Below are 556,381 nucleotides of genomic sequence, written 5' to 3' on the forward strand. Positions count from 1 at the left end.
CGCCCTAATGCCTCATACAACGCAATTACTTGAAACTTTCCCTCCAGTGTTTTATTGAAACTTCACTATCGGTTTTGCTCCAATTGGCCCCTTCTACTTCCAACTCGCTTTGCAAAGCGTGACGTTCTGATTGGTAATGCAAAACGAATGTCGCACTAATTAGCAATTCCATCACGCTTGCAATGTTTTTTTTGTTTGTGTTTTTTTTTTTGCCCCGCATAGTTCTGCCTTGGAGATAGGAATGCAATTAAGGACATAGTTATTGTTATTTTCTGTAGAAATTGACTAAAGCAGACGTAATTAGAGGACGAGGAGTGAAACTAACTGAACGCAAAATATACAGTACATAAATCTGTCAAAATGGTTGACATTCAATGAAATTTTTTTGGGACCGATTCTGGGGATCACGTGGGTCAAACTGACACGTTTTTGACACAAATCAATTCTGCTTGCTTGAAAATCAATACATACTGTTTACCATAACCATTCTTTACATGAATTGTACAAAAGTAGTTTCATTTAAATAGCCCACATCTTTATATTTCATTCATCCATTATTGCTAGTACTATCTTTAAAGGATCGTGGGGGTGCTGGAGCGTATCCCAGCCAACTATGGGCAGTAAGTAGGTGACAACTATTCACGCTCACACTCTTACCTAGGGGCAATTTAGCATACAAGTAGCCTAAAAATGCATTTTTAGGGGATGTAGCAAAGATCGGAGTACCCGGAGAAAACCCATGCAGGCACAGGGAGAATATGCAAACTCCACGCTGGAAGGTCCCTGCCGCTACATGTTGTTAAAAATATATAAACATTTTTAGAGATGGTGAAGTTGGGGTTTTACTTTGCTTTAGTTATAAAAAATGTCCTGATGTATTTTTATTGTGCATAACTGTGACAATTGCTATACCAGCTCATAAATTGCACATCCGTACCTAAAATTTTGGCCCAGTATCCACCTAGTGCCTCCCATCAATTACTAAAGGAATAAATAATGGCTTCGGGAGGAAATGAGTGTAATTAGTAAGCAGTTTGGGTCCATTGATAAAGCTCAGGCTCGCTTGAATGAGGGGCAGGAAGCTGTCACATCAGTCAACCTCCAACAGATGAGCATCTCTTATAGAGGCAGCTCTTCTCGCCTAACCGAGGATGCCCGCTAACCCAACGAGTCGAATAATGAAGCAAGTTGCCCACAAGCACAAAGCATACGGCACTACTTTGTCCGTCACACAGACAACCACGCAATCGCATTGGTCGCGGCGCATTAAAGAGCCAGCGTGTTGGCCTTTAAGGCCACGCTTAAAAGCAAAAGGAGGATTTGGGCACATCCTCTCAGGCTTTAAGACACAGTTGGAGTTGTTTAGGAGTTAAGTGTTGTCCAAACATAACATATCTAACGTCTCATCTTATATTCTTTCTGGTCTCACTTAACGCAACATTGCACTTCATCACATTTTGCATATCACCTTTTAGATTTTTTTTAAATTCATATTTTAATCTTAGTGTGCCTTATTGCATCGGATATCTCCCTTATTACAGTTTGTTTCAATTGCTCAATTACATTTGACAAAACCTCCTTCCCTCTTCTCCAAACATAAACACAACACTTCATTCTAAAACTACAATACAAACAAAACAATACCTTGTTACTCCAAAACTCAAACTTTCACACCTAAATAGCTACTCGAAGTACAAACTACAAAGGCACTACTAAAAGGGCAATTTCCGAAATGTGAGAAAGTCCTCATACACACACAAACACAACAGCCAAAACGTAGTGTAGTCTTTAAAACAGTTGCTGTAAAATCAATTTGCTGACTCTGCCGCTATCCATTGTTTTTATTTTGAACCTTGTACTGTACTTTATCGTTGAATTTGAGAATTGAAGTAACGTTTCTTTTTCAATTTGTATTTGGACATTCGCTCATTTAGCTTATTGAGTTAGCTTTTGTGTTAGCAAATTGGAAAAAAACTTTCAGTAAACACATTTGGAGCTGTGCTAAAGCGAATTTAGTACAACGATTAACCAATATTGATCCACTGCCAGATTTTGAGAAAATTCAAGTCTTTTAGTTGCACCTTATAGTGCGGAAAATACGGTTAGAATGGGGGTTGAGTCTTGGACTTGATCATCCAGTTTTAAAATGGCCAGTATCACTTTTCTCAACGTACATTTTCCCGTCAAGTTCAATATATTCATACAGTACATTTATGTCTCCAGGTGCTATTACAGTAATGACTAGCGCATAATTAGCCCTCCCACTCCAACTTGACTGCTGGATTTCTCTCATTATAGTTCGTAATTGTCTGTGATTGAGACGAAATAATTCCCTGCGCCTTGAGGACGAGGCGAGTGACTTTCTACGGGCTCGGTGGAATTTACCAGTAAACAAAACGCTGGAACGTGGCATCTCCCAATTTCCCCTGGAAAGCCAGCGAAAGAAAGTTTAATTAAGTAAGAACCTGTTGAGGAACGTTTCCGATCCCGCTCGTCAAAATGAGCCATGGAGCGTATTCGTCTCGGGGCCGTATGCTGTCTCTTTATCCAAATGTTCTCCAGAGAGACCCCCAGTAAATTGAATACATTAAAGCCAAGCGCTGGGGGCTTTATTTATTTTTCTCCATTGCTCAAGACTTGTTTAAAAGAGACCCACTGCTGATGTTTGGCCCCCTTCTAGAGTTGAAATAGTCTCTACGCTGGGAGTTAGGCGCAGGATTGCTGCTTGGAGAGGAGATTTCGTGGAAGGCCAATAATTATTTATTCATAAGGAACCCCTGAGCTTTAAATGTGCATCTTCTGTGCCGGTTTGTATTGGACAGAAATAGAGATTTCTCAATACAATGTGATGAGATGTACTGCAGTTTTTGGATATTTCATGCTCTCTTTAGATATTCTGACTGTGTGGGACACATTAGGAATACCACAAAAAAGGTTTCAAGCACCACCCCCTAAACAAAATACACTATATTTTTCAGATTCTAAATTAAATTTAATTTAAAAAATAAGATAGGTCGCACTGGGTATAAGTCGCATTTTGGAGGGAGCAATTTTTTATGTGATCTGAAACCACTAACAAACATGCGTTGAGGTGACAATAATAAAAAAAGATAACGGCTGGCTAAAAAGGCATTTGTTAACCTAAGTTTTACAGATAACAACAGGCTATCAGTAGTCAGAGAGGAGAAAAATATAGATACAAGTGTTGCCATTTTATCTTATTCTGATTACAAAGAGAAAGAAATGACACAAAACGTTTATAACCTACTTTTGGAAGACGCTACAATAAGATAAGATAAGTTAGCAGATGGCAAGCTTTTTGGTTCCTGGTGAATAGCCAAAAATGTATATACAATTTTGCAACATATGCGAGTTTTCGAACTGTTTTCCAATCAAATTATGGAGGAAAGAGAAGAAATCCAAATGAATAAGCACGACTGGGATCTGAAGTGAATTATGAAGATGGCGTCAAGTGTGAAAGGCAGACCCCGCCGTTCTTCCTCAGGGGGCGCCATGGTGACGTCCCCGGACAATACTCATTAGTCAACATGCTCTTCATCTCCATTGTCACATTCATCACGCCGATGCCTGAAAGCCTCTTTTACAAACGCACTATTCGCTCATTAATGATGACTTTCATCTCGCCTGGACCAAGTTTGACTTTGGAGTTGCCAAAATAGAACGACACCTTCGACGGATTAAGACGAAGGGTGGAAAAATGGAAACTAAACACATTTGGGTTTATGAATCTAATTTGAATATGCAAAAGAATCAAATTTACCACTGCCTAATTCGAGGCCTAAAGTAAGATTTAAAGTGAACAAGGTGATTAACCATTTATGTCACCAAACTGCATGTAATGAATAAAGATCGCCAGTTGATTTTTTTTTTTCACTAAGAAAGTGCCTGGTGTGGGCAGCCTTTAATCACCTCGCTGACAGGAATAACTGCTTTCATTTAACCTTGAGTGAAGATCATGAATTGTAAAGCGCTTTAATTGGAAACAGAGAAAATTGCGGCCGACTCAAAGGCCCGCGTGCACCCACGGCGGCACAATTAAAGCCGATCTGCTTTCACCTGCCACCATTAGTGACGGAACTGTCTGATCTGAAACTTTGCAAAGCTTCACCGTGTTTCCCATCATTGGTTACCATTTCCAATGGCCCGCCTAATTGAAATGTTTCCAAATGGGAGAAAATAACAATGGCGTTCTTCGCCAAAGCGCGCCAGTCACAAAGTCGTCTCTGCAGGCAATTGCCCCGACGAGGTGAGAAAGTATGTCAAGTGGCGTGCGCGCCAATGTGCATTTAATTGTTTTGCTGCCTTTGACATGGGACAGAGAGCAATTTCAATTTGGTCCTCTGCGACCGAACCTGAGCAGCCCCAGGGTCGCGTTTCACATTTTGCCAATTATATTTAGAGAAAGATCTATCCGCCAAATACAAAGTGTTATTTAAATGAAAATAGCTTAGGGATAGTTTTCTTAACTAGATCCCCCAAAAGTGAAATCTGGGGAGTCCCTGCCAGAGCCCGAAGGGATCGGCGGAGAAATGAATTTAGGGATTAATTTCCTTCGGTACTAACTCATCAATTTGGAGAAGGAGGGTGAATTGTTTTGAGGTCGTGTCTCTTTATTACAGAGGGCTGCAATTAGGGTTGTCAAAGTCTGGTTTCGTCACAGGCCACATTCTAGTTAGGCTTTGGCTTTGACAGTGGAATTATGAATACAACAAGAAACACACAAAAATTGTGGTTATATGGGCTATGAAATATGTGCTGTTACTATGATTTGTGGAATCATTTCCAATCATTTTACAGCCATTTCTGCTTTAATCACAATTGCTAAACCTGAATAATTGTATTGAAAACTCAATGCAGGTGATATTGTAATTTTATTGCAGTTATGCATGTTTTAAAATTAAGTTAAAGAAAATTACAAATGATTTCACCTAGTATTGTATTTCAGCCATTGCCAGTCCTCAAGTTCAAATGGACAAAGTGTTTACTGTATTTTTACTGTATTTACTGGATTATAAATTGCATTTTTTTCATATTTTGACTGGCTCTCCAAAGAATATTCAACTGTGGCCTAAAGTTGTTTTGAATACTCTGACCACCCACAGCCCGCTAAGTTGTTTTTTAGACAATAGTTATGTAAAGAACCTAAGTTAATAAATGCCTATTCAGCCTGTTGTTGTGCATTTGCTATTGTTAGTTGATTGTGTGTCTGTTCTTGGTTTCTGAGAAGAAAAAAATTAATTCCCCTCCCAATGCGACTTATGTTTTGTTATTTTACTCAGGTGCAGATTATAGCGCAAAACAAAATTCAGTTTCACAGTCAAAGGCGAATATGAACAAATAAAATTCTTGAGCGCTTTTACCGGGCGGGAAACATTCTTAGTGTTTACTAATGGAAAAATGTCAAATGCACAAAATTCTCTATTCAAAGCAAGATTAGGGCGAATAACCACAAGTGGTGATCTTGCTAGAAAACTACAGTACAAACAATATGCACAAAAAATGGACTTCCCTGGGGTTTTTTCCCTTGAAATTGAGATTTTCATATACCTACTCCGATTCCACTGCTGCTTACGACAGCACAGAAAACAGTAGAAATTAATTTTTATGTTCTGATGAGAGAACAGCGTGTAATCTTTCTTTTGATATCTTCTACATTTATATTGCCATTTCACAGAATATTCTGGGGGAATAAGTCATATTCGACATAAAGTGGATGGCACTGGTGAATTGGCCTATTTTTAAACGGCCTCTAGCGAATGAGTGAGTGGGAGGGCTGGCAGTAAATGGTCATGTTTCAGCGCCAGTGACATCTTGGCTTATTTTGTGACCTTGTCGTGGAAGTTCTTTATTTTGGACAACATCTATCTACCTATCTACTCCTGTAAAAGTCCTCAGTGTGTCCTGTATCTCGGATTGACGAGCACGACGGCGACTAGTGTGACAAAAAGGGCTCTGAAGGACTTAATGAAGTAAAAATTAATGAAGCACGTGAGAAGCTCCGTTTTAAGATCCTCCATGCCCCATTTGTAATGTATGATCTCAATAAAATCCATCTAATGTAGCAGTTCTCACTCCAGGTATGAAGAGATTTACTGATTACGGCCCAGCGTGGTCATTATTGACCCCATCGGCATCGTCACAAAGCTCAACTTTCCCAAAATGGTAAGCTTCTACACTAGCGAAAGTCCAAATGTATGGATTTTCCATCCGAGTCGGTCTACGAAATTATGCAAGCAAAATGATGGAGCAATTGAGTTTTCTGTATAAGAGCTCCCCCGTTAGGTGACGGTTGGAAGGGCAGTTGGAAAGGTTAACATGATGAATCAAAAATTTTAGATGGACGTTTGGATCGGTGCTTTTGAAAACGGAAAAAAAAATTCACTTGACTATTCATGTAATAAAACTTGCATTAGATTATTCAATGTTTTCCGATTCTTGTTGACCAACATTCTAATTCAGCTAGAAGTGATCGTTTAAAAAATCTTATCGATTATCATAAGTGTAAAGCACGTTTTTATTTATTTGAAGCAGTACATTGTGTATTTTATAGGGGTCTCCTTAGGAATTCAAAAGTCCCCCCCAGCTCATTGTAATAGTAATAAAACCCTGTCATAAACATATGCATCTTTACGTATTGAGAAGCCAAACCACAAACAACAACAACAACTGCCGACTGACTGACATCGGCAATTGCATATTTCACCTTATCGCGGGTTCCTTTTAAAAGCATCGGTAAGTGCACTTGTGCTTTTCCTTTGTTAGGGTGACTTGGCAATTTCCCCTGTGATGGACCCACTGGAGAGAGCTCTTTACTTTCCATAATATCACCCAGACAGCCGAGGTGACCGCCGTTTCTATTATTTTGCCTTGCAGGAGCGAACAACGAGCAGACAGATACATTCTTACAGGATGCCTTAAAGTGGCTGGAAGTTGGACTCGGGCATCTGATTGATTCCCTCCTTGTCCCTGGATGGACAGCTTCTTTGCCTTTCCACGTGTACAAAGCCCAAAAGTTGACTGAAAATTTCAACTATCCCAAATTAACGCATTTACCGCCAGCCCATGTTGTGTATGTTCATGGCATCATTCCAAAATCGGTGATTTTAGGGGTCCCACAATGGTAGTCAAGGAATTACTTATAAATGTATATATATTGTTTCCTACCTGATTTCGAGCCTCTTTAACAAATGCAGTTGAAGGATTTCAAGTTGACTCTGGCAAGTTTTGATTTTTCTGAAAACATCCCTCGGAGAAAAAGGTTTGGACACCCCTGCAATAAAAAAAGAATTGCTGTAGTTAGAACATTAAGAATATTCATGTTGAAAATAACCTTCGATGGAAATACAGTTGGAATGATCGCTTCCATTCCGTGCCATGAGTTACAAACTTTCATTTTTAAAAGTGTTCAATGTGTATAACACAAAGGCTAAAAGGTTTAGTCAGAAAGGCGAAATGTCCACTTTAGATTTTGTGGCTTTCACGGTCCCATCTGTGACCCATCACGTGATGTATGGCAACACGTGCGGCCCATTCAAGCATCCTCCAACCTGCCCCTCCCGACCCCGACACCCCCTTTTCCCCGGGTTGGAGGTACCCCGCCGCCACACGCTGCTCATTTGCTGCTACGCTGGTTTTCATAATTAGCACCGCAAGGCCTCATTAAATCTGCTCTAATGAATAAATATTGTATTTCAGAGCGTGATTAGCAGATCAGCTCGATGCTGAAGCGTTGTAAACAATTACTAGGCCAAATATTCATCACCCCAAAGTGGAAGATCATTGCTATTTAATACACCAGACTCAAGTGCAGCCTTTTGAGAACAAGCAGGTATTTGGAAATTTTCACATTCAGGTTAAAATTGTTGAAAAAAATCCTCTCAAATAGACAAATTAAATATGGACAGTTAGAACCAAATTTCCACATCTTAGGGCATCAACTATTTAGGTGAAAAAAGTATGACTATTTGTTACATGCTTAGATGGTCAAATCTGCCCCAATTTTTTTTTGTTGCTACAAATTCATTTCTTTAAAAAAAGTATATTATTGATATTCTACCATTATAATGCTTATGCCTTGACATATTTAAGTTTAGTTTATGTTGAACCACTTACATTAAAACAACCAAAATGTGCATCACTGACTTACAAACGTAGGCTTTTCATTCCAACAAATTTCATTGAATATTTTTTCATCACCACTGTAATATAATGCAACAAAATGTAAACTTCATACTAATTAAGTTCTCAATTTAGTCAATGATTTAGATGGAGTGTCTTTGGATTCAAGCAAGAATCCTTAATTAAGTTAAAGACAAATTTTAGCATGGGAGAGAGAGAAAACAATTAATAAAATAAATCATACTTTCATTTTAGTGTAATCATCTAGTTTGAATTCATAATCCTTGGTTAATTTTCAATAATGTCCAGAGCTACTAGTCATTTTAATGGGGTGGTATGGAACCAAACCAAAAAACAACATGGAATTGCACAAACAATGATTGTGTCAATTTTTTTATTAATGCCACAAAAACAGGCATTTGGGCAGGGGAATTTTATACAGACTATACCCACGGAATATTGACATAACGCCCCGGGCAATCTCTAAATATTTCGGTCTCAATGACTGATATTTTTGACTTGCCATGAAAATGAAAGTTGTGTGAATACGAAACAAACAAACAAATTCTACAATTGAGTTCGTAGGTTACAGTACACTCGGTGGTATGAACCCAGAAAAGAGCCAGTCCAATTCCAGCCATCTTGTGCGCAGAACCACAAGGTTGAGCACAAAATGAGCCAGAGCGCAGCAGGATAAAATGATTTACAGGTACAAGACTCCCATTAGAGTGCACTAATTGTTTCCACACCATTAGCGACAGTTATCTAATGAAGGAGACCTGTGCACTACAGTACATCACACCGAGCTATTCACAAGTGGAGAACAGCAGTTCTAAGAATATGCACTAAAATTATACTGGTTTATGAAACTGTGCACGTGTTAATGGCGTAAAACAGTGACGACACAATGTTGTCATTTTGAACTTTTAACTGCCATTGACGGTTCCCAGTTCAAAAGGATTAGACGTCTATTTTCGTCAAAGGTGCTGAAACGTGGTTGAGTTCGTCGTTGGGGCCGTTATCACTCGCTTATTTCTTCTAGCTCTTTTTTCAAGCTGCAGAAACAATATAAGTCACACCAGATCATTCAAAAGTCTATAATAAAGAAACTACTGTATTTTCTGGACTATAAGTCACATTTTGTTTCAGTTTTTTCTGGGCCTGCAACTTACCGTATTTTCCGGACTATAAATTGCAGTTTTGTTGTTTTTTCTTTTCTTTTTAATAGTTTGACTGGTGGTGCCATATACTCAATTACGATTTACTAAGTGTGAAATTATTCACATTGTCATTTCACGTTATTTTTGTACTAAACCGCAAGAGTGCAACTCATAACATAAATAACAATATAAATAAATGAAATAATGAACAAATTAAATAATATTAATGAAGCCTGGCTCACCTTCTCAAGTAGGCGTGAACATTGTCAAAGCCATGATATTTGGCCAAGTAGACTAGCACGCCAGTGGCACAGCGGCCTTCTCGTGCTCGGCAGAAGCTGCAGTTGCAAATCCCGCGGCAAGGCGGGCAACGCCACTCCTGTCAGGGGCAACCGGCCACGAGTGAGATTGGAACCAAACTCTCGGGACAGAGTCTTATTTTTATTTATTTTATTAATTACCGTGTCAAGTAAAGCATCTCGCACTTCCTCTCCATATCGGTTGCGAAGGCACGGGCCGCAGAATTGACCCCGGACACCCACGCAGTCTGGGTTGCGGCAGTTGGTTTTGGTGTCGGTGGTCTTCTGGCGGCATTGATGGCAAGTGCTTCCCTAGAAGATGCAAACAGATTTGGGGCTGAATCAATTATTTTATATCAAGGGTGGGGCTTATACGCAAGAAATACAGTAAGCAAAAAAAACCAGTCATAATTCAGGACCAATGAACTATGTTAAGGTGATTTGAGAGCTTCATTTAATCAAAAGTAGCATTTTGAGAAATGATTTGAGTTAATGAGGTTCTTTTAGGGAAAAGTGGTGCTTAGCTAACATTTTGTAGTAGCAATTCAAAGTCTTTCTGGATTTGTCCAAGACTTTAACAATTTATGCCCAGTCCCTGTGAAAAGGTGCAAGAAACTGAAACGATACACACGGTTTAAATCATTAGTTGCCACTTATGGCGATCATTTAAAATCTATTTTTAACTATCGTCACCAATGAACATGAATACGTTAATTGCGTCTTCTGCCGCTTGGCTGGGGCTCAAAATCTCTTCTTATAACAGACATGTTCTCCCTCAACTTACATTGACGGTGTGGTACACCTTCTCCCTCACGTTGTAGCAAATGTGCTCCAGCTCCCCCTCAGTCACCTCCTCCACGGGCCGCACCACGTGAGGAAGGGCCTTGATGCCGTTGCAGCCACGCCGGCGAACCTAATTCACACGAGGGGTTTGATTCGTGGCACGCCGGTTCGGCGTTCCATTCTTTGAACGGCACAGAACAGAAAGCGGCTTACCGGCTCGTCCACCTCCTCGTAGCAACGGCTTCGGCGCACTAGGCTGAAGCGGTCCTCCGTCTGCTCTTCCTCAGGCGTCGGGCTGGGCGGGCCGTCTGTGAGCGTGCGGGAGCGAGTATGCGGGCGGGACAGACGCTCTGAGCTCCGCCTCAAAGTTGCCGGCATGGAAGAACGAGGTGCACGTCGGGCCTGAAGAGGGGAGGAAGTTGTCGTGTGAAACACTGCGACATCACAACACGACGTTGTGTGATCTGACACTGCGATCACCGGGAATGACCCGCAAAAATCCAGTCATCTAAGGAACGCTTTAGATGCATCAGAGTTTTGGTTTACCGTTGCAGATGTAGACGTGGTTCTTTTGGGGAAGAATCCAGGCACGTTGTTCAGCTCCGCCATTAACTTTGCAAGCTATCAAACAAACGGCAATGATGACGCACTGAAACATGCACGTGGCTTATTTTCAGTCAGCTAATTTAGGCTACCATTTCTTTGTTCTCTTTAATACTCAAGGCTCTCTTGGCCATGAAGTTCTCATCCTCTTCATCAGAGTCCAGTGCTTCAGGTTGAGGGAGGGGCACGGAGGCGGGCCTTTTAGAGGCCGCCTTTCGGTTCGGGAAAGCCATGGCCACTTTCAAAAGGTTGGGCCTGCGGCCACGTCTCACAGGCTCGCCATCTACTTTCTGAAAGGAAACATGTTTTTTTTGATTGAAAAAAATATGCCGTTCAGAAAAAAACTCCTTTAAACGTTTGCCTCACCATAGCTTTCATTTGATTGTTCATGAGCTCATCCTCAATGCCTGTGCGCGCATCTTCTTGCACGGTGACCTCCTTGGCCTTTGGCTTGTCAAGACGTTGGCTCAATAGTCTGGAGCTTCTCCTCTAAAGTAATTATGACATTTTCAGAATGACTCTGACATAGGTTTTTACATTAGCAACTGGAAATCACCCGTCATTACCGTGTTTGTAAAGCCTCCGTCGGATCCGAAGCTGTCACAGCTGTCATCGGAGGAAGATGTTTCCATGGGAATGAGGGGGACGCTGCGAAAGTTTCTCAAACTCATCCTGGTGGATGGAAGTTGGGTTGCTGCACTCTGTGGTCAAGTCATGGACAAATTACATTTTGTCGTTGGACATAAGAATTTACAGATAGCTATTGTAAAATTAGTCTTGTTTGTTTTGCTTGTAAATAACCTTATAGTCTTGTCGGAGTAATATTTGATGCTTTGTGTCAACCAACCACTGTTGTTTGTGAGTTTTAGATTGTGTTGAAATGTCAGTAATAGTTATCTGACAGGAGAACTTGGTTTTTAATTCAATTATTGTCAGACCATGTTTATTTAAAGCATTCAGATGTGTTGCGATAGTCAGTAAAACGGCGTCATTGGTATGCAATACTACCTTCAAAAGGCAAATCATAGACAATCCATCCATTTTGACTGAGAGATACTGGCAGTAATCATTCAACCTCTCCCAGTTACGCCCAATTTTGGTAACAATTTTGTAGGATGTTGTTTTAAAACCACCGCTTGAAATGAATCGTGTTTAAAGCATAGATGTGAACTTTAAGATGGTTGATTAATATTTTTTAACAAAAAAACTTATTTGATCTAATAATGAAAGAACACAAACATTGATACGCAAATTAATCAAAAACTTGCAGGAAACTTTTAAACTCAATATTTTCTTGGAAGATTGAAATGCACGTCAGCGTGCTCCAATGCTCCATGATCCATAATCCTCCATTCAGTAAACGATCAGGGAGCAAATGTTTTCTCGGATAAAACTAAACATTCAGTTGCAAGTTCAAGCAAATATTTAGGGTTACCTTTGAGCGTGTGCAAGGCATTTTTGTCATCCAAGTTTCAGGACGCCGATAGACAAGAAGTTAGACGCACGCCTGGGCTGGTCAACTGATTTGTGCACTATTGAACAATGCACTTCCGCTCCCGGAAACGCGCGCTATTCGCGTTCATTTCCCGCGCCACTGAAAAGTCCTGGAAGTTACATAAAAACGGAGTTCGAGAAATTCTTATATTATAATTTTTCAGAGTGTGAATGTAAACTAAATACTGACAATACTATATAATGAGAGAACCATAGGTCCCTTTGATTTATTTACTCAATTAAACCGACTCGAAATGTTTATTGATGTGAAAATAATTTTACGTATCTTCCATGTTGCTCAGCGTGGCGCGAATTTTTTTCCTTCTAATTTGCATACAAGGCGGGTAACGGCTGACTTCACTTCAACGTGATTTTACTGTGCAGTTTGGGGCCTTGATGTTTTCTGTAATTGACAGAGAAACTGCTAGAAAATGTGCTATTAAACTTGACAGGTTGTGCTTTATATGTTAATTAAGTTAGTAAAAATAAAAGGTGGAAAAACTCAGTCATGTTGTAACTTTAATAAATATACACCATGCATTGTTTAAATTACCTATATTTGTGGCATTTAAAAAAAAGTCAGTTGTTTTAAAAGCATCCTGTTTAACTCCCTTTTTAAAAGTTTCTTTTTAAAGCATCTAGCAAAATGCTATTCAGATGCTAAATGCTTTGAGTTGTTTACATATGTTGGCGTTTGCCACTTTAGGTCCTGCCCCCAAAACCACGCCCTCCCCGGCCTCCTCTCCTCGCCCTTCCTCTTCCTGGTTTATTGTCCTGTCGTGGTAATTTTTTGTGGCGTTCCACTTTAATCCAGCCGCCATCGCTGCCGGCCTTGGCGTCCTCGCTTTCTTTGCTAGGGTTCTCGGTCACCAAAAGTATACCGGGTATGACGCGCGGGCGGTTCTGCGGCGTGGTGCCGTAACTGTTGGACCGCGGCCTCCCGAGTTGTCGAGGGCTTTTATTGCTTTTATTGGTGCTTTGCCCTCCTCTCATACTGCCCCTCGCCGGACTCGCCTCGTTGCTGGAATAGCCTCGTCTCCGGTACTCATCCGCAATCCCCGCGCTGAGAGGCCGCTCTCTCTCCGACATGCTTTCCGACGTCGTGCTGCACGGGCTGCTGCCCTTTGACCCCAAGTAGAGTGGCGACAGTTTGGCCGAAAGGCCGGCGGTCGGCGACGAGCTGCGAGAGTCGTTCCAAAGGTTGGCGCAGAGGCGGACGGGCGAGCGGCGCGCCGCTGCCGCGTAAGTCGACCCTTGGCTTTCGTGCGCGGAGAGAAACTGGGGAAGCGTGCGGGCTTCTGAGCTGGTGAAGGTGGGGAGGGCGGCGGTGGGCTGCTGCGATTTCGCCCTGAGGAGCTGCCGTAGCCTCACGTTGTGCATCCAAGCCTGATCGATGTCTACAAAGAATGACCAACGTTATTGTGGCGAGGAGATACGTGAATGTGAATCGTAGTTTGACATCTCACCAGAGTTAGAGCCGCTCCTGGGGGTCAAGTCAAAGTGAATGGGCGTCGGTTCGATAACGAGCTCCACTGTTCGGATCTCGTTCTGTCCACCAGACTGACGCCACGTCATGGGGCAGCTGTGTCTTGTTGACCTTGGTGAGCTGACGTTACTCTGCAGCGACACGTTAGAAAGGACAGCGGAGAATGACTTACGCCAAACAATACAGTTCAGATTTGCTATAGCGTTATCTGGATTTATACTAAAATTGCGATATGTTTATTTATATAATCCCCAATCACGACAAATGGTCCGCAGGTGACAAAAATGACAACATCCATGGAAGCAAGTCTAAAGTTGGATGAATAATTTTGAACAATCCTTGAATATCAGAAAGCGCTATGGACAGATGCCAAAATCTGCAAACAATGTCATTTTCAGCACCTAATAAACGGTTCAAAATAAAAACACACATTCTAAAGAGATAAATTCTTTTAACAATCACACCAGATTAACCATGTCACCGCACCAAACTGAACAGTGTATTGATGATAGTTGATGAACCCCTGTCATCACTCATCACCTGTCATAATTCACCTTGTAGCTGACGGCGTAGTCCACTCTCTGGTTGGGATGTAACCCGACGATCCATTTGTCCATCACAAACGGCAGCTGCGATATGAGTGGGATTTATTCATTAAACAACCAGGATTAAAAACACACGTAATGAGTCATTGTTGGAACACGGCGAACCTTAGTCATGCGCACGGGCTCCACATCCTGTCTGTTGGGGGTGAAGATGACATCCTTGATATAAGTCAAGGCCACGTCGTCTCCGTCAAGTTCCAGAAACATTTTCCACTTGCAGTCCTTAACAGAAAAATGGCTCTTTGTAAGACACAGCAGGCTGCCTAGTGCACTCAGCAATAACGTCTGATTGCAACCCTGAAATAAAATAATTGAGCATTCCACTTTTAGACTACAACTTTGGAATGTGAAGTAACAGCACAACCTAGAGGACGTACAATGGCAATGCCTGAAATTGACCAGGCGAAAGCTTTCATTGTTAGGGAATTATTTGGCAAGTGCAACATTGCTTCATTTCCCTAAAAGTTGAAGTTGTCCATTGGTTGTACTACTACTGCATAAATTTGAGGGGGAACTTGTCCCATAATGACAGCCAGGAGATTCAATATCAAATGCATAAAGCACAACATGACAAAGAAAATACGATTCAAATGTTTCGTTTTACCATAGTGACAAAAAAAATCCATGTCCCAAACTAATTTACTATCCAGATCACTATTTACGACACTCAGACCAGAGAAACAGATCAGCCACATTCTTATAGTACGACGGCTTCAATGTTATTTCACATATAAACTCACTGGCTGCCTGTTAGAGAGGTGGGCAGCGGAAAGGCACAAAATAAAGCAAGTATATTTCAAAAGACGTATTGGATTGGTATGTGTGCAGATGTTAGGACTCTCCATTTTCATGCAGACCGAGTGATTGTGGTGATGCACACCGAGGGCAATTTGCGACTCGAGCCCCCGAGGGCCAGAAAAGTGCACAGTCGTGTCCAAAACGTTCATCGACAATCAAGCCAGTGAGTCAAGGTTGCTTCCTTGCTCGCATCAAATGGTCGCTGGGGGGGGATTGTCCGACCGAGAGCAATTCCACAGCCTCTTTTCTCCTCGGCGCGGTACCCTGACAAAGCAGTAATGATCGTGCTGCTCCCTGAACACCGGCCGCGGGTCACCGCTTAAGCGCACGGGGTTCAGGGCAGGAGCCGATCCATTGCCGCGGTGATCACAGGGAAGGACATCAGAGCGGTGGCGCCGATATACACTCGTCTGAGGAGCCTCGGCCCATTCCCGGCCGCTCCTCCGAGGCCCCAGCGCAAAGAGGAAGCCGGGCCCCGGGACGGTCGCACCGGGGCTCCCGCGTCGGCGCCACTCTAATCACTCCGGCAGAAACAATGTGGCGTAATGATCCCTTGGACCCGAGTGCATATAATGACAACTCATACATAATTCAGCACCTTTCACTTGGCTGCACGGTGATATCCTCATTAGCGGGGAACCCTCAGTGGCTGTCAGATGGTGGCCGCTCAATCGCAAGGCCCTCATTTTGTCTTTGAGAAGTGCAGCTGCTTCCATGACATCGCCAGCAAAGAGGGGCGAAGAGGAGGGGAAAAATGCAGTGTGGGTTTGTTTTATTTTGTGCACAAAAAAAAAAAAATTCCAGTTTGTAAAAACAAGGCTGACACGGAACCTGACACCAGGCAGGGGAAAATAATTAGCTCTCATTTTCTCAGCCTCCTGTTTCCTTCTCCCCGCTGTGTTTTCGACCCACTAAACCACCACATGTCAGAAGAAATGGGAGGCAATTAGCAGGCTCGTTTCAGCCCTGCCGAACACACTGAAAGAGGACTATTTATGATGGGACAATGAGCAGCTGAAAGATTAAATAACGTTTTCCTTTTAAAAAGAAAACGGCTTCTGCCTAAATGGGCTATTTTTGATTAAATTCGAACGGCAAGTGAAGAGCCAGCCTTTCTCCACTCACAAAGAGCTGCGAGTGAGAAGCGCTAGATGTGGTACACGGAGGAGAATGACATGTTTATTTGTCTGCTTTTATACCTGTATAGCGATGCCTCTAATGGTCAGTGTAACAGCTATCATTATGCATTCTCAGGGCGAAAAAAAGCAGCAGCATATCCATTTTTCCCTTGTCACCAAACACGTTCGTTATGGACACTTAAAATCCCTCAACATCTTATTGGGTGAACCTGCGCTTGTGTACCTCAAATGCGCGCCGACACACGACACAGTCGTAGCAACAATTCAACCTTTTCAAAATTGTAAGGCTCGGTGGATGTCCAATAGATCGGACGTGTGTCGCGATAAACGGCAGCCAGTGAGTTAAGTCCAGTCAGAAACAAACTTACAGATTTTCCAGTGCCTGGCTTCCAGTGGTATCCAAAGACAAGTTCTAGATGGACACTTTTACTACTTTCCACTTCATTTTCAAGTGCCTCCTAGAAAAAGAAAAGACGCAAATGTAAAAAAAAAAAACATCAAAAATCGAGAAACACCCAAACTGAGGGGACATAATATTAGTAATATTAATTCATTTTCAACACTGCTTATCTTTGTCAGGGTCGCGGGGTGCTGGGGCCCATTCCAGCCATTCGCACTCACCCGCACCAATATCCATGTAACAATTGGTATACTAAAAAATAAGCATTACTAGAGAAATATTGAGACATACTATAACTGTAGCTACCAAGATTACCGACAACAGAGTGAATATTAGGATGACAACTGACTAATTCTGATAGGCAATTGTCTTAATACTGAGTTTCTGACTGCAAATTATTTCTTGGGCACTCACCATGTCCAGTCATACTCTAATCTTTCCTGTCTTCCTTCTTCCTGTCCTATCTGCTAGAACACATGTGTCAAAGTGGCGGCCCGAGGGCCAAATCTGGCCCACCGTATCTTTTTGTGTGGCCCGGGAAAGTAAATCATGAGTGCCGACTTTCTGTTTTAGGATCAAATTAAAATGAAGAGTATAGATGAATATTAAATTTCCTGATTTTCCCCCTTTTAAATCAATAATTGTAATTTTTAAATCATTTTTTCCTGTGTTTTTAGTTCAAAAATCATTTTGTAAAATCTAAAAATATATAATAAAAGCTAAAATAAACATTGTTTTAGATCTATAAAAAAAACTGAATATTCAGGGCTTTTAATCCAGTTCTTTTAATCAATTTATTAAAAAAAAAACTAAATATTATATCTCAAATGGTCCGGCCCACATGAAATCGAGTTGACGTTAACGCAGCCCGCGAACCAACCCGAGTCTGACACCCCTGTGCTAGCCTTCTCACAGGCTGCCCCCTCGATAAATGATGTTTTAATAATCTTGTAACGCTACTAATTGTCAGGTAGCATATGCTGTATGTTCATTTATGTTCCTGTATCACCCTTGTACTTTCTTCCTGTCAAGCTGCACTTTTAAATGAACATCAATATAAACAGCCAGCCATAAAGGAAGTAACCCAAATTCCCGTGATATATAAAACTGTTCTAACGTTAAAAGATCTCAAATTCAGCTTGTCCAACCGGCTAAATAACACAGGTATACATCAAAGGTATACATAAAGGTACACAGGTATACATCAATAAGAAAGACAGTGTTAGAAACGAAAACATTTTGCACCGATCCTAGAAACAGGAATAATGTTAAAAAGTAGTTTAAGATCCCTACACAACTTGCAGACAACCAAAACATAAGTTTCTACCTTGAGCAATGGTGGAAAGTGGATCAGCCCGAGGTAGTCATTAGTGAGCTTTTCGATTTCACTCTGCAGAAGAGAAAACACAACATAGCTCACAACAAGACATAAGCTTGGAGCAAAAGTCTAGCTTGGCCTTACCTTCAGGTGCATGACGTGACCTTTAGACTTGATGCCCATCTCCCGCATGTCGTTTTCCGAAAGTAATAAAAGCCTCTTTCCCGTAATGTGATTGTCCCGAAATAGGTCAGCATACAGGTGCATGCCACATGCGCTTCCCTCTACGAGAAAAAAAGCGACAACGTCAGCTCATATTTACTTTGATTAAAGCACTAAAATATAATACAAACCTTGGCCAAATATTTGCTGCATCCAGAAATACTGTATCTCACAATAATCACAAGTTAGCATTAAATGAAGAAAAGCAAACAGGTATATTTTGTCAACATGAAACTGACCACGTGCTCCTTTGTCCACGTGTAGATGTCGAGGGTAGGCAGCAACTGCATAAACACAAAGAAGAAACACGCAAATTAGAACACAATAATTTGAATGGATATCAGATGCCAAATGAAATGGAGAGAGAGAAATGTTTTTAAAATGGAAAACATTTTCAATCAAGTAACAGCGGCCGGGCTCTAACGTTTTTTTTTCCTTTTTATCAGACTTAAATGTCCATCTGCCTGATCTAACGCCACCTATTTGAAAGACAAATCATTTATTGCACAATAAATGTAATCATGCTGAAACTTGACAGGTAAATAAAGACTCTGGCATTGTGATCGGTAGAATGGTGTGTAATGACAGAGATAGTGGCATGGAAAATTGGAGGAAAGATGACTAACTGATGGAGTAATCTCTTTTCAGTGTCTCCTTCAGATTAAGAGCTGAATGCGGGCCTCCATAAACAGTAGCTGCTGCCATACATTTCGGGGCAGCCTCATAAAAACACTCAGGCTCACGAGCACTTCCCGCCTCCTCCGTGTCACGCTTTGGAAGTAAGCGCACTCAGTCTCACATTCTCTGTCTAATTTGATGTCTTTATCTTTGTAACAAATGGACAGCTTGCTTCTTTTCTTCACAACAGTAACTTGCTGTTGTTTGGAATCTGCAGTTTGCTGTTTTTTTTAAATGCCACAGATCTATTAAGGTTTTAATAGTAAATAAATATTTTCATAGTTTTTTTTAATAAACAGGAAACATTTTCCTATTTTTTTCATGTTTTAGTTGAATTTAAAAATTATTGTGCTTATTATATTTCATTTACTTATTTATATTTAATTTATTTGTATTATACTTAATTAAACACACTAAACATTCGTAGTCATTTTTATTCATTTTAGTTTTTAGCCAATTAGGTGACTATAATTTAAAAAAAATATGTGACTAATAGTGATAGCCCTAAAATCCCACTAGAAACATATTTTGAGTGGACGTAAAACCATCAATAATTCCCATTTATCACCGACACATTGTTATGAACATGCGCTCCCCCAAAATGTTTACTTAAATAATATGTAAAAAGACAAATAATATCAAAAATAAACCCAAGGAGACCACATGTTTCCATAATGCGAAGCTAATACCAAGGATTCCAAACTAATGCATATTTTGAATGGCTCCAATGCCTTGACTTAAACACCATATGATTATATTTGGGCAGTATTATTTTGTCAAATCTGGAGGAACATCAGAATTAAGATCGCAAAATATTTTTGGCCTTGTCATTAAGGACTTCTACTAGAGGACGCAAAAGTCTAAGTAAGTCAGACACTGGCACAACGACTGCACTTCAGCACATCAGAAAAAAATTGGCCAATCTTAATGTCAGCAAAATGTCACTTCATCATAAAAGATTGGCCTACACCACACAGCCATGTGCTTGTGGCTCCTTTCGGCACAGCATGCCACTCTACGTAAAGCATATTAACCATACATCAAATTACTTCCATAATGTCCATAGGGTGAAGACTGAGTGGGGAATTTGTTCCCTATAAGACGGTTCTTTTGGTAACGGGCTAAATGCATAAAACCCACAAATTGAAAATAGTGCTGTTATTATACATGCCAACAATTAGTGATAATGAAACATATTTTAAGTGTAACACACCTAATCACCTTTTTTTAGCTAACTGTAAACAGGGAAGTAGGACAGAGTTTTCCCATTTAGTCGCTACGATTACATTACAAATACAAATTTGGGAAAGATTCAATTACCATTTTTTTAATGAACGGTCGCTGGACACTTGGGGTTGTCAAGATGGTACTGCACTATGAATAAATGAATCAGGCAGGACCTTCTTGCTTGCAAGGCTACGCCAACCAGCATTTTATGTACCGTATTACGTATGTGTATAGTACTTTGTATGTTGTTTTGTTTTTATTTTTTAATGTAATACGGGTCTTGATTGTTGTTAAGCAACTGACCGGAGTGCTGGACTGCTGGATGAGTTTGCGCTCCCACATCTTCAGACGTTGCTCTCGTGCCTTCAGTTCCTGTTCTTTGCTACTCAGGTCTCTCTCTAGCCTTTTCAGCCTGTCCAGTGTAGCTTCAATCTCACCTCTGCAGAATGAAAAAAAAATACTCTGATACGTGGATCCAAATAAAACGACCACACATACTCATATTAACAAAAGATAGTGTTTTGTGGCATTAACATTCATGCTTTTTTACCCACAATAAAACCAGCCAGGTATGAGGATAAAATACAAACTCTATATGTACAATATGTGAGGCAAGATGGTGACCACTTTCTCAGGATGCACCAGTTCTATGAAAAAATGACTACAAACAATATATGGAATGTAACCAGCCAATTAACAGTCAGCAGGCTTGAGGCAAAAAGGTACATGAAAAGAGAAACAGCACCCCTTGGAGGCAGTAAAACTAATCCTCATTCAACTGACGGAGGAAGAAATTGGCTATTGTTGTTTTTAGACTTATGGAGTGCAAAAACACAAGAACAATAGATGAGGCAGGACTGGTTAATCACATACATTCACTCTATGGATAGTGGACAATATGACAAAGCCTACTTTTACAAAGACAACAATGGTCACCTTTGATCGAAATTGCTAGAGGGGCAATAATTTCAGGTTTCAAGTTGTCGGAATTCGACAATCGAGCGGCAACACTCTTAAATTTTCAACTGGTAGCCAGGTCATCGCCAGACACACTATGGAAGAAATGATCATTTTCTTGGCTTTCTTCAAATGTTCAATTCCCTCAACACCAAGTAGAAAAAGGGAATTCAAACTATTTTAATAACAGCAAACTTTCCAACAAGCACCGGCAATCTTTATGCAAGCAGGAGTCCACTGAGATCTAACTAGGTAAATGCAACCTGTCCACTGTCTGGACCATCTCACCTATGCGGACGTGACGGCGACAGCACAACTTTGCGGCGAAGACGCCGCACGGCGCCATCCCTGCCGAGGGGCTGAGGCGGAATAAAGTAGCAGCTGAGACTCAGGCTGTGCCGAACATCAACTGAACCCCCAGCTGCTCATACAGCCCAATTAAACACTTCTACTTGAAAAAGATGGTGATTATTTTTAGGGCCTTATGGGTAAAGAGAGGAAATATATCCAGATGGAGGAGTCGTCGGAGGTTTTTATGCCTTTTCTGCCGCCATCAGTCAAGTCATTAAAGATCTATATGAACCATCTCCACTTCCTTTTTTGTATTTCCCGACCCCCGTCAGCCACATTTCCATGTCATTCTTTGTAATTTCCTTTAGGCTGAGTGCACATTGACTTCTCAATACATTTAGTTGGCCTGCAGAATAGCTCATTAGGTTACCTCCATTCAGACTTGTTGTGGAGGAAAGAGTTGCACTGTTGAGGGAGTTGGCTGTCGTTCCCCATGGCCTCCAAAGTTGACAGGATCTGCTTGAATGTTGGCCTCCTCTGAATCGAGAGAGCAACTTTAGGGTCGAGCCACGCGTGTGGACGACTTGTTTCTTCTCATGTGGATGCAGCACTCACTTTCGGATCTGTCATCCAGCAGTGCCTCATCAGCTTTGCAAAGCTGCCAGGACAGCCACTGGGTATAGTCAACCTCTGAAACACAAGTACATACTCCAGTTATAACTTTTGGAACTTTTTTGTGCCCCCAAGTCCTCCGATGAACAGATTTATATGAACAAGAATGAATGACTTGTGATCTCTTTGTATTCTGCAAATAAATGAGTAAAATACCTCGTCTTTTTCCACGACAAGCCATGCCACTTGTAAACCTTCTAGCCCATTGAATGGTACTTCACGTGTCAACATTTCCCAAAGCACCTGTGACACAAGTGAATTAAACACATTAACATCTCGAAAAACATGTCAAAATAATGGTTATGGTCATTATATTTTGGACTCTATGCTATCAATATGTGACCATGTTTAAATACTGATGTACAATGTATATGGATCATTTTATTTAACTGGATATTCTAAGCTTGGTTTAAAAATGGACAAGCATTCTAGAGGGAAAGCCATATTTTGGTAATTCCATCAGATATAAAGAAATTACTAGGTCTAGGTTTTTAGCCTAAAAACTGAGAATGTATACACAAAATGCAAATACTGCAAATGGATCTCATATATTTAAAATCAAGTTAAACATTTGTATATATACGTATACATTTTTTAATTAGATTTCATATAGTACAACAATAACTCAATACAGTTATAGTTATAATATCAGATGTACGGGACATATCGAAAGTGTTATAGTAGGAGTAGAACTAGTATTGAGAAATCTAATTTTAAGCAACTAACACACGGGTATTTTTAACTTTAATAAGCCGATTACCCAAAAGCGAGTTTACTCATAAGCATGTGACTTCCCCAACTGTGGTCGTTGGCAGAGGCGTCACGCCCTCAGAGAACTCCACTTTTGCTGATTGTAGGTTTCAGGATCCCCAACTTTATTCTTAAAGCCTTCACCAACTTTCCAAATTTCATTTGCCGAAACCTGGAAGCCGGTTTTTCTGCTTTTTCCGCCTCGTGTGGTTGGCACTCACCACAGCATAGGAGAAGGTGTCACAGGTTTCAGACACAGGCAGACTCTGGATGACCTCAGGTGCCATCCAGGGAAAGGTGCCCACCAAGGACATGTGTGTTGTGTGGGTCAGAAACTTGGAGGCCCCAAAATCACAAATCTGAAAAGACAAACAACAAAGTTCACAAATAAAAATGCAGATCATGGTTATCCAATTTGTTAAATGTGTGTAGCATAATCTTCATTCTCTTTTAAATGATCCTAGTGCTTTTCATCTGGTAAGCCAACAGCTATTCTACAAGTTCAAGGTATAAGAAGGTAAGCTCAAGTTAACTATAACATCTCAAACAACATTTGAGCTACACAAATTGTAGTCAGTGTACATGTGCCATCTTGCATGACATTGTTTGCGTAAGCAAGATGGAAAACGAAACCTACCTTAAGGACTTTGTCTGCCGTTATAACAACTGCAAGACAAAACAGAATTTCACATAAAGGTTTTCTAATGTTAAAAATGACATTCACTCATCTTCCATTCCGTGCATCCTTATGCCGGTCACGAGGGCACTGGAGCCAATCCCAGCTAATGACAGGCACACCCTGAATTGGTCGCTAGGCAATCACAGGGCAGAATGAAAGAAAGATTTAAAATTGGGTGAATCAATGTAGTTACCATTCCTTGACTTCAGGTCCCTATGGATCACATTTACAGGAGCCTCTGAGTGCAAATAGTGGATTCCTAAACAAAAATGTTATAAGCCAGTTATTAGCCTCAATACAAAGTATTATTTAGATATTTTTTAGCTATAAAACCTGCTAAGCGTTTAATGACCAAAATGTTACTATAGTTTTGAATGTAGAAAAGAGTTTGAGAACTCCCAATCTCGGGCAACTGTGTGTACGTACTATGTCTAAACAAAATATCAATCGAGTAATGCATTTCTATCTCACCTCTGGCTATCTCAGTCGCCCAGGTCATAATGTGCCCCATATCCATTTCTTCACTGTCATTGCAGGAGAGGTAATCACACAGTGATCCACCACTGGCATATTCTACACACACACAAATCCCATAAATAAGAAAAGCTCAAGGAAGGAACCAAAATAATAGCATTGTTTGTCACAAGAGTGGTTATAAAGTGTTTTTTAACAGAGAACTGCAGCCGGAATTAACTGAGGGACAAAACAGTACCAGCAAGTAGTAGCAAGTCAGTTCCTATCTGCACTTTGCACTTTAATATGTTGTCTCCACATTCCGCAGATAATATGACTGGGATGCACCAACACAGAGATGAACCGCTGCTGCCTTTTAGCAGACTTCAATACCGTCTTGACTGATTGATGACTGGCCATGGTTACCTTTGCCCCCCATTAACTGCCAGTTTATATTCTTTAGCTCTATGCAATTCCTGGGAGGGAGCAATAAACAGAAGCAACCGTATGTGTGTGTATAACGACAAGCGTGTGCATATGAGCTACTGGAGCACTGTGTCAACACAGGAAATTATTAGGGATAATCAATAAACATCTCATTTTTCTGCTGTTTCTATGGCTTATCCTTTAATAAACAGACACCCACATGCTACTTTGCCACCAATCCACAGCAGTAGTTGGAAATTGGTTCTTATATACATATATATAGACATACATATATATGTGTATATATATATATATATATACATATGTACATATACATCTACATATACATACATAAATATATATTCTCTGTACTCTTTGTTTAAGAAAAAGATGCATTTCAATGTTAAAATGTCAGAAATTGCAAGTTGTTTCAGTTGAATGTGTTCAAGGAAAAGTTGTTTTTAAGCCGCGTTTGAGTGAAATAAAATATTTTCATAAGAGCTGGAAGCTATAGACACTACTCAATAATGTGATTGTATCAACAAGTATTTACAATTATTCATACTGTAGCATTGGCACATCCTTAATATAAATTATGCAGTAGGTCGTTAATGGCTTGACAACATTTCCTGTGTAAAATGATTGTCATTTTAATGTATAGTATTAGCCATGAAGAAGAAAACATTTTGGGGAGAGTGTGCAGGACAAAAAAATTGACGTCACCTACCAGTGACAATTCCATAGTTTGGAGCCTCTACGACAGCGCCGTAAAATTGGATGATGTTGCGGTGGCTGAGGACGCTAAGGATTTCAGCCTGGGAGGGGGACACATAAAAAAACGAGCAGTTTTCATTGAGAAGGGCATCAGTCTATTAAGTATGCACTTACTGAACAAGTCACTAAGTGTACTGATGGATCAGTTTAGAATTGGGAGGAAAAAATGGCTGTAAACCTCTTGAAAAATAAGCCTTTACTTTTCTTCAATATTAGGTCATAAACAATCAAATGCTTTATTTAATCATTCTACAGTGCAACATTTTTATCGCATGATTTATTTTATATTTACAATGTATTTGCCATTCGGCACGATCACAGGGTTGGAAAAAAGCATTTATTATTTATTACTATTTTCAAGCATTCCTTACTCTTTTTTAATTTTGGAGAAAGAAATAAAAGAATAAATAAAATTGTAAGAAGAAAAAAGAGGGCTGAAAGACCATTCAAATAGAAGTCTGTGATATTCACAGCATTTAATCCAATGACTTTTTTGATAGTGATAGATGCAGCACAACACACACACACACACACACACACTGTATTTGAATTTTATAGTACAAATACCAGAGAAAGTGGTGTGAACCTGACAAAAGCACTTGTGGAAACACAGTTGTTATGCAAACAGTTGGTTCTGCACTAAAAATATGCCTTTTTTTATTGTACTAGCGTTGATCCCTACAGCATTGACTAAATTCAGTCTGTGATATTGCACTAGTTTCATAAAAGGTTCTCAAAATTGGCTGTCATAGGCCAACAATTGCAGCTTTTACAAAGATGAATCATTTTTGTCAATCAATGGGCTCCTGCTTTGATTTTGAGGCACCCCAAGCTGTAACAGTGCCAAATCGGATTTGCCAATAATGTTTCTTTTGCAACACCATTTTCATAGTGGGGGAGTATAATGACCATGAATGATGTGTGCGCAAGTCACCACATCCCACTAAATGGGATGGCAATTAAAATGATTACAATCGTGACAATTAAAAAGTACCAAGAGTACATGAAAAGCCCAGGGCAATTATGACTCCCACCTCGTTCTCAATCTTGAGCAGCTTTTTCACAGCCACCTCTTTGTCCTGGGAGATCCACCGGGCCCGGTACACGCTCCCGAAGCTGCCACCGCCGCAGTTTTCAAAGAAGTGGATGTCATCGAACTTGATTTGCACAAAAGAGCCGCTATGAGACGACATTTCATTCCGACACTTAGTGCCGTCACAGCTCCTGGAAAATCACAAAGATGAAATCTGAGCTTGCAGGGCTTTATGTAACGGGCGCTTCAGCGCGTACACACACTTATGGAAAATAAAAAGTGGAAATTGCTATAGTTTTTCTACATTTCACTTGACAGGAAAATTGTGACGTAGAATTTGGCTGATACTTGTGATGACCTCAGATTGATAAAATATTCAGTTTAAATCTTAATCGCCAAACGGAATATGAATCAGAAAACCGCATTTTGACGAGTGATGACAAACACGTTGTATTCTATAAACAAAATAATAGTTTGATTGCCCTTTTTTTAGCTAAACTACCATGGAATAGTAGCATGAATGTAAAGATTGTCCAATGGAGCCATTTTAGAACCCATCGCCTTAACGGTGATGTAGCAAACACAAAAATATAGGAAAGAGGGGGACACAAGATAGATTGACCATTTGATAAAACCACCTAGAAAAAAAGATCGATCGAGGAAATCAAGCTAAAGCGAAATATACTAACTCTGTTATTGTTCCTTGGTTTACCAATTTGCAGCTGAACCATTAGGGCTTCTAAAGGCTGTTACCTTGTTCTTCATTGGGATTGCTTGTCCACGGATGGATGTGCCTCAATTGTCACAGAGGGGAGCCACTGCTTTGCGACCATTAACGTCTATTCGTGCTGCACTCAGCCTTCGCAGGAAGCTGCTCTGTGGGCTGCCTCAGCGTATTGTCTGTTCACTCAAGCGGGGTCACGGGGAACGTTGACATTGCGCCACTCCTTCCTGATGCTTCTCACCAGCGGCGGGAAATATGATGGGAATACTAAAGCCGCGTCATGCACAAAGCCAGATGAGGTGCCCTCACACGCAGTACTATTGTGACCCACTTCATTAGGTGCCTATACACTATCTAAAGACATTCAATGCAAAAAAATGTCCAAGTTCCCTAGGTGCCGCATTCTTCCTCAAGGCGTTTATAGTAATCAGGTTACTACCACTTCTCGCCCATCGCATCAGCTACTGACAGGAAATTGTACGGTATGCAGGAGATCTTGATTTGGTGGTAGATTACTTTCGATTTCTGTGGACTGACTTCCAAATGAGATGGGATTAATAGATTCTGGCCCATGCCACGTAGCTACCAAGTTTCAAGAAGATAGTTTCAAAAATGACGTCAAAGTTTGTGACCACAAGAACAATAACAACGACTTGAGGGCTGACTTAGAAAGGTCTTCAGCCTTAAAAAAAATTAAAGCAAAAACTGGATGAGGCAACATAAACAAAAAATGTTTAGAAATGGGTAGAGGTGGAACCGTGACACAGCAGGGTTCACATTTGTATTTTTTTGCTTTATTAGTCAGATCTATGAAATAATAATATGCAAGTACAAAATACAACAAAAAATGCAAAAACTCAATACAATTAATGAATCAAGTTATGTTGTTAATTATCAACAACATAACTTGATTCATTAATTACATATTAACAGTTAATATGTTATTGTTATATGTGTGAGAGTGATAGTTATGTTAGTATAATGGGTTGTGTAAACTACGCCTCTTGACAAAACCCCTCCCAATAAAAAAGCAACTCTAACACCGCTGTATATTGAACGTTAAGAGCTGCTTAAATGTCATTTTAAGGATCTTTTGAAAGTCTTTTCTATACTTTTACAATGTGCATCAACGTGACTGACATGCAGTGTGTCAACAAGAGTGTAGTAGTCGTTGCTAGAACTAGCAGGCTATGCCAAACTTTTCAAAACAAAAACAGCAATCCTGACTATTTCGTCCATTTCGAGCATGAATATCAGCCTTTGATAGAGATTTGAAAGCATGAAACAACCGAGAATGGACCATCCGAACGCAGCCAAGCAAAAAAAAAAAAGCAATTTCCTATCTGAATGTTTACTCATCATACGTACCTCATACATGAACTTTTTAGGGAGGGCGTCAAATCGGTTGATGAAGGTCAAACTGGAAGTGAAGAACCCAAAGTGTTCCGGGAAATCGGGTGGTACTCGCTTTATTCATTTTCACATGCTCTACCCATGGTGGTTTTACTTGTTCCACGACTTTGTTTAGTTGTGGACGAGGAATATAGTTTCTTTGGAATTCGAATGATAATTGCGCCCCCTGATGGATATCATGGAAAATTACGCTTTTCGGTTTATACAGCGATGTGTTCTGTAAACAAATATGTAAACATGCCCCAACAAACATCCTTAGATGTTTTCAGAGCTCTGCATCCGGAGACTGAAAACATAATTTCACAAGTTTTGACTTTTATGCGTTAGTTAAATGTCTTTTTGGCACTTTTTTTCTTGTGGAGAAGAATTTCCCTTAGAATTATTAGTAATTATGCATACATTGATATCAGGTAAATCAAGTGATAAAATGATAATATGGTCTATATTCGCCACTTGCCTTAAAATTTTGCACAGATTAGTTTGTGCACCATTTACATCAGGCTATATAACCCTTTGTAACTGATAATATATTGGAATTCTATATATAAATATATATTCCCAAGGCCAGTTTGGATGCAAGTAAACAATTCAAATCAACTGAATAAAACTTTCTGTTAGAATGTTGTTATTCTAAAAAATCACAAGAGATTGTGGTAACTTTTGAGTTTGTTTTTAGTACACCTGATGCCTTCAAGAATAATGATTCATGCAAATTCCTCTGCATGCAGACAATAAAGTAAATATTTACATATAATTTACAGCACAGAACATACATGTATAAATATTTTTGTATACAAAAGTCACATTAATAACAAAATATGGAGACAATGAATACATTGGATAATATTGATGCCTTAAATATGAAATAATGTAATAAAGTCTCGAAGAAATGGAGTTTTCCTGAATTGATTTTAAGTAATACTTGCTAAGAGGTGCTTTGGTGCAGACTTACAGCAATAAAAACGTCAATATTTGGAAACACTATCTTCTCATGTACTCAAAGTGATTGTCTGTGAAGGAGTTGTAGTACTAGTAGAAGAGAAGCAGCATGTAACCCAGCCTTCCCTGAGTGATATCAAGATCTGCGAGGTTCAAGTGTGTGAGAGAGCTGCGTTAGCACTTTCTGATTGTCGATCACACTGAAATGACGCACATAACGCCACACGTCAGGGTGGCTCTTGTCCACCGGTGGTGATTCAGGACCTGTTGTGGAAAACATTGTGAAAAGAAGCAAACAATTCACCATACAGTAAATGATGCATTTTTGTATGGTACACTACTGTACACATTCTAATGTCTACTCACTGAATGGTTGGCTTCGACAATATCTCACAATCTTTACCGTGTTTGCTATCATCCGCTACATAAGAAAATTATACAAATTAAAAACGGTCATTAACAGAGATCATTAGAGTCCACTGAAAATAATCCGCTAAATTCTTACCATTTTCTCAAAGTTGACCAAATTTTCAATAAATGTCTTGTTGCCCTCATGAGTAAATGTCATATCTAGAGAAAGAGAAAAGCAGACGTCAAGACCCAACAGGTTGAACTGGTGTGGCAATAAACACTTGCTGACCTTTTATCAGCAGCGGCATGAAAGGGATGATGGGAGCTTCTAGTTTGGCAACCAGCAGTCGGTACACCCGATGGTTTCTGGATGGGTCCTGTCCAAAGAGTCATTGTGTTAATCCGTAATATTACTATCTACACTTTCACTATAAGCCATATTAATACACTAACTCTATGGTGTAGTGTGTGTAAATGAGTGACGATGTCTTACTTTACCATCAAGTTTTCAAATTCGCTGTACAACTTCTTGAATTTGCTCGACAGTTTCTGTAAACAGAGAGGAGCAGATGAAAATTGGAATTGTCTTGATTGGCGAAAAGTACTGACCTCCCAGGTCTGATTCAATCTGCTCACTGCTGGGTTACTAAGGCCCATGATGATTGCAAAGAAGGCATTCAAATTACTGTGCTCCTTGCAGCTTTGGCAAAGAAGAAAAGAAATCAATCAACACCATTCATTTCAATTAAGGAGAGAATGTAAGATGAATGGTCTTACTGGGATGCGATCTTAATGAACTTTTTGAGAAGTTGTACCCGTTTGCTAAGATGGGGGCACAGGCAGACTTCTGTCATCACCCAAAACTGGATTTCATTAAATCTTTTTAAGAATAGGTCCAGGTTTATGGTACTCTTCTTCACATTTTGCCTCCCAAAAATGTGGTAGATCAGTTCAAGCTATCAAGACGCAGAGGAGACATTCAAATGACCAACTTGAGAAGAAACGTCGATGCAAAATTAGAAGCATTATTAATTATTATATATCCTCTCAAGCCACAAACCTCATGAACACAGTTGAAAAGCTCCCAGTCGTATAGTGTCAAATGGTAAGCAACATCTTTGCTGCTCATACACTCAAAACTCGCCCAAGTGCCTGCAGATGGACCCTCTTGTTCCGGCGCGGGGATCTATTAAAAAAATGAATACATAAAAAATATAGTTATATCATAATGGAATGGTAAAGAAGAACATTTTGAAAACACACCAGAGAATGGAGTTGATCCTTGAAACAGGCAAAAAGACGACCATTGGTGGTAAGAGTCGAGAACACGGACACATCCGTGGATTTGAACACAAGTTTATCTGCTCAACAACAACAACAAAAATCATTTAAATTTGCACAACAGATGGATGCTAACAGATGGATGCTAAAAGCCCCTTGCGGCAAGTAATTAGAGGAAAGCTGTTTAAACTTTTGAATGTGCCCACCTCCAGCTGAGCTGAGACTGACCAGTAGAAGGTCCTCCACTGAGCCCATCTTGTCAGCCACAGCATGGAGGACCTCCCCGACCGAGGCAGAAACAGGGGTGCGAATTGTCATGTAGGTGTGGTCACAGCAAAAAACCTTGAACAGAACTGAGGAGTGAAAACCACTTGAGGTTGAAGTCAATTGGATTTCAATTTGCAATTAAATCAATGCAATCCCTTATGGGAAAGGATGCAGTCCTCGGGTTACAATGTCCTCGATCTTTCAACTTTACGATGTACACCTGCGCTTCATCTGGAAATAAGTCCAATGCAACCAATTTCTGGCTTACATAGTGCATCATGCTTGTCTGTGTTTGTGCACCAGGAGTAATGTTGTCTTTTTGCTCTCCTTTTTCACATTTTGGCCCCAAACAAAACAGCTTGGTCCTCCAGGTTTAGCCAAAAGAATCACAATTATCATGAAAAGAAGGCTAATCATTATAAAATGTGTTGAGTGCTATGTTTTCTGGGCTGTCCCTAAAGGCCTCGTGTGTCAGACTGGTATGAGAGAAGGGATGGACGAGTTGGCTTTGGTCTGTTTTGTTGGTGTTAAAGTAGTCATGGACTCTCCAGCCACCTCTCAACAAAAATGGTAATCAGAGCATCTCGTTTTTTATTTGAATGTATTTTTCAAAATGTATTTTATTTTGGTGTAAATTTGGAGGTTAACAGTGAAATCCCATCTACATGGAAATTCAGGTTATGTCACCAGCATATGAACAGAAGTGGATAAGATTTTATGTTACAATATTCTCAATGTTAACTCCATCCCATTATGCTCCCATACAAAGAAAAGTTTATTTTTTGTAAAATCCCTAGTTGAGACTCACTTTCATCATTGCTCTTAACAGGCTGACATTTTTGCAGTGTGTCATCTCCCCTGTTGAACTGCTCCAGTAAGACATTGTGCTGTGTGTGAGTGAAACAGGTTACATTAAAGTCATATTGTATCAATAGAATCAGTGTACAGGTTTGTAGACTATACCTTTCTGTGCAGGGCTTTGGCGTCATCGGTGCTGGAAAAAGTGGAGGTAGAATGAAAATTTGCTCTGATTGGGCAGCTTTGATATAATAAAACAATCCCCATAAGATGAAAGGAACATACTTGTACTTTACTATTTTTTCCAGCTCTGGTAGTTGCTCACCGATTTGCGCAAGTACTTTAGTGTCATTTGATACCGCCACAAGAAAATTCTGCGAGACAAACGTCAGTACATAAAGAGACAAAGAGATCACGCAAGAGTGAACATGAAAGCAATTCACTACAAAGACGGTATTGTAAAAATCTAATTCCGTGAACACATATAGTAGTTGTGCGACACGAAATACATAATAAATAAACCTCAAAATTCAATCAATCAAAATGATCACCAACATCATCTCATAATTAAATGTTGCCACTACTTAAGGCACAGTATAATTTTTGCAAGAATTGGACTTTGTGTCAAAAATATTGAAAGCTTTGTTGAAAAATCACAAATATTCAATGGAGTCATACGGGTTTTGAATCACATTAATGGTTAAAAACCTCGAGAAAGATCACAGAGGTGTCTTCCTCTTGCAGGTAATCGCCATGTAGGGCAGCCCACTGCATGACCAAGCGGATCACACGGCGCTTGTTGTTGAGTGTGTAATCCATCTTTTCCTGCTCGGATCCCTGTGATGCCTGGGCATGGTAGGTGGGCAGCAATTAAGGAAAGACGATTTGTTTCATTATCGGCATTCCAAGAAATGCACGCCTAAATACTTGGTGTAATCTTTTCTAAAGGACGATCTAATTGAAACGTTGCAACGATGCTGAAAGGATATTGAGCCATCAACACTGGACAAAGTTCAATGTTTGGCATGAAGACGCAGTGCATGAGGACAAAATCATCTAAGGCTGCGTCTGTAATAAACATGGAAGATCATGTTTTTTTCATGCATCCATATGAAGGAGAGAAAATGACCATTCTTTTAAAAATACATGTTTAATTGTCGTCGAGTATTTGCAAATTTACCCCACTTGAGGTCAGGTTCAGTCCCCAATCCAAATGAATTGAAGGAGGGCTTCCATTTTAATAAAACATCAATGAATAAACTTTACCTGACTCTGAAAATTGAGAATCCATTCGCATCATCTCAAGCAGGTGCTCCAAAATCTTCTCTGGTGTCCCTGACATAACGTTGTACCTTGTGCAACACATGAAAACATCATGTATTATTATATAGTAGAGTATATCAACAATAATGAATAAAAATGTATTTACTTGTCATGGGAGGACAAATTCCCATGGATGGATGACCTGCTGCTACTGAGACTCTTCTCTAAAACGAGGACGTCCTGACCATGTTCCTTCAGGCGCACCGTGTTGGCCTCCACGTCCTGTATAAATTCAGTCATTATATTAATATGCTACATAGTTACATAACATAATCAGAGAAAACATTATGAACAAACGGTGAGATACTTACAAAATATGACTGTATGGTATTTTCAGATTTTATCATTAGTACATTTATCATTATTTCGCATTAACAATCCCATGCCAACAGCAGACGCTAACGCTTATCAGTGGGAAACAAAGGAGTATCTAGCACAGTGTTTCCAAAAATAAACAAATGAATAAATAACCCTCAAAATCCTGTTGAAGTCTTCCTTGTCCACTGTCAGGAAGTGACAATTGTCCTCTCTCAGGACAATGGAAGCAGCGCGTGGGGCATCATTGACAAGAGCTAGCTTCCCAAAGTCGTCTCCCTCATGTAGTGTGCAAACAACACCCTGCGGGGTCACATAAGGGCGTCAGCAAGTAACAGCAAGAATGGCGCAGATCATCGCAAAGATTTTCTCCAAAACAGACTTTTCCATAGATGGTGACATTGACCGAACCCTTCAGGATAATGTACCACGATGTGCCCTCTTCCCCTTGGCTGAAGACTGAGATTCATGAGAAAAATCAGAAAGGAATTGAACAAATTATTCCTCACAGACCACTATTTAGACCTAAACTTAATTTATACTTACGTACTGTTCCAGATTTGGCATGAGACTCAAAAATGAGCACACCCATCAGTTCTCTTTTAACCTGCATAGTCAAGATGATAATAATGACTCCACTGTTCATTTTTATCATGTGCAGAAGCAAAAGTGAAAATTGCAAAGAATAAAATGAATACAACTGAAGTGTACTGACTGTCGTGGAAAGGTGCGCTAAAGCCTTGATGTGAAGCAGTTCCTCATAAATGACCTCTAAGTCATCTTCTGTTCTATCAGATGGACTGCAAATGGGGAATGTGTCATTAGATTACTATTGCTAAAGCAAATACATTTGCTGGGAGCCTTACTTTTTTCTTAGAATCATCCTCATGTATGCGTCTGGCCCCATCTGCGAGAGGAGCAGCAAAGAGTCCTGCACTTCCTCATGGCTTTCTCTCTGAGAAGAGTCCATGACTTCATCATCCAGGAAGCGGTAGAAAAGATACTTGTCCTGGAAGCTGGCCTCCTGGTCCACTGGGACACATTCAACCATGTAATCGATGAGATTCTTACACTTGATGTGGAAGACTGTTCTTCATGCAGTCTCACCGTGACAAAGAACGCTTTCCTCCACAAGCACCTGCCACATTGCCACGGCTTGAGGGCGAGAATGCACAATGGAGCTGTGCTCTATCAGCCAGTCCACCATCTCTGTTCCCACACAACACTGCCTGGTTAAAACAAACAAAGAAATTGCAATTCACAATGACACTAACATTACCATACAATATTTGTCCATATCATAAAGTATGTCACGATTAGGTTCATTTAAAAAAATCTTGTACACGTTCATCCACATATGCCGTTTTTAATTCACCTGTACGTTTCCAGATGGTACTTCCTATCCCGGATCATGTGAGCGGATCTGGAGAGGATGGCTTTTCGAAGAACCTTTCCGGCGCGCAGAAGCTTCTCAGCGGCAACCTCAAGTAAAAAATGTCAAATCATTCAGCAGGCATATATTTGTGATGGTTTGGTTTCTTACCTGGGAGAGCTGGATACTGTGAGATTTAGTTGATCTGTCAATAAACGATTTCTGTAAATGACAGTTAAACCATAAAAAAACTTTTTATTACACGTTTCATCACAATGAGGATCCTGATGTTTGGTACCTTTTTCCATAGATTGTTTTCTGCCTAAAGCCTGTGACATTTCAAAAGCATTGCCCATGGTTCAGTGTGCACTGATTCCTATGCATTAATGTGCAATGATGGCCATTCATCATAAATATGCAATTCTGTAGCCATTGAAGCTGTGGGTTCTTCAGTTCATTGTAAATTTGTTTATCGACTGAATGAGGTAAATCAAAAACTAAATTCCAACAACGTCAGATTTCCCTTTCCTTTAATCCATAATCATCTCAGCATAGTCGTCTAAAACTATTTCCTCCGCAAGACTATCAATCAGCTGGAGGGTCACGTTACGTAAGCCAACCAGGAAAGGACAACAACAGCAAGGTGGGGCAGGATACCGGAGTGGACGGCAAGCACATTTATATTTAAACCAATATTAAACAAAGCCCACGTTCTAAACTCATTTCTATTTTGAATGGATAACCATGAAGAATGTTGTGACGTCAAAAGATTATGAAGGTCAAGCAAATAAGCACTTCCTTCTGAAAGGCAGAAAGACAAGAAATTACCTCATTTTGATGTTCGGACGGAGAGTCAAATAAGTTGTTGCTTATGTTCTCTTTGTCCGCCATTCCTGTTTGGGAGAACAAAAGATGTTTAGGAAATGTATGTAGGGTGTATGAAATAATATTTTCAGATTGCAGATTGGGTGGCCTGGTGGAAAGTGGTCAGAATTTAGGCCTCACAGGTCTGGGGTTGAGGGTTTGATTTGTTATATGTTTTCCCCAGGCTTGCGTTCGTTTTCTCCACATCCACATCCCAAAATGCACTATTTTGATTCTGGTTCCAGTACTGTTTTTGGCCACCAGTCTTACATATTGTTCCTTTAAGACAGGGGTAGGGAACCTATGGCTCGGGAGCCACATGTGGCTCTTTTGATGGGTACATCTGGCTCTTTGCTAACCTGTGAGCTAAAATATGGAAATTGCTGGTGACAGAACTGAGATAGCACATCTCCTCTCATTGATTAGCAACAGCATAAGAATCTTTTAAAAAATATTCATTTTTTTCCACTTTAAAAGTGGTGAAATTACAACAAAAAAATGAAAAGGCACTCGTTTACATGTATGTATTTTGACTTTTACATTTGTAGTATGGCTCACAAGGAATAACATTGGAAAATATGAATTGTTTGTGGCTCTCTTCGTCAAAAAGGTTCCCAACCCCTGCTTTAAGACATGGGTAGGGAACCTATGGCCCGTGTGGCTCTTTTGATGGGTGCATATGACTCTCCGCTCTCCCGATGACCCAACCTTGTGTAAAAATGGCATCGTCTGTGGTTCTGAATACATATTTAATATACACAAGCTGTAGAGGGAAAAAAATGGACTGAACATTAAAAGGATGAACGAGACGCCGCCTTCAGCTGCATGATTATTGTATGATTTCTTAATGTGTTCATGCATAGTGCATAGTAAGCATTAATCCACTGGAGAAATAGTAGAATAGTTTCTTACAGGAACACTCACTCACTCAACGTGACATAACATAATTAATAATGAACTAAATACTTTACAATAACAACCCAAAGAATCGTTTTAATAACAACCCAATAACTGAGTTTTACGAGTACAAATATTTAGGAGGAAAGAGGCAGGAAATACTCTATTTGCTCTTCTCTATGGACCATGAGGTGTGGGGTGGGGCTTCAAGTGATTAATCCAAAAGTTCTACAAAATCTACACATACAGCAATATCTGTGTGTATTGTATTTTTGTCACTTGCTATTTTCAATTGTTATCACATTATAGTGTCTAAGAGCTAGTTTTGAAATGGACCAGACATATCTCATCTCATTTTATGAACCACCTTATCCTCATTAGGGTTGCGAGGGGTGCTGCAGCCAATCCCACCTTTCTCCGAGCCAGAGGCGGGGGACACTCTGAATCGGACAACCATGCACACGCACACCCAAACCTAAGGGCAATTTAGAGTGTCCAATCAGCCGGATTATGGACCAGACATTCACTAAATAAATCAATATAGTATGTCCAAATTAATAGCTGAATATTACAGGAAAGCTCAAATGTAAAATAATGTGCAATAGTACCCGCAATTCACTGAATGTGCCCTGGGAAATAGCAGCTCTGTCACTTTTATTGTACCCGACCACAAAGCCACAGTAAGAGAGAGCAGTGTTTGAACAAAACACTGTCAATATTAAGTTAACTTGCCCCAGGACAGCTTTAAAAGTATCAGCCTGTGTCACAACGGCAAATCTTAGATAACAGGGGCCTGGCAAAAAGGTCTGGTTAAGAACAGAGTTTTATTATGTTATTGCATGTGCAAAATCATAGCATGCTGTCATACTTAAATGTCCGTTTATGGTTTGCAGATCCTAAAGATGTTAGAAATCTAATTCTGACATTTAAAGGAGTTTAGATCAACTACTTCTTAACATGTTCAGATAAAATTGTTACAAAGTGATGAAGAAATTGAATAATGTGGTGTTTGCCTGCTCACTGTCGCCACTAGCTTCTATCACAATGCAGCCATGCACTTAATAATACTTATATGAAGAAAAAAAAAGAAAAAACAGAGGAAAAGGTGAAAAATAACTAATACAGTAAGCAGTACAGTTGATTAGCTCATTACTTTCAATTGTGCCCCCTCAAGATCAACTAGTGTCAATCTTAACTATAATCCACATTGTTGGTAATAATTGAATTAAGAATTGAATAAATAGGCACCAAGAGTTGACTGATTATTAGTATTTCCAAAATATTGTTATTATATTATTTTTGTATGTTATTGATTTGGTATTGTTGCAAGTATTGAAGCTATATAACAAAAGTGAGTATTTGTACATATATTATTTTTGTATGTTATTGATTTGGTATTGTTGCAAGTATTGAAGTCATATAACGAAAATGACTATTTGTACATATATCTAATAATGCAACGTCACGAACAGGATTCGAACCTGTGAGGGGCGAACCCCATTAGATTTCGAGTCTAACGCCTTAACCTCTCGGCCACCGTGACTACAGTGTAAGAAAAATATAGGGGCAAAAAGAAATTTATATCAAAATATTGTTATTATATTATTTTTGTATGTTATTGTTGCAAGTATTGAAGCCATATTACAAAAATGACTGTTTATACATATATCTATTAATGCATCTAAAAATAATACATACATTACACCCAACAGTGATCAATTTGTAACATTTTTAATCTTTCCGTCAATTTTAGGAGAAAAGTCCAGGATGTCCAGGAAAAACACTTTCAAGTCCTGCTTCCATTTTATTACGCAATTTTCAGATTAGGTACCTCTCAGTGAGCGCGTAGGCCTTTAATGGCATTCGCGATGCGGAGAGGCACCGAGTCATCAGAGCATGACCGTACAACTGCACTGAGTATATTTTTTATACATCATTGTTCCCTGCAGTCATCACAGAAGTTATGTAAGAAGCGTCGCGCTGAACCCGCGCACGCTTGTGAAGTGACCTCATGAGTGCAACTGAAGCTAATGAGCCATTTCAATTTTTAAGGTATCATAAACTACATGGTTGAAAACTTTTTTTAAATGATTTGTAGGCTGAAAAAGGTCCATTTTAAAAACACTTATTTGACCCCTGCAGTATTAAATGGTCAAATTTAAATGCCTATAGGTTCCTGTACGCCATTACGTGATCAGTACTTGCGCTTAAAATGAAAATGAAGCTGAAGCTGTCATACTCACTTAGACAAGCCAGTTTGTCTTTGTTGACAATTAAGGGATTTAGGGTTGGGCAAATGGATTAAAAGTGACCAATACATGCTGAACAAATTAGATCAATTCACTTAGCTAATAAAAACCTTTCCACCTGGGAGTTGCTTGTTATTGTCCATTTGATGGAGGATTATAAAGGCTTATTCTTAATATAATGATTTTTGCATCATCTGAGGCATTAACTTCCCTGAAGACCAGCTTTGACAGTAACCATCTTAACGGTAGACTGTCATTTTAGAATCTTTTCTACCTAACTAATTAGTAGTTACGTCTTCTGACCGTGGAATGATAAGTTACACAGTAGGGGAGAACTCATCCTAACATTTTAATATCATTCCACATTAGTACATGTACGTATTGTAATTGATTAATCTTTCTTGAAGACAATGTCTGTCCCAACAAGGGAAAGTTGACATTGTACTCTTTTGTAGAATAAATTATCAACTTGTCTTAACATATAGCCCTCCATTTTACGATGAAATATTTAAGTATTGTGTTTTATTTGTTGCATACCACATAGTAATCAGACTGTGCTTGTGTCTAAATGTAAATGACCCCTTTATTTAAAACTTGGAATCTCTAAGTGAAGCTGATACTTGCAAACTTAGTACATTGTTCCAATGACTTCAGGCTTCCCCTGCATTCACGATTGAACATATTGTAGCATTGAGAGATTCCCTGAGGATAAACGCGCTACTTGATTTGAAACATATTTTTCACATATCTCACATTGTGCAACCCTGTGTCCCATCTACAGGTCTGGAATGAAGAATGATCAACATTGACACATAAACATGATATCAAACCATCATATTAAAAAAACACATGCATATTACATTGCAATGTTATTTTTTACTCTTAAAAAAAGTCTCACGTATTGACAAAAAAGTTGCTTACCTCCAAGTACCTGTCTTGGTATTGATATTGACTGAAAAATCCTACACACCCTCTTAATCCAAAACACAAAGCAGTCATGGATTACAGGTGACATCCACCATGGGCCAACAGGATCAGTTCTTCGGTCACTCAAAAAGCAAAGTGAGCTGGCTGTGTCATTCTCCAGGCACAGCTGAGCATACGCCTTCTGAGCAGCGGTTGCTAGGTGATGACTTAACACATTCTCCTTCTCTCTCGCTCTCTCTCTCTCTCTCTCTATTTCCCTCACTTCCTCACTCTCTTTGCCCTCTGGGTTCCATCATGTTGCTTCAAATAGAAGACATTCTTTTCTTTCCAAGAAATTTACATGACTTTGATTTCTTCAAATTCCAACAAAATAATAGCTGTTTTTCACAGTAAACTCTTAAAGACAACAAATATACACTTTTTTTTTTTTTATTAAGAGACTGCAGCCAGAAAAGTGCTGACCAGAAATGCCTTTTAATGACAGTATAGTACAGCTCTACCCTGTTGATTTTCCTTGCAGCCTATCATTTTTTTTATTTATTTTTTCAAAAATTGATAAACTTTGGACATGCAGGGAAGATGAGACATTGACTATCAGGATTAGGTTCAATTTTCAGTAAATGACAGTGATGCATGATTATAGCCCAGTTTGTGACAGCCCATAATGTCAAAAAAAAGTCAATGATCGCCAACAGGCAGTTTAGGATTTATACACAAGACCAAATAATGAATATCTATAGTGTTTCCTGAATATATGTTGCTGTAGTAAGCTGTGTGCATGTGTTTTTGTATATAAGTGGCAAAGAACTGGAGATATTTTGGATATAGAGGATGATTATCACCCCATTAACTGCCAATACAATTCCAATGTTGATGAGTGTGCATCACTAACGCAAGTATAATGAAATTATTAGAAATATCCCCATGTTTGATGCAATACAGTGCTAGACAACTGCAAACTACACTGACAAAAATAAACAGTTTGAATTCAAAGAGGTGAATCATATAATACAATTTGGCATGGATTGCTGAACTGAGACATTTTTATAACATTCACAATTAGTAAGTGCAGCGGAGGTAAGTAGAAAATTAGTGTAACTGGATGAGCAGGTGTCATATTCTTTTCAATTAATTCATATCATAAAATAAGGCTGCTTTACAAGCGTAAAGATCAGCACGGCGAAACAAAAGACTACATTTTTTTTGTTACTACATGCAGGAGATTGTCAGACATAATTGTTTTGTTGTGGCCGTGAGGGTGTGGTTCAACCAATCTTTCTGTGATCTACTTGTATTATTTGAAGATAATGATAGTCATTTCCTTATCTTATAGTAGTTTGGGTCGTTTGATGATGTAACAACTCGGAACGTCGGAAACGTATTACTGATATAATCGCCATTCTCTTGCCACCAACTCGGAAGGAGTGTGGCCTAGCATGTGACCCCATTCTTACCCCCACAACCCCCCACCCACTTAATCCTTAGGTATAAGAAGGCCCACTGCGTCCCTGCCATTTCCTGCTCATCAGCTTTTGCTGCTGGCGGCTTCCATATGGACCAATGCCTGCAACACATAACATAATATCCCCCACCCACTCTTTCAATCACGCCCGAAGCATGAACACACAAGTAACATGTTCAGCTATAAGCATTGTTAACAAATATAGATCAAGTGTACTTCCAAGTATTATGTGACATTTATCGCAGCGGATGATAGCTGCCAGGCCCACAGATGGGACGCCTATAGACGTAAATGGCAGTGAGTGAGTTTATCAGGATTATTCTAAAATATATTTCCCTCTATTACATGCCATATTTTTTGTACTATAAGTCGGCCATCTGCAGTGTTTACTTCAGTAATATTATTAATCACCAAATAATGCCACATGTCAAAGCCTTTGTGAGCTAAACTATAACACCCAAAAAGCCTTCCTGGTGAGTGTGTTGGGTGGGAGTGTGTCATCCGTACTGGCATAGGCATCATATGAAGTTTGATAATATCAGACAGAAAAAAGTCCTCTTTCTGTTTTGTGGAAAACTGGCCTGGGTTAAGAAAAATAAGTGCCAAAGAATCATTCAGAAAAACCTGAGCCAACTGAGGATCTCTAAACAAGTAAAATAGGCCAATTTGTATCACTAACGCTTCAGTTGTGAGAAATCTAACAAAACAAAAAAAATCAAGGTAAAGCTTTGTTTGGCCTCAGACACGGTGAAACTCAAGGGCTGATAGATAAAAAAAATGTTGGGCCAAGGCACTGTTGTCAAACTAACTGTACAAAATATTGCCTGCCAAGATTTGCAGGATAACAATTTCAAAATTGAGCAGATCCTCAAGATGTGCCAAGATTCATTTTGGCAAGCTCAGTTCTCAGCATGTCACAGTAATGAACAGACAAAATGGGTGTGGGGGAGAAGGTCTATGTGTGTGCACGTGTGAATCTTTCCAATGATATGAATGCAATAAAAGAAGAATAAACTTTAAATCTCATTGGGGTGGATCATCATGCAAATGAAAAACACTGACATCATTTTTGTTTGCTCATCTAATAGCTCAATACTTCCATCTAGTGGTATGGGTTTAAAAACATGAAGTTGATAAAGGGCTAATAGGATCTGGTGCCACCAATTTACTTTATAAAGACAGCCACAGCTTTGGTTTGTACAATTATATTTCGCCCAGTGAATACTAACCCGTTTTTTGTGGTTTTGGGTGGATGGTTGTATTTTCCTTGTGTGTCTTGTCTGCATGATTGTATACGTTTCACCTTGTGTGACCGAGGTGTTTATGATTGTCATCAACCCCTGACTGTGTATTTAAACCCTGTGTTTTTGTATGTCAATTTCCCAACCAATATTGTATTACATATATTATATGATAAACTGCCAATTGTTGTAGGCTGACACAGACCAACTTACAGCTGTTCTTATTTCAGGCACCAGTAAATCATATGCACTGTGCTTGTCTGCCAATAGAGTGCAGCATTGCCTCTGAAAGGATCATTTGACAATAGTACTATATAGTACCACACTTGAGGGTTTCAAACCGAGCATCTATGTAATTTAGATATATTCAGATCATCTGAATATTCTTATTTTTATTTTTTGCTGCTACAAGTTTTTGGGTATTCATTTTCCCCAACTTAGTACCATGAACTATTTTCATCGATCAATCATGGAAGACTAAACTTTAGGCCGCAGCATGAATAGCTTAGAAGTCACATTCCGGTCATGCTGCATGCCAGCATGAAAGAATGAATTGATTTGTTATTGTTGCAAGTATTGAAGCCATATAACATAAATGACTATTTGTACACATTTCAAATAATGTGACGTCACGAACAGGATTCGAACCTGTGAGGGGAGAACCCCATTAGATTTCGAGTCTAACGCCTTAACCTCTCGGCCACCGTGACTGTTGTGAAGGAAGCATATAAGGAAAAAAATAAATTTAGATCAAAATATTTTTAGTGTATTATTTTTGTATGTTATTGATTTGTTATTGTTGCAAGTATTGAAGCCATATAACAAAAATGACTATTTGTACATATATCTAATGATGAAATATCACGAACAGGGTTCGAACCTGTGAGGGGCGAACCCCATTGGATTTCGAGTAAGAAATTTATATCAAAATATTTTTATTGTATTATTTTTGTATGTTATTGTTGCAAGTATTGAAACCATATAATAAAAAATGCCTAGTTGCACATATAGCTAATAACGCAACGTCACGAACAGGATTCGAACCTGTGAGGGGCGAACCCGATTAGATTTCGAGTCTAACGCCTTAACCTCTCGGCCACCGTGACTGCTGTGAAGGATATATATAAGGAAAAAAATAAATTTATATCAAAATATTGTACATATATTATTTTTGTATGTTACTGATTTGTTATTGTTGCAAGTATTGAAGCCATATAACAAAAAATGACGGGTTGAACATATACCTAATAATGCAACGTCACGAACAGGATTCGAACCTGTGAGGGGCAAACCCCATTAGATTTCGAGTCTAACGCCTTAACCTCTCGGCCACCGTGACTGTAGTGTATGAAAAAAATAAGGAAAAAAATAAATTGATATCAAAATAGTGTTATTATATCATTTTTGTATGTTATTGATTCCTTATTGTTGCAAGTATTGAAGCCATATAACAAAAATGACTATTTGTACATATATCTAATAATGCAGCGTCACGAACAGGGTTCGAACCTGTGAGGGGCGAACCCCATTAGATTTCGAGTCTAACGCCTTAACCTCTCGGCCACCGTGACTGTAGTGTTGGAAAAATATAAGGAAAAAAATAAATGTATATCAAAATATTGTTATTATATTATTTTTGTATGTTACTGATTTGTTATTGTTGCAAGTATTGAAGCCATATAACAAAAAATGACTGGTTGAACATATACCTAACAATGCAACGTCACGAACAGGATTCGAACCTGTGAGGGGCAAACCCCATTAGATTTCGAGTCTAACGCCTTAACCTCTCGGCCACCGTGACTGTAGTGTTGGAAAAATATAAGGAAAAAAATAAATTTATATCAAAATATTGTTATTATATTATTTTTGTATGTTACTGATTTGTTATTGTTGCAAGTATTGAAGCCATATAACAAAAATGACTATTTGTACATATATATCTCATAATGCAACGTCACGAACAGGATTCGAACCTGTGAGGGGCGAACCCCATTAGATTTCGAGTCTAACGCCTTAACCTCTCGGCCACCGTGACTGTAGTGTAGGAAAAATATAAGGAAAAAAATAAATTTATATCAAAATATTTTTTAGTGTATTATTTTTGTATGTTATTGATTTGTTATTGTTGCAAGTATTGAAGCCATATAACAAAAATGACTATTTGTACATATATATCTCATAATGCAACGTCACGAACAGGATTCGAACCTGTGAGGGGCGAACCCCATTAGATTTCGAGTCTAACGCCTTAACCTCTCGGCCACCGTGACTACAGTGTAAATAATTTATTAGAAAAAAAAGACATTTATACCAAAAGATCTGTAGTATATTATTTTTGTATGTTATTGATTTGTTATTGTTGCAAGTATTGAAACCATATAACAAAATATACTATTTTACATATATATCTAATAATGCAACGTCACGAACAGGATTCGAACCTGTGAGGGGCGAACCCCATTAGATTTCGAGTCTAACGCCTTAACCTCTCGGCCACCGTGACTGTTATGAAGGAAATATATAAGGAAAAAAATAAATGTATATCAAAATATTGTTATTATATTATTTTTGTATGTTATTGATTTGTTATTGTTGCAAGTATTGAAGCCATATAACAAAAATGACTATTTGTACATAGTATACCTAATGATGCAACGTCACGAACAGGGTTCGAACCTGTGAGGGGCAAACCCCATTAGATTTCGAGTCTAACGCCTTAACCTCTCGGCCACCGTGACTGTAGTGTAGGAAAAACATAAGGAAAAAAATACATTTATATCAAAATAGTGTTATTATATTATTTTTGTATGTTATTGATTCCTTATTGTTGCAAGTATTGAAGCCATATAACAAAAAATGACTAGTTGTACATTTATTTAATAATGCAACGTCACGAACAGGATTCGAACCTGTGAGGGGAGAACCCCATTAGATTTCGAGTCTAACGCCTTAACCTCTCGGCCACCGTGACTATAAAGTAAGAAAAATATAGGGTGAAAAATAAATTTTCATGAAAATATGCAGATCTGTTGTTGTCTCAAATTAGAGTTTCTAAATGCTGTTGCAGAACTAATTCAAACGATAATTTTAAACTATCTAAAAATATTTATTTACGTATGTCTATTTAAAGGAGCAAGTCTAAATTCCAAAGGAAACGCTATTTGGAGCAGTGATAACTGACGCGCCTCAGATATTTTCTTCTCATTCCAGGAAATCTGAGTGCCCACAGTAGCTTCTGCCTAAATACTTAAAGTGGCATAAACACAGAATCACGCAGAAAGCTATTATTGCCCAAAAATACACACATAAATATAATTCAATGGTGCCATTTTAAAGCCCCACAAAAATCCCTGCGTCTATCAGCTTTGATTGTCTCAATTGGAATGAGAGGTCAGATAAAACCAACGGAAATGCTTTTCCAAAGATGTCTGATTGAACATTCAAAACATTTATTTACAAATCTGATAAACACTGTTCAAAAAGGAATTTTGCTTGGACAATGCTTGATTAAATATGCAGATTGTAAAAGGCCTTGGGGGAGTGGAAAAAGTGCTTATGCCCTGCAAAAATATGGCTGCTAAATAGATCGCCATCTGGTCATGCCACTTTTGTGAATCAATTATACATGTTGTTACATAAGTCCTTGATAATTGAGATATTTGCTTGTTTTTGCAGATGGTTCAATGGACAAATTGTACTTTCATGTTTACTTACATTTTGAGTGGCGGATCATTTTAAAAAGTAGGTTCACAGACGGACTCAGTCAGGATGAGCTTGTCCATTCAAAAGCACTGTATGGAGTTTACATGTTCACCATGGGACTGTGTGGGTTTCCTCTGGGTACTCCAGTTTCCTCCCACATTCCAAGAACATGCATAGTAGTCTGATTGGACACTCTAAATTGCCCCTAGGTAATGGTGTGAGTGTGCATGATTGCTCATCTCATTGTGCCCTATGATTGGCTGACAACCGATTCAGCGTGCCTCTGGCCTAGAGTCAGCTGGGATAGGCTCCAGCACCCCCTGTGACCCTAATGCGGATAAAGCAGTTCAGAAAATGAGAGTTTAAGATGTACTGTGTAAATGTTTTTAAAAGTCTTAATTTGTGCATGAAGGGGTTAAACTAACATTTAAAAAGTAAACAAATTCGCACAGGTAAACAGTTCATTTAGTTGTTGCACAGTATAAGAGCAGTCAAGGAGTTTTACCACCTATGGAGTTTACGGTGTGGGATTTTTGGGAACCACAAAAGTCCAGGTCCGGGGGTGGGGGCTGTGTTGTAGCCTAATGTAAGACCTTTCCTACGCCTTAAGTTGCAATTTGCCGTTTTTCTGTCGAGAAAAGAGTCTTGAAACGTAGGAAGGCCCAAGTAAACTAAGTCAAGTCGTAGTGGTGGCTTTTCTCTTGGAATGCGCGTGCGTTTGCGAGGCTCTCTCCCCCCTCGGGCAGCCGAATGCGCGCGCCCATCCGCCAAGAGATACAATTGGGTCTGCTGGGAAAGCGAGGAGGAAGGACGACGTTCGTTGGAGAGAGCGGGGAATGATGGCGTTTAGTTGGGAGAAGGGACAACTTTGTCTCGGCTAAACGGCCAAATCGTGGGCGAGCCACCGCCATGAAGCGAGTCGGGGGTGAGTTTTCTTTCGATCGGGTGCTGTTTGTGCGAAATCGCTTCCACATTTGGGGAGTTTTCGTGACTGAAACTACACTGGGATGAGGAATTGTTTAGTAAGAGTTGAGAGAGCGATCGCGCTGTTTGAATTCGATCTTAATCGCTACTTGAATCGGGGTTACATTCTTCATCACAACCAAATCGATCTCAATGATTCCTGAATAAAGTAGTTGATAGCGAAGTTACTTTACATTGTTACGACTTATCCGGACCCGGTATCTAATTAGCAATCGGTTTACACACAAAGACTATCAAGTTGCCAAAGGCAGACAAGCGCAAAAACAAAATCGCCGATAGTTAACAATTACCTAATGTTACATAATGCTACGAGACGCTTTCATTAATAGTTAACATGATTGCTATGAGGTAAAATAGGTACGTATTTTCATGGAGTACGGTGAATGTTATTTCCGCTCTAAGCGTGGGTGTCTTTTTTTTACTCAGTGAATGATACTGCGGTCAAGCCAGCGGACGTTCGCGTTTTCGTGGTTAAATGAGGGTACGTTCAAAATAGTCTGCCCGCTTAGTCCAAGCATTACGGTAATTTCATTCAAAACAGAAGTACAAGTACAATATTATGTGAATCCCCATGAATGTTCTTTTGCAATACTGTAACTGTAAATTTATATTTTGCCATAATTTTAAAACAAGATGTGTCAATCCTATCAGAAATTATGCAATTTCAGAGATTCAATTTGGAGAAATTTCAAATTAAAGTTGCTACCTGGCTTCGTTGTCATGGTTGCACTTCCCATTTTTGTGGTATACTATAAATCAAGATTTTTTCCATAGTTCCCATGCAAGGTGGGACAATCCTAGTAGGTGACCTCTCTCACAACTCATACACTCAAAATAATGTAATTTCACAGAATACATTTGGAGAAATTTTAAATTAAAGTTGCTAAGGCCATAAAAACACAAGACCGTCATATTCATGTTGTTAAGCTTATATACAATTGTGTGCAAGGGTAAATTTATTACAATAAAGGCTTGCTGTAAATGCCACAGTACTAAAGTAGCTGACTTCATGTTTCCATCCCTTAGATGCCTTCATTTTATGAGTTTAGCTCCGCCGGACCCATGGCACTGCCTGTGTGGAGGTGAAGTGGGATTCGTTCACTGCCAAATATTTTTTAAATTGAGCGTAAACTGAATTTAAACAGAAAAAAAAAGCCAAAATGATCCAAGCTGAAAGCAAAGGAGGTGGTGAGAGGACCCTGAGGAGTGCCTCCCCTCACAGAAATGCTTACAAATCTGACTTCCATGCTATCAAATGCTCCTTTGACGGCTCAAAATCAGAAGGTGTTGCCAAGTCATATGCAAACGGATCCAGCGACGCCCGTGAGGACTCCCGGGGGAGGCCTTTTGGGACCAGAGTTAACAAGATCAAGAACATATTTCTACAAATGGACGGCCAGCAACAGGAGGAGCAACAAGAAGTGAAGGCACCGTTAAAGTCGGATGTTCCCCAGGTGACTTCACCAAAGCTCCAAGTTCCAGTCGGCTCTCACAGGGTTAACTTCAACAGCCCAACAAGTGCAGAATCTCACAATTTAGATAAAGCTCCCAAAGGAGAGGATGTGGAGATTGACAAAGTGTCCATGGCAGAAAAGTTTTCTGTGACTAGAAAAATATTTGAGCGAGGCGTTACAGAGTGTCCTGCTGGTGAAAAATCTTCACAAAACAGACTATCAAATCGTCTGTCTCTAGGAAGTGCGTCTGATGAAGGAAAAACTAAACGAAGAGCATCGGGTTCTTCAGAATCCTTCAAATCTGAGCAGACTAATACATCGAGTTCTAGATGTAGACCGGATGCTGAGAATGAAAAAAAGAATGTGCCAAGGGTGTCCCTAAATTCAGGGCCCCTGTCAAAACGGTTGGAGAATTACGTGGCTGGGAATGATTCAGAGGATAACTACATGGTTGCTGCCAAAGGGGAAACGATGACTGCAAAGTCTGACAATATGGCTGAACACGCAGCCCAAACCTCACCTACAAGAGGCTCACACAAAAGCACTTCTGTTAAAGAAGCTGCAAACGTTTCACCTGGAGCGGATGTCGATAATAAGAACATGTCTCGTGTGACAGGTGTCAATAACAAGGCAACATCCTCCACGTCGAGCTTTGGTCTTAAACCTACATCCCCAGTTGCCAACATTTCTAACAAATCAGTTTCTCCTACAACTGATCCAATTCCCAAACCTGAGAAGACAGCCCCAGTTAGCCATGGATACAAGCGACACTCATCATCCGGGGATGGATTGTGTCAAACATCCGTTGGTGGGGATAAAAGCAAGCCTTGTAAGTCACCGTCAAGTGATGAGACGAAGCAAATGTCCGGCTTGGAGAACACCTACTCAAGTGCATCCACTGAAAAGACCAAATGTAAAAACAGTTCAGCAAAAGGTCCTAAGAAGGAAAATACATCCGGCCAGACCTCCTCGATAGATTCCAGAGGGGTCAGCGTGGTACGAGCTGAGCTAGTAGTGGTTCAGAATGAATCTTCAGAGAGTGAGGAGAATGAAGATATGGATGTTGCAGACAGCACGTTCGTTCAGCCGAAAGATGAATGCCCAACAAACAAACTTAAAACAGGAAATCGGAGCAGTAACCCTCCTGCTCACAGTGTACCAAGAAGCTACCCTGAGCAACGTGGAATTAAAGAGGAGCCTAAGGACAAAGCTGATGAACATGAGGAGGGAGAGCTAGAGGAGCAGAATGAAAAGACCATTGTAAATGGAGCCCCGGTTTACGGTATTGAGAATGCAGCCTTTGTGGACGACAAGGATGGAGACCAGGTCCTAATGGAAGATGATGCAGAAGAAGAGGAGGAGGAAGAAGAGGAAGAGGGAATGTACAGAGAGTATGATGATGATTGTTATGAGGCCCCGGGACTTTCTGACGAAGAGTCGCCACCATCAAAAAGGAAAATCAAGTTTTCTACGGAGCCCATTCTGGTAAGATATCAATACATTTCCTTAAAATGGCTTGCATAATTATTGCATAATGCACAAGACCTTCTTGATAACTCACACATTATTTTCACACCTGAGTTTTTTTCCCTTACAGGAAGGCTTGTGACGATGACTTAAACAACTCAAATAGTGCAAATCACAAAACAGTAGAAAAGAGTATGTCAAAGATAGAATGTCCAACATTTTGGAACATTTTCATCTGGTGTGATCTATTTTGGTATTTTAGCTGTTGTTTTTTTCCCTTCCGTACAGTAGTTAAAACAAAGTAAGAAAAATAATTAAGCCCAATCAATTGTGACAGTGTTTTTGTACTGTTATCTCTGGGTGTGGATCCTCCACAGTCATCCTGGCAGGGGGCTCTGGGAGAGGGGATGAGAGGGTGGGTGGGTGACCTACGTGAAGGCACACAAACAGTTACAACAATTTGCTACACTGAACTTTGCTCAACCACGGTAACAATAGGGATACTTTGTGCAAAGATGTGACTAGGAGAGCCTTCACAAGCTACTTGTTGCTTTTTCATTCCTTCATCACAAAACTATCACTTAATGTTTCCGATTACTGGCCACTTGTGCTATTTAATTTAATTTTCGATGCTGTGTACAGGTATTGGCATTTTGGCTTTCCTGCTAAATTATTAGTACCATGTTGAATAATTAGATCATGCGAACTGATAACTGCCTTCTGCCTGTAGTAGCACATTTGTGCTTTTATACATATTATTCCTTACCACCAGGAATATGTTAAAGATCCTCTAATTAAAAAAAAACATGATTTGCCCTTTTTGAATATTTCTTTGTTTATCTGGCTGTTACCTCAGAAAAGGTTCAAAAGTTGGGAAAGGAGAGTGACCAAAAAGGCCTGAGCTTTTGTAACCCTACACAAGCGTACCAGCTTGTAGAGGGCAATTGCATTGTGTTTGAATCTCGAATCAAGATTAGATCCCGGCATCACCTAAGTCTTCTTAACAGTGAAAGAAAGTATTGTTTTGTGAATGTACTTGTAATTTACTATATTCTTCTGACTATAAGGCGCACTTAAAACCTTTATTTTCTTTCCTTCAAAAATTGTGCGCCTTATGTATGAATTCTACTTGATGAGGATACACTTGCACATTATATTTGGTCAGGAGATCCACTAGTTAAATTCCTCTGTGTTTAAAGGGGTTGCACCATATTGGAATGAATACCCTTGCCCAAATATGATCAGATGTGTTTTAGTACATGTTTGCATAAAACTGCAATCTTAGGCTTTTGCATGCAGATATCGACTAAAAGTTTTCAATGATTAACACTGGCAACAGCAGGTGTGTTGGGAACAAAGACGGAAAATATTTGGATTGGCTGATTTGAATTTTATGTGACATGTTGCACTTGAAGAAGGAAGGTTGGGAATGAGGAACCGGTTATTTAAAGTGTCGTACATTTTAGACCTACCTTGTTTGTTTATGGTAAACTAAATCTAATTTCAAATAGATAGAAATATTAAATTTGGGAATCCCCTAGAAAATACATATTTAAGACTCCCCAAGAAAAACAGAAAGATTGCTCTTGAAAACCACAGTCTAGCTTACTGTAGTTGGGTGTTCAATAAATGGAAACACGGTGACATTTAATTGGAATTGAGCCTTTGGCGCCGTTTAAATTATAAACCCATATGACTGCAGAGTCATAATGACTTTGAGTGAGTGTTTGTGGTTTTAAAATGGGGGGCCTTGTCTTTTGGGAGTCCACGAATTAGAGCCAGAGCTCAATTTTGCGGTCGTCTGATGTGAATTGTTTGTTGTCAATTTCAATTGTTGTGCTTGTCGAAAAACCTTTTACATTGGAATACTCATATTATTTGTCAAGCATTATTGGGCTCGTTGTAATGATTCCAAAACAAATAGGATGTGTCGGCTGGACGTTATCATTACCTTTGTTCAAAGATTTCAGAGAGCTCCTCAGGACAGAAGCAGCAAACCTGTTCAACCTGCTTAGCTTTGCTCTTCTTTAGAAAACATGGTCCTATTTATTATGGTGCTCTGGTTTTCCTTGCAGCCACTTTTTAAATTGCTTGATAGTTTTTATGAATCACTTATAACCCCTTTATGTGCTGTAAACATCACAATGCTTCCACCCCAGTGTCAGCATGAGCTTTTACAGGGGAAAAAAGTACTCTGATTAGTTGTGTTTTGGAGGTCTGCTTGCTTATAATATTACCAGCTGCTCCACCCCGTGGTCGCCCCGCCTATTTTTCTGGTTGGCGTTCTTTGCTGCTCCTGACTCATTTCCCACATTGGTATTCTGTTGTGGGGAGGGGAATGGGGGAAGGATGGCAATGGTTGCAACTTACAATTTTATGCTATAGTTTTTGTGTGTACTCTGCCGTTTCAAATGTAGACATTCACTACACTTGGGTGTGTAGTTTTGGAAGGGATAGCGTGGACCCAGTCTGAACTTGGGTCCAGTGTCAAAGAATAGATTTTGAAATGTTGTAACCTTTGATAGATTGTTTTCCCCCCAGTGTTCTCTTCCCCACCAACCTGTTGTTGGTATTTTACTCTTGTTAGGAATGTAGTGGTTGATTAGGTTACAGCAATAACCGGAACATAGTTGAAATAAAAAGCCCGGGAGTCCATGGCAACAGCCAAAGCATGGAAACGGGTGGGATTGTCAGGGGGATCGTGGGAGCTGTTGAGCGGAATCTTTTGCTTCTGCCAGGGTATTTTTTGCTTTTTTAACCTAATTACCCAATTTCTAATGCATAAACTATCTAGTCCTTGCAGTGTTAAACGTGGCAAATGCGGAAATATGAGGACCCGTACTTTTGGAGGGTTGTCTTACGTTATGCATAAGTAGCATTTCAATATTTCCCACAACAGACCAATTCTGTGTGTATTTTTTCTTTTATTTGACCTGGAAAGTTTAAATTGAAGGCCACCTCCAAGTGTGCCAAAAAGTAGAGAATCCATCATAGCAAATCCACCTTCAAACACGCAAAAGATGTAAAGGCTTGTAATTATTCTTGACAATACTGTGGAACATTTATCCCAGTAGTACATTGCTTCTGGCTTGCAGATGAAAACTAGGAGACTGATGGTTTTCAAGTTTTTAATAACTTTCAGTTAAATTTGCCATCCCTCGAGCATTTCTAAATCAACACATCTGATTGCTATAATATTAAGGCTGCCGTTGACTACTTTTCTATTTGGCTGGATTCTACGGAATTTTTTTCTCCTCGGGACTATTTACCTTCTTTTTCGGATAAAAGAGTACAAACACCCTTTGGAGAATTGATCCTCACTACTATATCCGTTGCTTAGCTTGCCCCAGCTGTGTCCTACTTTCTCCACAGCTTACACTCTGCCCTACTGTGAGGTGTGTAGAAATATAATTCCAACCAGAACACAGCCTAAGAGTCCTAGTCAGAATTTTATATGGCCTGGCTTAAAAAAAACATCACACCTTGTTAAAAAACAGATTCCTTTTTTGGCTTTCTTTTATCTCATCTCATTTTTTGAACCGCTTTATCCTCACTAGGGTCGCGGGGGGTGCTGGATCTTATCCCAGCTGACTTCGGGCCAGAGGCGGAGAACACCCTGAATTGGTGGCCAGCCAATCACACGGCACAAGGAGACAAACAACCATTCATGCTCACACCCATACGTAAAGGCAATTTAAAGTGTCCATCAGCCTACCATGCATGTCTTTGGAATGTGGGAGGAAACCGGAGTGCCTGGAGAAAACCCACACAGGCCCTGGGAGAAGATGCAAACTTCACACAGGTGGACCGACCTGGATTTTAACCCAGGTCCCCCATTGCGAGGCCGACGCGATAATCACTCATCCGCCGGGCCGCCTTGCAAAAGGATGTGTTGCTCATAATAAAATAACTGTTTATTGTGGCCTACATAGGTGTTCAGTACATTCTCAAATGAGGAATATGATCGGCGCAATGATGACGTGGATCCTGTTTCCGCCTCTGCGGAATACGAGTTGGAGAAGAGAGTGGAGAAGATGGACGTGTTCCCTGTGGAAATTGAGAAAGGTTGTCTTTTAATGATACTAGTAAAATATTCCAGTTGAGCTATAATAAATCAAGCCATTCTAGAAGTAGCTTTTAGGGAAAAGCTGTTTTGCAAAGCAATACGAGAAAGCATTCTTTTGTGTTTAACAATGTCTATTGCCGGATGACTCACATTTCAGCTATCAGATATAATAAACACTCATCTTATTCAAGCCTTTTGCATGTCAAATTAGGCCTATCGGCATTCAATTCTCCATATCCAGCCTTTTATGAGTTTGCCATTTGTTTGTATTTAGGAGACAACGGTCTTGGCATCAGCATCATTGGAATGGGGGTGGGAGCTGATCAAGGCCTGGAGAAGCTTGGAATTTTTGTAAAAACCATCACAGAAGAGGGAGCAGCTGAGAGAGATGGACGGTGGGTCACCAGGTCCATATTGTGTCCCCAGCCTTACGCTCAAATGACCTCACGGTTCACTCCCATTACTTTTTATAGTGGTCTCGAGACCAACAAGACATAAATAGCTGCTTCTATTTATAAACTCTGAAGGAAGCTAAGAAAAATAATCTGACTTCCTGTATTTCCTGAGCCTTTTCATAATGTCTGCTTGAGGTTATGGTCCCTCTGTAAAAAAAAAAAAAATGCTTTGCCGAGGGGTCACTATACTTGTCCTCTCTCTTTTTAGAATTGAGGTGAATGACCAGATCGTGGAGGTGGATGGTGTTAGTCTGGTTGGTGTCACACAACTGTTTGCAGCAACCGTTCTTAAGAACACCAAAGGCTCTGTCAGGTTAGCCAAAGCCCATCAAAACTTAAATCTCTTAACCTGTTGATTTCCAAGATTTTTTTTCCCACATATAAGAACGCATGTCTCGTTCAGGTTGAGTTAAAAAGAGATACAAAATGTCAAGTCTGGTGAATGATTTATCATGATGGAATGAAACAATGACGTGTGAAGGTCTCAAGCCTCAACCCATCTATTTTTTACTGTTTTAACACATTGCTGCAAACAGGTTTCTGATCGGTCGAGAAAAGCCGGGGGCACAGAGTGAGGTAGCCCGCCTCATCAGTGAGACCCTAGAGCAGGAGAGGAATCATCATCATCACCAACAGCAGCAACAATTTAACCACCTGGATGATACTTATGAACACTCCACAGAGGAGGTGAGTCAACTGGTGTTGAGTTCATAGAAAGCCCAGCTATTTATCCTACACAAATGATGGGGGGGGGGGGGGGGGGGGGGGGGGGGGGGGGGGGGCACCTTGCTGTGAGTACAACAGGTGCTGCTGCTGTTTTTCAAGGCCCGTCTGGTCACTTTGTGGAATGTGCTTTCTCGGGTCAGGCTTTTCCCCTTATGGTGGAACTTTGCTGTTTTACTGCCAGCTGAACAAATGCTGCATCATTTTAAACAACTACTATTTACTATTAGGGATCTCCTGATCACTTACTTTTGCAAGTGAGTCCGAGTCACCTAATTTTGAGAATCTGCTGACATCGTGTCCCGTTACGATACCAAAGCAATGTATTAATATGTGTATGTAGCTATTTAAAGATAATTGCTATACATTTCAAATGTAATTCATCAAGATTAATTAAATACAAGATGTCTAATTAATAATATTGCCAGAGTTATGCACTTTATTTATTTCGTTAGTATTTTACTCAACTAATGATCCGTGAATAAAAGACATTTTTAAAAATTGAGCCAGAAAAACTTCGGGCCCAGCAGGATTTAGAAAAATTTTCAAGCTGTGGGACTTAGAAAAAAAGTCCCACTGCACAAATACTATTCAAACGCGCCCCAAACTTTGAACGATCGCTGCCAAGCCTCCCATTCAAAATGGATTGGATGTGTCTCACCATCATTGGCAACTCATGAGTTAATAAAAATGTAAACAAATACATTTTTAAAACCATCTTTTCTTTTTACCCAATTTCCATCACATGATCAGATTGGGCACATTCCTACTTAATATTTGTGCTCAACTTTGTGGTCACTGAGAATGAAGTGACAGGAAAGCGGTTGATGCAATAAACTTGCTTCAAATGCGCACGCAGTCCAGCCCCCGTTAAGCTTTCTGTCGACCAGCCTGCCGATGTTTGGATATCATTCCAGAATTTACTTCCGGACCGTGTTGAACTCTGTCACTGGGAGTGTTGTTGACACACGCACAGCATGTTCCCGGGCCTGTCGGGTGTATTATTGTTTGCACTATGTGATGCCATGTGTGATCTGGGATGTCAGGAGGAGCGCTTTGAGGACGACGACAGGGTGAATGAGAGAATCCTTGGCTCCAATTTTTCTCCAGGCCATAAAGTGGAGGTATTTGAGTTGCCCGATTCCGAGGCTTTGTTTATGCCAACTAAAATGGACAGTTCTCAGATGGCCTTCAAATTTAAAGAGGTACACTTTCCGTTCCATTACACTGCTTTTCCAGATGTAAATCAATGTTCATGTTTTGTAGCCAATCGGTGATTGAATGTAATTTTCTCTTCTCATAGCTGCAGCTTAAACACAGCATTTCTTCAGCTGAAATTAATCAACTGAAGGAAAAGGTATGACAGCCAAGACTTCAAATAAAGGTTATAAAAGAATAAAAACTGTAGTTACTCTGGACAAAAATGTACTGGGTAATTGCTTTGCATTCTTTTTTTTCATCGTGCTGTCAGCTAATATACTGAACCGCACATTTAGAGAATACCGTATGGATTGAATTTGTAGTTTTTAAACAACACCTGATGCTTGTCTACACAGCTTAGAGAATCTGAGGAGGACAAATCACTATGGGAAGCCCGAGAGTCTGCAATGGAGCAAAGGTTTGAGGATAGCAATGAAAAAATCCTCAAATTGGAGAGTTATTGCCTTGAAACTCAGACACTGTGCAAGACAATAAACGAACAATTAGCAGAAACCCAAGCCCAGTATGAGACGTTGGACAAAAAGTACAACAAGGCTAAGAAACTCCTCAAAGATTACCAGCAGAAGTGAGTGAACCAATACACAGCTGCCTGTTGTTTGGAATTGCTGTTTGTTGTCGTAAACACCAAATCCTAAATCAAACCACTTGAGAAAAATGTCCGCTGAGTGGGACTACTTCTCCTTAAGAACTAACGATCGTCACAGAGCTGCTTGTAATAGTTGTAAACCACATTTCCAGCGATGATCATGATTATATTTTACACTTAAAACTTATATCCTCGTGTTTTCTCCAGAGAAATCGACTTTGTAAAGAAAGAGGAAGAGCTGAAGAAGAGTATCGACGAAAAAGAAAGATCATACCAAGAACAGCTGGAGATCTTGCAGAATAGGGTAAGACATTATAGACATATTTGACTTAAAATAATAACAAATCACAACATAGTATATCACGCAGTCATGCAAAAGTGATATTGACAAATGCTGGTGTTTGTCCCCAGATAGTTGACTTGCTGTCTGGGGGGGCTTCAAGAGGGGAGCTTCAGAACGCACCAGAAGATGGTCTCAGTTTTCGGGTCTCAGCCACTGATGAAAAGTCAGTGGACTCACTGGCAGGTACAAGGAGGAATTATAATGTATTCACATATGTATATAACGGGATTAATCAGAAAAATATAAACCTCATTTGGTTGGCTATACTTATTGTGTAGAGGAAGACTGGAAGGATTTGCTCCCTGAGACAGAGCTGTTGGATACCAGTGCACACAAAGCAAAAGGCTTATTGGCACAGAAGGCCAAACGTCAGCGTCCTTCTCGAAACAAACTGAAGGAGAGTCTCACCGTGTCCTCAAGCCAAACACAGGTCAGCCAGGGAAATCATCCTTTATATCCAAATGCTATCACGTTGTGGTGTAACACTACAACTGTGTGAGAATCAGCCAGTCCAAACCAAAACTTGTCTCCTTTCTCGTATTCTTCTCGTTCTTAATAAACATCTGCCCGACAGGAAACGGAGGAGGAAGACGAGGATGACCAGGAGGATCAGGAGCTTCCAAGAAGGAGCTCCATCCAGGAAAGCCTGTCCCTCCCAGTGCCCGTCTGCTATTCCATGAATGAAGGAAAAGATGAGTTGAAGAGTAAGGCGGAGCTCTCCAACAGCCCATCTCTGTCACCGTCACAGGGGGACAGTCTTGAAAGCAGTGGAAGTCTGTCTTTGTCCCCTCTAAGTGACGCTTCAACACCATTATCGCCGTCCGGAATCATGCGCAATGTCAAGAAGACGGAGCCCAAAGTCAAAGAAAAAGTGCCCAAAGGTATTGCAGATCTAACTATGATGACACAAAATGTTTCTATATTGTTGCTGGTTGACTTAAATAAAAAATGTGTCTTTTGTTGCAGAGGAAGTCATTGAACCGACATCAGCCACGAAACCTAAAAGACGATTTCCCGACTTTGGGTACGGTTGAAGAATGTTATAGTTTAGTATAATTCAAATCATAGTTACCATTCTCCAACACTCATTAATCCAAGGATTTTTTTTTTCCTTTTCAATAATTTAACAGGGGCCTTCGCAAGTCTGGTGGGAAAGGAAGAAAACATGACAAGGAAGCAATGAGAATGTCTTTGGATAGCAGGTAAAAATTAAAATAATAAACTGGCAATTGACTTAATGTAATGTAACATCACAGATTGGTCCAAAAGTTGAATTATGGAACAAATGGTACAATCCTTGGACCCATTTAACTCTTTTACAGTACAAGTAAAAATTTATATATATATATATATATTTTTTTATATTTTTGCCACAACACCCAAAAAGAACATTTTTGTTTTTGTTATTCTTCATTTTTAGAGGATCAGCAGAGTTACTGGAAGACTCTGGCGGTAACTTGTCTCCTGCAGATTCCATGACCTCTATCCCCACCTGCATGCCCTTCTCTTGGTTCGGAGACAAAGATAAGGACCGAGACCGGGAGCCATCTTCCTCCAGCAGCAGCCTGCCTTACGCCGAGAGCAGCAGTGAGCAAATCCAGGATCGCAAGAACAAGGTATTGAGGTTTGGCCTAACCTTCCATGAAGCAGACTATTTGTACTCATACCAGGCCTAATACAGAAGTATTTTCTCATGTCGTAAATTTCCACTTAACAAAACATAAGCGAGGCCAAAAACCTGATCCCTCTCCCGGCCGGCCCCGTGTTATCATCACGCCATCGAAAGGGCAATACTAGTATGCACTTCCAAACATCTGCTCTTACCGACCTCCTATCCAAATTCCCTACATTATGCAAAAGCCACAAAAAGTGGATCCACATGTTGGCCATCACCGAGAGCTGAGCTGTTAAGAATTTGGTCACTTTTCATCTGCGAATGGTAACGCTTCAAACGCCTCGAGTCAAATTACTGGCTTTTTTCTAGCTCTGTCTTTTTTGGTTGCTCGCCTGCAAATACACAAAAACTGACACGCCATGCTCTGACAAGTGTTTCCATCACATTGTAATAAGATCAAAAGTAAGACGTGGCTGCTACACCTTAGCTCGGTGTGAGTATTGAATCATTCATGTGCACACATCTTACTGAAGCAACCATGTTTTTCTTTGGACAGACAAATCTCTCCTGGTCCTCTTTATTCAGTCGCTCATTAGATTTGGTACAGTATGCCCGTTTTTGTCCACTCATTCAAGCACTACTACTAACAAATCTAGTGCTGACTTTTCTTTACTGGCGTGTTTTAGTGGTGGTATAGCAAATCTATCATGTCAATATTTGCTGATGGCCACAGGACTATTGGCCTTGCTTGCAGTTGGGTCTGCTGATAGTTCATTATTAGCTCATACTTGAGTCAATATCACGGTAAGGAACCCTGATGCCGCCATCTCAATGCCAAAATTGGGCGTTTACTTCTTATTCTTGTTGTTGAGTAGACTTTACTTCAGTTGTTTGTTATTTTCTGGAAGTGGCGGTTTAAGCTTTGGTTATGTCATCGGAGCTTAAATAAAATATTTAAAAAAAATTGGCACTTCCATATCAATGCAATTCAATTTGTATAGGATCAGAAATCCAGTTTCACGTATTCCGTCGTTAGTCACTGTTTTTTTTTTTTTAAAAGAACTCAGCATTGTATTTGTCTGATTAATTTTGATGAGGACACCAAGGGCACTTTATAGTGATATTGACCCACTATTTTACCCGTTAGATGTAGTTTAGATGTCGATTGCTGTTTTTTGGGGGGGTAAATGTCCTAGAATGTAAAGGTAGATTTGTTTAGATGAAAAATGATTGAGTACTCAGTGACCTGGCTTTCCTTAACATTCTAATCCTTTCTCGCGATGACTGCTGTCCTTTCCACCTGTAGATGTATGTGTTATAAATGCGCTCCTTGTCTCCACTTGTTCCACCAGAGTTTGTCAGTCGTAGATGATTGTAACCCAGCCAGTCCCAGTTCAGACATCTCTGGGTTAGTCGCTGAACCCACTCTGTCTGGGCGCTCGCATACTTTAATCTTCTCTTCCAGCGAGGTGAGTGCTCTCCTTGTTGCCAAGTCACAAAAGCTGTGTGGGACGCCTTGATGGTGCTGAAAGGGGATACTCTCAAGCATGCTTTTCAAGGCCCCTCCCCGTTGCAGCTGTGACGAAACCCTGAATAGAGAGGAAATAGAAGAGAACTGCCTAGTGTGTGTGCATGCGTGTGTGTGTGTGTGTGTGTCTTTAAGCCGTTTTGTTTAGTGAATGCCAGCGTCCACTTAGCTTTGTTGTGTGCCATAAACTAGTGCTTGACTTTCTGTTCTGTACGACATGGGTAGACCACAAAAGAATGCGAGTGCTTTGCTGACTGATTTCAAGTGTTAAGGCATAGGTCACATTAAGTGCATCTGGGAATTTCTGTAGTTAGCTCAATAGTCGGTCATCTCGCATGGAGCGTTGTACACAGCATGTAGTAGTTTTATTAGTGTGGGCTTGTTTTGTTTTGGGTTTTTTTTTGCACTTTTTTATCGTCTTGCCAAAGCATGTACCTTGATCATTTTTCATGTTGCACATCACGCATGACATTGAAAGCATCAGTAACACTCATGATAATAGTCAAGTTCTAGGAAAGCTTTGGAAAACAAGAGTTTGAAGTATTTCAATATTACCATGCTTCTTGTGTCTCCGTAGAGTTTGGATGATGAGCCAGCGGCCACAGGCAAAGAATATCAGTGGCAGAACCGTCCTGTCTCTGAATGGACCAATCAACAGGTTTGTCACTGGTTAATGGGCGTAAACATGGACCAGTACACAGCTGAATTTACTGCCAAGGGGATCGACGGGCAACAACTTCTGCACATGGACAGTGAGAAGTTAAAGGTACAAATGAATACATCGAAATAATAGAGTAAGAGACAGGTCAAAGTCAATTCTTCTTTGCCTGTGGAAGACCTCCATCTTGTGGCCTGTTGTGCTCTCTGACTTATTTAATGTAGAATTTGTACATGACTGCGGTAAGTGAATGTCAAGTTTAACGACCGTTGAGCCAAGGCACCCATTTTAAAAACACTTTCAGGATTTATTTTAGGGAATATATTTGTTAGTAAATGTTAGTTTTTAGCATTTTTTTTCTTCCTTAATGCAATCCATGTTGTTTTATTCAATAATTGTTCAGATCATGGCTTGTAAAACCTTCGAAACATTCTCTTTTGGAGTCTTAAATTAAACATGGTGTTCCTCAGGCACTTGGTGTGTCCAGTCAGAGCGACCGATCCACCATCAAGAAAAAGCTCAAGGACATGCGCAAGGCCCAGGAAAAGATGGAGAAGCAAAAAGAAAAACGGGAGAAGGAAATCCGCCGTAGCGGACGGCTTCCGGTCAGTACTGATTCTGTTTGCTGAACTAGTCTACGAAGCTCACAAAGACATTGACGGTTATCTCACACCACGAAGTGCCCACACTGAGCAGACTAAAGTGCCACTTGTGATTTTCGATCATATTTTAGCGCCTGAGATTCCTGTAGCATTATAACGCTAATATAAATCATTATTGTGAGATTGGAAATCTCAGCATGGTGGATTTAGCCTAAAGGCCTCAGAATTATTATTATTTTTTTACCACTATAATGCTACATTAAGTGATAATTATAATGTATGTATTCAGACATGATATGCACATTTTTTTTAATGAAACGTGATATTTTTGCTATTATACCATTACTGTTTTACGTACTTTCTATTGTACAGTGGAGTCAAAAGCACTATTTGTCTTTTTAAGCTTCCATGAACGACAAGGTTTTAAATGTATAAATGCGTTTATACGTGTGCCAATTATCCGCATGACTTTTTCATCTAAATAGTGACAGTTTTATAGTTTCTAATGTTTTCTACTGAGTAGAATAGTTAGGCCAAATTTAGGACCGTGAGGGCTCTGCTTCTGTTAGCCAATAGTGTTGAGTCGGAATCATAACGGTCCATGGAAAAAAAAAAAAAAGATAAAAATGCACACTCACTCGTCCGCTGGACGGTAAACACGTGCCTGGAATAGGATGCCAAGTGCTTCTTCTTCAGTACACTTTTGTATGAAATGGAAAGATATTTGCTCTTATTTCCAGGATTAAGACAAACGTTTTTTAATACAAACAACATATTAAAAAAAAAGATTGTTTACTGATTTTCCTTGGCTGAACACTAACAATTGAAGCCGAGAGATACGTCCCATTTCTTGGAAATGCTGCTGCTTACATTTGACTGCATTCCAATGTGAGTGCACTTTAGCTATTGTCACCAATTATTGATCATTTCGCGTAAAATAAAAACATCATTAAGAATTAATTTTGTTATTCCTTTCCATTTTTGGAAACTAAGGGAAAAGGAAGAGTTTAGTTTACTAACATCAACTACTTAACTCTGGAACTTTTGGAAAATGTAGTGTGCTGTTTTAGGGCTATGACAATATGGCATTTATTCTAGAACATTTGAAATACTCTATGAATTTCTTCTCTTAGCATTCTGTGGGAATTACTAGTATTTATAATTGAGAATATAATGTGCCACTCGGTATAATAGTTCATAACTCTTGAGTTAGTGCCTGTACATTTTTGGGGGGACGATTGGAATCCATTTCACTGCTCTAAATGAAAAAAACATGTTGCTTTTGCTTCAAACCTGTTTAATTTGTTTGAAACAGCAATGACACATTCATCTTGATGATGTATGTAATTTGAAACATCATTCCATTAAACAGATGAATAAAAAGTTTCCCTATGACAACTCTCCAGGACCATGTCAACTTTAAAAACCATAAGATAACAGACATTTACAGACAAGCAGAATAGATAATATTTGACCCTGCATAGATTCTTGTTTTTATATAATACCCTCAAAAGATTTGTTCCTTGCCCAAAGTATCTACCATTTAAAAACACAAATATAGTTAAAAAGGGGGTTGTTCTCTCATAAATATAACTTGAAATCCATTTTAAAAGAACCAAACCCAAAAAAGCAGGTTAGCTAATTCCCATCTATATTGTGGAATAAAAATGGGTTTAGTTCAATTTTCTGTACTGAATAAATCTAAAATTACACGTAAGACTTGCACAAGTAGAACACTGTTTGAGCATTTGTTAGCCAATGATGATGTCCATTTTGAGGTTTGATTAGTAGTGACAGAAAAAGAAATGAAAACTGCTGGGGGAACAAATGCTCAAACAGCCCCCGATGGACTACAAGACAAAGATGAACACTTTGCTAGAGGAGAGCCGTCCGTTCTCATCTAGAACCGGCGAAACGTAGTCAAGTCCTTAGGCTCACTGCTCGGGACGCACCAGTCGTCGGTCTCGTGTTTCGTCTTGTAGTGTTTCCACGCTGACTTATTGTACACTGGGAGCCTCTCGATGGACTCTGTGGAAAGTGCCTGCAAGGAAAGTTTCCTTTTCGTCAAATTTACAATTCTATTGACCAGACATAACTCCGAATCTAAAACTTTACCCGAATGTAGATGACGGCATCGGTCCCGTATCCCTCCAGAGAGTACAATTTCAGATCCCCTTGGAAGTAACGGGCGTAAAGTCGCGAGATGGGCAAACCGTATCCATAACCGGCCTACATCCCAACAAAAACAAGACAAAACTGAAGCTCGGTGATCCCAAGCCACGTGGGGAAAAAAACCCAAACCTGATGACCCGAGATGACCCACCAGAGGGACGGCCCGGGACCCGTCGATGCTGGGCCGAGGAGCCGTGGAATACGTGTACGTAAACAACCTGTCGATCTTCCGCAGGGGGACGCCTCCTCCGCGATCGCTCACCTGTTCCAAACAATAAAATCCCCATAACAGAGAGGCACACTTTCCATACGTCAACATGACGACTATGCACGCTAAACCCACCTTGACAGTCAGATCTTCAGTTCCCAAAGCCACCTGAACACGGATCGAAGGATGCTCCATGGCGTCTCCGTACAGCTCCATGGTGGCTCGCATGGCGTTCTATGACGAGATAGAACACAGCTGTGTTATACATGCTTAGCATTTTTAGCAATAAGTGCCTCAAAAAGCATCGTCTACCTTGAGCAATTCAAAAACCATGTGATACAGGTGAGATGGAACGTAGACCATTGTAATGGGTTTTCCCTCGTCTTTGACTGGAAGGACAAGGTACTGATTTCCATTAATGTCAAAGACTCAAGAGCTATTTTGTTTTTGTTCTCCAATAGATACCGTTGAATTCTTCCAACGTGACCTCAGGGGAATTCATGTAATATCGGTCACAAAGGTTTCTTGCATTCTCATAGGCATCTAAATTTGAGAATAAGCGTTAGTATTTATATAAAAGCACTTGGCAACGTTGCGTTACCTTTGACCACATCACTGACTCGACAGATGGGATCAATGCTTCCGATTTGTTTGGGATGTGCTGGATTGACCTTCACCTTGCCACCAAAGAGGAGTGCTTGAGATCAAATTAGCAGCAAAAAAAATAAGTTTAATTTTCGGAAGTATACCACAGTTCTTTTGTATTTACTAATTGCCTGCCTTTGATCATACTAGATGCCTAATCTATTTTCAGTACCAGTAAAAATGAACTAGTACACTGAACAGGACTCAAAAGATACTCACTGTGCTGGTTGAGCAACATGCGGATGGAGATCCTACTCATGTAAAACCGGTCAAGAAAATACTGCACATTCTGACTTAGCACCGGGTCAGTCCCGTAAGCCTCCTTGTACTCCACGAGACCCTGAGCCATTGTCGGGATGACGTCGTTGTGACGATTTCGGATCTTGATCACCGCATCTGTGAAACTTAAATGCGGACGCATGGCACATTTGACATGGCTGTGAGGTAAATCAGTAGAATAAAAACATACTCGTATGTCACTTTCTCGTCATCTGTGTTTTTGTCTTTAAATTCCAGAATCTCCTGGAGACTTTGCACATACCTGAAACACAGGTACATCTTTTTAATTTCATTTTTTTCTCCTGGTTTCGTGAATGTGCGTACCAGCTCTGGACCAGGCGCACCGATGGCGTTCTTAGCAGGTTATCTGGCAATAAGTTGATCTCCTTCATGATGTTTGCTAGCCTGACAGGTAACTCCTGTCTGAGGAAGGTGAAGGATGTTTTCTCGCAAGCATTTTCTGAACCTGAGTTGTGGGGGAGATTGATCACGTTATACTCACTTTTATTGTCACTGTGAGACTATTAACTGCAAAACAGGATCATAATATTATTTTGATTGCAGTTTGTAGTGTAAACAGAGGATTTTTTTTTCCCACAAGAGATCACCTACTTTTGAACACCACAAAATATATGGCTACATGAATATAATGTTTCTATTCTTTTTTTTTCCACATTGTTCATCCGTCTTTGGTAGTGAATCAGATAATTTCAGTAGGTTGCAAAATATTACAACCACCTGACAAGCCCACAACAGTCAACATAGCAATATTCTTGATAATTTTAGGTCTTACCAAAATCCAGAAACTGCTTCATGGACAGAGGGGAGGGCGAGAATTTCGAATAATAGTCAATGTCCTTCCCGATGGACACACTACTGCGCAGAAACCTTAAAAGTCTCATAATTGTCGTCCGTCCGCGCCTAGCACAAATCAATGTATCCGATTGGGTAGGAGCTAGTATTCAAACTGCATTAGCTTCATTGTAAACGAGAGGGTACCCTAAAAAAATACTATCGAAAGCAACGCTTCAGAAGGGCTGATGTAAAATCGGATGGAAGGTATGCATGCTCCATTATGCCTGTTAATGCATCGATATGTTTCTCTTTAAAATATATATTTATACTTGAGGCAGACATGCAAATGAAAAAAGTGGATGTACGTATGAAATAGGGCAGGCTAGCAGCTAGCTTCCAAAGACAACTACTCGGATCGAGATAGTACACTTCTTGTTCACCCCCGTGTTGTTTTTCCAAATATTGTGGACACTAGTACTCCATTTGTAGCCAATGCGTGTTCCTTGTAAAGACATTGATCCAACAACGGGATGATAATATATTATTATAACAAGAAATGGTAGCAAATGCAATATTTAAACTCAGATATTCTTACATTTCGTGTGTATTGCTAGTTTTCTGAAAACCCGCCGTTCGTGTCTAAAAAATAAATATTACAATACGTCCCATTTATTTTTCCCCCTTTTCAATTTTAGCGGAAAACAAACAGCGTTGCCTTAACAACCATATTACGTCGTCGTTCCGTGACCACTCAAAATAGTTAAACGTCTCGTCAAAAATGATGGGCACTTATTTCCCTGCAGACAAAACTCAGGGCAACTTAACAAACTACTTGACGCTACAAATTACCAACGAAGAAGACAACGGCTTCCGCTAGCAAACGCATGGTTAGCCTGCTCCTATGTGACGATGGAACGCATTTCGAAGCCGCGTTTTTGACTGTGATGATTATCTAATTTACTTTAGATGCTCTCAAGTTTAATGATAATCGACTTGCAACTTTTCTGCAAGTTCCGTATTGCAATAAGCGTTTTCGGCATCATCGGACTCAACTTTAATCTGTTGGAGGCGTTCCGATTGTTCGACCCGCCAAAGAGCAGCAAGGTCCGTAAACCATTTTGAACGTCGTCTTCCCTTAAGCGACAATGAGTGGCGGCTTTAACTTCGGTCAGCCCTCCACGGGGTTTTCTTTCGGTGTAGCGAAGACCGCCGCTACTGCGGCACCCACCACGGGCTTCGGCCTGACCGCGTCGACTGCCCCAGCCCCCGGAAGCAGCGGCGGCGGCGGCTTTACTTTTGGATCGTCCCCGCAAACCGGCGCCAGTAGTAACCCGCCCGGCGGCTTCAGCTTCGGCACCCCGGCGAAGAGTGCCCCTTCCGGCGGGAGCCTTGCGTTCGGGACCCCCACCACCACCACGTTTAGCCTGGGTTCCACTCCTCAAGCCGCCCCGGCTGCAGGTCTGACGCTGGGCACCGGCGCAGCTCCGAGGATGGCGGTGTCGTCTGGATTCGGCCTGGGTTCTGGCATGACCCCTTCCACAGGCTTCTCGTTCGGGACCCCAGCCCAAGCTCCAGCTCCAACCCAGCCAACAGCTGCAGCAGCTCCCATTGCAGCCCCCATGGCAGCTTCCATGGCAGCTTCCATGGCAGCCCCCATGGCAGCTTCCATGGCAGCCCCCATGACAGCCTCCATGGCAGCCCCCATGGCAGCTCCAGCACCCATGGCCAGCGCACCAGGAGGCCTGTCATTCGGGGGCTTCAGCTTTGGTAACAAAGTCCAGGTCGCCCCAACGGCAACCACAGCAAGTGCCACGGGTGGTGGCTTCTCCTTTGGGTCGAACGCCACCCCAAGCCTCACACTGGGTGCCCAGGCCATGACCACCCCTGCAGCCACAGCTCCGCAGGGTGGAGGTTTTGCCTTGGGTATTAAACCCTCCTCAACCCCAGCTCCCCCTGCAGTGACGCAGGCTGCTCCATCTCTATTCTCAGCCCCGACAACGACAATGGCCGCCGCCCCTACTTCGGGTTTCGCATTTGGCGTCGCCCCGACCCCAGCCGCAGTACCTGCTGCAGTACCCGCCGCTACCACCACCACCACCGCCCCTGGGGGTCTGTCCTTCACGCTGAAACCTCTCGGCCCTGTGACCTCCAGCGCCGCCCCGGCTCCGACCGCAACTACGGCGGGCTTCTCGCTGGGACTGAAACCCGCATCCACCACCAGCATCATTACCACGACCTCGACGGCGGTGGCGGCCCCGATCACCTCGGCCGCTCCCGCCGTGCTGACCTACGCCCAGCTCGAGGGCCTCATCAACAAATGGAGCCTGGAGTTGGAAGACCAAGAGAGACATTTCCTGCTGCAGGCCACCCAGGTCAACGCTTGGGACCGCCTGCTGGTGGAAAACGGCGAGAAAATCACATCCCTGCACAAGGAGATGGAGAAAGTGAAGCTGGACCAGAAGAGGCTCAACCAGGAGCTGGATTTCATCCTTTCGCAGCAAAAGGAGCTGGAGGACCTGCTTTCCCCGCTGGAGGAGTCGGTCAAAGAGCAGAGCGGCACCATCTACATGCAGAACGCCGACGAGGAGCGCGAGCGGACGTACAAGCTGGCGGAGAACGTGGACGCCCAGCTCAAGAGGATGTCCCAAGACCTGAAGGAGATCATCGAGCACCTAAATACGTCCAGCGGTCCGGCAGACACCAGCGATCCGGTAAGATGGAGCCCGGCGCTACCTTGATTATACGACTGCACGTTTTAACCATTGTTTTCCTATTCCAGCTTCAGCAGATCTGCAAAATCCTCAACGCCCACATGGATTCGCTCCAGTGGATCGACCAGAATTCGGTGCTGCTCCAGAGACGAGTGGAGGAAGTGTCCAAGCTGTGTGACAACCAGCGCAAGGAGCAGGAGAAGACATTCCGTTTGACGTATGACTGAACCAAAGATGCCCCCAAAACACTGGAGTTCTTGACAGAAGTATACATTTTTACATTAGCAGCAAAGGGGTTCCTAATGATTGATATTTTTTTCTCAACTAGTATTCATAATAGATAATTCCCCCAAAAGTTTTTTGTAAAGTTTAAGAAATCATCTTTTTCAAAATATTTAATACATGTTTTGAGATATTTTTGGGGAAATAGTCAATAGAAAAAAAATAAGTAGTCACCATTTTCAAAATGCACGCTCAAATTGATTTGGCTGTTATTCCACAGATGCGTGCATAAATATGGCTGCCATTACCTGGAATTGGGATCCAATCTGTTTTCAAATGGGAAATGCTGGCTCTGAATCATTTTTGTAAGCCCTCCCACTCCAATTGAATTGGACATCTGTCATCATCAGTGGCAGTGCATAAATTGTGTCAGCATTATTAGGTAAAGCATAGTCCAATTGGGAAAAATATATTGCCTAACTTTGAAACGGTAAGACAAAAAACAGTAAAGTTGATTTTTCAAAAACATTGTTTATTCCACTTCTGGGTAAGAAAATGCTGAATATCACATTCAGGCCAAATTCCCCCCTTTATTTTGCTTACAGAAAAGAACCTATTTAGTGACAATAGCACCTAAAAGAAAAGAAAACAAGCAAAACATCTGTTCACATTGAGTCATCTGATTTAAATTGCTATTTAAAACATACCCCAAGGGTCCATTCTCAAATACAACACATACACATGTTCATCCAAGTCATCTTTGCATAGCCTTGTTTTTGTTGTTGTTTAAGTTTGTACCACTTAATCAGATCAGTAGTTAATTTTCAACTGGATGTTAGCCTGCTTTACATCATAGACTGAACATCTTTGGCTCCATGTGATTTATCAAAAAATAAATATACAATGTGCAGAATTATGTACAAAAATACAAAAACATGTTTAAAAAAAATACAGTGTAGAAAACTAACCTTTCCGGTATTTGCCATTTTCTTCTGGCAGGGGCACTGAATTTAAATTTAATGATAGTATAATGTGGGAAGATAAAATCTGGTAGCTCATCCTAATTTACTGCAGCTATTTTTGTCTCTTCATTACATTGTGCAGGAGTAGTGACCATTATGTTTCATTTAAAATTGAAGACTAATTAATATAATAGGTTGTCCCTATTATGAGTAACTTTCATCGTCAACCCAAGTTGTCATCCACGACTTCTTCTCAAAAGCCTCCAGCTTGACTTTGGCGTCTTCGTAGTGAGGACAATCCTTTCGGATCCGCACGGCGTGATACTGAGGGACGGTTTCCTCCTGCTTGGACCGTTTGAAGAATCCACACTAAACGGAAAACACATTTGGAAAACATTTAGTATTACAAGAGAGATTAACCCTAATACGCCATGAGTTGTAAAGAAATTTGAGCATGCTTTCTGCATTTTGAGGCACGTTTTCAAAAGCCAAGCCGATGTCAGGCAAAGCACTTGTAAAGCTCGCTATTAAAAAAAAGCACGCCTGATTTTGTCACACATATCGCGCATGACTAAATCTAGTGTGCGATATGTGTCGGGTAAAATCTGCAGAGCTGACCCAAGCCTTCAAAATCTGAATCTGAATTTTTATTCCCGTCATACTTCAATTTAATCCTTGTAAATAAGGTGTCCAAACCAAATGATATATTTTTAATCATGAACTCAATACCTGCCATTGATGGCGACCGCTAATGATAAAGAATTCGGTGTACATGATTCTACGCAGAGGACAAAGATTGGTCTTGGGTCGGCTCTGCTTCTGTGCAGAAAGCTTCTAAGGTGAGTTCATTAGTCGCCACACATGCTCAAGTCTTTCTGTTTTTCGCTCGTTTCTCAACCTGTTCCGAGCCTAAAATTCAGGCCTCGGCAGAGAGTTTGTCTTTGTCAGAGGGCTGAACGAGGATTTCAGCCTTGTGATAGGCCGCATCGCACTGCTCTTTGGATGCTCTCTTGAAGAAACCGCACTGAAGGGAGGGGGGGAGCGAAGGTGAGCCATCCACAATCACAAATGGAATGAACAGTTCAAAAAAATAAAAAATGAAAGCAAAAAAAACCCCTCCCTCATACATTGTACTTCCCCTTTTTTTCCCACTTTTAGGCAACGGTCACTTCTCTCGCTCACCTTCCACAGCAGGCAGACCAACAAGGCCAAAATGAAGATCCCTGCCAGAACAGCCACCATGATGATCCACCAGGGTACGCCGCCATGTTGGGCCACGGCACTCTCCGGGAACACGGTAAGCGTGACCTGCCACATTACAAACATACCGTTGACTTGGAAATATCCGCGGGTAGACTGGCATGGTGTATTTCACTCGACATTAGGTTGCTTTACCTCCGTATCGGGAGTTCTCAAAATCATGTTTGTGGCCTGGGTGTGGAGCACCAGTGAAGCTTTCACGGTAATATCCAAGGATGAAAGAGAAGTGTAATCCTGCATAAATAGAAAACTACTTTAGTTCACAAAAAAATGATTCATAACTGTCGACTTAAGTTTTTGGATCATTTCAAATTGTGTAGACTCGTGTTTATCGTGCGACAATTTGGAATACAAAAGCTGTCACACGACGTTGTTATTCTTTAAGAACATAATTTGGGTGAGATTTGACCATACAATTATAAACCAGAGGCAGAATCAATGTTACACCTCCAGAAAGGTGGCATTCCATAGACGAGCCCTGAGTTCCACGGTGGTCCCATCGAGCCCATGCAGGGGGCACTTGAGCAGCACACACTGCAGGTCTTTGCCACATGCCTTAAGACAAAAAACCCATTAAATCTCCACTAAAAAATCAACTTCACGTATCAAATTTATGCGGCATGATGCTCACCAAAATCTTATTTTTGTTTGACGGTGAGGAAGCTTTGCCTCTTGTTTTTTTCGGCGCAATCTCACGCTTTGTCCTGAATGCAGAGCTCTCCTGGGAAAAAAAACAAGTATTTTTCAGACCATAAGTCGCATCTGAGTATAAGTCGCACCAGCCAAAGAATACACACTTAAGAAGCCCAAAAAAGTAATTATAGTTGTAAAATTGAGAAATAACAGGTGGAATAAATGCTAAATACGGAATATGAAGGCAAAAGGGGTACAACATAATATTAGCATTGTGTATCTAATAATCTGGCTTGTAAATTATCGTTATTTGTTCACATTAGGTTTGTTGAACGTCCTTTTTCCAACGCATTGTAAAGTGATTTTGCAAATGATTGAAGTTCATTTACGCGACATGTATATGCATAACAGAAAAGGGATATTTGATGTTATCTTTCAGTGAATAGAGTACCTGGATATGTTTGAGAGGGTTAATCTCCGAATCTGGTGTGCAAATGACGTCACGTGCTCCTTCTTTAGCGTTCATCTTCACCAGGTATAAAAGCCATTTGCCATTTCTGTTGGATTTAGGCCACTGGATGTGCAATGATGATTTGACAGAAGACTCCCATAAATTGTTAATCTGATAAAGGAAGATGAAAAACAAGGGTCTTAGATGAAGCCGATTTTAACTTCTAAACATGGATTTTTTCTCCCCGCGATTACAAAGTGAATAACCCTACTCTGAAGTTGTAATTGATTAAATTGCCGATCTCTTCTTCGCTCTTAATGGCGCTCTCTCCTCTCACGGTTCCCCCGAAAGAAACACGATGAGGGTTGGCTTCTCTGATCAAACGAGCAAAAACAATATTTAAGATCCACACACCTCAGGCAAATACCGTCACACATACACTTACCCTGAAACCGATAAGGGCAACTCAATCATCACTTTGACTTTGACTTTCACGGGGGGAAGATCTTGTACGCTAGTTCTGAATAGGAAAAAAATACCATAAATACAGGAAATATTAAAAAAAACCTGGCTCGCGTTTCGAGTTACTACGTTTGGAGCTGTAGGTCGATATCCACCTCTGTCGTCTCTAGAGTCATCGCCACAGTGCTCAGAATGATGTGAAATGTAACCTACACGGCAAAAAAAATGGATTTCAAACATGTACAAACCAAAAGACACTACAAATTTTGTTTCAAAATATGAATGAAATGATGTGTATGAGTACATCTATCTTAATTTCCACTACTGCACATTCGTTCTTTCACCCCCTGCAGTGAAATCCCCCCAAATCTGCAAAAAGCAACCAAAACAGCAAATGTCTAGAAATCCCCATAAAATCAATAGGAAATGACGATAGATTCCATTTCACTTAAACTGGCTGTTGTTTCTCATTTTTCAGTGCCATTGACGGCGCAAGATCTCCGATCCATTTTGACAGCGAGGGGCGAAAGAACGACCGTCCCGACTTTCTGGGTAATCCCGTTTGTACATTATGACGTTAAGGTTTGATACCTGGGAGCCTTGCTTAAACGGGTTGCCGAGTTCGCAGTCAGTCGTCGAGCCGTTTTGATTGGCGATGCAAATGATCTGCTTGTCAATCTGTGTAGAAATTAGAAAGTGCGTGGTCAGTCACATTTAGCAGTCAGGGAAAAAAACCCTATTGAGAATGTTAAAAAAAAAAAAATCTAATTCACAATTCTACTGTACCGCGGCACGATGCGAGCGGACGCCCGAGTAAGACAACGTGTCGGGGAAGGACCCCGTCAGTTTGGCCTCGTAGGCGTCGTCTCCGTCGATGTTGTTGACGGTCAGGCGCACAGCCAAGTCTTTCCTCTCGTAAGTCAAATGAAACACGGGGACGTTGTTTTTGCTGCGGACGCACAAATAAGCATTTGACGTTCATTGTGACTGAATTGTGATTCAGAGGTGGAGCTTAAGTTCTTTGTCTTACTCACATGGGCAAAGGCAAGTAAATGTCTTGGTTGCTTTGCTTGTACAGTAATTTGTAGCTCATCATCAGGTTACTGCGACAAATATGATCCCTTCCGCATCCCTCCTTGACAAAGTTGACCTACAGCAACAAAAATGGGCCAAATCCAGAATTTGAGTACATTTTACTTCCTATCCATCACATTTTGAATAATGCTTGGGCAAAATTCTAAAACATGTATTTTCTTAGGGAATGTACTTGTCCTAAGACAATTATTTTGTATTTTCAGACTAAAAATTGCACTTGAGTACTCATGTAGAAGAGAAAATATATAACTTATGAGTATAATTCACATTTTGGGAGGGCAATATTTTCATTTTATCAGAAAGCAACAACACTAACCGTACAGTCAGACAGCTATAGCCTCCAAAAACAGTTTTGGAAGAAAAAAAAAACAGCACTTGCCAAACTATGAAAAAAGTGAGACTTATGGTCCGAAAAATACGGTAAGTATGGCATTATGGTCAGGAATAAGTGATAACCTATTCTACCTGAAAAATTAAAATTGGTGTTGATTTGCAAACCTGTAGCTGCGATTAAACCAACTGTTATGACTATCAAATCAAACTTTAAATATTTTTTTAACCAATTATTGATTTAAAAAAATAGCAGAAAATTTGAACAGTTAAGGGTAAACTTTTAGGAATTTTGAAGCCTAAATGTCCTCCAATTCTGGAATGACTCATAGAATGACAATGTTTTCTGTAATTCCCACCTTGAATGTTTCTTGGCTGGACTGAGAAGAGTCTAAAACGGGCAACAGTTGCGGAAGGCCACTTTTGGACTTATGACGCTTTGTACCAACAATTTGTGCCGACATCTCGATGGGAATGCTGCGCATCTTATCCTTAATGTTGTCCTGTGCAAAAAAAGAAAAAGGAAAAAAGGAATATGAAGTGTAGAATAGTCCCAACTATTACTAAATCACTGTATGTAACATAGTTTTTGATCGTTGGACGCTGCTTCATGGATTCTTTAGTGCTCACCTTTAACTTGGCTTTTATCTTCACGCACGTTTCCTGCTTTTGTCCTCGAAGGTCCAAGGTGCCGTTAAACTGGTGTTCTGTGTCCGAGTTAGATTTGTTCAAGAATACAACTCTGGAGAGTAAGCCTTGTTTCCTGCGATCTCCGTCCGCTTCCACGGAATAGCCGATGGCTTTTGAGAAAGAACGTGAAATGACGTGTGAGACGGAGGAAGCCTTTCTGAAAGGTTCGTCAAAATAAAAGCTTGCGTACTTATTCTTGGGTTATAAGACGCCGTGTTTGCTCTGTAGCTGAAGCAAGCGTCCACCGTGAAGCTAAAGGCACAGAAAAGATTCCTTCTGAATTATACTTTTTAAAAAAAATGTACAAATAGTGAAGGAATATTTACCAAATGTTGTTGCCACAGTTTTTAATTGTCAGATCAATTTCGCGGGGGGAAAGTTGGACATTTCTGTGAAGACTAATAACTGGTCGTGCCCTGAAAAAGATAGTGAAGTGAAATTGATGATGTGATTGCGAAAGAAATTTAAACTCCCAATCAAAAGTCGAGGTCCTATTGATTCTCGGCAAGTGTTTTTGTAAATATCGTGGAATGTGTATGAATATGAAAACCTGTAAATGAGTGCAGAGTCTGATAAAGATCCCACAGCAAGGTCAGGATAGGAGTTGCTGTCCAGGTCCATGTTGCCTGCCAGAGAATAGCCAAACAGTCGCATGTTGTAATCTTTCCCAGAAATGATCTGGAATAAAATAGATAATAAAAAAAAACACTTAAAAATTCAATTTTCTACATACATAAGTGCAGGGTGTTCCAAAATGTTTGACCCCATTTCGTAGGCCAATAATCTTGACAATTTTTGTTAGCACGACCTCAAATTATCAGTTTGTGTAGGAACGTTTCAAGTTTTAGTGTGCAATGTTTGGCATTTCTATCTTTTCAGGTTAAGAAATGCCATTCACTTCAAAAGAATAGGCATTTTGCGTTTTAAGAGCACTCAGTCACCCAAGACAGTGCAGCATGCCTTCACAAATTTTGCATACAAAACAAACTTGGACTTGGCACCAGAAATTTCAAGAAAAGGGTTGGAATGTGACTTTCCACACTTGATCTTCCAACACTCTTCCGAGAACTACGCAGGAAGTGCTTTTTTGGGGTGATGTGTCCATGCCACTTGGGTGGGTGACAGCCCAAATCTTTGCCTATAGACACAGCCACAAAGCCCTCACTCACACTTACTTAGATTGGCTTATGTAGGTTGGTCGGCCAAACTCAATGTCAAATGTGCACTACACAGGTCAATGCTTGATTTTGCTCAAATTATAGGTGCAACGCAAAACATCAAATATCATGTCTTGGTTGACCCTGGATACTACCCTGAAAAAACTCTGGAGGTTAAGCAAGGTTGTGGATGGTTACTACTTGGATGGGAGACTGCCTTGGAATACCGGGTGCTGGAAGCTCTTATGTTTGCTCACTTAACCTCGTGAGAAGCAGTTTTATACACAAAGCCCTCACTCACACTTAGATTGGCTCATGTAAATTGGTTAGCCAAACTCAATGTCAAATGTGCACTACACCGGTTAATGCTTGGTTTTGCTCAAATTATAGGTGCTATGCAAAACATCCAATATCATGTCCTGGTTGACCTTCTGACATACTACCCTGACAAAACTCTGGAGGTTAAGCAGGGTTGTGCATGGTTACTACTTGGATGGGAGACTGCCTCGGAATACTGGGTGCTGGAAGGTCTTATGTTTGCTCACTTAACCTCGTGAGAAGCAGTTTGATCCACAATATACACAAAGCCCTCACTCACACTTACTTAGATTGGCTTATGTACATTGGTCAGCCAAACTCAATGTCAAATGTGCACTACACTGATCAATGCTTGATTTTGCTCAAATTATAGGTGCAACGCAAAACATCAAATATCATGTCTTGGTTGACCTCGCATACTACCCTGAAAAAACTCTGGAGGTTAAGGAAGGTTGTGCATGGTTACTACTTGGATGGGAGACTGCCTTGGAATACTGGGTGCTGGAAGCGCTTATGTTTGCTCACTTAACCTGGTGAGAAGCAATTTGATCCACAATATACACAAAGCCCTCACACACCATTACTTAAATGTATGTATTTGTGTGGCAAACCTCGTTAAAAATCTCAAAGTTTGCTCTTGCTAAAACTATATAGATGCTACTCAAAACATGTAATATCATGTCCTGGTTGGTAAAGTCATGTCAAGACACTTGGTCCCTCGTCACCAAGATTTTTATTTCCAGGTAGTGACCGGGGTTCGAACCCAGGACCCTGGATCTCAGAGGCTAATGCTCTAACTGCTCAGCCAGCAGAACACATAATAATTTTAGTTAAAAAAAAAAAATTGACATGCGTTTTGCGCCCAAAACCAATGTCAATTTTTTTTTTTTAACTAAATTTATTGTGAGCTCTGCTGGCTGAGCGGTTAGAGCATTAGCCTCTGACATCCAGGGTCCTGGGTTCGCATCCCAGTCACTACCTGGAAAAAAGATATTGGTTCCCCTCCAACCAAAGGTGGGAGGGGGCACCAAAACATATTGGTGGCCCCTCCCACCTTTGGTGGGAGAGGGCACCAAAACATATTAGTCCCCTCCCGCCTTCGGCGGGAGGGGACATTAAGACAGTTGGTCCCCTCCCGCCTTCGGCGGGAGGGGACCAGGACTCTTGGTCCCCTCCCGCCTTCGGCGGGAGGGGACCAACACACTTGGTGTCCACCCCCGCCTTCGGCGGGGGTGGACACGGCGGGGGTGGACACCAACACACTTGGTCCCCTCCCGCCTTCGGCGGGAGGGAACCAAGACTTTTGTTTCCAGGCAGTGCCCGGGATGCGAACCCAGGACCCTGGATGTCAGAGGCTAATGCTCTAACCGCTCTGCCGGCGGAGCCTCCAATAGTTTTAGTTAAAAAAAAAAAATTGACATTGGTTTTGGGCGCAAAACACATGTCAAATTTTTTTTTTTAACTAAAATTATTATGGGTTCTGCTGGCTGAGCAGTTAGAGCATTAGCCTCTGAGATCCAGGGTCCTGGGTTCGAACCCGGGTCACTACCTGGAAACAAAAATCTTGGTGTCGAGGGACCAAGTGTCTTGACATGACTTTACCAACCAGGACATGATATTAGATGTTTTGAGTAGCATCTATAGTTTTAGCAAGAGCAAACTTTGACATTTTTCATGAGGTTTGCCGCACAAATACATATACGTAAAGGTGAGTGGGGGCTTTGTGTATATTGTGGATCAAACTGCTTCTCACCAGGTTAAGTGAGCAAACATAAGAGCTTCCAGCAACCAGTATTCCAAGGCAGTCTCCCATCCAAGTAGTAACCATGCACAACCTTGCTTAACCTCCAGAGTTTTTTCAGGGTAGTATGCCAGAAGGTCAACCAGGACATGAGATTGGATGTTTTGCATAGCACCTATAATTTGAGCAAAACCAAGCATTGACCTGTGTAGTGCACATTTGACATTGAGTTTGGCCGACCAATCTACATTAGCCAATCTAAGTAAGTGTGAGTGAGAGCTTTGTGTATATTGTGGATCAAACTGCTTCTCACGAGGTTAAGTGAGCAAACATAAGAGCTTCCAGCATCTGTTATTCCAAGGCAGTCTCCCATCCAAGTAGTAACCATATCCCTGGGCGTGCGTGGGTTTTCTCCGGGTACTCTGGTTTCCTCCCACATTGTGTAAAATTGTATTATATTTAAGTGTTTCCAAACAAACAGTTCTATAAATCTGTATGCAGTTTAAGCAGGATACAAATGAACTGTACTGTACACTCGTGTACCACTAGAGGGAGTCTGTCTACCACTGGTGGTACTGCACTACAGCATAAAACTGATTTTTGGGGGAATTTCATATTACCAGGACAAAGAACAAACATAGTTTCATCCTAGCACGCACATCTCCAGTGAATATGTGAATCAAAAAATGCACCTGAGTATAAGTTGCAAGCCTACCCAAACCATATAAAAAGAAAAAATGTGCAACTTGTCGTCTGGAAAATACAGTAATTCAACGCCATACAGTCATGTTTCATGTCTAAAATGGAACTAACCTGTACTGAACTAGCCTTTATTCCCTGCGCAGAGCCGTGATAAATGTAGACCTTTCCGGCGCCGGCGTCGTCGTAAGGTGCTCCGACGGCAATGTCTGATAAAGGAACACTCGATGCAACCATGTTCTCGTTAAAAAGCAACAGAATGACCGGACTGACCTTCGTAAGAGTCCCGATTGACGTCGCCGATGTTGTCCACCGCCAGGCCGAACATGGAGTCTCGGTTGCCATCGAGACGAACGGGTGCGGCGCCTCGCCATCGTCCGGCCTGGTTGCTGTAAACATAAATTGCACCTCCCACGTCTCGGTCCTTCATGTAGAACTGAGGGGCTCCGACAACGATGTCCTGCCAACTGAGTGACGCAAATGTAAGGTCGGGTTTTGTTTCCACTTTTTGACGTAAGGTGAAAATGTGACCCACCCGTCGCCGTTCAGGTCGACTACGGCCACGTCGTATCCGAAAGAGGACGCCAGGCCGGGTCCGTACAGCGTGTGCTCCACTACGAGTCGGGCCGAGCCTTCGTTGTCTTTCCTCAGCAGCAGGACGGCTCCGCTGTGATTTGCTCTCGGGGCTCCCGCCACCACGGTGAGACCACGCTTCCTGCTGATGCCGTGACCCGAGTCCAGGGAGAATCCTGAATGGAGAAAGAATCGGATTTAAAAAAAAAAGATTGGTTTTTTTTTGTGTGTTGACTCACTGGATGCCATTGACAGCAATAAACCCCCAAAAGATTTAACTTGGTGCCTGGCAACGATCGAAATATCATGTATATGTATTTACACCACTAACAGAATTTTGCAGAACAAATAGCTCATTGACCACAAGAAGATCAAGAAAATCACATCTGACATCTCATGTAATTATTTATTATTTTAATTTATTCATGTTAAAAAAAATATCTGCAATCCCTACATTGATTAGAAATAATGACGGGGCACTGATTTTAGTAACAAGTGCTGAGAAGTACAAAAAAATGTAGTAGCTTCAATTTCAGCTTCTTATGTGTGACTATTTCGATGATATCTAAAAAAAATTATGTGGGCCAATAAAAACTGTTTAAAAAAAACGCAGTATTGCTGCGTGTAGGTTCTGCATTTAATATCAGAATATTGATTTTTGCGGCTCACCGAGGTAGCTGTTGGCCGGCACGGGTACGAGATCCGCATTATATACGTGCTCATCCCCAACTTCGTACGGGCCATCGTCGTACACGCCCATCTCCAGCAGAGTGTTGTTTTTCTGCTCCACCCGCACGATGCCTTTTGAGGGGAGAAAAAAACGCATCAGTGGGGCAGCGCGGTGGGGAAGGTGGGTGGCCGAACGTGTTTCAAGACCTTTCCAGTTGTACGCTCCCGGCGCTCCAAACACCAGGTAATGGTAGTCCTTGGTGAAAGCGGCGGCCACGCCCTGCTGACAAGAGCCGAACATCTCGTGACCTCTGACCCTGCCGTCGCAGAAGTTCCAGTTGCCGCCGTCCTCGTCGGACGCCTCGTCGATGCTCAGGTCTTGGCTCAGGACGTAGCAGCGGCCCGTGATGTCGCGGGCCTCTTGCGGAGTGTTCACGAACAAGCGCCTCTGGTAGCGGTGAGCGCAAGTCTGAGGACATCCCCCAAAAAATGCTCGTGTTATGCAATGAAATCTTTTCAAGTTAAATTGGCCAAAACTTTTCTCTCAAATTTATTGCATTTGATAAGAATACTTCAGGTTTATGTTTGTGTACAAAACACCTCCAGCACCCCCATAATTTCCACCCCTGGATCAAGGGGGTATTTGATGACATCTAGGAATGTAGTATCGCAAACCTGAAGTATTCCAGTAGATATTAAGGCTACTTTTAGATCATGTTTGAGTATATACAGGAGTATTTAGAAAAGATTCAGTAAGTATTTCAGTAGATTTAAACCTGTAAGGGTGTTTTAGTACATCCAGATGTATTCAGAAAACTTGATTTCAAAGTACTTATGTTACTTTTAGAGAGAATATCTGTACATCTGGATAATTTAGGAAGGTTTATTTCAACTGATTAAGATTATACTGTGCTTTTAGTGAGTATTTAGGGGAGTTCAGATGAAGTTTAGTACGTTTTTTTCCAGTAGGTTTTGTTGTATATGAAAACCTGTGCTTACGACGACGCCATATTTCCAGCTTGATCATTACGGTGCTACTTTGTGTCAAATTTTGAGAACCAGTTATTCATTTAACAGTATGTTGATCAATAGGGTTTTTGGCAATCATTACAGTTTGGGGTTTGAATCTCAGCTCGGTCCTCTTGTGTCAAATGAGAACCCTAATAATAAAAAAGTGCAGAGAACTAGGCAAACTTTTTATGAATGCTCACCACAATCTTTCCCCCAGGTCCTTGACTGTGCACCGTCACCCCCATCCACTGGTTCTCCTTGTTCTCAACTCGGATATCCTCTTTCAACGTTTAGGCAGAGAGACAAAGCAACGGCATAAGCGTGGATAGGCAATAGAAACTCCAATGTATGACAAAAAAAATCCACAACAAAGAAAAACAAGCTAGAACGGGTAGTTCATCAGAATTTTTAACTCGGAGCCAAATTCCAACTCTCCTTGCAATTCACGGCCAACTCGACAAGGATACAGACGGCCTTTTGTCCTATCCCGCATGGACGTACGGTTGAACGGATGGACGGGCTTAAGGCAAATTCTTACCTTCACTGTCAAATAAAATGCGCTCACAGTCGGGAGAGTAGCTGATGTCGCATTTGTAAAGTCCTCCAGTGATGTTGGCGTTCTGTTTTCCCAAAGCTTTGGCTCGGGGGGCACCAATTAACAACCTGAGAAAAGAAATACGAATGTATCACGCCTTGTTCGCAGCCATCAGGTGAACGTGATGGGGCGAATGGGACCCTTATCAGTACATTGTCAGATTTAAATCTTGTTCAATAACAAAACAGTTCTGCAGTCTTTTGTTCTTAGGCCAGCGCTTCTTGTGGAGAATGCGGGCTATTCGCAGAGCGCCTCAGAGAAGCATTGGTGCAAGAATGATCCATGGTCTAACCAGTCCAAAATATCCAGAAGGGATTCTATTCTCACGTAATTTATTACACATACATTTATCCAGTAGATAAAGGGGTAAGTAGTACTTAGCTCTGTTCCAATAACTGGTTTTTAAATGGCATAAAATATAAGGCTAACTAACATAAGTCGTTGCAAAACTTTAGTAGAATTAGTCTAAGCTTTTTGTAAAGGGGATTAGGGTTATTGTGCACAGCATTATCGTTTGCATTCTAGTCCAGTTGAATTGAGGTTAAATTTGGGGGTATTTTTCCCAAAATGTTTGTGCTTACTGTACACAAGTTCATGTGAAAAAACATTTCTACAACAATGTTTCACTATTGGACATGCTTGTGAATGCAAGAGTTGTGCAGCTGCTAAGATTCCTGCTTTAAGACAAAGAAAAACAGTAAATAAAAGGAGGAAATGGTATGTGGGCATATTATTTTCTGCACATTTCCCTCCTCAAATGCTTTGACACTTAGTCACTCAGGTTTTTTTTCCATTAGTGTTAACAACATGGATGAGTATATACTGTAAAAGTAGATGGCATCCCACTATGAGATTGCAAGGTTGACCTCAGTATGTTGTAGTCTGACTCAAGCAAAAATCAGGTTTGATAACAGAGTATTTGTTTTGTCTGTGATTTTTTTTAGACTAGTCTTAAAAACAAACTTTTATCAACCTTCAGATAAGGAAACCTGCAACTATGAACATATTTCATTTTATCGCTCACTCTCGCACAAGTTATTATACACATGAGGAACCTTGTAGGCTACATTTTGACAATCTCAATAAAAAGTCTAGAAAAATGCACGCACTGCAGGAATTTCCTTTTGGAACAAAAAAGGAAATCCCGTCTAGCTTTTCTCTTTAGATGCACTTTCTTTCTATTGATCTTCAGGACCGGGGCCCGTGGCTCTTAATTTCCCCGACAAGGATGCGCCTCCCGGGGAGGTCTGACCAAAAGACCCGAGAGCAAATTGCAAAGGCCGTGCTCAAACAAAAGACCGGTGGCATGCAAATACAAACTTTTCACATAGTGGCCTTTACGGTTATCAAGATGACGGAGCCAGAAATACAACTCACGGGGTTCTAACAAGCCAACTCGATAGCGGATACAAGTTGTAAAAAAAAGCATGCAAGTGTTAGAATTGTAAAGGAACCCCAACAGCAGAGCTCCTGGGAAAAGTTGTAGAATTTAGCAAGTGACTGAGGGGTAATATTGACATTTGGATGCAACGCGGCCATCTGCTTGACCGGTTGCTCTCCCGAATGAATGGACTGCGTGCACATTACTCGAGTGTCATCATGCCGTACGTCCGTCTGTCTGTCCGTCCGTCTTTCTGTCCGTCACTGCAGTGTAAGTGAGAAAAGAACGCAAGGGCCGCAAACAATGCTTCCGCTGCTCTTTGTTAACTGGCCGCAGTGGTGCAACAGCTGTGCACGTAAAACCGCTCTCACTGATTCACATAACAATGATGTATACAAACACACCTGATTGACTGTGGAGTCGGCCACCAGAAAATATTTATGAGGTGGAAAGAAGGGGGAAGGGACTTTTTGAGGGGTGGCATTTTTTAAGGGTAGTATGAGATATATTGTAGATTTTTTGGGGGCAATTATACAATGTTCTGCGACAATTTGATTTATTTTAGGATGGTATGATACGTCGTAGATTTGGGGGGGAAATGATATGGCATTCTTGATTCAAGTGTGTTCATAATTTTGCTTTAAATTGAATTATGAATATATTTATGGCAATCAGCTCCAGTTTATCTGAAGCAATAGAAAATACAAATCAGTTTTGGCATGTAAAACAATTTGTTGATGAAACAGCCGATTTTTTTAACAAAATATCATATCAAAATTGCCATCCATTATTTGTTCCATGGCAGCCAAAGAGTTAAATGTGCATTTTTAAAAAAAATCTTTGCCATGATCTGATCTCAGCACCGCTCATGTGACCCGAAGGCTAATTATGCCGACGATTGAAGCGGAAGCTGATGGAGCGGCGACCCAGCTAATGAACAGCTGACCGTTTCCAACGGCGAAGCCCCTCGCTGACATGGTGGAAGCCACAACAAAGGTAAGTTCAACCCTGGGAGTCATCTCAAGTCAACTATTTAGGGTGGGAACGTGTTATTAACTCTACAGCTTTGGCTTCCGGGTTCACGTGTCTGTCACTTTTCCCTGTTTAACGAGAACTCTGGTCACTTTCACAGATGAGCTCCTCTTGCACATCGCAGTCAAAACAGCAGCAGCAGAGATAAAATTCCACCAGTTGTAATCTGAGCGCAGGTCGTTATAAACAGGCTCGGACACGCCGGCGCGTATTCGTTTGAACGGGACGATGGAAGGCAGGAACCCTTCAGGTTCTGCTGGAGGGAGCTGAGGAGGAGAGGTCCCTCAAATCTGGATCACATTTATTTCTGCTGTTCTAGGGATGATTTAGCTGTTTTTTTTTTGACATTTTTCTGTCTTCTGATTGGTTGCTTAGCTCAAAATTTGGCCTGCGTGGGTTTTCTCCGGGTACTCCGGTTTCCTTCCACATCCCCAAAATGTGCCTGGTAGGCTGATTGAAAACTCTAAATTGTGTCTAGCTATGATTGGTTGTCCTTTGTCTCCTTGTGCATTGCGATTGGCTAGCCAACAATTAAGGGTGTCCTTCTGCCTGGTGCTCAAAGTTAGCTGGGATAGGCTCCAGCACCCCCGCGACCCTTGAGGATAAGTGGCTCAAAAAAGAGGAATGTTTTTAGACATTGTTGATCTAAATATTGTCCTCTTAACAATAAATATTCTCTTATTGTATATAAAGCAAATGCCATTAACTCACTGCATGCCATTGACAAACATAGAGGTCCAGTTTATTTTAACTTGCATGGCCGACTATAAATGCTCATCTTTTCGTGTCTTCGACATCACTAGACGCCCAATCCATTTTCACCTGGAGGTCTAAATGCAATCCTTTGGACGTCGAGCAACGTCAATGGCAGCAACTGAGTTGTCCACATGACACAATAGTTAAGTACTGGTCTTTACAGCAAATTTGCATGACACTTGTCACCATTGTTTTTCTAGTTGGCATGCTTTTTAATCAAATTGAGTTGTGTTTTTTAAAAAAAACATATAGTAGCATTTATTTTACAAAGTTATTTTTCCCCTCCACGTTATATTGCAGTTACTATTTTGCAGACTTACATGGGTTTGTCCGGATTGAGCTGGCGGTGCATGGCAAGGGAGAATCCAAACAGGCTGCCCGGTTCCCCGTCTTTCCTGATCACATTGTTGGTGTCCAAGTTGAAAGCCAGCAATGAAGGCACGTTGAAAAAGTAGAAAAGTACCGCACAGAGCATCCCGGTGGCTTTTTTTGCGGGGACAAAGTTTGCACCACCACAACCAGTGCAGTCTGCTCTACTCAGCTGCCGCTGCGTAAGTCCCCTCGGGGAGGGGGAGATTCAACCAAAGCGCCCCTTTTGGTCACTTTGGGAACAACTACAAAGAGATTGGAAGGGGTGATGGCACATGTTCCAATCTCCTTGTAGTTGACAGCTGAATGAATTGATTTTAAATGTTCAAGTACAGTCATATTTGGACATCAATTTAAGCGGTTTTCTGATTTTTGGCTGGAAATCAGTGGCCACACAAGGGACTATTTTCGGTGGTCTTCAGCCCATGTAGTACAGCAAGGCTTTTGTTCTTTTAAAAAAGACCCTGTGTAGTAAAGCAGTTTTTTCTAAATAAATACATTTTTTAAAAGACCATGTATAGTAAGGATATTTGTTTAAAAAATATATAACATATAGTAGGCTTTTATTTGTTTAATGAAATGACCATGTATAGTAAGGCTATTTTCCTTTTAGAAAAAAAAGTAGACCATGTATAGCAAGATTTTTTTTCCTTAAAACAAGTAAACCATGTAGAGTAAGGCTATTTTTCCTAAAAATAAAAAAAAAGTAGACCATGTATAGTAAGGCTTTTACTTGTCCAAAAAAGGCACATGTACAATATGCCTTTTATTTGTTAAAAAAAGGACCAAGTATAGTGAGCTTTATAGTAAGGTTTTTAAAAAGTCCAAATAGCATGGCTATTTTTCTTTTTAAAAAAGACCAGTTATAATAAGGTTTTTTTCTAAAAACAAACAAAAGATCATGTATCGTAAGGCTTCTTGTTCTTAAAGAACAAAAAAGACCATATATAGTAATGCTTTTATTTGTTGCATTATTGATATCATAATCATCAGACTGAGGAAAAAGTCATAAATTATGAACGCGCAACCTCACCATTAACACCTGCTACTCTGATTAATACGTTATTAAAAAGTCACCGTTCAGTCTTTAAGAGTTGAACTTAAGAGGACTTTTGCAGATATTTACTACTTAAATACGGATGCCTCTTTAAACAAAGTGGCTTTTGTCAATATGCATGTGCGAGTGTGTGTGTGTGTGTTTGTGTGTGTGTCAGTTGCACCGCTAATTGCGGCAAATGACTCGCAGGCTTCTAATGTGGAATATTTGAATGTCATGTATTGTTTTGTCTCGTTTGCTCATCGATGCGTCACACTTGAACACATCGCAGGCCTCTTCAAAGATTTCATGATCTGATTGCGCGCCTACTTGCAATGAATGATTATGGTTGGATGCCATGGCAATAGAAATAAGAAACACAACCCAAGTTGAACTGAGCGCTCAACAACAAATGGTCACTAAAGAGTATTTGCTGTTACTTCACAACTAAAACTGGCTAAAACTTTTGTCTGCTTCACATTTTTTAAATATTTGTCTAGTACCGTCAAAGGGAACCAATGTTTTGGGCTGACTTATTTAGCGCACATGAAACCGCCTTTGCAAAAACAAGCATTTTGAGACTCCAGATTGTGTGGGTGAGCATAAGGTCATTTTGTAGTTTTTTCATTGTGACCAAAGAGGGTTTAAGTGCCTTCACCTGAGTTCAAAACATCACACGAAAGCGCACTTTCATGTCCGCTTTGTCCCGAGGCAATTGGCGAAATAGGACTCTGGTTCTTTTGTGTCAGTAAGAGTGGACGGACACCGGATCAAATCCCCGTCCGCGGGCGTCAAAAGTTTGCTTCTCCAATTAGCTGCTTGCTTTTGGAATCTGAAAAACCTGAACTGGCCGCCATATTGGAAGGACGGATGTTGAATTTTCTATTTGGGCCGGTCGTGCGTGGTCGAGTGGGCATGTGAAGCGTGGCGTGAAATGACCGGTCGCTCACAGCTGATCCCACTCCTGTTGTGACAGCAGCGTCCTCCTTTGTCGGGAGGCCGACCGCACAAAATGTGCTGCCCCCCACCCCAAACCCCCCGCACAAAGGCCGGCCGAGAGGAAGGGGGATGTGCCGTGCCACCGGCTCGACAATGGGGGCCGGGGGACATCGCCAAATTCTTTCTCATGATGATACAAGGGAATTCTGGGGGATTCCTTTGTTGTCCTAATAAAGTGAAGCGGCTAGTTTTTTTGGGGGGGGGGGGGAGCGAGAGTGATTTCCCAGAACTCTCTCCGGTGATCATCCTGGAGAAGTTCTTGATGAAATCCAGGTCGAAGCTTCTCCTTTTCTGCTACTTTGACAGCAAACTTCAACTTCCTTCTAATTGTTGTGGTCATTCAGCCTGTTTCTTGCTAAAAATACTCGGGCGATTGGTCATTAGGAAACACATGCTGAAGGGGATTATCCCGGTGGACGTTGTCCGACAAAACCCGAGTGCGGAAAGCCGCAGAACGTCACCGGTCGACCCTCAAACAAAGAGGTCAAGGAACACAGGACCGGATTGGGTCCATGTTTACAAGAAGCCCACAAGTTAAGAAGCAATTTTGCTGAGTGTGTTGGATGAGGAACAATGGGCGAATTAGCGAGCTACTGTCTTTCAAGTCGGACAACAGTACGAGTACTCGGAGAGTCGTAGTACAAGCAAAAGGGTTTGTTACCATGGAGATGGATTAGATGAATGCTTCATTTCTCAGCAGGAAGTGGAAACGAGGATCCACCATTTCTAATGTCTTTTGTTATACTGAGCAACAAAACAGCTCTCTTCTTCTTCTTTTAACATCCAGCATAAGGCCTATTGTCTGTAAAAATGGTGCTTGAATTTCAAAACAATTCCTCCAAATAGATGAAATTTCAATGGATAAATTGTTTGCTATGTTTCTTTTTCTTTGATGGCATGAAATCTTTCACAAAAGAGACCAGAAATGACTATATAAGAGAACTAGGTCATAGTTGGAAGCATTTTCTTGTTATTTTTGGTTTCATTTATTTTAGCCACCATAACTAAGTCTCTAAGCTCGTTTGATTGAATAAATAGTAAAAATTGACCTGGAATATCCTTGTATTTGAATTTGTTTTTAACTTGAGTGGGGAAAAACAGTGGCCCCGAAAGTGAGGTCAAGGTACTCAAATATGAGCTTTGCTGCCGTCTTGTGGCAACAAAATGAACTGCGATTTTGGTGTGGGATTAAATATATGCAATGCCGGTTTCTACCGGGAGAGAGAACCACTGTATTGCTGCTGTTAACTTTGATGAGGTTTGGTTCTAAGGTAGTTGAGTTCAATCATCCAAAATTCGAGTTTTACTGCATTGTACTTAAATAAATACATAAAAATATTTCTGTATTTTAGTATCATTCGCTTATTAAAGAATAGTTGTAATATCTGTTAAGGGTATTTTTCTTTATGCAAGTACAAATTTCTGCTTAAATGAAAAGGAAAGATACATTAAAAAAACGGAAAATTGCTGGACAGCTGGTGGCAAAAATGAGTTTGAAGTGTTGACTCAAAATTCAATTCAAGCTCTATGTGCAGCCCTGATCAATTATATTTTCATCATTTGCTGTCGACCAATAAAACTTGGCAACGGGGCACAGTTGACTGTAGTTTGCACACCATTGTTAAACAGAGGAAAGCTTTTCATCTTCTTTTGTTGGGGGAAAAAAATCTGATCATTTTTTTTCCTTACATCAGGCCCATTTTGTTATTACAAATCTTTGGCTACATTAACAGCAACAGGCGTCAAACTCATTTGAACTAGATAATAATCACATCTCTGGGCCATTGACAGTGACATACGTCCAATCCATTTGAAGTGTAAAGTCTCTCCGCTGGCCTAATCTGTCAGCTGTTCCCAGTTCCAACAGATTGGACGTCTATCACCGTCCACGCAAGTGAACGGTGGTCTCTGTTGTTATCAGACATCATTGTGGCGGGTGCCGAGCCCCCTCCCTGAAAGTGTTGGGAGGAAGCCTGTTGATTCTCTTCGACCATTGGTCGCCCGTCTCGCAGCCTCTCTCTCATAAGCGCCCTCCTCCTGGCCGGTCGAGCGTGCGGGTGGGCTAGACAAGGCAAGGTACGCAAGGCAAGATAGAGCATCACAGGCCAGCGTGGAAGGGAGACAAATAGACAGACATTTGGACAGGGCATTTGGGATGCTTTTGAAAAAAAGGCCATAATCCGATTGTGGACACGCTTTTGCTGATTCGGAGATGACGGGAGTTTTCGACAACCTCGGCACTGACATGCACTCCAACCAGATGAGCTCGGGCAACTACCACAGTTTGCACAAGTCGCAGGAGTCGCCCACCTTGCCGGTGTCCACGGCCACGGACAGCAGCTACTACCACAGCCCGCAGCACGGCTCGCCCTTCGGACCTCTGGCTTCTTATCAGTACCAAGGCAGCGGGCCTTACAACTCCAAGTCTTACGACATGGCTGCCTTCGATTCGACTTACGGCGCTTACGGCAATTACGGAGCCAATTCTTCGCCCGCTCCGGCGGAAATCGGTAGGCAAATCGGGTTTGTTCTTTTAGGCGCATTGTTGAGTGTAAAAAGTTTTGCAATAGGAATGCAGAATAACAGCAAAAAAAAGTTCAATTGTGTTCAATACGAAATGAACACTCACGACTGTATTGTTGTGTAGAAAATGATCAATTTCAATTGGGTTTGAATGTAAACACATGGATGTGTGTTTTATATTCATGTTTGCCTATTTCAAAACATTTGCATGAATCATAGGGTGAAATTTACATTATTACTATTATTGGTATATCATTGTTTCCCATTGAAAAATTCGATAAATTCCACGACATAAACATGTCACATTATGTCCAATTCTAACTTGCATAGTAAACACTGATAAATATGAGACAAAAAATCCATTATGTTACTTGCATAGTAAACACCGATAAATATAAGACAAAAAATTCCATGTTAAATCAATTATTTCCAATGATTATTATTAATATTTCCTTATTTCCCTTCGGGAAAAAATAAACTATTAAAAACAAAAAATGCTATAAATTTCACAAAAGACATGGGTCATATATGTCAAATTCTGCAAAAAAATATAGGCCAAAAACCGGAATAGATTCTACAATTCTAGGTTAAATCAAATGTATAAGGTTCCAGTTCTTCCCAAATAGGAAGAACCTTCCCCCAAATCGTACTCACCCCACCAATGTTGATCCACGCAGAGAAAGAAGAGAGCGAGCCAGAAATCCGGATGGTGAACGGCAAACCCAAGAAAGTCCGGAAACCTCGAACCATTTATTCCAGTTTCCAACTGGCAGCGCTCCAGAGACGGTTCCAAAAGACCCAATACCTGGCTCTCCCGGAGCGGGCCGAGCTGGCCGCTTCCCTGGGCCTCACTCAGACGCAGGTGGGCGACGATCCGAGACGATCTCCCGTGCATCGACAGTGAACCACGACCACCACCAACAACAACGTCAACACACTGTCTTGTCCTCTCTTTGCAGGTGAAAATCTGGTTCCAGAACCGGCGATCCAAGTTCAAGAAACTGTGGAAAAACGGCGAGATTCCTCCCGAGCAGCACGTGGCTAGCAGCGAGTCGCCTCCGTGCGCGTCCCCGCCGAGCGCCTGGGACTTTGTCGCACAACCAGCGTTACCTCCGCACTGCGGAAGTCCGCCTAATAGCACCGGCATCGGCATCGGCATCGCGCCGTCTTCCTCCGCCACCTCCTCCGCCTCGTCCTCCTCTTCGTCCTCCTCCTCGTCCTCATCTTCGTCCTCTTCTTTTTTTACCAACTACTCGTGGTACTCCAACACGAACTCCGTGAGCCACCTGCAACCCGCTTTGCTCCACCACAACTCGGCCATCACCGCCGGAACGATATTCTGAAGGAAATGAAACGACGAGTATACGTCCATTTTTCTAAACGGGTCCTACTTTTACGCGCGGAGTAAAATTGCAACTGGACGTTTGACCCATATTTTCACGCCTATTTATTTTTTTTGCCAGGGATGCATGAATGAGTAAATGAATGAACCACTATTCTATGGATCCCCCCTTTTTTCTTTTTTTTTAAAATATTTTTCTCTTATTGCCAAATTCCAACTTCACCCGTCAGTGATGTAGCACAGGTAAATTGTATTGTGCCTTTTTATACTTGACCTCATATAGTTATGTTGTGTTATAAACAGATCTAGAAAAAAAGAGACAAAAAAAACAACAACAAAAAAAAAACACTGGACCTTTGCTGGTATTTTGAAAATGTAATTGCTTTAAAGACAATATTTGTATTTTGACGTAATGCTGTCGGTCGAATACAAATAAAAGTGCTTTTGAATAAATAGCAAAATGAAAGGAGTTGAATTTTGTAGTGGCCTCTTATTATTATTATATTATTATAGAAATATTTTCATTTCTGTAAATATGACATTTTTGAAAGCTCATGACAAAAAACAACAACTTTGAGCTACTGTTTGTCCAACATCTGATTCATTTATATCAATCTTAAACTGTGTTTTTGTCTTATTTATTTTTCATATTTATAGTGCTCAGAGAATTGTTTATTTGAATAAAAATGGTAAAAATGTACCTTCTTATTGTCCACCTTCCTTTTTTTTCCTACAAGCTGTTGATATACAATCATAATTTTTTATTGGTGTTTTTTGTTTTTAAAAAATCACTCTATGATCATGAAAATCAATAGATAAAAAGATTCCTGGGGTTGACTGGAGTAGATTTCATTCATATTTTTAAAAAGAAGCCAAAAACAATAACTGCAATTATGTGGCGGTGTTTTCATAGCATAAAACCCATCTGAAAAGAAAATTAATATAATTTAAAAGGAAGACTAGAGTGGACCTTGTTTCACCTACAGATAAGATTTAATATAGCAATTGGGATTTTAGACCACAGAAAATCGTTTATAATTTAGAGTCTATTTTATAGGAATCAAAATATGCAATGTCAAAATAAGAATCCAGCAAATGAGCCTAGTTTTAGCCAAAGTAATTCTCAGTTTTGATTAACTCTCTAATAACATCATCATTAAAAAACTACTATAATAAATGAAAATATTGAGCCTGTTCTGAAATGATGGTTTGACTCTTTATTTTATGGGTTAACGTTAAGACAGGTGTCACATTATAATATTTTACAAGTATTATACAGCTGTGATTTCTAAGAGCATTTCATAAAAGATAGATGAAATTGGTTTATATTATAATTATATTTATTTAGGTTAAAAACTATTTTATTAATGGTGTAAAAGCAAGGAAACATATTTCAAGAGCTATTCTTTTGATGGGTTCAAATATTTAACCATTATTAAGCGCTACCGTTGATTACGGCGACTGTTGGCTAAGCAATTCAAACACAATTCTCACCTTAACTGATGTATTTTTTTCTTCAGATAGATGCTACTGCATATAATGTTGCAGTAGTATTAATATTGGATTTTACATACAGTCATAGCAAAGTTTTACGAGCATGATTAGTTTTTCCACATATTTTTTTGTGATGCAGGCTTACAATTTGCTGTATGTCATCTTTTTTTTTGTTAGTTTTTTTGTGCAACTTGCAAATAAAACACTCCCTTCACCCCATTCGTCCTCTCGCTGTAATTCAATTTATTGTGAAAGCCTGCAATTAACAAGCCAAATTCTGTAAGATTTCACCCATCCTAATTTGGGGTGTCATTTTAATGCAAGGCAGTCTCAAGCATCAACATTGTCCAACTTGTATGTACACAATAAACGGCAACATCGAGGCATAGTTTGGAGCTCTGCAACAACTTGACTGGGGCATAATTATATCCGTGCATGTGCAGTCGAATTAGTCTGAATTGCGTGATAACTGCCGCTGCTTTAAATTTTCAGGGGGGAAAAAATTACTCATAATTTCCCCCAAAGATTACCAAGACCTCGAGTGCACAATGTCATCAGCGTAATGAGGAGTAAACATTTATGCTAATAATCAGCATTTTTCTGCTATAAAGAGGGGGAATAAAGCAGAAGGCTTGCCAGTCATATCTGGATCTCTGGAGTAGAACATGCATGTGTGGACAGATTTGGCCATTTTTTGCAGGATTTTTTTGGGGGGTGGGTGGGTGAGCTGCAGGATGCTTAAGGTGAGTTTTTATTTCGTAACTTGAATCATGCACGGTGACGTTTCACTGCCATTTGGGGGGATTTCACGTGTTCATTTTGGGCCTTTCGACTCTCTCATTGAGCCAGCTTCTCCAAAACTCGGCAGGAAGAATTCTACATCATGTGGGAAGCTCACCTATTTTGCAGGAGAATATTTCTTTTCACATCTCTGTCTTCCTTTGTGTGCAGCCAAAAGATAACGGGGTGAAGAGAGATAGAGAGAGAAGGGAAGAGAGAGAGAGTGTGCAAGAGAGTGCAAAAATTGCTCATAATTACCTCAGAGATGGGAAACTGCATTAAAATAAATAAGGGTGAAATGACTGTAATTATGTCGGGTTTGATGGGCTCGGCTCGTGTAATCAAGGAGAGAATGCGTGGAAATAAGGATGACCCTCTTGGATGAGCAGCTGCGCCTTTGCAAAGAATTCAAGAGAGCCAAAATGGACGTATGTTGCACAATGCACGTGCAGGAGCCTTTCTTCGTGCTATCCAAACACGCGGCTGTTGTGTGCATGCTTGGTGGGCGTGTGCACGTGTGCACGTGTGCACGCACTGCACGGGGGTCGCAAATGCACAACTTACAACTTGATATTCAAAAGAAAAGGTAACGCAACTCCTAATATCAACATAACATTAGATCTGCATGTGAATTATCCTCTACGATTAGATATGTTTATTTTTTTTCCATTTGATTTGGAGGGTTTTATTGTTTTAGTTGTCATTTTTTATGTTTGATGCATTTATCTTGCAGATGAATGACATGCTATCTTTTGGATCAGGTCGTAGATTAAAAAATAAATACAATGAACGTATTGAAAATAAATTAGAAATAAATAATAAGAAATCTTTGTCTTTAAATAAAAACTGAAAATTTGGGAATATACAATAGAATCGAGTGTAACATTATCATTTACAATAGAGATGTATAAATGTAAGATATGTATATAGTTGCATTAAACAAAAAAATATTGCTTTATACAGTACCACTACCACTCATCATGGTAATAAGAATCCATAAGTGTCATTATCATTGTTATGATTATATGGTTGGGCTTATTATAGCAAATGTGGGATGTTTCAATAAAATCAAAATGTTCTAATATTTCATTTCATATTTGGCATGTGTTGTGTATTGAGCATGGCGTGTGTTATCAAATGTGAAAATAGACAAGGCCAAGAATGTATTAAAATGTATGAAAACAGAAGATATATATATATATATATATATATATATATATATATATATATATAAAATTAGAAGTTATCCTGCTTGTTTGGGGTCTGTTATTGTGTTTTAAAACCTAAATTGAGGGACAAATACAGCTGACAAAAATATATTCATGAAACATTTTCCAGTTTAAAGATTTAAACTCAAATTTTAAAATAAAATAAGGATTAATGTGGATGATTAACATAACCATAGCTTATTATTTTACTTAACCCATTCTTTGCCAGACTTTGACAACATCTACAGCAGCACCAAACGTGATCAGAAATCCTATTTTCATTCTTCTTTGTTTGTTTGTTTACTGCTACGTTGTCGTCGTGCTTTGTGTTGCATTTGCCTATAACATGCAGCTCACACACAAGGTTCTTGACATAAGTTAAATCATTTTACTGCTTTGTGAAAATGTGCACAGTATTTACATAGAGAGCCAATAAATTAAAGAGGTCAATACAAAACTAAATCTTTTTCTATATTTGGACTAAAACACATGTGGACGAATACAGCAAGCCTAAAACCTTTCACAGCCAGTAAAGCACAAAAACAGGTTTTAAATGTATCTACAAAATACAGTGAGGAATTTTAGCTGCTGGTCCTTTTTTCCTCCTTTTGTCACGTAACAGAAAGCTTTTTGCTCGCGTTAGTGCAGCATTAAAACAACACAATGTTGTTCTCAAACCAAACACACAAATTAAAAACAAACCCAAATAATTTAACTTAAATAATTGGACACGTAAACGACAATTTGAGATTGTACAATAAACTCAACCCGGGCCCCCACAAAAAAAGTTTGGTTTTTAGAAAGACTTTGGAGAATGAAAAGTGATTTCTCTCACAAATATGATTTAAAAAAAAAACAGATAGAGCAGCCAGAATGAGAAATTTAAAAAAAATCCGGTTGTGAAAGATTTCAGATCATAGATGGAGGTCATCTCTTTCCAGATTCTCCGCTTCATCTGGATCCGGTTCCGGTATCAGGCGGCCACTCGTGGGGGTGCAAACGCCCACGCTCCACCACCAAAGGCACCCCCCACATCCATCCCACCCCCCATCCATCCAGCCATCCATCCATCCATCTCATGGCCGCACGTGAGTTCACATGAGCTGGGAGGCCTGTTGCATAGACTCCTGATGCGAGCCGCCGGAATACCACGACGTGTAGGCCGGGATGTAGGAGCCTCCAGCGGCGGCTGCGGCAGCGGCGGCGGCGGCTGCAGCGGCGGCGGCGCTCACCGACGCCTTGCCCGCCGGCGGCGCGCTCCACACGGACGCCACCGTGCACGGAGAGCCGCCGGATAGTCCGCGGCCTGCGGCCAGTGCATTTGGGTCAATGGTGCCACCGCCTTGTTTCATGAGTTTCTTGAACTTGGATCGCTTATTTTGGAACCAAATCTTCACCTGACATAAGGGGGAAAAATGTTGTTGTTGTTTTTAACACACAAGCACCGACATCGGATTGGAATTTCGAGTGCTTTGCTTGCCTGCGTCTGGGTGAGCCCGAGCGAGGCGGCCAGTTCGGCTCTCTCCGGCAAGGCCAAATATTGCGTTTGCTGAAATCTCCTATTCAGAGCTTGAAGTTGTAAACTGGAGTAGATGGTCCTCGGCTTCCGAATTTTTTTCCCCTTGCCGTTGAAGCGAACCTCTCCTCCCTCCACCACCGCGTTCTTGCCCGCGTCCGACGCTGAAATCGGGGACGAGCGACGGAGTGAATGCGCGAGGAAGGGGTGGGTCGGAGGTGGGGTGGAGATTCCGGGGAGGGGGGGTGGTGATTCAGATAATTTAATGAGCCTTTAATTGGCGACGAATAATGACGGCGAGCGCGCTGGACTCACCTGGATCATCTAAGCGGGTCTGAGGCAGGCTCGAGGTGTTCTGGTAGCTTTGGACCGTGCTGAGGTACGGGCTGTTGGAATGGCTTGCCACCGTATTGATGTAAGGGTAGGCCAGGGTTCGGGGGAAGTTGGGGGCCGGGCTGTAGCCGTCGTGCTGTCCGTGGGGGCCCGAGGAGTGTAAACAGTGCACGGGGTAGTGTCCGTGCGGCACGGAGGACGGCGACATTTGCTGACCGCTGCCGGCGCTGGGACCGAATTCCATGAAAAGGCTCTTCCCCGAGGCCGGACTGTTGAGACTCTCTGGCACGGCGGTCATTGTCATCTCTTCCGGCGGCTCGGCTCGCGTCCCGCTCCGGCTGCTTTTGTTGTTTGAGTCCCAACCGGCGGGGCTCCCAATTTAAGTCGAGCCGCTTTTTTCTTCTTCCATTCATAAGAAAATGCCGTTTGTTTCCGTGGAAAGTCCCAGGTATGAGGATGCTGCGGACCGAGATAAACTCCCCCGAAGGTTTGAATCCGGTGCTCATGAATATTCAGCAGCAGCGGCTGCTGATTGGTCGGCTCCTCGGGAGAGGCCAGTTGATTGGCCCGTGCGGCTGCCTCCGAACGAGCTGAGCGTGCACAGCACACAAGCTCGGCTCTTTCAAATCCTCGTGACGATTAGCACCTTGCCATGATCGCGATTTTACAAGTTTGGATGCACAGGGGTGGCCTGATAACCTATTTGCACAATATTTTCTTCATTCTATTGTGAAATCTCAATAAAATCAGCATGTCATCACAGATATTTCTGGAGATTATAGCCCATACTTGTGTCATCATGTCAAACACTTTTACCATATTAATCATTTATAGGGCAAGTGACTATATTTGGTCAGCAGAAAAACAACTTCACCTTTTGGGACCACAGAATTAACTTTTTTTCAATAGGCAAATGGGATCAGGTTCCAATGATCATTTCAAAATGATCCATCATTATTTTCAGCGAGTGAATAGAATTTAAAAGGCCTAACAACAACATGACCAAAAATTAAAATACTAAATGAAAACAGAAATACACTTCATGCCTCCCTAATACCTCTGTAAAAAAATAGATTGGAACATATTACCTACCATTGACAGGGATAGACTTCTAACGTGTTTAAACTGGGAGAACAGCTGTGTATGCTCAAGCTTCCGTGCCATGGACGGCGATGGAAGTCCAATCCATTTTTAATGTGCCCTAAATATTAAAACAAAGTTAACATTGATAAACTGTAACATCCTGTGGAAATGTTGCTATCCACCGCATAACATAAATGGTTGGATGACAGTCATTATAATTAAAGGTCTCATGGCGTTGCATTAGCATGACACAAAATTCAATTTTTAAAAAGTAATCCCATAATTAGCCTTGTGATTTGATAATATCTAAGCACACATTCATGCATCAAGCTTTTAAACATGAACATTTGGCAGTGGCAATGTTCTCATCACACAACATGCAGTTTGGAACTTAGGGGAGCAACGACAACTTACCGAGGAGCTGAGGTGAAGGTGCACGGAAGGAAGCGTCCAGGAGAAGTTGCTCATCGGATCCGGGGTTGCCGTCACAGACAGGCTGCGGTTCTGCGGCGAGCGCACGCGAGCCGATGCGCCTCCATCTCCACCTGAAGCGTTCATTAAAGCCGCTTCCATTCCATGGCTCTCATTAGCGGCCCAATGACATAATTGCATTCCAATAAAGGAGCAGCACGCACGTCCCGCGTCCCACGTGCGTGCATGCCGATGTGTAGCCTGACTTCCAAGATTCTCTCAAATATAACCAAAAGTGGTCCCCTCGCTGCCCACCCCCTTGGCCTAAAATAGGCCAATTTGAAGTGATTTCTCTGGGATTATTACTTTAGGGGTGAAAACGCTTCCTCTATCAGGAATGATAATGGCGGTGCAACCAATAATTATCATCTTCCAGAACAGAGGAGCCATTTTTATGGGCACTTGGTGGGTGCGACTGATAACTGTCATTATTTTTCTCACGATTACAGTATCCACAAACCGGAGTCGCGCGCAAAACAGACTGAGGGAAAATTGTAAAATAATAAAGTGCTGACACTAATGATATGAAGGGTAATGAAGGGATTCCTTTTTTTAATCTTCACTAGACAGAGAATCCAAAGACTTGAGTGGATTTTCAACCTCTAAAAACAATTAAAGGGCACGTTTACATAATCAGGATTTGCTAAAAACAGATTATTTTCCCACTGCTCATTTTTGAAAGGTTAAGAGAAGATAAAGACGGGAAACGCAGTAATTTGCTTGGCAGGCCAACAGTCGGCAACGTCATTTGCGTTAAAAGCTTTTATCTTGCAACTTTAAAACCCCATTGAGAAGCATTGCTTACAATCTATTCAACACTATTGCACTAACATTAACATTTGAAACTCTACTACATGACATTTGACGTGCATTTTTAGTTACAGACATGTAGCTATAGCATTTTGACTGTGAGCATCAAGCTGCAGTTTACATGAAAAGCCACTCTGCAACATGACATTTTTTTAGCATTATTATTATAGACAATCTACTAGCAAAAAGGATTGATAATTTGATCTCAGTGACAACACCACATTTTCCACTTCTGAGAAAGTTTTTTTTTCCCTGTCAAAGCAGAAAGTGCAGAAAGAATTTGCAAATGTGACCATGAAAAGACAAATAAGGGTTATCTAAGGTAGATACATTTAAAATAACCAAAGGAAGAATGAATATTGAAGAAAAGACATTTTGCCATTTGTTGATGTTGCAAACCTAAGTTAGGAAATTTGCACTCATGGTCTAGGCTGCATTTATGGTTCTATAATATGGTTTCAAAAACCAACAAATAAAGTCAAAATACTGAAGATGTATGATTTCATTTTCCTGCCACTGACCTTAATCAGAAACATCATTACCTTATCATGGTGTAATTGATTGTAATAATTGTAAGATGTGTAAAGTTTATCACATTTTAAGCGTGAAATGGATAAAAGATGAAATTAATTAGGATGACAGCATCAAGTTTACAAGCTTAAACTGTGAAGTCTGTCATGTTAAACTCAATCACCTTACTGGGTAATTTCAATTTGTGCGTGCGGACAAATTTATAAAGTCAAAACCATGAAGCGTTATCATATCGAAATGTGGAATTTATCACTATAAAACAGAGATCATGTTGAAATGTCAAATTCATCTCGTCAAAAGATCATGAAACAAACTGAAATATATCTCACCAAAACCGTAAAATTGATCACAATAAAACATTGAAATCATTGGTTTAATTCGTTAATACGTGACCATACTAAAAATGCAAAATGAATCGCATCAAAATTGCAAAATCATCAAGTGGAACTGCAAATATACTTCAGCTGACTTTTATCTCACTCAGATGCAAACTCCACCACATTAAAATGAGTCACATAACATGACGAATGTAAAAATATATCTACTTTTAGTTATCTTAAAACCTGAAATTGACCATGCTAAACCATGTATACATACTATTTCTGTCATTTCATTTAAAATATGACTCAGCATGTTGCAGATGATGGCGCAAGACTCATCGGGGTAGTGTGACGGCGACCCAATTAAATTAGGAATAACGAAATTCAGTGGCAAGGGGGCTTTAACACCTGCCAATCTTTACCTGGGGAGAGAAAGAGAGAGTAGGGGAGGTGGAGAGGGGGCTATCCAAGGCCCCAAAACGTCAAAGACTTCATTCTGAAGCCCCCACCCCCCCATTTTGCTCTTAACAAGTTTCCCTCCGAAGCCACAATTTAACAGCCGCAAAATAGCACCGTGACCACACCTGTCAACTCTGTGATTAATTTCCGCAATCTTTTCTCCTTATTGAAACAGGCTCATTGATTCATCTGCTAGTTATTTTGCCATTGCAAGGAATTATTTGTATTTGACTACACTTCTTTTTCATGCTCCCAGTGGGTTAAACAAATGAAATTGTATTTTATTTTGGGCTATTGTTATTCCAGTCTCTTTGCTCGCATCCTATAATTTGAGGCGCCAGTGAGCCAAACTAGATGCGTCACAATTAACTGGATTCAGTGTCTATTTTCATGTTCAATGTGGCGGCAAAATGTGAAATTGATTTGCTTTGTGCGAACGAAAGAGGGAAAAGTGAAGGATTGCTAAATGATTACGAGCATCAAATAAGAGTCACGCTGTAGATAATTTTGTGTTAAATTACATTTTTTTATTTCTACGAGTAGGTGTAAAAAATAATAATGTCTGGTTGGAACTAATCTTTAATTTTAAAAATAGTGAAATTCTGCTTTTAATGAGTCAAAAAAAGGATACGTTTAAAATGTGATTTAAAAAGTGCTTTTCATAATGTTTGAACATTTTCCTTCCTTAAAATATAGCGTGAATGACTTATGACTACGGAGATCGCGCAAAAACTTCTTTAGATTTAAAAGAGCCTGATATTATTTGCTCAGGTGTTCAAATGATGCTTTGTCTTAGTTATCATACATAAAAGCCATATTAGCCAACTTAGAGGTTCATACATTCCCATTTAAGTTGTTTTCCGCATATAAACGGAGTGAAAAATCCTCTTGCGGCTTTTACCAATCTGTCATTTTGGCGTTCCTATTCAAAGTAGAACAAGGCTGCAGGTCACCGTGTGCAAAGGCCTCCAGCAAATGCTGTCCCCTATTACAACAGCAGCGGGGGTCAGGCTGCTGAAATAGGCTGCAAAATGACCAATTACCTCTGTGAAATCTGGGGGAGTTTGAAAAATACAGCTTTTGGCTTAATTCAACTTAACTGCAAGAAGGAAACGGACGAGTGCACCTCGAGCTGAGAGAAGATTCCTGAGTTAACACCTGACCACTGAGACCGTTTCGGACCTGATGCGAAAATGACAAATTTCCCATCTTTATGCTTAAAAGGTGTTTCTTTAATAAAATAAAATAAATCGATCCTGCGATATATGTTGCACGATTCAAGTATGGATTCCAAATCCGCCTGAAACAATCTTTACGCGTGTTTTGGTGGAAATAAGCAATAGCTGGGTGCACTACCACTCACGCTCACGAATTAGTAGTATTAGTTTGAAAATGTAATAATAATTGAAAATGTAATCAAAAACGTAATTGTACATAGCCTTACAATTACATACATACTAATATGTATATTTTCATTAATATGTACCATCCCTTTATTAAATATACAAAAATCGCAATCATCGTCTCGAAGTGTAGTATCGGTATTAATCGTGACACGAATCGTATGCCCAGATATGAGACAATACACCCCATCTACACGCACGTGCTCTGATTGAATAAAACGGCCGCAATTGAAAAGACATGCAAATTTGCCAATTAAGCCGTTTGTCGGCGGAGGGCCGGCCGGCCGGCCGAACGGACGGACGCTTGACACTCAGCTGCCGACGCTGCCTGTGACTTTAGCCCGCGACTCCCCTTTTTGCTTTTTGCTTTTTTTGTTCCGAGTTAAGTCTCCAACAAAGACGGCAAGGAGGTCAGCACTCAGCCAACACCTGAATGCGCCTCTCCTTTGGCCGCTCCCCTTGATCCCTGCAGTCTGTGCCTATCATTAGGCCTAATGACGGAAAATTGTCATGTTGATACAAGTCTTGCCCCCCCCCTCCCCTCGTCTCAGTACGAGTAGAAGGCGGAAGCTCCATTTGCGGCAAAGTTCTTTGTGACTAAAAGGCACGGCGGACTAGCATTTGGGCCGCGGTGGGTGGGGCCGAGGGAGAAAAGAGGCCGTCCGAGCTCTTTCCAGAGTCGCTGTAATTATTCATACTGTGACCTTAATGATTCCCTCTGTTCATTCTGCATCTCATCCACGTGCCAGACCCTCAGCAGAGCCCTGTGTCAGAGAATATGAAAAACCCATATAATGAAACCATTTTGGCTGATAGAAAAAAAAATGGGGGTGGGGGGGGTAGGTCTGCCAAAGCCGCGCTGGCTACAAAGGCGCCTCAATTATGTGAATAATTGTGATAATTTTCCCTCCATTCAGTTCTTTATGTGAAAGGTAAAAAAACAGATGCTGAAAGGGAAATTACACAGACAATGTGTAATCGGTTGAAATGGTCACAACAGAAAAGAAGGAGGGGTATAAAAAAAAAGTGACTAGAAGAAAGTAAGGGCCTATAAATAGGCACGAGGGCAGTTAAATGCACCCTCTGAAGCTCGCAGACAAAAACAAATAGCATGTGAAAAGGAGCGAAAAGATTCAATGGGAGGCCGAAAAAGCAGAATAAAAGTATAGAGTATATCGCAGCTGCCTCAAAATTAAATTCCTATTGAAAATGTTCAACCTTAGAAAATGTACCCCCCCATACCCCCCCATCCTTGGCTATCATTTGTTGTTCTCTGACAGGAAGAGGATAATTACCCTCTCTACCAGGCAGGAGGACTGACATGTCTTTTCTACGCATTATATTTGGAAGCTTTTCCTCCATGTTCAAGCCTGCGTTTTATTTCGAGCTGCTGACATTATGGCGAAATGACATTTTAACATTAAATTATAAACCAAGACCCAAATGGGCATCAAGTCATTCAACTGGGTTCAATGTATGGAACATCTCACGATGCATTTAAGGAGATCAAATATGAGAGCTACGTAAAAAAATGGAATAAAAATTATATACATACCAGCAGTATAGAAGTGCACAGCATCATACTGGATGTTGTTCCTCGTAATTTATGTCATTGGTGTTTTTGTGATGAGCAAAACTAAGTACAAAAGAGACAAATGTGAGATACATTAGGCTGTTGATAGAAAATTAGAGTGTTTGAAAAAAAGAGACAGAAACAAGCAGGATTTCGTCATTCAGAAAATAAATGCAAAAGGTGAATATCATGACAAGGATTTTAGGAAAACATTTTCCCCCCAAAATTGGATCATGTTTCCTCAATAGCAAACTCAAAATAAATGTCCAAAAAGCTCAAGCGAAAACCCTCTGCAGTGAATTTTGGTCAAGCAACATTCCACCTTGCACTTTGCATCCCACTGGGAAGCCCCATATGCAGCAAGGTCAGAAACCCCCCGACTTACAGCAATGTTGCCAGTCTGTTTAGGTCAACTCAATCCAATAAATACAACATGTCCTTTTTGTGTGACACATAAAAAAAACATACAGGTAGGAAGGCAGGCCACCCAACAGGCCCCCAACCTTACCTCATGCTCAGTGTGAACTCAAATGCCACATACGAGTACATTCAATGAAGTTTTTCTCTTCAACTGCATGTGTTTATGCTGTTAACCCAACAAGCACTCTACAGTTATTTTAAAATGGATAGTATTTGAGTATGTCAGCCACCGACAACAACATACGTCCAATTCCTTGCTCGTCTTCAGTGTCGCTTATGATCGCTGCCAACCTTCCTAGTCAAAATGTATTGCACCTCTAGCACGATGAAGCCAATGTGTGACCGACAAAAGGTCCGAGCCTAAATACAAGCGGTTTGTTCACACTGGCAGCCAAAAATTGCATTTCTAGCCAATCCAGATTGAAGCCGGATGGCTCTTTTGTAGTCTGAACAGTCACCAAGAACAGAAATGCGATTTTTGCAAGACTGGTTGAAACCACATTCAGGTTGCAGTCCTTTCATATCCGATGTGGGTAAGATGCTTCGCGGTCTGAACGGCTCAGATGGGTTTTTTGATTGACACTGTGAGCCCATCGTTGCCACAGCAACCGGTCAGATAGCTCAATAATGCGGCCTAGTCTGAACAGGCCCAAACCTGATTTAATGGGAAGAATATAGCAGCGCAAGTTCTGTCTAAATGTATGGCCATGAAATGTCACTGTAAAATGATGAAAATGTACCACTGCAATACATCTAGTCAGAAAATGTGTTCTCTGGCTGATTGTATTGCACGGCTGAACTTGTAGAAGCACTGTAGTAAAGTAATGGCCCTGACAGGGAAGATGCTTGGTTCCCCACCGCTTGGTTTCGTTGCGATCGCCGGCGCTCAGCACGAACGATTCCCCCGCTTTGGCCGGGCGGCTCGTTTTAAACCAGTCGGACCAGCTGCACCGGGCCGATATTACCAGCCGGGGATATTGGCGGACGCCACTTTCAATTACAAAGCACACGTAGCGGCGCTATAGAGAACGCTAAGCCGAGGCTGCCAGAGATTTTAATAAAAGTGAAGAACACTGCCTGGGAAAAGTGTGGCTGCCTCAATAGAGTGACACAGACGGGCCGAGGCTGTCAATGGAACCCCTAATGACAGAGTAAGATAATGACAGGCCCCGGCAAGAATCAGCAGGAAGAGGAAGATCAATCTCTTGACAGAGAGCGAGGGAGGGACACCACGGTGGGCTCTTTCTTTTCTATTTTCTCCGTTTTATCTCACGCCATGCATACGTCTTCCTCGGCAGCTGCGGGCCGGCTCCGCGTTAAGCGCGATGCCGATCGATAGCAATTACAAGTCCCTCGCAGACTGACGCAGTTGACATTTCGCTCAGGACGCATTGATCCCCAGAAAACAATATTCCATCCAGCCTCCGCGGTCAGGAGTCGGGCTGGAATTGAAAAAGCGGCAGAGGGGGACGTCAAGCGGCAATGCGGCGGCGAAATGGCTGCCACCGCCTCGCCTCCACGACGTTGGAATATCTGAAAGATTTTGTTCTTTTATTGAGATGAAAATACCAAGTGGCCAAGTTACAACAGGGAACCGCTTGAGATTTGCGTGCAATTTGCGTTGTTGTGGCTCAATGGCATTTCTTGGTTTCATCTGTTATGTTGAATATATCAACATTTTTGATCATTTCAAATTGTGTACGCCATATAACGACTTTTGTACGCAATTTTTTTAAGTACCGTATTTTCACGACTATAAGGCGCACATAAAAGTCTTAAATTTTCTCCAAAATAGACAGGGCGCCTTATAATCCAGTGCGCTTTATATATGGAACAATACTAAAATTGTTATCACGTTAAAATAAAATGAATCAGTCGATAGGGTACACCGACTCTGATTTTCCCGTAGACAAAGTACTGCGCAGTGACTGCTGGGATATGTAGTAGTTCTTTTGTCAATACACTCAATGGATTGTGGCCTGTATACATCGACATCAATACAGCTTGACGAAGCATGGAAAGCACCGTTGGAAAAGTTACGCTAGCTACCAGCTAGCTACTATTTGCGAATGGATTGTGGCCGCCTGGACGAACGTATAAAACTCAGCATTTTCGATGACTAATTTGGACAACTGTTCAATTCGGACACAGAAAATTAGGACTTTGATGGATTTGTGGGTGATGATGACGCGAGTACGTTGTAAAATGGCTAAATAAAGTACAACCGAACTCAGTTTTGCTTCCGTTGCCTTTTTAAAAACGTGTTTTGTAGCGTGTGGGTGTAGCATGCAAGAACTATATATCCCAGCAGTCACTGCAAAGAGTCTGGTGCGCTATTGCGGTTAGATATTCATATAAAAATCCCCGAATACGGGATGAATAAAGTTATCCAATCCAATCCAATATAAAATATATATGCGTCTAAAAAACGGTGCGTCCTTTGTGTGTTTAAAATACAGAAATAGCACTCGTTACTGACACTGCGGCTAAAAATACGATGCGCCATATAGTCGTGAAAATACGGTACGTTTTTGTAAAACCGATCTCATTTTACCCATTTTGGCTCGAATCCATATGTAGTAAAGTATACACATTTTAACATTTGTTTTGCATTGATGTGTGACACGTTATAACATCAGGATGTACTCCAAACTCCTATTTCTGGAAGGAAAAAAACTTTTTGTGTGAATACACTGCACGCTGTGTTTCTATGTCCATGTGCTCCAAGACTTGGACTATAGTCAATTACTCTGTTTTTCTCTCTTGCAGCCTCACAAGGATAAATGGATGTTTCTGCAGCAGTGGTATGAATCATCTGCTCTTGCTTTTATCAGATAACAAAGACGTGAATTATCCTAAAGTAGGGAAAGCGATTTCAAAGAAAATTATTCTCCAGCCTAAATTTCAATCTTGAAAAGAACATCATGAAGGCAACAAACCTGATGAATGTTTGATGAAAGTGCATTGTAGCTGCTTCGATATTTTATATGCACGGGATGAGGACTGTGATTTTCAATGGACGTCACCGTTTGGACACCCCGTCCTGCCTGCCATTGCTAAGAAAAAAAACACCTGTAGAGAGAAACACATGACTTAAATTTCAATTCATAAATACTTCATCATTTTCTTGTCATTTTAAAAAAATGCTATATTCTCATTTATAAGAATTGGGGAAGAAAATGAAAATCAGTTCTGACTAATTGAGACCTAGAAAGGACAGACGACGTATACTTTTTTTAAATGCAATTTTTAGGCCCAAACATTTTAAGTTATAAGAAAACGACAGGAGAGCAGAGATGGACGATTTTAGGATCGAACGCATTAATGGAAATTTTCATTTTGATCAGCAGGATGGAGGAGCAAAAAGCAAACGATCGCTCAAAACCGGCTGGTTTTTAAGCAGTTAGGTAAATTGTTAAAATAAAAATTGTTTTTCCGATCATATATCATATAAACTGGATAACTCCATTCATGCCACATCAGCATAGATTTGCTTTCTCAAAAACAAAAAATAATAACGCACGCAACATTCTCATTTTCCGATTCTCTAAAACCACCAGTTAGGAAAAGAGCATCACAAAGAAAAAAACAACAACAACATTATTCCTATTCTTTTTTTGGGGTGGCAGATCGCCCAACCCAACATTAATCGTGTTTGCACTGGGATACTTCCCAATTTTGGTAGCGGATGCTGGGATTGTACAGAGGGCAAGTAGTTGGAGCCTGTGAAAAAGTTTGCTCCCGCCATGAAGCACGCTAGAATAAGCCCCAGAGCCAAAGTGTGGAAAGCAGCTGGAGAGCAAGAGTCAGCTTTGGCAGCGGTGATAATCAACAGGGAGGATGTGGCGAAAGAAACCCTCGGGGAGGAGGGGGTTGGCAGAAAAGGAGAGCGGCTGGGGGTTGGGGGCTCGCTGTGATCTTACAGGCCCAATCAAGTGGAGACGAGGCCTCATGCAGTGTAACTGCACACCATCGTGCCACGGCACTCAACATCCTGGACACAGAGCAGGTCTCTCGCTAACTAACTGCTTAACCCTTTCAAAGTGCCTATGTGTGTGTATGTGTATGTGTGTGTGTGCCTGAGTATTAGGGGCTCCCCTGCCCTCATCCTCTCATCACCAAACACTAATCAGCCTCACAGACAGCAGCTGCAGGGAGCCTCGCCATGAACCTGGACTGGAGAGGCAGTTATCCGCACCGAGAAGGGAGACAACAGTAGAGCTTAGTGCTCTCGATGGAGCGACTGACACAAGCTGCTTCCTCTCTTACGTCACAATGTCCACTTGTTTAAATCAAGACCCCCCCCCAATAAATGAAGGTATCAACAGTGCCGGAAGATGTGCCCGGGGGGTTGAGAGAATTTTTTTCAGAAAAGATAATGAAACGGGCAATTTAAGGGTGCAATATTAGAACTATGAAGTCACTTTGGGGAAAAAATGGACTTTTGATGCAGTAGGAGTCATGCAGGTCAAGGTGAACCTCTGAGATCCGGCGCAAACTGTTGGGAGAGTTGGGGATGAGGAACACTCAAAAAAGGATGGCGAGATCCAAAATGTGAGACTGTATTCTGAGATTTTGGATTTTAGATGGTCAAAATTCTGAGATTCAAATCAAAATTTTGAGATGAAGCATAAATGCTGACGTTAAAGTCAGAATTCTGACATTACAGTCACAATTTTGAATTCAAGGAACAATATCAGAATTCTGGGATTGAGGTCTGAATTATGAGTCTTAAATCAGAATCTTGTTTTTTCTCTCTTGGGCCTAATCCTCTTCAGTACCTGTGAATTAGGAATGCACTCTAAAATATTAGTAACTGGCATAAAAATGCCATCCTGTCATATAGACTAGATTCAATTTGATTTAAGGGTAGCTTTACACATACAGTAAATCATATGGTAAAAAAAACTTGCTGTCTTGTTGAAAAAGAGAATTTGAGTTATGGAAGCAAATGTGCCACCGTCAATGTACACAAATGTTCACTCAGGAAGCCTTAACTCATTATCTTGAGCAGTGCGCAGAAACAACAGACCTGTGTTCTGACTTTCCTGAATGAAAGTGACATTCATACACACAGAAATCCTCTGTTTTTCATGCTTGGATTGGGACTTTTTTTTTCTTAAGCCCAATGTTTATTTCTCTATTGGCAATGATTGCTTAACAGTTTACTAAACATAAATATACATGGTCGCAATAGTAATACTAAACATAGTTCTTCAACATACTACATACAAACATACAGTACGAGGGATTCAGCCTAATGAAAAAAATGAAACTGAATTTGAGAAAACTGAGGTTGAAAATCAATACCAATTACAACTGAATATATTTTTTCATATTAATATAAAACATAAGATTATTCAGATTTTTCAAATGAATTCCTAATTTTAAAAACGTTTTAACCAAACAATGCTGCAGTTCTCATACTTTTTACATAATAAACATCTTATTCATTCGATTTGAGACAAACTTCAAATGTGCACCTGATGACAAGAATGAAATATTAAAAAGAACGCACTGGTGCAGTTAAATGACTTGGACTTTTTTTCTGAATCTGGGATTTGAATGAACGACACCTGCACCTGCACGACCATAGCTCAAACATAACGCGACAAAGCATAACGGGTTTTGCCGTCAGCCCGGATGCAAACCGGGATCGCGTATAGACGGCGCATCTGAACACGGCAGCTCCCATCTGAAAAGGTAATCAACGAGGGTTTAGCTTTGTCCAGGCTGGGAGGTGAACAAGCGAGTCTTTGAGAAGCCCTCTGCCAGTCAGACGGAGAGCTCCAGGCCTCTAACCCTCAGGGGTTAACCTCTCAGACTGCCAAGCAAAATACTGCAAGAGGCTTGCAATTATAGAGACAGTCAAAGGCCACATGCAATTTTCAGCCCTATTTACACAGTAAGAAGCCCCCCAACCCCAAACCACACGAGCAGAAAAGCCAAGGATAGGCAGACTTACGCGATAGATCGAAGGCTTTCGAACCCCTGAAAAAGCCACTATATTTAAGTGGCCACGACTATCCCCTGGCATTTCAGAAAAAATCTATTAAGGATTTCTAATTGAATTACGCCAGTGGAAAAACGGTACACCTCTCCGAATAATGCATTTTTTCAAAAGGACAACCATACACTCACATACTACCTCAAGCACCTGTTTCTCTTATTTTGTATCAGTTTCTCAGAAAATGTGACATATTAAAAAAACGCTTAAAAACAATGAATCTCGACACTGATTTGAAACTGCATTTCTACCTTTTGAATTTGCAGTCCAGGTGAGTGCCATTTGTATTAAAAAATGAACACACACATGGCGCATAGTCACCTCCCGGTTAGCCAGTGCAGAGGTGCTCTCAGGGGACAATTGAGAAGGGGGCCCCTGCAGCCTCTAACCTACACAGCTGTTCTCCAGGTCCAGAGGCTCTCCAGAGTCTTCTCTGCTTTGGGGACTGGCTGCCCGGGGGCCAATGTGCTCTAATAATAACAACAACATCAAGCGTGAAGGCCTTGAGGTCAGACACAAGCGTGACCCTCCCCATCACAGCAGCAGAACCTGGACAGGAGCCAGGACGCCAAGACCTGCCGCAGCCTGGGAGTTCTGCGCCAGAAAGCCAAGCCTAAAGGTGGGACCAGAACGTTTGTGGGTGGGTGGGTTGGTGTTTTTTTTATTCCAAGGTCTTCTCATTCGCTCCAATAGCAGATATTGGGGAGACTTCCTCAAAATAGCATTCCTCATAGAATCAGTGACAACTGGATCTTCATGTACTTTCTGGGTTTGGGTCTTGGACGGACGCTGATTTTATCTTGAAATTTCAAACATTCATTAGAAATAATACAATTTATCCAAGTTCTATAAGAAAGAAATAAGTGGGGAATCTTTCATGTAGCGGTATGACTTATGAGTATCGCAAATGTGTCAAGTTATGGAATGGATTGTTTTCATTTCTATTCATTCCAGATTGGAAATACAAGTCAACTGAGTTACTATATCGTTCACGGGGTGAATTACACTCCTAAACGATCATCTGTTGTATTTTGGATGACCTGTCCATCCAAATGAATAAAAACACAAGCCAAGTCTAAAATCGAAATCAATAAAAACAGGAGTCATCATTTTCTTGGAGTGACGTCAGGGTTTGCTGAAACTAATTTCCCTACCAATGTCACCTTTTTGCACTAAATTCTTTCCGTAGCCAGGCCAGCATTGCACTTAAGTTCCCTCAAACGGCTCAATAATCGGCCTTAATTAGCGCAGGGCATCTGGCCATCGTCATCGTACGCTAGAATGCATATTTACTTAGTAAGCCGGAGCGCAGACGTGTAAGAGCTTCACACTGACGTCTGGAAGCGTGTCGCTGTCATATTGTGAGTGACATGTATTGTAACATTTTCCTCCAAACCAGATTTTTATGTGCGGTAAATGTTTGCTAGGCATTCCTTGTTCCAGCGCACACCGCAAACATGATGTATGCATTACTGTTTTACTGTGGTTTAAAACAAATAAAGACGTATCCAGAGATGTTGTCGCTCTTCCAAATGGTTTACTTTTGGAATTTGGTATCAAAAGTATCATGTTTCCTTCTCGTTTGCTCTCTAGCCACACGGCATTTTTATCACTTCTTGTAACTCATGTGACAAGCGTGAGAAGTCCTGTCTGGAGTCCTAGACCTTCTAGCAAAATTTGTTTAAGTAGCAGCCTGCCCTCACAAGTTCCCTGTTTCTAGTGTGCCACCCCTCCCTCTCCCTAGGGGTCTTTACAGAAAACTAGACCAGAGTGGCTTTCATATTTGCGCCGAATCGAATACGTCAGCGCGGGATCGCAGTCGGCATCTCCGCGCTGACGAGATTACACAGAGGTTTCCTGTCTCCTCTGGCCAGATAGCATCTGACTGGCTTCTCGCTCCACTCCCATATGGCTCCCTCACAACCTCAGATAGCACCAATTACACTCTAATGGGGCAGTTTTAATTGGAAAGCACGTCTAGTGAATCATACATCCCAGTAAAACCCATCCAATGCGACACGGCTCATTTAGGAGATTAACACACAGGCTGGCCAAACAACACCGGGATAAAGAGGCTGTTAACGTGACCATCAAAAGACGCTAAGTTCAGAGTTGTGTTTTGAGAGTTTGACGTCCCACTATCGAGTTTTTTCCCTCAACAAATAAGACTGACGCAGATTCACAACTATTTAAATTGTACAAAAAAATCATTTATGTAACGGTTGCACTCTGCATAGTGGAAACCGATGGCATATGCAAGGGTAAAGATTCAGATAAAATTATAAATAATAAAAAGTGACAGTCCTAAGTCTTCCCTTACCTGCACATCTGTCATTTGCATGAATTTCCTCCCGTCCGTTTACAGCTGGATATACAGACCACCGACCAAGTGGACATTCTTCACTTTCACCATCACATCCTTCACTTCACAAACAAACTTATCGTCAGCCCATCTGAAAGCGGCTCGAGAAGCTCCATCTTAGCACTGTGAGACACAATTAAAAGATGTCAAACTTGGTTTCCTTTACGCCGTTTTGGCCTTGCATGTCAGAGTACCAAACGTGATCTTAGTGAGGGGTCATTTAGCAGTGAAAGGGGACCGGGTCGGTCCCGCGGGGTCCTTGGGGAATGTGGCTATCTGAAGAGCACAAAAGAAGGAACATGATAAGCCAAGCTTTGCTTGAGGTGGATGCCCTCTCTTTTCGAAACGCATTTGCTCCTGGGAATTTGGTAGCTGAGATGCCGCCAAACCACACACGTATCATATTTAGAGGGCCCGTCAGTGCGACTGGGCTCCAGTCCAAAGTCCTGACTGTCTGCCTTGGAGCGGAGATGCCGGAGGCGCCACGAAGCCCAAATACCGCAGGTGAAACCAAATATTCCAGTCTAGCTCAATACCGTCGCTTCCATTCACACAATATTAAAAGGAGAGAAAACACCTTGATCATGTGCATCCCAGTGGGAAGAATCTGGTTTAATAAAGTCAAAGGGCAGTATCTCATTTTTCCGACGTGTAATCACAGAGGAAAAACAATATTGACCGTCAAAAGCCAATATTTCCCAGAGGCAGGCAAAATAGCCGTTGTCACATATTGTACCACCTTTGAGTTTTACACGCATGGTGTGAATTACATCACGTTTATCACACAAGGCTAAGCTCATGAGCAGGGTCATTTTTATGTTTAAACATTAATATTTAGTACATTAACAGCGACCTTAGAAATGCACGATTTGAGCACTTTGTGCAAATGTCCACGGTCACTTATATACTTATAGTTTTTTTATCGCGTTAAGTCTATCTTAAACATGCTGGTCGCAGGCTGCCAAATGTCACCATTTATGCACGTTACGTCGTCAGAAATACGAGAGTGAATCGGACTTAATGGCAATTTCTCACACAAATTCACCTCCCACATGTCAGCACTTACACGACATAATCGACAGCCGGTGTCCCCATGGAACAAAAGCTCGGCGATTTAGGGCCCGCTGAATTGGCGATAATAGCGTGTCGCCACAAGGAAACGCCACCTTCTCTGCGGCCAAGTGATTGACTACAGAATGGAAATTAGCATGCTGAGCATCTGGCTTTAAATCGGTTGCTTATTTAAAAGCAAAACGACAAAAAAGAAATGTACTTACGAAAATCTAAGTATAAAAATAAGGCATAGCCCGAGCTCAGTTCAATGCAAATAGCAAGTGAGACGAGGCCTCTTGTACGCATGAGTGGGGTTCAATCAAGCGGCATTATAGATATGGCGAGTTCCAAGGTTTTGTCTTATTACAAGTGGAAGAGGTGTGTCATACGGGGTAAAATTGACCTGGCAGTCCTGATTTAGTGACAAAATGCTGAAGTATCATAAAGTGTGATGAGTATTTCCCGGTGATGTGCAAAAGCTACAGAAGTACAAAGGTTTTCAATTGAACACCACAATAATCATTAGCGCATAGAGGCACTCGACATCAGTGGCAATTAGAAGTTGCACTATCCACAAGAGGGTTCCTGAACAAAGTGAGATTGCGAGCAGGTACACTATCGGTAAAAAGCATGCTGGAAACACATTAACCAGACACAAAGGGAGCAGCCCATAACACCAGAAGCCTTATTGGGGCACTCGATTAACACATCGGTGGCCATTGATGGCACCAGATGTCTAATGCATTTCCAGTTGGAGAAAAGAAAAATGGCCAAATGATGGGTAGGTAGTATGATAAAAAAAACTCAGTTGACTTCTAAGTCAAGGTAGCACCGTCCTGCTGAAGAAATGGATAAAGTGAGGGAACTAGAAATACAATTTTTATTTGAAGTGCTTCCAAACAGTGAAACAATGGGAAACATTCAAGAAAAAAAAATCTACAAACATGACTGATCTTGCAAGTGTGGGACTTACCCCCCAACACAGCGCACTAATCCTCCAGTGTACCAACACAAGCTGGGAGGCAAAGATGGAGGTTTTTCCACTGCAACCCACGACTCAACTACTGTAAAAAGACTCAGCAATTCGAACAGTGATTGGATTGTACGTCTTAATGAGTGCTCTTTCTTAGTTGTAGCGAGAGTTCACGAGGGCTTTGTACACACAAACCGCACAATGGAGAGGGTGGGCTCCTGGCTAGTGGTCTCTTGCAATCAAGCCTGGGCCGCCAGCCTTTCGATAATTCTTCGGTAGTCTTCCAAAACCACCTGGTAGCTCTTTTCCAGCTCCTCGTGCTGCATCTGAGTGTCCATCTGACCCAATTGGGACACGACTTCCTCCAAACGCAAGCACTTTGTCATCTTCGTTAGCTCCCGTTGGTTTTTCTGTTGGACACAAGCGCCATGACTTAGTTAGTGCGGGTCAAAACGGTAGTTTAGTCAATTAAGAAATGGTTTCTTACCTCTACTGCATTAACATGTGTCACTATATAAAATTAGCAGATGAAAAAACATTTACCCTTTTGTACAGATGCCAATATTTTTCTCTACAATTCAGCCATTTAGGGTTTAAAGACTCAGAAGTGAAGCAAAACAGTCGATGCCAGGATTAGTGATCACACAGCTAAAAGTAAGTTGTTGACTCGATAATACTTTGGGATGATATTTCCCAATACTGGGTTCCCCACTAAACATTATTAACATTGCTTGTAAACGCACCTCATCCTCTCGGACTCCTGTCTGACCAATCTTCCCGCTTATTATCCTTTGGTAAGAGTAGTCATATTGAGACAGCAATGCTAGTTACATTAGGTAGCATGTATATTCAATCGAGTTTTGTATCATTATCCCCTGTATATTTTCTCTCTATATGCCAAACTCCCATGTAGCACATTAAAACTGTAGTCAAAATTGCCACTCTATTACTAAGCAAATTGCCCCTTCATTTCATTCATTGCATTTTTACCTAGCAATAATCATGAGCTATATACATGAATTACATTCCACATTTCAGGTCCAACTTTTTCTCACTGAAATTCCACATGCACGCAGGAATGTGAAAAGAATCACTCAAGTAGCAGAGAGATTTGATTCTCTTACAATTACAAAGCAGCGGTATCCGACATTCAACTAACTAAAAGCCAAATCTCCTCAGGGAAGGAAAAACTGTCAGCATCTGGCTACCAGATCTCTTGCTTGCCAATTCACCCCGTGGGGCCTTGTCTATGTCCCACTCTGCCTTTTTTGGAGGCGTGGTTTCCCTACAGAGAGCAGAATGCCTTGTGGTTTGTATACAAAGCGACTCCTATAGAAAACGTCACATGAAAACAGGATGTAAGAGGTTATGCTAGGTCATGGAACTTTACGCTACTATTTCATTGAATTTTACTCAGTTGTGAAGAAAACTTGCTACAACAAACATATACAAGTCTAATAGCCGTTACATGAGAAAGTGCTAAAAATTCATTTCCAGTGAGATTATTTCTGCCAAAGCCATAATGTATTATATATAAATAATCAGACCAAATATGTGCTGTTGGAGCAGCAACAAAGTAGCAATTATCAAACCCTTAAAAGAAGATGGAAGAGAATGGGAAAGAAGTACACTAATTTTAACAGAGATGGAAGAGTCGTCTTCTTAGTTTAATGGAATAAAACATACCCTGTATGGTCCGAACAGCCTTTTCTTCACCGCCAAGCAGTACGCTTTGGATTTTGCCTCGTCACTCATGTCCGTCACTCTCAGACGAAGGATTTCATACACCCTCCTTGCATGTTTCTATAAAGGAAATAATTGGATTAAACTGATGGGACATTTTGGATCAAAACTTGTCAATAAAAAAAGTCCAGTAAAGAATGGCGAATCACTTTAAAAAGATTTGGAACACAAATTGCCAAAAACCCTAAATTATAGCCATACTATTCCAGGTTGGACAGGTTTGCCAAACCAAGGAACATTCTCCCAAAAGTAAAAAAAAAAAAAGTCATAGTTGACTTTCAGTATTTTGGACTTTTAGGAAAATGGAATGAGTTAAAATGATAAAGAATAGGAACTTGGAACAACGGGGGGGAAAAAAAATCACAACAGAAGACAGTGACAGGATGTCACAAGCATCTACTAATTGTTGATTCAATATTTTAGTCCTTTAATAGGTTGACATTTTTCAACATCCGTCATTGTGAGGAAATGACCGAGCAATTATCGACGAGCACCTTGTTGATTTTCAGTTTCTTTTGTGCCTCTTCAACCATTTCGGCTGACAGGCCCTCGTGCAGTTTGTCCTCAGCGAAGGCCGGGAGGCCTTGACAAAGCTTGACCAGCACATAGTCCCTTAGCTTTATGTAGCTCTCCGAAGGATCTTCAGCTAGATTAGAGTCAGGAAAGACCGATAAAAATCTATCAGCTTTGTTTGTTACCCTGAAAGTGGGAACATGAAGCTTTTTCATGTATAATTATGAACGAACGGACATCTTAGTGCCACAAGGCTTTGCTTGCTGTAAGCGCTAAAACTATATATATATGCTCTTGCCCCGATAAATCCAAGCTGAAATTGTAGCAAACCATTATCTTTTTTTTTTCTTTTTACATTTTCAATACAACCCTAGCCTGCTAATGCTCCAAAAGAAAATCACTTAAAACACTCAGTCTACCAGCAGTGGGTTGCACCATTGGATTTACGAAGCTTGCCGGCTTAGTAACTAAGGGGGGTGTGGAGATTTTGCCAAAGGTCAATTTCACTTTTCAAATTCCAATCCAGGATGACTCTTTTGTATTCATCCCTCGTCTCTACGCAGCCATGTCCACAGCTTAGATCGGGTAAATTTCAATAAAGCCTCAGCGGGCCAGTTTTCATGCCAGCTCCTAAAATTAACTTTCCCCACAGGATCCAGTCGCAGCAGTTATAAATCAATCTAACCATTTGTGACTGAACCATATATTTTTCGTAGAAGTTGTCTTCCAATATAACTGAATATTCTAAAGGGTGTTAGCAGCAGGACAGTGTGATTCACTGAAATTGTGATTTGGGGTTTTCACAAAACATTATTTTCAAAGAAAAAATGTGGCGGAAGCATGAATGTATCTTGCATTGCTTGCAGAATGTGAATAAGAGGTAAGAAGATTTTTTTTTTTAATTTTTTTTATTATATATTATTAGAATAGTTAATGTATTGTCCATAACAATGGGGACAATAGAATTGAGTATGCAAACCCTGAATAATAGAACTGAAAAAGATCGGTAAAGTTTGCATTTCAGTTGCATTAACACGAAGCTATGAAATCAATAAATCCTGATTATTAAAACAATCTTTTATCATTTTTTCCCCGAAAAACAATACGCCTGTTTTTGACCAACATGGTCAGAATAATACTGTTTACACATTATATTTATTAATGCAATTCATCATTTGGAATGATTGCCGCTCTGATTAAAAGTACTACTTGTTGTACTCAGATCCTATTTGTAATCACTCACCTGTGATGTCTTGAACCTTTGGCATGCTAGAATAAAATCTGTGCACTGCTTCCAATAGTTGTGCTCCATGGCCTTCACCTTGGAACGGTGGCAGGATCAGCATTTGGCTAAAAGAGCACCCAAACAAACAATGTGATGAAAAAGGACTTGATTTATAAAATAGTTCAGTAATACATGCTGTCATTTTCTGATATCTTGGTAATAGGACTGCAGAAACAGAAACATAGTCACTTTGATCCCTCAATGCTATTAATTCAGTCACATCAAATGCGTGTTTATAAAGTTGTTTTCAGATACAATAACGCTTGTTTCATTATGAAACCCCTGATTGGTGATCTAAGCCAGTGATTTGGCTCATTCTTTGGGAAGAGGATAAAGAAATGTGCAATTTTCCCCCAAACAAAAGAAAGGGACAGCTCACACTGGCCCAGCAATTACCTTACACGTGGCCGGGTTTTGTCTGGGTACGCGTAGTAATTATAAACTGTCATGTAGCCAATGGTTGCATAGAGGGTCTCCCCATCTTTTTTGTACTTTTCAAATCTGCAGACAAAACACAAAGATGAGCAGGTCAATTACAAGTACACTTTCATGCAGTGACCATTTTAGCTTCTATGGTTTGCCCTCGTCCCAAAACGCCAGCAAGTTAGAGCAGCTTCGCCTGATCGCTACACCTGCCGCAACCTGAATACATTATGCACTTAATTGGAGTACTGCAACTTAGAGGAAGATAAAGGCCTGAAAGAGGGACTGAGCTCCTCAAAAATCACTTCAGTCCATTTTGCCCATTGTTGCCATTAATAGGTACCAAGGGAAAGGAAACACTGGCAGAGGCTCTTTTTACTGTTAAGGCATTGTCCAATGTTTCAAAAGACAACAGCATTCAAGTCTGACCGTGCCCCCCCCTCCCCAAAATTCAAAAGGGCTTTTGGCACAAAAGAAGCTCTTGCCTGATCAACCATTCTTCGGCGGAAGGGAATATAATCAAACTGGCCGGGTAATTGGCCACAAGCGCCTCAAAAGGGAGCTTTGTTTTTCAATGACACAATATAAGCTTTAGGATAGTTTAGGGTAGGAGTGGGGAGGGTGGGGGGCATAGTCGGGAGGATGTCAATTAAAGAGATCACGCACACAAGAAAGAAGTCCCAACGATCGTCGTCTGGGTCAATGAAGCTGGCGGTCTCTATGAACCACATCAGGAAGGTCTGCAGGCGCTCGTGGTAATCTCGGAATCCTGGGCAGCTTAAGTCAGCCTGTGGTGGGTAATGGCAAAAAGGAAATATTGAAAGCTGAATATTAGGTGACTTTCCACCTGCCAAAAGGTGAGTGATCGTACCTTGTGAATCTGATAGGTGAGCTCTCCAGCGTCCTCGTTGTGGCACGTGTACACGTGCAACAAACTACCGAAGGGCCTGAAGTTTGCTTCCTTCTCCAGTAGCGTGATGAAATCATCTGTGTTGCAAATGAACCCAGCGGGAACAATTTCTCGGAGCTTTGTGTCAATATCATCAGGCTGCAATGTGAATTGAGATGGTTACAGTGATGAAGGGCTATGAAATAATAAACTTTCAAGTGCAGTGGTGTTCCTTGAGATAAAAGTTAACTTGTTGCTTTACTAGAGTCCAAAAGAGCTCCTCAAATAATTGTTATCCATTGAGAAGAATGGGAAAGCTATTATTCAAAATTAAATGTGTTTTAATATGATAAAAATACATAGTACTCTACTTCACTATTAGAAGTAATCCCTTTTGGACATCACACATATGTACAGTCTAAATTCACAATTTGAAAAAGTAAAATCAATTAAGCTTTAGCCCTAATCTTAAGGATCATTGTGTTCAAAGTATTTTACAATCAACATTTGTCTTTTGCAGACCTGGCAAGGATGCAAAAAATGTATCAAATAGGGTGTACAAATAAAAACCTCATAGTGTGTGTGTGTGTATGTATGCGCGCCAGTGAAAAGAAAACCATTAGGCAATTAAAACTGTCAGCTGAGCAGAGGCCTGGGCACCCCCACTCCTTGTGAAAAGCCCACTTAAATTTGTACATTTACTCCTCAAGTTAAACCATGAATATGTGATGAAGTTACCACAATGACGCATTTCTGCCACTCACTGGGAAATTAAAGCTGATGAATTGATCTCAACTTAATAAACCTTTGGCCATTCATAATAGAGGTCTCTCCTCTAATCCTGCCAAGTGAACCCAATCAAATGAATTGGGCCCCGCATTTTCAAAGGGCCCCGGAGACAAAGGGGCGGCTACCCTCGGACTTTTTACTCGGCGCAACGCGTGGTTGATTCAGCTGTAATGTTTGCATTGTATCCATTTCCACAAGGATTGACATGAGAACACTTTGCTAAGCAGCCCTTTCACACCATTTCCATGTGCGACGGGCATTATGTCGCCACAGAGAGCCTCGCCGCTCACCATTGAAGACAGCGAAATGAAGAAGGTCGGGGTAAAATGCGCTACAAAAGGGCTAATACAAAATACTGCTGATTCTCCCCCTTTCAGAAATCAGCTAATATCAAACTGGAGGTAATGCACCTGCAGCTGAGTGCCTCTCCAGGATCGCAATTGTTTGGCCGAATTTCGAAGAAACCAGGAGCATGCTTAAAAAGGCCTTGGACAAACAAGCCCCTTTGTTCTAGCCACTCTTCGACATAGTAGACGCTAAATTGCACAGCTTTTCAGAATGGGTACCCGACTTGGCCCTGAATATAACTTCACAATGTGCTTTCCGGACATTCTTAGTGTATTTGTTTCCAAAACAATAAGCACAAAAGAGGGTATAAATAATCTCATTTGCGGTGTTGGTATTATTAAGATGTTGAAGAGGCAAACTGCTGAATTCTACTCAATTTTCAACCAAGCCTTCAGTTTTGGAGTCAAATCATATGTGCGCACCAATAGAGCGAGAAGTGAAATTTTTAAAGTGGTCTAAATGATCAAGTCTAATTTTTTCTACTTTCCCAGAAAAGATCATTTTTTTGTAAGAGCCAATATGGCAGCGGCTTCAAGTCGACCTCCTGTTTCTCCCCAGCTGCACTGCAGCCTGCCCATCCACACACACTCGGACCGTGAGACAAACACTCTTCAGGTGCAGACTGAACTACTACTCTCGCTCTGCACCCTGACATCAGCTGCACTCAAACCCTTAACGTTCAGAGCGCCCTTGGGGTCAACAGTGAGCGCACATGGGCAACCAGGCAGCCATCAAGAACAACACCTGTGGTTTCAAAATGGGCAGCAAAAGCAGAAAATGGTCCCCAAGTTCTGTTATAAACATTGACTCTCACAGTCTTACTTACCATTCTTATGAGATGATACCATTACCCATGCATACAACAGAGATTTAAAAAAAAAAAGAGTGAAACAGTTGGGAGCCCAAATAAAATGTTAATTAAAACTGAATGTGGAAGTGCCAAATTTGAATATTAATATTCAGAATAGGACAGATGTCAGGGCAAAGGTGTAAACTGAGAAAAATTATCATTTGAAGAGGAAAATGTGGATTTTAAATTCCTTGATGACCACAAATTCTTTAATAGAAGTTGGGACGAGGACATTTGACTACTGAAAAAAACATCAGAAAGCCAGCAAAACGTACCTCTACACAGTCAAATGTTTCAGTGACTTTGGAGGAGTATTTCACTTTATAAAGGGTGGTCAAGCTTCCAGCTGTGTAAAAGAGTTGTATCTGAAGACCTTTGTATCCGAAGGCTACCTCACTGTGAGGAAAAGAATGGAATTAACAACATTAGAACATTTGTCCAAAAAATGCAGTAGACTGGAAAAGATAATTATGTATTTTAAAATTTTAAAAAAATTAAAAAATCTTTGTTTATTAGTTCTAATGGATCAGAAAAATAATTTGGTCAACAAAAAATTGAAATTCAGCACATTTTAAGCTAAATTATCCAAATTAAACTTTCACTTCATTGATGCAGTGCTTAAAATAATAAATAGAAAAGAAACTACTCACTCATCTCCAAAAATCTGATGGCTGTATTCCGGATGGAATGTTGTGCCATCATCATCAACCTCATCTGGAAAGCGAACTGAAAAAAAAGTCATTTAATTAAGTAGTATTAATATACATATATTTTTTATTTAGATGAATGTGTTCCAAAAGATACCACAAACTTTGTTATTTTCTATCATGCCTGATTGATTAGATGAGTTTCCAGCTTTAATCAACAAATTTCATCTCAAGTGCCACATTCTTCGGACTATACAGCACACTTCAAATCTATGATTTAAAAATAAAATGACAATGTGCCTTGCAAATTCTGCTCTTAATGAGCTCGAACTTAGTTTCTCGGATCATAACTGCATTATACTGACGTACTTAGCTTTAAGCAAACAGCTTCGTTGGTGTCACACTTGAATTCAGCCAGTTTCTTTTCCATGTTGTTGACTCCTGAGGAAAGAGATCACCAACTGTTGATTAACGTCACGCTTTTCACACTGTGATCTATTTAATTCGAGTGCAGAAACACCAAAAAGTACGACCAATCTTAGGTGTTAAACCAGTTTGAGGCAAATCAAGCCTCAGCAAAGTTGAGCGTGCTTATGTTTCTAGTAAACAACACACAGCTGCTCATCCACAACTGGAAAACACAATTAAGGATGCTTGCATGCAAAATGACTGCAAACACCATAATCTGCACCACGATGTTAGCCATTATGTTGAAAAAAAGATAGATCTTTCATACAATGCAAAACATACAGCATGTTATGACAGCTTGGTAGCATGCTGCTAACATAACAGGCAGGCCCCCGTTGCTAACGCTAAGATCTGTGTGTCGATCCGTTAGGCACGTTACGCGTTTCGAACAGCACACGTTTATCTACGATCGCAACGGATCCGGCAAAGCTACGTGAAAACGGAGGCAATCTTTAAGACAACGGAGCTGTCAGATACGTACCCGCCATTTCTGCAATGTTGTGGGGAGACGTGTTGTCCTAAAAGACCGCGCAATCATAAGGACTTCCGCCTTACGTATTTCCGGCAACATCGGGGTAGTAATGTAGATATCATAATCTGCCATAGAGTAACAAAGACATTTAGAAAACTGTGATTCCACAATCCTTTATACAAACAAAAAAGTTTTACATATACATTGCAGTCATCCTTTTTCTTTAATACTGCACTTTATATCAATGTAATTTAAAAAAAATAAGATACACAAATGTTAATTACAGTATATTTCATATGTAAAACAGGATTGCTAGAGTAAAATAATAATAATAATAATAATAATAATAATAATAATAATAATAGAGAAAAACCGAGATTAGTTTTACAATGCCATCGGCCATGTCCTTTATGCAAATAAAATTGTGTTAAACATTGGAGTCGGACCTGTTTTTTTATTGCATGTCAATTATATATTACTGAAACAAGTACATATGTTCAATACGGTTATTTTTAAGATCCTTTGGTTCAAAAACCTAATGAGGCAAAAACAAACTGAGATTAGTTTTGGATTTCCAAAACAAAAATGTATTACAAACAGCTGTTAGAGCCAAAATCAACAAAGTTATACGTATTTCCAAATGTAATCATCCAAATAAAATAATTGATCAATTTACGAGATTAATAACACTAAATGGTCTTGATTCCATTGATGTTGTTGTCATTAACATTTTCTAAAGTCTTTAAGAAAAATCTAAAAAACAATATTTTAAAAAAAAATTACAAATATAACATCCTAGTTCCCTGCGATTGGCTGGCCTCCAATTTGAGATGTCCCCTGCCTGCAGCCCATAGTTGGCTGGAATAGGCTCCAGCACCCCCCACAGCCCTTGTGGGCATAAGCGGCTCAGAAAATGAATGAATGAATGAATACATTTTTAAAATATTAATCAGTAAATATAACCACTCGCCTATAAAGGGGTAAACTTTCTATTTCTTGCTTTTGCATTCCATTCAGGACTTGGGTGTCCTCGTTTAGACCCGACAAACAGGAATTGTTAGCTAGCTTTTTTGCAGCCAACGTCACAGCCCAGCATGGCGGTCACGGTGACTACTTTTTAACAGATATTAACTTTAAAAAAACGCTTCCACGAATGCCTATGCGTAGCACAACAGGGGGGTGTACTACGCCCCCTTCCCCAACATGCGGATCGTGCCTCCAGCAAAGTAATGGGATGTTTTAGATCAGTTCAGGCATACTGGTTTTACAAAAAATCTGAGTTATTCACATAAGGAAAAACGTTGATGATCCGGTTTAACCTATTTATTCGGGTTGGTTCAAGATGCAAGCAGATTGAGGCTTAAATTCGGCTTGTGTATTAACAGGTGCAAATGACGAAACGAGCCGACCCCAGTGAGCTGAAGGCAGCTTTTCTTAAGGTAAGAGATGTATTTATTTTTCTATTTATTATGATTTCTTTGGCTTTTTGACAAAGAAAACTGATGAATATCAATGGAAGTATACATGCACAACTGTCTAATGAAAAAAAAATCAGATTGAAAAGGGTATCGCACCAGCAGTTTCCATATTTTATCCCATAGGTTAGCGGCGAGCCATATGCACCCATCACAGAGCCACATTTGGCTCCTGAGCCATAGATTCCCTACCTCTGGGTTTGAGTTTACTTAAATCAGACATAAGAGTGCTTTGCCATAGAATTGCATTCGGTTATGTTGCATAATTTCTGGTAACGTGATTGAAAAGGTTTTCCCTTTTTTTATTTGGAAGTTTTACCAAACCATTCAAAAAGCGGATGGAAAAATTAAAAAAAATGTATAAAAAAAACTCTTAACTCAAATTTGGATTCTTGATACAAGGAGAGTGATGACTTGGAACTCAATATTATTATAGTGCCTGAGTTGTGTTAGACATGGCTTATAAGTTTGAAATAAGGGCTGTCTGTCATTTGTTGATTGTAAAAATTTGAGTTCAAACCTGAAAAAATGGAAAACTATGCTCACTTACTAATTGTTGACACTGTAGTACAATATATATAAAACAGCATATAATTGCATTGTATAGGTGCTTATGTAGAGCCTTGGGCCTCCTTCATAGAAATCAGCATGTGTATGTATGTGTGTATATATATATATATATATATATATCTTGCACCTGAAAGTATATATATATATATATATATATATATATATATATATATATATATATATATATATATAAGTATATATATATATATATATATATATATATATATATATATATATATATATATATATATATATATATATAAGTATATATATATATATATATATATATATATATTTATTTTTATCCGTCCCATAAAGCGGTAATACATTTGTTCTCAAGCTTTTTGTCCCCACCTCAAATGACTAAAAATTAAGCGGGGACAAGCAAGTAGTATAGATTTGTTCAAAAGTATGGATTTGACTTCACTTGGTGTCTGCCAGACAACATATATACATATTCCTGTGTTGTTTTTTAACTTTAGAACACCACACGTTAAGCAAAGGTGTGGTCTGGCCCTCCGTCTTCAAGTTTAACACCCGTGTGTGAGTTAATCTGACATAGATTTTGGAGTGTGAACTTCCTGAAAGAGGACTGGCTGTGTAATTTGTGATACACTTTCAGGTGCAAGAGTTAATTACTGCCAGCTCGTTCTGACTGACGGTATAATTTGATTAAGAATGACTCGAGACCTACTGTGAGGCTGAATAGAAACACAATAATAATGTGATGTCGAAGAGAAAAGGCAGCACAGCAATAAATTGCTGGAAATGAATATTTTCACTTCAATTTATTGCAGTGCAATAGCAATAAAAACACTTAGCATGAAACGCTTTACCCACACTGTTTCTGTTTATCTTAAGCCCTTTCTGGGTTTTTATTTTTTTGCGGGCTCAGCGCTGCGATCATGGTTCATGGGGTGAAAACCAACCCTGACTCTAAAATGGAATGCAAGTCTGACAGGGTTCGAGGTCTTACGTTTAGAACAGTGCAGTGCTAGCTGGTGGGTATTTTTCCTTCAGAGTGTTGAAGGGCAACAATGCCACAAGGCTTATATGACAGTGAATGTTTGCAAATATGAGCTATTTAGAGCTATTTAGTTCTTTCTGGCCATTATGACATGGATTCTATAAATTTGAAAACAGATAAAAGGTGGACATTCATCATTTGTCACCCCTTTTTTTCACAGTATGCCAGCGTTGTGGAAGATGGAGAGCATTACATGACACCCAAAGACTTTGTCCAGAGTTATTTGGGTCTGCAAACACAGCCACAACATAACCCCAAAACTGTGGGCTTGATAGCGGGGGTGGTTGACACCACCAAAGACGGGTGAGGGATGTTTTGAAATCATCACCACTTTTCGCTAGAGAAAGATGCTTTCGAGTGAGCGAAAAGAAAATTGATTGTGGAGTGCTTTGCTGGATATCAATTGATGAACTTTGTCGCAACAGGTTGATCTCATTCCAGGAATTTCTGGCCTTTGAGTCAGTTCTGTGCGTCCCAGATGCCCTGTTCATAGTTGCCTTTCAGCTATTTGACAAGACTGGCACAGGAACTGTTTCATTTGGTATGTACTTAGTGGGATAACTGGTTTGTGCAGCATTGGCACTATGTGTACATCATACCTGTTTCTAGTACTATGTACTAATAACTGTCATTTGCAATTTTCTTTGGAACTTTTCTCGTCATCATTTAAAGCATTTAACACTTTCAGAGTATGTACGGGACATTTTTAGCCAGACTACAGTCCATCATCACATTCCCTTCAACTGGGACTGCGAGTTCATCAGGCTCCACTTTGGCCATGAGAGAAGCAAGAACCTCAGCTACACAGAGTTCACCCAGTTTCTGCAGGTACATTTGCCAAAATTGTGAATACTCTGTAAATACTCTATTTTGATGCTGTGATTCTAACCCTATGCCATCAGGAATTGGGTTAAAAGTCATACTGGAGTTATATGTTTGATTTTCAGTGTCCAGTGACCTACGACATTTGTGACGTTCACTAAATTGACCTATTACCGTATTTGGGGGTTGTACTCTAACTGCTCACCTATTTATGATTTCTACCTTTGCAATTATAGAAATCTTTACAGGGTTTTGATTTAGTCTTTAAATACACAGACAGGGGTTGATGACAATCACACACACCTGGGTCACACAAGGGAAGGAGAGCCAGAAAAGACACAGCAGGTGAAACTCATCCAATCACGAGGACAGGACACACAAGGAAACGCACCCAATCACGAAAACCCCCCAACAAAACATGTGAGACCACGATGTGTGCGCTTAAATAAATAAATGTATGTAAAGCATGTAAAATGACTAAAACAAAACATCAGATGGTGACCTGAGACACAAGACTATACAGTTCTAGTTGTCAGAATGACAGCAAAGGGAACATCAGTGGAAATAAAAATTATATTGTTAATGCTAAAGCGCAACCTGAACTGTTTATCAACAAGTGGGCCCTCATTTTCAAGCCTGACTTTTTGTCTAAAATAAATAAATAAATCAGGATATCACATGGGCTCTCTACCTCCTCCTAGTGGATGTTTCACAAAACCCAAACGTTTTGACTGGTTTGTGATGCATCCTCTCTTGGCGTTTCTCAAAGTAATCATCAGACATTGGGAGAGGAATTATTGAACCACAATCCACTGATTAGCTTATGAGAAGCGGTGCTAAGAGGAAGTAACAGCTGGATATTGCGGTGACGTTGCTCTGTGATGCTCTGGTTACATGAGCTTTGACAACTCGAAGTTGGACCGGGGTCAGCCTTACTCCCGCATCCCATTCTGATTGCACGCTTGTCATGTCGTATCATTTCACACACCCACACGCTGGCTGGCACGCACACACCTGCCAGTCGGCTCAGTGAGCGCTTCGATCTACGTCCCGGGATCAGGCTTCTCGGGACATGGTTTCCATTAGTCTCCTGAGAGACACCATGATTACCAAAGCCAGTGTCTCCCTCTGTCACATCAGATGACTTTCCTATCTGTCCAACGATGACATTATTACTTTTTTCCCTCCTTCAAGGTTCCATTTCACAGTTCACCTATCGTGTGGCGCTCGTCATCACGGGAACTCTCTCTCATCGCCTTTTGTCAGCCTGACCCGTTTTGCTCTCTCCTGTCTCTAGGAGCTGCAACTGGAGCACGCCCGCCAGGCTTTTGCCCAAAAAGACAAAGGGAAAAGTGGCACCATCACGGCCTTGGAGTTCAGCGACATCATGGTTACCATCAGGCGCCATATGCTGACTCCATTTGTGGAGGAGAATCTAGTTTCTGTGAGTTGGAGATAAATGTTCTACAACTGTTTTTTTTGTTCTCAGACTTGGACTAGACTAGCTGGAAAGTCAAAAAGTCACAAGTCTTTCTTATGAGGAGTAAATTAAATATAAAGCTATGTTTTCATCAAGCAGTGCAATTCACATGAGTTGCCTGTTATTCACTTTGAATACAAAACACAAGCTTTGGGTATCACACAAGTGAATACACAACATTTCAGCGATTCCAGAAAATCAGACATCGCCAGGATTGTACAGACTCGCTGTCTTGTCATTTCATCATATGCCAGGAAGAAGACTGTGCATGCATCTTCGGCTAAACATAGTGTTTTATATGCTGATAGGTGGTTGAAAAGGAGTGTCTTATTTTGGGGAACTGAATGGTTTTCTGCTCTGTTCGTGAGTGGCACTCCGCTTCCGAACATTAGGTTTCAAGAAGTCGGGTTTCTTGCGCGGATGTTCTTATTTCCTTCAAAAGACTTCTAATACCAGCACAGTGCTGCTAAGTATTGGTCAGCAGTTACCAATTTTTTCCTCCCCCCACCCTCAAAATAAAAGACCTAGCGCAGCTTTTTGCTATATTTCGTTCTTTCTCCAGGCTGCTGGAGGAAGTACCTGCCACGTGGTGAGCTTCTCCTACTTCAACGCCTTTAACACCCTCCTGAACAACATGGAGCTGATCCGCAAGATTTACAGCACCCTCGCCGGCACATTTAAAGACACGCCGGTCACCAAAGGTAACCCCGATCCGACTCGCCCACTTCACCACTGACTGACACCATAATATTCCGCGTGGATTTTTGTTTTGAAGCTGTGTGATCATGTTTAACTGTCTTGACAGAATGGTGTGAGTGACCACACAGCGAACATTTTCTGTAGCGCTAAATTGCTAAGGTAAATGAAAAGGTTTAACCTGGTAATCAGAGCACTTCCCCTACATGTAGATCGGTGTAACTGATAGTCGTGCTGTCAGCCACCATCTCCATCCTCAGTGTTTCCTGTTCCGATGCCCCAATCTTGTCCCCTCCCCCGTTGTAGTATTTGCAAATAAGGTGAGGTGAAGTCAGCATGGCTTTAAATAGCTTTCACATTTCAGTTGGAGAAAAGCTTGAACTAGATGGATCACAGATTGAGTGATAATGGAAAAAAGCAACAAACTCATTTTAAAGTACTGTCGGTGTAGCTTAACATTAATTTAAAGACGGACAATTTCGTAGAAGGGTATGCCTACCATGTACCTTCTTTTAACATGTAGTATTTGCAAATACTAACCAGTAAATGAACACAAATGGTCAAGTAATATTTTGGAGATGAAACAATCATATTCAGACCCCTTTTTTTCTTTTGAGCAATATAGAGGAGTTTGTCCATGCTGCCAATAAGTTTGGTCAAATTACACCAATGGAGATCAACATTCTCTACCAACTCGCCGGTCTCCACGATCACTCAGGGTAGGTTTTAGTGTTGTTGTTTCATGCCAATTTGTTATTTTGGATGATGTGTGACACTTGAAAACATTTTATTTGTTGTTGTCTTTCTACAATCTCAGAGTGAGGCAAAGGGTATTTCTTTAAAACATTTTCACATTTTGATAGATAAGGGTGTATTTTTTCTGTCCTAATTCCCCGGCCTCAACCGTTGTTGTCTGTTTAGGCGGCTCAACCTAAGTGACATCGAGAGGATAGCCCCGTTGGAAGAAGAAGAAGAAGAAGAAGAAGACATGGCTTACCATTTTGCTGAGGCACGGAGACAGGTAGCCTGATTGACACCTCACATCACATTCTGCCGCCTTTTATCTGAGCTTCTCTTGGAGGACCTTTGCCAAAGGAGAAAAAAAATCCTAAAGAGGGTGACCCGTAAGTGAATTAGCAGAGTGCCCACATTTTTTTCTCCCTTGTGAAGTGCATTACTTAAACTCCCAGATGAAAGTAGAGCAATTACATTTATAGAAGAGGAATGGATTGTTGCACCTCTCCATGAAAAGCTCTCCTCACACACACATGATAAAAGGCAGGTATTTTAGAGGCATTTAGCAATGTCTGCTAATGGCATGAAGGGGTTGAGGGGGGGGGGCGCTCAAGGTGACTAAGAGAACAACAATCTTGCCTTCACAGGATAACATGCTTCCGTACTGGGCTGTGGTCAGAGCTCCCAAGCCAGTGGTGCTCTCGGGACATCCGGAATTGAATTCCTCCCATCTCTAGGCCTGCCTTTAGCGGAAGTATGCTAATCGTCCAAAACCTTTGATCAAGTCATGAATCTTGATAGCAGGCAACTCAGCATCTGGCAGCAGGGACGGAGGGAGGCGGGATGGGGGGATGCGTGCTCACGTCTGGTAGAAGTTACCACTTGGACACATATGCGGGGTCTCACACATTTGTAGATATTTATCTGAACATGGAAAAGGCTTGTGGGGCTAATCTGTTCCCCTGCACTGCTGTGAAAACAAAGAGGCCCTCCGTTCCATGTCAAACATAGATGTAGTCATGCACGCAGATAAGAAGGAAATCATGCTTCAGCTTCTAGACGCGTGTAGCTTCTGGGGAACCCTCGGGGTCATTTGGTCAACGACTAACTCCAAAGGGCATTGTTCTACCGACTGTTGAGTTTCTTTCCATCCGTACTGTATCTAGTTCCGTGACACGGGAGCTGCCTGCCGCGCCTTTTCTACAATCCTGTGTTTTCACCCACTCACGTGACCTCTCATTTTGTCCCGCACAGGACGCTCATGAATCGTCCCAGCCTGTCTGGCTCCAAGTTGCGGAGTCTGCTTACAGATTCGCCCTGGGCTCAATTGCCGGAGGTGAGTGACATGTCTGACGCCGAGCGGGGCAACGTTAGACGGCCAGATGGATGGGCCCGAGATTCCGGGGCCAACCATTGTGCCGTGGGCGGGGCGAGGAGCCGTGAACTGAGGCGGCCGCATTGTGCCACTGCGCAACCGACCGCTCCAGGCTGTCATCGGCGCCGGAGCTTTGGAATGACACAAATCTTCCGTAACCGTTCTCCTGGAATCTAATTATTATGTAGAAAGGAACAAGGAATATCTGATATAAAAAAAACCTTAGATCAGAAGCAGATTGTGTGTGTGTATTCAAAATCCTTTAAACCAAATCAGTGTTGACTGAGTGCGCAACGCAAACGATATTAGCAAAGAAACGGTTTCTGCAGCCAATCAGATCAGATCAATTTATCCTAATAAGGCTTGAGTGCAATAACATAATTTCACTCTCTTCTGACTCTTTGGTCAGAGTCTATTTGAAACACATCTATAGTCATTTGGACACATTTATACATTTAACTCATTCACTGCGTTTGACAGGGTGGAAGTAAAATATCTAGTTTAATTGGGAAAACTGGCAGTGAATTTAATATGGGGGTTATAATTTAGTTAGGTAGTTCTTGCCGTGTGATTCTACATTGCCTTTTTGTATAGTATTGATGGTTACTGAAATTGCAGCCTGGTGCAGTTATACGTGCAGTTGTGTTCACGCAGGTCCAATTCCCATCAATGAACTAAAATGTGCGTGTTCTAGCCACGGGTGCGACAGTTGTGTTCCCTATCGATCTGGTCAAGACTCGCATGCAGAACCAGCGGTCGACGGGCTCATTGGTGGGCGAGCTCATGTACAAGAACAGCTTCGACTGTGGCAAGAAAGTCCTGCGCTATGAAGGCATCTTTGGCCTCTACCGAGGTAATCCGCCGGCCCATTATTGTTATTATGGGGAACATTATTCTGGAACAAAATGCACCAAACAAATTGTCGTGTGGGAACGCACCACAAAGTGTCAGGGCGCTAATGTCGGCGGTGTGTTTTGCTAATTGATACCAGAAGCCTTTTGGCCTCCCATTGGTGAAGAATAGGTAGCACGCAGTGCTCGCGCTTTCATTATATGTAGCAGTGTCACAGGATCACGTTTAGACCGGAATGGCACAAACACTCTCACATTAGGGCAATTCACCTGGAAGGGTGAAGACCGCCACCTACTGATTCTTCCATCAACGCAACTTTTTGTCCCTCCTCCTCGCTTGATGATTGAGGCAGTCTGTTATTCTGGCACCATCACAGAAGCAGTCACTCAGCAGCTCCTGCAGAAGCAGAGTCATCTTGATGAATTATGCTACATGAAACGCCTTCAAACCTGCTTTGCCGGTTTTTGACCACACAATATTTTGACCACACAATTATTTGAATGTTCTTCATTGGCACTGATTTTTCATTGATAATCTCTTAACACATTAGAATATGACTAAACTATTTGACATCCCTATATTGGAGGACTTAAGAGCAAAAAAACAAAGTTTTGATCAAGTGCATCTCACCGGAAGGAATCTTTAACATAAAAGAAAAAGAGAATTTAATAAATGTCAATATTTACAGGAAGAAGGAAGAAATTTGTTAAATGCAGCACCATTTTAGAGAATCTATGCGATTTTTTTTAGATTGTTCTACAGTTACTGTTGATTTTTTTATTATACAGGAAGAAAATAAAGAACCTGTTTTCATAACACAGTGAACCTGTGTTCAAAAGCTCTCCTATTGGTAACTAGGAATATTATTTTGCAGGTCTCGTCCCACAGCTCATTGGCGTGGCCCCAGAGAAAGCCATCAAACTCATGGCAAGTCATTCCTTCCTGCCACTTTCGAGTGAGCCCAAAAGCTTCAGTCAAGAACTAGCTTTGGAGATGAAAAACATGCATGGTAGCAGGCGTTCTTCGCAATCAAGAACACAGCTCCGAGCACAAGATAATGTTGATGCTTGGCTATCAAGGGCGGAATTGGGTCTCATCTGCTTTTTTTCTTCTTGTCTCCCACCAAACACCAACCCCCACCCCATCCTCTCAGATGAACGATTTAGTCCGGGACAAGTTCACCAGCGAAGATGGTTCCATCCCTCTGGCTGCTGAAATTTTAGCTGGTGGATGTGTAAGCACAACTCATTTATTTTTTCAGTCCGCAGCAAAGCTATAGTATTAGATTAGTATTCTTGGCTGCAAAACAGTTTAGTAGTTTGACTACTGTTTTTTTTTCTATATGCAAGATTGACATATTGAGGTTTAACGTGTGTGAGATTAACAATAATCACTGACTTTTTCGTTTTTTATGGGGGCAAAATGAGCCTCTCAAACTATTACATAGATTGACCGAGACAAAATACACTTCGGAGCATTAGGAATGAAAAGGAATTAAATTCAGTATGGACATTAGATATATATATATATATAATATATATGGATATATATATATAATATATATGGTATATCTCTAATGTATCGCTGAGTGTAACATACTTTTTAGAAGCATTCGGCAATCCAAATTGAGCATTAACATGACATTTAAAAGTTAACATCGCCAGGAAGTGAATCAACTCAGAGGTTTTGCCGAATCAATATGTAATTACGTAGCAAAGTATTGCATTGTACGCTTCCCTAAATCCAAAATTCTAGGCCCCAGTAATGAGAATCGCTGCATGTTGCACTGCAAATCTTTTGTGATGTCAGAGAGGAGATGCAAGCGGTGCATTTCTTTCCATCCAGCGGACGGACGGATGAAGGTTCTGAAGAGAACCAGGCCGGTTGCGGAGACGAGCCCCGCAGGTTGTTCGCGGGGTCGCAACCCCTGTCAGGGTGTAATTGGAGGAGAGGCCCTGCGGGGTCCCGGCCGAGCCGGTTCTTGCTCATTTGTGATTGGGTTTGACAGCATCGCGCATACCCAAAGCCCGCCAACACACCCGGTGAGGCCGGAGCATATTTCTTGTACAAACCCTACACAGGATACATCCCATCTGGGGACTCGTGCCATTCATTTAGAAGGCTCGGTGGGATTTTATCACACCCTGTGGGGTTGTTTTGCTATGAAATGTTGCCAAACCATGGCTGGCATCAGAAGCAAAAAAGATAAAGGAGAGGGGGTGAGCGCATCCATCTTCAGAGAAGCGGATGCTCCCCTCCTTCTCGTCCTCCAATTTTAAAAATGACTAAATGCGCCTGAGCTTTTTTTAGATCCTAGCTCGGATGTTTACAGATAAGACCCCTGCCCTAAATGTCACCAGCGGCCATCCTGAGGCCTGATTAGCTTTACGGGGAGGGGGTGATAAATGTGCCTGAGTCACAGGGCGCCGTGCCTCGGGCCGGTCCGTTCAGGGGTAATTCAGCGCTCTCCCCCCTGGGAACGAGGGTGAATTTGGGAAGTGTGCGGGGCAAGGCCGGGCAGGCTCGTTCGCCCTCGCCATAGGAGGTGCCTCGGGGGTGGGGGAGCGAGAGGGCAGAGGGCCTGTGCCAGGGTCACAGCCTCTGGAGCCTCCCGAGCGTGGGCCGGGGCCGCTCCTCGCCCGACGTCTGCTCCGACCTGACCCCTGTCGTTCCTCTATCAATGCCTGCTTTTTTTCTCTGCTCCTCTCAAGGCTGATGCTAAACAGCGTGAAACTGTAGCGTGGATGAAAAGTGCCTTTTGTCTGGTCATCATTTAAGAAATCCCATTAGGGGGAAACGCTTACACATCATTAGCGTCGTCACACGTCATCGTGGGAATTTGTTATTTTCCAACATTAAATCACCTTTTCACCTCTTTACAGGCTGGATGCTCCCAGGTGATTTTCACCAATCCTCTGGAGATTGTGAAGATCCGCCTGCAGGTGGCCGGGGAAATCACCACGGGGCCCAGGGTCAGCGCCCTCAACATTGTACGAGACTTGGGCTTCTTTGGCCTCTACAAGGTGGGTCAGCGGACCCGTGTCAGGCTACCTGTCACACAAGGGCGGAGAATGTCATAAAAGACATGAAGCCATTTTCTTTTTTTCATTTTTCTTGGTTTTGTTCGATTTTGTCTCAAATAATTCAATCTACTCAGAAATGGCTTGTTTTAGTATTCTGTTTGTATCTTATTTAAGATTTTAAGGTTGGAACTTAAAATGTCCTTCAAATCTGAACTGACCCTAATATGCGCGGTACGTTTCACTTCATCAAACGAGTACGTTTCCTGCTTGAACCTTCTCTTCACTTTGCAGGCCGGGAATCAGGAACAATCAGAATTTCAAATCTAAACGCCACTTGTACTGTTTGCAATTTTCCCCAACAGTGTTGAACACGTAAAAAAAAGCAATGCTGCAAGTAGGGAGGGCGGATGCCTCACTACTTGCTGGTTTTCCACATTCTTGTGGCTTTTCCCTAGCTGGCCACGTACACCGTCGTACTTTAATGACGAGCAGATAGCGTGCGATTCGGTAACAAAGCACACTCGGAAAAAGCTGCGAAAATGCTGACTTCCTCTCGGCAGAAGCTGCAACACAGCCAACGGAGCGTGATGGATATCTTGGCCTTGAGGAGCTTTGGCTCCGTCAACATTAAAGTGGCCTTTAAGTGAAATAAGACAGCACAGCGACCACTCTGTTGGAGAGACAACTCCCTGATTTTGCCTACTTGCATAAATCTATTCTAAATGATCATGTTGTGTTCTAGGGAGCTAAAGCCTGCTTCCTGAGGGACATCCCCTTCACCTCCATTTACTTCCCCGTTTACGCACACATCAAGGGGATGCTTGCATATGAGAATGGGAAAGTGGGGCCTCTTCAGCTGCTCACTGCTGGAATATTGGCGGGTAAGAAAATAAGGGAGAAACTGAGCAAAATTACAGATGCAATTCTTGTATCATATCATGATATTGTAGTGTAAGTGTATCGGTGAGAGTATAGCGGCCAGCCCACCTACTGTTGTGCGTGGAGTCCTTGAACACGTCATCACTTGACTGCCGTTTGGTCAATTGTTCTCTTAAAGGCATCCCGGCAGCGGGGCTGATGACCCCCGCCGATGTCATCAAGACGAGGCTGCAGGTGGCGGCCAGAGCAGGCCAAACGACGTACAGCGGAGTCATCGACTGTTTTAGGAAGATCCTCAAGGAGGAAGGCTTCAGGGCCTTCTGGAAGGGAGCCGGAGGTGGGCCGCATTTATTTCCTTTTTGCCAATGCATTTGAGCTGGAAGGGGGGGCTTTTAACCTCTCAACATTTTTTCGGAGCTGGACTCAATTCCCCAACAGAAGTACAATAATGTTTTAACATTAGTCTAACTGCTTGGGTCTTTGGGTATGAAAAAGGATGAGTTCAACAAGAATCCATTTGAAACTCTTTTTTTTGTAAATTCACGGTATAATCTATCCATTGCATTTAAAAATATTCAATGCATTATTTTATGAGCAGAAATAAACCCGCTGTCTGTTTCTGTGCATCTTTCAGCTCGAGTCTTCCGATCATCACCGCAGTTTGGCGTGACCTTGTTAACCTACGAATTGCTGCAGAGATGGTTGAACATCGACTTTGACGCACAGTAAGTACTCCATACGCCATTGCACCTTTTACTCGCCGAATAACCTCGGCCCTCATCGGACTCCCTGTTTCAGTCGTCCGTCAGGATCCCAGCCCACCCCTGCTAACAAATCAAAGGACATTCCTCACACCAGGCCCGACCACGTGGGCGGATACCGTCTGGCGGCCGCCACATTTGTGGGGGTGGAGAGAAAGTTCGGCCTTCAATTTCCAAGGTTTGAAGGGGCGGCCGGCAATGCTTCAACACTAAGCCGCTACAAAAAATTGGCTTCCACTAAGCATGTGACTTCTTGATTCAAATGCTGCATCAATCTGTCTTTTTTTAATGTTTACTCTGCAAAACTTGCACAATTTGCACATGCTGTACTTATAATAAGAGGAACATTATGACACTAGACTGCATTTTACTGTATGCTAAAAAGCTTGGGTAAAGGTGCTATATGATTCTGCTATGTACAGATGTTTTCCAATTGTTTATTTTGAGCAGGGGCAATAATTTTAATTGTATTTATTTTCTTGGAATAAATGGTTTTAAACTTTTGTGTGAAATATCACATTTCCATGACCCAATAGCTACACACTCACCGACTAATGGAGCACATGAACTATTTACTGTAGAATGAAATCTCACTGAATGTCATCATTATTCATTGAATAACTTACCTATTGACTGGGAACAACAGTATTGCTTTGCTGCTTGGTGCCAGGCAAGAATTGAAGTGAGCTAAGGAGTTCCAAGCATTCAAACAGCAGCGATGGAAACAAAATAATCCACAGTGAATCCAATGTCTTTTTTTGTAACATTTCCTAAATAGAAAAGCACAACGTTCACTCAAAAAATTATCAACTTACTTTATAGATCTTTGAATCACTGAGTGTTTACAGCATAGATGATTTTATGCATGGATGACATTCCAGTCTAAAGAGCTGCAAGGAAACATGACATCGGACAATATGGAACACTGGAATTTTCCGTGCAAAGTTTAGGAGAAGATCATGAGCTGTAGGAATGACACTTTTACATTCGAAATATGCAGAGGAATAATACAAGGAACATGGAGAAAGTATTTGGCTCCAAGAACTCAAGTAAGGCGGATATCGACATGCAAAAGGTAAACATGGGGGACTTGGATTTAATATTTAAGGCATCTGGTAGAAAGAAAACAAATAAAACTGTTTGGTGTTTTACAAGTGTGGCTCTGATATAAGGCCCAAAAAGATGAGGAGGAAACAATCAGCTCGCTCATCTTTAGGTGGGGAACCTTCAAGCCGTCATGGGAGCGGGTTTCGCACGGACGAGCCCGCCGATGATCCGTGAACACACCTGGGCCCGGTGCGGCGTCATCACGCGGCCAGCCGCTGAGCTGCCAGCTCCTCGGCGTCATCTCGGTTCTCATTAATCTCAGCCAGCGTGCGGACGAAGCGGCTCCACTCGTCGTTGCGCGGAACGCCGATTTGCTGAGGGGGGGGAGAGCAGGGCCATTATGGTATGAAAGAGATATCTGATCCAATGTTTTAGACTTGTGCCTAGAGATTACTTTTTAAGTCAACTGTGGAAACAGTGAGTATGGACATAAAGAGTACTCCGCCATGATTTTAACTGCAGCATCCAAGAGAAGTTAGGATAACTCACCTCTCCAATGTCGTACACTAGGACCCGTCCGTCCAAGTCTCCCACCGCGATTTCCCTTCCGGAAGGAGTCCATCGAATCCTATTGAGAGCCGGGTTTCCTTCCACGGTCACGCTGGCTGTCGGGACCTGTCAGGAATCGAGTGAAAAACAAAATATGTCGCTTCTAAGTCACTCGTATCTCAAGGCATTTGCCATATTCAAGTATAAACTTCCCATCGGCCTAATGTCTATTGTGTCAGTGGTAATATTGCACCTCTGTGTCATTGTTGAGGTTCCACAGGTCCAGGTGACCCACGCCGTCCACGCAAGCGAACAACGCCGGATGAGTCGGCGACCACATGACGTCGTAAACATAGTCCGAGTTGTCCTCAAACGAGTAGAGCGGCTTGTTGCTCTGCAAGCAGATAAAGAGCAGGTCAGGAAAAAAAGATTGCACTGTAGAATTATTACTAGTTTTTCGATCTTATTTGACGTGCTTGATGTGCAAATGAAGTGAGCGGTCGCATCTTACCTTGGTGCTCCACAGTTTCACAGTCCAGTCAAAAGAAGAAGTCACAAAGAGGTGCGAGAAGTCCAGTGGCCCGGCAGCTGTGTGACAGTGGATGCCTGTGATGGGCCCGTGGTGGCCCTCGAACATCTCACAAATGCCTACTTTGCTGTGGAGCAGCAGATAGATTCAAATATTAGAAACGTGATGAAAAAAAACGAGACTGACCGAATGAAATCCTCCCTTAAAGATGCAATGTGTTGTTCGCCAGAAAAACTGAATTATCCTGAATAATCCTCCATTATGTACTTAATAAAGAAAAGTAATATCTTCATGATATGAAATGAGTTATGACAAATTCACTGAATATTGTAATGTTTCCAATTCCTATTTGTAAAGCATTTCAGAGGTCCCAATGTATTAAAGACTATTATACTTAAATCCAAAGTGTCAATACTAACTCCTCTCCACTGCATATTCCAGAACTGCGATCCAACTGAAGCTCAGATAATTAACCAAGTGGTAAATACTCAGCATGAGTGATGCTTATGCATTATTAAACTGCAATGACAGTATCATTCTATTGTAAATGAGGTGGAAAATGATTGGGCCAATTACCGAGAGGAATATGTGAGCGGCTATCGCCGCTCGGCGCTCTCCCGGCACACTGCAGAATATTTCATTATTTGGTCCCTGGCTAATACGCATCTCAGCAGGGGTTTAGACCTAAGCCGCATTTTCACACTGCTTTTTCATGGAGATGAGCGCAGCTGTTTAATGACAACTACGCTGGATGAGCTGCAAGTTAAATTCCAGCAGGGACGGCTGTAAAAGAAGCTTCTCAGTGTTTAAAGGGGGAAAAACTGAATCACCTCCTCTTCGTGTGTGTACCCTGTTAATGTCAAACAAGCTTTATGTTGCCAACTGACAGCCAGAGAAGAAAAACATGGCTACTTGGCAGGAGTAAAAACTTGAAACTGGAGGAGAGTGGACTGTTGGGATTTTTATGTTGCGCAGTGATGTTTTTTTGACTCTCAGTGTTCCATTTTTGGACAGACCCACCTTCCATGACGACACGACATGTAGACAGAGCCATCCTCGCTGCCCACCACAAAATTGTTGACGTCTCCCAGTGGGAACGACATGGAGGTGACGGCTGCGGTTTTGGACTGCTTAAACACCAGCTCCATGCTGTCCTGTAGGTGGGACGGGCTTTTGTCAACACAAGACCAGCAAAAAATACCCATAAAAAAACGATTAAAAAGCTATTTGTTTTCATAATCTAAATTCATCTGACACATTCCAAAAATATATCACACCTTACAATGTGTGGGCAAGTTGATTTTAGTCAAAATTTGAAAAAAATAAAATAAACATAATGAGAAAATGCTGAAAACTGAAGTAAAAGATTTTGATGAAACAGTTTAGAGAGGATGAACTGACTGGATGTGTGTAATTTACTTGACCATGTGTATTCTGGATGTCAAAACGGATTTAATGTGCGTGTGTTCAAGTCTGAATAGTTTAAATAACATTTTCAGAAAATTACACCTTTCAAATATATCATGTGGTTCTTCAGCTATTCTTACATTTTTGGACTTTGACTCAAGATAACATCTCGCATCTGGATTTGACTTCACGGAACATATTTGTTAACCAATGGTATCAAAGTCCAACTGGAATCCAATTGTTTAACGCCACGACGTACACATTTATCAGGTCACACTAATTGAAGTATGTCACAAGTGTGTACGTATAAGTATGCATCACAATTCTGAGTAAAAATAACAGAGTCAATTCACTTTTGCTTTTTCTAAACATCTGAATTCTCATTGACATGAAAAAAAAAAAAGAAATGCTGTCAAAGTCACGCTTCTGCTTGATGTTTCTCTTCACAAGAATAAAACCACCCAATGTTGTGGGACGGCTGAGGCGCAGTTGTTAAAGTGGGCTGTCCATTGACCAAAGTGTGAGCTGTTTGAATTCTGGGCAAAACACCAAACCATACATTGCTCCTGGTGGCCCTTAATAGCTCCTTGCATGGCACAGCCGTCCATTGGTCTTTGAAAGTGTGCGTGAATGTCAACTTTCCATGCAAAAGCAATTTGTGACGGCTGTCTGCAAAGGCGCTATATAAGTCAAGTTTGCTTGCTTCAACTGCTGATTACTAAAACATTTACACTAAATGGTCAAAGAAAATAATTTTTTGGGTTCTTAAATAATCACTCAACTGCATACCTGCGGCTGTGAGAGCATATCCAGACTCCAGGTGCACATCTTGCCGTCATTGGAGATGCTGATCAAGTTGTTGGCGTTCTGGGTGCCAACCACGTTAACACAGTAAACTGGGTGCTGCACAGAGCGTGACGGCAAGACTTAAAACAAATACTCCAGTGATGAGGCAATACGTCATTTTTAGTTTTAAAGCTTACCGTGTGTGCAGCTGCCGACAAGGGTGTCCTTTGCACAGGAGTCCTCTTATTGCTTCTGTTGTCCCACAGAACAATCTGGCCTGAGTATGTGCCCCCAACCACAACATTTGGGTGGAACTTGGTGAAGGCAGTGGACATAACAGCAGACTGTCAAAGCGAGGAGAAAAAGATTATTAGATAGTCCACAAAAGGACCATTATATATATATATATATATATATATATATATATATATATATATATATATATATATATATATATATATATATATATACACACACATATATACACACACACATACATACATACACATACATATGTATATATATATATACATATGTATATATATATATATATATATATATATATATATATATATATATATATACACACACATACATATATATACACATATATATGTATATATATGCATGTATGCCATGCATATATAGATACATATACATATATATATATGTACATACATATATATACACACATATACATACACATGTATGTATGTGTATATCAGGTTTCTATTGATTGAGTTTAAGCTCTCAACACCTTCTTCAACCAGGACTTGTGATTTAATTGTGCTCTTTGAGCAGTGCGTACAACTCAAATGGCATAAATACAAGTTTTCCTGCACAAGAAAATCACATGTTGTCATGAAACTTCATTTCAAAAAGACTTTGAGGCATCAAGATATTTGTGTTCACACTTCTGTGCAGTTGCATTCATCTTAGCCTGCGACCACATCCGCTTTGCAGGCAAGCAAACATATGTTTCTGCTCAAGCCTCCATACAGGAGTAGCCCCAAGGCAGGCAGCATAATAAGGTTGGACAGCTTCAGGAGCGTTCTTGCAGTTCTCTCCCACGTGCTCGTTAGAACATTGCGCCCCTTGTTTGGATGCCTATGACAAACCGCAACCACCCCACGCACTCTTAAGCGTTGCACAATTCTCGGATTCCATCCAAGGCCTGCGCCATAGGCGCTTTTCCGGTGCCCAAAGAGCACGTGTGTGAGCATAGATGTGGTGGAGGTGGATGCTGACATACTGAACTCACACTGTGGATTAAGACGTGAGGTGGAGGGGGCAGGGTGGTCGTCATGACTACACTCTTGTCGTGTAGCAAGCCCAACGTGTGGATGAGGGGGAGGGAAGCGATTAAAGTGCTTTCAGTACCTGACAGTGGAAGACGTACTCCGGCGTGTTCTTCTTGTACTTCATGTTCCACACTAAGGCAACGCCATCGGGCTCGTGAGGAGCGTCCATGTTGTTGTTGTAAGAAGCGACCAGAAGTTCAGGATACTAAAGAAAGCATAAAGATAGGAGGGGTCACAAAGGTGAAGCAGACTCAGTGTGCTTCTTTCAAAACAGAGGAATTACTTTTTTGGCAAGCGTGGGGTGATGTAAATAAGGTTACCTTAAAGAATTTGTGAAATGTAGTTTTGATACACAATTACAAGTTAGAAGGACATGTATTTCCCATTAGGCAGGTAAATACATTGAACGAAAAGCTGACATTCAATCAGTGTCACAAGTCATTGCAGAATCATGCATGAAATAACTCTGGATGCCAAAGGAAAGAAATCATTACGGTCTCTGACTAAGTGACAATTTCGGAGGGACATTAAACTCATTCCTGTGGGACTTGTGGCTCAAAGTATGAAATGCTGTCAAGCTCCAGCTATGTAAGCATGAAGCATAATGGCCTAGTAAAGTTAAGTTGTTTGCAAAGCCAATTAGTAGCTTTCTTCAAAATACACTACTATTTGTATGGAAAGGACAGAAATTTTAGACATTGCTTAAACACTTGAGAATTAAAATACACTTGAGTTTTAGAAGGGACGAGTTTAGTATGGAAGAACTTGATAACTTTGATTAACAATGAACATCAACATAGACTGTGACCTAGGTCAACTTGTCCGAAATAATTTGTTTAAGTTGCAAAGGGGACACAAACTCCCCACTTTTGTGTATTCCAGGTTCTTGTAGGAGTTTTAGCAATGTGCCTTCTTAGCTTAATTGTAAAAAAGTGTGTAGAAGAGACCTGTGGTGACCAATCCAGGCAAGTGACAACACGGTGTTTGGACCAGCGTTCATCCATGAATTGTCTATTGAGTGAAAGTTTTGTTGCACCCTGGATTTCACTGCAAATGAAAGAGAACAACACAAGAGCCCATTAAATCCTTCTTAAAGAGAAATGTGTACAAACACTTGTGATGAAATGATTACCCCTCCTTCTCCTCCAGGTCACGACCACTGTAGTCAAAAAAAAGGTCAACATGCTCTGACAGAGCCCGCTCGATGATGCGAGTGCTGTGGTCGAAAAAATTCACAAAGTCCTCCGAGTGCAAAATCTGCAGTTTCTCTTCCTCAGTCAGCTCGTGAAGGGTTGCTGTGTGCGCGAACAAGGTTTAACTAATCAAGATTTTTCTTCTAACTCATACATTTTCTGATGTATTGGCTGAATTATTTTTGTCGAAAAATTATTATGTATGTCTGTCAACACTGATTAGACTAGGAATTTTATGAACAACAAAATACAGTTTCTCAAAGAAACCTACACATTCCCATTTTGTAAAGATCTTGTGAACACTTCATTGTTAATAACACTCGTTTAGTAGAACTTATCAGATTGTGGTTGATGTGTCAATCAACTATGCATTTATAATAACTTTAGGTACCTTCTTCCTCCTCTTTGAGGTCTGGCTTCTCAGTCTGAACCTCAACTACGGGCTGGGGTACAGCAACTTCTTCCTCTTCCTCATCTGGGGATCAGAAAGAAAATATTAAGCCACATTTCTACAGACTATATTTAGTTAAAGGCCTGCCCAACACGTATTGATTGTGTTCGTCCCAACGGTAATTATCTTGCTTTATAAAGTCAAAGGACAAAAAAAGGCTACATTTTCAAGTAAGCAAAATTCCCATGATGAGACAAATTTAAGTGCCAGTACTGTTTTAGGCCCTTACATGCTTATATGTCAGATTGTTCTGCTTATTGGTCACACTTTGGCTACCAAGAGAAAAGAGCGAAAATGGATCCAAGCAGGCTTCGTCAAAGTCTCAGACAAAGAACGTCAAAAAAAAGTCAACATGCTGAACAGGTCAAGAAACTATAACAATTTCAAGCATACTTTCCTAGTTACTTTTTGACCTGTATCAAGTGTACCAGCATTTATGTGCTGCCATACCCGCCAAGTCGTGCTTGTAAGCGGTGACATTTTGGGTTTTTTAAGCGTCCCATTATGAGGTCTAAGAAATGCGCGATTTACATACTGTGTGTAACCGCATTTCACATGAAGGTCTTTGTACTAGGTGTTGTCTATTAAGCTGTAACAAATATTCTTTTATACATTCAAAATAATTACATACAAACACTTTGGTGCCTCAAAAGAACAAACGGTGGCACCTGTTTTCACCTGTCTTCCACATCCCCTATTCTGTTCTTTCAATATAAGCTTCTCCCACGATTATGGCTAGTGCAAAGGACTTTTGTATCAGATTATGCAAGTGTGCCTCGCATTTGTTCGGTTTGTCGACCACGATGTCGCCTTTTCAAAGAGATGCTGTCTCAAAAGCAGCGAGGTTGTCATTTGTGTTAAATGGACAGAGCGCAGCGGGTGTCTTGTTGTCACAGGGAGCCCTGTTTTTCCCAGCTGTTAATGAGACTCAAGCCATTCAAAGGCCAGTCTAGTTGTCAGTGTAGCTGTTTGCTCAGGGTCCCAGAGGCTGCTTGGCCCCTTCTGAAGGCAACGGGGCAACGGGGCAGAGGGGGCCGAGCAGGTGCCCGGGTCCGTCGCATTGGTCCGGCCAGATGACGGCATGGTGCAAAGGCAGATGGCGATGTCGGGATTGTCTCGTGCTCTTCAGAAGTGGCAAGGGGATGGGCACAGAGGTTTTCCACACGGCTGCTCCGAGACAAGCATTCCCCTCCCCTGAAGGGCAAGCCTGTGTAATTACCATCCTAGCAGGAGGTCCTGAAACTTCTATTCAAGCTCAGATAATGTACAACAAACTACAGGCAAGACCAGCTGGCAAACTGCACATTGCTTGTACCTCAAAGCGGGTGGAAGGTTCTTTCAAATTGCATCTCGTAGAGACGGTATACAGACCCGGTTTGAAAATCGAAATCATTTTAAAAATAGCCCAAAAAATAGGAGGGGGGGTCAGGGCTGATACATGCAAGCATTTATCTTAGTCTTATGGCTTATGTGGCACAACAGCACTGCAGGTCAAAATTTCCTACCCACTGAGATAATCTAAATGATAATGTCATCTGTCACTTTGCTTGTGAAGTGATTTATCCTCTTTTCAAATGGGAGAAGAGCTTCAAGGAAAAGCGTTATTGGGCGCACTGATGAGTTTACTGGTTTGAAGACACGTGCCATTTCAGTGCTCGGCCATATGCTTTGCAACCAACAGGGGAAGGTTAAAATCTTTTCTTTCAAGGGCCTCAATCAGGCTTAAAGGAAAACAGTAATCACTGTCTTTCAGCCGGACCCGGCCGCACGCGTCTGCCTTTCCCTGGCGAGGCAGCCCGAGCAATCAACCTGCCAGGCATTAGGGAGCGGATAGACAATCTGAAAATAAAGGGTATAATGCACCTGCCATCCAAAATGGCCATTTTGAGAAAAGCTAGTGATCCTGGTGACCCCGCTGGGGATGTGCCGAGGGTGGAGGGGGGTACTATAGAGCGCGGCAAAGGTGGGTGGCGAAGGAAAGAGGGAGGAGGGGGTTACATTTAACAGAATTCACTCGGATCATCGATGTCCTATATCCCGACACCTCCTCTAAAAGACCCTATTATGGCTTTCGCACCACTTAAGAAATAAAAGCTTTTTCGGGGAGCAAGTGCAAAAGGTGGGTTTTGTACAACATATTAAGCACAGCTAGCGATGTATGAGAATACAACTAAATGACCTTTGCTCTGAGCTGCAGGTGTCTTCCTCTTTTGCAGAGTTTACGTGGCACAAAAGTCTGGAAGCATTACATGCAGACCACTTTGCAAAAAAAACCACAGGCTTTTACTTGGCTACCTTTGCCATCCAGGCTAATCACTAAAGCCCACAGTGGGGAAGATCGTTTCTTGTTTCCCGAAATAAGAGGCTTTGAACACCACTTTCTTACGTTAGACAAATCTGCGATTAATTCTTGCAAATGGCACGTCTCAAATTTACGGATCACAGTGAGCCAGTGCAAATTTCAGAAAACAGACAATTGGTAGAATAATGACAGTTGCATAAAAATACCTTTTATCGTAATTTGAAGCATCATTGAGTCAAATGGCAAAATGTTTGTACTGATGCCAGTGAAATGAACTACAAGATTTCATTGCAGCGATTAATGACTTCCAAGTACAAAAAAATTGATAAATGATCATTAAAACTATAAAACAAAAACAAGAAAATGGTAAGCTTTCTTGTTAAAAAAATAGTCTTTTTGAAGTTAAAAGAAACTCCGGTCCAACATTGATTGATTATGTCCTAAGACTGAGACCACTGAAAAAAGGCTTATACCGAGCATGTTAATGAATGAAAAAGTAATAATGTGCAGTGAGGGTGCACCACTGATTGGTAAATTATAACCATACAGCAAAGCGAGTGCATATTCGCATCTCTTCATACAATAGGTATTTAATCATTAAGTACATAAAAGCCAACTAAAACTCTCAAGTGGCACTTTAGATGAGAAGGCCACTAAAGGCTTTTGTGATTTGAAGTTGTGACCTTGCTCAGTGATTACAACAAGCCTATCCCATTAAAAACTGGATTTGCTCAACTGACAAGCCTTTTGGAGCACTGCACCAGTCTAAGCAACCCACAACATCAGCCCATTACCACACCACACCCTCCAGCAATAAATCTGAATCTGTAATTACCACCTCTTGTTAAAGAGTGCATCCTGATTCTGCCTATCACTAAACATTAATGCACACCGGGAACAACATAAAAGAATAATTCATCAAATCCAACGTAATAATGAGTGAATTTCATATAATTCAATGAAATGCAACAACTTTCATTAAAAAAAGACTTGATCTTCCCAAATCCTTCCAACGATAGGGTAATTTCAAGGAATAATTTCATGTCACGACAGTCTTCAGATGAGTAGTCCATGTTTGGTCATTTTTCCAATTTCAGCTAGTTCTCTTGGTGAAAATCGAAAACATTGACCGAATGGCACATTTCCACGACATTCGATTTAAGAGATAGGTGCTTCTCTGATCGGCAAACTACTTTTTTTAACGATCAAGATTCAGGATCAAATAATCGCCCACCCATAGTCTCAAGACATATTTTTAACAGTGGCTAGATTATGTGTCACTCCTCAATCTGTGACACTTCCTCAAAGATGCCGTGCACTAAGGCCGTTTGCGATTCACATCTGCAGGGGCCATCCGTTAGTGTGCCACCGCCCGCTGACCTTGAAAGTGGCGCTTTGTCGTGTCCCCTCCTTTTGACAACATGATAAATCACTCAATCAGAAAACATGCCTGACGCTACACTGCACATGGAAATGCACAGAGGGGAGTGTGCGAGAAGCGAGGTGGATTCAGGCCTCATAAGCGATGGCGTGAAAATGCACAGTGTCACTGAATGCGTGTTGTTATGTGAGGCGAAGGGACAAGACAGGGAAGCTTGGGATTTGATGAAATGATTACATAGTTGTGTTGAGGCAAAAAAAGGTTTTGTGCTGAACAGCTGGAAGAGCCCATCGTTTGTTTAACAGAATTTCACAACGCTTTTAAATAGTCCAGAGTAAAAAGGAACGTGAATCGTTTCGAATCAATTTCCATCTTTTTTCTACTCTTGACATTGGCTGCAGAAAACGTGCGCATTGCTTAAAATCCTAAACAGGCTTTTAACGATGCTGAAAAGGATGTGTTCAATGATGCAATTGAAGGAACCGGACGGCAAAAATGACAGCTTTGCACTATGATTAATTTAGAAGACCTGTAGATAGCTTGGACATCTCGTCAGAGGAACGGGGGGTGAGGATTAATATCTCGAAACTCAAATGAGAATGCCCTTCACTATCTGCCTTGATAAAGAATAGTCAACTGGATATATAATAGCATGTGTGAACAAATAGACACTAGAAAAATCTAAAATCTCTGTATAGAAAGTACTATTTTACATACTATTTTTACATATAGTCCAGTTTGTTCTGACTATATTTATGCCTTTTTCCAACATCCCAATCCTCATTCACAATCACTTAAGGAACATACTTGTGCACTCATTTGTTAGTGTTTTTTTTCATTTCTTTCAAAAATGAGTAGCTTGTGTACTACAATTATTTGTATTAAGTTATTTTGAGAATTCTTCAATCATTATGTTCCAATAAGCTATTTGCAATAAAATGGAGGTGGTTGGGTCACAGTAAGGGTAATTACAGATACCTTGAACATGGATAGTATTGGGATTTGTAGTTATTTATAGCCTTTTTTTTCTACTGCCGTTCCGGTCAGCTTTTTTGTTTTGTTTTTTGCATTGCCCCCATATTTCAAGTTGTTCACAATTTGAGTGCATTCACATATTACCTTCTTTTTGCTGCGTCACAACAGGGGTCTGGGTCTCTTTTGTATATGACACAGTCTCGCGTGGAGGGAAATCCACCTGTGTGACTTTGGCCATCGCCAGCTTTGAAGATCCCCGCCTAAAAGCAGAACACCATTTAAACACAACATAAGCCAGAATAGCAGGAAAAAAGACCCTCACCTCCTCAAATGGAATGGCACCGTTTGCGCATTAGCTTTAAGCCAAATGTAAAAAGGATCAAGTCTCATGTACATGCACAACTTAATTTGAGCCACGAAAAGTATGCAATCATGCCATAGATTGAGAGAAGGGAAAAATGACCAGGAAAGGAGAGAAGAGAGTGTCCAGTACCCCAGCTCAAAATCAGAGTGAAGTTGTAGAGTGGACGGATCAGAGTCCCAGTGTAGAGTCCTGGTTAGTGTCACAGCAACGACGCAGCATTAGTGAAAGGCACAGGCCAACACAAACCAGGAGAGCAAACACAGTTAGCATCATGTTGCGCAACATGCACATTAACAAGAGTATTGGGTGCATGCCGATTGTTTTTTTTTTTAAGACAAGAAAAACATTTGAAGTTTCAAGTATGAAATTATAGTCATACAAGAGGAATGTGTAAATATTAAATAGTTAATTGTATTGAGCAAAAAGTTTGTTCTCCATTCTGGTTCAATTAAGCACCTTGTGTGTGTAGTACTTTCTCAGTAGCTGATAAGAATTTACCATTCTACATATAAGTGATTATTAGATAAGTATTCATACTGATGATGAAGATGCTGAACACTATTTCATTGTTAATGAAATAAATCTAAGTGTAATTTGATCAGATCATCAACATTCATGTTACTTCAGCTATCTGTTTATGACAACTTTACATTACAAATAAATATTCACTAAAAATCCTTACTTTATCTCATAATTATTGTCTCACTTTTTTTCCCATAATTAACATCAACTTCCAGTAACACTGATTTAGTGCAATAAGAGAAGAATTTCTATTTCACTAGTTTGGCAAAAGGAATTTCCCCCAAAAAATTAAACGGAAAAAAAACATGGAAGAAGGATACAAGTTGAACCCCCCACTCCCCCGTTATTGTGTAGGCGTATGACAGCAATCCAAAAGTGTGTAATAGTCAATAGTGAATTCTCATTTTTCTTAGCAGACACCAACAAAAGAGGGGGTTGGAAGTTACAGTCTGGACCGTTTCATCTTGCAAAAAAATTCAACTCAACTTCCCTGCTGATTGACATGCGAGGTGTGAATGTGCCCACACACACGTTAGGGGGTGTCTCCAAAAAATAAAAGCACAAACTCACAAGAGAGCTTGCAAATGTGTTCATGTGCAACCGGGATTGTGTGACACCAAAGGAGAAGAGAGTTGTGTAGACAGGCAGAAGGCCCAAGTGGAGCGCCGAGCCGAGCCTCAGGTAGAAAACATGACCTCCATGTGTGTAGGAAATGGCCTTGCCGGAGAGGGAAGTGAGTCAACGTGTGTCTGGGGGGGTTTGAGGGGAACTGCTCTCTAAGCCTGATGGGACATTGGGGGAGCTTGAATTTCAGCCTAGGGAAGGAGCTCTAATTAGGGGTTAAGAAGTCCCCCAGGCATCACAACAGCCTGCTGTTTTATTGTTAAATGAGGATCACGCTAAATCAACGGCACATAAATCAAATAAACAAGCACTGGGCTGGAATAAACTTTTCAACTATTACTGTAATTCACTACTACTGCAGGGGAGAGTTATGTTCTTTTATTACAGAGTTTGAGCCTATATACATGCGCATGTGTGATTATCGTGTGTACCTTGATCCCACGGCTCCATCCGAGTCCTGACTCCCGGTCTCGCTTAAGGTCTCAACCGATTTGGCAGTTGGAGACATGGGAGGGGGGACTACAGAGATAAAAAAAAAAATCCAGATAAAACATTTACATTCAAATTTCATGAGACTGTTGCAACAGAAAAGTCAAAATACATTGGTTCTGCCATTCCAAATTTTGTCTTAAAACCCAGTCCACATCTTGAGAGCATTAGTACTCTTGAGCAGAAAGTGTAATAATTTGCATCAAATGTTCTTAAAAATAAATACTCCAGCAACTAGAAGTAGTCACAAACAAGACTTCAATCTGTGTCTAGAGGTAAATTAAGCACATTTCACCAGTTTCGTTAAATAGATCTTTTCTGCCTCCTGCTGGTTGCAAAGTGAACCAGTTTTAAATAAAAGACAATCACAGAGGACTTCAGCACAACTGCAGAAAAACTTCATTTCAATTCTATTTCCGAAAATTATTTGAGTGTTAAGAGCAGGGGGGAATAATCACAGGTGACACTGGAAATAAAAAGTATCATGAGAATAATTCATGAATTGCTGCAAGTACTCATTAGGCCTAAATTTCACATTGAAACAGTAAACGGAGAGGAAATCATTATCATCATGTTATTGAATTATTTCCTCAGTATATACTGGTCTACAGTATGTATGTATGATTCTTGTTGTATGGAAACTTGTAATGCTGTGAGGACATTTTTTATCAGTTTGATGATGATGATGATGATAAGTGGGTTATTAGTAGAACAATAAGAACTGAAGATATTGGCTACATGTTGACACTTACCACCAGAAACATCTGAGGTTATGCCAAAACTTTGCAACAGGGCATCAGCTTCACTCCGCTTCTTCTCCAAGTCAGACTCTTCATGGTGAACGGCAGTTTCCTTCAGTATTTCTGCCTTCATAATGAAACAATAAGATTGCGACAATTACAAAGATTTCATAAAATAAAGTAGAAATTACAAAATTTGTTGTATATGTCATGGAATTTTCTCAACAAAGACATTCTTATCTTATTGTCATACTATTCATGTGTACTGAATCTTTGAAATACACTTGTGTTTACACCATACCTCCTTCTTTTTACGTTCCTCCTCCTTTCTTTTCTTTTCCTCTCTGATTTGAGCCAAGCGTTGCTTCTTCCTTTCTAGCTCCGCTTTGAGTTCACTTTTTTCAGACATGATGCCACAGCTGGGAAACAAACAAAGTGAGATTTATTCATAGCAATGCTCACCAAACAGAGGGAAATAATCAGAAGTGACACTGGAAATAACCACACAGAACCACACTAATTTAGGCATTGCCAAACAATTACTGCCTTTTAAACACAAGTGCAATTTGGGTAAAATTATGTTTTATCATTGTGTATTTGGCAGGGATCTACAGCTACATTAGATATTTTGGTTGAGAATGTTTGAAGGATAGTATGCATACTACTGTCGAAACTCCTTAAGTACAATTTTAGAAATTCATCATCTGATACATTGAACATATATGTATGTTTAAGAAAAATCAGCAATCTGAAAAATATTTACTTGTTAATGAACAGTGAAATCTCCGAAGACAGTTGTGGCAAAAGCCCCCCCACCCTTATAGTTTAACAACATTCTTCCCAAAAAACAATTTCTACTTATTTGACATCCCTCAATCATATAAAATAATAATATACAAGGAAACAGAAGTTTGACAGCATGATTTCAATTCAGCTTCCTCTTCATTTGACCACAGTGTAGCCATTGTTTTGCTAGTGAACATGACAAAAAAACGTAGAACGTATGAATAAGCTCAGATAAATGTGTTTGCAAATCAAGCATACAATATGATAAATAGCCTAAACATCTATTTCTTGCGAGATGTCGCGCGATACGATCGATAAAGCAATTAGCTACACCAGATAGCATAGCTCCACAGTGCTGTCTGTCATGTGCTCGCAGTCAATGATCAGCGACTAAACAAAGCGCCTACCCTGCGTAAACTAGGATAAAGAACATGCATATAACATACGTGTGCTATTCCAGGTAAAGGCGAGACTCATGAAAGAATTCAAACCTTCAACTCAGTTTCGGCCCGGGGTGTCTTTAGAAAAAGTCAAAACAAACGAGCGTCCTGTCAGGTACGGCTCCCGAGGAGGCACAAAATAGGCGTCACGCGTTCCATTTTTTTATGTATAAAAACAAACACAAGAAAACGTTTATGATAGCTCCTAACCAATACCTAAGGCTCACTTTAATAAAAAGAATGCAAAATATTGCTGATCGTTTTATAGAACAAAAAAAGTTTGCTATTCCCCTTGGTCTTGTACTAAGTACTGTACATATGACTGCTGGAAGAGTACAGAAATAAGACATTTATTATGATATATCCTACATTTCAAATAAAACTAGTTTATTCCACAAATTCAATCTGTTTAGGAATTTAAAACCAACTGTATTCAAAAGTATTGTAAAAGACTCACATTAGAAAACATTTTTTTTTATTTGAAGATATGCAAAATACCTGAAATATCAGACTATAAGGCTACCACAAAATTTGTGGAGTGTAGTGAAGTTTGTCATTCTTACTGGCACAATTTCCATTTATATGAAATAGAACAAAACACCTTCAACAGCTACTGTAAAAATGACAAATATAAACGTACAATAGAAGATACAAATGAGCTACCAATGACAAATGACCAATTTAAAAGGTCTACACATTCAGGCTGAATGGGAGATGTTTCCACCACTAGTTTATTTATTAAAATTCAGTTGACCTGGTCATCAAATTTATTACTTCTCCTGCGGACCTCCCCAAGGGCTTCTTCACCCTCTGCTCCATCTGAGAGTTGAGACAAGACTGGGCCCACTTTTGGATCAACTTCACTGCCCCTCTCGGAATGCAAACTATGCAAGAACTGTTCACTGGGCCGTTTCCAAGACTGTCGAGTGGCAATCCAAAAGATGAGTGCTCCAAAAATCACAAGGAGGAGTCCCAGAGTGTTCACAAATATCGCCTGCGGTGGTAAATCCTTATATTTTGGGTCAGTACTCCTACAATGAGATAGAAGTTATTTTTTAGCATTTCTGCAAAACATGATAAAGTATCTTTTTGTTTGTACTTACAGGCTGAATATGAGTTTCTCAGTGATGCCCATGAGCGCCGCGGCTATAACTGAACCAAAGAGGAGAAGGCCACTGTAGGTATGAATGGGCATAAAGGCTGCTCTCCAGGATACAGGAGTAAATGGCATCAAATACATGCCAACCCCCAAAACAAGCTGCGTAAAACCGTAAGCACTCTTCAATTATAAAAAAATAATAAAGTTTCCGCATTGGGTAAATACGTAATTACATACATACATAATAAGCCCTAATTTTAGAGAATTTCAACGCACCCAAATAATAATCAGACACCGTGCACAGGGCTATGGCTAAATTACGAACTGTTGGCATTACTAATTGGCATTAAAAAATGCAATATATTTACTTGTAGACCGTACAGCATTACAGCTGCCAAACCCAGCCAGCTGTGTAGACTGTACATGTTGGGGATTCCAGCATCGTTATGGAAGTCGAAAACAGCTACCGTAGCCACAACAGCAGAAATAAAGGCCACCAAGTTCAAGGTGGCATGGACGAACTTCATGGTAAGTTTACTGTACTTCCAGGTCCATGGCAGTCTGTAGACGATGATGGCTGCAAGAGAAACAGCTAATGTATAATAAGGTCAAATAATACTTAAATTTGACTGTTAGTCTTCAACAACTTTGCAAACATAGACAAGCCACTGCATCCAGTTGAAATTGCTATTTCTTTGTCAAAAATATTTGTTGAACATTTTAACCTCTAATAAAAGGTATGGTTTACATTATTTTACAAGCTGAAACACTTATACATATGTAAAATACTTATGTACATACTTGTACATAGATTTTTTTCTATATAAAATTAGGAAGGTTGCCCGGCGGGCGAGTGGTTAGCGTGTCGGCATCACAGTTCTGGGGCCGGGGGTTCGATCCCAGGTGGGTCCTCACTGTGTGGAGTTTGCATGTTCTCTGGGGGCTTGCGTGGGTTTTCTCCAGGTACTCTAGTTTTCTCCCACATCCCAAAAACATGCCAGGTAGGCTTGTTGAAGAGTCAAAATTCCCCCCAAGTATGATTGGTTGTCCTTTGTCTCCCTGTGCCATGCAGTTGACTGGCCACTGATTCAGTGCCCCCCTTCTGGTGCCCATAATTAGCTGGGATAAGCTCTAGCACCCCCGTGACCCTTCTGAGGATAAGCGGCTCATAAAAAAAGAATGAATAAAATGATGAAAGGTAAAGTTAGATTTCAATGCTAGTTTTCAATTGTTTGGACCACTAAAACATGGAATTATTTTAGTAAAAGAACAAACTGACACTTGTTGCACATTTAAAATAAGCTAAAAAATGATATTTAATGATATTCAGTTGCAAGACATGCTTCATATTAGGGGGAAAGCGTTCACGAGTCAAATGAGGTGTAACAAATGGATGCGATTTCATCATTCGAGCTCTTTTACCACTTAACACGTTTAAAAACAATGCAGTGCTGCGCTCGTCTTACTTTTAGCTACATTTCAAGTCGTGTTTCCTAGCCACGCCCATTTCTGCACGATCCCGATCACAAATACGCAACATCAGGATGAATGGCGCGTGCAACAACATTAACATCGAATCGGATGCATTCTTGAGTTCCAGGAAAAAATAATAAAAGCTCCAAACTCACCCAGACCCTGCAGAAAGATAAACCCGCAGATGTTCAAGAGCGGATGCCAGTTAAATTCGGCCAGTTTTCCGTCCCAGGCCAGACCCCCTTGATAGTAAAGAACCCATCTTATAACGAATACGATGGCAATAAAGCCCGCAATGCCGGCAGAGGACAAAATGAGAAGAAACTCTTTATAGTTGTCCATGATCGCCTCCTTTCTAGAACGAGACTGTCGTGGAGTGGGAGCTGGATGAGGAAGACGATGATGAAGGGTCGCATTCTGTTTAGGACAGACTTGAGGTCACGTGAGGTTGGGGCGTTTTGTAACTTGGCTGCTGGCTAAAGTCCAATAACTTTTGTAAAAAAAAAAAAAGAACTAACCCAATCTTACTTTAAGTAATGTAAGTGCAGAATTATTATGCAAGTTATTTTTTCCCCTGCCGATTAAAAAATAATGTTCCAACGAATTTATAAGGGCAATTATACTACTATAAATATCTACACATATAAGTACATACGTAGACAACTATGTTCAACCATTCATTTTCTGTACTGCTTATCCACACTAATCACCATTTTGTGCACATCATTGCACATGCTTCATATAACAAATGAGACATGGAAAATGCCAGGAAATGTTCCACCAAAACAGCTTAGACTGACTCACTCAAATGTTGCAAAACCACGGGAGTTTCTCGTACAACAATTAGCCTTGAAAAATTACCTAACATTTTTTTGGCCACCTACTCTATGCAAACACTTATCTAAGCACATTCACTGTATGAAGAAGAAAATTATAATATTTGTTTTGCAAGCGATGGAGTAAATCCCACTTCCACATGACTATTTGTCACAGAAAGCATTGACGTCTATAGCAAAAAAATGATTGCGACAATGTTTCATTTAATAGAAAAACACCTTAGATGATCTTACACACTTTACAAAATAACATATTAAATTAAAGAAAAAAAGCAGCTCGTCTTCACTTTTGATGCTATTTTACAGCAATTTAAGCTTGTAAACATAGCAGCAGTGTCTGGTTCTCTTTTGTTCAATATGAACCATTGTGTCCTTGTCGAACGACAGGTCATGTCGGTTCGTCTAAAAACCAAAGATGAACATTCACCTCAGTATATTGTCAGACATGCATATCATGTGTACTAACTCACCTCATCCCATGTTTCCAACAGATTGACAGTCTTTAGTAACTGTCCACTCTGATTGTCATGTAGTTGTACCTGAGCTCTTCCCTCTTCATCTGCACCATTGGTCACCACCACTGCCAAAAGGTCCAGCTCATCCTCATAAATAACCATACGGAAAGTCTGAAACATTATTATTATTTTTACATTTTCATTATGGTTAATTTCCTGGTCACACGAGAGAAAAGCACAGATCAAAAGATATTGGGTGCATTCACAAAACTCTGACTTACTTTTGGATGTATATTACCATTGACAGACTACTTAGATAATACATGAATATTTATCCTACTGACAAACAATAATTCTGGCTCAGACAAACCGGCTTGTGCGGCTCTGAGGCTAATAGATTAGTCTTGTGACTGAGAGAGTAAAGTGCACCGCATTTTAACAAGTGTAGTAATGTGAACACAAAACATTTACATACAGAAACTAACACTGGCCTGAAAATAAAAGTACACTGCAAAAAAACCACCAAAAAACTGTGATCGCTTGTAAATGTCAAAATCAAAATGATGCTATCTTTTGCCCTTGTGAGCTAATATGTACCTTCAGGTCAGGATCATCATCAAGCTGTTGGGCTCTTCTTTTCACTGTGCGTCCTGAAAGAGTAACCATGACTTGCGAGGTCTCCTGCAATAAATACATAACATTTTTAATATCATGGAAGACAAACGCCCTCATTTATACAAACCATTAGACTTACAGTGTTGTTGCGAGGAATTTCCATTGAGAAATCGTTCACTACCTTTGATGGCAATCTACTGTTCAACTCACCCAGGATTTTTAGAATGCTAGAAGAGGTGGAGAAATGTGTTTACTGACAACTGATGATTTTTAATATTTACAGTTGTAGATCTCTATTAAAGGGTGTGATGATACAGATATACCTGATGTTGAAACATTTTTACTTTGTAATAGTACTCACTTAATGGTGCTTGGCCCCGCATGAATAATTCTTCCTGATTCGTCGGGATGGAAGAAAATAAAATCAGTTTCTAGAGAGTAACACTTCATATTCTGTATCCCATTTATGGCCTACAATGAAAACAAACAAAAAAACTAACTTTAGTTGGGACACATAATGAAGTGTGAAGACAAGACCTTTCAGGAAATTTCTCAACAAGATAATCAGAGGAGACAAATGAACAAAAAAAGTGTAGAGGACTAAAATTGTCAAAACAACCCCTGCCAACACTACACTTGGGTTGTGTTGGACGTTAACCAACTTGCCACTGGTTCATATCACATTTAAGACATAAAAACAGACAAACTAGTTTTTTTTTTTTTAAAGTATCTACATGATCATCGTCTCATAAATGCAAATTCTCATCCTGTTAAGCGTTTGTCAGTCATACCATAGTATTGTCTTTGAGTGAGGAGATGTGGTGACTCCCTTCGTGACATTTTTTTGGTGGTGTGTGAATATAATGCCAAGGAAATCCTCCAATCTGCACACCATTGTTAGAACAGGACACTTCAAAAAGCACGGGGGGGCAATCTAATCAATCAGAGTAAAAATAACAAACACTGTGGCATAAAAAATCTCTTTATCTGCAGTCATGAGGTAAAATAAAACCTTTATCAAAGGTACCTGTAATCTGGATATTTACCGGGATTCCAAACGGAGCTTCTCCCACTGTTTTTTCACCAAGAAGTGAACTTTTTTTTCCGAGCGTTACTTTCTCCACCAGGTACTACAAAAGAAACAGTTTAGTCGTAATAATATGGATAACCAACTGAAAATACAGTTTTCTAAAATGTCCAAAAGCTCAGTAGTATTGAAAAATGGGTCACTATGACAATCTGTACAAATTGTGTAGAAAAAAATTAATCCACAATTCGTACCCCAGTGTGTAAATTTGGCTATCGTGTCAAACTTTGAAGCCAAAATACACACCTTTTGCAGAATATGCTCGATGCTAAACAGCTTCACTGACTTGCGGTAAGACACAGCCAGGACACCTTGAGATATAATGACATCAGTAATGCCTTTGCCAAATACCTGCAGGATTTAAATACATATCTTCAAACCACACCTGCTATAATCGAAGAATGCGACAAGAACAAATATACAAACCTGTTTGTTGATTTCCATCATGCCCACAATTTGTAAAGGAAAAACTTGAAATATGACTAGATGCAACAATGTGTTCTGTGTGACGCCAGCCTGGCAAAATTTGGAAATAAAATAATCATTTAGTCATATTATCATCAATGAGTACTTTCTGTTATTTTGCTTTTGTTGTTCATTGAGATATGACACCTGTGTATCTTGTACTATTTGAAAATATCAAAAACTGTAACTAGTGGAGTTCTGTAACTGAATTATACAACTTTCTAACCAAACTAGATGGGAAAAGGCAAAAGTATTTATAATATTTGGCCTTGTCAAAAGTGTCAAAAACATCGTTATGGAATTAACTCTTTCTCACCTGCGGTGCTATGGGTGTGTCGTTATTTTGAACAGATTTTACATAAAAAATCTCTTGAGGAAGATCCCAGCATAGATGCCTACAAAAAATATAAGAAACATGACAATGTAATATTAAATAAATAAAAAATGAAAAAAATATTAATACAAAATTCCAAACACTTTCCATTTACCTGAATTTGTGTTTTGAAGAGAGGAAAACTCTCTCCAGTTCCTGTCCTGTTATGTCCGATAACCGATACAACCAATTATTGGCAGTCAAAACTAAAATGCTGGACTTGTGATCAGAAGGAGACGCCAATGTGGTTTCCTGCCAACAACACATTTTTGACTGTTTCAGCATAAATATGTAGATACATTTTATTGTTATAACGTCATGTTTTTGGCATTACTTACAAGTGGGCTCTGACACATCAAGGTATCTTCAAACTTATCCAGTTTAGATCGTTTAGGCAATTCGTAGAGCACGTGAGGGTCAGAATGTACACTGAAAGGTTCAATTGCTGATTTTCATTCATCATGAAATGTCTGTGTTTTGTTTTTCTACTTTTAGTGGAAAAGTAGTGTATTTACAAATGGTTTAAATGAGTGAAAATGACAAAAATCTCTTTAGGTGAATCGTCTGTAGATATGTATCGTATTAGGAATAATGTATTGAATAACCAAAAGATATTCATTTGTACTCACCAGCTATAACACTTCAGGTAATTTTCTAGATAGATTTTATTATTTCCACACATTATTGGGGATTTTGATGTCATGTTCCCCCCATAATAGAAATTCCGATTATCCTGAATTAGATAAAAATTAGTTCAAACTAAAGAGAAAACCCAGCCACTTCTAAGTGCTATGAAGTTTTCCATTACCTGTAAAATGAGTCTTCTTAGGATCTTCATATTGAATCTAGTTAGCGTCCCGCCATCGCTGATACCTCTGCATCTCCAGCACAGCATTTCAGTAGCATTTATGTTTCTTTTCCTCGAGTAAAGCGCCATCATTTGGTGGCAATTCTCTCAACCTGTTAAGAGCCCAATCAGCAAAACAAATGACAACTGAATGGCATGTTGAATTACAAGCATTAAAGTTTACACTACAGTACAGTGCAGCATTTGTATATATATATATATATATATATATATATATATATATATATATATATATATATATATATATATATATATATATATATATATATATATACATATACACACACACACATATATACATATATACACATATATATATATATATACATACATATATATATACACACACATATATATATATATATATATATATATATATATATATATATATATATATATATATAGTTTTCTCTTTAATCCCTCTTCAGAGTCATGTTCATCATTTTGTGTATTTTACACTGTTCTGTAACATGCACGGGGTTAAAGGTAGTATTGTTAAAAAAAAAAAAAAAGACACAAGCGATCATGTGCGCATATGCGAAAGCTAACGCTCAGGGGGTCCGCAACAGCCATCTAGACGGGTGATTATGGTTTTGTTTTCCGTTAAATCGTTTAGAATAAATTTTCTACGCAGGACTGCGGGTCTTAAAGTACATTTGTAGGAAATCAAATGTCTACAATAACATGCATCGTTAGCTAAAGAAGTATTTCAGAATCAAGAGTTCAGCGCACTCACTAGGCTTATTAGAAACACAGTAAAATAAAAATAAAAAAGGTAACAACACTATATTACTGTATAGCTACATACATCAGTTTGCTTGTATTACCGTAGTAGCGTTGGATTTAAATTATATATAAATATATTTTACTGAGCCTTTCCGGTCTTGTTTCGGAAGCAGGTCTTCCTTACGAGTTACAAGACAGTTTAAGCTCACTACTGACACTCAGAGGAAAGACATGTACTAGCATAAATAAAAACGCTTCACTGAATGGCAAGAGCAAAGGTATGGATCTACACTTGCACAAATACATTACGAATACATATATTATTTTATATATTTATTGTATATAATTTTATGCCTATTTATTATGTGTGCACTTTCAGTTGAAGCTTTAAATCTGAGTGTATACTTGCGTAATGACAATAAATGCATGAAATTCAATGTACTATAGGCAATGGTGATGCCTGCTTTTAAGCCAAAACATTGTGTTCTCTCAGCTTTGCTAACTGAACTGGAAAAAATAACTTTGAAAACATACAAGACATTTTGCATTTACTGTGAGATGACAACCAGAGACATTTAAAAAAAAAAACTTAAACCAACAAAAACAAATACTTTGTAATTTGTAATGTGCCACAATTGCCAATATTCAAATATTACAAGAACAAATATTTGGGTGAAAATAGGTTATGTATGCATTCCGGAGACTTTGTGGAGCCACACACGGGGAAGTCTTCATCAGAGTGTCTACAAGATGGAAGAGTACGGAAAGCAGGCCCACAGCTCCATTGGGTTCAAGAATTCTGACCAATCCTGATGACATCTATAAGCATAATATGTGGTCAGTCATTTAATGGGTCGTTATGATCCAGTCTCCTAAAAACTCTATATGTTCTAGATCAGGGATGCTCACACTATTTTGCTCCAAGATCTACTTTTCAATGAGCCATCCACTTTTTTTAATTCAGGGGTGGGCAAAGCGTTTCTGCGGGCGAACTACCCGTAGATCGCGATCTACATAATGGGCTCCCCTGATCTAGATAGTATTTTGGAAGTGTAATTGTTGACCAACTTTCAAATACATACCATGTATTTTTCCTTAAATTCATGTTTTTCCTCTTAATGTTTAGGGATCACGTGCAGTGGACAGAAGAGGATGAAAAAAATGCGCGGCTGAAAGCTCTCCAAAACTCTGAAGTGCAAATTCCATTAAGAGAACAAGGCAAGGATCAGTTTAATAGCCATGTCAAAAACTGAAAATGACTAAACTACTGCCATTTTACATCTGGAAAGAAATCTTGAATCGTTCAAATGTTAAAACTCGAAACATTCAAATGTTTGGTTAAAATATGCTTAATGTCTTGTCCACAGGCAAATTTGATACGGAAGCTGCCCAGTACTGGGATAGGTTTTATGAGATACACAAGGGTACATTTTTCAAAGATCGCAAGTGGCTGCTTTCAGAATTCCCAGAACTACTTCCGAGTAGTGTATTCGGCGGGGAGATGGATACCAGACATGTGCGACAGGGCAGCAATACACACTTTGACTGCAATGCAAATCATCAGCACGTGTGTCAAGAAGCAGCAATGGAAACAAATGAAGTTTTGCCAGATCCTTACCCTGGACAGCATGCCTCTTTCAGAATACTGGAGGTTTTTAAATATTATTTACTATATATTTTGAATTGGTTTTTGTTTCACATTCATAAATGTAAATTCATCCCTACACTGAGTGCACTCAAATTTGTCCTAACATGTGACTCTGAATTTTGTTGCCAATCTATATTTACCAGTCAAGGGTTAAATAATAATAAAACATTGTGTATATATTGATCATCACTGTATTAAATGTGCAGCATTCATACTGTATCTCTTTACAGATTGGATGCGGAGTTGGCAACAGTGTATTTCCTATTATTAGTAATATCAAGTAAGTGTTGTGTGAAAAAAATACTACATTATAAATTGCTTTACATCTTTACAAGGCTTTTGGGTTTGAAAAAACATTATTAATGTTACTATGGTCTTATGTGCCTTTTGTTCACAGGGAAAACGGTGCATTTTTATACTGTTGTGACTTCTCCCCTTCTGCTATTAAGCTGTTGAAGGTAAGAATTATGTTCAGTAATATTTTTAGTACCTTGTGGTTATTAAAACATACGTACCAACAGTTTCTGACATGCTTGTAGAAAGACAAGTGAATAAAATTTCGGTTTGATTTCAATATCATGGATTTTTTCCACTCTTATAGAACCACCCCAACTATGACCATTCTGTGTGCCATGCGTTCATGCATGATATTTGTGAAGAAAAGGGCTGCCTTCCTTTTCCTCGTCAGAGTCTGGATGTTATTCTCGCAGTTTTTGTGCTTTCCTCAATTCATCCAGACAGGTGACTTAAGGCCACTCATTTTTATGCAATGCACATTTTTGCACATCAACAATTAGTTGTTGTTGTTTTTTTTAGCCACACATTTATCCATAAATGCACCATGGTGAATACATTCTAGATACTGTTTGTGGTCAATAGCGTCAAAGTTGATGTAAATGAAATTTCATCTACAGGGTGCAAAAGGTTGTTAAAAGGCTCTCCTCCTATCTGAAGTTTGGTGGGATTTTCCTCTTTCGTGATTATGGCAGATATGACCTATCGCAGCTCAGGTTTAAGAAGGGTAAGTCATAATGGATTTGTTGTCTCAAATGAAAGCATGCTCCAAAATCAGCATGTAATATTAAGGGAAAAAAACACTGACATTTGAACATGTGTTGTACATACCACTAGGTTTTTAATTCATATTTTGCAAGTGCTCAATATGGCCACCAACGGCAGCACAGACAAAGTCAATCTGATGTGAGAATTTTTTTCCCAAATATGCTTCTGGATGTCACAGTCTACAATGTTGATTGCACCTGTTATTCTAATTCCTGTAGATATGGATGACTGAACTCTGAAATAAACTTGGAGATATGTACAACATGTGTGAAAGCTGGAGTTTTCTATTGTTTTTTGTTTTTAAAATGTGTATAGTCTCTGGCACGTTAATTTTGAAAGTCTTTGTGTATCATATGTGGATGGTGTCTAATAATAATGATCTATTTTCAATCAGGTCAATGTTTGTCAGACCATTTCTACGTGCGAGGGGATGGAACCTGTGTTTATTTTTTCACAAATGGTATGTAAGGAACTGCACTAAATTGCTTACTATTTTTTTTTTTTACCATCATTTAATGCACCACTCTTGTTTTGCCATATCATCTTTACAGAAGAAGTTCATAATATATTTTCCAATGCTGGATTGAAAAAAGTTCAGAATCTGGAGGATCGAAGACTTCAAGTTAATAGAGGAAAGAAAGTGTCAATGCACCGGGTGTGGATGCAGAGCAAATATAGGAAATCCCCTCCATGCTCATCCGGTTAAATAAAAACACCATTATGCATGTTTTTTTTTTAATTTGCTAATATGTCATTTGGAACTCTTGCTTTTGTCACATTGTACTTTTGTTATTAAATATCTCAAATAAATGTTGTGTTGTTATTTTTAAGTGAAGTACAAATCCCATATTATTCTACGTGTATATCTACCTAAGTAATTTGAACTAATACTAATTGCTGAAGCGTCATTACGTAATAGAAGAGAAATATGTTTTTGGGGGGGTTGGAAATTATTATTCTAACTCTCAATTCAGGATTTTCTGTTGAGACTAGCACTTTCAATAATGGGAAAATAAGTAGTATCAGGAATAACAACAACTACTTTTAAAAAAGTCCACAAGTATATAGATATTTTTATTTAATTGCAAACTCTCACTTGAACTTGCCATTATTGACAAGCCCTCCCAGTCAAGAAAGATGAGCATCCACAGCCTGGCCTCCCATTTTGAACAAATTGGACGCCTATCGTTGTCAATGGCAACACAACCAGTCCATTCACAAAAAAATAAATTAGTTTAAAAAAAATAATATACATCTACCAATAAACACCATAGAAAATGTCATTTTTACATATTGTATTGAGTATTCATTCGCACGTTAATGTTTTTACTCAAGTAATTCAACATACTCTGCTGTTATGTGTAATTGCACAAATGTCGCTTGTGAAATAAAGTATTTTTTGAGGAGAGGAGGGTGAGATGAAACAAAAAGCACGAAGGGTTTTTTGTTTGTTTTTTTGCACACGATGCGTGACGTTGCCTTCCTCTTGAGGACGGAGAGAGGGAGCCCACGACACACAAGTATATACACACATTATACACGCATGTCAAGAGGTCTATACTACATTAACCAAGTTAGAATTAGCACCCATCGCCGGTATCTTTGGCCCTAATCGCGACTACTAATTCCCCCGCCGGTGCGCGAGGGAATGTACCGGTCTCGAGGCGTCAACTCCACGGCAGAAAAGTAGCTTGATGAGTGTCCAAAGTAGTGGAAGTTTGGAGGGGCCGCCATCTTTGGTCCCAGCTCTCCACGTCCTCAACACGGACCGTGTTTTCACCAACACACCACGGCGGTGCTGAAGGCCTTTTGAGGTATTTTGAAACGTTTTGGGCGCTTTTAAATACATCGTCTGATCGTATTTGCGTGCAGAACGGGAAGGAGAATAGTAGCGAGACGTGGCTTAAAACGCGTAGTCGTGAATGTGAGCAGAAACGTCTGCTCCAAAGTCCATTGAGGCTCTTTGGCTACTAGCTAGCAGCACCAAAGCATCGTCTGTTCTAGTGATCCGGGTTGCGGTTGTTACATTTAAAACAAATGCACGCATAGCGTCGACTAGCATTAACGAGTAGGAAAGGTCGCGATTGTTGCGGATGCACTAGCCATGATAAGCATGCACCTTTAGCATGAGCAACTTGACGATGTTGGTAGAAAAAAAACGAGGCTGCAAATGTAAGGACAAAGCAATGCCTGCTCATAGATTTATCAGCAGTTGGCATGCTTGTGTATAGGTGTGCATCCACCATTGTGTGCCGAATGTCGTGTCACAACATGACGTCTTCCATCACTTTGCACCATGTCCTGCGTTTAACATTAAATGCAGCGAATGCTTTACGCTAAATGTTTAAAATGCTCGGAAATAGGATGGATTTGGAGTTCAGCCTTAGGTGACCTTTTTTGTGTTTTTTTTAGCAATCGCCCCTGCCTGTGAAGCTACGAAATGACACCATTTTAAGTTCGGAGTGGACACATTTGGCCTTTACATCCTCCTTTACTTGCAACCCTCTTTTCCTGTAAATATTGATAGGCATTGTGGGCAGGGGGATATAGAAAGCTGTTTCATAAAGATGGAGAGTGAGCGAACAAGGACATTTGTTGAAAGTTATTTGTACTACTCGCTCATTGCAATGAACCTTGTTGGAAAGGGGCCATTAGTTAATGCCAGTGCTTTTTAAGACTTTCTCAAGTGTCTCTGCCATAAACAGGTGGCCAGTGTGCTGAGCAGCATGGAGTTAAAATGACATTCGCTAGAAAGGCCTGTAAGGGTTCAACCACTAGTTCTAGCAGGGGCTTAAATATAGATAATTCTCGCACGCCGAGACCTTCGGGGCAAACCTTTTATACAAGCACATAGCTAGCTTGTAGTATTAATGTCAGAATTTTATTCATTCGAAAGTCAACTGGTTTGTCCTGCTATCGCGTGTCTTCATTTAGAGAGGCCGGTCCAAAAATGACGTCCTTTGTCCATGCCACATCTATAGTATTTTAATTGATAGAAATGATCACCCTCACAAGAAAACTTGGCAGTTTTATGGACCTCAGAGCAGCAATCGTCGTCTTATGAAAGGTATTTAAATACAAGCATCGACTTTGGCACATGAGGCCTTGTGTCCGAGGCATCAACATTTCAGGCCGTGACTCAAGGAGGTTTAATGGTCGTTTCGTTTCTGCCTATTTTTTGCTACCCCACCAATATTCAAAGACAACTTGGTCTATACATTTCTATTCATGGGTACATTTTCTCTGCTTCGTCTCTTGCGTCGCTACTGTCCAGTTTAATCCACAGATACAAAATGGTTGCATCATTATCGCGCAGGTTTACTGAAGCTGCAGAGATGCTGGCGCCCTGGGAGCTCACACAGTAGCCTAATAAGAATTAATTATTCATCCTTGACTTGCTGTCGAAACATTAGTCCTGGACCTTACTTGACATTTGTGCTTGTCAGCGCGACTTATTTTATATACCTTGGAGCGGTAACCAGAGTAGATGGAACGAAAAAACGAGCTCGACTGATTAGGGTTGCTTTTATCAAATGACGATTGTGGTCTGTTTTTGGCTCTTGTCCTTCAGGACTCCAATAAAATAATATTCTTGCGTCACCCGGATGAGCTGTCAATTGTTGCTAATGTTCACAGGGGCCATGGACGAGCTGCACAGCCTGGACCCCCGCAGACAGGAGCTGCTGGAGGCACGTTTTATGGGAGGGGTCAGCGGCAGCACTGGAGGCAGCACTGGTAGCACAAGTGGAGGAACCAAAGTGAGTGCTCAATATAGTCTTCTAATTCAAGTAAATAAATGACTGTTCTTTAGTAATGTAGAATCTGAATGACAATTTTATTTTTTTCTTCTAGGGTTTGACCAATAACGAATGTTCAAACCACAGTTTTGGAAGCTTGGGATCGTCGAGTGACAAGGAATCAGAGGTACATTTTTCAGTTTTACTTTAGTCTTCAAACCGCCCGGAGAGGGGTACCTAAACCTGGCTTGCTTACAAGTCAGTAAACTCTGTTAATCGGGTTTCTGTGTGGAAGACTTAGTTTAGCCAACATGTATAGACATTCCTTTCAAAACCGACATCTTGTGGTTTTGACTTATACGTGTTGAAACTTCCTCCTGATCAAGCCAATGTACACTCCCTTAACTGGTAGTGGTGAACCATTGGCTGTGAGGAACAATACAATTGCGCGTATTAAAACACGTTCAAGGTTCAAATTTAAAATGGGAACCTCTGACAGTATGTTGAGACGGTTTTAGTTTCATCTTGTGGTCATGCAATTGATATTTAGAATATCTTTTCTTAAGGAATTTGTTCATGATTATGGGGCATGAAGATGAGTTCAAGTTATGTAAATAGAGCTTTTGCACTGTTATTTCTTTAGTCTAATGTCTATTTGGCTCTAACTTTTTAGGGTTCAGATGTAAAAAGAGGCGGTTCGCCAGCTTACTCGGTAAGTTTTGAGTGATGAAAGGCAATATTTTGTCTTTTTGGAAATTTGCCGAGTGAACTGAATTTCAATTTCCATGAGTTGATTAATAGCATCACTTCCCAGTGGGAAACCAAGAATACATACCATTTGCTAAGGAAAGTGTCACTAATTGTCCAGAAGCTTTATTAAGTATAAAAGAGTCCTAGACTTGGTCTAAAGTGGCACAGTCATTTCTCATGTTGACAAGCCATTGTGAAGTTGTGTAAAGGCTTTACAAGTATTATGACTGATCAAGTGTGACAACAGTCTATATGCAGCACTAATTTAGAATGTTTGACGATTGTTTGCTTAAAGGAATGAACTGACATAGAATGTCTTTTTCAGACTCCAGAGAAGAAACAGTCCGAAACACCTAGAGGCCGAAAAAGAAAACCTGACCTTCAATCAGAGAGTAGCCAAGGCAAGTATCTTTTGCTCATTCTATTCTATGTCAAATAAATACATTTAACACTTTCTTTTTTTCCCTGCTTAGGGAAAACAGCTGTGCGAGGCCCTAAAATAAGTGATTATTTTGATGTAAGTTTTTTTTTCCAATCAGCAATTGCTTTAAAAAGAAAAAAGAAGCAAATTGGTCAAATAAAATGAATGTCAAGCAGATCTGTTACTCCCAAATGTTGTCGATGATGACATTTGTATAGTTCTTATCCAGTTTGTTTTTCTTCCTCTGTTTAGTTCCAGGGAGGGAATGGGTCCAGCCCGGTGAGAGGCCTCCCTCCAGTTATTCGTTCCCCTCAGAATTCTCACTCGCACTCCGCTCAGGGCTCTGCTGTGAGTTGTGTCCAAAATGGTTGCGTTGCATTTTATTTGGATTTTGACTTTCCCAACACAAGCGCTATCTCTTCAGTTGCAGGGTAGACAAAATAGCTCATCTCCCACCAGTCTGTCCTTTGGTGATCACATGGCACATCCAAAACAACTGGCGGCTAAGTTTGTCCAAGTAAGGGACTCTTTTTGTCTGTCATATTACTTTTTGTTTTTTTAATGTTCATTTTTATATAATGCTATCACCCTTTTCCAATCAGACTGACCTCACAGTGTTGAAGCTTGCTGCCCTTGAAAGCACTAAGAATCTAGACCTTGAGAAGAAGGAGGGAAGAATAGATGATTTGTTACGGGTAAGCCGCCACCCAGTTGGCATATTTTTTTCTCAATTACTTGAAACGAAGCATTTATTTGACAGAATATTTTCCCCTTGCTAGGCCAACTGTGATCTCAGGAGACAGATAGATGAACAACAAAAATTACTTGAAAAATACAAGGAACGCTTGAATAAGTGCATAACCATGAGCAAGAAACTACTCATTGAAAAGGTAGTCATCAAGGCATGTTTTATACAAATCGATGAATGGATTTGTTTTTTGTTGTTGTTGTTTTTTAAACACTTATTTTTTTCTAACCTCCATTTGTTTTGGCTCGGCAGAGCAACCAAGAGAAGCAGGCCTGTCGTGAGAAAAGCATGCAGGATCGACTCCGTTTGGGCCATTTCACCACCGTGAGACACGGAGCATCGTTCACTGAACAGTGGACAGACGGCTACGCCTTCCAGAATCTCGTCAAGTGAGATAGAATTTTGACATTGCAAGTCTCGATGAGCCAATATTGTTTTCATTTATTTGATTTCAATGTAATACAAAATACTCTATCTGCTCTTGTCCAGCCAAATTTGACGTGCACGTACAAGTTTTGCAAATGTTAGTCGTTTTCAACTGGACCGTTCTTTCCCATCCAGACAGCAGGAATCGATCAACCAACAAAGGGAGGACATTGAGAGGCAAAGGAAACTACTAGCTAAGAGGAAACCACCGTCATCCAACAACTCACAAGCACCCGCCACAAATTCTGAGCCAAAGCAACGTAAAACCAAGGCAGTAAATGGAGCAGAAAGTGATCCTTTCTTAAAACCCAGCCTGCCACAACTGTAAGTCAACATTGTGATTAGAACATGGCCATAATTTACAAATCATCATAGCTTTGGTCCTAACTGGATACCAAATTTGCTATTTGGCCAATGTGGACAAAGGGACGTACGGCACTGTAAAATGGCAATATTTATATCATTCGATGCCCTGTAATTATCTCCAATTGCTAGTGCAATATGCTTAAACCAACCCCCCAATTATGTTGTCTTTTATTAAAATGCAGTGCCGCTGGATGATAAATTGTCCGATCAAAGGTTGTTCACAATCCCTCATCCGTCAAATTCGTCTTACTTTGTGCTTACCCAAATGCCTTTATTACATCATCCTAAATTCAAAGCTACGAGCGAAACAATACATACAAACCATAAGCCACTTATTGTATATGGCCGAAAAGAAAACGGTCAACACGTACCTTCATGGAGCCACGTAATGAGGAAGCATGCATCTCAGATGCTTCAAGAGTTTTTGATGGATTTGTTTTCAAGTTGTTTAAATGAATTCACACTGCTTGAAAAGAAAGCGGGTAAAGATAAATAGATTAGAAAGGCTTTTTTCCTTCATTGTCAGGCCCCTTGAAGTAGAAAGCAGGTGTAATCCAATTTGTAACACAAACTATCTAATCTTCAAGACCATAACTGAGTTTTTTGTTTTTAATAATTTAATCTAACACGTTACTTTCTTGTGTCTTTGAAGGCTAACGCTAGCTGAGTACCATGAACAGGAGGAGATCTTCAAACTACGACTCGGACACCTTAAGAAGGTTTGTCACTGGGTGACCATGTACTGAAGTAGTTTATCTCGCAGGAAGCAAAAGGTGACTAAAAATCACCTGAAGGCCATAAATAAGAGTAATAAGTAGCAAACCAATAGCTTCAATCTCAACACAGACAATCCTGTACCAAAGCCATTCATTAATAGTCAACACAGCTCACCAGCTGTAGACAAGTAGGGTTTTTTTTTGTAGGCCCCGCTCCTTGTAGTAAACACTCTTGAGTTTTTTGGTGTTTGTGCACTTGAATCTTTTATAGGAAGAAGCTGAGATCCAGGCAGAGCTGGAGCGCCTGGAGCGGGTGCGGAACCTTCACATTCGGGAACTGAAGAGAATAAATAATGAAGATAGCTCACAGTGAGTGAGAGTCATTCTCTGGTGGATTCAACATAATGATATTTACTGAGCAAACTTTTAAATCACAGACTTATGGATTAAATTAATCCAATTGATTTAAGAGCACCTTTAAAAGATTCTACATTATAGCATTGATGACCATAGTGTAATAACTGGGTCTGTCACTGATGTTTACACAGGCATTGTAAATAGTCTGAACTATTTTCTCTGCATAATTTCTTTCTTTTTTTTCTCTTTCTTTTTTTTATCGCAGATTTAAAGATCACCCTACGTTGAATGAAAGATATCTGCTTTTGCACCTTCTTGGGAGAGGAGGATTTAGTGAAGTTTATAAGGTAAGCTGTTCAAGTTATGGAAATGTTATTTGTTACATAATAAATGGTCCCTCTGTGCTGTGCAACGCAGGCTTTTGACTTAATTGAGCAAAGATATGCCGCTGTAAAAATCCACCAACTCAACAAAAACTGGAGGGATGAGAAAAAGGAAAATTACCACAAGTAAGTAGAATACATGCGACGTGTCGTCGGAAATATTTGCCTTAAGCATGGGTCTTCTAAAATGTGGCTTCCTCCATACAGGCACGCATGTCGAGAGTACAGAATACACAAGGAGCTGGACCATCCCAGAATCGTGAAACTTTATGACTACTTCTCACTGGACACAGACACGTTAGTCACCTCATGAATTCCTAATATTGCTGCTGAAATGGCACTAATGTTTGGCTTTGTGGTTAGATCTGGCATTTTGCTCTGCTGTATCGTTTGACAGGTTTTGCACTGTTATGGAGTACTGCGATGGAAACGACTTAGACTTCTACTTGAAGCAGCACAAGCTCATGTCGGAGAAGGAGGCCCGATCCATTGTCATGCAGATTGTGAACGCGCTAAAATACCTAAACGACATCAAACCCCCTATCATCCATTACGACCTTAAGCCAGGTACGTTTCTTTTCGGGAGTTTAGAACGCCGAATCTATCGGTCGGTCGACTCCTGCTGTAAAAGACCGCAAAAGCTTTTAGTGGTTCAACAACAGAACACGCAAGACGCCCACGGTGGGGAAAGAAAGCTTATTTACTTGTTTTTTTTACTTAACCTTTTTAAGGTAACATCTTGTTGGTGGACGGGATAGCCTGTGGCGAAATCAAAATCACCGACTTTGGTTTGTCCAAAATCATGGACGATGACAACTATGGCGTAGATGGGATGGATCTGACGTCGCAGGGCGCGGGGACATATTGGTGAGATTGAGAAGTCCAACGGGAATGCAAACCTGTCAAATTAAATGGCTGAAAAGACTAATAAGCCATTTGTGATTGAATCTGATTGTAGGTACTTGCCTCCTGAATGTTTTGTGGTTGGGAAAGAGCCTCCAAAGATATCCAACAAGGTGGATGTGTGGTCTGTTGGCGTTATCTTTTTCCAGTGTCTGTATGGAAGGAAGGTGAGGAATCAAATGCAGTTTTACGATGCTTTGCTGTAGTGTTTTAAACTTTTACCTGACAATTGAAAATGTTATCCTTCTCCTCTTCCTCCTCAGCCATTTGGCCACAATCAGTCACAACAGGACATCCTTCAGGAGAACACTATTCTCAAAGCTACCGACGTCCAGTTCCCCGTGAAACCTGTTTCCAGTAATGAGGCAAAGGTACAAACAATATATTTGTGCAAAAAGGCTTACAACATTTCATGTCATTAGACCAGCAATGCTAAATTTCAGGCATTATGCAATCTCCCCTAAATAATGTGCATCTACTTCATGCCTTGCTAAAAACATCAACACCACAATATTTCCCCAAAATGGCACGTCAAAAACCGTTGGGAAGAAATATATTATTTAAAGATAAAGATTTTCTAATTAAATAAAACCAATTGAACTTGTTTATATTTCCAACTCTTTTCAATTGTGTGCCACAAGAAGTTACTCGCATGAATTGCTTATGTGTTGGAGAAAGATTTCAAAACAGGTCATCCATTAAAAGTGTTTGATATGAGGAAGCAATTATGAATGAATTGGCATACACCATAAAATAGCTCAAACACAGTGGCCCCGAGACAAAAATGAAATTTGACATCCCTCCTTTTCCCTTTTAGGCCTTTATTAGGCGCTGCCTGGCATACAGGAAAGAGGACCGGATTGGGGTTCAGCAGATGGGAAGTGACCCCTACCTGCTCCCTCACATACGAAGATCTAGCTCCTCTGGGAATCTTCAGATGAATGCAGCTGGCTCAGGACCGGCCTCCTCCAGCATCATCTCATACTGACAGCTCGATACTGTGACACAGCCTGACCAAGCACGCGACGAGCCCCCCCAACCGAGGGCGTCGGCAAACGAGCAGCAGGAGGCAGCGGCGGCGGCGACCGCACCCTAACTGCCCGGTCTTCTCGGACTTAGTCAACAGATGGACTGTAAAGGAATGTTTTTTGGAATAAATATAAGAAAGACACGGGCAAGTCAGCCGCTTTGAGGAGACGACGAAAGCACTGAAACAACAGACTCCGTACCTTGAAGAAAATGTGAGTGGAAACTGATCAAATGTGGACGATGGATAGAGGCCTGAGAGGAGACCGGGCACCCTGCTGGCAATTACGGTTTAAATTTGAGCTACTCAAAGTGAATTTACTCTTGAAAGTTACAAAGAAAAATTTGAAAAAAAAAGAAAAATCACTGCTGATTTGGTTTCTTTTGTTCCCATACATGTTAGCCTTTAGTTTGTTTGCCATGAGAATGTAACGTGTAGCATACAAGGGGCATCTAGTGTCACGTAGGCCGGGGAAGCTTTCTGTACTTCCGTTTCATGCACAAAGTAACCAAATGTAGAATTGTGGCATCAAATCCTATGCAGGAATATTAATACAGATAACTTGAAAAAGTATATTCTGTACAGTTTGTCTTTGAATTTCGAAATGCAGCAGTAACATGTACAAAGCGTTACAATGTCCTTGTTAAAAAAATGAGGAAAAAAATACCCTTTTTGGGTGGCATAATTTCGCTGCTTCTGTTGCTCTTATTTTTACGAGGGCTGTATATTTCTCTTCGGGTACAAATTGTATAGTTCTAAGAGTGGATAATAAAGGACAGGAATTGTTTTCCCCGCAATTGAACAATGACGACTTCAGCGGCTAGCTTCATTTCACTTCTATCCATCCATCCATCACTCATCACTTTCAGCATAGTGACATCTCGTGGCATTGTCAGAACTGCACTAACAGTCAAACAAAGAAATACCAAAGCTGCATAATTATTATTTAATTCTAGACAGCAATGTGTTATTTTACAATTGTTCAAAAAAAAAAATCCAAAATGTGCATATGCATTGGAACACTTAAAAAGAAATCTGCATCACCCACATAAAACCCTCAAAGCCCAAATAGTGTGAACATTCAACTTTATATAACCTTATCTTCACACAGTTAGTGAGCGTGACGTGTCAACAGAGAATGAGCTATTTATTGGCTCAGAGCCGATTGTCAATGATGGAGTTGGGCTGACCATTTGGACAACAGTGGAGAGAGATGCTTGATCTTGTGTGAGGTCACTGGTTGCGCCAGTGCCCTGGAGAGAATTTTCCGATGAGGAAGAGGAGGCTGCGACGGATTGCTTCGGACGGAGGTGATCTGGAGGCGTGCAAAAAGTCCAGCTCATTTAGAACCATCACCTTTAATCGACCTTTGTCAATCATAATAATCACCACTTATACCAATGGCATCCAAGCTAGGGTTACTAAAAATAAAACCACTCCCATTAATCTAAGAACAATCACTGTCCACGTTTAAATTTTATATATACTATATATATAAATATAAATCAGATTCATTGACACTCGACATAGGTTTACATTTGCTCCAAGTACCACCAGATGGCGGCAAAACCCTTTTCCAATTAACAAGACAATGGTCTAACTCAGGGGTGTCAAACTCAGTTTGATTCGCGGGCCACATCAATACCAACTAGATCTCATGTTGGGCAGGTCAGTTTATTTTTGGCCCAAGAAGTTAACTTACTTGGCCCCATTGATGGCATTAGACGTCCAATCCATTTTGACTGGCAGGGCTGACTGAACATTCGTTCATTGGCTACAAAGTGCCCGTCGGGGTTAGGGTTAGCAGGCCACTTCTGGCCCACGGGCCACACGTTTGACACTGCTGTTCTAACTAAACTAACTTCAAAAAAACTTTAAATCTCATTATACTTGCTTGTATAATGACAATAGAAAGCATTCAATTCAATTCAACAAATTCATAGTTAAAATAAAGAATGCTGAGCAACTTTTGATTTTTTATTCCACACTCGGGAATATTAATAAATATTTTTGGGGGCGTACCTGTTTGAACACTGGTAAGGTCACAGGACGTATCTGTCTTTTCAGATCCAAATGATAGAATGGCAGGAACGGTCGGAACAACAGCAGTGAGTACAACCTGCTGATGGAAACAGAACCATCTCAGTAAATGAATACTTGGACCCCCTTTAAGATGGGTATACTACTACCTCATTTTCCTGATTCCTGTTCTTGGTGAAAGGCATCGAGGGCACCCTGTGCAGATAACCATATCCAATCCCACAGCCTAGACTGAAGAGACAAAAATCAGGGCTCATCATTCACATCGAAAAGGATTGTTTCCATGGTGACTGGCATACCTGCCCGCTCCCCCCCAAAAACGATTGGGCCAGACGTTCACCTCTCGGCAGTCGGCCGTGTCGCTGTTGTAGACGTAGAGCTTCAGCAGCTTCCCTTCGTGGTCGTTGATGAGTTTAAAGAGATTGTCGTTCTGCTTGCAGAGAAGAAATTGCGTCTGAGCCTCTTTAAAAAAAAGAGTGTGTCCACACTAGCTTGGGTCCGTTACCTTTTCCAGGAACGTTTCAGCTCCTACGATGTAATCGGTGTTGGACTGGAGGCCGGCCTGGCTCGCGGGTGAGTTTGGCTCAATATCCTGAATAACCCCCACCATTGCAAAAAAGACAAAAACGTTGTACTTTTTTTGAACAAATACACACATCCAAATCTGGTTTTAAGTTATTTTGTGCTTTTTTTTGTTTAAAAAACATATTATTCTATATGTTTGTATGTAAGAGAACTCAAAATGAATACATTATTATTATTTTCCAATCTGCAGTATATGTTTGTAACATGAACGTATAAATGGATTAATTTCCAACTTGCATTTTCCTGTTTGTAACATGAAATAAAAGAATAATGAAGTCAATGGTTTAAAAAAATCATTTTGCAATGACTTCAAAACAGATTAGCATTTGTAACAAAAATGTTAAGTGCTGATATTTTAAGGTATGAGGGCTAAAGGTAAATATATATATATATATATACACATTAAATTGTCTGCATGATGGCCTTTGTGTCATACTTAAAGGGAATGCCCATTCTATAAAATATGGCGTTGCATTGAATTTGGCTGCTTAGGCGGAATTTGGCTCTCTCGGGGCACTCTTCCAGGGTTTTAATGAAGTGGACGACACGAGAGCATTCAATTGAGAAGCTATTTTAAGCTACTCAGTAGTTTACAAAAAATGAAATAAATGTCAGCTGTCCTTACAGTAGTACTGTAAGGACAACAGACATTTATTTCTTACATATACTAGTGCCTAACCAGGGCAGTAGTACACGTTTTTCCCCTGATGTGGCAGTGACACGCTTCCAAAGGATCATGGGAAAAATAATGCATTTGCGTTTTACGGCTTCGACTCACCAGAACGTGCCAAACATTTTCTCTGGCCCCTTGGAAGTGGGAGAAACGGATGCTGATTCCCAGCAGTCCTCGGCCCCCCCACATGGTGCTGGGTGTCACCATGGTCTCCCTCACACCCAGCGTTCTGCTGCTATACAAAATAAGTTTGGTGGGTTTGTCCACATTCCTCTCCAGCGCATCTTTTAGGGTATCGTTGTCTTGGCTCTGTCACATTAAAACATGTGTGTGACATTCAATTCAGCGTATTGGCAATGACAGATGTCCATTGCATTAAAGGTGGGAGGGGCGGCAGTGAGTCAACTTACCAGTCTCGTGTCACAAATTGCTATGATGAAATCAAAGAAGGGCTCCAGTCCTGCCTGATAACCTGGAGAATTCTGCTGCACCTGCAAAATGATGACAAAAATTTATTTCCATTCATTTATGTGGTAAATATTAAATGGATATCTGAAAGCAGGATTATTGTAAAATTATATACACAAGTGCTCTATAGTGTTTTGGAACTAAGTATTGGTTGCACTGATTCCCAATCCATTTTGCCTGGGAAGGCTGACACTGAATGACCCCTGCCATCCTTCCCAGTTGAAACGGATTGGACGTCTAGTGCCATCAATTGCACTGGGAGATGAGCATTCCCAGTTTCAAGTAATGGCAGGCAATGAGTTAAATGGACACGTGTACATTTGTACACCATCATTCATTCCAGTTAGTCACCACACCGGTTATTCTTGAACAATCGTGTTAGCAACGTATTAAAACTTAAAACGACTAACCTGCCAGCAAGTGTGTATATAGTATATTACTATCGTGGACAAATAAACAACAAATATGTGTTCCAAGTGTCCAAACAAAAGGGGGCGTAGGTCGCAGAGGGCAAATAAATCAAAACTTATTGAGCGGAGAAAAAAAATCAAAAGTGGATAATTTGAATTTAATTCACTTTTAGTTGAATTTCGAACTTACTTTGAGGACGTGGTAGCCTTGAGTTCCTCCACCTGGTACCTGGACGCTTGAGAACCCCCCCATGGGTTCGGGAGGACTAGATTGGCCCACGCTGGTGTGGATTCGACGGCAGAACGAGTGCGGCTGCGTTCATGTGCACGTCAAACGCGTGGGATTCCGCGTTGATCACCACTTCCGCCGCAATGATGACCTCCCCCAAGGCGTGAGGAGCTTTCCCTTCCTCTGCATCTTGTCAGACAGGATCTGCTTCCAGTTTCAATTGTGTCAGGTAAATCCACAACAAAGCATCCACTTATATAAAGGCAAATTATTTCTTTTATGTGACTGGCTTTTTAACAGCATTAGATTCCTGACTAAATGTCAAAGATTCTTCATTGCCTCCTTGGGTGCATTGTGCAAAAGAAGTGGCAACATCATTCAAGCCCTAAAGTGAGAAATATACTTCATTTGGTGACAGTTTCTCTTTCAACAAGCCAATGAATAAAGGCTGGCTCTCAGCAGAAGCTTGCTGACACCTCAGAACTTTGTAATTGTGTTCTAAAAAACACGCACAAATTTATTGCCTGGTCTACAAAGAGTTGAAACTTCTGCAAAACACTCCATCTTGATCTACTACAGATGGAGTATATCCCTTTAACTTATTTGCAAAGGCAACTAGAGCTGTTAACCAATGGCTGCCTTATTTTTGTGCATTCTTGATTGCAACCTTTTGACTCAATAGTGCAGGGATGGCGAACTCGTGGCTCTCGAGCCACCTGCGGCTCCCAGCCAAAATGATTGTGGCTCTTCTTATCATATTTTACATACACTGTCTCTTTGCCTTGTTTCTCTTATTTTTATTCTCTCTTAAAACAGTCCAATTCATTACAGCCCATTAAAAACAAGTAAAAAATTATATTTAAAATTGAATTTGAGGGATTAGAGTTTTCTTTTGCTGCTTCCCACGGAAGTTGCGGCTCTTTGACTCTCACACTTTCAAATTTTGGCTCTTTGTGTCTAACTTGTTCGCCACCCCTGCAATAGTGAGTAAAATTTCATTTTCCGAATCATAAGTTGCATCAACCAAGAATACACAATGAGTATAATGACTATAAATTGCGTTTTTTGGGAGGCAATTTGTGAAGAACAAAAATATGTTAAAGTAATAATACATAGTAAAATGGAGAAGGACATGATAAATAGGCATATGATAACATAAAGGTTTTTCAGAAAATTATAGCCTTAAAAAATATAGAAAAGATATATTGCACTGAAGTATCAGTCGCGGGCCTAGCCAAACTATGAAAAACGTGCGATTTATAGTCTGGAAAATACAATATGTGAACTATTCATCTCCAGCTTGACTTTTAGTCAATAAGAGGAAGCAATTTTAGACAAATGTAACCCATCACAATTACCTATCAAAGTCACAAGCCTGGAGGTTTTCCCACTTGATGTAACTATCACTTATTCGTTGTTTCGCTCGAAGCGGGAGCGAAAAGAAAACAGCTTTTCGTGAAAAGCGGTTGCTTTGAGGCACAGAAACGCTCCAGCTTGTATTCTACGGGTGTGTCTATGTGTGCTAATATGAATGAAGGGTGAAGGGTTACTGAGCAGCCTGCAGTCATTGTCATCATTATCAGCATTTCATTAGATAATGAGGTCATTATTCCCAGTGGTGGGAATTGATTTGCATCATAGATGTGTGTGAGTGGGGTTAGGTTTGTGTAACCCTACGGGTCCAGGGTTCAAATCCAGGTCGGTCCACCTGGGTGGAGTTTGTATGTTCTCCCGGGCCTGCGTGGGTTTTCTCTGGGTTCTCCGGTTTCCTCCCAGTTTCCAAAAACATGCATAGTGGGCTGATTGGACACTCTAAATTGCCCCTAGGTATGGCTGTGAGCATCAATGGTTGGCCAGCGATTCACCTTGTGGACTTCCTGTGTGTGGCTCTTGTTTCTTACCTAGGTCTACAATGTCTTGTGTGTCTTGTGTCTGACATGCTACTGCAACCAAGAAATTTCCCGAATACGGGATGAAATAAAGTTCTAATCTAATGTAATCTAATAAAGCGGTTTATAAAATGAATGTATTAATCCAATATGGGGTGGCATGTTGGATGAGTGGTTAGCATGTTCAATCCTGGGTACTAAGTGAGGCCTTCTAGGTTTTTGAGTTTTTGTCTTTTTCTAGTGTCTGAGTGGCTTTTACTGGTGTACTCCCACATCCCAAAAAAACTGCAGGGATGGCTGATTGACCACTGGAAATTGTTCCCAGAGCTGAGTGTGTACGTGAAGGGTTGTTGCTCTCCTTGTGATTGGCTGCCAAGCCATTCAGGGCGTATCCCGTCTACTGCTAAGAATTAGCTGGGATAGGCTCCAGCACCCTCGTGAGAATAAGCAGCTCAGAGGATGAATGTTTCAGGGTGTGACTTCATCTCTGTCGGCTTGGAAAAATGATGTTTAGCGTTCGATAAATGGAAGAAATGAGCCATTTTTTTTCTTCTGTGGGCTCTAATGAGTGTCGGATGCCGGCCGGCTGCTACTGCAATGTCGGGCGAGCGAGCAGACTGGTGCAGCGGCAGCAGACATGTGTTTCACGGTCTAGTGTTCAGGAGGCAGACCTCAGGAGACAAAAGCTAAAGCAGCAACTCCCACATTTTGCTGATATGCAAAGCAATAAAGTCGTACGCCGCCGCCGTTGCCGGCGATAAACGTGAAATCCATTTGAAATGGCTGCCAGTTCAAACGGCTTGGACGTCAATCGCCGTTTTTATTCCACCGCTATCCATCGAGGATGACAAACAATATGGTTTTAGGGTGAGATTGCACATTTCTACATGCAAACAAGTCGAACTTCTTTGGGGGAGTTTTTACTAGGATGCGTGTAAGTACACACAGCAGTCGGGGACAGCAGGCTTGTAACGATCGCAGCGCTCAAGCATGAAACAAAGCATCGTCTGGAGGAGGGTGGCGAGCAACCAGTCCATCTAACGCTCCAGTGTCCAAAAATAAAAGGCAGCCAAGCGCGTCCACCAAATAGGTTCCAATGGATAAAAAAAAGGAGGAGCACAGTCTAATGCTTTTTATGATAGCTCTCCTAAAAGTAGGAGTAAGGAAAGGAATGACGGAGAAATTGGCAAGGGGATGCTATCTTCAGGCTTAAGAACATAAATGTCTCTTCTGCAGACAATCTATGACCGTCAGTGACACGTTTCAACAAATAAGAAATTGCACCTTTTTGTCATATCGGAAAAAAAGGATGATTAATGTATGCCTTGAAGAAATCCATTCAATTTAGCAGCATTTTATAAAAATTAAAAAAAACAATGTATACAGAAAATGTTAATTGTGTGGGTTTTGAAAATGAAAGAATGAATGAAGAGACATTTTTTTGCTTTCATTGTTCTCACTATGATATTTTATTTCATATATATTCAGTAATTAATATCACACTTCTTTTTACTAGTTGGTTCATTTGGCAGAAATAAATATTGTTGTTTTTTAAATTGAAAATCAATTCAATTTACAACACTAGCTAGGCAGATAAGGTTAGGATTGTTTTTAACTAGCTAGCTATTGTAATCATATCTTTGAGAAAAGTCTTCTGACAGATGCTTAACAGCTCACACATTTATTAGTGATGCGGTTACAACAGTAATACTCTGAAAATCCTAAATTAAAGTGCCAACTCTGATGTTCCAACGTATTCAGGAATGTCATTTTGTCCTTCTAACAACAGCAAACGGCGTGCAAGCTCAATTCTACGCCATGTTGCAGATTGTTGACCGACGCATAATTGTAGAAACAATCGTTTTCGTTAACATTGTGCTTTTCTTCCTCAACAAACGGCTTTGCACAGTTCACAACACATATTGCACGGTTTAAGTCTTTTTCTAGAAACAGGAGATTTTATCCGTAAGGGCAACGAACACGTTTGTTGATGGAACACAACCCATCTTTGGTTCACTAATGCACATAAAAGACCGGCGAACTCTAAAAACCATGTCAAATAACAAATATCACCAAGGATATTTTACGCACGGGAAAGAATAGCCAAGTAACTATTCACAATTATACTCTCTTGGTTCAAATAAAGTGACACATCTGGTCGATTTACGTAGGTTTTTCACCATAAAACACGTACTTTGTAACAATACTATACACAATCTACACAGAAAATGTCTAAAAACACAGCCATCTTAAGTACAATACATAATACATTGACTGCATGATATTTATATTTACTTCTTATAATGTGATGTCCAAGGGAATGATTGAGTTGAGCACGACACAAACAACATATAATATAACACTTTATATTATGTATCATTTCCATGGCGATGCCATAAGGTTGTGCTCTTTTTCTTTTTTTTCAGTGGACTTTATTACGTTCATTTAGTCTTCTAAACTATTCTGCATAGAATACATGACATTTGTGGTCAGAGAAGACACTTATCAATAGATGATACATATATTTTGTATCAGAGCTGATCAGATTGTGCAGGTGTACCTAATGATGGCTCTTTCAGGGACTCTTACAAGTCATGGCCGAGTCTTTCAATTTCCTCCACCAGGAAGTCGATATCGGACCTGGTGGCGGCCGCGTTGGAGATGACCATGCGGAAGAAGTTGACTTTCTCTCCTTGAGGTTGGTAGCCCACCATGGTGCTACCAGATTCCATCATCATGGCCTTAATCTTGGGGGCCACCTTGGTAAGGGATGAATGGAGTGTTATTATACAAGTGGATACGGTACACGGTCGATTGGTCACCGGTCTTTTGGTCGCCCGGAAGGTAAGTGATAATTACCATTTTAAATCGTTGCTCAAATTCCCTAAATACAAACTGCAAATTACTATTTAGTCATACTTAATGCCCTAGTAATTATTAGGCTAAAGAAAAGCTCCAAATTTCCTGGACTTTTATTGTTTTTTGTTGGAGAACTTGTTAAGACCCTGACCGCGACCAAAAGACTGGCGACCAAAAGACCGGCGACCAATCGACCGCACACGAGTGGATACATGTAGAAGAAAAAAAAAATAACATTTAAGTTAGCAAAATGGGTGGTCGTAGTTCATTTGGAACTTGATATCTAAATTGTCATTTGCTGATTTTTTTTAGAATTTGTTTTACAATGCATAATTTCATTTTTCTCTCTATCCAAAAGCTAAAGTTTGCCATCAGCATTTCGTCTTTTCAACCGTTGCGGCACATGTAATAGATACTTGAAAAATAATCGTTGCATTTAGTTCCCCTTTTAATGGCAAATGATCCATCCCTTGATATTTTGTCTGAGTCTCCATGCCTACACCTCAAATGCATTCAGTTCTATCTGGGAAATGAATGTGAATCTTAAAACAAATGAATGAGTCATTACCTTGTGTAACCTCTCTTGTCTCTCTTCACCAGCAGGCATGCTGCGTAAGCTCGGCGGAAGGTACCAGAAGCATACGTTGGTGTGCTGCGGCTGATAAGAGAGAGACTATTTGTATTAAAAGCTGATAGACGCTCACATTGACGCAGCATTAGCCACTCTGGGATAATCGGATAAAACGAGAGCTGAAAATGAAGGGCAAAATATCCCAACCATGGCAGGAAGTTAAAAATTCACTTTTTAATTTCAAGTTAGTGGGCCCAATAATTATTCATTGACTGTACTACTACTATCACCATTTATTTATGCTGGAGTCGTGTCATGGGAAACAGGTTTTTTCTTCATTTGTTCTGTAGAAAAAAAGAATAATTTTCTTACCTCTGAGTTAAACACCATCTCGAAGCCTTCTCTGTTTTTTATTTTGTGGAAAAGGTACAAGGAAAGGTCCAGACACTTGTCAATATGCTGTTCGAATCCCTCTGTCCCCTGTTTAGGTGAAGAAAAAAGAAATGCATTGGGTGAGTGAAAAGTCGACATTTGGTACAATTGTGTAAATGTAAACATGATTTTACTCTACCTTGGCTTTCCACATGAGCCAGAACTTGAAAATGTCAACATGGCGGCCACACTGAATGGCCTTGTCTCCCGTGTCGTAGGCCACGTCGTACTGCTTGTCTGGCTGGAAAAGGTAGCCGGCGCACATGGAGTTGCAGCCTTGTAGTAAGCCCTGCAAACACAAGGAGCGCCACACATCAGGCGCCACACAAAAACGGACAAAAGTCCCAAAGCAACTTCTCACCTTTTCTCGGACCAAAATGGCGGAGCACTGCAGAGGCACTCCCATCATCTTGTGGGGGTTCCAGGTTACCGAGTTGGCCCTGCACACATCATAGCACATCGATGAGACCAGTTATGTTCACTTGTTTGGGCGAGGAACAATCAATAGGGACTAAATTTTATGAAATACGCGCGGGGAGAATATCATGAGAAAAGCTGTCAAAGCTTTGTGGTTGACTGGAGTTGTTCTCATGAGAATCTCAAATACTTGTAGTTTAAGCGCTTCAGTTTAAAGTAAGTTTGAATTGAATGCTTTATTGTCATTATTTAAATCTCATTATACTTGTATAATGACAATAAAAGCATTCAATTCAATTCAATAAACAACGTTGACATGTTTGTAAAGTCAAAAATACGATAAATGTGTATGGAAATGATTTCCGGGCAAATGACAATTTTGATATCAAGTTCCAAATGAACTACGAGCACCCATTTTGCTAACTAAATGTTCTTTTTTTAAAAAAAGAAAATGAACAACTACTATTCTGTTACTTGAAGGTAAGGTTGGTTTTGCTCTAGTTTAAAACAAGAAAGCTATACGTTGAAAATAATCCGTTTTCTCCTTTCCGTCCTCATGACAAAAGGCATTGATGTCAGCAAACCATTTTTTACATCGTTACCTATGGACTCCATTCAACTTGTGCCTGTGTTTCCTCGACATCAGCAAGCCTCCTCCCCAAGCACCCTGCACACATTTTTACACTTGTGACAACTCCTCCTCGCATTATTCCCTCGACACAGTACATTTCAAAACAATCTCTTACGTCCACATGAAGCCACATGTTGTATTTTTCACAGATGTCAGCAATTTCATTGATGGGATCGAAGGCCCCGTAGACCGTGGTGCCGGCGGTGGCGTTCACGTACATGGGCACGCAACCCTAAAAGGGAATAGCGCGTGGCTTATAATGCTATTTTCCCTGACATCAAAAAAGACAGGAAGGAGTGTTTGTGTAATAATGCACTCCTGCTCTGTGCAGATATGGCCGAAGCCAAATTGCTTGCCCGCCCCCTCGAGCCCTCACATCACTTTGCCTTGAAGAATGACTTGCAGTACTTTGTGCTTCATAAGTGAGTGGACAAAAGCATTTTTAATAGAACTTTGCTCACTCTTGCAAAACCCTTTTGAGATGAATGCCACTTGATCCGCTGTCACGCATGTACATATGCAGTTGGCTTGCATTTCTAGTCATGCTTTCCAATTGAAATGAATATAAAAGTCTTTCATTTGTTTCAGCTTACGCCCAAAACAACAATGATAAATGATATAAAAAGTATTTCTACATGGCAGTACAGGAGAGACTAAAATAGTGGTCTTTGCAGAAGATGAAGAATATATTCCCTGTCAATGTGATTCCCTCAAAGTGTTACTTTTTCCCCCACAATTTTGCATTAATTCCTATGGAAAAATAGTGTTGCTTTTGTGTCACTTGAAAGAAAAATATCTTGACTTTTTTGTACCCTTTGCTTGCCTTCGATGACTTTAGCTTCCAAATCAGCAGGGATGACTCTGCCCCTGAAAAAAAATAAGAAACTCGATGACCAATCACATAAATGTCTGATTTCCAACTGCATTGCCTTCAAAAGAACACTGACCAGTCATCTGTTTTGAGCAGGATCAAATTGTCTGTTCCAAATCCTAACGCGGCACTGGCCTTCTTGATTGAATAGTGGCTCTGCAAGAAGACGCTTCCTTTCAGCTTTCACACCACAGCGAACTCACCAGGTGTAAGGATTCGAACTGACGTGCTCCGAGGTGAAGAGGACCAGCCGGGGTGCAGATGCCATGCCTTTGCTTTTCACCTCAGGGAAGTACTTGTAGCGTGCAATCATCACCCCGTACATGTTGGAGATGGCTCCTCCTGCAAGGAAAGTCGACAGGATCTCTCAGCAGCGATCGAAGGCGCTTCCGCCGCTGCCAGTCCGCGGCGTGTCTCACCTGGAGAAAAGATGCCGTCCCCCTCCCCCTCGGGCCAGCCGACGAATTCGCGCATCTTTTTCAAAGTCAGCTGCTCCATCAGGACGAAGACGGGGGCGATCTCGTAGGTGAACCTACACAACAGCAAATAATGATTTAAAAAATGTCTTAATCTAATGCAATTCGACTATACCTTAAGAAAAAGGTTCAAAATTGGAAAATACCAAATAGTGGAAGCTGTTAAGAAGCATAGCGTAGTACTTATTCTTTGTATGTATTTTGCAGTTATCTTCAAATACATTTAGGGAATTTCTATTCAAATGCTGAATAGAACAGCATAATAGAGAGACTTTTATATATTACTAGAGGTGTAAATTAACCATTTCAGGATAATATTTGGACATTGAAAATATGTTTGCCATGATTACAAATACAATTAGATTTGATCCAAGGGCCTCCAGTTAATTTAATATGATGTTATGTGCATATTTTAATCTAAAACAATAAAAATACAACACAGATTGGAGAATTTTCACAATATTTCCGCTGAAACTTTATGGACATTTGATTGATAAATCATCCTTTATAACAAAGCTTCATATCTAAAAGATGAGGATATTGACCAATGTTTTGCATTGCGACCAATCGTTGCTTAACCGATCGATATGTCCATACAGATCAATGTATCATTACGCCTGTAGTTTTAACTAAGAGTGAATTCAACAATTTTTAGACGTTATGATATAAATTCTTTCCAGTGCATTTTTTTAATAGGCAAATGCTCTCTTTCTGATTTTTGGGTATCAACCAATCACAAAGGCGGAAGGCCACGAAACTTACATGTTGGTGTTAGCTGTGGAGGTGAGCCACTCCCCCGCCAAGCCCACAATGTCCAATCCAGTGGAGAGCTGGTTGAAAAATCTGGGATGACCTGCACGTTGACCAACGAAAAGACATTACGGTAGACGCTCGCTTCCAAGATGGTTGGGGTTTCCTCAGCGCTCACCTGTCCTGACGCCATACTTGAGGGTGTCCCGACAGTCCACCAGGATCTGCTCCAGAGACTCAGGCTGATCCGACAGCTCCAAGTTAAAGCCCTCCATGCCTTCCAACAGCTGGTGCGGATGGTGGAAGTCCAGCACCTTGGTGGATCTGTCGAATGTTTTGCGGATGTAGCTGGTGAGGATTTCCACCACCTCCAGCAAGAACTGCATAGTGGGCTCTTCTCCATTTTTGGCAGGTAAGAGTTCTGCAAAAACACATTTTGGGGCTTCAGCAAGAGATTTTTTTTCCAAACCGCTTATCCTCACAAGGGTTGCGTGGGGTGCTGCAGCCTATCCCAGCTAACGATGAGCACCAGGCAGGGAGACAACTGGAATTTGTGTTCAACCAATCACAGGGCACAAGGAGACAAAGGACAACCAATCATAGCTAGTGGCAATTTAGAGTGTTCAGCCAGACAACCTACCTGGAATTGAACCCTATTTTTCATCAGTCAGCATTTATTTATTTGTATTTATTTGTATGTAGAGCAACAACATTTTTACATCTTTAATAGAACAAAGTAGACAGGTGTACTTATGTTTTTTTTTTGTCGAGAGATTCTTTCCACCCACCTCTGGCGAACAGATTAGAGAAGTCAGTCTCGGTGCGCGTAAAGCGAACGCCCCCGCCACCGTTGTCCGCCATTAGCATGAGGCCCCTGGCCGCGCGCTCCTTCAACGAAGCCGCCAACCTGCTCCTTTCCTCCACGCTGTTGTTCTTCTGCAGGAAACCTAACAAAGCACATCGTGCTTATGCCAAACAGAAGCCGCCAACTTTTGCTCAGACTGTCTCCCCCCCTCCTCTCCGGGCCTCTTTGTAAAAGGGCCTCGGTTGGGGGGCTGGGGGGGCCAACACCAGCGTGTACGTCCTAGAGCAGCCTCAAAATGAGGTGCTGGTAATTTTAAACTGGAATGCAATCTCAAAAGCATTTCCTGAAAATCTATTGACGAGGCTTTTCCCTTCATTGGAGCCTTTTATGATGCAAATGAAGCCCGCGTGCCGGCTAATTCAAGAATACTGATGAAAGCAGCCGAACGTGTCGGTCAAAAAAAATGGGCAGCCCACCGGTGCATCACATTGACTATTATGGGATGTGTCAGCTCGCATCACACGGGCTCCAATAAACTCACGGGGAGTCACTTGTAAAATTCAGCCTTAATTCTCTTCTTTTTATCTTATCAGCTTCCACGCAAGAGCGATAGAATCCATTATTGACAAAGATTCAGGGTATTTTTAATGGGATTTGAATGACAAAAAGAGAAATATAGCAGATGTTTGGCAGACTCACCACAAATCTTCATTCCCAATTTCCTTGTGCATCCATGAGCAACTCCGCACCAAGCGTCATAGCCTAAATATAAGAAAATCCGTATACAGTTATACACAAAATAATGGTGTTGCTCAAGATAATTTGATGGCGGATTATTCTTAACCATCCACGGCTCATTTTAAAACCAAATGAATTCTCCACTGGCCTTACAGATGCTATTGAATGAAAAGCAATACAGCACCACTGTCTTATCGCGGACTACCAGCCATCTGAGGGAGGGGTTACGAGGGGCACTTTGGGTAGACAGGAGGGGGATCTGGCAATCGAATCCCCTCCTCTTAAAAAAAAGCAATTTAGAGGTCGCGGGTGGGAGCAAAAAACCCAAACACATTTGAATCCTTTGCTTTGGCTCATTAGACAAATCATTAGCTTAATGTACCATGTTACATTTTTTAAAATTCTCGTTTTTTTAAGCATATCAGATCCACATTCATTTCCCACCTTTATTAATAATCGTTTTAATAGCAAAATACGACACAATCGACTGATCTTGTTTTGTTCTCCGTTCAAATAAATAAATAAAATAAAATAAAAAAATACTACCTCGGGCTGCAAATGCTCAAGTTTTCCATTAAGGCCAATTTCACACGGTTCAATTATTGGACACTATAGGTTCTTTTTTTAAAGGCATGCTTCCGTGAATCCAGGAATAGACAGCAGAAAGCCATTTGCCGTGTAAGTAATAATAATAATAATGGTAATCACAATTAAAATAATGTCAAGGGTGTCCGTATTGCAGCGGTTGAATAAGCACCCTGCGTCCCCCCTCCCTCCCCCGATGAAAATGATTAATGAGCCACGAAATAGGCCCAAATAACAGGCGTGAAACGCCATTTTATCTGCCGAGCACCTACTTGAGCCCGGCGGCCGTAAATTTGTCGCGTTGGGATCCGGATCGCCGTCGGTGGACGAGGACGGTGCAGACGCCATCAATCCAAGCCAAAGTCCTCAGCTTCGCCCCCCTCCCCAAAAAAGAAAAAGGAAAAACAAAATAGATCCTCCAGTGTTCTTCTTCTTTCCCCCTAAAAATCTAAAAACCGCTCACTTTTTTAAAATCCAGAACGAACATACACATGAACGTCCTTCTTGAATGAAAGAGTCAGACTAAATTCAAATGAAGCCTGATTATGCTAAACCTTATTCTCAAATCTTAACATTTCAATTTATGAATCGAATCAACATCATATTTAATTTGACTGCAATTTGGTCGATATTAAATGATTTTTTATAAGTACATCATCAAACCCAATCAATTGCCTGTAAACTATAAGATTCCAACCATTATAAATAAAGGAATTCCATGCTACCGAACACCTGTTACAGCTGCATCTCCTGAATAATTTTGCTCATTTCACCGAGTTTTCCAAGCCCACTCACCGTGGATGTGATTCAGACGAAGAACCGCAGTCCAAAATAGACCCCAATAGCTCCACAAGTCCACAACTCGCAAGCCTAAGCAAGGTGACCTTGTCTGGGTTTGAGTTGACATCTAAACCCGACAATCAGGCTTCATTCTGGGATTGCCGGCGCGTTTGTCTCCCTCACCGGTTACCAGCTGGGTGGGAGTGGAAGTGAATGTGCGTGCGTGGGTGCGTGGGTGCGTGCGTGGCTCTCTCTCTGCTCAACGACTTCTTTTTTTGGGCTGGGAAATGATGCTCTCCTGAGTCCTCGTCATGGACTTCAAATTTGATGCTGCTGGAGCAACACATTACGTGAGAAGGGGAAGAGAGGAAGGAGGGTGATGGGAAAAAAATGACATTGCCACATTCAATCAATCAATTGTTTACCATTTTGCCTCCTTCTCTTGTCAACAACTATTAATCTTCCGGGAGCTATAACAGATTCGTTTTTTTGTGTATGTCCAGATGACTTCATCATTGCTTATCTCATTTTTGTGACTTGCATCCCCCCTCATTAATCTTGACTTCAGCTCAATTTCAAGTCTCACTACAACGACCTCCTCTAGATGGCAGTAAAGCCCCAAAAATGAATTAGCACATATTTTCACATGAAAAGAAAATGTCATGGCTCAAACAAAATGTGCATACGCTATTTTGTCAGTCAGTCTTGTAGACGTTGCTGGCATATATTATTATTGAACAGAGCTACGATGGTTGGGGCCAATTTTTCATTTCCGGACCATCTGGCTGCTCACCTTTGACGTCACTCTGCACTGAAGGCTTCATTCCACAAATACTCAAGTGGTGCTTATTATAAATAGAGGCATTAATCTGGAACACTGTGCTCAGAGAGCGACTGAAAAGAGTTGCGAACACTCGAGTGACACATAAAATGGACTCGCCTTGTGCTTTCAGCACTGGACAGCTCCACACCCACGAGGTGAGACATAGGCAGTAATTCTTTTTAGGCCCCTTGACGTTTATCTTTTCTCTGGGAATATACATACAGAAAAGGATATCCACATTGCACATTTTTTCTTTAAATCCCAAGTATGTATTTTTTCTTACTAAAATATTTGGCCAGTTGTTTTATTCATCAATACTTTTATTGTCTTCGTCTAAAAGGCACAACATACAAATATATACAGATATAGCTTTGTTTTAGATGTTAACTTGTTGTCTAATATCATTAGTAGTACTAAAAGCTTGCCTTCAAATTGTGAATATAAGAACATAAACAAGAAATCCTCGTATACATGGACTTTAACGTAGATATCAAGGATGTGAAACATTTTTATTGTTAATTCAGTGAGCGTGTTGAATACCTAAGAATTAAGAAAAAATAAATGTTATAAAATAAGTCACTCCATTGCCTTATAGGTGAGGGTGAAGCGTCTACTACTGCATTGACTGGCTGTATATTAACTAAACATTGAAGGGTACTGCCAATAAAACACGCAAATCTGTCAAGACTTGTGTTCATGGTCCATTCAAACACCCTTGACAAGGAGGCTAAATGTGCACACAGTGGGCCAACTTTTTTGTTGTTGTTGTTTTTGTTCAAGCAGTGAAAAATCGAAGGATAATTTGCTTGCTCACTAGCCAAGAAAAACTCACAAGACTTCTGTTAAAAGGCTGCTGGAAGAACCCATCAATGTTGGATAATAGAAAAAGAAAGAGGAAAGCACAAGGGAGGGTGAGCCAATTTCCTTCATTCGTGTAGTGTAGAACATGTCCAAAAGATGGCGCACAATCCAAATGAGGCATAAAGGTGACTAGGCCTTTGCTGTGAACCCTGTGTGTGTGTGTGTGTGTGTGTGTGTGTGTGTGTGTGTGTATGTGTGTGTGTGTGTGTGTATGTGTGTGTGTGTGTATGTGTGTGTGTGTGTGTGTATGTGTGTGTGTGTGTGTGTGTGTGTGTGTGTGTGTGTGTGCGTCACTGTGACACATATGTCATCAACATCCCTCTGCTGTCAGTTAGTGTAGAACCCTGAGAATTATTTGGAAAATGACTTAGGTTTTATTGTATTTTAGGATGCAAATCTGGTAAAAGTAATGATCCAGCCCCTCTAAAACTAAAAATAATTTGCACTTATAAAAAGTCGTTAGACCAAGGCAAAACAGAAATATACAACTCATCATCGCTTCAAGACATTTACAATTCTATGAAGAGATATCAATCAGTTGCAAGCAACCTTCCCTCTAAACTGTGCATGCGCAATGAACACACTGCAAATGAATTAGATTATATATATAACTTTTTTTCTGTATCATTTTGCTAAGTTTTATATCTCTATTTTGCCTTGGTCTAATTACTTTTTATACGTACAAATTATTTTTAGTTTTATATTTCACTTTTCCAGAGTAGTAGGTGGATCATTACGTTTACCAGCTTTGAGTGACAGGTGCCCAGCCAATCATTGGATGCGTTACAATTACGCTACGCAGCCAATCATGGCATTGATAGTACATGTGCATGAGGCTAAAGCTAACTACGCTAACTCTGCACTAGTGAACGCGACACGTCGTCCCCAAACCAGAGTAAAAAATGAACAGTGCATCTTTTAGGTTGGGATAGCTGTCGGCGTATGTGCAAATAGAACATCAAGAGGTGAAACTAGGGGAGATCTTTTGTTTTTCGAGTGAGAAAGCGAAACGAAATTTGTGAGCGAGTTTTCTGATGGAAACTTATGGTCAAGGTGGAAGCCTCACTACCTCAAGCGACACATTCAGCAGAAAAGTCGTTTGAATAAAGTTTGGAAGTGAGAAGGACAGACGTGAAAAATAAGGTAAATCCGATTTGTGCAAATTTTAGAGACATCCTATGCATGGATGTTAATAATTAAATGTTATTATGTCGAGATCATTTAATGGGTAGTAGAAATACACTTGGTGATGACAGATGTGATACTGGTGTGTGGCCATAGTGACAATTTCTGATTTTGCTCACGCTGCTCTTCAGTGTGCTCAGGAAGGTTGTCTTTATGCCCCGATATATGCAAAATTTGAGGGAACATCGGTTGTGAGAAAACGGCTCATTTTAACCCCACTTTAGAGTAGCCAGTACTACAGGACTGGTGGCCAAAAATGGTACTGCATCCAGTATCAACCGTTTGAAGAGCACATTAGGGCTGTCAGATAAGCGCTTCTCAATATAAAATCAAGCTGTGTTATCATCCCATTGTTCCAATACATTCAGAAAAGAAAATACTCTAACGTTAGCAATGATCATGTGCTTAAGGCTTGAGTCATAAAATGCACTGACAATATTACAGATTTCAATCTTCCATTTATTTTTATTTTTTTTATTACCGACCGACAAATGTACACTCGTGCATCGTTGCTCCGTCAATTGACTCACATGTGAACAAAAGTGAGCATGACAACTTAGTTCATATTTCAAATGCATGAAAGTAATGTGGGGAAAACTCAGTACATCACCTATCAAAGACCAATCGTGTTTGGTGTTTGTCATCCATTTCTTCTCCATTGTTTGAAGCCATCCCTGATGCATATCCTTGTATTAGTTCTGATTTTGCCATAATTCCTTTGAAATTCATAAAAAGACTTGTTGTACCTCTGGCAACCAAGACGAACACTAACCGATTTAGTGATTGGCTGATTGGTAGAGGGCATCTGTTGTAAACACGGAATCAAAACAATATCACGTAAAATAGGCTGAGGATGAGGAAAATCTGGGCTTAACCATTAAGAACGGTGTAAAAAATATTGGCAAAACATGCTTCTTTAATGTCTATTGAAATATTAGGGCATGTTGATGAATAAAGGAATGTCAATTCTTTTCTAGGAGCTCCTTTAATCATTGCGTTCTGCTGTATGAAAGACGGCGCCCAGCGTGAGAGCGGCCCTGACCCCTGACCTCCGTTTTACACCATCTTTCATGCAGGGTTTGAATGAGAGCTGGCATGAAATTCACTCTTCTGTGTGGGTAAGACATGTCTAAGTTACAATCCAATTTGACAAATTTTCACGCTCTTCAAAGTTAATTAAAATAGAGAAGAAAAATCCTTTAATTTTCCCATAAAAATGCAAATGACACAAAATGGCTGATTGCATTTAAAGGAATTATTGAACAAAGTTCATTATATATCCACATGAAACATTTAAGCAAATACATCAGTAGGTCAGTCAAAGTGAAAAAAAAAAATCTTCAAGGTCATTTGGATGATACGTTCTAATGTCTTGTTTCCATTTAGGGATTAATGTTAAATATACACCTTCTACGCATATTTAAGTGCATTTTGTGTTTTTTAAGAATTATTATGGAGGCCTAAAGCAGGTCAAGTTTGTGTGTAATTGGGCTCTTTTAAAATTTGTGATCTTTCAAAGATAAATTTAATTCACACTTTGTTGTACATTTTTGTTGCAGTCAGAGTGATGCGACAATTCAATGAAGTTGCACAGCAGAAGAGTCAGATTCTTGCTTTTCTTTAATACAGAATATAATTAATTAGGCAGGAAGGTACAGTAGTGAAGTGCACTCTGGGCCGAATGTTGTGAAATAAATAAAGGAAATAATTTAAGGAATTTTGAAACTGATCATAAAGACAAAATTGGAGTATTACATGAACGGTCAGCTTGATAAGAGTACACAAATCAATATAAGACAGGAATTCATTTGCTTTGTATTTATGCAAATTTGTGACCATTTTGATCAAAAGAAAAAAAAACTGCTGCTTGAAATTTATAGAAGGAAATCTCTGCTATTAAGATCTTTGGTTAAGTTTGGGAAAATCCCGTTAAAGCCGCACCATGGGAGGAGTCAGGAATTATGGCCCCCTACCGTGAGGGGAAATGATGCATTTATTGGACAAGGAAACTAAATCGGAAGCAAACAAAGCCTTTTGCAAAGAGGGTGAGTTTGCTTGCATTCAACATATCTATCCATAAGCTGTGCTTCATAAAAGGATCAGACTATTTGGATTAAAAAAATGGTACAATTGTCAGGTTGGCTTTGTGGACGCCACCGCCGAGCCCCCAAAATGTAGGCGTCCTCCTTTTGCCTGTTAATATTTATGTAGGGTGCTCATTTTGTTATATTCTACAACGGTATGTAAAATGATCGCTTACAAATAACCAACACGATCAGGTGAGAACATCTGAAAATAAAATAAAATTTCTCTAGGAAATGAATTATTCTTTGTAATTTTTTGAAGAATATCGCAATCAAACAAGGGTGTGTAGACTTTTTTTTCTCTCCCCTGAATGTGACTATATATTGCAGAGAAGAAAGCAAACAAGTGTATCAATGTGCCTGCTTGTCAAAGTTTGAAGTTTTCTTCAAGGATTCTGCTCGGGGCAACGAGTCTAGGGATGTCAATCATGGGATATTTTGACTTCAGGGCTATTCTTGCCATTTTCCCCTATTGCAGAAATGGGAGGACATTGTGGCACTCTGAGATGATTTTTTTCCAAAACCGTCTCTCACTGTCTTTTCTCCTCGCCAACACAAGATGATAATGTTAAAAAATATTAATTTAATGCAAGGAGGACTCGTGTATGGAATTGAATAGGTGGCACCGGAATTCCAATGTATTATAAGATTATTTTCAGCATTAAAATTGGCGAAAATGTAGTTGTGACGTCCAATTAGTCAGGGAGATGCAATCAATCGCTGTCATTTCCACTTTTACAACAATCACAGCGTACAGTGTCATTCGTCATACTCACTGCAGACATAGCTGAACTAACGTCTTCTATTCCGCTGGATTACTCCAAGAACTTTGAGATTGTCACGTGACTTGACCTGATTACCTGCAAATTGGGAGTGATTTTTTTTCGCAACTGAATTTCTTGTAACTAAATGATTTCTAACTTTTTTTTTGCAACTTTTTTGCAAATTCAAACTGTTTACTTTCGTACAGTTACAAGGTGGTGAAAAGTATGAAAATGTACTTTATAGGGCTACGACGCTTTTTGTCTTTGTTTTTCACGTGATCGTAGGCCTGTTGCAATCACGAATAAGAGTCTGCAATATATTGTTTCATTAATTATTGCCTATATAGTAAATTATTGACCCCCCCACCCCAAATTGAACCATTTTAAACTAATGGACACATATGGAATCAATGGGTAATGTTTTAATATGCAATTAATGAAGTTACTTGTCATGATAGGTTTATTTGCTGCTTTTGTGTCTATGGTTGAGATGTGATTTTATTATTGATGTTTTTCTTTCTGATCTATTGCAGTAGTGTGGCCACTTGCAGAAGATGGCGCTGCTGAGACAAGATGTCAAAGATGGCATTTCAAACTGGGTGAGTTTTCCCTCTATCTGACACAAAGAAAATGCTAATGCAAATCCCAACATGTTTTGAATAATGTTACTTTAGCCTGATAGTACTCTTAGTGAATACACTTGATTTTAAATATTGCATCATAAAGTATACTTTTTAGTATAAAACTTGAATACAGCATAACCAGTCCATGCTATTGGGAATTTTCTGCATTTTTGCTCAAGAAAATTGAAACGTACACATTCATTTGTGTACTCATTTTTTGGTTTGAGTCACATTGCACTGTAATGTACACAATCATATATAGACCAACACAATATTACTGCTATAGCCAATCAAACCCAACGGCAACTGTCAAATATGTATATTATGTTGATCACTGTCTTTACCGCATTGAAATTAATCATTAAAATGGTAATGCATCATAGTACACAGTAAAAGAAAAAAAAGAACTATTATCTATGTTAGGCAGAATTTTTGATATGGTCTGTACTTGTGATTATTTTGTGCAAGTAATCATAATCCTGCTGTGGTTGGTGAGTGTAAAGTCCAACTTGATACATGGCCCCAAAAATAATAATCAAACTTGTTTTAACTTCTAAAATGCTTTAAATTCTACTTTTAAAAAGCTCAACTTAGTAAATTAAACAGTCAACTTTCCCCACAATTGATGATGTTAGTCAATGATTATGCTGAAATATGAAAAATGTTATAACCTTTATTCTCACACTGTATTTTGGTCATCTCAACAATAGCAAATCTTCAAGAGCATGCTTTAAAACACCTCCCGATGGAGCAAAAAAAAGACAATTTGATCCAACAAAACCTATTAAATATAATATTTACAGGGAGAGACAAATGTTTCAGGGGGTTCAAAAAGTTGTTGAAACTTCAAGTGTGGTCCCATGTCCACTAGTTCAAAACACAACCAAGAATATTGCCATAATTGACAAATTGAGCTCACCTTCTCCTCCAAAAGTATTGCACTGGCGATGGATGATTTTTTTGAGTTGTTGTTATTTTCAACATGAGGGTCACAGAAAAAGACTCCTCGAGTCCTCCCTTTTGACGTGCTCCACCGCGGCCGCCTTGTCCGAGCACTTTGCCCTCTTGTTCTGGTGGGTCTTGACGTGCTTGGCCAGGTGGTCGCTCCGCATGAACCTCTTGCAGCAGTCCGGACAAACGAAGCGCTTCTCCCCGGTGTGAGTCCTCAGGTGTCTCTGGAGCTCGTCCGAGCGCGTGAAACTCTTCCCGCAGAAGAGCCAGTTGCACACGAAAGGCCTCTCGCCCGAGTGCCACCTCAGGTGGGCCTTCAGGTGCGACGTCTTGCCGTAAACTTTGCCGCAGCCCGGGATGTGGCAGATGTGCTGCTTCTTCTTGCCGGCCTCGTCGCCGCCGCCGCCACCAGAGGTGGACGCCGACTGGCAGTTGGGGCAGCGGCACCGTCTGCAACGGCGCGCGGTGGTCAGCGGCGACTTGGTGTGCAAAAGAGCCGCGATCTGCGTCTGGTATTGGGCGAAGTCCGCCGAGGGGCCGTGGAGAACCAGGCCGCGTTGTAGTTGGAAGCGGTGCGGGTGGCCCACGTGGTTGCCCGCTTGCTGGAGGCTCCACCACGGGATGTCCTCGGCCGGGTTGGGGGACAGCTGTCTCTGGCCCGCGTGGCCCGTGACGAAGGTGGGCATGGCGGGCGGGATGGGGGCGGGCGCCGCGTAGCTGACGGCCGGCACGTAGGTGGGCGGGCAGGCGGACTGCATGGAGCACGGCAGCATCTTCACCGGGGAGAAGTCATACGGGTAGCCGGGGTCGGCCGGCGGGGTGAGGGGCAATTCGTGCGGGGAGCCGAAGGAGGAGCCCAGCGGCTGGGCTTTGGAGGATAGTCCGAAAGAGGAGTTGCCCGGCGGGCTGGCCTCGTTAGTCCACGGGTGGAAGAGGCGCGAAGGGGAGCCCAGCGTGGTGGGGTCGTAAGGGACCGGGAGGAAGTCGGGCGGGCTGGATCCCGGCGGCGGCGGGTGGTGGTGATGATGATGGTGGTGGTGGTGGTGATGGCCGATGCGGTTGCAGGTGGCGGCCAGGAGTGCCAGCGGGGAGTGCTTGCAGTTCTCCGGGGACGAGTTGGGTGTGCGGTCCTGGAAGCCAACCACAGACTTTTGCTACTTAACATGGCCACTTTATTAGGTACAGCATTGTCATCTCATGGCATTCCTTCGTTTTACATGACTTTTTCTGATTCGGAATGAGCCCATCGAGCATTCGATCTAACTTTGGTCAAGTTGGTAATAGCAAATGACAATGCCATTTAAACGATAAAAACAGAATTTAGATTTGATTTTCAGTTAGACAAAGTGTTTGGAAATGCTCTGTAGGAAGATCGTTCTGACTCCAATGCGTAAAAACTTTGTTGCTCTCATTAGTTGAATGAAGTGTAGAACTCTTAACATCTGCCAACTCCAAATCCAATAATTTGCAATATAAACAGCAGACACATGGATTCGACAGTTCTACCCCACTTCAAAAGAATATTAAAGCCTGCATAAATCATTACATCCAAATGTGCATTAGCCTGAATTTTCTTCAATATATATAGATTTAAAAAAGAGTACATTTCCAGCATGCAGGTGCATGAAGCGCCCACCCAGCACAAATATCCCGTCCAAATCAAACTTTCTCAGACTTGGATCCCGACTTACTCTGGTCTTTCCCAACAGTTGGACCCCTTCTAATCCATATTCCCCAAATCAAGGATTTAAGGCGAAAAAGTGATCCCAAAGTTGGGACGAACGAACCTGCAGAAAAGCCTGAAGTGTCTCGTTCCGCAGCACAGCCACAGCTGCCATGGTCCTCCTCCGCCCGGGCAAGAAGGCGCAATACAGCCCGCGCAAAAAGAAGTGCCTTCAAATTCACAAACGGTGTCACAAAGGAGCCCCCCCTCCCCAAAAAAAGAAGTGGTTTGGATTCGAGCCTCCGCCGTGACGCCCTTCCTCTCTGGTGGATCTGCTCGCACTATCTGACGCGGCGGCGGAGGCGGATCACTTGAGAGAACGTGATAAGCACTTTTGGTGGGCTGCCAGCCACTCACAAATAAGATGGGAGACTTTGAAGTTTGCCGCTGTCCAATCATCAAAGAATGGCAGTTCTGTGAGAGAAGCAAGCAAATCCTTTGAATCCACAAAGCTGCTGTGCTGTGTTTGTGGGGTGGGATAAAGGAGCTGATTATTAGGGAGGGGGGTTTCGGGGTAGGAGGAGATAAAGGCGGGACAATTAATGAAGTAATCACTATGTGGGAAATGTATATAGACAAATAATTGGATTTCCCCCCCATCAAAGCCCCCCCACATTCCGCCCCGAGAGCCCGCCATTGGTTACCCCAGTCATCTGATCCGCTTTTTGTAATTAAGGATTTGTAGTTAAATTCGAAGCCACAATGTGACATTGTTATCTCCAGAGATCTTTGGCAACCTTTTCATCTTGTCGGCATCGCCCTCTTTTTCTTCCCCTGCTTTTGCACTTCAATCGCATGTTTTTATCACTTAAAAGTTGCTTTTGGAATCATTGGGTCTACCTGATTGGCAGTTGGAACTATGACATTTTCTTCCCCTAGATGGCAGAAGCTTCGATTAACTTGCGTATGCACCTGTTGCGGCGGTCGAGTGGTTGGCGCATCGGCCTCACAGTTCTGGGGTCGAGGGTTCGATCACAGGTTGGTCCTGACTGTGGAGTTTGGATGTTGTCCCCGGGCTTGCGTAGGTTTTCTCCGGGTATTTCGGTTTCCTCCCCACATTCCAATAACATGCATGGTAGGCTGATTGGACACTAAATTGCCCCTAGGTATGATTGGTTGTCCTTTGTCTCCTTGTGCCCTGCGATTGGCTGGTCACCAATTCAGGTTGTCACTCCCATGGTGCCCGTAGTTAAATGGGTTAGGCTCCAGCACCCCCTGTGAGCCTTTTGAGGATAAGTGATTCTGAAAATTTCTACCCATTTTTACATACAATATAAAAGGACAATGTGAAAGATGAGCCATTCAAGTGAGATATTCAGCCGACTTCATGCTATTTTGGAGTATTGTTCTACTTTTTGATAAAGTCATGGTTGTTATTTTTTTTTCTGCGGCAGGCACTAACTTTTGTCATTCTCAATATCAGCTTTGTGATGATTATCAGACTGCCTGCAGTCCTCCCCCCCCGAAAATCACTGTACTCTCAACTAGTTTGGAGAGGCAGATTTCTGAATTAGATGTGTTCCTTTGATGGGATTAATGTTCTTAGTCCTCTCCCACGGCTTTCCACACACAGTCATGAGGAAGGAGGAAGGAGGGGGGAGGGTCTTGCTGGGCTGGAACCATGTAAGCGACAAGTACAAGAACCACATCATTGCTGAGTATGGCCGAGTGAAATGAAAACTCGTGCAGATTAAGCTTGTTTACATGATGCAAAGGCAAAGTGACAAGGCTCTATTTTAGGAATGTTCAACATGTTGTGACAGCTGACTTTTCTGTAACCTGGAGAGGTCGCAAAAAAAGGCACAAACGCAAAATTCACATTTTATCGGTGGTGTACTTAGACATACATCAACACATTTTATCCAAATTCCTCAAAGACAATTCAGCACCTGTGTTATGACAGCGTCTGCTTACGGTTTAACGACAGGCATTATAGTCTCATAACTTCCCATAACGTGCTAACCACTCTCCCACCGTCCCGCATGAAGAAAAGGAGGGGACCTAAATTGGATCCTTGGGGCAAAATAGAGAAAAGATAAACAGATAAACGCTAAACAAAATTTATTTTGACGTCTATGAATAAAATTCGAGAAAAAAAATGTATCTTGCATAAAACGTTAAAAACCTCACTTACTTGTGCCTGCCATTGCTCACTTAGGGTGCCGCCATCTTACCTTGTACCAATATTTAAACCTGCTCTGATTGGCCAGACGCGGGTAGCCTTGATACATGTTTGTAGTGATTACCATGTTAGCACTGCTCACGTGACTTCCTTTTTGAATTTGTGTACGTGCAGGCAACACCCTTGATTTTTTTTCCTTTTTCTTTTTATTTCTTGCAGTTATATGTTATATTAGAAGCAATATGGCCGCCAAAACATCTTAAACATCTGGTAAGAAAATTGTCATTTCTGTTATTAAAAAGCATCAGGTTCTCGTCAAGATAGACGTATTTCTTTTTTCAAATTGAATCATTTGATATTTTGCATTTACAAAGACAGCCATATTAACTTCCTTATGATATTGACCCAAATAATGTGCAATCGCAAACGCTCATTTTGATTCCTACAGTTATCTCAGAAATACCACGTGCGATGGTTTTTCTTAAGATTTTCCCTTCAAAGTTACACATTTGTACTCCCTATTAAATCCATGAATATGGACATGAAAATCGGGGGGCGTCTTATACGAGAGAAATTGTTCAATTCAATGATTTTAAGGCAATTTTAAGGGTACGGCCAATATGTGAGAAAATTGGTTCACGTTTTTAGTCCTGGTGGTTGTTAGAGTGGAAGGACTGCAAAAGTACAGTTAAAATTATCAAATCTGTAAGGGCGAATTGATATAACATAGGTTTTTGAGGGCAAAAATGAGCAAAGACTTGAGTCGCCAAAACAAGTGGAAAGTCAGCCGTAAGAAGTGACATGTGGAACTTTTCCACTTGTAAGCATTTTTTGAAATGCAAAAAATAAATAAAAGTCCTCCACTACGAGCAGTAGCTGCAAGGTAAAGAAATAAATGAAGCATGTTGAGGATGTTCGTAAATTGGCTGTAACAGTCATGTTTTCGAGCAATCTTGAATTGATACTTGCCTAAAATTTCCATCAAGTCCGCCATACACATGGCGGTCGGTCTTTGCAGTGACATTGCAGACCGGCAGCGTTACCAAATAATTGATATTTTCCTTTGAGCTGCTCGGTTCAGCATTAAATTCAACTTCTTACATTTTCATGCATTTCAATGGCACTACGGATGAGGGATGGATTTGGCTAGGCAGCCCTTTGATAGAGTTGGAGGAGAATTTCCCCAAGTGTGCACTCGACACAATGTCCAGTCCTCGAGGTGATCGACTGCGGAAAAGCTTTAACATCTTGCGGCCACGCTTCAAGTTGGACGGGGTCACATCCGTACTTTAGTCCAAGTTTTCCTGCTGTATACTAAAAATTAAAATGTAAACTGCAGTTGGAGTGCCAAAACTCATGAAAAATCTGAATAGATTCAACTTGTCATTTAAAATTCGGACTTTGGCCCGGTAACTAATTGCGCGAAACGAGCAGACATTTCTATCATCTTAAAAGGCTGGAATAATGGCAAAATGGCATGTTGCCCTGGAGCCAGATTAGTTGTGTATTTTAGATGGTGGCAATCCAAACAAGTGATCTCGCACAAACCTCATCTAAGAAACAGCAGGTGGCAACTCGTGAGGGTCTCATTTTCCCTTTCAGCAAAATTGGAGAAGAACTTGGCACAATAACAACCAAATCTCAATAAAGCCATATTTATTTGTGTCATATAAAACAACAATTTGTCATGAATAAATACAAATGTGCAATTGATGTAGAGCGTGGATGTTTTTTGGTTTCAGGTCGACTTTTCTGGTGGGGAAGGCAATCTGCAGGAGAGAGAAAGAAAACAAATCACATTTTCCTGACTAATATGTGGCACTGAGTAAGTTTTATCATATTCAAAGTTTTATACTGTATGGTTGGTGTACATTTGAATTCCATACCTGTCAACTTATACGTTTTTCCTGTATTTTTTTTTTTCCATTTCAAATTGTCAGCCATATAGTCTTTTCTCGATTATCGCTACTTTACTTATCGCAAATTCACTTTTTTTCTGCTATTAATTATAAAAAAAAGTATTAATTTTTTTGGGGGAGAAAATTTTAGACTTTTTACGTGTGCCCTATGTTAGTAAATGTGTGCGGCGTTGGATTTGTACATTTTTTTATCACTTAATAAGGGGAATTGCAATCATTAATAAGTGGAACAATTGATGGAAGTTGACAGGTATGGAATTCCCAAAGGAAAACATTTTGCTTGACATTCAAAATGTTCAGAGTACTGTAGTATATAACTGTAAGTTTCTCTAAATTGTTGAAAATCAAGTTTATGATTAGTAAGACTTAAACATGGTAGAGATAAACATTTTCTTTTACTATGTGGTAATGAGCCACTATAAAATTAAGATGTATAAATCTTTCTGCAATTGCACTACAAAGTTGCGCACGTACATGCCGCTTTGTGCAAATGTGCTATTGCGGAGTTGCGACGTTTTTGGCAGCTTCAAACAAAAGCCAAACATTCTGTATTATCTCCAATGAGATGCAGAGACGTGTAACTTTTTTTCCTTCTTCGACAAGACATATGGGAATTTAAGGGGTGAGAACATGGAGTAGACGGAGGGTGGGTGGCTCGTATCCTGTGTGAGAGTCGAGTGATGGCGGGAGGGGGAGGGCAGAAGAGACGCTGGAGGCAACGGGGTACTTGAAGCGCTATAATGGTGTCTCGTACGAGAAAACATCTGTGAATTTCCTCAGTGATCGACAACAAAGTGGAACTCTGAGCAGTCACTCAGCGGACCTTTGAAGTCGCAGCCTGACAGAAAGCTGCCATTGTTCGCAACCCCAGACGCGGAGAAACTCCGACTTTGCTCTCCCTAATTTTCCCCGCAATACGATACGAGTCCAACCCCCCCACTTGGCCCTCTCCTGAGCCTATGAAGTAGGAGATCTTTGCATATTCGCTAGCAAAGAGCATAAGCCCTGGCAATGTGCGGCCGGGCCCGGGGGTCACGCGAGGTGGAGCGGGTCATTGTACCTCCCGGCGGCCCACCCTAGATGTGATAATCTGTCACTAAACAGGGGAATTCTCCTGCTGGACCAACCAACTAGACGAGTTCCAGTTTACACTGGAAGTAAAAGAATTAACAAAAAAAATGCAGCAACAAGACGATTCAGGCCAAAATGGGGCAGAATAGAATAAATACTTCAATATAGAATCACTAAATGTGTCACTAATTAAAATACCAACGCATACTGTAAAATCAGATTGACTATATAATCAATTATGTCATGCACTCCATACATGAAGTTATTTTAACTGTCAAACACACCCATCAAAGTCAGTGGGCAACACTATTTAGGTTTTTGTTTACTTCATTTCGTCATTAGTGATGCAACTCATGTCTAAATGTGGTAACATCGAAATCGAGAGTCAAATGCGAAATTAAAAAAGAATAGATGAAAGTGGGGCCTTTTCTGCACAGTAGTTTCATCCCACTATTTTAACCGGACTTGAATCCAAATGTTACTTTGCCCCTTTGGCTACGGCTAGTTTTCCGATCCGCACCCCGACCGAATGAAGTCGGCGGCGGTTCTCAGGCGGCTACCCTTACCCTACCCAACTTCACCCGCCCAGTGTTTATTCAGAGGCAGCTGGTGGCTCCGTCTGGGGACCCAGCGGCGGCGCAAAAACAAAACAGGTTCCACCTTTTGGCCATGCCAAGTCTGCCCGTGCCCTCCTCGCTCTACAAACCGAGAGAGGCTAATCACAATTTCACGCTCTGATTTGTCAAGTGGCATTCCGGCGCCGGCGCCGGAGGCGGCCATGAAACTTTCAAGTCGGCGGATTTCCTGGCGCACAAGAGAACAGATTTTACTGCGAGAGTGGAGGTTCTTAAAGAGGTGGATGAGTACGGTACCAGAAGTTCCACGAGGCTTGTTACTTCTCGAGTTGTAGACGGGGTAAAAGTTTGAGAACCCCTGTTAAGCGTTCAATAAAAGGAGGCCTTGTTTACATGTGAAAGAAGAGTTGTCATTAAGGGTGAAACTTGGTTCCCACTCAGATGAGCAAGTATAGCAAGGCAAGGCCTCTTTGTGGCTCTTTTTAATTTTTATGTGCGCCAATGTTAACAACAAAACCGCGCTCAGAAGCCCCTTGACCGACCACAGGTGTGAGGAAGCTCAAAACAAAAGGCGGTGTAACCCGAGTGGCATCTTTTGTCATTAGCGGACCTTTGATGCACTCAACAGCTTCTTTTATGAGCTTGTTCTTCCATGCCTCTTCACGCCCTCTCTCCCCGCCCCGTTCCGACACTTTCCTCATTAACGCTGCCTGCCTGCAGGCACACTTCTTTTTGCAGGCATCTGGCAGCAGGCTGACGCACGGTTGTCCGTCCAATCGTCTGCTACTACCATGGAGAAAGAGTAAGGCTTTTACGAAGCATTAATGACTTAAGCAAAGCACTTAGAACACTCAGACTTACTTATGTGTACCATCGTATTTCAAATTGAGGAAAAAAAGACAAAAGTTTAAAGCCCCACTATCAAGTTTTTACACACTAGTTAATGTAGAACCCAGTAAAATAGTATGAAGACTCTCGCAGATCCATAACTATTGAAACAGTGGCATAAAAATAATTTATGTAATGAACTGCCTCTGCATAGTTGAAACCAATGACGTAGTCAAAGTCTAGGATTCCAGCAGACTGGAATAAGAAATTGAAATTGGCTCAAAGAAGGAAGTAAGTCCTAAAGAACATGATTCTGGGGAGACTTTACTATAAAAGTTCAAACTGGAGGCAGAATCACCATAACACGGTGCAAGAAAAAGAGAGCGTCTCACAAATCAAATGAAAAATAAAAGCTAATGACTATTTAGAGAATTTCATTGTGTATTTTTAGAATTTAAATTGGGAAAAAAAGACAGAAGTTTAAGTTTGACAGTGTTCCAAATGTTGAAATTTCAGATGTAGGGCAAGGAAGCACACTGCCAAAATAAAAGAAAGGTCGACCAAATTGCACTTGAAGTTGAAGAGAATACTTTAATGATCCAATGCTCAATACAGTTGGTGAGAAGAATGACTCACTCGTAAGAACCCAGTGTGATGAAAATCGGGCTCATCTGGATATCAAAAGCAGGTAAACGGCATTAAAACGGCGTTTGAAAAGGCTTCACATGAAACGGCAGTATTCAAACTCTCCCTTTGAACAGAGTGGATCTCGAGATGGGACAATGTTGGCCGAATGGCGTCCTCGCTTTGAAGTGAGACATCTCTATTAGGTGAAAAGGTAAGCGTGCTTCTCCACTAAATAAAAGCTTTTCATTGTTTGTTAAGTCTCCAGCTCAAGCGATTTCCGAAGAGCTTGTTGAAAACTTTGGATGAAAGCGGGGGCTCCGTTGCATGTGAGAATTCAGGAGAAAAAGAAAAAAAACACAAACACCAGTAGAGAAAATAGCTCAAAACGTGGAATAGCACCAGCAGTAACGTTAGTCGCGTTAAAGTAACAAGCCGGATGTCGGTAGATCCATTCATGACAAACAAATTAAACCAAATGTAAAACCTTGTTTGTTGGCTGACTGCTAAAAATGGCAAAAACTCACTGATCAAAGTCTATTTAAATCGAATCAAATCACGGCAAATATCGTTGAATGACAATGCTACTTTTTAGTGTCATTTCTTTTCAAGCTCAGTCGAATGTGGCAAAAGATCCCCGACCAAATTTCCTCCCATTTGTCTTTTTGTGTCGCACTTTGAGCTGTGATGCCGCTTCTCGCTTCTCCCCATATGCTAAGCAAATGTTCATTTGTCACCGCCGTCCAACTTTGTTATTCACAACCGTTGGGACTGTTTGAAATTCTCTCCGTGGCAGAACAGGGCCAAAATTAATCAGGGGAGCATGATCACACTTAATTGATTGAGTGTACTTTTAAGAAGCACTACGGGGTGCCGGGGTGACCTATTTCACGCCGCTCTTCAGAGGAAGTAACTATCCCAGCGAGGGAGTAATTATTGCAGCCGTGCTGACGACGACCGGAGGTGAAGAGCTCCTCCGCTAACTATGACACCACATTAGAACGCCGCCGGCGCTCTGGACCATCGCGCTTTGATTTTTCCATTTTTTTTTTCCTTTTTAAATGCAACCCTGAATCGAAGGAGACCCGCCTGTTATTTTTATTTGTGCATTTTAAATTGCAGTGTCCCAAGACTGAAACTCAAAACAACACTATTGGGTCATATGCCGCCACGGGCGGTGATAGACGTCCAATCCAAGTCAATGATCACTAACGGCGTCAACGAATGAAATAAGTACAAAGTGCTCCAAAATGTTTGACCCCATTTCGTAAGCCAATAATTTTGACAATTTTTGTTGGGATGACCTCAGATTTTCACAGCGTGTGTAAAAATGTTTCATGTTTTTGTGTATAACATTTGGCATTTCTATCTTTTCAGGTTAAGAAATGCTGTTCACTTCATTGTATAAGTAGAACTTCCTTTCTTGATGCAGCCGAGTCCAGCCTCGTTCGGCGTTCCGTCGAAACGCGGTTCCCTGGATCCCGAGCCCCCGGACGGGATTGCGCGAGCCATAGAGCGTACCCGGATGTTCCTCTGCTTTATAGTGAGGTAAGTAAGGTGAGCTGGAGTGATTTATAAAAAGATGATCAACTCATCAGCAAGCCGGCCAGAAGCTTGATACCAATTCCCAATTATTTGATTCAGATGTGTTGGTGGAGGAATGTAAGGAAAACAGACCGGATGGCGGCTCTTGAAATGTTGGCCACACCTTGTAAGGTAAGGCTTATTCTTCAAAAAATGACCATGTATAGTAAAGCTTTCTTTTAAAATGCCCATGTATAAGGCTTCTTTTCTTCAAAACGGGCCTAATTGTAAGCTTGTTGTACATGCTATATTTTTATATTATTCACTCACCTATGTTTGAGCTGAAAAGTGAGAACTATATTTCTGTTATAGCTGAAGAGAGAAATCTTGGAGGATGTGGGATTCGAACCAACTGCCTTTCGCATAGCAAGTGCTCACTAGCTTGTGAGCTAAAGATCCAACCTGCCACTTTACTATGCTTTTTTGTTCTGGTGAGTTTTGATGTGCTTAGCCAGGTGATCGCTCCTCATGAAGCGCTTGGAACATTCGGAACACACAAACTTCTACAAACCCATTTTCGTAGGCCAATAATTTTGACAATTTTTGTTGGACTGACCTCAAATTTTCACAACCTGTGTAACATTTGACATTTCTATCTAAGGTTCAGGTTAAGAAATGCTGTCAATTTCAAAAGAAAAGACATTTTGCGTGTTAGAGTCTGCTCGATCAGACTCAGTCACCCAAGACACTGCAGCGTGCCATCTTCACAAATTTTGCAAAGAAAGCAGCAACTACAAAACAAATTAGGATTTGGCACCAAAAATTTCAAGAAAGGAGCATGAATGTGGTTTTCCCACACTTGTTCTTCTAACACGTGCTATTCAAAATATTTGATCTCGTGTCCTAGTTAGGCTTACGGCAAACTATCCTGAAATCTTGTCTGATCTCAAAAGCTAAGCAAGGTTGGTTAGTGCTTGGATGGGAGACAGCCTAGGAATACCAGGTGCTAAGCTCGTATGTTAGCGTAGTGGTCTCAAACACTAAAGTGAGATTGAGACCCCTGGTGTAAAGCACTTGTGGGCTTTATTTAATATTGTGTTGGCATTTCTTTGTTCTTAACGTGGCACATTTTCCATGAGGTTACACAGAGAACAAGATAAACTGATGGAAAGTTGCAATGACCTCAAATTTCACAGCTTTTGTAGAAATGTTTCAGGTTTTATGTGTAACGTGTCATTCAATTCAAAAGAAAAGGCATTTTGCGTGTTAGAATATGCTCGGTCGGACTCAGTCACCCAAGACACTGCAGCACACCTTCACAAATTTTGCAAAGAAGGCAATAACTACAAAACAAATTAGGACTTGGCACCAAAAATGTCAAGAAAAAAGCTGGAATGTGGGTTTCCACAGTTGCTCTTCTAACATTTCCTAGGACTACACAGGAAGGCTTCACAAACCTGCTCCACTGTCACTGCTTGGCCTACATAATTGGGTCAAACATATTTGTTGGCACGATAACTTTAATGCCATGCTGTTGCACATGACGCTCTAAGTAAAAGTCTGTACATTACGTAAGTATCTGCGGGAAGAGAACGACCATTGTAACAGCGGTGCTGGCAGAAAAGATTGTCAATAGAAACACTTAGAAGTGGGGCAAGACTGCTTGTTGGACACCACCATTTGATGCATTTCTGTCCTCAGGGACTGTCCTGTAATGGCTATATTCTCAGCATGCTTCCCCACAAAAATGCCCTCTGACCCTACAGCTGCTTTTTTGGGGTGATGTGTCCATGCCACTTGGGTGGGTGACAGCCCAAATCTTTGCCTATAGACACAGCCACAAAGCCTTCACTCACACTTACTTAGATTGGCTTATGTAGGTTGGTCGGCCAAACTCAATGTCAAATGTGCACTACACAGGTCAATGCTTGGTTTTGCTCAAATTATAGGTGCTACGCAAAACATCCAATATCATGTCCTGGTTGGCCTTCTGGCATACTACCCTGAAAAAACTCTGGAGGTTAAGGAAGGTTGTGCATGGTTACTACTTGGATGGGAGACTGCCTTGGAATACTGGGTGCTGGAAGCGCTTATATTTGCTCACTTAACCTCGTGAGAAGCAGTTTGATCCACAATATACACAAAGCCCTCACTCACACTTAGATTGGCTCATGTAGATTGGTTAGCCAAACTCAATGTCAAATGTGCACTACACCGGTCAATGCTTGGTTTTGCTCAAATTATAGGTGCAACGCAAAACATCAAATATCATGTCTTGGTTGACCTCGCATACTACCCTGAAAAAACTCTGGAGGTTAAGCAAGGTTGTGGATGGTTACTACTTGGATGGGAGACTGCCTTGGAATACCGGGTGCTGGAAGCTCTTATGTTTGCTCACTTAACCTGGTGAGAAGCAATTTGATCCACAATATACACAAAGCCCTCACTCACCTTTACTTAAATGTATGTATTTGTGTGGCAAACCTCATTAAAAATCTCAAAGTTTGCTAAAACTATAGATGCTACTCAAAACATCTAATATCATGTCCTGGTTGGTAAAGTCATGTCAAGACACTTGGTCCCTCGTCACCAAGATTTTTATTTCCAGGTAGTGACCGGGGTTCGAACCCAGGACCCTGGATCTCAGAGGCTAATGCTCTAACTGCTCAGCCAGCAGAACACATAATAATTTTAGTTAAAAAAAAAAAATTGACATGGATTTTGCGCCCAAAACCAATGTCAATTTTTTTTTTTTAACTAAATTTATTGTGAGCTCTGCTGGCTGAGCGGTTAGAGCATTAGCCTCTGACATCCAGGGTCCTGGGTTCGCATCCCAGTCACTACCTGGAAACAAAGATATTGGTTCCCCTCCCACCAAAGGTGGGAGGGGGCACCAAAACATATTGGTGCCCCCTCCCACCTTTGGTGGGAGAGGGCACCAAAACATATTAGTCCCCTCCCGCCTTCGGCGGGAGGGGACATTAAGACAGTTGGTCCCCTCCCGCCTTCGGCGGGAGGGGACCAGGACTCTTGGTCCCCTCCCGCCTTCGGCGGGAGGGGACCAACACACTTGGTGTCCACCCCCGCCTTCGGCGGGGGTGGACACCAACACACTTGGTCCCCTCCCGCCTTCGGCGGGAGGGAACCAAGACTTTTGTTTCCAGGCAGTGCCCGGGATGCGAACCCAGGACCATGGATGTCAGAGGCTAATGCTCTAACCGCTCTGCCGGCGGAGCCCCCAATAGTTTTAGTTAAAAAAAAAAAAATTGACATTGGTTTTGGGCGCAAAACGTATGTCAATTTTTTTTTTTAAACTAAAATTTTTATGGGTTCTGCTGGCTGAGCAGTTAGAGCATTAGCCTCTGAGCTCCAGGGTCCTGGGTTCGAACCCCGGTCACTACCTGGAAATAAAAATCTTGGTGACGAGGGACCAAGTGTCTTGACATGACTTTACCAAGCAGGACATGATATTAGATGTTTTGAGTAGCATCTATAGTTTTAGCAAGAGCAAACTTTGAGATTTTTCATGAGGTTTGCCACACAAATACATACATATAAGTAAAGGTGAGTGAGGGCGTTGTGTATATTGTGGATCAAACTGCTTCTCACGAGGTTAAGTGAGCAAACATAAGAGCCACCACCCAAACCTGGGGGAAACCAGTTTACCGCTAAATGAGAAAGCAGGGTGATGGGTTGCGCACTTAGCTCAATGAGTAGAGTGCCCAATCGCCATGCGATAGGTAGTTGGTTCGAAACCTGCACCTTAAAAAAAAAAAATTAACATTAGTTTGGGAAACCAGTTGGCCGCTAAATGAGAAAGTAGGGTTGTGGGTTGGGCACTTAGCTCAATGAGTAGAGTGCCCGATCACCGTGAGTATGGAGTCCTTATTAATTTAGCAAAATGCTCATTATGCTCCTTTCCTATAGGTCAAAAAGTTCCGTAAGTAGGAAAAGAAAGTGTTTTCAAGCCAGCACTGCCTTTTGAAGACGGAAAAAGCAGACGTTTTTCAAGGCGGTCTGTCTGTGTTTGACCTCCACAGTAGTAAAAAGTGTTTTTGGGTGATCACCCCGGGCCACTTTAAACCCAAGAAGCTAAGCGAAGACAGCCTCGCAATCGAGGAAGAGCTCTAATGTTTTCCCCTCTGAATATAAGCAAGATCAGATCCTCAGTCATACCACCCTACTCTTCCTATTAAGATCAAAATCTCCTCTCGGGCCCCCGGGTGTCAACAAAGAGATACAGTAAATGATATGCAAATTGAAAGAGAGTGGGGGTGCTCCACAAATCAACTCGCTGGACCTAAATTTCCGACACACACATATTCAGGAAGGAATACGCATGTGAGTTTGGGTTCTGTCCGTGTGGTGAGAAAGAATTTCTGGACTACTGAAAGATCTGTCATGAAAAAAAGGGGGAAAAAATGCAGTGAGAGTTTCGGGCTTGAAAAGGATTTGTCTTTGGATCGGTGTTAAGACAGGCAATGTAGAGCGTTTAACACCGCTGAGTTTAAGGCCTTGTAATGCAACGTTCATGGAAAAAAATATGATTCATGTTTTTTTGAATGAATGGAAGTTGTTTTGCTTGATTGTATTTCAATGTTAGTGTTATATTTATCGTATTCTTCTTATTATCATATGAATAAAGTGTGGTGTTGAAATGGATCATGTGCAATTTGACATACATTCAATAAAAAATCAAAATTAATTTTCTATTGTCTTAACACGTCATTTGCAATGAATACATCATGACAAAAAAGGTTTGTCTTCTCATCATAAAAATGGAAAATTATCAATGTAAGAAAAAGGGAAGATCTGTAATATATGCCTATTGTGCACTGCAAATTCAATCTTGGAAAAACCTAGATGAATAATAGGCCATAGCAAATAAATGTATTGTAAATTATTTGTCTCTGTATTTTGTTCCTATGTTCTTAAGACACTTTTGGGCTTCATTTTCATAAACGTGAGTTTTGCCTAACATATATTATGACTATTACAGCATCTTACTGAGTCATGAACAGTTGAAGTGTTAGAAGTGAAGCTGTGGCGATTCACCGCATTGAAATACGAGATCCTAATCAAAAATTCATCTATAGGCCAGTTATTGGTCCCCATAGACCAGTGGTTCTTAACCTCGTTGGAGCTACCGAATCCCACCAGTTTTTTTTTTTTATATGCACGTTCAGCATAAAATAAAGTATGATTTTTTTCCCCCTCAAATTCCTGGCAGCACTGATTGACCAAGCAATGTCACGTGATCATCTGCAGCCAGTAATGGTTAAGGGAGCCATGTATAGATAGACATGATGTGTGGATCCGTCTTGACCTCCATGGCAGACACTCCACGAACCCAGGTTAAGAACCACCGCTGTAGGATTAACAACCAAAGGCAGCGTTCTTCTGAGTGTCTGTCTTACCGGCTGACAAGTCGTTAAGGCTCATCTCTGGTGAGAACGGGCGGGCAGTGGGCCAGGCTCTCGTACTCTTCTTCGGGGATGGACTCCGCCATCGACAGTAATTTGTAGTACTCATCCTCTCCGTCTAGCACTTTGATTTGGCTGCGAGAAAGACCACAGGTTGGGATTTCCCGTTACGGTGGGCTTTCATCGCGTGGAAAAAAGGGGGAGAGACTTGAGCTATATTCGGGTGGGTTATCAATCATTGGGGCGTGTCATTTATAGAACAAATTCAAGCGAGACCTCGCCTCGGACAATTGAAATGAGCACGCCGACAAAGCCGAAAGACGCGTGTCTCTAACGACGCGGGCTAGCGGCGCCGCTCAAAGCGTGCTCGTTATTTCGGTGGCTCCATTTACATGAGGAGACAACAACTCCATTTGTGGATTCTCCCTTTCCACAAAGGGCCTGCTCCGTTTCCAGCGAAGGAGGAAAGCGCTTATTTACCCAAGTTTTCTGGGCTTCCTCTTGCTCCCCTGGTAATCCAGAGTTCTCTGAGGAAAGGGCCAAGAGCACACAGTCAAAAGATGAGCCGAGAGTCATTAATTTTTAATTCAAAGTGATTTTGTGTTGAATGCGAGCAGCTGCTGATAATATCAGAAGTCACAGCATAATTTTTTTCCTGATCAAAGGGCTCAAGTGAGTGTGATGAAGCATGCATCTTGCTCAGCTTTGATAAACTGCATCAATTATTCACCGTGAAGGCAGACATCCTGACATGAAAGCAACAGATAAAGAGCATAAGCACATGTTCAAGACAAGAGGCGCAGAGATGTCGGGGGGTGGGGCTCCAGGCTCTGGCACAGGTAGCTTTAATTGTATTATCGCGCGCGAGCAAAGTCAGACAAAGGCCTTTACGGCCACTTTGAACTCACGTGCAGCTGGTTATAGTACAGGCTGTCTTCGGGGCTGTTAAGCAGCTTGAGCTGCCGGCCCCGCCGGCGAGGGGTCCTCTGCTGGAGCTTCGTCGCTGGACCTGCGACACAACAAGAGCGGGGCGGGGGTCCAATTCGGCGTTGCCAAGAGAGAAAGAGAGAGAGAGAAAAAAATGAATTGAATTGAAGCTTGACGACTCAAGCGCAAAACCAACAGCAGTTTGATATTCAGTTGAGAAAATGGTAAATTAACGGCCAGTAAAAGTCAGAAATTAGATTGCCATTGCTCAAGATAAGTGCTCCTCTTTTTAATCGTCTTTCCAAAGCTCCTAACACAGTGGATCTTGATTACATTGGATTTAACAAAAAAGTTATTTTATTGCTTGAAAAATGATTTACTCAACAGATCTCAGGCAATACTGGCAGACGCCTATCAGTCCAAACTTTGAAGGCATAGGCAATGGGGTTCCTCAAGGATCCAGCTTAGGTCCTTTAATTTTTCTTGGATATGAATAATTTACACAAAAGGTATTGCCATTTGTTCCATTCACTTGTACGCCAAAATTGATTTCTCCTGATAAGTAAGAGGCCCAAGTCTAATAGTTTTTTGCTTCAATTTTTACTGTGGCATTATGTGCGGCAGGTCGTTAAAGATCATTTTTAATGCCAATTTGCCCAATTGCGAACTGTAACAATATTCAATATGACTGCTGGCCCTTTACCATGCTCTTAACCCATTGTATCTTCCCTCATTGAAATGAATAAACATGCTATAAATATATTCCAGAGCTTGCGAATGTTTACTCACAAGTCAAAGGGAAAGAATAGCTGGCTGGCATCTTGAAAAACATTTCTTGTATATCTCAAGGGATCACTATGTTTTTACTTTTGCAACTTAAAATACAACAAAGACAGAAGGATATTCACTTTTGTGGATTGAAAATAACTTCACCATGCAAAGATGAAGAAAAAAAGTATGCATCGCAAATTGTCAGATTGCCATTACAACTCAATTAAAAGGTTAAACCAGACCATTTACACATTTGACCTCATTACTAGCATGTATACACAGACCCTTTACAATAAAGCATTCATATTTAAATATTTTTTTTTTTCTTCTTTGATGACATCCACCATGAAAACATTTCATTGAAGCTTGGCCTCACTCTACCTTGACTAAAGCTGAATTTGCTTTTTCCGTCTTAACGCTACTTTGTACTCTCTGGAAAGCGACCTCATCATATCTCGCTGCTGTACATCAAAGAGCACCCAGAGCCCACCTTTCACTACCTAACCCCCCATCTTTCAGCCAGCGTTCTCAATGTTATTCAAAGCGGCGTAGGTTTACCAAAGTCCCACATTGTAAACGGCCAAAAAGTTCATGTCAGCGAACGTTAACAGCAAATCTTTTCTTTGCCTGCATCTCAAGCGCACGCCGTGCCCCCCTATTACCAGTATTTAGGACTGAATAGATGCGTGTGCTGCCAAGATATCAGTAGCCTGGTTCGTCAGCAGGAATTTCAACTTATAAGTTTGGTTTCGATTCACAGAGGAGTCAAAGAAACAAACAAGTCCTATTTTTTTGCGCCCATAAGCACACAGAGAAATCCACAGTATCTGTGGAAATTGAGGCCATTAGTGGACTAATGATTCCAAAATGGTTTTCATAAGCAAATGATTTATTCCCTTGAATTTGCATCAAAGTGCTCAATCGCAAAGAACGAACACAGGCGTCCTTGAACGGAGCTGGAAAAACAGGATCAAAATGTAGCGACGAGAATTGCATCCTTGTTTTGCTCGTCTGTTTTTGTTGCCGTTAGTTGACTTTTGGATACACAGAAAAGTGTTGTGGGGGGCTTATTAAGGATGCGAGTCCTTGTGCAACCTATACTCCACTTCAACCATTACTCATACTATCCTTTTATGGCACTATAGTATAGAAATTTGGATGTGACATTATTTTGAGAAGCTATGTATAAAGAGAAAAAAAAAAAACAAAGTTTTGGCCAAACACCTAAAAAAAAAGTACGCAAGAGTATCAAAACAATATATAAGGTGCTTATTTCTATAAAAGACCACAAACACAATAACAGCAATGGGTGAGAAATGCAAAAATGTTCCCAGAGATGCCAAAAATGAGAAAACTAGAATTTTCTTCCCTAAACAGTGAGCATTTCAAGAAATAATTATCCATCCATTCAACAAGTTGGGAACGGACCAGGCTTACGAAGCAGGACTTTTGGGATTGATCTATTTAAAACAGTTTGTACGAGTTAAACGCTCCTCATTTAAGCCCATCGAGAGCAAACGTTGGGTCCCGTGGCCCAAGCCAAGTAATTGCCATTTCAATGGGAGTTAGATATTTCCCTCAGAGTACTGTGCCGTAATCTGTCGGCTGCCTTCTGCGCATTCTGACCCGCAGCGATGGCAGATCAGAGGATGGGTCAGGCTTCCCATGGAGGCAGCCCACTCTGAGCAATCATTGCCATTTGATGCCGGGCGGGCCCCAGAGGAACGCTGTTCGTGCAGATAGAGGGCAGGCGGCGGCGTTCCTGCCAACTGCCTTCTGGCACGGCCTTCACCGACCGCTCGGACACACGCGGGAGGCGCTCCAGCGGGCGGTCGGACGCTGGCTAAATGAGGGCGGGGCCTGAGAATAAGGAGGTGGCGCACTTCATACAAAATTGTTTCCTCGCTATCAAAATAAAGTCAAGTTTCCCCATCGTACAGATTACAAATGTTTGCCGCATGGGAGATTTAAAAAAGGGAAGAAAAAAATGTCTTCTGGAGATAGGTATTCTTTTCTTTGCAAAAGAGCGACGGTTGACTCACATTACATCTCTAAATACCACTCGGAGATCTGTGGGAAATCCCAAAGCTCCTCAGAAACAACATAAAAGAGACGCTAAAAGGGATTTTTACTGGAATAAATTAAAGATGGATTGATTTCCCATTTAAAGCTCTACGCGGCGGCCATTACCTGACGCCAGCCACCCTGGCCACACTTGGGGTTGCTTTATTCATGAGCGAGCGAGGTGGGCAGACGCTCCAAAACGAAGATCATTTTAAGATAAAAATGATCAGAGGGGGTTTTTTGATGTTGAAATGAAGCATGTCTAAGCCAAACAGCTCATCTCTCTTTCACAAACCACCTCGTCTGTATGCATACAAACATACGTGTGTATTTGGGAGAAAAGACAAAAGAAAAAGGCATTCTCATTCATCAGTTGCAAACAACAAGCTGAAAAGAGATCTAACGTTAAAGAGCTTTTCCAGAAGGTTGCAGATTTATGACCTCTTTTATCATTGGGGACAATAAATGCTCCCTCATGTGCTTTCCATTAGAAGACAAAATGATCAAGTTCTCATGCAGATAACGCTGGAGGTGATGGAGGGGGAGGGACGCCCTGCATCTGTTTTCACTAACGGGCAAAGAGGATGTTGTTACTTACATCCAGCTTTTCACACTGAAATCAATCATCTCCACTGACAAACAATATGGAACATAAGAAAGTCTTAAAAGAGCATCTGGATTGCGGAAAAGGAAGTCGCCCATTAGTCGTTTGACATACTAATATCACCAAATAGCCTTTTAAGCTGAAACTCAGCAAGATGAGTCAAAGTTAAGCAGAGAAGAAAGCAAAAGCTGGCCAAGCTGAAGATCTTCATGGAAGGGCTTTTCATCCTGACATAATAAGTACGAACAAATGCCAATTCATTTCAAAATCATATTCGCAATGAATATGATCGAGAGCTTATCTAATGTAAACAATACTCATGTATTTGACAAAGCGGAAGAAGGGAAACAAGATGACTGGCCTTGCCAAAAGTTTGCACGCCCCCTTAACTGGGGAAATGGCTCATTCCGACTCATGTTAAATTGCATCCATTATAGGAGATTAACACTTTTTTTAACACCAAAAACACACCTTGCATACAATGTTTCCTCTAAGCTGCACGCGTGCGCAATTGCGCACTACTCTCATCTTCTCTGCTCACAGCAAATCATATGGAGCGCACAAAATAAAATCCCAATTATTTTTATTTTTTATGCTGTGAGGCCGATGCACTAACCACTCATCCGCCGGGCCGCCCATTCCTAGATATTAATCATTACATTTTATTATTACTAAATCATTTATGTGTAGTAGACATACACCTGCTTATGGCAGGTGTGATACTGGCAGCATTCTGTTTTGACCCTGTTATTCTTCAGCTATCGTCTACATCAAATTTTCCATCAACGTGTAAAAGAAATGGCAATGAATAAGTTTGAAGTAATACAATGATGCGCGACTACCACTTTTTATTGCGCTATTATGCTACCACAATGCTTGAGTTGCAGCTAAAAAGTTAAGAGGCTCATGCTTCGTTTCCAATGGAGTTGCTACCTGGATGAGAAGTGGTCTCAACAACAACCACTTTCATTGGAAATAAATCAAGGGGGGTGGGCCTGAACTATTTCAATCCATACCGGCTTGAATTTTTTTAGTGTGAATATCAACTGTATATCATCTAAGACTTACTAATCCGTTTCAGTCAGTTCAAACTTGGCTACCCCAAATCAAACGACTCACTCGGCTGGTGCAAATTCACTGAAAACTTCAAGTATTATTCCCCACCTTCCTTCGACGTCTGCGGAGATTACGGGGCTAAAATCGTGATGGATGATGACTAGTTTGGAAGTACATCCTGTTAACGACTCCTCCTGACATTAAGGAGATTACGTAGGTGGCGTCAGACGGCGGCAACTCCTTCCCTGTAACTTGAGTCTTTCCTATCTTCCGCCGCTAATGCCGAGCCGCCGCTAATTTGCCTAAAACTGAAGACGTTCCACGGAGGCTCGCCCGTACGAGGGGCGGACGTATAGATCGGGAGGTTGAGACACTCAGAGGGAGGGAGAGTTTTTGTCTAGAGAACACGGAAAGGGTGGATCGTTTGTCTGGCAGATACGGATTGAGATGGAGAAGAGGCGGTGGCTGTGGTGATGGAGGCATGTGGTGCTGCACCTGGTAGTGCTGTGTGTGTGTTTGGCACGTGGGAAGATGTTTACTAGCTCCAGGAGGGAAACTACGGGAAGGGAAAGTCCGTCCCACAAGTGCTTATTTTTAACGAAAGCATTGGAGGGAGAATGAACCTTTGGTTAAACTATACAACTTTGCAGTTGATATATTTTGTGTTATTATGTATCAGGAATTGCAACTGGTCAGAAAAAAACTGAATATGCTACCTGACTATAAGTGTCTTTGCAATGACGTTACGACTTCTTTTGCCGAGGGGAGAGGGTTAAGGGAGACAGGACAGATTAGGGTATGACAGTGCATAGGTGAGTTGGTGAACAGATCTGTTTTTCTCTTATAAATGTCATCTTTTACATTGGTTTCACGCTGTATAGTTTGACACATATTTTGTTTGGAGTGAAAAATTAGATGTTTAAATCGAATCGGGGCCTCATGCTAATGTGGATTAAAAATACGAAACGTGTTCTCAAAGTGGGTGGAGGGTAATTGGGAAGATCGTAGGGCATGAACTTTAGTTAGATTTTTTAACTTTCCACTCGACAAATTGTGATTAAATCAATTACAATTTGAGACGGACCATAGATTTTCTTGGCTCAAGATTGTACTATGATGCCTGGTAAGCCAGAAAGGCTTTGAAATTAGGCTGAGGTTGTTAAAACAAATGTCCAGAAGAAAGAAAGTGAAAATCCATCAATCTCTACTGAATATGTATTGCGCAATTCTCCAGCTATGGCCAATAAATCAACATTTACTTTTCCTCCTAGTGTTTTTTTTCTCTCTCTCCCATCCCCATCCCGTCCGTTTCTTCAAACAAGCAGGTTAAAAGTGTTTTCCAAAGTGCAGAAGTAATTGGTCTGTGTGTTGTTGCCCCACCAAAGCGCCATCTCTCTCGTTCTCTCTTTCACACTTGACATGTATGTTTACCACAAGCATAATCTTCAAACAGCCTTTAAACATAAGTAGCTCAGCTTTCATAAAGCATAAAGTCAGCTTTGACTGATCCTCCGCTCCATCCTGTTTACCACGCCAAGGAGCGCTCTGATCATATCGGCTGCTCGCTCGCGCAAAGTCGTCCTTTCTCGCCCGTACCTTTGGCGCCTCATTTACAAACGCGTCGTAGTTATTAATATTCATGCCGGGGAGACAGGTGACGAGAGGTGACACCGTCTTTAAGAGCGCCAAGCTTACACGACGACAAGGTGTACGTGAGACTTTCCTGTCTGACAAAACACGGGAAATCAAAGGTCGTTTCGGCAAAGCGCCCACAGCTCAAAATGTTTTCAGGATCTTTTTACAACGTGCACAACTCATAGTACTAATCGTTTGTGTTTCTTGTATTATTTGCGAATAAAAGTGGGGACCCAAAAAAAAATCTGTTGCAGGTTTGACTTGTTTTTAAACAAACCTAGAAGTGTGGAATTCTAAATTGAAGTTTTTTGATGTACTTAGTTTAATGTTACTACATGCTTCATGCCTAATTCTTTTATATTTTGTTGTCCGTCCGTTTTTTAATAAAACAAGCACACATTGAATACTGTGTTTTGCACATATTTTAAGGAGGATTTTTTTTTACCTAAAAAAGTAAAAAAACTGACGTCCCTTGGAGGAAAATGACAAAAAAACGACCAGTCACGCACAAAGATGGCCCAAGAAATGACTATTTTTTCGCAATGATCATTTTCCAATGCACAACTCATACACTGTAGTCCCAGTTTTAAGAAAAAACATTCCCTGCCCTTCAATATCCTTCCTTCTTCCACTAGATTCTACATTTTCCCCGCAAGACCCAACGTCCATCAAACAAATTAAAGACTCTCCTGATCACGCCCACCTGTTGCGGTCGTATTGGAAGAACGGCGGCGAGAGTCCGAAAGGGCGCGCTAATTCGATTCTCGCGGCTAATCTTGACACTTGAGTCGAGCCCCGGCCCGGCAGAACCGATGCAATCACCGGAGGCGACAGCAGGATAAGACACAGGAAGGAAGTCAGTCTCGAGACATCTGGCAAGGCAAGGCACTCGTGGAAAAAAAAGACGTAGAAGAAGAAGGAAAAAGAGGCCTTCAGATGTGCGCAGATCAAAGCGTGCCCTTGGTGCTGGAGCCACACTGCTCTCTTATTTAAATGGACTTTCCTGAAAGCAGTCAGACCTTGGAAGAGAAACCAGCCAATGAAACGGTGGCTGTGAATGCCAGAAATTTGTTCCATGATAGATTTCAAGACATCAAAAGAAGACGTTTGACCTCACTTGCTATTGACGTTCCAGTTTATATCCTACCAATGAAGGAATGAACGATGACCTCTTGGGGAAATATGGACAATGAGGAGTGCAGATATTAGATAAGAATGATAAAAGATACATTTGATAGGATATCAGGTCCTATTACAGTACCTCTGGGTCTAATATTTTTGCTGTAAATGTGCATTGGAACAAAAAAGTTGGGCTTTTTAACCTATGTAACGTGTATCTATGTTTTCCAAAGCAAAAGTAGATGTTTGCATATAGCTTATTTTGATCAACTACAAAGATAATAAGTACACTTTTGCAAAGTACTACAGAAATCTGAGATGATTCACCTGTAAGCGTGAAGAAATATTGCAATTAATCGCGAAAGCCCCGTATGAGAGCGTCTTAAACTGAAGAAATTACGGAACCGAGTTCTTTGACAACCTCAAACTTTGTTTCGTAGCGCCACTGTAAACAAACAAGCCAAGTGCGATAAGACAACTTCCTTGATGGAGGTAGCAACACAAAAAGCACCTCATCACTCTGTCGGGATATCGGGGCTTTGTGTTGTGTCGAAAGGAAAAGCTGCAGATTCTCCCCAAACGCGCGTTTGACTAAAGTGGCATTCATTGAAATGTCTCCTTCCGTAATTACTCTGACATTCCAAATCAGACACTTGAGTAGCGTTGATGCCTGGGAGCGGGGGTCACCTGTATGCGGCATTAGCGAATTAGCCGCTATCTAACCCAGACCCGCTGTGGTGCGCTGACACTAATCCCGGGCCCGCTCCGAGAGCCCCGTCTGTGTTACATTATCACGTCTAATCCCCGTAATCTTCCCAGCCGCGCGGGGAAACGCTATTCCACCTCCGTCATTTACCTCGTCACTCTCTAATAACTCTAATGAGGGGTTGGGCGGGGGCCCCGTGGCCCCTAGTGCAAGGCTGGATACAGGGCGTAATCGGCGGTCCCACCGCGCCGCCACCCACTCAGCCTCCCAGGCACCGACCGGCATTAATGTAATTCTTGCCCCGGGGCAGCGAGCGAATCAAACATGTTCAACAAATTAGGGTTTGTGTATTTTAAGTCATTGGCTGACAGTGAATAATCAGGTTTTAGTGTCATTGATTGCCATAGACGTACAAGAGGTAGGGCCAGGGGGGCTAGGGTACAGTGGGGGAGATTTAACTCACTGGCTGACATTGACGGTGACAGATGTCCAAGAGGGAGGACGGGACGGACTAGGATATGACAGGGGAGGATCATGGAACATTTAAACTCATTCGTGGCTATTAAGGGTGACAAATGTCTAAGAGGGATGACAGGAAAGACTAGTGTATGACAGGGACAAGGGTTAGGTGCTGCATTTTAACTCAACGGCAGCCAAGGACGGCAGTAAATGTCCAATCCAATTGAAGTGGGAGGGAAAAGTTATTGATCACTGCCTTTGACGGCGATAAATATCAAAGAGAGGGGTTAAGAAAAATAAGGGTATGACAGGGGAGGGTGACTCAACCATTTGAACTCATTGGCTGCCATTGTGAAATGTGATGTATGCGGTCGTTTCGTTGCTGGTCTTTTGGTCGCTAGACTTTTGGTCGCGGTCTTTTGGTCGCCTGGACCCAAACAACGGGCGACCAAAAGATCGGCGACAAAACAAGATAAAACAACACGGTCTACGCATCAATAAAAGCCAACAATGGCCCTGAGCATTTTCACTGAGCGGACGCTTGAGTGTATAAGAGTTTGTATGTACATGAGTTGTCCCCTTAGGAAGGAACGTCAGTCAGGGTCTTAACAAGTTCTTCAACAAAACACAATAAAAGTATGGGAAATTTGGAGCTTTTCTTTAGCCTAATAATTAATAGGGCATTAAGTATGACTAAATAATAATTCGCAGTTTGTATTTAGGGAATTTGAGCAACGATTTAAATGGTAATTATCAATAACCTTCCGGGCGACCAAAAGACCGGCGACCAAACGACCGAGTACCGTTGACGAGGGCCCAAATATTTAGCACGTTATTGCACGACTTCTGGCTGTCAACAAAGACTGGCAGCGGAGGATTAGAATAGGGGAAAGGGGGCCCCCACGAATCAAAAATGGCACTTTATCCACTAAAGCGGGATTTCTCCGTAATTACCTGCACCCGGCGGCATCGCGCGCAGGCTTACCTTGTTTACACAGTGCATCTCTCAGCACGGCTGTCTCCCCGCGAGGCTTCGTTACGCCGTCTTTGTCTTTCCCGGCGTCTTTCACGCGTCTGTCTCGGCTGTCGGGCCCCACCTCGAAAGAGGAAAAAGTGGCGTCAAGCCCCGGGCTGGTGGCGGGCCGCGAGCAGAAAGCAGTTCCGAAATCAACTCAAGTATACGCCGCGTTTTGTACGTACAATTTAGCGCGCGTAGCGTGCAACATTAGCACGCTTTGCAATGTTAATCAAATGCTAATGCAATTGCCCCACCTCCTCGCAAACACACACATGGAAACTTAGTAATTGTAGAAGGGGAAAAGAAAAAAGAAAAAAAAACAGCTCATGGACTTCCTCATATTTAATTTGATCTATGAATAAAAAAAAAAAAGGTATAGGAAAGTATTAATCTGCTTAACATTTCTAAGTACATCCTCCGAAGGATTTTGCTTTTTTAATCTTACATGTGCTCGGCAGAGTTACTGGCAAAAACTGTACATTTCCCTCATTTCATCCTTTCAACATCAAATGGTGAGCAGCAAAAATTGGATCAGACTTCAAAGAGTGTGATGTGCTCCAAGTCACGGAGTGGCTCTTCTATTTCACATATTGAATCCGAGCAGGATATCAAAGTGCTACCAAAGAACCCCAGGTCTTTACTAAAAAAGGGCTCTAACATCTGTAGAAAGAGGAGCGCAAAGACAAATCACCTCGGGGGGAGCGCGAGCGAGCATTTATTCTCAGCCGTGAATTTCCAGCTTTTTGATTCTCTCGCTCCGTACCACCCTGTCTTCTCCGCCGAGATAGAGGCTGAAGTGCCAGAGCTCTTTTTTTCTTCTTCACTTTTTTTTGTCTCAAGGACTCAAAACATTTCCAAAGAAATAATCTGCAGTTTTAAAGAGGAGCTCTATTTGAGATAGACGGCTAAAAGTAGAAGGTTAAAGTCAAGCCATTTCTCGTTTGATAGATATTGCCTTACTCACAAAATTTCCCTTCTGTAGGCTCCTCAGGTTTGGAGAACTGTGAAAGGAAAGAGCATTTTTAGTGGCAAGAACAGAAATGACAATGTCGGAAAATACAAAAGTGAGTTGAAATAGTGTCGGTTTATCACGATGAAGCACAGCATGGAACGGTGCAAAAATGTCAGTGATTTGTAGTTACAGTTCACATCCACTGACGACAATAGTGATTCAAACTGATTGAATGTTTGTCGACGTCAACGGCAGCGAATCATTTCACACTTGTTGTTGTGAACTGCATTAAATAATACCCCAGTTTATCAATGGGTCAATGCAATAGGTAAGGCTTTTTGTGCATATTAAAAAAAACTATATTTACCCTTCTGATATCCTTTATACATTAAATTTTCCAGGTATAAACCTGTCTTTGGTAAAGTTCATACGGTCCTTCCCGAATCAGATGGTTTTATTTTCACACAAATGCCGTAAAAGCAGGAGTGTTTGGTTCGGGTTTGTCAGCGAGTACCTGGTGTATGCTCTAAAAACCAAAACGCTCTCTTCAGTGTCTACAGTCGACTCCAAAACGTCATCAGTATTAGCCATATTTTTCTGTGCGGCGACATCCACGTTAAGCAGGTACTTTAAACTACTCTGACAGCCACAACTGTTGGGGTTATTCTGGGATATTATTATATATGTGGGTATTAATCATTATATGTATCTGTGGAATATTAATCATTATATGTATGTGGAATATTAATCATTATATGTATATGTGATACATTAATCATTATAAGCAGACAGAAGCTCAGTATAACAAGGACACTTCCCCCCTGCAGCTGGCTCCGAGGACATTTAATTGTTTTGAGGACTATTGACCAGACGGAACACCGAGTCCCGGGCCGAGGACTGTTGATCTGAGTTCGCAATGAAGATCTGTGAAGGACTATTAAATTGCTTTGACTTGGATTCCGGCAGATGGCAATAATCAAATAAACTTCCGAAAATACTCGCATATTGTTTTAAAATACTGTCGCTCGTTTCACCTTTTATGGAAATTATTATGCTTACTTGTGCAAATTCTTACGCAGTTGTTTTTGGTTTCCGATCTGTTATGCAATTGTTGTTGCTGTTGTTTTTTGACCTTAATTGTGTTATTCGGTTAGCTTATGCAATTGTTTGAATAAGATAACTATAAGTGTTTTGATTATGTGCGACTAAATGGACAGAGGAGGATGCCTTTCTTCAGAATACTCTGGTGGCGAGGACGAGCCAGGACCGATTCTCACTTGCAAGTTATCGCTAGATTATGTCTACGATGTCTCTCCTTTTATTAAAGTAGTTCTATTAATCAACCTAACAACAACGCACTCCCAAAATATGTGATTGTTACGCATTCCTAGCCACCTCACCTTATTGCACTAACGTCGCGGCCAGTGAACGTGTACGAAAAACCAAACGAAAAGCACGTAAGGTGAGAATGGAGCTCCCTGCAGGAGGAAAACGGGCCAGATCATGTCAAAGTAAATCTATATGGAGAGATTCCAGTGCTGATTAAACAGAATTATTAAGTGGAGGTTTGAAGTATTTCTCACCAAGGATTATGATTGTAAACACGGCGAGAAAAATCCCCAAAGAGCCTTCGCTCAGTGGAAGGATGCGAGCTGCATAACACTTTCAGATGTGTAAATTCACAATTTAGGAGATGTTCCGAGTTGCCCAAAAGTCTAACGAGGTTTTAAGTGTGAATTGTGAAAACATGCCACCTTTGTTGTCGTATATATTTTTAGCAAAGGCCGCCGTTTGTTTTCACGGTGGTCGAAACTTGGAAAGCCCGGTCTACTACGAACGATGGGTCCGATTTCCTGAACGAATTGCTCGCAAATGCGCCGGATCAACCCAAAGACTCGGAGTCGTACATCTGGAGACCGACGCGGCGCTCAAAGTCCTTTTTGCGGCCGCTGGAAAGATACTTATCGCGTTTGAGAGCGTGCGAGAGGAGGAGCGCGGGGAGGAGCGTTGTGATGGGCTTGAAACAACAACGTATTAGTAAGAAACCAGAGGCAGCGAAAGTAGTTCTCGCCCGATAGACGCCCTCTTGAGCATGACACTAAGAGTCTTATTGTTTGGCACGGCGTGAACCGCGATAGAAGTCAAAGCCTCAAGGAGAGGATGCAAAGGCTCACCCCATATGGTCCTCTCTGGTGGTCTTCCCGTCAGCCTCGGGGTGACATCTGCGCCTCTGAGGTTCGCCGTCCTTACGCGCCCGATGGCCCCTGTAAACTGCATTGGAGATGAAAATCAAATATGTCGTCATGTAAACAAAGTTTCTTTGGTGTTCAAGACGTAATCTTAAAAATCTGCTCAAAATTTAGCGAGGGGGGAAAACGAGTCTGTAAGGAGTACGTACTTGGACATTGTTGGGCCTTGTTGTTAAAAACAATCAATTGAAATGTGCTCAACAACTTAAGTGTATATAAATTCAGTATATAATCCGGTATATAAACATCCTCAAGTTTTTGGGTGGATGCCTTGCTTTACTCGCGAGAAAAAAAGCACAAGATGGCGGCCACAAAGGTAACTCAATGCACTTCCTAACAAAAGGCAGTCTTTTTTTTTAAGAACTAGGCTTTAAGATGTGAGAAAAGATGACAGTTAATGGAGTCAATGGCAAACAGCACGTAAATGAAGTCATGGAGTTATTTTTGGGGGGCAATGTAGTGACAAAAAATCTAAAATTACTCAATTAAAGTCGTGACCTATTTTTATGTTAAATGAATCAGTAGATGTTCGAGGTATGCACACTTCAATTTTGGACGACGTAAACTTTTTGTACACGAGAGACACAAAACGCAGTCAGTCGATACGCAGTATTAAACACGCTAATGCAAGTTTTAAAATATCCTCGGAAATGACCAAATCAGAATGGAAAGCAAAGAGCTAAATGACACAAGTGTGCTGGATCTTTTATGGATACTAAACGAAGAAACCTGACTACGTTGCGTTTGGCTTGTGAAATTAAATGTGCAAAAAAAAAAGGGGGCAAAATGGACTACATTGTTAAGGCACGCTTGTAATTTACACGGCTGAATCTAATCGATGAGTGTGCGTGTCCCTCGGGGGCGCACAGAGATCTGAGGGGCCACCAGGCTCATGTATTTGAAAGGCATCTGTTTATTTTCCCAATGCAAATGCGCCCCACCTCAAAGGCTATAAGCTGCCGAGAACACACCGTGTGAATGTGCTACAGCGTGGTGCCGGAGGACGGGGAAGGGGATGGGGACGGGAATGGGGAGGGGGGCACTTATGTCAGGTTCAGGTTCTCCAAATAAGCCAAGCCCCTCCCCCGCCCACCCGCCGCCAGAGGCCACGAGCGAGCGCGGCGCTCCGAAGCGTAAGACGGCGGCGGCGACACGGAGGCTTTTCCCCACGCCGCCATCCCGTTTATCCCGTCGGCGGACTTATTTACAAGCGTGCTCGCGGGCGACGACGTCGGACAAAAGGTGCACGGGGGCTACCGGGGGTGCTTCGTGTGCCAGATGAGGGAAGCCCTTAGAGAAGGGGGCCAAACAAAGCCAGATCTCCTCCCCCTGCCCTCCTCTATCCTGCCCCCTTTTTGGCAGCCGCTCTTGTCCTCCACATAAGGGGAGGGGGAGGGGGCAGGAAGGTTAATGTGCCCACTTTGATCTCTGTCAAGGCACACTGAGTAAGAATTAATTTACATTTCAGATGAAAAGGTTGACAGTATAAAAAGGCATCTTGTTTCTGGTATGCGAGGGCTGCGTAATAGGCGAGGAATTTGAGGGAGGAAGTGGCGAGGAAACAAGGGATAAGCCCCTCTCTCGCCTTCGCTGGCAAAGAGATGAAAGGGAAGACTGATCTCAGTATGCACTGTTCTTCAGAAACATGGGGACCAAATGCTGGCCAAAAACTTTCAAAAGATTTGCTCCATGCATTATTAATTAATTATTACTTCTTCCTGGGCTACTCATGAGATCAAAACGGGCCGGGCTGGACAAAGATTTCTTTTTCTTCTTTTTTTTTTGCAAGCTTTCATACCCGGCCGGCCGTCAGTCTTTTGCCCCTACTTGAAAATGTATGAAAAAGTCTGTTTCCACCTGACACTTTGACCATGAGAAATTCCAAAGTGGGAAAAACTTGCAAAGCTTCTTTTTTTTTTTTACCTGACTGGATACGGACCGCCGCCTTTTCCCGCTCCTTCTTGATTTTCTTGAGGTTCCGCCGTGTGATGAAACCCCTCCAAGCTGGCGAGAAAAACAAAAAGGGTGTGCGTTTGTGTGAAAGCAAAGAAGGGGGCGCTAACATCGAAAACTCAAGATCCCACTTCAAAACAATGTGTAAACCGGGTGGCGCAGAGATGAATCCTTCTTAATTCTCCCAAGTCCTATCGTCTCCTCTGAAGCTTGCCCTCGACCGCTCAAGGTCAAGCGGTGGCTATCAAAGGTATCCCCACAGTAAACAACGCACTGAGGGTTAATCCCAAACAGCCTACAATCAATCACTTTCATTGGAGAAAGCTAAATACAACGTGTTGTGTAGGAAAATGGCTCCAATACGAACACTGCCGAAATATAAATCTCTATTTTTTTCTGTCCGACCAAGCCGTGAGTTTACCTTTGATTGCGCCATCGGTTTCAACTATGCAGAGGCAAACCATTACAAATTTTTTTATTGTAGCGCCATACTCCCTACACCCTTTAGAAAGGAAAAATAATGTTTAGCTCCCGTTAGAAACTGCCACCCTCTTGCTAGCTTGAAGAAATAATCACCACAAAACACCTGTCCAAATGTAAACAAAAGACGAGTGCGCACGAACGGGACTGTATTTTTTTCCGGCTTTTAAAGTAAACAGGTTAAGTGCATAATATACCTGACTGGATGATGATGGCACAGTTATTCCTCTTCTCCTTCCCCTTTCTGTAACGTCGTGCCCCCAGCCAGCCTTTAGTGTAGGCTTGCATTACCACCACCCGAGCTATCACCTCCCTGAGCAGTAAGTTCAGCTGCTCCACATGGTAGTACTTCAGAAATACCTGAAAAGACAGGAAGAAGCCAGGGTAACAACCTCGACTTCAAACAAAAGAAATGATTTAAAAATGATCTACTTTTGTGCTTCCGATGACCCAATCTTCCAGTTTGGCTTGATTTAATATGGTGGCAGCATTCTCCTTGTTGCTTTCTGGCATTTGATGAGCCCGGAATGCAAGGTAGTAGTACCTAGAAGAGAAGTCAAAAATTTAGTCTTTCTTTGGAACCACTACTGGTCAACAGGTCTTGGTTCATCGCAATGATTTTCGCTTTTGTGTCAGTGTTGTTCCAGTCTTGGTCTGGATTTTTTTCCTTGGTTTTTACTCCCAAATGTTTTGTCTATATTTCTGCTTTGAGGCATTTATTGCTCCAGAATTACGTGTTGGGCTTGACTCTCTCAATTCTTTTTGTTGACATGGTTTCAGTGCTTTCTGATTTGGATTCTGATTTACTGGCCCTGGTCTTGCCTTAGCAAGTGGTTGCAAAAAAAGTTGGAAAATGTTCAGGATGAAGCAGAGAAACTTCTGTAAACAACAAAAATGTCACAAAAGGTGTTCAATTCACAAAAACCTCCAAACATGACTACTTCTGCCAGTTTCATTTTTTTTTGTAACCTGCTCAAGATGAGTGAGGTGACTCGCCAATACACGAACTAAATAACAAATTAACCTTTAACCAATGCAAGTGACGTCACATACAATTCATCACGTGCTTAAAGTTTCAACGCTGTAGCAATTCGATCACATTTTTGGAAAACCTCTGCCTGATCTACAGTAGACTTTGACTTCCCCATCCCCCCTCTCTCAGTCTGGGAAGAGCCGCCTGCCTTTGACCGCTTGCCAAGCACTCACTTTGATCCTCTTGTTAGAGTTTACCAGCCCGGGACAAAGTGGCACTAAAGTGGCATATGATATCCGAGTACTTCTCTCCTCCGTTCTGGTCTCGCTGGGAAAATGACGAGGGGCCAGCGGACGTCTTTGAACGGCGCCCTCCACCTAAGCCTTCATTTTCTTATTTCTGTTGATGCCTGTTTTGTCTTTGATGATAAACACAAAGCAGTGCTCACAACATCAGACGGGCCTTTGATATAAAAGGATGCGTTTTAAACTAGGTTAGATTCAAAGTGGGGGTTAGTCGTTCCGGCCGGCCGGCTACCTGCATGACTCTGATAGGATAAAGTAGACCCAGTGGTCCCATTCGCTCCTTTATATGAAAGACTGATGCTTCTATGGTTTGCAGGTAAGAAAAAAGTTTTAAAAAATCAAAAAATTGACCTCAGCTTTTGTAGTCAAAGCAATTCAAATTGGACGATTTGTTTCTAAATAAAAACAAATCTAGTCTTTCAAAGTTAAATCTAAAAATATACTAATATTGGGGTATAGAATTTATGGATAGTGTTCCCACTTTTTAAAGCTTACTATGCAATCATCTCCATTACTTTTTCCCTCCAAAACACATTACTCGTCCTGTGAATTGAATTTCATTTCACCTCAAAAATGGAAAAGAAAAATGGTGTTCTGAGCATTTGACATTGGAAAATGATTGAAATAGCATTTCACGTTTTGCGTGTCATACCGGGTGACAAATTCAGCAAAGGCGATGCGGTGCGAGTAGCCTTGGCGGCGGATGTTGACCGTCTCCAGGATTCCCGTGTAGCGCAGCTGCACCATCACTCTCTCCTCGCAGAAACACAGCGCCCGCCTGTCGTCGTTGGGCTTGATGCAGCGCACAAAGTGCGGTTGACCCACGACCATCTTGGAAAGCAGGTCCATCAGCGAGTACTGTAAAAAACATTGCGACAGTAATTAACATCACGTCCCGCAGCGTTGAGGCTGGTTGAACTATCGTTATTCTCATTAGAGCCAAATGTTCAAAGGCACTGATAATTGGCATCTTTGTGTTTTGGGAGAATGTAAATAAATGTCTTGATTCTCAACAACTTGTAAGTGGCTGCTCGTAAATTCAGCGCGTCTGAATTTCAGTGTTGGTGGGATGATCACCTGTGTCACACGCACATCTGTTGCCGTGCGTCTGTGTCTCCAAACATCTGTCAGCGGGGTGACGCAAACCATGAAACGGGTAGTCCGAGAGTACGAGTTTTTAAAAGTTTTAATGGAGATTGTTGACGGGAAGGAAGGATTTTTTGGGGGGGTGGGAGGTTGTGGTCTACAATGGTCTTATGAAAAGTACAAAAATTGTGCGAACCTTAAACGTAAAAGTTGTTTGCTGTAAAATGTCTATTGTATTAAAAATGAATTAGTCACAATTTTTAGTCACAAAGGATTATCCAGTCAACATCAAAATGGTCTTTGAATGTTTGAGCGAAGCTGTGTTGCTATAAAATGGAAAAAAATAATTTAAAAAACCCACTAATTTCAAATAAAATAAAATAAATCATATAACATAATTAAGGGATAAATAAAATACCGTTTAGCATTATTGATGCTTTCTTTTTTGCATACACCTTATATCTTCCTAAATAAACATTTTGAATTGTATATATAATCAGAATTATTTAATAGGAGGCCAATAAAAATAGATTTTTTTCCCCTTTTACTTCATGACATACTTGAACTTATCCGGTGCCAATAATGGCGCAGGACTCTCCAAAGAATCTCCAAATACTGGTACAGAAACCAGCATAACTGGATCTGAAACTAATTCTAAACCACTAATAACTTAAACAACATACATTTACAAGAGAATTTGACTTTTAAGAAGGAGAACCTACACGGAAATAGGAGGCCACAGTCTGTCTCCTCATACTGGTGGTATCTTCTGGGTGACGCATCATCTCCATGGTGTCCACCTGTGCACAGACACGCACGGTGAGCGAGCATCGACAGGCCGACCCGAACCGGCCTTCCGACGCGGCACGCTTGATGTCACTACCATTTATTGGCGTGGCGGACGACAACGCCGAGCTCCCGAGACATAAAGGTATCGACACGGCAACTGAAAACGGGCCATTGGGGAACGCACAGCTGTACAAAGTGTGGCGCCTGTACAACCCGTGCCCATAAACACTTAAAGCGAACAATCTAGAGAACGCGCGGGTGCCGCTTTGGGGCACGGTACAATTGCCGAGTCGTCTGAATAACGAGGCTAGCCGTCATCAAGCGTACGGCCGTCCCCGTCCCAACGCCGGATTAACGAGACGCAATATAAGCGCTGTAATGGCTTTGGCAGTTCGTGGCTTCATCAAAATTAATGAAGCGATAGATATTTTATGGTAAGCCTACGTGGCAAAGTGCATATCTTAATACTTTAGTTCAACAGAGAAAGAAAGGTATATCTTAAAAAGCTCTCTTCGTGCACTAGTACGTGAACGTGGGTCGCCTTTGAGAATTTCTGATCATTCGCGAGTACAAAGGCGAGACTTGTATTTAAAATGGCCTAACTAGCTTGGCTTGACTTTATTCTGCTTGTTCCAACAGTCACTTGCACTCAACTTTGCTTTTAAACTTTGATTGTGCACATGACGGCGTACAAATTACAGGAGTCGCATTGACTTTTAAAAGGTCCCTTTCTTTTATGCGGAATATTGGAGAAGGTTCATATTGCCCAAAGACAAATTGTGATTATCAAGTGGAAGTGGATCACAGTCCAAGTTGGAGAAACAGAGTCCAACTTTGTATGAGGGAAGTTCAAAAAGTTGGATTCAAAAGCCTCAATCATTGGTCTATTGACGACTTCTACTACTCCCGACTTGAACCTTGTAAGGATAAGCGGTTCAGGGCTTATGAAATCGACTGTTTTTTGTTTTGTTTTGCCCAAATAACAACATTTCATATGGTTACCTTACCTTCAAGAGGTATTTGGGAGACTTTGAGTACAGGAACGTGCAGAAGGGAAACATGGAAAGAAGAGAAAGACAAGTGTAAAGGCAAAATAGTTCAATTAAAATGTTGGAGGGAAAAAAAAGGAGCTAAAGTGGTTGGAAATATGTATAATAAATATAGAGGGGAAAAAGGAGTGGTGGGAAAAAAAGTGTATATTAATTAAATACGGAAACGGGTGTTCTGATGTCCTTATATGTTAACGTAAGACCTTAATGAATGTTTGTAAATTATCATTAGCTATGTTTCCGTTATAGCTGTTCGCAAAAAATATGCGATCGTTAAAAATTCCGGCCCAGTATAATTATGACTTATGCACGTTTCTGATAAAATCTAGTGATATTTCATTTTACTGAAGAAATGGATTTAGAAAGTATGCAGAGTACCACCGATTGAAGCACACTATAATTTGTGGAAATCAAAGTTTCCTTAAGTGGCCATTAAGATGCGAAAACATTCCAAATTCTTTTTAGGCCCCTGACACCAAGTGCCAGATGGCGATGCCGCCTCACCACAAGCAAGAGAACAAACATAACAGGCCAGTCTATTAATGTGGCTACGCTTCACGGCATAGTTATTTTTTATTTTTTTATTGCTGCGAATGGCTGAGCAACTCATAAAAAGCACAATGCTCGTTCATAAGCGACACGCCGGGCGTCAGGAGTCTCACCTTGGCACGTCCTGAACTCAGCTGCGGCGGCAGAGATCGTGAGGCGGCGTTCACTCGGGCTCGGGTGCTGGCCAAATTCCCTGAACAAGTCAAAAGTGCATATCAGTGCAGGTTGGACATCATGTCAGAGATCAGTAGAAGAATGGTAGAAGTTTTGGGGGTGGGTGGGGTGGGGGGGTTTAAACAGGCGATATATTCATTGAAAATACTGCTTTTATATTAACATGATCTTTTTCCATTTTATTATATGCATCTATGTAGCTTTGTTTGTTTAGTTTTTTTATTGTCTCTTATTTGATGAATAAAATAAAAGTTTTCTTCTCACCTTTTTGTGGCAACTAATTTTATGCAGAGAAAGTGATATATATATATATACATGTACATAGTATACATGTACATAGTATACATGTACATAGTATACATGTACATAGTATACATGTACATAGTATACATGTACATAGTATACATGTACATAGTATACATGTACATAGTATACATGTACATAGTATACATGTACATAGTATACATGTACATAGTATACATGTACATAGTATACATGTACATAGTATACATGTACATAGTATACATGTACATAGTATACATGTACATAGTATACATGTACATAGTATACATGTACATAGTATACATGTACATAGTATACATGTACATAGTATACATGTACATAGTATACATGTACATAGTATACATGTACATAGTATACATGTACATAGTATACATGTACATAGTATACATGTACATAGTATACATGTACATAGTATACATGTACATAGTATACATGTACATAGTATACATGTACATAGTATACATGTACATAGTATACATGTACATAGTATACATGTACATAGTATACATGTACATAGTATACATATACATAGTATACATATACATAGTATACATATACATAGTATATAGAAAAATTGGGTGAATTGGATCATGTATGTGGAATGGATATGATTCAGGTCTGTTAATACAAACATATTTGATTACTAACTTTGAAGATTTTTGAAGAATTAAAGCTGTCCACCAAATTCTAAGTAAGCGCAACCCATGCACGCGATCAAATCAAGAACTTTTGTCGTGATCTAATTGAATTCACAAAGTCAGAAAAGTATTCCGGTATTTCAAAAGTTTGCAATTGTCCTTTTACTGGGGATATTGTAAAATTTGAAACTGACTAAAGTAAGCAACATAAGAGAGCGACCTCAGGCTATATGCTCTCTTACAGTTCTCCATCACAACCACAACAAATGCGATGTTTGAATTGCATCTCCAAAGAGCATAACGTTTGTCAAAGCCCCTCTTTTTCTTCAATCTCTTCAGTATGCATGCGTACCTAAAGTTGCGGCCTGCGAGCGTCTATTCACAAATGTGTATTTATTCTGCGGCGTGTTATTCAAAGACAGTTTGGAGCGCAGCTGCGTGCGCGAGAGAGCACATTAGGAAGGCAGCATATGCACGACAGTCTCAACCTTTCAAAGTTTCCGCACAAGATGTCCAAATGTTTTCCCTGGCTATATCTTCACAGGCTAAACTGTGATTAATAGCAGTGAAAGCAGCCTTTGAAGCAGGATTGGGGCATCAAAGTCCTAATCCATGGGTGGCAGGATTTTTATAATGAGTGCGAAGTATCTTAACCATTTCAAAGGGTTTACTCCATGAATAAACAATAGCTGCACAGATGTGCCACACACGCACACACACACCTTTGGCAGGGAAAAAAAAGTACACAGTATACACACACAGGCGTTCATTCCACCAGCATCCGAGTGAGTACGGTGATGAGAAAATGCTTTGTAAGTTTTGGAACACAAAACCTAAGTGACAGGGCAACAATTGCCCGGGTGCACACACCGAGCTTATTTGTACTTATGATGCATTTCAAGTACAGGTTGAGGAGGCAAACAGCTCGCAATGAAAGACCGGATCAGTCCCAGCTCCTCAATTCGAGATTGTGCGGATGACAAATGTCAATCAAACAGAGATATTACAATCACACCAGAGAGGATCACTTGGAAGAAAGGCATGGAACAAAGAGAGCACGGCATCGCAAGGCAATCCGGCGCTCTTAAAGCTCCTATGACATTTTACATTTTGGCTATGTTCAAGTCATTTGTTTTTATAGTGCTCTTTAAAATAGCTTCTCTGGTGGAAAGAAACCCAATACAATGCATAATATAGTTTTAAACGGGATTATTTCTCGGGAAAAGGGGACTTTTAAAAACAGTCTTTAAAAATAGCCTTTAAAAACAACCAGTGAAAGAGCTAAGTGCTTCAGGGGACAAAAAATAAAAACCACATACACATGGTCTGAAACAATTCTAAGATAAAACAATTAAAATAGTAAATGGACTTTCACGTGTAGAGAGCCTTTCCACCTTCAAGGCACTTGTGCTATCACACTATAGATCAGGGGGTAAGGAACCTATTGCTCAGGAGCCAGATGTGGCTCTTTTGATGGGTGCATATGGCTCTACGCTAACCTGTGAGCTAAAAATATGGAAACCGTCAGTGAGAGTTGATCCCGAACGCACCAATAGGAGACTTTTTCTACTTTAAAAGTGGTGAAAATGCACTTATTTTCATGATTTTTTACTTTTAAATTCTGAGTATGGCTCTTAAAGAATAATATTTGAAAGGTTCCTGACCCCTGCTATAGATCCTCATTAGACCAGGTCACAAGGGTAGGGAATACAACCCGAGCCTCTGGGTTGAGGAACCACTTCTCTTAAACCCCGATCCACCCAACTAAGATGATAAAGCACATAAACAGGTGGCGAATTTCAATAAAAAAGTGTTTTGAGCAGTTTTTAAAATGACACCGAGTGCTGACCTGAGAAATTGGGCAGCACAGTATGCTTAATTAGGGGTTGAAAAATGAGACTTTTCAGCATTTACTTCCATAAATTCGACAGTTTTTTTTTTTTTGCACCAAACATCCAAACTCTCTATCGTTATGCCTATTTGCATGATTTAAAAATCCTAATCAATGAAAGCTCATCCTGCATCTTGGAACAGATTGTGAACAGTAAATATTGCTGAAATGAGTCACGTGCGGCCATGGGATTAAACAATGAGGAAAAGAAAGAAAAGCGGGTAAAGCGTGTCGGATCCACGGGCAAGACACGGGGCTGGGAGGGCCCCGCTCCAATTAGCCCAGAGTAATGGCGCTCGGATTAATTGGAGTGCGTCTTGCGCAAATGAAGCGCGCTCTGACTTTCTCCCCTCTCCCCATTAGCGCGACTGGGCCAGATCATCTGAGCACATTTGTCACGATGAATTAGCGGCTGCGGGTGGAACGGGCGCGCCGAGCGTCGGCGCGCTTTCACGCCTCACGCTTGCGCGACGCCATCAAGGCGAGATGAAGCAGGCGCGGCGCAAACTGGAACAGTGATACCTAAGCCTTGACAAATGGACACTCGCTTGCTCGCTCGCCACATTCCTCGGCGGGTCGCATTAATTCTTGCTCGCTGCCTGCCGGCTTTCCTATCCCCTCCTGACTAGATGATTAGAGCGCGGGCTAATAGTCGGCATCCTCAAAGACGACGTCCGCCTCCCGAGACGTGCGAAACCCGGGGAGCACCTGTGATGTCCGGCTTGAATGGGGACCTCCTCATTTAGATCCAGACGGGAACTTTTCTAATGAGGCGGATTATTAGAATTCAAACAGAGAGGGGCCTGAAAAGGGGAAGAATTGTCCTTTGACGGAGGAGAAAGGCCTTTCTTGAAGTGGCGAATAATGAAGATGAAAAGGAGGCAGTGATTAAAAAGCTGCTGAGGGGAACTAGAGTTCAGGGCAGGCCAATACAATCATGCATCTTTAAATACTGATCATGCTTATGTTGCCATTGGAGGTTGCGTATCGCGCATTTGCTGTGTAAAAAGGAGCATGACGTCACATCAAAAAGAAAATTTCTCGTTTCCGTCATGACATGAGCAGCTACAAAAAAAAAACATTTTAAAAATCTGAACTCTTAGGCCCCATCCTGACCTCTGGGGATAACCTGATCGGGTCCAATTTCCGATCACCCGCAAAACCTTGCAAAGGATAGCAGAAAATCTTCACGATAGATTAAATAATAGCTCGCCCACCCCAAACGGTTTTTTTGTTTGTTTTGGGGTCATTTTTGTGCTCCTCTGGGTCTACTTCTTTTTCTTTTGGAAACGCCGGAACCATCGCTAACCATCCCGTCCACCATCTTGGATGTTCATTGCCATCGACGGCACGGTTTAAGTTAATACTGGGAATCTATCTTTTAGCGTTCTGTGGGTCATTTGTGTTTAAGCATGTTGCTCTTGGCATCCGCATCTAAGCTTAACACAGCATTTGAAGCATCTTGGGGTTTGTCGAAGGAGAAAAAAAAACGCTATCGTTGGCATGAGTGCGTTCACTTGAAAATGAAACCTAGCGAGAATCTCAAAGGGAGCAAAATAAAGCTCGAGCTGGCACTTGTACTGGGTTTTCTATTGACGTGAACACTCCATGCATACAGGATTTAAAAGCAATCCCATATTGAATGCATCACCTCTCCGCGCACTTTTATGAGCATCGGTGCGGGCCTTGTAGTTGAGAAACCACGGAAGGACCCGTCGACGTGGGGGACAATCGAACGCGGCGGCGAGGGCTAGCTGAGTGAGCAAGACGCCCAAATGCCGCTCGCCCGCGCTCTTTTCAACACGTGATCTCCAAACTCAACTCAGCAGCCAAGCAAATGAGATTAAAGCGGCCGTAAAGCGCCCCCGCCGTCACCCGCACCGCCGCCGACGCCCTCCCCACCCGCGCGGAGATGGCTCCAGGGGGCTGCCGATTCAAATGGCATCCGCCACTGTCAGAGCAGATCAATCATAAAAAAAGCGTGGTGTAATTGGCTTTAAATGACACAGCGCAGCGTTGCACTTATCAACGGATGTTGCACCACCACGTTGACTTAGGGGAGTCGGCAGCATCGTGAATCCCGCTGCTGACTCCAAACATTTGCCCAAAACTACTTGGAAATTGAAGGAGAAATCCAACAAAAGTCAAATAGGGAGATGTTGTGCCTCTGTGATTTCTGCAGACTAGAATGCAGAACACATTTTTCAAAAAAAGTTTGACTGTGGGAGAACAAAGAGTCAAAAGTGTCAAACGACTGGATGAGGCCTGTCATTCCCACACAAAGGAGATGGAGGGGGTCTCCTAACATGGACAGAGACAAAAGGAAAAGCAGGGCATGGCAGAGCTGTCACATCTTTACAGGGGATTTTGGAGGATTTTTTTTCAACATTCTGGACGAGCTTGAACTTGTAACCTCCGATTTCTCTTCAAACTATACATTGAAATTGCAAGAGTGACTCTGAATTGTTAATAGGGCATCCCAGACCTTAATCAACACCGCGGAAAATCTGAACACAAATCTTACACCAAATCTTCCAACACAAAGCTCCTCCTCCACTGCAAGATTTTGTACAAAAAATTCCAACACATCAACAATGGCTGGTTCTAGAAGTGACTGTGTAATTCCCTTCAAAAAGAGTGCATTCAGTCAAAGCATCTTCCGTGCACATACCTGGAACTCAATACCACTGAACATACTTCAACTCCCGTCTCTGAATCACTTGGCCAATCATCTTAAAGTCTGGCTGTTAGATGAACAAAATTGCGATCACAACGCTGTGTAAAACTGTGTGTGCCTAGTATGTGTCATCATTTATCTTCAATCTACACAAGGGACTAAAGATGGAAATTAGCCCTTGGCTACAATCTCACACATGTACTTTTTTTGAACATATTAACATGAATATAAACACGTTGATTAATAATATCTGCTGTCCCTTATTAAATAAATCAAACTGTACAGCAATCAGGTCACACTGACACGCATATATATGGATGGCCATATCTACATGGCATTAACGCAACCCACTGAATTTGCCATCCCTGCTCTAAAACACAAAACCAGAGTAAAAAGTCTACCAAAACAACCCTAAATTTGCAATACGCCTTTTCCAAGTTAGGAATTGAGAACACATTCATCTCATATTTCCAGGTTCCACTGCTGTGCACGGAGCTCCAAGCAGTGTGGGAAGCGGCAGTCCCAAAGCAACCCGCAGAGCGACCGCATGGTTTCCTAAAGCCTGGCGGCCCTGACCGATCTCCGGCCAATTCCAATTTTGTGATCATGGTGGAGGTCCTGGCTCAGGAATTTGTCCGCTCAAAGACTTCCCATTTCCTCTGACAAAACAGCACCACATGGGCGATCGTATGGAGACGCATTGTTCACAGCTCAAACCAGGAAGTTTTTGACTTAGCGGGGTCATGCTAGTATCCGACTTGCCGCGCCCCTCCCTCATGACTTCCCTACTGTTTTCCCGCTGCGTCATTAGTCCCAGCATCACCAAGGCATGCGGAATGAGCGGGTAGAAAATCATAATCACTTACAGATTGTGATTGAATGTATAAGATGTTGACGGGAATTAATAACTCCAGTTTGATTGGTGTAGTACTGCATGCAACTGTGAGTGTTTTAACATACTATGATGCATAATTGCAAGGTGTGTCCCCTAGTGGTGACACTGTGGCTGCATTGTAAAAAAATGATTATCAGACTCTCGCTTTTGGAAGATGTTAATTTCACAGATAACAGCGAATCTATACCATAGAGTAAAATGCACATTAAGCCACCCTTTCCTACCCTACCAAGCAAAACAGACTTGCAGGACAGTATCTTGCAGCCGCCATTTGATATCCAGTTCTAGCATTAGTGTTGCCAAGGAGTATTTTGCAGTGGGAAATAAAAAATAAATATATAAAATCTAATAATTTGAGATAAAATGAATGAGTTAATTGAAGGATCCATTTTGGGTAAGAAAAATACATATATTTATGGTATGAGAAAGGAAACCAAAATAAATCATTATAAAAGTAGTGAAAAAAAACTACTACAAATAATAAGTGTGGCCCATGTGTGACCTCCATAGCAACTCTTTAGCTGCCATTGACAGAAATAGACATCCAGCCCCTCCAAGTTGAAATGAATTGGACATCCATTGCCATTCAATATTATTTTCCATCTTTTACCAACTACCACAACACTTATCCAGTCAAAATGAATTAAACGTTATCTCCGCAATGGGCAGCCAAAAAGTGAAAAATATTCGTAAATGTTCGCCTCCCTTGCAAAGCAGGACCGAGCAAAAACAAAGTGTCACCGAATTAAATAAGAGGCTTTTAGACCTCAGCAATAAACATTCCAGTGCATTTCACGTCTTTTGTGCTGAATTGAAGCGTTTATGAGCCTTTCTCCTGCGAAGCCGTTAATTGCAAGAAAGGGCGTCTGGCTGAAGGCTCCCTTGTGCACAACCTTGCTACGGGTACGGATTGAAGGTGTCTTTTTTGCGGGTTGAAGCTTTTTTTTCTCTTTTTAACGCCATCGGGAGCGAAGCTGCCATTTACAGCTTCTTGAAAAAGAAAGTAAACCGCACACGGTGGCTTAGCCGAAATAAAAAGGCGGGAGCGTGAACCTAATAATTCAACACATCTACGAGCATTACGGCTAAGTCGAGTGACCACCGGGCCCCGGCTGAGGCTAACGACGTGCACGTTAGTATCGTTATTAAAGCGACAGAAAAGAAGTGGGAAGAGTTGCTTTTGTGTTCGCTAAATGCTCTTTTTTTTTTTTTCATCCCCCGGGTATTTGGGAACTCTTATCGCAAAAAAATATCCCAGTGCTCCCACAATCTTTAGCACAGAGCGGTGGGAATCCAAAAGGGACAGCTTAGTGAAAATAAAAACAGAGCGGCGCGCCGAGAGCTGAGCCTCTACGGAGATAATGGCGAGCGCGGCTTTATCCGAGGACGGCTCAAAAATGAAAAAGTGGCTGGCGCCCGCGTCTTTAAGAAGCCCACTTCACCTGCGCGCAGACAACAGCACCATTCACGCGCTCATCGAATCATTGTAAGACCACATTTGGCCCTTGCAAAACTTTCCTGATACAGTTGTGCCTCGAGATGCAAGTTTAGTCACAGTTTTCCCGAGGAGCCACGGTAAAACTACGCTTGGCGGGTCGAATGACATTTTGCTTTAGAAGCCCGTGTCTGTATTTCATTATTTGATATTAAACCTTGCAACGTACCTATTTTGGTCAAGGGGCTTGAAAAGAGCTGCTGCAGAAGTTTGTTCTCTGATGTTCTTAGCACCACCACAATGTCGGCAGGAAGCGTGTCTCGGTTTTTCTCCAGGAATCCATTCACGCTGTACATCACCTGTAGACCCCAAATGGTCTCACTTAATACCGAATGAAAACCATTTCCATGCGTCATACGCAGATGAGGAATGAAATACCTTTCCTGCAAAATGCTGAATTCCAAAGGAAAGCTCGACACGTTTTGGTATCCAAAAGTACTTGCAGCGAAGATTGTCTTCAAATTTGTCTGGAAACAAGATGGAAAAGAAATGTTAGGGCATTCGGGTGCGTATGATGACATGATAACGCTGGGAACTCCAATTGTAGGATATGATATTTAAAATGACATTTTGGGTTCTAAAAGCTGATTGCCGTTTTATTCCCAGTTTCTTGAAAAATATATACGTTTAATATGTAAAAAGAAAAAAAATCTAATGTTGATGTAAAAGGAAACCTGGTTAAAAAAATGTAATTATTTTTCTAGATAAGCTGTAGAGGGGTGAGAAATGATTGCAATTTTGGAGCGTGTGCGGTCTTTTGGTCGCCCCGACCGCAACAACGGGCGACCAAAAGACCGGCGACCAAAAGACCTACAACCAAAAGACCGGCGACCAAACAAGGTAAAACAACACGGTCTACGCATCAATAAAAGCCAATAATGGCCATGAGCAGTTTCACTGAGCCGACGTGCGAGTGTAAAAGAGTTTGTATGTACATGCGTTGTCCCTTTAAGAAGCTCAGTCAGGGTCTTAACAAGTTCTCCAACAAAAAAACAAAAAAAGTCCGGGAAATTGGGAGCTTTTCTTTAGCCTAATAATTACTAGGGCATTAAGTATGACTAAATAGTAATTCGCAGTTTGTATTTAGGGAATTTGAGCAACCATTTAAATGGTAATTATCAATAACCTTCCGGGCGACCAAAAGACCGGCGACCAAACGACCGAGTACCATTTTGGAGTTTCAAATTTTACACAGCATAGTTAAGAGAATTAATCTTTGAAATTGTTGACTTGGAAATTGTTCTGGCGCAGCTCACCCACTAAGGTGTAATCGGTGGCCTGTGGGAATCGGCTCTCCTCGTCCAGCAGGGAGAGCAAACCCATGGGCTTGTGCAGGAACATGTCCAGGATGGGCCTGTTGTCCTCGTACTCCACCAGGCTGGCATCCACTCCCTCGCTCTGGTATTCCATCTAACAGCCGGGGAACGCGGTTAATGACTTTTCCAAATGACCCAATTAAAGCCATATTTGCGCGAGTTTCTAATGAAGCGAAAGACGGCGTGGCGGCTTGTTGTGAGCGCACATGACGGCATAATATAGACTCTTTGACGGAATGCATAAGATGGCTCTGAACTAACAAATCGTGCCACTTATTCATAATTTATTTCCATTTGCAAATAACCCAGAGTCCTATCATATGATTGCATCTATTTAATTTCACATCAAAAGTTGCTTTAAATATATATTTGGACTAATAAAATGGAACCAATGGATCTAAACCATCCTCATGTTTAAATCATGAAAAAAAACTCAGCGAATGTGCACAACAATACGGAAGACGAGCGCACCAAACAAAAATCCCTCTTGCACCGACATCAGAAGAGGAACTTTTTACAAACCTGTTTAGGCCTGATCATTCAAATAATTATGTCATAATAGCATATATACCACTCCTATTGGCAGTTTTGATTGATTTTTTTTTATTACATTCATAGAGCAGAGGGGTTTCAAACCTCCTGCTGGGGGGCAAATTGCAGCCCACAGGACAATATTTTGTGACCCCCAAATGACATCTAATTGTTGTAGAAGTGTTGCAATGGGCAATCAACAAAGATAAATCATTTTAAATAAAATGAATGAGTTAATTGAATTTGTTTATCATTTCAATTTTAAAAAGCACAAATAAAAAGGAATGAGTAATAACAAATGACAAATAATGATAAGAATTAAGTGAATAGAAAATGTCAAATATAATGAAGGAATTGTGTCTAGGATGCATTTTTGGGGTAAATAATTATTTAAATATCTATAATAATAATAAATAATCATATTTTCAAAGCCACAAGTAAGAACCAATTAATAATTTCAAGTCAAATACATGTAAAACCAACAAAAATAGATTATATTCCAAATTGTAATCATTTTTTTAATTAAAAAGTAAGAATATCGACATAAATGCAAACAAGTGTGGCCCAGGTGACATTTTCTCTGGGGATTTTTTTAAATTTATTTATTTAGCTTTGTGTCCTCAAACAACTTAACTAAACCATTGACATGAATAGACGTTCAATCCATTTTAACTGGGATTGGCAGGGAAGTAAATTAACGATGACCTTGGAATAACCAATGGCTCGACATTGGACATTATTGCTCAAGGCCAAAAAATAGCATCAATAAATATTCCAAATGTGTTGTTTTAATAACATTTCCATATCCAATTTAAGCCGGTTGTGCTGCCACACTCACCTGTTCCAGGGCAAAAATATGCTGGTTAAAGTAGAACTGGATCTGCTCGTTTGCAATGTTGATGCACAATTGCTCAAAGGAGTTCTTCTTGAAGTTTTCGAAGCCAAAGATGTCCAGGATTCCCACATTGGTGCCGCTCTCTGCGGCGCTTCAAAGCAACAAAAAGCGGGACAAACAAACTTATTAGAACACAGACGGCAAATCCCAGCAGTCGTTTATATTGATAAAACTTTCATGACAATCCAAGTTCAACCCAAATACTTTTTTTTGCCTGCTGCTTGAAAATCATAAACACGATCATGGGCGGGGGGAGCGGTGTGGGGGGCTGAGCAAAATCAACGCTTCGTTAATGTATTGAGTTAACCTGGAGTTATTTTGTGTAATGAACAAACTTTGAATCCTCGAGTATGGAGTCGCTTATACTGCGTCTTTCTTAGAGGTCGTTTTCCACCATTGCTATCAAGTTATTAATGGCAATAAGGCGTAGAAAGAGAAGAGTGGACGCATTTGACGTTTGACGGAGATATTTCTGAAAGAACTCTTTTGGATCAATGAACAGTCTCTTTGTAGTCTCTCTGAAGTCTTTTTAATCATCTGAAGATTATTTTCACTGCACGCAATCGCTATCAAAAATTTATTAAAACTCCCTTTTTTTTTTGCCCCGCATTGATATTCCCCTCTGCGCCTTTGCACCGAGATCTGCGTTCACTCAAAAAAGGTCACGGGTGCTTTGTGAGCGCAACGGACGTCCGCACGGATGTTCATCACCGAGAAGCCCGCTCACCAGACGTTCATGTCGGGCTGGAGTAAAGTGTTGATGCGGTTCACGATCCAGCTGAAGAGACGTCCGTACAACGCCTTGGACATGGCGTCTCGCACGTCCACCGCTTTGTCCACCGTGTTGCTACGGATGATGGTCTCGCCCCGGGTCACCACACACTGGGAGGTCAGCGCCTCCTGGAGCTCGTCGGGCCCGATGCTTAGCAGGGAAGCGGCTGGAGGGGGAACAAAAATTTGTTTTTTTCCTCCTCTAGCTTTCAAAATGATTGTTGGAAAAATTGCAGTACCAGGAATAGCCAAATTTATGAAAAAAAATGTATTCACTTGGACTCTACAATGGGCAAATTCACTATTAGATCCTGGTAAAACAAAAAAAAAATTCAGACTGTTTATATATACATATATAACAAAAATATATTATATGGGAGGGACAATTGAGCACTAAAGAGTGTCCATTGAGACTCACCATTTTCCAAGGCTTCTGAGTTAGGCACTTCGCTCTTATCCGTCTGGTGTTGGGATGTGATGGCGGTGAATTCAATGTTTCCAGTGTTCAATATGGCCGAGAGAATTTTGTATACAGAGTTGACTTCCTAAAGTATAAAGAGAAGGTGAAACCGCCGCTATCCGCCTGGAAAAACAAGTACAATACCTCTTCGGTAAAGCCGATGTTCCGAAAGCAATCTTGGATGACTTCAAACTGCTCCTTGTACAATTTGCTGGAGACAATGTCCTGCATCACTTTGCAGTTTTGACTGTCAATGTACCTGCACATTCATTGATTTTAGATTTTTTAACTAAAACACTAGATCGTGTTGAGTGCAAAACTGACCTGGGAGCTGTCCTGTCAGGCAACCTGTACGTTTTCAGCTTATCTTGGTGGTAGAGGCCGGCGTATATGTAATAAAAGATGTGGAAATTTTTCTCACCCCTGAGGGAAAAAAAAGGGAAAAGGTTACAAAAAAATAAAAACAAAACAGAAAATCAGTGGGGGGCTTGATACTAATCGCACCAAGGACCCGTTCGCATTTGTTCCGCCCCTGGTTGATCTAAGTGAAGCTCCTCAATTCACTTCAAACCTTGAACTTGACAAAAGAGTACATGTGTGTTGGGAGGGACACTGACATGGCCTGTTTGATGACTCTCGACTTCTCCAGCAGGTACTCGGATATTTTGGCGCCAATGACGGCTCCGGTGGGCGTAAACTTCATCTCCAGGTATTTTCCGAAGCGGCTGGAGTTGTCATTGATGGCCGTGCAAGCGTTCCCAAAAGCTTCCACGAGAGGGTTCACCTGTAGGATCTTCTCGCGCAGACTCCGATTGTTAGCCTGAATGAGGAAAAAAAAAAGCATTTTTAACAACCTCTGTTCTTTCCTGAAGGTTCTTAAGAAGCCTGATTAGCTACTAAGGTCTTTCACCTTTCCCAGGAAGGTGAGATGTTGAACAATCAAATGAGCGCTTTCAGTTTTCCCAGCACCGCTCTCTCCACTGATAATGATACACTAGGCAGAAGGAGGAGAGCCATTAAAAAGAATTCAAGCTAACTTTTTTTCTCTTTACGCCGATTTGCAAGGTCAAAAAGACGCATTCTTTGTTTTTTTAATCCAGTCAGAAGTGTACCTGATCTTTGCAGAAAGTCACCATGCTCTGGTAGGCTGCATCGGCTGTTGCAAAAATGTGGGGAGGGTTGTCGGCTCGCTTTACGCCGTGGTATAGCTTGGAAAACTAATGAGAGACAGTGGATTCCATGCAAAATGCTAATAAGAATACAGTCATACTTTTACTTAGGAAATGAATAGCAAATCTAGCACATCAATTGAAAAAAAATGGATACAGGAAGGGTACGTTTGATTTCGTTTGACGGTTCGTAATTTGGATTATTTTCGTATCTTGAAACACAAAAGTTTTCCCAAAAAGGCATTTCCTATCCTGAATATTTTTAGAGGTGCAACCAACCTGAGGGGAGTAGATGCTGAGGTTCTGGAAAGGATTGAGTGCGATGAGGATATCCCCCACGTACGTGTACACCTGCAGCTCGGCATATCTCCTTTGAAGGTGGGAGATAATGGTCTCCTGCAGAAAATAGGACAGCAAACATTACCTTATGTGTCCCATAAATGAGCATTGAGATAAACACATTAATCTCACCTCGTCCAAGAACTCCAGGTTGACCAGGTCGTCGTCGGGACTGCTCTCTATGATGAGGGTTTTACGAGTATTGATCCGTTCGTGCCTGTAACGTATGAAAGCCGAGAACGTGTCAGAGGCTCTTAAGTGACAATCAAATGATACAACTGCTCTTTTAACAAGCTGGATGGCTCACTCCTCTGTGTGCAGCCTTTGTGCATTGTTTTTATTCCCTGGTCTCTCAAATTGACAATGAGTAAGTGTCGTCATTAGAGAGGCATTGGGGTGATTACCTCTTCAGTGAGCTCTGATGAGCCTCGAGAAGAAAGAAAACGGCTCACTAACTACCTATTCGCTTGACCCCACTTCCGGTTTTAGTCAAGTTAAATTACTGACTGAAATTGAAACTCAATTTCCAGTCACATTGGTGTGCATCTCTACCGTCTATGGCTGCAAATGAGCACAAAATAAGGAGTAATACAGAATACACATTTGGCAGTGAATATTCATGCCTCATTTGACCTGGGATTTGCAAAATTTGAATGTCGGTCGCCGTCAATGGCAGCCAATGTGTTGAAAATATTTTTACAAATATCTATATTTTAAAACCCTTTTTTTAAACAAGGCAAAGATATGTATATTTCACTAGAATACATAATGGATTCTATTCTAGCATACCAGCAATGAAGTGATCTTTTCTATATATTCAACCTTGAGGCCGTTCTTCTACATTCGAGTGCAAATTCACTGACACTGCTTTGAAAAAGATCCAAATTTTGCACCTACAGCAACTACTTTAAACTTCTCCAAGTCTTTATTCTTCTTATCTGGATTCATTGTGCGCTGGATCTACGGCACGAGAGACTAAAGCGGGCGAGCCCAGGTCTCGCCCGACAAGCTGCTAATCCCATTATCCACTTTCACTGAGGACAGGAATTTGGGATCAGGCTCAGGCGGGTGCGGCGCTCACGGGAGTAAACACAACTGGCACGACATCAAAACGCTCAGTCAAGGGCAGGTTGGGCGAACTCTAAGACCGAGAAGCAGTAGGACTATCCAGACCTCTGAAGTGAAAAACAGATGGCAGTCCTGACTGAGTGTTTTTGGTGACGTAATGAATAATGCAATTATATAAAAAGTCCACCTTTTCTTATATTTATATTTTAATTCCAAGTCAGAAAGGCAATCAATCTCAATTTTTGTTATTGCAATTGCAGTAGATATATGCTGCAATTGAGACGGATTTGGACAAAAAGTGAATTTTAGCATTTTAAAAAGCAGGAGACGTGAACGTGTTTTAGCCAAGAATCCCTATGTAAAGTATGCGATTATAAATTTACACAAGTGTTTCATATTTCCTAAAAAAAACCTAAAAAAAACATAACGACATGTTTTAAACAATCCATGTTTCCGTGTTACCGCCAACTGCTCATTTTTGGGAAGGGGGAGGGCTGTCTCCTAACACACCACTTAATTACAAACAACAATAAAACAAGCACGTAAACATAATTATCATATTCATGAAGTTTTTTTTAAACTTAACCACCATATCTCATTAAGTAGGCAAGTGTGTCAAAGCTGTTTGGTTGTGATGATGTCAGCAATACAATGTCAACAATCCACTGTCAAATTTGTACACACCATAAAGTAGATACTAAACATGGATATTAAGCCAAAATTGATACAAATGACATGACATTGTCAAGTAGATTCTTTTTTTTTTATTGTACCAATAAGCGTCTGCCAAGCTCCCTTGCTATGTTATTTATAAAAGTGTGGTTAGTCAACAACAATCAGTGCCACTGAATTAGTCACACTTCCCTAACTTCCTTTTAATCACTCACACAAACACACACACACACACACACACACTGATGTCATGACAGTGACTCCTAGTCATCTCCAGGCAAAAAAAAATGAGAGCATGCCCCCTACTGGAGCAAAGAACGATCACCAGTGATCTTATTGTTTTTAGTTTTTTTTGTATGTCCCTAAATAGCCAAATGATGCAAATCAAAATAGACTTACTTGGTTTTGGCCGCACAGCCGACTTCCTGCTGCTCTTTGATAAGAGCGGCCAACTGTTGTCGAAGGGCCGCATCTTTGCCGTGGGCCTGCTTAATGAAGGGATGCTCCAGGAGGTGAGTCACCGACGGGCGTGCCTCAAAATCCTTTATCAGACACCTGCAGAGCAGAGAGACGCCACATCGTTACATTCGACGTCGCCACGGTGCGCAACGAGATCCGCGCTGATGAGCGGGCACCTGAACATTGCGGCTACGCAACAGATTTGCGCTCGCTCGCTCGGAGCGGCTTTAACAGCTGAGTGTGAGCGTCTTAAAAGTGTCAGTGGCTAATCTGGTCAGAGAGAGCCACATGGTGGCCGTCGCCATGGCCCCGGTGTCCAAACTCGCTATCTGTGATGTCCAGTGTTTGCCTGAGAGCGTTTGTTTACCGCTCGTACTGACATTCTGTCTCAAAACCTTTAATTACATTACATTTAACAAAAGGCGACAATAATGAAAATGAAATTAAGCAAAGGAAGAGTAGAAATGTTTTGGGGGACGCGAGTACCCGGAGAAAACCCACGCGAGCCCGGGGAGGACATTTTTGTACTAATCTACTGATTGTTGACATTGTTGTTTAACCTGTGCAATCAAATAATGGAACGACACCAATCAGTCACAAGATAGCAGGAAAACATCCGTGTCATTCAAAAAAAGAGCTCATCTTTTTTTTTTCTGCTCTCCAGGTTAATTCCTTTGAATTGATTAGCGTCCAAACATTAAGCAGTGGAGGATTGCCGCTTATAGCGCAGCGTAAATTTGCGAACAGCGAGCGAGCTACTTTTGTCGCAGGAGTCAGCTCTGTGGCCGCGCGAGTGCAGACACAGGTGATGGAATTATCATTCGGGGTGTGTGTGCACATGTTTGTGAGGGTGTTAAATAAACCTTGCAAAGACACACGTACACATATATACAAGATAGGCCGTGCAAACGGTCTGCGGCACCCGATTACATTGTCCAGCCACTCTGTATTGAAATCTTCCGAGTTTGTTTGCTTGAGATGAATGTTACGGTACAAAAATCGCACAATCCATCCACTGTTAGTGTATAAACTGTTAAAAATTATCAAAAACGCTAAAGCACGGGTGTTCAAACTATCTACTACGTATGATTGAATATGGGCTGCCCAAAAAGCTTAAGTTCAGCCTAAATTATCTTTCACTTCTTAGTTTTAACACTAGATGGAGCTACTATTCACTTAAACAGGGCCTATTCATGAGCTCAGTCATGTTTAATCAAAGTAGCAAAGTGGGGAGAACATCAGCATTAATTTTTTATATAAGTAAACAGATCAAAATAATCCCATTTGATGAATTGATTTTAGCTAATGATTTCGTTTGCTGTCACTCGACATTCTCGTTTTTCATTTTTTGTCCCACTTATCCTCACAAAGGTTGTGCGTGGTGCTAGAGGCTATCCTAGACTGAATTTCAAGTTAAATAAAATGAAATAAATATCACCACTGCTCTAATGAAAAGACTCCTTGACTATTTGCTATTTACTCCCTGACAAACCATGAAATAATTCTCCGCTCAAATTGAAATCATGTTCCCTCCAGCCGGTTTCGAACCCGCACACTCGCATGGTAGACATTCGTGTTCTATTTTACGTATTTAGGGCACACGGCAACTCCGATAGTGAGGAAATAGAAAGTTATTCATTGGCCTCTGATGGAGCTGATAAGTCACTTGAATGACTTTGTTCCCCAGTGGCAGATTTACACAAATGAAACGTCAATGAACACAAAGCCACAAGGCTTGATACAATCTACCCGCAAAATATCAATTTCACATCCTACGCATCGCTGTTCAACAAACGGGGGGGATTAAAAACCTACGGTTATTTTGCGAAATTCCGAAGAAGAAAAAAACAACAGTCAAAACGTAAGAACAGTAAAAAAAAATGGTTTCAAAGAAATGGATTGGGGTGAGCTAATGATATGTTGAGCAGAATAATGCTGGGATACTGGAATGTATATAAATGGAATGTACGGATTTTAATTCAAAACCAGCTATTGGCAGCCATTTTGACGGATGAATTGATGTAGTAACTCCTTAAGAATTTATACTTTGAGTGAGTTATATTGAATTTCCACAGCGAGATATCGTTCTCCATCATAGAAAAACAAAAACTCATGGATAGAATGATTATAGGGAGATGTATATTGGTTTACTGTAGTTCCATATTAATTAAGTTTAACCTTTCAAATCTGAAGTAGATGGACGAGGGCATGATTAACTATTGATCCCTACGGGAAGTGACAGCAAATCTCGATGGCACTTACTGGCCGATGAAATGGCAGAAACTTCTGCACCACTGGTCCGGACTCTTCAGCGTAGGGGAGGGATTCCTGGAAAAAGAAAAAAACACACACAATTAAAAGCAATCGGCATTTTCTTGGCGATTCAGACTGGACAAACTGCCTCTGTCCTCCGACATGACAGAAGCAAAGTATCTTCAGTCATTTGACAAATAATGGTTGGCACAAGCTCAGAGGGACTTTTTGGGAAAGAGTTGGTCGCTATCCAACCTTGTAAGTGACTCAGTGTGTACCTGGCAGGCAGCATCTGTGACTGCGAGCTCTAACTTATGGGAGCAAGTCTCGCCTCTGTCAGCAGCATTCACGGAGGCCATTTATAATGAGGCTGGCACTCTTAACGTGCTCGCTTTGACAGTAACAGTGGTGATTTCAGATGATAAAGAACGGCCAGGCACCGATCCTTTAGGTAGATTGCGTATACTTGCAAACGACACTAGTCTGTGTGGCTGTTGGCTTTCTTTTCCATTAGCAATCCACTAAAATAGGAGTCCAAAAAAATGCAATGGGACTTTTAACGGATTCCCCGCAAGAGGCGTGCAGTCCATTTAGGATCGGGAAGAGGGTGGCAGTGAACGATAAGGTTTCATTTTCTGCTATTATATTACATTATATGATAACAGATGGTGTCAGAGTACCATCGGCAGCAAGAGACAACCGGCCTATTTGAACGGGGAGGGTTGACACTGATCGATCGGGTTTCATTTTCTGCTATTAATCGTGCTTAATCTATCACTGCAGTCATGTGGTTCAACTTTGGATTTTGTACCACCAGTCCAAAGCTTGTAACGATCACGTTTCAGTACCACGGACAGCGACAGACAACCAGTCCATTTGAATTGGGAGGGCTGGCAACGAATGACCAGGTTTCATTTTCTGCTATTGATGGCGATTAATCTAATAGTGGAGTCATGTTGTTCAACTTTTTTTTGTAACACTAGTCTAAAGATTGTAGGCCATTGACAGCAATAGAAAAACAGTTTACTTGATCTAGGAGGGCTGAATTTTATCAGTGGATTGGTGAGATTTAACATTTTTCTTTTTCTGGTAACATCAGACCAATGCTTGGTCACGTTTCAGACCACTTGTTTATTTAAACTGGGAGGGTTGGCAGTCAACGATCATGTTTCATACCGCACTATTAATAGCATTTAGCCATACTTAAACTATCAAATAGATGAATACAATTCAAGTTTATATTCTTATTTCAGACCAGATTTCCAACAGTTTCAGTACTATTGGCGGTAATGGGCAACCAATCCTGAGCTGACGGCGATGAACTCTTCAGCCCTTCCCGTCCAATTTGATTGGACATTTCAGTCAATAGCAACCTACGTATAAACACGAGTCATCATTTCCTGCGTGTCATTTCTAAGAAAGCTGTCATCGCCCTAAACAGACCATACGAAAGCATAAGTATTCTGATTTGGCTTATTTGAAGCACATGGAATCTATCACTTCTACAGCTCTGAAGCAGAAGCAGAAGAGAAAAAAAAAAAATCAAGCAGCCAATCCTTTGCAAAGTGTAGATCAAAGCCGGCAAAGTGACTGCTTGAATAGAAGCTCTAATGTGAGCCTGCAGACATGTTCTCTCTCGCCTTGCCGTCGTCGTACCACACACGCATGTACGTTTCAAGAATGTGTCAATATAAAAAAAAAAATGCACACGCTGCCGATAACGCTCTCAAGCGTGCTAATGGCGCCTGGAAAATATACAGGCACTTTTATTTTTACCCTTTTTCTCATTGGTGAGAGTGGAGGCTGACATTGTCATCGCAAATGGCTTATTCAAATGACGGGCTGGGCCGAGCCGAGCCGCTACTGTCAAGCCTCTTCTCCTCGTTATGGATGGAGGCAAAATCAGAGAGGTGTCAGAGACACTTGACGGCTGGCGCTAAGCCTCGCAAAAATAGACGAAAATGAGAGCAAAGAAATATTTTTGCGTGGTACTCGCTATGCGGCATTCATAATCCTTCACGTCCCACAGAATGTTATATCTCTAGTGCTTGTTATTTAAGTGTTGCTCATGCTTTTTTTCCTTTCTTTTTTTTGTTATTTGACACCAAAAAAAGGAAACCCTGCCTTGGAAAAGATAAAAGTTGCTTGCCGCTGCTTTATCTTATCCCATATCTTATCATTTAATTGTCTTTTTGCTCCTTCACTTAGAGATTTATATTAGTTAGCAATTTCTTTCATGATCTGGCCTAACAAAACCAAGCTCGGCCATCTTTATCTCCACACACACACACACACACACACACACACAGTATCAGTTTGATGTTGCATGGACAATGCGAGGCATCCCACCGTAGAGAAAATTGACTTGAGGTATTAACCTTGCGCATATTAAATATCACAGGGCATATTTGTATTTGTAATTCATTTTACAGTGGAGGATTTTACAACTTTACCCTCTGTCACGCTCCATTACCTTCACTCTGGGATATTATGAGCTCACATCTGTCACTAACGCTGCGGCGCACTCAATTCATCAAAAAAGGAGGCGGAAAGAAGAGAAATAGGGGGAAAGGCGCCTTCTCAAGTAGCGCAATAGAGCAGCCGCGACTAAACGTGGCCAACAACGCGCTTCAAGTAGCTCATATTTCATTCGGGAGCGTCCAGAGACGACCACGCACGAAGGTGACCGCAGATCATGTAGCTCACGGGGTGTTTATTGCCTGCCGGGCTTCCAGTCACTTCCATCTGGATGCAAATTGCCATCGTGCGACCATAACCATGTAGAGCCGCGAATCTATGTTGTTGGATAGTCGGATGAAAATAATTCAATCGATAAAGCAGTCAGCGTATTAGTCAATTTTATGAAGATTTTTTAACAACATTTGGATCTATGGAGAAGCATCGAAGTTGTTGGATTTTTCTACCAAAACAGACTACGATTGTTAGTTTTTATGACGTTAATGTGGAAGAATGGCAAGATTTTTTTGTTTGGATTTTCTCCAATTGGTCCAATTTCAGCCCACATAAACAATTGATAATTGAAGAGTAAGAATGCTTGTTTGTGTGTCCTGCTCCATCTAGTGGTATGCAAAACACTGAATAAACGTCCATGAAACGGAGTGGACAAAAATTCGGAGGTCAATTCAGTCCATATAGATACCAAGCTTTGTAAATAAATCATATTTTTTCAACCTCATCTTTTGGTTAGAAAATGCTTTAAACGTCGCAATCGCATATGAAAAAAAATACTACACTGTCATTTTTAAATAGTTCCATACATTTGTTAAGAACAGTTTAGTAAAGCTTCACCTACAATCTTTACTGCGCAATAGTGTAAATGAAGCATGATTCATGTCCATTCTTTTAAACACATCTTTCAATCAATGCAAAATGTTACAATTGCTTATAATATTTTTAAAAGTACCGCATCTACTGCGACGTACTGGCTAAGGACATTACTTAGAAGGCCCCTCTGTTAATACGTTGTGAAGCACTATAGTACAGGGAATAAGATCAAGTTTTTGCTAATCATTAAAAGCTGCCATGATGAATTCGCTCATGAATCACCCGCAGTGCCGCTTGAAACGCAAAGGTGGAACACGTTTCCCTATTCCAAAAGTCATTCATACAGGAGTCATCATTTACATCATCTTTCTACCGCGATTTTGTCTGCCGTGACGCAGTGGCGACAAAATGTATTTGAGATAAATTACATGTTAACAGAATCATTTCACGGTTCAACACGTTGGCTGTGATTAATATGCCTGCCTGGGTTGCCGTCTCCCAGCAAAAAGGGCCAACTTTTTGAATTGCAGCAGGTATGAGGAAAGAAGTACATTCCAGCCATTCATCCCTATTGCAGTTGCTCATTAGGGTCACGGTGACCTGGAGCCTGAACCTCTTCGCCACAGGTGTCAAAGTCATATATCCTTAAATCAATCCAATGGGTAATTACAAATACATACTGTCTATATTCTAGGAAGCACTAGGACAAATGACTGGGCTTTACTGCCACCTAAAGGGGACTTGTGAGCCATATTGGCAGATTTCTAGATTGTATTGCGTGCTCATGATTTCCTTGAAAAATACATTATAACCCTTCCTGTCTATTAGATACTAATAAATGGTGTGTGTGTGTGTGTATCTAATCTTGCAGCGGATGAGTGTACCATATGATGTAGATGTCATCTTAACAGGTTCTATTAGACTGGGTGTGTAAGATGTTGATTTTTTTGTTGTTGTGCTGTTTAAATCTAACGCAAATAGAATTCTGCTTTCTATTGCACTGCGCATTACCGCCACCGCCAGATAAAAATGCAACGGAGGTGACATACTCATCTTGGTGTGAATGGATCTAATCACCGATGCAAATTGCAATCAAAAGGATCACATCTCTCTATCTAACGGAGGATGATTGCGCGATTGTGCAGAAAGGAGAAGGTCGACAGTACGGAGCATGCACAACAGCAGTAGGTTTCCCATTATTGATAGATAGGTTTGCATAACGGTTTGAGTGGTTTTTTTTAAGATAGTATTGCAAAACATCATTAATATTGTAAGGTTGTATTTCTCATGTGTACCTCCTTTTCAATTAAGCTTGACGAGACCATTACAAAATTGTTTCAGTCAATGCAATGCCATTGATATTGAAGTAATACTGTAAGTCACGAGGGTTATTAGCAAGGAAACAGCTGGATATAAATTCTTAAATCAAATTGTAGCAATTTTATGCTGTCATCAACAGCTGGAGTACCCACATAAGCACCAGGATTGGACATATGCAGTTAGTACAACTAGGATTAGAGTTGTGGGCCAGGGGCTCCCTCTTGTGGACTCACCGTGGGATCTTGAAGAGAGCTTTGACTGGATGCATTTCAGCCAGTGGGGGGTCTCCATCCGCAAGTTCAATGGCGGTGATGCCCAACGACCACACGTCACAGCGGGCGTCGTACGAGTAGTCGTACTGCTGTTCGCAGGCTATGACCTGGCGACACAAAGGTCATCACCAAAATATTAAAATAGGACATCTTTAGCATAAGACACAAACAAGGACAAACTATACATGACTTTGAGCTCTGATAGGCTTTTTAGATGGAATACATTTCAAATTGTATTCTGCATCAGTTATATTAAATTGAGTCAATGCATTTTTTGTAGCGTAGAGATGTTTTAGTTGTCTAACGTTAATTCAAAATAATTCTAAAGGATTCATTTCTAAATAAGGGCAAATATGCAAAAATGTGACAATGATTTTACACACCGTTTGTTTGACCTCTTTACCTTTGTATCGCTTGTGACAAGTATTGAAAATTTATCTATTTGTTGATTTTAAAAAAATGATTCATATTATAAATTACTCTGACATTGACTTTGTTATTTACTTTAAAATGGTTTAAAATTCAAATTGGATATCTCTATTATAACACCAGTTCTTAGTTTGTTTAAAAACATGCTTCATGCAATACATTTCCTTTAGATGCATTGTACTGCTATGAATCACAAATAGGTAAATAAGCATTACCTTAGTTGTATGCATTGAGCTGTTTTACAAAATATGTCATCATCAACAATAAATACAACTTTACAACGACATTGTCATGAAATGGAAAAAGTGTGCACTTGGCAGCCACTTCAGTGAATTTCTCAGTCAATAATTATAATTGACACTACATTACACAGCTGAGTTTATTCTAATTGCCCCCGAGGTGCTTTTCTTGCAGCACTTCATTCGTGCTAGGCGCAAAGCGGCGGGTCGCTGTCTCCCAGCTATTAACCTTGGGACGACCTCAAGCGCCACTCCCGTGGAGGGGAATACATAATGACGCAGGGGAGAGCCGCACAGAAATAGCTCAACCTCTCACGTCTCCTTCTTTGTAACAACTCACGTCAGACATTTTAGGGCTAAACGGAACATCTCTGACCTCAGGAGCCATCCAAAACGGGGTCCCCACGGATGTGTTCCTCCGCAATCGCGCGCTGGTCAATTGCGCTGAAACCCCTGGAAAAAAAAGGACAACGGCAGAACGTTTATTTAAAAGAACAGCGGTATGAAACAATAAATGCCGGCGCATGATTAACCGTGACAGCCTGCCGAGTAGAAACAACAAAGGGCTGTGATCATTTCAAATGATGTAGGACAGATTTTTATCAGCATGAGGCCACTTCATCTCGTCGCCACGGGGGATGTAAACACGCCCGAGGGACGCTCACCAGCTTTCTTTTAATATGCAAAAGAATGCAATTTAAATGAGCAATAATAGCCTCGGGGGTTAAGGCTACGGTCCATAAAATCGGACCACGTCATGGTGACGGAGGGGAGCCTGTGATAGAATTGAATTGGGGATTTCGTCATACTCATTTCATTCTGTGCACTGCCACAGAGATCCAATATACTTGGCTTGTAGAAAAAGGGTAACTAAATATTTTTTCTCCCGCTCTGTGCTGTACACATACAACACCTCTTTCCATATTTCATCACAGATGTCAATACAAATGCCTGATCTAAGAGATTACACGTCACAATAAGTTTAAATTTACCCTACATTCTGTTGCACTTTTAAGTTTTAACACTAGATGAAGCTAGTCAGGTAATAGCTCAGGGGTTAAAACGCTGAAATCAATATAGGATATTGTGCAGAATTTCCATTTCCATGAACAAAGTCCTAAAATGTAATGCAATGTGATAAATTGGTTGTTATTTTCTTGACTTTTTGATGTTGCTGGATGACTTTGTTGCTTGTAGCCTTTAATTCATTCACTGCCATTATCAAAGATAGATCAAAATGGATTGGACATGGCAGCCGATGAGTTAAAACTTAAAAATAACAATTGAAACATTTAAAAATCTTATCTTTTTTTAAAGCAACTCTGACCCTCTGTTTAAAAAAAATAAACATGGAAAGATGGGTTCTGGTTCTGGGTATGATGACAATTAGGCTTTTTTGTCGAGTCAATGATGACAAAGCCTATGTCCGATTATTATTATTATAAGTGTCCCTCAGAGAAAAAAGCTTAGACACCCCTACCCTAACCAAAACACACCAATCAATAAGTGAGTTTTCCAGAGAGGATTTCACACCGTACCAAAGTCAACCAGTTTGACGCCTCCCTCAGTCGTCAAGAGGATGTTGTTGCCTTTGACATCCCGATGGATAATCCGGTTGTTGTGCAGGTGCTGAAGACCCTTCAAATTGAGGCCAGGGAAACACACGTATGAGCCTGACATGCATTGATCCACGTACACGTTGTACAGCAAAACAAAGCGAGTCACATAAAAGAAAAGACATTGATTGCGGCCTGTCACAGTGAATACTCAACGTGCAGCTTACCAGGAGAGCACTGTATAGAATATAGGCTATGAGAGGCTCTTGCAAACGTTGGCCTCGCATCAGGAGCCCCTTGATGAGCTCGGTGACAGAGCCGCCATTGCAGAGCTAAAAAAGAGATCGACACGTGTACAATGAGAAAACAAAAATTACATTTAAGTGTCATTGGTGCTGTTGCTCACCTCTAGCACTAGCCAAAGCTGTCCACCTGCTACATTTTCCGACTTGTAAAACATTCCGAAAAACTTCACCACATTGGGGTGGTTGGACAGTGACCTCAAGATGTTGTACTCTGCCTCGATCTCTTCATCCACATCCTTCGGACAAAAAAAGGGTTGATGTGACAGTGTTTGAGTAGCAAATGGCACAATTCCACTGGAGGGAATGATTACTAACAGCCCTCACACGTCATCAGACGTCAATCACCGTTAAGGAGTTTATATTTGAACGTCGGCTGCGGAGGGAGATATTTACTAGAAAAACATCCAAGAGTAAAAACAAACAAAGAAAATATTTTCAGCACATGCGCAACATTGGTGATAAAATTGAAGTAATCTGTAGCCAATTTGAAACAATTTCTTCTGTGACGCCAAAAATGGATTGTGTATCATGTAATTAAGTTTGTTTTTCCTCTAAAAAAGCAAATGAATAGAAACTATAGAATTAACTAAATAGAATTTACCATCAATTTCACGCTAAATTCTAGTTATTAAATTACAGTATCTAGAATGTACTGCGAGCCTCACAAGCCCACAGGAATCTTCAGAGCATCTCATATTCTGTCAGATTATCATACGTCATCAGAGTTGCAGGTGCAGAGCTATAAACTGTGTGTTTACATGGGTATTTTGAGTCCATTTGTAGTCAAATTTCCCAAATAAATATCAAACCGTCCATATTCTTGCCAACAAACACTAAGTTTTATGCCTGTTCTTGTCATAATCTCAAAATAAAGCCAGACATTAACAAGAAGTAAACCTACGTAGACAGGCATGCTCCAGAGAAATTGTAGTATTTTTTTACCCCCAAAAAACTAAAACTAGTGGACTGCTGACACTTCAGGTGCAAATGGATCTAGAATAAAGGAATAAGAATGTATAGAAACGGTGACCTAGAGTATTCCTGAGGATACTTTGCTGTGAAAGTCAAAAGAGCAAAAGAACTCCTCGTCTGCACGTCTGAGTGATAATGTCAGGCGGAGGGATGAGACTGGAGACCGCTGCCTCCCAACGGCCATCAAGGCTAGAATCATAGCGAATAGCAGTGCCAGGAATAAGATTGCTCCATCCACTCCGTTAAACACATCAAGCCTCAGCTAGACAACAAAGAATCCTCATCACACAGACAAATGAGCAGCTACTTAAATATAAAAAGTGTACAGATAAAACTGAACTACATTTGGGCAGAGCTAATGAGACTAAAACACGACAGGATAGGGAACAAAAAAAATGAAAAGGATCGACGTCACTAGACTGACTATGAACGAATGGGGCACGACTGCATTTAAAAAAAAGTGTAGGCAACTTACTCGGTTGGTGTGGTTTGAATGCTGCGATAGGACGGTTTCAAGAGTTTCAGTTTATGCAGAGTGATACACTACTACTAAAACATTAGGGAAAATACGTTTTTGCTTAAAAATGACCTCTAAGCGGGTCCGAGCAGAGCCGACTTTAACGGACGGACATTGATAGGGTTTGCCTTACATTGATGGGGTCCAGCACTTTGACCGCCGCCTGACTTCCGTCCTTCTTGCTGGTCACTTTGTAGACCTTGCCGTACGTCCCTTTACCGATGGTCTTCACGATGTCCCAGTTATCAGATGGATCCCCCAGGTTCTCCAGGCCAATCATGCTGGACTTGTAAGGATACACGCCATACAATGACCGGCTGGAAGATAGAATAAGGAGACTAGAATTAAAAGTACTGTAATACTAACTGGATTGAAATTAAAACAAATGAAATGCAGTAGTTGGAGCACGACATAAAATGGAAGACAAGCCAGTAATAAAACAGTCAAGTACGTACTTGCACTGGAACATAGCAGTACAGTATATTTATTCCCACGAGGCCTTCTTAAAGGCTTCATTGATAAACAACAGCTCTGCACGAAATCAAAAGTACTTACATGGCAAATGTCACTTTCTTCTGATTCATTGTCGCTGAGAACAATTACAACAAAAGTGACCATAATCCAAATGACAGCCAGCAGAAGAAACAAGATTTGTTTTTGTTTCTGTTTTTGAAGCGACCTTAGCTCTGTCCTCCTCTTGAGCACGGAAGCGCAATCTCGTCAAGATCAATTGGATTGGACGGTATTAGCTAGACACGCGACCGTGTGAATGAGTGGCTAACTTTCACTGCAGTGACTCTTCGGGAAGGTTGCCCGTCTTTTAAATCAGCCGTCCGCAAGTGCTGGAAAATTTAGTGCCGGGCCACAAAGAGAATGAACCAAAAAAGAAAGTATTACTATTCAATGGAACTGTGTCTCTTAAGTAAAAACATGGCAAATATTTACGCCTGATTATTGGAAGTTTAGAATAGATAAATGATAATTCCACTCATTTTATGGCAGAAACAAGGTGTGAACTGCGTTTTGAGTTATGAGCAAAGTTACAGATATGGAATTAGCACCACAACATTTGGAAATCAATGTCCTCAGCTGTATAAGGCAATCAATTGATGCATTCATGCACACAAGGCAAATTACAGATCTGTAAATTCAACTCTTATAAGCACACTACAATTACAACTACAAGTATACTTTCTAAAAAAAAAAAAAAAAAAAAATGCAGATTGAAATTGCTCACCCTTTGCTTTTATTTGCCCGTCCATCCAAAATATTGCTATACACAAAGTCAAGTCGCCATTGTTTAACTGATGGCATACAAGATTTATCGGGTCAAAATCCATGTAAAAAGCACCAGTATGAATTAGGCTTTGTTGTGATCTGCGTGTGACCAATGATACCAAACAAGAAAGGCTCCAAGAGACCCTGAACATCCTCAAACAATATGATTCATCAGGTTGTGCTAGTCCATAAGGGACGTGATGGAGAGGGGTGTGTGTGTGTACAATCCGGCATTAGTCAGTGTGACCCTGACGGCTTGATGCGAATAGTTATCAACCATGAGGGGACTCACAGGCAAACAGAGTCAACAACAAATAGCCTTAATACTGCATCATCAGTCCACATTTAAATAATTGCCTGCTCATCCCGCTTCCTGTGGTGTTATCCATCAACACCCCCCAAAAAAAAATCACCATTTGCATTTCTTAAATCGTTCCCCAAATGAGCTTCTATGTTTACCTTATCAATCAACAAAACACCAGCCTGTTTACCTATTTTTATATTTAAATCCACCAAAGCATCATTACTCTGCAGTGAGTCAACTAAACATTTCAGGTAAGGATGACATGCAATTTATGATTCAGCATGAGGACAAATGATAGACATTTCTTTTTGCTAATAAGTGTTTAAATGAATTAAAAAGACAAGTTGTCGACGTACCTGTGAAAGTGGACTACTTCAAAATGAGGCCAACTAATTCATACTAAACTATGAGGATCAATTATTTACAGACAATTTGTGACCTGATCCTTTGTGGATTTGAAATATTCAAGTGGCAGGTGTATGCTCTCATAATAGCTGGTGATATGATGCCTCTCGAGTTGCGCGCAGGTAACCAGGAAGTCGTTGGCAGTTGCCAAGTTAGATGACTCCTCCTGATCTGGCAACTTCATGGACTGTAAATGGAGTTGCCATTCTTGTCTTGAGTTAATTTCATTTTTAGTGTTTCTCAAATGTCTGAATTTACAGTCCGGATCCTAAATTTGATTTGCTTCAATAGGGTGTCATTCCACTTGAGTCAAATGACATCAAATACAATGGAGCATTATGAACTATTTTTTAATGTATTTGGATGTTTATTTATCCCTTAAACTAGTTAAATAGATTTGATTTAGTTCAGGAATATATGTTCTGTTAAATGTGGATAAAATTCACAAACGCATCATTAAAATCATTTTACCAGATATTAATATACCTTAAAAAATATTTTATAAACTGTGTTATCTGTATTATCCAATTGGTTATCAGATTATTTTAAGAGCTAGATTTCTTTTTTTAAGGCACCAAAATTTATTGTCACACATTTTAGTTTGATTTAGTGCAGTTCAAAAGGTTAGTAAAGCATGACAGCATTAAACGTATCATTAATATTCATGTATATTTTTCTGTTTGGGTAATACAAGTAGAAGTAAAAATCTCCTGATAACACAAAAGGTATTGCTCCATGTGGAAAACAAATCATAATCAACACCTAAAGATGCTGTCAGTGACATATTATCCGCAGCAAGGAGAAACTATTGAAGGAAAAGAACTGTAGTGACCCCACATGGTCGAACTCAAGTTACCCCCCCCTCATTGTTTACTTTCCTGCAAGAGCAAAACACAGCAGCCGCGCATCAGCATATTCCTTCTTCAATATCACAAAATTATACTGGAGAAACTAATGCATTGCTCACCATTTTGTTGTTGAGAATGACAACAGGGCCTATGTCCGATTATTATTATTGAAATGGCGTTATTCAATTATCCAAATGATGAAATGCACAATCATAATTCAAACGCTAGAACTAAAGCATAGGCATTTTTCTTATGCCAACACACTGGACATTACTGAAACGTGTACCTAATGACGTGACTGTCGAGTGAGTGCGCATGATTGCCAGGTTCCAGTTGAGTAATCTCATTTTCTGCTTCCAACAATCACCCTCTCTCCCTCGCTCTCACTTTCAGGCCCTATGGGAACACCACTTTGTATACTGGCCAGTAAGTCTGTCGTGGGGAGGAAAGGAAGAAAAAAAAAAAAAAAGAAAACCCTGTGAACTATATAATCCTTTCTAAGGGGATATGAAGAGGCTTTGCAGTAAACCTGCAGCAAGGCTGCGGGGAGCTACATTTGTCACCCTGGACAACCCAAAGACTCACATAAGCATGAGCAAAGACATTTTTTCCCCTCTGAGCAAAAAGTAAGCTGCATGCGTGCACAAGGAATATGCAAGGGAGCAAAATGAATGAATTACAGCAATATGCAATATGCTGTCCTCGTATTCAATGTCATTGACGGACGGTACCAAACATCCAATTCGTTTCCGCCATCATGAAAATTGAACAGGGCAAAAGAATATTTGGCATTTTTATAATTTGTCAAGCCATTCAAAAGCAAGCTGAATCACATGACAATTTCTACACGACAGACAAGAAAGTTTAAGTCTTACCTTTGGGAGTTTGTTGCTCCATTGACAACTTTAACCCCTATAAAACATTGGCAAAAAAAGTTTATCATTCTTGTATTACTCCGTTACTAGAAAATAATAGCAAGTCTTACCATCCATCGCAACATATCCAAACTGATTTGTCCCTTCAGGCGGGGAGCGTGTTTAATAATGAATAATGAGCTTATGGACACCTGAGGAGAGCGTGCAGAACCTGCAAATGGAAAGACATCACTTTGCTCACCTGAGCAGGAGACCAAGGCGGTGGGGAAAGGTGCCAAGTGAACTGCTGAGCAATCAACATCTCACTTGCAAAAGCTTCTGTCTAGCAGGTAACATTCCTCTCCTCTGGCTGTGCTTTGGTCCACTTGGCTGGAAGGTCACGTTTTTGCGTGGCGCTCCTTTGTTACCCACAAGGCCTCTGTTATTTAGCTCAACCCAATGATCCAGTAAACACACACATCACATGGCAGTGGAATTTGTTTGAGGGCACCAGGTCACACACGCGCAGAGTTCAACGACGGACTAAAGGAATGAAATCATAAACTGCGGTCGGATCTAATCAAGAGATTTGACAGTGAATGATGATGATGTTTGACACGCCTGAATCGACACTACGGGAAGAGAAATGATGTGCATTACAGGATATTGCAAATACACATTTATAGAATGGCAAATGAGTCACCAGTTAATATGCATTTGCTAAGACAAACAATAACTTTACATAAACACTAGTTAATACATCACAAAATGTTTGACAGAAAATTGTATATATACTTTAGGGCCACTATGTTAGGAGAAAAAAAAGACACCGCTAATTAGCACAGCCATTGTCGTGATTGGCACTCAGTTATGCCCACTCACAAACAATAATACCTAAAAAATATAGGAGTTTCTTTTCCAGTGTTATGCATAATGTTGTCTCGCCCTTTAAAGAAAATCACCTCAAACTAATGACAATGACTCAGAGCAGTGTGCTTACATTTTATTCACATATATTACATGTTGCATTAAATGTCCAAGTCACACTTTCTGGCCAAAATCAGAAAGCTTGATTCTGCACTGACAGTAATGTACTGTATTCTGACTTCATTCACACAGGCGAACACAGCGAGCTTCCAATCACAACTGACACTCAATGACTATTTGCTTGCGCTCATTTACAAAGTGGGAACTGCAAACGTGATGACAAAGTGAAACTCAGTAAACATAAAAGCAGCATGCATGATTTCTGCAAGTTTTCTTTTTCTTTTTTTTTAAATCTTGAATTCAAGTGTTGATTTAAACCAAACCCTTAAAAACGGCAGCCCGGCCAGCATCTGAAACCAGTGACACTACTGGCACATACTTAATCCCCATTCCGATCAAATCATCTCACAGGCACGACTGGATGAAGTCACTCTGCTCCAGAAAAGTTCATTGAAAAGAAGAAGCTAAGACACTTCAAAGAATAGCGGCTCAAAGGATATCACGCACAAAAGTGGGGACACTCAAGCGGGGAGAATGTAACATTGGAATGCAACTACTTTTCACAGCCAGATGATAAATGAGTCCGAGATAACCGTCCCAGTCACTAAAACCGTGCTCGCCTCTCCAGTCCACAGTCGTAGGCCTCCAGAAAGCTTTTTGGATTGTAACGTTTCTTTCGAGCAAGTTCATTTCCATCGAGTTTCTTTGGCAAGAACAGAAAACTAGAGGACGACTCCATTGCTGTGAGATGCAGCTAATTTGTTTGCTTTTTGGGGTGCGGGCCCTCATTGTCTTCGATGGGTTGATTTATGATCTTATGGATCACATCATTCAGAGGAAGAAAAAAAAAAAGCAGCGCTCAAGCAGGAAGTGCCTTTCGTCACCAAGTGTATAATAAAGTGATCTGACGTTAAAGTAAATCCGAGCTGACGTTCCCGGTGATTGGAGCGAAACTTCAATGCGCGACCTTCACAAAAAAGTTAAAATTACTTGAACGATGAGCAGCAGCATTTATTTAAATATCTAAAACTTATTTTCAACAGCAAAAAAAAAAATCAACAACAAAATTCCTGAGGATGGATTGCAACTAGACCCATAAAAAAAGTATTTTTGTTTTTTTGCAAAAAAACTATAGCATGTTAATGTTATGTATTATAGTAATGCGTCTGCATCCATCAGGAGCTTGAAACTCACACCAGAACCATATTATAAGGGCTTTAACATTATCATAAATGGTGCATATTTGCAGGGATCATTAGAGTGTGATATTTCATATATACTGTATATTAATATAGACCCAAATAAATAAGAAAGCCTTTCTCAGCCTACTGCAAACCAAAAACACCTCTGGGAAAATGTGTGCTTTTTTTGTTTGTTTGTTTTGTTTTAAATTGATGTGTCCAAATTGTTTTTTTTTCTCCTGTTGAAAACTACATGATAAAATAATGAAATGCACACACGCGTGTTAAACTTTCGGGCTCATGATTGTACACACCAAACTTCCCGCAAACAGAAGTGATGGCACTGATCCTTCGAGTGTCAGTTTTTGTCAATCGTGACAGACACAGGGGAAAAACTACACAAAATGCAAAATAGTATTTTTCTCTGTGACAGGCTGCAGTTTTAGAGTCGTTTTTTTTGTTTTTTTGTTTTTTAGAGTCCGTTATAATGAGCCCCCCAGCGCTTATTGATGTGGTCAAAGGTGTGTGAAACCCACTGTTGCTCCAACACTCGATATCTCTCTTCACACAAGAAAAGAGGCTTTCCACGGCTGGAAAAACAGGAAAGGAAGACAAGAGTGAGGTCTTTGTCAACCAGTATTTCTTTTTTTTTTTCTTCAAGTACTTTCCTAATCGAATCTATGGGGCGTTTGACATTTCTTTTTGTACTGAAAAATAATGGTAGTAGCTAAAAGGGTTGGCAACAAGTTGCAACAGAATGTAAGCTGAATTTAAGCTTCTCGTGCAGGCCATATTTAATGTTATTTTTATCATTAGGTATGGGCCAACAAAAACTTACAAATGAGAAAATATTATTGTCAATTTTGGTCAGTCATGTTCAAAGATTGCACTACTTTCTAATTTATAATACACACTGGCCCATGAGCAGCAAACTCTAACAACAATAACTTGAAGTAAATTTCATAATTTGTTACAATTGTAGAGAGATGCAGTATTTTTCTATGTACAATGTTTTGAGATTTTTACCGTTTCCTATGGACGGGTTGTTTAATTTTGGAGCAATACTTAGCAGTTTTACACCATAAAATAGTAAAAGAAAACAATGTAATGGTTTTATCATCTAAATGTATAATTTAATATTTAATACAATACTCTATAGCTCTTGTAAATGTGACTGCAACTATTTCAAGGCCGTTTAATGTTGCAAATATGGTATCATGGAATTTTCTTCAACTTGACTATACTATCCTCCATTGTTTTTACATGTGTGTGTGTGTATGTGGGTGGGTTACCGTAAATCACGGTCCTCTTCCCCGTGGGCATCAAGGTAAACAGAACCCCAAAGACAGAAGCGATGTCCACGAATGATGATGATGACTGAGGCATTAATCAGTAGAAAGATGCCAGTAGCAGCACCACAGTGTTGGGAGTGCTAACAAAAACAACAAATTGTATTGTGTGAATACAATATGAAGCCGTTTCGGCTGCAAGATGATTTGGAATTGCTTAGGGGAGAACAACTTACCAAAACACATTCACAGATACCCTGCTGCTTGCAGCAAACCCCTTTGAGACAGACAAAGGCGCCACAGACAAGGCAGAGCGCGGGGTCCTTTGGCACCTTTTTACAGACAGTACAGGCCTTCCTGTGGTAGTACTGGAAGATGATATTGTAGTTGTCAGGCAGCTGCAGGAGGCGGGGCGGTGCCCATTGAGGATCCTGGACTAGCAAGGTCTTCACAAGGTAAACCAGAGGAAAGGGAGAAACCTTTAGGTGCTTTCACATTCTGTCCTGGAATTTTTCCTACTGTACGATTCTATCTCCTTATTCATGTGCTTCAACAGCTTTCAAATGTAAATAACAAATTGACCTTGAGTTGAGAGATATGACGATATGCATAGTATTGTAGTGTCCTGGCAAAAGGATGTGTCTTTAAAAGGGACAAAGAATACATCATGTCTATCCTAGCAGAAAGAATCTTTTCTAATAATTGGAAAAAAAAGAATAACATTTTTCTCATGTGTCATAGTGAAAAAAAAATGCCAGTGTTTTGGGTCAGACAATTTATCAATGCTGGTACTATTTTAGCCAATCAAACAAGTATCCCAGTATCCATACTGTGCACGTATGATCGTTAATTAATATTCCTTATCACACCTAGATGTGCTCGAGTAAATCTGTGTGTACAAAATGGCTGCGCATGCAAGGGATATTATTATTTTCTGTTTAACTGTTATTTCCTTTATTGTTGGAGGTCTAACAACATTTCCATCTGCATAATTACTATATTACTATATATTTCACATGAAGATCATTTTTACAAGGAGCTGTCTGTCCCTTTAAGAGCAGATCCAGTTTGAGCGTGCTCCCAGTGTCGCAATTCTCTCGTTCACTACCTTCTGGTGCAACTCCACCACTTACCAGCGATTGCTCCGCCTCCACCTGAGAGAGCCCTTTGACCTCGGCACACCACTGCGTGATCAAGTCGAAGGCGCCGACCGCCCACTCCAGACACGAGGCACTGTTGATGGGATTTGAAGCCACGGAGGGTGCAGGCGCCAGCCCCAAACATACGGCCAGAGACGAGAACTCTTCTTGCTCCTGACGACGGACGGCAGCACAATTTTGTCAAAAGAATTGGAATATTTTAAAATAAAAGTATCGCTAAAATAACCACGCACCGAGCAGCCGGTGAGGTTGTCCCCATAGAGGTGATGCTGCAGAAGGCAGGAGAGTCGGAGGAAGGGCAGGCAATACTGCTGGAGGCTGAACTCAACAGATTGTGGGGACCACACGCTGGAGCTTAGCTGGAAAGAGGAGACAGACAGACAGTCACAGTGGAGCAATAACCACCTAACAGCTTGGGGATAATAGCATCATAAATGTCTTCCAGGTAGATATTAGTTTAACTACTGTCTTTTGGGAAACTATGATAGGTGCGATTTGGTGAATATTGACAGAATGAAAGGGAAAGTGCTGAGTAACTCACCAGCATATCTTCCATGCTCACTGCATAGACACTTTTGCTCTTGGACAACTCACTGATAACATGACTGAGCAAAGCTTCAAAAGAGGTTTCTGCATTTGCACGGGCCTAAAAATCACAATAAAGATTGGAATTATGACATTATGGCTGTAGTGTGTTATGAGTCATTTCAAAAAGGCAGTCTTAAAATCCAGTTTTAACAGAAAAAAATATAACATAATTCAATGGCAGATAGCTGGGTCATATTGTTGACATATGAATGATAAGATGTCATCATTTTGCTTTCAAACGTAAGAACGGAAAATGAAGGAATGAATGAATATATTAGGTGTTCCAAGTGAGGTGTCATGGAAATATAGTTAGTAGGTTGTTGAAAAATATACTGTATATTGTAAACAGATCTATAATAGTCAATTCTCCACAGCAAATCGTATTTCCACTTTTTTTAAAGCACCCTGCAGGGCGGATGGATTGCGTGAAACCGCTGCAAGCATTCATCACGTGGAAGACAGAAGAATATAAAACACCAGTCTTATCGCATCGACTCTCCTTTTTCAAAGATTTATAGAATCCATCCACCATAATCTGGGCCTACTTTAAATTTCGATTCAGCACATTTACATTGCTTTGAAATCCCTAACGAGCCCAGTCAATGTTTGCCTTAAATTCATGACTATTTAGCATAAAGATTCCCAGCAGCCATTACTGGGAAGGGTTTCAACTATTTATCTTTTGACATTCAAGCCAGCAGCTCACTAATCAGGTTTAATTGGGAGAAGACAAATAAGCAATTAATGCAACACTCTCCAACAGTCACACTATTCAAGATAACGAAGATCGATACTTCAGTCTGCAGAAGCCTCGTAAATTAAATGGCAAAGAGCTACGTCTCAATACAAAATCATAAACAATGATTTACAGTGGGCGGCATGGCCGATGAGTGGTTAGCGCATCGCCCTCACGGTGGGGGACCTGGGTTCAAACCCAGGTCGGTCCACCTGTGTGCAGTATGCATGTTCTCCCCGGGCCTGTGTGGGTTTTCTCCGGGTACTCCGGTTTCCTCCCACATTCCAAAAAAACATGTATGGTAGGCTGATTGGACACTCTAAATTGCCCCTAGGTATGAGTGAGCGTGAATGGTTGTTTCTCTCCTGGTGCCGTGTGATTGGCTCGCCCCCATTTCAGGGTGTCCCCCCCCGCCTCTGGCCCAGTCAGCTGAGACAGGCTCCAGCACCCCCCCGCGACCCTAGTGAGGCTAAAGCGGTTCAGAAAATGAGAATAAGATGATTTAAAGGAAGGTTAAGGGTTGGTTCGGGAGGTTGTACTAAAGACACCAAAACCAAAAGAATTTGTTGTACGGGTGCACTTGTACCTTTTTGATTGCTCCTGAGGAGCTCCAAGCCTGCCTTTCTTCTGGCCTCAGCTTAGTTGAGAGTGCAGCCAGAGCCTGGGTAAATTGCAGGTTGTACAGCATCTTCACCACACAGGTAAAGTGCTCTATAGTACAAAAAGGGGAGCAAAAGAACAGATTGTAACCCATAATCATGATTTTTTTTGCTGGCTATTAACTCCTCACGGCCTGTTTCATGTGCAACACTCATTAGTCACTCAATTGTTGATCGTTATTAGACTTCCATTTGTTTATTTTCAACCGAATGGATGCTGCATACTGAGCTGTGATATGACCAGGCTTGAAATAATTGTAACTTTCTTATGCATTGACAATTCCTATGTACTAAGAGTCCTCCTTGCCCTTGAAAGCAGTCAATCAAATTGAGGTGGTAATGAAATGAGTCATTAAACATGACTGCAGCTTGTCAGTGAACTCTTTAGCTGGTCGATGGCGGAGATACTGCGACAAGCTTGAGAAGAAGGACACACCAAGGAGCTGCAGAATCAGACACCAAGGACCCCAACACTGTATGTGTGTCTTGTTTTCGCACCCGGTGCGTATTCAGCGGATCGAAATGTTACAATCCCGTGGTTGGTTAGAAGAAGAAGAAAAATCAAGTGATGCAGCTTTGTCACTGCTGAAACAATTTGCCACCATCTTGTGGAATCGAAAGGCAATTACAAACCTTTTTAGGTGAAAGTCCATTCTCAGTTTACAGTACCATCCTATTACTATGTATTTGTTTTAATGGAAAACAAACCTCGATTTTATATCAAACCTAAGAGTTATTTAAACCACCTCAAGTGCTTTTCTGATTTACAATAAAAGCAAAGGAAATTCTACCACTCAAGAAAAACTATTTTGATCATTTTGCCCTAAGTGCATTACCCAAACACATGCAGTGCAATGATGGGAGGGAAATTTTAAAAACATACCTTTTCGAAGAGGGTGCGGCATGGTCAGCACAAAGATAATCAACAAGGAAGGAACGTCTCTAAAGAGCATGGGTACTTCTGGTCTCTCATCATCAAAATCACTGAAAAACAAACACCTATGTGAGCCTTCAATTGAGTCCACGTGTTGTCATATTTCACAATTTAAAACCTGAGAGAGCTAAGGTTGGTACTTGAATTTTTTTTTACCAAAAAACATCATCAAATTAAGTGTTTGCTTAATGCATCCCCAGTTTCAGTTTTGTTACATGCCATTTCCCATGAATGCCTTTCTTTTCTGTTGACAATTAAACTCTGCACTCTTGAGAGACCTCGGGAGTTTTGAATGAGAGGGACTGCACTTAGAGTATAATACCCTCCATTACTAAAGCACTCAGCGGTTAATTCCACAGTGCATTGACAGAAAACCTTTATGGATACAGCTCTCACCCCTTCCAAGACCAAAGTACAGAGCATGTGCACTTTTGTTTGTCTTTTTAATTCATTCCTCTACTACTGATCTAATAAAAAAAGGAGGATCAGAATGCATCTATGTAAAACACCTCTCTCGCATGCTCTCCCTGGCCTATTTAACGGGATTGGCTCATCCTCGCTGCCTCGGGGTGTCACCGAGATGGCTCACTTCTGAAACCTCCACAAAGTATTTTTAAACAGAAAATGGCTCCTGTGAGACGACAGCGTGCCTGCGAGCATTTTTAGCATAACGCGTGTAAAAGCAAAAGCGGGGAGGAGCAGCTCTCTTCATTGTTCAGTGCCGCAACATCTTTCGGGAACATGATAATGCGCTGGAGCACAACTGTCTAAGAGGGGAAAGAAGCACATAATACACAAGGCACTCACTATTCTCAATACATGACAGAGCAAGCTACTGTGAAATGCTGTGCTGGTGGCGAGCGGTTGTTCTTAGTACAGTGAATAAGACGGGGTCGTTTCGCTCTCTGTGGAGTGCCCGGTAATTTGCCAGATGTAGCAATTACCGGTTGCTATGGAAACCGTCCATGGTCCATTTTCTGTATTTAGCTTCTCTTTGTGTAACCGAAATCTGTTGGGGGCAGGAGGTCCTTGGAAGGGAGCGATGCAGGGGGAAATGGGGATTGAAGAGGGTTTTTTCCCCCCAAGATGGGATGTCAGCGCTATTAAGAGAAGGAAGAAAAAAAAATGCTCACTCTGTCTCTTTGCTTTGTGTAAGTTGAGTCAGCTTTGTCCAAGGATTGTAGGCAGAATCAATACTGTAAAGACGCATGTGCATAGCCAACACATGGAAGAGCTGATCTGAAGTAGAAGAGCATTATTTAGAGTGACAATAGTGTAAGCTTGAGGAAAAGACATATTTCCTATAGTCATTGTCTGAAGCAAGTAAATTGAATGAACAATACAAAAAAACACTCCAGTTAGAAACAATATCATTACTAGGTTAATAACCCTTGGCCTACAGGCAAAACAAACAGTCATCCACAAATCATTGCTAACCCCCCCAGAAAGGAAAATATGGGACCAGAATGCAAAAAGGGCTCTATAATAGGATTTCAGTCAAGAACCAATGCTTAGAGCAATACTGCCACCTACAGATGTGTTTAGAAGTAGCTGAAGAATGAAACAAAGATTCTCGAAATTGTTTCAATGTTAAAATAAACAGACATTTTGGCTTCCTATACCATAATGATTGCAAACAAGAGAAACACAGCCTTTTAGAATGATCTTCAATTCGTATCTAGAATACATAGTTGTAGGGCCCTGTTGGAAGATAGCAGGTGCTTCCATGCAAATGAATTCACTCAAGACTGAACAATAACCCAAAACAAGTGAGTAAATGTCCTAATGGGCTTTCCTGAAAGGTTATTTTTAACTCAGACAGCTCCATTTTAAACCTCCTTGCAACCAGTCAGTGATGACAGGCAGCAGCCTCAATTTTGATGAATTAATTTCAACACTAAAAATAATGTGCCAAGCAGCCCTCCTCCATCTGCTGACATCCCCTGCAACGTGTATCTAAAATTTATTTCACAATTTGGGCTATTTCTAGCTAAGCTTTTAATGAGAGCGATGCTTTTAGGGACGAGTCCAAGATCACGTCAACATTCCACGATGTATGCCCTTGTCAAATCATGACACTTGGATTTTCAGCTAGGATAGCATCTACCCTTGCCTGTCATTGTTAATAGACCTTTTGTGTCTTTTGTCTTTTTATGGCTTAGGAATGACATGGATGGATGAGCCGGATCTCAAAATTTGACAACGTGTTATTATGTTAAGAAGAAGCAGGGACCAGCTCACTAAATGTGGAATGTGCTGGATTGGAGTAACATTGCTTCTTTTGGGGAATTAAAGAAATCTATTAAAAACTATGAATTGCAAATCATTGTTTTATTATTACATTTTGTCAAGCATGTCATTTTTTTGGAAGTAACAATTAATTCAGCGCCACGAGAGATTAATAGAAAATGCTTACTGAGACACGAGCGCTTGGCAGCTGCGCTGGCTCCACCGCAACACAGAGTGCCTCCCCGATGTACAAGTTCTAATTCCAGATTGGTCCTGGGAAGAAACAATCAATTTATTTACAAATAGAATGGATTACTCTGAAATCACAAGTAAATAAAGATAAGCAATCAATCCCAATGAGCTGGGTTCCTACCACTTTCATTGAGTTAAGTTCAAGACATTTTAAGAATACTTGGAAAACCCCCAAAAAATCTTAAACACCTAGAATGTTGTAAATTCCCTGGCTCAATTCAGGGCTGTTCTTCTTCAAAAGATTTTTACATGGATGAAGCTCCCAAGTCACATTGCTATTTAATGGGACAGACAACACCCTCACCGTGTACATCGTAGCAGGGCGTTTTGTTGAGAAAATTGAAAAATAAATGTGTGACAGTGGAGAAAAACAAATAAAAGCTTGTATTTCCAGGAAGTGGCTGCCCAAAAATGCAACATCACCATGGTACTGTTTTATCCAATCAAATGTAAGTATCCGAGATTGTTTGGCCTTCCTTGCTTTGTCATCTCATCCCATGCAAACCAACTCCTACACCCATTTTTCACTTCTACAAATATTACCGTGTTCTTCTGCTGTGCTATGATGTCTAACTGAAATTGCTGATCCATACAACCAATGATTTATAGAGATAAATCTAGTTTAGTGGCCAAACCTTTTCACACCATTGTACATTGACCAACCAACTTTTATATGAAGGTCTTGACCAACCATCTTTTATATGAAGGTCATGTATACTACGGGTCTGTCCCTTTGAGAGTGCAACAAACAATGACCTACGCAGACCTTGTTGAGCTGCACAAAGATTTTCACTGGAGTAGCATGAATGCTAATGGGCCATTGTGAATTCAAATTCTGCCAGCAATAATAAGGAAAAGACTAATCCAAACCTGCATCTGTACATAGATGTTGTACACTGAACTAAAAGTAAATTAAAAAAAATTGCATCTGCGCACATCTTGCTTCCGCCACAAGCCATTTCTATTGCCCCGCAGAGTGGGAGCCAATTCCTGAGTTTCCTTAGAGTGGAAGGGGGAGAAGCAATTTCAGATAGATAATGCAGCCACGACAAAGCTCCATCTGGCTTTTGCTGATAAGAGCACCGTTGTGACAGAGGAATTTTTCCACTCATCGGGCAATTTGCACTGTTCATTGAACTTCAGGGAGCCAAAAAGGCACCCAAACACATTGTTGCATTTAGGGTGAAGGCCTGAAACAACCACGGTGTCAGGTGAGGAAAAGATTTGAGGATTTCTACTTAAATACAACAAAGATCAAGCAAAAAAAGACAATGTCAACCAGAATACAGTGACTTTTGTCCAGCTTGTTGATAAAGCACAATCGGGGATTTTACGGTTGATCCAACATTCCCAAAATCATAATGAAAAATGTTCGCAAAGAATGATCTCTCATTAGTGTATTTCTGCAAAGGAATTTATTAGTTTGCTAGCTGTCCTAATAGAGATTATCAGTTCATTCAATTAAAAATCACATGATCAGAGTGAGCCCTTACCTCGCCAAGGAATACAAGAAGAGAAAATCATTGTCGGGGGAGCCGGGATTCTTGCCGTAGTCCATGTACTTTTTCTGCGTGGTGTTTTTAATATCTTTAATGACCAACTCCATTTCTTTGCTCAAGTTGGACTCCGTCTGATCAAACAGAAATGACCCTCTTTCATGCAAAGAAACATTTATATTCTTCTATTTCAATCTCACACACTTATTACTTACTGGGAAGAGGCCTAGGTTGTCCTGAAGAGCATCTACTTCCTTTATTAGCACACTGGTCTTCTTGTTTGTGGGGGTATACCACGCACCGGCCTCTGAGCCGCGTCCAGGTCGACAGGGAATGACACTGTTGGCAAACTGTCGACATAGTGGGCAAGTAAATTCACCCTTGTCAACAGAGAATCCCTGCAGGACCTGGTCATTCTAAAGAGGGGAGGAAAGAAATTCCAGTGTGAGCTTATCTTTCAAAAGTACTACAAAAACAAATGATGGCATCTGTTCAGTCAAACGCTCAATAGGACCCAAGAGTTTTAAATCATTTATTGATGACTTGCTTAGAGATCCTTATTACCGATCGACAATCATTGATTCTGTAACCTTCGAAATGCTTAAAAAAAATAATACGTGTCACAAAGAAGAAGTGAATGTTCACGTTACCCTCAGAGACTCCATGTATGACTTGTGGCAATCTATGTGCAAAGTGTGTCCGCAGGTCTGCACATAGACGCCCCCGTCCCAACCTATTGACACGGACTGAAGACAGGAGCTCTGCGGCATTGACAGGAAAAGGTTCACATCATTATGTCAACACAGCAAATTGGTGTTCTACATTATGTTAATACAAGGGCAGAAATCCATTTAAATATATATATTTATTTATGTCACCCACATCCTTAAAGAACCGCTGCAAGAGGGTGAGCCGGACGTCATTAGCCACTGCACAAGTATCAGCAGAGTAAATGTGCTCTTCGTCACTGGTTGGGAGATTCTTTGCATCCATGCTTTTGCAGCGATGGCCAAGCACTGAATACATTTTAAAAATACCCAGTTAAAAAATGTACTTTTGATAATACATTTTTTTTCTATTTTTACTGGTGGAGGTCGTAGTAATAATATTTTAACATTTTTGCCAGACGGTGAGGCATCCTATGTTATGGTCAATAAATCATTTTACGTAACTTTGTATTCAAACAAGCCTCCAAAAATACAAAGGACAAAAAAAGCTCTGCAAAATTACCCGAGGAGGCCTGAAGGAGAACAACGAGTCCAGTAGGTCTGTCCTCTGTGGAGGGTCCACTTTGTCCACAGATCACACACTCATAAAGAACTTCTGAATCCATCATCTCAGATCCTCCCAGGTCCATGGATGCCTCCATTTCTGGAGATTCTGGCACAAAAGAAATAGTTCAAAGAACTTAATTGAAGGAAAGCAAACATTTCCTTTGACCAATTTGAGTTATCACATATCAAAACTGCAATCAAATCATGTTTAACGCATTCAAATGGCAACAATTATAGGTATCACTATACATCGTATACCAACAATAATGCACTTGCTATGTAAGGTGCCTTACAAACATTTACCTCAAAGAGCTACAAGGAAAAATAAAAATAGATACAAATTCAAAGCAAAACTCACTGGATCTCCCACCGATGGGACAAATTAATTATGAAGATACTCTACATGACCGGACTTTCGATGATCTAAATGAGTTTAAATGTTACGAAGGGTGTTTTTTTCCAGTAAATATTGAGCAAAAATGTCACCTTGTGTTGATTTATGACACTGAGAGAGAATAGGCACTTAACTAAAGGTCACTGCGGGAGCTTTTGCCTAAGGCTGACTCAGTGCTTGTGCGCACGCACACTCAAGGTGAAATGACAAGGCAACACAAATAATGTTTTTCAGCATTACTGCAGCTTCGAAGTACAGTACAGTAGTAGTGTTGTGTTTTTGCTATAGATTGAAGGTCTCTATCATTAGCTACTGTAGTTACCGGGAACTGAAATAAGAAAACATGTTTGGTTCAGCAATGTGGTGTCTCTTGTATAGCAACTGAATTGTGGTATTAGCTGTTTGTGCCGATTAAAGATGGCCTGAAACTGTCTACACGGTGAAAATTCTAAAGTCCCCCCGATATGAAATAAAGACAATGTCACACTGAAAAACAGTTACCGTACAAATAGAACACATACCAAAAAATAAATGTACTTTTTGTTAAAACTGAGGTAAGAACTGAGGACTAAAATCCCAACTTTAAAGTAGAAGCAATATTCATTGGTAAGAGTCATAAATACATTTGGGTTTGGTGATTGACACAAATGCGCTAATAATACAAGATATATTATCGTAATAACGCAATTGTTTCTTTCGTTAGTATGACTTGGTGTCAAATACGTCTCCTCTAATTTATGACGTTACCTTGGTGCAAGGATGCAAACACGTGTAATAGACTAAAGAGAGTCACAGCTCAGCTGGAACTGTGTACACAGGGTCACAACAGTCCCTGTCTGGCCTGAGCAGCCATTCTTCATTTACTAAGCATACTCTGTCAGAGGGGCCGTAGGAGTCCAGTTAACTATTAGCACAGAGCTCCCCCGTGCCCTTCGCGGCACACTAGATAACTCGCTTCCGGATTTGTTCCAACAGGCCTGCGGTCATCACAAACTCACATCACATTAAAACAGCGTTGGCGGCCCCCAGTTTGCCATTGGAAAGTAACGTGTTGTGTGCTCTATAAGATTTTCGCACATTACAAAACAAAAATAACACTACCTGGCATTTCCCTTACCAACATCCATAGCGGTTTCCATGAAGCTCTTCTGTCTGGAGGCAAATTCTGCAAGCAACTTCTGTTGCCTCTCTCGAGCTCTCTGACGTCTGAAAGCAAGTGCAAGGATGACAATGCAGATGAACCATTATAATAATATTTCTATGCTCAGTGACTTCAGTATTCATCTACAAACCATTTACTTAATTTATAATGGCGTCTCCAGTTAAAGAACATATGTAAACACTCAGTTTGATCACCTTCACGGTAAAAAAAATGGCTTATTGAGTGACTTTTTGTTTTGGAATTAATGGACATTAATGGGTGGCTAGAAAAACAAACTCAACAAGTTATTTTTTTAGAGAAGCCAACAAGCACTCAGTTAAGCCAGAGAAAGCACATTCTTGAAAAACTATTTAAGATATTATAGAAAAGCTGTGTGTTACCGTTCTTCTTTATCCATGGTTTTCTTGTCTGTTGGACTGTTCTTCTTAGGTGGCACGGGAGGATAAACCTTTCCACAAATGTCCTGGATGCTACGTTTGATTTGACAACTCCGCGTGGCCGCCTTAGTGAGTATACGCTCGATGGCCGTAATCCCATCACCGTGAGCGTGGCGGCCCGTGTCCATATTATCTAACCAGGATTCCGATAAAGAGTTCTGCTTGGACGAGAGCTTCTGGTGCAGCTTGACGAGGAGGGACAACATGCTCTCTCTTATCTCCAAGATCTCCGTCACCAGCTGTGGAGGCGTACCTGGTGGCACCCAGCGCGTCGAAGAACTCTTGGGCCTGACGACCAGGTTAGCCTCGGAACTGCTGCGGTTGATTATCTCCTGGAATTTCCTCCTGCGCTCCGCCACGAGGCTGAATACCTGGGCTTCCCGCAGGTTCTGAGGACATAAAATGATTTTTCTCCATAAAATGACATTTTATGTGTGCACACTTACTACGTTGTGTTTATTTAGTGAGATTCCATGATTAAATGCTGTTTAGTTCATAAGGCATTAAGAACTATTGCATGTTTTAGAATCAATTTTTCAACTCATCACATTGATTCATTAGATCGTTTATTTATTAAATGGTCAGCTCTATTACATTAACTAACATTATGACAATCTGTTACTTTTAATTAGTTACCCTGCCTAGTACACACTCACACACACACTGCACTTTATCCTCTCTATTATAAGTGCGAAATGATCACAAACTTCTGACATTTTCTCATTTTTAAACCATCTCTCCTCCAGGCTAGTCCATGCGGAAAAATGATTACTGTGAAGCTCAGAGATAGAAGTTTAGCTTCAAGTTACTTGATTAATTTTGCTGGTTCAGCTCCAATGGACAAATGAAATTAAGCACAAAATGATTCCATATCAGATGGAAAATGAGCTTCTCAGCACACACTTCTTATTCCAGCTGCAACTAGGTGTGTTGCGAAATCACCATCCCTCAACCTGACAACAATAATAAGATAGTGGACTTAGATGGATTCGAGGGATACTTCATTACCATAGTCAAATAGGTAACTGAAGTCAGCTTATCAAATCAGGGGTAATGTCAATGAATTCGATAGATAGGGCTTCGCTGAGCCACAACCCACAGTCTAAATGTAACATAGAATTTACCCTTCAGTAGCTCCAATATTAATGGAGTCCTAGATGGCTCCGTGTCCTCTTTCTCTAGGTCATGTTGATGTGTTTTCGTGCTTCAGCCTCCGGTTGGTACGGTAAAATCCCACATTCTTTAGGACTACTTTCTCTTTGACCCACTTTGAATTTCATATTCCATGATAAAAATAACAAGTACCCATCAACATACTCTGTTAGCATTGAGTCATACACCCTATGCCTCCCATTATTACATCTTTGTTTTTAAGAATGCTGATCTACAACACTACATCATTTATTTTATTTCAATAATAGTTATGGATCAGTGCGAGTTTTTATGTTCTTTGACAAGATTCTGACATTTATTTAGTGTTTAAATACATATCTGTGATAGTGGGACTCCATAATAAAAATGCAAGCAACGTTTCTTTATCTCTCTTGAGGATAGCCCTTCAGACAGAGCCATTACCTGAAAGGCAAAACACATCTGAAGGATTGCCATGACCTGACCCGACGAAAGAAACTGCGCCGCACTGTTAGATAAACATACATCATATTCCTCAGACACGGCAACATCAATCACACTGACGTGCGGTTAAAAAGTGTTTACCAAAATCTGCATGACACATACAATTAGTTTTAGCGGTGGAGAGCCGGGAGAATTGCTGAACCGAGGCCTCGTACACAAACCACAGTACACTGGGGACACTGACTTTAAATCAGGCACCGCGAGCAAACGTGCTGTTTAGCAATAAGGGACAAACACTACCTCTCTCCAATTGGCTGAAAGACGCCTGGAGTTCTGTGGATTGAGGATAGCACCGTGAACAACAATGCTGATGATATAAAGAGCCCAGTCTGACTCTAATGAAGTCAAATGACTTGTTTTTATGGACATTAAGATTTGACAGTGTTCAGGTGCAGCCATCGAGATGAGGTGCCTACCTGGCCATAAGATGAGGCTTCAGAGCTGGTGCTGGGCGGAGCCTCGCGTTTCACTTCAGGTGCCGTCTCGGGAACTCTCACTCTGACAAAGTTAATAACATGGTGCAGATTGGAGATGAGATTGGTGCCAGGGAACCAACTGTCATGACAGTGTTCCTCAATACAAGGCTCCTGAAAAGAGAGAAAAAATTGTATGAGACACACAAATCTTCATTAAGAAAATTCATTTTAAAACTAAATGAATCCCTAAATTATATCTACTCCATCTTTGTGCATTGTTTCTGCTAGGACGACCATGAATAAAAGTTACTATGAATTGAGAGTATGACTGTTTTGAGGAAAAATGAGCTGGTGTTTGGGTTCAAAGCATCATGTCCTAAAGCCATACTTATTCAAGTCTTCCCACCCATCATAACTTACCTCATCTTCTTTAATGTCTTGAACCTGGTTGTCCAAACCAAGCTCAATTAAATAAAGCACCATGCAAAGCACATGTTCAGACATGTTTTGATGATCCATCCATATCTGAAACAAACAACCATAATGATGAAAAGTTATACCTGTGTCTAATTTTATCCTACTGTAATACTAGTATGCAATACAGTATTTGCCATTACATTTTTGGACCATGTCTCTCACCCTGTTTTTTTTTTACATTATTTAACCACAAATGATAAACATGCAACATTTAAGAAAAAAAGATCATATGTGCTCGATTATATATTTTGAAGAGCTCACCTTGTACAGAAGAGTAAATATCACAATGTGCAAGGTCTTGCAGTGCAATAGTTTGATGAGGCCTTTATAACAGGGATGAAGGGGGGTCCTCTCCTTGTATGGGGGCCATGGGTTACCAGTGTGAAAGCCAGACTGCTTTAAACTTAACATAGAGGAAAAAAAGGAGAATACAGTAAAAAGGGACAATTATTGACAGTCACAATGGTACATTTCCAGGTAACAATATAGTATAATAATAGTATTTGCCATTCAAGTGAACCTAAAGGATTCTACTTTTATCCAGCTGACATGTATGTATCAGGAGCATCGCCAAACCCAGAAGATTTCCTCAATTCTATTACAATTTAAACTGCGATATTGATTTCTCTTGACAAGAATTTAATTGGATGCAATTCTAGCAGAAAATACTGGATGCGAACTTGCTTATCGTGTCTCTTCATGAACTGATGAGACAGACGACCTAACAACACCAAATAGAGTGCAATGAGATTGTTTTGCCAGAAAAGACAGAGAATATATTCTCAGTAAATGATGCATTGATGCGAGTGCAGTTATAAATTAAAAGAGAATCCTCAAATTAATTTGGGGAAATGTTAAGTTTAACTTACAATGCTGAATATCGGTCCATTGCAGACTGCACATCACGACGATACACAGTTCTGAGAACAACCATGATGGGGTCAAACTCATTCTCCCACACCTCAGCTGTTTGAGAAAAGGATGAGACACGCAGTATTAGCCTGCCACCAAGTGGTCAGATGTGGGCCTCTAACACTTAGATTAGCACACAAAAATGTCGTGAAAGGTATTTGTAATGACAATTCCACTGCTTGATGAATTTATTTGACCAATCTTCCACATTAGAAGACATCCTACCTTTTGGCGAGTACATTCCCTGCTGCATGGAACCTCCTGGCTCAAACACTGGCGCTTTAAAATCAGCTACAGCAGAAAGCATCTCCTCAAAACTACAGCTCCCTGGTACAATCCCACTCTTTGGGTTGGGATTCTCTGGAATCTAAAAGAACGTTGTTAAGGAATAACAAATTCAAGGACAAAGGCTTTCGTGCAGAGTCCCTTGAATGTATGCAAAGGATACCAGGTCTAACAGCGAGCTGTGCGTACGGTCATTCATGCACAACTGCGAAACCATCTCGGACCGAAGGATCTCGTCATCCGTCATCCCTGATGGTGAACGTGATGAGCAGAAGAGGAGCAGATATTAATAAAAACAACAATTTTGGGTTAAATGCATTAAAAAAAAAAGAATGTAAAAGAAAATGCAGTACTGTCTGTAATCACCCTACCCAGTGTATGCCTAACACACACAAAAAAATACATCTGATGGACAACAGAACACAGCGCTTCCCTTAATCAGCAGCTACTACAAGGTCATCCTTCACAATGAATCAGCACTCGGACAGTCATTGTTGCACCACTTACCTAAATGAATGCGAAGGCTTGTCAGTATGACTAAGAAGGTCAAAGCCCCTTCTAGCATTGGTCTTTCCTGTTCCGAGTCCAAGACGGCGTTCTGATGCTGAGATGCCATGGTCAAAAGATCAACCACTTTGAACCTGCAACGGCAAGACCATTTCTTGTTTTCTTCACGTAAAACAAATACAAGAGCGTGAATGGAACTCTACCTCTCAAAAACACTAGAGATGAAGTAGTCAGGATCAAGTCTTGATGCGCAAACCTGCAAAATAAGTGGAAGAGATTCCAAGTATAACAATCCTATACATACACACATTTATTAGCAAAGTGTCTCATGATTATTTCTGACCTGGAGTAGATAGATGTCGGGGTCTATCATGGAGTTGCAGAAGTGGGACTGCACGTAGGTCATTGCTTGTCCTTTTATCTGTAAGCCATTTCTGACCCACATGTTGCTGTGGATCTCGGACAAACATGCCTAGAATAAAATATTTTCGTTCATGGAATTATCATTTCAGTCATCAATTCCTGTAGAGAAGTTCAGGGGGGAAAAGAAAAATCTACCTGAATTTGCAGGGGGTGCACCATGATCTTCATTAGCATCTCTTGGTCAGGCAGTAGACTGTCTAAATCCAGGCCTTGGCACTTAACAGCCTGAACATTTTTCAAATAAAGCAAATGTCATGGTGAAATTTTGCCGCAATTAACATTTCCACCCAACTATGTATAGATGCTAAAAGATGGAAGTAAGGCGCTTAAACACATACCTTACTAAGAAACATGGCATAATAGCGATGTAGTGGTAAGTGAAATGTCACTTGATTTGGCAAAGGCTAGAAGAGAAACACAACATTGAGGGTGAAAGCCATAAATCTGTCTGTGTATCGAAGGCTGTGCTCTCAAATTTTACCTCATCATTAAAGCTGATGGCATCAAACCAAATTTGTAGAGTTTCCAAACAGTAGCGCACTACTGTTTTAGTATACTCCTGAGTCTCCTGCAGAGTCCCAATTGAACATGTTAAAACACCTTATATGGCAATACAACTCCAAGATCTAAGGCACGTGGAAGCAAATGACAGGACTAACTTTGACTTTGCAGTGAGTTAAAAGACCCCACATTGGTTGTGCACAGGCCTCCAGCTCAGCTGCAAATGCTGCATAGTATGTCTGAGACTCAAACTCCACATGCTCATTCAACTCTCGCTTATTCAGGTTCATTCCTGAAACAAAACCAAAAAAAATCACTACTTTTAAACAACAGCCACATGTTTTGTGGGAAAAAAATCAACAACTGTACATACATTTTGGAAAGGCAGCATAAAAACTGCACAATGTTAAATTTCTAGCATGAGACCGGCATACAACGTGGTAGCACGACTCGGCACATAACCAAAGCAAGAAGATACTGAAACCGACTGACCAAGGAGTAGTGTTATTTTTAGTGACATGACTACGCATGGCAAGTGATCGGAATAAAGCACAATTCGCAGGCTCATATAGCGTGTGCCACATTTCACCAATGATCATTGCCCCAAAAACAAATGTGTACGTTGTGATGAAATACTTGAGTCACGCTTTCTACCAACATTGAGATGAAACACCTTGGGCAAAACACCGGAATGATCATTGCTATACCGCCTCGGTCAAAAGAAATCTATTCTATTGCTGTCAATGGCAACCAACAGGTTAAAAGAAATCATGCACGACAAATGTTTTTGATGAAAAGGCAAGCAATTCAACAAGCACAAGTGCGAGAAGATCTCACCTTGGAAAAATGATACAAAACTCATCCACAGCATCAACAACGAATGGTCTTCAAGGAACTTTTTTGCAACACTTTGGTGTGACAAGATGTTGATAAAATCACTAACTAGAGGCCAGTACGTGTTATTCTTCAACAGAGCCTCGCTGCAGTTCACCACAACATGGCGACTGTTTTCTTCATCTGAAAGAGCAAAATGATTGAAAGCGGAAATGAATCGAGAGCACGTTTTGAGGCCTTCCTAACACTTACCTTGAAGTTCACTTTTAATAAGGCAACTCTCCATCATGTAAAGGAGGACAGTGACCATGATGTCCAACAGCTGACACTCCTCAGTCACATGGCGAGCCAATTCCTCGTTGCTGAACAATTGCACGCTGATATGTACAATACGGTTCGACATTGTATCCGACTCGTGACTTTTCATCAGAGTTTTCATGATGAAAGCATAATGCTGGACAAATGTTTTTGTAAAAGTGATCTGAAAAGACCCCACCCCCAAAAACCAAACATCAATGTAAATTCTTAAACGACCATGACGTGCTGAATATTGCTAAGCGCTTACCTTGTAATCCTGATCTGGCAACATGTTTAGTAAGAAGGTCACCTTCTTTTGAGGAAACTCGTACTTGATTGTCCAAAAGAGGAGCTCTTCCAAAAAACATTTATGCTTCAAACATTCAATAATAGACAAGTCTGAAGGCAGAAAAAACACAGAGTACAAGTAGTTTAAAAAAAAATCATAAAATATATCAAGAAAAAGTACTGTCTATATTTCGTTCATAATACCTTTTGTACTGCTACTCAGCTTAACCCTCTTTCTCTGGCCGACAGATTGTCCTCCATCTTGGTCCTCCTGTGGAGTAAGAAAATACAGCCAGTATAAATTTAAGTCACTGAAATCTAATTTACAATGTAAATTCTGATCCTGAGAAAAAAAACTATAAAAAAAGAACCTTTATAGTCAAATGCCTGGGAGGGTGTGGTACAATTCCCATACAAAATATTCCACTTGCCAAAAAGATACAGTTGTGTTTTAAGGATTGCCAGTATTTATCAACTTTCCACATTTGATAATTAAAAACGTTTAAAATGGTCTCTAAGATTGGAACAGTTTACCCTAAAATGGATTTCTATTATTTAAAAAAAAACAGTCTGAATCATGATCAGTATCCAGGAACAAAATGTACATCTTCCATCGTAACATTGCAAAACAATATTGTTTTAACTATTGCACAAACCTCTTTGCTCGACTCATCTGGGCTCCCTGGTGCTCCGGATCCTAAAAGTGACGTGTCAGATATGATTTTTTTTCCATGCTCATAATTAAACAGCTCAAACACATTTCATGATAAAGCTGAACACCTCTTTTGCTGCCTTGTATAAGAAGTTTTTTTTAACAACAACACAAAAAAGTTTCAAATTAACATAGTGCAGAGGACGAGAATCTCACCCAATAGAGCGTCAGCGCCTCCTTCGGCACCGAGAGCGACGTCGCTAGTAATTTGGGCCTTTTCCTCCACGGGCACCAGGCCAGAATTCTTCAACGCTGCCAAATACTTGTCATAGTTCTTTTTTGCAAACAAATTATCCTCCTGGCCTAAAGTAAAATTAAGGGAAAAAAATACTTCCACATCTATGGTCTACCAACACTACATCTTTTATTTTGTACCATAATTTGGAGAAAAAAATGTCAATCCAAGCAGTGGTAAATTGAACGGTGGTTACCCATGCTCAACTCCTTGAATGTTTGCTGATTGGTCAAGATCTTTGTGAGGACAGTCCGCATTGCTCCGCCCATTTTGGTGAGTTCTTCCAGGAATGAGATTTGAGGTTCCAGCTGTTGAAGAACTTTTTGCAGATCTCTCTCAGAAGAGGTGTCTGGTTCAAAAAGATAATAAAAATGATCAAAATGGCAGCGGTGAACAGATCTATTATTTTGTTTGAATGTGGATTGCGCAACTATGACAGCATTTAATATGTAGTGAGATCACACTACTAAAAATATGGCTTTGTTTTCAATTAACTGACATGACTGGGTTACAAACAAAAATTTATTTTACCAGCGGTGAACTTATATATGTACCTGGTTCTGTATATCCATCCCGCAAATATTGTATGACAGAAAGGATAAAACGAGGCAGGACCAACTCTGACATCAAGAGAAGATCTTTGGGAATTGCCGGAATATTCTCCCCTGTCCTCAACCGATGCCGTCTGCAAAACCTGTTTATGATAAAAATAAAACATTTGGGCATTTAAAAGCATGCCATGCTTGAACATATTTGAATTATAATAAAGGCAGCTGGGATAGGCTCCAGCACCCCCCGCAATCCTTGAGGATAAAGTGGTTCAGAAAATGAATGAATAAATGATTGAATATCATTTTCTACATTATTCTATTGATTAATAGAATAAAAATATACTCCCAACAAAGTTAATTCCAAACACTGTACTTTTAGATTTACTGCTTATTGATGTTTATTTTTTTCCAATCAGCCTATGCTGCATATTTTTGGGATGAAGCAGGAAACTGGAGTACCCAAAGAAAACCTGCACAAGCCTAGGGAGAACATGCAAATTCCATACAGTGAGGACCAACCTGCGATCGAACCCACGACCCCAAAACTGTGGAGCCAACGCGCTATTAGTCTGCAGTTATTGTACTGTATTTAGAAGCTGATGTTTGCCAAAATGTTTTCCCGATGCCCAACACAGTCCATCGAAAGATATGATTGACTCGGATCGTTATTTTTTTAGTTGTTTTATGAATCAAACTATTGATTATTCTCTCGTGATAGACATGTGCCAAAAGGAGCAGGTGTCGAATTGATGCAATCAGTTTAACAATGAAGCAGCATCGTGAAACCATAAATCCCTATTGATTGCACAATCTGTCTTTTAAAACACCTTTACCACAACATTTATCCAAATCCAAACGACCACAACACTATAAAACACAATGACGTCCAAGTTTAAGTCGGTGATTTAAGGGATGGGAAGGCTAACAGTAGTAGCTAAGTCGATGCTAACTACAGAGCGTTTCCTCAAAATAGAGGCGATCGTCGATTTAACGCTGCCGGTTTGCAGTAATGCCAAATCAATTCGTAAACATTTTATTTTAAAAGCCCCAATACGAGGTAGAAAAAAGCACCTGTCACTTAGATCAGCTATGTGTGCTAAGTTGGCTTACCCACTCTCTCGCATGACATTACTATCTCCACAGTCACAGGCCCCACCAGCCTGGCTCCGGAACATGTTGAAGTCATGGCTCGTGTGATCTCCGTTATTAAAGCACTCGGCACACAGTGACATGCAGGGAGAGATGCCACAGGTCCGGCATCGATATGCTACAAAATTGGCCGTCCACACTAAGCCGCACAAGGTCGCGTTGTCATAAGAACGGACCGTTTTGCAGAACTCTTCGAACGCTTCGCCTCCTGCAATCAGGCATTTACACCAGTCCAGCGCTTCGGTGTCCGTCGCTGGTTTTTCGGGATTTAGCACGTCGTCCAGGAGATCGTGGATTTGTCGGATCGCAGAACTGTTGTCACTTCGATTTAAGTCTGCCTTCAGGTGGGCGGCCGTGGCTTTCTTGTCCCGGCGTAACAGCGACGCCGCCATCATTCGCTGGCTTGTTGTCCACAAATTTATTTTTGTTGTCTTGCTTCCATGATCTCGCGGGGTTTCGCGATACTTCGGTGTTTTATTTTATTTTTTTCCATTTTAAAGGACTGTGCAGCCTACGAATGAGTACAAGGGTGAAACGCTTAAAAGAAATAAAAAAAAATACACTTAATTTACGTATGCATTTAAGAAAGTTCGGGAACACTTAAATCTGTGTGTTTGTGTTGTAGCTCCAAGGCAACAGACTCCTCATTTTGGTCCCTAAATGTATTGTAAAACAGAAAAAAATAGGAGGAGGTACAGAATAATGGACAATAAAGGCATCATAAGTCCTAAAGAAAGTCTTCAATGCCCAAATAGTCAGGTGATTTAGTTTAAAACCCGCTTCAAATATTTCAAATGAGAAATCTGAGCGTTTAAAGCCGTGCATTTGGGGGGTGTTATGCTTATTACATCATATTTTAACTTGTTCGAATATTATTTATTTTGGACAAAACCGGAATTATCACGTGTGCCAGTTCCATGACAATATTTTGGTAACACACTTAAACGGAAGTCATTTTCAAATGAATCATATATACAAAAGAGGGTAGATGTCAATAGTCACAAATGCGGCGTCTGTAACTAGGGGCGCATCTTGCGTCGGTCTCTACTGCAGTGGAGTATAAACTGAGACTTTTAGACACTAAAATACACTTAAAATGCAGCTGGTACATCTACAAATGGTTTGGTTTGTGACAAACCATATCAAGATGGCTATTATATCAGGCTGGATTTTGAGAAATGTTATATTCTTTTCTACACCGTCAAATGACTGCAGTCTGACATTTAGACAAACCAAGCCGATTGAAAATCAGTCACAAATAGAGCGATCCTTTGCAAAAACAAAGTATATACACGTTTAATTGAACAGCTCGGTTATTTCAAGGCACCGACGTAAAATGGCCGATGAGTGACGACGCCTATCCATGTTGGCTTACAGAGTGCATCATACACCTAGCCTAATGTGTGTTGTATCTGTGTCGTTTGCACTAAAATTATACTGGAACTATTACTTTGCCGTTCTTTCTATGTAAAAAATTGGGGTTTAACACTTGACGGGAATGAAACTTAAAGAATTGGAAAGTTGTCTACAAGAAGTAGATACTTTTGAAGAGCCTAAAATCCTTCTGGAGCAGTATCCAACTAGTGCACATATTGCAGGTAAGGAGAGAACGAGCGTGTTTTTTTTGTTTTTGTTTTTAACTTTACCTTCAAGGAATCGGAATGATTTTATTTCCACAGCATGTATGCTTTACACAATACACAACACCTTCGATGACATCGAGGCCAAACTGGTGGCAGATCTGGGCTGTGGCTGTGGAGTTCTCAGCATCGGTGCTGCGATGCTTGAAGCAGGGTGATTTTCTAAACCTTGTCACATTCATCACGACATCAAGATATTAAACTGTGATCATGTCAAAGTGTCATTTATTTGTCTTCTCTAGGCTATGCGTCGGCTTTGACATTGACGATGACGCACTCCACATTTTCAGAAGAAATGTGGATGAGTTTGAGCTTTCTAACGTTGACCTAGTCCAGTCTGATTTATGTTCACTGATGGCAGGAGACTATAGGAACAGCTTTGACACAGTTATCATGAATCCACCTTTTGGAACAAAACACAACCAGGGTAAGATTATGATTTGTGCAATGGACGGGCTGGCGTGATCAGTTTTGTGCTTTACACTTCTACAAGGTATGGACATGAAGTTTTTACGGGCTGCCATAACGATGGCAAAGACGGCTGTGTATTCACTCCATAAAACATCAACGCGTGAGGTGATTGATTTCAAACTATACTCGTTTTTCAGTCAATAAATCAAAACATGTGTCTTAACATGATTTAATGTTTTCCCATTCTAGCACATACAGAAGAAGGCCAATGATTGGGGGGTGAAGATGGAAGTCATTGCAGGTAATACAAAAACATAAGCTGCAATTAATATCATTGACTTCATGTGTATATATTTTTGTCAACAGAACTGAGATACGACTTGCCGGCATCTTACAAGTTTCACAAAAAGAAATCGGTGGGTGTCAAAACTTTTCACACACTTTTCCAATCCGGACCGCTGCTTAAGGGGAGCATTGAAATTATTGACTTGTTTAAGCGTAGCACATTTGCAATGCAGAGTGAAATGGTCAAAATAACAAAGCTTTATATACTATGTAAAAAATCTCAAAGGGAAACTAAAAGTGGCAGATTCTTGTCACATTGGGAGTCTTGCAAAACCATCTCCACATGTTGTGTTCAGAAAGTAAGACATAATACAAACAAAAATGTCTTAAGACAAACATAGAAGCGTCAAAGTACTTAAAATAATCAGAAAACTGACACCAAGCTTTTCAAAATTGTTCTCTAGGTCGACATTCAGGTGGACTTCCTACGGTTCTCCAAAACCTGAACCTTTTGATTGGAATGGACTCGTTTCCCTCTGTATAGGATAAAAGTTTTGTCCACAAGAATTCTTTGGAGAGAGGCCTGACTAGGATCCATTTTCAGTTTTGGCCACCTTTGCAGGAGGTGCTGGAAGAGAAGCAGAAGAACTTCACATCGTTACAAAGTCCCACTATGGACAAATAAAACCAAAAACTTGAAAAGATCTAATTACCTTCCTCATCGTCACTATCAAATTTCGTCTTCTTGCCCTGGTATTCAGTTTTGCCCTGATCTCTCCCTCCCTTTCCTCTGCGACCACCTCTTCCCCCTCTGCCGCCGGATCTTCCTCTGCCTCCTTCAAGAATAACACACAATTAATTCAGGTGCAGCTCCAGAAATAATGCACATTCGATTGAAAGCTTCAAGTCATTAACCTCTTCCTTTGCGCTGACTGAGCGATTCTTGTTGTGCAGCAATGATTTTCTTTAGGGCGTCTTTTTCCTCTTCTCCGTCCAGCAGCTTCCACGCAACATCATTATTTTTGACTTTGAGCTCCCCGTCGTTTGCCTCTTTGGCTTTCTCAAATGCTTCCTTAGCATTTCCGCCAAACAGGAGGGTGCCCTTGTTGGAAGTGCAAACTGTTAGTTTAATATGGTATTTTTCAAAGCTTAACATTTAAAAAAAAATCCCCAGATTCCGTGTCAGAGGACGGACTCTTCTTACCTCTTTTGCCCCTCTTGTAAAATCAATCCATTTAATTTTTCCATGTCCTGAAAAGACTTCATGGAAGTCCTCTCTGGAAACATTTTCCAGCTCTCCAGAGAACATTAACAAGGCACCCGAGTGTTCTTCCAAGAGCTGATCCTACACAAAAGAGCAAGGACTTATTAGCACATATTATCCAAATGAGCAGATCTTGTTAGATGATTGAGGGATCATACCATATCCTTCTTTTCCACATGTTTCTCTTGCTGTTCTTTATCCCTGATTTGTCGACAAAGCTCTTTTGTTTAAAACATTTTGTATTGTATTGGAATAAAACTGTCTTGTACTTACTGTTTTACTTTTGCTTTTGTCTCTGCCTTGTGTTGTTTTCTCTCTTCTGCTTTCTTTGCGTGGTAGGCTTCCCTGAAAGAACACATTTTATTATTATTATTTTTAAAATCAATTTCATCGTTTCACTGCACCATAAAAAAGTATACTTGGGCTCATAATCCGGTGCACCTTTATGTATGAAATTGATCTTAATTTTATAATGCTTCAGTAAAGTAATGTATACCTTGATAACACGAGCATCTCATTCTCTTTGAATGTTTTGATGTCTGAACGTTCAAGGAACTCCTTGGATGATTCTTGTGTGTCAAAACAGACGAACACCGATCCCTGCCAACAAACAAACATTTCAGATCTAATCCAACAATCAACTGTAAATTCTCTTACTACCTTGAACTGCCTTTCCATGTTTCTTCTCATTAGAATGTTTTCTACATTGCCTTTCGCATTCAACCACTCCTGGATCTCGTCAAGGGTGGTTGCCAAGGGGAAACCTTTCTGGAAGGAAAAAAAATACAACATATTAATTAAGAATAATTGTGACAATACATTTGGAATCGTTTACCATGTACACAGATTTGTGCTTGACGGCATCTTTGTATTCATCGTTGATTTCGGGCAAAGGTTTTTCGGGAGACCTCCTGATTTTAGTCTTGTCCTCATTGATTTCCAAAAGACCACTGTTTGATTTCTGGAGAGCGGACACGATGATTTCGGCGTCAGAGGTAAGAGATTTCAGTCTGCAGGGAGAAAGTTAAATGTTCAACGTCACTGACTGAAAGATGTCCAACTTAATCAGAAATTAAGATACCTGTTAAATTTCAGCATCGTTTCCAAAGGGACCCAGCCATCGTCAAGCTTAAGTTGTTCTTTGAGAAACCTGTCTCTTGGAAGATTATGATCCCCAAAGTAGTACTGGAATGAAAAACACAGTAAATTATTATATTAAATTTAAGAAAAATATGAATTTGTAATAATTAATATAAAATTAATGTATATATTAAAAAAATACCTCGACTTGTCGAACCACTTTTAGTTCAATTGGAGACATTTCTTCAGACATAACTATTCTGTGGGGAAAAAAAACAAGTAAAATTATAGTACGCCCGCATTTGAGAGGTTATGGAGAACCTCTGAACGAAATTTGTACCCTTTACCGTTTACCCCATAATGATTAAACGGGGAATAAAATGCATAACATTTTAGCATTCCAAATTAGATAACTCTAACATGTATACCTTTGTGTTCTTTTGCTATACAACTTTAGAAAATGCATAAATCAGTCAATCGGTGTGGTGTTACGTTTTGATTGCGTTTTTACTGGAACGCAGCTGCTGCTACGAGCTAGCAAGCTAGCATGTCGCAGTTGCATACCTAGCAAAAGGCGTGCTGCCACAGACAGAAAAGGCTTCCATTTGGAAAATATGTTTCCATTCCCACTGATATCGCGGCAGGAATTCGTGAAAATAATCCCCCAGCCTCAAAACAAACACAATTGAAGCAGTATTACCGTGTCTTCATTCAATTGAAAAGCATGCTCCTCAGACTGACTGAACGCGGACGCGTGTTTAGGACGACATGAAAAAGTCTAACTGTAGGACATTAAAATGGATTCATAATTCATTTTACGTTTGAGGAGTTATAATTTACTTACGATACACGCCGTGTGTTAAGTCGATCGAACCAGAGTATTTTACTTTGGCACTACTTTGCACATGTGGTACTGCGTGCTACGGGAACATCGGAAGATCAAAACGCGCAGTACGTATTAAAGGCAACAGAAAAGCGACAATGCCGCAAATGATCGTTAGGTGTCGCTGCCGTCACATCATTATCGTTTTGGCCGTACACTGACAGCAAACAGATAGTATGTACGTACTAGTTGTTCCTTGTGGAAAAAGCTTGGGTGTGACAGGCTTATAACGACCATTCACCAGCAGCTTTCCCAGTAAAGAATGTTGGACGTCTATAGCCGTCAAGGCCTTTGATTTTACACTGATTTATCAATTGATGAATTTTTGCAACAAATCAAATAAGATGAACCATTTGGACAGACTGCAATCAATATAGAGATATTAGAATACAGTAGTGTAATGATTAAATTGCTCACCTTTGAGCTAGTGGAAAAAAACAAGAATGCTTTTGTGTGAACAAATTTGCAGCTAATTGAAATATCAATAGTCCACATTAAAGGCTCATTGCTGACAGCATCAAAAAAGCATACATCTATTTAATGTGACAATCTGAAAATCAAATACAGTGCTTGTCTCTTATACATAAAACAACAGAGGCTGTCTTCAATGATAATATAAATAAATAGAAATAGTTAACAGATTTTTTTCAGGCCTTCACCAATCAGCTTCATTAAATAATACTTATTAATACCTGCATAATTTCCAAAGAGAACATCAGTTCATTCAATATATTTGGCACAAAATGACAACATGATGGAGCGAGTCAAGATCTTGACATTAAACAGTGTGGACACAGATGCATCCATGTGATCTGGACGGACTGGGAAGCGTCCCTACAATCTCCCAAGTATCCAGTTGCGGGTCGTACTTCTCGATGCTCTGCAAATACGCCCCCTTGGAGTACGAGTAGCCCCCCGTCACGTAGATAAAACCGTTTATCACGGCAGCGCTGCACTCCATCCTCCTCTCCTTCATCACGGATATTGAGCTCCATTCCCCTCTGCGGGTGTCAAAGCAGTCTGCAATCGTGGTTTGACCACCTACCAAATAAAGTTTGTTCTCAAGAGGTACAGAACAAAGGCCATACTCTAGGGGAAGAAAAAAATTGCTAATTAGAAAGCACGCTGTAAAATATCTCAATGATTTCTCTCATTTCCTCTAGTTTTACTCATACCTGGATGAGGGCTTACTGTAAAGATGCTCCACTCGCTAATTTTTGGGGTGTAAACTTGGATTTTTTCATAGGTGCAACTTCCTCTGAACCCATAGTGGCCTCCTGTCACATAGATTTGATCTCCCATCACGCTAGCAGTGGCATTTCCTACACCTTAAAATAAAAACATAAGCAGTCAAGTTTCACATGCTTGGTTATGCGATTGATTGAGGTTGATCAATTTGTCTTGTAAGTTGGTGCCTTTTTATAGTTTCACAATAACAGCAATTCACTTTTGTCAAAGGGTTAGCGACAAGTGTAGAGACGAATGAACGGTACCTACCACAATGTTATAATACAATGCCAAAGTTGAAATTAAAATATTTTCCAACATTACCACCCATGGAGAACATGCAAACTCCACACAGGTGGACCGACCTGGATTTGAACCCAGGACCCCAAAGCCGTGAGGCCGACGCGCTAACCACTTAATATTAAGTAGTGGTTTTAATGTATTTTTCTGTGTCATGTTTCACCCCATTAATTTGCCAATAACAATGGACATTGCGCACCTTGTATCATTCTTTCCCCAGAGAACCATTTGTTCTTCAGTGGATCATAAAATTCCGTCTCCTCCTCTGGAGCTCCTCCTCTGTAGCCCCCAATGGCATAAATACAGCCGTGCAAAGCCACCGAACAATGGTAGTACCTGGCCGTGATCATGGGGCGACCCTCGGTCCATTCGTCGTCATCGCAGTTATAAACAAACATGGTATCGAGGGCTTCAACCGTGTTGGTTCTGTACCCTCCAGTGACATAGATATCAGCCCCCTGCGAAGCGACGCTGTAGCTCTCCCTGGCGTGGTCTGGCATGTCTTTCCCTCTTGACCATGTGTCGCTTGTGGGCTCCCATATGTGTACCTCACAAAGAGGGTGCCAGTAGTATCCTCCAATAATGTACATATTTGTTCTCCCGCCTGCGGTTACGGCCTTACTTTTGGCTTTCAAACCCTGCTTGATCATTGCCTTGAATCTCTCCACACACCCCTGCAAGCACTTCCTGGGCATATCCAAGGTAGTCTTGAAGTCACTCTCATCCAGGTCCAGATGGATACTCCTCAGCAGGTCCAAAATGTGATGAATACGCTTTCCTAAATCGTGGAGCACCCATTTGGCCACCGCGTCGATTAGCACTTCATCCTTTGGGACGGCGAAAGTCTGAGCCACCAGAAGCGTCCGGATCCTTTGGGAATCTAGCTCCAGGAACTCCTCCTGTTGGATCAGCTCCGTAAACCTGCCCTGGATGACTCTGCTGGCTTCGCGCTCCAGTCGAGGACACGAGTGGAGTTGCGCAAAGGCGTGCATACCCAGGCAGTTGTCCACGTCCAGGAGACGAACGAGGAAGTCTTCGCACGCCTGCTTAACCGAGACGAACTGCAGCAGATCTGCGGCCTCCAGCAGACTTTGTACATTCTCCTCCGTGATGCTCACTCGAGCCGTGTAAACGTAGTCGATGAGAATGGCCAGAACGTCGCGATCCACCCCGGCCAGCTTTATGATGCTTTTGGATCTCTCCTTCATATCGGCGGTGAACATAATCTGGAAATAGGAGCTCTTGGCAGCTAGTAATGCCTTGTGGCAGTGGAACATCTGACCCGAGTCGTCTGCGCATTTTAGGGTGACGTCCGTAAACAGTCTATTGAGGTAGAAATCCCTGAGAGCATCCAGGAGCACCGCCGGGTGGCCCGTGTCACAGAACTCGTAGGTGTAGACCTCAATCTGCTGATTTGACATCCTATCTGCAGCAACAAAAACACGGGCCAGATGAAAATCAAGCACAGGATAAACAACAGAATCACACGCTCACCTTTCTGGTGTCCATGAATGCTCCTCAATGACTGTGGTTTGTGGTTGCTCCTCTCCATGAACACAAAAAAACAGAGACAGCTCAATTTAGAGCATGGACGGACCTCATAGCTGGCCGCTTCTGTCCTCTGTCCTATTTTGGTGATTGTGTGCAATGGAACAGTGGCCAACCCCCCACGACCCACCTCTCTACTCCTCCTCTTCTAGCACCACCACGCGCACACCCTTGAGAAAAGACAGTGAGGGGAATCACACGGCTATGCGCTTTCGCTCTTACCTTCTAAATATAACCACCGAGGTCCCGTGACCACGCTGACCGTGCCAAGAAAGCCCACTCTGTTTTGGAATAGAAATCAAATACATTCACATGAGTCCCCCCCGCAAAAATAAGAGTTTGGACATATATTTATTTTGATTTTTTGCAACGTTGCTATGGTGTTTTCAGACTAATTCCACTGTGACCAAGGTTTGACCTAATCCCATGGGATTATTTTGTCCTGTACACGTTCTGTCATCTAACGGTGGTTTAAAACTAAAATATACAGTATGTTAGGCAACACTCAATTAGATGAAGGGTTTGGCTAACTTTTTTTTTTTTAAACTGAATATTTAAAACTGTTTACATATGAATAGAAATCTTAAGTGGACTTTTAGGTCAAAATACAGTGTAGATAAGGACAACTATTTCATTGCTATGAAGTTAAACTTCACAAATAGTCTAGTATGTGTGTGTATGTATGTATGTGTGTGTGTATATATATATTTTGCTTACATTTTTAAAAATAGAGTTTGTATGGTTAGAAATAATTCCTTCTATTTAAAACAAAAACAACAAAAAGTTATGTTTCTTCAGCGTCACAAATGTCACGCTCTAGAATAATGCTTTCCCAGAGGAAAAAAAAAAAGTAAACAACTTTGACTATCCTAAAGAATTTCAAAGTATCCCCAAAATCGGATTCATGGACACTTGGGAAGATAAGTGTACATAGACGTGTACTAGGGTATGTTCATTTTTCAGTCAACTAAACAGAATCAAACCCTTACCATTTAAAATAAATAGGACCAATATAAAAAGACAGCAAATCACATTTTTCCATCAGTTTTACTGACAAATCAGTGAAAAGCTTCTTAACACTGGAATGAATGAAAGTTGGGAATGGGTCCGGAAATGTTTTGTTGTGAATTCATAGGCACAGATGGATCAAGAGCAGCCAAATTTGCACTCCGGTCTTCCTTTAAGCACAGAGCTGAGCCGCCTCCTGAACCAAGGGCTTCAAGGCACTGAGGTCTCGCAGCAGAGAAGACACCCCCACGCAGTACCAACAGCTGGCATCTCCGGATTGTTCGGCTGGAGCGCTGAACGACTCAATTTGGACTTTCTCTGTGGCAAGCAGGCCTAAAAAAACATACAAAGTAAAAAAGTGAAAGGAGAAGATTGTTATGTAATTAAAAGGAGAGTTAAGAAAAAATATATATAAACACTACAATTAAGCCCTTTTACGGCATTGCTTTTTTAAAGTGAATTGCAAATGGCATCCCTCCATTTGATGGTAATTAATTTTGAAATACGAATGAAAAGTAGACATAAAAACCTTTTAAGAAGAAAATATTATTAACAAACATAATTTACCACCTAGGGGCAATTTAGAGTGTTCAACCAGCCTACCATGCATGTGGGAGGAAACCGGAGTAACCGGAGAAAACCCATGCAGAACATGCAAATTCCACACAGAAAGTTCCTCACCAGCCAATGAAGAAAGAAGCTGAGGACTGGCAGAGGCCTTGAAAAAAAGCAAATTTCCAACGAGCGCCACCGGCTGTCGGAACACGCTGCCGCTCAGCTCCAGCAGGACCGGACGGCCCCCTTGAACCGTGCCGGTGGCCTTGTAGCTGCACCCGTCGGTCAAGATCTCCACCACGCACGCTTCGGCGGAACCGTCGTCCGACGCGCTGTTGCTTTGCTTGACCTGAAGGGAGGGAGCGTTACTTGAAACGGCGGCGTTCATCCTTTGCCAGGACGTGTTGTACGAGGGGACGTCGTACCGTGATTCCAGATTGCTCGGCCAGGCTCAGTACATTGACCAGATTCGGGCAAAGGCCAGATTTACCATTAAGCAAGCCCACCATCACGGCGGCTGTCATGTAATTGGCCGATGACTTCATGTTGTCTCCTGAAAAAAGAAAACAGTTTCATCATATGACGTTTTCCACCGGCATTGGCCATAAAATACAATGAATACGTGACAATAAAATGTCATTTAAATTTGTAAGCACTTTGATTTAAAAAAAACCCATTAAGAATGGCAGTTCACATATTTCAAACCTGATTACAATTGGCAAAGTAGTCAAATGTGTTCTCCATCAAAGTTGAGAAAGTTCAACAACATAAAATGAGATAATTACAAAAGACTTTTTCCTTAGCATTTTAAAGAAACCCTCATTTTGAGCATTTGGGGGAAACTTGACTCCACCATCTGGCCGCATGGGACATTGCATTTAGCATCTGTTGATGAAAGCCATTCAAAAAGGACAATTTGGATTTTTTTCAGATTTTTTTTTTTTTAAAGAATTATAGTGATCAGTCTGCTACACAATCAAACTTAATTGACATTAGAAGCCACATTTTCAAGTGAAAGTTTCTGATCCTATAATGAACTTTGAGTTTTGACACTTCTGTCACAGTAATGGCTTACAATGGATTCACGGCATACAAACTTGGAAAAATTAGCCAATAAAATCAGCATTAAAAAGAGAAATATCCAACCATTAATTTAACCCAAAATCAAACATTTTTTACCTTGAGAAGTGATTTGCACGTGGCTAAGTGGAGTCTTGGACACGCTACAAGACTGCAGCACAGCACCGATGGCTTCTCCAAGTTTGATCAGCGGAGAAGACTCCGGGGAGAAAGTGCTAGCCAAAACTTGTGCGTTTACCTATGACGAACAATAGCATAGTCAGCAATAGCTTTTTAATTAAAAAAATACATTAAAACACAAATAAACATGTGGGTTCAATGATTTTTCTACCATATGGCTTCGCCTCTTGGATTTGGAATTTTACACGCAGGTCTTACATGGAGAGAACTACTCGATGACATGCTACGTGAAAAGTGTTGGAGAACTCACAGCTCCGACCAGCTTTTTGCCCTTCACCATGTCGACAATCTGCAACGCGATGTCCTGGCCGCATCGCGCCTGTGCCTCTTTGGTGCTGGCGCCGAGATGCGGGCAGCTGATCACGTTGGGATGGCTGACCAGCGAGCGTTCTCGCGGTGGCTCCTGCGGCACAAGCGCACATTTTCTCAACACAAAAGATAACTAAACAATTTAGTAGAATGCAAACTTGCAAGTGTGAGTTGATTTGTGTCTTGACGAAACATTTATCTCTTCAAGTGGAACAGCTCACTTTGTAGAAAATCCTGTCGGCGAATGCAGTTCTTTCAAAAAGTACCCAAAAAGTTCCGGAATAGACAGATGTAATGTAAAGTGTTAGCCCATAGCGTCACAGTTCATAAATATCAAACTGCACCAGTAGAGTTACCATTGCCACAAATCAGGAAAAAAAAATGAATTGGTAAAAAAAATATTGAATTAGCCCAAACTGAAATTTCAACAGTGCCATTAAAAGTGATCACTTAAAACGATACGGTTTGGTTTAATGTTGGTAATTAAACAAATGATTTTTATCCTGTAAATATTAAACTTCACCTGGCTCTAAAAAAAAATACATCTAGGGTCTTGTTTGGAAACGGTTCAATCATGAGCAAAAACGGGTAATGAATAATGATTTTAAAGTTGTTGTTTTTTTTTAACATTGACAACGATGGACAGACATCACATGGATTAGACGTCTAGTGCAGTCAATTGCAGGCAGGGAGTAAATTTATTTGATCAAAAATAAAACGGGTCTGACACGTATTTGACATTAAGGTGTGACGCGAACCAAAATGAGTTGGACCCCACCTGCCCCGGAGTAAACTGGCATGAATGAAGTGACAATATAAACTCCTAATAGCAGACTGCTTAGAATCTTGCCTCCACAAAGACATCGAGACCGGCTCCTCCACACTGGCCGGACTCCAAAGCTCGGAGGAGAGCGGCTTCGTCGATGATGCCACCCCGTGCGCAGTTCACCACTTTGACTCCTCTCTTGCATTTGGCGAAGGTCTCATCACTGAGTAGACCTTGAGAGACAATCAATCAAAGGTCAGGAATTGCATTCAAGTGCGCTTGTCAGCACCTCTGTAGATGAACGGCTTTGGCGCCACTGACCCACAGTGGAGGGCATTAACGGAGTGTGCACTGTGATGTAATCGCAGAGGGGCCATAGCTGTTCCAGGGACATCTGCTCCACCCCCCAGCTGGCCGACACCTCCACCGGAGTGATCGGGTCGTAGCCGATAGTCTGGCGGACCAATAAAAAGAGCCGCGCGTCCGAGCCGAACATCACAGAGGATGAATCGAGCGCTGACGCAAGCCCGGCGCACCCACCTTCATGCCAAAAGCCTGCATTCTGTTGGCCACCTCCTTTCCTATTCTTCCAAGTCCAAGTATTCCAAGCACTTTGCCATAGAGCTCGGATCCCATGAACTGCAACATTAGAAAAATGAGACAATGAAGCAGCCGAATGAATCAAAAGCGCCAACCGAATCAAAATGTCGCGTTTCATTACTGATGAGCGAGCAGACAATGGAGTCGCCCATGCGAGTGTAATAAACAGACGAGGCTGAAAAGAGTTGGACGTGAAGGTTCGTGCTCACCTTTTTCCGATCCCAGTTGCCAGCTCGCATGGACATTGTAGCTTGAGGCACGTTTCTGAAAAGAGGGGAGGCTTTAAAGCACTTTTTAAAATGGGTAGTCTCAATTGTATTCAACTACAAAAATGGAATATGTATTTGTACGGTAATATACATCTGGAGTTGCAGAAAATGCATAAGTATTCATACAAAGAGATTGTGAGGCTAACTGTCATTGAATTTTAATTTAACTGTTTCAATATGAAACAATGTTTATTTCAACTTACAAGTTAGGATGAAAATATTTTAAAAAAACAACAACGTAATGCTGTAAAGTTAACATTCTCAGTTACTAGACTAGTTAAGTAAATTGAACTCAACATTTTAAGTAGACTGGATTTCAGTTTAAGTAAACCTCTGTTAGACAATTTATTATGGCAAGTTATGTTAAAGTAGAAATGTAATGATCCACAAACCTGCACTTGGATTTTAATTTGACTCGTTTATTCACGTTCTCATTATTCACTTGAATCAGGAAAACTTTTTTTAATGAAGTGTCATTATATTGGATGTGTTTTTTTATGTATTCATTCAAACTGGCTTGCAACTGAAATTTGAACTTGCAAAAAAGGGGTCAAAGTGACAGGTTGCAACTCAAACTTGTAAATTGAGCTACTCATAAATCAAGGTAGCAGTGTATTCAAAACCTCTACGTACCTGGAGAGGCTCATGATGAGGGCGCAGGTCAGCTCCGCCGCACTGATAGTGTTGCCGCTTGGCGTGCTGCGCCACAAATTCGACCGATTAGCTCATGTCATTTGGCAAGGTGGCAAATTTGGACTACTAATCCAAGCGTATACCTACTTCATGACGATGATGCCCATCTTGGTGGCGGCATCCACGTCCACGTTGTCCACGCCGGTTCCGGCTCTCCCGATGATTTTGAGTTTGCCAGCAGCGTTTAAGATGTCAGCCGTCACCTTGGTAGCGGATCGCACCACCAGGCCGTCGTAGTCCTGAGGAGTTGAGAGCAAACAGTTTTTCAAGCAAGCAAACACACTCTGATATACAAACTGGTAGGGACCACTTAAGCGCTCCACTTTTGAGAGCCAAGTGCTTTTATGGCGGCTTGTATTGCCACGGACGAACCGCCATTTGTTTGACTACTGCTTTTACTTTGAAAAAACAAAAAACATCAATATCTACTACTATTGCTGCTGCTAAACTTACATCAATCAACTTTTTCCATTTCAATGTCCTTCGAATGATCTTCCCATAAACCAGCCAATTTCATGTCCTCCCTCACTACATTCACATAATCCATAATATTCATAAACAATATTTTATTACAGAGATAACCAGCAAATGTCTACATGTCAATTGGAAGCAATGTCCCATTTATCATTAAAAACATACGTTTTTTAAAGTTTAACAAAACTAAGAAAAACTATTTATGCTAATATTGTGGCATGCATAACAAAAATGATGTTTATATGTGGACATCAGGCTTTTATGGGGCTCAGTATTTTATTTATTTTTTAAATCACTAAAAATAGTCCCAGAAAAAGTTGGTGAACTTAGTAGGGGCAAACTTAGTGTGTTAAAACAACAACAAAAACAGTTTGGCAATTAGTGTTAGTCTCAGTAAAAGCACAGGACAAAAGAAATAGTACAAAAAAAATGTCGGTCTAATAATTTAAAAAGTTTGTCTCAACCACTTCCACGCATTATCGGAGACTTTTTACCTAGACGTCCTTCAAAAGAATAACTTTAACAAAACCATAAATCACCCGTACAGTTAGATTGCATGAGAGTAGCCATCTCCCGAATATGAAATATTTTTATGGACGTGTGAATCACGTGATAACTTGATTGCCAGCCTGAACAACTCGACGAGAAAGTGATGGTCTGAATTGCATCATCTCGTCCGACAAGGGCGGCGCTTCCATTCTAACACACACAAAAAAAAAAAAAAAGTGAACTCCAACTAAAAAAACAAATTTGTCGTGTTGGAAACGGCTTTTGCCCGCCAGCTATGTCTCGCATTTGTTCTCAATGCATGCGTTCGGGGGACGGGACGGGGGTGCTGTAGTTACGCAATGCGGGCATCCACGCGACTCGTTTACCTTGAGCTCGGCGATTAATTCCTCCTTGTTCATGTTGTGTTTCTCGGTGACTCGGATGCCATTTTCTTCCAGGATGCTCCGGCAGCGAGGGTCGACGCTTTCGCTGATTAAAACGTTCTTGATGGAGATGGGGGCCATCTTGTGGAGGAAGAAGAAGAAGGAGAAAAGAAAACAATGCTCCCGTTCGGCAGACGAATGGTGCAACCGGTGTCGGTGGAAGGAGTGCTGTGTGGGAGCGAGACGAAAGCTTGGGCCACGGGAAGTGGGTCGGGCCGGCTGCTTTTCAATGGCCGCGGCGGGTGGAGTAGACGCCCAGTTCGGAGCTTTGAAACCCGCCTCCCTTCGTGTGTCGTGCCCAGCTGGAACGTGAGTGGCTGCCTCATTTTGGCATGCAAAGTCAGCAGAAAACCATTTGGACACTATGTACTCATTTTGGCCCGTAATTTCAAAAAAATAAAATACAAATTAATTTCAAGTGCTCGTAGGGCGTTTTTATTTGGACTATGTTTGGTCTTTTTAGGCCATTTGTGGATTTCCTACTTTGGGTGAAAGAGTGGTTAGTGTGTCAGCCTTACGGTTCTGGGGTCGAGGGTTCGATCCCAGGTGAGTGCTCACTGTGTGGAGTTTGCATGTTCTCCCCGGGCTTGCGCAGGTTTTCTCTGGGTACTCCGATTTCATCACAAATCCTCCCCAAAAAACATTCAGGGGCCCTAAGCTATGATTGGTTGTCAGTCTCCCTGTGCCCTGCGATTGGCTGGTCATCCATTCAGGGTCTTACCCACCCGGTGCCCATAGATGGGGAGGAGAGGGTCCAGCATCCTTGTGAGGATAAGTAGTTAATAAAATGAATGAATAAATAAAACTAAGCTTGTTAAGACCTGACGTCCTCATATGTGGATTTCATTTTTCATTATTCTGGGGTCAAGGGTTCGATTCCAGGTTGGTCCTCACTGTATGGAGCCTATGTTTATAAACTATACAATTCTTTCTACCTTATAAATGCAGAAAATGTACTTTTTCTTTCAATCAAAACAAAAACATCAGCTATTATCATATTACTAAATATTCTACTACTAATAATAATGATGGTGAAAAGAAAAACCTAAGTGTCCAGTACACAGACACATCCTCACGTTTAGCAACAACACCCCCTTGAGTCAACGAGCTGCCAGTACTGCGTTGCTCGGAAACAAGGCAACACAAATTTAGGTTCAACTGTGACGGTGACGAAGTTAGGACATGTTCAATTAAAAAAACTGGGGGGAAAATAAAAAAAAACATGTCTTCCTTGGCTCAAGATGGACGACGGCAAGGAACCAGTAAAAGCGGTGAGTTTTTTTCCCTCTCATTTCATCTCATTTTCTGAACCGCTTTATCCTCATTAGGGTTATTTTTTTGCAATGTGGGAGGAAACCGGAGTACCCGGAGGAAACCCACGCAGGAGAACATGCAAACACCACACAGGTGGACCGACCTGGATTTGAACCCAGGACCACAGAGCTGCGAGGCCGACCCGCTAACCACTCGCTCCACCGGGCCGCCTCTGATGCATATTCACCTTGGCTAATTTAATGTTAATTTCCTTCTTTTCAGCTGACACTGAATTCAATCCAATCCAGCCAATAGATCTTCGGCAAGTGACCGTCTTAACCAAGGCGGAGTGGTTGAGAATTCAGGACAAAAGCAAGGGTGTGGATAAAGAGAAGGAGAGGATGATGGAGGCCGCGAGACAAAAGCGGGCCTTGCAACTTAAATCCAAAGAGATGGCCAAACTTTGGCCTGACACGCTCGCCGTAAGTACACTGTCTGAACTTTTTCTTGCCTTATAGCAAGGCAACTGTTTTTATTTTTCTCTTCAGCGCCAAAGACAGAAGAAACTGGAGGCCAAGCAAATCCGGGAGCAGATGGAGGAGGAAAAAAGGAAACAGATGGATTTGGAGGAGGCCCAACATCGGGAAGAAAAGCGGAAGGAGGCCATCGAAAAGGCGAAGACGCAGCTGTATTATGAAACGGAGCGAGTCAAAGGATTGCACGTTAGTTGAAGCTGAAATTCAGTTCCACATGCCATGTGAATTCAGATTTGTTTTTTGTTTTTATAGCGTGCACTCTTGCTGACGGAGGTTTTGAAGGAAAGGGAGGCTCAGAGAGAACTGAAGCAAAGGAGAAAGAGCGCCTCCAAAGAGCAGGAAAAACAATACGTGCAGATCGTGAAAGCTCGAGAAGATGAAGCTCTTCGCAAAGAGCAGGAGCGAGCTCAACAGAAACGGCAGGAGAGCAAGGCTTTCGCAGATGATCTGCAGAAGCAGTACGTCAACAAGTAAAGTCTGGCTAAGAAAACATGCTAAACCCACGTTTTGCAGGATCAAAGAAAACCAGCTGAAGAAGGAACAACGGAAGCTTGAGACGAAGAAGGAAGGTGAGGAAATCCAAGAGTGTCAAAACCTCCTTCAATGGGAGCAAAAAATGGAAGCGGAGAAGCAAGCTCAGCAGAAGAACCGATTCAAGCGAGCTCAGCTGGTGGGTAGGCTCTTGGGTCTCGATTACGGTTGCCCATCTTTGACACAAACACCTTTTTGCAGGAGCATCTCACTCAGAGAGACTTTTCTAAGGCTGCAGACGTGCAAAAACAGGAGGCCGAGGAGGTCCAGAGGAAGCTCTACCTTGCCACAAAGGAGAAAATGGTGAAGTTAAGAAAAGATAAAGAGGAGGAGCTACTCAGGTAAAAGAACTTCTCTTGTTGAATTCTAAGTCCAGATTTTTTGTGTGTGTTCCAACCAATCCAGAACAATTTAACCAATAAACTTTTTGCTATAAAACCTGTCAGACGTCGAATGAAATCCTTCACCCACTGCAGCTATTTATGGAATAGTTTGGAGGCCTCTGCTTGAAAGTTATGGTTGATGTTATTTTTCTACAGAGAGGTCCAGAATCGCAGAGATAAGATCAAGGAAAATCTTATACAGGCTCAGCAAGAGCGGGAGAAGAAACAGCAAAGCATGGATAATGCTGACCCACAGCTGGATGCTCAGAAGATCCAGCAACAATGGGAGGAGGAGCACAAGGCGGAAATGATCAAATCCATCGCGGCTCACAGAGAATACGTGGTGGGAGGAAAATAACGATGGGTTTCTCATGAAGCTTCAGAACACGTTGTCACGCTGGTTGTGTTCCACCAGATCCAAGAAAGAGAGCGCAAAGAACTAATAAGAAAGGAGAAAGAACGAGAGGCTCTTCAGGCAAAGAAAGAAGATGAGCGAATATTTTGTGAGGAACAGCAAAAAAAGACCCAAAGCGTACGACAAGAGCTGCAGAAGTTACAGGACTTCAATGCCAGTCTGATGGTGAGTCACGTGACTGACTCTGTGGCCCAAAAATGAAGAAATGAAAAAGTTAGTGTAGTATTTGGCCTTTCTTTTCAATGCAGGTGGCAAAACAAGCTAGGCAGCATCAAATCAGGCAAGCAGAGAAGGAGTTTCAAGCAAAGAACATGGCGCTCCTTGCTGAAGAAGAGCTTGATTTCCGGCAGTATTCAAGAGCCGTGGTCCAAGAGGCAGCCCTCACAGAGCGGAACGTGATTCCACTCTGCAAGGCGTTGAGGGAGGGGCCCGCAGGGGCCCCCAGCTTCACGGGAGCGAACCCTAGCTACCCCGTTCAGGACGGCGGTGGTGCCCAAATACGGATCCAAAAGCACCAGGAGATTAAGCACATTCATGATGTTGTAGATATTGAAAAAGCAAAAAAGAGGCTTGGCTTTATGTGGTCATAGATTAGCTCCAGAAGTCAATTTTTGCCTGTAATATTTTTGTCATTCAAGTTTTGCAAGGATTAGAGCAATTTATGGTGTCAACTTTTACTCTCTCGATGAGTTACTATTGATGTGGTCGTGTTTGTGAGTGCTAATAACTGCAGAACGTTGATCAAAATGGTGTATTTTAATTCTATTCTAAACAGGTGTTTCCAAATCCAAGTTCCATAATCAATTTCACCTAATCAAAATTACAGTTACCCATTTAAAGAAAAAAAAATTCCGCTGCACTGATCAATACAGAAGAATATGGTAAAACTTCACTTACCCAGCTGGTAATGGGTGAAGATAAACCATCTAGATCTGAAATAGTCATGCAAAAAAAAAGATTATCAGTCTTTTCTGGGGGACTTTAACTTGTACATTCTGTCTCTTAACAAAGATACAAAAAAAGTAGAAAAAAAACATCTGACAGTTACAGTAAAATCTTTAATCAGCTGTACCAGGTGATATAACGGTCACATATTTTGACGGAGGAGGTTGTCGGTTTCAGCACGCCAACAGCTGGTCACGAGCAAACTGGCCTTTCTGTCAAGACTAAAACCAAGTCCTTGGCTCGCAAATCGTGGTGGTCCACTGTTGTGATTCATTAGTACAGCTTGAAAGCGCTCTCTTGTGGCATTGCACTCAGTGCCTTGGGTGCAGCCTCTCGTTCCTGTGAGGGACTTACAAGTTGTTGACAGTGTGGACAAACGGGCAAAGGTTTTCACTGATTGACTAACATCATGATGTCAGCTTTTGGTCGAATGTCAGAACCAAGTGCTGAATGACTATGAGAACATCCAGAGTGAAAAAAAAAACAGACAGACAAAAAAACTCATTTTAACACGGAGATCAGGCGCTGTCCGAACTGGAGCTTGAGCGATTCCTTTTGCCCTTTGCGGCGTCCGCTCTTTTCCTGTCTTTGGAAGTGCTCCTGGATCTTCTCCGTTTGGAATCGGGGCTCTTGCGACGCTTGCGTCTGTCTTCTCTATCGCTGTCGGAGCTGCTGCCACTGCTGCTGCTACTGTGTCGCCGCCGCCGGCTGTCCTTGCGATCTTTGCTGCGGCCCCTCCGGCTGCTCTTGCTCCTTGAGCGCCGGCTCCTGTACGAATCCCTGGCCTTGCTTCTCTCCGCGCTGTTCCTGCGCTCGCGACTTCGCGTCCTCCGCCTTTTGCCGTCCTTTTCGTCGCCGTGTCGCCGGTGAGCGCTCCTGCTGCGCTCCCTGCCCCTCTCTCGGTCCTTGTCCCGTTTTTCCTCTTTGTCCTTGGAGGCCCCGCGCCCGCCCTTCTCGCAGTTTCGACCACCCGATCCGTGTCGTTCCCTGGAATTTCGGTCTTTGCTTCGCGACCTGCTCCGCGTTCCCTCGCCGTTGCTCGTTTTGGGATTCTCCGCCTTCTTGTCGTCAGACTCTCGCTCTTTGTTTTTTTCGTTGCCGTGGTCCGTTTTCTTCTCTTTGTTGTCCTTCTTGTTCATATTTCTCTCTTTGCTCCCGGAGCGATCTTTCTTGTCGCCGCTTTTGTGCCTGTGACGCTTGTCTTTGCTTTTGGACCGTCTTCTCTTATCTCTGCTCTTAGACCGTCTACTCTTTTCTCTACTCTTACTGCGGCTTTTGGATTTGCCCCTTTTCTTTTCTTTTGGCTTGCTTTGCTTCTCCCCTGACTCGTCTTTACTTTTGGACCTATGGGATCGAGACTTCTTGTCTTTTTTACTCTCGTTCGCCTGCTCGCGTTTGGAACTGGAGGTCTGTCGTTCGCTCCTCGGAATGTTGGCGGCCTCGTCTTTGTCCTCACTCATGTCACCCCTGGAAAGGACGGATTAAATCAATCACTTACAGATAACTACTGACATCACAGGTTGCTGGCAAATTGTCAAAAACATAGTCCATGCTTATAATCTTGAAAATAATAATAATAATAAAAAAACAGCACATTACTTGTCTCCCTTAATCCAACGCTCCCCCGTGACCGCCCTCATCCTCTGACGCTGCAACTCCAGACGCCAGTGGGGCGGAGTTTCGCTACGGCGATAGCGATCCCAGGATCTTGACCGGGAACGCGAGGGAGTTCTGTATCTCTGTGTGGTTAAAAAGTCAGAACAATCATTCCATGCAAAAACAAAAACAAGTGAAGTATTTTGCGAAATGAGGCTCACCCTGGGGCCTCTGCCTTTTATCTTCCTGCCGGATCGCGTCATCACCAATCGTCGGTTATATGGCGCTGACTGGGAATTGTGTCTGGCAGCAGATCTGAAACACAAGGACATTAATCGGGTTTTAAAAAAAAAAGAAGCTAAAGACGAGATGACGTGGAGTTTTCTTGAACTTCTCTGCTCGGAATGACGGCAAGGAGTGTCACCGACCTGTCTCGAGGCCGTTCGTCTTTAGTCTCTTTCTCCTTCTCGGGCTCCTCTGGTTTTTTTTCTACCGGTGAGAGTCTCATCAAGAAGCGATTCTCGGGAATGGCGGGTATTTCTTCAGGACGCACGGTGGATGTGACCACCTCTTCCTGTTCTTTCTCTTCGACGATTTCAGGCTCGACCCTGCGAACATACGTCGAGAGTCAGAACAATGTTTTCGGAAGCGACAAGTTAGTATTGAACTATGGAATAATGAAATACGTCTTTTTGTCCTTCTGTTTCTTTTTCTGCTTTTTAGCTCTCTTTTTCTTCTTCTTTGACTCTTTGTCGGATTCTTGAGAGTCAGAGGAGGAATCAGAGGAGCTGTCAGAGTCACTGGAACTACTGCTGGAACTTGACGATACTTGCTCTTTCTTCTTATCACGTTTCTTTGCTACGAGAACAGAAACGTGGGTTGCAGTACATCGAGAAGAGCTGCTGACCGACGTCAATCAAATTGGTCCTAGAACAAACCTTTAGATTTGGGGACCAGTTCCCCGCAGTTCAAGACTTTGATTTCGGCATACGGTCTGCTGTTAGGATCTGTTTTTTCACTTTCCATAGTTTGGACGACCTCTTGACCAGAAATCACATGACCAAAAACCACATGAACCCTGCCCGATAATTTAAAAAAAACCATAAGAAATGTATGATGGGCATTAACCAGACAAGGGTAACTGTGCAGGTCTTACCCATCCAAGTGAGGAGTTGGTTTTGTTGTTCTGGGAAAGTTTGGAGGTGGGAGAGGAACAATTATTCATTAGCAAACAATACTGATGAATTTACTAACATTTAAGAAAAAGATGCTTACATGAAAAACTGTGATCCATTTGTATCTTTCCCTCTATTGGCCATCGACAGCAAGAACTCCTTGTTATGTTTCATGGCAAAACTTTCATCTGTGGGTACAGGAATGGCAAAAAATTTTTTGTCAAGCTGTGAATCTATTTCATGAGGCAGCAACTACTTTACCTTCAAAAAAGCCTCCATAGATGGATTCGCCTCCTCTTCCATTGCCTACAATAGAAAGGAAACATTTATTTGGTGGATTATTTGAACTGACGCTTAACAAAGACAAGTTATAATTGGACCTTCACTGAAGTCCCCTCCTTGAATCATGAAGTCTTTGACAATGCGATGGAAGAGGCATCCTTTGTAATGAAGAGGTTTTTGGGTTCCTTTACCGAGTCCTTTCTCACCTGGAGATAAAACAGTTACATCTTTTGGTTGGCAGGAATGAGAGAGAAACATTTGCCACTTACCCGTGCAAAGGCTTCGGAAGTTTTCACATGTTTTGGGACAGGCGTCTGTAAACAATTCGATAACAATTCGGCCGACTGCAAAGAGGACAATGTTAGAAAATGGACCAAAACACGGAGACTATCTTAAACGTGCGTACTTACCGAGTGTATTTCCAATTCCAATGTCAAGGAAGCATCGAGGACGTTGAACCTTAATCCCCATGATGACCGGAGGTGCTGAACTAACCACCAAATGACGCAAAAATGCACACATCAGTCACAAACCAATACAATAAAGATAGAATCATAGAACTGAGGTGAACCTGTCATTCATTCTTTTTCTAAAACATCTTATAGTGAAAGCTTGGCATGAACAACAGAGCTCTAGGTAATAAATTGTTATCAGATTATCAAAAGAAATTAAGCTAAACATTATCCCAGTTGGCACTTTCTTGTTTCCAACTGCCACGCTTACATTAGCCCAGATAATATTTCAAACGCAACGGTGCTTTTGTTCAATATATTTCACGAATAAACAGTTCGCGTGCTTCATATGAATATTTTGCGGCCCATATGCTCGAGCAAGACTCGGTTATAACGTTAATTATGACACTAATTCGTGAAGATATCCTCAGGCCTCGTTGCTAGCAATTAGCCTACTTAGCAAGCCAATGAAGATTGATTCCCGGCCACGCGAAAGTGCATGGCAACGTGGACATTTCCGCATTTGGTCAGCACAGTCAAGACGTGTGGAATGTAAATTCGCATAACCTGAAATTGCAATTGTTTCACTCCATACAGAAATCGCTCTTTCCAAAGGCACTGGTTTTCATTCAACAACGACTGTTCGACTGCTTCCGAAGATGGCGCGATGGGGACTTGAGAGCATTTCGGAACGGGAGAGTGCGCCAGTTTTTGCGTTTGCGGCAAATAGTGGCTTCTTTACGGCAATACGGAGATACTTTACGGCATCACTGAGGATTGTAGGAGACGCATGTAAAGAAAGAGATGCCTAATGTGATGGCCATGTCATCTGTCGGCCTTTTTGCGTCAGTGTCTTTCGATGAGCAAAACAATACAGCCAATTGAGCGTCTGCTTTGAAATAGCTATAAATTGCTCACTTTCTTTTGAACAATTTTTGAAACAGCTTGTTTTTTGTAATATACTCCAAAATGCAGACAATTAATGAAATACTTAAAACTCATTACATGTATTTTTATGGCCTGAATCCTAGCCTATGTAATACGATTAAAAACATATTCCAATATTTCACCGACTTAAAGCAATTTTTGTGGAGAACATTGCTCAATTTTGCTTCTTTGAAATAGCCATTTAGAAAGTTTTACTGTTTTAAGATGGCCACTAACGCCTCGACTTCCATCCTGTAATATCTTTGGTTCAACCAAAGATATTTAAAGATACATTTATTTATATAATATTTTATAATGTTGTTTTATTTACAACCAGTTGTTTTGATTAATTCGCCTTGATAAGAGCGTGTTTTCATTTTTTTATTTTATTTGGGGCTCATGAAACGCAAACCAGGAAGCCCAAACCAGCCAATGGTATTTTATTACGTCACTCGTTATGGAAGCCTCCGCGTGTTAGGTGAGTTTGACTTTCAATATAGGTATTTTAATCTATTTCCTTCCTTCCCCGTTTATTTTAACAAAGGAAAACTATATACAATATGCATTTCTCACTAAACGCATACTCTGATGGCTGCGTTTGTGGTTGTTTATGTCGTAAATAATTGTTGTCACTAACCACTTGAAAATCCCATTACAAAACTGAAGGAGCAATGCAATGTTGAATATACTGAATTAATGCTTTATTGCATTATTATCTTTAACACTTTTGAATGTTGTTTAAATCTTATTTCAACACTGCCCATGTTTTCCTTTTCAGGGAGCATTGTTCAACTTCTAACTGTTGTTTATGATGTGTGTGACCCCCCTGTCAGTAGAACATGGTGGTGAACATCATGCAACAATGAGGCTAATTGTCAGCTGAAATTTGTGGTGATGTTTCATCTACGGGGTCTCGGTTCCTTCTTTCTAAGGCGCTTTCATAAAAATGTCCCCACGAACCGCGACCAGATTCTGGATGAGCTGCGGATCTGCTCAAGTGAAAACCACATTTTTGACGTGGTGGGGAAAAACAAAGCCAAACTGACCATCGACCACGTGAGCTCGGCCGTGAAGATGCTGTGGTACTTCCAGAAAGAGAAACCGCAGTTTTTGAGAACGGTGGAGCTCGTCAACAATCACCCGCAGTTCCTGACGCTTCGGGTTCTGGCTGAGAACAAAATTTCACTCATGGATGATTTTACATTAGTGGATTTACTTTATAGTTTTCTCAGGTAGGTGAAATGCAGCATTCGTGCAAAGATAAAAAAATACTTACATCGGTGTAAAAACGGGATGCTGTTGGTTGAACTGTTTTTCAGGCTGAACGTGGAACCCCACGACTCGCTTATTCAGCAGCTGGTTTCAGAAAGCTGGTTAAGATTAGACAAGTAAGTAGTTGTCTGTCATAAAGTCTTCAACATTCCTGTCTGACCTTGATTACAAATATTTTCAGACTTCCAATGGCATCCCTGTCCAAGTTTGCCATTTGTCTTAGTGATCAGCACCTCCAACAAAGTTCTTTGATGGGCCACATAACCAATATAGTGGATCAGAGGTTATCGTCTATCAACGACGCCAGGTGGGTAGAAGCACTACACCTCTCGAGTAAGGAAGGTTTATTGTCATTGTAAAAAAAAAAAATACACCAAATTTCACTTGGTCTTAGCCTTCGAAATGCCCCAAAATGACGTCATATGGGGGCAGCCATTTAGTGATGTCACTTATACCCATCCTCATTCAACCTCAGGCTATGTCCACAGCGCAGGGCAATTCCGATTCTTTTTTTGTTAATGTCCATATTTTTTTCCTAGCTGTTCATATTGCACAAACATACGAGTCAAACCAGGGCCAACATGTGTATGCGATATAGGGGATTTATGTAGGCCAGGTAATCTGTGATACTGACATTTGATTGGCTAAAGGAGGACCAGCCTTGATCAAATGTCTGCCCCCGTGCCAGATGGCCACATCTTTGAAATACTGGCATTTCCTTACATTTTCATCTCCTGTTACACATTCGAAAAGTCAAATTATGTGTTTGTTTTTGCCCTTACAGAATCCTAACCACGTTGCTCATTAGCGTCTCCTACCTGGTGTCACCTCGTCTTCGAGACGCCCTCCTTAGCCAAGCGCATGTTTTGCTCGACAGGATGGATCAGTCCAACTACAACAACCCTCGCAGAGTGGTGCAATTCCTTCGCAACGTCAAGCACAGCCACAGGCCTCTGCTAGAGAAATGCAACCAGATTGTCCTGCACAACGTTCCAAGACTGGACGCGGAGAACATCACCATTTTCTTGGGCTTGTACCAATCCCTGCAATTTAACAACTGTGACTTGAGACTAGCTGCCAAACAACAGCTGATAGAACTGATAGATTCCAGCACAGACCCTTTTTCCTTCACCAAACTTTTTGCCACGCTGGCACCCATGGCGAGTAAGGAGATCCAAGAGGGGTTGGTATCAGGAATTTTACAATCCTTTACTAGTAGCGTATTGTCTGTAATTAATGCGCCTGGTGTTTTCTGTTCAGGTTGGAGAGCACGGCCTTTCTTTTGGCTGATGAGTTGAGCGCACAGCAGGCGTTGGCCATCGCCGAAACACTGGAAGATATTCAGAGCAGGAACCTTAGCCTGATTAACAAGTGAGGCCATTCCATATTATTTACATCAATTTTGCAATCTCGGTTCTCAAACTTTTACCACCACCGTGATAAAATAATCAACATAAAATACGGTTGGCTAGAAGATCCTAGTCCCAATGTACAGTTTACAGTCTACTCAAGTAATGCTCATAAGCCTAGTAATCTACTAAAAATAATTTAGCCGCTGAATACTCCTAAAACGTGAGTTAAATTCTCCTGGTATGTACTAAATTACTCTAAAAAAGAAACCTAAATGCCTTTAAATCAATTTTGCATATACAAATAGTTTTTGAATAAGCAAATCCTACAATGATAATGTGCACAGTTTGTATTTTTCATTTAGCGATATTTGCATTGGACAAAAAGGACTCAGTTATTGAACATTTGGGCAACAATGCTAACTTTTTGTGGGTGGCGCCGTCATACTGTCCTGTTTTTTTTCTCCAGAATCGTATCAGTAATCCAAAGAAACCTTGACGTCTACAGCCCAATGGAGGTCGGTAGAATCACGCAAGCTCTTCACCTGCTACATTATCAGAATCCAGAACTTTTCAGCAAATTACAAAACATCTTACTCAGGTAGCCCTAATGTTCCATCTTCTTTTGTTAAAAAAAACCTCCAAGAACTAAAAGGCTGAATTCTCTTTAGATTTTTAGAGCACAGCGTCTTTCCTTACGAAGTGATCATGTTGGCCCGTGTGCTGTCCATGCTGCCTTCGCCCCGGCTGGAGGACAGCGTGATCTCACGGGTGGAAGCGGTGTTGCCTCAATGCAACTTCAACGACCTCAACAGCATTTCCTTTATTCTCGCCAAGTGGGTGCGCAACGACCCATCCCAGCGCCGCGGGACGCCCGGAAAATACATGCGTCTGCTGCAGACCCTCAACCGCTGCGCCCACGACAGGCTGCAGACGGCCGACCGGCTGGACTTGCTGCTCGAGGAATTGCGATACATTTCCGGGGAGTGGTTTGAGGAAATTCTGCTGGAGCGGAGCATGGCTACGCTGCAGAGGATGAGCGAGCAAATCACCTGGAGCAATGTGCCCGATTTGGCTCTCTTCTTAACCAAGAATAATTATCTCTGCGTACCCATCATGGAGCGGATCGCCCAAGTGGTCGTTACAGACATTGACAAGGTATGTTCAAGGAGCCCGATGTGGGATTTTGGACCAATAGTATCAATTCGAAGGTGAAGTAATTTGCTGCCATTGACATTGGGTCAAGAGCATTTGAAGGAGAAAAAAAATGAAAAAAAATCTCACACTCCGTAATGACATCATTTAGGGCAATTGTCATTTGACTATTTTTGACTACATTATCTTGGTATGGTCACTATCCATACTCTTATAAATCGAAGTTGTAGACATGCCTGTTTTAAAAACCCTACCTGAATTTTAAGGTTTTTTTGCATACTCTGTTACTTACAGGTTTTCTTCTCTTTATCTTCTCTTTAAGATTCACGACTCAGCAACATATGCCACACTGCTCCCCTTTTCTGTCCTCAATTATGATTCTGAAAAAGCAGACGAGCTTTACAATGTTTGCATCCAGCGTTTTACTCCTCATATCAGTAAGTAAACATCTCCGTTTTTAGATAACGTAAACATAACTTTAAGTCACCGGGGTACTCAATTTACGAAAACTGTTTAGAGTGAGACTTGCACATTTCAACCCTTGCATTATATGTATTTCTGGATGAAAATGAACAAACACCTATTTGTTTATGTAGGCTCTTTTGACCCTCATCTACTGGTTCTGCTGGCCTACACTCTGGCGTTAGCAGATTATTTTCCTGAGGCATTGGTCAAAGAAATCTTCAAGATAGATTTTCTGGGAAAGCTTGACGCCCAGCTAGAAAGTACTACATGCACAACTAATCTTGACAGAAATGAGAAAAAGTATAGCCTAATGTTCCAGCGTTAAACAGCCTATTATTTCTTGCTTGGCAGCCCTTCCCTACGCTCTGAATATGCGGACCCGACTACGACTGATGGAGCTGAATCGTGCCGTGTGTTTAGAGTGTCCTGAATTTCAGGTGCCATGGTTTCACGAGAGCTATTGCCAGCGGCTGCAGAAGAGACGTGAGTGAAAATGGTTTTGTGAATGTGGTGGAAATTGTAGTAAATTAAATGTCAAATCTGTCCAGGGAATGGGTTGATCAGCCCTGTGCAGAAGCAAATCCACAAATTGTTGGACGAGGTACTTGGTGGTTTTAACTTTGTCCAGGTTGCGGCGGTCACGCCGTATTTTTACACTGTAGGTGAGTAATGCAGCTAAAATGTTTTTGGGGTCATACTACCGAGGTTTACTAAATAAATAAATTAACAAATGGTAACTTTCGCTTTCCCCAGACTTTGAATGCATTCTAGACAAGCAGCTACAGCCATTGCCTGGCAGTGAGTCGACAAGTCTGCAGATCTCAGATGAAGGAAAATTTTCCTGGGGCTCTACTAGTAGTTTACTGAAAAAGGACAGAAATGAGCTCCCACCTGGAGCCCAGCGGTACGAAACTAATGCTAAAGACGGGCAATTGTTGGGTAAATCTTTGTCTGAGACTGTCGTCTGTCGCGCAGGGTCGCCATCAACTTCCTTGATTCCAAGTCCTTTTGCAAAAATTCTCATCATATAAAAGGGGAGGTCCTGATGAAGAAAAGGCACCTTGAAATTTTGGGATATCGCGTTATTCAGGTACGTCTTATTATGCCATAGACTTCACTTAATTTGCGTTAACATCTTCTATATTTCTGTTGTGTTTCCAGATCCCTCATTTTGAATGGAACTCCATGGAGCTTTCAACACTGGATGCCTGGAAGGAATACCTCAAGAAGAAAATATTTACAGATCGTTTGACCTGAAAGCCTTATTTATTAAAACAATTATTCTGTCAAAGTCATCATAATTGTATCGTCTTAATAAGAATTTACAAAAGGTCACCAAGTGCTCTATATTCATATTCATTATTGTGACATCAGCCTGTTTTTGCAGAACTGTTCAGATGGTTGTAGGTTTTTTTTTAAATAAAAAGATGGAGCTTGTACTTGCCATGTGATCATTAAAATTGACACCTGTCCAAAAGGAAATAATGAACTGTGAGAATAAGCACATTTGGGCTTTTGTTGAGGTCTCAAGACCAATTCCGTTCAATTAGTGCAACAACATTATTTCGTACTTCCTCTTTAAAAATGTCAATACAAATGAGGTGTACAGGTAATATATCTTATTTTAATCAGAACAAACCTAGATTTCTTATCCTCTAACCATTCATCCTCACATCCGCACCAGTGGTCCGTCGTGTTTCTTATGGTTGCAATCTGGCATGAAATATGAAAGGATTATACAGTTATGTTACACACTTAAATCATAAATGTGTCAAAACATCAATCCGTGACGTTATAATGCTGTGTCAGTTTAAGATAATAAACAAAAGCAGGTTGCTGGACCATTACAGCTTGGCCATGCGAGCTGCATTCAGACGCATAGCCGCACAGGAAGCTCCGGCCGCGTAACGCATCTCGCGGATCATCCCCGTCCACTCCTTCTTGTCCTCTTCGTACCTGGAGGGGAACAAATACGTGTTCAGAGTGCCATCACGGCCTACGATGGAATGCTATTTATGTACGGTCTGGTTGAAAGAGCGAGTCACGTACTGCCAAATGTCCAAGGCTTCCACTGGTTCACACTCCTTGTTGTCGTTCTGCACCATGGCGAAACCTCCAATGGCGTAGAGGAGCCCTCCGCAGCTAACCAAGTTGACTGAGCTCCGCTCTTGGGGAAACTCTGGGAATGGTGACCACCTGCAACAATGTAGGCACTGGAAGGTTAGGTTTTTCACGCTTTGTAAGAAATTGAGGGTAAATTAAAAAACTAAACAACACTTTATTACAAATTGAGCAAGTAGCTATTTGAATATATGCACGTACTTATTGGTTGCAAAGTCGTAAGCTTCACATGCAGCAGTAAGGCCTTCTTCGTTGACTCCTCCAGCCACAATGATCTTCCCTTTATGGACGACCGCTCCGAACATGGCTCGAGGCGTTTTCATGGCGGCCACCTCTTTCCACTCAGACCTCTTGTGGTTGTACGCAAACATCTTATTGCATGGCTTGCTGTTTTAAACCAGTAAGAGGCGATGCCATGTCAGAATAAAGTCAATCCCACAGATGAACAAAACGACAATTCAACTTACTTATCGTCAGTTTTCCCACCGATACAATAAATCAACCCATTCTCTGACAGCACAGCGTGTCCGTGGATTCTCAGTGGAAACTTTTTGGTTTCAGCCCACTTCATTTTTCTAAAAAGGGCAGATTCAAATGAATATTTTTGAAAAAAACAGCGGTATTCTCGACAAAGCTAGCAAAACCTACTCGGTGTCGTAGCACATAACGGTGTCAAGGGACTCGTTGCTCTGCAGGTCTTTCCCCGCCACGGCAAAGATGAGCTTCTCAAACTCCCCCATGGCAAACAAACATCTGGGAGAGGGCATGGGGGGCAATGCAATCCAACCACCAGAAATGTTGTCCATCTAGAACGAGAGAAAAAGCGATAAAGTTTGGAGCGATAAACCCACCTAGCAGGCATGTTTCGGGGCTGTGAGAAGAAACTGGAGCAGCCAAAGGAAACCCACGCGGGCACGGGGTCTTGAAAACCAGGATGAGACTTGAATGGGAAACAATAGAACAACTTCTTGTAATCAACATAAATCTTTACCTGGTAGAAGTAACACTGCAACGGGTTTTCTTTGTTGTCGTCATCTACAAAGAGTCCTCCAAGCACGTAGAGGTTGTTCTTCTTTGACACCAGACTCACATGGTTGCGGGGGATTTGCTCTGTCATGGCGGCCAAAAAACATTCATTTTCTTGCCCGTCGTAGGCCACCGCAGCCGTGTCGTTGATCATCAGCACCAAGTCTTTTGCGAACATGCCGTATCTTCGGGTATCGTTTAGGTAGCCGGGCAACTTGGCTTCTTCTCCTTCCCCGTCGCTCTTTTTCTTCTCGGGCAACTTGCCTGCAAATGCTTCCCTGATTTCTTTCATTTTTTGGGCAAGCGCCGGGTCGCTTTTGATGAGCTCGTCCTTTTCGACCTTTTCCTTGAAGTACTTGTCTGGAAGTAAACGGAAGCGGATGCAATCAAAGGCTTCCGGTAAGGATTTGATGCGGTTCTCCTTGTCCTTCCTGATCCACCTCATGAGAGTCTCAAACACAACTTCTTCCTTCTCCACATTCAGCGCGTCGGCTCCAATAAGAGCAAAGAGTTCATGAGGAGCGAGTTCCAAAAAGTCCTCGTCCTTGGCTACGTCCACGAAACGGTCGGCGATGTAATCTCGAGCCGCTATTGCCAGTCTGGGGCAGTTGATCATCAAGCCCAGCCTGTAGATGGCAAGGCAGTTCTTCATAGTTAGCTTCTGCTGAAGAAAGTTCACACAAACCGTGAACACCGAGGGGATCTGGAAGCGACTGGCCACCGTCAAGATGTCCTGCACGTTGTCGTCGTTGATATCGATCTCTGCCGAGTACATGTAGCTTACAATGCCTTCCATGACAGCGGGATCCAGATCCTCCAAAACCACCTCCTTCTTGTCCACTTCTCTGCCATCCTCAGAGAAGTAAAGTTCCCGGAAGTAGGGGCTACATGCGGCCAGGATAAGGCGATGGCAGGGTATGCTCCTGTCCCTCACTTTCAGGACGCAGTCCACCAACTTATTTTCATTCAGGAGTTCTTTGAGTCCGTCCTGAAGCAGAGTGCTCTGAAAGAGCCGAAGATCTTCCTTCAAACCACGTGGGTCCATCGTGATCTCGAATGGATTGGAAGAGCAGGGGTGAGAATACAAGAGGCCGCTGTGAAGGCGCCGAGCTTTAAGGTGGCCAGTTCTGAGGCTACACTCGATATAACTGTGCTCCTCTAAATTTAGCCTAGCGCCCCATCCAGGAAGAATTCTTCTTGGCCCTATCAGAGCTCACGTACAGCTGTCGCGGAGTAAAAACAACTGCGGAGATTCGTCACCCTGGTGATTTGCATTGTTAGGCGCCCCTCACAGAAATAGTCTAGGACATTTTTCGTTTTCATTTAGGTTTCGGGCGCATCGGAGAAAAATCCTTGGCAAAGCACTAATCGAGGTGATGAATTTCTTAATCCATTGTTCATGTTTAAAGATAATTGCTGAAAACATCTGAAAAACTTCTGGGGAAAAATGTTGGTGGTTTTGTAAGCTTGGTTTATAAGAAAGTCAGTGAAACACAAAACACATTTGTCCAATTTGGTTGAGTACTTAATGCTCACGTTTGCAATTCTAGCGACAGTCATAAATCAATGACTCTGCTGTCCAGTATTAGCCTGTGAGTGAACAGCTGTTGCTATAAGTGGTGACACTAGGTTCTCTTTTAGCATTATCAAAATGCCTGATCTTTAAATACAGTTTCTCTCCCATGCAAATAATGCATTAGATTCTAAAATAACAATATTTAAGATATGGATTTCTCTTAAACCACTAAAATTATTGTTTTTTTTAATGTATGACGGACATTCACAATAAACGTCTTATACGAATGTGCTATATCAAAAGACTATCAACACAATACAACTGTTCCTGTCAAATACGTTATGTCAGCACAATATTTACAGCAAAATGCTACATAAATATTGGAAATTATTTCAAGTCATGACTTCCCACAATCCTTGAAGGGTAAATCCGTCCCTCAGCTTTTCAATGGCAAGGCCAAGGTCCTCCGAAAAAACTGGCTCGCGATCTTGTTGCTTAAAGAAAGATAGGAAAAATAAATATATACATTATTGAATGTAAATTAAAGCTGTAATTGTCATGTTTTGAGACTTTACCTTGTTACTATCGGCAAAGTAGGCCTGTGGGCAAAAGAAAAAAACAATTTGGAATTGATCAGTTTCTTATTCAATAAAATACAGAACACCTAATGCAGTTAATTTGTATACTTTTTGTTTTTTGAACTAGAAGTAAAAGCCTGTGTGGCCTATTTGCTAAGTCATGAAGCGATGGTTATTTACTCATTATTTTTTTTAAGTTTGGTGATTTCATTTTTTTCTTCTAGAACAGGTTAACTACATTTAGTCAGCAGCTATTCTTGGAGCTGGAAAGCTAGGCCAAAGAGACCCCCCTGGGCGGGGCTGCCGAGAGTGCCAAAGACACTCACAGTGAAAGCATCCGTCTGCTCGTCAGGCTCGATTTCCACGTCATCGGGAGGCTGCTCCAGCGTCACTTCTTCCAAGGGCAGCGGCTAAAGGATTGGGACGACAAACATTGCTATGGCAACAAACCCATCATAACAGATTTATCATTGAACGATTCATTTATTTCAGTATTATAAATAACTAGATCTATATTTTTGTTCTTTATTTCAGATTCCAGAATGAATCTTTATAATTGATTACCTTTTCCTCCATTTCATACTCCACTCCAAAGATTGGGTTGGCAGAGTAGACTTTATGGAGTGAGTTGATTTCTTTAAGAGCGTCCCGAAGTTTATCTACAGGGTCAATCTTAAAGCCCAACACATAACCACCACTCTAAAAACAGGAACAAGATGAGAGGTAAATGCCGTATTTGTCATTTTTCAAACATAAAAATAAAGAACAACAAATGTAAAGTATCAGGAACTCACCTGGCGGGAACTTTCTATTACCAAAGCCAAGCCAAATTTTGAGTCCCTTATTCTGACAGACCACTTTAAGAAAGATAGAGAAAACAGAAGAAAGTTTGCAACATGCATAAAATGCATTACATATGCTCATTTGTTTTTGGATTCTAGAGGGGACATATTATGGAACCTTGTGTTAAAGTAAAACACAATACGTACAATCTGGAGGTAAGGAATGCTGACATTAAAGCTCTCATTCATATTGGCGTGCCACACAATCCGTACATTGGTGACAAAAAAGGTTCCCAGGTTTCCCTAAATGACACAAAGGTACATATAAAAAAATATATATAAAACTTCAAATCAGTAAGATCAGCTCCTGTAGATTTTAGTAAGAGAAAAGAACAGTATGTGGATATAAATCTACATATCTACCTGATCGCTGGATAAATTCCAGACGCCATTGATTTTGTCATAAACTTGCTCCCGAGGTAAAAGCCTCAGATTTTTGTTTTGAATAAGCGCTGCCCGCAGTTTAAGGTCTCGGTACATTTTAGATGTTTCGTAGGCTCTGCGTAGAAATAAAAGGAATATTTTCTGTAGTCTTGTTTTGAGTAAAACAGTAATTAGCATTCCCCTTGCGTTTTTTTTTACCTGTGGACGGCGATGACGGATGTAAAGAGGCGAGGACTTCCTGGCACCACATTAGTAAAGATGAACTCAAATCTTGTGTTGTTGGATTTTGTCAGGATGTAAAGAGCTTCGGTTTGGCCTCGAAGTTTCTGAAAAAATTCACAAGAGTTTTGAACTGTCTTCATCACACTATACTGTAGATGGGCATTTAATAACAACCAAAGTCTGACCTTGGAGGAGAATTTTTTTTGGTATCCACTATTTCAAACAGAAGGAACATTGTCACTACAAAAACTGTACTTACTGAATTTGCTGTTCTTGTTGTTATGTTAATGATAGAGTTGTAGCCAACAGCTGGAAAAACAAAATCAAAGCTTATTCTAGATAATCAAGTTTAAAAAAGGGGTCTAAAACAAAAAGCTCTTCGTGATTTGACTGCATTTTAACTTAACAAATGAGTATTTTCTTTTAAAAGTGCTACACAAATAGACTTACAACATTTGAATGACAACAGTCAAAACACCAGCTTCTAAAACGTATGATTACTCACACAAATTCACTCTTGGCAAGGCCAAAGAATGCCAAATAATTCTCAGGTTTGTCACTAAGAGCCGACCTAGAAATTAAAAAAATATGTATACACAAAAACATCAGAAAGATAACCAGCCAAACACAAATAATTGCCGTATTTTCAACAAAATAAATACCGCGGTCGCCATTATTTCCTTTCGTGTCTTCAATGGAGTCCAGGCAGTCTATCATCACTTCACCTGGCCGAGTTTTCATCTGCCTATGTCCAAAAATTAAAATGACGAAATTAATCTATATTATGCCAGTAAATCCGTTGTAAAGTAAACGTTCTGTACTGCTACCTTGCTAAACGCAAGACTTACTGTGCGGTTATGTCGAAACGAACGTCTCTGTCCTCCCAAAGAGCATCTAAAACAGAGGCCATGGCGATGTTTTGCTGTTGTAATTATAGAAATTAATAACAAAATAGCCCGTGGTGAAGTATTTAGCAGGTTGGCTAATCTGCTACTTAGCTAGGGTATCCATGGTAACGGATGGCAAGCGAGAGGGAACAAAATAAAACTTTTTATTTTTTAATAAAACCAGGAATCCCATTAAATATAATATATCCAATGTTAATTTATTTTGCATGAATTTGTCTTTTAAAATCAATTTATTTTATAATTAAATAGTTCAATAGTATAATTGTTTTTAATGAGTGATCATGTCTTTTATTTTTCTTGTCATCCATTATTAGTAAAATATAGATAAAATAGACTACATTTTCCACACAAGCTGTATCTATTAATAAAAAATACAATTTTAAGTGGGGTTTTAATCAACCTTTTTTTTTAAATTAAAAGCTGTGGATGTTTATTATATAAGAAAGAAAAAAATGAAGCAGGAATTTTAGAAAAAGGAAAAATGACAACAATTTCTTTTATTAAAAAAACACAAACAAAAAGCATTTTGTTAAAGTCATACAACACCCACATTTTGACACATCTCATGGAGGAATTATAAGCACATTAGTAGGGATCAGAATTTTTCCTCTCCTGATGACAACTTCAGTACACTTCTGCAAGGTAAAATAAGCATTCCTGTATTCCAGCTGCCAAATGACACCAGCATGAAGATAAAACAGGACAAAAAAGTTACCATTGTTTTGTTGCAGCAGAGTGAGTGAGTAAAGCAGATTTCTTGATGTGTAGCAATTATTAAAACTTGGATCGTGTCATGTTAATTGAATTATACTGGAATTTTTTTCAAAATTCACTAATCAGCCATTTATTTGCTTTGATGACAATATCACCATATTATTGCTTGGACCACATTCTTATTCTACTGGTAAAATCAGACGATGACGTTGGTCAAGGATCATAAATTGCTCAGTGAACATACGTACATAATATCACATTTTAAATACTACCTGTCTTCAACATAACACAAGTCTTCCTACATTCGTCTTCAGTTTCGAATCGATTGTCATTTCCGGGGCAGCCTCCATACCAAAATTGCGCACAGGAATTAGCTTGTTTGTCATAATACCAGCGGATGTTGTACGTTCTGCAGGTTCCCTGGTCCAGACTCAGGTTACAGCGGGGATCACGAAGTGGAACCTCTAAAGAATAAAAAGGACCCTCAATAAGTTGTTTAAAAATGCCTAATAAAGTACACTATGTGCATCTAATTGCATGCAGAACTGACCTTCAGGTAGGACTGGATTTAGCCCAGAGCTTATAAATGACGATGATGGAGATGATGATGATGACGATGGAGTTAATGCCTCCTTGGAGACTTCACTTTCCTTCACATGTACCAAAGATGCCGTTTTGTTCACTGCTACCGCGCTGCCGCTGGCCCTCACATGGGCTCTCAAGTCTAAATCTTCACCGTCGTCATCTTCCTCCACCTGAGTGAGACAAGATTCGGAAACCATTTCAGAATTTATTGGTATTGCGGAGTCTGTCAGTCTGTCTGAATGCAAATCAATTCGGGACTGACCTGGACAGGGAGTGGATCAGCACTGATGGGCAGTGCAAAAGTGTCTCCACGGCCTCGGTTGTTCCTCCTTACTTCATTCTTATTTTTTCCACTGTCATTATTGTCTCCATTGCTACGCTCGCCATACACGTGACTTGCATGAACACCAATTCCATTGTTGCTATTCCAGTTCCCGTTTCCAATGTGATTGTAGATGAATGCGCCGTTTTCATCCTCGCAGAACTGGCTGATGACTTTAGATTCCAGAGCTGAAAATAGGAAAGATGAAAAAACATTTCATTCACAGTGGTTGAATCTAGAATGGACAGGTAATGGCTTCATGGTTTGGAATTGTCATGATGTGTGAAAATGGGATTAGGAAAATAACATATTCACTTTTTTTAACCTATCCTCCATTATTCACGCACAAAAATGTTTTTAAGAGCTCAGGCCAAAGCGATAACAGCATCGGTGCCAAAGAACTATGTTAGAGTGAGTTTTGGGGCTTCCTATAGACAAAAGTGACGTGATCGTGGAGCTTCACTAAGATCTTTTGTGGATTGTTGCTATTGTTACATAGCTTGGACCTGGTGTTTAGATTTTTGTTGTTGTCCCCCAATATATAATTGCCACACATTTGAAACATCCCATGATTACCTGGCAGTGTGTTGAAATCATCGATAAGGTACATGTGTTCACTATCAGGGTCAGAGGCAATCAGGTTGAGTTCTTTCAGAAACTCTTCCTGCGTAGGATCCGAAGAATTGACGATTCCCAAAGCGTACATCTCAATATTTGCGGCATGGGCCTCTCTCACGGCGATATCAAGTTTTACTGGCTCTCGCTTGTCAGTCTGACCATCGGTAATGACAATGGCGACCTTCCTGACACCGGGCCGGGTGTTATAGAAGGCCTCCTGGGTGGCTTTTCGGATGGCAGTGCCAGTATGAGTGCCCTCGCCCATGTAAGGCATCTTTCGAATGGCCTGCTTGACATCCTGTTTATTGGTGTAGCGGACCAAGTTGAATTCCAAACGGACTTCCAGGCTGTAAAGGATGAGGCCGATTCTCGTCGCGTTGCGTCCCACCGTGGTCCTGTCCACCATCCTGGTGACAAAATCTTTGATGATTTCAAAGTTGTCAGGGCCAACGCTCTCTGAGCTGTCGATCACGAAAACAAGTTCCATTGGCCTTTCTTTGCACTTGACGCCACATCCTGACGACGACAACATTTGTAGGTTTTGTAATGAATGCAAATAGCATTTATTGAAATCAATCTGACTACTACTTACCACATATTTCTTTGATGAGCTTAATTATGTCCTCTCTCTGTAAAAACCAAAAGTATCTGCTTTAGATTTTTTTTTTCTCCAGATGAATCAGACTAGATTCAACTGGACTTACCGTGAGGCCTGCATCTCCCTTTGTTCCTGATTTTCCCTGTTATTTGACCAAATACAACAGTTTTAAATGCTTTTACTAATTCCATAACCATGTCAATATTCAAAATGATAGTTTCATGAAAATGGTTATTTACAGTGTGTCTATCTAATGGACATTGTATCTGTTTTTACTTACTGCTGCACCAGGCACTCCTGGATCTCCCAAATCTCCTTTTGCACCCTTGGTTCCCCTCTCACCCTGAGACCCCCGATCCCCCTGCATCAACAACAGATATGAAATCAATCCGAGATCAACCAATTTGACAGGTTACGTTGTATTTGTAATCAAAGTTAATTGTAGCTCTTACTTTAGCACCTGGAAATCCATCTCCTGTTGGCCCTCTTGGTCCGGTCATACCTTGGGATCCAGTATCCCCCTGAAGATAAAAATACATAATCAATTAAAATTAGTGAGGCCATGACTTGAACAATTATTGAATTACTGAATGTAAATGTCTGTCCCTTTTCACCTTGGGTCCTTGAATACCCTCTCCCGGTGGTCCATTTGGTCCAGGAGGTCCTGCCCTCCCAACATTACCCTTAAAACACATCAAAAATATATATATCAAGGATTCAGATTCCAGATTAAAAATGGTAAATATGAATTAGCTAGTAATAATCTTACTGGTGGCCCTTGAATTCCCTCCCCAGGTGGTCCAGGCAAGCCTGGCAATCCTCTAAAGCCGATGTCCCCCTGGAATAAAAGTACCCAAAGTGATATCAAATATTTAATGAAACACAAGTCAATTATCTTTAAAGTGAAACCTTAGGTCCGGGTATTCCTATTCCCTCTGGACCTGGCTCTCCTGGTAAACCTGGAATTCCTGGAGGGCCCTGGAAAAGATACACTTGTTAATAATATCAACATCAGTTTAAGACAGTCTTTTTCTTGGTGGTACAAACCAAGGGTCCTGGAATGCCGTCACCTTTTTGTCCGGGTGGACCGTGTGGCCCAGTTAATCCTCTATCACCCTAATGCAGAAAAACCGAGTTGAGGTGATATCAATGCTAATGTGCTTTATTTTTTTGTAAATAGTTTGGTTAACAGTGGCAGTATTACAATAGTGCTTACCTTTGGACCTGGAAGTCCTAGGCCTGTTTCCCCAATTGGTCCAGATGGACCAGAGGGACCTAAATCCCCCTGATAATAAGAAATTGAAGTCATCGTGACGATTAGTCAAAGTATAATGCATTTCAGTGCTTTTAAAGGAGCCATGAGAAATGTTCGGTTATTCACCTTTGGACCAGTTATGGATCGTCCTGGCTGCCCTGGAATTCCCTGGTGACCTGGTACCCCACGTTCACCCTATCAAGTGGTAGTTGGGAAAGAACATGACTTAATTATGAGTAGTCTGGGTTCATATGACAGAGACATTTTTACAATGACTTTATTGATGACTCTGATTCCTACCTTAGGCCCAGAATGTCCTGAGATCCCTGGAGGTCCATGTAACCCACGAATCCCCCTCAGACCCTGGTCCCCCTTTGAAGGGATTGCCATACATTGTTTGAGTGACCCGTATGAGATTGAACATTAAGTACAAAACCCAAAAAACAAACCTTCTCTCCTTGTGTTCCAATTCCTGGCGGTCCTTCAGAACCTCTTGAACCAGGAAACCCAGGCTCACCCTAAAAGGAAAAAGATAAGTCAAGTAAGTTAAAAAAAAAAAAAAAACTATTACCATTGGAGTCATTGTACCTTCTGTCCTGGGGCCCCATCTTCACCTGGAAGACCTGGTAAGCCACCCAAACCAGCAGATCCAGGTTCACCCTAGGTCAATCCAAAAGAAGCATTGGATACAATGGATGCAAGACATTGAGATATGTAAATAATATGATATACTACAGTCCATTCTAAAGCAAGATCGTTTTGCTGAGATTTTTCACCTTTGGACCAGATTCCCCAATGCCTCTCTCTCCCGGAGATCCCTGCTCTCCAGGTAAACCTTGATCTCCCTAGAGATTAAAACAAAAATGCTGGTCCTTAAAAACAACATAAAAACCATGCTTTTATTGAATTTATTTTTTTAATGAGGGATGGATGCATTTTGAGATCTGCTGTCACAAACCTTAGGTCCAGGGACACCCTGTCCTGGAAGGCCCCTTACTCCTGATGGACCCCTTGGACCCTCAACTCCCTTGATATTAAAAGAGATGGCTTTCAGAGACCCCAACTCCTAAGTGCACTTGTAAGGGTGTGAAATTATGAAAACGTGTGTCAGTTTTCTGACCTTCTCTCCTTGTAAACCAATTCCCGTAAGCCCGGTGGACCCTGGAGGACCTGGGGGCCCCAGTTCACCCTGGAAGTAAGCAGTCAAAGTTAAATGTAGCTATTGCTGATACTTTTGTTTTAAAAGTGCAATCAAAGTTCTTGAGATACGATCAGTAGTGACTAAGTGCTGATCAGTTCACATGCGAGAATGACAATTCTTGGTTTGTGATTGTTGTTGATAGAAACTGACCCGTTGTCCTTTAATTCCCGCACCCTGTTGTCCTCTCGATCCCCTCGGTCCTGGAAGCCCTCGATCACCCTACGGAGAAAAGTCGTGCAACATTAAGTTCTATCCGAAGCACTTTGTAATTATTGGGTTCTTGCCAAGTTTGTACGTATTGTTCTCCACTCAGACACTTATGAAGAGGGGCGTGTTGGCTCCTGTTTCTCACTTCACCAAAGTTACTCTACCCGAAAGGAATGGACGTTACTCTTCATTTTTCCTTTCCTACCCTCTCCTGACATGATAATTTCTTTCTTTTTTACCCAAACCAAGACGAACCAAGAATAAACCAAAAAATTTCTCCACGGCAGCTAAATTATACACTAACGATTTGTTACTTTACAATAATTGTGCAGTCAGACTCTAATTCTACTACTGTATTTTCAATAGCTAATATTTATCCCAACTTTTACAGAAAAAAAATCTGCAGTTGATCAGAATCCAGGAATGAATGGTGTTTGTGCTTGGACATAATACTGTACCTTTGGTCCAGGAAGACCTTCGCCCGTGGGTCCTTTTTCTCCCTGGACACCTTGTGGCCCTTGAGGCCCCTATAAAATAAAGCCAGAGTTCTTATATTCGGTCGATAAAGAAATAATTAAAGACAACTCCTTAAAAGAAAAAAGTCCAAACTCACTGGTGGACCATGTGCACCAATGCCTGCAGGACCAGGAGGACCTAGACGGCCTTGGAATCCCATGTCACCCTACAAAATGTTTGTCAATTGATGTATTAAAATTGCAAATAATTAGCTATGCATGAGGAATGTCAAACTTATTTTGGGGTGCGGGCCACCAGCGTGCAAATCAGATCCCATGTAGGCTGGATCAGTTTGACACACCTCGTCTACATAACACAAGTTACACAAAAGAAAAATTTTCATGACATACTTTTGGTCCTTGTATCCCAATGCCAGTTTCACCCTGAAGACCTGGAGGGCCGGGTAGACCACGTTGTCCCTGTCGTCAAAATATAGGTTACTATTCGTTGTCTCTTTGCGCGTTGGAACATGCTTTGAATTCAATCTGTCAGTTTAAGTCAATCTCTCAACACTTGTGTAACTTGTGACACAAAACTTTAAAAGGTCTGTCATTGCTTAAAAGGATAAAATACAATTGGTGTTTTGCTACTCCGTACATACCAAAGTAATTGTATTTCCCCCTTCGGCAAGATTAAGAGACTTTGGAAAATCTACATTGTTGTTGGGATTATACAATTTCGTTGCACTTGGTATCCAACCAAAACTGCAAAAATACAGTATGGAGTGCCAAAACTGGTAGAAATAATGTCTCGTGCCTTGAAAATTTGGTTACTCTCATTTAACTCTTACTATGTTGTTAGAATTTGTCCAATTTCAAGAAAATTTGAAGAAAACAGGTGCTTTTTCCCCATAAAGAAATTTCCAACCTGCTTCCCCAGTGGGCCCTCCGGTCCAATGTCCCCATGTGGTCCTGGGACCCCCTGCACACAGGCAAAAGAAATTTAAATGTTATATATACATATGTATGCTAGGTAGTGTATGTTATCAAGTGTCATTTTGCTACACGGCATGTATATAGTCTGATTCTAATGCTTACCCAGGAAAAAGTAAACAAAAATGGCCCACGCAAAACTTTCATCATAATTGTTCAATTAATTAAATTTAATTTCCTTTATTGTCTTCATAAAATCAACCGAATTTACTAACCTGCAGTCCTCTAAGTCCTCTTGCACCGATCGGACCCTCAGGACCCTGATGCAGGTTACATAATGTTAATAGAGACAAAGATTATGCAAATTTATATATAAATACACGTCTATAATTTACTATTCACATTGTACCCTGTCTCCTTTGATTCCCGGAGTGCCGCACTCTCCCCTTTCACCCTGTTGATAGAATAACAATTATACATACACATTTACATTTCATATTATTCTTAAACATTTGTTATCGTTATAAATTACCTGTTCCCCTTTATAACCAGATTTTCCCTGCAAACACAGCGAGACAGTAAATTAAAGTGGGCAAAATTCAATCAAATGCTTTGTTCACTTACCTCGGCGCCATCTCGCCCAGATTGACCACTAATTCCTGCTTCACCCTGAAATGTAACCATGATAGAAAAGTTCATTTCGACAACTAGATATCAATTTTTCATGTCAGGACTGGACTGTAGAGTAAAAAAAAATTGGCTTTGTTGGGTAGCTGAACTTGGTACAAATTGTTTCAAACTGAAAAGCTGATTTCAGGTGTGGAATCCTGAGGCTGAGAAAAAGACACATAACCTTTGAAGAGCATGTCAAGCAGGCCTAGCCATGCGTGTGATTTGGCACACACCTTTTGCCCTTTCAGCCCCGGGGTGCCCTCTTCTCCTGGACGACCTTTTTTCCCCTTAAGAAAGAAAAAAAATCACAGTTTTAGACTTGGCGATTTGCTTCTGCTGTGTTACTTTTTTGACCCTAGGCAGCAAATAATTGACTTTTAGTCATGGAAAGAAATGAAATGCATTTTTTGGCAGGCTGAGACACCGAGACAGACGTAGGGGTGAAATGGATGACACCATGACTCATTTCGACATTTGGAGTATGAATAGGGCATGAATTGTCTCGCCCACGGGTTGGGGGGTCATTACGTGGAGATGCACCTGGATACATGTTATTTTGCTATCCCCCAGACAGCTCTGGTTTGTAACCATTAAAGCAATAAGAGCAATTATGAGAGCGGCTTTGTTTTAGAGGAAGAATTTGAAGAATCTGTCCTTGAAGAAAGCACCTGGCTAATGGTGGCGCAGCTGTTTTTCAGCATAGGCGGATTACTTATGGCTACCTTCAAAAGAAGTTTGCACTAACGTCTTCATGTAGGCTTCAGAAAATCCACTGCCGTCATGCGCAAAGCATCATTAAATATAGCTCATCATTGCACAGGTATGCTAATTACGAATTTTATCAACACTGACCATTGAAGTAGTGATGGAGTAATGTTTGTGTTTAAAGTCTTCATATAAAATAGAACCGATTATTTTAATGTGCCTACCAAGATAATTTTGTTTTTTCTATATTTGGATGACATTCATAACAAAAAACACCAAAAACAAACCTCCTTAATTTTTCATGTCACATTGAGGGTCCAAAAATATCAATCCCATGGGACACAGGTGACGCCCGGACCACATGTTTGATACCACTGATGTTGTACATTGGACTCCGAGAAACCATGCTACTCTGTGAGTTAAAAAAAAATCCCCAGGAATTATGAAAACTCAATCTGAAGCCAAGAAACATTTTCCAAAGTGTACGCCAATTCTTTCTATTAAGCCCTCCATTAAAAAACATCTATAGGAACCACCAGGTAAGCAAATTTCTCTCTCGCAAAGATCTGCCATGCAAAGGTGGAACCCAGGAAGCTTGCAATCACTTTCATTGGACTTTTTCACATGACCAAGGTCATCAACAAAGTTACCTTGAAACGCAATCTCCTGAGGTCAATGTGAGTACACCCCACATTCCACGTCAGCCTGTTCAAACCTGCCATGGAATCCCTTCTGCCCCCTCCTTCCATGCCCCCCACCCTCTGCGTTCTGAGGAAACTCTTGTCATCTGCAATATCTAGTTACAACTTTTCAGATGCAACTTTTATGGATTTTCTTCTGGCTTTATTGTTGATGATTCACTCATCAACGATTAAAACAGTGTTTATCCTAATACATAAAGGCTGTCAATCGCCAGGTGTTAAGTGGGAAGGCGGCCATTTTCACCTTATGTCTCCCTCCCTGCACTTGTTGACCCTGATTTCCGCACATACATCACCCTGCGTCAAATGCTGTCATGTTAACAGTTTGTCGTATGTTTTAGTCATGTTTTCTGATTTTATAACCGTGCTTGTTTTGGGACACAGTTGCTTTTGCTGACGGTCTACCTGTGTACTGAACCCCGGTTAAAATAAAAGACTGTCTTGAGTCTTGAGCACGCTGCTCAAAATTACGGGTTGACATTGAGAATATTTCTGGAAACTATCCTTAGGGCTTGTCAATTTACAACACTTCAGAAAAGATTACTACTCACTGCAGGCCCACCGGGTCCCCTCTCGCCTTTCTCACAAGCACACTTTGGAGCCAGTGGGCACTGGAAAGAAGGAAAGATTACTTAACCGTGGCTATAACTCAGTAATTGTATGACTTAGTAAGCAATTTTGATGAGGATAAATACTTACACCTTCATCGGCCAGGTCGCTCTGCAAATAAATGCAAAAGAAGAATTGAAGAGAGGAAACAACAGAATTTCAATTGTATTCCAATAAAAATAATGACACAATATACAAGCTTAGTGCAATTAGTTAGAAATGCATATCAAACTATTTCCTGCAATTGACGGCACTGGAAACTGAAAAATTGGCTCCAAATAATCGATTATAGATTGAAATAACATGTATCGCATAAGGTTTTCAAGTCCAAATTATAATATGTTGTTGAAATGTGTAAAATCAAGTGCTACACTTTGGTCACTTGTGTACCGACTTATCTATGTGAACACTTATGTTGATTACTATCTATCTTGACTACTTATGTTGATTACTATCTATCTTGACTACTTATGTTCTCTACTATCTATCTTGACTACTTATTCTTTATTACTTATTTATTGATTATCATTCATTGATTATCATTCATTGATTATTATTGATTGATTATTATTGGTTGATTATTATTGATTGATTATCATTGATTGATTATTATTGATTGGTTATTATTGATTGATTATTATTGATTGATTATTATTTATTGAATATTATGTATTGATTATTATTTATTTATGATTATTTATTGGTTATTATTTATTGATTATTTATTTGTTTCTTAGTTGTTGTTATTTGTGCACTTAGTGGTGAAGCTTTAAATCTCATTATACTTGTATAATGACAATAAAAGCATTAAATTCAATTCAAAGTCAATATTGGCAATGTTGGCACTGTTTACTACTCACCATCTTGGTAGCTATTTTCTCAACTATGTCCTTCTCCTGCAAATTGTGGACAAAGTGGGATGTGGGAGAGCTGGCGAGGAGACGCAGCTGAGCCACGTTGGAGGGCTCGTTGGCCGTTCGGGTAATGCCCAAAGTGAAGAACTTGACACCCTGGTTTTTGGCCTCGGCCACAGCAGAGAAAATATCGGGGTTCCTCGGGTGGGAGGAGCCATCGGTGAGGAGCACGGCTACTTTAATGCTGCCCAGGCTGGACTCCTCCAGGTAGATTTTGGTCATGTTGGTAATGGCGTAGGTGGTGTAGGTGCCGTGGCCGATATAGACGATAGGTGCGATGCGGTTCTTGAAGTTCTCCGTGCCTCTCCAGTCGGTAAATCTTTGCTCTGTGATTACTGTGCTGCTGTACTGCAGCAAGGCCACCCTCATGCTCAAACGGCGACCAGTCTGCAGTTTTAGCCCTTGAAGTCGATCCACCAAGTTCAAGGCAAACTGCTTCTCCTGCTCATGGTTGTCTTTGGCGCTTTCAGAACTGTCTAGTAAGAAGGCAAGCTCTAAGCTACAATCTTCATCTAGGATGGCTGTAATTTAAAAAATAAAATAAAATTAAAAAAACAAGTGGACTCTTAAAATACTTTTCAAAACATTTTTAACTACAATTGTGTTTCCAAATTTGACAAAAAAATACTCTCTAATAATAGCAATGTTTCATTCAGAGTAATATGAATAAGTAAAAGTAGTGTAAATATAAATATTCATATAGTGCAATATCCTTGAGATTAAATCATTTTTAAGTGGAATGATGATGTCTCACTGCCATTGACGGTGATAGGCATCTAATCTAATAGGACTGGTGAAAAATGGATTGCATTTTTATCGTTATCAATTGTAGCCAATTATTTAATACGTAAAACACGTTTTAAAAAATGCTTTTTTTAGAGATAAAATTTTATATCTCCAAATGCATTTCTGTTTAAGTTGCAAGAATTAGATTTCAGACACAATAATCATGGCAAAAGTCAGATAAATGTAGCTTACCTTGCCCATCATAAAGATTTGCAGCCAGTGGTTTTGGGTAAAATTTAACTCCTCTGCTATCATGAAGATCTTGCGCCCAAACAAAAGTTTGTACCGTGACCAACACCACCACCGATTCAAAGGACAGGACCATCCTTGTCTCTACAATGACAAAAAAATGAGACACCCATTACAAAGAAAAATGTACACAAATGCAAGGTATCCATAAATAACAGCCTTTACTATTCAACATACTATGAAGTGTTGCAGTTAGCAATGGTTTGGTATCCTGTTTGGACCTGCAGGACTAGCGAAAAGACCACCAGGTTGCACAGTGAGTGAGCACTGTTGAGCTCATTTAACGTGATGCCGTGGTTCTCAGTAGTATTGAGTGAAGGAGTCAGTCGTACTCTCCCCTTTTTTATAAGGAAGAACCACCCAACCAGGTTCAATGGATTCTTGTTCGTGCTGAAACCCTCACTCTTGCCTCAGGGCTTGAAAAGGCAGGGATATGTTTCCAACAATGATGGGCTTAAAGGTGGTATTTTAGACATTTTCAGTGACACAGACAATCATCTAGAGGGGATGAAGTAGCGCTTCAGTGGCTAAGTGAGAGTAATTATCATAAGCATAGATTCCTCACCTGAGGACCTCGAAAGGTTAGAGGGCCTGATGACCTTTCCATTGGGATCGGGACAGTGATGGCTGAAAAAAGAAGGGTTTATAAAAGCATTAAGGTGTTAAATCTGTTATTGATTGATTGATTAATTGATTGATTTTAGAGAATAATTGGAAAACTAACTCTAAAAAAGTAGGTTGGCTGGTCTATAATTTGCAAATTTTGCACTCTAACACTTTATCTTACACTTTTTCCACATGATGAAGGAACATATTTTTAATGAATGTGATTCTTCCTGGTTAATTTTTTAAATTATGATTACATCAACGGATAAAACGTCAGTGATTGGCGTTTAGAGGACATATGTATTACTGTCAGAGTATACATCTATAGCCGGGGTCAGTGGCGTAAGTGCTTGGCGGCCATCTTGAGACAGAAATCCTCTCTTACAGGCTCGACAGCACCGAACGTGAGACGAGCAAAAAGTCTCTAAATCCTTGAGGGATTTCCAAAACGGTGTTGTAAATTAACCTTACCAACGTAGCTATGAGTCTGGCTGGATTTTTCGATAATCTTAGAATGATTATCAAGTAGGAAGTCAAATTTCTCGAATGGCTCGGGCAAAAAGGGTCAACCAATGAGGACAAGAAAATCTAGAATTTTCTATCTGTGTCTCGAGCCCTGCAAGTACCGCCCCCCTGCGGCTAAAAAGGCACGGAAACACAAAAGACTGCGCATGCGCTCATTGCCGCTCCTTCTGCTCAGGACTCCACCAGGCTAAGCTGTCCTCTCAGCGGCTTCACCTTCAGCCATTTTAACAATGCTCGGTAACGTTGCACGCGGTTGTAACGGGATTTTCCAGGCTTTAAAGCCCGGCGTGAACTCCTTGAAGACCTTTGCTGGTAAACATGTGAGCCTAAATATGGGTAAGTTTGTATATTTTCACCGTGTTCGAATGTCATTGCAACGTGTCCTCTGGACTGTCATGGAGGCGCCCTCTAACTCATTCCTATTTCCTCTTTGAATTCAAAACAAATACTCTTAGTTATTTGGTTATGTGTCGAATATGTAACAGTAAAATGCTGGTTGTAGTTATTCTCATTGATCTGACCTTTCAGCCATTGTCCTCCTCAATGACCTTTTATTCGGCCTATCAGTCACATGCATTGGGTTAATAGCTTGTATTGATTGATTTTCATGAATAACGATACGACAATATAAGCCAGGTTTCTCATTAGGTTAGTATAGTTTCTTCAAGGTTTTGGAAAAACAATGATAGGTGTGGTTGTAATTCAGTTGAATTTGCATGTGTCATTGCAGGTAGGGGCTATGCAAACCCCGCCGCTCAGGCGGCTATTGCCAATGGACGCATCACGGCCGTCATCGGTGCCGTTGTGGACGTCCAGTTTGACGAAGGCCTGCCCCCCATCCTCAATGCGCTGGAAGTGACGGGCCGTGATAGCAGACTGGTGCTTGAGGTGGCACAGCATCTCGGTCAGTAATTGAAATACTGTACTGGAGTAAGATAGTTTTCTTTTTCTTCAATGTCGACTATTCTTGTTTCTTTCTTCAGGGGAAAACACCGTCAGGACAATTGCCATGGATGGCACAGAGGGTCTCATCCGTGGACAGAAGGTTCTTGACACCGGGGCACCAATTAGGATCCCTGTGGGGCCGGAGACTTTGGGCAGGATCATGAATGTCATTGGGGAACCCATTGATGAACGTGGACCAATTAGCACTAAACAGTGAGTTATTTTTTTTGCAAAATAAGGTCCTTCACTGTTAACATACACATTTGTCAATATCCCTTGAATTAACCTTCTATTATTAATAGCGGTTTTCAAATAGCATCCGTTCCAGGTTAAAAATAACCCTCTCGTTCTCCCAGAACTGCTCCTATCCATGCTGAAGCCCCCGAGTTCACTGACATGAGCGTGGAGCAGGAGATCTTAGTCACTGGCATCAAAGTGGTGGATCTTCTTGCCCCTTATGCTAAGGGTGGAAAAATCGGTTGGTAGCGAGATAATCTTGATTATCGCTTTACACGTGCAAGGTTTTCCGAACCGTTCTGCCGGTTGTGTGCCAGGTCTGTTTGGCGGTGCAGGTGTGGGTAAGACTGTATTGATCATGGAGTTGATCAACAATGTGGCCAAGGCTCACGGTGGTTACTCGGTGTTCGCCGGAGTGGGAGAGCGTACCCGTGAGGGGAATGACTTGTACAATGAAATGATTGAGTCTGGCGTCATTAACCTTAAGGACACCACCTCAAAGGTAATGCTAGCTTGAAGTACACCTGCCAAATTAGCTGTTTTCGTTCCACAGCCGCAATTTCTACAACTTTTGGCCCACATGTTTTCAGGTAGCGCTGGTGTACGGACAGATGAACGAGCCACCAGGCGCTCGTGCCAGAGTCGCTCTGACCGGCCTGAGTGTGGCGGAGTATTTCCGTGATCAAGAAGGACAGGATGTGCTTCTCTTCATTGACAACATCTTTAGGTTCACCCAGGCTGGATCCGAGGTATCCAATTGAACAAATGGCACTTCCAAAGTGGGAATCTTAGGATGAACAAAATGTACCTTTTGGACTTGTCCTTCAGGTGTCTGCCCTGTTGGGTCGTATCCCCTCCGCCGTGGGATACCAGCCTACCTTGGCCACTGACATGGGAACCATGCAGGAGCGAATTACTACCACCAAGAAAGGTTCTATCACCTCAGTGCAGGTAAGAAGCAGGATGGATTGGTGTTACTATTTGTATTTAGGGAATTCAAATAACAGCTAGTCGCTTTCTAGGCAATTTACGTGCCCGCTGACGACTTGACCGACCCGGCTCCCGCTACAACCTTTGCTCACTTGGACGCCACTACCGTGCTGTCCCGTGCCATCGCCGAGCTGGGAATTTACCCCGCCGTGGACCCCCTGGATTCCACCTCCCGTATCATGGACCCCAACATCGTCGGGGCCGAGCATTACGATGTCGCCCGAGGTGTACAAAAGATTCTCCAGGCAAGACCTTTTGAAATGAGCAACTTTTTTTTAATGAGTTAAAAATAAGATCCAATCACCCTCAAATCTGTTTCAGGACTACAAGTCATTGCAAGACATCATCGCTATTCTGGGTATGGATGAATTGTCTGAGGAAGACAAGCTAACGGTAGCTCGTGCTCGCAAGATCCAGCGTTTCCTGTCCCAGCCTTTCCAGGTGGCTGAAGTTTTCACTGGCCACATGGGGAAGCTGGTTCCTCTCAAGGAAACCATCAAAGGATTCCAGAGCATTCTAGCAGGTAAGTGCTGTGCGATATACTCCCAGCAATGGGATTAAAGCTCATTTCCAGTTAAAAACCTGCTTTCTTGACTCTTCTCCAGGTGAATATGATGCTTTGCCCGAACAAGCTTTTTACATGGTGGGTCCCATTGAAGAAGTAGTCCAAAAGGCGGAGAAACTGGCAGAGGAGCACTCTTAAATGGCAAATGATTTGTACAGTATGATTTGTATTTGAGGAACCTCTGTGTCAGGCTATGAGTATGTTGTGCTTTGCTCGTATTGCGCCGGAACGTTAAAAATGAGATTAAAGATGACGTTGTGATACAGCAATGATGTTGTCTTTTTCTTGTCCATTGATCATCCTACTGAAACCTTTTCTGTCAGATTTGCAAAATCTGATCTTTTAGGTCCTCAAGTGTCGCAGTATTTTATTTAGTTCCCTTTCTTTAGTGATAAGATTGATGCTGTGTTCTTTGAATGCTCCATAATCCTGTAAAATATCAAATGTCATGATTTAATACCAATGTATACAAGAAGTCAGCATTTTTTTTTTTTGCTTTGCAACAAACCTTATTCAACTTGTCGTATTTTGCCTTGGCTTTTTCCAGGGCCAACTTGAGCGCCCTGACTCTTTTATCTGCATTCACTGCCAGTACCTCTTGTTTAAATCTGAATTCCAAAAAAACACATGATATTCAGGGGATTAATTTTCACCGATCAGCTGGCCATTGGAGCAACCAGACGCACCGTTCGTCTGCTTTTGTCCGAGCTATTTTCTGCTCATTGTACAGCATTTCGAGATGCCGGATCTCATGTAGCTTCTCCTGTAATTGAAAGCAGTAAGTGTACTGTATTACCAGCAGCATTCCCCCAAATGCACCTGGATGGTATGGTCTTGGTCTGCATTTGTATGCAGCAGTTTCTCCCTCTCTTTGGTGAGGCTTGTAATAGTTTTGCTCATCGTAGCTTCCTTCAAAGTGTGCTGCTCTTCGGCTTTCAGAGCTTTTTGCTTCAAGACTGAGGGTGAAAATGCCAAAAGTTGAACTGTTTGTTCCATTAAGGGTGTCCAAACTACAATCGTTGGGTGGGACAAGTGCGACCCACTACCAAGGTGTGGAATATTATATGTGACGTTACCTTTACACATTTGTTCTGCGGCCTCATGTCGCTGCTGAACCTCACGGAATTGTTCAAGTAATACCGCCTCCCTCTGTAGATGGTCTTTGAACTGTTTCATGGATGTTGATTCAGTTTGAGCTACTTTCTCCCTTCGAAACAACGTTAGATGTATTTTTACTAAGAAACTTGACAGTTGTAGGACAAAACAATCCCTCAAAATAATTTGGGCAACTCCAAAAAGTATAGATATGAAACATCTTACTTGCATGCCTTCTCCTTAGTTGTGAACTCCTCTTTTAATGTTTTGAGTTCCTTTGTAAGCCTTTGAATGATGACAGTTTTATCCTGTATTTTTTGAGAGAATAATGTGTCGTTTTCCATCTGCAGCTGCTTGTTTTCTATCTTCAAATGTGCATTATGGTGTTTGTACTCCTCCATGAAGACAATGATTGCTCGACTGTTGGCGTCTAAATCCATAAATCTTTTTTCTACCAGCTCCACTCTTTTCTGCTTTTGCATGACTTCTTTCTGGCACATGTCAAGTTGCTTCTCCAGCTCATTCTTGACCTGCTGCAGGCTTTGGCATTGATTGAACAGCTCATCTGACCTTTCTTTGAGGATAGAGATCAGATTGGCTTGTTCTTTAATCCGGGACTGCGTTCGTATTGTCTCGGTCAAATTGGTGGCAGTGAGGTTCTTGCAAGTCTTCTGATTGATGTCAATTTGCTGTGGAAAAAAACAAGGATCACTTATTAGCAACAAATACAAAGAACATGTCACATATATATATCTGTCATGGAAACAAAAAAGTCATGTGCTGTGGGAAAGGTTGAATTTTCTGGATTTTATCCCTATATTATTGAGTACAAATATATTTGCTCTGTGTACAAGTACTCTGGAAATGACTCATCATAGAAAATTTAAATGATTGCAGATTGAGAAAAGATAAATACATATGTACATCCTAAATTTGCAAATAAATGCAATTTTACACTGGATGTCTGACTTGAATGACTGATCTTCAATACATTTCGAAAAACTAACAAAAAGTCAATATTTTCAATCTCTCGTCTCATTTTCTGAACCGCTTTATCCTCACTAGGGACTGCATCCCCCAGCTGACTCCGGGGCAGAGGCGGTGGCCAGCCGATCGCAGTATTTTCAATCTAAAAGAAATATTTCTCTAAATTCAAATTTGCTAAACACTCTGGAAAGGGCGTAGGTGGAATAAATGAAAAGGAATAAAATAATAAATAAATTGAATTGCACTTGTCTTCTTGGATACCGTCGAAACCATTCAAACAAAACATGTTTTAGGGGGGTAACATTGTTTACAAGTTGATAAAGTGACATGCAGCTTTCAATAACAATAGCTAACAGACCAAAATCAAAACAAAATAAATAGGATTTTTTTTAACAAGGTAAATATCACATTTAGTATGTCATCGGACGTTACTTACGGCAACGTTAAGTGACAAATCAGGGAACAGAACTTCATCTTCGGTCTTGGCCACTTTTTTTCTTTCTTTCTTTTTGCGTTGAGACATTTTAACGTATTTAACAAAAAAACCTCCAAGTATTTCTGAGCTAAACGTGCTCAACTATCTTGTTTTCTAAAGACTCGTCTTAACTATTGCAGCTAAATTGTGTTTGCAAGAGAGGGCTAAATTCCAATTTGTATATTCGTTGTATTAAGGAACTTGAACTCAACACTCTCGACAGCCCAAGGCTGCTTGGTCGCGATGACGTCGCTGGCTCGTGAGTGTGTCGTCCTGTTCAAAAAAACAACAAAACAAAACAAAAAATAAAAACCACATAACTATTTTTACATATTGTAATCTGTTAAAACATGTTATATAATTCTTGGCTTTTATTTCTCGTTTGATTCGACAAGAAAATGTTTTTATGGTCGTTTTTGTGTTTTGTCTTGTCAACACAAAAGGTACTATGCCACATGTCGTCATTTTTACAAATATTGTTTCCTCAGTATATTAATTATGAAAGGTTAGTGTCACACAATACCAGTGGGGAGAGATAATTCATGATCTAAATGAAAAATCAGGGAAGGTAGTGTGTAGATTTGCTGCGTTCACCGCATAGTATATCTTCGATAATTCAAAATGCATTATGGGAAATGCAAGGGTACTTAATAGGGATCTACTGAAGGATCAAAATACACAAAAACATGCTGATAAACATTTCCAAAGTCCGAGTTTGAGTTGCCTGGTTGTCATTGGAAACACGTCATGGCAACAGGTGGCATGTAGTATCGCTTCATCACCGCCAGGTAGCGATCTCCAACTGTTAATCTACCAACAAATAGCCACTTTGAAAGGAAAACTCAGGGTTGCTTTTCAAATAAACCCCAACTTCTACGCACTAAATAACTTTATAAGGCCCCACTGTGTGAATAGGAAACCTGATCCATATTTAAATTGACAAAAGTTATTTGTCCAATGTTCAAAAGACTCACTAATATAGTTTGCAATGAATTGATTCGTGTTTAATCTCCCCTGCAGGACCAAAGTGCATAAGCAATGATGCAAGGGTTGTAGTCATGGGAGCTGCATATCATTATGCAGATTTCACGGCCCGCCTTGAGGGATTTATCCTCAGGGTTGGGGGAGCGGCTGTCCTGCACTTTGCACACGCCCCTTTTGATCACGTCCTGGGCCGAGGAACCCGGTGAGAGGAGAGCCAACAGCATCCCAGAAGCCCCCCTCCAGTCCCTGCAGCTCCTCCATCTGCACAGTGGAGCTGGACGGACCAGCCAGAATGTGGAGAGCGGTGCCACTTGAACTCTTTCTCCTTTTATTTTCCTGGCTTCCTATCTATCAATCACAAGGTTAGTAACTTGTTTCCCATCTTTTCCAGTCATCAGCTTCAACATTGACGCCCATCACTTGTCGTTTAGGGCTTACATTTAAAAAGGACAAACCAAGTTGTGAGTCATGAAGGTCAAATCTTATGTGAATGAAATGTTGAAGTGTATCCGGGTGAAATAAGATGGGCTTGCCGACTCAGTGTTCTTAGTTAAAAGTTGAGTACAAAGCCCCTCAGTCAGAATGGAAGTTCTCCTGGAGGAACTTTTGCCTGAGCTTTACTGTTGCTAGGTAACAGAACAGAGCATGTGACTTACAATCTGTAAGTACTGAGAGGTACTGCTTCAAAAAGTGTTCAAAAAGTTCATTTTGCCGGGGCGCTCCCAGTGCCGCGAACCGCAAAATACAAGTCAAGGAACGGAATTGACTTTTAGGAACGGAATGGAGGTTAGGAATAGCACATTTGGACTTTTTTTTACATTTTAGAATGGATGTTTGTCTGTTATGTTCGTAGCCCAGCGAGATCCTACTTCTCAAATTGTAATCTGCTTTCTTTTTGCTCAACCCTTGGGATGTAAGCTTCTTAGTGTGAATGTGGCTACTAATTACACTGCAGCTGCTGTAGAATGGAACCAATTCTACCTCAGTAAACCTTGGAGAGCCACAGCTTCCCTGCTCAGATATGCCCTAGAATGAACTGGGTGGGTGTATTCACTTCTCCAGAAATTGACACATGAAAATAGATGATTAGTTGTCCAAAAGAGGATGTGTTGACAGTACAGGAGTGAATAGTTTTTCCTGTAAATTGATGACATATTAGGATTGACTCACTTGACTTTCTGTGAATGTCAGTATTGTCATTAGTGCTTTAAATACATTTGTTTTGACCAGCGTCAACTTTTGGGACACTGGAGATCCAATCCAAGAGCTCGATCAAACGCTGCCTTATGAAGATAATAATGCCCAGCTTTGATAAGGTTGAACGCATAGATGACATGTTTTTGGTTTGCACTGATACATGGCTAAAATTGCTCTTTTAAAACATTGTTTCTAATATTTCAGTTTGTGCACTTTACCTGAAGTGCAACCTATGAGTTAAAGGCTCAGTGTATCCAACACACTTAAACCAACATTAATACGTAGTAAACATGATTTAAAGTAATGCCTAATTATCTAATATTGTATTATTATTTTGCTAAATTCATATTTTCCTATCATTATACACCTAATGTTATGTCTAATCAGCACTCTTTTAAAACTTGTATCCAAACCTTGTCTATTATTAATCTTTGTATTGTTTTAATAAGGGTATCAAAACTTGACAACTTTTTAGATACAGTCATTTCATTGACATATTTTTCCTTAAATCATACATATATATCACAAATTCCACTATTTGCAGTAACAAAAAATAACTCAATCATTTTGGAAGTAAAACTCATGCTTTATTTCTATATTAGTGATGTCTTAATCATCTGTTTTGCTGTGTCAGTTGGGGGTACTTTCTCCAGTCTGTTCTAGACGCCCCCACACTCCCACCAACATTAAGCCCCCCATAACCTTTAGTAGTGCCTTATCCAGTCTTCGTAAGTCTGCAAAAATGCTGATAATGTTTACCCAGCATCCACGTTTCTGGTTCATTAACTCCATTCAATCATTTTTTTTGTAGTTATCTCTTCATTTGTATTCACTTTGGTCAATTACGCACACAGTAAGCACTTTGTCTTGCCAATAAATCACTCTTTTTCATGACATTTGGATGCAATGCGATCATGGTGGGAGGTTCAACTGCATTTAGTCAATTGGTGAAGAAGAAAAAAACGCCTTTTGTTATTTTCAAACTTGGACTGCGCATGTTAAGCCTCACCCTTTCCAGCACAGAATTCTCAATTATCGCAGTGAAAGAAAGTAGTAAGTCGTGACAAATCGACCTTTTTTCCTCGGAGGTCACCGGTTTCTTTCTCACAAACGCGGCTGTCACACTGCCATGTGATCACTTCATTTCTCATCATCTTTTGCCCGGCAACGTTCCCTCCCTCTCCAAAATGTGGAGGATTTTTTTTTAAAAGTTCGAAGCAAATGAAGGCTGTCGCTCCACGCTCCATTCAGGATTCCCACGGCGGTGCCAAATCAGTCAGGCTTTTCACTGTTTTGTTTGTTTCCAAAAGCGCCAAAGTCACTTGTTTGGCAATTGACCGCTTTCGGCGGCGTGCATTTCCATATGAAACGGGCCGCGGCACTTTGCTCTGACAGCGCGGACAACTCCAGCCAGCGGACCATTTTCTCTGCAGCTCCGCTGCGAAAACCCGCGCCAAAACAAGCAACGTTGACCGACCTCGATCGGCACCTTTCGGGGCTCAGGTGTGGTTTCTCCACCAATCCAAACCCAGTGTACCTTCTCTCCAATGCTTTGACACTTCTACTTATGAGTTCACATCCCCAGTGGCGCTTCTTTGTGCCATTGTGATTCCACGGTGGGCTATGGCGGGGGCTTCATTGGAATGAAAATTCCTCTAATGTTCCTCTCTGGGAATAGTGGGGAATCCTTACCACGGTGTCCTCTCCTGCTGTGGGTTTAAGTTGCAGAAAGAAAAGACAAGGCCCAACAAAAGGCAAAGGAAAACACTGAATTACACAAAAAACGCTTATGTAAATGAAGGTCTACAACAGTGGTCCATGGACCGCTACCGGTCCGCGAGCCCCCCGGTGCCGTTCACCAGTTGGTTAACATGGGTAATGATAAAATGATTATGGGTGTTCAAAACCATGCAATTATTTATGACTGCGCACAATATGAATGATAAGAATAAATAGAAATGCATTTCCGTATCACTTTCTGTTAATTTGAGGGTTTTCCAATTAATTTTCTGTTGTATTCAGGTGACTTTGTGTTGGTTTTGGAGAACATACACCCGTTGATTTTGGGTCACTTTTGGAGGATTTTGGTAGACTGCTTGTATATTTCTGGTAAATTTCTGTTAATTTTGAGGCCATGTCAAGTATGGCCAATTGAGCGTGTACCGTACTAATAATGAATGGACGAATAATTGAGAGATAAATATATTGAAAATTTTGTGCACGTAGTGAACTTAAAAGACCATCCCAAATGATTCTCCACCAATCAGTACTTTTCCCTTGCAAGAATCCCACAACATCTCAGACTTGGTCAATGTGTGCCAGGGATCAGGTTGTCAGAGTCAATTGATTAAAATGCGCATTCTTGTTTGGATAGTTGTGATAGAGCATTCTGACACTCAGCTATGCTCCCCGAGCCAACCCCCCGCCCCCTGGAAGATGTCAGAGAAGGTAGTGTAGTGGTACCTTATCTTCAGAGATGCCACTCATTGGGAACATCAAAAGGAGGCTCGAATGAGAGCGGGAGAGGATTGCGTAACATCTAGGGAAAAGGGGCTTGGAGGGGGGGGTGGATGGCACGCGTGTCTCCGACGCTCATGCTAACCTCATGTTTCATCTTACTCCTCAAGAAATATTTCCATAACTTCTGGTATACTTAGTAATAGCTATCCTTCTTAGTTTGTCTTCCCCCCTGTTTTTGGACAAAGACCTATCGTGACAAACGGCCGTCTTAACCAGTTCTCAAAAATGACAAAGAACGGTGAACTTCCAGTCACTCTTCACGGCTTCTGATGCTCTTAAGTAACTGACCTGCAAAATCACTATGCCTGTTTATCTTCATTTTGCCCACATTCATGCACAAAGTACATCTGTGATGTCAGCTAAGAAGTCATTTATTCATTATATTAGGTCAACCAAACGATATAGGATTGTTATCAGGCTTCTGGAAAACTTTCTGTTGAGTTGATCATATGATTCAGGTGAGTTTTACAAGGGAAACATGGAAAACAGACTGGATAGATAGGAGGACCCACGTTGGTGACCCTAGTGGAGACCTGCTCTCTAGCCAGTGAAATTCTACCTAATGCTGATTGGACACTGTGTGTGTATGCTTGAAAAGGATGTGAACTGGGGCAGTTCCGCTGTGGGACAGGCCGATGCATCCCATGGGACTGGCACTGCGACGGGACGTCCGACTGTTCGGATGACACCGATGAACAAGAATGCCGTGAGTCGTTGATAACTTGACACTTTTTGTCCTTGAAGGCCCCTTTAGTTAGTTAGCATTTCCCCCAATTTGGTATAGAACACATCAATCAATGCATACCATTTTGAAACAGTATTTAGGGGAATGGAAAAACATCTATTTACATTTTTTTCTCCCTTGCAGCTCTTATAACGTGCGATGACAGTCACTTTCAGTGTTTGAGTGACGGCGAGTGCGTCCCAGAAGTCTGGGTGTGCGACGACGAAGAGGACTGTGAGGACGGATCGGACGAGAGGCAAAACTGTCGTACGTGGACTTCTTTCAAACTCTTAGATTTCATTTCAACACAGGTTTCAAACTCATTTTGTCAATAATTGAAGCAGTGGTTCAGTGACACGTAGGAATAACCAAAATAGGAATGATAATGTACAGTTCGCTTTTGCTGTTTGCATGTACTACTTTGACCAGCTGTCCAACTTTTTGACATTTTGCCAAACGTCTCCATTCCGTCCTCAGCTGGCCGAACCTGCACGACTGGACAGTTCAGCTGCGGTAACGGGGCGTGTGTACCGGCGGAGTACCGATGCGACCATCTGGCCGACTGCACTGACGGTTCCGATGAGCGTCACTGCAGTAAGTCGTGCCCATATTTTAACACCCATTTGAATCCATTTGATCAGATTAAGATGCCGCTGACAGACAAAGGGGGCCACAATATGCTTCTCGTTGTCAGAGTTTGATTGCGGATTCCTCGGTGGATTAGCCAAAGTGAAGTTTAACCACTATTGTGGCTCAAAGCACCGCACATTCGGGGAATCCCACAATTGCAAGAATGCGGCCGCAAATGCTGTCGCTACGGTGGCCGCGTTAAATTGTCCCCACTTCTCCCTCCCATGCGCCAAGCTTTTCACTTGCTGTCACGCTGTCAGGTTGACATGAGTGCATTATGTTGCTCAGATGACGATCTAATCTTCCAGATTACTCGGAGTGCGCGGAGCTTAGATGTGCTAATGGTGCCTGCTACAACCGGACCCAGAGATGTGACCACATACTTGATTGTCGAGATGACTCTGATGAAGCAAATTGCAGTAAGTCTGTTTTTGAGATCTTGCCATGACCTACGTGGCAAATCTGCCAAAATGGGAAAAGTCACTCACACTTCACTACATTTTCCCTCTTTTTAAAAAATAATTATATATATATATTTAAATTTTAGCACAGCACTGCAGTACAGGCCTGTTTCCATGTCATAACGGGATGTGTGTCCCTCAACGTTATATCTGTGACCATGACGATGACTGCGGGGATCGGAGTGATGAACTCAACTGCAGTAGGATGTCTCTTCTACTTTCTTTTGGATTTAGGGGTCATTCCAGAAATGGAGAACATTTTATGTCCTCATATAGAATAAGTCAAATGTGGTTTCTGATGAAAATTTATGTCATCTCCTCTGTTGATGAACTGAACTGAGGAAAAAGCCAAATTTGCACAGATTAGTAACCCTGTTACTGTGATAATGCCAACCATTATGAACATGAAAATATACTATTGATCCCTAATCTTAGCTAATCAAACTTTTGATTGTCTATTGCCTATTCAGTCATGATATTTGAAAGAAACCTGGATTTGGAAGGCCCTTAATGTGCTCCAATTCTTGAATGATGTGTTCTCTCTAGCAGTGTGTGTCAATACACTGAACATCCTTGTCCTTTTTGGACTAATTCTCAGTGTCCCTTCTATCCTCAGCATATCCTCCGTGCAGGGGCAATTACTTTACGTGCCCTAGTGGTCGCTGTATTCATCAAGTTTGGCTTTGTGATGGAGAAGACGATTGTGAGGACAACGCAGATGAAAAAGGATGTGGTATGCATGGCCACTAATTATTCTACACACTTTAGAGATGTGACCATTACACCAACATGCATAGAAGATGGAAGAAAAATGATGGATTTGAAGAAGACATTGAATTGCTTTGCTGTTTGACTAAACTTAACCAAACTCACTAATCCTTATTTTTGGACCCCAAAATGTCCATAGTTAAATCTTACTATTCAAATCCAAAGTTAGAGGTGACTACCAAGCTGCTTTTTCTGTGCTCTTCCAAGTGTGTCATTCAAATGGCTCTTTGTGGTACACGATTGCACAGGGCCCCCCCTCCTTCAGAGGTCTTTAGAATTTGTCCACATGGCTGTGAAGAGTGTGTGTTTTTGAAGGATGGGCTACAGAAGCCCGCAGTGACCCCCTCAGAGCCCCCTGCTGTGATTTAAAGCGACATTCCTCACGGTGACAATGATGTCATTGCACATCTTTTGTCCCTCCGCCCAAAAATAAACCATGCCACTTTCTTACTATCCGTGCCATGTGCTGTTATTGATTGGGATTGCCAATTGAAGGTGATTTATTTCTTTTATTTTTTTTTGTCAATAGAAAATGCACTGCATGAGTGTTACCCAGGAGAGTGGGCATGTCCATCTACTGGTGCGTGCATCCCTGTTGATCAGCTGTGTGACGGGATACCTCACTGCCCCGAAGGAGAGGACGAAACCAATGCCGTAGCAGGACGAAACTGCAGTTAGTACCAATGCAACCTGTCTGTCTGTTTGTCTAGTGTCCTTTTTGGAGAGGGTCAATGTTGAGCTCTTTTCTTTTCAAAACAACATGAGTCAGCAGTTACTTTTCCAACAAATTGTTCACTGGAGCACTTTATGGTTTGTTTGAATTTACGCAGCTAGAAAGATGCACATTTTTTCTCCCCTTTATTTGATGATAAAATGATCGCAACATGTCACACTGGTAGCTTATCACAAATAGGATTTTGAATGAGGTCATTACAAATACCCGTATTACTTTGTAGCAGTTTAAAAAGAAACTGGTCATCATGCCAGATACCCACAGGTAATGGTAAGGTCATAAAAAAAGACTTTTTATTTGTGTGTTTTGTTTACAAATGTTTACACGACTGGAGGGAAGTCGTTTGAATTGCCGAGTAAATTCAGTAAAGATATTACACTTTGAGGATTTTTTTAATTGAGGGTGTGCTCATTTTCGTTGCTGGGGGAGTAGACATTCATAGCTATGTTATTTTGAACAGATAGAAAATGGACTTTGTTGCAACTGGAGTGTAGCAAAAGTTTTATTATTTAATATGTTTACATAGATACAAAGAGTCCACTCACTATTTTGATACACTATGGCTTTATTCAACTATATTTCAAAGTATAACTTTGTGGCACATTTGTATTCATTTATAGTTGACTAAGGGTACGTGGGGAAAAAAAACAATGTTGCTTTGTACATTGGCAAGGTGTCTGGAGATGTTCTTCTCTGAGTTGTGAGGATCGCTGTCATCCATCCCCCAACGGTGGAATCTGTTCCTGCCCTTCGGGATACATTGTCAACCGCAATGACAGTCGCTCGTGTCAAGGTATACAATACAGGAATGTATTAACTGTTGCCAGGTATGTAGCTTTCTTCTTTCTATTGAAGACTTTGATGACTGCTCAATGTGGGGCGTGTGTGACCAGCTGTGCGAGGACCGCCTTGGTTCTCATCACTGTAGCTGCAGGGAGGGTTACATCTTGGAACAGCACCGATTCTGTCGAGCCGACACCTCGCGTAAGTGTGACGTTTCCTCTCCGTCTTGCACACAGTGAGCTCACCTTTTGAAATGTCTGAATGGAGCGTCCAAACAATGTCCATTAACATAGCCCCCTTCCCCGTTGAAGACCCCTGTGGCTACTTTGCTCTGCTCAGCTCATGTACTCCTTCCTGGTGCATTGGTGCATGCACATTGTTTTTTCAGTAAAGTCTCTTGGCTTTGTGGAGCTGAAGGACTGAACTCTTTTGCCCAACTAAGAGGTGGATGTAAAGCATGGTAGCGTTCCAAAACAGAAATAAATGATCTGGTCTTTATATGCTAAACACACACTATAAAACTGGCTAGAAATGAAAATCAAAGCTATGTGTGAATGAATATTCTTTATGTTGCAGATGGAGTTCCTTTATTAGTGTTTTCCAATGGCCGAGATCTGCTAATTGGTAACATTCATGGCAACAGTCTGCGTACTTTGGTACTGTCCCAGAACAGAGGGGCTGCAGCTGGAGTGGACTTTCATTATGATCGCCAGAAGATTTTCTGGACTGACACTGTACAGAATAAGGTAACTTACAGAACCGTGGTGCTTTGAAAAATATTTCTAATGCTATTTATATCGCTTCAAGGACTTTACACGCACTCACCGCTACTGACCAATTTGACACCATAATTGTATTCAAAAGTTTTTCACTTTCTCAATGCAAATTCCATTGTTCCTTTGTAGGGACAGGAAAGAAAATCACTGTAGTACTCACCAAATAAGTCATGGTACCTTTAAAGGAATAGACAAAACCTAGTTGAAATGACATTCATGTTAGAGATGGTTGGTCAACGAATCTAAATATGCAATTGATGAACAGCAATTTTGCCTATTCCCACTCAGCTAATACACAGCAGAAAAATGTAATTCTGTTTTATTATTTCTGCTGGAATGCATTTGATGAAAACCTTGATTTGAGCTTCATTGTTAAGTCTTTGAGAGTCATCCATCATTGCCTGTTGATGAAGTACTAACATTGCCTACAAGTTATCGCTTGAAATATCTCTAAGCCTGGTACAGTCATTAAGTGATTGCCACTGACACCAGTGCAGTGGGGTCATCATGAATTGGAAGCTCTGTAAAATGTGAAAACAAATCCTAGTGTATTATCTCTAGCCCTATCTGATAAACAGCTATGATGGCTGCATACCAGGCTGTAATTTTGTAATACAAGCTCGGTTTAGTAATTATGCTGTATTTGTTTTCAGTGGCACTGTCCCTCTAAATGCATTCTTCTCCTCTAAAAAAGAAGGGCAGCTGCCAGCTTGACGGGCCGGGGTATGTCTTTTAAAGGGGATCTTTGTAAGTTAAATGCCTCTGTCGCTCAATGATTAAACTAGCCAAGGTGCAAGCAGGGCATGTGAAACAACCAGTCTTCAGTTTCTCTTTAAACCCCCCATCTCGGAACTCACTAAGAGTCATCATTTGGCATACTTTGACTCAACTTACTACTTAACAATAACAGCTCTCAGAGAAATAGTGAGCAATTCATGAAAAAGAGGCTTTAAGATTTTTAATACCTTTTCTAGTTCAGGGTTACTGTGAAACTAAATGTAAAACAAGGTGACTTGCACATATATTTGGGGGCGGGGGTTGTACGAAAATAGATTTAGACATTCAATTTATACAGGAGACTTATTCTCAAGGAAAAAGGTATATTACCGCACAGTGCTGAGTGGAAATACCTTCTTTTATAAAAGGCAGGTAATAATACAGTACCTTCATTTCTGAAAAGAAGAGTGACCACCTAGGAGCTTATTTCTTCACCGACAATGAGGTCTTTTGTGTACAGGTGTTTTCTGTGGACATGGATGGGTCCAATATGCAGGTGGTTTTAAATGTATCAGTTGACCACCCCGAGAACCTGGCTGTGGATTGGGTGAACAATAAACTGTATGTGGTGGAGGCCAGTGTCAACAGGATCGACATGGTGGACTTGGATGGAAGTAACCGGGTCACACTCATGACCGAGAACCTGGGTAATCCTAGAGGACTGGCAGTGGACCCCACTGTGGGGTAAGAACATCCATCCCCTCATTCCCATGCACCTGTCCTCCCACACCTGAGGCAGGTGGCTACAAATAAATTGGTCCTAAAGTGAGTCAATATGACCACAAAATGCCTTTGAGACTATCTTTGTATGGATAACAATAACAAAAGAATCGATATTTACGCAATTACAATGAGGGTGAGATGTACAACCACAAAAGAGTCGTAATTAAAATGTTCCCTCCACAGCTATATGTTCTTCTCAGATTGGGAGGCTGTCAATGGACAACCTGGACTTGAACGGGCCTACATGGATGGAACCAACCGTTATGGGATCATCAGAACTAAGCTGGGCTGGCCAGCGGGCATCACACTAGACATCGAGGCCCAGCGTGTTTACTGGGTTGACAGTCGCTACGATTACATTGAAACCGCAACCTATGATGGTCTTCATAGGTAAATATGACCATTTCCTTATTCTTTTATTTTTACTCTAAGGACGTGGAGGCAATTCTTTTATCTCATCATATCATTGCATTTCAAACAGGAAAACTGTTGTACATGGCGGTGCCGTGGTTCCTCACCCATTTGGGCTTAGCTTATTTGAGCGCTATGTGTATTTCACCGACTGGACTAAGATGGCCGTCATGAAAGTCAACAAGTTTACAGACACAAACCCTCAGATAGTCTACGCTACATCGCAGACCCCACATGGAGTGGCAGTAATACATCATCTCAAGCAGCCACACGGTAGGTCGGGATGGCAATTAATGTAAGCAAGTCTAATTTTCAGTCTTTTTTTGTCCTTAGTGACGAATCCCTGCGGTGAAAACAAAGGCGGATGTGATCACATCTGCGTTTTGAGTCACAGGAGTGACAACGGAGGTTTGGGCTACCGTTGCAAGTGCCGCTTAGGCTATGACCTACACACAGATGGCAAGAAATGTCTGGGTCAGTAAGCTAAAATGTGTAAATGAAACTGATCGCAGTAGTCCTTCAAGTCTTTTCTGATTTCTTGTCTCTAGCCGTGAGGCAGTTTCTCCTCTTTTCCAGTCAACTAGCAGTGAGAGGGATACCCTTCAACCTCTCCTCTCAAGAAGATATCATCCTGCCTATCACTGGATTACCATCCTACTTTGTTGGGGTGGACTTTAGTGCCGAAGATGATGCTATCTTCTTCTCAGACACAGCCAAAGATATGATTTATAAACAGAAAGTGGATGGGACTGGTGAGCAATTGCCTGAAAAAATATTACTACAGTATCATCTATAGAGTGTCATTTTGATAGTACGCCACAGTTTGAAAATTAACATTGTGCTGGGATGTGGGGAGAAATGATAATATATTTAAGGATGTAGTTAAATGGTATTATATTTTGAATAATTTATAGTCTACTGGTCATGTAAATAAATGCCATGGAAGATGAGCGAATTAGTTGAAATTGAATACAACTGTTTATGAGCTATACAGGTGCTTTATAGTGGCTGTTAATAAGATAGTAAAAAACACGATTTATGCTTTTACAAGTCTGACTTCATCGTTTAACAACTTTGTTCTGCACAGGCAGGGAGGTGCTGGCAGCCAACAGAGTGGACAGTGTGGAGGACCTGGCTTACGACTGGATTTCTAAAAATCTCTACTGGACTGACCCGCGATACAGGAGCATATCTGTCATGAAGGTCACCGATAAGTCTAGGCGGGCTATCATACAGAACCTCAACAACCCGAGGGCCATCGTGGTCCATCCACTCGTTGGGTAATCAATACATACGACTTCATAGCAATTCAAGACAGATATGATTAAAAATGTCCTTCACGTAGCTAACTAATGAGTATAACAGAGGTGTTTAACTTTTCACAACCTGCTCCCAAATAAAAGGGGGAAAAGTTATTAAGTACAATCTGTTATTTCCAATAGCCTCAAAGTCATAAGGTCTCTGCATCCACAAGAAAAGATTAGTGAAGCATGAAGGGTGGTATTGTAGTGGTAATACCAATCAGTTGGATTACACATTATTATGATGAAAAATAAAAATGGAATTGTATGGTCTTGTATTTATTTGCCTGTTCCTGCTAACCAGGTCAAATACCTTATTACGTTCTCATTCTACCTGTTTATGTTGCTTTTTCAGATATATTTTTTGGACTGACTGGTACCGCCCAGCAAAGATTATGAGAGCTTGGGGTGACGGGTCACATGCCCTTTCCATTGTAAACACGACTCTTGGCTGGCCTAACGGTCTCGCTATCGACTGGAGGTGAGTCCTGATGCCGCTCAGCCAGCTGGCTGAAGTAATTGTCTGAAAATAAAATGAATTTGGTTCTCCAATCTCCTTTTTTTATCCCCCAAAAGCTCCATGCGTTTGTATTGGGTGGATGCCTTCTTTGACAAAATTGAACATAGCAATTTTGACGGACATAACAGGCTTTCTTTGGGGCGCGTTACTCAGATGTCACATCCTTTTGGCCTCACCATTTTTGAAGGTAAGTGTTTAAGAGCTAAGTATGTTGACATTCATTTCTCATTAAACACAAAAGAAAATGAACGGCCAAAGCAAAAATATTATGTCCACACTTCCAATGGAATTTTGTCTCACTCTACATCATGCAACATTGTTATGCATAAGAGAATTATTTTTCTATTGCTTGTCCTGAATAACAGAAATCAGTTTGACTAACAGTAAAAACTGACACTTTTTGCAACCTTGTTACAGTGCAAAAAAGTATAAATATCCACTAAACAATGTAATAAAATAAATTCCCTTTGATCTGCAAGAACCAAGCCATAATTTATTGCCAAATATTTTTCAAGAATTCTGAAGCCACAATCTCCCCTGAGTAACAAAACGATACATGTGAATATAAAAGACAAGTCCAGTGATAATTTCTCTATTGCACTTCAAGGTTATGCATATTTTACCGACTGGCGCCTGGGTGGTATTGTCCGCGTCCGCAAGAGCGATGGTGGAGAAATGGTGGTGATCCGACGAGGGATCAGCCACATCATGCACGTCAAATCATTCAACTCCAACATCCAGATCGGTCAGTTTCTTTCCTGACGGCTCAGTCAAATTGTTTCTACTTCTTAACCCTAAACCCTGACTTGCCTGCACCCACCTCAGGTTCGAACCCCTGCAACCGTCCGACAAATCCAAATGGAGACTGCAGCCACTTTTGCTTCCCAGCACCCACTTCTCAGCGGGTGTGTGGATGTCCGTACGGCATGAAGCTGTCCCCCAACCAGCAGACGTGCACGGAGGACCCTTCCAGTGAGCCCCCGACCCTCCAATGCGGCGCCAACTCCTTTTCCTGCGGGAACGGAAAATGTGTCCCAAACACGTACCGATGCGATGGTGTTGACGACTGCTACGACAACAGCGATGAGACCCACTGTGGCATCAACAGTAATGATTTAAATTAGTGGGGCGATATACTTGATCTATTTTCAGCATCTCTGCAACAGACTTCATTATTTTTCAGATGCCACTTGCTCTCCTTCTGCATTCACCTGCGCCAATCAGCGTTGCGTGCCAGCTTCGTGGCGTTGCGATAGCCACAATGACTGTTTGGATGATAGCGACGAGGCCGACTGCCCGACACGGGTTCCCGGAACCTGCCCGGCCAATCAGTTTTTGTGCTCCAACCACCGCTGCATCCCGCTAAGCTGGCGTTGTGACACGGATAACGACTGTGGCGACGGTTCAGATGAAGCTGACTGCCGTGAGTTACTATTTTATTTAGTATTTATTTATTTATTTATTTTAGGCTGAAAGTTGCCATCGCGTGTATGTTTTAAAGAAGGTTCACAACTCTCTTTTGATTATGAGCTCCATTCATTTTCAATGGCAAAAACATTCACATTTTCAAATGTTTAATTATATATTGTTTCTTGATATCATTTGCTAATCAACGTTTGTGTTTTGATTCTAAGTCACACATTAGGTCATTTTTGTTGACAGATCTTAGTAGCACATGCCATCCAGAGCAGTTTCAGTGTCCAGACCACCGCTGCATAGCCCCCAGCTATATCTGCGATGGCGATCGGGACTGTGTGGATGGGGCAGATGAGCAAGGATGCAGTGAGTAGCTACCAGTCACTCTTTGAACCAACAAAGAAACAAAAATGTGGTTTGCATTTTACTGGACATTTCACAAATGGGAAATTTGACCTAAAGTCTGTGTAGAATGAAACAAACGTGAGCATTTCAACTGTTGCACATCAATATAGGTCGGCATATTCAAATCACAAAGGTGAGAATATACACTTGACCAATCTCTACTGGATTTTGCAGTCTACAACTGCACCGTGACGGAGTTCAAGTGCTCCCGCAGTCACCAGTGTATTAACTCCTTCTACCGATGCGATGGCGTTTTTGACTGCACGGATCGCTCAGATGAGCAAGGCTGTCGTAAGTAAATGAAATAACATTTTATATAGCTCACTTGACTTTAAGACATAATAATAAATCACATTGCAAAACGAGGAAAGGTGGCTGGTGAGGCACTAATGTTAGATTTCCTAATTAACAGTATGATATATAGTACTATATCGTTCACTGCCACGCCTTAGACGTCTTTGGCCGTCAGTGGCAGCCGGCGCGTCACTGTCTCTCCATTATATTCATTCATCAGCCACGAGGCCTCCAGGCATGTGCCATCACGAGAGCGAGTTTCAGTGCCAGTCAGACGGCAGCTGCGTACCGTCTGCCTGGGAATGTGACGGTCACGCCGACTGCGAGGACGGCAGCGACGAGCACCACGCCTGCCCGCCTCGCACCTGCCCTTCCACGCTTTTCCGCTGCGACAATGGCAACTGCATACTGCGCGGCTGGCTGTGCGACGGCGACAACGACTGCAGAGACCTGAGCGACGAGCGCGACTGTCCCACGCCGCCTTTCCGGTGCCCGAGCTGGCAGTGGCAGTGCCCCGGCTACAGTATGTGCATCAACCTCACCGCGGTGTGTGACAACTCTCCTGACTGTCCTAACGGGGCAGACGAGTCTCCACTCTGTAGTAAGTCACTGAAAAATGGATGGATGTATAATTTCATAACAATGTGGTGTTTCTTTTGTTGTTGTTGTCTATCTTTGCAATTTGTTCAAATCACGCGTGCGTGTGTGTATGTGATTTGACTGACGTTAACCTGAAGGTGATTTTTGATTTAAACTTTCTTGCTTTTCTCATACCTACCTTGCAGACGAGCCTTTGCCAGGTAGGAACACAACTCAATCATTCGGTAGAAATGCTGTGAATGGAACTGATTCATTGTTTAAAGTTTTAGTACTCTGCCTAAACTCAGAAAAAGTCTTGATCTTTAACCAAAATAATTTTACACAGCTTTTAGATAGGATTTGGACACATTTTTGGGGCAGTTTCAGTTTTACCGCAAAAGATCAAGTCTTAATTTTCACTTTTCTCCATTAACTTGACATACCTGATGTGCATCCATTTTTTTCAAGTTGACCTGATTATCTGAAACAATTCCAATCACACATTTGATAACACCATTAATTCAGGCGTTAGACTTGATGACTGCATCTTCTTCCAATTTTCTTTTCACTCTGAATGACCACCTAATCATAAAAATAATTCTGTTAGAAGTTCATAATTAACCTCCATTCACTTACACTTTCAGTAGTTTCACCAATTTTCTTAGTTGTTTTGGTAGTTTACTGCACCACAATACTTGGCTGTTAAATGACTTTTCATCAATTGAAACAATCACAGGAGCAAAAGACCATCATTTGCATGTTGAAAAAAAAAAGTCAAAACTTGACTGGTTACAAAATAGGCCAATGTGTCTGTGCATGTGGGCTTTGTTTGAGTTGAGCATCCCGATCTTTACCTGTATAGTTCTAACTGGTCTTATTCTTGCATGGTACTATTTAGGAATGCATGCACTGGATTTCTGTCCATTTTGGTACTGATTTACATTTTTTATTTTGTTCGTCCAACATAGATCAGGAAAGCTGCTCTGACAACAATGCTGGATGCACCCACGGTTGTATCCAAGGGCCCTTTGGTGCCCAGTGCACTTGTCCCGTGGGCTATCAACTGAGCAACGATTCCAAAACGTGCGACGATATAGACGAATGTCACCCTCCCGGGCAATGTAGCCAGCATTGCTTTAACGAGAGAGGCTCCTTCCGATGTCACTGCCATGACGGCTACACCCTCGAAGAGGATCAGCGGACCTGCAAGGCATCAGGTGATTTTCTCATTTTAAAGACTACTGTGACCCGTGGTGTTTTGACCCTCCCCCCTTATCTGCCCTCGCCGCTCACATTCCTTTAGATGAGTGTATAACATATATGTCAGTCAGTGTTCATCACTTGCGTAATTAGGAAATGATCACCAACAAAGGGCCTGTTTATGAGGAGCGTGCCTCTTGCGCATTGATAACCTGCTGAAAGGAATTGTAACACAATAGTGCTCATTATTTGTACTAAAGTGCATTCCCCAGGGGTGGATATTTGAGCAAGGTCTATCTACTAGCCTTGTTGCAGGGTTGAGTGGACATGCACAGGCTGACAAGCGCTGCTATTAGCATGAGAAAAGACTTGAGAAAGTATGCCATCCCTGCTAACAGATACTCGTCAAGCCTTCTTGTTGGTAGCCAGTCGAAATCACATCGTCCAAGATGACATCACCTCGCAGCCCAACGTGGTGCATTCGCTGGTCCGGGATGGACGCAACATCGTGGCCCTTGACTTTGACTCGGTCGTCGACCGTGTGTTCTGGTCCGACACAAGCCAGGACAGGATCTGGAGTGCTCATAAAAATGGCAGCGATCGCACCGTGGTGAGTTTTCATTGATCGATCGTGTTGCTCACTACGCTCGCTATGGGCTATGTCTTAATTTAAAAGTATTGCCTAATTAATGAAAATAAACGTTTATTTTGAGAGAAAATCTTGTTCTTCTACCACTGTCAAAGGCAGCCAATAAGATGAAAACCTTTGTCGACAGATATTTGACAGCGGAGTGACAGTGACAGAAAGCCTTGTTGTGGATTGGGTGGGCAGGAACCTCTACTGGAGTGATTACGTCCTGGAGACTATTGAGGTCTCCAGACTAGATGGTACTCACCGGACAGTGTTGGTCAGCGAAAACGTCACCAACCCTAGAGGCCTGGTGTTGGACCCAAGAGACAGGTCAGAGCAAAAGCAATGCTTGCAAAGCTCTCTATGCTAGCAAGTGTTAAAGGTTTTGATTTTTTTTGCAGTGCCCACCTCATGTTTTGGACCGACTGGGGGAAGAATCCCCGCATTGAGAGAGCCAGCATGGATGGGAAAATGAGAACCGTTATCATAAGCAACAAATTATACTGGCCCAACGGTCTTACGATAGATTATCCCAACAATTTGCTGTACTTTGCCGATGCATATTTGGATTTCATTGACTACTGCGATTATAACGGCAAGAATAGAAAACAAGTCCTGGCCAGTGACCTTGTGAGTTTATGGACTGAGATTGGGCCCGTTGCTTTTAAACGCATAATCAAAACGTTGCGTGCTTAACAACTCTGTTTTTGCTTTTCCATTTTTCTTTGTATGAAAGGTTCTTCAACATCCTCACGCAATTACCATTTTTGAAGACTTTGTCTACTGGACTGACAGATATATCAATCGTGTGATGCGAGCCCATAAGTGGCATGGGGGGAACCAGACCGTGATGTTGTTCAACCTTCCTCAACCTATGGGGCTTGTGGCAATGCACCCAGCCAGGCAACCAGCGGGTATGGTAGAAACATGTGTAGCGCTGCAATTTAGATGTGAATTGGGTCCAATGTGTCTCAATACCTTCATTCTTGTGGACTTTTTTTGTCGTGTGGTTCATTTATAGGTAACAATCATTGCTTCCAGAACCCATGCACTCACATTTGCCTGCTCTCAGCCATTGGACCAAGGTTCTACTCATGTGCATGCCCATCTGGTTGGACGCTGGCTGCAGACCAAGTTACATGTACCAGAAGTATGTGATCTCTGTGTTTCCCTAATAGCTGAATTAGAATAAAAAATTGTGATATTTAGTTATAGGATGCACAATCCCATTCTTATCTTGATCTTGTTATTTTATGCAAGTGTATCTAGCGATCGAGCCAGGTCGCATAGTCCCCTCTTAATCTTCTTGCCAGCTAGGGTTCAGTACAAAAAAGGCATTAAGAATCATAAAGAAGTATTTTTCCAAGTCTTAAAGAGACAAGGAGCCTTTAGTTAGGATTCCGAGGAGTCTCCCTAGTGTCGACAGCTTAGTCCGTCTCAGGTTTCAGCACATGAAAGCCGATACAGTTTGCCCAATGTCCAATGATTATCCAAGAATGAAATTGCACACTTTTACACATCAGTAGAGGACAACAGCATGTGTACCTGCAGTGCTGTTTTCAAATTGTCCCATTCAAAAAGGTATTCATTTTCAATGTCTTTTCTACTTGTAGTTGAGGACCCGTTCTTGGTGGTGGTGAGAGACAGCATTATTTATGGAATTTCCCTGAATCCGGACGACAAAAGCAATGATGCTATGGTGCCCGTGGCAGGGCTTCAGAATGGCTACGACACTGACTTTGACGACAATGAACAGACACTTTACTGGGTTGAGCATCCAGTGAGTTACGGTTCACACACACACACACACACTCTAATGATTTGACTCTAACATTGTTACAAGTACAGTGAAACTTATGAGCCAATATTTTTAGACACTTTAAACTCACTGATCTTTCCTCGTCTCCCACCATAGTCAGAGTGAAGCAAAAGGCTACATACATTTCTTCATATTTTTTACTCTCATTTAAATTTTTGTCACTATTGTTGTGATTTATTTCCACCCATCTTTCAGTGCAAGCACCTAAGATTACCAAGCAATGACATTATCAGCATTTTCCGCCTTTCAGGGTGAGATCCACAGAGTGAAGTCCGATGGAACCAATAGGACAGAGTTTGCTCCAGCAGCCATCTTAGGTTCCCCAGTGGGTCTGGCCCTGGACTGGATAACTGAAAACCTCTATTACACTAATCCCTCCACACAATCCATCGAGGTGAGATCATTCACAAAAACCTTAATTTGATGAATCACGCCGTTCAACTGGGACCAAAAAACAGTGTGACCCATGTAATTGGCCCTGTTTATGCTGGAGCAGGTTCTGAGGCTCAGAGGGAAAGTACAATACAGGAAAACCCTCATCACGAATACTGGCTCTCCAACTGGCGCTGGCAGTCCTGTTGGTATTGCTGTTGACCCGGCACGTGGGTAAGTTCTGTTTAACACCTAGCCATCCGTACGTAGGCTGACCCTTCAATGCTGACCTTTCTTGGCATATTTTCAAGCAAATTGTACTGGACCGATCAAGGGACTGAGAGTGGAATCCCTGCCAAAGTGGCATCAGCAGACATGGATGGCTTGAACCCTGTCACACTGTTCACTAATAACTTGGACCACATAGAGTTCATTACTGTGGACATTCAAGAGAACAAGCTATATTGGGCTGTGTCAAGCAGTGGCATGGTTGGTTTTTACTCAAACAACTTTCTTTATCCTATAAGGCAGCAACAGTCACTAATAGTGATTTTCTGCAGATTGAACGTGGTGATCCAGATGGGACCAACCGCATTACCATCGTGTCCGGCCTTGCTCATCCCTGCGGCGTTGCCATCTATCAAAACTTCCTGTACTTCACCGACCGCGACTTTGAGGTCATAGAGCGCGCGGACAAGAACACGGGCTCTGACAGGGTCGTGTTACGGAACAATGTGCCAGGACTCAGAGTTCTGAAAGTCCATTATCGAGATGGTGAGTCGAATGCTAGAAAAACAAAACAGACGCAGGCTGCTCAAATTATTTTAATTTCGATGATGGGATAACTTTAAAATGCACAAAAATTGATTCTCATTTTCCTCCCACATATTCAGCCTCAGCAGGCACGTCCAATGGCTGTACCAGAAACACGTCTGCCTGCGAGCATCTGTGCCTGCCTCGCCCGCGTGATCTTTTCACGTGTGCCTGTGCCACAGGCTTTAAACTCAATGCTGACAATAAAACCTGCGCCCCTTACGAGTCCTACGTTGTCATCTCAACACTATCCGCTATTAAGGGCTTCAGTCTTGAAGGAGATGACCACTCAGAAGCCATGGTGCCAGTGGCTGGAAGAGGTCAGTCAAGAAGCAACTGCTGCAAAAAAAGCACAATTGTGGCTTTTATGTTTTGCATTTTGTTCTGAAGATATTATTGATGGGTGAAGATTTAGCCTTAGTACCTTATAACCAATCTCATCCTTGCTTCCAATAAGTTCATTATTGCTTTTTCAGGTCGTAATGCATTACATGTTGATGTGCACATGGCATCTGGTTACATCTACTGGTGTGACTTCAGCAGCACTGTTACAGCACAGAACGGGGTTAGAAGGATCAAGACAGACGGCTCTGGATTAAGTAATATAGTAACCACTGGGATAGGACGCAACGGGATCCGTGGTATTGCCGTGGACTGGGCTGCAGGTATGCTCCTTTTTGCAGATTTTCTTATTCACCTAGGTTATTTTGTTCTCAGGTCAGTTAATCGATTGCAAATGGACTTTTCTGAAAAATCCAGATAACATTTATTCAATACTCTGAGTACGACAGACAACTGTATGGCGCTCCTTATAAAAGTTTTGCTCACCAAAGAGGGACTGCTAGTTTAAAAAGGGCGCAAAATCAGACAACGCAATTTTTTCAAAGAAAAGTATAAGCTAGATCTCTATCACACTCTTTTTCTACATGTAACGTTGATAGACATCTAATCCATTTGAGCTGGTAAAGCGAGCAGTAAATAGACTTGATGGTGGATTTCTACTAAATGAGTTGACCTTGTCCCTAGGCAACCTTTACTTCACCAACGCCTTCCTGATGGAGACATACATCGAAGTTCTTCGTCTGAACACTACTTTCCGAAGAGTGCTGCTTAAAACCCAGACGGACATGCCACGCCACATTGTAGTGGACCCGAAAAATAGATACTTATTCTGGGCTGACTATGGCCAGAATCCTAAAATCGAACGGTCGCTCTTGGATGGAACAAACCGCACCATTTTAGTATCATCGGGAATCATCACTCCTCGAGGTCTTGCCCTAGACCAGGAAACTGGCTACGTCTACTGGGTAGATGACTCTCTGGATATGATTGCCCGCGTCAGCCCCAAAGGAGGCGAGACGGAGGTTGTGCGGTTTGGCAGTCGCTACCCGACTCCTTACGGGATCGCCGTGTTTGAAGGCAGCATCATTTGGGTGGACAGAAACCTGAAGAAAGTGTTCCAAGCTAGCAAGGAGCCCGGCAGCACAGAGCAAACTCTTGTCATCAGAGATAACATAAACATGCTAAGAGATGTTACAATTTTTGACCAGCGGATGCAGCCTTCCACAGCCCAAGAACTTAATAATAACCCCTGTGTGGAGGCCAACGGAGGCTGCGATCACTTTTGCTTTGCCCTGCCGACCAGCGATGTTGGCAATGCATCCAGGAAATGCGCTTGTGCGTTTGGAAATCTTGCAGCAGATAACAAGAGCTGCGTGGTGTCAAAGGATGACTATCTTATCTACACTACCGAGAGCACGGTGCGCAGCTTACGGCTGGATCCAGAAGACCACGCTGTGCCTTTCCCCGTGGTCAATGTGCCACGGACCTCCGTGGCATTGGATTTTGACCTGACTGACCGAAGAATCTACTTCACTCAGAGCACAGGGGCGGGAGCCAGCAAGATCAGTTACATCAGCCTCTCTTCTCCCACTGCACCTCCAGTGGTGGTGGTTTCAGGTAGGACAGGTGTTTTTTTTCTTTATCATGCCACCACGTGAATCTAGAGACTCGGGAATGAAAGTATAATATATAATAATATATATATTCTTAGCGCCGTGCGAATCATAGTTTCTAAAAGCAGAAGAGAGAGAAAGACAGATTCTTGCAAAATGGAGTGTGATGGTGTGGAGACAATTTTTATTATTCCAATGTGTTACAGTTAACAACAAAACTCTTCTCGATAGGCTTTTAAGCTGAGACCTTAAAACCGTACTTATTAAGGAAATCCCCCCCCATTGCTTCATTATAGTGTGAGAACTATTTTGATCTTTTCCACTGATTCTTTTAATATGGTTACGGTTTATATGACGCGACAGATCTAGGGGCCCCCGATGGCATTGCATACGACTGGATAAATAAAAGGATTTACTACAGTGACTATGCTAACCAAAGCATCAGCTCCATGTCTGTGAACGGATCGCAGAGGACTATTATTGCCAACGTGTCCAGGCCGAGGGCCATCATATTGGATCCCTGCAGAGGGTAAGGTGGTCTTGGATGGCACATTGTTCCTAGACTTTGAATATTTTCAATGCCTTCTATCATTTTGGACAGATACATGTACTGGACAGACTGGGGAACCCATGCAAAGATCGAGCGTGCTACCTTGGGTGGGAACTTCCGAAAAGAGATTGTGAACAGCAGTTTGGTGTGGCCTAACGGACTTAGCTTAGACTATGAAGAGGAGCGACTGTATTGGGCTGATGCCAGCTTGTAAGAGTGTTGAAAAAAAAATACTTTCTGTACTTTGTCAGTCATTTTCCGCATCTTAGTTTAACTTCTACTTCTATTTTTTTGTTCACCATACCAAGTAGCTGTTGATATTTATGATATTGTTTTGTTTTTTTATTCTCTGCCATTAGACAGAAGATTGAGCGATCTTCTCTGACTGGATCAAACCGGGAAGTCATCGTCAGCACGGCCATTTACCCCTTCGCAATGGCAATGTTCGGCCAGTTTATTTACTGGACCGACTGGAACACACGTAGCATCTACCGTGCCAACAAACACGATGGTTCAGACCAAACGGCGATGGTTCAGAATCTTCCGTCTCGGCCAATGGACATCCATGTTTTGGCTAGTGGGAAGCAGCTGCAGTGTATCAGTCCTTGCGAGCAGTTTAACGGCGGCTGCAGCCATGTCTGCACACCGGGTATGAACATCGTCACGATGGGTTTTCCTGCTCTTCATTTAATCGGCAAAATAACACGTTGTGATCACGTTAGGGCCCGATGGAGCCGAGTGTCACTGTCCATCAGAGGGCCAATGGTACCTCACTGACAATAAGCACTGCATCCCGGATAACGGGACTCGTTGCCAGGCGGGTCAGTTCACCTGCTTGAATGGCCGCTGTATTCGTGCACAGTGGAAGTGCGACAACGACAACGATTGCGGGGATGGCAGCGATGAGCTGGAGAGAGTTTGCGGTAGGCATCTTTTGTTTTTTGGGGGGTAAATTCCCATATGATAATCTTCTTTCTTGTTTGAGTGTGATTACACTCCCCTGTTAATGCTTTGGTACTCAGCTGTGGGAAAGCTACTAACTACTAACAAGCTGTTTCTTTCACTCAAACACACAATTCTCAGGAATCAAGACCAATTTCAACTATGTTGGTGTGTATCTTGAAAATACTTTGTGATTTGAACTTCATTTCTGAACAACTAATTATTATTAATCACTTATTATGAACTTGCATGCAGTCCCTCAGTTCCTGTCGTCATTTGTAGCTTTGTCAGGTAATAAGAGCATTCAATGCATGTGCGCAAAATTCACAGTTTCTTGATACCGCGTCACTCATCCCATTTGACAGCTTTTCACACATGCGAGCCGACGGTGTTTACTTGCGGGAACGGGCGATGTGTGCCGTACCACTATCGCTGCGACCACTATGACGACTGCGGCGACAACAGCGACGAGGCCTCCTGTCTCTTTAGGCAATGTGACCCCAACACAGAGTTCACCTGCAACAATGGCCGCTGTATTGCCAAGGATTATGTTTGCAACGGCATTAATAATTGCTATGACAACGGCACATCAGATGAGCAAAACTGCCGTAAGTAAAGCTGTTTTATTCCAACTATATATCTGCACACATAACTCACTGATGGACTCGAACACAAGTGCATAGGATAAATGGTATTAATGACATGACAAAGAAGGTTACTTGCTTTTATGGTTGTTTCAGTCAGGAAAATTTAATTAAAATTAAATTCTGTGGATGAAGCGTAGTTTGGTAAAATAAAATTCTGCTTGTGAAATGAAAATTGTGGCCTTTTAAAACAACAACTCATAAAATTTAGCAATTTGAAACAAAATGATTGAGACCTGAAAAAGATTACAATGTAATAAAATGTTCTATATTTTGTATTTTGTGTCGATCCTGAACCTACACTCAAAAGCCAAATATTTTCAGCTTTTGTGATGTTCCTAAAGTACGAATTGATTTTTTTTTTTAGCTGAGAGAACCTGCCAACCAGAACATACCAAATGTCAGTCAACCAACATTTGCATCCCACGTTCATACCTGTGTGATGGAGACAACGATTGCGGAGATATGAGTGACGAGAGCCCGACGCACTGTGGTGAGTTCTAGGCCAATAAATAAGCATTCTTGAGTTTTCAATTGCCTGAATGCCTGCGTGCCATTAGCCAGGTGAAGAACATTGCAGAAAAGACAAAAACTCGGAAGTCATTTAATGCATCTCTTTTGACTGATGTCGTCTAGCGACATCCACATGTTCCCAGAGCGAGTTCCGTTGCTCCAGCGGTCGTTGCATTCCCGCCCATTGGTACTGTGACGGAGGAGCGGATTGCGCCAACGGCTCTGATGAACCCCTCACTTGCAGTGAGTGTCACACAACTCTTTTAGCCTAAATGGCTCCAATGGCCTTTGCTGTCTTTGTGTGTCTGAAGTCATCACCGCTAAACACCATCAGGCGTCCCCTCCCCCAGTTTTTGTGTTTGTGCCTGTCCGCCCATCTCAGAAGTGGTGAGTGATGCGGCGAAGAGTGCGAGTCTGCGCGCTGTATCTCTTTGTTGATGAGATGGTCAGTCAGGCCTCCTATTGTGCGCCAGATTCAACCCCCTCCAACTTCCTTTTGTCCTGTGGGGGTTACAGAGCCTCACTTGGGCTTTTGTTTAGATAAGTCCACATACTACATGGGAATGTGGACTTAACAGCACTATTTTGACAGTGTTCGAGCTCTAGCTGTTTTCAGTAGATTGCTCGCGTTATTGTGAATGGAGGTAGAAGATCATCATAAATATCTAAAAGACAGGTATTTTTCAGGAATCAAAACAAAACATCTTCCTCAAATTACCAAGCCAGCGATGTCCAAAACTGCAGGCCAACTTTATTGACCCGCAGCCATGTGCAAGCATGATTCTGTGTCGGCAACATCATTCTAACAGTTTACATTTTGTCTTTGTAGCTACAGTAGCAAGAACCTGCAATTCAGATCAGTTCCGTTGCGACGATGGAAGGTGCATCGCCTCCTCCTGGATCTGCGATGGAGACAACGACTGCGGTGACCTGAGCGACGAAGACCAAAGGCACAACTGTGGTATGCATTTTCAATACCATAGGATATAAACTATATCACGGTACTGTTCTATACTATTTATACATACCTCGTACTTTCACTTAAATCCTAAATCTTGGATTAAATGCTTTGGAAGGATAAAGTGCTGTTTGGAATTTCTAGCGCAGGGGTGCTCTAATGGGGCACTTTTTTGGCCTGCAGCAAATAATGAAAATATTTCTGCAAAAATGGCCAACACAAGAAGCTCAAGTTCAAACTACATTCCAAAAAAAGTTTGGAATCTCATATAAAAATCTTTGGAGTGTGAGCCTCGGCTCAGGTATGTCGCCTACTTAACCTTTTTTCTAAATCCGCTCTCTCTGATTGAATCCAGCCAACCGCACATGTTCGAGCACAGAGTTCACCTGCGCCAAAAACCAACCGCCACAGCGCAAATGCATTCCTCAAGACTGGGTGTGTGACGGTGACGCAGACTGCACAGATGCCCTGGACGAGCATCAAAACTGCACGCGGAGATCCTGTGGTGTCAATGAGTTCACCTGCAGCAATGGCCTCTGCATACGTAGCTCCTACAGGTTAGCTTAAAAAAAGAATACAGTTTTTCCAGTTATATCTGCCCTGTCTGCCACAATAAAGCAGTGCAATTCCATTCCCAATCAGGTGTGACAGACGCAACGACTGCGGCGACAGCAGCGACGAACAGGGCTGCACGTATCAGCCGTGCCAGCAGCACCAGTACACCTGTCAGAACGGTCGATGCGTGTCGCACGACTTTGTCTGCGACGGGGACAATGACTGTGGCGACGAGTCCGATGAGCTGGAGCACGTGTGCCACGCTCCCCCACCCACGTGCCCCCCGGGCGAGTTCAAATGTGACAATGGACACTGTATCCCTCTGAGCCAGGTGTGTAACCGGGATGATAACTGCTCCGACAACAGCGATGAAAAAGGATGCGGTAAGTGGAATGTAACAATGTTCATTTTTTTTATTTTACCGTGCAGTTGTCTCCTACAAGTCAGTGGTCATTATTTACCGTATTTACGAAGCTTTTCTGCACATGACCGTTGCGATAATTGCATAATTTCAGGTATCAATGAGTGCACAGAGCCATCTGTCCACCGCTGCGATCACAATTGTTCAGACACAGCCACCAGCTTCATCTGCACCTGCCACCCCGGCTACCGCCTCATGTCCGACGGCACCACGTGCGACGACGTCAACGAGTGCGTGGAGACGCCCAGCGTGTGCAGCCAGGTGTGCGAGAACACGGTGGGCTCGTACGTCTGCAAGTGCGCGCCGGGTTTCCTCCGAGAGCCAGACGGACGCAGGTGTCGCCAGAACAGCAACATTTCGCCTTACCTCATCTTCAGCAACCGCTACTATCTCAGGAACCTGTCCACGGACGGGCAGGCCTATTCGCTGATACTCCAGGGATTGACCAGTGTGGTGGCACTGGATTTTGACCGCGTGGAAAAACGCTTGTATTGGATCGACGTGAGCCGCAGAGTGATTGAGAGGATGGCCTTCGACGGAAGCAACAGGGAAGTGGTGGTCAATGGAGTTCTGCACGGCGAGGGCCTGGCCATCGACTGGATCGCCAGGAAACTCTACTGGGTCGACAGCTTCGCGGATTGCCTCAAAGTGTCGGAATTGGACGGCCGTTATGTGAAAAAACTGGCTGAAGACTGTGCGGATTCTAATAATACGTACTGCTTTGAGAATCCCCGGGCCGTCGTCGTGCATCCCAAACATGGGTAAGTCATTTTGTGGATTACATAGAAAAAGGTTCTCATTCTACGTATCCTATTAGAGTTTTAATTCAGATATTTCCCTCTTTTTAGATTTGTGTACTGGACCGACTGGGGTGACAAAGCCTTCATCGGCCGAGTTGGAATGGACGGAACCAACAAAGAGGCAATCATCACCACTAAAATAGAGTGGCCCAACGGCCTTACAATAGACTACACGAACGACAAGCTGTACTGGTCTGACGCCCATTTAAACTACATCGAGTGAGTCCATATTGTGATTTTCAAGAAAAACTTTGCAGATTTCATCCATCCTAATCCATCTGGATGTCTTAGGTACTCCGACCTAGACGGTCATCACAGGCACACGGTGTACGACGGAGTTTTGCCTCATCCGTTTGCCATCACCGTGTTCGAGGACACGGTCTACTGGACCGACTGGAACACGCGAACGGTGGAAAAGGGCAACAAATACGATGGTTCTGCTCGCCAAGTCCTGGTCAACACCACGCACAGACCCTTTGATATTCACGTTTGTCATCCCTATAGACAGCCCATTGGTGAGTTTGGCACTGACCTGTTGAGCTGTGCAGCTAATTACATTGATTTAAAGTCCCACAATCACCACAGGGGATGCTTTACTCAATTCGATAAATTGGACTCCACTGAGCCGTAGTTCCTTACTTTGTAAAATAAAAGTGCAAGACACAGTTCTAATTCTTTTTCGCTGTTGGCCAGGAAGCCAGAGTCAGTCACTGGAAGTCAGTAGCGAATTAGCCGTTTAGTTTAATTGCTGCGGTGGCCATTGTTTTATTTCTTTTTCTCAAAGGTAAAAGGGTTAAAATATTTTTTTGTGTAGGAAATCGTTCCCTAAAGATACTGCCAAAGTAAAATCTTATTCCGCTCTTCAATTACCTCATCGATTTCAACTATGCAGAGGCAAACCGTTATGTAATTTTTTTTATTGTCCAATTTGAATAGTGGATCTGTGTTAGTCTTGATCATTTATTATTGAATTGTATACTAGAGTCTAGAATTCAATTAGTGTATAGACTTGTAATAGTGGGACTTTAAGTACAGGTTTAGATTACCTGTGGCACAATACTGGTCTTGTATTTGTCTTGCTATAGTAAACTGAGATTGTTTGCCCGTCTTCTGGCTTCTAAATCCGGTAGTAAACAATCCCTGTGCTGTGAACAATGGAGGCTGCTCTCACCTGTGCCTCATCCGTCACGGGGGGCGGGAACACACATGCGACTGTCCTGACCACTTCCTGGCAATGCAAATAGGAGGGGTGACCCGCTGCCTTCCCATGTGCACCAGTACGCAGTACAGATGCGCCAACAATGAACGGTTTGTCAAACCGTCTTTTTTGCCTCAGTTTCCTCGGTTGCCGTAATCACGCGTTACGTCTTGACAGTTGTATCCCGATCTGGTGGAAGTGTGACGGTCAGAGAGACTGCAGAGATGGCTCCGACGAACCCACCACGTGCCCCTTACGCCACTGCAGGCTCGGACAGTTTCAGTGCGATGACGCCAACTGCACCAGTCCGCACTTCCTGTGCAACGGCAAACTGGACTGCGACAACGGATCCGATGAAGACCCTGTGCTGTGTGGTCAGGAGATGCGTTAACGCTTAAATTGGAGTTGCTGTGACAATCAACGTGTTACTTGAACTTGTTTTATTGTTATTGGTCAATTTCAGCGACTCACCAGTGCGAACCAAACCAGTGGCAGTGTACAAATAAACAGTGCATCCCCGAGTCGTGGCAGTGCGACGGCGAGGACGACTGCGGCGATCGTTCCGATGAGGATCCCACCCATTGTTCCACCAGGACATGCCGTCCCGGACAGTTCAGATGCCGCAACGGACGCTGTATTCCCCAAAATTGGAAATGTGACACCGATGACGACTGCGGGGACAACTCAGATGAACCTCTTGATGAGTGCAGTGAGTGAAATTCGACTTGACATATATTATACTCATTGAATTCCAATGATCCATCGATTTACTTGAAATTGCCCTGCAGTGCCTTACTGTGTTTTCTCCCAAAGTGGGGCCGGCGTATCGATGTGACAACCACACCGAGTTCGACTGCAAGACCAGCTATCGATGCGTGCCGCTCTGGTCCGTCTGCAACGGACACGACGACTGCAGAGACAATAGCGACGAACAGGGATGCGGTAAGTCTCACAGTGATCTATTCAAAATTGTCCCGGCTTCAAAACGGGGCCTATTAGCTCACACTTCAGCTTCCACCCAGTACAGCGTCACGCATTTTGATATAACGGCAAAGAATGAGCATGACCACTCGCTCTTAGTCCAAAGTAAATTCATGAGCACTTCAATAATTTAGGTCTACACATGGTTGTTGTTGTCCTCGCGTGGGGGCACGGGTTCACTCCCAGAACTTTGTAGTCCTCGCACACTCCCGGTGACCCTCGCGGCCGGCTCTTATCAGAGGCGCTCACTCCATTAGTGCCATGCCCGAGCAGGAGGGGAGATCGGCGCTTAATCTTCCCGTAAGAATGCAGCAGATGGGCCAGGTGGAGGATGAGGAGGGCAGCGCTCTATCTTTGACACCCAGCAGTGTGTGGTGGAGACGGCTCACACCAGCTCTCCTCCTCTTCCCCGACTTCTCAACTCCCGCAGCCTTATCCTGTGCGCGCGCACACACACGGCGCGGATACAGTGCAGGTCGCCCATCTGTCTCAGACACGCTGCTTACTCCCTCCTTTGTGCTTTAATTAAGAAACGGGATGCCTTTCATTTCAGGCTTTCGGCATGACTTAAGACCCCCGACATTGAAGTTATGAAACCATAGAGGGCTTAGCAAAGAACTGGATGTGTCCAAACACAGAATGGAATGTTAGCACTCGATCCATCATTTAAATTGACTATCACAGGTAGTCATAGACTAAGAGAACCGACAATGAATGTCTCATAGAAACACAAATGTGGACTGAGTAGCATTTCATACCTGCTGTGTACTAGTAATTGCAATAGTACAATAGCCAGTAGCAGTACTTAAAGAATAAAACAATGTAGACGTATTCGGAATGCTCATTCCATAAAGTCAAAGTATCCCATCCCAAAATGAATGCATCTCACATTTCTTGACCCCCAAAAATTCCCCGTTCGTTTTCAAAGGTCACATTGCTCATCCATTTCTAACAGTCTCTGAATAACACCAATATTTTCTTGTCATGCGTTATTTAAAAGCGTAAGAGTCATGATGACATCAGTACAGCATTTTTCCAGTGTAAAAAGACTACTCGAGAAAAGTTTAGCCTTTTATCGAAAGATAACTATTTTTCCACACTATTTAGACGAGGTGACGTGCGACACCAGTGGAGATTTTCAATGTGACAACCATCGTTGCATCCCGCTAAGATGGCGCTGTGACGCCGATGATGACTGTGGTGACAATTCGGACGAACGCAGCTGCAGTGAGTGCTCGCCATGCGAATTCGGGTTTTCTAGGTTTGACAGCTGTTTTTGACTCATTCTTGGGTGTGGAATCCAAAACCGCTCCCATTTTTTGCCTATTATGTCAATTATTTCACTACAAATTGTTATGACTACCGCACATGCACACAACTAGACACATTTTTTTGTAGAATCATACAATAAATACGGCAGTCATTCTTATTATTTCAGTTTCTCACTAAAAAAAGTGAGACCAAAAATTAGTTACGAACAGCATCTGACCTAATTAAACGTCCAAAAAAATGTGTTTCCCAATGTCTTGAAGATTATTGCGCAGTAGCTCTACCTAGTGGTCACATTTGTGCATACCCCCCGCCCGCAAAAAACCTGGCCCTCTTAAGAACGCTATGAAAATAGAGCACTGAAGACAAATAAATCTTCCCGCCATCCTTTTATCAGGGGCGATATTTTGCAAGAGTCTTCACACTTGTGCTGACAGCTGGCTGCCGTAAGAGGAGCGAGCTTATCCACTGCTTGAGAAATAGTCTGTCCTCTGGAGTGAGGGAGTCTGTCACCTTTGACCCCGGCAGATTTCAATCATGCCTGAGAAGGTGCTGCTTAATAAGGAGGAAACGGTCTGGGATCTTCTGCTCTGCTGGTTGTAAGGAGACCAATGTATTTTCCTTGGGGTCATTATAAGGAGTAAAATAACACAGATTTGGTGACGTGTTCTTTGCGCTTGATTAATGTGTCAAAAAAAATTAAATAACTAAATAAAACTGTTTTCTTTCCCCCCTACAGCACCTCGCGCGTGCACCGAGAGTGAGTTCCGCTGCAATAATCTGCACTGCATTCCCGACCGTTGGGTCTGTGACCATGACAACGACTGTGAAGACAACTCGGATGAAAGAGACTGTGGTGGGTGGAGGCTCTTTGTTTTGGCTGGGGGTCTGGCTCTTTGCGACTAACTGTGGACCACCATGCCAAGACCCAATAAAATGGGCATTTTTTGAGTGGCGCAGACAGAGGGGGCCACCTGTCGCCATTTATTCAGACCAATGAAAGCTTTCGTGCATGCAGTGCTGGTAAAACAGGATTATTTCTCATCATGTAATGGAACGTACTATTAGTAAATGCATTTAAAAGGACTGGCAACAAGCAGTGCATTTTTTTCATAGCTGTTTTAGACATGTCACTTTATCCTGACTAATATTAGTGCTGGTAGACACATTATTAGTAAACTGAATGGCAATGCTGTCATACATAGTAAAATGGCAATTTATTTTTATTTCACAGAACTAAGGTCATGCCACCCTGGCTACTTCCAATGTGGAAGTGGACATTGTATCGCCGATCGCTTCAAATGTGACGGCAACGCCGACTGCGTGGACTACACGGATGAATCGTCATGTCGTGAGTTGGGACATTTTGACGCAGCGATTTCTTAATGACTCGCACGCTTTATACACAAGACACGAGAATCTCATTGACTTTGATTGTAAGACATTTGGGTTTCTGTTTTTTGGCTTTTAGCGCCACGCTTTCCAAACGGCACCTATTGCCCCCACTTTATGTTTGAGTGCAAGAACCACATCTGCGTCCAGCCTCACTGGAAGTGCGACGGGGACGACGACTGTGGGGACGACTCTGACGAGGAGCTTCATCTCTGCCGTAAGAAGAACATGTGCAAATAATGTCCTGAACTTTCAGAACATTTTAGGTGCGACTCCTCTTTGTCTTGACAGTCACCGTCCAGTGTGAGACGCCGTTCCGTTTCCGCTGCGACAACAACCGTTGCATCTACAGTCACGAACTATGCAACTCCGTGGACGATTGCGGCGACGGCTCTGACGAGAGACAAGAGAACTGTGAGTTGACTTGGAAGCGTGGATTGGTGGAATCTTCGCTATTCTTCTTTGAGTGGGATGTTTTTATCCCCCCAGGTCAAAGCCCCACACGTGGACCCTGCAATGAGGAGGAGTACAAATGCAGTAATCGACAATGTATTCCTCTTCAGTATGCCTGCGATGACTTTGACGACTGCGGGGACCAGTCGGATGAACTCGGATGCCGTAAGTCATGTTAAAAAGTGACATCATGTTTTTCTGCGATGGCCGATTTCTGAAAATCAACCCATGCAAGGGCCAAATATAAATTCTTCCACTTTAAATTGAATTACGCTTTTTGTAATATGATCAGGAATTTTAAAAAGGCCTACTATACCTGAAAATCTTAAGATGGTTTTTGTGTCATCACTGACAATTATTTTTTTTTGTAGTAGAACTCCCTATATAACCAATTCTAACCAATCTAACGCTGTGTTAAATGTTGACCAACAGATCAACACAGCACACGCTCTTGTAGTGACCACATATGTGAACACAACTGTACTGACCTGACTGATGGAGGCTTCTTGTGCTCTTGCATGCCAGGCTACCGGGCCAGAAGTGGCCAGCGACACACCTGTGAAGGTATTAACAGCCAGGGGGAATATTTTCCGCTTATTTTTGACACAATATTGTGACAGCAGCTTCCTTGAAGTCGTCCAATCCATTTGACTTCAATTGGATTAGGCGTCTATCGCCATTCTGGCAGTGAGAGTTAAATCTTTTTTTTTTCTCTTGGGGGAACATAGATATTAATGAGTGTGAGGCATATGGAATTTGTCCACAAGAGTGCAAAAACACAAAGGGAAGCTATGAGTGTTTCTGCGCTGAGGGCTTTGACTCCTTTAGTGAGCCACATGGAACTCAGTGTGCTGCTCGAGGTAAGAGAGAAATGCGGGAAAATTTTCATTTGAGTGTTTAACTCTTCTTTTAAATGTGTGAATTCCTCTCTCTCTCAAAAAATAAAGGAAACCCACCCGTGCTGCTGCTGCCAGATAATGTTCGTATCCGCCGTTTCAATCTGTCATCAGAGCAGTATTCGGACTACGTGGACAATGCTGAGCATATTCAAGCTCTGGACTACTTGTGGGATCCGGAAAAACAAGGGCTTAGTAAGGATGATTTTAGATTTTTCATTTGAAAAAAACTATTGTCTACATATGTCATTTAATAGACGTTGCTCCTGAATATTTGAGAACAAACATTAGGTGTTCATCTTTTCTAAGTTAGGTTGAATACAACTGAACTGTAAACAAAAATTGTTCAATCATTTAATTTGGTTAATCTCTCGCGTACCACTAAGGGGTGCCCATGTACCGCTATGATACTTTTTCCACACTGATGTCCGTGATCTTGTTTTAGGTATTGTGTACTGGACAGTCATGGGACGAGGATCACAGTTTGGCTCCATTAAACGGGCCTACATGACCACCTTCTCTGATAATGGGAATAACCCAGTCAGAGACACGGACCTCAACTTGAAATACGTGGCCAATCCAGATGGCATCGCTGTTGACTGGGTTGGAGGGTAAATACCCGTCTTATTTCAGCTTTTTTCAGCTCACTGCTTCACACTGGTGGCCCAACGACCAAGTGGTTAGCGCATCGGCCTCACAGTTCTGTGGTCGAGGGTTCGATCCCAGGTCCATGTGGACTTTTTCATGTTCTCCCCGGGCTTGCTTGGGTTTTCTCCGGGTACTCCGATTTCCTCCCAGATCCCCATAGCACACTCTAAATTGCCCCTAGCTATGATTGGTTATCATTTGTCACCTTGTGCCCTGCGATTGGCTGGCCACCAATTCAGAGTGTCACCCGCCTGGTACCCATAATTGGCTGGGATAGGCTCCAGCACCCCCCAGGACCCTTGTGAGGATAAGCGGTACAGAAAATGAATGAATGCTTCACACTTTCATTCCATTTACAGCCACATTTACTGGACTGACGCCGGCACCAATCGCATTGAAGTGGCCAAATTGGATGGCCGTTACAGGAAGTGGTTGATCCACACTGACCTCGACCAACCGGCTGCTATCGTTGTCAATCCGGCGCTCGGGTAGGATGCTCAAATGTTCCCGTGTATAGTGTTGAAAAAGCACAGTCACTGTAATGTGACGTGGTCCCGGCAGAACTATGTACTGGACGGACTGGGGCAGGAGACCCAAAATAGAGTCGGCGTGGATGGATGGCCAAAGCAGACAGGTGCTGGTCGGCGAAGAAGACTTAGGGTGGCCGACCGGATTGGCTCTGGACTATCTGAATGCACACAGGATCTATTGGTGTGACTCCAAAGAAAATATCATTGGCTCCATGAAGCCTGATGGCACAGACAGAAAGATCATCATATCAGGAGGTCAGGTCCATGTGGTATAGTCAAGCACTGCTATGGGTTTTCACAGGCACACATGAAAACAATGCACATAACTTGTACTTGCATTGCGGCCTTGTTCCAGACATTGGCAATCCATATAGTCTGGACCTGTTTGAGGGCCACGTGTACTGGACAACAAAGGAGAAGGGAGAAGTGTGGAAGACAAATAAGTTTGGGAAAGGGAACAAAGTCAAAGTATTAACCATCAACCCCTGGTTGACTCAGGTCCGCATTTACCAGGAGCACCGACACAACCACTCAGGTTAGTCTATTGAGATTGCACTTCTTGCATACATTCAATTGCCATAAGAGTGGCAATGTATGTATTTAATTCAAAACGTTTTATTTATTTATTAAACGATTCATGCACGTTTGTACTTTGTCGTCGTCAGTTCCCAACCCTTGCAAAAACGTGTGCAGTCACCTGTGTCTCCTCCGGCCTGGGGGATACACGTGTGCCTGCCCGCAGGGTTCCTCCACATTGGATTTCCACTCCAGTGAATGCGATGCAGGTACACTGCAGCCTTCCTCCTTTGTCTGGCGGGCCCTCTTTTTCTTTCAACGTCTGGTGATTTTTCATTTTTCTTAATTTATTTTTTGCCCGACTTCATACTTCGGCCTCCCTCCCTCCCTTGCAGCCATTGAGGCACCCGTTGCAATGCCTCTCGCGTGCAGATGCATGAATGGTGGAACCTGCTACACTGACGAACGGGGTTCACCCAATTGCAAGTGAGTATTGACGTTTGCTGGTTTGCACTAGCTTATTACAATGATCCTCTAACTCATTTTTGGTCTTATGAAAAGATGCCCTCATGAATATTTGGGCAGCTACTGTGAAATAGGCAAGTCCCGCAGCACTCCAACAGGAACAGGTACTATGAGTATGTCAAATTATACTCTTGTAATATAATAACAACAAGCAATGCGTTATTTCTCAAGCTGTGGCAGTTCTGCTGGCAGTCATCGTCATCATAATTACTGGCGCTTTGGCAGTCGGGGTGTTTCTCAACTACAAACGAACAGGATCCTTCATCCCCTCCATGCCCAAACTGCCCAGGTCTGCTTTTGTCATCCTTACTATCTAAGCCAAACAGGCTAACAAATATGACACCACTCTGTGTTTTTCTCGTAAAGCCTCAGCAGTCTGGTGAAGTCCAACGATACGGGAAACGGGGTGATGTTTCACTCGGGTGACAATGTGGATCTCGGATCGACGCACGTTGGAGTGTCTTTTATCAATACCATGCAAATGGTGAGTTTTATGTCGGTCTATTCAAAAGTGCAGTGAAAAAAGACAAGTTTTTAAAATCTTATTTCTTAAAGTCAATGTCGCAGGATGATCGCTTTGCCTTGGAAGCAGCGAGGCATCCCGTTACTTTTGAAAACCCGTTATACGCCAACACGGCCGCCGACCCAGCCGTCATTCACGCCTCGCAGGTACACACACACACACGTGCGCACTTGAAAACAGAAATAAATGGTTTGGCAAAATGAAAGTTTTCCACGTTTTTCTGACCAACAGGTGACGGTTAATGTGAGTGGGGAGAAATTACAAAACAACTTTGTGAACCCGGTGTATCACGCTGAGCAGAGCGGGGGTCTCGTCAACACGTCAGCTGTTGCGTCCAAACCTGTTCAGGTAAGTCTACTATTTACTGAAGTTTTGCCTGAAAATATCTTTTTTTTAATCTGTAGCAACATTCCTCATTTTATCCTGTTATACTTGTTTTTAAACCATGTTTCCCCCTTGATAGTGTTCTCCCATAGTATGTAATAGTGATACTTAATTTAATAATAGTTTGTCTTGTATGAGGAGTCAACGTGGAGTGCTTTCAAACGTAAACTGAATCCCTGCACCACATTTGAAAACAAGTCCTACTCCAAGGTTAGTTTGGCTAGCTTTTCCCATAGACGAGAAGAAAAGTAATGATTGTTTTGGTTGTTGTTTTTCTTTATTTGTTTTTGGCAGATGAAGGATGACAAGTGTGAAGGAAGCAGTGGCGCAGACGGCTTGACAGCTGAGCATCCGCCTCTTAAACCTCAAAGGAGGGACCATCATCATCACCATCATCATCATCATCATCATCCGAGTACCTTTTCACCAACAGAGGACAGTTTCAAAGACACGGCCACACTTGTCAAAGAGGACAGTGATGTATAAGGTCAGCTCGCCTTGGCTGACGGGATCACACTTTGCACAGAATTTATTTTTTTATGCAGCCTGTAGGGGGGTTGGGGTACAAATGTTCTATTTAGGTAAATATAAAATACAGTGGTGCATATTCCTTGTTAAAAACCCAAACATGTTTTGGGATTTGGGATGTGTGTTGCGTTACAAGCCGTAAAAAGCAACTCTTATCTCAAGGCACCACTGTTTATTTCTACTGAATAAGAAAAAAGAAAGTCTATGCCTTGTGACATTACATATGCCAATTCTCGTGTATTTTTCTTTATTGTGATGTACAATTTGTATATCTTTGCACTGATGCTGCTGATATAGATGTTGATAAATATGTTGTATATCTGTAAATTTGAAGCATAAGATTTGAAAATAGCCTTCGTGGTGGTTGTGCATTTATACACATTGTCAAAGCGGAGCTGAATTGCGTGATGTACAGTAACTGGATTGTCACGAGGAAAAATATGAATGATTTTCTGCCTTTGTCATATCATAAATACAAATAATCTTGATATAGACACATCGCAATAACTTCAGGGTGATTGGATTATCAAACGTGCCGTTTAAACCTGTGTTTTTAATCTTTTTTTGTTTAACTTTGACTTTGTGACTGAATCACTGTGATCATGTCTTTTTTCTATCAGTGATGATATAAGTATATAACAAACTTGAACATGCGTGCGCATGGATGTTAATTTATGTAAATTAGCCACTCACGACTTAAGAATGCGGACCAATCATTTTGTATGCAGGAAAGGATTTCAGATCTTCAGCGATTACCAAAAAAACATTTCTCTCTGATCATTTCCAATACATCATACGCAATACGACTGAATAAATATATTTTGTTGACAAGTCTTCCAAACTTCAGGTTGCTCTTCATTACCTCCATTGACGTCTAGGAGCGTCGATTCCATTGACGTCTATGTGCGTCAATTCATTGACATCTGTACCGAGAGTCCTAATAACTGTAATCAACATTTCCTAAAATTATAGATATTTGTTTGTAGCAATTTTGAAAAGAATATAGTATCTGAAAATGCCTACAGAAAGTGCACAGTAATTAATTTATTGACGTCAAACAGGCCGTTTCACCAACGATAATAACGTTTGAATAGCATTGATATTACATGTTCATCCCCATTCTCGTGACAGTTTCCCGAAATATTGTTTGCTTTGAAGGATTTCAAACATAAAAGAGGCCTTTTATTATTTAATTCTCTTTGAACCCTATTTTTCACGCCCCCTCACTCCCACTCCTAATGGTACAGTCGCATTATGCTTCATTCCGGTCGGAGTCCTGAGCGGAGCGGCTGACGAAAGGCAACCAAGAGGATAAAAAGTTCTCCTCCTCACCACCAAACGAGATAAAACGATGACTCTCAACCGCTTGGCTATTTTAATAGGAGCTTTGGGTAAGTTGAATTTTCGTTTAATTACGATTTAATGCCACAAGAACGTCTTAGATACATCATCGCAACAGGTTGAAACCACTTCCAACTGTCCAACTAGTACTTCACAGCCAGACGATGCTTACAAGGCGTTAAACGTCATATAGCCTTTGATACACAAGTTATGATCAAGAACTTTTTTGTTTTGTTTTTTTGCCATTTTTCATCGAGTTGCCCATTTAATTAAAGTATATTTAGGTGATGATTACAATTGCTGCATGCGAGAAAACCGTTATATTTTGGGGGACGGGCACATCATGGCTACCAAGAATCAGTTTCTGCTTTTAAGTGCTTACTTTGTCAATACTAATGTGTTTATATTCATGTTCATCACTTAATAAAACGTACGATTTCAACCGATGACAACTTTAGATGTCGTATTCATTTAAATTTGGAGAATTGGCTGGGAGAGATGGCAGCAACCCGCTCCCTGTTAAAATGGATTGGACGTCTAGAGCTGTTAATGGTAGCCAATGATAAGTTAAATGAGTGACTAAATCAATCTGATCAATTGGATGTCTGGCACTGTGAATGAGTTAAAGCAAATGATCTCATAGTCAAAATGGATTGGACATTAAGCATCGTCAATGCCAGTCAATTCATTAATAATAATATTAGTAACCCCTATACCTAATACTACATTATATTTACGCTAAACCTAACAATATTATCTTGATTTAAAAAAAACAATCATGCATTAAAATGTATTAGATCCAAACCATTGCTGAGTAGCACATCAAAGACCAAATCTTAATGTTTTTGAAAATTTAAAACAATGTCTCCTTTTCTTATCAAACTTTGTGCTGAATAGTGAATCTTATCACGGTAACGTTTCTGTTGGACAAATGAGTCAATTTGAAGGAATGCTCAACTAAGCAAAAGCAGGAAATGTGTAAAGGAAAAGACTGACAGGAAAGACTGTGTGTGTGTGTTAAACTTGTCTAAAATAAGCTCTTCAGTTACGTACAGCAGTAACATGCATAAAGAATACAACAAACACGACTCAAAAATGGCACTGATTTTAAATCAGTTGGCCCTCAAGAATGGCCCATTTTGTGCCTGTGTTTAAAAAAACTTTGAACTATCACAGAAGTAATGGTTTTCCTCCATTGGACCTTTTGATTAACACCTGCTCTACTGAGTAACACGTAAGTCATTGAAATCAAACGGTCAGATTCCTCCGTGCTCGTGGGATCTAACGCTTTACTAATAATCCTTAGCACTCTATTGGTCCATTCACACTCAGCTGGACCTGAATAGTTCTTACCATTGGTTAGGAGAGCGTAAACCCCTACCCCTTTTCTGGTCCTCAAGTGGGACAGGAGAAGGGGGAGCGGTGTACTAACAATGGGAAACAAAGGGAAGACTTGTGGGAGGAATTTCAGAGATGTGGAGTTGTACAAAAAAAAATCATCAAATATATGCATCACTAGCACTTATGTGAACATTTCAACATGACTTTTCATTCAAGGTATGCCTTTGAGGGGGCGGTGGCTTCTTGTTTGCTGTTTCCCGTCTTTAGGAGTTGTTTACAGTGATTTCCTGCCCCACCTCGAGTTAACTTCACATAGTAGAGAACATCTACAAGTGTCTACTCCCCACGTGATGACTAACCCAAGCCTCTTCATACCCCCTCCTGATACACTCACTCCCCCTACACACACTGGAATTTAACCCCCCTGACCTTGTCGGCCTCCCCCAACGAGGCTGGACGGCTGACTTTTGTTTTGATGCTAGAGAAGTTATCAACCAGAATTGCCTTGGATGCTAGCTCAGGTGCAAAGTATTTAGATGAGTTGACTAAGCCACTGTTTTCCAACTTTAAATATAATAAAAAAATATCAGTCAAATGTATATAGTACTGTACTAATGTACTAATATTTAAACACAAAATCTGACATCGCTGTTTTGTGATGTCAGTTATACACACACACACACACAAACACTGTTAGACTTGAGCACAGGTTCATGTGATAATGCCAGTCAATAATTTTTTGCACTGATGAAAACCCCTGTGTAACAATTGAGAAAAATGTATATCAATATGCAAAGTACTGAAAAGCGAACTGGTGTCAAGGAAAAATATTTTAAAGAATCTGTAATCGTATGCATTTGTGAAAAGTGATTCAATCCAGGAATGTCGTCAATCACAGAAAAAAAAAATTAATCTTCACTTTTTTTCCCTCTACTAGTCTGTGCGTGCAATGGCGTGCACGTGACAGTGCCGGATAAGCGACAGCTCGCCATGCTCTTCCAGTCAGTGGTCCTACCATGCCACTACGACACGGTCTCCAGCCAGGCGCCGGTAGTGCAGTGGTGGTACAAGTCGTACTGCCACGACCGTACCCACGAGTCCTTCAAGCCGGCGGCCTCGCAGCTGGCTGCCAAGTCGCACCTGGACTGTCCTGACAAAAGCCGCACGGTTCGGATAGTGGCTTCTGCGCAAGGCTCCTCCATGACGCTGGCAGAGTACTACAAGAACAGAGATATTTCCATCATAAACAGTAATGTCATTTGTTATTATTATATACGTATTATATATTAACCTCTTTGTTTTCAGATAACTTAAGAATGCTTGGGAATCACTGCCCTAAATAAATCTCTTGTTTTTCCCTCACAATGGAGTCAAAGCACCCATGAACACATAGCATTTTTATCACTTGTATCCAAAGCACCCATGAACACATAGCATTTTTATCACTTGTATCCAATGTGGACCCCTAAAAAACACCACGTCTTATCTAGAGAAAGCACACGTTTTCTCCTAATGTGGCAATAGGCGATATTCAAGGGGGGCGATGTGTGACGTGCTTGACAGCCTTTGTGTTATTACTGCTACTATACTAGGGATAAAAATGTTAACAATTCATGCAACTTTAGATCTTCATCCTCATGTTTTACAATCTTTTTTTGTCGGTGCAGAAGCAGACCTGCGCATCGGCCAGGTGCAGTGGGGCGATGGCGGAGTCTATTTCTGCAAAGTCGTCGTCGCTGATGACCTGGCCGGCAAGGATGAGGGCCAGCTGGAATTACTGGTGCTAGGTAGAAAAAAATTCTTTATTTGCCAGACACACTACATTTTAGCATTCCCAACAGAAAAGAAATGAGCTTCCATGGAGACCCCCAATGACTCTTTGCATGTGCTTGATCCTCCATGAATGGGCTTTTTGTGTATCCCACCTTACCCTTAACAGAATTTAACAATCTGGTGCAAGACAGTCTGAAAGCTTATTAGGATAATGCAGACCCTTTTCCCCCCACTCACTTATTCAGCATGAAATTTCTAACGTCAAGCACCCCCTCAAAATCGCCAGGCTAAATTTAACAAAACCCTTTAGTATATAGGGCATTCATTAAAGTCATGTTCTGCCATTGACGACACTGTACGTCAAATCCATTTTGACTGAATTTAATTGTGCTGAGAATTAATCAGATTTCAACCATAGCGAATAAGTGTCTGAAATTTGAAATGATAATGTGAAGTGTCCTTTCTTCCTTTATCGTCAAATTTGCGACAATAACAAAATATTATTGTTTCCTTTGTATCAAAGTAATCAGATTTCAACCATAGCGAATAAGTGTCTTAAATTTGAAATGATAATGTGAAGTGTGTTAGTAGTTTTAGTGCTCCTGTAAAGTATGGTAGTATCTGTCATGATTCTTTTGGATACATTTGTTATGCATTCACCTCCTTCTTGCCAACTCTTTTCAACATCTTCAATTTCCACATTTCTTCTCCTGTCTTTAACAACCTGCATCATAAGTCTTCTTTAGTCTCTCTTTCTGCATTACAAAGACTTGTGGTATGTGCATGGCAGGCCAGAATTTAGTTGTTTTCCCCCCCTGATAGTGCACTATAGTTGGTGGCTAACATCTTTGCATCCTAGTTTTTCCTTTTAACTCTGTATAGCACAGAAGTAACAAAGCCGTGCTTAGATGTAGAAGCTTTGCGCAATTACTCCACATGCTAAACTGTTTTTGTTCTTTGATACAAAAAGCCTAAAAATATTATTCCTCGAATTTGGTGACATTGATCATAGAGAACAAGGTAAAAATGCGCCATGAGAAAAAAGCCAGTTTGCTTTACTTAAATGGTTTCCTTAGTGTTGTCTGAAATTGTTTAGGTATTTGTATAAAATGGTGATAGATTAATCGTGTCTTGGGAGGACTTTCTGGAGCTAAACGTTGGAAAGATCTGTAATTGTTTTAAAAAAAAATAGCATGCTAGAAAGAATGCAGCTGAAAGTGAAGGTTGTTCTTTTAAAAATCTGTGGTTTTGGTCAATGCACTACACGTGACCCTTCATTGAGAAATAGCTACCAATTTTGGGTGTTATTACCTGACTCCCTTTCTTGCTTCCTGCTTACTCTGCGGAACTTCCCGTCTTCGTCTTCTACCTCTCTTCAAGGCAGGACATCCGAACAAGCCGATATCCTACCTGAGTTTGATGTGGAGATTATGCCAGGTACATTTTCAACTCTTTTCAGCACTCTGCTCTGCCTCTTTCCTCATGGCTACCTCTTTTGTGCCTCCTTCTACTCTCATTTTTTGATCCATTTCACCAATTTTGGACAATAACGTAAAAGCCAAAGTATGTTTGATACGGAGGAGTCTGCTGCAACCCCTCTTCATGTAGTACAGGACCATACAATGAAATGTAATGTGGTAAAGCATGACATGACCGTGTGCGGTCGATTGGTCGCCGTCTTTTGGTCACCGGTCTTTTGGTCGCAGTCTTTTGGTCGTCTGGACCGCGACAACGGGCGACCAAAAGACCGGCGACAAAACAAGGTAAAACAACACGGTCTACGCATCAATAAAAGCCAACAATGGCCATGAGCAGTTTGACTGTATACCGACATGACATGATTCGGGACACCCAAAACCAGAAGGACTTGATATGAAATCATAATATGCACTATGATAACATTATATTCAAACTGTATTGGTACAGCAGAAGGTAGGACAATTCTATATATTTGTGTGTGTGTATATTACAGAGTGGGCGTTTGTAGGCTGCGTGGGTCTTGGCAGCTTCTTGTTTCTGCTGCTGATGTGCATCTGCTGGTGTCAGTGTTGCCCGCACTCCTGCTGCTGCTACGTGCGGTGCTGCTGCTGCCCCGAAACCTGCTGCTGCCCACGACACCGTACGTACTATACTAACTAACGTCTTTTGGCTGACTTTTGAGCTTAACGTAAACTCTTGTTCTCCATTCAGTATACGAAGCAGGGAAGAAAGGGAAGAGTGTGCCGCCTTCTCCGATGCCCTTTTATCCCTACTACATTCCCGGTGTTCCCACCGCGTTGCCTCTTGTCCCCACGCCCCAGCCGAAGCTCGCGTCTGTTGCCTCTGTACCTTCGATCGCCTCCATCCCCTTGACGGAAAATAACCTGGCTGGAGGTGAGCGTCATCAAAATATACAAATCAAGTAAACCATTCATTATCATCTCTCATGCAGTCCTATATACTCACATTGGCGTGTTGTGCAGTACTGGTGTTCATGTATTTACGATTACTCTTTACTGAAGAAAAGTGTTATTTATAATGAAGATTTAGTTTCTTTGATTATTATAACCTTGCAAATCCAATCTCACCTTTGGTTTTGGTAAATATTTAGGACTACTCTGCGCCTGTATTTAGGAGAGAATGTCTCTTTATATAATTCTACTATAATGTAGCTATTTATACCATATACAAACGGTTATTAAAGTTACAAGACTGGGAATGCTGCCATAACTTTTTGTTCTGGTCTACTAATTGCTATATATTTGCATGAATTTGATACTCGTTGCATGCAGCAAGCATATCAATAGGTTAAACTGTAATGTACGAGTAATGTCCTAGACAATATTTGACATGTTTTCTAAAAATTTCTAATTCAGTGGTAAGAATAGGAATGAATGTCCTGGTGTACGTACCTAGTGTTGTAACCTATGAGCGAGTCCTTGCATGTACACATATGTGTGTGTGCCCGTATCTGCAGTATGCGTACGTGGTTACCATCTGAAACCCAGTCAAGACTGCAGGGGCTCTATGAAAGTTCTGTTCTCGGCTCGGGTTCCCACTGCCAAGCTGGTTGCGCACCAACGTAAGGCAGCGCAGACTAGTCTTTTTTTTGTGCGATCTGTAGCGTTGTGCCACGTCGCGTGTGTCTTGATTCCCCACTTGTGTCCTGTATCATTTGTGTCAATAGTTTAGTTGGCTTTCTAGTCATCCTTTTCTTTGCATAACATAATCACATTTTCTACAGCATTATTGAGTGTAAATATGTTTTCCCTCCATGTTTCCAAACAGCCACTAGCATATCAGAACTCAGCTCTCTTCATGAGGGAGGGAATGTGGATTTCAGACACACCTACCACACCGTCCAGATGAAGGCCATGCCGCCCATCGTAGATGTCGACGTTGACGATGGGTCGCCGCTGAGGGTGGCCCCCCTCGCACGGAATAGCAGAGTCAGGAGGGAACGAGACAACTGCTCGGACGATGAATTGGAGAGGAGGTGCATAGATTCATTTGGTGAATTATGTTAAAAAAATTATCAATTGCATCACATGGTTTGTTTCGTCCATCCTCCAGGTGGAACGCTCGCTCCGAGCACCCCCAGAGAAAGTCATTGAGCCGGCGGGCCTGCACCGGTTCGCTTGACGAACTGGAGGAATTCGCCCGATCGTACGATTCCCGTAACCGCCGACTCGAACGGGATTACAGCCCGCCGAGAAGTCGCTACAGAAACCAAGACGATGAGCGTCACGGCGACGACACCTTGCCGTTACCCCAGAGGAGAAGGGGCACGTGGGATGGGGAACTGGGTTCCCGGCGGCCCCATCGCACGGAATACGACGGCGCCTTCCTCAGCTACGCCATGGAGAACAAAGCGTGGGGCGAGCGAGGTGCCACGAGGCCGGACGATAACAGTGACAGTCCCTCCAAAGGCAGCTCCAGAGGTAAGGGTGGCAACAGCTACTACAGCCACTCACCCAGCCACCGTCCAGAAGAGGATGACCCTTTGCCACCATACTCAGAGTGCGCTGCAGAGCGTTACCGTAGGTCCGACTGGTACCGCACGTCGGAATCTGTCAGGACAGCGCGATTTGAAGCCTCAGAGCCTGCCGCTGGGTATTACTCATACTCCCATCCTCAGCATGGGATGTCCCTCCCACCTCAGGAGAAAGACAGGAGACGCAACTTGGTGAGTTATTTATAGCTGGATAAAAAAAAATGACATCCCAACGAGAGTCTTATCGTTGATTGAAAATGTTGGGTTGCGGGTTTACAGTGTCAAGTGGTACCACAGTTTACTCCAATTTCTGGAATCTAATCTCTGCCCATATTAATTTTGAATGTAGGGTGGAGTGTTCAGTATAAAAAATGTTTTTTCATATCGTCCGATTTGGATTCTGTTCACGATTCATTTTTTTTTGTAATGTTAACTAATATTTTTCTTGTCAACAAAACCATTTCATGTTAACTGCTACTAACACAATCTTAAGATTTGACTACTCATCTGACATCTCTGGCATGAATGCATGGTCTTTAACTCTTGGCTCTATCACTATTTCTTCAACAGAGCACAGCACTGAGCAGGGATAATCTCATAGTCTGACGATAGCTTCACATCCGTGCCTTTGGATGCAGCGCCATCCTCCCATCATACAGTACAAGTACAGTATGCGCCTGAATGACTTGATAGACTGGAAGGACTTTCTCTGCCGATGGATTATTATTATAATAGTGTAACTCAGGTTCATTTTGTATTTGTGGATTTTTTTTGTATGTGTGTATCTCTTCCCATTTGTTAAAAAAACCTGAATCGTTCTTGTTCTGCAGGATTTATTTGCACTCTTCAATTAAAGAAAATACTGTTTGAGTTTGATTTATTTTGTGTGTCTATGATCACAAATTTGAAATACTGTTGTTTCTTTACACCTGTTACGCTGTTAAGATTATAGAGAAGAGTAGATTTTAGGGATAGTTTTTAATAAATTTAAGGATGTAATATGGTTAATATTCCCTCACGTGCTCATTGAATATTAATTGTTAAATAATAATAAAAAGAGACAGAGTGGATGAAAAAAATGGTGCCATTTTATAAGATAAATGTAAAAATTTCTTTCCAACACAGGTACTAAATCACCTGATCCCGTGCTGCACTTATCTGATTGGGGCGGAGACCTGTGACGTCATTGCATAGGGGGTGGGGGCAATGACCGTCCACCCCTCCTCCAGTGCACCTGTGGGAGTATTCAAGTGTTTTGTTATCTCCACTTCCGAATAACATGTTTTCCTGAGAAAAAATCTCGCTTTACTATGTGGGAAAGCATCTACCCGTGGCTTCTAACCCACGTACCCAAAACTTGGCAGGATTTTTGGAACGTCGATAGGATAGAGGGCAACAAAGAAGAATAAAGGGAACAAGCGAGGTGATGGGAAATTTGACACCTGCGACGTTGCTGCTGTTGCTGCTTTCCCTTCCAACAGGTGAGGCTTAAATGCCTTTAGGGCTATTTTATCCCTTGTACTTTGTCGGGCTATTATGCTTTTTCTTTTTGCCCTCCGTCTAAGCTCGGTGAAGTCACGAAGGCAAACAGTTGAGGCGGAAAGGTTAATCATTAAACAGTGCAACAAAGTAGGGCAAGGCCGACTCCGTTTCGTTTTAGTATTTCTGCTTCATTTAGTTACACGTATAGGTGTTGTAAAGTACACTTACTGGCATCGTGCTGCAAAATACTTTTAATTTAAATTAATTTTTTACTTAAATATAAGCAAATTCCCAACTTTCCAAGTCAAAATGGATTGGACGTCTAATGCCGTCAATGGCACTGACAGCCATTTCCTCCAGGTTTAAATAAATTTGACTAACATCAATGACAAGCAATGAGTTCATTACTTTATTCCTATTATTTGTATTATTCTGCATTTTTTTAGTATTTTAACTATAATTGTATTTATTGATGAAAAGTAATAATAATTAATAATGAAATGCAGTTTTTACAACATTCGCATACATGCACATCACATTTTGGGTCATTTAGGCCACACTTGTTTTCAGTAGGTAGGGATATATTTCTAAGCAACAAACATAACAGAAACCATCTCTCACACTAAAAGTCAATGAAGCACAGATTAGGAAAATTGTCTCGTAAAATCCTTCCATGCATTAAAATAACAAATGTATATACACCAGAAAATGTATGTCTGCAACAACTACTAACTGCATTTTTAACCCCCAATTATCATATGATCCTTAGTAATCTCTTTGTCAGTGATGAGTGAAAGATGATATATCTGCTGATGGGAAAGTGTAATATGTGTAAACTTGTTTAGTCACATTTGAGGCCATCCAGTTTTACAAGCATGACTGCAATGTAAACATGTTCACCAAAGTTGTAGTTTTTTTGTCCCCGCTCCCTCCCTAATCTTTCTTCTTGCGCCCATCAGAGCTGCTGTGCGTCCAAGTGATTGTCCGAGAGACGGAAAGAAGCACCATGTTGTTTGGCTCTGTGACCCTCCACTGCGACTTCACCACTTCGGCAAACCCTCAGGATGTGCTTATTACCTGGAGATTCAAGTCCTTCTGTAAAGACCCTGTTCTGGAATATTACTCCACAAGTGAGTTATTCATTTAGAACCGGTTGTGTTCCCTCTAATAAACTAATTAAGACGTTGGCATGAGACGCAAAAGGAACAGGTTTATTACTATTACCTGAAAATAATTACTTCATCTCTTGTCAATTATTCTTTTGTTCTTTTTACCTGTGCACGAAGGCTACCAGGCCGCGCTGCAGTTGGGTCAGGATCCAGCCAACGACTGCCCGGACCGCCAGCGCACCGTCCGCACGGTGGTCCAAAAGAGAGGCCTCAACGAGCCCATGTTGGGTGTCGATTACCGCAATCGTAAAATTACCATTGAAAACAGTAAGTTTGATGATGAAACCAAATGAGAATTGCATAGACGCTTGAACTAATACACGCACGCGCGCATGACAGAGGCTGACCTGGTCATCACGGAGGTAATGTGGTGGGACAACGGCGTCTACTTCTGCAACATCGATGCCGCTGGTGACACGTCGGGCGATTCGGATCGAGAAATCAAACTTATTGTGTATCGTAAGAAAGCTCAGTTTGACCCAGAAATGCTTTTGACCATGGTTGTTTGATGGATTTTCAAGTGGGCTCATTTGTTCCAGACTGGCTGACCGTGCTGTTCATCATTCTGGGCGTTTTGCTGCTGATCTTACTTTTGAGCATATGTTGCTGTCAGTGCTGCCCTCAGAAGTGCTGCTGCTACGTGCGCTGCCCTTGCTGTCCCCAGACATGTTGCTGCCCGGAGAAAGGTAGGCAGTAAGATCCAATATGGCTGCCTCTAACATCTCGTCTCTTTTTTGTAGCCGTGATGCAACACAGGATGATGCGCGATGCCAAAAGAGCCATGACACCTTGGTTGCACGGCCAGCCCATTTATGCTCCCATCAGCGCCAATAGCTCCATTCAGGGTGTCCCCATGCTGTATTCGGGTGAGTCCAAAGCCATGAGTCAAACCTGTGGCTTTGTGGATTCATTTGAATGAAATCATTCATTTCAGGCTCATTCTCAGCCCCTGGCAAACAAAACTTTGCCATGGCGCCCATGCAGATGATCCCTCAGCAGACCACCCCCCAACACCATCTCAATGGCATAGCAACGGGAAACCACCCAAACAATAGACACGTTTTGGATTACCTGGAGAACCAAGTAAGGGGACTGGACGTGCATATACACCCTATTCAGAATGGGCCCCCGGTAGTGGTGCAACCCCAACCGCCTCCCGCCGTCGCGCCCTACACCCCCGGACCCCCCAGCATGTTGTCGGCTCTCGACGAAATGGGCGTGAGGGGCACGGAGAGACGAGTGATCACGTTACCTCCCATTGTACAACACGCGCCCAGTTTCTCCTCCCGTAGGGATCCCCGAAACGCGGAACCGGAAAGGGGGGCTCTCCGTTTCCCAAGCCACTCCAGCAGTAGTACAAACCCCTCCGGAAGGGGCACGCAACAACGGCGATACAGAGAACGGTCTCCTCCGAGAAGGGAGATCCTGCGCGAATACAGCGATGACTCCGACCGGGAGGGACGGCAAGGAAGAGGGTACCGGAGGGAGCCGAGCCCGAACATGTCCGGGCCTCGGACCCGAAGCCGCGACGATCTGATGGAGGAGATGCGGGGCAGGAGCGCGCGTAGGGAGAGGAGTTACTCGCCCCCTCGATATAAAGGGTCCTGGAGCTCGGGCGAAGAAGACGGCGACAGGCGAAAGGCAAGAGGAAGGGAGTGGTCTGAGAAGCCCCCCAGCTACTCCTCGGTGGAAAGCCAACAACACGGGACCGGCAACGACCGTAGGAACCACATGCGGCTTTCCGTAAGGAAACACTAACAAGCATTTTTTCTTCTCTTTAATCTTTCTGTTCTTTTAACCTACTTTGGGGCAAAATAGGTGGGGGTGTAAATTTTACGGTAAAATGTTGGCAACTGCGTTTACCAGAATTTTACTGTCAAAAAACATAATATACAATTCCAAATTGTAACGTGATTCAGTAGATGCAGATTTGACGGTAGATTTTTTCAAAACTGAAAATCATAGTATGTTACAATCTATTTATATATATAATTTTTTTTAAATTATTTTTTAATGTATTCCAACCCATACACTCATTCTGGCAGTCAAGCTTGCTGTTACTGAAAAGACAGATTGATCTAAAATTCAACTTTTTTTAAAATGGTCATTTGTTATCAATTTTGACTTTTGTTAGGTTACATCTTTCCCAGGTTTTTAATGGTACATTTTTGTAGACCCTCGCTGCCAATATTTTACCATGGATTAACAACTTGATTTGCATGTTTACTTTTGACACTCTTTCACTTCTCTCTTTAGGATAGAAGCTCACGTAGTAACACCAGCATGGTCATCTGAAGCATTTCTTTCATCTCAAAAGCTGAAAAAGAGGGATTCATCTTTCTCTGCTTATCAATTAAGGATGGATTTATTTTGAGTTATCACCATTGTTGCACCAAAGTTAATCATCCATATGCATGTTTTTCCATTATCAAAATACTGTATTGAAAGTTGTCTTTTTCAGCAACATAGACAACTGTAACGATATTTTATTTAATTTTTTTATATGTTCCATTGTGAATTTTTTGTTTAAAAACATTCAGAAACTGTTTTTAATCTAGATTGTATATTATAAGTCACTGGCCTTGATTTTGTCAAGCTTGTGCACAAAATCATGTTTTACCATAGTGTATATTTCAGTTTTTGTTCATTTTAATTTCATGATTAAATCATATAAATAAAATCAATAAAATCAGATTTTATTAACATTCCATTCATTTATACATAAGGAACGTTTGAAAAATACAATGGTTAAATAAAAAAATAGTAGTCCACTGTAGTGACCACTGTCTCTGAAAAGGGTTAAAACTTAGATTTTAGTTTTGTAAAAAAAATATAAGCAAAGAACTAACACTGTATTGTAACATGCATTTTAAAGCCTCAAACATTGTGTTTACCGCAATATGTTGCGACAAAAGTGCACGTGACGTATTTCATTCCGCGACATGTGTCGATGCCTCAAAACGCCGCTCTCTCAGCGCATGCGCAGGCCTGACGTATCGCAGGCACTCTCTTGTGTTTTAAACAGCGCAATTTAAAGCAATTTAGCAACAAGCCTCCAAGTTTTTGCCGTTAAAAACAAATTTCCGTCATGTTGGTCAGCGCCATGTTTTCCTACATTCAAGGCTTCTTAAGCGCCGACCAGGACATTCGAGAGGTAAGAAATCGAAGCACGTCGTGGCTAGTGCTACCAGCTAGCATCATAATGAAAGAGCTGGTCAATAATAAGTTAACGGGCAAAAGATATGGTGTTTTTTTTTAAACTGCGTTTGACCCTCGTAGGAAATCCGCAAAGTGGTTCAGTCGCTTGAACAGACCGCCAGGGAAATCCTCACGGTTGTCCAAAGTGTACACCAACCGTCTGGCTTCAAAGACAGTGAGTGTCTCTATCATTATTAACGCGCAAATCCAGAATTATTGATGTATCTTTTTTAATTTGGCTTTTTTTCCACAGTCCCCGAGAAGTGTGCTAAGGCCAGAGAATTGTTTGGTACAGTCCGGACGCACATTGCCGACCTGAAGACCAAGTTTCCTGTGGACCAATATTACAGGTGGATCTATTTTTGCCTAAAAACACTTATTTTTAATTGGAATGTTTGTATTCCATTTTAAAAGTAATATTTTTTTACTATTAAATGCAAAGCATTGACAATTAAACACACTTGACAGCGATAGACATGAACTGGTTCACTGCCAGTCCCCACACATCCACGTGGATTGGACATCCACAAACAAAGCTGTTAGAGGAATAACGTTTTCAGTGTGAAACTGTGTTTTCAGATTCCACTTTTTTTCATTAGCATATTGTTTTTTCTTTTTAAATCAGTTATCAATCAATGCTAACAGGCTCATTTTCTGTCAGGTTTCACGAGCACTGGCGCTTCGTCCTGCAGCGTTTGGTCTTCTTGGCGGCATTTGTGGTCTACCTGGAGAGCGAGGCCCTTGTGACCCGTGAGGAGGTGGCACGCATTCTGGACAGTAGGTACACCCGCGTGGGCACCTATGTGACTGTTTTGGTGTCATGACACAAACCCTCATCGCATGTGTCTGTGTTTCAGTTGAAGTGGTGCGTGACCAAGGCTTCCATCTGGATGTGGAGGACTACCTTGCAGGTTTGCTGATCATGGCCAGTGAACTGGTGAGTCGACCTAAATCTCGGTTTAAATACTGAACATTTATTTGGTTGTAATATTCATTTAAAAGAAACTACTTTCATCATAGTTAATATGAACTGATTTGGGAAAATTTAATCCAATCAGAACTTATTTATAGAATACAATTGCATATTTCCTTTTTTTCTTAAATTAAAAAAAATGGGTGGGATTAACATGTATTCAATTTTCAATTACATGTACCGCATGAGAAAGTAAAATGAAAACAAAATGCCAAGTAGCATCTCAAAAATTATATGGCAGTCTAAATAGTACAATTGTAACAGACATTAAAATTTAGAAGTGCAGTTGAGCATAAAATAGTTAAATACCATTTTTTATTTTTTTTAATTAACATTATGTCAATAATTGCTAAGTTTTCTCAGAAGTTTTTAGATGACTTGAAATAGTCACAACCCCTGCAAAAGGGTAAAGTTCTTCCGTGTCATTTTTTTTTATTACCAAAATTGTTCACTAGCTCTATAAAGGGTTATTATGTGTCAACTTTTGAAAAGGTGTCCTCTGTCTCTGAAATTGTTTTAAAAAAAAAATCACTGTTAACAATAGAAAAGCAAAAAGAGATTTTTCCAAGTACTAAAATCTAAATATTATGAGAAAGGAACAGAAAATTATCTCAGTAAAGTGACATAAAACCCTCCAAAGTTTACCGAAAATTGAAAAGAAAAAAACCCTCAACCCAAAGATAAACAACAACATCGTGTGTGTGCCTTTTGTCCGTGACTGGGGGCTCGCCCTTTTTTTCCCTGCCCACCACTCAGTCACGCTTGGCAGTCAACAGCGTGACTGCAGGCGACTACAAGCGCCCGCTTCGCATCTCCAACTTCATCAACGAATTAGATTCGGGCTTCCGTCTGCTCAACCTCAAAAACGATCCCCTTCGCAAACGATACGACGGGCTCAAGTACGACGTCAAGAAGATCGAGGAGGTGGTCTACGACCTCTCCATTCGCGGACTCGCCAAAGAGGCCAAGAGCGACCAGTAGTCACGGGAAGTACTCAACACCGCTTCGGATCAGGGGGGGGGGTCTTCAGAAATTTAGCCCCTTTCATGCTGGAAACGGTTTAGCTGCGCCTGCGGGTAGCGTGAAGCGCCTCCGCATGCCATGTTGGGATGGTTTGGAACCCTCTGAAAGTTTTTTTTCCTGGCCGTTTGAGCAAGTTTTTAGTAAGATACTACCAAGCACTATTTGGGACACACTTGAAATGGATTGGAAATCTATCAGCATTGATGGCATAATATTGCGCCTCCTTTTTTTCCCCCCTTGAGTGTGACCCTAATACGCTAAGGTGGATCTGGTGATGTTTTTTCATTGTATTTTTTTGTTTGACTCATTTGTTGGCGTTTTGTATCATGCAGTGTGCAACATGTAAATATATTTGTATACCCGACCCACGATGGCCCAGCAGTCTTGATTTAAAAAGATGTGCAAAAGCGTTTGAAATATTTTATTATGCTCGACGATATTTTACGGAGATAAAAATAATACAGCCCAAAAAAAACTAAAAACAAAGCACAGTCATGTTGGTGTACACAGTGATCCGCTACACGAACAGAATGGAAATATTCTGCTTTGACGTCCGTTCTAGTCGCTGGATAAAGTGCTTTCAACGAAATAAAGCTCTCGCCGCTCACGACGTGAAGGAAGGGTAGGAGAGGGGGCTGATGGGAAGACACTTTAAAGTCTGTCCGAAGGCTGAAACGAGAGCCAAGGCACGCGGGCGGGCTCGGACCATAACGGGTTTCATATCCACTTTCACACTATCCTGGCTTTTTTGCAATCTGCCAAAAAAAATAAGATCAAATTGTCAGTCTCGGAGGTGGTTTACTCAATTAAGTTGGGGAGAAAATAAGCAGATCATGGACCTGAGCTAAAAGTCATTTCAAATGGCAATTATCTGACTTTAGGAAACAATAGAAATTGAGAAAAAGATGGGTAATCACATTTTATCCATTTTTTTCCAGAGCGAAAAGTACAGTAACACCTCGCCATTTTGCACATAGACTATCGCGGATTCCGGACACAGCGGTTTGGATCCGACAAATGAAAAACTAGTGTTGCGATTGTCAAGGAATGAGCAGTGCAGTGCTACCGTTACGCTTCTGATACACAGATGGGAAAGGGTCTTTTCCGTCTAAGGAAAAACACAATTCTGAACAATGCGGGGACCAAAAGCGTTGGCTCGTTTGATCGATTATTGCTGGAAAGGGGCAGAGTTCGTGTCTGGCAGGGAATGTTTTCGCCACAATGCACTAGGTGGCGCCATACACGCAAAAGAGGACTAGGGCGACGCAATAATACCCATCAAGCACAAAACCTTTGTCACATTTTTTTCTTCGGCAGATAGAAAATAAAATCAACAGTCTTCAAAATCGTGGCTGACGCACGATTTTTTTTGGTCATCCCAGGTTTTTTGATTATTTTTAAGAGCTGCACGTTTTGATTTAGCGACTCTTTAAGCAGTTTTGCAGCCACACTGAAAAGAAAGAAATTGGAATAGCAGATTGAAGTTGGTTGGAAAATAATTGTCGTCCCCCCCCCCAAAGTTTTAAGTTTGAAATGCGTCATCCTCCCAGAAATATGAGAATAAAGTCTGATTTCTTGGCTTGGTATGTACGTATTTATATACAGTATATTTTTGATATACTATATTAGGCCTACATTGCAAACAAATGAGTTAAATACTATAAAAATACCAGTGTGCATTGCTAATTTTATCAAATTTTATCTGTTATTCATTCACATTCTATTAATTTATAAATGCATTTCTGGTGATCGAACAATTATGCCAATATAATAGTTAAAAAAGCAAGAGTTTTCTAATAATAGTCACTTTAAGGTCTTTAGTGTCAACTTTTGAATAGGTAATAAAAGGGTTTGTATTAAATATTTTTAATTATTATTAAAATGGGGGTAGTTGCCACTGTCACGGAAAGGGGAAAAGTCTGATTCTTTCTTCTTTTGTCCCTCAAATTCAGCCTATTTTGTTTTCCCAACCCCGATAGTATTTTAGTCTTTTCATTGTGGCCGCAAAACGCAGTACACCCGTAGCCTTGTCAACAAAACAACAAAATTTGCTCTTCCCTTTGATTTTAGTCCAAGTATTCATGGCGAGGCTTTTTTTTCTTCTTTTTTTTGAGAGGGGGAGTCACTTCTAAGTTTTCGACTCTCGTTTGGATGGGAAAGGCCTCGGGATGGCGTCTCTCAGGAGCGACTCTGAGCCGTGTTGATCATGATGTTGGGCAAAGCGTTGCGTCTCTTGCGCCAGGCGCCCAAGTCGCGGGCGTACCTCTTCATCTGGTTGAACCAGTTGTGCGTCCGGGATTTGTCGGCCGCCCGGAAGACGAAGGCCTCGCGGCGGATGTCCAAGACCTCGAAGGTGTCCTGGCACTCGGGGTCCATGGACACCACGCAGTTGGCCAGGCGGATGGGCTCCCGCATAACGGCGAACTTTCCGCCGCTCTTGTCCTTGATGAGGACCAGGACGCCGTCCCGGACGCTTTCTCCCGCTTGGCACGGCTCCGTCCTGACCACCAGGAGACTCTGAACGTTTTGGAACTTGAGAGCCTTGCTGCCCTTCTTGACCCACTGGCCGTCTGCCGGCTGCGAGAGCTGCAGGGGCCCCTCCATCACAAAGTGGGCGTCTTCCCGGGTCCAGCCCAGCGTCTTGATGGAGGCCTCACGCATTTCGCCGTCCGCCGGCTCGCGGCTCTTGCGGCTGTCGCGGCGGAAGGAGCGCAGGGACCAGGAGGCCACGCCGTTGCCGTCCTGCTGCTTGGTCTTGGTGTTGATGTGCTCCAGGTGGGCCTCCACGCGGCTCTTGGCCTCGCGCAGGCGCCCGAATTCCGGGTGTTTCTCGGGGGTGACTTTGAGCAGGCGGCTGAGGAGCAACGGGTACTTGGTGACGCGCTGCAGGGGCGCCATGAGGAAGGAGCGCAGGTTCATGCGCCGTAGCGCCGTGTTGTCGTTCTGCGACACGTCCAGGAAGATCCTGGAACGGCAGCGTGACAAATCAACACGCTTGTTACGTTACGCTTGGAGCTAGCTAGCTACCTGAGCAGTTCTTTCTCCTTCTCTAACACGTTGAGCATGTTGACCGAGGCTGACTGCTGCAGGCAATACGTCTGGAAGGCCGGCAGCATGCTGGCAAACTCCAGAAAGATCTGGCCCACCGAAACCGTCAGCAGGTCCTCGTCGCCCTGGACCCCAATCAAAGTCGGTCGGTGAACCCAAATTCTGCTAAAAACGCCCCTTGACGCATGCCCGAGCAAAGGCCAGGTCTCACCTGGTCCAAGGCGTGTTCGATGGCGTCCTGCAGGTGTTCCGTGAACCTCTCGTTGACGTCGCCCAGCTCCTGGACGTTGGCGAACACCACGGCCAGCTGCTCGGCGCTCAGCAGTCCGGCGCCTCGCATGGGCTCGTAGAACTCCTCCTTGATGATCCTCAGGTCCTCGCCGTAGCTGCATTCCGTGTTGAGGAACTCCAGCACGGCCTCTTTGCGTTCCGCCCGCGACTTGGCGCAACGTTCGCACGCGCTGCGCCCGTCCCTTGACGCCTTGTCCCGCCCGCCGCAGTCGGCGCACAAAGTGGCTTGCTTCCAGGCTCGAGAAAGGCCCGGTCCGATGCCGCTGTCGGCCCGCTCCACCTCGGCGCCGCGTCGCCGTCGGCGGGGCTCCCCGCCGTTGTCGTCCTCCTCGCTCAGGCCCACCACGCCGCTGTCGGCGCTCAGGCTGCTGATGGTGCTCCAGCGGTGGCGCCGGCCGCGGCCCGGCCGGGGTCCCGAACTCGAGAGCTCATCCGAGCCTGCCGGACGCTGGTCGCGAGATGGTTCCGAGTGGCCGCGAAGCGCCGCCGGAGCTGGAGAAAGACCAATCAATGGGTCACGCGGTGAATTCAAATGTGTCACTCAAGACAACGTTTTTGAGACAGAAAATGCTGATTGCATTTTCTCGTTCAGTGCCATTTATGTTTTTTGTTGTTGTTGTTGTCCGGAGAATGCAGTATTTTGGATTTGAAATCAGACCAGGTTGCACACAACTAGTGCTGGGCAATATGGCGAAATTTTGTCAATCATGAAATTCCTCCTATCGTCACTTTTGTCAATAAAAAAATGGACTCCATTGTACACTGCCAATGAGGGAGGATCTGGCCATTCCGCCCAATGTCAGCTGGGATAATCGTCCAAACGATTACTGCCAACCCTTCCAGTCATAATGGATTGGACATTTATCACTAGCACCCAATGAGTTCATTACACTTACTTCAGAATAACTACATTTTTTTATCACATGAAAGTTATTTGGGGGTAACGGGCTGTTAGAACAGGAACGCCGCATTCGAAAATTGGACATCTATCGGCGTCAATGCCACCAAAACATGATCGTTCGCAGAAGAAATCAGGTTTTGTTGACCCTCACCACTGTCCCTCTCCCTGCGATGATGTCGTCCATGTGGCGCAGCGTCCATCTTTGCCTTCATCTCCTCGTTAGCCGGCATGAAGTCGCCGCAGCGCGCTCGCAGGCGACAATCGCCGGCCGCCCGAGATCGCTCGTACGTGGCGTCTGAGCTGGAACGCCGGCAGACGCCCGGCAGCTTAGAGAAGAGAAAGGAAACCTGTCAATCATCCTGTTGTATCCCCCGCAGTTCGAAAAATGTTATTTCACGTTACACTATCAAAATATGTGTTAGATAATGAAGCGATTAGGCTTCATAGTTTATAGTATCAGCAAAAATCTTTAAATATCTTTTCCGTGATTAGATTGCACAATCTCAGGCGGAGAATTCCTAAACATGCTGCATGTTTTTTTATTTTTTTACATGAGCTCTCAGGGTTCATCAGGCATGGGCAGGGATAACAAATCACCTTTTATGCTCGTCTTCGAGAAGGGCGGCGGACAGGAAGGGTGAGGGGCCGCTTAAAGGGACAGACAGAAAAAGCCCGCCGCTACGTTGACTACTAGACAAATTTGACGTGGAAAAATGGATTCACGATAAAGGATTTTGGTTCAATAGAATTTGTAGAATTCGCTGTTGCATATTTCAATTGGGTAGTAAATTTATGTTATACTAGAGATCGTTCAATCGAATATTTTCGATGTTAGGAAATGTATTGAAATACAGTCAATTAATTACATAACATTTGTTAAATGAGTAGAATATGTAATTTTTGAAAAAAAAAGGAATTGGATGAAATATTTGATTTGGAAAAAAAAAACATGAAATCAACACTGTTTATGAATGGAATGAAAGTAAACTATTGTATTTTGGCTCATAATGAGAGGAGAAAGAATTATTTTTTTGTGAAATGCAATTTTCAGCATTTTTGGATCATTTAACTGAATCCAGTACTACATTTTGACACATATTGATTTACTTTGTAGTTCAATAAAAAGGTCAGCGGTGGCTAAGAGATTGTAATCTATCATCAATTGACTGACCCACACAAACGTCCCTTCCATTTTGGCTGTCCAAAACAAATTGGACGTCTATCGCTGTCCATAGCACCCAAAGACTTAAAAAAACAGCAGCTAACAGCTAGCACCAATCTATTTCACAGTGAAAATAAGCAGCCCGAAAGATGAACGAATATAAGCCTTTAGTGCTCGCTAACTTTTATTGCGTCCCCTGAAGCGACATTTGGACGGCCCTCGTATTCTGGACCACTCTTACATAATGGCGCTTAAATATCCCGTCCCCTTTCATCGTCTTTTCTTTTTCTCGCGTCTTTGGAAAGCAAAACATTTGCCCGCTTGACCTCTGGAATGCCACGGACGGATGAAAGTGCCATTTGGCCGGGCGGCCAGGGTGGGGATAATCCCTCTCGTCCCCTCTTTCTATGCATCCTCAGACATTTCCTTCGCCCCTCCACGCACACGCGCATATCTTTGCACGGGCGCCCGCGTCTGTCGCAGTGTCCTCGCCATCCTTGAACGCAGACGGATTGCGAGCCGAGGTACCCCGATTCCCTGCCGTGCGGCATCAATTCATGAACGGGCCCCCTCAAAAAAAGCAAGCGGAGAAATAATGGTCCTTACGCATTCTCCCGCTTCCTCGTCTCCGCCGCCGTCGTCTTCTTCTGCCGCCGCCGCCGCGGGCGTCTGGTGGCCAGCCTCGGCTCCTGCCGCGGTTGCCATGGAGACGCCGGCAGAGGCTCGACGGGGGGCGGCGTCTCCCTCCCGCTCAGCTGACAGCCGGACGGGGGTCTCGGAGGAGATGTCTGCACTGCAGCTGGTGTGGAGGGGGGGGTGAGGGATGGAATTATTGATTCGGTGATTTGCCAATACGTAGGTAATGATCAAATATTGATGTTGAGATAACCACCGTTTTTTTTCCCCTCGGCCTTTACTTTGTTGAATTGGTCCACTTTTAACCCTTCATAGGGCAGCCATTTAATCCTTTTACGCATTGTTTTTTTCCCTCCTATTTCTCCCACCGGAAAATATTTACAATAATTATTCCTGCCTGCCAGTATTTTGCGATAAGCAAGAAAAGAATATGAATAATTTTCTATAAATTGAATTATTCATTGCTTTGGGGAATTATAATATCCTTTACATAGTCGTACGTAGATGTCATATCGGCAAATATCATATTGCCGTGAAACCGATGACATACTCGGGCTGTATACTTATTTTTTGTTTGAACAGTATTGCTACACAAAGATCCAATGACTAGATTTTGACATCCCTCGCCGTCAATCGCACCCCAACTTGATCATGACTACCAGCTCTTACCTCTTCTTAATGAGGTCCAAAGCTGATCCAATCAGTCCCTCCTTCATTTGGGAGAATTTTGCGCCATAGCTGGACAAGTCGGTTCCCTCCAATAGCAGTGCCGGGCAGCAACTGGAGGGCCGCCCTCCCCGGTCCCTGCGGAGCAGGCACGGAACCGATCCCACCGGTTCCAAGCTGGACCTCCTGCGCCGCCCAATCTCGCCGCCCTGGCTTGAAGATTGCGGCGGGGTCCGCGGAGTGGGTCCCGTGCGGATCGGAGATCTCGTTCCGTCCCCGGTGGCCGGACTCGCTTCCCGTTGGGGACCCGAGACCCCGACCGTGGACTCTGGGTCCTGCTCTTTCATCCTCATTTTCTTGAACTCCTCAAACGTGGGGATGTACAGACGTACGAGGGGAAGATTTTGGTGTCCATTGCCGCCGCCCAAAACGGCGGTTTGGGACGTCGGCAGCACTTTTGGGCTACGTGGCGCCACGCGCACGGCCAGATCGGGGCTGCTGTTCTGCCGCCGCAACTGAAGTCTCCTCAGAACTTCTTGTTTGATCTCCTCGGGGCAAGTGAGGCGCGCCCCAGCCGGTCGGCACCCCGAGTACGGATCCGCGGGGGCGGATTCCGTGGTCCTCAGGGGTATGGTCTTGACGGGCTCCGCTGCCGACCTTGCGCTCTGGAGGCGGAGCTTTTCCCTCAGACCTTTTCTGCCATCCCATTCGTCTGCTCCACTAGGGAACAGCAACTGTGGAAAAACGGGGACGTCCTTCCTGCGAGGACCGTGACGGGGGTGATAGGCCGAGCTCTCAGAGTTGGAGCCCGAGTCCGGAGGCCCATCGTACCAGTGACTCGTTGCCGTGTAGCGCACGAGAAACTCGCTTGACGAGCACAGGCTGGATTCTAGTACCGGGTTCCAGTTCAAGCTCTCCATACTCCGGTAAAGCCGGCCTCCCGCCACGACTTCCGCCATCGGCCCCGTCTCTACGGGGCCCGCTTGACCGGGAGAGGGTTTCACGGTAGACAGCAAGGTGCTGCTGTTGCACCGGGATGCAAGCGGGTACCACTGCGCCCCGGGGTAGAGGCCCGGGGCTCGGTGCCTGGGGAAAGCAGAAAGGGGGGCCAGGTACGGGGGCATGTGGGATACACAGGGTTCCATCTCCGAGGGGCGGTGACCAGGTGCGTGGACGGAGGGCCGGCGGTCACATGGCAACGGAGGCCTCACGTCGGGCATTGCATACAGACGTCAAGCCTGCAAAGGGAACAAGAGCGCCCTCAAAAGTTAGAAAAATGAACGCCGCCTTTCCAGGTTAAGCAACCAACTGCATTAGGTTTAAAATGACTGTTAAAATGACACCCTGCGTCATGTTTCTTCTTTGGCTGGCGTTAACCTACCCCATTTTGTATTTTTTTTTCCCGTGGCCAGCAGGCATCGGGTGCCGTCCCTCCTTCTGTGGCTTGGTGCCTCGCATCCCACAATGCACTACTTCTGGAAGCCTTAGAGAGAAGGCAAACGACTTAGTAAAGCGACATTGGTATCTCCATACCGACAATACTAAAACGCCACCTGTGCCTTTTCTTGCAATGGTTTGACATTTGGCAAAGTACAGTAATGAGAAATACCTGACATTTTCTGATCATTCTTTAGTAGTGAGTCTGAAACATTTTATTCATATCGCATTTTTATAGAAGTCACAGGGAACGTCATACACAATAGCAAATTATTATGATTAAAACAATAACATTGCTCAACATAAAGAACTGTAAAGTTTTAGCTGCTTTTAAAAGTGCAAATAATTTCAGTTTTACCCATTTTTTTTGTTGTTGAAATATTTATTTAAAAATATATGGTAAATGTAAATAAAAGGAAAGGTTACATGTTTCTCCTTTTTGTTTCAGGGACAAAAGTTGACACTTGAGACATTTAACCCTTTATAGGACAAGTGAATATTAAAAAATCTTAGTGATTACTATTATAGGAATAATTTTCAAATCATGATTGTGTTTTTATCATATATAATCTTTTAGAACATAAATACATTTATACACGAATAAGAATTTAATAAAAATTGTATTCATGACATTAAAATCAATACAAATAGAAATAGATAGTTCCTAGTATTTAACTGCATTCTATTGGCGCTCACAGACGTCCAATTCATTTCAACTGGGAGGAGTGGTAGTGAAAGCTCATCTTAAGCTTATTTGAATTTTCAGGCAAGTGAAAGGCAAACAATGAAAGCATAAAAAAACAATAAAAATTCCTGGCATAACCCTGCAGTACACACATGAATATAAAGTAGAGCAGCCCCTCCTTAACTCCCCCCTCCCCTCCCCTTCCATGGGATGCTGGGATGTAGAACAGCTTGTCTGTCAAGTGACAGTCACTTTTAGTTGCAACTCCAATGCAGCTGCTGCCTCGTCCCCGCGGTCCCAAATGATTGACACCGTTGACCAACTAGAACTGCAAACACTACAGAACGGACCAAAATCTCCCCACGCATTGATCTTAGTGATTCATCTATGCATTCTTATGAACCATATCAAGTCATATCTCAAATGAAAGGGTCCAGCATGTGCTTTCTTGCACTAAAATCGGGTTACCGGCTAATCGTTCATGCATTTATGTCATTTACAATACTTTCTTGAGGTTTGACAACAGCACTACTTTACACTGAAAGTCATTTCCAATCCATTTTGCTTCTTAATATCACCAAGTGAAATGAGCCTGATGACTACATCAGTGCGTCGTCATTGAGTGGCATTTTCATTCATTGTGATTTCCTGAAAAGCGTCTGACTAAATTCTCGATGTTTTTATTATACCTTGTCATCACTGCAGAGGCCGTTTTGGTGACAAACAATCCCCGCCCAATCCAAATGAATCGGTCCGCCGTCATCAATGGCAACGTCCCCCGTTCATAAAGCTCTTCATACTTCCCAGCATGCACGGCGACGTTAATTATTCAATCGGCTTTTGTCAGCCACACGTGGAATACCTTTCATACACACACACACACACACACACACACACACACACACACACACACACACACAGGTTTCATCTTTTCTTCTTTTTAAGCGCCTTCAAAGGGTTTTCCTTTCTATCGTCACAACAAAAGACATTTTGGTTTGGGTTTTTTTTGTACTCACGTTGTGTGTTCCCAGCTCGCCTCCTCCAACGTGTGAATGGATCAATGTGTGCGCATGTATGTGAGAGAGAGGGATCCCTCGTCACCTTTTGTTACAGCGCCCCGACTGAGCATGCTCCGGCGTGAACGACCTCGCCGGTTGCTACAGAAACCGGCAAGCGCGACTTTGTCTTGGGCCACATCGTAGTTATGGTTTCCTTCGGAGGGGGTTATCATTTTTATTTCGGACCGACTTGGGCCAACACATCTAATCGACGATCAGATGAATTGACAATTTTTCTGAAAGGGTATTCATCTTTTGGGTGGGGGTCTCAAACTTGCAGCCTGGGGGCCAATTGAGGCCAAATATTTTGTAGCCTAAGCAAACGTTTTATATTTGATACATTAATTTTGAGGTTTGTGATAAAAAAGCTGATGTATCATCTAGGGATGTCATCGATTTGAAATTGGATAGGAATTTATTGGAAATCGGGCCCAATTGCATCTTTTTCAGAGGATTGGAATTGAGTGAATAGATATTTTTTTTAATGTTGGTGCCTGATTAATTGGAGTTTTGTTTCTGATGAGAAACTTGATTATTGGAGTTTATGGACGACAACAGACCATAGCAAGTCATATCTCAAATTTAACGATGAATAATTGAGCCCCACATGAATAATCGAATCGCTAGCGAAGAATTGTCTCATGTTGACCCAGGTGGTGTCGAGTGAATCGGATCGCGAAGGAGGAGCACGCAGATGCAACAGAGGTCTGTTCCTATTGGCTCCTGCCAAACATGTGACGTAAAGTCTCGTTTTTCATTACGTAAAAGTACTGCACTTTTTTAGGTACACTTTGTTTTTAGAAATATTTGTAATTAATCATATTTTTTTGGTGGGGTTCTTTGATTTTTTTTAAGGCTCCAGCACCCCCCGCGACCCTTGTATGGATAAGTATTCCTAAATGAAAAGTGGGGAAATCCTTTTTTCGGCCTGACCGATCCCAAAAGTATCCCAATTTTCCAGTTTTTAGCGTGTCCAAGATTTTATCGATGAGATCAGGTGGTGGGGTGGAGCATGAAGGGGGTCTCGCCCTGACCAGGTGGCAAAGCGGACCAGCTGACTTGCCAACAGATATTTGCCATGTGTGTACATGTGCGTGTAAATGGGTCACATGCACGTATTCACGTAAGAATGCCCATTTCCCTCATCCATTATTTAATTTTCCGTCTGTAGAAGATAGGGAACTCCATAGGAACAGCTTACCCTTACAAATCTCCATACTGACACGTTTCCCTGGTGGATACTTTCAGATAAAAGCTCCTTGAGCTACAAAAATGTCTAACGTCAAGGCTACACTGCATTTAATCACAAGCTCATCCAAATATTTCTGCTCACCGAAACATGCTTTTAATGTTGGCACGAAAAGCGACGAGGTCATTCCGCTACCTCCGGATTTTTCAGCCGCCGACAGCGACCTCGGTGTGAAATCTAGTTAACAAAAAACACTGAAAAGAACGCGTGGAGGTCAGCTCGTCTTAAAAACGACACACTTGCCACCTCTAGGTATACATTTTCCTTGATTGTTGCTTAGTTAATGCATGATAAATCATTTGAAAGTTGTAGTACCTCATTCATAAATATTTCATGGTTGAAGTTTAATTCGAGCTGCAAATCTACTCACTCCATTGATCTGAGTATTGAGCATTGATGCATGTAGTGTGCAAACAGCTGATGTCAGCCACTGAGCTAATGCATGCTAATTACAGCAAGTGTGGAATAAACAGCATTGGCGGGGTGTCAGTATCCGGGGAGAGGAGGGCGGGGGGGTGTCTCACATTAGCATGTGTATGACAACAACATGCCACCTCGCCTCATTAGGTGGCGTTTTATTGACCCCGATGGGGAAGCCGCCATCCAGCCGTTTTTCATTCATTCAATTTCAACACTTCTCATCACACATCTCAAGTTCGCAGGGTGCTAGAGCCTATCTCAGCTGACTCCGGGTGAAAGGCGGATTAAACCCTAAACTGGTCACCAGTCAATCGTAGGGCACATGGAATGACAGACAACCATTCACACTTACAATCTCAACGCCACAGAGTGGAAATTGAACCCACGCTTTCCTGCACAGAAGTCAGGGGAAAGAACCATGACACCATCAATTACAAGGAAATTATTACTAACTACAATTTTAACATAGGTTAAAATGCTAAATTCACTCAGTTGTGATTTTTTTCTCTCCCTTCAACTCAATGCACATTGTACTGCTCCTTGTGCTCGCATTGGCCAGTTGATATGGATTGGACGTCTATAGCCGTCAATGACCCTGAAACATCAACATTCACAGCACACCAACATCTTGCAAAGGCAATATTTGTCCACAAATACATAAACGTGAACAACTGTCATGGAAACTTGCCATGATCTGACAGAAATGTAATATTTTGCCACGAAAACTATACATTTGCTGAGTAAAAATAATACTTCACGCATGATTTGTGGACAGAAAGGCCACGATGGCCCACCAGTGGTGTTATTGTGCTCTGAATAGTTGTATTTTTGCATGATAAAGCTGAAAATGTCAAATGAACGTGTACTTGCTGTGGATTAGTCGGGCTCCGTCACTTCCATCGTGGGAGGCGGATGGCAGGTTCCCCCTCTCGGTTGCCTTTCCTTTGCATCCGGCGCGTGAAGCAAGGCAGCCGCTGCTTCCACCGAGATTGTATTATAAATTTGATGGTAAATATAACCCCCCAAATATCCAAATGCGCCTCGATTTTTAAGTGCAGGATTCCTTACCGGCGACCTCTTTCTTTGCGGCTTTCTCCTTGGGAACTGTGCTGCGTTCGCGTACGCCTCGTAAACATGAAACATCCCGCGCATAGATTTCAATTCATAATTTAAAAACGCCACCTTTTCGTTGGTTTTAAGCATCGACTGATGATGATACTGCCTCACTAAGGAAAATACATGGATTTATAGATCCAACTATAGCCATGTATGTTGTTACCGTTTTCCCCTCAAATTATTTTCTGCCTAAAATGAATTAATAGGCTACATTGAAGTTTTTTAAAATTGTTGCAATTGTTAATGGTATTCAATTGAAAAAAAAATAGTCACATTTAAATTCTGTAAATATATATCTATACAGAATTTAAATTTAACTCATTATTTTCAGTGTGTGTAAGTATACATGTGTGTGTGTGTGTGTGTGTGTGTGTGTGTGTGTGTGTGTGTGTGTGACAATTACATCCTGTTCAAAAATAGTTTAATATTTTTTTGTCAATATTATTGACCGATCGACTCTGACTGTTGATTTCTCTTAGGAGGCCCCAAGCAGGTGTTTACTCGACACCAAGGGATGTCCCACCAAAGCACTATGACCACCATGGAAACATAAACCCTGCTGGTGTTCGCTTCACGCTTCAATGAAAGTAGACCCGGCAGTCATTGATTGACAGACAGATGATAAACCGTACAGCCGCTTTGTCCACATGAAGCCAGGCGGCCTGAAGGTAATTCCAAGCTCAAAGGGCTGAGAGTTGATCCTTGTGTCACAAAGTTGATCAATCAACAGTAAGGCAGCAGATGGAGCATCCTCACAGTTTAGGATTCATTAAGCGTTTAAAGACAGGAAAAGAGATTATTTCCTGATTAGCTGCTTTTTTTTCTCTGGCCCTTTACAGGAATTAATCTGTGAGGATTGGGATTTACTTTTCAACACCTTGAAAAAAAGTGTCACCTCGATATTACCTTTGTGAAATGGCTACATTTTGCAGTTGGTAGCTAACATACAAAATTTAGAGTCGCCATTTCTTCTCCATTATGCAGGACAGTGCTTCATTTATATTAATAAATCCTGCATCCTTTCACAGCCTTAAACGGGGTTCTTATTTATCCTTATTTTGGAAGTTGCAATCGAGCAAGTGCTGCCAGCCTGCCCAGTAAAACTGGAATGGACGTCCATCGCCGTCAATGGCAGACAAATTAGCATATATATAAAATCTGTTATCCTCTCCTCGATCCTATGTTTAACAAATAACTGAAAGATTTTCAAATGAGCCCTTGCACCCTTTAATATTTCTGGAAGGGTGAAAAAAAAGTTTGGACACCCCCCGTTTAAAGCCATAATTCTCACTATTGTAGCGTTACAATCTGCTAGAGGGATGCACAAAAATAAAATGCTATCTACAAATAATATTAATATCCAACTTCCCTTCTCTTCTTCAACAAGCATTAAAAATACCAAAACACCAGAACAATTAATATTATTTGCCTTACGTCGTTTTGATGGCCAGGCGTGTAGCCAATGGTCGTCTGTTTTTATACAGCCCTGTCCAATCAGAAAGAAGAGAAGGCGGAGCTCGACGACACCTTACATTACATGGCCGTAAAAAAAGGGAAAAAGCAGCCTAAAGTTTTTATCCGGTTAAATTTAAAATGAATGGAGCAAGTTACGCCAACTTTGACAACCAAGAACACGTTTTAAAATTAGGGGAGACATTTGAGAAGCACCCCAAAAGTGCCTATCACACCGTGAGATGTAAGTGGACGCTGAGTGTGTTTTTTTTTTGTTTCCCCACACGGGCTAACACTAGCATACTAGCTGGATGATTATTTCCTTTTCTTTCGATGGCTGACGGTCCTATAAAGCTAACCTTTCCTTAAGTGGAAGTGTACCAGCCTCTTGTTTGGTGACGACGTTGGTGTTTTATGTTTTAGTTTGTTTTTAATACATTTATTCATCTTGGAAAATTTGTAGTAGCAGCTGTCAAAGACTAGCTCGTGTGTTATTCTTCTGTCGGTTAAGTTTTGTCGCCCTCTTGTGGTAGCATAGTGACAGTGCTATTCTCGTACACATTTCTATTGGTCAAACAAATCAAACATAGCTTGAAGTTAAAATGGTACTTTTACATTTTTTTTAAATTTCACCTAAAATGCCTGACTTTCTTCCCTAGATGATTTCAAGCCAGCATCAATTGACACAGCGTGTGAAGGAGATCTGGAAGTGGGTAAAGGAGAGCAAGTCACTATTACTTTACCCAATTTAGAGGTGAGTGTTTTTCTTTTTCCGTACAGGTCAATATTTGGAAAAAAACTCTTAAAACTCCGTTTTAGGGTTCCAGTGCCCCTGTAACCGTTTTCAAGGGTTCCAAGCGCTCGTACATGAAGGAGTGCATCCTCATCGTCAACCATGATACCGGCGAGTATCGACTAGAGAAGCTCAGTAGCAACATTGCGGTCAAGAAAACCAGGTGCCCGGCTCGATTTTCAGCCGGTGAATGCTGTAAATATCCAACTTTGTCTTTTTTTGTAATGCCTTCCAGAGCTGAGGGCAGCAGTAAGATTCATTCCCGCATGGAGCAGCAGACAGGTCGTCTCAGCCAGCAGATGAAGAACGTCGGCAGCGGCGGTAGCGTGATTGGAAGCAAGAGTTCAGCGGGATCTAAAAGTTCTCCTCCCAAAGAGAAGGCGGCTCCCGCGTCGCCGATGGATGATATTGAGAAAGGTAGCCTTGATTGACTTCTATTAGGGTGGATGTAATGGCTCATTTTCTTTTTTTTTTGCAATGTCACCTACAGAGCTCATGGCGGAGGCACGAGTGATGGACCAGATGAGTAGCGCCAGTTCTTCCAATAGCTCTTCGTCCTCCAGCAGCGATGACAGCTCGAGCAGTAGCGACTCCGAGAATGAGCGCGACGGTGGCGCTGGCCCTGCCGCTCCCCCCGCGGCGCCTTTGGCTCAGAACAACCAGAGCATGCCTGTCCTCAACGCTGGCTGCCAGCAGATGGGAGGAGGAGGAGGGGGAGGTGGAGGAGGTGGAGGTGGAGGAGGGGGAGGTGGAGGAGGTGGAGGTGGAGGAGGAGGAGGAGGAGGAGGAGGGATCATGAACACGCTCAGTGAGTTAACAACTTTTTACTGTCGTTTTGTTCACATTGAGTCACTTGGAGCTCACTTTTTGATTTGTTTATTGTCCAGAAAATATTTTTTACCAAGCCAGAAACTCCCTTGTTGTGTAAAACCCCTTCGTGTTTTTGTCTTCCAGAAAACGACCTCCAGTTAAGCGAATCAGGCAGCGAAAGTGACTGAGCCGTCGCCGTTCACGACGTCACTTCACTTCCATATCCTTCTTTTTCTTCATCACCTCATTTCGTTTGCAATGCAAGCGGTGGCGTCTTCGGCAATTATGGAAAACACTGCTGTTTTTTAAAAACATGTCCACCAAACAAGTCTTAAAAGTGCCTAACGTGGCGCTTCACATTTCAGATCGGCATCATGGTTCATTTAAATATGTGCCTTATGTGGTCGTGCATACATTAACATTTATTTTATGCAAACTCATTTCTTCGTTTTGTTTCCTCGACTCGCGTTGGTGTTGACATGCTGACCAAATGCTAATATTTGCCAAGTTAGCATTCAAGCCAAATCATGGTAAACTAGCAATGTAGCTCAGGTTTTTTTCCCCAAAAATCAGTTTCTATACAAGAATTCTACGCAAAATAGTTTTTGTCCATCATATCCGACAATACTAGTTGACAGACTAGTTATAGTTCCCTTTATGTCTGCATACCTCTCTTGTTGCCAGTATAGCTGTTTACTTCTGCGCTTTGTACAGGTCGTAGCTTTAAACCTGTAATACTTGAATCTAAAATGTTTATTTCTGCAAACGATAAAAGCTCTCATAACAATAATGTAGTAATTGTTGTCTTTTGACCAACCTATTTTTGCCCATGTCTCTGCATTGAAGTGGTCCTGTTTTGTCAAAGGAGAAAAATAAACATTTAATTTGGCTAGCAACAATCTGACATTACTATTTCCACTCGATCTCCTGTTTTTTTTCATATAGATACGAAATATAGATATAAAACTGGACGCTTCATTTTTACCTACAGTTCTACCTTCACTCAATAGAGGGCACCCTACACAGGAGTGTACCCATGTTTAACTTCCGCCCAATGGACCAAAATGGGTGGCGCCAACGTTTGACAACAAAGCGGTTGCCTGCTGCAACTGCCAACGGAAAGACGCTATTTTTCACAAACAAACGTTTCGACGACATTTTTAATCAATTGAACAAATTACAAGGTTTAAAAGTCAAAGTCTTGAGGATCTGTGCTACCTTTTTGCTTGTCCGGATGTCAACATGGCTCCGAAGAGCAAGCAACTTTTTCTCGTGTTGTCCATCCTGGAAGGTGAGTTTCAAAAATCTGTCTCACTCCCAAAAGTAACCTGAAATCATATTTATAAACAGTTTTATCGATAATGTTATATCGATGTTGTTGGGTAAATAACTGGTAACCACTTCCCTGAAAGCTAGGCATTCACAGTTTAACTCCCAGATTAACTGAACAGTTAAAAGTAATTTATATCGTTATCTATCATTATCATTCCAAAAATAATCTTCAAATAATACAATTAGAACATTTCCAAAATACTGGAAATATACCATTTCACTTTAGACCTGACATCCATGCATAGCAAATTTCAATCTATGACCTTTATGCCCCAATATGTGATGTCCATCATCCATGTATGTAGACGCAAGGTGTTTATGGGCTAATGCGTTTTAATACCAAACATAGTCACTTGCCCAGTGGGGTTACTTAAAGTTGATGTGACTAATTTAAGAAGCTCAAACATTGTCTTACAAAGTTGTTCATGATTATTTGCCATTGTGTTCAGGTCGCGACTTTCCTAAGTGCCCTCGGCTGCGCCTGGAGGTTCAGGCGAGCTTCGACGGTGAGCAGCAGACCACCCCCTCTGTGGAACATCTGGACAATCCCCATTTCAGCACCGAGCTGGCCTGGGAGATGGACCGCCAAATGCTGCAGCAGCACAGGTCTGTGTGTGTGTGTTACAATTTTCTATCATGTACTAATTTTCCACTTTGGAAATGCCAAAGCATCACCATCTGCATCACAGTTCAATATAACAATGTTCCATCTAATGCTAAAGAAATCCAACCCCAAAAGTGTTGTTTCAAAACTTCGTGTGCACAGAGTAAATTAAAACTTGAAGTTGATAGTTGGCAAGGAACAAAGTAAAAAAAATCAAATAGTAAAATGCAGTCACACGCAACATGCGGGTCGCCTTTATAAAACGATCAAATCAACCATTAATGACAACATCATGCCGTGTGTTTACAGACTGCAAAGGACCCCCATCAAGCTCCACTGCTTTGCCGTCGACACCAGCGGTAGGAAAAACGTGGGCTACATCGTGCTGGACCTCAGATCCGTGCAGGATATCCCACAGGTCCGATAGCCGGAACATAGATGAGTCGTCGCACGGCATCTTTAACTTTAATTCCCTTACACATGTGGGCAGGATCCTCGCTGGTACACGCTGCTGAGCAGCAAGTATACCAAGAAGAAGCCGTCGTTGCTCCTCAGCATGGTGCTCGAGAACATCCGTAAGTCAGAGCAGCTGACCTATCCCGATGAAATCTGAGACAAGAAGGCCACAAAAGATGCCGCTTCTTATCTTGTGTTTAGTGTTTGTGTACTTCTTGGCCAACACCCGAAAAAAAGTACTTCTGATCAAGAACCTTCAAGGCTGGAGTACAGCAATGAATCTGTCTGATTGACACTGTACTTAAATATTCTGATCTTATTTTGTCCTTGAACATTACTCTCACACTTCCCACTATCCAGCGGATCGGGCAGAAACCCCCCCAACTCCGACCCCACCCCAACAGACCCTCTCGGAAAAGCTGGTGGCAGTTCTGGTGCCTGACCAGGGTTACCATCAGGTGGGACTTGAACACCAAGCCACCGACATGTTCGTGCTATCCGTCACGGTGGCGTTTGCCACCAAACTGGAACAGGTGAGAATAACACCAGACTTGGGGTTTTGTGAGTAGTGACTGACGTCGGCGTGTGATTTTTGTGTTCGCAGTTGATCCCCAGCACGCTAAAGCTGTCATCAGAGGAGCCGGGATTCTTCTTCTTCTACACGCTGCTGGGCAACGACATCACCAGCAAGCCCTTCCAAAACCTCCTGAAGCCGGACTTCCAGCCCGAGCGCGCCTCTGTGCGCGTCCGCAGCAGCGAAGGCGTCTTGCGCACCTTCTTGTCGCAGCAGCCACCTCTGCAGATCCACCTGTGCTACGGCACCCACTCGCTCGGCAGCGCCGACGTGCCCCTCGCCAGGTTGGCCGGGCTCGCCGGGAACCTCGAGGAGGCGTCCACGATCGAGGGCGTCTTTGGGCTTGGGCCGACCGCCCGCTTTGAGCGCACGCTACCCCCGCTGCCCGCCGACCTGCAGCCGAATGTCAGCGTGGCCGTGACGCTACGTCGTGAGGATGCTCCGGCGGCGCAGCTACAGGTTGATATGACTCTCTCAGTTGCATGTCTACTCGTGATAAACTCGTTCAAGTCACGGCCGAAGCGTGAAAATATGTTTTTGTCACCCCTCCCAAACAACATAGCTCCAGGGCAGCCATATTGGTAGAGGCAATGTTTCCATCAAAATCAACACATTCATATTAAAATGGAGTCCTAACTAGCTTATTTCTCAACTTATTTTAGCAACATCAGAGCGTCTGCTGTTTACTTAGGTGTTGCCATTGACGACATCAGACATCCTATTCATTTAAAGTGAGAGGGCAGACATTGCGGTCATGTTACAAAAAAAAACTTGATATCTCAAGGCATTACTGTCTTTTTGACCTGAACTCATATGAACACTCTTCTTGTGTTTATACAGGCTTTGTCCATCAAAGAAGGAAGTAAGACTAAGACGTGGGCTGACAACGTTCCTGCCACCGAGGATCAAATTGGCAGTTCGACTCCGATCCGAAACCCTCCTGAAATTTCACTGTTGCCTCCGTGGGCTGCTCTTCCTCCCTCGCGTGTCCACCAGCAGGCAGATAACCAACAGGAGGCGCTGTCCCGCGGTACATCCAAACTATCGATTCAGTGGTGGGTCTCGAGAGGATTTGTCGTTCTTACTGACCATTTTTTCTCCAGTAGACCTAGAAACCCTCGCCCACAGTAAGGCCCACGGAGACGCCGCCACGTCCTCCTTCCCCGTCTGCGCTCCCAAAGCCTCTATTCCGTCGTCTGCGCACCACTACTGTTTCTCTTTAGACCTCTGCAGCCTCAGGCAGATGGGCCTCACGTACACCATCGCAGCCACACTCAGGTGAGCATAACACACTTAGAATGGACGCTACGTATTTCAGGCTAACAAAGTTTTCCTTGTTCGTTCAGGTACTCGTACCAGTTTTTTGGTAGCACAGCCCCAGTGATGACCAGTCGACCCGTGGAGCTGAACAGGCACATGGACGTGTCTCTACCGCACTCGTACTGTGCATTCGATTTTGCCACTGTACCGCAGCAACTGCAAGACACTTTCCTTAGGTACCTACATGGTCTGGTTCTTTAATTATTATTTTTGCTCCCGGTTTGATGGTTTTATCCAAGGACTGCCAACAGGGCAAAAAGAAAAAGAGTAACAACAAGGAAATATGACTTGTGGAAACAGAGTTCCTCTGGTGTTGGAGCTGTGGCACCAAGACGCCAGCAGTCTCCTGATTGGTCGAGCTTCGCTGCAGCTGGCCCACCTCCTCGCCGGCGAGAGGAGCCGACACCCGGTCAGTGTCAGGGAAGCCGCCTGGCGCCAAACGCACCAGGACCGAGTTCCCTTCTTCTCCACTCTCAGGTTCTTTTGCCTCTCTCCTTGCTTGAAATTTCATGCATCCTCAGTGGACTGTAAACTATGCTCTCTTCTTCCTGCTGCTTAGTTCTAATGAGAAAGTGGCAGAGTTGAGCTACGTGGTCACGTTAGACGACTTTGGACTCGTTAACCTGAAGGACATCCCCGTGTCCGACTCGGCTCCAAATGAACAACCGGCTCCTCGAGCGGAATCTCCCGCCCTCGACGTCGCGCCACCTGCGCCTCCACGGGAAACCCTGGAGTACCGAACCGCTTTGGAGCTAGAGTTGTGGAAGGAGACTCAGGAGGATCTATTCACCGATCAGGTGGACCTCCATTTCTCCACACTTTATTGGCAGGCTTTGACGGCACCACTTTGTTCTGAGCACTGAAATGCATCTTCTCCTCGTGTGTGTAGCTGCGAAAGAAAGAGCTTAGTCACATGCAGGCTCTGGCGGAGGAATGGATGCGACGGGACCACGAGAGGGAAGCCTGGGTGAAAAAGAAGGTAAAGACGTCATATTGCGGTTGGCATAAACGTGCTGTTCAAAATTGTGTTAGAAATTATTTCATGGAATTTCTCTTCCATAACTTCAATGTCAACATCTACAACAAATCTTGATGTAGGAGATGGAGTGCAGCCGTTTAGAGGAACAACTTCAGAAGACTCTTGCTGATCTGGAAAAGAAAGAGAAAAATTTGATGGAAGCTGAGCTAAAGGTTCTTCTCTGTCCTTTTATTCTGTTTCCCTGGGATGAATTGACTTCTTTCACATGTTGACTATTCCATCGTTGTCCTTTTCAGACCCAAAGGCTGCAGCGAGACCTTCGTTCTGAGCACAAGCTGACCCAAAAGGAAGCGGAGGAATCGAGCAGGAGGCTGCAACTGGAGTGTGACCATCGCACGGCGCTGGAGCGGGACAAAGTGCGCCTGATGGAGGAGGAGCGAACGCGGCTGCTCAAACAGGTACATCAAACTCAAACTGGAGAAAATAATGGCATTTGAAAGTTGAAAATTTCCCTTTGATTGTGGCTAGCCAAAAGAAGTGTTCATTTCCTAAAAAGAAGGCTGTGGCATTTTACTAAAAGGAACCACATCTAGTATTGGAAGAAAACGTTTTTTGGTTTTTCAGATCACAGATTGGGACAATCGCTACAAGCAACTAGAGAAAGACTTTCATCACTTCAGGGAACAACAGAACATCAGACCCGAAGTCCGCCTGCAGTCCGAGGTCAACATCATGACTCTGGAGAAGGTAACGTGCCGGGGGAGAACCTACACAAGAAGACGAAAAGCGCAAATCCACCATGTTGTCTTGCTCTTGCGCTTCAGGTGGAGCTGGAGCGGAAGCTTGATGCCACTACTAAGTCCAAACTTTACTACAAGCAGCAATGGGGACGTGCACTTAAGGAACTGGCTTCCTTCAAACAGGTACAAACTAAAGCACCTAAAAACTTCCACCACTTCTTTAAATTCAAAATCCATCTTAAATTTAAAAATTGCCCCTCGAAAATGCAACTTATACTTCAATTTTGTGTGTGTGTGTAGCTCGAGCAGGAAAACGCCATGATACGTCTGAAGAAGCAGCAAGCTGAGTTGGACGCCATGAGGTTACGCTACATGGCCAGCGAGGAGAAGGAGGCGGTCCGACAAGAGAGACAGGAACTGGGAGACATCAGGAATCAACTAAACATGTATGAATGCAACGGAATTAGCCTCGAGATTCCAACGTCTCTTCAGTCATTTGACAATTCCTCCCATTTACGTGCTATTTCCCCCACCAGGCTAAAGCAGCAGGAAGACCTCGCCCCCCCTTCCTCGGCGCCGGTCCCCAGTTTGACACGTGACGCCGAGGAGCACCTGAGCCGCCTTTTGGAGGAGCGCGACACGCTCCTGCGGACCGGAGTCTACGGACACGACGACCGCATCATCGCCGAGCTCAACCGGCAGATCAGCGACGCCATGGCGGATGCCAGCTGACGGCCGACAGCCGCTTGGGCAGGTGATATCCGAGCGGGAAAGGCTCCGTCCGCCGCTAGGTGTCCAATCGGATCTAGACGGATCGCTGTCAGCCCTCCCCTTTCAAAAAGGAGTGGGCGTCTAGCGTCGTCAGTGGGACTGTTACATGATCCTTCCCAATGGATTTGATGTCTTATGGCTAATAGTAAGCCATGAGTTCATCACAAGAGCTTTAATTTATTTATATCTGTGAGGATAAGACATTTTTGAGTCTGTTTTTGGATTTTACCTTTGATTTAATTAATAAAGGGGACTTCCGATTTTTGTAGTATGCCATGCCACCAAGTTTAATTTGCGTAATCCAAATTTCTACACTTGTATACTGGTCACAAATTAAAGATTACATTCATGAGTTGAAAAATGTACTTTTGCTGAACCTCATTTTTACACACTACATTTTCTTCTTCAGGTGTCATATTTTTATTTTTCAAATCTTGCAAATTTGGGCAAAACAAGAAACACCAACATTGTGTTTTTACAAACTCATCCTCCTCGCCCTCATCATCAGTCAACCCGCAGACACTTCATTTTGGATGCGTTTGTGTCAAGTCAGACTTTTCTCCTATTTGGTAAGACAATTAACTAATGAACTTACACATACACACACACACACACACACAAAACATTGGATGACTGCGTCTTTGTTCACGTTAAATGACAAAAACGCAGAATTTTTTTTCCGTGTTAACCCACCCTCTGTCATTTTATTGGTAAAGCTTAACTGGAAATCTGAGCTGCTGGTGATTCAGATGTTTCAAGGCATGAGACAGCATTTTGCGGAAAAAAAGAAAACAGAAAATCCCCTCAGGTTTCTTTATCAGTCTAGAGCACAGGATGAAGAATGTCAGATGAAAATGTATCATGTGTTTACTCGGCCTCTAAATGGGCCGTGACTCACTGTTGAGCCACTTGGGTTATTAGGCTAAAAATCCATGTGAGACACAATAAACGGAAGCATTGGCATTTTCTGATTCTCACGACATGGCTTGTTTAAATAGCGCTGTGAGAAGCTTAGTCAGTATTCTGGGATGCTTATGGGAATTTAGTTGCATGCCATTGTGGAGGCGCCGTAAGTAAACAGAATGCGATGAGTGTGAGGAAGAACTTGAATTTGGCAGGAATTCTTTTGGCATGCTTTGACTGCTTCCTCTAATCCGATGCAATTTCACATATGGGATGTCATAAATGTTTTTCTTCCTTTTTTATTCACAGTAGCTTTGAATGATATTAAAATGAAATATTGACAGGAAATGACCTGTCCACTTCCAGCCCTCCCAGTTGAAATAAACACAAGATTGTGCCTAAAAAAACACGAGTGTCAGCAAGTTTAGAACTGTGTATTAAAAATGTTGTGTACCTATTTTATTCCCACAGAGAAGCACCTCTGATTCTTTCTTGCTCTTTGGGGTGATCAAATCTTGGCTTAACGCCATCAACCGTCAAGCTGGTTCTGCTACAGCCCTTGTGTGAGTGTCCTCAAACGGCAGTCTTTTTTGCTCCCACTTGATTGAATAAATGTGGAAATAAGATTTATGCACCATCCATCCTCGATTTCAGTGCCTATTGAGGCTTTGTTAAATGACATTTTCATTTTTTTATCACCCTGGTCAGTGCCACCATGCATCTTGACATATCGTCATTTGATTCAATCTTTATTTTTTTAACCCTTCAGCTGCTTTTCAGTGTCCGTCTGTTGACTGTCCGTTAACATCAAAAGAAAAGCAGCCCACGATAATCATGTTATTGATACGCATTACATGATTAGATATTACATGTGGAATGACATCACTTTTAAATCCCATAGGAGAAATCCTGTTAGGTGAGGGGCCTGGTGATGTCACAAAATACAGGAAAAAAACAACTCAGAATATATATTATATATTGCTTTCCGTCAGAAGCGTTTAAATTTTTCTAGTTTAAGTCAAAAACAACAAAAAAGTGTAATTTAACAGTATTTCCAACTGAGATTTTTTTTTGGGTCCAATCACATTTCAGGTTCCCTTTGTTACCATGTTGGTCAAGTCTGCTTGAGGCCTTCAGAATCAGAAGTTCTGGTCCATGTACCTTCAGAAGGTGCCTTTTTAAAAACGTGTATTCACAGGTCCAGAATGTTAGCCATTGATAATATCAGATTTTTCTAGTCATCTGATTACTTGATCAGAGCGATCTAAGTTTCAGTAAACATTTGTTGCCAAATATAGTGAATACAAATCCCACGTATGGACATAAATCTGAAGATAGCTGCCTGCTTTGTTGCTTTCTCGCTTCTTTTCTCTCCCACGTCGTAATAATCATAATCATAAATTATCGAAAGCAGGGTTGGGGTGTTTAAGCAGTTGATCAATGGCCGAGCTGTTCAATACTCGCCCGGAGCACAAAGTGTGCTTTTTATACAATCAATCGACTTAAATGATCTCTGCCAGTAGTTGGTAACCACAAACAATAATATACTGAGGACCTCATTTGTATTGCTGTCACGCCACCTGGATGTCTCGGCGCTTATCTAGTACGTTATTGTCACATAATGTTTTTTTTTTTTTGCGTGTAAATTTGAGGTTTGGTTGCTGGAAGCTTCCCACAAATGGACCTCAATGCAGGAAGTGGCCAGAGCAGTAAAAATCTGCTAGTCTGTTTGTTCATGACAGCTTAAGACTTTCAGCGACTACAGTGGAATGTTTTCAAATATCCTTGCATTCCGTCAGCCACTGTTGCCCCCTGGGTAAAATTCCAACAAAACGTTGTGATGGCCGCATCTCACGTGCTGTTTTCCCATCGCTTTGATCCTAACTTAACATCTGACAGTCCCCACAAACAAAGGAACACTGTCCTACCGACCTTGCAGACGTGACACTCAGCTGACTAGGTCAGCGTAAGCATAAGCAAGTTGACGATTTAAATGGGTCTTCGTTCAATCCAATGGGAAAATTGTTTTTTGTTGAGGATTTTAGCTCCAGTTTGAAAAAATATATATAATTGAATTGGCCCGCACAATCATCTTAAAATCAGTCTACCTAATGTTGCACTTTTTGGTGTGAACACTAGATAGTGCTAGTCTCTTAAACTGTCTCTCCATTAGCTCAAGGGTCAAAACCCATCAACATGGGGATATAAATGTAGGTAAATGTGGAATTTCAGTATTTTGTTTTACAGACATTATCATAACAATAATCCAACGTTATGAATGGAGCTATCTTGATTGTGATTTTGATTTTTTTAATATACTTTTGTTGGACATTTCTAGCTGTGAAGTTTGTTTCAGTAGTGTAAATATGTATAGGTGTATGTATATATGTACTACCTGCATTTGTTGTTCTTAATTCCTTCAATGTTATAGATATAAAATCTATTTAAACTGGGAAGACAGTGATTTGTTTTCCATTTTTACATTCAGAGATCATGACTTGATCACAGATCTGAAGAAATGCATTAGTGTGAGTTTTCAAAGATTTTTAAATAACATTCAAAATATATTAATCTTCATATGCACCATAGTACTCTTCTATTGATCTTAAATTGCTTTAGTCCTTCTCTGATGGACTCTCTGCTCATATTCTTTCTCATATGATCAATAATCAAGACTTGGCATCAATTGCTCTACTTATTGACCCACTTCCTCCCAACAAAATCCCCCTCTGCCTTTGTTCCTCTCTGAAATAATGAAGGGAAGCGAGCCCACACCCAAGCCTAGCCTTGTTATCCTGAACCCAAACAAAGAAATCGCTTTTCTTTGCTCTTTCTCGGCCACCGTACTGTCATACCGCAATTTGGCCCCGCCCCTTCGCATAATGTGCCGGCTCCCAAATGAATGGCACAACACGCACACACACGCACACACACGCACGCGTTCTGCACACGCGCACAAAACAATATACTCAGTACAGCTGTGTTCTTCTCCGGTCCACAACAGGGGTAAAGAAAAGTAGAAGTTCTCCGGGACATGTCGCCTCTGTGACCCAGAAGCTTCGTGGCTGGCGGGGGGGTAGGATGGATTTTGAAATGGACTGAAGATCGCCCCCCCTCTCACCTCACTTTACCTCATTTGGTCGACTGTGGTACCCCCGAGAGTGAGTCAGACTACAAAGGGACGTCAGGTCGGACCTCGGCGACATGGAGACGTTCTTCGTGGAGGTAAACTGGAATCTTTTTCTACCTGATGTTACTTTACGATGGAAAAAGTCGTTTGGAGTATATGTTGTGGTCAATTTCTTGCACGTTCGCTGACTCTTTTACTCTTTTAAGATCCATACTAAAATGTATATTTTTTATATGAACGCTTTTTTGCCATGCATTTCATTTAGCGTGTGCAAGACGTCCAATCTATTTTGACTAGGTGATTGGCAGCGCTGACAGCCCTCCCAGTAAAAATGGATTGGACGTCCAGCACTGCCAATGGGATTGGAAAATGAACATTAACAGGACGATGTCACTGGGGCATAAACTAATGTTATTTTTTCAATGTATCTTAATCATATTCATTGCAGATTTTAAAATTTGTCTGCATATATGTTAATAATTTTATGTTGATAGAATGTTAATAGAAAAAAACTTGATTTTCAATGAAATCTAGCATCCACATATATGGACGTCACATTTGTACACCAACAAAAATATGCTAAAATATTATTTTGTATACAAGTGTGACCTTTGCGACTCAAAATATGATGTTCACGTTGCCTGTACAGGGGTAATTAAGGTGTGCGTAAAAAGAATCACTTTAATCATTAAAATCATTACTACAGTTGTAATAATAGTCTTTTATTTTAATAGGTGAGACCATAAAAAAGCACTTATGCATTTTTTAAACATTCCGAACATGCACCTCTCAACACAACAATCTTCATTTGCCTCCAGATAATCCCATTGCACTCCAACAGAGCCGTCTGACATTGTCATAACATTCCTTTCTTTATCTGTATTACATTTTTGAATGGAAACATGGTTTCATCTTCAATTTTCTTTTTAAACGCCGCACGCACTTTGAGTGTCTACTGAATGCCAGTCGATTGGATGTGTCATCTCAATCCAGACACACACGCACACACAATGTGCCACACTACTCTGACTCACCGTGGATGGGAGTGGGGTTTATTCACCTCAGGGATTAGGATGTGATTCCCAGGACAAGTTCATTTTGGAAAAGCCCTCTACTGTAATCACTCGTTAAACATGCTTTTAGAAGTTTTTCTATAAACACATGACTCCAGCTCCACAGTAAACAAACATAAACATCCCTTCTATTTATTTGCTCGTCAGACATCCCTGTCAGTGGAGGTTAATGAACACTTTGTGCGAGAATCCCGAATGCGCAGACTTGAGTGGACTCCAACGAGGAGGAATCTAAACTATTGGTTGATAGGTTAGCTTCCCATTAGCGGAGTTCCTGGCTGTCCACGGTCGGGTGACCCACCCACTAATAACCGTTCTGTCCGTCCACACTGCCTCGGGTCCACACCTTTTCCACCCTTATCTTGTCATTGCCTTTTAACCTCTGACTGATGATATACTGTGTGCTGATTTTTTTGTTTCACCTCCCATAGAAAAGAAAATAGTCGACAGCCTTTTGCCTCGTTGAGCCGTTGCATTCAATTCTAAACTTGGCCATTCAAGGCCTTTCAAGTGACAGCTGCCTCACACTGTGAAGTCAAATGAAGACCTTTCCACACCCGTTTAACGCCCTCCTGACAGACTCTGGCATTGCCGGCCGGATTCCTTCCCCTTAAAGGTATTCTGACGAGACGGAATCCTGGAGTCCTACCCCCGACCCCTGAAATTCCCAGCCGTGCCGGCATGTCATCCTGCGTCGCGGAGAAGTGCGGGTTTGGGCTTTAGGTTACGGCGCGCATTCTTCCTGCCCCCCAAACGTTCTGGCCAGTCTAAGTCTTCAAGCTCGAGCTATGCGGATCAACATGCTGGGCAAGGGATGCTCTTTTAAAAAAAAAATTTAACAACACGCTTGTCACTTCCTCCAGCTGTTGAAGTCATCTCAGATCGTTGGGCTTCCACCTCCAAATAGGCAAAGAGTAGATTTAGAGCGGAAGGAAGTCAGGAAGCGAGGCTAGGATGTAAGGTAGGAAGGAAAGGTGGAAAAAAATAGCATTCCTTTAGAATGTTGCTGCAGCCTCTCAGCTTGGGGTCAAGATGTGCAAAGTGGTGTTGTTTGGAAAATTTGAATGAATGCCAAACAATAGGAAGGTATTGTTACAAGAAAATTCATGGTGTTTGTGATTTTGAAATGCAACGGAATTTGAGATGCAGTAGCGTTTGAGTGAAGATAAAATAAAAAGGATAACTCTTCACGATCATACTGATAAATAGCTAGGGGCAATTTAGTGTTCAACCAGCCTACCAGGCATATTTTTGGGATGTGGGAGGAAACCGGAGTACCTGGATAAAACCCACATAAGTCAGGGAGAACATGCAAACTCCACACAATGAGGATTTGATGATTATTTTGCATCACCATTCCATTTTTAATAAGGCCACTAATTTGTTCATTCTTTTGAAGTTTTACATTGTTATTTGGCTCAATAAAAAGTTTCAGTATTTGATCATTTGCACTCATTCACTTCCAAGCCTTTCAGTTAAACGGATTGGAAGTCTCTCGCCGTCGATGGGAACCCACCAGCTGTGCATGGCTCTAATGGTGATTGGTAAATGCTCTTTTTCACCTGATGACATCATGTTTGTATTTCCGGCGCCTGTGACCTGACCCGTCCATTTATCAGAGCCGTGATAACCTCTTGCTGACCCCCTCCTCTCACTGTTAGACGGAGCCATCCCTATCATCACCTGACTCCTCTGAAATTAAAGTTGCCGTGTTTGTAACGATAGAGAAGAGCCAATTGATCCCGTTAATTAGCTTGTGATGATGGACGGACAATAGACGTATGGAGTGATGCCTTGCTGAGTTTCAACAGTTTTGTGCCAGTGTTCTGCTTCTTCAAGTACCACCATAATGGCCAAATGTCAAAATAGACTGGGTACTAGGTCTGAAAGTTTATTAAAATGGCTGTTTTTATGACAGGAAAAAAAATCAACAGAAAGCGACCAACACACAAGAAGTAGCCTAAAAATAATTTAACAGATATTAATGAATTTATATATGCAAGATTATAGCCAAAGGCTAATTTCCATTTTTATTGTACTCAATTTGACACCTTTGGAATAGATTCTGTCCATCAGTAAAGCACAGCCCATGAAGAAAGGCAGTAAAACTACATTTAAAAATGTTCCTACAGAGAGTATTTGTGGAGGATGACATAATGAGCAAAAGCCACATTTTTCCAGTGGGAAACATTTGAGGTTGTAACTTGCCACAGTGACGTCACACATTTAAATGCCCTTAACTCCTATATATACTAGCATTCTGATTAGTCATCCTCCCCTCATGCCCATATTTGGAGGGTTGACTTTGTGTCTCAACACCCATCCTTCCTCTCGTCGACTGTGTCATTCTCTGCACTAATAAATCTCTCCAATGTGCAATACTCACCTACTTTTCCATACACACGAGACCTGTGGCGTGCCGTCATATGTTCTAAGTTTGAATCCCAGCTGAGTCTTGCTGTGTGTGCGCCCACCTTTTCCCACAAAAACTAAAAACAGCTTGAATAAGCAGTTCAGGTTGGGGACTAGCAAAAAAAGTAGCCCAAATCCTTTGCGCTTCACTACCAACAAAGGCGGATTTTTGCTAGATTTGCACGCCGTGTTTATCCGGGATGCTTAGCCCGAGAAAATTAAAGTCGTTGTTTACCCGGGCCTCGACTGGCACACAAAACGACTCTTGGTCTTGACCTCGGCTGCCCTCACCCGAGCCAGCGAGCGACCGACGATGAGTCCACTTTAAATCCCTTCTCGCGCTGCAGCTTAATAGTAGCCAGCCTGTGATTACTGCTCTCGGCCCAGATGCTGACTTTTCCCTCCGTAGCCCCCTGTGATTACCTTGCGGTCGAGACTATTATGGGATAGGTTGTGTGTTTTAATTTTCCAGTGTTTCTAACTTAAACAGATTACGCCAACCACTGTGGATAAAATCAAGGGTACGATGTAAATCCTTTACTACTTGACTTCATTGGGTTCTAGTCAAGGTATGAGTATGTGTCAAAATTGAGGCTTAGGCTCACCTGACCCCTCCAAATACCACCCCCACCAGGCTGGCCTCACATGTCCTCAGTCCTCAACTTTAATGCATTCCAGGGATATCTTTAGTACTCCTGCTGTGTGACCCCACTAGTGCCAACGAATGATCTCAATGTGGCTTGAACGCGACAGAAAGGGAGGAGAGAGATGTGGCTATCTAATTAAACATAGTTGTGATGAAAGCCTTTAACCAAAGATGAAAGGTCAGCATGTCAAGTTATTCAATCAGTAATTTCAGCTCTAAAACATATTCTTGTTACCTTCCAATATTCCATTCCATCTGTCAATCTCCATTTTACATCTTTAATAGATGAGCGCTACCGTATTATGATTTTCTGACAAAATTGGACATTTATCATGTAGAGTTACCGCTTAATTCCCAGTGCTTGTTTGAGGAATCTTTTCATTACAACTGCTTCAATGCAGACAGAACAAATGGAGGTTTACCTTTGAACGCCATATAGATTATCATTCCGCCTTAAGGCCTCAGCGGGGGGGTTGCAGACAGCTAAGACCCCCCTGATGAACGGCAACCGACCCCACCAGCCCCCTCGCCTCCCCCCAACTACTAGACTGGGGGAAGCCCTGTTCCCCATGGGGTTCCGCCTCCTCCATTAGCTAAATTCTGATCAGCTGCCTCCTCCATCATCTTTAATTCATACATCTTCCTGCGCAGATGCTCCATGTTGCTTTTAATCAACTGATATGTTCCCTCGGTCAAGCACCCTGCCCTCTGCCCATCCTTAAGCCATGTTGGAAACAAAGCCATCTTGATTTATTGTGTGTCATTTTCCCTTTATTTTGTGACCAAGCTGTCAAATATGTTCTCCCTTGAAATGAGCTGAAACAATATTAATCCATTGCATTGCCCGGATCAGGAAGGTACTAACTGTATTCACTTATTATCCACATTTATTGAGGATTTAGATCTTGGAATGATGTTACAGTAGAGGATACCACTTTAAGGATAGATTATTCCCATTGTGCTGAAAGTAAAGATCCCAAAAAGCCTGTAAGGACCTTTTACCCAGATTCCCGTTCCAGTCAAATTTAGCCTCCATGTTTGATCTCACATTTGTTTGTTACACTTACTCAGCATTCCTGAGATTTTCTTGAAATCCTTGAATTTGCCCTGGGTTCCTTCTCATGGAACTGTAATGAAAAGAATGCATTGTTTACAGAGTTGTAAGAAAACTAAATTAGTCTGAAGCCAATCCGTACAAACAATTGTTTTCTTGGCATTCGCCGTCAAAATTTGTGTTCAGCCTTACTGCCAGAGTTATGTCAATTACTTTTCAGAATACTTTGAAGAAAAGTATCTTTTGGATGTAGTCCTTTGCTAATTGTCATTAGCTTTTTAATGGACACTCATACGAGAACCAATTTTGATCTCAGAATGATGTAACGTAAACCAACTTATCTCATTGTTGTCTGTCCTAAGAGAATAGTTATATTGGCTTCTTAATGGACACTCATGTAAGTAAAAACCTTTACTTCTGGGCCCCTTTTAGAGGCTGGTTCACCATCTAAAGCCCTAAACTGCACATCTTTTCACTTGTCTTTATTTTAGGTGCTCATGTCAATGAGCCTTCGCTGCTCCGTTATCGTGATAATACAGCCAACAATAATTGTGGGAGCTGTACCTTTGCCATGGCATTAGCTTTAGATTTGGCATGAGATCGATAATTTGCCCATTAGTTGATAATTCATGGACCCCCTATCCAACAATTATCATTCACCTGTGTTGTGCTCACTCAGCCGTATTTGAACAAGGCCGCACTCCAAGAAAGCAGCCTATCATCTGCTGTTTCCTGGTTGACTTGCATTTTATTAGCTTTCTTTCCTTGTCAAGCCTCTTTTCCGATCACTTGATACTGTCCGCAGCACCTCGTCTGTGTAAGCACTAAAATATTTAAGGCTCTTTTATTAGAACGTCTCCAGATCGCTTGTTACCGTAGAAGCTTGGGAAACTCTAGCCTTCGGCTCATGGGATCGAATCATTTCGGAGACTGTCGGACAGCATGACGGGACAGCGACCCGGCCCGGGACCTCTCCATGGAGTTAGGTCACTCTTGTCAAGCAGTTCTGTCCCTGCAATGCTTCACGTCTTTCTGTCCCTGCAATGCTTCACGTCTTCCGTGACTTGCAGCATGAAGAATTTGAACTCGACCTCCTTAAGGTTATTCCAACATCTGTTAACCAGAAATAGTTTGGATTCACACCCCATTTGGTTGCAACCATGAGTGCAAGAAGTGGTCAGCTGGCTCACACCAGGTGATTTAAGTTGCACGGGGGTAAGCAGAAGGGGAGGCGTTTGACATGTGCCCATTGTGTCCCAGCTGGCTTTTGTTTGGAATATTTCCGCCTGGTTAACTTCCGAGCTCCTCGCTAAGTCAATGGCGTCCGCCTTTGTCCCAACTCGGTGACAAGACTCTTTATGAAGGCAATGACAAGGGGGAGGACCTTTTGAAAGAACCATCTGTTGCCGAGATGGCGTCACACTGTTTTGATCGCCAACTCCTGTGGCTCTTAAGAAAGAAAAGCATCATTACAAATGGATCTTGAACTACCTTTTTAATACTCAAGACGAGTGAGCCGACATCTTGAAGTACCACCGTGTCATTGCGTCAATTGTTCTCCATCATTGTTGTTGCCTCAGATATTCTCATCACAAACAGGATGATGCGCAAAGTCTCCCTGCTCGTACGAACGTCAACAAAGACGGTGTCACAGACGTCACAAAGACAACCGCACCACTCGCACAGCAAATGAGGTTTTGTAAAGATATACCCACAAAGCAAATGATTTGCAAACTGCTCACAAAGATGCCCTCGTGTTGCAATTCCCTTAGTGCATCATGAGCTTGTGTAATAAAGGGCTCTCAAAGGTAATAAAAGAGCAAGTGTGGGTAGGCTGAGCCAAAAATGAGTTAGAAACTGCTCAGTTGTGCGCATGTTTAGAAAATGAACAGATGTGTCTCATGTCTTTAGTAATGCAGCAGTTAGGTGATAAACCTGAAAATCATTGTGGAGATGCTGTGCAAAATTCAGTCCAACCACTAGTGTTGAATTCAATTGAATGCTTTTATTGTCATTATACAAGTATAATGAGATTTAAATTTAGTGTGCCCTGGTATTTTCGTTGAACTACAGGTACAAGTGCAAGTACTTGTAATTGAAGTAAAATTACTTTTTTAGGGGTGGTCTTTTTGCCAAAATTTAATGAAAACTTCTCCAGTGACCAAAATTAAACACAACATTCCCCCAAATTTCCAATGACCATTCAAACCTCAGATCTTTTCCATTCACTTCTGTTGTTTAAAAGTAAAGATCTGAGGAAAAAATGTCAGAAAATGATATTTCTGTTTCATAACCAATTATCATGGAAGGAGTGTCAAAGCAAAAAATCCTGGACGAAATACCAGAAATAACTTAAAATAAAAGTTTTATTCAAATGTTTTTCTCCAAAACAAACACTAACAAATTATTTCGTGTGAAACCCTGTGACCCTGTGATTTCCCCCTTGCATAACAGCACCTGATTGTCTGTGAAATAAATCCTAATAATCTGGACCTCTGCGTGGAGCGGCTTTTCCCTGAGTCGGCCAAAGACTCCGAGCCGGTACTAGGCAGAGTCGGTTCCTCAGTGTCCCCCGTTAAAACTCCCATGTAAATACGTCAACACGTACTGTAGTTACTGTAATAGTTGTTTCGGCCAGCTCCCTCCCAACATGTGTGTGTGTGTGTGTGTGTGTGTGTGTGTGTGTATCATTCCCGTTTAGCCTCCTCTTCCTAATTTACACAATCCGGCAAACTGTCTCTGGTGGTTTGAGAGAGCCTTTTATTTTTTTATAGCTCCATTAGCCGACTGTCGGGAGAAGCGTGGTGGTGAAAGTAGCTTTGGAAATGATGCTTTTGCCAAAGTACCACTGGGGAATTGAATACAACTATATCTGTAGAATACGTTTGTCGTATCCGACTAATTATCCTTAATATGTGTTTTAAAGAAACCCTGATGCCGTTTGTTTTCCCCCGAAGATTAGAGTCGCACACACATAGCCGCTTCTTTTAAATAGTTAATGAGGATTGATGTCTAAAAGTGGTGACCTTGTCTTGTATTGGGTTTCCAAGTGGAATCCATGCATATTGATCTGTTCACTTTTATGCTCTGTTGGACACGACTCCCTTTTGTCTTTTTCCTGAGCCACTTTGGGTTGATTAAAGGCATTTAATGACTGTGGCTATGCAAGCAACGACAGAGAAAAAATTGCCGTGAAATGATACCAAAGCAGTCATCTCATAAGCATTGTTTTAACAATCATTTAAAACGTCTGCATGCATCTTCTGCTTTGAGGAAATGACTTGCATATTTTATGATTCCTGTTGTTGCCTTTGGATTGTTAATTCTTATCTCCATAGTTGTCAGGAACTCCACATTTATTTTGCTTAGAGCTAGAATTGGATGTTTACATGCAAGATTCTGCCAAGTGAAATGAATCACAACAAAGTTCTGTCTTCAATGTAGACAACTTTGCTCTACTGTTGACAAATTTGCTCTATTGCTCTGTGGGTGATTGAAAATGTTTATGTTTTTTAGGGCTCCCATGTGTGGCTGAGACATAAAGAGCAACTCCTCCCTTCCACGGTCAGCTCTTTTGATGAAACATCGTTGGTGCTCACCACCGATTATGGAAAGGTAAGATGCCAGTCGTGTCTGCTCTTTGGTTCACTCACCCTTCAATGGCATTGAAAGATGATCATTAAGAGGGAGCTTATGAGACTCAACACCTTTTGTAAAGTTAGCGGAGAATGAGCTTATCTATTTACCATGGCAAGGACGTCTGTTTGTCTGGAGGAAATCCTGCAACCCCTGGTCGGAAATGGAGAGAGTGGTGCTGATGGACATGTGGAAAAAAATAGCCTTGAAAATAGGGTTAAAAAATGACTCTGTGTTGCCTTTCTCTTCAACTCTTTGTTGTTTAGTGGTCTACGGGTTATTTGGCAGAGACATAATGTAAGGAAGTAACTCCGCGGGTATCGAAGACTATTTCTGACCGCAGGATCAAGACATTAAGCGTCATTTCCACATCAGTTCCGACATCAGATTACACAAAGAATATTTAGAGAGAAAACTTTACGCGTCCGGTCTAAACGCGGTATAACATCTCCTTTTAAGCTCATTAACAATGTCTGTCAGAGTTTCTGTTCTGGCCTCTGCTTTATTTGTATACGCAGGTGCTGTTTGGAGCTTGTTTTGGAAAAGGTTTCCCGGCAGTGTTTGTTCCTTCTCTCAGGGCGGTGATATACCGTTACCAGTCGGTTTAGTGGCGTTGCTCCGGGCCTAAGTGCTCATCTTGCAGGCTCTTGAGGGGAGAGTGGCTTGGCTTTAACGGGCTGACTTGGCTGCTGCCACATTAACCACCACATCAGCATTTGTCATTGTCTCAGACCTGAAGAAGAAGGATGACTTGAGAGTACACAAAAAACTACAAGGTCTCGTGATGTGGGTGTGTGTGTGTGTATGTTATAAGTAGGCAGATGGCACCAGTGGGATTAGCAGTGTGTTTGTTATTTTGTGAGAGATGTGAACAAAGAGACACGGGAAGTGGTCAGGTTACCTGACAACCAACATTGAATTTTTTTAGGGGACTTTCAAATAAGGGTTCTGTTGTAGTATTTGCTAATTTGACCCAATACATCCACTGTAATTCATTTTTCCTTTCCTCGGTGTAGAGCAGACATTAAGACTCATTCAGACGGCTGAAGTAGGTCACTTGAAGGAGCCTCATTTTTATTCATCAAAGGAGCCATTATGTGGAAACAGCAAGCGCACTCACAAACGTTATTGCAACAATCTGTAAAGGATCGATTTTTCACGTCAGATGGACTTTGTTTAAGTGTCACCAATAGGAAGCTGCGGCGTGGCTCCCGGCGTCTTTTTAGCATTTAAACAGCCAAGGTGTCCCACACCAGCCATCTGTCAAAAATGAGTGTGTTGGCCTGCCCAGCTGGAATAGCCGTTGTGCTGTGTGACATCCAGCAAGTGCAATGTGACTGTGACACCGCCTCTTTCTCTGAATATTCAGTAGCGCTGGATGAACAAAGCAGCAGAAGACGGGCGGGTGTGGTATCACAGAGGAGGAAACAAAAGAAGTTTTCTATGGAACCGTACACAATATACAAGTAGCTTATTTGTATACAATATAGTACTGCCATTTGGTTTAAAATGGCACCTTTTGGCATTTCAATGAACAGGGAAAATACATTCATTTTGGCCATTGTAACTCTTAGTGTTTATTTACAACAGTTTAGATGTGAAACAATGATGTAGATATAGAGATATTATCATAGACAATTGGAGTTTATAGTCCAGTGCACCTTATTTGTGAATTTTTACATATACATTTTCCAAAAGATGTCCAATCCATTTGAACAGGGATGGTTAGCAGTGATCAAATGGAATATATTTTCCCTGCATGTTCCCGATTGGCTGTAACTGTAAAGGACACTGAACGAGTAAATGAGGCTTCTTTCTTGGCGTTTACAAAAGTTCTGAAGCCTGGGAATGACCCTGGACCCCAGCAGCTAAGATGAAATGGGGGACACCAAAATGTCAAAGCCCTTCTCTGTTTTTCTGATCTCAGATGTTTCAGGCGTGGAAATCCTCCCTAAGGCTTCCCAGAGCCTGCATGGTGAAATCTGAACTCAGGATCCACAACAAAGACTGCTTGAATTCAAAGAGACATTAAATCAAAATGATCGATTCTATACGTCATGTCTGTAAACAGTATGCACAGGCATTCCTCACTTAGTTTATACATCATTTCATGAGACATTTGTTTTGTCAGCAAAACATTATCAGTTCCTCACAGTTGTTTGTTATCTGGGATTTATATTGTTGCTATATTTCCTTAGCCTGCCCGTAGGAATGTAAAAAATGTGCATTTCATTCCCTGTTGGACACAAAGTCGATGTCCTTGGCTGCCATTGATGGCCATAGAATTCAATCCATTTAAACCGGTTGGTAAAATGGTGTGGATCTCTTTCGGTTACACGTTTACTGCCAAGAAAATAGGCTCCTCCATCACACAAAATAAGACTTGGTGAATGCAAAACAATGAGAAGGGTGTATTTGTCAGTTTGAACAGAGAGGAAAGAAAAGGGTTAAATATTAACGCTCAGCTGCCTGTAAATCTGCTAGATGGATGACATCACCGCACGTGCTGCGTTTCTCCCCCGAGGTCGCCGTCCTCCCAAATCTGAAATCTCTCAGATGACCGCATTGTTATTGGGCTTTTGCCGCAGGCTACACCCATTCTCCAGTAACATTCTGCATACGCTGAAATAACAACTTACACATTTAAGGCAATAAACCAACCTAAAAAGCACTTATCCCTCCAAATCCAATAATAACATGAAAACCGAGTTTCCCCCTAAATGCAATCATTTTTTTCTTTGTCCTTCCAGGTGATCTACCTGCAGAAGGCGGAGCTAAGCAAGGACACGGCATACCCCATGCACCCCAGCAGCGTCCATGGAGTGGAGGACATGTCCACACTGGCAGAGCTGCATGAAGCGGCCATCATGCACAACCTCTTTCTGCGCTACCAGAGAGACAATATTTACGTAAGAAACAATGTTGGAACACGTACGGTAAACTCCATGTCAATACTTAAAATACTTGTAAACACTGGGCAGAATATAGCAACAAGAAAAATATGAGTATTAAGAGTCTACTTGTTTTACAGACATAAAAAAATCTGGATAATGTGATGCTAAGTTCCTTGTATTTTTAAAATACTTTTGTTCTTTTAGCCATGGTGAAAAATAATTGAACTAACAAATTCCCCCAAGTAATGTTATTTACTCAACTGTCCTCAAATAGATCCTTAGTATTTATTAATAGAAAATAATTGTGTATGTATAGTGCCAGATTTTTTACTATACTGTGATTGGTCGATTTAGCATTGCAACTTTCATTTTACATTGGAATACACATTAATAGTTTGTATAAAAGTGTCTCTTTTTTATTGTAGTCTAACTATACTAGTGTGCTGTTAAGGTAAGGTAAGTTAAGGTTCTGAGCCTCGGTTACACAATGAGGATCTTTAATCCCTTTTTCACACATCAATCCCAAAAATGTATTTTTTTTAATTTTCACAATGATGACCTTCAAACACAATTTACAAGCCCATCATGAGAAAATGAGGTCAAATGCACGCGATGCCATGCGAGACCCTCAAACGTCGACACATAATCCAAGGTGATTCAATTCAAGAGCTGGATTTAAAAATCTAATATTAAAAATGTTTGGGGGGGGGGGGGGAGATTTGCCTGTGTAATATAATCCCATTAGGAAACGGCGGCTTCAAAACCCTTCACTGGTCAGGTTTTTCCTTTTTTTCAATTAGCTCTTATTTCTTTTTTGATCTCCCCCAGACCAACATAGGTTCAATCCTGGCCGCTGTGAATCCCTACAAGCAGATTGCGGGCCTGTACGACAGCAACTCGGTGGATTTATACAGCAAGCACCAGATGGGGGAGCTGCCCCCTCACATATTCGCCATCGCCAACGAGTGTTACCGCTGCCTGTGGAAGAGACACGACAGCCAGTGTGTGCTCATAAGGTAACGACCGATGCCGCTCATTTGTGAGCGACTCGACGCTGAGCTCAATCTGTCTTTTTCTCTGAATGGCGTCAGCGGCGAGAGCGGAGCCGGGAAGACCGAAAGCACCAAGTTGCTACTCAAGTTCCTCTCTGTGATGAGTCAGAAGTCGGCCGGCGCACCGCCGTCGGAGAGGAGCACCAGAGTGGAGCAGGCCCTCATCCAGAGCAGGTGCAAATATTTTGGAATTCAAAGAAAATGGAAAGGGTGGGCATATTTCAGGCCAATTTGCAACTTTGCAACTTTGCTTTGCTTCTTCTGTCCCTTCAGTCCCATTATGGAAGCGTTCGGAAATGCAAAAACGGTGTACAACAATAACTCCAGTCGCTTTGGAAAATTCATCCAGCTGCACTTCTCCCAGAATGGAAACATTCAGGGAGGCTGCATCATCGATTGTATCCTTAAACAGTGCCGGTATTACATGATATGTATGTAATGTGAGCACAATAGCGCCATGGTTTAAAAAAAACAAACAAACTGGAAATGCATGGTCACGGGTGTCTACACTGTTTCCCGCAAGTCATCCTCCCAATTCATTATTTTTCTTGTGGCTGTCCCTTGTGTCAAAGCAACGTCGTATTTATGGTTTCATTCGTAGGACCGCTATGTCCGCCAACTAGGCTGTCATCTTTAATCGATTAATAAATTGATCTTTTCTGATAGTCAATAAGTCATTTAAAGATGTTCAAATCTGCCCAAATCCTCATTTTATTAGCCAATATTCTCTTGTGTATATTTAAATACGTTTTATAAAAAAAGTGGAAAACATTTTTTAACTAAAATAAAAAGTTCATTTTATTCTTAAAAAGGTTTTCTAAAAAACGGAATGAAAAGAGTAAATATTATCATTAGATCTATAATCATTTCTCCAATGAACTCTCCCTGTGAATTTTTGTGATTTTTCTTTGACTTTCAGCAATCAGATTTGCTGGAAAAGGTGGGTCGCTGTTGAAACCTCTTTCCGGAAAATCCAGGAAATAACGTCCAGCTAGAACATTCGTGTAAATCTCATAAATCCTCCTCTTCTCCAGAATCGAGTTGTGCGTCAAAATCCAGGGGAACGAAACTACCACATCTTTTATGCCCTGTTGGCAGGGGCTGACAAAGACCACAGAGGTTGGGGGCTTTTATATCTTAAAAAGGATGCGCACAAAAACCTAATACGGTTGCAAATAGTAATACTATAAGTGGGCTCCTGAATAGTAGTATTTTTGTTTGTTTGTTTGTTTTGAGATCTGCCAACTGTAATGATTTGAAAGTCCAATCTGTCCTTTGTTGCAGACATGTACTTGCTGTCTGAGGGTCCTGAGTCCTACCACTACTTGAGCCAGTCAGGCTGCACGCACGACCGCAGTTTGGATGACAAGCAACTCTTTGACAGCGTCATGGTCAGTATAAAATATCACCGCCAGTGGGCGACAAAATACTGCATCATATTGGGCAAATGTGGGCACGCAAAACATTGCTTTAAGCACGCGAGGGGCCGTTTTATGGCAACTGAGCAAGTCCTAAAGATAATAATAGACTAATAATTAATAGTCGGCCCCTGATGGTGTAGTGGTTCACTCGCCTGACTTTGCCGTGGGCTCAATTCCCGCTGCTGGTATGATTGTGAGTGTGAATGGTCGTCTGTCTCTCTTTCTGCCCTACGGCTGAATGGCGACCGGTCGTGGATGTAGTCTGCCGTTTCGCCTGAAGTCCTCGGATAGGCTGCGGTAAACCTTACCAAGATGAGCGGTTCAGAAGATGATCATTATTAGTTGTATTAAGTTTAATCAACCAATAAAATGATGTCGTAAAATGCATTTAAAACACTGTAGTTTATTACAATCAATGTTTCATCCAATAATAACTGAGATAATTGAACAGAAAGTCCACTAAGGTGCCGCATGATAGTGCAATACAGTATTTGGTATATCTTAAATATGGTTTTTGGACCGTCTTGGCATATTTGAAATTCAGAAAGAGGACAAAATATAGAAAGTCAAGTTTTTCTGTGAAAAATGGAGGCAACTTTATACTCTAGTCTAGTCTAATAATTACAAATATGCCGAGGAGTTAAGAGCGTAATAACAGAGTTCATCAGAACAGGAACAAGCCTTCTCAAAGTTAAGATTGAGGGAGAGCCAATGAATCCCATTCAACCACTAGAGCCATCTCAATAGTTGAGTTGTTTGTGTCATTAAAATTCCACATGAGCTGATTTCCAATTAGAGTCTTGCGTCATTCTACAGGCGGCCTTGCAAGTGATGGAGTTCAGCGAGGAGGAGATCCGAGATGTGTTCAAGCTGCTGTCTTCCGTCCTCCAGATGGGAAACATCGAATTTATGACGGCGGGCGGGGCTCAAATCACGTCCAAAGGAGGTACCCGCTTACGATGCGCCAGATGAGATCACACTTGGCGCCCTAATGTATTTATATATACTTAACTCTTTAACGAGGATCATTCAGCATCAACAGCATGCTTCTAGTATGAATCCATACCACGTGAACATAACAAAAAAATTACCAATTATTCATGCATTCGTTTTCTGACGTGCTTATCCTCACAAGGGTCACGGGGGGTGCTGGGGGCTATCCCAGCTAACTACGGGCACCAGGCGGGGGACACCCTGAATCAGTGGCCAGCCAATCGCAGGGGGCAAGAAGACAAAGGACAAGCATTGACGCTCACACTCATAACGAGGGGCAATTTAGAGTTTTCAACCAGCCTACCCTTCATGTTTTTGGGATGTGGGTGGAAGTTCCTGGAAAAAACCCACGCAACCGGGGAGAACATGCAAACTCCGCGCAGTGGGGACTGACCTGGGATTGACCCCACAACTGTGAGGCTGACGCGCTTACCACTCGGCCGCGAGGCAGCTGCATTAATTTGCGAAAATTGTCATTTTTGTAGCAAATGAAGACGTTTTAAACACTTTTTTTAAAATTTGTTTAAGGTCCAAGACAAAGGACCATCATGAAGCTTAAGGAATTTCATTTGGATTTCTCTACCTCTCACCTCTGAGTTTGATTGACATGGCAGCAACAGTCCCGAACAGGCTGAAACATGAGTGCCATTCTCTTTCGTACCCAGTCCAACCGCTTTTCCAAACACCCAAGTTAAAAACCGCTGCCTAAACAGGCAGAAAGAGTCTTGCTTATAAAACATATCCACCAAGAAAAAAAACCAACAGATTCTCCCACGGTTGCTAGGCAGAATTCACAGGGATCAAGTATGGGTCAGTCAAGAAAAAAAAAGACAAGTTTGCTTGTTGAATGTATTCATATACGTCAATGTCCTTTTTAAATATGTACTTAATGTGTGTGTGTGCTTTCAGTGGTCTGTAATGTGAGTGAGCTGCTTGGCTTGGACTCCTTCCAGCTTTCTGAGGTGTTGACCCAGCGCTCCATGATCCTCAGAGGAGAGGAGATCTGCTCCCCGCTTACTGTAGAGCAGGTAACAACACATCCACAGCGAACTTTCCCACTCATGTTTGACAAGAATCAGTCAGTCGCTGGCAATTTCTCGTCTTTCTTGACTTGACATCTCTCACATGGGGTCCCAAAATGCAATCCACGACACTCACATCTCTCTCACGCACGCACACAGCGCCCCCAACCCCCCACCACACGCCTTGCGTGACTCCCAGCCGTTTCCTGCTTTTTGTCTGCCAGATTCCCGGCACAATGAAGCCATGGTGATAGAGATCTGAGTCAAAAGCACAATGGTGCTCATGATTAGGGGGAAAGAAGTTGGAGACTTCTCCTGCCTGCGGTGGCTCAAGCCGGACTCGTTCACATACGGCGAGCCAGACAATATACATCCACGTCTCCGAGTATGATTAATGAGGCTATAATAATTGTACTGTGGCACAGGGGAGAACTTTCAAGGTTCCAAGCAATCCACTCTGGGATGCTGCTCGGCGTTCCATTTGTCTCTGTTAAGTATTTTCCGGTAGGAAGTCAAGTCAATTAGATTAATCTCTTCCAGGGTTCAACTATCGCAATCATAGAGCCTTTTTTTAAACTTCTAGAGGAAACACTTCTTATCTCTCCCAAAGTGATTATACAGTAGAGTTTATGAATGACACGTAGAAATAGTCTTTTTACTATCCTTACTATCTTTATCTTTGACTGAAAATCTGTGACAATCTTACAAAGAAATGTAATGAGTTCATTTGGAAATAATTATGTGGCAGAAACGCCCCGTCAAAAACCTTTTTAAATGACAACGTTTTCAACTGTTCCCAGAATTTTCATGACTTGTGATGATTTCACAGTCCGCACCCTCTTTCTTTGGCCAGGAAATATGTGGAAGGAATCTTTTTACTCATGCCATAAAAAGAGCTTATTGGACAGCCGGGACAAAGACACGGCGCTGTCCGTGTCCACCCCGCTGCAGCTTGTTCTGTCTGCCCTTTGAAGCAGCTCCTTGCTAAATAGAGAGCATTATCCCATGCTGGAAGCCAGTAAGAAAGGCTCCTTCTCCCAGTAAGCAGGGGTCATCCAACCTACGACAGAACAGAGCGGGCATTCCCATTCGCTGAATTGAGACCCCTCCTCGGTCCCTCGTCCGAGACAAACGGCCATTCTTCTCCTCTCGCCCCTGGGACGGAGATCCTGGAGCCAGCAGTTTTCTTTTCAATGCGGGAGGTGACGGCGCGTGATGGATGGCGAGAACGTTAGTCGTGACCCCATTATTTTGCTCTCAAAATAACGTACAGTTCGCTGGCACCAGGAATGGCGGCAAATGTTTTTTTTTTTGCGCCAGGGAAGCATTTGATATTGAAAACAAACAGATGGGAGATCTTATACATACTTGCATTTAAATGAATTCTTTTGAGGGGTGCTTCAAAAGTGCAAGAAATATTGTAGGAGTCGGTATAATGTAAATAATGGCAGCACTTTACCTCCTTTTTTTTCTAAGTTGAGACTACAAATATGAAGGCCTGCATGCTATGTAATTGGCCATAAAGAGCAGTCAGCAGTCAGTCAGCATGTTTTTCTCCTGTCAAAAAAAGTGCACTCTCACTGTGAAAATGAAGGGTGCCGTGCACTGTGGCCTGTTGTGAAAACAGCCAATGTTAACCATGCGGCGACACAAAACACAAGACAAGATGACTGCACGCAACATAGCCTCAGTTGAAAAGTCTAAGTCGACCTCAGGGAACCTGGTGGTAACCTTGCGTTGCGTCATGCTTTGCAGGCCGTGGACTCCAGGGACTCGGTTGCCATGGCGCTGTACTCCCAGTGTTTCTCCTGGATCATCATGAAAATCAACCAGAAGATTAAAGGCAAAGACAACTTCAAGTCTATCGGCATCCTAGATATCTTCGGATTTGAAAATTTTGAGGTGATTTCATTTGTAAAGGAGTTTTTCGGACATATTTAAATAGAGTTGAATTGAATCACTATCATCAATATTGTGGATTCATGATATTAGAAAAATTATTAGTTTTATTTGTTGTTGTCTTTTGGTGATGTAAAAAAATCACAATTAAAAAAATGTTCAAATACAGGGAAAATCAAACTAAGCCATCTAAAGCTTGATGAATATCACAACAATAAAAATGTGAAATAGCATTGATAAAATGGGGGTATTTCAAGAAAACATTAGCTAAATAAATTACGATAATGATCCTCCTGACTACCAATTTGTCCTCTGTAGAGGACATTTGTAAACCTAAATATCTCCCACCCAGTGCATCCAATCGCATTAACTCCTTCAGAGCTTTCCAATGATACTACATTTCTTTTGCAGTATTCCAATTACTTCACATAGATTGGGGAATTTCAAAATAAATGTGATTGGACAACATTTTTTTTCCTGGTAGTCAGGAGTTTACAACTGATAACAGTCTTCAAAGTTTTTTTTTCCTTCTGCTGCCTTCATTCATCTTCCATCACACTATAATATTTATTTGAATGTTGTGTATCCACCACGCAGGTGAACCGTTTTGAGCAGTTCAACATCAACTACGCCAACGAAAAGCTCCAGGAGTATTTCAACAAGCACATTTTCTCGCTGGAGCAGTTAGAATACAACAGGTAACCACGTGTTTATTCTCCCACAGTCACAAGCAGCCGTTTTCTCGGAAGAATGAAAGAGCTGTCGACGCGCGGCTCATTTCGTCACTTGTTATCGTTTATTTACAGGCTGTTTGTCTGATTGTGTCTTTGCTCTGGCAGGGAGGGCATCCAGTGGGAGGCCATTGACTGGATGGATAACGCAGAGTGTTTGGATCTCATTGAGAAGGTATATCACATTTTTATCCCCCCTATCTGTGCTGCGGTTTAGGGACAGATGTTTACTTTATGGGATGTTATCGTCAGTAGCTGCTAATGGTAGTTATTGGGAATATCATTTGAATTGTCACTGGAACTGAAAGAGTTAAAACCACCCCCATTTTGACTGGTTGTTATTTGAAACCTGATTTTTCATCTTCATTTAAGAAAATTAGGTTAAATTACATTTACCATTACAATTAATTAAATGAAAAAAAATGTGTTAATCCACTAAGTTTGTATTCATCTGAAGGTTTTTTGCCTATTTATTTCTGGACTTTCCTAAAAAAATAGACAAAATGGAGTCATCTCACGCCAGTTCTTGGCAGTCATGAAAACAAGATGAAGACAATCTGATATTTGTCAGAGTTTGAACAGAGATCGGTTGCATAAAGACGACAGCGGGTGTGGGCGTTTGACCTTCTGTCATCTCTTCTTTTAGAAACTGGGCATGTTGGCTCTCATCAACGAGGAGAGTCGCTTCCCCAAAGGCACGGACTACACCCTCTTGGAGAAACTGCACAGCCGTCACGCCGTGAGTCGGCACGCAATATCGCGCGACCGCCTACCGCTTCTTTGACGCTTTGCCGGCCGCCAACAAACGCGCACGCAATGACGTAAAATGATCCGGGGGACCTCGAGAGTGTAACGTCGCCTGTTGCCAGGTTGAACGCTATCACGCCCTCCTCTCGTCTCGCGCTCGCATGCGAAGGAAACAATGTTGAAATGTGAGCAGCCTTTTGCTAAGCCCGTTCAGCTTTGCGCGCACAAAATGTTTGTTCCAAGAACGGACAGGTAGAGCCCCAAAGTAGGAACTGTCTAATCTCTGCCTTTTTTTAAATACACAAAACAGTTCCATTTTTTCAACATTTTTCTCCCATATAAAATATCTTTATTTTTTAGATACTTATATAGTAAGATTTTATATATATATATATATATATATATATATATATATATATATATATATAAAATATATAAAATATATAAAATATCTTTATTTTTTAGATACTTATATAGTAAGATTTTATATATATATATATATATATATATATATATATATATATATATATATATAAAGTCTTACTATATAAGTATCTAAAAAATAAAGATATTTTATATGGGGGAAGAAAAGAAGTCATAAAGCGTCAGAATGAACCATTTTCCCCATAACGTTCTTTGTCTGAATCATTTGCTGGTAAAATTGCCTAAATCTTCAGTTAAACAGACTGTGCCATTCTACCATTTTGATTAATATTGTTTGTAAATATGATATATTCAACAAATAGTTCCGGTTTTTGTGTTTCTGGAAAAATCAGAAAAAAACGACTTAAGCGATTATTTTAAGAGAGTGATGACATATTTAATGCATTTATTTTAAATGTAAATTCAGGCAACAAGAGGTTAAAAGGACTGGAATATATTGTTGCTTAGTAGAAAAATAAAATGAAAATAGATACATGATTTTTGAAAAAAGCACCAAATTTCCCTCTCCTCTGTCGTCAGGCAAACTCATACTACGTGAAGCCCAGAGTGAACGACCACCAGTTTGGGATAAAGCACTACGCCGGGGAGGTAAAACACACAAACTCGTGTATGTTTTGGATTTTATATTCTAGTAAACAAGGCTAAATACAATTGTGATAAGATAAAGACTTTAGTTTCCTCCGCCTGCATGAGTGGGGCATCGCAAACACAAGCCTAGCGCGGACAGAGGATTTCCCCCTCTCGCGCTCCCTCTTTTTCAGCCGTCTTGTCTTCCACAGCACACTGCTTCATCATTTTTGTTTGTTAGATCGTTGTCATGTCAGCCAAGGAAATCACTGCATCCTTCCCTCGCTGATTCAATTATTTGTCTCCTGCCTTACCCTGAGGTTTCAACTTTTACACAAAGATGCAATCTCGGAACAGACGGCGTATTCATGGCAGTTGCGCTCGTTTTGTACGTTGAACCGATTTGCTGTATCATTCTCTCCACTTACGAGATTTTGTTGTCAAATGGACAATTGAGTGTAATTAAATCCAACGAAGCTTAAAGCGACACACACACACACAGTGGAGTCCTCTGTGAGTCGTAAATGACGGCGCATCAGTACGGATCTCAAGGCGGACCCCTCTATCTGAGTGGGGGGAACGAGGGATTGTGGGCTTGTTATTGGATTAGGCCGCGCGCGCACACACATCTCTTCTTGTTCCCAACAAAGTGTTTCTGTGAGCGTAAAGTATAGTTTAAAGAGTATGCGTGTGGGTTGAAATAATCATCTTTATTTTAATAGTGGCTTATTACTGCGGTTCCGGGAGCAAACAGTGGTGGAATGCTGCGTTGCTAAGGCCCGACTAACCTCCACATGTGACTGCGTTAACACGCGCGAGCCGCTCCCCCCGTGCGTGTCATTTATAGAAGGTGGCTGAAACAGGAATTTCCAAGCTTGCACTATTCACTGAAGTGTCACTTTCGACCACTGTAAATTCAAGAATGGTGCCGTCCGGTGGCTTGTTTTCCCGTCCTTCTCGAATATTCAAATAAACGTCTTTTTTGCTTCAGGTACTTTACGACGCACGCGGTATCCTGCAGAAGAACAGGGACACGTTCAGGGACGACATATTGTTTATTCTCAAAGACAGCAGGTAAAGGCCTCTGCCGCGAACAATCCCGCTTGAACAGCCGCACGCAACAAACTAACTATGCGTCATCAGAGTGGACTTCATCTACGACCTGTTTGAGCGAGTGGGAAGCAGAAATGGAGAAGAGACCATGAAGATGGGCACGGCCCGACGCAAGCCCACTGTCAGTTCTCAGTTCAGGGTTGGTATATTTGAATATATAAAAATATTTTTTTAAATGTACAGTCACTTTGATTGAAGAAGAATCTTCTCAATAACCAATTTAACATCATGCCGACATTCTCCGAGGCACAAAAAAAAACGTAAAAATGAGCAAAATTGAACTTTTTGTTCACAAAAATCCATCGATAAGCCGTTTATTATTAAAATGGCACCTTTGATATATTCATACAGATATAATAAAAGAGTGCCAGAGTGACACAGATAGATATCTTGCAGAATAGTGTAACTGTATTTCAGATGCAAAAAGAATAGGGAGGATAGATATATGTGCTTCTGGGTGAAGCAGAGGGGGCTGGAGGGTCTGGGGGGGGTCTCGCAGTGGAGTTACTTTGTCCGAACTGCAGTGCGGAGAGAAAAGGGAGCAGAGGAGGATTTGGCCGGCTGCCCAGGCCACAGTTTCTAAAGCCAGGGGGATTAGTGTTGATGGCTGGGCAGAGCGGGGCCAACCAGGGGCCAATCACGCTCAGCTCAGCCAGCCCAGGCCTCGATGGAGACAGCCTGTCTGAGACGGGGAGGAGAGTCAGGCCCACGCAGCCTGCACAGTTCAAGGGTCCCCCAATTGTATGCACGTATGCGTGTATATTACTGCTGCTTTTGGCTGGGATAGAAACTCGGAAATGTTCCACTCGGTTGTGAGGAGGGTCCAAGCGCAGGAAAGCTGCCTAACAGCCAAACAATTATTGGCTCTTGTCTCTTGTTTATATCACAGTGAAGTTGTATTGAACTTTTGACTTGGATCAATTTGCGATCATTCATCAACCCATTATAGGGCGCTCATTTTAACTCCTTAGTGTCCAATCCGTGGGAATTCCAGTCAAAATGTAGTTCTATTCGCAACCGATCGGCCCAGTTTAAATGAATTTGACGCAAATAGTTGCCAATGGCAGGCAATGACATCTATCAAATAAAAATAACCAAGTAGGTCAACTTTAGAGTGTGATTGAAGATTTTTCCCTTACTTTTAAGCTCAAAATTGCACAAGTGAACTCCATTGATCAAAATTAAACTCTCAGCCCACTTCAACTTGTTTACTTTACATCAAGATGCTAGCAGATAAATTAATCCTACATATTTTTGTTTTTGTATCTATTTAGCTGAAAACCAGAAATTGCCCTAATGAGAAAAACGCTGTTGCCTAGTTACTGTGAAGATTACACTTTAGATTGTAAGTGCTATAAGACTAAAATTGATTTCATGTACAATGTAGCGTAAAGTACTTCATTTTAGTGTCAGCCTGTCTACCCTTAAAGGTCTCAAAATGCTGCTGCTGTTTTGTATCTACAACATTAAGATAGAAAAAAATATTGGTGAAAGTAGACTTTAAAAAAATAGAATTTGGACTAAAGAAGAACCTTCCATTTTTCAGGAATCTCTTCATTCCTTAATGGCAACACTAAGTGCCTCCAACCCCTTCTTTGTGCGCTGTATCAAACCTAACATGGCTAAGGTAAGTCATGCTCCTTCCATCTTGCCTGATCACTTTGGCGTGCTGTTCATTTTTGTCATTGCTCAGAGTCATCTTACAGCGTGGCGGTCCACCTCACCGCAAAATCGTAACAATGTTGCATTTCAAACAAAAACATTCCGGTTATTTGCTTTTTGGGTGTATATTTTCAATACTAATAAACGGCCGCCGTTCCCCTCTGGCCCGATCCAAAGACTCCCTTTGTACTCCTGGGCTACGTACCAGCACATTCCAACCCACTGCAGCCCTTTTACGGGGGGTCAGAGGTCGCTCCAGCTGCAGCAGCGCTTGGCTGATCTGGCTGCATCAGTGGAATGCCAAAATGAAACCGCAGCGGCAGTACAGCCAGCGAGCGCTTCATTTATTCATCCCGTCTTTCTCCCCTTCCTCTTGACCACATGGCTATAAAAAGGCTGATTCAGTTGTCTGATTGTTGGATCCGACAAATGTCTTTGATGTGTGGATGTGTGGGAGAGGGAGATTGGGGATTGTCTTCTTTTAACAGCGGTGTGCTTTTCACTCCCTCACACCATTACACATTTTCATCAGAAAAAAAATAATGGACCATCCATCTTCAACACCATTTATCCTCGTCAAGGTCGCGGGGCGCCTGAGTCAGCCGATTTAGGACGAGAGGCGAAACAGACCAATCCTATAGACAGTTTCGAGACCCTTGTGAGGATAAGTGGTATGGAAGATGAATGAATAAATGAATGAACTCTATAATTTGGGAAATTCTGGAACAAACCAAAGTCACACAATAAAACTCTCGCAAGTACAGATTCAAACCCCGGACAGTGAGGCACATGTGCAACCACTAGTTCCCCACACTGCTCTACAATATTGACAGTATATTTATACATAATTAATGAGCTGGGAAACATTTTGCTCTTATTGCGCCGCGCTCACCTGGCACGGGAATGGAAAGAAGACGTGTTTCTGTTTATATAATGGCTTTGCGGGATTACGATCTTCTGATATGATTGCATGCAGCCCAACACACGCACGATTTAAATTCATCCTCCGTCACTGGGAGAAAAGTCCCTGGGAGGCCCGGCTTGTTGCCTTGCCAGTCTCTCATTGAGTGGCCTCAAATCCCCAGCTAAAGAGCAGAGTTCAGAGCTCAGAGGAGAAGCCGATCTGACCTGTGCGCATTCAATTATGAGCATGAAAGGACCTGGCTTCCCCTGTAGGAACATTTGCACGTAATTAGATTGACACCTTTACGGAATGCATCGGCTCTTTTTGGGGTCTTATCTGACACCGCCCGCCTCTCTGGGTGACAATGGATCTTCGTGCCAAGGTCTAAAGCGGGATGCCATATGCCGACACACGCCAACTGGGGAACAATTCACCACTCGGCACATTTATTGCGGGATTAAATGCTTTAGATGTTAAAATTTATTGGCATTGTGACAACTGCGATTGGCAGCCTCTCGCCCATAGTTGGGTTTGAAAAAACTGCACTTCTCTTGCAACTGTAACGTGGACAAATGCTGTCGCAAATGGCTGGATTATTGCATGATACGAATGCATTGGGCTGGAGACGAGTTTAGCGTCTACCCCTAAAAGCATTTCTGGTTGTCCTTTGTCTCCTTGTCCCCTGCCTGGTGCCCAAAATTGGCTAGGATTGGGTTCAGGTCCTTATGAGGATAAGCGCTTTGGAAAATGAATGAATGCTAATACCAATGTGAAATTAGTCCCAACTCTGCTGAATGTTATGTTGCCGTCCATAGAAAGCCAACCAGTTTGATCCAGATGTTGTCCTGAATCAACTGAAGTACTCCGGAATGCTGGAAACTGTTAAAATCCGCAAAGCTGGCTACCCAGTTCGTCGGTCTTTTAAGGATTTCTATAACAGGTTAGGATTTTGGCCAAAGTGGCTCAGGAAACAATGATTTCCACAGCCTGTATGTAATCATGTGATTTCTCGTAACTTGCGTGCAGATACAAGACAATCCTGAAGAAGAGAATACAGACAGAACACGAGAAGGACAGTTGCGTGGAACTTCTCAAAAGTTGTGATTGCACAAAGGAAGAGTGGCAGCTGGGAAAAACGAAGGTAAAGGCTAATGTCCTTGTGTTCATTGACTTTATTGGGACGAAGCCCAACTCAATAAATCGACGACGTCCAATATGCTATGCTTTACGGCACACTGCCATTTTCGAGAACACACACTTTTTAGCACCTGATAGATTGCGAAAACTGTAATACGTCTTCGACCAGTGTCATAGATATTGGAAATGGGGGGAAAACTTGGTAGTAATTTGCAGTCTTTTTACCGTCATTATTCAATAACAAAACCTGCTGCGCCTAAGTTGTCAAATGTTGATATTTTTGCATCTTTCCGAATATTGACTCATTGACATTAGCTGTGTTTCCTTTGACTTCTAGTTGTTCGGAAAAAACCCCCCTGAAATTTGCAACGAAAAAATGGTCATGAAAATGCCTGAATTTTAAAAACACTCCAACATTTCAACAACTTTTTACTCTTTCATTAGGTTTTTCCACTGTTTCAATACCAAGCTAGCTTCCAACAGCGGAATTACAACAGTTAAATTTGACTAGTGTTTTCAATGGGAAGAAATGCCTAAAATGAATCTTCGGTTTCTACTTCTGTCAGAATAGGGTTTTTTCAGAAGCAAAATATGGTGTTTTCTTGCTCGATATAGTTTCTTCTAGGTTGTTTTCACATGGCCAAAGTGTTTACTGTGGCTGAATAGTTTGCCGTTGCCAAATATAGAATTAGTTTTCCTCCTAAAGATTCCCAGACAGTTAATACGTGTCACAGTTGGGACGCACGTCACCGTGACTCACGTCCCAAAGAATTCACTGGCAGGTTTGCGGTCGGATGTTCTGCTCCCTTGTTGACAACCGCACACGTTTCATGGCTTCTCCCCAAATTTCACTCCAAGTGCATCATGCGACCCAACCAGGCGCTTACAGTCAGTAATGCCGAAGCGGCCTCATTGTTCACCTCCTGACACTCACCAAATAATGATTAAAGTGCCCGCCACGGAGGCAATGAGGCTTTCAGGGAACACCTTTTGCCGCACTCGTCTCGCTCCTGGCTCGTTGTTTTAATCATTAACTCTTCCTTCGAAAGACCTCATTTTCACGGCTTTCTCAATGAATGATTAACCTTTTAATAAGATGTCTGACGGTGAAGGGCAAAACCTCCTTCCCGTATGACACACACCCAAATGATCTGGACGTTGAGTTAAAATACTTTTTCTTTTGGTTACTTCTTTTAAAAAATGTACGCTAACCCTAATGGACCGAGTCGGAAAAATTCTGCATGTAGTCTTTCGTGTTAAATCCTCATATTTCTCAGTTGAGTTTCGTTGTTACGCACCATCTGGCTCACACACTTACTAGAAACACTCTGTTGTCCACGTGGTGTGTTTGAAGTGTACCGCACTCCGCTTCTAATGAATATATAGCTGGTGCTAAACCACTAATGTACACATGCCTGTCAAAGTCAAGCACATGGCATACATCTTTGGAGCCGTCGAGTCTCACCGGAATATCGTTATCCAGTGTCACACATCCACGTTTTGAACTTTGACTCCAGGACTGTCCCGCTTTATAGTGCGGTTGTCGAGTCCTTCGGTGCACATGGTCATGTTTTGAGGTGGGAATGTTTTATCGCTTGTGGGAAAGGGGCTACGACAGAAAGAGTTTCCTCTGAAGGTGGAACAATCTGTGTAATTATACACTCGCCGATTGTATTGCGGAGGAAGCGCGAGGGCCGAATCGAGGGCTCGTCGTGTCGTGGATTAGGTGTGTGTGGAGATGGGGGGTAGGATGTGAACGGAGCGGGAGCTTCCTCTTCCACTCCTGCAGCTGTGAGATCCTTTGATTGCGGCCACATCTGGGACATAAACCGCAATTGGAAACCAACCCGAATGACATCCAGGGCCTTGCTCTACTCCGATCCCAAATAACTGCCAGTAAATTGTGTGGTCACTCTAACACTTTGTGGGAAATGTTGGGAACAGGTGGAAAGATGCAAAAAAATTTAATAGAAAAGTTTAAACCCCATCATGATGATAGCAGTGGATGAAGCAAGTATAGCAGCCAATGAGTTACTAAGAAATCCATCCATCCTTGTTTATCACCAAAACTTATCATTTGAAAGGGAAATCCAGTTGATTTCATACCCACATTAACCTAATAATAAAAATAAAACATATTTATACTTTCTATAAATATTAAACTTTTGTTTCTTGATGCAACTGACCCTAGAAAGTGCAGAACGACAGTTTTGAATGTTTTTTTTCATTGACTCCAGGGGTCGAAAGAGCGAATGTGAACGTTTTAAAATGGAAACATTTCATCCTATTTGCACGGTAGGAGTGAGCTACAAATTGCCTTTCAGCCAGACCAACCCCGCGGGCCGAATCGGACCCCTAGTTGGCCGCGCCGGGCCCGCGGGGCCGTACATTTGCCACCCCTGCTCTATATCCCATGTTCTTTCCAAAACTCCCTCCGAGCATGCAGTGGGTTAACCAAACTCCTTCCTAAGAGCAAGCAGGGGTGTGGCTTGCCTTTTTCTGGACCGCCGCCACCATCTCTCCCTCCTACCCTCCTTCTATCCCTCCCTTTCCCTTCCCCGACTGCCTGTGCACACCAGTCGCGGGGAAATGCTCAGGAAGTGCACACAATGAGGCTGTGCAGCAGTCAGGACAGCGTCAAACGCAGCAGCTCCGCAGTGCTACTTTTGCAGGACGGACGAGGGTGGCCACGAGCCTTCTGAACCCCCGAGTCTGCACCAGAGAGTGGGGGGAAAAAAGGAAGTAACCCCCTCCTTCCCTGTCCACTGTTTGCTGCTCCCGCAGGTGTTCCTGAAGGAGGCCCTGGAGCAAAGGCTGGAAAAGGAGAGGGAGGAGGTGCGGCACAAGGCTGGCATGGTGATCCGCGCCCACATCCTCAGTTATGTGGCAAGGTGAGTGGCAGTGACAGTTGTCAGGGTTTGGTTAGTCAAGTGCGTGTATAGGGGAAGGTGGGTGGGAGGGGGGATTATGTGCATGCCTTTGGGCATGTTTGTGCATGTGCTGCTTACTGAGATCCGGCAAAAAAAAAGTTGGAATCAGGACTTTTCATTGAATCACTGCTACAATGGATGCACTCGTCTATTGGCGGTTAATAAATCAAAATCATGTGAGTGCAGAGTCGCCTCTACCTGACAAAGGCAGCTGCCTATTCAGCATTAACAGTTTGTGCATGATGACAAGTGCGCTCCTATGGCAAACTCTTTGAGCATTTAGTCCATATCCAATATGTACCACTTTAATTGGCTTTACTAATATGACAATTCAGTGCTCGAGTAGGACAGCGAAAACGTACTCAAATGGCTTCCCGTTTGATATGCAACTCGTATATAAATGAAGCATCTTTACCATACTAGGACTGCAAATATTGCACTGGTATAATGACCAACTCACTAAAAAGATGTCAAAATGGAAGGCTACAAGTGATTGTAATATAGACACCATATTTTTTGCATGTGTTTATAGTATCTATTTAAGTAATTTGGTTGTTTAAATAGTTTGTGCACATGCACATTTAATATTGGTTTTTAATTTTGCTTTCATTCCGTTTTTATCTTCATGGCTTCCAGTCTAAATCTTTTTGTCTTTATTTTATCTTTATGTGAAATTTTGTATTGATTATCGCTGACACTTTCTGACCCCCCAAAAATAAGTTAGTAGAGCAACAGATGCACACTACCTACTAGTTAACTTTTTCTACTACTACATGACTAGAAAAGTACTGTGCAGCACTAGAATCATTAACAGAACCCAATTAGTTTTCATGTGTCAGGCACTAGTACCCTCTTGGACCCTGCATGTAGACAAAAACGCCAACTCGTCAATTTGCCTCATGGTTAGCTAACATGGAGCAATCAATTAGTCGTGCAGAGAACTTCTAGAGGTAAAAAGGGCATACTAGTACAAGGAACTTGAGATGGATTTCAACAATATACCCTCAAGCTGGTCATCATTTACAACTCCGCTAAGTTTAAATTTTTCAATTTCATTAAAAAATGCCCGCCTTCACCAGGATAACAATGCTCACTTATGATTGACACTTTTAGAATACTTTCATTATATTTAATTGAAAACAAAACAATTCAACTGGAACAGCTGCTTGGTGAGCTGCTAAAATGTTGAATTTTTTTTGTACGAAAAATATTGCTGGCGCTGAAACCAAACAATCTGTAGTTCACATAATGGGAAAATAAGCAAGAAAACGACTTCAATCTCGTAATATTACCCATTTTCTATATTTTACAATTTTAATCTAATACTGTTTCAATGTTTCACTAACACCGCGCAATTGCACGATCTTTCTTGCAGAATATTAAAATGTATGACTTCATAGCCAATAATTGTGGTTGAGTTGGGAAACACTGCTCTAAAGCAACTGTGTAAATATCTTTAAACACACATTGTTTTAATAACCAAATCTCCCGACAGGGTCATTAAAATGCGTAATGAGTGCCTTGCACACCTGAAATTCTTCTTCCATTTGATACAAATGCTCATAGCGCGTACAGTGGTGAGTCATAGTCCATTACAAGATTTCTATTATGCTGCCTTCAGATGTGGCTACAAAGAAAGAGGAACCCGAAATGTTCGCACAGCCACAAGTGCAGCCTTTGTGTTATTATATGTAACAGTATCTCCGTCCCCAGATGAGTCACAGGCCAATGGCGTGATTACGCCAGAGACGGGGGGCCAAGCGGCGGGTGAAAGGGTCAACGCATTGTGTGTGGGCCCTTGACATGTTTATGGCGCGTGAGCGTGTCCAGTGTGCGCGCTTGTGCGTGCGGGCAATTTGACTTAGTCACTGGGCTAAACACAACAGCCCACACAACCGCATGCTCATCAGACTGTAAACACACAGCGCTATGTGCCCTGTTTATTTAAACCCAGGATGCCAGTGGGCGCCGGGCCCGCCACGTCACAAATATGCTTGTGGTGACACGCCATGTTGTCGGCTATGCTTTAGCTCACAGATGTATGGAGGTTAGATAGAAAGATTGAGTGATACCTAAATAGAGCCTTAAAAAGACAAAGTCAGAGATAAATCAGCATTCCTACACCTTGGGCGAGATTACTTTTCAACGCCCCCCCGCCCCTACACTCACCCTCAAATCCATCACCCTACATCAATATTTATCAACCTTCTACACCAGAAGATCCTCACAGGCCAAATGATTTGTGAAAACATTTTTTAACAACAATTCGTCGTTGCCTTTATAAAAAACTGATCACGATTCCAATACTTTGCTGCGTGGCATCGGCCGATGTCAATAATGTATCAATACAATTTTTTCTTTTGATAAAAAATTCACTGTGGTTGACATTGATGTCAGGGTTTGGTCGGAAATTGCATAAAAACCTTTGGGAAACAGGAAAAAATGAGTGAATCCAGTAAAAAAAAATGATTTGCCTATCTGGAATGTGTAATGGATAAACTTTTCTAAAAGATATGCTTAAATCGCTCTCCAAATATTTTTCTTGGCCATCAGGAAGCAGTACAAAAGGGCCCTGGCCAGCGCCGTCACCATCCAAAAGAACTACCGAGCTCATTTCTGGAGGCGAAGTTTCCTGCGCCTGCGCTCGGCTTCCGTCGTCCTTCAGAAGCACCACCGAGGCCAGCTGGCCCGGTCTCTCTGTCGGCAGCTCAGGGAGGAGGAGGAGAGGCGCAGGGAGGAAAAAGAAAGGAGACGCATAGAGGAGGAAATGGAGAGGAGGAGGATGGAGGAGGAAGAAGAAAGACGGCGACTGCTGGATGAGGAGCTGAAGAAGAAAGCTGAGGAGGAACAGAAGTGTATGAGGGAGAAAGAGGAGGAGCAGAAGAAGATGGCAAATGGGGACGTTAAAAGGTAATTTAATGAAAGTGCCTTTAGAATTGACTTTTAAATTATTGAAGTATTTCTTAGCAACCTGCTCACTCTCGCTTTAAAAAAACTTTTAATGTTACTTTCCAAATTAGTGTTTGTATGCTATACATTCTTTTTTTTTCCTTCCAGTCAAAGTTACGTAAAACGATACGCAGTCTTTTAATCCACTTTTGTCTTTTATTATGTCCTCAGAAACTCACTGGTGCCAAACGGTGCTTGCCAGAAGGTGAGAACCCTCATTCAATTCATTCATTTTTTTGTGTGAAAGTTTTTTAATGAAGAAAAACTTGGGCATTGGTGCAGCAATTGGTTCTGTGCACAAAAAAAGAAGCTTTGGAGCTATTACCCAGTATGACTCAGACCATTTTTTCTTCCTCCAACTGGCACACATAATTTATACGATGCCAAATAAAACCCACCGAGCAGCAAGGAGCCATGCCAGCTTGTTACGTGACCTTCTGAGCCAATCTGTTGATTTATTGTCTGCTCCTTAACGCCAGCAAAAAAAGTACTTTTGTGTTTTATAATGAATCACACTGAGCAGTGATTCTCAACCACTGTACTGCGGTAAATTATCTAATTACACTTAATTGGGGCATCATTTTTTTTAATTACCACAACAAATGTACCTATTTTCGACTATCTATCTTTGTCAGCGACATTTAGAGACAGATGGAAACATTCAGTTCCACTCTGTCATCATTATTTCAGTACTATTTGTGACATGAGATTATTGTCTTGTAAAATATCTGCCTTGGCTCACTTCAGGTTGGTAAACTGATAAACATTTCACGGACAAAATGAAGACCTACGTAGTAATGTTTGTGGTACTCTGGTCAGAAAAGATTGTGTACATGTCAAGCTGACACTATATAGATGATATAAGCCACCCATAGAGACTAAATGGGCTAGTAGATTTCGATCAGTCTCTATTGGGATGTTGGAAATTTTAAAGTTAAAGACAACTGAAAGGAGTAAAATAACATAGTACTTGTATCACTTTCTCTGGGCGTATAATTGCTTATTTTAGCAGTTGCACTTAATAACAAAGCACAAGGTTTGAAGTGGGACTGTTTTACTGGATATTTCAGACTATTGCCTAAAAATGCATCCAATTTTTTTCCAAAATACGACGAAGTGAAGAAAACGCAGGTTCCGTGGTATAAACATGAAACTCATAATCATTGTTTTCCATCCTTGGTTATCTTGTCTCCAGAAGGCGCTGTCTCAGAGCGTGTCCAACAACCACACCACTGAGGAGGAGAGCCGTCAGATGGAGGAGATCCTACGGCTGGAGAGAGAAATCGAACGCCTGCAGAAGCAGCAGGAAGACGGCGTATCCCTCTTAGGCGAGATCTCCCGCGAGGATCAACGGCAGAGGCGGGAGGCTGAGATCTACAGGCTGGAAAAGGAGGCCTCCCGCGTGGCAACAGAGTTTTTGGAGCTTCTAGACTTCGGCGGCCTGGAGCCGTCGCTGTCGAGCGAGGAGAACCTCCACGACCCGACGGAATCCACCGCTCCCCTTGCGGAGGAGGAAGTAGACGAGGGTTTCCACGCCGAGGACGAATGCGTTCCCCTACCTGACTTGCCACCACTGGCACCAGTCCCTCTAGACAAGGACATATTCCAAAGTCTCCCTCCTCCTCCACCAGCATTTTCTGAGGGACTCCTGGTCCGCCCACCCAACGCTTCTCCTTCCAACAGAATAAATTGTAACCCGGACTCCTTCATTCCTTGCTCTGCTCCTCCTGTGATGACCAACGGCTCCGTCTTGGAACCCACGCAAAAGGAAGCATCCTCTTCTAACCAGCCTGACGCAGAGTCAGACTATGACCAGGAGGAGTTTGAAGAAGCTCACGGGAGTTCGGGCGCAAGCCTCAACGACGGCCACATTACGGATGAGGAGGTGTTACGCAAATCGTCCTGCACTCACCACAGCCTGGACTCCTATAAAGGCAGCTCAGATTCGGTAAGAACAAGATAGTTAGAAGTTACACACGATGTGTTGAAGCAACTGAGGTCAATCAGAGATTTTTTTTCCCTGCGTGGATAAATCAAGTTTGTTTTGTTTAAAAAGCAGCAATTCACAGTACAGGTTATCTAAAGGCATGTCGAGACACACATTACTCATGCGCCAAAGAAAACTCAAGACGGCAAAAAAGAGATAACAGATTGATAGAACATGTTGGCAAACGAGAGGGCGAGAGGTACAATAATGGTAGATTAGTCAAAGACTAATCTGACGCTTCATGTAGACAGACTAAAAGTACTTGTACTACTCGTGCTTTACCCCACCTTATAACTATAAAATATATTCATCTTTAGTACCGATTTGTGTCAGTTTCTGATACACACCTTCATTTTCTCTTATTTTGTCAAATCAAAAAGACAAAGGAAAGGAGGTTTTTTTTTCTGCACTTGCAAGGAAGAAAAACAAGTTATTTTTGGCACAGACCTCACAGGTGCACTGATTTCTTTCACAGTTTCTTCTTGCACGCAAGCCACTAATCAAAAGCCACACAGACTAAAATTGTCCCCATTTTTTTCAGTTCATCGACAGCGACGAGGACAACGACGGCTACGTGGACACGGATGAGGAGATTTCCAACGGCAGGTTGAACCTATTGAATGGCGGCGGGCCTCCATACTTCCACGGCTACCTCTACATGAAAAGTTAGTAGGACTGCAAAATCCTCTTTCACACGTCCATCTTTTACCCAGATCATTGTTTTAAAACAAATTCTACTTAAAAGGTTACATGCAAATATGTTAATTTAAAAAGAACGGAACCTTCCCCATAGTGCTAAAGGAACTCCCTCTAGTGGATTATCACTAGTCTATCACACCGCCATTGTTATCTTCTATCCCTAGAAAGATTATCATGTCTGACTTTAGCTTTTGGGAGATTTAATCAAACAGGAACTACCCCTACTCCCAAGTCACAGGTTGCAAATGCAATGTACTAGTTACCAGGAACTAGCTTTTAGCATTGTGGCTTTTATTGTTTCTTCTTTGTAAATTCCGGCATTCAAGACGGCCCGTGGCATCACGTTATCTCCCACAGGTCAGTCACGGTACTAGAACAGACGTCAACTTGTGTGGTGCACTGCTCACATATTTCTGTGGTTTGTGCGCGGTATGTTTTCTTTTTGTGCACAATTCGCACCCGGCGTGGTGTGTTAGTACCCTTTATACCGAGCAGTGACCCATAAAAAGGCCACTTTACGCCCCTATTCTGCGTCGGGACAGTTTATGCCTAACCGCATCCTGTGAAAGGGTCGTAAGAATGCAGGATTTTAGAGTTGTAAACTGAGTAATAGTTCCATTCCGTGTTGAAAAGGTTGACATTTGTAGGACTTCTCTTCACTAACGTCCCAAGAACAAACCTTACCATCTATTTTCAGGTGGTCTGATGATCCCGTGGCGTCGTCGTTGGTGCGTGCTGAAGGATGAGACTTTCATGTGGTTCCGAGCCAAGCAGGACTCGGTCAAGTCCGGCTGGCTTTACAAGAAAGGTGGCGGAATGTCCACGTTGTCGCGGCGAAACTGGAAGATGCGCTGGTTCGTCTTACGGGAGTCCAAACTGATGTACTTTGAAAACGACAGCGAGGAGAAGCTCAAAGGGACCATCGACGTGCGCACAGCCAAGTAAGCTCGAACCAGAATACTATTTTTAGCTTGAATGTTTCTATTTCAGATCTTACTTTGAATAAAAAGACAGATGTCTCTTGCTTATTATGACTGTGGATCCTTCACAGGGAGATAGTGGACAACCATGAAAAGGAAAATGCACTTAATATTGTCACAGAAGAGAGGACTTATCAAATTTATGCGGAATCTCCAGAGGATGCCAGGTACAACTCATACCACCCCTACGCCTGACTTATGGTTGGAGCATGCTGAAAAGGGATTTTATTTACACCAAATGATGTTTGTAAGAGTAAGGAATAGGGAGTAAGAAAAAAAAAGAGTGGAATGGAATTATTTGTACTTCATTGCTTCCAAGCAGTATAAATCAAGCCTTCCACTTTCTTTATTTTCACCAAAAAGAAAAAGAAAAATGTTCCCCTTGGGTTGCCAATGAACCTTCATGCAGGCTACAGTGTATTATTTTCCAATGACCACACTGACTTTTTCTCTCTGGTTTACTTCCTGAACTCCTCATGGTCCCACCCAGTGGTTGGTTTAGTGTGCTGAGTCGGGTCCACAGCGCCAGTCCAGAGCAGCTCATGGAGATGCACCACGAACAGGCCAACCCAAAGAATGCTGTGGTTAGTAGCCTTCTGGCTCAACAACGTACCTCCCCACCATTTAGTAGGCTCCAACTTGAGTACACTTTTGATCAATTATACTAAAGAGAGAATGAAATCTGTTAAACAAGGTAAAAAGTACTTAACCCTTTAGAAGGCACTCGATTTAACTCATTGTCTGTCATTGATAGCGTCAGACGTCTAATCCATTTTGTCAGAAAATGTAACATTTTTAAGGTTGTTTCACATCCCAAATTGGCTGCGCATGTAATTTATCATATTTCTATTTAAACATTTTCTCAATTTTCACTGTGTAAGAAATTAGCATTTTGCATACTTTTATATGAATGCCATTTATACTAGGTTTGGGCTTGCATTTTAGTTAAGTGACCTTTTGTTGAATGTTCCATTCATTCATCAAATTACCATGAGTTAACCTTAATATGCACGTTTAATGGCCTTTCTTCTTTCTGTCCAGGGTACGCTAGATGTGGGCTTGATTGATTCGGTTTGTGCGTCAGATAACCCAGACAGGTAAGCAGGATCATAAAACTGTATCTTATACCACTTCAGATATATTTTTTTCCATATACAATACATAAAATGGAGGCAATTCATTTGGAGTACTACTACAGTGATACCTTGACTTGTTTATTTTTAGACCAAACTCATTTGTGATTATCACCGCCAACCGGGTAATCCACTGCAACACGGACACACCTGAGGAGATGCACCACTGGATCGGTTTGCTGCAGAAATCCAAAGGAGACTCGAAGGGCGACGGACAGGAGTTTTTAGTCAGAGGTCAGCCCACCCTCCGGCACATTATTTACCCCAACACTAAAGAAAGGAAATGTAAAAAATACCATATGTGAACATTTTCCCCGTAGGCTGGCTGCATAAAGAGATGAAGTCCGGGGTAAAAAGCACGTCTCTGAAACTGAAGAAGCGTTGGTTCGTCTTAACCACCAACTCGCTTGACTACTACAAGTCACCTGAGCGTAGTGCCTCCAAACTGGGAACACTAGTCCTCAACAGCCTGTGTTCTGTTGTCCAGCCTGACGAAAAGGTTTTTAAGGAAACCGGTTAGTTCAGTTCCTTCTTGGAAAAAATAATAATTTCAATACAGTGTTTTTTATTGTTTTTTTTTTTCACGTACCACACGTTCACTCTCTTTCTTTCCCAGGTTATTGGAATATCATCATCCACGGCCGTAAACACTCTTATCGCCTTTATACCAAAATGCTGAACGAAGCCATGCGGTGGACTAATGCCATACAGGGAGCCATCGACAGCAAAGTTCCCATCGAAACGCCAACGCAACAACTCATCAGGGACATCAAGGTTGCCATTTTATGCTCCATCCGTTACGGCTTCACTAATACATTACATTGGCGTGACGATAACATCCGTGAAACAACTTTTTTCAGTCATGCAAGTCAATGGCAGGGACACAATGTGTAGTAAAGTGAGGTACTCACCATGTGTGTTGTGACAACACTACTGTTTGCCTCTATCCCTTTGACTGGAAGTCCTGCGGTGATGTGCTTTTGTCAAATTGCGGCGATGCTGGTGCACTGATTGTGCTTTTTTTGTCTTTCTCAGGAGAGCAGTTTGAACGTCGAGGCTGTGGAGCAGACATACTGGAGAAACCCCATCCTGAGATACACCCAGCATCCTTTGCACTCGCCACTCTTACCCCTGCCTTACGGAGACGTCAGCGTCCACTGTGAGTTGCTGGCACGCCAAAGAGAAGTTTAGCAGACTTCTCTGCCAAATTGCCATAGTGGGAATTCTTGTTTTCACCATTGTCTTATTGGGATGTCCGTTCCCAGTGCAAAAGGAGAAGGGCTACACCAGCCTGCAAGACGAAGCCGTGAAGATATTTAACTCCCTCCAAGAAATGGAGGCGGTCTCGGACCCCGTACCCATCATCCAGGGCATCCTCCAGACGTGCCAGGACCTGAGGCCGCTCAGAGACGAGGTTTACTGTCAGCTGATCAAACAAAGCAATCACGTCGCGCACCCGAACAGCCCCGCCAACCGTGCCCACTGGCATCTCCTCACCTGCATGAGCTGCTCCTTCCTGCCCAGCCGTGGCATTCTGCGCTACCTCAAGTTTCACCTCAAACGGTGCCAAACTTCACCTCTCGATCGACTTTGGGTGTTCTTCCCGTTCTGATAACGTCTCGTGTGTGCCGTTGCAGGATAAAGGAACTGTTCCCAGGCACTGAGATCGAATTGTTTGCTCATTTCATAAGCGAGTCACTGAAGAAGACTAAGACCAGAGAGTTTGTTCCCTCCCAAGAGGAAATTATCGCACTGCTCACCCGACAGGAAATGACCACCACGGTCTACTGTCACGGGGGAGGCTCCTGCAAGATCTCCATTAACTCGCACACCACGGCCGGGGAGGTACGGACACCTAGCGGTTCGGAAATCATCGATATTCCCCAATGCTTGTTTGACTGATGCAAGTGGCTTGTTTTTGCGCAAGGTGGTGGAGAAGCTAATCCGAGGTCTGGCAATGGAGGATAGCAGGAACATGTTTGCTCTTTTTGAGCATAACAACACTATTGACCGAGCTGTAGAAAGCAGAGTTCATGTTGCAGATGTGCTGGCTAAATTTGAAAGGTCAGATATCCAGATAACTTTTCTTTTATCATTCCACAATGGCAGTTTAAGCATTAACACTTGCTTTGTACAATTTCATTAGACTGGCTGGCAGCGTAGAAGCTGAGGACGTAGGCCAGTGGAAGCTCTACTTCAAACTCTACTGCTTCTTGGATGTGGAGAGCATGCCGAAGGAAGGGGTAGAGTTTGCCTTCATGTTTGAGCAGGTGCATTTCTTTTTTTTCTTTGGCAGTCTACAGCATACAAATTTTATTACTGTGTGTGTGATGACATATCTTTGTGCGGTCCTAAGCCTAAAAAGTCCAACTAAAACAAGGGCACTTCCAGGAATGGTGCTGAATGCAGAATGTAAAATAAATCTAGTATTTATAGCATTTTTGATATGATGCTGCCAATTTTCGGGTGTGAGCTATGAGTGTATATGATAACAAAGAAAAAAGTGCTATCGCTTTACAAGCAGTAGTTTGGCAAATCGGGAACAATTCTTCCAGGAATGATGCTTCAAGCTGTGGTTAAACTAAACAAGAAACAAACCATGTTTGAGATCAAATGACCATGCACATGTATTCTTCATCCTCTGCATAGAACAGCTTATAATGCCAAAGTGGCCAAGGCGCAGCACAATCCCTATTGAATTGATGCCAAACTGTTTAATATTTTCAAATTTAAATTGATTTAGTCACTATTTATTTCAGTGCAAATATATCATGTGCTATTTTCCTTACTAAAATTTGCATCAGAAATATGACTATGCTTCTTTTGCTATGTTTCGAGTTACTAGCATGGACCAAGCACAAATTCTACTCAATGCAACACTGTATAACTGATATTTGCTCTCACCCAATTTGACAAATAGGCATAAATTTGAAATATGCTAATTAAGCGTGAACTAGTTTGACAAAGGAGTCGGCCGGCTTTGAGATGCCTTGAGCGTTAACAGCAAACTCTTTTCCCTTACTTCAGGCCCACGAGAGTTTAACCAGGGGACACTTCCCGGCCCGCGAGGAGACTCTGCAGCACCTGGCGGCCCTTCGCCTGCAATTCCTCCACGGCGACAAAACCCGGGCGGCGTGGAGCCTGGAGAGTGTCTACCCCGTGGGCCGACTGCGCGCTCGCATCTTTCAGTACACCAAGGTCGGCGCCACCTCGGGGTCGGGTCAGACTCTGGAGCGGCGCAGGACCAGCTTCCTGGACGGCACCCTGCGCCGAGGCTTGAAGACGGGCTCTCTGAAGAAGCAGCGCATGGAGGAGGAACAGATGCTGGAGATGTGGATCAAGGAGGAGATGTCGGCCACCAGGGCCAGTATTGTGGAGAAGTGGTGTCGTCTGCAAGGTCTGCTCCAGCACCAGGCCATGCTTAAGTACATGACCATCATCAAGGAGTGGACCGGCTACGGCTCCACGCTCTTTGATGTAGAGGTAAATGCGCTTTCTCCAGGTTTGTCAACATCTACCAGCCTAACTGCTATTATTTGGGTGTTCCCAGTGCAAAGAGGGAGGCTTCCCGCACGATCTTTGGTTGAGCGTGAGCGCTGAAAATGTGTCGGTGTACAAGCGAGGAGAGCCCAAACCTCTGGAGACCTTCCCTTACGAGCACATCGTTTTCTTCGGGGCGCCGCAACCCTGCACGTATAAGATCACCGTGGATGAGAGAGAAATGTTGTTCGAGACGCCACAGGTGCTCCCTTGCCTTCTGTCTATACCGAACTGAACTTTATTTATAATGCATTTTAAATACAACAACAGCTAAAAACAAAGCTCAGGAAAAACACACACAGTACAACACCATGACATTTAACAACTAAACCCTTGTGTAATTTTGCAATGAAATTTCGGAGTAAATCCATATCTTGTTTTTTCTTGACTGTGTTTTAATGCCTTTTGATTTCCAGGTTGGCGAGATCACAAAGATCATGAAAGCCTACATCAACATGATCGTGAAGAAACGATGCAGTGTTAAGTCTGTGTCCAGCTACGGCAGCAACTGGATTAGATGAGGTTCAAGAACACCGTCTTCAAATACTCTGCTTCACCAAGAGGAACAAAACAGTGCAAATACAGAGATTGCGACACGGACTCGTACAGCAATGTCTCTTCGGAAAAAAAAAACAATAGAAATGCACCATTTTAAGCTTTGAATGTCGCTTGAAATTTGTACACTGGTCCCTTTTCACTCTATTTGAAGTTTAGTTGCGCTTTTAACAAGAAGGTTGACATCAACAAACCGTGTGTCACAACCACTACGAGGAAATACTGCAGATATTTTTTTTAGATATTTTTTTGCAAGTGGGCCCCCCTTTTATTGAATGTTCTCTCTTAATAGAGAGTCCCTCAGGTGCATGTGCTTATGTAACTGGGACAGCTTGCCTTACTGAGCGCTTTTTCAAACTAATCACTTGTCATTGTGCAGCTGAGGCCTTTAACTTCTCCCGCGAGGACAAAAGGAGCGAGCCCGGCAAACGGATGACTGACATGGCCACTGCACTTTTGCCAAGACTCCAATTGCGGAATTAGCCTAACACGGTAGCTTCAAGTGTATCTGCGTGTGTATACTAAAGTGTTTTTACTGTCTTTTTTTTAGTCCACGACGAGGGCGAGGTATTAATTTATTTGCAAAGTGGATGGACTTGAGAATAATTGGAGTTTTGCCAGTATGATGGAATGCACTGGGGCACACGTGGCATTCACAGGAAATATATAAGCTGTTAATGCGCTCAATTGTGTGCCTTGTAGTAAAGCAATTGTCCAATATTAAAACTTGCTAACGTGTTGCCCTCCATGTACGCCAGTCAGCTCACATCTTACATGTCATTCGTAATAATAGTAACACGAATAATAACCCAGACACATAGATGATTGATTTTAGTATTATACACTTTGCATCCTTTTTCATTGTGGCGTAGATCTGGGTAGCTGCCGGCGGCCACACCAGACTCTGGTAGACATTGGCATTGACGATGCCTGTATGCTCACCTATCTGATTGTTTTTCAGTAGAAACATCAACAAAAAATAATTAGAAAGAATGTTTTATATCCCCCAAGAATTTAAAGATGCTTTAATAAATTATTGTATTTCAACAAGATGCCTTGAATGGGCTTTTTGTTGTTGCCCCTTTCTTAAAAAACAAAACAAAAATCATGTATGTAGTATTGCGTTTTTTATTTTTTGCTGGAATATTTATGGCAGGGAATTTTATGATTCAACAAATCAGTTGTAATAAGCATTTGGTCGAGCAAGTCATACTTTAGTGCAAGAATTATGGAAAAGATTCAATTGGAATTTCAAATGTAATCATTTTATTTTAACTATGAATGTATTTGTTTTAGAAATTTTACTGACCTAATGCCAAAAAACATTATTGACTGACAGCTACAGCACTGATCAAATTACTTTATAGTATACTTAATATGCATTAAGTATAAAGTTTATACTTAATGCATATTCCATAGTCAAATTATAATCAAGATGCCCAACTTTTAATGACTTGATCATTTTCTACAATTTGTTGATAATTTTGTTTAAAATGATCCTGCTGCAAGAGCTAAAAGTAATAATTCAAATATGTTTTGATAACGTGAATTGAACTAACCTAAGGAGTTTTTTTTTTTAACCCAGGGAACATTTGCAACACGCCTTTGACGGAGTGTGACGTCACCTCACCCCACCCTCAGCTGCCCTTTTGGCTCAAACAGCGGCGATAGTTGAGAGTTGCCTGGTTTGTTTTGTCAAATTGTTCGCCTTGGTTCGTTCTCATCATGTCCGCCTCTTACGGCGTCTTTCTTTACTTTTTGCTCGACTTCGTTGCTGCTCAAACGACGACTCTTCCTAACGGTTAGTGTTATTTTGACAGTTTTTTATTGCTTGCTCTGAATCACATGACGCGCCTGCCGATGGCTTTTCATCGCTTAGTCAATTCAGTCAGTTTATGGTAAAAAAAAATCCAGCTGTTTTCGCTGATGTTCAAATTTAAGTTTAGCTTTCCAAAACTTGTATATTAAGCTAAGATGTTTTTGAATTCTTTAATTGGTCATTTTGAAAATCTCATTGGATAATGCCCGCACAAGAAGCTTATGTCCTGCCTACATTCTTTTGCACTTCTATTTTTAAACACTAGGTGGAGTTAGTTACTAAAAGTCCCCATTAGATCAGGAGTCAAAACTTGAGATGTTGAAATCAACGTAGGAAACTAGAAGTTCAGAAAGAAAAGCTTTTCAACATTGTCATAGTAGCAATTGCAATTGTCATTGGTTCTCAGCTGCAATATTAGCCAATGAGTTAAAAAGTCCAGATGGTTTCCATTACTTGATTGTCTTTTAATTTAGTGACTGTCATGGCATCGTCATGCGTGTCCAAGTCCAACAGAAGCTGTGTGCAGTGCCTCCGTGATGCTTCCGTAAGTTTGTTTTCTATGTACTATTTTGTGTGTGTTTTTTTTTTTTTTTAATTATGTGGCTGTGTTATACCTCGACGGATGTTTTGCCGCAGTGTTTGTGGTGCGAGTCCAGCCGAGAGTGCATGGACTACCCTGTGAATTTAATAGTGCCGCCAAGCAGCATGTGTCCCCTGACTGATGCTCGATGGGGTTTATGTTGGGGTAAGAAACAACACAAACTGCTACACTATATGAATCGACAATGTAACTTTATTCAATGCAAAATGTGTGTGTACAGGCTGTTTCCTCTGAATTTATTTGTTTTCTTTAGTTTTTATATTTTGATCAAGTTTTATTCAACTCCATTGTGATTTGGACTTATGCTATCAATATTTATTGTTAGTATTAAGTGTATTATTCATCTTAAGTTTTTTTTTTTTTTTTAGTTTTTGGTTTTAACTGTACATGTTGTATACTTGGACATAACCTTTAACCTGTGTAGTCAACCTTAAGGTGATGCTGATCACGCTGTCTTTGCTGGTTGGACTGGTACTCCTCGCCATGCTCGTTTGCTGCCTGTGCTGCTGCTGCCGCCGACGCCGCCATCAGCGAGTCAGGTGAGTCACGTGGGGGGAGGAAGCACAAATGCGTATTGTTTTTGCAGGCTGATACAGCCTGTCACCAAAGGCAAGACTTACAAATGAGTTGAAAGCTCAAATAACCATTGTAGTGAGTAGTAGCAGTGGCCACGGTAGTGTCAGTTCTAATTATTCATGCATCCCACGGGCCTTTAACAAATGGGCATTTGTCCTTTCACTCCAGCTTAGAATGTATTTACTCAGAAGTAACATTTTCTTCTCTTGCAGTGATGATGGAGAACATGGCAGGGCAGAGCAAAAAACTCGTGAGAGGATCACCCGTCAGAAAGAGAGGTTTATAAAGTTTCATTAAATGTATACATTTGTGTACTAGGGTTGTTGTCACATGTTGGTTTGTTTCTGTCAACACAGGAGGGTGGAAATGCAGCTGAGACATGACAAAATTCGGCAGAAATATGGTTAGGCACATTTTCTATGAGGAAATGTGATTCTGTGATTTAAAACTTGAAAGGCCACTACAAAGATTTTCTAAAATATGTTGTCTATATATTACAAAAATGTAAAGGATTGCACTATTCTCATATTTTAATTAAATGTATTTATAATGTATACAATTTTAAAAATGAAAAGAAATCAACGTACCTGCACCATTAGAGACTGTAGTGCCCTCTTGTGGTTAAAAATGACAAACAACTATTTTAAAGGTCCATTTTATTTACAAAAATGGATGGTTGCCACACAAAAAGATCTTGTGGTTTCTGGTGTGGCAGCAAATAATGTAGACTTCATTTGTGTAAGTTGCTTCCAAGGAGTTTGTTGGCTTTGTGCTTTTATTACCAGGTCTCTCAAAGGATCATCCCTACAACCGTCTGGAACAGAAGAAATAAGTGATGGGAATCGTCAAATCAGCGCCTTACTTTTTTACTCACTGGGGGGTACCAGGTATTCTATTTAAAACTTGAACTGCATGCTTCAATTTAACGTGAAGATGAAGCACATTTTGTGTACTTCGTATGCTAAACTGTGATTTTTCTTCCGACCTCCTTTTGTGCCCCAAAAGGTCATTTTCTGTTTAGCCCATTGCACTTTTTTGCCTGTCTAATTTAAAACTCTCGGCAAGAAATTACAACGTGTATTGAAATGGCAGTATTTTCACATTGCTCAATGCTTGTACTGTTTGTACAACAATGAAATTGTAATATGTCCAAAGTGTTTGACCAATTGATGTATTCCATGGTCAGCGTGGGATTTTGTTTACATATCTTGCTTGTTTCAAAATAAAATGACTTCAATTTACATTGAAAAAGTTAATGCTGCTAAAATTATGCTTTAATATTTTGCCTTAATATAGGATTTAAGTTCACATAACCATTTGATGAATGCCATTGTATTAGGTATGTCATAATGTAAAATGGCAATAATCCACACAGCATTAGCTACTACATAATTCTCTTTCAGTTGTGGGGCAGAACAAATTGAATTGTATATCATTTTAAATATATTTTGTAAATATATGGTTATATTAGCTAGTATTAGTAGGCTAGCTTCATCTTTTCTTTTTCTTATGCTAGATATATTTATTTTTATTTACTTTGTTTTATTTTATTTACTATTTGAGTAGTATTGATGGAAAAGTCTAAATAACTCAATTCATAATATTGTATTTTAAAAAATCTATATATGGGCAAGTAAAACTAAATGTAAACTTCAGGTTTTCACCCCTGAGCAACTGGAAAGGAACTTATTAAGTGACTACCGCCGTCTAGTGTTACAGCTGAGAAGTGCAACCGAATATTGATGGGGTGGACTCAAGCATGCTGCGGGCCGCATTTGGCCCGCGGACTATAGTTTGGATACGTGACTGCTCGCAAATCATTGTGCGCGCTCCCGTCACGCTAGGCCCGCCCAGAAAATGGGTCACGTGACCGCTCGTGATCGAATTGCAGTTTAAATTTCAGTGCGCGCGCCTGCCGGGCATCGGACGAGAGTTGACGGAAAGGGGACGCTTCGCCGCGGCCGAATTCACAGTCGGTCTCCCTCTTCACTTCGCGTGCTCCTACCGCCTCCAACGAAAGAATGTCGGACGAAAAGCCAAAGGTGAGTTTTATCGTCGCCGTCGATGCTGATAACGGTGGGGTAAAGCCATCATGGTAATGCTAAGCTAACAACAACAACAACCGCATTTGAGCGGGCGCTAAAACAAAGGTTGGTCCATTTAGACAAATTCTTGACTAAATGACCGATCTTTCTTTAAAACTATTCACTTAATCGTGCCGTATCCTATATTCTCTTGATTTTCCGCTATCTTTTTGCGTAAAACCGCCGTTAGACGAAGTCAAAACTGTAGGCGGCTCATTCGGTTTGCGCCATTGTGGCTCTCTGCGCCAGTTCTAACACAATGTGCTAACATATGCGTAGCATGATCGGCTAAAAAAACTATTCACGCCGCTTTTAAATTGTTTTCAATTCATTTAAACCGTATTGTTTTGTGTTTGTGTCTGAAGGAAGGAGTGAAGACGGAGAACGACCACATTAACCTGAAAGTGGCCGGTCAAGACGGTTCGGTGGTCCAGTTTAAAATCAAGAGGCACACTACTCTCAACAAACTCATGAGGGCATACTGTGATCGGCAGGTACGTGCAACTATATCTCTTCTTGTTCTGATCTATTTTTGTCCTGCTCTTATTTTCAAGGGATTTCTGTGTTTTCTTAGGGATTGTCGCTTCGTCAGATAAGGTTCAGGTTCGATGGACAGCCCATAAATGAAACAGACACACCTTCGCAGGTAGGTCACACCACATAAGTAACTCATTGGTTGGCATCGGCAAAGGGTCCGTGCGTCGCTTTCTCTTGGCCGCAAACATTGCTCTTCGACGAAGCTGGCCCGGATTAGTTGGCATATTCAAATATGGTGTTTACTTAAAGATGAACTGACCAAGTTTTACCATGTTAGACTATTGTAGGAGAACCATTCACTGGGGTGGCTATGTAGCGTGAATCTTAGGATTGTTCATTTTATGCATTTTTTTCCATTTTGCGTTTGCCTCACCCTTTGAAAATTTTAGGCATTTTTTTTAACCAATCAAAATGCTCCTTAAATCATGTTTTGTGTAAAAGAACCCACAGGAATGTCAGCTATAACATTAACTGACCTCCAAACGGACTTGGATTGGATAACTTTATTCATCCCGTATTCGGGAAATTTCATTGTGACAGTAGCAAGAAAAGGCATAGTTATAAGTTACACAGTACAGTAAATATTAAAATGTAATTTAAAAAAGATAGAAGGGCTGTAAAACACGAAAAATATAAGTGTACAGAGCTACTGCCACTGGCTCCCGCGTGAACGGCTTTGCAAGGCAGCACTGTGTTCGTGATGACCTTATATGGGCTAACACTGAGGGTCATAAGACTCATGGAATATTTCCACTACCAATGGGAATTATTGGATGTCTAAATCACTGGAAAAAATTACCGACATTTACCAAACGCATGCAGTTGGCCGCCATATTGCAACAGGCTTAAATGTGATTGCGTCTCATTTGTGTGCTACAGTTGGAAATGGAGGACGAAGATACTATCGACGTGTTCCAGCAACAGACGGGAGGAGAACTTTAAGTGGGGGATGGAACCGTGTCGTTCCTTTTCATATTGTAATTGTTTCTTCTTTGTTTTTGTTTTTAAACCCCCCGCCTCCCCTTTGCTGCTAGGCTTTTTTACCACTAGCAATTTTTGTTAATTTTCGATAAGCAGTCTATTTCTATTTGGAGAAAGACCATTTGTGTGTTCAACGGTAAGGATGCTTCTACGTCAATATTCACGACGGACGATGTAAAAAGAGAACATTTTAAAAAATATTTTTAGGTTGAGTTCTGAATATTTTATATTTTTGTTTCTTGTAGCTATTTTCAAAATTCAGTCATTTTTAATCCACCTTTTCAGAGAAAGATGTGTATGTATGATGTCAGCCCTGATTGTGATGTGTCATTCAGAGCAGAATGGACATAAAGTACAGTTAGTTACTTCATGATCCTGGACCAAAAATAGAAAAAATACAACAAAAACAAAAGCTGAATAAAATGAACTTTTTTTAAATTACAGGTCTTGTCAAATATGAGTTTATATCTAGTCTCAAAGTGTTCCAAGCCCATTAGTTTACATTTATCCTGTCGTCCACCACTAATTTGGGTGGTCTTAGTGTTTAAAATTCTTTTTAAGATCAAGCAGTCTTGTATTTTAAAGGACCTATAACTAGTGTACAAAATGCCGAAATGCACAATTGCCTTTAAGTGGGTGTAATACTAAACATGTCCACAAGACGGCAGCGTTTCTCCATAAAAATATTCGTATTGAATCGCACTTTAATGTGCACGATAGAAGTTGGTAACGGTTATAAGTTGCGTTTTGAAAGATTTCGCAGCGTCCGTAAATGTAATCAATTGTCCCAAATTTATAATTGTAATTTACTTGACCCAAGTGTGAGATTGGGAGGACCCCAGCACAAATGGGTCACATCTTTCCATTCTGCCTGGGAATAAATGGAATAAATCTTATATCTTGAACAAAAAGAAGCTTGTGGCTGCTTTCACAGCTCTTTCACTGTACCTTATGTCATGTGACAGGCTGACAGCGCACAGTTTGTTCATTATTTGCTGCAACAGATGGCTCATTGAAAACATCTTCTTGCATTTGTATTTTTTTTAAAAAAGGACATTCAGTTCAATTTTTTTACACCCTGCTGATGGAGACTATGTAGAAAATGGGAAATCTGCAGCCCAGATTTTCAATTAAATTTAAATGTTAAAAAGTTGTTGGAATCCAATTTTAAAAAGTTCTGACATCTTTTGTCTATGGCAGCCAACTTTTGCAGGAACACCTATTGTGTAAATTGCCTGTTAGGATGTATTATTGTGTATAATGTTTTACCAATTTTCCCCTCATAATCTAGGAGTTGTTTCAATTTTCTTAAAAAAAAAAAAATCCAATAAATGGAATGGTAACCATGATGAACACAATGAGCAGGGGGCATGGTGATGGTCTCAACAAGCAGCAAGAAGTCATCGTATGAGGTAAGTCACAACCAGTTAACCTCACATGTGACACACTCCAGCTGCCTGAATAGAAGTTGTTTGTGCGTGTAAAAGTAACACCCCATCCACCAATCCCTAGCCCCATGCTGATGTCATCCCCACCCTAATAGCAGATGTGTCAATGATTACTTGCGCTCTTTTTCTCCAATCTGATTGCTACGTCAATGTCGTCTTTCAAGGCCTTCAATGTCAGAAATGCTGGCACATTAAACATGAAGTATTTATTATAGCTGATCTAAAAAAATGTAACTGATCTGATTTCAGTTTCAACTACTAGACTGATGGATCATTGACACCATTTTCCATTTATCCACCCCCTATTTTCCAAACCACTTATCCCAGGGGTGCCCAACTCCGGTCCTCCAGGGCAGCGATCCAGTTTGTTTTCCATATCTCCCTCTTCTACCACACCTGAATCAAATAATCTGACTCATCAGCAATTAAACTCGATGATAATAATGATCTTGATGATTAGGACTTTTTTTTCATAATTTCCCCCATTTTTCACTGCCTTTGAGACTTTGGGCTGAAAAGTGTGATTATTAAAGCTTCTGCCCCGTGCATTAAAGTGCACTTAACCTCACGTACCTTATTTTTAATAATAGCTAGAGCCTGTGTGAAAAGAACACAAGTGCTGTTGCTAGATTTATGTTTTTGACTACTTATTTATTTATCATTCATCGTTATTTATTGATTTGTTTGTTGTTATTTGTGCACTTGGTGGTGATGCTTTAAATCTCATACTTGTATAATGACAAAAGCTTTCAATTCAATGATCATTCTGTATAAAAAAACAAAAAAGGTACTTAAAAGACGTTTTGATAAAATACAAAGTGAAGAAATAGTAATAGGAAATGAACGTTTGTCATGATTGACTCATGCTGTACATCAGAGGCTTTGTGGGCGGGGCTTCGTGGCACAAACGCCAAGGATTGCAACAAGTAGTACCTGACCTCTTTATGACGATAAATCAAGTCAAAACGCGCTTGATCGACGGGACATCTCGTACTCTACGTATTTCGGTAAGTGCAATGCATCGGAAAACGTTCAAATGATAACTTCAAACGCGAGGAAAAAGTCTTTTCTGTCGTTTCAAACGCCATTAAATCCCCTCCACATGGCACGCTTGTTTCCCGGGACTCGAAATACCACAATGCAATAGAAAAAAAAGTCCAGGTCATCTCCGTGACTACGGCTTTAGGGGAGCTACGCCCCGCAGGAAAAAGAGAAGAAGGCGGCTTGAAAGGAGTCATTGTGGGGCGGGACACCGTGCAAGTGGCTTCCAGTTGAGAGACCATCCACCCCCCCTCAATCCAGTCCACCTCTACTATCTTCTCAACACATCACCTCCTCGTAAGGGACTACTTGGCGACGTGGAAAGTAAGCGCAAAGCGTGAATCATGCCCCTCGTCATCCTCGCCGCCTGGAAGCGCGGTCGAAATTGGGCCAAATTCGGATAACAAGGCGAAAGTAAAGTTTCCAGATCCGAGCCGACGAGGAGTTCCTCCGCCACCGCCCGTCGTCCGCATTGTGCTGCCCGGGGAAAAATGCGTCCCCAGCCGGGGCTCGCCGCACTCCGCTGCCCCTCACATGTGCTCAATATGTCGAAGAAGTGAGCACGGGGAAGCGATCGGACACCTCCAAAACAACGCCTTGGTCATTTTTTTTTAGTTGTAGCCTGAAGTGAAAGCGATCGTTCCTACTCGACATGGGGAACGCGGGGAGCATGGACCAGCACACGGACCTCAGGGGACACAACATGCCCCTCAAACTACCTATGCCGGATCCGGGGGAACTGGAGGAGAGGTTCGCCATCGTTTTGGTGAGTTGAGAAAAAGTTTGCTTGCTCTTTGTCTGTGTGCCGAGACGGGACAGCTGTGGGAGTTTACGGGCTGGAGGACCGACCTCTGGCAGAAATACATAGCTTTTGTTGTTTACTGCAACCTGGTGGGAGATCAAATCATATGTCATGTGGCTTTTGATTTCAGGCTTTCTGAAAAAAAAAAAAAAACAAATACAAAAGAATCAGCGCCAAACATGGACGGATATACCAGATTTTAGAGTGACCTCACTATAAATGGAACAAAAAAAGCTATGAAAAGTATGCGATAGTGACTCCAAAGCCAGTTTGGAGACCCAAACTTAAGTTTGGCAGCCTTTGTGTTTCATATGCTGACAAAAATTATTCACAGCTTTGATAACTCTTTGATCAAGACAGCAGTTGCCCAAGTTTTCAGTCCAGAAAATGCAGTATTGTATTGACATTTTAGAAACAGCAGATTTGTACAAAGCGATAAAGTCACTAAATCTGGAATTCACTGTGCATTGTTCACAAGGTACTACTTAGGAGAGCTGATTTGTAGGTTTTCCCACTTGATGAGATCATTTAGAAGTGGCTTGGCCATCTGTCACTTTGTAACAAACACTACAAAACATGACAAGTAAGTATTGATCTTCCTGAACAAGTTGAGTAAACATAGCTGTAAAGTCATTTTTCATGCATAAAACCAAATAGTTTGCCCTGCTTGAAGTTACCTCACAATTTAATACAGTGATATCATACTGGTATATTACAAAATATTTTTGTGGAAAGAGCCACTGTGGAGATCTGTGTGCATGTAGATTAACTTCTGAAACTTTTAAAAGGGGTATAAAACCTAATCCTCATTTTAACCAATTTACCTTAACTAGTAAGTTACTGCAGTATTATTTCTCACTTTAATTTGGCTATTACTGTATCTCTATGATCATCTTAAACCAGAGTTTGTTGTCAAACTTTGTAGAGTTTGTAGGTAATACAGGGTGACCCAAAATATGGGAATTGTTCAAGTGTGTATTGGCAGACATGATCTAATGACAGGACTGCTAAACAGCAACAATTTTAGCCATTTTAGTAACCGTGGTGAATTCAGGATGAAATATCCCAACTGAGATGTTAAAGTGGTCAATGAGCAATCACAGTAGCAGATTTTAGGAATGCGTTCTTACAGGATGATGCCATTTAAGGACATCATATTAAACAAATGACAATTCTGCCACTGTTACTGAAATGGCATATTTGAAGGGTCTCATTTACTATCAACAAAATATTTTCATCACTCTTGGGTTTACTGGTTTGGTAAAGAGTTTCAATTATTTTCTGTCACCCGCCCATACGCTCTAGTCGGAGAGATTATTAATCGTAAGATGATAAAGGCACCAGAAAAGCACAGTTGAGCAGCTAGAGTGAAATTTGAGCAGCGGTTCAGTAATGTGGGTCAAACGTGATTGTCGCCTGCTCATTGTACGCTCATAAACATTAGCGGCAAAGTGATAATAGGAACTTGGCTGGAGACGGCGACTTCTTACGGCTGGCATGATCGTAAAAAAAAAGTGAGACAGGGTCACAATGTTGATTATTTTTTAAGTTGGAAGGTCGATGAACATATAACGTGATCAGGTGAGATCTCTTGTTTTATGTTTGTCTTGCTACTGCTTAGTGTTTTAATTGAACTGCCTTACAACAAACAAACATGATTAGTTTCTTTGTGTTGTGAAAATGGCCTGACTTGCAAAAAAGTTTGTTGCTACAGTTGAAAAACAGAAAAAAATGTAACCAAGCTCACTCACAGTGCCCCCATGGTTTTCTGATATAGAACAAATGCAGGAACAAAGGGCACATCAAAACAAAGCCTTTTCACAATTGCTTGTTTTTCGACCTCTGACCTTTCGTGAGGATGAACACAATCTTCACAGGCAATATCAAAACATTAACTGAGCAATTCAACATCAAGCTCTATTTAGTTTAGTGTTGAGTAATCAATGTGTTCTAATACTCATTTGAAAAATTGGTCCAAGAACTCAATACCCGGTCATTAAAGGTAATATGTTTGTTTTATATTAATCTTATTGTAAAATCCAGATGTTTTCAGTTTAGGGCAAAACTAAATGACTTATCATACCATAGTTTTGTGGAAGAGCGGACGTCAGTATTGTCATGTCAGGCTCAAAAGACACGATAAAACGCACGGACGCACAATAACAACACCGCTGACCCCCATTGTTGTCATGGTTGCAAGTCAATAGCACAAGTTCGCACCCCAACACTTATGTTTTCGTGTTCAGCATTGACACAAATTTTCAAAAATGTGCCCTCAAGCATTCGTTTGCATTCTGTTGTCGTTTAAATGCACGTCCAAAACAAAAGTTTTCAGGGCACAGCAGTAGGGCAAACCTGCATGTGAGGCCTCTGCTCTTGACAACATGGAAGCCTTCCAGCATTAGAAGAATTTAGCGCCCTAATCGCAGGATTTAAGTCTTACAGTCATTTAAACTCCAGTCATGTGTGCCTTGCCTCGATTGCCTTTGCGATGACAATGCCTGCTTAGCACCATGACTCGAAATCGCTTACTCATTAACCAGTGCCGTGATGACAAACGTTACACCGAATACTTGAAATGATTAGTCCCACCCGGATTAAATCATCTTCTGAGCTACATTTAGTATTTAACTTCTTCATACTTGTCTAAGTCAAACGCTATTATCTTCACTTATCTTGGATTTAGATCTGATCGCCACTGAAGATGGTCTTGACCACCTCACCGTTATCTGATTTAATCAATTTGGATCTTTGCCTGTAATTGTCTGTTTCATTAGTTTAGTGTCAGTCAAGACAAATATGAGACTACTGTGTCGATTTAAACACCGTAATCATTCCATGCTAGGTGTTTCTTCTAAAACTTTCTGGAATCAAAAGAGGCTTGTATGCCTTCTTAATAGGTTTGATGAAGAGCTAATCCCCGTTTCACGGAAGCAAAGCCCTGGGATTGAACCGGGCGGGCAGAACGCATTCAAGAAGAGAATAAGGCGAGCAGTGACATATTGTGTCGGGCCCTCCCAGATTGCCTTACATGTCCATTACTGTCAATTGCAGCAGATGATTTTAACATCTTTTCAAGTGGAGAGATAAGCATTGAAAATGTGTCTTGCTTTTGATAATCATCTCGTGTAGCTCCTTAGAGCATTTGGTTGTTGGCACTCCCGTTGCAGTTGCCATTTGACAAATTCCAAAACTCAAGCGTTCGTCTTCTATGCAATGATAAGAGATGCCTCTTCACTATCATGTGGCCTTGGTTTGCTCGTGGGGGCTGTAATCTGAACCCAGAGTGGGAGAGCAAACGCCATTTAAATATGGAAACTCAAGGGTTAATAGCCGGTAATTGGAAGGTAAGATTTTACAAGACCGTTGGTATCTAAGGCACGATTACTATCTTCGTGTAAACTTTGTCTACTTGTTGATTAGGTTTGTCATTCAGCTAGAATTAGATGATGTGCACACATCTCAAAGTGGTGGTTTGGGCACTGAAGTGCATTGTGGTTGCTGTTGATTCGACACCAGTCATAGTGGGAGTGGGATAAAACCACGTTAGAGTACCAAAAGTATCAAACGAAGCCTCAGCCACTTGACAGGGGTCATGCTTTGTCTGATGGGGAGGTGTAGATATTCATAGTGGGTAATGTTGACGCACTATATGGGGACCTATGTTTGTGTAGTTACAATAAATTGCATATTTAAAGTAATTTATGTGAAGGCTGTTAACCTTTCACAACCAACTCATGTAAATCATGCAGCGTTTCAGTTTTACACAGTATTTGGACAATGACAGCTCCCGCTTTTAAGTGTTTTCACAAAAATGTGACACTTAACTGTGCTCCCACGGACACAGCATTCTTCCCGTACTTCAATTTTGTGAGTCTTGTTGCTTTCAATTTTGTCTCGGTTGTTGGAAAAAATGTCAATTTCTTGGGTTGACCAATTGTAGAAGCGCTTGTGTATGCATTTGACTCTTTGGCTGGCGTTGATGATATTGTAGCTTTTGGGGTTCCGTGCCTAGGTGGTGACTCTTAATTTTCCACGTTGACAAAAAATAAACAAACAGTACAATGTCCATTGTCTTAGTGGCATAGTGTAAACAGCCATCAGAATTCGTGCAGCGAAACAAGCGAACAGTGCCTTCATTATTTAGCTCGGAATCCAACACTCAGCCTGGCACCGGACCCAAAACCGGCATCCTTGGAGAGACCACCCCTTCTGCCTGTAGACGGTGGGGTGCATGTGTTTGGACCCGCAGGAAGCTCGTCAACAATTAGCCATGAAATAAAATGCCAATGCTGTGATCTCCCTGGAGAAGGGGGGGTGCGAGGTGATAATGTGCCACTGACATTGCTGGAGCGCAGTCCGCAGGCATCTTGTCTGACTGGCAGTGGCTTGGTGGATTATGTAAGAACTGGTCTCTTTGGCTGTGTGCTGGGCCTCCCTCTGTATTGTTCTTCTTAGGTCAGTCGGAGGCTGTTTGCTTCTCGCTCCACTGCTTGGGTGGCAGACTACCGAATAAGCCTGATAGTGAAATTAATATGTGAATGCCAACCGTCAGTAAGAAATGCTTTCATTTGCTGCATTCCCAAACTCTAGAACAGGGGGCCTAAGTTGCGCCTCGGGGGCCGGAAGTGGCCCACTAGGGGATCCGACCCTGCCCACTGGGTTGTTCTGCCTGATGGGCACTTTGTAGATCCTTCATAATGTACGTACATAAATAAATGCTTTTTTTTCGAGAAGGGCGTCGCAAAACCAGATGTTTGTGTGTTGCGTGATCAAGTGTGCACAACTGCACATTGTTCTTTTTTTTAATCCGCAATCACATTCGTTCATTCGCAGCCTGCTGTCAAAACTGCCCTTCAATGGCAGCCAATATACTTAATAAAGAACCTTAAAAGGTCCTCAAACCAAGATTTTGGAAGTCAAACTCTTGACGTCAAAGCTCAACTTGTAACTCGACCTTCCAAATCCTGGTGTAAAATACTGCTCCAAGAAATAGCTTTTCCCCCCACAAAATAACTGTATTTTTCCAGATTAGCAGATTTGGCTACCCGACACGTTCCTTTTCTACTAATGACAGTGTATTATTGGCTGCATTGAAACCATTTTTTGAGCTTTTGGCCAACCACGAAAACGTGCACATGTTGAAAATTCTAGCCAGTTGTTTTTCTGAGAAGTTTTTGACTAAGCATTTATTGTTGAGAATTGTTCAGGCTGCCAAGATAGCAGCTGCACTGTAAGAGCTGAAGTCTCTCCTCAAGGTGGCCGATTTGTTTTGGCCTGTGCAAAATTTGTTGACGTTTACGTATTTGCCAATTCGTAATCGGCAGCGTGTTTTGGCGCCACGGTCAGTTTTATCTTGCAACATTTTTTCGGAAAGCCTTGAGCTACTTGGTTTGTGTGTACAAAAGGGTTATTGAAGAACTGCAGGATGTGTTCACTTATTTTGATGTCATCATGAGGCTTATTGGAACTCATTCGGATTCGCACTGCCCACCTCAGGAAGGGGTCCGTGGTCTTTCTGATGACGTCGTCTGTTTTGATGTGTCCCGATTTATCTGGTTCGCTGCATTATTGATTTAAGTACCAGCATAATAGGAGCGGAGTGTGTTTGTCTAATATATAATTCAAATTGATGATGGTGACCATTGAAATAATTTTCCAGCGACACTTCATTTAATATCGTGTTGTACACAATCTTAAATCCAGCAAGGAGAAATGTCAAATAATGAGTTAGATTATATAGCGCATGAATAAATGAAATGGAAAATAAGTACAAATGTGTTGAACTCAAAACATAATGACAATAGAGCACTTTTGCATACCACTAGTGGAAGCCTGTGTATAATTAGCACACTTTGACAATCTGTCATAGATTAGGCACAAATAATTCTGCGATGCCGATTAATTTCCAGCTTGTTTTCATTTTAGAAAACATTTTTTCTTGTTGCAAATGTAGGCAATGCAATGACTCTCTTTTCCAGGGTCTAAACCATAATGAGAAAGAGGAGAAAAAGAAAAGGCAGGGTTCTTAGTCGTCATTTAAAAAAATAAATGTTTTTCATTGAGTTATTACACAGAATTCATTTGCTGACCTTGATGGTAACAGAACGTCCTAAATCCTTTTTGACTGTTCAAGTAAGTTGGACGATTTTTTTTTTCCTGGAACAGTTGTCCGAAAATGTTTCCATTGTTTCTTGGTCGCATATGTTGGGATGTTGTGATTAATTGAAGACCAGGATTAAAGGCTCTGCCGGATTATACTTGGCTGCGCTAGTCAATTAGCCCTCCACCCTTTGGTGTTGTCATCCATCCAAAACACCGTTTTTGGCGCGGAGTCATTTCCTGCGTGCCTTTGCTGTCTTCATTTCAATATTCACATCGGAATGACGCAACAATTCTCTTTTAAAGTCAAACAATAATTGTGACCTAAGACCCGTGGCGTTTTGAGTCACAGGCCCATGTTTTATTCCTATTTTTGGTATCCTGGAGCAAAAAAACAAAGTCCGTCACGATTGTCAGGCTTTCGCAACCAAACATCTGGCTTGCCCGAACCTCCTCACTGGTCATGTAACAGTTGTTTTATTTGGACAACTCCCTGCTGCTCCAAACCAATCACCAAAATGTTTCCGCTGTTTTGGAACGCATTTATCCTTTCTGTATCAAGGGCAACATTTGTCTGGTTGCATCATTTACTTTGTATTGTTGTCAAAAGAGTCGTGAAACCATCTGCTGACCTTATTCGACATTGATACTATTTTGTTGCAAAGAGGGAGTTAGATCAGAGTCCACCCACACACAGCTGATAAACATTCAATGCATGTTAAAAAAATCTCAGATCATCAAAGGCCGTGTTTGCATTACGGATGTCTCGATGCATATTTATTTGACTTCAAATCTGATTAATTTCAAGATGTTTTGCCGATACCAATGTTTCTAGACAAGCAAAAATAATGGGGCGAAAAAAATTCAATTGGTTAATGACGATTCATATTCATCACAGTGGTCCCTGTTGGTACCTTCTCAGGAAATGCTCTGTTTGGAAATGTTACACGATGTTCTGTTGCTATCTTAATTTTCCAAAGAAAAGTAAGGTGGCATTTTTGCCTAATTGCTTGAATTACAGCATACCAAAATCGTGCTTGTGCTGAAAACACGAAAATTCTGGATCTGATCTTATAACCAAACTGTATCGTATCAGATCGGGGCATCACTACTTTCCATGATTTCCAGTAAGTAACAACCTCAATTTGCTATTATTTGCATGGAATATTCTTGTTATTGTTTTATTATTGGATTAATCAGAGACTTTTAATGTATCACAAAATGCTCCCAAGCGCACCGTCATTACTGTCGTCGTCATCCGCGAGGAAAGCGAGTGGAATTTCTTTGGAATGAGGAGGGAAATGAGGCAAAACATTGGAACTCGTGCGTTTTGGTCATTAAACATTCCTCGAACAGCTTCGCAAATATAAACTGTGCTGTCCCGATGAAGGCTGTGGCCGGATTTAGCTGGGACAGGAGGAAGGGGGGCGTGTGGGTGTGGTGTTGATGTTGATGGAGGGGCACGAGGGGTTTCTCGGGGATTACAAAGCTAATCTGAGAACAGACGGGGGACACCTGTGGCCCCGCAGACCTTTAAGGATTATTGTGGCATGCTGTGATAATGAACGGAGGACGGCTTGCTTCACGTAACACGTGCCTCAGTACCACCCTGCTCCTTTCACTCCACTTGGTTCAATGGCTCAGCGACATTATTGTGCTTGTCACATATTACGGTAGTCGATGATCCAAGGGGTGTGACAATATGTCGCAACTGTGATACATTGCTATACTTGGCATCCCCAAAGGTTATCGATATTGTACTGCCTAGAATCGATATATCTTTTTAAACAGGTGTCACAAAAGCAACCAACGGATTTCTGTTAAAATGTTCCTTCTGTTTTGTAGTCTAAAATCAGTAAGTAGCCAGTACATACCCCAAAATCAACAAAAAAGTGCCCCAACATCAACAGTAAGTGTCCAAAAATCAACTGGAAGTGACCTGAAGTGTCCCAAAATTGACTCACTGGCTGCCTTTACCCGACATGGATGTCCGAGCCATTTGAAATGGGAAGTCTAGCAGCAAATGAACCGCTGTCATTGTAATTTGCTGCCACCCTCTCACTTCTAATGGAAGGGATATCTACCATTTTCATTTCAAGAGAGGGTGGAAAAGAGCCGTTTTTTTCTGATTGTTAGGTGGTTATTGTAAATAGTGAATTGAGTATTGTAGAATGATTTTCTGACTATTACACTGATAATTGTTCTATCACCTTATTAGGAGATCATCATTCTCATGAACCTATCCAAGCGGTTCCCACCTCTATTGAGCAATTTGAAACGTGTGTTGATGACTCTGCTTTGACTTGTGCAGAATGCACACGCGGTATTGTCAGATGGTTCTTGTTGTGACATGTTACATATTGTGAGATGGTTTAGTAATACCAGTATTACTTTGAATTAACTTAGAATACAGGGAGATTATCTCGTTAATTTGTAAGGGATTTGTAGAGGATAGAAGAATCATCATTAAAGTTTTCTTGGTGATTACATATGTTACAAAAGCTCGAGAACAGTGTGCTTTACGGAGAACAAGAGTGAAGGATGTCTGTCATGTGGGCTGTTTTCTTTTAGCTCAGCCAGCTGTGTTGGGAAGGTTATGCCCTTGCAGACCTCCTGGGAGCGGGTGGGCGGTTGGTGGGACTTTTACCAGATGCCTATTTTTAGTCTTTACAAGTTGGGTATTTTTTTTTAATCCGAGGATTCATAAATACTAATTGGTTGTCTTTTTTTCCCTCAAGTATTAAAGCTCGAGGCATGATACACTAATATTAACAGAAATATTTGCTTGTTTACCAAATGAATCTTTTCGATTCTGTAACATCTTCTAAGATGCCCAAATACAACCTCATCTACAAGCGGTAAATCGGCAACCTCTTATCATGATAGGCAGTAGAGTCGGGAATCAAAGTATAAAATAACTCGAGGAACTGTACCCTTTTTGCAGCTCTTTCGTGATTGAATTCTTTTGAATATTGCAAGAATAGTGGCAGCAAAGTAGAGCCAAGTCTGTGAATAAATGAAAACCTGAAAGAGAAGGCTTGCAACTTGCTCCGCTGCCATAGAAAAGTTCAAAATATACGAAAAGCCGCTCTGTTACTGTATCATTTTAAAAGTTTAGAGGGAGGACAGTTCTTTTTGTACTTGGCAGTTACAGGTTATTGGTTATACAGTGACAAACATATTAAAAACAGATTAAACTAATAGTCATATTTTTGCAACAATGGATGATGCTTCCGTTGGGTGGCTTAAATGTCAATACATTTCAATTGGGTAATCGAAATGACTCCACACATTTGAAATATAAATTGTCCAATACTATGTGAACATCAGGCTTCTCAAATTTGAAACCATTGGAGTACAGATGTGGGCCGCCTTCCAGCAAAGTCTGTTGGAGTTCCCCTGTGTCATTTTGATTTTTTTTTATTACTGCTTGCAGGGAGTGTCTCATACTATGGGTCACTGCTTTCATTTATGCGTGATTCAGTTATAATTTCAGGCTTTGGTATTAGTAAGATGCAGCTGCTTGTGTGTTTGTAGTATTAACAGAACTTGCTTAAAACCAATTCACACACTTTGTGCTGTTTAGCTTTATTGGGTCTAGCAGTCTTTACAGCTGCCATGTAGATTATGAGCAGCTGCCATGGCGACGAGTTATTATGGGGTAAGTTACATCCAGCTATAGGATGTAACAGAAAAATAAAGTACCACGTCTGTTACTCGATCGTTCCCGATTTGTATTTATTTATTTTTTTTTAAATGCACTGCTGTCGCGCCATGTGATATTTTGGGCTCTCTTAGTTTAATGAGTCAAACGTGTCATTGTGGTCTAGTCTTAACAGACTCGCCCTCATGGACGTCACCCTATTCATTACAATAATTTTTGTGTTATCAATTGACCTAATGAATTCCTTAACCTCGTAATTTAACTGCGACAGTCCATTTAATTGTGGTGCGTGAGGTTACATCGTCACGTTCCAAAAATGTCACTTTCCCCCATGTACCGCAACTCGAACTGGTTCAAAAACCGACAGGCGCGGTTCGATGGTTGTGGATTTAAGGTAACCAGAGCTCCAGAATGTCGAGCGTCTGTCGCAGCTCATTAGCGTTTTGACGACATGAAGTAGTAGACTCGCATAAGTTATTCTTTGCTTGACTTGGACCTTCACCAAAAGACCACGGCTGAGTGCGCCCGCAATGACTCGTGTTAAACTCACCTTAGCTCGGGTAAAATTTCCTAAACGCTTCTTGTGTCCCACACCACCGCGTCGCAAATATGACAAAGGAACCCTCCTTCCCAAAGTTTTAGGTGTCATTGTATTTTAAAAGATTTCCTGCCAGCTATTTTCAGAGCAGTTCCCAATATTGTCAGACGTTTTCGATCATTTTGACTTTAAATATCTACAGAATATTGTGTTCCTCCACCAAAAATACCAAAAGAGTAGATCCTCCTGTTTCTAGCTTATACTGTTCTTATTTACAAGTATTTGCTCTAAAAAGAACGTAATCTTCTTGACATTACTACTTTTTTTATTTCCTGGACATGGACTTTGATCATACCGAAACGTAAAGCGTTCTTCAAATGTAAGCTTTCGAAACTTGTCTGCCTTCAACATTTTGGTATTTTGGTCCCTAAAAATGGACATAACACAATAAGAGTTCCATCATTATCTTCAACTCAAAAGAAATGCTAATCTTAAATACAAACCAAAGTGAAGCTCTGTTAGTCATTGCATACCTGTTGCAAAACGAGTAACCAACATCAACATCCGCTGAATTGAATGAGCCGAAATGTTACGGGAAAGCAAACCGGAATTGGGTAATTTCCCAGCTTCTCCGCCTGATTCCCAGCATTGAGTCTGGCAATCTGGAGCATCTGCAGAATACTAATTGAATTTGTTGGTTATTCCTGCAAGGGGAATTAGGGGTGCACTGAAACCTGTCTTTATACTGAAGACAACTAACATTTTCAATCCAGCCTTGCCAAGCAAGTTTAGTTTTCTGAATCAATTCTTTGCATGAGCGCCATTCCTACGCGATGAAGGATTTTTACAATCTCACGGTTGTCCAGTCGTGTTTTCTAAATGTGCTTTCTGATGATTAAATGTTAAATGACATGGCCAGGTAGGCCAGACAATATATATCTTGGGGTGGAATAACGTTCATAAACATGACCAGAAAAAGAATCTGTTTGCACCCTAAATCGTTTAACAACATAGAGAGTCTTGCGACTTTACGTGGAGCTGAGTGAGTCATACGTAGACCTCAAAGTCCTTTTTAGCTAAATTACAAAGGTGCTTGGACATATATAACCGATGTTTACAAAGGGAAATGTAAAGAAGCATTTGTGTGGATGAGTTTTGACCTTATTTTTCCAGACCGGGTTCACGACAACACATGAATTAGATTAGTCATCCCACATTCATAAAGTCCTTGGAAATCATAAAAGTCCACATTCCATGTAAACCACTATCAGGGGAAAGTTCACAAAAGTTCTATGGATGTTATCTTGGTTGCTATGGTCTTTGGTTCTTGGCGAGGCAGAAATGTCATTTCGTCTGAGCAGTTGAGCTCCTCTATAACACATGGTGTCTTTTGATGCAGTTTTTCTTTGCATAGTAAAAATAGTCCTGATATTCTAACCAGAAGGACTAGATTGCGTGCTAATGTAACTTTTGTAACTTTGCTAATATAAAGCAGACATCAAATTCTCTTTTTATGACACATCGCCATTGCTGCTTTTTTATCGGTTAGTTTGTAACTAGAGGCAATACGGTTATATGTAGTACTTCTCATGTACACCACATTGTGTACTGCTCTGCAGTTAAATTAAGTTAACTTTCTTCTAGGTGTATGGCTTCGTTTTCAATCTGACTTTTCAGCCGTCGACCTTGGCGGGGGGTATGCCTTGTGATCTGATGGTATTTCATCAGTGGCGGCCAATTAACTGTGACATTTTTCTCTCCCTCAGAACTCAATGAATCTCCCTCCAGACAAAGCTCGCCTGTTGCGGCAGTACGACAATGAGAAGAAGTGGGAGCTCATCTGCGATCAGGTCTGTCACATGAAGTGATGTAAACTCTTACACACAGATGTCATATTATTGCTCACGTTGGAAGTCATTGTGCAAAAGTTTGAAATTCCTTTGCTAAATGCGAGCGTATTTGATTGTGGCATTGGAAAAATGCCACCATTTTCCTCATCTCTACATATAATGAGTGTTGCGGATGCAATCCTTTATTACTCATGCAAACCTTTGTTTGCTTGAGCAATAAAGGTTGCACACCTTTGGCCCAGTGCTTCCCAACCAGTGGTGTGCCGTGGAAAATTGCAAGAAGTCATACAATGTAATATTCAGAGAGAAAAATTAATATTAGCACAATGAGATTAAAATGGAACAATTTTACAAGGTTAAAATCAAAATATGATGAACGTTAAAATACAGATTATAATATGACAAGATTCAAATTGGGAAATACTCATTTTGTTGCTTATTTTTCTCTAACATGTTTGTTTTTAGGGCATAAACTTTTGCCTACATAATGTCTGTGTGAGCACTTTTTTGCGTAATATTTGGAGACTTAAGTAATATTTGGAGAAAAGTCATAAAGTTATTGCATTTAAAAACATTACATTTCTTATTTTTACATCACCGAACTGGAAGTTGTTCAGGGTCTGTAAACATCAACTTTTGGTGACAATAGGTCAGCGTAAAAATTGAGATTTTTGCCTGATAAAACCTTGATGAGAACGACTATGGTTAATATAGGCGACATAGTTTTAGATTAAAATATTTTTAGATGGTGGTGTCCCTTGAGATTTTTTTCAATGCAAAAAGTGTGTCGCAGCTCAAAAAAGGTTGGGGAAACACTGCTTGAGCCATTCTCGGTCTCTGCACGCTGGTCTGGCATCGAGCGGCTTGCGTGGCTCAGCGGGGTGGGCGTTCGTATCACTTAGCCAGTTAAATAGCCTGGCTTGATATTTGCGCTAGTGCTGCGTGTGGAAAATAACATGGGGAGCACACTGTGCACTCACTTGTGTTCTTGACGCTCCACTCAGCACACAACCTCCATGACAAAGTTTTTTTTTTCTGCCTCTGTGAGCAGAGGAGAAAATGGGATAAGAGATGAAGACCACCACCTACCCCGTGTGTATAGATACCCAGTGACCCTGAAGGGAACACTGTCAGAGTGCACTGGCTGCTGAGCACCAGTCAGAGTTTCTTATTTTCTTAGCTACTGTTAACAGTCAGACATGAGACTAATCTAAAAGTTCATTTTTAATGTCTAGAATGGAATTTTTATTGCAGATCGGGGTCAGCAAAACATTTAGGGAAAAAAATAGGATCAGAGGAAAAAAACAAAAAAGAGCATGGGGCTATCCCTAATAAAAACATGGCATTCTGAGAATGTACTTTTAATATCTGTTATTAGCACCCCAAAGATGACCCCAAGGCGTTTGTCAAAACAAAAATACGCCTGAGTTTATTGCTGCTGTCAGTACTTTGACTGCATATCACTCTTGAGTACTTTCCCATGTCATATCGGGGAGGGGGGGATTCTTTTTATAGTTACCATAGCAACGCTGCCCAGAGGATGCTAGGTACGGCATTCCAAACAACAGGCCCTCCCAGAGCAGCCACAGGCCGTTAATTTGAACACATTCAAGATAAAGTAATGATATGACAGTGTTAAAATGTACACACACTGAATAGTGATGATCATTTCAGTGACTTTGTCTTGGTTTTCTTTTTTTTTGGCTGATGTTTTCACCTCATATATTTTAGATGGAACATGTTTTAAAAACAGACATTACAAAGCATTACGTATTCAAGCTTGCTTGCCTCGATTCAGATTTTCATGCTTATTCTCCAAAACACTATTAATATTTCAAATTTCAACTCATAGAGGAAGGCATTTTTTTGAAACAACGAAGTAGAGCGCCAGTTACAAATAATGGGAATAATCCCGTTGATCGGAATTAGCTCTAATCTTTTTTCTATTTGCAGTGTCTACCTGAATTTGGAGCGGGGGCTTAACCTTGTCCAGCTTATCTACTTGTTAGTATGTCTTGGAGCATGGCCGTGATTCTAGCCCAGTGTTGTCATTACATTAGATTGGGATCAGAACGTGCAATCAAAAGCCATCTTTTACAATGTCATGGCCGCAAAGTTATTTTTTAGCTTCAGCCGTCGGATACGCGGCAGACTTGTGCTGGCTCGAAAGAATTGGAAAAAACATGATCTGGTCTGATCTTAGGTGCCAACAGACAGTAAGGGTTGCGGTTACAAATGCTCGGGAGAGTCGTTTCCAGTGTGGGCCGGCCGGGAAAGGAAATATTAGCCTGTGAATCCTAGTTGCGCAATCAAAACCTGCGATTTTCCAAGAATAACTGGCTCACTCATTAATCAACCGGACAAGTTTTGCGTCACCCTTGCGTCCTTGGATTCCATAATTTCTTATTTATTTATTTGACATTGTCCTTCAGCTTGCAGTGAATAATAAAAAAAATGTCTCCTCTTTGCAACAGGAACGGTTCCAAGTGAAAAACCCCCCTCACACATACATCCAGAAGCTGAGGAGTTATCTTGACCCGGCAGTCACAAGAAAGGTGAGACATCCTCGCTGCATGTGTTGTCCCATTATATGTCCCGTTCCCACTGGCACATCTTTTCCTTCCCCTTTCTCACACTCCTATCTCTTGTCCAGGATGTTCCCTCCAGCTGAGTAAAGATAGCACACAAAACTCCCTTTTCAGGCCTTTTTGGAACATTTTTTTGATCCGAAACAATGTGTTTTGTCATGGTAAAATGATGCTAGTTCATCTAACAAGCTCTTACCAGTCAGTGATAAAAAGATTTGACTCCTATTGATTGACATTAGTTAAAAAGTGGAATTTTAGGCAGCATACTCATGCAAACGTTTTCATCCGCTGCATTTTCTAACATGTCAATAATTATACAAAATTATTACTGTTTATGGCCCTTAGATTTTTGTCCTTAGATGTCTTTTGTTTGTAGGCGTCACAAAATTCTAAGAATCTGCAGTAAACGGTAAACCCACGGCACTGTGTGAGATTGTATTGTATGTATATTATATTGTATTTGTGGCTTCTGGACTAACAGGTTCTTGGGTGTTACGATCCATTTCAGTCCATGTGTTTGTTCAGCGTGGGTCGTTTTGTTTTTAACAGTTAGCAGAATCGCCGCCGCCGGATGTTTTTGTTCTCGGTCCAGAGCTGCGGAGGGCACACGGCTGTTAATTTGCAGAGTAAAGGGAGGATTGCCAGGGAGAAGGAAGGGGGCCTGAGGGGAGAACGGTGACATGGCCAGAGGGGTTGAAACAAGAAGTTGGTAGAAAGAGAGGGAGGAACGAGGACAAAAAAACGAGGCACCAGAAGAAGAGAGAAAGAGTTATGGGGCTTCTTTCGGCATTCCTGCGCCATCCCCCTTTTCTTCAAACTCAAACAATTGACACTTTGTGTGGCGGCGAGAGAGCTGGAGGTCATTGCCTCGACTGTGCGTATAGGCAGGCTCCGATGCATTCCTCGGTGCGGCTCCTAGCCAATGGGCGCTCAAGGAGGTTGAGCTCCCATCTAACCAGTCCTGAAGAATGTATCAGCCACTGATTTGTTTCCAGGATCTCCGAATTCTCTGGTACACTTTCGCCGCTCCTCTGTGTCGCAGCTGGTTGTACTTATGTGGAGTGCTCAGCGGTTGCCTGGGGAAGGGGAAAAGGAGGGAGAAGGCAAGGGAGCCTCTGGGAGCCTGCACAGTACCCCAAAATATGCTTTCCACACAAAAGGGCTCCTCCCTATTAATATAAAGCACTGTTTCTCATCTGCTCATGTGCCAAACACCGCCCAAGCTCGAAGACAGGGTGGGAACAGCTCGCTTTTCCACCGATGAAAACGGACACAATCCTGTGTTTGGTCAGAAAAAGTTTGTTTATAGAAGAAAAATGACATCAGTTTACGTCAATATGGGATGAAAGTGAAAACTGTTTTGTTTCTGAATACATGTTTTATTTTAATCAGCGAAAACTTGCAAAAACTGAGTTTCGTATTTTGGGGACAATAAGTCACACTGGAGTATAAGTCGCTTTCTTTTTGGGAGGGCAATTTTGTTAAAGTAGCAATAACAACATGGAAAACAGCTGGCTAAATAGGCACCTGTTATTGTAACTGTTTTTCTGATATTGTGTGTATATATATATATATATATAAAACATGACAGGCTGTCGGTGGTTAGAGAGGAAAACCCCCCAACATAAATCGCACTTGAGTATTCATCATAGGCGCAGCCAAACTATGGAGAAAAAAACCCGACTTATAGTCCAGAAAATGTGTGATAATGTTTACTATATTTCCGAACATTGAAGTCATGTGTGCACATTTTCTTCTAAGAGTTACATATTTTCCCCGCATGCACGCCTTCTTCTGACACATTTTTTGATATCTCTTGCTATTCTTTGACCACATTTCTGCGTAACAGTGTGAATGAATGCCTTTGCATTCATTCATTTATGTTACACCCATTTCTCTTTTCTATACTTCAGTACATCGTGGTTCATTTTCAACAGAGCGAGTTTAGGCAATTTGAACAATTGGAATTCATTTGGACTGCACCCTATATAATACAACTAAACTGGATGCTGCTACTAGAGTACAGCCAGGAGAGATTAGTACTATTTTAAAACCTGACATGAGTAAATAAGATCACGAGTCACAACTAGCACATAATGACAGTTTCCAGTGTGTCAGTTCTCCATGGTGTTTACTGCTCTGTGGTTACTGGTGGCTCAAACTACAAATAATATTGCGTGTGAAACTTAATCCTTGCTCTCTGTTTACTAACTGCTGCATACTCCTATGCCGCTTTTTCAAGATTCTAGTTGTGCACAGACATCTCTGCGCGATGAATTGATTTACAGAGCTTGCTACTCTAATGAAATATTAACTCCTCCTTCTGGTTCCTTAGAAATTCCGAAGAAGAGTTCAGGAGTCCACTCAGGTGTTGAGAGAACTGGAAATTTCATTACGGACCAATCACATAGGGTGAGTGGTATCCTGCTAAACCGGGGCTGTGAAACATGTGGCTGGGGGGCCAATTGTTGACCAATTTTAGGACTGGTGTCAAAAGAGAATATTGTTTAGCTCATTACAGAGGCATCCTGCTCTCAATATGTATTACATAATTGAAAATGGTAATGCTCAAGAATGCCAATTCTGTACTAGACCGATCATCCAATCCTGAAAATATATCTAGATAGTTGGAAAACGGATTTGACGCCATCGCTCTCCACAGAAACCAATGAGTTTCAAAGTGCTGCTACAAATACTAAATGTCTTTATTTTTGTTTTTTGAGAACTTTCCAAACCAGGCCTAAGAATAAAACCATGAGAAATAGCATCTGCCTGTCAATACAGGCCCGAAACTGTTTACACAGAATAATCGAATTGTCCAAGACCTCATGCCAGTAAAACTAGATTACATCAGTAAGCGTCTTAATCTAGACAATGGAGCATTAGCATAATGGGAGTGGGGTCGAAGCATGGGGGTGCTAGCGGTGGTCAGGGGCAAGATGTTACCCGCTCAGACAGTGAATAATTACAGCTTGTGTTCAGAGGTGAAATGTACTTGACGGGGAGGCTGCGTATAATAGCAGATTGTCACTGCACTCCTCACATGTTGCGCAGTGGTCACTAACATGTGCTGAATGGGAGGATTGTGACTTGTCCTGTGGTAATGATTACCATGTGGCACAACATGACTAAACCTCCTGGTGCTTTTTTGTTTCTTCCCCCAGCTCTACCAGGCACTGCTTTGCTTTACCGGAGTCTCTGCTCAGTGTCCGCACAGTAACACTGCAGGGGGGGGCTCCTAAGGACACAGTCAAGGGACCTTTAGTGCAGTCCCTCCGAGCATTCTAGGGCGCCATTATGAATCTACCTTGTAAATTTCTCCTATTAACCAACAATTAGGCCTGTCAGAGAAAGAGCCTAACATGTCTGGGTTGAATAGAGATGCTCTTATGTGCCGAGAAAACATTAGGGAAAACAAATTGCGTCGAACGATGTGTAGTGAATGTAACTGTATTAGTGTGAGTGCATTTATTTGGTGTACTTCTGATGACCTGGAATAAATGCAAACTATTTTATCTGCTTATGTGTAGTTACAGCTAAATCTAGCCTCATCACATTTTTAAAAACTTGTTTTTTTTTTTTTAGCAGCTTGATGTTGAGTCGCATCTAAACGCCAAGATGAACTCACATTTCAGACTATTTTTTCATTTTCTTGAGTACTAAATTATTGATTGTTTGGAAAGGACTGTTGAATAATCATCTATTGAATTGATTGGCTAGATCATTAGTTGGAAGGCTCTCTGGTTTCACATCGGAAAAAAGAACTATTACGTGTCCATTTGGATCAAAATTACTTCAGTCAAATGACTGATGATACAATTCCAGAATACGGACTTTGAAAGTATTCCGGAATAAAGTACAAAGATGCCGATATCTGTCAGCATCATTAAATTAAAAAGCTATTAAGTCTTGGGGGATCATTTATTTAGAAAGAAAATCAACTAATGATACTTGTTTTGATCTAAAAAATACTTCAAAAATAGTTCAGTTATCGAACAAAATGTGTATTTGTATCCCGCCATGTGGAAAAAAAAATTGTTTGTATCAAAAAATGTTTTCCTGAAATTTTTCATCTTTACTCTCTAATTTTATCTAGCTGGGTGAGGGAGTTCCTTAATGAAGAAAACAAAGGCCTGGACGTTCTGGTGGAATATCTGTCTTTTGCACAGTACGCTGTCACGTAAGTCATTTGCAGCCGATTCTTTGCTCGGAGCCAATGCTCTACTTACTATACGTATGCAAAGGCGACAACAACAACAAAGCTGCCATTCTGCAAAGTCGCTGATGCGTCCTTGCGCAGCACAAACTGCAGCACGCGAGCTTCAAGAGTCACTCGGGCTCTTTAGCTTCTCTATTCAAGATTGATGGTGGGATTATTAGTCAGTCACAAGGCCCCTTGTTCTAAGAACCCTGCACTTAAGTGATTAATTGAAACCCCCACTTCACCATATGTTATTATACGATGTCCACATTAAGAATGTTTGTTTACCCTGGGTTGGCGCGGAATGAAATCCTGAACGCCGTGACATACTGTCGATCTTAACTCACTGGCAGTGCAACAAAGAACGGTGTTGATGAAATTCTATACAGTTACAAAATGGCCTCTTTTATTTAACAGCCCTCAAGTATTTGGTAGGGATAAAAATGAGCCATTTCATAATGAAAATGAATGCTATTGATTTTTTGGATAACGACATTGTCTGCTACAATTTGATTTCATTAAAAATTGGATGGTCTTTCAGCGTTTTTAACTCAATCAGTTACATTCCATGTAAAAACAAAAGTAAAAAAGCCATTTTCAAAAGCGCAACTTTTTATGAAACTAAATAAGACAGCATTCTGTAAGTTAGTAAAACATTTATACTGCTATCCTATAGTGTTGCCCGCCAATATTGAAGTATATGGAATTGACAAAATAGCTCATTCATTATGATGTCATTGACTAAAATGGAAGGATAAGTCATTGAGCCACAAAAAAAAAATGGGCTTGCTTCATCAATTTCGATGTGGCAATATTTAAATAAAAGTTTCAGTCAAATGTTTTTATTCAACAATGTCATTGTTGTATGCACAATATAAGATTTTTTATCGCTATGGATTCAATTTCATAATCTAATATTTGCACTCATGCTGCAACAGGTTCGATGGTGACTGTGTGGAAAATAGTCCAGAGTCCCTGCTGGATAAATCCAAACCTTGGAGTCGCTCCATTGAAGACCTGCACGCAGGGAGCACGCTGTCCTCTCCCCTCAGCGGGAACGGTATCACTCGGGCGGGTCGCCATTCCACTTTACGGTATGTTCTATTTGTAACTTTTCACATTTTTTTCCCCTCAACACTCGTTTTTTTGTAGTCATGTGGTTTGTAAATGACCTTGAATCACTTAAGATCTTCGTTTTTATAACTCTGGCTCATCTGGCCAATTTTTTACATGCCAATCAGTACCATTTAAATATGGTAGGTGCTTAATTCAAAGATGTTTAATTTGTGAACCCATGCTAATTAATCTCAGATGTAATTTCCCCTGTTGTTCCTCTGGTGTTGTGGCACATCACGCACATTGACTTGTGTGACCATTAATCCTTCATTTGGAAACGGTTAATAACTTTTAACAAGTCGTGCACAAAGAGGCCCATTGAGGCAGCGAATCACATGTCTGCTAATAACAGATCCCTGCCCAATCACGTCTACAATTTCTCGCATTGTTTCCCCCAACAGCCTTTTTTTTTTAGTCTTGAAAGTTTATACGACATGTGTCAATGACATGTTTACATGCTATTAGTAGAAAATAAGAACATGGATCATTGTATCCTTGTTTGATTTATGAAGGGATCACATCCATCTGCCGTGGCCTCTTTCTAAACCCGATAAGAGCACTCATCAATGGGGCTGATTGTCTTCTCTTCTGTCCTTCGTAGTCTTCTCATCTGTCTGCCCGTCTTCGACAGCAGGCAGGTTCAAACTCCGTCTACGACAAACCCCCCCCCTGCCCGTTTTATTCAGAGACACGCTCAAATACACACAACCCCTGGCTCATTGTTCTCGTACCACCCTGCTTGCGCTGTCTGTATCTGGGATGTGAATTATTTGTCCTCCCAGCCTGTCCTCTCCTGCGCTCCATTCGGAGCAAATAGGTTTTTCTGCCGCTATTGTGCCCGTGTCTCCCTCAGTGGCTCCCGCCAATGCCATCCGTCGTACTTTTCATTTAGAAGCTGCAAACACTGGGAAGACGATATTGTTCTGTTTGTCGTGTCATCATTGCAAAAAAATAGTGCCTCAAATCATTGTGTTTATTTCAAACTGCTGCCCTAAAGGCCACCAAGCTCACTCAACTGTCCAAAGTGTTCTCAAATAAGACGGTAAGTCCGGTTTTAATGTTGGTAGGTAGTGGGATAAGCTATGTCTGCCTTTGTGTTTAGTCTTGACGCATTATTATAGTATTCCATTGTTTTATTAGAGCTGTAATTTGATCCTGTAGTGTAGCTGTGTTGATAGATTGTGAATTTATCATGTTTTGCCATCATTTACGTCCCTTTTCTACTTTGTTTTCATCTTTTTTTTGTTTAACTGTGAGTAGGAAATCAAGTTACTGTCACTTGAGTTGTCATTCTTCAACATTTGTTTCCTTCAAAGCAAGCACACATAAAAACATTGTCCAAATGGTTCATCAAGAACTAGACGTGTTATAATGTTTTTTTGGGGTAGTTTTCAACACGTCCGTGCATGTTGAAGACATTGCTCTTTGGCAGTGTTACACAATCGTTTATCCTGGTCCAGATTTCGAGATGAATAACATTTCGCCTGCACATTTCAATCCCATTCGGTCGCTTTGGGATGTTGAGCAATGAGGTGGATAAAAAAAAAAAATCAACTTGTTTCTTTTCCATCTCAGCTGGAACAGTCGTACCCTGTTATTCATTATTGCTCTTTTGTTATTTGTCAAGTATTAACTCCTGGCCTGCTGTTGTTGCTAAGAGACATCCAATCCAATTTAATTCTCCAAGATGTCCCTCTGTCAATAGTTTCTTAGTGGGTGAAGAAACTTTCCCATTTATCTCAAAGTGCAGCCCTTTTGCACACGTGCCCGCCATGAATCGCACAGGAGTCACACCTCCTGCTGACATGAACTGGCGTGTTTGTCAGTAATAGCCCAAAGATACATTTTTGCAGGCTTGTAATTGAACCTGCAATCTGAAAATAAACAGTTTCCCTTCTATAGTTGCCTTTCTCCATGCTGCTTTGCATTTAGCCTTTATTGTGACCCCTTTGTTTTGTCAGCATGCAAATGACTGCAGCGCCGTTGTTATTAATATTGCCGTAAAATACATTGAATTAAGCGCGCTAGAAGAGCGTCATACTTCAGCTCTAGATTATATGGCTTTTGTTAGGTGGATCGTGAATTTCAGGGCCTTCCAATGTGAAGGAGGTGATGGTGAATGGGGGGTGGGGAGATCACTCACACAAATGGCATCTGTTTTCTGCCACATGTGCTCTTGTTTTTCACCATACTATCAACTTTTCAACAAAAACAACGTGTTTTTCAGATGTAACACGTTTCCCAGCCGAAGGACACTGAAGAATTCCAGGCTAGTCAGCAAGAAAGATGATGTCCACGTCTGCATCATGTGCCTGCGTGCCATCATGAACTATCAGGTCAGTCATATTTACACTATTATATTCTTTTCTTAGATGTTGCAATTTTTTTCAGTGTTGATATCAGTTTGTTAACGTACTGCCATTGGACAATGTTGAAGTATAGTTAAATAGCTTCTTTTTCAATGGGGGGTTGAAACAATCAGTTTTATTTAAGAGAATAGCAATGCCATTTATTTTAAATGTTTTTGATATCAGTTCCTTGCTGTTCTTCTCCTTTTAGTTGTGTAATGTGTAATGTTTCTGTTTTTGTTCCCTTTTCTAGTATGGCTTCAATATGGTCATGTCCCACCTAAATGCTGTGAATGAAATTGCACTAAGTCTCAACAATAAAAATCCAAGGTGAGCCAATAACAGGAGTCAACAGTGGGGGGGAAACATAGGTGATGACAACTACCGGAAGGAATTGCTTTTTTTATGTCACACCTTTCAACTTGTTCAAATATTTCCCTCATATGGGATTTGAAACCCTGTTAGATCCCCTTTCACACTATTCCTCATCCAGAAGCACACACACACACGTATTCAAAACGAAACTGATGGCAAATCTGCCCAAAACTGTAAACAAAAAGCAATACTCATGCAACAGAAAATTGAGGGAAAAAATGAACCAATGTTATTATTCAGATTTCCAAAATGTTCACCTACTTTTGCTGTATATCTCAGAATCTCTCTGTGTGACTTTTTCACCTCATTTTTCTATCCCAGATCATATTTGAGAAAATGTTACAAATTGGTCATGTGATGTGCCAAAAACTGCTGTCAAATCATGTGTGAAGAAGTAAACAAATGCACGGTAATTGATCTAAATCTTGTGTCGTTACATTTGAACAGAACCAAAGCTCTAGTGTTGGAGCTCCTGGCGGCGGTTTGTCTGGTGAGAGGAGGCCACGAGATCATCCTAGCAGCGTTTGACAACTTCAAGGAGGTAGGGAGCAGACAGTGACTCAGCCTTTAGCGATACGTCGTGGATTGCGCGGCGGACATACACTATTTGTCAACAGATTACAGACCCCCGTTTTAGCCGGTGCGCTCAAGGCCTCCCGCAGAAAGCAATGAAGTGTGTGTGTGTGTTTGGCACACACACAAAGGCGGCGACTAAGGGGGAGGCCGATGTGAGCGACAGCCTTGACCAACTCTTAGGCTGTTGGCTAAAAAGAAAGGGAAAAAACGAGTTAAGGAGCGAGTGGGCGGAGGTTTTTCGCGAGCATCATGCTGCAATGCAAAATTTACTGGCGAATGAAAAATTGAGCGTCCGACTCAGCCAGCCTCACCGGCGTAAGTGGCTGAATAAGCTTCGGCTCGTCGCAGCTCATCTCATGAGAGGCGGAAGGCAGGAATAATGAGGGCTTTCTTGTGCTGGGCTTAAAGGAATAGTTTGAATTTTTTAACTTGTCATTTAAAAGTGGCTCTTAAAAGCATAGTGTTGTTACGTCGACTTTTCTCTGAGACTTTGATCGCAGTTCTCTAACTCAACTTTAAAGGGATTTTTTTTCCTGACATTTGATGTCTTCAACTTGCATCTTCGATTCTTTATCAAAAGACCACCATTGCCCTTCCGATGAACTGTAGCGCTTACTTTTGGGGAGGGGCGGCATTGCCAGAATTGAAATTCATGAAGCCTCGTTTTAGTTTCAAGTTGTGTCGTAAACGATACAAAATTCATCCGGTGGATAACTTGTAGCATTTTTAGTATTTTCAAGTAGAAAAAAAACAAAAAAGTTGCAACAGGTTTCTAAACAAAATGTAAAAATGACAGGTCAAAAAAGTAAGACTGAATTTTTTTATTTAATACTTTTTGTGATAGCCATAAGATTAGAAATAAATGGCGCCTGTTCTTCATCAATATGCGTAATTATGTGAATATGCAATCGATTGCAATCAGATATTGAGTGATGCGCCTTCATTTAACTCCGCAGTAGCCACTTTGACAGCTGTGGTTTATTTTGCAGGTTTGTATGGAGGAGCAGCGCTTTGAAAGGCTGATGGAGTATTTCAAGAACGAAGACAACAACATTGATTTTATGGTATTTACCCGCACCGGCCAGCACGCATGCTTTTAAATCAAAGTATTGATCACTATCCCTCAAGAGTAATCAATCAGCAGCTAAGCAGGCACCCTGCAAACCTATTATTGATTGTTTTTCTTTTCACCTTGCTGGAAGGATCAGTATATCCCCTTTTTGGATATGATTTATTAAGTCTGGAGATGGAGCACCCAACCAATAACAGTGACATGTTTATATTGGGGAAGATAATCTGTGACGTTTTAAGTGTGTTGAGCTACGATGAATGGCTCTGTTCATTTTATAGCTTGAGTCACAGATCCTTCGCTTAGTGAGTGGAGTTAGCGGATCACGGTGAAATACGCTGAAAAGAAAGGAGGAGTTTAATTGTCTCCATTCGTGCAATCTCAAAACGTCATTGTTATTTTCCTGGGCTGCGTAGGTGGCGTGCATGCAGTTCATTAACATCGTCGTGCACTCGGTGGAGGACATGAACTTCCGGGTTCACTTGCAGTACGACTTCACCAAGCTGTCTTTGGATGAATTCTTAGACGTGAGTTGATCGACGGCCGTGAAAAATGCAAACGTTGTACTCAAAGTTCTCATGGCGGCCCCCTGGGGACAACTCCACCGATAACATCTTGTCTGGGAAAACTGAATTTATGTCTCCATCTCTTAGAAAGTCAAGCACACTGAAAGTGACAAGCTGCAGGTCCAGATCCAGGCCTACCTGGACAACGTGTTTGACGTCGGCGCTCTCCTGGAGGATGCGGAAACCAAAAACGCTGCTTTGGAGCGGGTGGAGGAGCTGGAAGAGAATATGTCACATGTGAGATTTAACAGGATTTTTTTTTCTTCCCCACTTTTTTGCGCATCTTCCTTCCGCACCATGTCCAAAAATGTCACCACGTCGATGCTTGGGCTCAATAAACGGACACGGAAGTCACAATGTCGTCAGCGTTGCCTCTAATCTCATCCCGTCTTTTTAATGGACTGTCAGTTAGTAGCTGATTCTTCTTATCATTTTTCTAAAAAGATCAACTTTTCTGTCCTTCCAGTTGACAGAGAAGCTGCTGGATGCAGAGAATGAAGCCATGGCAAAGATAGTGGAGCTAGAGAAGCAGCTCATGCAGACCAACAAGGACCTAGAAGGCATGAAGGTCGGACATTTTTCTTCGTTCTTTTGTCGCAGGCTATGTTTCATGCCTGGAAATGAACTGCTCGACCTTTTAGTGTACTTTTTTCGAAAATACTTTTGCCAAGGTATTAACACAGTGTTTAAGCGTCACTTTGAAGTTGTATGCAAAGTTGCTTATAAAAAAGGTCCTTAAATCCTTAAATCCAACTTGAGGAAACTTGTCGCTGTAGGAGGCCTACAAAGACAGCAGCGGGAAGCTCCACTCACTGCGGCAGATCTTGAAGGAGAAGGACGAGGCCATCCAGCGGCAAAGCCACCTGGAGAAGAAGATCCACGAGCTGGAGAAGCAGGGCACCATTAGGATCCACAAAAAGGGAAACGGGGACATCTGCATCCTTCCGCCGACACCACCCGCCGCCGTGGAAACGTCGCCGGGCACCACCGTGGGCGGAAATGGAGTCAGCGGAAACGGCGGCGTCTACAATCCCGCTCACGCGGGGGGCGCGGTCGGCGTTCCGGCGGTCCCGCCTCCTCCGCCGCTACCAGAAAACGGCTCATGTAAGCGTGCGTTACGAATAAGTCTACACACCCCTGTTGAAATGTGGGCTTTATTCATTCCACTTCCCCTCACAGTGCCAAACGGACCGCCAGTGAGCACTCCAGCCCCTCCACCGCCTGCCCCTCCGCCGCCACCGCCACCTCCACCCCCGCTTCCAGCTTTTGCCTCAGGGATGTCAGTTCACCTGCCTCCCCCACCTCCTCCTGCCGCACCTCCGTTGCCCGGCTGCGGGACCCCCACTGTCATCATGAATTCAGGTTTAGCCGGTAAGCTTTCTGAAATGGGGAAAAAAACACTTTACATTTGTCTTTAATCGACCGCTTTCACCTTGAAATGTACTTTAAACTCATGCAATACATTTTAGACTGCCTAATTTTTTATTCTGTATTTTGAAAATGCATGTCAAGACAATATCCCCCAATTTCTTCTCTACTTCTCATTAATATATCTTTGATTTGTTTCTTTTTCTGCCAACCAGAGGGACCCATCAAACTGTTCTGTAGGTTCTGCCTGTTGTGTTCAGTTCAGTCCTTTTTAGTTTTTTGCTCCCAACTTTTTCCTCCTCCCCAGCATGCCTTGAAATGAATATTTTCCTTCTTTTGAACGCATAAGCCACTTTTGGCCACGTATTTGACCAATTGATGAATCATAGCTTCATTTGGAGAAAGCAAACAAAATACCAAGGATCTGCATGGTTAAAAGCCACCACCCACGTCAGTAGATTACTGTACTGCGCTGGTTTGTTTTTGTGCATCTCCGCATGCTTTTTCGTCTTTTTCCTCATTTTGCCTGTTCACTGGCTCCATGCCAATAAAGGTCAGCATTAATAGAGACAAAAGTCATAATCTCTCAATTGGGAAAATCCATAAAAATGCGTGAATAAATATATAGTTAAGGCATTGAATTGATGTCATTCACTGCACTTTTGGCTTGATGTGACTGTAGTTTTTCCCCCCCATTTCAACCTACTTCACAAATTTGAGTGGCAATAATGTTTCCCCATCACTTCAGAGGACACATCCTATTTATTCCCTGCACGCGAGTGTGCTAACACTCCACTAGAATCAAACTCTGATCACTCTATTTTGTGTCCAGCCGTTAAGATCAAGAAACCCATCAAAACCAAGTTCCGCATGCCCGTCTTCAATTGGGTGGCCCTGAAACCCAACCAGATCAACGGAACCGTCTTCAATGAGATCGATGACGAGAGGATACTTGAGGTATGCTCAAGAGCGATTCATATGCCAAGTGAATTCTTCTTTGTGAAGAATCTGAAGCCAAGTTCTGGAACAATGTTGTTTGTTGGCTTTGCAGGACCTGAACGTGGATGAATTTGAGGAAATGTTCAAGACCAAAGCCCAGGGTCAAGCGGTGGAGCGAACTCTGAGCAAACAGGTCATCCAGAAAGGACCCAACAGGGTGACGCTGTTGGATTCCAACAGGGCCAAGAACTTGGCCATAACACTGAGAAAAGTGGGCAAGACAGCTGAGGAGATTTGCAAAGCCATCCAACTGTAAGTCAACACACACCGTGGAGAAACAAGAAACTGATGGTCATTGTCCCTCCCACCTCTCAGCTTCGACCTGCGCACCCTGCCGGTGGATTTCGTGGAGTGCCTCATGCGCTTCCAGCCCACCGAGAACGAGGTGAAGACCCTGCGGCAGTTCGAGAAGGAGCGCAAGCCGCTGGAGAGCCTGACGGACGAGGACCGCTTCATGATGCAGTTCAGCAAGATCGAGCGACTCATGCAGAAGATGACCATCATGGCCTTTGTCGGCAACTTCACGGAGAGCATACAAATGCTCACGCCGGTACGTGCTTTGGCACTTCCCATAACGAATTTGCTTTTCCTCTCTATTCACTCTCTTCTGTTTCCTTACAGCAACTCCATTCGGTCATTGCGGCATCGGTTTCCATTAAGTCGTCCCAGAAGTTGAAAAAAATTCTAGAGGTAAGCGACCTTATCTCCACTTGCTGTGTATTTTGCCTTCATTTTTATTTAAAAAAATTCTCCAACATGTCATGCTCACACATTTCACCCCCGACAGATTATTTTAGCACTCGGAAACTACATGAACAGCAGCAAAAGAGGAGCAGTATACGGATTCAAGCTGCAGAGTTTAGACTTGGCAAGTCAAACCCCACCCATTAATTATTCAAAAAATAACCCCTTGCATAGCTGACCCTCATTTTCTTTTTAGCTTCTGGACACCAAGTCGACTGACCGCAAGATAACACTATTACACTACATTGCTAATGTAGTGAAGGAGAAATACACACAAGTTGCTTTATTTTACAATGAGCTGCACTACGTAGAGAAAGCGGCATCGGGTGAGTCTGTTTTTTTTTTTAATTTAGACTCTTGCGTTCTCTCTCATTCTTAACAAACGCGCCTAATGCTGCAATGTCCTGGGACGTACGCGCCCCGCCCGCAGTATCGTTAGACAACGTCCTGTTGGATGTGAAGGAGCTGCAACGAGGCATGGAACTGACCAAGAGGGAGTACAGCATGCACGGCCACAACACCATGCTCAAGGACTTCATCACACACAACGAGAGCAAGCTGAAGAAGCTGCAGGACGATGCCAAGATCGCGCAGGTAAAGCCGGCGCCAAGGCACCTGGGAATTCACCGTCCGACGCCCTTGCTTTTTTGTCGACAGGACGCCTTTGACGAGGCCGTGAAGTTCTACGGGGAGAGTTCAAAAACCACGCCGCCGTCGGTTTTCTTCCCCGTCTTCGTGCGATTTGTGAAGGCGTACAGGGTGAGCTTTTCAGCCGTTCGCTCATCCGCGGCACGATTCTGATGTTGCCGGATCGTGTCGCTTGAGAACATCTGTACGGGAGGGAGCGCTAACGTGACATGACAGGAGCCGCCGTGGCGGCTGCTGCTGCTTAGCAGTGTGGCATCGGATTGTTTTTAACGTGTTCATTTGAAGATAGAGCTGGTTTGTAATCTGGCTTGGATGTAGTGGTTTGAAATTTAGAATGTCCTCGACGGTGGGACTACATTAATTCATTTAGCTGTGTTGTCTTGTTTTAGCTCTGATTTTCAAATGTGGTGTCAGTGGATGAATTGTTAAATGCAAAAAAAGTGAGAATATTTCAAACATGGAATTGAGTCGAATCCTTTTATTGTCATTATACAAGTTTAATGAGATTGGAAGTTTTTTTTCAGAATGATCATTTAATGCCAGTCTTTAAGGTTGAAGCGTATACAATGCGCAAATGCCTTTCAATAATAACTAGTACTTAAAAATGCTTACTACTGTTTAAAGCTGTTCATATGTGTGGCACTTGGAACAGTCTTTTTGAGGTAGTTGTAAAAAATTCTCAATGTAAATTTGTACTTCTTGCTGGATAGCAACAAATGTATTTTTTTTTTTTACCTGTTACCTAATTTTGGTGATATATCATCTCCTTTTTTTGGTTACCATGAACACACATTCTGACTTTGTCTTGCGAACTCCACAGCAAGCCGAGGAGGACAACGAGCATAGAAAGCGTCAGCAGCAGCTTCTGATGGAAAAACTTTTAGAACAAGAGGCCCTGAGGGAGGAAGAACAAAAGGTATTTTGGCCCTCCTGCCCAGATCAGACTCAGTCAGGTCTTATACTTGTTAAATACTTCAACGTAGAAGAGACTACATTGAGGCTATGTATGTGTCCATGTCCCCCTTCTCCTCCAGTCTCCGTCTCATAAGAACAAAAGGCAACAGCAGGAGCTGATCCAGGAACTGCGGAAGAAGCAAGTAAAAGACAGTCGCCATGTATATGAGGGGAAAGATGGAGCCATTGAAGACATCATCACAGGTAATCTCATCCGCCCTTCGCTCATTTATTATCATCATGCACATGTAAAGGCACACGGAAGATTGTATTAACGTAAAAAAAAAAGTTCCAAAGCAAACAGATGTTTGGGAGGTCATGATGATGAGAGCTGAGCTAATCCAGTAACACCCTGAAGTGTTGTTGACAATGTCGCTTACTTGCTTTGCTGAGTAACACATGGCCGACGCTGTGACTAACTCTTGAGCAAATGGATCATTATCACAGAGATAAATACTGCAATAGTAGGTGCACTTGCATAATGAGCGCTGTCATTTTAGTGGGCAAAAGATTGTAATCTTAGTACAGCATTGGGGATACAAGGAGCTTATTCGTGACATTTTTGCTATAAAAGTTGTTTGACAGGTTTTTTGTAGTTCATAAAAGTTTTATTGTAATTCAAGTTTTCAAAGTTGAGTTGAACTCCGTTAAACACAATCACTTCATTAAGTCATTGGTTGATATTGACATTGCTAGACGATCCAGTCGTTGCTCCAAAAGTGAGCTATTTATTTGCTATTTTATAAAATAACTCCCATGCGTCTGTTCATGGGGATTGATGTCCAATCCATTTGGACTGGGAAGATTGACAGCAATCCTTGGCACTGAAACATGATTGTTGGCAGTCATTGAGTTAAGTTGAGACGTGTCGAACAATTGCGCAATTAATCAAATTTTGCAAATTTATGAATTCTTACATTTCTAGTCCAAATGGATTGGGTGCCTATCACCATCATCGGTCAGGAATTTTACTTAAGCTAAAATTGGGTGTCATTAAAAATGGTTGAATTAGGTTATATAGGGTATTAATACTAGGAATATTTTTATTATTATTTTATATTAAAAAGCAGTTTGGTAGCTTTTTTTCTAACAATACTGCAGAACACTATTTATTAATATGCCGTAGTTTTTAGCACTGCAAAAGACAATAAAAACTAAATAATTACATTTAATAATTAATTAATTTTAATATTTCAATCCAGCAATTTCATTTGCAGGTGTACCTACTTTTGTGGCCAGTTACTATACACACGATTTCAAAGTTTACTGTTTTAAGTACAACTTGATTTGAAGATAATGATGGCGCCGTAGCATTAACTTGGCCGTCTAATGCTGACTGGGGGAATTGTTTGATCCTCTGCTGATGTTTGCTCACTTGTCAAGTGTTTTTTTTTTTTTAGCTATGACGAAATATCTGTCAAACAGCGATGTCCGAGGTTGCATTCAGAAAAATATCAGGATAGAAACAAGGGCCATCATACAAACCATTTTTTTATCGATACTTTTGGAGTGTAAAAATGAGAATTCCCTCCCTTTTTTTTTTGAAGTGAGCAAACAATCAAGCAATTCCCCTCCTATGTACATAAATGCTTTGTGCTAACAGTGGGCCAACTGCTATAGAAGTCTGCTGCTCTTATCTCGTGTGCCTTGTCTTGTCTTGTCGTGGCTGTCCTGTTTGTCTGTTTTGCTGGTTGTCGTGGACGCAGTGCTGAAGACGGTGCCCTTTACCGCCCGCACCGCCAAGCGCGGCTCTCGATTCTTCTGCGAGCCCGCCCTCAATGAGGAGTACCATTACTAAGCTTGTAGAACTCTCTCGCACATACAAAACAAGGTCGCTGGAAGTCTCCGTTCTCCCCTTTTCTCCCCCCTCCGACGTTCTCCTCAAATGACATCGCACGCCTACTAACTTTTTCACGTGGCCTTGCTGCTGTGACGTGTGTGTGTGTGTTTGTTGAAGTTGACTTCTCTCCTGATTGCGGGGTTTTGGTGAAGGTCCACCTGCATGACGTCTATATCATCCTCTGATATAAATCATTTCATCATTCATCTTACACACCCACTCTTGACTTTGTTTTAACTCGAGTGTAGTTTCCACCAAATTTAATTTTAACGCAATGCTGCCGTCTGCTGGCCACAGAAGGTAATGCAGGCTCTAGACTACATTCAGATTAATTCTGATATAGTAATAAGTACTTATTGTGTAAATTCGAAGATGGTGCTTATCATTATCACATATGCTTAACATTTTTGGAAAGAAGTGGGTATATACCTGACATAAAAAATAGCCTAAAAGTAGCTATATGTAGCAAAATAACCCATTTTGCCATATTTTAGACAACACACTTGACCAACACTAGGGAAAATGTGACATGCTGTACTAAACTAATGTAATGTAAAAACCAGTCAACAAGCTAATGTTAACAAAAAATCAGGAAAATATATTTAACAAATGACTGAAAGGTTAAACTGGTGTTGAATGAAAAATTTGAAGAATCTGTATAAAATATTAACAAAGAAAAATGGGTGACCCAAATATATTATTTCGAGTTAGAAAATAAAAAAACCACCAACAACAATGAATTGTTTTCCAGTTTTAATTCTTAATTCTGTTAATGACTTTAAATTTTGTCATCCCCATGAGATATTTGACATTGTTCATTAATTCACTATTCATCATGATCATTTTTCCCTCTTTCCACAAGGGTGACAACTGACACTGTTGTGTCTTGCATGTTGATTTAACATTGACTACTTCCGCATGCAAATGATTGCAAGTCTTACCGCTAATGATTTATTTGCTTTTGCATGCTCGTGTTGAATTTTTTGGGGGAAATGTTTATTCAACCCGTGCGCTCATGGCACGGCTGGCAGCCTCTCTGTAAAGACATTTACAACTTGGAGCAAGACAAAAGAGCATTTTAAAACTGCATCCTCCTGCTTTATCTTTTTTTTTAACGCTTGCGCTTGAGCCAGTGGCGAACTGCATTTTTTATCATATTTCCCTTTTCGTCTTCTCTTTATTCAGCCCTAAAGAAGAGTGACAAGCCAGTGTTAACCTAAGCGTCCCCCCTCCCAAAAAACATTGGGGAACATGCCCCCCCCCCCAGCACTTGTAGCTACTTAATCAGGAGGATGCATTATTAATAAGATAACATTAAAAGTCGCCCCCTTGCTGCTTCGACAGTTTCGAGCGATTGGACAGACAGGCTGCCAGCGTGGCATTCATCTCGAGCGCTTCTCCTGTTTTCTGTGCCATTTACACGTGTCTTTGTTCTCCCGGGCATCGTCGCTGCAGATCTTCGGAATCAGCCTTACAGGCGAGCCGACGCCGTGCGGCGCAGCGTCCGGAGACGCTTCGACGACCAGAATTTGCGACCGCTCAACAACGGCGAGGTGGTCGTCTGACTGAAAGATGGACGGATGTGGAACCGGGAATGTGTTTGGGGAGGCAGAGGTACGGAATGGACGGACGTTTTTCAGCATTTTTAGATTTCATTCAGATGGGCGGTGACAAAGTGAGTGAGAAAGTGACAGCGGGACGGACGCAATGTTGCAAGCTGTTTTGATCCAGATGAAAAGTGAATAGACTATGGAAGTATGATATATAAATACACACATATATATATATTTCTTTGGCCAATAGTTTTGCAAATTTTCATTGCAATGACCTCACATTTTCACAGCTGGTGTAGAAATGTTTCAGGTTTTTATGTGTAACGTGTCATTCCCGTCAAAAGAAAAGGCATTTTGCGTGTTAGAGCATGCTCGGTTGGACTCAATCACCGAAGACACTGCAGCATGCCTTGTTCACAAATTTTGCAAAGAAGGCACTAACTACAAAACAAATTAGGACTTGGCACCAAAAATGTCAAGAAAAAGGCTGGAATGTGGGTTTCCACAGTTGCTCTTCTAACACTCTTCCAAAGACTACACAGGAAGGCTTCACTGTCACTGCTCCACTGTCACTGCTTGGCCTAAGTAATGGGGTCAAACAAATTTGTTGGCACAATAACTTTAATGCCATGCTGTTGCACATGACGCTCTAAGTAAAAGTCTGTACATTACGTAAGTATCTGCGGGAAGAGAACGACCATTGTAACAGCGGTGCTGGCAGAAAAGATTGTCAATAGAAACACTTAGAAGTGGGGCAAGACTGCTTGTTGGACACCACCATTTGATGCATTTCTGTCCTCGGGACAGACCTGTAATGGCTATATTCTCAGCATGCTTCCTCACAAAAATGCCCTCTGACCCTATAGCTGCTTTTTTGGGGTGATGTGTCCATGCCACTTGGGTGGGTGACAGCCCAAATCTTTGCCTATAGACACAGCCACAAAGCCCTCACTCACACTTACTTAGATTGGCTTATGTAGGTTGGTCGGCCAAACTCAATGTCAAATGTGCACTACACAGGTCAATGCTTGGTTTTGCTCAAATTATAAGTGCTACGCAAAACATCCAATATCATGTCCTGGTTGGCCTTCTGGCATACTACCCTGAAAAAACTCTGGAGGTTAAGCAAGGTTGTGCATGGTTACTACTTGGATGGGAGACTGCCTTGGAATACTGGGTGCTGGAAGCGCTTATATTTGCTCACTTAACCTCGTGAGAAGCAGTTTTATACACAAAGCCCTCACTCACACTTAGATTGGCTCATGTAGATTGGTTAGCCAAACTCAATGTCAAATGTGCACTACACCGGTTAATGCTTGGTTTTGCTCAAATTATAGGTGCTATGCAAAACATCCAATATCATGTCCTGGTTGACCTTCTGACATACTACCCTGACAAAACTCTGGAGGTTAAGCAGGGTTGTGCATGGTTACTACTTGGATGGGAGACTGCCTCGGAATACCGGGTGCTGGAAGCTCTTATGTTTGCTCACTTAACCTCGTGAGAAGCAGTTCGATCCACAATATACACAAAGCCCTCACTCACACTTACTTAGATTGGCTTATGTACATTGGTCAGCCAAACTCAATGTCAAATGTGCACTACACTGATCAATGCTTGATTTTGCTCAAATTATAGGTGCAACGCAAAACATCAAATATCATGTCTTGGTTGACCTCGCATACTACCCTGAAAAAACTCTGGAGGTTAAGCAAGGTTGTGGATGGTTACTACTTGGATGGGAGACTGCCTTGGAATACCGGGTGCTGGAAGCTCTTATGTTTGCTCACTTAACCTGGTGAGAAGCAATTTGATCCACAATATACACAAAGCCCTCACTCACCTTTACTTAAATGTATGTATTTGTGTGGCAAACCTCATTAAAAATCTCAAAGTTTGCTCTTGCTAAAACTATAGATGCTACTCAAAACATCTAATATCATGTCCTTGTTGGTAAAGTCATGTCAAGACACTTGGTCCCTCGTCACCAAGATTTTTATTTCCAGGTAGTGACCGGGGTTCGAACCCAGGACCCTGGATCTCAGAGGCTAATGCTCTAACTGCTCAGCCAGCAGAACACATAATAATTTTAGTTAAAAAAAAAAAATTGACATGCGTTTTGCGCCCAAAACCAATGTCATTTTTTTTTTTTTAACTAAAGTTATTGTGAGCTCTGCTGGCTGAGCGGTTAGAGCATTAGCCTCTGACATCCAGGGTCCTGGGTTCGCATCCCAGTCGCTACCTGGAAACAAAGATATTGGTTCCCCTCCCACCAAAGGTGGGAGGGGGCACCAAAACATATTGGTGCCCCCTCCCACCTTTGGTGGGAGAGGGCACCAAAACATATTAGTCCCCTCCCGCCTTCGGCGGGAGGGGACATTAAGACAGTTGGTCCCCTCCCGCCTTCGGCGGGAGGGGACCAGGACTCTTGGTCCACCCCCGCCTTCGGCGGGGGTGGACACCAACACACTTGGTCCCCTCCCGCCTTCGGCGGGAGGGGACCAACACACTTGGTCCCCTCCCGCCTTCGGCGGGAGGGAACCAAGACTTTTGTTTCCAGGCAGTGCCCGGGATGCGAACCCAGGACCCTGGATGTCAGAGGCTAATGCTCTAACCGCTCTGCCGGCGGAGCCCCCAATAGTTTTAGTTAAAAAAAAAAAATTGACATGGGTTTTGGGCACGAAAAAAATAAACAAAAGGTATACTGAGCTGGGATTTGAACACAGGACTTGAGATCTCAGGGATTGGCACTCTAACCACTCGGCCACCGAGGCCACTATAGTTATACATACAACAAAAAAAACTTGACATGACTTTACCAACCAGGACATGATATTAGATATTTTGAATAGCAGTTTTACCAAAAGCATACTTTGACATTTTTCATGAAGTTTGCCGCACAAATACATAAGTAAAGGTGAGTGAGGGCTTTGTGTATATTGGGGATCAAACTGCTTCTCACGAGGTTAAGTGAGCAAGAGCTTCCAGCACCCAGTATTCCAAAGCAGTCTCCCATCCAAGCACTAACCAGGCCCAATCCTGCTTAACTTCAGGCATTTTCAGGGTAGTATGCCATCAGCCCAACTAGGAGTCATGAGTTTTGATATTTGAGTACTACTTATAATTTTACCAAAACCAAACATTTTTACCTGTTTAGTGCACATTTTTCAATGAAGGCCCACAAATATATATAGGATATAGACAAACTATAACATTAACTATAGCACAACTCCATAACATGTTTAGATATTCAAATTTCCATCAGTTGGGTGACTTGAGTCCAACCGAGCATACTCTAACACGCTAAATGACTTTTCTTTTGACGTGAAGGGCCTTTCTAAACCTGAAAAGGTAAAAACACCAGACGTTAAAGACAAAAACCTGAAACGTTTCTACACAAGCTGTGAAAATTTGAGCTTATTCTAACAAAAATTGTCAAAATTATTGGCCTACGAAATGGGGTCAAATATTTTGGAACGCCCTGTCAATGTGCCCGTGGGGGACCTGGATTACATTTTAAGAAACAAAAAGTGCCTCAGCTTCCAAAAATGATGTGCACCAACATGAAGGGCAATTTAGAAGCATTTTGTTAAAAAAATGATGCACATGCAAGTTTAAGAAAAAAAAATCGTATAAACTAAAGAATTTTCATTAAGATTTTTAATGATTAAATTATTACTTTCACCATAATATCTAAACATGAATTACATTGTGTAACATGATTCTTTTCCAAAAAATCAGGGTTTTAAGTGAATTTTAGTGACATGTGCATCACTTTTTTGGGGTCAAATGTCCTAAATTCTTTGTCTCCATGTTGAACAATCAAATCAAGGTGAAACTTTCCTTCACTTGACGATGCCATGACTGGATAAGATTTGTACTTTGTAAACAATATTCTTACTACTGCATTTATCAAATGTATGTTATTTAACCACTGAAATTTGTGTTTTCATCTTAAGTGTTAAAAACAGAAAACAAATCCAAACTGTACAGTTTTTCTTTCCCCTCAAACTGTTTTGTTTTGTACTGAAGTCTAACACTCACACACACATGACCAGATGATTATTAATATTGTACATAATGTTCAAACCTTTGGCTCTACAACTTGAATGTTATTTTGTAACTTATAGATTCATTTTTGTGTTTGTGTGTATATTTAATGAAGCCAAAAGCAGCCAGGGGAAACTTTGTTTGGAAAGGTTCCTCTGGCACGTGCAAGTATTTTGATATGGAATAATGACGGCTGCAGTCTGAGTGATGACACACTCCATATGATTTATGATCATCTCCCTGGTTCATCTCTTTTTTTTCCTCCCAGCAACTTTCATCCAACTGGAATAACTGCTCTACGATGGTTAATTTTGACCGGTAATATATTTTAGTTATCGTTGCACTCACTGAAGATTAACATTTGTTTTAGGAGATGTTCTATTTCCAATATGATGAAATAAAATAAAACAATGTGATTGGTTTATTTTTTGCTATCAGAAATGGCTATGCTTAAGTGTGTTGCACATGGTTTGTTGTGAGGAAACTGCATTCCAAAATATTACTTACTGTGACTCACCTTTACATATGAAATGCTTTGATGAAGCCAGAAAGCTAATTTGTTGGACACTAAGAAGAAAATCATTTAATTTCATAAACAAAATAGCCTTACTATACGTGGTCTATAGCCTTAGAAAAAAGCCTTACAATACATGGTCTATTTTTCCCCACAAAAAATGGCCTAAATTTACATGGTCTACTTCTACATGCAGCAGAAATAAAACTCAAGAGGACTACATGAACTGAAAGTCTTTATTCTATGTGAATCTGAATTGAACAATTTTTTTTGGATTAAATGTTTCGAGGTTGCAGTCACAAGTGAGTTTTCATTGAAAGATCGAAGGGCTAAAAAAAAAATTGGGTTTTGATCTCCATTTAATTACAATGGAAACCTCCCACATCAACGAACACTAAACGATGCTAAGAAATACTAAAAGTTGTCAACACAGACACAATCATATCACAAACCGAGATCCTGGTATGAAATAAACCCATTGTCCAACATCCCCATCGAGACCTGAAGGGGGCAATATCCCCTAGGGAAGGAATGCCTATGTGTATGTATGTATGTATGTATGTGTGTGTGTGTGTGTGCGCATACGTAAGACATGTCATCAAGGTGCATCGAGCTGCTCAAGTAAAGTTCTTCTTCTTTTTTCCAGCTCGCCTTCGCTCAGTTCACTTCCAGAAGTTTCCCAACCTCCCTTTAAGGCAAAAAGAAAAAAAAAGTAAAGAAAAATCAACATTCTCATTTTTAGGAATCTTGAGATTTTTGACATTACAACCAGATGACCAAAATAAATAAACGTTTGCATTTGCATAACTTAACAGTAATATTATGATGTCGTTTTTCAATGCTAACCTCGTCCTTGGGGGCTTTGCCTTTGGGCGATTTGTGTTTGGAATCCGAATGGGACTTGGCTCGGGCCTTCTCGCCGTCCTTGTCCTTGTCGTTGTCTCGGTCTCTCTTGGAGTCGCGGTTTCCTTTCTTTTCGGTCACGTCCGAGTCGGGCGAGCCCTGTAGTCGTCACACGGCCGACATTTGTCAACCCTCCCCAAATGCCACTTCATTTCACTCGCTCTCTCTCAAATGATGAGTTTCACTTATGTCGAGAATGATTTGGTTCACTTACAGACTTGTGTCGTCTCTTCTTCGCCTTCTTCTTGTGCTTCTTGGACTTCTTGTAGCTTCTCTCTGGGGTGAGCGCTGGAAGGTGAGCTGCCATCCGACGACAAACGGGCACGACTTTCACTTACCTGACTCGGCACTGGACGAGCGCTCGGAAGGCGTCTTGGACGCCGAGCGCTTTTTCTTCTTGTGGTATTCCTCCTCTTCAGATTCCGAACCCTTAACGAACGGGAGAATCGTCATTTTCTTTAGTTGAACAGCAGAGAAACTTTTTGTATGTTTGTCTTGAAGATAATTCAAGAATGAATGGATTGCCATCAACCTTGCAGGTTGTTTGTAATATGAGGCTAAATGAAGTCACAGAGGTCAGATAATTAAAGAAGAAATAAAGGAATCATATTTGCAGAATAGTGAGCTGATTTTAGGAAAATTGGGTCAAAGGTTAGTAAGATGTATTCAAGATTGAATATATGGAGTACTATTAAAATTGGAGAATGTAATACGAAATGGAATTGGTGATTCAATTTTGTGGTAATAAGGTAAGAGGTCAGAGGTAAGAAAAATACTTTTTGGGGAAAAAAAGAAAACCTTCCAATACATTTTTTAAGTTAAAAAAAAGCCCTTCCTACATATTATATGGTCTACTTTTTTTTTTCAGTGGTTACATTTTGGGGCACAAGAGCAGATTTAGAGTACCTACTCTAACAAATATGGTTTGTGGTGGTTGTCCCCCCCTTACTGACCGATCGAGAGCGAGATCGCTTCCTGTGGTGCTTTTTGGACTTCTTGGAGTGCTTTTTGGTCTTGGAGTGGTGATGCTGGCACTCGTGCTACGCAAAGAGGAAGAAGAAAAAAGTTGCTTAAAGTAAAGTCAAATTTCAGTGGCCAGAGTGTGCTTCCACTAAAGCTCACCTCCAAGACGTGCATGAAGTCTTTGAAGATCCTCTTCCTCTCTGACTCCAGAGTGACATCTTCAAAGGCAGCCTCCTTCAAGAATCTTTCCCTAACCTGAAAAAAGCCATTAAAACATATGTAATAACTTCACTCCTTCGCTAGCATCGGCACCGACAGAATTCCAATTCATTTGAACCGGTGAGGGCCTTTCCCGGTTCCAATGGATTGGACGTCTTTATCGCCAACAGGGACAGTCGAAAGCTTTACTCACGGCCTCCCAAGAGTCGTCGGGCTCCAGCGAGGGCGTGGCCTGCTTCAACATGGCCTTGAAGGCCGCCTCTTTCCTCTTCATCTTTCTGGCTTCCTCCTTCTCACGCTCACGCTCCCTTGCCTCAGCTTTCTCCAGCAACTGAATAAAAATTGAAAAAAGTCAAATCAACTCTGGCATCATTTCCACAGAATAACGCGACCATAACAAGTCCATTGCGGCCGAAAAAGGCACTCACGCTGTTGAAGGCCAACTTGATATTCCCGGCATCAAGTGTGGTGGCTCTCTTGTCGGAGCTGATGACAGATCCAAAGTCATCAAAGGTGGTGTTGATTTCCACCAGGAAGCTCTTGTCCTGCCGAGACCGTGTTTAAAAAACATGATTCCAAAAATATTCAGAGGGTAGCACGCAAACTGGCTGGCGCTCACTTTCATGATGTCTTTAATAATTCTCTTCTCGTCATGGTAGCGCGCCTTCAAGTCCTCCACGTAGAATTTGAAGAGGTCCAGAGGAGTGGAACCTGCCGAATACGTCAAAGAGTTCCTTCTTTTTTCCACTTTAACAAAAGAATAGGAAATAAGTGGAAAACACCATAGACCCGCTAACAAAAATTTGGTATCTCTTGTTTCCTATGTGACTATTAAAGATTCTTGATAGCAGGGGTGACACAACTTTAATCTATCTCACATTTTAAACACCCAAGAGACGCTTCTTACCTGGCTGGCCCAGCATGTTGGCAAAACGGATGTCGGAACTCAACGTGGGGTACATCTCCATCCATGCCGACATGGAATGGAGCTGTCCATGGTCATGAAGCTCATCCAGAAATTTCTGGGACAAAAAAAGATTTTTTTAATGAAAGCACAAGCTCACATGGCGGCCGGCACCATCCATTTCAGAGCCGAGGCTTACCTGGAAAGACTCCCTGTTCTTGCGCTGTCGTCTCCTCTCCCTCAGAAGAGTCTTCTGCTTATCCTCTTCTTCCTCCTTCTCCAGTGCACGGATATGCTCCTCAAAGCAAATAAGAGCGTCCTCTTTGTCCATGTCTGCCAGTACAAAAGCAAATTTTTTCAACATGACAAGCTGCTCTTTAATTGCAAACTTAAAAAAAAAGAAGACTTGTGCCTACTTTGCAGTTCTTCATCCTCTGCAAACGTCGGATTATCGAGCAAGTACTGCTGGGCTTCTGACCAGGTGGTACGGTAGGTGACGTTGGCCATGTTGTCCAGAATATTCTTCAGAGCTTCCCAGTTTCTCTTCCTCAGCTGCTTAGCTTGTTCCTAAAGGAGAAAGAGGAAAATGTTAGCAACTCATTTGTGTATCCCCCAAGGAGGCCTCACCTTCTCCTTCTTTGCCAGGTAGAACAAAACATCCTCGTAAATCTCCTGTCTGTCCCTCTCGGGAACGCAGCTCCACACTTCCTGATCGTTGAACATCTGCTCTGCTTTCCTACAAATATACACATCTCAATTTAGAAAAAAATATACTCTAACAAAGCGTGAGCTACTCATTGACGTTACAGCTAGAAAGAAAAAAAATAAAAGGATTAAAGAACATACTTATATCTGGTGGTGGATGTCATCTTCTCATGGTTCTCCAAGAACCTCTGAAAGGTTTCTTTGGACTCCTTGTATTTAATTCGGGCCTCCTCCTTTTCCTCCTTCTCTGTTTGGACCTTGTAGGCATTAAACGCCTGCTTCTTCTCGCTAAGCTTAGGGAGAGCACTTCAAAAGAGCAAAATAACAATTCAAGGTCCGGGCTTCTAATGCAATCAAAAATTTCACAGCCAACTTTATACCTGTAGCGAGGGTCATTGATGATCAATTTCATAGCCTGTTCCCATGAAGAATTGGAGGACACGCCCTGAAACGCAAAAGGGCAAGATGAAACATTGCAGTGTTTAAGAAAATTAAAAAGAACAGGAAAAATAATTAAGTCGGTGAGAAAAAAATATATGCGTTGCCATCTGTATCCAAAAAAAAAACCTTCAACTGAGCTTTTATTAGAGAGTATTATGGGCTGACAGCATAAATAGAGGGAGAGACTGAAGTCTTTTTCAGTATGGAAAAAGTGGCTCAGTTCATTTTTTTGAGCAGCCTACAAAATAAAAAATAGATTATATCGTGTTATTAAAATCGATTTATGGGGAGAAAAATAGATATTTTATTTTGAGTCACATTGGCGAGTGGTTGTCCATTGCCATAAATTGACAAGTACTACACCTAAACCAAAGATGAAAATCCACACAAATCAGGTATTTTCTTGACATTTGAAGATGTGGGTTGTATTTCTTTGTCGAGACAAGATGGCGTGAGGGCCTACTCGGAAATGCACAAGAGTTATAGTGATGACTCATTTTTAGGGGGCGCACGGGGTGCGGCTTGGCCGTCCGTCATTGCCGTGTCACTGAGGACACATGCGAGCCGTGGCAATTGTTTTGGCAATCTCATCACTTGTCAGTTATTTAAATGCGTTCAAATGTGACGCACACTCGAAAGAGGTGTGCGTATGTTTTGTCTGAATAATCTAATCACGAATACATAGCTATTAGCACTTTTGGAAAATGGCAAAAAAAATACCCAAAGGGGAGCAACAGAATTAGAAAGTGACTAGTTATAGCAGCAAGTGTGGTTGCAAAGTGTTCAAACACTTTTCCACAGCAACAAGAGGTGACAATGCTACAACCTCTAAGGAGGGCCACGCAAGGTGTGTTGATTAACACACGAGGCTCGCGTCCGCCGGGATTTGGGTGACGGCAGTGATGATGTGAGAAAATATGGCTAGGATAAGTCTTCCAAATTTGACTTTTCACTGGGAAATTTTCCTTAAGGACTATTAATTTTGTGGTATGGAGAAAAATGACATGATTAGCTGTTGAGTCTGTGAGAATCTCAATAAGCTTTCAACATAATTCAGTCCCATGCAAAAAATAAGGGATATACGTCCAATCCAATTTAATTTAGGGGTGGCAGTGATCAGCCAATCACAAAAGAATAGATACATTTTTAAAAACCCAATCTTTTTTAACCGATTCTGAAGTGGAAGGATTTCAAGTAGGTATTCTTTGATTTTTTTTCGCTTCAGAGGAAATCATTTGGACATCCCTGTACTAAATGAAACCGAAGCCAGTCCAAGACCAGACATAACGTATCGTTTCTGGTGTAGGTTTGGGAATGTGGCCTCCTGAGATTGCCTACCTTCTCCTTTAGAAGCTCTTTGAAGGCCAGCTTGGCCTCCTCTTTCGTGTTCCATTTCAAAACCTTCTTCTGAATTTCTGGACGCAGTTCCTCCGTCTTGACTTCGACACTAAGATTTAAGGAAAATTGACTTTGACGCTACGGATCCACGAGCAATATTCAGACGGCAAAAAAAACGGCAAGTGCATACTACCTGGTCGTAGTCTCGGCGGCACTGTCCGACGAAGCCACGGCGGGAGGGTCGACGGTCTTGACCTCTGGCGCCTGGGAAATTTGCACTTCTGGGACCGCTTCCACCGCCTCCGCTTCCTTCGCAGGAGCCGTGGGCGCTTGCAGGCTTTCGATCTGCTGCGTGGGTTCAGGGGTGACGCCCGGAGCCATTACTTCTGAAGTGCTTTAAAAAGAAAAGACAGGATTTAATAGCACTGCGACTAAAATCTAATTTTATTCAAGAAAAGCGTGAGCGCTTACCCGTTCTCTTCAGCTTTAATCATGGCTGCAACAAAACAAAACACCATTAGGATCTTTTGTTTTCAATTCAAAGCATTGCCGAGATAAGAGAAAAGCACTGGGTTAACACACCATGTTACCCTTGCACATAATTAAAAATTGAGTCATTCTTTTGCAAGCCAATTTAATAAGTGAAGGCTCATTAAAGAGTCAACGGATCCCTTACCTTCCAGCTCCTCCAGATCTTTGGGCTTGGTCCATCTGGACTCTTTCGTCTGAGAGTTGTAGTAGTATGGCTTCCCTGCATCTGACTTATATTCTTTCCATGGACATTTGGACAGCAATTGCTGCGGGGCGCAAGCACAACATTGTTTTAACTATTACACATTGCCAGGTATTGAGATATTTTAAAAAAAAAGGTCAACAAACAAATTGATTGCATACTTCTGCAGGAGACTTGAGATCCTCTGGTTTTTCCCATGTGGACTGCTTGGTCTCTGTGTTGTAGAAATAAGTTTTCCCATCTAGTGATTTGTGTTCAGTCCAGAGGGATTTCTAAGATGAACAAAAGCCAAACAAAAACAAGTTCGTCAGGACAGCAGTACCATGACATTATGTGAATATAAAATTATTACCTATCTGTTTTATTGTATTTTTAGCTGACATGCTGATTACTTTCTTAAGGGACAAAATTGTTCGCAATGTTCCTCACAATTAATCAATTAAGAATTTTGGCAGAATAATAAACTGTCTAATCCAAGGATGTCAGACTCAGGTTGGTCCGTGGGCCGCGTTAACGTCAACTCGATTTCATGTGGGCCGGACCATTTTAGATATAATATTTAGATTTTTTCATCAACTCTCATCAGGGTTTGAAAGTTTGTTGGGGGAAACCATGAATGACTGTAAAAAAAAAATGTTTCCACAACATCCTTGTCTTACGAACCTTCTTAGGCTGCTCTTCCTGTCCAGATCCATTTGTCGTACTCTGTGAAAAGCACCAAAGACATGCAAGTCAGAAGGTATCAGGAGGTCATTAGGTGAACTTTACTGATGACAAAAATGTTACTTACAGTGGTTCCAGGTGCAGCTGTTTCAAATAAAATTTAAAAAAGTGAGTTAGATAAATGTACAATGAAACGTGCAAGATGGTTGGTGACGTAAAAGTGCTTACCTGGGTTGTCAACACCAGGCTTTTGAGGAGACAAAAGGAATAATTAATTTCCAAAAGCACCTTCAACAATAGGCAATGAATAATGAAAACGTCTGACATTGTTTGACCTGTGTGACGGTTTTTCTAAAACATCTCAATAGAATTAATTGTACTGATTAAGTGTATTCTATGTAGGCTCTTTCATGCCACTTGATTAACGATGCTTCTTCACAATAACTCCAAAATCTGAAATAATATGCGGTCCAATTAAAGCCGATTGACATCTAAAGCTTAAGTGAAAATAAAGGAATCTTTCATTATCATTCCTGTCAAAAGGCTGTTTACTTGTCTCCGGCAGCAATGTGTCCGACATAAGCACTACTTGCGGTGTACTTTTCGAAATATGAATGTGAGGCGGCATGCCGATGATGAAAGGCAGAGAGAGGAGAGTTACCGGCCCACTCGGCTGTACGGTCGCAGCTGGCAGGCGCGGAGGCAGCATCATCCCCATCATGGGTGGGATCATTCCTTGCATCTATTAAAAGGAGCATCGTGAAATATTCATCTGGCATTTCCATAGTCTTCAGACAAGGCGCTGGCATCCAGAGCTAAAAGCTTGCGAAAGTGAGAGCCAACGCACGCTGCCGAGTTAATGGCGCGACGACACTGCCTGCAATCTGTGAAAGACTTGCCATGCACGACAACCCCCCCACAATCTTCTCACATTTCAGGATCGCATATGCCAGCAAAAGGTGACAAACCAAAGGCTACAAATATCACAAGCATGCAACTGTAAGATAACTGACGTAAATCGGGAAAGTTAACAATGCTAAATTTTCTGACATTTTTTAACATTAATTAAATAATTTCCTTTTTTTTTTTACCAATAAGGAGTGTAAAAATCAACCATTTCATGGCGAGATGTATCGATTCTTCGAAAACAATTGTCGATCTATGATTGATGTCATGTAACATTATGTGCATATTTATTCGGCTAGTGCCACCATTAGCACTGTACTTTGGTTAGAAAAGAAACTGCTGGCAATAAAACTGAGATGAAATTGCAACGAAGACTGACCTGTCCCATTGCGGGCGCTGACATGGATGGCAATAAACCAGGGGGTATAATGCCAGGTGCCATCGCAGTCATGTTGGGTGGACGTTGCCCTATCGGGGGCATCCCCATAGGGGGGAAATGAGTTGGTATTCCTGGTGGTCCCATCTGGGCAGAAAAAAAGCAGATTAAAAAAACAAGCACGAGTTTGCACCAAAGAGATTGCAAATTATTCATCTGCACTGATAAACTATTTAAAAAAAACAGGCTCCAAGTGACAATAGGCACTGCTCGATCTTACATAGTACAAGTTTCTTTATTTTATTTAGTTTCTTTGGTTTATTTATTAAAAAACTGGATCCAAGGGACAATAGGCACTGTTCGGTCTTAAATAGTACAAGTTTTATTATTTTATTTAGTTTCTTTGGTTTATTTATAACAAGGAAGTTTGATATCACGAGTTGGATTTAAAATTAATTTCATTGTCCATCTTTTTTCATTGAGTTTAATACATTTTACTTTCTAAATGTGAACTATTTTACAAGTGCTCTTGGTAAATTAGACAATTTAAATAGCTTGATAGAATAATTAAATACACATTACACAATTTGAAGGAAAAGAAACATGGGTAGATGCAATGTGCCACAACACCTGAATGTCTCATTGATTCACATGCGTCTCAACTGCGGTAGCCTTGAACGGCAAAACGTATAAACGGTGCTTTCTTGAAAGATCGAAGCCAGTTACAATGTAATAAATGATGATTAGACTTAATAGAATAGCTCTTATTTTGTAATAACCCCCAATTGGCCCCTTTTTCTTCTGAAAAGGGGTCAAACTTTAGCGTTTTTCCAGGTATTAGCTACGTCTTGCGAAAACTTTAGCATAAAGCTAACACCAGACCAGAAGCTAAACCGCACTTTTGAGGATAAAGGAGCATTCGTTTCTAAACAATTGCACCAAATACACACGTTTTAACTCTTTAATAATCGCGATCGAGCAAAGGTAGATCCACATTCTTTCTGATTTTGCTGTAAAGGTGAAGTTGTTTTAAACGATCTTAAACTCACCATGATGATTAGAGGGGAGCGCCGAGACTCTGGTGGGAGCACGTCGCAACAACGAGCGCTGCAATTGGCTCAAATTCCGTTGAATGATGGGTATCATATAAGCATGGCTAGATGTCCAATGTACTCTGTAAGGCAAATGAATGGCTGTCGTCGCTTCTCGCCACATTGTGTCTGACAAATATGACGAAACGTATTAATAAAGTCAAGAGATCGTGTACTTTAAAATGGCTATACGCTGCTCAAAATTAAAACCGTTTTCAAACGTATTTTTTTTATATTCACCCCTAAACCCACACTGAATCAGATGTTTTCGATTTGAATTATTATTTAGGAAATCCCCATTAACCCCCAAATCAACATTTATGAAACAACAAACACACAACAACTTTCTTCCTTTCATAACATCGATCTGTCGTTGCTTCCTTTCCTTTTTTTCATATTATCTCTTTTTTCCTTCGTAACTTCCTCAAAGTCATTATGGATTTCTTTCCTCCATACTTAACCTTATATCTCATGTCATCTCATCTCATTTTCTGAACCGCTTCATCCTCATTAAGGTCGCAGGGGGTGCTGGAGCCAATCCCAGCTGACTCCAGGCCAGAGGCAGGGGACACCCTGAATCGGTGGCTAATCGATCGCAGGGCACAAGGAGACACCACTACATAATTCTTGTTGACCACCTCCTTTCTTCTATTCCCACTTTTCCTTTGTTTTTTTTTTAATATGCCTTTGCCCCACTCTTTGTATACAATTTACGGGTGACAGACGTTTGTTCTTTTTATTGGTGGTATCTCAACGGGTGCTGATTTCAGAGGCCAGAGGGAGAGCATGTTGTTCATAGCAAAATTACTTTGGTGGATAGGGGATCATTTGGAGTGGTTGCAGCGATTTCCCAATTACTGAAGTCTGCAAAGCAGCTCTCCTGCTTGGATGTCGCTGGAGTGATTTCCTGTGATGATGATGATGATGATGATGAAAAGGAAGGACGAGCTCCATTCTTTTCTTGGGCTATATGATGTATAAAATTGCAACTGCATGTCCGATTAAATAGCTCACTGGTCAATAAAGAACGACTATTTCATTCCATAGTTAGGCAAAACAAAGAACAAACTTGGATTTTTAGTCAAATTGACTCAATGACTAAGTTCATAACTTGTATTATAGGATAACATGTAAAGGCAGAAAACAAACATTTATAAAAGATCAGATAACATGGAATAGGATACTTTTTTAAAAAAGCGACATAAAAGGCAAAGTGAATTTTTATAAATCATTTAATTGTAAAATATTTTACAAATGAATCCTTATGAAGCACCAGTGGACTGGTGTTTTCAGTAGTGCATTTTTGTCAAAATTATGATCATTAGTGTACATAATCATCTCACAACTTCAGCAATCAGTCAGTCAGCACTCTCCATTTGTCCTGGGGAAATGTATTGACACGATGTCAACACTGCATACAGTATTTGACTTGAAATCCATTCATCCCATTGTATTGATTTCAATTGTTACAAAACCCAAATATGAAAAAAAGGAAATAAAAGCAAGCCGGGCTTTACTGATGGACCTGCAAGCTTTCCACTCCACCACGTCTTCAGTACCATCTTTTTCGTTTTAGTATTTCTATTTCTCAGTCTGAGCCCCACGTTTTTGTTTTACCCAGTGCTGAATTACAATGTGGGTAGTGATCGACAGTGTATGAGCTTGTTAATGTTGGCCCGTAGTCCTTTGGTAGCGGGCCCCTCCCACGACACGCCTAGCTCGTGGTTGACCTGCCTGGGGGGCACTCTTCCCTCATTTATTGATCGGCTTCCTGTCAAGAATGCTCAACGTAACCATCAACAACACAAAATCACAGTTGTTACAAAGCGTTCTCCAAGGAAACAAGAAATACTTGCTTGGGTGGGATTTTACAATGTGGGTATATAAGGCCGAACGAAGGGTGACACTTTTACACTATTTTCTTTAATTGGTCCCACTGAGCATTGACATGAGGAAGAATACTGACCTATTTGAGTTTACTAAAACATTTAAAGTATCCTGATGCTTTCTCAAATTAAATAATCTGGTAAATGTTAATAACCAAGTGTGAGTCATTTATAACCAACGACATGAGTTTAAAGATAGAATGCTATTATCTGCTATAGATCTGTACTTCATTGACAAATATGGATTAGTTTTTATAATTAAAATTAAATACTGTACATAAAAATCTTCCTGGAAGCTTCTTTAAATTTATTTACTTGTTTTTCTATAATTAATGATAACATTTTAAAAGACAATAAATTAACAATGATTCTTAGCTCATTCAGTCTCTCTTCATTTATGTAGGCAGTCTTTTTTTTTAAACACTAGCTGCTGATGATAAGGATATCATCACAGTGACCAATTGTGTTTTAGAGTCCTAAAGGATTGCATGTCTATCAATATCATAAACAGCTTATGAGTTAAAATGAACTAACAACGTAAAAAAGAAAAAAATCAAACTTGGTCATTGAGCACACAGGTGTGCCTAGCTGTGATTCATCTGCATCTTTTATGATGCATTATTCATGGTCTCTTTAAAATAAATGATATTCTTACTTAATTAGTTTTGCTCTCTCATCGCCTACAAAAAAACATAATGTCCTCTTCCCTGCTCGGTTATCTAATAGCCCAATCAATAATGACAGTGAAGATTGTAAAGAAAAAAAAATCATGGCAATGTCCACCCTGGGACTTTTTTTTAATCTACAGGCCAGGGCATTTTTAGACCCCCCGAGATGAGAAGAGGTGAAGGTAAGAACGGAAGCCCAGTGGGGAAAAAAAACGGACAATGAAAACATAAACATTTCAGAGCTGGTATAGTGGGGGCAAATTGCTACACAAGCTTGGAAAAGCCATGGTTAATGCATTCATATCCATCATTTAGTATATAAAAATCTCTCCCTCCATATCTGTGCTTCCCATTTAATAGCACAAGCACACTCATCCATGTTTTATCAGTTTTCCTTGGATGGATTTGTCAGAGTCTACCATCAGACATGCTTGCTGAATGTCAAAACTAAATGTCAGACGCCATATCCAGCAGACAATCGTGCAATTGGAGAATGGTAGTGCTGGGAGATAAGTCAGGCGCCATGTGATTTCTTATTCGGCTTGCAGTAGTCAGCAGAATGCCTTGCTCCGGTGGACGTGTCGCGTCGCAGACACATTGTCAGAAAATGAATCGCTCAGGTTTCGGCTGACATTCTGTCAACTTCAGAGCAAGACGCTGGATGAGCGTTAAATCGGAATTAAACACGTACGCAACTCATTTGCTTTCAGACCAACTTTTCAGCGCTCTGATGGCCTCTCATCATGAAGAGTTGATTAAATCAGATTGATATTTTATTATAGTCCTTTTATGGGTTTCTTAATGTAAAGAAATGGGAGTGTAAGGTTAGTTAAGGCTGGCCCGGTGGTGTGAGTGGTTAGTGTGTCGGTCTCACAGCTCTGGGGTCTTGGGTGCAAGTCCAGGTTGGTCTACCTGTATGCAAAAGTTTTTCTGCATAGCAACTTTGTGCCAGGATAGAAAAAAACATACAAATTAGTTATTTTTAACAACAGTTTTGCATTCTGTTGGTACATTTTGGTAAACGGTGTGTACAGTTTTGTGGATATATATTAATTATTTGTACGCGTATGTGTACAGTTTGCTAATTTGTACTCACAGATGACTACATTTTTGTGTTTGTAAAATGTGTGGATGCGAGAGTTTCAGTCGTGAAAACATTTCAGGAGATTTTTTCATGGTGTTTGAGTATTTTAATAGAGTGGGAAAGCATTTCAGTAGTGATTTGGAGCCTTGAGTCATTAGTCATTGGTTTGTGTGACAGCATTTCAGTCGTGTGGTGTATTTTTTTAATGGTGTTTGTGAGACGTTCTTTGTGGTTGTGAAAGTGTTTTAGTTGAGCGTTTGAGATTTCTGTCGTGTAATTAAGGGGGAACAGAAAATCGTGTTGGGCCGAGTGATTAATGTCTCTCTCAACCTCACTATCTCTCCGTGCAGTGCACAGCAGTCTGCCTTTTTTTTTAGTTGTGTACCAAAGACTAGCAAATAGCACAATCACTTTATTAATACACATTGAGGGATAAACTGCGGCAAAAAACTTAAAGAGTCCCAATATATTTGATAACTGAAGACTCCTGGTACAGCCAAAATATGCACCAAAAGTTCACTTTTGGGCAAGTCAATTTAAGGTAATTTTGTCACAAATGCTTTCTTTTATTCTCACAATTTTAAACATTTTAAGGGCAGAATTGTGCTGCGCCAAGAGCCCTTGATGCATGTTCTGAATGTTTCCCCGGCACTCCCCGCCCCGAACGTAAGTGAGATTTCTGTCGTGTAATTACAGGGAACAGAAAAAAAATCGTTTTGGACCAAATGATTGATGTCTCTCTTTTTGTAGCTCACATCCCACTATCTCCTCCTGCTGTGCACAGCAGTGTGTCTTTCCCCCAGCTGGAATTTGTGTACCAAAAACTTAAGCTTCTTAATAACACAATCACTTGCACTGATACATACTAGGGGGCAAACTATGGCAAAAAAGCCTTAAAGATGGCTAAAATATCTGATATCTGGACTTTTTAAGGTTCATTCCATATGCGCAAAAGCATATGAAAGTTGCCTATAAAAATTGTAAGATGAGGTAACTAAATCAATAAAAAAAATTACAAGCTTAGTCATGACAAAAAGGAAATGCATTTTAATCATAGCAAACTTTTTCTAACATTTCCTAGTAGAAATATACCTTATTTCTACTTGAATAAAACATTCACTCACTTTACACGAACACACTGAGATGGTTAAGGTCAAGGTCGAAGGTCATAGTGCAGATATAAGGAGTCAACGCACAAGAGATATGGGTGAAAACAAAACAAAAATATCGTATCGTGTATCATATCATATACCATAGCAGAATCCCATGTATGGATTTGAATAATGCTTCATATACTGTATGCTCAATTCATCTATTTTATAAACAAGAGTCAACCTTGAGACAATTTTTTTCAGTGCTCATCACTCCTAAACAAAAAGGCAACTATCTGAGTATTAATAATAATAAACCTATTGTTTGCAGAATAAATTGGAACTGCAAAAGCAATAGCAATCAAATGAAAACTGTACAGAAAACAAGATTTTGACCCGATCACACTCTCATTTCAATCTCTTTTATGGATGAAACAGGTTCAAATATTGGAAAATGACTTGCCTTTAAAAAAGGAGATGTCAAGTGTTTATGAAAAGGTTTGATTCTTCATCATTTTGCACTATTGCTTCTCTTTAAATGTGTGCGACGTAATGATAGAAAATGGGAGGTCACAGCATCATCCTCCATTACACTTTGTCACCAATTTGGGAACAAAAAGATCCCTTCGGCTGCGAGGATCCCCTGTTGCGATAACTCCCCAAATCCATTTCCTTCGCACGGCCCTGCAACTGAGTTGGCTGTCGTGTGTTGCATGTGATAAGCACTCAAACACATGCAATAGGCAGGCACATGTGAGAAATGCATCCTTAATGGCTTCATTTCTACATGAGATTGAAAAAGCCACGTGACATAATATTCACCAGGTACATAACATACTATGCATCGAAAACACTTCAACTACGTGTGTGCCTTTTTTTCCCTCCATCTCCGGCTTATCTCATTTTAGTTAGTGAGCTGCTATGTAATCTGCAGCTTTTAAAGCAAGGATTACTTACCCTGAAAAACAGTTTGCACCATTTTGAAGTCATCTGATTTGAATCCCTATCTTCAAGTCACAGCACGGCTGCTTGCGACCAAAGCGAGAGAGAGAAAAAAAATCAAAATTGACTGCCATTATGTTCTTTTTTCTGTAATTATGTGAAGTGGCAGCCAGTTAATCCGCACCAATCGACATTTATCCAATTTTACAACAAATAATGAAGAACAATCTTAACTAGTAGTAGAACTTTATCCTAATTGCCAAGTTACTCACAGTAATACCATATAAAGTAAAAAATGGTCATGCAACTATTGTGCAGGAATCAGTTATATTTTACCATTATATTAACTATGTAAAAATGTTATATATTTACATTTTTTAATTTGACTTTATTTTACATCACCTTTACTGTCACCTTCAACCATGGTTTTCTAAACTACAGCCCGTGGGTCAATTGAGGCCCACAACTCAGTTTATAGCAAATGAAAATATCATTATCATATGTATCATGTCATCAATGTGGCCATCATAAGAAGTTTGAGTTCAGCCTACATTCTGTTGCACTTATATTTACATCAGCTGGAGTTATTCTCTTAAAAAGTCCATCTCCATTAGCCTGGCGGTTAATACTTAAAAATACAATTTAAACAGCCAATTATTTTAAAAATCTTAATCCAATCCAATGTTTAACAAATACAAGAGGATTTCAAGTTGTCCCGTTGCATCATTTGATTTTTTTTCACAGTTTGGACACCCCTGCCCTAAACCAACTGCATTTTGTTAATAAACACCACAATAAAAACACTTAAACTGTACACTTGTTGATAAACGTGTGCTTCTTGTATTACAAGTGACAGCAAGAAATACTACGTACTCGGTAAATTGATCAGTTCCTACAGTAGTTTTAACATTGTACAGATGCCAACTAGTGCAAAATTCCCATTGCCATGAAAGCTGACCTTACATGTTTTGGAATAGATGAACATCAGGTGTCGAATGGGACTTAAATCACACAGGAGATGAGTGGGTAGTGTGCTGTGAAATGAGGAAACACGACAACTCCCAAAACACTTCGATCGTAACACACAGATTGTGGGAAAGGTTTAACATGAGTTAAGCGAGAAGACACAGGGGGAAAAAACGCCTGGCACATCTGGCAACAGCAATTAGATGCGGAAGGCCGATCACTTCGCTAGCCACTTGAGACCACAACAGTTTTTTTTGGATTTGAACTCCACTTGCACGCAGCCGACCGGATTTTTCATCACATAATATTATTAGTAACATTATTAGGAGGTTCTCCTGCGGATGAAGAAATAATAGACATCTTCTTCGCACAACGTCGATACATTCATGATGAGCGTTAAGGGGGTGGGTTCATTGCGGCAAGTTAGCCTGAATGTTAATGTGGTAGCATCGTTGGCTAACGAAGCTAACGTGGGTCACCCTTTGCCGCCTGTGATCGACCATCTTAATGAGGTACAGTCGTCCAACACTTTTTTGCACGTGTTTTATAAGTAGTAACACATCGTTGACAAATGAAACCAGAACATCTTGGGGCTAATGTCCCTTCAGGACCATGGACAGTGGTGTGGGTCACCCTTTGCCTTATCGTAAGATTTACCCAAGGTGGAAACAGATTTTAGGGGAAAGCAAATAAAGTGAATTAATATTCCATTGATTATGCAAGGAAAACAATCCCATGCCATTTATGAATTTATTTGGCCAAACTTCCAGCTTCATCGTCCTCACAGATGTGACCGCTGATTTGGATATTCATTCCTCTGGATGCACCTGCTCCCGCCGGTCTGTAATGAGCGTGAGGTGTGTGCACGCATGACCCACATGACAAAAATCCCTCTAAGAAACTTCAATAACAAGCTGGAGAATAAACTCACATCACAACAAAAAGCCATTTTTTAACTTAATTGTGGACGTTTTAATCAACGCGGTAACCCACATTTGGACTTTCAATGTGATGTCTATCTAAAATTTTGATTCGCCGAGAGGATTCTGCTGTATATTCATTGTTTCCGAATAGGAGATTTCGCTAAAACAATTTCTATTATATGCTAGTTGGAGTGAATGTACAGCAAATTAATTTCAATACATGAAGAAAAAAATGCCCATTTTTCCTTTTTGTTTTTTTGCTAGTGCATTTTGTGTGAGCCTTTACACACGTTTTCTAAATAAGATTGTTTTCCATAAAAAATAAAATAAAAAGCTAAATAAACAATTATGTATCATTATGTATTAGTACCAGCTGTGTCTTTGAGAACAAAACAGTAATTGTTATACTATCGATTTTTCTATTCATAACCCCACAATTTGCATGTAAGGTCAACTGAGGACTCCATATTAATATTATTATGTAGTATATTTTTCCAGCCTATATTTTGATGTGCAGTGACAGTTTTAAACGCAATAACTTCCATTGACAGTGTTAAATCAATCGATTTAAATGTTTCAGTGGAAGTTTAAATGTATTCATGTCACATTGGCTCCAGTATTTAATTGTTGGAATGGATGGTATGTACAATATATGGTATTGTATTGAACTTGAAGCTGCTAATTTAAAGACAAACCCATTCTAATTTTGGACAATTCTTTCCATCTGCCAAGCCCAGATTTGTTCTGGAGAAATCCTGTCCACTCGCCCAAACCCGCTTTCATTTGGGGCCACGCTCCGTTTGTGTTTCTTCTTTCCCGATAGCATAAATCACGCAGCCGTCAGACATTCCATTAAAAGAGCAGGCGATTTGTTTCCTTACGACATTCACTCCTTTCGAGCTCACCTCCACGTGTCCAGAGGGGGACTTTAGTTTTTTAATCTGGCTTTCATAGAAATAGATAAGCATCTCTTTTGGCAGCCGTCGTGCCAGGTCTTTGATTTAGATCGGGTCCGACGCACAGAAGCGGTTAAATGCAAATTAAAATTAGTTTTTTTCACTGCCTCTAATGGTGAGCACCAAAAGGCTCAGTCGCTTCCTGATACTCCTTTAATGACGTCTCTCAATCACTGAACACAAACAAAACTTCACGAGGCGCTTTGCCGTGATCGCCGATATGCAATGAAGGGGAAAGTAATCCCTGGAGATTTGAGCGATTTTGTATCCAAGGATTAACTCGGGCGTATGATTTACTTTTTCTTTGGCTTTAATTTTTTTTAATGAAATACCTGCACCACACATGCAAATCAGGGTGTGGATGGAGTATTTGAGCTAATATCACTTCTTCAGGATATCTGCAATAAATGCAAAAATGGACTTCAAACACATGAAGAGAAAAATTGCACTCAAATGAGCACCAACGGTGCAATTGTTGTAGATGTGAAAACACATGTAAACTGAACACCTTTTCTGTACACTGCATCCGAAAGAGGCGTTCACCTTCAGTTCATCTGTCCCAACTGTCGCTGGAGCAGAGCAGTATTCAAAGGCTAATGTGATGTGACAGTTGTCAAACCGCGGAACGTGTAACCTCCCATCCATCTCGGAAATATTTGGCGCTCCTTGCTTTTTATAGACTGAAAAAAAGAAGGCTTAGTATCCTTTAAAAGTCCCATGTTCAAGCAGAAGTCATCTTGGGTTAAAATCAATCCTGTTTCCATCCATTTTCTGAGCCGCCTTTTCTCCCTAGGGTCGCAGGGGTGCCGGACCCTATCCCACAACGGTCAGTAGGCAGAGTATATCCGTAATTGTTTGGCAGCCAAGTCAGTGAACACGGAGACTAACAACGACGCACTCACAAACTCATACCCACGGACAATTCGGAGTGCATTTGCAAAGAATGTAATACTTGCAGTAACAAGATTGTGATACATGATCATCCATCAGAAAATGTTTTTTTTACCATTGCAGAATGATTGTTTTGGATTTACTGTGTTTATCCAAGTGACTTGGGAGTCTACAAGCCTAAGCAATAATACGGTGCCATGCTTTCAATCGAAAAAAAATTATTACCAGTAAAAAATGTCATCTCCAGCAGGGAATTTTGCACTTTTTCTCTGTCTGTCAGTCTCTCCTATAGAGTTGCAGGTCAGCATAGCCACAAAGGAATATTTAGGAGAACCACAATAAACTAGAAATACACAAACTTTTTCGGGTCGAAGCAGAATACTTCATGTGCTCTCTTCTATTATTCATTTTTGGTTGGATGATGTAGAACAAATGGAGATTGACATTCCATCTCTGAAGCTTGGTGGACAAGAAGTTGAGTGTCACTAAAAGAAAAATGTCTGCTCGTGAGATTTGTCTTGTGTTTTCTCCAGGGGTCAGTGTATAGACCTCATCACTCACCGCTAAACACCCACACACACACACACATCTATCCTTATTATTGCACTCCAATTTAACACCGCCTTTAGCCTCTGGCAAGCTTTCAAGACTTGGCGTCAAAAACGAATAGATTTCGCTGTTGCTTGTTAATAATGAGCTCCAGGGGCAAGGAAAGGGTGGGTCTGAAGTCGTTGGATTTGACATTTGCATTTCCAGAACATTTACAGCTGCTGCCACGGGAAACCATTGCAATAATGAAAGCTGAATGAACCTTTTTTTTTCCCCCAGATGGACCTCGCACCTCACGCTTCACTGTAGTTTGCTGGCAAAACAGAATGTGACACCACACTTTGCTTGACGTTTAAAGCATTTCTAGTATATCAAAACCAGGTCCTTGTAGAAGCAGTTCAGTAACTTAACATTATGTCTTGAAATGTCATCGCGGCATCAGCAAGTGACCTCCACATTGGTATAAAAACAGCTTGTCACACCTTTCCCTAATCTTTGTCCTCGCCGTCACCCATTTTGACAGATTCTACGTGGGTGTGCGATTAAAAAGGACCGAGTGCTCGTTTGTGGTGCTTTCTATGTGACCTGGGTGTTGAATAACCCCACCCAAACCCCTCCTAATGCCCACTGCATGGGTGCTTCAGGGGTGACTGCTGTCACATAGCTGTCACATAGCATTAATATATAAAAACCTGCAGATTCAAACATCAGTAGAGGCAAGTAAAGTATAAATACAGTACAGGGGGTGCCTTGGGATACGATTTCAATACATTCTGTGATGTGACCATGCTTGTAAATAAAAATGCTTATAGCTCAAGAAGTGTAGGTAGAGAAATCGAGGGCTGGCTCCTCTTTTTACTGTACTGTGGCAAAAACAAGGGTGTTCTGGTAGTTCTCCCTAGGTGATGTTGTGTTATGATGCCGAGATGGCCGAGATGAAAGGAGGTGTTGTGATGTGTATTGTCACCGGATTCTATCTTACTTTCACCCAATTTGAGGCACTGTGCTCCCGCCACATCACATCCATCGTGTAAAAATACACACATGGCAACACTGTCACGGGGCTATTTATAGCAAAATGAGCTCCTCCAATAATCTATAGTAGTAATAAGGAGAGAGCCATGCTAGAGGAAAAATATCACTACACACACACACATATATATATATATATATATATATATATATATATATATATATATATATATACTACATACTATATATATTTATATAGTATGTAGTATATATATGTATATATATACTACATACTATATATATATTTATATAGTATGTAGTATATATATATGTATATATATATACTACATACTATATATATATTTATATAGTATGTAGTATATATATGTATATATACTACATACTATATATATATATATATATGGTTCCCTTTTGACAAGATTAGTGGCTAGTCTTGTCTTAAATGTCTTTATTATAAAACCTGTCTTAGACTTTTTGCATCCCACTGACTTCCAACGTGATGGGTGGAGAGTCACTGGTGACGTTGTGTTGTGTGTTACAAAGCACGTGACCTGCTGTGTGGGCCAACATTCACAGCAGTGGAAAATATCATAGATTGATACGTATTGATCTAACATGAAGAATAACCGCAACTGAGGGGAAAAGGGCTTCGGGCGTAAAAACTAACGCGGCATCTTATTTTCACCGACAGCAGAAACAATGTTAACGCTGTTGATTTATTTTAGTAAAGGGACAAAGTGAAAGGTTTGAAAAGGAAGGAGACACGAGGACAGATGCTCGGTGTCAGGTGCTGAAGCAAGTAAACACGGCGAAGAGACGATTATGGAATGGACGCACGGGTCCAGTGACCCTCCCCGAAACGTTGTCGAGGGCTATGATCGCTCGTGCTCATGAGAAGCAGCAGGAGGTCAACGGTCCAAGTATCGCACCAGATGCGGACTCGCTCACTAATGACAGCTCGGCACATTGTGCGTGCACCTGTCTGTGAGTCACCATAGATCCGAATACACTAAATCATGGGTGTCCAAATCGGTCCTCAAGGGCCGCAGTGGATGCAGATTTTCATTCCAACCGAAGATGACGATAAATTTTCCCCAATCTGGTGTCTTACAAGTATAATCAGTTGATTACTGTCAGGTTCAGGCCCTTTGTGGAATAGTCTGGACATCCCTAAATACTAAATTGACACCAAATATGGAGTCTTTCACATTAACACAAGTTCAAAATTGAAAAAAAGAATTGGTGTACATGCAATTCAGTCAGCATAATGTAAAAATGGGCCTTTTGGCCTCCATGTTAGCCCTGAGGTCCCTCTTTGTTATAAAGGCAAAATCATGATCGGAATTTCAATGCAGTCGGGGCGAGCAAAGCTTTTGGGAAATAATGCCGGTCGGACTATATTTTCCCTCGAATCGTATTACACACATGCCTATTAAAGGCTCGTGACAAAGAAAGCAATGGAAATGTTTGCCTCGAGTGGTTTGAGGTAAATCAAGCCCAACACCTTTTTTCTTTGCCGGTAGGCAAATCTTGACAAAATGCAAATGTCTTTGTGCCACTCAAGATGCCTTATGAATAAAAATTTACAGTAGCTTTTGTTAGTTTACTTGGAAAACTTGTTTTTTTTTAAAGTGGAAAATAATGACTTTGATTTGCATGGAAACTTGGTCACTGTTAAGGCCAGTCTACTCCTCTTTTCCATTCTAATCACTAATCAATGTCCTCTCAAAGGAAATGGAGTAGCGTTAACCGTGCCAAAGGGGCGGAAGGAAACACACGATGCGACAGATCAAAGTGTTAATGCTTGGCCAGGTGCAAACCTTTTATATGGACACACAAGCAACTGCGTGAATAATCCTCATGATCATGTCCCAATGCGGATAGAGTTACAGCTGGCTGGCTTTACGTTTGATAGGCTCTGCGTGTGTAGTGTGAACAATAGTCTGCCTGTGTTTGCATTTGTTAGTCGTAATAAGCTCCTCAAATTTAAAAAGTTGATCCTTCCTGATGTAAATGTCACACTCAACAGGATGTGATTAGGAACACTTTATTCATTTTGGGTTTGTATGCAAAGCGAAAAGGATAATGATGGTTAAGAAGATGATGGTTTATCTCTAAAATTGCAGTACAAATACTACAGCGGTATGATTTTAAAGAAAAAAAAACATTTTTGATGAGATAATCATTCGTAGTTAAAATGAGGATTTATCATGTGATTTGAAATGACATTAGAAAGTGTCTCGATTGTATGTGCTGTCATTTTTAGTGTTTAAACATTCTTCATTATTAGGAGTCTATGAAATGTGCAATATTTTGATACTATGACATGTTGTATTATATGTTCATGTCTGTCCCTTAGTTTCATAATTTTCAATTTTTTTTATGGTTTTTACAAAGCTTTTTAGTATTCTTGATACATCACAATCTTACCTTTGAAGCTTTTTCGGAGCTCAATATTTGTGATCAGCGTGCATGCGGTGTGAGAAATGACATAGCTGAACCGTTGTGAGGGAGCAGCACATTTCGTTCTTGATCTTTGGGTAAGAGAAGAACATAACAATGGAAAAAAAATGGACACACACTTCTCTCTTGGGAAATAACCCAATACATGTTTTAGTTCACGCGAAAGCTCGGCGTACACACCACTACGCACATACCGACCAAGTAACGAATGACGCACGTGTGTTAATGTGGACCGACAGAAAAGAAGGAATAAAAAAGAGCAAAGCGGCTCAGTGACTCAATACCATCTGTGAGGAAAAAGCAGCAGGGACGACACAACTACGGAGGTCCGTTTGCCTCCTGCAGTGTCGGGCCTGATGCAAATCTACCATGACAGCTACGGCGGTGTGAGGTGTGCGTCTGCTCGGTGGGTTGTCGCACGCACAGTGGTGGGATGTACTACATATTCACCTCAGGTAATAAATATTGGGATACTATTTTCATCTTTATGGCTCTGAACACTATTGAAGAAGTGTTTCAACCAAAATTGACTTTTTCTTTCCCCGTCAATGAATTGTAGCACTGTTTAAATGAAAGAAGCTTCCTATAGCTAACAGCCACAGCTTGATATTAGTGACATTTACTAATGCCATCCTGTTCAGAGGTTGTTAAGTTGCACAGCTTGTGAAGTAAATGATTGTAACACGGAGTGACTGACAAGATCATCGTCAACATTTTTTTCTTTGGGTGATCACTATTTTCTTTTTTTAGGGATCGTTTTTCTTCCTCCTTTTCTGTCCTTTTCCCATTATCGCCATCTGTTTATGATCGATACCGCCTGTCACTGCAAAGTGCTTATCTTTGCCCACCTGCCCTGCACCCCCTGTCTTGAAATATGATTTATCTAAAGGGTCAAACCACAAAGTCATATTTTTGGGGAAAACGTGGAATTGTGTGTCCGGTTATGTTATGTTTTCTTCCAGGTTTTTTGTCATTTAGTGTGCACAGGTGAGAGTGAGCCTATCATAGCTGACTTTGGACGAGAGGCGATGAGAGACAGTTGCTCAACAACTATAAAATACAATCATTTACTCTCACATTTGCACCTTTAGACAAATTCAACATCAATCATAAAACAAAGCTACACGTGCATTTAAAAAATTGCACAAGTTCGAACGCATTTTTTTCCATTCATTTCATTGGAGAAAATGAAGGTGACTCGTCATAGCCGATTCCTCGCATTTCTTTTATCAGCAGCGTACGCAACAGCTGGGGATTACGACGCCAGAGCATGGCCAGTGTCTGGAACGTGTAGCACCTGCAGAGAGAAGCATGTGATAATGGACCCGTGCCTAGGGGAGAACCAGCTTCCGGTACGGTGAGAAGCATTTTGAGGAAGCTCAATAAGTCATGACCCTGAAGAGATTTCGGCGTACAGCGGCCGGGCTTACGCTCACGAGCTGTGACAGAAGCAGGAGGTGCACCATTAGGCATGAATTCCCGAGGTACGCCATCAGACAAGAAATTCAGCACACTTTGCTCAGCGAGGAAATCAGATTGGAGCCAATGGTGCTGAGTGCAACCGGAGAACGTGTGCTACCCATAGAAACCTACTCCATGTTCTGTTAATAAACGTTGAGAAAATATTAAAATACAATAGTCTGATTTTAAACTGTCATTCACTCAAAGCTTTTCTGCTTTCAACTGGTTATAAACACCTTATTTAAATTCTTCTTTATTATGCTTTCATCAATACAGATTTACTGCTTATTGGGTTGATAGAATGGATAACAATGCTGCCTCGAGATATGAGTAATACACTTATTTTTCTCTTTCTCTCAAATATGAGCCTCCTTAAAATATGTTTTATGCAGTTCAGGTCGATTTTCAAATTCTTGAAAAACAAACAAACAAACAAAATGTATGCTGATCTCAAAACCACAGAATTGTTCCCAGCGTACTCTTTGTAAAAAAAGAATAATCATCTACAGGCTCTATCATCTGTGGTATAATACATTTTCTAAAGACAAAACAAAACCTCATTCTTGCAGGCGTATCTTCTTTATCCTCTGCAAAAAAATAAAATAAAAGTGCCACAAATACATTCTTGAAATACGACAGTTTTAGGTTACAAGCTTGGTCTCAGAAATATAATGGCATTAATAAGAATATCTATATCTATCTCTATATATATACTTAGTGCATAATTAATGAAGAAAAACATCCAGCGTCATCCAGGGTGGCGGGAAAGGCCGCCTCGGCCAAAGGTGCTTCATTACCGGCTCAGTTAGAGAGCATATGTGACAGCTGGGGCAAGACATTGCGCTCCACATAGGCAGCCCGGAAACCGCTACTTGGCAGGCAGGTCCAAAGTGTCAGCGCTAATACCGCGCATCACGTCTGAAGAGAACGCTTCTCATCAGTGTATCTTTGCTCAGCCAAGAGTAGCGCTGAAGACTTTTTAACACCGTCAGAAAAGGAATCATTCTGGCCACGGTGATTGCTTTGAGACATGCCATGATGAAAGTGCACCAACATTTTCTCTGTGAGGTCTTCTGCCCGAGAGGTCAATCAATCAAAGCAGCTGTCCATTAAAGCTGCACACTCAAATGAGATGGTCCAGTATCAACAGCATGAGTCACAATCACAATTTAAAAAATGCAGTTAACACAGTATAAAATACGTGAAATTTATTATCAAACATGAGTGGATTAAATTACGATACATTGCTGATTTTTTTTTGCAATATTCCAGCAGTCCTCATTCATTCCACTAACTCAAAACAAGTTAAAAGCTATAAAATGAAAAAAATGTAGACTAAACAACAATGAACTTAAGGAGCAATATTGCTATATTCGCAGCAAAAATGATGTCATACACCGTAGATTTCAAGTCGTGTATAATTCTTTAAAAAAGGGCACTAATCCAAAACTCAAAGGTCATTTTTAATGGTCTTTATTAACCCCTTGTAACACTTCAGGAGTACTGGATGAGCTTATCTCCCTCTATGAGCTGACTTCAACAGTTCAGAATAAAATATAAACATCCTGCCCAGTGAGGTCACAAGTCGCTTAGAAAAGTCATGTTTAATTTCCCATCCAGCTTTATATTGAGTGTACATACTACAGTTCACCGGATTCTTAATGGCATCTTTAAGATGACTGCTTTTGAGAGTGCCTACATGGCATCTTTAAGACCACTGCTTTTGAGAGTGCCTACATGGCAAATACCGTAGGCCAAAAATACCTGCGTAATATACATACATGCGAACGGAGGAATACTTCAGGCGCTTATGATTTTACTGATCTAATAAATAGCCAGCCAGTGTGCTGACTCTATTGGGACAAAGTCTGCAGACCTTGTCCCGTATTATTTATACCGGCGGTAGCTTCTCGCCCATCTTCGGCAGGGGAGTTAAGTGACCATGACCAAAGTTCATTCTGCTTTCTTCAAGAGGTTGTCACCCTAGCAACTGATGGCGGATGACGAAGCTTTCCAAAAATCCCAAGATAGACTTCCATTTCCAAAGCCTCCTGATTAGAAGATCAATAATGTCGGACACGCATGCTCACGCAAGAACGCAAATGAATCGATTTGGGGAGGGTGAATAACACATCATGGCAGCTATTACGTTTAGATCCTTTCACGCCACAAATTGAGACGCATCTCTCCAGTACGTGTTTATAATTGTTAGCCATCTGCCAATGGGATTTCTATACCATGAGATCAATGATGTCACTTAAAGGTTGATAGATGGGTTTCCACAGACGTCTCAACGACGCATTAGACGCCCGGTTGGCTGCAATCATTATAGCTATTAGTCATACCACTCCAAACATGGCTGACGCGAATACAATGATTTGTGTTGTTACACTAAATCAAAAGCACCAATATGGCTGCTAATTTTCATAGACCAAATGGTACATTCATTAAAAATACAGGCAAAATCTGGATGGTAACCGACCTAAGGTGCCCCTACAAATGATCTCCACTGTGCGGAGATGGAGCCTTTTTATATTAATGTGTAATGACTTAAATCTATATTTCATGTGTGCTGGAAAATTAGTGCCTGTGACTACCCTATAAATTATATTATGAGTCTCAAAGTGCAGTCAAAGAAAATATGACTGCGGACTCGTACTTTATAGTTACTGCCTGTACTTATGAAAATACCATCACGTTGTTGGAGAGAGAGCATCCATAATATAACAATAATTATTTAATTTCTTAATTCCGCTTCTTGGCAACTCTTCATAATCTATCTATAGAACAGAGGTATAAGAAGTTAATGATCTTGAAATAATGGCATCACTTCATTTGCCCCAGACAGAATGCTAGTTGAAATATAACCACTTGCTGTGTAATCTTCTGTGACAAAAAGTGAAAAACAATGGATGCAATAAACTGCATATATTTTCACAGTGATGACAACATTAAACAGAGTCAAAAGAATGAAAGTTTATGGCACGTTTGGCTTCAATTCAAATGGTGATGTATCGCAACATGGAGGGAGTACAATGTAGACGCAGTGTTTGTATACATGGCGACATCTCATGTCCTCAGGAAATTATTCCTTGTAGAGGATAAAGAATATGTACCAGAAAGCATTCATTCTTTTTCCTTACTGCTTATCCTCACAAGGGTTGCGGGGGTGCTGGTGCCAGTCCCAGTCAACTACGGTTACTAAGTGAGTATCGTTTTATTCTATTTTATTCTTAATGTGAAATGTTGTCCTTGGTGATGACCCTAAGGAAGATGACATCTATACAAAATGGATGATTGTATGGCTAAGTTACATTCAACAAAATAAAAAATGACCTTATCTTGCATTCTAAAAACAGCACATCAAAACAATGGCAGAAGCTCGCAAGTGTAAAGTAGCAACAGTCAGGCGGAAAAAAAAATGTGAGGAAAAGGAAAGACGAGACATTTGATTGCGTTTGCCTTCCTGCTATTCGAAGCTTTTAGTCCCTATCCGCTTCATCGACTGGACCTCAGTGAGCCAGCCAATCAAGCGCTCCCGAGTCAGAACCTGAATCCTCTTTTTAGCCTGCAATCAACGCTTTGCAGTGGCTGTGGAGTGCAGCTGTGACAGACTTTTTGACCCGTGGAGAATACTCCGAGTGAGATCATACTGAGACATAACACTTAAACTGTGCATCCGGACACGTTTCCAAGGTTTGAACACATTCCTAAATATCCGGGGAGGGATCATTCACAAGCCCTGCAGACTGATCAGATTTGTGCACTGGGCGGCCTCACTCCATGTTGACACTATCTCTATCATCTCCAACAGTATTAGTGTGTTTGTGTGTCGTGTGAGCTTGGTGGAAGCAACAGACCATTGGGACGTGAATAGAAATGTCCACAAAGACACTCTAATCTCCACATCCTCCCCTCCGCTGAGACCGCAGTGTGAGGAAAAGGATAGACGGCACCTCGGGAAACTGAAAATACTTTCGCTCAATTGACTAAAATTAAAAAAGCGCCCAAAAAATAATTCATGGTGGTAAAATTTCAAGAAGGGACTTATTTGCACAGCTTGTACCAATGCTTTGAGAGGAAAAATATCATTTCTAAAAGATGAATTAAAAATGACTTTTACTTAAAAGTTAAACAAAAATGAAAAGAACTTGAAATTCCGAAATGTACTTTGGGGTGGCAGACACTCTTCACAGGGAAGAATTTGAGGAGAAAATGAGGAGAGAGTAGAGTCTGACTATTTGAGTGTCAGTGTGACATGCAGAATACGGGAGCCGTCAGATGGCTACATATTGCCCCGCGGCTGACAGTCCCAGCCGTCAAATCCATCTCGAATCTGCTGCTTTCACCCAGGGGAGCTGGAGCGCAGCAGAGGCGATGTGCATCACCAGATGCATCATACAAACACACTTGCTATATATATATATATATATATATATATATATATATATATATATATATATATTTGTATTTTGTGCACTTAGGATAATGGTAAATATTAGTCTCCTTCGAATCATTGTCAAATTTCTATTGTCATTAATTCAACACATAATTTTTGTTACTTAAAATGACACCAATTACATACAGTTTCCCATGGCAACCCATAATATGGGTAGGCACACCCATTTCAACAGGTGATCATTTGAGATAGTTGTGTTTTGCGTCATAGCCATGGAAAAATCCAGCTCTTATTTTAACGCATAGTAATTCCAATCCCTTAATGATAGTATTATAATCGCTTGAAAATGCATTAAATGCATGTGTTTTAAGCATTGATATTTTTTATGGCATTTCCGTACTTAGCACAGTTTTACTAGTTCTCTTTTTGGAGAAATATAAATAAAGTTCCATCCCCTTATTTCTCCATGATAATACATACTTAAAAAGATGAATGTTCAATCACAGCGATGCATGTTTGTTCTTTGGATAATGTTAAGAGCTTTATGAATTTTGAACTTTTCTAATATATTTTTTTCGGCTGAAATAAACCCCTACTTTGGCATATAATATAAATAATTTAGTGAAACAAGCATCATTCTTTGAGGTAGTCATATAAGAAATGCTGAATGACCACATATTGACGCTACTAGAAAAAAAACAGGCCTTTAACAAGGAAGGCTATTTTAAGTTGCAGTGAATTTATTTCCAATTAATCAGATGCAACAGACTCTCTCTCTCTCACCCACACACACGTACACACCCACACAAACACACACACTTGTGCTCATTGTATGCAAAATCACAGAAAATACATATGTACACGATTCTCCATATCAAATGATACAAGGATTGCAAACTATAGTGACGTTACAACATCGAATAGTGTATAAACAAATAGGCCTCTTCCACAAAGTAAAGGACCAACACAAGTGGCCAGATTTTACCTCCTGGGTTAATCTCATTGTGCATGGACACAGGTCCAATCTCCCCCATTCCCAATCAGGTGTTCTGAGTTCAAAAGGCTCCAACAATGACCGCCTCGGCTTCTTTCGATGGCCTCCGATCAGTCACCAAGAAGTTGATCATTCCCTCGGACTTGATGAGCAGGTTGCAGCCCAGGAAGAAGATGCCAAAGACCACGGTGAGGGACAGCACGCACATGACGGCGATCTGCACCACCCGCATCACGAACAGGCTTCTCTCATCCAGGGAGGCGGCCGCCAAGCCCTGGTCGGTCACCACCGACGACAGGTTGCAGCACAGGATGCCCTCCGTCCTGTTGAACAAGCTGACATCCGTGTGGTTGAAGGCGGTGGCGTTCATGGCCACTCTTCCCTTGGATTCCTCCTTTTTCAGCACAATTCAACTTTCCAAGTGGAAGCTGGGTAAAGAAGAATGAAGGTGGATACCAAGTGGTGAGGTTGAGGAGGAAGGGACTTGAAGAAGTTGCCACGGAGGTCTTCTGCTAGACTTCCATACTCTGCTCCAGCTTTGCATCTCGTGTGGTCGTCCTCGCAGATTGGAAGCACAATGGATCACCAGAGAGAGAAAGGGAGGGAGGGAGAGAGAGAGAGAAACACACACTCACACACAAACTGTGTGTCGGTATAAAAGCATACAGGTGGGACAGCATAATAAGAGCGCCCCCATAAGGCCTCACTGCTCATTTGCTGCCAACCCTTTAAGGTGAAATTGATTCATTGGACATGTTTAAAAAAATGTTGTTTTAGGAAATAGCAACTTGTAGATGTATCAAAGATAATAGTTGTATTAGACAAACCAGAAGTTGAAGCCCGGTTTGGTTTGTCCCAAGCATTTGTGTTTTTGTTGGAATATTTTGTTCTTGTTTGTATCTTTGTAGTTTAGTATTTTGTGACCAAAAAAAATCAGCTTGCATCTGCCCCCTGCTTTGCCCCTTCCGTCCTTGTTCGTGTTCAACGCACACAAAACGTTGCATCTTGGGCATTTTGTTAATATAGGTCATGTAGTGACATCTAGTGGATGTTTGAAAACTAGTGTTTGTGTAGGGATTACATCTATCAAATGTATGACTTAATCCCAAATGTAGGATTGACCTTTATCCCCTCAGTCGTTTTAACATAACATTTGATCCACATGATAGATTTGGCAAAATGTTTGTTTTGTTTGTATTTCAAATCAATTTATTAAAAAATGAGTTGGTGCCGATAAATATAGTTTACATGTATATACGGATTAGGCCACAACTCTTGTGAGGATAAGCGGTTCAGAAAATGAACGAATGAATAGGGATTAAGTATATAATCTATTTACTACTACTATTACCACTACCACCACCACCACCACTACTACTACTACTACTACTACTACTACTACTACTACTACTACTACTACTACTACTACTACTACTACTACTACTACTACCACTACTACTACTACTACTACTACTACCACTATTACTACCACTACCACTACTACTACTACCACTACTACTACTACCACGACTACTACGACTACTACTACTACTACTTCTACTACTATGACCACTACTACTACTACTACTACCACCGCTTGTCACACACGCGCGCAAACTCACACGCACAAATACACACACAGGTTGATGTAGAAAATGGATCATAGAAGCAATGCTCAATTGAGATTGAGTGCTTGTATTCGTGAGAACTATAGTATACAATATTAATTTGATGATAAAAATAACAACCTTTTATTGCACACACGTTTTTTTAAAAGAAAATAATATGATCTGCTAGTGGCTGTGTAGTACATTGGTTAGTAATACTGACTTGTACCCCCGCCCACATGTGCGTGTTGTGATGGATTGTTATTATCTCTGTAACTGTTTTTGTGCGTATTTCGTCAGAAATTGAGCGTCTGTTTGAAGCCCCGCCTCTCCAAGAGGATTTACCCGATTGACGTCCCTCTCTTCCAATCATAGACAAGACCCTGAAACATTAATGGGTCGATGTCGAGCTGTTAGATTGCACTAAATCTTTCCTCCTTTTCTCTGCACTCGGCATTCCAGCCGCTGCCGGGCCTTTCGTCTTGATCCGTTTGCATAGCTACATCCTCAAAACGAACCGATCGGCGATACGCATGAGCGGAGAGGACGCGATTTTGACCCGTTTACTGCGGCGAGACTGTGCCAAGGAGTCGGAACAGGTACCGCGGTGATGAGATGAGCGCCTCACTGAAGCGACGACATCACACCGGTTTGTTTACTATGTGCTGAAACGGCCGCCAACTTGGAAAGATTATCTTCATTTATTCATTCATTCATCGCCAGTAAATCCAGCCTAGACAAATACAAGGTATTTTTCATATATCACGTGATGCTTGTACACCTTTCTTTCACTGAAGCATTTCTTTCACGTTGCACCATGATGGGAGACTGCCACATTGGAAATGACATTCATTTTTTTCCATTCCTTCATTTTATGAACCGATTATCCTCACAGGGGGTCGCTGGGGGTGCTGGATCTTATCCCAGCTCACGATGGGCACCAGGCGGAGGGGGGCATATTGAATTGGTGGCCAGGCAATCGCAGGGCGACATGCTATTGATAAAGCCTAAAAGCAGTTATTTTTCATCAATTGTATTTTTTTATTTTTTTAGTTTAAAATAAGCTGAGTCTATTTGACTAATGGACTTAATGGGATCTGCTCTATAATCCTCTGCCTACTCTTTCCTGTTAGGGTGGGTTCACTTGGCTATTTTTTTCTTCAAATATTAGTGTCAATATGATGATGCATTGTCTGGTCATTGGCTACTCAATGTTGAGGAAGTTGAATATGCTTCTTCACCTGCAGTAATGCATGAGGAACATTTCAATGCGTTTCCATTTAACTAGCCGTAGACAGAGAACTTTTACTAATCGAATTTAGAGCATTGTTTGAATGGGCAACAGAGTTGGTATGTTTTATTACTTGAGAAGTTGACTCACAATGGCATTATAGCTCATCAGTCCTTTGATGGACCAATTACAATGTTACAAGTATGTGAAAGGGAAAAAAAAGATCTAGTCATGAATTTGTTGAATGATGCGAAATTGATCATCTGTTTTATTGGACTTAGAATACGAAGTGGATATCTTAAAATATGAGAACATGACATTTTCTTCTATTACTGGAACAAATTCTCAATTCGCAACCTTTCAAATTGCAAATAAATATAAACATGGCATGATAAATCTATATTTAAGGCTCACAGGAAGTTTCTATACATAGATTGACTGAAACACTAACAATAATCAGCTAAGTTTTGGGAATTCATAATTACATTACTATTGGGCTTATCACTCAGTTATCCTTGGAGCTCGTCCTTACTATTTTCCAGCCTTTCCTTTGCCCCAAGTTGTCAGCCTAATTGGGTATCCATCAAGATGTTGAGCAGATGGAGTGGGATTGAAACACGTGGTTGACAACATCAGTGAATCTGTGATCAAAAGATTAAACGTATTGCTTTAGGTTTATAAGGATGTCAAATGAGGACATTGGTGTCAGATCCTATGATGGAATTCTTTCCATAGCACCTGCCTCTGGAGTTTAGGAATAGTTTAGCACATGTTTTTCTAAAAATACTTCAAATTTGGAATCCTCATCTACTCGATTTCTTCTTTCTTATATAGCATGATGCCAACGGGTCAAACCGACCCAGCGTCTTTCCAAAGCTTTCACACCATCTTCAGATCTCCAACACAGCACCAACACGCTACACTCTCTTGAGCACTTGGGCCCAACTGCCCTCCACCCCAGGCTTCGGCGAGCTGGGTTGCATCCAAGTGATTTGATGCGCCGGTTTGTCTACTGCAAGGTGGTCTTGACCACTTCTTTAGTCTGGGTGCTGGTGGATGTTTTCCTGCTCCTATACTTCAGCGAATGCAACAAATGCGACGATCGGAAGGACCGCTCGCTGCTTCCTGCCCTCCGCGGTGAGTAGGTCAACTCAGTAAAAAGCTGCGTTTGTCATTTTTGGGGCCTTTTTTCTTAAAAATATACAAGGGCCATGCCAGGAAAGCCTAAGAAAGCCAATTGGCCCATACTCTCAATTTACTCCCCAATTTCATACTATGTCCAAGTCAGCTCTTTTTACACTGATCTACTGCCAGCATCTACTCTACTGAAATTCTTGTTTTAATACTTGATCTCTTTCTTTGTGTTCTGTTCCTCTTAAGTATTTCCTCACATGCCCTTTGGTAAGCTGATTTCTAAGCTGCTTTTAAGGTTAGACTAAGGCAGAGCTGACAGCTAGTGACACTAATTATGATTCAAATGTTTAGGAACATTAAGATGTTTTGCTTGGATGTGTAGAATTTATCATTTATTGCTTAGCCCACATTGCGTTTTCAGTGTTGACTGTTATTCCGGTCATAAAAAGCTGTATTGCCAATGCTAAATAATCCTCAAGTAGTGTAAAAGTGCACAGTAATGACTTGTAGTGCATTCAAATCATAACTTTGTGGCTAGGAACTGCGCCAATGTGGATATTGGAATTCTGATTGCCTGTTAACTAAAAGTTATTTATCACAAAAAAAGAAAACATTGTCTCTGGTCTGCTGTAATTTGGTGTCCAATAAGAACTTAATACATGGAGTGCTATGTGAAGCACAGGAAGATATCTAGAAAACTGTTGCCGTTAGAATGCATCCATTATGAAAAGGTTTGCGCAAAATTGCTTTTAAGGAACCTTACAATTGCAGATGCTTTGCAAATTTCCCACAATGAAATCTTAAGAGGTTAAAGAAGGGGCAGACTCTACCAAAGTTAGATCATTTGTGCCTTGCAATGGTGATATTTCCAATATTCAGATTTAAAACTAATCAATTTAAATAATTACCATTAGTATAGCTTGATAAATCAGTTTGCAACATTGTTTCACTTTGACCTAAAAACTTGCAGAAGCCACAAGAAGACTGCAAGGTCAACAATCAGCAACAATCATTCCAAAAGTGAAATGAAGTCTCAGTTTAATGAAAGTTAAGAATCAATTACAAATCAGGAGAGCACCAGAGAAAGCCCCCTATACCCAAATAATGAAGTATACTTACCCACAAAGGCAACCTTCACCATTATAGAGATCAAATATGTCATTGTGTAGTCCATCAAATGGACAAACGAATAATGGCTCCTAATAATAGAACAACTCAGGTCCACAGATGTTCCATCAGCCTCCTTTAAGATCAGGGTACTTTTTTCCTATCTCTCTCTTTGATATGCAATACATTTTCAGTTCAACCCGCATCGTAAATGCTCCATTGTACTTCCTGCTACTTACTATTTATGAATTTGGATGTCATTTCTCTAATTGCCTCCAACAGAAAGAAAAAAAGCCTGCCCACACGTAGGCGTGTCCATCAATGAAATCACTTGACACTAACAATCATATGACAGCCGCACTTTTCCAATTGTCAGGGGTTGAAGGCAATCAATCTTCTTAACCTGTGAGGCTAATGTGAACTGCAGCCCCCCACCCCCCAACTCACACACAAACTTTCATTGCAAACATTGCCTCTGCTCTGAGAGATTATTAGAGAGCTGAAGTGTCGTCATAAATCCAGGGGATTTATTTACATTGGGCTAATGGTGCTGGCTCTAATGCAGTACAGCCATTTGTCTGTTAGACTAACTGTGGGCAAATAGGAAGCAGGCGAGGGACTGTGGATGAAATTAAAATGCGGGGGAGACCCTGAATCGGTGGCCAGGCGTTCGCAGGGCAGGCAGGAATGTATTAGAGGTAACTGACTATAAACAAAAGCTCATCATATTCGGTAATAATTCATGTGTAAAATAACAGGCAAGATGGGCACATCCATAATACTGATTTTTCAAATAAACAGATCTGTTCTGTAGTTTTCTAGCATCTGGAAGGCTTCAAATACTCCCTTCTTAAACAGAGTTTAAAAAAAGGCCTCATCGTTATCTTACCTAACCACAACAATGACAAAATAAATACATTTCTTTATCTGTGCACATGACACCAAAAAATTACATATTTCTTCTTCATCTTTGAACATGATGAATTTTTTTTCATCTCTTGAATTGGGTCTCATTCAAATATAAAGGCACAAATTGGATGTCTATATGAAATGTTACCCATTCATGACACGCTTATTTATATGTTGTGTTTTAGCCGTGATATCTCGCAGCCACGAGGGTCCCGGTGAAATGGGCAAGTCTGTGAACATCCCCAAGGAAGACCACGAGAAGATGAAGGAGCTCTTTAAGATAAACCAGTTCAACCTGATGGCCAGCGATATGATTGCACTCAACAGGAGCTTGCCGGACGTCCGCTTGGATGGGTGCGTGACATGTTTATTGCATTTTCATCAATTAGTAATGTGTATATGAAGTAAGGTGTTCTAGTGCGTCTAGTAAATAATGTGCATTAAAATGACATTACGTTTTAATGAGCAGAGAAAGTATTGAGCCTACTCGTTGACTTTCCCTTGCATCTAGACATCAATTTTATGAGTTACATCAAAATCAAAAAGCAAACTGCTCATCAACATAGGCCTCTCATTGCTTGTCATTTTTCTGGAACTCAAAACACAACTAGGCCATACGCCTCTATCCCGCATTGCAGTTAGGCTGGCATGAATGAATATATTGCCGACACGGCACATTTTATAATATGAAAACTATTTTGTGCACAACGTGTAAAAGACACTGCCTATAAATATTGCAGCAGCTTGTCGCTTTTTCCTGAATGCCTTCGTAAGCTACAGGATTTCTAAATCGCTGACTCCGAATGGCAATAACAGTTTAGTGCTGGAGGGCAACCTGCTGGCCTCGATGTGTCAGTCCTTCTTGTCACTCTAAATCGACGGGACTAAAGTAGCCGTGCTGTCCGCTCTGCTGACTTCTTTCACCCTCCGATACTTCCCGTTTCCACTCCTGGGTGCCCCGCTGCCTTATTATGTATTCAGCATTATCCAGTTGAGCGTCATTGTGGCTTCACCTCAACTGTCAACGTCGACGGACAGCCATCCCATTCAGCCGAGGACGAGTGGGCGCCAGTGTCAAAGTTCTTTTTTTATTTTTCACTTTCTTTCTGAGACATTTTTTCCTGCTCTATCTTGGTGATCAACATTCACTTGGTGTCCTTGGATGTACCCAGTGGGTGCATAAAAATAAAATTGGCACCAAAATTTGGACACCATGCCACTAAATGTAATAATGGACAGCACATCACCGCCATCGACAAACTGTTTTAGCCAATCAAATACAAGCAATCCAAATTGCCCACTTCTTCATTGTGATGTCATATAATACCCATTATTAAATGCATGTGTTTGAGTTCTTCAGTGACGTCAAAAACGTCAGCAGATTTCTTTTTTATACCCGATCTTTTTTAACGAAGCAAAATAATGACTCCTTTTTATTTTAAACTCTGTTACTAGTGTCTCATTCATTGCCTTTTATCCTTATCCTGTTTTTTTTCTTTCTATCAAAAACTAGCTGTAAAACCAAGGTATATCCAGACAACTTGCCAAACACAAGTATTGTCATCGTATTCCACAATGAGGCTTGGAGCACATTGCTGCGGACAGTCCTGAGTGTCATCAATCGCTCTCCCAGACACTTAATTGTGGAAATTGTGCTTGTGGATGACTTTAGTGAGCGAGGTAGGTGAATGACACAAAATTCAATCTGGCCTCGAACAACCTCAAGATCATTAAAGCACAACACTTACTTCGATTAAGTGTTTTAGTTTAATGGTGTTATTCTGTTCATGGTTCAGTATTTAAAAATCGACTACAGTAGACCAAAGTCAAGTAGAATTTTCACGTGTAAATTGTTTTACATTGAAATAATTGACTGATGGTATCATGTCAGTTCTGTTTATTTAAAGGCTTCTTATTGATTTTTAGACTTCTTGGGGAAAAAGTTGGAAAACTATGTGCGGCCTCTTGACGTCCCCGTCAAGATTCTGCGGATGGAGCAGCGTTCAGGTCTCATCCGAGCCAGATTAAGAGGGGCGGCTGCCACCAAAGGTCAGGTCATCACTTTCCTGGATGCCCACTGCGAGTGTACTATGGGATGGTTGGAGCCTTTGCTGGCTCGTATCAAAGAGGACAGGTGGGGGTCATATTTACTTTTTCATTTTGAAGCTTGATCCTGTCAATAACCAAATTTTAAGCCTCAGTCTTAGTATGTTAATTTACATTGATTATATGTATATATCATATTAATTCATATTGTATTATTACGGCCCCATTCCAGGACTGCCGTGGTTTGCCCAATCATTGACGTTATCAGCGACGAGACCTTTGAATACATGGCAGGCTCGGATATGACTTACGGTGGCTTCAACTGGAAGTTGAATTTCCGCTGGTACCCCGTTCCCCAGCGGGAGATGGATCGCCGCAAGGGCGACAGAACACTTCCTGTTAGGTACACGGAATAATTTGTTCTCATTCCGACTTCTCCCCTTGAGAAAAATGGTTTAATCAGACCCAGAGAGAAAGTCAGATTACACAAAAATGTTAGGCCACAGAAAAGTCATGGCGTGTTAATTTCATCCCAAAAATGAAAGCCTTGACAGAAATAGCACCTTTTCATATAAGTATCACGTGATGCAAGCCAAGCTATTTAGGCCTATTCAAAGATCTTCACTCTTGTTGCATTCTTTATCCAGCCAAATTAATTTTAATCGTTTTTGCAGTACTGAAAAAATACAAACACAGCTTTGATATTGTCCAACTGTATTGTGGGATTTCCTTCAGGACCCCCACCATGGCAGGAGGGCTCTTCTCCATAGACAAAACGTACTTTGAAGAAATAGGAAGCTACGATGCCGGGATGGATATCTGGGGTGGAGAGAATTTGGAGATGTCTTTCAGAGTGAGTAACAACAGACTTCTAGCATCCGTCAATGAACACTAAAAACTTCATTTGTGTCCACAAGGAGCACGTTGGAAAGACATTCGGCTTTTCCAATTATTTTCCTGACTTCTTTCTCATACAGACGAGGCCATTTGTTTAACTTGCTGACAGTGAACGGAAATGAAAGCCCATCTGGCTTTTAAGGAGACTATATAAAAATGCCATTTATCTCGCCTTCGCGTTGTTCTTAAGTGGGTGAAGTAAGCCCGAAGAAAAGTTGGCAGAGCCTCATTTGAATTTATAGGAATTTCATCATTATCTCTGTTCTGATGATAGGAGGAAACATCTTGGAAGTCTTTATAATGAGCATCTCAATCACGAAGGGATGGAGTTTTTCTCCAAGTGGCAGAAATTGGCCTCTACAGACTGTGGTGAAAGTTAATCCTTGTAATGCTCATTTAGTCTAGAACAGGGGTGGGCAAACCGGTCCTGGAGGGCCGCTGTGGGTGCAGGTTTTTGTTGCAACCGATCCAGCAAAGACACTTTAACCAATGAGATTTCTGCAGAAAACAAGAAGAACCTGACTGCAATCCACTGATTGCACTCGTAGGACACCAGATTGTTGAAAAAGTGTCATCTTTATGGGTTGGAATGAAAACCTGCACCCACTGCGGCCCTTTGTGGAATAGTTTGCCCATCCCTGGTCTAGAAGAAGAGCTGGTGTTCCATTGCTGATAAGAACAATTCATGAAAAGGCATAAAAAATAGCTTCCTTGGTTATTCGTCTCCTGTCTCGCTTTGTAAATATATCGAAGTGTTTGACTCGATACTACCAAAAGTACCCGTTACTTAAAACAAAAATCGCAACTAATTTCGATTCACTTGGCTTCATGAATAATGGAATTTTGTCTTTTCACATGACCTGTTGTTTTCCACCTTTTATGACTCTGCATTCCCTGTCCATGTCTGTTTAGATTTGGCAGTGTGGCGGATCCTTGGAGATTGTCACGTGTTCCCACGTTGGCCATGTTTTCCGCAAGGCTACTCCTTACAGTTTCCCCGGAGGCACGGGCCAAGTTATTAACAAGAACAACAGGCGGCTGGCAGAAGTCTGGATGGATGATTTCAAAGATTTCTTCTACATCATATCACCAGGTGCGCGAGTCCTATGAAGCTCCAATTAAAATTTCATTCTGTTAAAGACGCTAATCAATGTGTAAAATGTGTCAAATTTCACAAATCCTGCTCTTACTTGTAATGTGTACTTGTGTTTTTTTTAATATACTGGACATGCTATTTCTTATTTTAAATAACTAAAGGATGTGAGACGCTTTAAATATTATAGTTATCTGGGAAGACTGGCTTTGAGTGCTCATGTTTGAGTGCCATTGAAAGCAGAAGATGTTCAGTTCTTTTTTATTGGACAGAGTCAAAAGGAATTATAGTTAATGAGTTAATATTGACATTACCTTATTTGATATTTTTTCTCCAGAGGAACATTTTGAGACCATCCCTTGGCGACAGCATACCGATAACCTATTGGTATAGAAAGAATTGCGATCATTACATTGATATATTGTCCATATACATAGAATATATATTGTATGATTAATCATGCACAATTCCTTTTCATCTCATTAATCGATAGGATAATATTAGATTCAGGCTTCCAAGCGAATTCAGGTTTACAACCATAAAGATTATTTACTTCCCAACACAAAAACCAATGTGAGTGTGCAGACAGCAAGAAGAAGCTCACCCCTTCCATCTGTCCACTCGCTAATGTGATTAGCCTCCAGCCAGACTCTGCCGGAAATCTCCACTTAAATGTTTTAGATACCTGCCGAGCTCGGAAGGATCGTCAGAAAATCGGTTGGATCATACAGTGCAAATTGTGATCTCTCAATTTCCTCCTAGAAGCTTGCGATGTATGAGCTTCTCTTCAAGCTCTAACTGATTGAGAATGATATGGGAATACTGCATGTAAGTTTGGGGGCGGCGGCTTGTGATGCTATTCTGGAGGTCCCTGCGCTGCACCCATGATTTGGGGATCACAGAGTCGATTCATCATGTGATGCTTAGAACAAACCCTGAGAGAAAGCAATTCAATAGGGATATTAGTGATGTAAAAAAAATAATAATAATAAAAGGCGGCCTTTCATCTGCATTGTTTTAGAATTTCACTTGCCCTGATTAAATTCTTGGTGTTTAATTAACCCCAAAATACCCGTTAAAGCGCCATTAGCTTCCGATATGTCTTTTAAAGAGTAGTGTTGATTCTAAAATCAATCAACTCACTTTAATATTTTTTTGCTTCGCTCCAATTGTTTTGCAACCTGAAAGATTATTAACTCCCAAATTTTGAACTGTGCCTTTAGGGGTGATGCGTGTGAACTACGGGGACGTCTCTTCCCGCAAAGCCCTCCGTGCAGCCTTGAAGTGCAGACCCTTCTCTTGGTATCTGGAGAACATCTACCCGGATTCCCAGATCCCGAGAAGATATTACTCGCTTGGTGAAGTATGAGCTTTTTGTGTCCTCTGATCTCCCCCGATGCCACTGATACACTGCCTGGTCGAGCTGTGAATCATATCTTTGCTTTATTTATTGCTTTGGGACAAATGGCATCTAAGGAGGGTTTAAAGAAACAAGATGGATTTCAACATCCGCTGCTGTTTAGCTTGTACTTGTGTGATAAACAACCTGAGGGATGTAAACTCTTGTTATACGTGGTATTAATGGATTTATATGGATAAACATTAGTCTCTGTGAGAAAAAAAGGTCATTATGGCTAGCAAAAAGGGTCCTCGGCTTACGATCTTGACCAACTTTTCATTGACATTCATTAAAACAAGTCATATCTCGTTTTTTTGCACAACTTCCAACACACACAGTGCTCATCTGAGGTAAAACGTGGTTGCTATGGCGACCTAAAAATGTAGATAAGCGCAAAACTAAACTTTTTAATTTGGGTCAAATTGATTCACTATGATTTTATATCAGCATTTATCTCTCGATTTTAAAGCCTCACATTGGAATAATGTGCCTTAATGACACTCTACACGCTCTTTCTTTCCTATCACTGATTAAAAAATATATTTGCTGGCGCAGGCTTGACTGCATCCAGGAATGTTTTCATTTTCCATTAAAGTTAATGACTCGCTGTGTAACCTGTAATTATTTTGTCTGGGTGCAGATTCATATGTGATAAATAAATATGTTTGATGTGGACAGATCAGGAATGTTGAGACCAACCAATGTGTGGACAACATGGGACGAAAAGAAAACGAGAAAGTTGGCTTCTTCAACTGTCATGGCATGGGTGGAAACCAGGTGAGGAGAAAATTTGAATGCTAAAAAATTCAACAATTCTGTGTCCTTTCTTGGCATGCTTCATTTTTGCATCTTTAAACAGTTCTCAATAAAAACCATAATAATTTAAGAATGCTATTTGTAAAAACACATTAACAAGCCACAAAGCTTCTGATTCAACTGGAGCTATTTGGTATTATATTTTTATTTATTGTTACGTTATTCAATTTCAAGTATTTTCACCAACCATTGTGTATGTATTTTAAAAAAAATCTTTTTAAAAGAGGGGTATCAACAATTTTATTTCATTGTGTAATGGTGCAAATAATAAATAGAATAAAAATATTTTATGGCTGCTACCCTAGCTGTCACTATAGCCAACTTGCATATTTTTGGAATATCCGCAGAAATATATTTCACGAGACATCACTTATTGTTTTGGTCGACTTGATTTCAGGTGTTCTCATACACGGCAGACAAAGAAATTCGGACGGATGACCTCTGTTTGGACGTCTCCCGCCTCAACGGGCCTGTGGTCATGCTCAAGTGTCACCACATGAAGGGCAATCAGATGTTTCAGTATGATGCCGAGGTAAGAAATAGGAACTTTTTCCTGCTAATATCTAAAGGTTCAAAATCTGTTTTCCTGGGGATTTGTCCAGCAGGTGGTACTGTGTGTCATTTCTTTTTATTTTGCACGCACGTTTCACCGGATCAGCTGTGTTTTTCTATTCTTCTTTCACACAGTATGTTGGCAAATGGGAATATGATTTTCAGGTAGGTCAGCATCAGGAGCAATCGTATGAGTAACATTTGTGTTAGTCTGTGAATCCCACATAGTGCCATTTTTGTCTTTAAAAAGTATGTGGAGCGTTGTAGGTTAGTATATTACATCATAAGCCTCGTGACTCGGCCCCTGTAGAATGAAGAAAAGTGTTTTACCACTTCTAAATGTATGTCCTAATACTAATGCTTCCTGGATTCTTATGTCAAATACATATACAAAAGTAAAATTACAGTATGAGTAATATTCTATAAGAAGTTTTGTGTCTTAAAACGGTAAAAATGCCCTTCGTATTTATGATATTTGGACAATTCACACATGGTTTAATGGCCCTTTTAGGGCCTCGTAAATTGGAGGACGTTGGGTTGCTATAGCGAAGAAAGTACTGAAAATGTGTTTAGGGTGTGACTGTAAGTAACTCATTAATGTGAAGTGCATAAGCATAAAAAAATAATGTTAGAGTAATTAATAAATGTGTTTGTTTGAATTTACAACAACAACAAAAATAATGTTGAAAACAAAACTGACACAGTTTAGCTCAATCAATTTCTTCCTCTGCAGTAAATCTTAATGTAATCCATTTCTTTGTTTACTTGGAGACGTATGACCTCTGCAAAAATCATAAACAAGTTAATTTATGAAGGTCGACATTTGTTTTGAATACAAACTAGTTTAATTTAATTTCGTACTGTCTCACAATATTACGAAAGTGCTTTGACAGTTGAATCGAATATTGTTTCCCAATGTTTATAGAGCCATAACACCCATTTTACTTTTTATAATGTAACAAAAAGTGGATGCTGATGATGACCGCTTATTAATTTACTAACCTCATCTCAGCATGAATTTTTTTTTTTTTTTTTATGGGCACAAAGCTAATACACTCGCAAGATGCCGTGTGTCATTGTAATTAATATTCTTTTTTATAACAATGTTGGATTAGCAGGGTTTTTGTTGTTCCTTGGCACAACATTTCACTCATTCATGACGGACGTATAATGTACAAATAGTAATCACAGAATATATGTTTTGGTAGATACTAAAATTAGCACATTCATGCAGTATTTCATTAAAAGCTTTAAAGACGACAGATGTCTCATCCATTTTGCCTGGGAGGATCGGTAGCGGTCAATGGCAGTGGAGGACTGTTCTCTTGTATATAGAGCCGCAGGGCTTCACCACTGTTTATTTTTAGCATACGTGTGCCTAGAGTGGCTCGGGTACTGAGTACTATTTGCGCACCAGGTTCCTGAAATCTATTTTGTTTTACGTCAGTTGGAACTCTTTCACTTAAAGGTACTTTGAAATTTTTATATTGCCTACGGAAATGTTTTCTAATATTTGGTGCGCCACAGGAGCAGGGACACAAGGGTCCCTCCTTTAATTGATTGGACCAGACATCGTTTCGAGGAGCTTCGTCTTCAAAATAGCACAATGTGGTGTTAAATGTTCCTCGGAGATATCAACAGCATTGTAAAGAGCAGACTATTTTTAGAGGCGTGATTCCAGAGAGAACGCTGGTATTTGTTACACAAGGGGGAAGAGAAAAACAATCAACATGACTAGATGAGAGGAAGAACTGTATTTTTCTCATTTTATCGAGATGCATGCCATAGTGGATATTTGACTATACATCACTTTGATTGGTCAGGAGGGAATTTAACTCATTCTCTGCTATAACTGTGAGAGATATCTACCCTGTTTGAACTAGTCGGTTCTGTCAGTGGAAGTGTTAACATTCTATTGTAGTGATAAAATGATTATTAGGCCTATACTTAATTTTAAAAGAAAACACAGATTCAATTACCCGTTCTTTGGTTTGATCCAAAACAAAGTGAGGTGGAAGAAAATGGTCAGTTTTTTCGACTTACCGCTCAACGTGGCTTCAACTTACCATGAACTTATCAATATTTCTCAGCCGATAAGTTTCCCTTAAGAATGGCTAATCATTAGAACCCCCACATCTGAAGCCTTGCCTCTGTATTGGTTCAAGAGGGTTCGCTTTCGGGTCCTGAGAGACATAGCGCTGCTGCCTATATTATTCAGAATTTGTACTTTTTTGCAGATCCTTCAATCGAAGTAAAAAAATAATAATTCCAAGTAAGAGTGGGCAATATCTGTCTTCTGGACTGTGAAAGTGAGTTGAAGTGTAGCCCTTTCCACCAGTTAGGATAATGAGAAGCACCTTGATGGTGAGAATATTCCTAAGCGTTATCCCCCTGCTGTCACTCAACCACTGGCAGAGGCATTACATTCCAAATCTTGAATATCATGATGGTTCTGCACTCCCACTTGAAAAACATGGCAGACTAAGTGCGGTTAATATCATCTAAATTGGTCCAAGCTCCACCAGAAATTCTTCCAGCCATCTCCAAGACCCAAACCATTGATCACGACAACATCCACCTTTAATTTTTTAATCCTATTTATTTTAATTAATTATTGAACATTACCTGTGAAACAAGACTGTTTATGCAGTAGCTCTCAAAAACATAATTGAAAAGATCAAAATGATTCTTTCCAGTCCTTTCAATGATAATTTCCAAGGTTCTAAACCAAAACCCAACCTTAATAGGCAATATTTAAAGTGCAAAAGCATGCTGCAAGCAGAAAAATGGAGTTGATGACCAGGGCAAACTAAATGCCACGAAATTGCTTCTTAGCCTTCTTTGTCTCTTCCGTTAACATCAAGCACTTTCCCAGAAAATTATGTAAAGAGGCATCAAATATAGATTTTCCCAAAGCTGCTGATGTGCTGTATTGTATTGAATGTATGTACTGTGACTATCAATAATTATTTACAACAGGCTTATATCCAACAGTTCAGTGCATACAATAATTCACAAATAGCATTTCCGTAACACACCAATACTTCTAATTAACCCCTGCAGAGAGCAGATTTGCATAAATAACACATATTAACTTGCAACGGCTGTGACATTTGAGGGTTTTTTTTGCCTAGAAAGCTATTAAAACCTCCCAAAATACATTGGAATTTTCGGTCCATTAGTGAGATCACGCTGCGATTTGCATGTTTTACCATTCTGTATCGAAAAGAAGTTTGGATATTTTATTCATGAGGCTGCGTTATCACCAAAACTGACACTAAAATCTTGTAAACCATTCTAAAATTTTGGGTCGTCTAAAAGGATGGTGTTCAATCAACCTTGAGGTTCACGACAAAAAGGAAAAATGAAACACTTTCATCATTTAGTAGTGTGAAAATCAACTTGACTTCCCTTTTGCTTACTGCAGAAGCACACCTTTCTGCACATTATCACCCAGTCATGTCTGACCATCAGCCGACTCGAGGATGGTACCTATGGTCCCACTGTGGAATACTGTAACAACAGTCCCCTTCAGACCTGGACCCTGCTAAACCTGACACAAGTGGGGGTCGCTAAACGACTGTACTTCAGCCCCACTGATTATTTTCTATAAACTTCAGCCTGGGCTCGAGGTGAGCGGTGTTGGTGTTGTAGTTCTTAGACTTGGTAGAGTAGAAGGAGTAGTTTTAGTGGTTTAGTTTGGGTTAGCATTCTGCAGTTGGTAGTGGGTTATTTCTGACCCGATTGGTGTTTTTCATTATGTCAACTTTTCTCATTGTATTTTTTGTTTTTGTTTATAACACATTTCTAACCTTACGGAGCTCATAGTGATAGTTTAAGCATTTCCATCGTTGAATTAAATCACAGAATTTAAATAATGACTAAATACTTTATATACATAAGAGTGGAAATTTTAATGTTCAGGTGTCACTTTTCTTGTTCTCTTTGGGGAGGACACTAATTAAAACTGCTTTTTGTCTGTTATTCATGATCATCAGGTAGGTGGGTTTTAAGGATGTACTGAGTTTTTGCAACTTATAACATGCAATGGAGCACAAAGTTAGACTTACTTCTTCTTGAAGAGAAAAAAAAGTGACCACTGTGGAAAAGTATCAATGACCTTATTGATAAAATGACTTCTACTCAACTTTGATCACATTAACATCGACTCACAACTGTCCAGCAAAAAAAGGCTTGGGACCACTATTCTGTGCCTGGAAATTATGAATAATGTAATTTATTGATCGACTTTGACTTAACTTTCATGATTTTACAGCGCAGCACAATTTTTTTTATTTGGTTTGACCTCTAGTAGAAAACTGAACATTTTTCTCTCTCGTTTCTCTTCTTCTCCTTCAGGTTTTGAGTTTTTAAATCATATTTTCTAATAGGTTTTCCATTTGAATGCAGCGAGACCGC

At 41.5% G+C, this 556,381-nt stretch overlaps 47 protein-coding genes, 1 long non-coding RNA gene and 11 other non-coding genes across 106 annotated transcripts in view; 22 read left to right on the top strand and 37 right to left on the bottom strand.

The window, feature by feature from the left end:
- Positions 1–8,516: 8,516 nt before the first annotated feature.
- cdca7a (cell division cycle associated 7a) lies at positions 8,517–12,573 on the bottom strand. Its single transcript, XM_077617451.1, has 10 exons — positions 12,420–12,573; positions 11,551–11,685; positions 11,351–11,473; positions 11,077–11,274; positions 10,928–11,002; positions 10,595–10,783; positions 10,383–10,511; positions 9,761–9,910; positions 9,542–9,678; positions 8,517–9,194 (listed from the first exon to the last, which is right to left on the bottom strand). Exons 1-10 carry the CDS (start codon positions 12,447–12,449, stop codon positions 9,161–9,163), a joined length of 1,200 nt encoding a protein of 399 aa, XP_077473577.1. The 5' UTR covers positions 12,450–12,573; the 3' UTR covers positions 8,517–9,160.
- Positions 12,574–12,917: 344 nt separating this feature from the next.
- On the bottom strand, positions 12,918–28,643 carry map3k20a (mitogen-activated protein kinase kinase kinase 20a). 2 transcript variants are annotated; one of them, XM_077617449.1, is made up of 20 exons: positions 28,479–28,643; positions 26,388–26,577; positions 25,307–25,394; positions 24,172–24,273; positions 23,894–23,959; positions 23,659–23,687; positions 23,243–23,380; positions 22,428–22,514; positions 22,215–22,289; positions 22,030–22,136; positions 20,655–20,790; positions 18,686–18,730; positions 18,578–18,608; positions 18,369–18,508; positions 18,234–18,296; positions 16,875–16,964; positions 14,675–14,791; positions 14,519–14,593; positions 13,945–14,095; positions 12,918–13,875 (listed from the first exon to the last, which is right to left on the bottom strand). In XM_077617449.1, exons 1-20 carry the CDS (start codon positions 28,481–28,483, stop codon positions 13,181–13,183), a joined length of 2,430 nt encoding a protein of 809 aa, XP_077473575.1. In that variant the 5' UTR covers positions 28,484–28,643; the 3' UTR covers positions 12,918–13,180. The 2 variants fall into 2 exon arrangements, with proteins under 2 accessions (XP_077473575.1, XP_077473576.1); XM_077617450.1 differs by lacking the exons at positions 12,918–13,875; positions 13,945–14,095; positions 14,519–14,593; positions 14,675–14,791 and adding an exon at positions 16,010–16,073.
- A 534-nt stretch (positions 28,644–29,177) lies between these two features.
- Positions 29,178–40,304, bottom strand: rapgef4a (Rap guanine nucleotide exchange factor 4a). Its single transcript, XM_077617490.1, has 27 exons — positions 40,101–40,304; positions 35,998–36,062; positions 35,341–35,391; positions 35,173–35,279; positions 34,905–35,026; positions 34,664–34,829; positions 34,513–34,597; positions 34,344–34,404; positions 34,180–34,256; positions 33,954–34,100; positions 33,589–33,704; positions 33,426–33,511; positions 33,149–33,227; positions 32,868–33,018; positions 32,445–32,533; positions 32,325–32,355; positions 32,170–32,248; positions 31,301–31,447; positions 31,077–31,174; positions 30,874–30,999; positions 30,591–30,769; positions 30,423–30,513; positions 30,312–30,362; positions 30,103–30,190; positions 29,968–30,032; positions 29,829–29,883; positions 29,178–29,726 (listed from the first exon to the last, which is right to left on the bottom strand). The coding sequence occupies exons 1-27, from the start codon at positions 40,192–40,194 to the stop codon at positions 29,599–29,601; spliced, it is 2,634 nt and encodes an 877-aa protein (XP_077473616.1). The 5' UTR covers positions 40,195–40,304; the 3' UTR covers positions 29,178–29,598.
- Positions 38,391–38,473, bottom strand: trnas-cga (transfer RNA serine (anticodon CGA)). The gene has a single exon. It is a non-coding gene; the product is annotated as a tRNA-Ser (tRNA).
- A 3,132-nt stretch (positions 40,305–43,436) lies between the features above and the next one.
- On the bottom strand, positions 43,437–43,519 carry trnas-cga (transfer RNA serine (anticodon CGA)). Its single transcript has one exon. It is a non-coding gene; the product is annotated as a tRNA-Ser (tRNA).
- A 313-nt stretch (positions 43,520–43,832) lies between these two features.
- On the bottom strand, positions 43,833–43,915 carry trnas-cga (transfer RNA serine (anticodon CGA)). The gene has a single exon. It is a non-coding gene; the product is annotated as a tRNA-Ser (tRNA).
- Positions 43,916–44,065: 150 nt separating this feature from the next.
- Positions 44,066–44,148, bottom strand: trnas-cga (transfer RNA serine (anticodon CGA)). The gene has a single exon. It is a non-coding gene; the product is annotated as a tRNA-Ser (tRNA).
- Positions 44,149–44,297: 149 nt separating this feature from the next.
- Positions 44,298–44,380, bottom strand: trnas-cga (transfer RNA serine (anticodon CGA)). Its single transcript has one exon. It is a non-coding gene; the product is annotated as a tRNA-Ser (tRNA).
- A 150-nt stretch (positions 44,381–44,530) lies between these two features.
- On the bottom strand, positions 44,531–44,613 carry trnas-cga (transfer RNA serine (anticodon CGA)). The gene has a single exon. It is a non-coding gene; the product is annotated as a tRNA-Ser (tRNA).
- Positions 44,614–44,764: 151 nt separating this feature from the next.
- trnas-cga (transfer RNA serine (anticodon CGA)) lies at positions 44,765–44,847 on the bottom strand. Its single transcript has one exon. It is a non-coding gene; the product is annotated as a tRNA-Ser (tRNA).
- Positions 44,848–44,999: 152 nt separating this feature from the next.
- On the bottom strand, positions 45,000–45,082 carry trnas-cga (transfer RNA serine (anticodon CGA)). Its single transcript has one exon. It is a non-coding gene; the product is annotated as a tRNA-Ser (tRNA).
- A 150-nt stretch (positions 45,083–45,232) lies between these two features.
- On the bottom strand, positions 45,233–45,315 carry trnas-cga (transfer RNA serine (anticodon CGA)). The gene has a single exon. It is a non-coding gene; the product is annotated as a tRNA-Ser (tRNA).
- Positions 45,316–45,467: 152 nt separating this feature from the next.
- trnas-cga (transfer RNA serine (anticodon CGA)) lies at positions 45,468–45,550 on the bottom strand. The gene has a single exon. It is a non-coding gene; the product is annotated as a tRNA-Ser (tRNA).
- Positions 45,551–45,700: 150 nt separating this feature from the next.
- Positions 45,701–45,783, bottom strand: trnas-cga (transfer RNA serine (anticodon CGA)). Its single transcript has one exon. It is a non-coding gene; the product is annotated as a tRNA-Ser (tRNA).
- A 1,422-nt stretch (positions 45,784–47,205) lies between these two features.
- Positions 47,206–63,614, top strand: ppp1r9ala (protein phosphatase 1 regulatory subunit 9A-like A). 4 transcript variants are annotated; one of them, XM_077617342.1, is made up of 20 exons: positions 47,206–47,439; positions 48,525–50,437; positions 54,352–54,484; positions 54,760–54,880; positions 55,149–55,253; positions 55,477–55,627; positions 56,710–56,868; positions 56,967–57,020; positions 57,220–57,449; positions 57,678–57,774; positions 57,882–57,996; positions 58,092–58,243; positions 58,388–58,694; positions 58,780–58,837; positions 58,944–59,015; positions 59,234–59,429; positions 59,985–60,029; positions 60,781–60,897; positions 61,534–61,722; positions 62,085–63,614. In XM_077617342.1, the coding sequence occupies exons 2-20, from the start codon at positions 48,659–48,661 to the stop codon at positions 62,241–62,243; spliced, it is 4,239 nt and encodes a 1,412-aa protein (XP_077473468.1). In that variant the 5' UTR covers positions 47,206–47,439; positions 48,525–48,658; the 3' UTR covers positions 62,244–63,614. The 4 variants fall into 4 exon arrangements, with proteins under 4 accessions (XP_077473468.1, XP_077473472.1, XP_077473469.1 ...); XM_077617346.1 differs by lacking the exon at positions 60,781–60,897 and having other exon boundaries at positions 47,209–47,439; XM_077617343.1 differs by lacking the exon at positions 59,985–60,029 and having other exon boundaries at positions 47,209–47,439.
- pdk1 (pyruvate dehydrogenase kinase, isozyme 1) lies at positions 63,493–67,180 on the bottom strand. The gene is made up of 11 exons (XM_077617353.1): positions 66,314–67,180; positions 65,845–65,986; positions 65,711–65,782; positions 65,461–65,645; positions 65,198–65,293; positions 65,062–65,139; positions 64,909–64,985; positions 64,732–64,830; positions 64,540–64,650; positions 64,332–64,445; positions 63,493–64,257 (listed from the first exon to the last, which is right to left on the bottom strand). The coding sequence occupies exons 1-11, from the start codon at positions 66,420–66,422 to the stop codon at positions 64,117–64,119; spliced, it is 1,224 nt and encodes a 407-aa protein (XP_077473479.1). The 5' UTR covers positions 66,423–67,180; the 3' UTR covers positions 63,493–64,116.
- Positions 66,430–70,215, top strand: LOC144087068 (nuclear pore glycoprotein p62-like). Its single transcript, XM_077617352.1, has 2 exons — positions 66,430–69,026; positions 69,095–70,215. Exons 1-2 carry the CDS (start codon positions 67,461–67,463, stop codon positions 69,251–69,253), a joined length of 1,725 nt encoding a protein of 574 aa, XP_077473478.1. The 5' UTR covers positions 66,430–67,460; the 3' UTR covers positions 69,254–70,215.
- Positions 69,760–90,832, bottom strand: itga6a (integrin, alpha 6a). Of its 4 annotated transcripts, XM_077617350.1 has the most exons (26): positions 85,384–85,609; positions 81,838–81,962; positions 81,500–81,579; positions 80,496–80,757; positions 80,289–80,420; positions 79,582–79,795; positions 79,320–79,513; positions 79,161–79,255; positions 75,682–75,809; positions 75,458–75,547; positions 75,322–75,383; positions 75,072–75,241; positions 74,801–74,944; positions 74,051–74,166; positions 73,803–73,965; positions 73,608–73,694; positions 73,146–73,225; positions 73,000–73,074; positions 72,826–72,928; positions 72,555–72,725; positions 72,102–72,191; positions 71,918–72,025; positions 71,606–71,704; positions 71,393–71,518; positions 71,109–71,234; positions 70,433–70,579 (listed from the first exon to the last, which is right to left on the bottom strand). In XM_077617350.1, the coding sequence occupies exons 1-25, from the start codon at positions 85,536–85,538 to the stop codon at positions 71,127–71,129; spliced, it is 3,177 nt and encodes a 1,058-aa protein (XP_077473476.1). In that variant the 5' UTR covers positions 85,539–85,609; the 3' UTR covers positions 70,433–70,579; positions 71,109–71,126. The 4 variants fall into 4 exon arrangements, with proteins under 4 accessions (XP_077473477.1, XP_077473474.1, XP_077473476.1 ...); XM_077617351.1 differs by lacking the exons at positions 71,109–71,234; positions 85,384–85,609 and adding an exon at positions 90,645–90,832 and having other exon boundaries at positions 69,760–70,579; XM_077617348.1 differs by lacking the exon at positions 71,109–71,234 and having other exon boundaries at positions 69,760–70,579.
- On the top strand, positions 89,488–91,801 carry dlx2a (distal-less homeobox 2a). Its single transcript, XM_077617355.1, has 3 exons — positions 89,488–89,977; positions 90,668–90,852; positions 90,950–91,801. Exons 1-3 carry the CDS (start codon positions 89,680–89,682, stop codon positions 91,331–91,333), a joined length of 867 nt encoding a protein of 288 aa, XP_077473481.1. The 5' UTR covers positions 89,488–89,679; the 3' UTR covers positions 91,334–91,801.
- Positions 91,802–95,179: 3,378 nt separating this feature from the next.
- dlx1a (distal-less homeobox 1a) lies at positions 95,180–98,591 on the bottom strand. Its single transcript, XM_077617704.1, has 5 exons — positions 98,161–98,591; positions 97,756–97,864; positions 96,646–97,362; positions 96,295–96,494; positions 95,180–96,211 (listed from the first exon to the last, which is right to left on the bottom strand). The coding sequence occupies exons 3-5, from the start codon at positions 96,965–96,967 to the stop codon at positions 95,909–95,911; spliced, it is 825 nt and encodes a 274-aa protein (XP_077473830.1). The 5' UTR covers positions 96,968–97,362; positions 97,756–97,864; positions 98,161–98,591; the 3' UTR covers positions 95,180–95,908.
- Positions 98,592–101,835: 3,244 nt separating this feature from the next.
- hat1 (histone acetyltransferase 1) lies at positions 101,836–122,692 on the bottom strand. 4 transcript variants are annotated; one of them, XR_013304710.1, is made up of 16 exons: positions 122,565–122,692; positions 121,985–122,056; positions 121,619–121,694; positions 121,244–121,364; positions 118,964–119,140; positions 118,759–118,880; positions 118,066–118,170; positions 117,628–117,734; positions 116,366–116,517; positions 115,815–115,931; positions 114,129–114,538; positions 112,297–112,378; positions 112,061–112,225; positions 106,673–106,805; positions 103,296–103,376; positions 101,836–102,504 (listed from the first exon to the last, which is right to left on the bottom strand). XR_013304710.1 is itself a non-coding variant. In XM_077617813.1 (11 exons), exons 1-11 carry the CDS (start codon positions 122,569–122,571, stop codon positions 114,368–114,370), a joined length of 1,227 nt encoding a protein of 408 aa, XP_077473939.1. In that variant the 5' UTR covers positions 122,572–122,692; the 3' UTR covers positions 114,022–114,367. The 4 variants fall into 4 exon arrangements, 1 of the variants encoding a protein (XP_077473939.1); XR_013304712.1 differs by lacking the exon at positions 112,297–112,378; XR_013304713.1 differs by lacking the exons at positions 101,836–102,504; positions 103,296–103,376; positions 106,673–106,805; positions 112,061–112,225; positions 112,297–112,378 and adding an exon at positions 112,694–113,291.
- A 1,070-nt stretch (positions 122,693–123,762) lies between these two features.
- On the top strand, positions 123,763–136,753 carry LOC144086775 (electrogenic aspartate/glutamate antiporter SLC25A12, mitochondrial-like). 2 transcript variants are annotated; one of them, XM_077616871.1, is made up of 18 exons: positions 123,763–123,781; positions 123,941–123,994; positions 125,788–125,930; positions 126,053–126,168; positions 126,316–126,455; positions 127,747–127,893; positions 128,492–128,630; positions 129,251–129,344; positions 129,547–129,646; positions 130,615–130,696; positions 131,430–131,588; positions 132,462–132,514; positions 132,741–132,821; positions 134,470–134,610; positions 135,353–135,491; positions 135,668–135,826; positions 136,124–136,214; positions 136,288–136,753. In XM_077616871.1, exons 2-18 carry the CDS (start codon positions 123,947–123,949, stop codon positions 136,505–136,507), a joined length of 2,052 nt encoding a protein of 683 aa, XP_077472997.1. In that variant the 5' UTR covers positions 123,763–123,781; positions 123,941–123,946; the 3' UTR covers positions 136,508–136,753. The 2 variants fall into 2 exon arrangements, with proteins under 2 accessions (XP_077472997.1, XP_077472996.1); XM_077616870.1 differs by lacking the exon at positions 123,763–123,781 and having other exon boundaries at positions 123,807–123,994.
- Positions 136,754–137,040: 287 nt separating this feature from the next.
- LOC144086776 (dynein, cytoplasmic 1, intermediate chain 2a-like) lies at positions 137,041–152,264 on the bottom strand. Of its 4 annotated transcripts, none has more exons than XM_077616874.1 (17): positions 152,188–152,264; positions 151,212–151,329; positions 150,923–151,037; positions 150,113–150,200; positions 148,665–148,724; positions 148,316–148,431; positions 143,454–143,537; positions 143,002–143,164; positions 142,817–142,916; positions 141,949–142,074; positions 140,766–140,912; positions 140,572–140,685; positions 139,396–139,529; positions 138,358–138,502; positions 138,100–138,240; positions 137,847–137,972; positions 137,041–137,671 (listed from the first exon to the last, which is right to left on the bottom strand). In XM_077616874.1, exons 2-17 carry the CDS (start codon positions 151,317–151,319, stop codon positions 137,558–137,560), a joined length of 1,881 nt encoding a protein of 626 aa, XP_077473000.1. In that variant the 5' UTR covers positions 151,320–151,329; positions 152,188–152,264; the 3' UTR covers positions 137,041–137,557. The 4 variants fall into 4 exon arrangements, with proteins under 4 accessions (XP_077473000.1, XP_077472998.1, XP_077472999.1 ...); XM_077616872.1 differs by having other exon boundaries at positions 148,635–148,724; XM_077616873.1 differs by having other exon boundaries at positions 148,635–148,724; positions 152,143–152,256.
- A 325-nt stretch (positions 152,265–152,589) lies between these two features.
- Positions 152,590–155,159, bottom strand: cybrd1 (cytochrome b reductase 1). The gene is made up of 4 exons (XM_077617181.1): positions 154,864–155,159; positions 153,604–153,812; positions 153,240–153,394; positions 152,590–153,167 (listed from the first exon to the last, which is right to left on the bottom strand). The coding sequence occupies exons 1-4, from the start codon at positions 155,048–155,050 to the stop codon at positions 152,882–152,884; spliced, it is 837 nt and encodes a 278-aa protein (XP_077473307.1). The 5' UTR covers positions 155,051–155,159; the 3' UTR covers positions 152,590–152,881.
- Positions 155,160–155,728: 569 nt separating this feature from the next.
- dcaf17 (ddb1 and cul4 associated factor 17) lies at positions 155,729–160,362 on the bottom strand. Of its 3 annotated transcripts, none has more exons than XM_077617561.1 (15): positions 160,235–160,362; positions 159,348–159,499; positions 159,169–159,272; positions 158,878–158,968; positions 158,655–158,791; positions 158,483–158,561; positions 158,128–158,217; positions 157,948–158,052; positions 157,642–157,744; positions 157,406–157,548; positions 156,976–157,085; positions 156,754–156,841; positions 156,597–156,680; positions 156,015–156,170; positions 155,729–155,946 (listed from the first exon to the last, which is right to left on the bottom strand). In XM_077617561.1, the coding sequence occupies exons 2-15, from the start codon at positions 159,477–159,479 to the stop codon at positions 155,845–155,847; spliced, it is 1,524 nt and encodes a 507-aa protein (XP_077473687.1). In that variant the 5' UTR covers positions 159,480–159,499; positions 160,235–160,362; the 3' UTR covers positions 155,729–155,844. The 3 variants fall into 3 exon arrangements, with proteins under 3 accessions (XP_077473687.1, XP_077473688.1, XP_077473686.1); XM_077617562.1 differs by having other exon boundaries at positions 156,015–156,146; positions 160,216–160,331; XM_077617560.1 differs by having other exon boundaries at positions 160,216–160,331.
- Positions 159,934–163,568, top strand: mettl8 (methyltransferase 8, methylcytidine). Of its 5 annotated transcripts, none has more exons than XM_077617564.1 (11): positions 159,937–159,988; positions 160,307–160,411; positions 160,816–160,970; positions 161,260–161,351; positions 161,501–161,784; positions 162,012–162,061; positions 162,179–162,239; positions 162,383–162,522; positions 162,696–162,802; positions 163,238–163,303; positions 163,395–163,568. In XM_077617564.1, exons 2-11 carry the CDS (start codon positions 160,397–160,399, stop codon positions 163,547–163,549), a joined length of 1,125 nt encoding a protein of 374 aa, XP_077473690.1. In that variant the 5' UTR covers positions 159,937–159,988; positions 160,307–160,396; the 3' UTR covers positions 163,550–163,568. The 5 variants fall into 5 exon arrangements, with proteins under 5 accessions (XP_077473689.1, XP_077473692.1, XP_077473693.1 ...); XM_077617565.1 differs by having other exon boundaries at positions 159,953–159,988; positions 160,304–160,411; XM_077617563.1 differs by having other exon boundaries at positions 159,934–160,411.
- A 760-nt stretch (positions 163,569–164,328) lies between these two features.
- tlk1a (tousled-like kinase 1a) lies at positions 164,329–173,482 on the top strand. Its single transcript, XM_077617039.1, has 21 exons — positions 164,329–164,657; positions 166,480–166,601; positions 166,696–166,767; positions 167,656–167,731; positions 167,804–167,847; positions 168,004–168,099; positions 168,176–168,268; positions 168,354–168,446; positions 168,531–168,641; positions 168,752–168,888; positions 169,061–169,249; positions 169,944–170,010; positions 170,279–170,376; positions 170,630–170,711; positions 170,782–170,873; positions 170,955–171,044; positions 171,145–171,314; positions 171,479–171,614; positions 171,706–171,817; positions 171,914–172,021; positions 172,468–173,482. The coding sequence occupies exons 2-21, from the start codon at positions 166,485–166,487 to the stop codon at positions 172,636–172,638; spliced, it is 2,154 nt and encodes a 717-aa protein (XP_077473165.1). The 5' UTR covers positions 164,329–164,657; positions 166,480–166,484; the 3' UTR covers positions 172,639–173,482.
- Positions 173,483–174,713: 1,231 nt separating this feature from the next.
- gorasp2 (golgi reassembly stacking protein 2) lies at positions 174,714–177,250 on the bottom strand. Its single transcript, XM_077617040.1, has 6 exons — positions 177,044–177,250; positions 176,386–176,466; positions 176,081–176,284; positions 175,223–175,309; positions 175,017–175,147; positions 174,714–174,948 (listed from the first exon to the last, which is right to left on the bottom strand). The coding sequence occupies exons 1-6, from the start codon at positions 177,104–177,106 to the stop codon at positions 174,846–174,848; spliced, it is 669 nt and encodes a 222-aa protein (XP_077473166.1). The 5' UTR covers positions 177,107–177,250; the 3' UTR covers positions 174,714–174,845.
- Positions 177,251–180,636: 3,386 nt separating this feature from the next.
- Positions 180,637–189,215, bottom strand: LOC144086880 (glutamate decarboxylase 1-like). The gene is made up of 17 exons (XM_077617044.1): positions 188,902–189,215; positions 188,379–188,486; positions 187,483–187,545; positions 186,767–186,925; positions 186,157–186,399; positions 185,991–186,081; positions 185,172–185,284; positions 184,979–185,094; positions 184,829–184,908; positions 184,694–184,748; positions 183,997–184,113; positions 183,853–183,917; positions 183,195–183,273; positions 182,973–183,122; positions 182,774–182,881; positions 182,399–182,488; positions 180,637–181,730 (listed from the first exon to the last, which is right to left on the bottom strand). Exons 2-17 carry the CDS (start codon positions 188,452–188,454, stop codon positions 181,557–181,559), a joined length of 1,779 nt encoding a protein of 592 aa, XP_077473170.1. The 5' UTR covers positions 188,455–188,486; positions 188,902–189,215; the 3' UTR covers positions 180,637–181,556.
- A 2,218-nt stretch (positions 189,216–191,433) lies between these two features.
- On the top strand, positions 191,434–209,047 carry LOC144086668 (uncharacterized). The gene is made up of 12 exons (XR_013304552.1): positions 191,434–191,713; positions 192,733–192,873; positions 195,137–195,202; positions 200,242–200,292; positions 201,765–201,847; positions 204,308–204,389; positions 204,932–205,103; positions 205,177–205,253; positions 206,417–206,596; positions 206,684–206,755; positions 206,936–208,675; positions 208,810–209,047. It is a non-coding gene; the product is annotated as an uncharacterized LOC144086668 (long non-coding RNA).
- On the bottom strand, positions 195,880–198,285 carry sp5a (Sp5 transcription factor a). Its single transcript, XM_077616667.1, has 2 exons — positions 197,965–198,285; positions 195,880–197,307 (listed from the first exon to the last, which is right to left on the bottom strand). The coding sequence occupies exons 1-2, from the start codon at positions 198,013–198,015 to the stop codon at positions 196,216–196,218; spliced, it is 1,143 nt and encodes a 380-aa protein (XP_077472793.1). The 5' UTR covers positions 198,016–198,285; the 3' UTR covers positions 195,880–196,215.
- On the bottom strand, positions 201,662–260,347 carry myo3b (myosin IIIB). The gene is made up of 36 exons (XM_077616668.1): positions 260,187–260,347; positions 259,765–259,948; positions 258,244–258,378; positions 258,065–258,169; positions 257,820–257,919; positions 256,658–256,734; positions 255,575–255,720; positions 250,746–250,811; positions 248,424–248,579; positions 246,417–246,501; positions 246,225–246,341; positions 245,889–245,993; positions 245,687–245,770; positions 245,394–245,596; positions 245,101–245,199; positions 244,921–245,035; positions 244,735–244,861; positions 244,273–244,483; positions 243,489–243,636; positions 242,060–242,213; positions 241,182–241,270; positions 240,973–241,102; positions 232,844–232,923; positions 232,140–232,160; positions 231,066–231,143; positions 229,910–230,115; positions 228,412–228,523; positions 228,177–228,339; positions 227,470–227,550; positions 225,472–225,568; positions 223,310–223,346; positions 222,313–222,424; positions 212,895–212,995; positions 212,467–212,513; positions 211,981–212,121; positions 201,662–201,791 (listed from the first exon to the last, which is right to left on the bottom strand). Exons 1-35 carry the CDS (start codon positions 260,213–260,215, stop codon positions 211,995–211,997), a joined length of 3,927 nt encoding a protein of 1,308 aa, XP_077472794.1. The 5' UTR covers positions 260,216–260,347; the 3' UTR covers positions 201,662–201,791; positions 211,981–211,994.
- Positions 260,348–265,498: 5,151 nt separating this feature from the next.
- Positions 265,499–287,761, bottom strand: ubr3 (ubiquitin protein ligase E3 component n-recognin 3). The gene is made up of 39 exons (XM_077617314.1): positions 287,282–287,761; positions 286,175–286,314; positions 285,817–285,969; positions 285,547–285,688; positions 285,330–285,381; positions 284,878–284,944; positions 284,654–284,784; positions 284,341–284,569; positions 284,092–284,271; positions 283,413–283,546; positions 283,235–283,321; positions 283,092–283,157; positions 282,889–282,978; positions 282,674–282,802; positions 282,534–282,586; positions 282,331–282,464; positions 281,987–282,072; positions 281,764–281,905; positions 281,496–281,592; positions 280,888–281,029; positions 280,570–280,674; positions 280,150–280,320; positions 278,042–278,487; positions 277,617–277,705; positions 276,062–276,211; positions 275,714–275,847; positions 275,482–275,592; positions 275,047–275,247; positions 274,829–274,965; positions 273,271–273,356; positions 271,988–272,093; positions 270,804–270,904; positions 269,848–269,972; positions 268,479–268,583; positions 268,171–268,296; positions 267,911–268,090; positions 267,014–267,223; positions 266,781–266,920; positions 265,499–266,078 (listed from the first exon to the last, which is right to left on the bottom strand). The coding sequence occupies exons 1-39, from the start codon at positions 287,713–287,715 to the stop codon at positions 265,961–265,963; spliced, it is 5,529 nt and encodes a 1,842-aa protein (XP_077473440.1). The 5' UTR covers positions 287,716–287,761; the 3' UTR covers positions 265,499–265,960.
- A 935-nt stretch (positions 287,762–288,696) lies between these two features.
- mettl5 (methyltransferase 5, N6-adenosine) lies at positions 288,697–291,193 on the top strand. Its single transcript, XM_077617602.1, has 7 exons — positions 288,697–288,918; positions 289,000–289,114; positions 289,203–289,387; positions 289,454–289,536; positions 289,621–289,672; positions 289,738–289,787; positions 290,121–291,193. Exons 1-7 carry the CDS (start codon positions 288,819–288,821, stop codon positions 290,160–290,162), a joined length of 627 nt encoding a protein of 208 aa, XP_077473728.1. The 5' UTR covers positions 288,697–288,818; the 3' UTR covers positions 290,163–291,193.
- ssb (small RNA binding exonuclease protection factor La) lies at positions 289,587–292,978 on the bottom strand. 2 transcript variants are annotated; one of them, XM_077617601.1, is made up of 12 exons: positions 292,845–292,978; positions 292,203–292,260; positions 292,002–292,105; positions 291,756–291,930; positions 291,581–291,688; positions 291,417–291,520; positions 291,194–291,265; positions 291,079–291,121; positions 290,861–291,001; positions 290,572–290,758; positions 290,370–290,492; positions 289,587–290,284 (listed from the first exon to the last, which is right to left on the bottom strand). In XM_077617601.1, the coding sequence occupies exons 2-12, from the start codon at positions 292,251–292,253 to the stop codon at positions 290,244–290,246; spliced, it is 1,149 nt and encodes a 382-aa protein (XP_077473727.1). In that variant the 5' UTR covers positions 292,254–292,260; positions 292,845–292,978; the 3' UTR covers positions 289,587–290,243. The 2 variants fall into 2 exon arrangements, with proteins under 2 accessions (XP_077473727.1, XP_077473726.1); XM_077617600.1 differs by lacking the exon at positions 292,845–292,978 and adding an exon at positions 292,565–292,826.
- Positions 292,979–293,392: 414 nt separating this feature from the next.
- Positions 293,393–296,159, bottom strand: klhl23 (kelch-like family member 23). The gene is made up of 4 exons (XM_077617190.1): positions 295,905–296,159; positions 294,610–295,836; positions 294,059–294,211; positions 293,393–293,972 (listed from the first exon to the last, which is right to left on the bottom strand). Exons 1-4 carry the CDS (start codon positions 295,960–295,962, stop codon positions 293,662–293,664), a joined length of 1,749 nt encoding a protein of 582 aa, XP_077473316.1. The 5' UTR covers positions 295,963–296,159; the 3' UTR covers positions 293,393–293,661.
- An 827-nt stretch (positions 296,160–296,986) lies between these two features.
- On the bottom strand, positions 296,987–303,097 carry phgdh (phosphoglycerate dehydrogenase). Its single transcript, XM_077616837.1, has 12 exons — positions 302,768–303,097; positions 301,506–301,657; positions 301,359–301,424; positions 300,666–300,720; positions 300,397–300,495; positions 300,178–300,310; positions 299,941–300,089; positions 299,032–299,184; positions 298,701–298,839; positions 297,947–298,074; positions 297,648–297,870; positions 296,987–297,299 (listed from the first exon to the last, which is right to left on the bottom strand). The coding sequence occupies exons 1-12, from the start codon at positions 302,903–302,905 to the stop codon at positions 297,139–297,141; spliced, it is 1,596 nt and encodes a 531-aa protein (XP_077472963.1). The 5' UTR covers positions 302,906–303,097; the 3' UTR covers positions 296,987–297,138.
- A 1,224-nt stretch (positions 303,098–304,321) lies between these two features.
- Positions 304,322–306,789, top strand: cfap210 (cilia and flagella associated protein 210). Its single transcript, XM_077616838.1, has 8 exons — positions 304,322–304,560; positions 304,627–304,800; positions 304,867–305,072; positions 305,128–305,284; positions 305,347–305,486; positions 305,685–305,871; positions 305,944–306,108; positions 306,192–306,789. Exons 1-8 carry the CDS (start codon positions 304,339–304,341, stop codon positions 306,531–306,533), a joined length of 1,593 nt encoding a protein of 530 aa, XP_077472964.1. The 5' UTR covers positions 304,322–304,338; the 3' UTR covers positions 306,534–306,789.
- Positions 306,681–311,127, bottom strand: ppig (peptidylprolyl isomerase G (cyclophilin G)). Its single transcript, XM_077616836.1, has 13 exons — positions 310,961–311,127; positions 310,352–310,431; positions 310,211–310,285; positions 310,040–310,147; positions 309,921–309,965; positions 309,760–309,847; positions 309,641–309,670; positions 309,423–309,562; positions 309,171–309,342; positions 308,913–309,092; positions 308,706–308,799; positions 308,488–308,627; positions 306,681–308,355 (listed from the first exon to the last, which is right to left on the bottom strand). Exons 2-13 carry the CDS (start codon positions 310,410–310,412, stop codon positions 307,407–307,409), a joined length of 2,082 nt encoding a protein of 693 aa, XP_077472962.1. The 5' UTR covers positions 310,413–310,431; positions 310,961–311,127; the 3' UTR covers positions 306,681–307,406.
- Positions 311,128–311,640: 513 nt separating this feature from the next.
- Positions 311,641–317,000, top strand: fastkd1 (FAST kinase domains 1). Of its 2 annotated transcripts, none has more exons than XM_077617057.1 (15): positions 311,641–311,798; positions 312,099–312,552; positions 312,640–312,708; positions 312,774–312,899; positions 313,377–313,775; positions 313,853–313,963; positions 314,411–314,542; positions 314,613–315,099; positions 315,419–315,533; positions 315,693–315,821; positions 315,913–316,044; positions 316,110–316,223; positions 316,315–316,465; positions 316,537–316,651; positions 316,723–317,000. In XM_077617057.1, exons 2-15 carry the CDS (start codon positions 312,215–312,217, stop codon positions 316,816–316,818), a joined length of 2,514 nt encoding a protein of 837 aa, XP_077473183.1. In that variant the 5' UTR covers positions 311,641–311,798; positions 312,099–312,214; the 3' UTR covers positions 316,819–317,000. The 2 variants fall into 2 exon arrangements, with proteins under 2 accessions (XP_077473183.1, XP_077473184.1); XM_077617058.1 differs by having other exon boundaries at positions 313,470–313,775.
- Positions 316,806–320,005, bottom strand: klhl41a (kelch-like family member 41a). The gene is made up of 6 exons (XM_077617059.1): positions 318,674–320,005; positions 318,331–318,488; positions 318,150–318,257; positions 317,884–318,069; positions 317,611–317,757; positions 316,806–317,517 (listed from the first exon to the last, which is right to left on the bottom strand). Exons 1-6 carry the CDS (start codon positions 319,751–319,753, stop codon positions 317,406–317,408), a joined length of 1,791 nt encoding a protein of 596 aa, XP_077473185.1. The 5' UTR covers positions 319,754–320,005; the 3' UTR covers positions 316,806–317,405.
- Positions 320,006–320,162: 157 nt separating this feature from the next.
- On the bottom strand, positions 320,163–323,263 carry bbs5 (Bardet-Biedl syndrome 5). Its single transcript, XM_077617060.1, has 12 exons — positions 323,099–323,263; positions 322,913–322,995; positions 322,756–322,821; positions 322,510–322,559; positions 322,227–322,354; positions 322,008–322,143; positions 321,792–321,887; positions 321,597–321,659; positions 321,367–321,501; positions 321,129–321,212; positions 320,800–320,823; positions 320,163–320,718 (listed from the first exon to the last, which is right to left on the bottom strand). The coding sequence occupies exons 1-12, from the start codon at positions 323,158–323,160 to the stop codon at positions 320,617–320,619; spliced, it is 1,029 nt and encodes a 342-aa protein (XP_077473186.1). The 5' UTR covers positions 323,161–323,263; the 3' UTR covers positions 320,163–320,616.
- Positions 323,264–323,697: 434 nt separating this feature from the next.
- On the bottom strand, positions 323,698–335,312 carry col28a2a (collagen, type XXVIII, alpha 2a). Of its 2 annotated transcripts, none has more exons than XM_077617708.1 (35): positions 335,248–335,312; positions 334,626–334,766; positions 333,594–334,168; positions 332,824–332,844; positions 332,676–332,735; positions 330,952–331,005; positions 330,671–330,715; positions 330,579–330,605; positions 330,456–330,500; positions 330,322–330,366; positions 330,042–330,095; positions 329,525–329,593; positions 329,272–329,340; positions 329,117–329,185; positions 328,602–328,670; positions 328,371–328,439; positions 328,209–328,277; positions 328,027–328,095; positions 327,839–327,910; positions 327,700–327,768; positions 327,551–327,622; positions 327,377–327,445; positions 327,212–327,280; positions 327,043–327,111; positions 326,905–326,973; positions 326,765–326,833; positions 326,610–326,678; positions 326,448–326,516; positions 326,276–326,356; positions 326,102–326,137; positions 325,990–326,026; positions 325,356–325,913; positions 324,720–324,967; positions 324,423–324,627; positions 323,698–324,336 (listed from the first exon to the last, which is right to left on the bottom strand). In XM_077617708.1, exons 2-35 carry the CDS (start codon positions 334,756–334,758, stop codon positions 324,134–324,136), a joined length of 3,606 nt encoding a protein of 1,201 aa, XP_077473834.1. In that variant the 5' UTR covers positions 334,759–334,766; positions 335,248–335,312; the 3' UTR covers positions 323,698–324,133. The 2 variants fall into 2 exon arrangements, with proteins under 2 accessions (XP_077473834.1, XP_077473833.1); XM_077617707.1 differs by lacking the exon at positions 335,248–335,312 and adding an exon at positions 334,860–334,983.
- Positions 335,313–335,953: 641 nt separating this feature from the next.
- On the top strand, positions 335,954–338,819 carry atp5f1b (ATP synthase F1 subunit beta). Its single transcript, XM_077617312.1, has 10 exons — positions 335,954–336,149; positions 336,544–336,717; positions 336,797–336,971; positions 337,115–337,236; positions 337,313–337,497; positions 337,586–337,744; positions 337,824–337,946; positions 338,018–338,230; positions 338,307–338,508; positions 338,591–338,819. Exons 1-10 carry the CDS (start codon positions 336,044–336,046, stop codon positions 338,686–338,688), a joined length of 1,557 nt encoding a protein of 518 aa, XP_077473438.1. The 5' UTR covers positions 335,954–336,043; the 3' UTR covers positions 338,689–338,819.
- On the bottom strand, positions 336,766–341,377 carry LOC144087042 (coiled-coil domain-containing protein 89). The gene is made up of 7 exons (XM_077617313.1): positions 341,069–341,377; positions 339,871–340,334; positions 339,627–339,757; positions 339,370–339,506; positions 339,237–339,313; positions 339,059–339,158; positions 336,766–338,979 (listed from the first exon to the last, which is right to left on the bottom strand). The coding sequence occupies exons 1-7, from the start codon at positions 341,153–341,155 to the stop codon at positions 338,893–338,895; spliced, it is 1,083 nt and encodes a 360-aa protein (XP_077473439.1). The 5' UTR covers positions 341,156–341,377; the 3' UTR covers positions 336,766–338,892.
- Positions 341,378–342,281: 904 nt separating this feature from the next.
- On the top strand, positions 342,282–379,959 carry lrp2a (low density lipoprotein receptor-related protein 2a). Of its 11 annotated transcripts, none has more exons than XM_077616378.1 (81): positions 342,282–342,453; positions 346,407–346,514; positions 346,677–346,799; positions 347,010–347,126; positions 347,471–347,581; positions 347,710–347,823; positions 348,240–348,356; positions 348,921–349,064; positions 349,798–349,917; positions 349,980–350,108; positions 350,484–350,653; positions 351,921–352,144; positions 352,367–352,573; positions 352,665–352,867; positions 352,928–353,068; positions 353,143–353,346; positions 353,682–353,874; positions 354,251–354,376; positions 354,472–354,602; positions 355,023–355,160; positions 355,241–355,522; positions 355,599–355,838; positions 356,078–356,197; positions 356,411–356,527; positions 356,751–357,131; positions 357,316–357,330; positions 358,078–358,326; positions 358,708–358,919; positions 359,086–359,270; positions 359,342–359,570; positions 359,677–359,854; positions 359,962–360,090; positions 360,554–360,720; positions 361,010–361,153; positions 361,256–361,365; positions 361,443–361,620; positions 361,692–361,905; positions 362,025–362,264; positions 362,421–362,609; positions 362,971–363,903; positions 364,263–364,428; positions 364,501–364,659; positions 364,809–365,098; positions 365,172–365,372; positions 365,533–365,559; positions 365,647–365,682; positions 365,757–365,999; positions 366,403–366,528; positions 366,672–366,791; positions 367,378–367,509; positions 367,862–368,063; positions 368,149–368,444; positions 368,577–369,243; positions 369,331–369,501; positions 369,574–369,797; positions 370,413–370,590; positions 370,658–370,854; positions 370,944–371,189; positions 371,294–371,422; positions 372,569–372,688; positions 373,470–373,586; positions 373,965–374,081; positions 374,202–374,339; positions 374,414–374,536; positions 374,612–374,740; positions 375,008–375,139; positions 375,304–375,435; positions 375,523–375,666; positions 375,917–376,082; positions 376,479–376,607; positions 376,681–376,904; positions 377,005–377,184; positions 377,315–377,434; positions 377,561–377,651; positions 377,727–377,794; positions 377,862–377,979; positions 378,057–378,174; positions 378,246–378,359; positions 378,445–378,561; positions 378,721–378,807; positions 378,892–379,959. In XM_077616378.1, exons 1-81 carry the CDS (start codon positions 342,384–342,386, stop codon positions 379,081–379,083), a joined length of 14,088 nt encoding a protein of 4,695 aa, XP_077472504.1. In that variant the 5' UTR covers positions 342,282–342,383; the 3' UTR covers positions 379,084–379,959. The 11 variants fall into 11 exon arrangements, with proteins under 11 accessions (XP_077472504.1, XP_077472505.1, XP_077472507.1 ...); XM_077616379.1 differs by having other exon boundaries at positions 378,736–378,807; XM_077616381.1 differs by having other exon boundaries at positions 378,739–378,807.
- A 159-nt stretch (positions 379,960–380,118) lies between these two features.
- Positions 380,119–388,423, top strand: LOC144086521 (immunoglobulin-like domain-containing receptor 2). Of its 2 annotated transcripts, XM_077616389.1 has the most exons (9): positions 380,119–380,516; positions 382,745–383,056; positions 383,475–383,594; positions 384,961–385,017; positions 385,553–385,699; positions 385,771–385,953; positions 386,848–387,055; positions 387,133–387,745; positions 388,124–388,423. In XM_077616389.1, the coding sequence occupies exons 1-9, from the start codon at positions 380,477–380,479 to the stop codon at positions 388,157–388,159; spliced, it is 1,716 nt and encodes a 571-aa protein (XP_077472515.1). In that variant the 5' UTR covers positions 380,119–380,476; the 3' UTR covers positions 388,160–388,423. The 2 variants fall into 2 exon arrangements, with proteins under 2 accessions (XP_077472515.1, XP_077472517.1); XM_077616391.1 differs by lacking the exon at positions 384,961–385,017.
- A 324-nt stretch (positions 388,424–388,747) lies between these two features.
- ildr1b (immunoglobulin-like domain containing receptor 1b) lies at positions 388,748–392,898 on the top strand. Its single transcript, XM_077616392.1, has 8 exons — positions 388,748–389,034; positions 389,995–390,165; positions 390,322–390,471; positions 390,544–390,663; positions 390,744–390,890; positions 390,945–391,070; positions 391,139–391,947; positions 392,461–392,898. The coding sequence occupies exons 1-8, from the start codon at positions 388,980–388,982 to the stop codon at positions 392,497–392,499; spliced, it is 1,617 nt and encodes a 538-aa protein (XP_077472518.1). The 5' UTR covers positions 388,748–388,979; the 3' UTR covers positions 392,500–392,898.
- Positions 392,899–393,146: 248 nt separating this feature from the next.
- tsn (translin) lies at positions 393,147–395,762 on the top strand. Its single transcript, XM_077617399.1, has 6 exons — positions 393,147–393,358; positions 393,484–393,577; positions 393,656–393,752; positions 394,064–394,179; positions 394,260–394,339; positions 395,132–395,762. The coding sequence occupies exons 1-6, from the start codon at positions 393,293–393,295 to the stop codon at positions 395,354–395,356; spliced, it is 678 nt and encodes a 225-aa protein (XP_077473525.1). The 5' UTR covers positions 393,147–393,292; the 3' UTR covers positions 395,357–395,762.
- A 42-nt stretch (positions 395,763–395,804) lies between these two features.
- Positions 395,805–408,049, bottom strand: arhgef49 (Rho guanine nucleotide exchange factor 49). Of its 3 annotated transcripts, XM_077617397.1 has the most exons (9): positions 408,020–408,049; positions 407,822–407,925; positions 403,484–403,585; positions 402,106–403,340; positions 401,407–401,599; positions 399,790–399,964; positions 398,658–399,229; positions 398,426–398,571; positions 395,805–398,363 (listed from the first exon to the last, which is right to left on the bottom strand). In XM_077617397.1, exons 4-9 carry the CDS (start codon positions 403,320–403,322, stop codon positions 397,577–397,579), a joined length of 3,090 nt encoding a protein of 1,029 aa, XP_077473523.1. In that variant the 5' UTR covers positions 403,323–403,340; positions 403,484–403,585; positions 407,822–407,925; positions 408,020–408,049; the 3' UTR covers positions 395,805–397,576. The 3 variants fall into 3 exon arrangements, with proteins under 3 accessions (XP_077473523.1, XP_077473522.1, XP_077473524.1); XM_077617396.1 differs by having other exon boundaries at positions 407,818–408,041; XM_077617398.1 differs by lacking the exons at positions 407,822–407,925; positions 408,020–408,049 and adding an exon at positions 405,241–405,968.
- Positions 408,050–409,577: 1,528 nt separating this feature from the next.
- On the top strand, positions 409,578–412,036 carry eaf2 (ELL associated factor 2). Its single transcript, XM_077617538.1, has 7 exons — positions 409,578–409,763; positions 410,179–410,273; positions 410,339–410,475; positions 410,548–410,729; positions 410,803–411,030; positions 411,088–411,120; positions 411,267–412,036. The coding sequence occupies exons 1-7, from the start codon at positions 409,661–409,663 to the stop codon at positions 411,308–411,310; spliced, it is 822 nt and encodes a 273-aa protein (XP_077473664.1). The 5' UTR covers positions 409,578–409,660; the 3' UTR covers positions 411,311–412,036.
- A 117-nt stretch (positions 412,037–412,153) lies between these two features.
- cep120 (centrosomal protein 120) lies at positions 412,154–419,414 on the top strand. 4 transcript variants are annotated; one of them, XR_013304654.1, is made up of 20 exons: positions 412,154–412,413; positions 412,904–413,060; positions 413,368–413,476; positions 413,549–413,633; positions 413,875–414,047; positions 414,119–414,547; positions 414,929–415,118; positions 415,192–415,366; positions 415,435–415,584; positions 415,709–415,885; positions 415,968–416,205; positions 416,298–416,387; positions 416,507–416,599; positions 416,684–416,845; positions 417,012–417,134; positions 417,212–417,310; positions 417,428–417,573; positions 417,664–417,881; positions 418,308–418,467; positions 419,273–419,414. XR_013304654.1 is itself a non-coding variant. In XM_077617535.1 (19 exons), the coding sequence occupies exons 1-18, from the start codon at positions 412,365–412,367 to the stop codon at positions 417,857–417,859; spliced, it is 2,841 nt and encodes a 946-aa protein (XP_077473661.1). In that variant the 5' UTR covers positions 412,154–412,364; the 3' UTR covers positions 417,860–417,881; positions 418,308–419,214. The 4 variants fall into 4 exon arrangements, 3 of the variants coding, with proteins under 3 accessions (XP_077473661.1, XP_077473660.1, XP_077473663.1); XM_077617535.1 differs by lacking the exon at positions 419,273–419,414 and having other exon boundaries at positions 418,308–419,214; XM_077617534.1 differs by lacking the exons at positions 418,308–418,467; positions 419,273–419,414 and having other exon boundaries at positions 417,664–418,260.
- A 2,305-nt stretch (positions 419,415–421,719) lies between these two features.
- On the top strand, positions 421,720–463,161 carry myo10l3 (myosin X, like 3). 2 transcript variants are annotated; one of them, XM_077617317.1, is made up of 41 exons: positions 421,720–422,026; positions 430,633–430,731; positions 433,503–433,661; positions 434,475–434,662; positions 434,738–434,872; positions 434,972–435,096; positions 435,625–435,638; positions 435,733–435,817; positions 435,983–436,089; positions 436,936–437,065; positions 438,022–438,140; positions 439,890–440,036; positions 440,631–440,731; positions 440,873–440,939; positions 441,411–441,503; positions 442,475–442,543; positions 443,514–443,596; positions 443,666–443,774; positions 445,182–445,262; positions 447,017–447,141; positions 447,228–447,342; positions 450,123–450,229; positions 452,822–453,178; positions 453,389–453,422; positions 454,416–455,165; positions 455,746–455,869; positions 456,601–456,844; positions 456,955–457,050; positions 457,374–457,467; positions 457,925–457,980; positions 458,108–458,250; positions 458,337–458,531; positions 458,633–458,790; positions 459,052–459,175; positions 459,282–459,579; positions 459,654–459,861; positions 459,944–460,080; positions 460,163–460,286; positions 461,044–461,499; positions 461,567–461,758; positions 461,973–463,161. In XM_077617317.1, exons 1-41 carry the CDS (start codon positions 422,006–422,008, stop codon positions 462,075–462,077), a joined length of 6,174 nt encoding a protein of 2,057 aa, XP_077473443.1. In that variant the 5' UTR covers positions 421,720–422,005; the 3' UTR covers positions 462,078–463,161. The 2 variants fall into 2 exon arrangements, with proteins under 2 accessions (XP_077473443.1, XP_077473442.1); XM_077617316.1 differs by having other exon boundaries at positions 421,721–422,026; positions 454,413–455,165.
- A 544-nt stretch (positions 463,162–463,705) lies between these two features.
- Positions 463,706–466,363, top strand: LOC144087027 (pituitary tumor-transforming gene 1 protein-interacting protein-like). The gene is made up of 7 exons (XM_077617291.1): positions 463,706–463,912; positions 464,404–464,474; positions 464,567–464,675; positions 464,956–465,070; positions 465,320–465,385; positions 465,464–465,510; positions 465,893–466,363. The coding sequence occupies exons 1-7, from the start codon at positions 463,837–463,839 to the stop codon at positions 465,937–465,939; spliced, it is 531 nt and encodes a 176-aa protein (XP_077473417.1). The 5' UTR covers positions 463,706–463,836; the 3' UTR covers positions 465,940–466,363.
- Positions 466,364–466,982: 619 nt separating this feature from the next.
- LOC144086640 (small ubiquitin-related modifier 3-like) lies at positions 466,983–469,150 on the top strand. The gene is made up of 4 exons (XM_077616605.1): positions 466,983–467,149; positions 467,557–467,685; positions 467,766–467,837; positions 468,608–469,150. Exons 1-4 carry the CDS (start codon positions 467,129–467,131, stop codon positions 468,668–468,670), a joined length of 285 nt encoding a protein of 94 aa, XP_077472731.1. The 5' UTR covers positions 466,983–467,128; the 3' UTR covers positions 468,671–469,150.
- Positions 469,151–470,928: 1,778 nt separating this feature from the next.
- Positions 470,929–507,163, top strand: fmnl2a (formin-like 2a). 4 transcript variants are annotated; one of them, XM_077616601.1, is made up of 31 exons: positions 470,929–471,964; positions 484,071–484,154; positions 486,629–486,709; positions 489,078–489,154; positions 490,839–490,922; positions 491,882–492,037; positions 492,661–492,693; positions 493,057–493,101; positions 494,287–494,395; positions 494,661–494,737; positions 495,230–495,323; positions 496,348–496,422; positions 496,844–496,954; positions 497,081–497,230; positions 497,460–497,561; positions 497,770–498,097; positions 498,173–498,364; positions 498,577–498,597; positions 499,194–499,318; positions 499,413–499,612; positions 499,676–499,910; positions 499,982–500,050; positions 500,148–500,228; positions 500,301–500,430; positions 500,535–500,698; positions 500,762–500,863; positions 501,573–501,668; positions 501,787–501,910; positions 503,413–503,537; positions 505,002–506,599; positions 506,738–507,163. In XM_077616601.1, the coding sequence occupies exons 1-29, from the start codon at positions 471,851–471,853 to the stop codon at positions 503,502–503,504; spliced, it is 3,351 nt and encodes a 1,116-aa protein (XP_077472727.1). In that variant the 5' UTR covers positions 470,929–471,850; the 3' UTR covers positions 503,505–503,537; positions 505,002–506,599; positions 506,738–507,163. The 4 variants fall into 4 exon arrangements, with proteins under 4 accessions (XP_077472727.1, XP_077472728.1, XP_077472730.1 ...); XM_077616604.1 differs by lacking the exons at positions 492,661–492,693; positions 493,057–493,101; positions 498,577–498,597 and having other exon boundaries at positions 471,035–471,964; XM_077616603.1 differs by lacking the exons at positions 492,661–492,693; positions 493,057–493,101; positions 498,577–498,597; positions 503,413–503,537 and having other exon boundaries at positions 471,041–471,964; positions 506,738–507,162.
- A 2,718-nt stretch (positions 507,164–509,881) lies between these two features.
- Positions 509,882–518,997, bottom strand: prpf40a (PRP40 pre-mRNA processing factor 40 homolog A). Its single transcript, XM_077617142.1, has 26 exons — positions 518,864–518,997; positions 517,818–517,961; positions 517,194–517,274; positions 516,761–516,779; positions 516,660–516,676; positions 516,533–516,574; positions 516,031–516,141; positions 515,813–515,933; positions 515,608–515,632; positions 515,330–515,530; positions 515,137–515,245; positions 513,738–513,802; positions 513,499–513,663; positions 513,280–513,388; positions 513,069–513,219; positions 512,852–512,985; positions 512,656–512,770; positions 512,368–512,459; positions 512,177–512,293; positions 511,942–512,079; positions 511,689–511,784; positions 511,520–511,606; positions 510,905–510,995; positions 510,781–510,842; positions 510,510–510,665; positions 509,882–510,351 (listed from the first exon to the last, which is right to left on the bottom strand). The coding sequence occupies exons 1-26, from the start codon at positions 518,864–518,866 to the stop codon at positions 510,262–510,264; spliced, it is 2,541 nt and encodes an 846-aa protein (XP_077473268.1). The 5' UTR covers positions 518,867–518,997; the 3' UTR covers positions 509,882–510,261.
- A 9,889-nt stretch (positions 518,998–528,886) lies between these two features.
- rprma (reprimo, TP53 dependent G2 arrest mediator candidate a) lies at positions 528,887–539,730 on the bottom strand. Of its 2 annotated transcripts, XR_013304647.1 has the most exons (2): positions 538,969–539,730; positions 528,887–528,901 (listed from the first exon to the last, which is right to left on the bottom strand). XR_013304647.1 is itself a non-coding variant. In XM_077617446.1 (1 exon), the coding sequence occupies exon 1, from the start codon at positions 539,539–539,541 to the stop codon at positions 539,233–539,235; it is 309 nt and encodes a 102-aa protein (XP_077473572.1). In that variant the 5' UTR covers positions 539,542–539,730; the 3' UTR covers positions 538,896–539,232. The 2 variants fall into 2 exon arrangements, 1 of the variants encoding a protein (XP_077473572.1); XM_077617446.1 differs by lacking the exon at positions 528,887–528,901 and having other exon boundaries at positions 538,896–539,730.
- A 1,420-nt stretch (positions 539,731–541,150) lies between these two features.
- galnt13 (polypeptide N-acetylgalactosaminyltransferase 13) overlaps positions 541,151–556,381 on the top strand; it is a 22,223-nt gene continuing 6,992 nt past the window's right edge. The window contains exons 1-13 of one of the 4 annotated variants that reach the window (XM_077617373.1): positions 541,151–541,526; positions 542,844–543,146; positions 545,345–545,513; positions 546,673–546,839; positions 547,086–547,293; positions 547,438–547,608; positions 547,941–548,058; positions 549,015–549,195; positions 550,419–550,558; positions 551,273–551,371; positions 551,808–551,942; positions 552,098–552,127; positions 555,390–555,594. In XM_077617373.1, the coding sequence (XP_077473499.1) occupies positions 543,005–543,146; positions 545,345–545,513; positions 546,673–546,839; positions 547,086–547,293; positions 547,438–547,608; positions 547,941–548,058; positions 549,015–549,195; positions 550,419–550,558; positions 551,273–551,371; positions 551,808–551,942; positions 552,098–552,127; positions 555,390–555,575 (1,746 nt within the window). In that variant the 5' untranslated portion in view covers positions 541,151–541,526; positions 542,844–543,004 and the 3' untranslated portion in view covers positions 555,576–555,594. The remainder of the gene's footprint in view (positions 541,527–542,843; positions 543,147–545,344; positions 545,514–546,672; positions 546,840–547,085; positions 547,294–547,437; positions 547,609–547,940; positions 548,059–549,014; positions 549,196–550,418; positions 550,559–551,272; positions 551,372–551,807; positions 551,943–552,097; positions 552,128–555,389; positions 555,595–556,381) is intronic. The other 3 variants (XM_077617374.1, XM_077617375.1, XM_077617376.1) reach the window with 3 other exon arrangements.

This window comes from Stigmatopora argus, chromosome 13 (genome assembly GCF_051989625.1).
Source record: "Stigmatopora argus isolate UIUO_Sarg chromosome 13, RoL_Sarg_1.0, whole genome shotgun sequence".
Lineage (NCBI taxonomy): Eukaryota > Metazoa > Chordata > Actinopteri > Syngnathiformes > Syngnathidae > Stigmatopora > Stigmatopora argus.

Coding starts and splice junctions, on each gene's coding strand:
- fmnl2a (XM_077616601.1), top strand. CDS start 471,851: ATGGGGAACGCGGGGAGCATGGACCAGCACACGGACCTCAGGGGACAC. Junction 496,423..496,843: donor ACAACAACATTGATTTTATG/GTATTTACCCGC, acceptor TGGGCTGCGTAG/GTGGCGTGCATGCAGTTCAT. Junction 497,562..497,769: donor AGGACCTAGAAGGCATGAAG/GTCGGACATTTT, acceptor TTGTCGCTGTAG/GAGGCCTACAAAGACAGCAG.
- cybrd1 (XM_077617181.1), bottom strand. CDS start 155,050: ATGGACAACTATAAAGAGTTTCTTCTCATTTTGTCCTCTGCCGGCATT. Junction 153,395..153,603: donor TAATGCTGTACGGTCTACAA/GTAAATATATTG, acceptor GGTTTTACGCAG/CTTGTTTTGGGGGTTGGCAT. Junction 153,168..153,239: donor GAGAAACTCATATTCAGCCT/GTAAGTACAAAC, acceptor ATCTCATTGTAG/GAGTACTGACCCAAAATATA.
- rapgef4a (XM_077617490.1), bottom strand. CDS start 40,194: ATGTCACCTGTAATCCATGACTGCTTTGTGTTTTGGATTAAGAGGGTG. Junction 34,101..34,179: donor ATGTCACCATCTATGGAAAA/GTCTGTTTTGGA, acceptor GTGACCCCGCAG/GGTGTTGTTTGCACACTACA. Junction 31,000..31,076: donor AGGATCAACTCCATTCTCTG/GTGTGTTTTCAA, acceptor TTTTTTTAATAG/ATCCCCGCGCCGGAACAAGA.
- atp5f1b (XM_077617312.1), top strand. CDS start 336,044: ATGCTCGGTAACGTTGCACGCGGTTGTAACGGGATTTTCCAGGCTTTA. Junction 338,231..338,306: donor GTGTACAAAAGATTCTCCAG/GCAAGACCTTTT, acceptor AATCTGTTTCAG/GACTACAAGTCATTGCAAGA. Junction 338,509..338,590: donor ATTCCAGAGCATTCTAGCAG/GTAAGTGCTGTG, acceptor ACTCTTCTCCAG/GTGAATATGATGCTTTGCCC.
- itga6a (XM_077617348.1), bottom strand. CDS start 85,538: ATGCTCTGTGCGGTACTTTTCTACTTTTTCAACGTGCCTTCATTGCTG. Junction 73,966..74,050: donor ATTTACTTGCCTTTGCCCAT/GTGAGTAAGACA, acceptor GTGCGTCCGCAG/CAAAAACAACGTCCCCGTGT. Junction 70,580..71,392: donor TGGTCTGCCTGCTGTGGAAG/GTGAGCGAGAGA, acceptor TTTTCCGTTTAG/TGTGGATTCTTCAAACGGTC.
- LOC144086776 (XM_077616872.1), bottom strand. CDS start 151,319: ATGTCTGAAAAAAGTGAACTCAAAGCGGAGCTAGAAAGGAAGAAGCAA. Junction 148,432..148,634: donor CTCTCTTCTCTCCTTTCCTG/GTCATTTTTCCC, acceptor TTCTGCTTTTAG/GCGGGGATCTTCAAAGCTGG. Junction 142,075..142,816: donor GCCTGGATTGGTCACCACAG/GTCTCTTCTACA, acceptor TGCTTTCTTTAG/TATCCTGAACTTCTGGTCGC.
- klhl41a (XM_077617059.1), bottom strand. CDS start 319,753: ATGGACCCACGTGGTTTGAAGGAAGATCTTCGGCTCTTTCAGAGCACT. Junction 317,758..317,883: donor TACGACTTTGCAACCAATAA/GTACGTGCATAT, acceptor ACATTGTTGCAG/GTGGTCACCATTCCCAGAGT. Junction 317,518..317,610: donor GAAGCCTTGGACATTTGGCA/GTACGTGACTCG, acceptor GTTCCCCTCCAG/GTACGAAGAGGACAAGAAGG.
- mettl5 (XM_077617602.1), top strand. CDS start 288,819: ATGAAACTTAAAGAATTGGAAAGTTGTCTACAAGAAGTAGATACTTTT. Junction 289,115..289,202: donor GCTGCGATGCTTGAAGCAGG/GTGATTTTCTAA, acceptor TGTCTTCTCTAG/GCTATGCGTCGGCTTTGACA. Junction 289,537..289,620: donor ATAAAACATCAACGCGTGAG/GTGATTGATTTC, acceptor TTCCCATTCTAG/CACATACAGAAGAAGGCCAA.
- cdca7a (XM_077617451.1), bottom strand. CDS start 12,449: ATGACAAAAATGCCTTGCACACGCTCAAAG. Junction 11,003..11,076: donor TTAAAGAGAACAAAGAAATG/GTAGCCTAAATT, acceptor TTTGTTTGATAG/CTTGCAAAGTTAATGGCGGA. Junction 10,512..10,594: donor ACGAGGAGGTGGACGAGCCG/GTAAGCCGCTTT, acceptor CGTGTGAATTAG/GTTCGCCGGCGTGGCTGCAA.
- pdk1 (XM_077617353.1), bottom strand. CDS start 66,422: ATGAGACTTTTAAGGTTTCTGCGCAGTAGTGTGTCCATCGGGAAGGAC. Junction 65,987..66,313: donor GAAGCAGTTTCTGGATTTTG/GTAAGACCTAAA, acceptor CCCACAACTCAG/GTTCAGAAAATGCTTGCGAG. Junction 64,651..64,731: donor CTGAAGATCTGACTGTCAAG/GTGGGTTTAGCG, acceptor TGTTTGGAACAG/GTGAGCGATCGCGGAGGAGG.
- klhl23 (XM_077617190.1), bottom strand. CDS start 295,962: ATGGAGAGGAGCAACCACAAACCACAGTCATTGAGGAGCATTCATGGA. Junction 294,212..294,609: donor TGGGGAAAGAATGATACAAG/GTGCGCAATGTC, acceptor TTTTATTTTAAG/GTGTAGGAAATGCCACTGCT. Junction 293,973..294,058: donor TACAGTAAGCCCTCATCCAG/GTATGAGTAAAA, acceptor TTCTTCCCCTAG/AGTATGGCCTTTGTTCTGTA.
- LOC144086880 (XM_077617044.1), bottom strand. CDS start 188,454: ATGGCGTCTGCACCGTCCTCGTCCACCGACGGCGATCCGGATCCCAAC. Junction 186,082..186,156: donor CAAGTATGGCGTCAGGACAG/GTGAGCGCTGAG, acceptor GTCAACGTGCAG/GTCATCCCAGATTTTTCAAC. Junction 184,749..184,828: donor CTGCTCAAAACAGATGACTG/GTCAGTGTTCTT, acceptor ATTTTTTTTCAG/GGGCAGAGTCATCCCTGCTG.
- ildr1b (XM_077616392.1), top strand. CDS start 388,980: ATGGGAAATTTGACACCTGCGACGTTGCTGCTGTTGCTGCTTTCCCTT. Junction 390,166..390,321: donor TCTGGAATATTACTCCACAA/GTGAGTTATTCA, acceptor CTGTGCACGAAG/GCTACCAGGCCGCGCTGCAG. Junction 391,071..391,138: donor TGTCCCCATGCTGTATTCGG/GTGAGTCCAAAG, acceptor CATTCATTTCAG/GCTCATTCTCAGCCCCTGGC.
- LOC144087027 (XM_077617291.1), top strand. CDS start 463,837: ATGTCCGCCTCTTACGGCGTCTTTCTTTACTTTTTGCTCGACTTCGTT. Junction 464,475..464,566: donor AGTGCCTCCGTGATGCTTCC/GTAAGTTTGTTT, acceptor GTTTTGCCGCAG/TGTTTGTGGTGCGAGTCCAG. Junction 464,676..464,955: donor TCGATGGGGTTTATGTTGGG/GTAAGAAACAAC, acceptor TAACCTGTGTAG/TCAACCTTAAGGTGATGCTG.
- map3k20a (XM_077617449.1), bottom strand. Junction 25,395..26,387: donor TGCTCAAGATTGAGAACGAG/GTGGGAGTCATA, acceptor TCCCCCTCCCAG/GCTGAAATCCTTAGCGTCCT. Junction 23,688..23,893: donor GGACCTGAAGTCAAGGAATG/GTAACTACATTG, acceptor TTTGTCTTGCAG/TTGTTATAACGGCAGACAAA.
- ssb (XM_077617600.1), bottom strand. CDS start 292,605: ATGGAAGCCTTTTCTGTCTGTGGCAGCACGCCTTTTGCTAG. Junction 291,122..291,193: donor ACAAAAGCAAAAGTAAAACA/GTAAGTACAAGA, acceptor TCGACAAATCAG/GGATAAAGAACAGCAAGAGA. Junction 290,285..290,369: donor TGATAGTGACGATGAGGAAG/GTAATTAGATCT, acceptor CTTCTCTTCCAG/CACCTCCTGCAAAGGTGGCC.
- dcaf17 (XM_077617561.1), bottom strand. CDS start 159,479: ATGATGGCGCTTTACTCGAGGAAAAGAAACATAAATGCTACTGAAATG. Junction 159,273..159,347: donor TAAGAAGACTCATTTTACAG/GTAATGGAAAAC, acceptor TATCTAATTCAG/GATAATCGGAATTTCTATTA. Junction 156,842..156,975: donor GCGGGGCCAAGCACCATTAA/GTGAGTACTATT, acceptor CACCTCTTCTAG/CATTCTAAAAATCCTGGGTG.
- gorasp2 (XM_077617040.1), bottom strand. CDS start 177,106: ATGGGGGGGTTCTCAAGCGTCCAGGTACCAGGTGGAGGAACTCAAGGC. Junction 175,310..176,080: donor AAAATGTTTGGCACGTTCTG/GTGAGTCGAAGC, acceptor GGGGTTATTCAG/GATATTGAGCCAAACTCACC. Junction 174,949..175,016: donor TTTTGGGGGGGAGCGGGCAG/GTATGCCAGTCA, acceptor TTGTCTCTTCAG/TCTAGGCTGTGGGATTGGAT.
- ppig (XM_077616836.1), bottom strand. CDS start 310,412: ATGGGGATTAAGGTTCAACGTCCTCGATGCTTCCTTGACATTGGAATT. Junction 309,343..309,422: donor ACTGGTCCCCAAATCTAAAG/GTTTGTTCTAGG, acceptor CTGTTCTCGTAG/CAAAGAAACGTGATAAGAAG. Junction 308,356..308,487: donor CGTTGGATTAAGGGAGACAA/GTAATGTGCTGT, acceptor CGTCCTTTCCAG/GGGTGACATGAGTGAGGACA.
- col28a2a (XM_077617708.1), bottom strand. CDS start 334,758: ATGGTCCTGTCCTTTGAATCGGTGGTGGTGTTGGTCACGGTACAAACT. Junction 326,138..326,275: donor CAGGAGTGCCTGGTGCAGCA/GTAAGTAAAAAC, acceptor GTCAAATAACAG/GGAAAATCAGGAACAAAGGG. Junction 325,914..325,989: donor GCTCATCAAAGAAATATGTG/GTAAGTAGTAGT, acceptor TGTCGTCGTCAG/GATGTGGCGTCAAGTGCAAA.
- LOC144086640 (XM_077616605.1), top strand. CDS start 467,129: ATGTCGGACGAAAAGCCAAAG. Junction 467,686..467,765: donor GGGCATACTGTGATCGGCAG/GTACGTGCAACT, acceptor GTGTTTTCTTAG/GGATTGTCGCTTCGTCAGAT. Junction 467,838..468,607: donor AAACAGACACACCTTCGCAG/GTAGGTCACACC, acceptor TGTGTGCTACAG/TTGGAAATGGAGGACGAAGA.
- LOC144086775 (XM_077616871.1), top strand. CDS start 123,947: ATGACGAAACGAGCCGACCCCAGTGAGCTGAAGGCAGCTTTTCTTAAG. Junction 126,456..127,746: donor AGTTCACCCAGTTTCTGCAG/GTACATTTGCCA, acceptor TCCTGTCTCTAG/GAGCTGCAACTGGAGCACGC. Junction 127,894..128,491: donor TGGAGGAGAATCTAGTTTCT/GTGAGTTGGAGA, acceptor TTCTTTCTCCAG/GCTGCTGGAGGAAGTACCTG.
- tsn (XM_077617399.1), top strand. CDS start 393,293: ATGTTGGTCAGCGCCATGTTTTCCTACATTCAAGGCTTCTTAAGCGCC. Junction 393,359..393,483: donor CCGACCAGGACATTCGAGAG/GTAAGAAATCGA, acceptor TGACCCTCGTAG/GAAATCCGCAAAGTGGTTCA. Junction 394,340..395,131: donor TGATCATGGCCAGTGAACTG/GTGAGTCGACCT, acceptor CCCACCACTCAG/TCACGCTTGGCAGTCAACAG.
- cfap210 (XM_077616838.1), top strand. CDS start 304,339: ATGTTAATTTCCTTCTTTTCAGCTGACACTGAATTCAATCCAATCCAG. Junction 304,801..304,866: donor AGCGAGTCAAAGGATTGCAC/GTTAGTTGAAGC, acceptor TTGTTTTTATAG/CGTGCACTCTTGCTGACGGA. Junction 305,073..305,127: donor GCAGATGATCTGCAGAAGCA/GTACGTCAACAA, acceptor CACGTTTTGCAG/GATCAAAGAAAACCAGCTGA.
- ubr3 (XM_077617314.1), bottom strand. CDS start 287,715: ATGATGGCGGCGTCGCTGTTACGCCGGGACAAGAAAGCCACGGCCGCC. Junction 280,321..280,569: donor AAGACATTAAAGAAGATGAG/GTAAGTTATGAT, acceptor CTCTCTTTTCAG/GAGCCTTGTATTGAGGAACA. Junction 268,584..269,847: donor CCTCAGGAGCAATCAAAAAG/GTACAAGTGCAC, acceptor TGTGATTTTTAG/GCCCGTGCAAATGCAGAAAC.
- mettl8 (XM_077617563.1), top strand. Junction 161,785..162,011: donor CCTCTTTCAGAATACTGGAG/GTTTTTAAATAT, acceptor ATCTCTTTACAG/ATTGGATGCGGAGTTGGCAA. Junction 162,240..162,382: donor CTGCTATTAAGCTGTTGAAG/GTAAGAATTATG, acceptor CCACTCTTATAG/AACCACCCCAACTATGACCA.
- dlx2a (XM_077617355.1), top strand. CDS start 89,680: ATGACGGGAGTTTTCGACAACCTCGGCACTGACATGCACTCCAACCAG. Junction 89,978..90,667: donor GCCCGCTCCGGCGGAAATCG/GTAGGCAAATCG, acceptor TGATCCACGCAG/AGAAAGAAGAGAGCGAGCCA. Junction 90,853..90,949: donor TGGGCCTCACTCAGACGCAG/GTGGGCGACGAT, acceptor CTCTCTTTGCAG/GTGAAAATCTGGTTCCAGAA.
- myo3b (XM_077616668.1), bottom strand. CDS start 260,215: ATGAATCAGAAGAAAGTGACATTTGCCAT. Junction 245,036..245,100: donor CCTGACAGGACAGCTCCCAG/GTCAGTTTTGCA, acceptor ATGAATGTGCAG/GTACATTGACAGTCAAAACT. Junction 212,996..222,312: donor AGATGCACTGTGTAAACAAG/GTAAGCCTGCGC, acceptor GTTGTGTCGCAG/GTCCAGCGACGAAGCTCCAG.
- arhgef49 (XM_077617397.1), bottom strand. CDS start 403,322: ATGCCCGACGTGAGGCCTCCGTTGCCATGTGACCGCCGGCCCTCCGTC. Junction 401,600..402,105: donor TTGGACCTCATTAAGAAGAG/GTAAGAGCTGGT, acceptor CCTCCACACCAG/CTGCAGTGCAGACATCTCCT. Junction 398,572..398,657: donor TCGAACACGCCTTGGACCAG/GTGAGACCTGGC, acceptor ATTGGGGTCCAG/GGCGACGAGGACCTGCTGAC.
- phgdh (XM_077616837.1), bottom strand. CDS start 302,905: ATGGCCCCCATCTCCATCAAGAACGTTTTAATCAGCGAAAGCGTCGAC. Junction 301,658..302,767: donor AATTAATCGCCGAGCTCAAG/GTAAACGAGTCG, acceptor TCAACTCCTCAG/GACTACGACGGCCTGGTGGT. Junction 298,075..298,700: donor CGTGCAAATCACTTCTCAAG/GTAAAAAATGTT, acceptor TTCTTTTTTCAG/GAGACAACATGAAGTCATCG.
- dlx1a (XM_077617704.1), bottom strand. CDS start 96,967: ATGACAATGACCGCCGTGCCAGAGAGTCTCAACAGTCCGGCCTCGGGG. Junction 96,495..96,645: donor GACCCGCTTAGATGATCCAG/GTGAGTCCAGCG, acceptor CCCCGATTTCAG/CGTCGGACGCGGGCAAGAAC. Junction 96,212..96,294: donor TCGGGCTCACCCAGACGCAG/GCAAGCAAAGCA, acceptor CCCTTATGTCAG/GTGAAGATTTGGTTCCAAAA.
- tlk1a (XM_077617039.1), top strand. CDS start 166,485: ATGGACGAGCTGCACAGCCTGGACCCCCGCAGACAGGAGCTGCTGGAG. Junction 168,447..168,530: donor GAATAGATGATTTGTTACGG/GTAAGCCGCCAC, acceptor TCCCCTTGCTAG/GCCAACTGTGATCTCAGGAG. Junction 172,022..172,467: donor TTTCCAGTAATGAGGCAAAG/GTACAAACAATA, acceptor TTTCCCTTTTAG/GCCTTTATTAGGCGCTGCCT.
- ppp1r9ala (XM_077617342.1), top strand. CDS start 48,659: ATGATCCAAGCTGAAAGCAAAGGAGGTGGTGAGAGGACCCTGAGGAGT. Junction 57,021..57,219: donor TTAATCAACTGAAGGAAAAG/GTATGACAGCCA, acceptor TTGTCTACACAG/CTTAGAGAATCTGAGGAGGA. Junction 57,775..57,881: donor TGGAGATCTTGCAGAATAGG/GTAAGACATTAT, acceptor GTTTGTCCCCAG/ATAGTTGACTTGCTGTCTGG.
- sp5a (XM_077616667.1), bottom strand. CDS start 198,015: ATGGCAGCTGTGGCTGTGCTGCGGAACGAGACACTTCAGGCTTTTCTG. Junction 197,308..197,964: donor CACTTCAGGCTTTTCTGCAG/GTTCGTTCGTCC, acceptor GTTGGCTTCCAG/GACCGCACACCCAACTCGTC.
- LOC144087068 (XM_077617352.1), top strand. CDS start 67,461: ATGAGTGGCGGCTTTAACTTCGGTCAGCCCTCCACGGGGTTTTCTTTC. Junction 69,027..69,094: donor CGGCAGACACCAGCGATCCG/GTAAGATGGAGC, acceptor TTCCTATTCCAG/CTTCAGCAGATCTGCAAAAT.
- hat1 (XM_077617813.1), bottom strand. Junction 121,695..121,984: donor AGCTGTTTGCTTAAAGCTAA/GTACGTCAGTAT, acceptor CTTTTTTTTCAG/TTCGCTTTCCAGATGAGGTT. Junction 114,539..115,814: donor GGCTGTTCGGACCATACAGG/GTATGTTTTATT, acceptor TGTGTCCAACAG/AAAAACCAACGGGAGCTAAC.
- LOC144086521 (XM_077616389.1), top strand. CDS start 380,477: ATGACTCTCAACCGCTTGGCTATTTTAATAGGAGCTTTGG. Junction 380,517..382,744: donor TATTTTAATAGGAGCTTTGG/GTAAGTTGAATT, acceptor TCCCTCTACTAG/TCTGTGCGTGCAATGGCGTG. Junction 385,700..385,770: donor CTGCTGCTGCCCACGACACC/GTACGTACTATA, acceptor TTCTCCATTCAG/TATACGAAGCAGGGAAGAAA.
- prpf40a (XM_077617142.1), bottom strand. Junction 517,275..517,817: donor CAGCGCCCGCAATGGGACAG/GTCAGTCTTCGT, acceptor TCCTTTTAATAG/ATGCAAGGAATGATCCCACC. Junction 511,785..511,941: donor CCGACGACTCTTGGGAGGCC/GTGAGTAAAGCT, acceptor GGCTTTTTTCAG/GTTAGGGAAAGATTCTTGAA.
- rprma (XM_077617446.1), bottom strand. CDS start 539,541: ATGAACGCCACCGCCTTCAACCACACGGATGTCAGCTTGTTCAACAGG.
- bbs5 (XM_077617060.1), bottom strand. CDS start 323,160: ATGGCCTCTGTTTTAGATGCTCTTTGGGAGGACAGAGACGTTCGTTTC. Junction 321,660..321,791: donor GCATTCCTTACCTCCAGATT/GTACGTATTGTG, acceptor TCTTTCTTAAAG/TGGTCTGTCAGAATAAGGGA. Junction 321,213..321,366: donor AGTATGAAATGGAGGAAAAG/GTAATCAATTAT, acceptor CCAATCCTTTAG/CCGCTGCCCTTGGAAGAAGT.
- lrp2a (XM_077616378.1), top strand. CDS start 342,384: ATGTGGAGAGCGGTGCCACTTGAACTCTTTCTCCTTTTATTTTCCTGG. Junction 368,064..368,148: donor TGCATACGTAGCTCCTACAG/GTTAGCTTAAAA, acceptor ATTCCCAATCAG/GTGTGACAGACGCAACGACT. Junction 369,502..369,573: donor GCCCATTTAAACTACATCGA/GTGAGTCCATAT, acceptor TGGATGTCTTAG/GTACTCCGACCTAGACGGTC.
- eaf2 (XM_077617538.1), top strand. CDS start 409,661: ATGAATGGAGCAAGTTACGCCAACTTTGACAACCAAGAACACGTTTTA. Junction 410,274..410,338: donor TTACTTTACCCAATTTAGAG/GTGAGTGTTTTT, acceptor ACTCCGTTTTAG/GGTTCCAGTGCCCCTGTAAC. Junction 411,121..411,266: donor AGGGATCATGAACACGCTCA/GTGAGTTAACAA, acceptor TTTGTCTTCCAG/AAAACGACCTCCAGTTAAGC.
- myo10l3 (XM_077617316.1), top strand. CDS start 422,006: ATGGAGACGTTCTTCGTGGAG. Junction 459,580..459,653: donor CTCAAGTTTCACCTCAAACG/GTGCCAAACTTC, acceptor GTGCCGTTGCAG/GATAAAGGAACTGTTCCCAG. Junction 459,862..459,943: donor CGCACACCACGGCCGGGGAG/GTACGGACACCT, acceptor TTTTTGCGCAAG/GTGGTGGAGAAGCTAATCCG.
- fastkd1 (XM_077617057.1), top strand. CDS start 312,215: ATGTTTCATCTACGGGGTCTCGGTTCCTTCTTTCTAAGGCGCTTTCAT. Junction 316,045..316,109: donor CCAGCGGCTGCAGAAGAGAC/GTGAGTGAAAAT, acceptor AAATCTGTCCAG/GGAATGGGTTGATCAGCCCT. Junction 316,466..316,536: donor CTCCCACCTGGAGCCCAGCG/GTACGAAACTAA, acceptor TCTGTCGCGCAG/GGTCGCCATCAACTTCCTTG.
- LOC144087042 (XM_077617313.1), bottom strand. CDS start 341,155: ATGTCTCAACGCAAAAAGAAAGAAAGAAAAAAAGTGGCCAAGACCGAA. Junction 340,335..341,068: donor ATTTGTCACTTAACGTTGCC/GTAAGTAACGTC, acceptor TTTTTTCCACAG/CAAATTGACATCAATCAGAA. Junction 339,758..339,870: donor ACTAAGGAGAAGGCATGCAA/GTAAGATGTTTC, acceptor GTTGTTTCGAAG/GGAGAAAGTAGCTCAAACTG.
- cep120 (XM_077617535.1), top strand. CDS start 412,365: ATGGCTCCGAAGAGCAAGCAACTTTTTCTCGTGTTGTCCATCCTGGAA. Junction 413,477..413,548: donor CCGTGCAGGATATCCCACAG/GTCCGATAGCCG, acceptor ACATGTGGGCAG/GATCCTCGCTGGTACACGCT. Junction 416,600..416,683: donor TGATGGAAGCTGAGCTAAAG/GTTCTTCTCTGT, acceptor TGTCCTTTTCAG/ACCCAAAGGCTGCAGCGAGA.